The sequence below is a fragment of the Prionailurus viverrinus genome, chromosome B2 (genome assembly GCF_022837055.1).
Source record: "Prionailurus viverrinus isolate Anna chromosome B2, UM_Priviv_1.0, whole genome shotgun sequence".
Lineage (NCBI taxonomy): Eukaryota > Metazoa > Chordata > Mammalia > Carnivora > Felidae > Prionailurus > Prionailurus viverrinus.
In genome coordinates this window covers 148804280-149380995 of record NC_062565.1, presented here as the reverse complement: position 1 = coordinate 149380995, position 576716 = coordinate 148804280, and the positions used below count along the sequence as shown (strand labels likewise).

At 46.7% G+C, this 576716-nt stretch overlaps 2 protein-coding genes, 1 non-coding gene and 1 pseudogene across 8 annotated transcripts; all 4 read left to right on the top strand.

The window, feature by feature from the left end:
• Positions 1 to 57099: 57099 nt before the first annotated feature.
• On the top strand, positions 57100 to 107953 carry LOC125166521 (glutathione S-transferase kappa 1-like; annotated as a pseudogene).
• A 39872-nt stretch (positions 107954 to 147825) lies between these two features.
• On the top strand, positions 147826 to 496792 carry PDE10A (phosphodiesterase 10A). 3 transcript variants are annotated; one of them, XM_047859675.1, is made up of 22 exons: positions 147826 to 147948; positions 317654 to 317782; positions 380610 to 380638; positions 399686 to 399806; positions 400823 to 400872; positions 412402 to 412542; positions 415426 to 415581; positions 417139 to 417189; positions 418223 to 418281; positions 420332 to 420383; positions 428335 to 428477; positions 430972 to 431064; positions 433852 to 434038; positions 453337 to 453479; positions 455780 to 455863; positions 458189 to 458339; positions 461570 to 461725; positions 467503 to 467675; positions 486524 to 486635; positions 489372 to 489452; positions 493069 to 493157; positions 495634 to 496792. In XM_047859675.1, exons 1-22 carry the CDS (start codon positions 147900 to 147902, stop codon positions 495749 to 495751), a joined length of 2367 nt encoding a protein of 788 aa, XP_047715631.1. In that variant the 5' UTR covers positions 147826 to 147899; the 3' UTR covers positions 495752 to 496792. The 3 variants fall into 3 exon arrangements, with proteins under 3 accessions (XP_047715631.1, XP_047715630.1, XP_047715632.1); XM_047859674.1 differs by lacking the exon at positions 147826 to 147948 and adding an exon at positions 196848 to 197706; XM_047859676.1 differs by lacking the exon at positions 147826 to 147948 and adding an exon at positions 251154 to 251402.
• Positions 430466 to 430538, top strand: TRNAK-CUU (transfer RNA lysine (anticodon CUU)). Its single transcript has one exon. It is a non-coding gene; the product is annotated as a tRNA-Lys (tRNA).
• Positions 496793 to 515516: 18724 nt separating the features above from the next.
• Positions 515517 to 542357, top strand: CB2H6orf118 (chromosome B2 C6orf118 homolog). 4 transcript variants are annotated; one of them, XM_047859597.1, is made up of 10 exons: positions 515517 to 515568; positions 521681 to 522363; positions 523191 to 523313; positions 524149 to 524208; positions 526137 to 526261; positions 532606 to 532664; positions 536225 to 536406; positions 539422 to 539475; positions 540033 to 540094; positions 542169 to 542357. In XM_047859597.1, the coding sequence occupies exons 1-10, from the start codon at positions 515544 to 515546 to the stop codon at positions 542227 to 542229; spliced, it is 1434 nt and encodes a 477-aa protein (XP_047715553.1). In that variant the 5' UTR covers positions 515517 to 515543; the 3' UTR covers positions 542230 to 542357. The 4 variants fall into 4 exon arrangements, with proteins under 4 accessions (XP_047715553.1, XP_047715552.1, XP_047715554.1 ...); XM_047859596.1 differs by having other exon boundaries at positions 542146 to 542357; XM_047859598.1 differs by lacking the exon at positions 523191 to 523313 and having other exon boundaries at positions 542146 to 542357.
• The last annotated feature ends 34359 nt before the right edge of the window (positions 542358 to 576716 follow it).

The window sequence follows — 576716 nt, the reverse complement described above, 5'->3', positions numbered from 1 at the left end:
ATCAAGCCCTTTATGTCACTTTCATTCAAACATGGTGCCCCTTTGGATAGAGCGGATGACTGTTTCTAGAACACACACGGAACGGTGCTTTTCCCTTGTGCGAGGATTATTTTTACACTGTGGGAAAAGGAGTCGTAAGACTGCAGGGTGTCGTTCAGAGTCACAGGCACCAGCGGGAGCCCCAGGCTGCAGCGCTGGGTGGGAAGGTGGAGAAGCCTCCCAGTTAACGGCAGATCTGTGTGCAGAGAAGCAGCAACGTGAGCTGCTGGGGGGAGGGGCGGGCATCTTGACCAAATGACTCCGTTCAGGGTCACCCAGTGTCAGGGGCATGGGCATGAAAGGGCAGGTGCCGCCCCCCAGGGGTGAAGGGAGCACAATGAGCACATTTTTGGTGAAGACGCCGATGGGCAGGGAACGAGCCGGCTCACGCCTGACGGCCAAGTGCACTGCCACTTTTTGGTGTTCTGTAACTGCATCCCCGTGTCTCCGGAAAAGAGGTTTTTGAAGCCAACTCACGAGCCACGAGCGATGATGTTACCTAGGAGAAGCGGATGACCGAGGACCAGCTTTGGGGCACAGAGCGGATTTGCCGCGGGCATCGGGGTACAGCGTATGGAGAGGAGCAGGAGCTCGTCCGGGCGACTCCTGTCCTTGGCCGGCCCTCGCGGGAACCACAGCGGTGGCAGACCAGGGCCGACGGTGCTGCTGAGAGGGCATCTGTTCAGCGCTGTCCGTGGGGACTGGAGCCACGTTCCCCACACTGATGGGGGCCGTGGGAAAGGGATCACGTGAGGTTTTTAAATTTTTTTTTTCAACATTTATTTATTTTTTGGGACAGAGAGAGACAGAGCATGAACGGGGGAGGGGCAGAGAGAGAGGGAGACACAGAATCAGAAACAGGCTCCAGGCTCTGAGCCATCAGCCCAGAGCCCGACGCGGGGCTCGAACTCACGGACCGCGAGATCGTGACCTGGCTGAAGTCGGACGCTTAACCGACTGCGCCACCCAGGCGCCCCTCACGTGAGGTTTTTAAAGGGGAAGAGTGGAAAATGGTCTTCACGCCACAGGTGGATGTTAGAGAAGACCGCTTCTGTGACTTCCGGCAGCTTCTCCTTGCCACATTCGGCACGGCGAACACCTGTTAGGATAAAACAACCGAAGTTTCCACGCCAGGGTCTAGGTGTCGGAGCTTTTTAAGGAGGCCAGCCAGCAGAGGTGAGATGATTTCCTTCCTCATCAAACCTGGAGGTACCGTGAACCGTAGCCACGTGCCATCACAAGCCCTGCAGGGGCAGAGGAAGGAGCAAACTGCCGCGCCTTTTAAGCGGGATCGGCCAAGTTTAAGTGCTCACTTCCGATCTGCTCACTGGCTCAGCTCAAGAAAGCCCGTGTCCGTGTTCAAGCCCGACATCCAGAACCATCGAAGAGGGCTTCCCAGCACACCGTCCGCTTCCAGCACCCCTCCTCCCCACTCCACGAGGTGGGGCTCCCCACAGCAGGCGAGATAGAGTACAGGAGAGGGGCCCTTGTGGAGGCTGCTGGGGCCCGAGCCACGATTCCGAGCCGGATGTGCACGCTTCGGGGAAAACGCTGCAGACATCATCGTTCCTCTTAGGGATATGAAACCATCAGTCCGGGTCACATACTTTTAATAAGTGATGCTTCTGAATTCTCATTCCCAAAATACTTCCAGAACATGTCCGACTTAAAGCTTTTGCTCGTGTGCTATGCCAGTCCGGAACATTCCACCTCCCACTGGTGCCTGTTACAATCCAACAGTTCTCAAAACCAGCTCCGGTCCCACCTGCTGTGTCATGACACCTTCCCTCTCTCGACACCCAAAGTCCCTGTTCAGAGGGCCCACCTCCAGTGGCCCACCTTGTGCTGGCAGTTCCGGGGGATCACTAGATTGTATGTGTATCAGAGCTGAAGCACAGCTCTCAACCTTTGACTCTTCCCAGAGCCTGACGGGGTGCCTAGCGCATCGTCGGTGCTCAGTTAGTGCCCGGTGACATCTACCCACTTACACAGTGTGTGTATGGGACCAGCCAGGGTGACTTCCTCAAATGGCAGAACCATTCGGGGACCATGGAAAACCGTTCAGAACATTAGCCCACATCTCCTGGAACCAAGTGGACTCCTGCTACGTATAAAATAGTTCAATTGCTTTCCTCTACTTCGTGAGGGAGCGTCATTGAGAATTTACCCAAAACCTGAGTGACTCTTAGAAGAGTTTCAATCCTCACGCGGCATTCGCGGGACCGTAACAAGAGCTGGCGTGTGCTGTGGTGACAATTGTGTTTATTAGGGTGGAGTTTATTAGGGAGAGAGTTGTCCCTTGTACGTAAATGAAAAGTAGTCTTTCTGTGATGTGTTCTCTTCCTGAAATCTATCTGTTGGCTCCCTTTTACTCCCTTCACACGTGCACAGTGCCCTGATCAAAATATCTACTTCATCCAAACGTCAGTGGTTCATGAAGATAAGCAACAAGGAGACTACTTTTGGTTTTGCTTTTAAGTTTCCTAACAAGGGGAGCCTGGGGGGCTCAGTTGCTCGTGGGATCGAGCCCCGTGTCAGGCTCTGTGCTGACAGCATGGAACCTGCTTGGGATTCTCTGTCTCTCTGTCTCTCTCATTCTCTCTCTCTCCCTCTCGCTCTCCTGGCTTCTGCCTCTCTCCCCCGCTTGTGTTCTCTCGCTTTCAAATACAAGTAGATAAATAAGTAGATAAACAAACAAGCACACACACAAGTAAATAAGTTTCCTAACGAGCTGTGCAGCTAAGTTACAGAAAATTGAATGTCACCAAATATTTTTTTAACGTTTATTTATTTTTGAAAGACAGAGATGAGACAGAGCATGAGCAGGGGAGGGGCAGGGAGAGGAGGAGACACAGAATCCAAAGCAGGCTCCAGGCTCTGAGCTGTCAGCACAGAGCCTGACACGGGGCTCCAACTCCAAACCGGAGATCGTGACCTGAGCTGAAGTCGGACGCTTAACCGACTGAGCCACCCAGGTGCCCCTCACCAAATATCTTTAATCATGTTAGATTCTACCATAATAATCTTGATTCTTTCAAAACACTTTAATATTGAAAAGCAAAGGAAGCATGTGGTTTTAGAATGTTGAATACCCTGAATCTGCCTCTTTGAAGGAGCTCAATAAAAGGACTGGATGGACCCTCAAAGGCACAGAGACCTCCGCTTTCCAGGCCAGTCATTTCCTGTGCTGACCAGCAGAGGGCACCCCCCCTCCAGACGCCACTGCTTCACCTTCCCCAAACCTGACGCTATGAATACGTTTTATTTTGAAAACATACCACATTTATAGGAAAGACGTGTAACTAAAGTTAATTAATTTTAATATAGTTTTTACAGTGTGTGAGGGGTCCAACAGAGTTCTCAGCTATCCATGATAAACGGTTCAAAGGATCCCAGGGAATAAGAAGCCAATTCCCAGGGAATAAGGCTGCCAATTCTGCTCTGCAAAGGCGGTCCAGGAGCCCCGGGGGTTCCCCACACTTTTGTGGGGGGGGGGGGGTTGAGAGGCCACAAGTCTTCCCACAAAAGTGCGAAGATGTTGTCTGATCTCTGAGTAGGCTGACATTTGCCCTGGCCGTGTAGAAGCCAACGGTGACAGAAAGGACTGGTGCCCGGCATGGCTCAGGGTCATTACCATTCGGCTCTCGTAGTAAAGCAAAGAACAAAACACTGTCACCTAATAATGCCCTTGAGGAACCTGTAAAACGGTTAGCTTTGTGAGACCTTGACACTTGGGTGCATCTTTTTTTTTTTTTTAACTCTCATAAATTTACTTGTTTTTGGGGAGTTAGTATTTGCAGAGTTTTTTTTCCTCTTTTGTTTTATTTTTTTTTAATTTACATCCAAATTAGTTAGCATCTAGTGCAACAATGATTTCAGGAGTAGGTTCCTTAATGCCCCTTCCGCATTTAGCCCATCCCCCCTCCCATCCCCCCTCCAGTAACCCTCTGTTTGTTTTCCAGATTTATGAGTCTCTTCTGTTTTGTCGCCCTCCCTGGTTTTATATTATTTCTGTTTCCCTTCCCTTATGTTCATCTGTTTGGTCTCTTGAAGTCATCCTATGAGTGAAGTCATATGATTTTTGTCTTTCTCTGACTAATTTCACTTAGCATAATACCCTCCGGTTCCATCCACGTAGTTGCCAATGGCAAGATTTCATTCTTTTTGATTGCCGAGTAATACTCCCTTGTATGTGTAGACCACATCTTCTTTATCCATTCCTCCATCGATGGACATTGGGGCTCTTTCCATACTTTGGCTCTTGTCGATAGTGCTGCTATAAACATGGGGGTGCATGTGTCCCTTCGAAACAGCACACCTGTATCCCTGGGATAAATGCCTAGTAGTGCAATTGCTGGGTCGTAGGGTAGCTCTATTTTTAGTTTTTTGAGGAACCTCCATACTGTTCTGTAGAGTGGCTGCACCAGCTTGCATTGCCATTGGGTGCATCTTTTTAATATTTTTGTGTGATGAATGGGAGGGCGCATGGACCCTCCAATTGTTTACAGAATTCCATCGATTGTCTTGGAGAAGAATCGTGTGCAACGTCACAGAGCAAACCGAGCTGCCGACTTTTTTCATGAGTCGCCATTTTTACTTGAGGACAACTGACAAACTCTCGTTCAGATGTGCGTATTTGGCAGACTTCTCCACAAAGAACCGGGAGACTGTCACTTCAAGAAAAATAAGTGACAGTATTTGTGCCTGATGATAAAATTCAAGCTTTTGAGGGAAAATTAGAATTGAAAATTAGGAACTTGTGTTGGGCCACCATAAGCCCGCTTCTCAGTACTTACGAACTTCCCTGATAGACTGGTATCGAGGCTGTGATTTTTTAATATCGTGTAACTGAGTGAACCAGTATTTTCTAAGTGACCAAGAAATGATGTTACAAATTGGGAATGGGTAAAAGATCGACTCAAAGGTCAAGATCGATTTCTGGATTTTAAGGGTCCAGAGCCCAAAAAGGTCACGATTATTGGTTCAGATTCCATGCTGCAGCTGACTTTTAAGAAGCTGCTACTTCATGAGTTTTGGCATATTATCAAAGAAAAATACCCACAATTTTCTGAAAAGGTTATTAAAGTACTCCTCCCTTTCCCAACCACATGTCTGTATGAGGCTGGATCTTCATGTAAGTCCAATAAAAGCAAAATATCTCAACAGAATGAATGCAAAGACATTCTTATTTGTATTTTTTTTAATTTTTAAATGTTTATTTTTGAGAGAGAGGGATAGAGAGAGAGAGAGAGAGAGAGAGAGAGAGAGAGAGAGAGAGAATGGGCAGGGGAGGGGCAGAGAGAGGAAGACACAGAATCCAAAGCAGGCTCCAGGCTCCAGGCTCCAAGCTGTCAGCACAGAGCCCAATGTGGGGCTCGAACTCACAAACTGTGAGATCATGACCTGAGCCAAAGCTGGACATTCAAACCGACTGAACCCCCCAGGCACCCCTGCAAGGGCGTTTTTAAAGATCTGTTGCCTTCCGTTAATCCAGATGCTAAAGAAATTTGTAAAATGTGAACCAGTGCCACTCTCTCCCTAAACTTTTTTCTGCTTTTGAAAACATGGGTTGTCTGTATTCACGTATCATGGGTTCCTTGCTTTTAAAAATAGTTTTGCATTTTCTCCGCGTGAATTTATAACGTGGCTGTATATCAAAACAGATAAAACCCATACAAACCCAAGCTCTTTGGAGTTCTCAGTCACTTTTAAGAATGTGAAAGGAATTCCGAGATCAAAGATGAGAGAGCTGGCAAGGGGCGTAGGAAGGGGGTGGGATGGAGGGGAGGGTGCCCTGTTGCGCTGAAGACAGGAGGCGGGGGGTGGGTGGGGGGTAGCTGCTAGCAGGTGTCGGCACCAAAGGGGGTGGATGGAAATCCTTAGTCAACATCGGGGCAAAGAATGGGAATCGAGGTCCCCAAATCCCATAGGGGCCAGGAGAACCAGCCTGGACCCGGAACGGAGCAGTTAGTGGGAGACAGCCGTGAATGGTGGACGAGGCCAGCAGGAGTGTGCTGTGGCAAATACCACACATCTGGGGCTTATGCAATGGAAGTGGATTCCCTCCCAGCTCTGGAGACGGGAAGTCTGAGATCCAGGTGAGGTGACCCAGCGACAGGTGCGGGGACAGGGACCAGGGCAACTTCAGGGGTTATTATTCTGCCAACCACACGGCCTTATGGATTCAGCTTGTGTAGATGGAAGGAAAGAGTGCTGGAGACTTACCACCAGGAGTCTGCAGGGGACCTGGGCAGGGACACCCCCATGTTTGTTCGTCTCAGTGCAGGGGTGCCCCGGTGAGTGTCCCACAGCTTCACTCCCCATCTTCAGGTGTGCAGAATGTGTTACCAGGAGAGTATCACCAGATGGGTCTCAGTGTTGGCTTATTTCAGGTGAGTTTCCTGGGCGCTTACTAAACCCGGTTGCCGATAACCGTCAGCCAACGTAATGATAACAAACACGACATTTACTAAGATTTTACTCCACGGCACATAGGAGGTCAGGTCCCCTTCCTGCGTTATCTCGTGCAGTCATCACAAGGAAGCATGAGGAGGCCCCAACATCGTTACCCTCTGCGTACAGAAGAGGGAGGTGGGGCTTGGAGGAGTTCCGTGACTTGACTTTCATCCCACTGACCTTGACCCCTACCGTCTACTCTCAACACAGCCAGGGGGTGGGCCTTCGACTATAAGCCAGGTTGCATCACCCCTCTGCTCAAAACCCATCTCAGGCAGAGGAAAGGCCAAGGTCCTACCGAGGTCCTCAGGGTGGACCCCACTCTCCCCCTCTGCCCCTCTGAGCTCGTGTCCGCTTCCCTCTGGCATCCCAGTCTCCTTGCTCCCCTGGAGTACACCAGCGTGCTTCTCACCGCCCACAGCCTCAGGGTCATCGTTCGGGGGTCACCCTCTCTGGAAGACCTTCCCTGATGGTCCCGTTCGCATGGCAGGCCTCCTCCTCCCAGCACCCACAGAGGATCCTGATGTCTGGCCTCCCACGGACACACCCTCCAAATTACCCCAGATGGAAACTGCTGGGGAGACAGGGAAGGTAGCCCCTGTTGCTAGCCCAGAACAGGTGTCAGCATGGGAGGCACTCAAGAAATGCTTGTCAAATGAATGAGTCAGGGCAAAAATGACTGAGCTGGTCCTGCCGATTGATTTCTTGTGTTGCATTTACTTCCCAAGCTTCTACCTGAGAAAAAAAATGAATAAAAAAGCTATCCTATGGAAATGTAATCACCAGTGCTGGGCGAAGGCAATAATAATGTTTTTGGCCGATGGAATCAATAACGAGAAACGCTTTGCTAATTGGTGCTGTGTCCCTTCTGAAAGGTCCGTGAGACTTTAGCGAACTTGACCTATACCACTGAGAGGCACATTTGGATTGAACACAATAACTTGTAACCAAAAGACCCAGTGAAGTCAAGATTGAGATTCGGGCAAATCTGTTTAGGGCCAAAACATAGGGCGATTGACATCTTAACGGTTTAGATTTAAGTTAACTTTGTTCTCGTTTCCTTGATAAATTTAAAAATCATCTGCGTTCTTTCTTTTCGTAACTGCTGCCAACCTCCACCCCCTCCCTACCCCCAAAAAACAAACAAAAAACCCCTGGGCTTACCATCTGGGAGTGAATTCGCTTCAAAGCGAGGCACACATGATCAGAAAGGATGTCAGGCAAGCCTGTGTATTGGAAGGAGTCACCCAGTTGCCCTTGACTGTTTTCAGATTTAAAGATTAATGTATTTCAGATTTAAGATTCATCTCCTTGTCTGCTCACAAATGTATCTTCCTACCTGTTTTTTACGCACGTTACTAACCTGTTTTTTACGCACGTTACTAACCTGTTACGACCTCACATCAGATGGTTTGTATGTGCGGCAGTGACTTTGCCATACTTTTGTGCTACTGTGTTTTGTACGATGTCTGATAACTTTGCTAGAGACATGTTCTAGATGATGGTGAAAACACGCCTCGTGCGGCAGAACCCACCCACTTTGAATACGCTGTAGCCACTTGGGTCAGCTTAGCTACAGCTCCTGTGTTCACCAGGCTTTCCTAGGATAACCGGGTTATTGCCGAGTCCTTCCGAGATCCTCAGCAGCTACGAGGTTTTGTGTCCTTCCTCGCCTGTGCGTCATTATTGCTGGTGTATAAATCCAAAGGGCCAGGAAATGAACGTAACGTATCTGCGGCGATTGCGTTCCTGTGGTAGGATCGGAAAATAACTCCTTGTTTGGGAAGGCCCCGTCAACAGAAGGACTGCTGGAGTGAGCAATCCCTCTGCCATCTGGAAAAGAAATGCCCCAGGTGTGTGTCTGGGGCCTCCTTCCACCCTATCCGCAGATAGGCCGGCGACTCCGGCCACCGTGGTTCCAATGGGTGCCTGGCTGGGGAAAACATTCAGAAATAGGAACACCACTTACTACGTCTAAAAAAAAAAATACTTCGAACTGTGTGAGGGGCCACGGTATCTCAGATGAATAGGGCGGGGTGTTGGGGCTGCGGGGCTTTCTTCCCAGGGAAAGGAGGCAGCCCCCGCTGCCTCGGTGGATGGCTCGGTGTTACCCCCACGGGGCTCGTGGCCTTCCTTTCGCATCGTGTTTGCTTTTATTTGGTTTCCAAATCGTTCATCTCAACGGCTCCCATGTCCTCCTTCCGCAAACCACTGCAAGGAGGAACAACTCTGCTTGGCGTTCCTCAGGGAGCCTTCTGGGCCCGAGTGCGCCTCGAGTCTGAAGTGAAAGAAGGAAGAGGGGGGCCCCGAGACGAGCGTCGCCCTTGTGCCGTGCCCGCAGGAGCAGAGCAGTCCCTCCTGTCCCTGGACCGGCTTGCACCCGCTCTGCCCCCAGTGATGGGCTAATCAAAGCTCTCTGTGCTGGCCTTGTTGCAAACGGAGTAACTCGCCCCTTTGGGAGGGCTTCCCTTGTGAGGACAATTCCCCCGGGTTGACACAATTTTGTTTACTCGCTGTAAGCACATCACTCTGTGCTTCTGACGGGGGGGGGGGGGGGGGGTGTGGGAATGCTAATCACAGGCTTCTCTCAAAACCTGGCAGCACGGCCTAGGTCTGAAAGCAGAGGGTGCAGCTTGGGGCCCCCATCCCACAGGGCACAGCTTTCCTGGGGCCCCTGGGTGAAATGATGGTGTTTGCTTTACCACGTCTGATCTGCTTCGGGACGTCCACAAAGAACCCATTTTCTGTTAGATCCCATAAGCCTCACCAAGCGATGACCAAGACTGATTATGCGCCATCGCGCATTCTGGAAACTGCCCTGAAGGATCCCTGAAGGATCTCTTGCAGATTTATTCCCCACATTCAGGTACCTTTTCCTATCTCAGTACTCACTTTTGAATTGCTGTGTGCTACAGACAGCCTCGGTAGGAATTTTTTTTTTTTGCATTGAGACATTCCTATGTAGCTAATTAATGAGAGTTTGGAGGTCTCATACCTAGTCATTGGTCAAATTTATAGTCATCTTATTAAACACAGCAAAGAGAACATAATAAATCACTTACATATTTAGCCGATGTTGGCAGATTTATGCACCATAGGAAGTTGTCCATCAAATGATACAATGTAATGCTTGTTTGGTAGGTTCAGTTGATTCCAAGAAGCGTTAATATTTTCCTTATGAGGTTTAACAGCACATAAATAATGTCTCACAAGCAGCCTCTAAGTGGAAAGGGGAGACACATCCCTGTTGAATGCACTAAGCAGAGCTGTTAGAAACGCATTTCCTGGGTCCTGATGGTCTGATCAGTTCTCGCACATACTTCTCCAAATAAGTGGGTTGAAGGGGTTGGCCCAGCAACGTTGTGGGTGAAACTGGTCAAAGATGTGTCATTTCTGGGATGTTTTCCAGCTTTCAGAATGGGTATGATTAGCCACCTGGGTGTGGGGCAAATGTTCTGTGATGCTCAGTGGAGGACAGTGGCTTGTCCTAATTCAGCACTCTTGTTTTCCTTACCCTGATTGCATCTCTTCTCAATCCTTTCTTATAGGCAGCAGCATTTTTTCTTTTTCTTTTCTTTTTTTTTGTGTGTGTTTCCTGAGAATGGTTTGTTAAAGGCCCTCCTATAAGGTGCCTCTGCTTAGAATTGCATTAATGTGGCCGTCATGAACTTGACCCTTGTGATTTTGGCGTACAAATCACCTACACTGCCATTTTCCTTTCCTTTTCTTTCTTTCAGTCCAGACTGGACTAGCCCCCTGCGGTGAAATTTAAAGTCTGACGATTTGTTGCTAATGCTGCATGTATGATGCTCAGACCGGGACCTGCCGCTTTGTGTCTCAGGTTCACGGAACCTCTGAAGATCGGACCCCTAGTATTTAACCTGTTTCTCATTACCTGCTCTCATCTCCAAAAGGAGCGTTGTTGAGAGCTAATCACAGTGAGCCGCAAAGACAGCACGGCCCCCCTCCCTGCCGGGTAACTCACAAGAAGGCTTTACATCTGCAGGAGTCGTTAGGTGTAGAATTAGACCCTCTGTGCATGTTTTATGTAACTCTTCAATAAGTTGTCCTGACGCTAATGAACATAACAGTTAACGATTCCATAAATATAAAGCCGAGAATATGCAGCACTCTGTCAAAAGGTGCATCCAAGACGTCAGCGTTGTAACAAACTCCCTGGCAATTTTTACACCAAAGTTGGGGGCTCCCTGCTCTCTTCCCAGTGATGCTGGTATTTTCACACTGTTATTTCTTCAATGTAATTCTTTTCAACCTCCTCAAATTATGATTAAAGAGTAAAGGGGCATCTGGGTGGCTCAGTGGGTTAAGTGTCCAGCTTTGGCTCAGGTCATGATCTTGCAGTTCGCGGGTTCAAGCCCCGCATCGGGGTCTGTGCTGACAGCTCGGAGCCTGGAGCCTGCTTCGGATTCTGTGTCTCCGTCTTTCTCTGCCCCTTCCCCACTCATGCTCTGTCTCTGTCTTTCAAAAATGAATAAACATTAAAAAAAAAAAGTAAAAACAAGGGGCACCTGGGTGCCTTAGTCGGTTGGGCCTCTGACTTCAGCTCAGGTCATGATCTCTTGGTCTGTGAGTTTGAGCCCCGCGTTGGGCTTTGTGCTGACAGCTCAGAGCCTGGAGCCTGGTTTGGATTCTGTGTCTCCCTCTCTCTCTGCCCCTCCCCTGCGCGTGCTCTGTCTTTCAAAAATGAATAAACATTAAAAAAAAAAAAGTAGAAACAAGGGGCCCCTGGGTGGCTCAGTTGGTTGAGCATCTGACTCTTGGTTTCAGCTCAGGTCATGATCTCCCAGTTGTGAGATCGAGCCCCTCATCAGGCTCCGTGGTGAGCATGAAGTCTGCTTGAGATATTCTCTCTCTCTCTCTCTCTCTCTCTCTCTCTCTCTCTCTCTTTCTCCCTCCCTCCCTCCCTCCCTCCCTCTCTCTCCCTGCCTCACTCCCCCCTGGCCCCCTCACCCATTTGCTCTCTTTCTCTCTCTAAAAAACCTAAAGATAGGGGCACCCGGGTGGCTCAGTTGGTTGAGCGTCCGACTTCGGCTCAGGTCATGATCTCACCATTCATAAGTTCAAGCCCGGCATCGGGCTCCATGCTGACAGCTAGGAGCCTGGCGCCTGCTTTGGATTCTGTGTCTCCCTCTCTCTCTGCCCCTCCCCTGCTTGCTCGCTCTCTCTCTCTCTCTCTCTCTCTCTCTCAAAAATAGATAAACATTAAAAAACCTAAACATAGAAAATAAAATAAACAGTTTTAAAAAAGAGTAAAGACAAGAATTGGGCATAACAGTGAAAGAGAATGAAATGTGTGAGTCAAACTGAACAGGGTGTAAACGTTTTTCCCATCCTGCCTTCTGGTTTTAAAACATACTGGAGTTTTAAGTTAACTTTAAATCAAGAACTTCAAATTCTAGCCTTGTGGTAACTCATGACATTTCGAAACTCAGGTTCAATGAGAGGGCGTTAGGTATCTTATGTTCATCTTCGAAAATGGAAAACGGAGTGACTTGGAACACCTTAGCTGCTCCCTGTTAAATTTCTCTGATTAGCAATTTGCATATTATACAACCTGCTTCTCCTGAGCTCCTAATGGTAAGCTTGCCAAAGAAGGCCTCCCCCCCCCCCACCCCCGCCCAGCGCCACTCACGGAACTTGCACCTGGACTTAGACCGGTCGGCTGCCCCCAGCCTCCTTCCTGCTCCCATCCCGTCAGTGCTCTGAGGCCCTCTGACCTTGCCCGTGACCTTGCGGTGAATGACTTCGGACTCCACAGCTCAAACCCAGCCCCTCACAGCCCTCCAGTCCCCAGTAGAAAAGGCCTATTTTTCTCGGGGTGGGGGGTGGGGGGGCAGAGGCTCTTTCCAGCAGATTGGCCTAGTTGGAGAAACTCGAGTTCACGCTACGACTAGACTCAGCTTTGTCCCCTCCCGCGCCGCATCTCCGGTGAGCGTCCTCGTCCTGTCTGCTTCACACCCGGCACTCCCCCTTCGGGAAGCCGCCCGCCCTGGGGGCCTGGGACCTTCCCTTCTGGTGTGTGTGCACAGCTCCCCGTACAGGCCCTCACTCTTCTCTTGTTGGGACCTCTTGCCCCGCACGGCTCCTCGCGGCCAGGACAGGTTTCTCCGAGCACCCGCCTGACCATCCACTGCCCCGCGCAGTCCTTCCCTGATGGCCCCACGGCTCCAGGAGAAGGCTTGGGGCTGTGTCTCCGCGTTCACTGCTGCCCTCCTGCCCCACCCCCCACCGTTCCTGCGGAGAAATTCTCTCCTTCTCTCGGCCGGTCCCTTGGCCTCCTCTGATGTGAGTCTCGGCTCCTCGGCTCCTTACATCCCAGTCCGACATGCCCTGTCCCGGGCTTCCGGACTTCCTAGGGATCCTCTTTAACTTTTCCAAGCCACCCTTGAGCTCCCTGCTCTCCTGCCCCAAACTCCTTCAGCTTGTACTGCCCCAACCTCGTTCGGCGCTGGGGTTTCGTAAAGCCTCTGTGCGCCGATGTCTTTTCAAGTGTGCCCCTTGGGGGGCGGACCCTGACCCATCTGGTGCTTTCACGCCGGCCGGTGCCGTGGGGATGCTGGGGTGCACGGGCGTTCTGCCCTCCTATACCTCCCGGAGGAACCTGGACGGGTGTGCCAGGAAAAATCCCTCCGATTTTCACAGAGATCTGGCCTCTGGAGCCTGGACTCTTCCACTGCTAGCTTGCTGTGTGCCCACAGACAGGTCGCTTCCCCTCTCTGTGCTACGTGAGATGGTGATGAGAACAAAGAGAAGGTGCCTAGTGTAGGCCTTGGCTCGTAGTGAACCATGGAGTGGTGTCAGCTTCGCCGGCTGTCCCACACTGCTGACCCAGAGGAGGCCCTGGTGAATTTCCAAAGTAAACTTCCTTCTGTCTGTTACTCGTTTTAACTCACTTAGAGAGTTAAAGTAGGTGGATGTTTCTGGGGCTGTGTGCAAGTTGGATTTAAATATGAATGCTTACGTTCCTTAGTATATGCAGAGATTTAACTGCCAAGCCCCTCATAACGGTAATTACAGGGGTTCTAATGGGTACATTGGTGGCACTAAGTGGCTCATTTAATGGAAGTCATGTAGTTACATCACCAGACTGGGTGAAGATAGACGGATCAGCCTTTTCATCTCTCCCTCTGAATTAACCCGGCTTTTTGTCTGGTTGATTGATTGTGACAGTTTTAACATTTTAAAAAAATGTGTAACGTTATCTTTCAAGTTTTTAATATGTCAAAGACAAGCGCACTGAGAGTTTGTTTAGATTTAAGCTATCAAGTATATATGATTTCAGGGGGGAAAGGACCATTGTTACATTACACAAGTTCACTTTTTTCAGCACATCTATAAAATCTTTTTCAAATTGTGCATATATTTTCCTTTTTTTTTTTTTCCTTAGCAAAGTTTTTCTAAAGTAGCTACATGGGGGTGAGGAACACAGGGGCAGCAAGATCGCATAGCCGTTCAGAGTGCGCAAAATCACAACAGAGATGAACTCTTGGCATAATTTACATCAAATTCATAGTTTAAGAGTTTTTGGTTTTGTGTTTTAATTACCTTCGTATTAAAATAAGCAGTGATAGAGGCACCTGGGTGGCTCAGTCGGTTGAGTGTCCGACTTCGGCTCAGGTCATGATCTCGCAGGTTCGAGCCCCGCGTCGGGCTCTGTGCCGACAGCTCGGAGCCTGGAGCCCACTTCGGATTCTGTGTCTCCCTCTCTCTCTGCCCCTCCCCCGTTCACACTCGGTCTCTCTGTCTCTCAAAAATGAATAAACGTTAAAAAAATTATAAAAGAGAATAAGCAAGCATATAGTTACTTGCACCTTCTCCGGACAAACATGAACTTGTTCCCAGCTCTTCTGTGACCGTGGGAGAGTATGATGGCAGCCTGGGATTCCCTAGTCATTTATTCGCAGCTGTTGACTGAATGCTTCTTCTCACTCATGAACCCTGCAGCTTTCTTGGGCTGAGAAGTGCTGTTTGAGCGGATTTGTGCCTGCCGGGCCTTCTTCCTCCACACCCAGCACTAAGTAGACCCCAGCAAGGGCCTGCCTTTGGTCGTTGGTGTTCCGACGGGAGGTGCAGGCCTTCCCATCAGACTCTCGTACATCCGAGACAGAAGGGCCACCTCACCTGACCAGGGCTAATCTAAGTGCCCTTGGCTCGGGATCAGCGAGGGGGAATTCGTGCAGGTGTTCAGGCTGGCCTGAGGTCCACCCAGGACACTCGGAAGTCGGCCGGCCACGTCGCCCAGCCTGGGCCAGCACATTGTCTGGTCCGAGCCCTCTGGGGGCGGTGGACGAGGAGGAATGGGCAGCAGGGGCTCTGGGGAGGGCCTGCCCTGTCCTCTGGTCTATAATCAATGCACTGATTTCCACTGCTGAGCGAGAAGACAGGATAACGCTGGGTTTTGTCATGGTAACGATCCAGAAGGGAACCGAGACCCAGAAGGGAGTTGGAAAAACAGCCATTCAAAGTCCTTAAATTAAATTAATTGACCGATAACCTACTGTTTGCACAGTACTGTGCTGAGATGCCAACCCAACCCATGTGAATAAAACACGGTCTTGTAAACAGTCAAATGTAACTGAAATTCGAATTCCCTACGAAGGAAGAGTGCGGGCAGATTCTCCTCCACTTAAGCTCTGGAAGGGCGACGTCCAAAGTGGGAAGCTCTCACGCCAGGGGTGCTCACAGACCCTCGCTGGGGAGCGAAAAGAAAGGAGGAGGATGTTTCCAGATATTTGTACATTACCCTTGTGGAATTTCGGATTTTAGTGCATATTGTATCATGCACGTTATTTGTTAGTACTTTTCCTCTGTATGTATATAATTTGTAAAAATAAGTAGATCAAAAAAAGGAGTGGGCTAGACTTCTTTTACTGGTAGGAAGGGGGAACGTGGGTCACGAGAGCACCGTGTTCTAGAGTGCCCTGGATGTTTGCCACCTGCCAGTGAGTCCCTGCGTCCTGCGTCCAGCTCCCAGCTGGTGACTTGCGGGGAGGGGTAGGTGGGGAGGAAGCCACGCTTTCAGCTGGCTCAGTCACGTCCACGGCTGTGCTTAGGTGGGTATCTGCTGTTCCTTACGTGCTAACGACCGGGAGTCCTGCTTGAGGAGAAGGGTAAGGAAGTAGGTAGTATTTGGGGGGGCAGGAGGAAGGATCAGCTCTAGAATGACCCCAGACAAGATCCCTGCTGAGCAAGAGGAAACATCTGTGCCTTCCAATGCTTCGTTCTTGGTGGAAGGTGGGTCCACAGACAACAGCACCCCGGCCCGGCATGCCCAGCGTGATGAGCGGTACCCGGGATTGGTGCCGGGGGAGGCAGAGGGGGAGGAGGAGGAGGGCGGGGAGAAACTCAGGGAAGCAGGGGCCAAGAGTCACCGGGACTCACATGTGCACGGAGGCCGGAGTGCCCGCCCTGCCTCCGGAGCGGCCGAGCCGCACAGACTGGGCCCTGGAAGCGGGTGGTTCGCCAACCTACTGAAAACTGGGGTTGGAAGAAACCAAACCTCATTGACATTTTTATGTGTCTTCTCTCCTCTCAATTTCTTAGACTCAAAAAGTCTTGACCACTTCTTGAGGGGAAAATTGGCCATTGTCCTCAATTCCTCATTTCAAGTTTGCGATGAGTGTGATGCTTCTTAAGGAACCTGTTCATGGGGCGCCTGGGTGGCGCAGTCGGTTAAGCGTCCGACTTCAGCCAGGTCACGATCTCGCGGTCCGCGAGTTCGAGCCCCGCGTCGGGCTCTGGGCTGATGGCTCAGAGCCTGGAGCCTGGTTCCGATTCTGTGTCTCCCTCTCTCTCTGCCCCTCCCCCGTTCATGCTCTGTCTCGCTCTGTCCCAAAAATAAATAAAAAACGTTGAAAAAAAAATTGTTAAGGAACCTCTTCATGATTTCTTTGCGGCTCTGCTCTCTCCTTGCCCGGAGGCACTATTTAAAGCACAGAGGACTTTGACTATTAACTCATTAATCCCAGGGGCATCCTTGTGGGGAAGTAGGTGTCCAAATGACTCCGTCAAGGCCACATCGGCAAGTCAGTTGTGGAGTCTGGCGCCTGAAAGGACAGTTTCAGGACTTTTGAGAAGTGTTCTTTTCACTGAACTGGTCCAGTCAAAGTAGGAAATGTTTACGAGCCTGGAAAAAAAAAAAAAAACCCATGGACGGCCACAGATGTCACATATTTTCATTCGTGTCAGGGTTCTTGTTTGCAAATAATAAGAACCAATTCAGAAGCAAAGAAGGAGCACCTGGGTGGCTCAGCGGGTTAGGCGTCCGACTTGGGTTCAGGTCACGGTCTCGGTCTCGAGGTGTGTGAGTTTGAGCCCCGCATCAGGCTCTGGGCTGACAGTGTGGAGCCTGTGTGGGATTCTCTCCCTCTCCCTCTCTCTCTGCCCATCCCCCCCTTGTGCTCTGTCTCTCTTAAAATACGTCCATAAACTTAAAAAAAAAAAAAAAAAGAAGGAACTTAGCTGGAAGGACATCAGCTCACTCAAAGAATCAGAGGGAGTCTTGGGAACCAGGCTCAGATAAGGGACAGTGGCAGAGGGAGGCAGGTGTCTGGACCACAGCGGGCACCAGCTTGGACGTTGGGCACCCTGGATGGTGCAGAATAAACCCTAGGCTCTGCATCTGACATTTCAAAGTCACAGAAGAAACAGTTGATTAGTTGACATCACACTGGGTTCCAGAAAACAACAAAAAAAGTCAAAACAACAGAAGACATTGGAAAAGTGTTGGCTGTCTCCCCCGTGCTGGGCACTGGGTAGTGTGCATGCTACCGTGGGAAGGACACGGATTGGGTCCTCTGCGGCTGAGACACAGGCGAAGGAGGCAAACTGAGAAGGAAACAGAGCATGTAGCTTTAGGGTCCATAACAGGAGTCTCACTAGAGACAGAATGCTGGTGGGCTTCCCGGAGGAGGCGAGATCTGATCTAGGTCTTGAAGGGCGAGTGAACATTACCCTGCAGAAGAGGGAGGGGCTGAAGGAGTTTTTTGAGGCCTGGCAGATGGCAAGGTCAGTGGCACAGAAATAACAGGGAGCTGTGAGGCGGAACCGTGATTCGTAGAGCAGGTGGCAGGAGAAGGCGGAAGAGGCGAGCCAGACGTGGAATGTGAAATCCCGTGAGCTAGGCTGGAGACCTCGGGTTTCTCCTGCGACTGAGGGGCCATAAAAGGACACTGGGGTGCGAATTTGATGGGGTTTCTTAAGGTGTCCTTGAGGACCGTGCGGGGAATTTGGGGGTGCTGGTGCTGGTGCCTTCTCACATTCATCATGTTCTGCAGGGACTTTGCACACGCTGTTCCTTCCTTTAGAGACACCCTTCCCCGCATCTGCTCTGCAGGGGAGGGGGAGGACCGGGCAGCCCTGTGGCTGGGAGCTCGGAAGCTGACCGCAGACAAGGCCGTATCTGTTCTCTCTGCCCTGTGATGCTGAGCACTTGGCGTAAACTTAATCATCACTCCCCACATGAGGGAATGAATATTCCTAGAGCACGAAGTTGAAAAAAGAGAACCAAAATTCCAAGGGCAGATTCACGGTCTTTTACTCAGCTCAATACCTTGCTTTTGAATGCCTTGGGCTCCTCTCTTTAACCTTGACTTGGCGAAAATAGCCGTGCTGATTCTCAGGTGTTTTCTGAGCCAAATACTCAGACGTGCAGTGTCTTGAATTCCCCTCTTGTTCCAGCCCCTCTGGGGTGTGTAACCAGAAGTGGGACTGCTGCATCGCGTGTAATTTGAGGTGTAATTTCTTCGAGAACCGCCACCCTGGTTTCCACAGCGGCCGCCCCAGGTTACGACTTCCCACCAGCCGCACACGGGGCTTCCCATGCCTCCAGTCCCCACCAGCACTTTCTGTCTTCTTTCTTTGCTTTTTTTTTTTTTTTAAAGTAACACCACCCTAGTGGGTGTGAGTGGCATCTCATTGTGTTTTCCTGTTTGTTTCTACTTCCTGCGGCTTCTTCTCCGCTCAGTCCTGGGCTTCTGTCCGCCAGCAGGATCTAAGTCGCTCGGATGATTGCACTGTCCTCTGCAGTGGCCCCTGGAGGCAGGAGGCCCTGAAGGGAGTGATTTGCCTGTTGTCACTTGAATATCCCACGACCTCCGCGCCTCCCGGGTACCACATGGATGCTTCATAAGCGTTTGCTGACGAAAGGACTGAATGGTGGCTTAAAGAATAAAGTGGGGTGCCTGGGGGGCTCAGTCGGTTAAGCACCCGACTTCGGCTCAGGTCATGATCTCACACTCCATGAGTTCGAGCCCTGCATCGGGCTCTGTGCTGACAGCTCAGAGCCTGGAGCGTGCTTCGGATTCTGTGTCTCCCTCTTTCTCTGCCCCTCCCCTGTTCATGCTCTGTCTCTCTCTGTCTCAAAGATAAATAAAAACATTAAAAAAAATTTTTAAAAAAGGAATAAAATGACCACCCTTCTTATCCAGATGCTTCTGCCGTCATCTGCCGGCCCCTCTCCCCAAAGTCATCTTTGCCTCCTGCTGTGCAGCTCGCAGAGGGGGGGACGGGGGCTCTGAGCCCGTGTGTCACTGGCCCCTGTGTGCACACAGCACAGCACCGTCCGGAACCGAGTCTGCCAGCCCAGAGCTGACCCTTCTGTCACACTCCCTCTCCTTTTCTTCCCGCCTGCACCGCGTGGCCGGGGTCTAGCGCTATCCCAGCCCACACGGGAGGCGTGTGCAGCTAGTGATTTCGTTTCTCCGGAGGGTTTACGGAACACATCTAGTGGAGTCGGGACGCGGATTCTCTATCAAGAAACCCGGTATCTCTTCTTCCATTCAAACGGGGGGCTTTGTTCCCCTCGCTGAACGTGGCCAGACATTGTAACTTCTTCGGAAGTCTCTTTCGTGACAGTGTTTCTGTTGCTTACCACTGGATCGCGTTAATCGCTCGCATTAACTGGTTCGTTCCTCGGACGGATGTTTGGGGAGCACTCCCGCAGGCCCTGGGCCGAGCCAGGAGCTGGGAGTCGGCTGTGAGCAAGAAAAGCTGAATCTCGGGCAAGACCAGGTGTGACTAAACATCTGGACAGTGAGCGTGTGTCGAGGGCGGAGTGATTGGCGGAGCTGAAGTGGGGCGAGGAGGTCCCGAGAGCCTTCCTTCTCGGAGGAAGGGGTTCCTGAGTGAAATCGGAAGGAAGGATAGAGGAGGGACCGAGGTTCCAGGCAGAGGAACTGTGCGTGGCGAGCCCCGCAGGTGACATGTGGGATGGTGCACGTGGAGCTGGCAGGGACCGTGTGGCCGGGGCACGGGCCCAGGGCGTGGTGATGTGACAGGAGGCGGGAGAAGATGTGGCCGCCGGACCTGAGACCTTGTACAAGTGCATTTAGGCCATGCTGAGGATTTTAACCCTGAGCCTCCGAAGAAAGAGAAGAAACAGCATCGGATTTCCATCCTGGAAAACGTCTGGCTGCAGCTGGGAGGGCAGAATGGAGGCAATAATCAGGGTGTGGAAGAGTCTAGAAGAGCCTGGACCAGGCGGATACTGGCGGGGTGGGACGTAGACGGAGTTGAGATATTTAGAGAGTGGAGTCAACTGGTCTTCAGTGCAGGATTCAGCGTGGGGGGTGGGGCGGTGCAGAGAAGGTCTAGACTTGTCCAAGCGGATGGATCGCACCCCCCAGAGAGGGCTCGCTGAGGGTGGGCTGGACTCTGGGTTTGGTCTCCTTGGACCTGAGGTGTCTTTGAGACATCCCAGGGGACATGCCAGGTGGACGTTGGGGACTGTGCCGGCGTTCAGAGGAGAGGTCTAGATTAGAGCAGAGGCACAGAGTGCGACCAGGGAGCCTGGGGAGGCCGTGGCCTCGACGCCACCAGAGGGAGATGGAAGGAGGGTGGCCGCCTAAGAGGTCTAGGGAGATGAAGGCTTGAAATCTCCATTGAATTTAGGAAAAGGGGCAGAGTCTGCAGAGGGAGAGGGCAGAAGCCAGACACTTGTGGGTCAAATGACGCACAGAGAGTGAGGACACAGACGGCCAGCTCGGACACATCGCTGTGAGGCCTTGGTAACAGGGAGGGGGGCGGCGAGGAGCCGGCTGGAGGACACATGCGATGGCAGTCAGGCTTGCTGCTGGTGTTTGTGGGAGAGCTTGAGGACCCCCCACTCGGCGAGAAGCGTCCCCCGCTCTCAGTGAGCAGCCTCTGTCCCGGGGGGCCGGGTCACGGCTGTTACCAACCTCCCTGGCAGGTGGAAAGCCGGAGCTGGGATCCGCAGGGTGAGCCCGGAAGAAGGGGAGCACTGTCTCCTCTAACGGATGGGATGGACGTGGGAAGTGGGGTCATGTAATGGCTGAGAGAGGAGGTGAGAGGAGGATGGAAAAAAGTCCCAATTTGCAGACAGTGGACGAGAAAGTAGTCTCGAGAAGCCACCGTGGAGCGCTGCTGGCTCCTGGAACTGTTTTAAGTTGTCACCTCACAAGTACGGGCTCATACCAGGCTCCCGTCACATCTGTACATCGGCCCTCCTCGACCCCCGCACTGATCCAGAGGAAGCAGACGTGGGGTTCTTCTGGAATAGGGATTTTGCCGGACGATACAGTAATGGGGAGGGGCGGCGTTGAACGTGCGGGCCCTGGACCCAACCTGCATGAGAAGAAGCCTGTGGAAGAAGGGAGGGTGGAAGGGTCAGGACAACGTAAAAGAAGGGGTGAATTCACGTCGGTCCTGGGGAGATGATGCGGCACGTGGAGTTGGGTTTCTGAGTCTTAGCCGTCCGACTTCCGACGTCAGGAGAGGGGTGGGGGGGCCGGTCTCAGGCTGGAACACGGCCAGCGCCCATCCTGCACGACGAGTGTTCCTTGCAGGCTCCCTCAAACAGACGCGTCAGCCAGGAGTGTTCTTAGCGGTGACTTCCGTGGACTGGGACCGCTTGGTAACTCAGCAGATATGTGAGGATCCACGTGGGGGAAGCTGAGCCGCCCGCTGCCTTTCTGGTTGACATCAGCCTGTGTCAGTGTCCCTTTGAGGTGGCATCTCCAGAACGGGGCTGATTCTCAGAGTCTGAACCCCACTGTGTATCCTGTCCGGCTGTGGGGTATCTTGTAGCACTCAACGCAGGGGCCTGGCCACCCGGCCCCGCAAAGACCCCTCGTTTGTGTCCCCGCGGGCTGAGACTGAGGTTGAGAGAGGGCGTAGGCAGCGTCTTCGAGGAGCAGTGGCCTGGGGATCCCAGAGTCGCGGAGGCAGCACAAAGAGGGCGTGATGGGGCCGGCCCAAGGCCGGGTCTGTGTGTGTGGCCCCTTCTCCTTCAGGACTGCGCAGTGCTGTGGACCCAGACAGAGCGTGCCTGGTCGTAACTAAAAGATAACCAGTGTGGCAGTCAGGATCCAGCCAAGGAAGCAGGAGGAGGACATTCATATAGATGTGTGCACGTGCACATACTCGGGGATTTATTGCTAGGAATTGGCTCACGTGCTTCTCAGGGCTGGATAAGCCAGTCCCAAGTCCAAGGCAGGGCTCAGGAAGGCGGGATGGGCTGGAACAGTGAGCAAGGGGGTTTTGGGGCCTCTGACTCGAGGAAGGTCTGAGCCCCCTTCAAAGGGCTCATCTGATTAGGCCACATCCACTCGGGTTAATCTCCCATTTAATTAAGCTCAGGTTGACCAGTTAGGGTCCTTAATCACATCCACAAACCCCCTTTGTGTCGGCACCTAGATTAGTGATTGGGTCACTGGAGACCGTGGTTTGGTTTAGCCAAGGTGTCCTCAACCCAAACTGGCTTAGAAAGTAAAGGGCACCCGCAGGCTCCCAGGACTGCCCAGAAATGGGCTTCTGAGCGCCCTTCTCCGCAGCCACCTCGGGTTGTCCCGCCTCCCTGAGTAGACCGGTCCTCAGCTGTGCAGCCCAAATGGGTACAGAGGCTCCAGCCCTCAGAGCCACACGGTGCCCGGTCTGGAGGAAGAGAGAACCACCCCCCACCCCCCAACCGATCCTCAAACGAAGTCCAGACTCCAGGCTGCCCCACAGAGCAGGACTCGGGTGGACGCCGGGAAGCCTCCCGCCACCGGCTCGCACAACCTCCCGGTCTCCGCAGACAGTCCTGTGGAACCAGGGAGACTGTGACCCCCCCTTGAGAGCAGGAGCCTGTTTTGTTCTTTAAAGATCGTTGAGTGTCCTCGGGGCACCGGGGGCTTTGACACAGACTTCCTCCTCTCCTTGCCACACCAGCTCCGCCTAAGTGGCTGGCGATCCACACGGTGTAGACGAGGAGACACAGGAGCGCTTCAGTGGGCTGCCTGACAGTCACATAAATGGAATTGGGACCCAGTTTTTCTAAATCCACCCAAGTATCCACTTTGTGGTACCGTGTGTCATCCAAAGCAGCTGAAACCGTCCCAAAGCCATTCTTACTGAATTAGAACAAATTATCTTGAAAGGAGTGGTTGCCTGGGGCTGGCGGAAGGGGACTCTGAGGAGTGACTACCAGTGGGTACGAGATTTCTTTGGGGCTGATGGGAATGTTCTGGAATTAGCGGTGATAATTGTGCCATCTTGTGAATATGCTAAAAACCACCGGATTGTAGACGTTAAAGGGGAGAATGTCATGGTGTGTGAATTGTAGCCCAATCAAAAAGTGTAAAAATATTATGTAAAAAAAGACCTGAATTACAGTATTTAAAGAATAACAGGTCAAAAAAAATCATAGAAAACCCTAGTTTACATTCATCATTTCTTGGCTTAAGTTCATTTAGACCAAAAGGTGTCCCATTAATGTGGGTTTTGGTAACTACAGGAAATGATAAATACGATGGTATAATTTTGATGTGAAAAGCTATTTCCCCCAAGGTCGTAAATTGTGTCTTGCTGTTACGTGAACCCTACAATTACAGTGGCTCAAGGCCATGTGCTACGGTTCACGGGCAGAACAAAGCCCGGCTGTTCCGACCTTCTCCGATCAACTTCCGGTCGGAGTTACTGGCAATGCCCTGTTTTTAAAAACGAGAGATGTGAGCCAGGCCCACGTTGGTGGGTTACCCAGAGGGACCTCAGGACCCCCTGCCTTAGACATCATTCACAACTAGTGGGGTAACCTGGATCAATCTGTTTTTCTAACGTAACCTCTGACAGCAAACGTTTCCTTGCGTTTTCAAATGACACCCTTGGGCAAAGGTTGAACCTAGAACCACATAATTTATGATGCAGCGAGTGAAGGGTGTTTGAAAACAGAGGAAGTAAGGAAAATTACAAATAAAAGGGAAAAGATTACCAAGGAAGACAGTATACCATTTTAACTCCGTGGCCATACATCACTACACAAATAACACCAAAGCCTGTGAGTTACCTTCTTAGTAAACACTCAAATCTCCTTCTTCCTTACAGCATTTCATTTCTCTGGGCCTTCGGTTTCCCTCTTTAGACTTTTTGTTGCCCTGCAGTTCTGGAGAATGTTTAGGTCCTCCTGTGAGAGAGGAGTTTCCACACCCCTCTGCCCCTTCCTGACCGTGAAGCTTCTAGAAGGCAGTACGTCCCTGAGGCCCGAGCAGACCAGAGAGTCCCATTTCTAATCCTGGGCCTGGGCCACCCGTGACCGGTGGACGGTCACCATCCCGTGGCATGATTCTCTCAGGGACCCATCTGGGATGCGGGTGGGTGTTAACGTGGGATCAATTTGAAAGTGATGCTGAGAATGATCACCGTGGCCAAAAAGAGCTACAGTGTCACGTGGGTGAGCATCCGTTCACGGTCAGGATCAAGGGGCTTGTCCCTTGTTGCCAGCGGCCGGGAAAGACCCCAGAGGCCTGACGTGCCAACCTGGCCGTGGCCAGAGCTCCACCAGATGGATGCAGCGGGGGGCACTTGGAAGCGGATAGACGAACATTCCTCGGAAAGGAAAGATTTGTACGGTGGGCCCGGGGGCGGGGGCGGGGGGCAGGGCGTCCCAGACAACACCCCCTCACCAGAACGCACGGCTCCTGCCAGCTTGGAAGGCGAACGCTGTGGACAGGGGGGAAAAAGAGGGAAGGCCACTTGAGAGAGTGGCCCATCCGGACAGTGGGGTGGCCTCGCGTTAGGCCAACGCACACAACGACATTGCTAGTATTTGACTATTTTGACCTGCAGAAGTGGCCATTTCATACCTCAGCTGAGTATTCAGAGCAGGCCAGAGGGTTGGGTTTTATTTGCTTTTTTCTTTTGAGGGAGCTGTGGAAGGTTTTCATTCTCTGGGGTCATCAGTGACTCTCTGTCCTTAAGATGGGTGCTCCCCACCTGGCCCCACCTTTCCTTCTTCCAGTTCATTCATTTCAGGCCCTGAGGAGACTCTCCCCTGCCCCCTTCCCTCCCACTCCGCTTCCCCTCCTCCTTCCTACTCTCCTCTCCCTCTCCTTCCCGTCCCCCTCCCCCTTCCTCCCCTCCCCCTTCCTCCCCTCCCCCTTCCTCCCCTCCCCCTTCCTTCTCCTCCCCCTTTCTCCCCTCCCCATCCTCTCCTTCCCTCCCTCCCCTCCTCCTTCTTCCCCTCCCCCTCCCTCTCTTTCCCTTCCCCTCCTCCTTCATCTCCCCTCCCCCTTCCTCCCCTCCCCCTTCCTCCCCTCCCCCTTCCTTCTCCTCCCCCTTCCTCCCCTCCCCCTTCCTTCTCCTCCCCCTTCCTCCCCTCCCCCTTCCTTCTCCTCCCCCTTCCTCCTCCTCCCCCTTCCTCCCCTCCCCCTTCCTTCTCCTCCCCCTTCCTCCCCTCCCCCTTCCTCCCCTCCCCCTCCCTCTCCTTCTCTTTCTCCTCCTCCTTCATCTCCCCTCCCCCTTCCTCCCCTCCCCTCCTTCCCTTCCCCCTCCTCCTTCCTCTCTCCTCCCCCTTCCTTCTCCTCCCCCTTCCTCCCCTCCCCTTCCCCCTCCTTCCCTTCCCCCTCCTCCTTCATCTCCCCTCCTCTACCTCCCCTCCCCCATCCTCTCCTTCCCTCCCTCCCCTCCTCCTTCTTCTCCTCCCCTCCCCCTCCTTCCCTTCCCCCTCCTCCTTCCTTCTCCCCCTTCCTCCCCTCCCTCTCCCCCTCCTTCCCTGCCCCCTCCTCCTTCATCTCCCCTCCCCTCCGTCCCCCCATCCTCTCCTTCCCTCCCTCCCCTCCTCCTTCTTCTCCTCCCCCTCCCCCTCCTTCCCTTCCCCCTCCTCCTTCCTTCTCCCCCTTCCTCCCCTCCCCCTCCCCCTCCTTCCCTTCCCCCTCCTCCCCTCCCCCTCGGCCTGCCCCTGCAGGACTCCCCAGGTGCTGTCTGCTCCAGGTGTGTCTCCTGATGCATGCCAGTGTCACAGTGCAGAGTTCTCTCCCGGTTCAGTAAGCAGAGCGAGGATGCCCTCCCTGGAAGGTGGTAGGAAGCCAGACCCAGAGTTTACACTGAGGCTTCTTCTTTTTTTTTTTTTTTTTGTTTGTTTATTATGTATTTTTGAGAGACAGAGTGTGAGCAGGGGAGGGGCAGAGAGAGAGGCAGACACAGAATCTGCAGCAGGCTCCAGGCTCTGAGTGGTCAGCACGGAGCCCGACGCGGGGCTCGAACCCACGTGCCGTGAGATGGTTACCTGAGCTGAAGTGAGACGCTTAACCCACTGAGCCCCCCAGGCGCCCCTGCACTGAGGCTTCCGGGGCTTGGCTGTGTCCAAGTACCTAGACCAGCAGGGGAAGAAGGAAGCATCACAGTCCCAGCTACTCCTGTCCTTGCCTTTGCTGCAGGACAAGTCACATGTGCCACAGCCCCGCTCTTGCATGGGGACAGCCGGAGGCATTTGGGGAAGAAGCGTGAAGAAAACCACTTGGTTCAGAAACCAAGTTTCATTCTCAGAATTGCTGAGAATAGTCTAGCCGAGGTCTCCGGGAGGGCGGAGTGGGAGGGGGTGACCAGGGTTCGGCGCCGTCCTGGCAGGCTTAGCCGCTGGCACCACCCAGAACCTCTGAGGCTGAGGACATTGCTTGCTCACCTCCGGGCTCGCTCCCTCCGACCTCCCTGTGCAGCCCACAGTGTGGGTCCGGCCAGCGCTTCTCAGGTGCCCTCTGCTCTCTCGGCCCCTGTATTCTGAGCCCTGGGTGGGTCTGACCCGCCCCCCCCATAACCCCGGGTGGGTGGGTGGCAGGACTTTGTACTCATCGGGGCCTGATGTGAGCCCAGCCCCTGCCGCCCTCCAGGGACACCCTCGCTGCCTTCCTCGTCCGGTCTGGATGTGAGTCCTGGAGGGCAGCATCTCTGGTTCCCCTGCGGCCCCAGGACAGATGGGGGATGGTGGAGGGGGGCAGGGCATTCAGCACGGGGTGGGGGCGGGGAGCGAGGCCCTGCCGCCCTCAGAGCAGCGTCGGGGTTGGTAAGTGACTTGCCCGCAGTCCCGCCGTTTGTAGGAGGGTCTTGAACTGACACTCACACGTGTGGTGGCCGGGAGACCCCTCCGGTCCCTGTCCGGCACCCTTCTCAGGGTTTGTTCACAGAGCTCTCCAGAAGGGGGCTCGAGGACAGGCGCGGCAGGAAGGGCAAAAAGGCCCAGGCCCCGCCCAGACACCCGGCCACTTGGTGGTGGCACTTCCGGACCACAAGTGCGGTGGCTGGATCCCACCTCTGTCCCCTGAAGCTGCCACGGGGCAGCTGAAGAGCCAGGCCTGTCCGTGTGGAAAGTTCGGCGTCCGGCCCTGGCAACGCGCTAAGAGATGCACAGCGTTTGTTGAGCCCGTCCCCCAGTCTGTGGGGGGGGTCCCCCACCTGGGATGGTGCCTGCCGGTGACCTGCGTACCTGGCCCGGCTGATGGGGCTGCAGACAGGCTCCACAGGACAGGTGCTCTGTGCAGTCACTGGGGACGGCGTGCAGGTGGCCCAGGTGGTGGCCGTGCCTGGTCTGTAAGCGTCTCCAGAGCTCACCCTCCGGAAGCCTCTGGAAGGAGGTCGGCCTCACTGTCTGCTCAGCGTGTTGAGTGTGCTTCCTGCTCCCTTCCAGCCACTCTGGGGGCGAAACGGCCGGCTCTGGTCCCTCTCCGGCCTGGTCCCCCGGCTGCCTGCCTGCCTGGCACGTCTCCCGGTCGTCTGCCGCTGAGGCCGCAGTGAATTTACCTGGTCCTGACAAGACAACCTCACAGTCTTACGTCCGGTGTGAACCCTTTGGCCCCTGACACACCCGTCTGTGTCTTCTTCCCCCGCACACCCTCAGCTCGTACTTGGGGGCACACCTGTCCGCACCTTTCCTGGGGTCACACACTTTTGGCCTTGGTCCCTCCGCTCTGACATCTGACCTTCACCGACTGCTACCTAGAACGGAACCCAGAACTTGCACAGGGCTGGGCTTCTCTGCCATTGCCAGTTCGGGCCCGTGACGTAAGATGCAGGAAAGAATGCTTCCGGCTAAGAATAGTGTCTGCACTCCAGCCAGCTCAGGTCTGCCGGCTGAGCAGCCGCTCCCTCAGCCCCCGTGTCCCTGCATCTAGGGGACTTAGGGAACCCTGGGGTGGGTACTGCCCGCCCTGGAGTCGAAGGGTCCCGGGGCGAACAGTCCCGCTCGTGCCCCAGGTCACGGGGGATGTTACCGTTGCTGAGTCAGAGCCCAGACAGGCTGTTTTGTCGCGGCCCCGGGAGGATCCAGGCGTCCCCCAGCCTTCACATTCCCTCATTTGTCTGGGGGGGCCCCACGGGTGTCCTCGAGCGTCTAAGGGTGGTCTGCCCTCCCTTCTTTCCCACCTCTCTACCCTGGGAACGGCAGGAACTTAACAAAGACACATAATTTTGCCCTGGTATGTGGGCTGGTGAGTCACAGTCAAGGCTGGACAAATAACCCTTTGCTCCTGGTCAAGGACCCCCAAAACCCACACAAAGGGGGAGAGAAATGGCTCATGTTTCTTCGCTGCTCCTTCCGAAGATAACTTGAGTTTTGTTGCTTACTGAAGATCCTGAGAACAGGAGCTACAGAAATGTGTTAATGTCATTTTTATTCATTGAAAACTCCTACAACTAAAGAGAAGAAAGATGACCTAGGAATATGAGAATCAGAGAGAGGGGCGTATTTATCTGGTCTTGGACTAGTGGCAGTGTGAATGACTTCCGGTCCAGCTCACAGCAGGTGGGGCGGAGGTGTGCACGGTACCGAGCACGGCACCCGCTCCAGTGGTAGACCAGTCCTGGTCGAGCGGGGACCCCCGTTCACAAGCGCTGTGGCCACTTCAGCATTCAGACTTGAAATCGTGCGGGAGGAGGTCACCTAGAATATGTAAGGATCCAGCCCACCTTTTGTCACCAGGAAATGTTTCAGCACACTCTGCCAATTGGACTCGGTTAAGCCCGGAAACGCCTCTTGCGAACCTTCACCTGTTGCGTGCTGGCCGCAGCTGATGAAATGAGGTTAACCGACTTCATTGCCATCTCCTGACAAGGGTGGTCCACCCTGAGGGCAGAGGGCTTTGCATTAAGGGCAGAGAAGGTGACACCTTGGGTTGTTTGGGACCTCGGAGAAATCAGAAATCGGTGGGGCTCGGAGCCCAGCAGGCTGAGGTAGCTGGGACAAGCTGGGGAGGCAGGGGGTCAGGAGGGCAGAGGCATCCTCCCGGGGAACATAGAATACAGTTTTGCCCAAGAGGAGATCCCTGCTTAGTGCCGTTCTGGAAATCATCAGGAAAAATCATAAACTCAAAAAGGTTTTAAAATCAAGATTCTAAATCTGGTTCTATAGATAAGTTACTTCGTAAACTTGGTAAGTTGGCTAAAACCCTACATTTCCTAGTATGGCAGTTGTAGATACTTAAGAAGACCGACTTTCTTAAAATTCCGTGGTGGGCTATCGTTAAGATGGATAAAAATAGCTCTGTGGTATCTCCTCTGATTTCCCATTGACCTGGCGTTGGATGATGTTTGTGTGTTTTTTAATTGTGTGTTTTTGTCTTTTTAAAAAATTTTTTTTTAACATTTATTCATTTTTGAGAGTGAGAGAGACAGAGCGTGAGCAGGGGAGGGGCAGAGAGAGAGGGAGACACAGAATCCGAAGCAGCTCCAGGCCCCGAGCCATCAGCACAGAGCCCGAAGCGGGACTCGAACCCACAGACCATGAGATCATGACCTGAGCCGAAGTCAGAGGCTCAACCAACAGAGCCACCCAGGCACCCCTGTGTTTTTGTCTTTAAAAAAACAAAACAAAACAATAGGACATCTTGACAGGTGGAAGAGAGAGCGGAGAAATTTGTGAGGTACAAAGGAAAGACATAATATAAAGTATCGATAACTATCCCAGAAACCATTAACAAAGATTTTTAAAAAAATGAGTCCTGAAATTTTTAAGTATACAGAAACTTTACAAAATATTAAAGGTAAATTTAAGTGTGAATTCCTATCCTGGGCCATAATTTCTTACCAGAAAGGACTGGTAATAATTTCTGACCAGAGAGATAGGAATCTGTTTTTAAAAGTTATGTTAGGCTACTTTATGTAGATAAAATGTCATCTAGTTACCGGTCAGGATCAGGGCCTGGAGGTTGGCAGAGACGAGAAACCTTGCTTTGCAGAGACAAACAAACCTTGTTTTCTATGGCTCCTTCTCAAAGTTGGAGGGTAGGTTTGCATGCAATTTATGGGGGTTAAAGATCTGACAGTTCCAACTTGCTAAGGATTAATGCTCTAAAATCAGCTTCTGGATTTGGTGAGAATTACCCATTTGCATCCGTCTGACCCTGTAAGCACCTGCAGATCCCCTGCCCAGGGGACGGAGGAGAACTGGGGTTTACTCAGCTCCTTCTTTGCTTGTATGGTCTCAGGTGCTCGGGTCGTGTCTCACAAAGGATAGCAGACATCTCTTATCTTTTCTTCACGATCCACACGGAGGGATGGACGTTAGAGGTGACGCGGGCCTGACTCCCTAAGACACGAAGTTCCAGTGTCACACAGACAACTTATGGGGGCATATCTCTCCTTCTGGGGACAGGGGCGGGCCCCCCACCCCCACCCCTGAGCATGTCGCGAGCCCTCAGTGTGACAGTGACACTGTCCGGCACGGCTCCCTAACATCACGTGTGCAGGCTTCTGCACGGACATCCACCTCAGGTTTGGGAAAGGACCAGAGGAGCTGTCTCTTGTACACATTCTAGACGAGAGCATTACTCATTATTACTGTGGACGATTGTCAGTGTTTTTGCTTGTGTCTCCAATGTTTAGGTGACATGACTCCCACTCAAGGGAGGGGTGGGTGGCGGGTGACAGTTTGTTTGGAGCCCAGCTTGGAGCTGGAGGAAACTTAGCAGACGATTCCCCGAAGCATTTACTACCAAAAACAATACAGACAAAGTGGTGGTTCTATTTTCGTGATCACTTAATAAACTTTACACATCTAGTTAGAAAGAGCATTTCTGACCCACAGAATGTTCACCAATTTCCCAGTTGCTTTTGCAAGATTCCGAGTTTCCAGGTGTCGACATGTCATCTCTAGAGCAAGATTTCTAGAATATTTGGGGCCGGGACCTGGAGCTTCAGCTTATTACCACTGCCCGGGAAGCAGGCCCTCCATTTAGATTCTCATGGGTCCTCTGTCTGTGCAGTTTCTTCCACGAATGTTCTCACCTGTGGATGCAGCTGAGATGGCCTTTCTCCCGGAGGTGTTGCCCTGAGCCGTGGAGTTAAGAGTGGGGGCTTCCGGCCCCTCCCGCAGACAGGACGCAGCACCCACAAATGTCAGAGAGAGATGGTCTTTCCTTGTCACGTAGCCACCGCCGTAAGAGGGAGTCGGCCTTCGAGCAAAGGCAGCTTCGGGAAGCAGAAAAGTTCCCAGGGTGTTCCAAGCGGGGTCTCTTCATCAGATGATCTCGAAGCTCATCCTGGTTTTGATCACAGTCCTGATGGAGGGGGTGCCTGGCTCTGCCCTTTCAGAGGAGGCAGCCTGCTTTGTGAGCTCTGTGCCTGGTTTGAGGTAACACGTTTCACGGAGCCTGCTCCTGATGGTGGAAATGCTCCCTTCCCCTGGGACACCAGGACCTCATCTTAGGAAGTCATGGAAGGAGCCTGTGAGTGTTTTAAGCAGGAACGACCCAAGTCCGGCTGCTGGAACCCATGAACTCCGATTCCCGGTGATCACTTCACTGAGAGCGATAACAGAGCATCAACCCCTAACTCTGCACTTGCTTTCACAGCGTGACTGCATATCTGGCTGAATCCCTAACCCCTTAGGTTACTGGGTCCTCCGGGATCCAGCAGGGGTGCCTGGGGCGGCTCCACTGGGGAGCGGTGACATCAGGGGACCAGAGTGGCCTGTGGGTGGGCTCTTGGCAGTGGCCACAGAGCTTCCCTGGGGCGTGTCTCATCCACAGGGACACTGGGGATGCCCCTGCGTCCTGGGAAGGAAGCCCGGGACGGCTCCTGGCCCTCCGCGCGCCCTCGCCCCTTGCCCTGACCGGCGCTACCCCAGTTAAGACCCAGTGGAGGCAGGACTGGGAGACGTGCTCTGGGGCGCGGGTTCACCCACTGATTGACTTGAATTCAGCCTTTTGTCTCCTGGCAGAGCGAAAAGCTTTGTTCTTCCTTGAAGATGTGTCAGCTGTTACAGAGTAAAAGGATGTTGGTGAGAGGGGGCTGGAGTCCTCACCCGGGATGGGAAAGCTGGTGTTGGGGGCGAAGTGAGCACAGTGCCTGTAGATGCCTCTGCACCTGCGCGCCTGGTGCCCGGACGACGCCAGTTACGGCTGCGGGAGGTTCGGTTCAGGCTTGGACCGGCCCGTTCTAACAAAGGGACAAAACCGCATTCAGGTTTTCAAACTGCAGGTTTCTCTGCGTGTGCGATCTTGCGCATTTTACCAAAGAATTTTCGTCTCTACAATGGCAGCATCAACCTCTGCTCAGGGTTAACGGGATATGTGTCTGTATCAGAAATGTGCGCATACACTTAGGCTATGTATTCCTATATTTTCACCTGAATTTCACCTCCCTTCACCTCCCTTCATTTCTGTCTCGAGATCCCCGGATGACGTTTAGGTTTCAGAGCTAACTTGCGGTCAAGTCGGTATTGGATGATTTTCTTGCCCTGGGCTGAAATCCTTCTGGGCAGGGCTGCTGGGGGCTTATACTTCTCTAGACAGAATGATCTCTTGCGGGAGCTCCGCTTCCTGAGCCAGCTCTCCGTGCTTTCTCTCTGGTGTGGGGAGCACGTGGGACTCACCTAGGGTCCCCACTGGAGGGATCCGCGCTCTTTCTAGACCGCAGTCCTTAGGGTGGGAGTGAATGGACAATCCGTTTTTGTAACTAATCTTTAGAATGCATTGCAAACAAAATAGACTGAAAGCCAGGTATCAAAATAAGTAACATGGGGGGCCATCGGGTGGCTCCGTCCTGGTAAGCGTTGGAATTCCGCTCAGGTCATGAGCTCATGGTTCGGGGTTCAAACACCGAGTGAACTCTGTGCTGACGGCTCAGAGCCTGGAGCCTGCCTCAAGGTCTGTGTTTCCCTCTCTCTCTCTCATGCTCTCTCTGCCCCTCCCCCACGCTCTCTCTCTCAAGAATAAATAAACATTAAAAAAAATAAGTGATGTGTGTTTAATAACAACATCATCCCAATTTTGAGTGACCACGAAATACTATTGGACCTGGGTCCGATCAGATCTTAGTGGCTGAAAATCTGTTCCTAAATGTAATTTTTTTCTGCAGGCCGTTGGGTTTAGCCGTGATTGCTTCTGGGGGAAGCGGTGAGGACACCGTCCGGGGGGTTAGAGAGGGGGTCTGCGTGGGCAGCACCCGCGGGTGGGTTCCGGTGTCACCTCTCAGGTCAGGGGAGGGTGGGAGGGACTAGGGGGAGACGCGGGAGAAGTGGGGGGGAGTGGGGTCCCGGCAGGGAGTGGGGGGGGGGTGCAGGGGACTGGAGGACCCGGTGGGAGACTGGGGGGACGCGGGGGGACTGCGGGGGATGTAGAGAGAGTGGGGGGGACGCCGGGGGACTGGGGGGACGTGGGGAGAGTGGGGAGACGCTGGGGGACTGGGAAGGATGTGGGGGGAGTGGGGGACGCGGCTCTGCAGTCCGTGCGCGTGTCTGTGCGCGTGTCCTTCGCGGACGGGGTGAGCGCAGTGACCCTGGCCGGCGGTGGGGGGAGGGTGCCCCTCCCCTCCCCTGAGCCACCCCGCCACCGCGAGAGGTGAGGTCTGCTGGGACCCGCCTGGCTGCGCCCCTCCCTCACCCAGCCCATCCGCCACCTCCCGGCTCTCTCCGTGCCCACTCCCTACCCTCCCTCCCGGCCACTTGTCCCTCGGGCCCCCTGGGCACCCCCTCCGTGCCCTCTCCGGGGGTCCCCTCTGTGCCTCCCCCGCCCTGTCCCCTCGGGGCTCCCAGGCAGCTGCGCAATGTCTGCGGGGTCCCCGTCTCCAGCCCAACCCCGGAGGCGCCAGGGGGACGGACGTGTGACCCAGCCTACGTGTGACCGGCGGGGACGTGCGGACAGGGTCGTGGGGGCTCCCACAGGCGGTTAGGGCGGGCACACCCGGAGGGCGTGGCAGGGCGGCCCGCGGGGACAGAGGGACACGGCTCCGATCGTGCCCCTGCCGGTTCCCTGGGAGTCCACAGCCGTGTGTTGTATTTGGAGGGAAAATGGAAAGTGGGGACGTTTTATCGGCTCCCTGAGTGAGAAACACAACCTGAGGGAAAAAGGAGAAAAACAGGACATTTCAAAGGCTGACACAGTGCAAAACTGTCCTTTTGTGCTGTGAGAACAGGAAATTGGAACCGAGGTATGTGGGGTTCATTTCTAAGGAGCTTGAGCATCCTTTCTCTTTTGAAATTGTGTTGCTGATCAAAATTATGATATAATGTTTTAGTATTCCTGAGGACAAAAGGAGTTTCTTGACATTAATTTTTGAGGCAAGCTCCTACTAAGAAAACTGAGAAGACAGAGGAGGAGTGATAGAAAGTTGGGAGCGTTGAATGCCTCTGGCCCTTTCGGTTTGAGGTTTGACTTCCGTCCGGGTTGGTGTTTGAGAGGCAGGTGTTCCTGGTGGTGGTGGCTCTCCCACCCCTGGTGGGTGTCCGGAGGACAGACCCCTGCACGGGGGATGCCCAGGCCACGGGGGGCACAGCAGAGTCGCTCACGGACCTCCTGCAGTTGACTAGCTCTGAGCTGGCCAGCAGGAGGGGCACCCGGGGCGGGTCTGTGGTCACCCTGTTCTCCCAGCCGGCCTCAGGCCAGTCTCTCGGGCAGTTTGTGTGTGTTGCTCTTGCCTCTGTGGCCGCCCGGACGGCCCGAGGAGCACAGCTGGAATCTTCTTTAGACTGGACGTAAGGGATAGGCTCCAGGACGTCAGGCTTCCTCTCTCAAATGTCAAGGAACCACAATGCGGCTGGACCGTTTTCAGCTGATCTAAATCGGGGCTTGGGGACCGCACAGCTGGAGGCCCACTTGCAGGAGTGATGACGTAAGCCCTCAAATCACTTCATCTTTTCTTGTGCTGCTAAAAGCTACTCGACCCTGAGAGACGAGAAAGAGCCACTCGGCCACCACACGTGTCAGGTTTCTTGTCCCCTGTTGAAGGTGGTGGTGGCTGAGATCTTCCCCAGGGCAACAACAAGGAGTTCTGTTCATCCGAACACCGTAGATGGGGACCCTACCTGCAGGGGGTGCAGGTCTACACCTCTGGGTTAGGTGCCTTTGAGCTGGTGACTTCAACAAGCTGAACCTTGGATTTTTTTTTTTTTTTAACGTTGACTTATTTTTGAGAGACACAGACAGAGTGTGAGCGGGGGAGGGGCAGAGAGAGAGGGAGACACAAGAATCCGAAGCAGGCTCCAGGCTCCCAGCTGTCAGCACAGAGCCGATGCGGGGCTCGAACTCATGAACCGTGAGATCATGACCTGAGCTAAAGTCGGACGCTTAACCGACTTAGCCACCCAGGCGCCCCAGAACCTAGGATTTAAGTCAGGTGAGCAAGGAGGAGTTTGACACCCGCCTGGCACCGAGGGCGTGGGCGCCGTGGGTTCTTCCTCTTCCCCCTACAGTGGCCGTGGCCGGTGGGTCACATGGTACCTTTGAATGTGGCCCTGCTACCACGTGTGACATGATGGCAGGAAAGCAGATCTGCCCTAAGTCAGCCACCGAATGCCCTGTCCTCGCCGTGGGCGTGAACCCAGAAGGACCCAAACCTAGGAACCCTGTGGAGGTGACCAGCTTGACCGGAGGCTCAGAGCACAGAGCATAGCTCACGGATACGGGTTCTCTCGGTCTTCGCCACAGATCTCCTGTCAGGAATACCTTTCTCTCGCGCTGGCCCGTCTCGTTTCCTGAACCGTAAGCAACTTGAGGGGAAGGGTCTGTCTGATTTCATCCACTGCGTCACAGATGCGTAGGCCCCGAGCCCCGCTCTGGGAACACATTTGACTGCGGGCCCTGGGGTGCAGCCGTAAATGAATGAGACAGAGCCCCTGTTCTCCAGAGCTCACGGCATGGGGCCGAGTGGTAAAACACGGAACAAGTAACTGGAACGTAGTGTCAATGTTCATGGGTATCATGAAAAAAAAAAAAAAAAGAAAGAAAAGAAAAAGAAAACAAAATGCAAGCGTGAGAGCCAGTGAGGGATGAGGTGGGCATGTGTGGTGGGGTCGTTCATGTACAGTGTTTTGGATAGGAGACAGGGCTTCTCTCCAGGGATGACATTTGGACAGAGATCTGAATGAAGTGACTGCACAAGTCATGTGACCATCTGGAGGAACAGCATTCCAGGCAGAGGGAACAGCAAATGCAAAGGCTCTGAGTCAGGGCGAGGAGTTGGCCGTGTCACGGGTGGGCGGGGTGAAGGGGGCCCGTAGGGCAGGTGCAGCCAGAGCAGTGAGTCCCCTGCAGTGGTCTGGGCCGGGCTCATAGGACTCAGGGCAAGTTGCCCAGATTTGAGCCACGATAAAAAGTGGTTTCAGGGGTGCCTGCGGGCTCAGTCGGTGAAGCATCCAACTCTTGATTTCAGCTCAGGTCATGACCTCACCGTTCCTGGGATCGAGCCCCACATGGGGCTCTGAGCTGACAGTGCAGAGCCTGCTTCTTGGGATTCTCTCCCTCTCTCTCTCTCTCAGAAATAAACATTTTTAAAAGAGAGGTTTCAGTTTGTGCAGAAACGTGCACATTACTAGCACATGGAATCCAGGTACACAGCCACGTGCCTGCTGGTAGTTACGTGAGCAACTGACAGCTGGTGTGGGGGAGGGGGGTAACTTTTCCTTTGTAACAAGTGAAAACGTCGAAGCATAAAAACGTGAAGGGCCCCAGTCTCCCTGGCCGTGGCTCTCTCACTTCCGGCAGACTGACAGACCAGCCCAGAGAGTTCACTGTTCTGAGCGCGCCCGCAGAAAAAAGGCTAATTGAAAGCATTGTCTGCCTGAAGCCAGGGAGCACCTCTGTGACTCAAGAGATTTAGGATCGGTACTTTCGATAGAACGATCACCTTCTGACTATATGCAGCGGTGTGCAAAAAAATGCAGTGGGTGAAAATGAAATAAATTTTTTTTTTGCAAGAAAGAAGACCGTAGGTTGCCCTGAAAAATACCACGATCGATGCTGCCACAGATCGTCTTAAGAGAAATACCCAAATCCTATCAACCACTTCGTGATATTGACATGTTAACAAAGGTTTGTGAACCAGGCTGGTACTTGCAAATACAAAGAAGGCTGCATTCTTTGCTCTGAGATGAAGATTCAGATCGAGTGGTTCACGGTAGGTCAGGAATCGGAGGATCTGGACGAGAATTATGATGGGGTAAACATAGGCTGTTTGCAAAGAGTGTTTTTAATGGTCGTGCATGTGAATTATATAACAGTTACATAACCTTTGCCCAAAGCAAAGCTTCTTAAATATATAGTATCCCAATCAAAACTTCATTTGGTCGTACCGTCTGATATTTTGAGATGCAGTTTTTTCGTTGCAAATGATTCTTTCGTTTGTTTTTTGTTTCATCTTTTACCAAATTTAAGTTCGTGACCCCCTGGGGAAAGACTCAGCCTTTTTGAAGTGACCAAGAGAGCAAGTAACTTTCTGAGGATCTCAAACATTGACATAGTAGAACCACAGACTGAACTTAGGCATTTCCGAATTCAAATCCCATGGGACTTTTAAACTAAGCAACGGAATGAAACAAAAATTTGTGCAGCAGTTAAAAGGATCGCCATGCGTGAGTCTGAACATACTGGAATGCGTACGTATCCTTTAAAGCAGAAGTTTGAAGTTTGGAGGTCTGAGATTAACAGGGAAAGTTTTTGCCAAGTTCGGAAACTTTGAACTCAGAACAGTGGCAGGTTTGCTGAAGCCTGGAGTTGACCTTTCGGAGGCCACCTTCTGCGTGGCTGGTGGCTCCTCACGGCACCTGCCTGCCTTCAGCTCAAGAATGTCATTGCTGTCACGCAGAGAAACCACCCAGCAACTCACTCAAGTCAGTTATCTGACTGAGTCTTTATACTCTGTCAAAAAAAAACCCCCACAAATCATAGGCAAGCTGAAACACATTAGCATAATTTAAGCTTGTCTCCTACGTTTAAATAATGCCATCTTCCACGTTCCTCGGCAGCATCATAATTATCAGTAATTAAAACATTAAATGCTTCATCACTGGAAGTGGCTTCCATTCTTTTAGCCATGCTGTCAAGATAATGACTTCTCACGTTTGTTCTGAACAGGGCAAAGGGAAGGGAGGCGCACACTGAAGAGAGGCATGTAGGGAAACCGAACGTGAGGGCAGAGCCGTGAGGGGCCAACCCCACCGTCGAGGCACCATTCGCCCGGGTCACGAATGTGGCTCGGGATCTGTTGTTAGAATCTGCGTCCTTCCTCTCGGCTGTGGCCACTGACTGAGCAGGTAACCACGGCTCCACGGCCACCGCCTGCCCCATCCCAGCCCCGGCCCCCCACCCCCCGCCCCATACCTTCATTCCTCTGTCCAGGGTCAGCACTTCTGAGGGAGAGCGAGAAGGATGGGGGAATGTGCTAGGCGTTTGGGAAGACAGATCAAAAATCAAGCTGTCCAAATCCACAACAGTGTTTACTGAGCACTTACTATCTTCCGGGGTCTCTTCTAGAAGTGCGGTAACCTGCTCGAGGATTTGGTGGTTTGTTTGTTGTGGTTTATGCAATGGAAAAGGAAGTGGTTTCCTTCATCCCAGGTATACTTCTCCTCTTCATCTGAACGGGCTTGCTGCACACTCAGTGAAAATAAATAAATAAATAAGTCCTTCTTTGCAGCGGAGCAGTGGGAAAGATGTCAACACACACACACACACACACACACACACACACACGCACACAAAGATATTCTGGATGGTACACGTGTACATGTTCGCCTGTGGCCTCAAGGCTGGCTGGGACGTTGGGTCTTTTCAAAAATAATTTCCAGTGCTGCATTTCCTTATTCAACAATTTCTTGAGCTCAAAATGGATTAAAGACCTAACTGTGAGACCTGAAACCATAAAAGTCCTTGAAGAAAGCACAGGCAGTCATTCCTCTGCCATTGGCGGTAGCAACTTTTTCTAGATACGTCTCCTGAGGCAAAGGAAACAAAAGCGAAAATAAACTATTGAGACTACATCAGAATTAAAAGCTCCTGCACAGAGAGGGAAACAATCAGCAAAACTAAAAGGCACCCGACGGAATGGGAGAAGATATTTGCAAATGACGTATCCGATAAAGGGTTAGTCTCCAAAATGCATAAAGAACTTGTAAAATTCAACACTCAAAAAAACAATCCAATTAAAAAATGAGCAGAACACGAATAGTCGTTCTTCCAAAGAAGACACACAGATGACCAACAGACACATGAAAAGGTGCTCAACATCACTCATCATTGGGGAAATACAGATCAAAACTATACAATGAGGGGCGTCTGGGTGGCTCAGTTGGTTAAGGGTCTGACTCTTGATTTTGGCGCAGGTCGTGATCTCATGATCCCCTTTAAAAAGCTGGTTCTAAGATTCTGTCCTGGACAAAATGCACTCAGTATTTTTTTCAGCTGCAAGTTTTGCCCGTACTGCTATCTGCAGGCATGGTGTGGTCTTGACTACTTTCCAGTTGTCGGAGGTGTGAATAGATTTATAATGCCATATATGATAAACATTTGTTCTGATCCAGCTCGTTAGCACTTAATAAGTAGCTTTTAGCCGTCTTTGAGTAGCCTCTGAGATTAAAATGTTGACGGCACGATTAATTCAAGCCTAATAGAATAAGATTATAATGTGTATTGATTCTCAATTACAAAATAGCCTGTCTTAAATTTATTTTATCCGCTCGCCAGACCTTAGTGTTTACCCACGTTTGAAGCCTACTGCGTGTCGCTGCGGTGAATAGGAATATTAGGAGTACCGCAGGGTTTCTTTAAGCCAAATGCAGCACGATTATGAGAGAATGTTTCAGGGAGAGTCCACCTGAAACACGATTAAGGAATTAAAGTCCTGGATTCATGACTATGTCATTTACCTTCTTGACTTGTTATTTATCTACTGCTTTTTCTAAAGCGATCTCTTGTGCCAGTGAAATGCTGGATACAAGTCACCCTGCAGAAGCAAGAGTCCTGGGGAGTCCGTAACCACGCACCTGCCGAGTGGCATCTTTCTGCCATGATGCGCTGAGCCCCAGGACTGGTTTTCACATGCCCACACGCTCAAGTTTAAATAAAGCGGAGAAATTCAAGGTTTACATTTGATTAGGGAGCTGATAACATTCAGTTTTAGGAAACACAAACAAATCTAGAGCTCAGAAAATACAGGGAGGGGCGCCTGGGTGGCTCAGCAGGTTGAGTGAGCATCAGACTTCGGCTCAGGTCATGATCTCATGGATCGTGAGTTCCAGCCCTGCATTGGGCTCTGTGTTGACAGCTCAGATCCTGGAGCCTGCTTCAGATTCTGTGTCTCCCTCTCTCTCTGCCCCTCTTCCGCTTGTGCTCTGTCTCTTTCTCAAAACTAAGTAAAAATTTAAAAAAAATTTTTAAAAATACGGGAGAAAGGAGAGAAAACAAATGGTCACTTATGATGAACTTTTGAACTGGTGATTTGTGGGAGTTTACAAAAGATTCCCACTGTTCTTTTCTATGAAAATTAGTATCTGTTCACTGGAGGAGAGTTTTGAAATATAAATAAGTAAAAATTAAAAGCATCCTTAATCTTGTATCAGTGATAATAATCCTGTTAGAACATTTTGCTATAGATCTTTGTGGTTCCTTCATTCGTTATTTTTCTAACAAAAAACGAATTCAAATCATGCATACACTTATCTACTTTTTACTAATATATCAGAAACATTTTTCTATTTCATCTTTGATGGTTGCATCTGTAGTAACAAACATACATTTTTGCCAAATATAATTTGTTGTATTCAAAAGATGTTTCTTTTAAAGAGTTCCCTCCTGGATTTTATATTAGTAACTTGTGTTTCAGGGGTTTTTTAAAAAAGAGTTTTAGGGGCGCCTGGGTGGCTCAGTCAGTTAAGCGTCTGACTCTTGGTTTCAGCTCAGGTGATGATCTCACAGTTTGTGAATTCGAGCCCCACCTCGGGCTCTGTGCTGACAGTGTGGAGCCTGCGTGGGATTCTCTCTCTCCCCCTCTCTCTCTGACCCTTCCTGCTCACTCTGTCTCTCTCTCTCTCAAAAATAAATAAATAAACTTAAAAAAAATTTTTAAGAAAAAAAATTTTTTACAACAGTGCCACTGTTAATACGTTTCTGAATACGGTATTAACCACAGATTAGTAAATATAAATAGAGATGAATGGCATCAGACAACCTAGTAAACATCTTTAATATTATTATTTCAGCCAGCTCTTCATTTTAGAAACCCTTCTCTGTTTTTGTTTTGTTTTGTTTTTTTAGAGATTTTATTTTGAAGTAATCTCTGCACCCAAGGTAGAGTTTGAACTCAGGACCCCGAAATCAAGACTCACATGCTCTACCCACTGGGCCAGCCAGGCGCCCCCTGGAGAAACCCTTCTTGCAGCAGATTCCATATCCGGCACTGGGGGTGGGGACAGGGTGTTTTCAGAGCCTTACCTCAATGACCTTGCAGCCGGGGTGGGAAGCACGTAAGGCAAAGTCACTGAATCGCAGTCTGGCGGGAGCTCCAGGAGCAACCCGGGAGCAGCTGTGTCTGCCTGATGCATTTCGTTCCAGGGTTGCTACCCGCCAGCGAACACAGAGGGACACATCCCGGGGTGGGGGGGAGGGGGAGGGCAGGTCTGCAAGGGTGTAACGTGATTTTAAACTTCGTGGCTTTCTTCAGTTTCTCCTTCTTCCTCCTTTTCCGCTTTGGCTTCTCACCAGAAGGGGAGTCTGGGAGGAAAGCGGGTTGCCGGGGGAGGGGGAGCTGGAGGGGAGTGAGTCCATGCAAGTTTGCAGGGAGCAGGAGGGCGCGGGGAAGGCGGGACAGTCGCCCCTTCATTAGCCAGCGGCCGCCTTGTTGCAACAGTGTCCTCCCTGGAAAACGGGGCTGAGAACCCCGGCCTCTGGGAGCAGGTGTGAGGAGGGATGGACACTACCGGGTTGGACGCTACCGGGTCGATGATCCGATCGACCGCCAGCAGGGAAACGTCATCCCTAAGCTGCCGGGCAGGTCGGGCCGGGTGGGCTTGCTCCACTCCTCTTCTGGCAGACAGGAACACTTCGCCTGTGCTGTCCCGGCCACCGCCAGGTCCCTGTGAGATGATCAGGGGGGCATCTATCACTTTACACGTCAGGAAACTGAAGGTTCAGCGTTGAAGCTGTCTTTCCAACCTCGCTGGCGGAGTCAGAACCCGAGTCCGGTTCTCCTGTTTCCAGAGCCAGTGTTCCTCGGTTCACATGAGGTGCAGCGACCGGGTGGTGTCGTGTGACAAGGACGTGCTGTCTGTGCCCGCGTTGGTTCATTCTGCGGCTGATTACGGGCGGTGACGGACACCTACGGCCTCACGACGTCGCGCTGCCCCTGTGCTCTTCCACCTGACGCCCAGGGCCCCCCCCAGCTGACCTTATCTTAGAGTCTAGCGTTGTGTCTGGCTTGTCACAGCTTGGGGGGTGTGGGTGCGGGTGGGTGGAGGTTCTCCGGACCGGCTGCCCCCGGCGGTCTCTTCTTCTCGGAAGCATCCTCAACATCCTTCTGCCTTCCCCTCATTGAAAACCAGCAGCTCCAGGAGAAACGTGAGCCTCCTGTTCACAGCGCCTTGGTCCGGGGGTCAGCCCTTGATCCTCCTGGGCCAGTGAGTGTCTTCTCAGGATTTGTGGCCCCGGGATAACCTCTTTTGGGGCTGCAGAGTTAGATCTGAACTCCAGAGCTACAAGCCGGCCCGTTCTCTTCCACCTGAAGCGCTCAGGTCTCCCGCGGGAAGGAGGAGGTAGCCGCCAAGCGGAGAGAACCAGGAGGTGAGAGCGTCTGGAGACCGTTTGAGTTTCTCATTCCAGTTATTCTGTGCTTCCTGTAACTTGGTCATTGAATTTTCCCTCCAGGTTTTTGTGCTTCTTAGGTCGGGTTCCTACCATTTGCAGCCAGAACTGTCATTAGTACTCCACCGCTGTTTCCCCCCTGGCTCGTCACTGTCCCTCACACGCCGTGGACCCAGCTGCTCCCCAGACACAGCGTAAAAGGGAATAAAGTGGGCTGGTGCAAACAACTATATATTTTTTCCTATATTTCCTGTCCTGTATGTTTTTTCCTACTTCTATCAGACTGTGAGCGCAAGAAATAGAACTTGAAGTCGGAAAGCCAAATACAGTACTCAAAGACCAGTCTCTAGATGACGTCACGCAGCCAGGACCTCAGCACCTGCTTTGAGCTCTCCGGCCCCTGCCCCCCTTCACTCTGGTTGAAACTTGCGTGACATGCAAGCCCCAAGCTGGGTGACTCAGGGCTCCCTCCTACCCAGCCCTCCCCCATCACGCAAGACTGATCTTACACTCGCTCCTTTCTGGGCTATTTTCCTGCAGAACAGTATCAATGATATACCAGTTGGTTTCTAAATTGTTCTTGACCTCTGCCAAATCTAAAATCCTGATTTCCATAACGAGATCCCCAGCCCCGGTTAAAATGCGTACCACCTTAAGGATAAAAAATAAGAATGCCCTGAATTCCATCATTTGGGGCAGAACAGCAGGGAAGAGATCGCCCCCACCCCCCGTCGTTATCTGATTGACTCACTCAGCCGCCAGATATTTACGGATTCAGTGTTTCACGAGCCGGGCACAGGGCACTGGAACACACGATGATGGAAAGGATTCATTCCTTGCTTATTTTCTCTCTTTCTGCTTGTAATGTTGACCCTGGCAGTGTTTATTCTTTCGTTTGAACAGACAACCAGAAATAGGCATTTTTGTAAACTCTCAGTCCCTTTACGGAAGGATAGATGCGCGCAGAGAGTCCATTTTCGTCGTGTGACTTATTCATCTTTCTGATGCCGAGGATCATCTGTAGAAATAGGGCAGCGAGCCTCGACATTTCCTTTGTCAGTTACCACATAATGCCAGATTTATCGGGGCACAAGCAGAGGAACAGAGCTAATGCCACAGCTAGTCTCGCGCACGCGATGGCGGATATTAAAGACCTTTCTTGACATTCTGTTCGTCGTGGACTGGCTTATTGTTCACTCTGCTACAGTCATTTTTCCACATGGGTTTGGTTTTTCTTTTTGCTCCATTTCGTTTCGGTTTGGTTTGTTTTTGGCAATGAAGAACCCGAACTGACTGTATGAACAAGTTGTTATAAATGTTAGATTTTGGTTTCTGCTTTATTGTACTCCTATGTAAGGAAATTTAAAACTTTTAAACCCTGTTCGGCGAATCAGAATTTCAAGAATATGGAAATCATGGCAGAAATGGCCGGGAAATAATTTATCAGAAATAAATATGACTCCTTGTCTTTCTCCATTGGTCCAAACATGTAACTCTGGAATGAAATCTTTTTATTTTTTTTTTTTAAATTTTTTTTTTTCAACGTTTATTTATTTTTGGGACAGAGAGAGACAGAGCATGAACGGGTGAGGGGCAGAGAGAGAGGGAGACACAGAATCGGAAACAGGCTCCAGGCTCCGAGCCATCAGCCCAGAGCCTGACGCGGGGCTCGAACTCCTGGACCGCGAGATCGTGACCTGGCTGAAGTCGGACGCTTAACCGACTGCGCCACCCAGGCGCCCCTGGAATGAAATCTTTTTATGAGTCACTTTATAGGCTTTCATCTGCTGTTTTAATTTGACATTCATAATAATCCCGGGTGGAAGGCAAGGCTGGTATCATTCCATTCTGTTTATGGTCAATGGAAGGAGGTTTGGCGTGGCTGGGTGAGGACAAGCCGTGTGGTAGCGAACGGTAGGGCGAGAACCCAGGCAGCCTGACCACCGACCTCCTGTTCTTTCCGACTGTGGATCAGAATCTCCACGCTGCAAGCCCACAATCCCATACCCAAAACCCTTGGGGCTCGATATCCTGCCAAATTCAGTATTTGTTGGATTTTTAAAAGGGGAAATAGACACCATACGTTCAATAACACCATCGGCACACACCCTTCCGTAAACTCATATCAGTTCACTACATCCGCCCCTCTTCAGAAAGTGTGTCGTCTTTTTAGACTGGCTTCCTTCAGGTAGTAATAGGCCTTTGAGGTTCCTCTATGCTTTTTTATGACTTGATAGCTCCTTTCTTTTTTGTGCTGAACAATATTCCATTGTCTGTCTGTATCAGTCTATTTATCCATTCACCTACAGACTATCTGGGTGGCTTCCAAGTTTTGGCAGTTATGAACAGAGCTGTTATAAACATCTGCATGCAGGTTTTTGTAGAGACATAACTTTTCAACTCCTTTGAGTAAATACCAAAGAGCGTGATGGCTGGATTATATGATAAGATTATGCTTAGTTTTGTAAGAAACTGCCAGAGAGGCTGAGCCCGCTTTGCATTCCACCAGCAATGAGTGAGAATTCCTGTTTCTTCACACCCTCACCAACATTTGGTGTTGTCAGTGTTCTGGATTCGGGTCCTCCTAATATGTCTGTTGTGGCATCTCGTTGGTTTTTTTTTTAATTTGCATTTCCCTGATGACGTATGGTGCTGAGCCTCTTTGCATAGGTTTCTTTTCCTTCCGCGTGTCTTTTCTGGTGAAGTATCTGTTAAGGCCTTTTAATCGGATTGTTTGTTTCCTTGAGTTTTAAGGTTCTTCGTATATTTTAGGTAGCAGTCCTTTATCTGATGTATTATTTGCAAGTAGACTCTCCCAGTCTGTGCTTTGTCTTCTCGTTTTTTTAACACTGACTTTTGCAGAGCTGAAGTTGTTCATTTTTTTTTTTAATTTTTTTTTCAATGTTTTTATTTATTTTTGGGACAGAGAGAGACAGAGCATGAACGGGGGAGGGGCAGAGAGAGAGGGAGACACAGAATCGGAAACAGGCTCCAGGCTCCGAGCCATCAGCCCAGAGCCTGATGCGGGGCTCGAACTCACGGACTGCGAGATCGTGACCTGGCTGAAGTCGAACGCTTAACCGACTGCGCCACCCAGGCGCCCCGAAGTTGTTCATTTTTAAAAAAAAATTTTTTTTATTACGTTTCTTTATTTTCGAGAGGCAGAGAGAGACAGAGCGTGAGTGGGGGAGGGGCACAGAGAGAGGGAGACACAGAATCTGAACCTGGCTCCAGGCTCTGAGCTGTCAGTACAGAGCCCGACGCGGAGCTCGAACTCATGAACTGTGAGATCATGACCTGAGCCGCAGTCGGATGCTCAACAGACTTGAGCCACGCAGGCGCCCCTGAAGTTGTTCATTTTAACGAGGTCTAGCTTACCAATTTTTGTTTTTTTCAGGGATCATGCCTTTGGTGCTGTATCTAAAAAAAAAGTCATCGTTACCCCAGTTCATTTAGGTTTTCTCCTGCTTTATCTTCCAGGAGTTTTAGGGTTTGCATTTTACATGTAGGTTTTGCATTTTGCATGGTCTCTGATCCATTTTGGATTAGTTTTTGTGAAGGGTGTAACATCTGTGTCTGGATTCATTTTTGTGCACATGGGTGTCCATGGTTCCAGCACCGTTTGTTAAAAGGACCGTCTCTGCTCCGTTGTATGGTCTTTGCTCCTTCACCAAAGACCAGTTGACTGTATTCATTGAGCCTATTTCTGAGCTCTCTGTTCTGTTCCATGGATCTGTTTGTCTGTTCTTTTGCCACGACACATGGTCTTGATTCCTGTAGCTTTATAGTCAGTCTTGAAGTCAGGTAGTGTCAGTCCTCCACCTTTGTTCTTCTTCGCTATTGTGTTGACTCTTCTGGGTCTTTTGTTTTCTATATAAGGCTTAGAATCAATTTGTCAATAACCACAAACTAACTTGCTGAGAGTTTTGCTGGGATTGTACTGAATCTGTAGATCAATTTGGGAATTACTGCCATCTTGACAATATTGAGGCTTCCTATCCATGAACATGGAATGTCTCTCCATTTATTTAGTTCTTCTTTGATTTTGCTCATCAGAGTTTTGTAGTTTTCCTCATACATGCCTTGCACACGTTGTTAGATTTATTGTCAAGCATTTAATTTTGGCATCATTTTAAAATTACATTTATACAGAATATCATGCCAACGCAGCTCTTTTAGAGGATCTAAAGATAATTCTTGGTAAAAAGTTACACAACCTCTCTCAGACTCAACTTCCTCCTTGCAGAATAATGATCATTGTAACTTCTTTGCAGGTTTTTATATAGAGAGTAGAAAGGAATATAAAGAATCTCTAGGTGATGAATAAATTGTATAATAATTTGAAGGAAGGATTTCGTTTTAGACATTTCTCATTCAATTTTAGATTTCCAACTTACCTTTCGCTAATCATTTACTATGATACTGCTACCTTAAATTTTAGTGAAGCAACTTGAAACTCTTGAAAAAGCCACTACTCGTTTTGCAAAAATAGCTCATTGATCAACTACAATCGTGCGCTCCGTGAACAGTGCCGGTCAGTGTGGGAAAAAAGTCAATTTTCCTCTTTCGCCTAGAGTTGTAGGATATTCATTTAGCGAGAGGACGCTTTTTCCCCTTTCAGGATCTTCAGTGTTCCTTGATTGATCACTAATCAGTTTTACTGACGTTATTTAAAAAATCTACTTCCCTTTAAAACACTGAACCTGGAGACGAGAAATAAAATGTGTTGTCTGGACAATGTATTATTATCCTCTGAAAAATACCTATCTGGCACCTACAGCATTGGTAATCCAATGGCTGAGTGGAGAGTAAAGAAGTCAGTGACAGAAGCGGGATCGATTTCTACCTTTCCCACCTCCCCAAAGAACTTGAGGTGATTTACAGTGAAGACATTGGCCCGTTACAACCCAAAACCATCGGTGTAAGATTAAATTAACAATGAACTATGTCAGTGGAGGTGGTCAGGGGAGCACTGGTGAGGAGGACGTCCCCATCGGGAGCACACTCTGTAGATGAGCACACCTGCTGACCGGGGGCCCCCAGCTGTGGGGGCAGGTTGCTAGCACTGTGGGTTAGTGAACCTGCTGTCTCCCTGCTCTGGTCAGAGGAGGGGGACCCCGGCCTGCAGGACACCCACAGGACATGGATAGGACAAGTGGTGACCGAGGGGAGGGTGGCCGCACAGCTGGGTGGCCCAGGGAACGAATAGGAAGGGTGGGGGATTCCGGTGAGCCTTCCGGAATGGTGGAGGCACAGTCAACACAGCCTAGGCGAGGGCGTGGGGACAGGAAAAGCTATTTCCTGTGGCTTTCTCAAGGCCTGCTTGGCCTGAGCGAAGATTTGTGACGAGGACAGGGGGAAGGCAGGTTGGAAAGACCATCTGATGTGATTGCTAGTGGTCTTTCGTCCCATCTGAGCCGTTCGGACCTTAGCTTCTAGACCGTTTGTGCCGTGTTTGCTTTCTTTTAACCGCAAATGTTAAATGAAGCAACTACGTTCAGAAGATTAATCTCGTAGTAGCTGCCAAGATGGCGTCAGGAGAGGCAATTTGAGCAGAAGGCATAGTGTCCTTTCCAGAGGCGGGCGGAGTCCTGGGGGAAAGTCCTCGCTGAGACAAGAGGGAGACGGGGGGTGAGGAGAGGCACGCGTTCCCAGGACGTGGGCTGCTGGGTGGTTACAGGCAGAGAAGCATCACAGGAGGCTGGTCAACTGTTCAGTAGATCCTGGAGACGGAACGTGGACATCCAGGGCCACGGCCAGCAATGCTGTGTTGTCGCAACTCTGCCCATGGGGGTTACAGTTGGTCAGTGACAGTTTTGCACTCTGAGGAGGTGCCTACGGGACAAACAGCAGACATTGGAGTGTGGGCAAGTAATCAAGACTGTGAGGAGGCGATGCCAGGACAGGAAGCAAAGCCCCCTTCCCGTGTCCTCAGGGAGCGGAGAAACAACATTCATAAAATATTCAGCCAGTGGTCACATGTCAAACTGCTTAATCTCATCAGCATAGACTTTGGACATCTTGTTTACACAGAGATGAAAGAGGGAATATCCGCAGACAAAAGCCTTGAGACGGTTACGTGTTGATCCCAGAGCAAGCCTGTGTTCTCTCTGCTTCTGTGTCCGAATTTAATGTTTTCAAAACAGATGGGTCAGGGGGGAATAATTCTAGTTCACCTCTCCTGAACCACCTGCCTTGCCAAGTCTGAGACCAGAGAGTGTTGATGTAGAAATCCTCCTTCTGGGGGTGGGGCGACGGACGCGTCCCTGGTCCAGAGTGGAGCCTTCTGAGAGCCCACGGGAAGGTCAGCCAGCCAAGTGTCTTCTACGTCCGGCCAACATATTCCATCGTGTTGCGCCCAGAGTGAATTTATTCATTGTCTGGGGGGACAGACCAAGTCTGTTGTTTGGGGGACTTATCTTTGTGCTTTCGGCTGCCTCTGGGAACTCATTTCATGGGTCGCTTCATTAATTTTCTACGTGGAGACCCCTGACCCCCCCCTTTCCGTGGCGGATCTCAATGTGCGTGTGGTTGTGCGTTTCACCAGACGGCAGAGCCAGCGAGGAGCCAAGCGGCGAGGCCTCGTTTCCTGCAAATGCTAGGACGTGGCCCCAAGGCATCCTTTTTTGTTTGGTTTGTCCATTAAACACCCAACAGGCTTGCTGGGAGTCACAGTGGGGCCAGAAATCTCAGAGCGCCCCTGCCCCCCCGCGAGAGAGCTAGGGGTGGTGGATGCACCAGGAGCGACTGGACCGGCCCTGCCCTGCGTGTGGGCGCGAGAAGGGGGAGGGCACAGAGCGGGGGCGAGCAGGTGCACAGGGCTCGGAGGGGGGCTGCAAGGAGGATGGGGTGCCAGGGAGGTGCTGCAGAGACATAGAGGCCAGGGAGAGCCGCAGGGTGGAGGGTGGATGGGTGGCAGGAGGGACGCTGCACGGGACGCCCGGCTGGCCAGTGCCTCGGCTGCCCCATCAGGGAAGAACAGAGCTTCATTTTCTTGCAAAGCTGCAGGCCTTAGAGCCTCCCAGCTCAGGGCAGGGTTCTCTGCCACAGGGGCTGGGCGCACTGACGTTTTACTCCTGTAGCAAAGAATACTTAGCTGTAGCACTTTGAAATAATTTGTTGCAGAATCTGTAGTGGCCAACATTGGGGATGATTTACTGACAGGCGTCATGTACCTCCTTAACGGAGCCCCACTGTGACAAAATGTTGGACGTAGAATGCTCTAATTCTATTCAACGTCCACGTTGCCAGTGTTATGTCAAAGAATGTTAGCAAGCAACAATGTCTTGTACTTCACATGAAAGAAAAATTGTAGCCTGCCATTTTCTTTTTTTCTTTTTTTTTATTACGAAATTTATTGTCAAAGTGGTTTCCGTACAACACCCAGTGCTCGTCCCAACAGGTGCCCTCAATACCCATCACCCGCCCACCCCTCCGTCCCACCCCCCGTCAACCCTCAGTTTGTTCTCAGTTTTTAGGAGTCTCTTATGTTTTGGCTCCCTCCCTCTCTAACCATTTTTTTTTCTTCCCCTCCCCCATGGTCTTCTGTTAAGTTTCTCAGGATCCACATAGGAGTGAAAACATATGGAATCTGTCCTTCCCTGTATGACTTATTTCACTCGGCAGAATGCTCTCCAGTTCCATCCATGTTGGGTAGCCTGCCGTTTTAAGATGCAGCCTTCGTGGTTTTCAGCGGAGGAGAGTTCGGAGGGGTTTGGAGAGTGCTTTCCACGGTGACCCACGCAGAGGCCAGAGGGCAAATCAGTTGACAATAAGCAAGGACCTCCTGTTTTGATTGCCTTAGGCAAGCGAAGACAAAAGGCATCTCTGCTCTGCCGGGACACTGGGCCCCTGCGTCTGTCTGGAGTGGTGCCTTAGCCTTAGCCATGAGAAGGAACCCCGCAATTCCTTATCCCCTGTCAAGCATAATCGTAGCAGGAGAAAAACTGAGACAGAATCACAGGCTGGAAAAGATTCGTGAACTGATCTAACTTTTCCAGTTTCCAGCGAGGACAGTGGGGGCCCAGAACGGTTCATAGGTTTCTCTGCAGCCCCCGGGGAGTGGTAGAATTAGGGCGGGCCCGGTCCCCGCCCGTCCCCGGCCCCTCTCCGTCCTCGACGACACCTGCCCGTGCAATCCGTCACTTCCCTCCCCTACTTGCTTTACTCCGTGGCCTGTAGAACCAGGAGAACAGGGGCCCGTTTCAAATTGGCGCGGTTCTTACAGGAGCCCAGAGCTCCCGGCAGTAGGTGAAGGCTCCTCTGAGCCCGCAAAGGCGACCGGTGCCCAGTGTGCCCACCCAGGGTGGTCCTCCCACCGCCCGGGACCCGGGGGGCATCCAAGACGCGGCTTCCTGAGAGCTCTCCCAGGCCAGTGAGCTCAGGCCTGGAGCGAGAGGCGGCATGACCACAAAGCAAGGTGGGGAAGGGAACACAGGCGGTGAAAACGAGCCCGTGGAAATATTTGGCCGCGCCCAGCAGGGTCCGTCTGCCTCCGCTGAAAGGCTTCACGAGAGGCCTCTGGAATATAATCCTTTTCTTTATATTGGACCTTCTCCCTCTCTCAGCCCTGCAGCAACTGTCCATTCTCGGCAGAAAGCCTGAGCTTTGGACTTAGTGGCAGAGAAAAGGGTGATGTGGCTTTGCAGACCCATTTGAGCCGGGCACGAGGCGCGCCTGGCTCCAGAAACCACGGAGCCCCCCCCCCCCCACCAAACTGAAACGTCCCCCTGCCACCTTGCACCGCCCGGGGTTGTGACCCTCCTGTGCGGGAGCCGTCCCCGCTAACCCTGCAGCCCCCTGTGTCTTCGGCTCGAATCTCTGTCTCTAAGAGGACTTTGGGGAGGTCGGGCACGTTCTCCCCACATGTCTCTAAAACTCGAAACAAGCGAGAGGCTGAGGCTGAACTTGCCCTTTTCTTCTTTCCAGTTTTTCGTCAGCATTTCCACGAGCCACACCTCTGACTTGACCTCGTGCCATCCTGGTCCCGGCCTCCCTCCAGCCCTGCCTGCCCCCAAGGCCCCTCTCCAAATTTCCATTTCCATTAAGTGTCCTGGCTGCTCTCCTGCCAAGAGGGCCGCTGGGACCCGGCCGGCACTGCACGGCAGACGGGGTGGAAACGCATGGATGTAAGGAACACGAGGGACACGGGGCGGGACACAGCGTATGTCCTCAGGAGCCCGCGCCAGCCCCGTGTGCACGGGGAGGCGTAGGAATACAGAAGGACAGCGATTGCCTCTGTCAGCTTGGTGAAGATCCCAGCACGTGCCAGCGTCCCGCCTGTCCACGGGCTCCCTGCTCGTATCGAGCAATATGCAGGCTTTGCCCGCGTCTGTCTTTGACTTATGCACAGTGTGGGCTTGTTTCTTTCTGAGAGAGACTCAAGTGCATTCGTTAAAATGATCGGTGGCCGACGGGAGGAATGTCGTCTCAAGTTGTCCGTACGTTTGGATGGGGTGGTGACTCACGCTGGTCCCCAAGCTGTCTCTGTGATGGAAGGACGGGGAACTTGCAAAACCTGACACATAGTGCCTAGTCACTGGACAGTGTCCCTCACGGTAGCATGTGATACCCATGTGTTTGCTGTGTGCAAAGAAATAAGATTATAAGGGATCAGTTCAAGCACTTCAATTCCTGTTGTTTTATGATCAACTTGCTTTTTAAGTTTACGAAATAAAGCAAGGGGCGCCTGGGTGGCTCCGTCGGTTAAGCGTCTGACTTGATTGTGGCTCAGGTCATGATCTCATGGTTCATGGGACAGAGCCCAGCACAGGGCTCTGTACTGACAGCATGGACCCTGCTTGGCTCTCTCTCTCTCTCCCTCTCTCTCTCTCTCTCTCTCTTGCTCTCTTTCTTGTGAAAAATAAATAAATAAGCTTTAAAAAATTACTAAATAAAATTCAATAGCCGAAGCAGCTGGTTAGTCTCAAAGGTACATTTGTCATCCGTGTGCAAGGAAGGTCCTAGAAGGCTGTGGCTCACAGTGTTTGAGGAAAGGGCCGGGGGCCTCTGTGAGTTGTGGCCCCACCGAGGAAGACCGTCACCAAGTCTCGGGAAGGTCTCGGGAGCTGGGCCACATGGCATGCCCACCAAATGCCGAAGAAACATGAGCAGCAGCATCTAGGCTGCGCTGGGGACACCTAGAATAGTCAGTGTCAGTTCACATATGGGAAATGAGCCTCAGGGTCCATGAAGGCCCCATGTTCCAGGAGGACCTGACACCATCTGGGCAGCAGAGTGCGACCCAGGAAGGGACGGGTGTCCCCCTGCCCCTGCCGCGGCTGCTACACCGGCTGGCTGGCACAGATGGGAAGAACGGGGGTCCTTTGAACAAAGGTGCTCGATTCATGTAAAATGCCACACCGATGCCATGCAGGAGCCTCTCACCGTGGTGGTTTTGCCTTAGTTATACCCCACGGTTAAAACTTTGACACCAAACAGCACCACCTACACTGATCCTGCCCACGGCAGATGTGTGGACACATCCCTGAGGGGTGCAGAAAATCTCCAGTTCACACCCTGGCGTGAGAACACACAGATGAGGGCAAGCCCAGAGAGGGTATTCTTGCTCGTTTGATCCTTTCTTTAAAGGCCAAGCAGTTACACAATCGTTTTTGCCAAACCTTTAACTCTTCAATAGGGGATCAGGAAGATTTAGAACATGTTACATTTCAGTCCAACGATGACTGAATCAAGTGCCCCCTGTTCACTATACCATTGATGGTAAACCTGACACGTGTTTCTGGAGGAAGGGTCCTTACTGGGTTTTTACCACTAAAGAATCTGTTATATCTTAGAAATGGGTGCCTCTGGCAATGTGCTTTGCTTTTTATAAAAAATATGCTCGGTACTATTTTTATTATTTTCCTCTGACACGTTGTTCTTCGAGTGCCTCTGTGCTCAGGGGCCTGGGTTTTGCCAGTCGAGGAACATTTCGAGAACGTAACCCCTGGGGGTGGCGAAGGATCTGTAGATAATGCGTAAAATGTGTGATCTGGCAAAATTCAACTAATTAATTAGGCCCACATTGACGTTTATATTCTAAAACTGAAAGTGTTTATTTTCGTAGTGTTAGCTGACCACTGAAGAGACTTGAAGGCCTAAAAAAAACAACCCCGAAATTTATTTTTGGACCAAAAGAATGAACACAACCATGTTGCCCACATTTCCAAGCTTAATAAACGTGGCTTCTAGGTCCAGTGGCCCCGGATGAGAAGGGTCACTAGATCACTGGGTTGAGAATGGACAAGCTTCCATCAGCCCGTGCTAACTTTCCAACATGTCAGTACAACCCAGGGTAACATCCTGAGACTAACGTGGGCACAGAAATAGCAGGTGTGCTCTGTATGGGCATCCGTAAGGGCGGGTCCCTGAGGGGATGAGCATTAGACGTTACTGGGCCCTTTCTGTCTGCGGCGATTCTGGACAGGGATCCTGACGATTTCAGGTGGCGATCTCAAAGCACGAATAACTTACCCTCTTACAGATCTTTGGATGTACCGATGCCACGTTTCCGTCACGTGGGACAAGGACGAGTCATGTGGTCAAAGAGGGCGGGGTAGGGGGAGGCCTCATCTGGGTTAGACTAAGGCGGATAGCCCTCAGCTCTGGAAACAGGAGCCACCCATCCAAGCTCTAATGGGTAAATTGTAGACTTTCTCTTACATCAGATCTCAGAATTCTGGAAGTCGAAGTCGAGGCTGAAACCTCTTATGCTGCCAGCAGTTTAATTCATTCTTTGGACGGTAAACGTATGGGGCCAACTGTTGTGTGTATTCCAGAGGAACTCAACGAGGTGTGGACGGTTCAGATCTCCTGAAAGGAAAGGACCCCACAGAACACCTTGGGGTGGGAGCAAGCCGAGGAAGAGCTAACGTTTGACGTGATCAATATTATTGACCATAATATGCATTCAATTCAATGGTGAGTGCTGGAAATAGGCTCTTATCTGACTCTTCAGAAGCATAAGATGTACGAGATTCTTCTCTTCCTTTGGATGAGGGAATAGGCTGAGACATGAGGTCATGCGAGCAGTGTCTGCAGAACTCAGGAACAGGGAGGGTCAGGGCTCAGCCCCGGGGTGATGGATTGCAAACCTGACCCCGTCCCTCACCTCTTGTGTTGCTTCACAGACTCTTGTTTAAATAAATTATTGAGACATTTAAGTATGATAAAGAAGTCCCAAAGGGATTCAGTCAGCTTTGCCAAATATTACCTAATTCAATGGGAATGACCTAAAAATGCACATTCACTGGCCGCGAGAGGCCCTGTTGATGGACTGAAGCAGAAGGTACGAAGGGGAGACCCACAGGTGAGGCCTTGAGGCAGCCGCCCTCTCGGGCCATTTTAGGACCCCTCCCTTTCATTCCTGACACCTTAAAACATTATTTAAATATGCTTGTAGGTGCCCCTGGGTGGCTCAGTCGGCTGAGTGTCTGACTGTTGCTTTCGGCTCGGGTCATGATCTCACAGTTCGTCGTGAGTTCAAGCCCTGCGTCGGGATCCTGCTTAGGATTCTTTCTCTCCTCTCTCTCTCTACCCCTCCCTTACTTGCACACTTTCTCTCTCAAAATAAACATTAAAAAGAAAAATAAATATACTTGTAAATCGAGTTCAAAGGGATTCCTGGCTGGGGAGGGGGTGGGGGGGGGAACTGGTGAGGTAGGGGATGGGTTTTGAGATGGGGAGAAAGCCCTTTGGAGGGGAGGGTGACCCAGAAGAAAGACGGACTCCCTGGCCTGCTCTGTGGCTGGAGGAGGTGGCTCCTTCTTCCCCCACTGGGGCCTTTTCACTTTTAGACAGTCATTTCCTTTCATTTGTCTTTTGTCCTTGGCGTTTAGCCCTCTCCCACTTCCCCCCTGCATCTGAGCTACTGGAGCTCCAGGTGCTGGGCCCACGGAGGTGCCTGCAGGGAGGGCGGCCCAGGCTGGTCTCATCCCCTGGACACCTGCGCTAGGCCACGGTGGCCCAGGCGCTCCCAGTCGCTGTGCCACCTGCTTGGAACCTTCTCCTCCGGGACAGGTGCGTCCTCTTTGCCCCAGGCACCCTGGAGATACCCTGCCGCCGTCCAAAGTTCACTCCCACGTTAAAGGGCAGGACGGGCTTCTACACCTGGCTCCATGCTCGCTCTGCCAGGCTGTCCCCCCATCGTACTGTGCCTCCAGCCCCTCCCCCCCGCACCCTGTAGTGTGCCCCGTGCCTTTCTCCCTCACCCTCTGCCCCCCTCACCAGGCACCCCACCTGTCAGCACCTCGGGTTTTCCATAGCTTCTTGACCTTACAGGAAGTGGACCCTGGCCACTTTTCCAGAGACCCCTTCTTCCTTGGAGCGCTTCTGGTGAGGTGGGGGCTCCGTCACGGACCCCTCTTCTAAGGGTGGGTCATCTGTCCCCCACCTGGTACCTCTTAATAGCACAGCATGAGCATTTGTGTCTTCTTAGCCCGCCTAGGGACCAAAACACGAAACAAAACAAATGAAAACAAACGAGTGATTGAAAGTCAGAAAATTATAACATCAGGATGGAATTCAAGTACATTGGAGCAGCTGTCAACACTGTAACGTGGATTCGGAAGAAAATATTATAATTCGAGGACCTTTGAATATAGGATGAGTCATTGTTTTGATAAAATATTTCCCATTAAATCTTTCCTATCAACCTACCCCATCAGCCCACCCTCCGAGCACACCTATTTCTGGGGTTCCTTAGTATTTAACTTGTTAAACCCATGTTTTCACTCATAAAGTGAAATCAAATTGAAGAACGGTTCTTGGTTAAACACAGGTTTGTTTCTTCCTTTCATTTTTTAGTTCCTTCTTCAAAAACATCTACCTTTACGTTCTTGGTGTCAAAAACAATGGTTCTTTCATGTAGGAAGGAGAGAGAAGTAGAGATTTTTTTTTTTTAGAAGCGAGTCACATACAGAGTATAGTGAGAAGGCCCAGCGCAGGAGGGGGCGAGGGAGGGGCGCTGGGAGCCAAATTCAAGCATGCCTCCTCCAGGTAGGAAAATGCAAGGTTCTGCCAGTTCTAGTAACTGTACCTGTATGTATGGAAACATACATACTGGGGGCTCCTGGGCGGCTCAGTCGGTTGAGCGCCCAACTTCGGCTCAGATCATGATCTCGCGGTTCGTGGGTTGGAGCCCCGCGTCGGGCTCTGTGCCGACAGCTCAGAGCGTGGAGTCTGCTTTGGATTCTGTCTCCCTCTCTCTCCTCCCCTCCCCTGCTCATGCTCTGTCTCTCTCTGTCTCTCAAAAATAAATATTAAAATAAAATTAAAAAAAAAGAATATATGCTGGAGATGGGGGGGGAGCGTGATGGGCACCCCATCCAAAGACATCTTTGACTGGAACATGGTGGAGCCTGTGACCCATGAAGACTCCAAGTGAGCATTTAGATGCAGCACCATTTTTCGCAATGCACAGCAGGAACGGTTCATGTTTTTGCACATTATTTATTAATCCAAAGACTTGCGTAATTCCTACTCTGTTCCAGATGAGGTGACGTGCTAAGCATTTACAGATGGACGAGACTCACCTCTGCCTTTGGGGAGTTTCTCACCTAGCACAGATGCACAGACGTCAAAATGGTTCAAACACACTTTTTAGGTTTTGTCTTTTTCACGGCCGCCTTCCTGTACTTAGTTATGGATTCGATCTGTATGGTTTCCTTAGGGATGCAGAGATGTGAAAGAATAGTTAGATAAAGGAGCTGGGAGCTCGGGGGGTGGGGGTGGGGGGGGGAAGTGCTGGCCTAGAAATATAGATCTGGGGTCCTCACACGTACAAAACAGTTGAAGTCATGAGAGGCATTGAGACAACCCCCTCCCCCTCCAAGGAGACTAAGTAGAATGAGAAGAGAGCAGAGCAAACACGCAATCCTAGAGAATTAAGTGTGGGACAGATAAATCTGGGGGGAGGAGCCCAGTTTACGTTCAGAGTTGATTCACCTGGTAGGACCGCATGCAGTGTAAAAAATATGCCCCTCGGTGCCACTAAGCATTGGTTTTGAAGGTGGAATTGTCAAGGTCAACCATTCCTTGTGATGCAAGCAAGTCGTAAGCATCCATCATACGTTGGACGTTAAGCCATAAAACCAAATCATGCCCTCTTAGAACTGATCATCAAATTGCCCCAAGAAGTCTAACCCGGAACAATCCAAACGTTTTTCGTGAGACCCTGTATGTAGGTATAGGGCCACCATTAGCATTAGGACATTGAAGAGAGAGAGAATGAAGGGAAAATAATGCGATCAGGGGTGTCTTCGTGGAGAAGTCGGGATGAGTGGGGTCCGGTCCAGTTGGTAGAATTTGGCTAGGGAAAGGAGCCTGTAGGTGGAACATACTAGATCAAAGTCTTTGGAGCGAGATAAAGAGCTGGTGGTGGGTGGTCAGGGCACCCGCCTTGCAGTGTCCGCACACGTAAATTGAGCCGGGCGGCAGATTGTCCGTGAAGTTAATAAAGCCTACGCGTGAGGACACGTCACGTGCACAGGCCCCTGCAAGGTCCAGGACCTGATTTCATAGTCATACATCTGTCATGTTTTTCTTAAAGAGGGTCCCGATGATTGTATAAGCTCATGGAAGGAGTGGCTGAACTTGACACTGAGCTCAGCCTACCCCTCCCGAGCAGAATCATCATTTATGTGTTGGTACACCCGTGTCCCCCAGAGGGCAGAGGTTTTCGTGTCAGCATCTAAGTGTCCCTGCAGGGGCCTGGGGCAAGAGTTGAGTTAATAGGCATTTCAGTCCAGGTGATCACAGAGCCAGGTCCCAGCTGTGAAGTGCGGAACGTAGAGGTGGATGTTAGCTCGACCGTGGGTCGCGGGTCGGGTCTGATGCAGCAGGCAGGTAGCCCCTCCGGATTGTTGTGTGTGCAGCAGAAGTCATGTGGGAGGAAGATGGACCTCACAGCAGGAGGGAGATGGCTTCCAGGAGGAGAGGCTAAGGCAGGGCGATGAGTGGATGGCTACTAAGATGATAATCAAGGGGAGGAGAGAGACTCAGCCTGAGTGATGCATTGATGGTCACGGGGATTGCTGGAATAACATGCCTTTTTGCTCAACGTGCTTAACAGCAACCAAAAGAATCACCTTCACCCACCCCTTCTCTGCATGCGCTTCTCCTGTGTCGATATCATGACCACCCACCTTGAGGACCCATTGGGTCACTTGGGGGAGAGGCCGTCTCATTTATGACTCGAAGTGACCATTGACAGATCACCCAAACCAGAAACAACCTCGTAGCTCAGACCAGCTTTTATTTTGATCTTTGATAGGAGAAAACACAAAAAGCTAGAAGCTTCTGCTGTAGAAACCTTTGTCCCCATGGCTCCATAGCAAAATACCTAACAAGCATTAACTAGAGATACAGTGCTGATTTGGCTCAAAAATGTGTTTCAACTTGTGGGTGTTTGCATCTTCGTGTGAAGACGGTGACTGTGTCCTAATAATTTAGCAATTCCTGTATCTCAACGCAACATGTTGCCTTAGAGTTCCTTAGCCAAGTCACCGTGAACCAGAGAAAGCAAAAAGTAGGGGATGATTTGAAATGCTGCCCGTTTCAGTGATGCTGATGTACTCAGGGCTCCGCTATGGACCCCTACACGAGTCAGGTTCTCGGTAGAGACAGACATCCGCTTAAGAGATTTCAGAGAATAATTCATGAGCGCTGATGATACACGGCCGTTTATAAGATCTAAGCAGGGGGGTGCCTGGGTGGCTCAGTTGGTTAAGCGTCCGACCCTCGGTTTCGGCTCAGGTCATGATCTCGCAGTTTGTGAGTTCGAGCCCCACATTGGGCTCTGTGCTGACAGCGCAGAGCCTGCTTGGGATTCTGTTTCTCCCTGTCTCTCTGCCCCTCCCCTGCTCTCTCGCGTGCTCTCTCTCTCTCTCTCAAAATAAATAAATAAACTTAAGAAAGATCTAAGCAGGCCAGATGACTGCTAAAAATTAATGCTTTCATAGTGAGCCTCTGATCTGGTGCAATAGTGGTGGTTCCAGCATGGGATCTGGGGGATGGAGACTCTAGCCCAGCTCTGTTCCAAGAATAATTTTACTTTTCAGTGGTCTCTTACTTCATCATTTCCATGACAGCAACGGGGGCCCCCCCTGTATCCCCGCAGGCCGTATGTTGCCTTACAGATGGATTCAAAATGGCAATGCAGTCTGTAGATGTGGGGAATCATCCTCAGTAACCTCTTCCAATCTATTGCTCTAGTGGTACCAAATGGGGCATTGTTTTAGTTGTATCTTGGCACAGTAATTGACAGTGTGGCCGTGGACAAGTCCCTTCCCTTCCCTGAGTTACATTAAGCTAGACGTCATGGTACCAGGACCATAAACTCCAACCTTAACATGGTGGGATTTGACTGTAGGTTCGCAAGGGCCTTCCAGCTACGGAGGTCAATCATCACTACCACCGGCTTCTGGAAGAAGCTCTGAGGCTTAGCCGACCACACTTTGTGGAGTTCCTTTTGGGGCTCAGGCTGTTGTATGGGGACCAGAGGGGCTCTCGGTCCAGAATCCCGTGAGGCCTTCTGTGTGTGCACCCCCCCACGTGGTGATGTTTCCAGCTCTCAGTGTGCAGTTTCCCGGTTTCATTGCACTTTTACGGGCAGACGGTCCCCAGGCTCCTGTGACATAATATAGTCCCTCACGAGGAGAAGGAGCCCGAGTTATGCATCCCTCAGCTCCCGGCAAGTACCGGCAAAGTCTAGGCTTCTTCCCTCCTGCTCAAGTTCGGGGCTCACAGGGTCGTCCCTCCTTGCTCGGTGAATCACGTGAGTATACTTGTTTTTGAAAAATTCCCTAGCCTGGTTTACGGAGCTAGTCACTCTGGATTCTGAGCACATCTGCTCAGAAAGAAAGTGCCGAGGGTCTCTCTCTCTCTCGAACTAGGAGTGACTGAAATCTACTCCTGGGGAAATGTGAAATTCCAGGACGTCTGCCATTGGGTTTGTCTTCAGTATGTGCTCACAAGAACAAAACAGGAATAGCCTGACAGATGTCCCAGAGGAGCCACCACACCGTCCAGATGACCCGGTTAACAATGTAAGACGTGGGCCAAAAAGCAGGAACAAACATGTTTTCTATGGTCCACACATAAAGGGTTTGGGCGCTTACGCTCCCCAGGGTTAACATCCATTTAGTAAGAATATTCGTATCTGTAAAAGAGGGAAGGAGGTGGTCTGGCCCAGGAGCATACTCACTTCACTTGTCACGTCTAAAAGACAATCACCATCCGTTTCTGAAGATGGTTCATGATGAAATGGGTTACCTCTTGGATAAGAAGACCGTGGAGGACACCGTTAAAATCTGGCGCGACGCTAATCACATGGACGTTCAGGGCATATTTACTGAATGGATGGCCTCATTAGCGGATGGGTGAACCATTGCTTTGTGGACAGAGGTGCAATAAATTCCACACAAAAGACAAGCCTCTTGGAGGGAAGTCCTTCCTGTTATTTGAGGAAGAACGAGATGAAGTTAGATGTCACCGAGACGCAGGACAAACAAATTGCCCTTAAACACAGACTTTAAAAACTGTAAGAAGAAACTTACCTCTAAACTCTGCTCCCCTATGCGGCTTATGTATTTTACACAGACTCCTTTGTTTGGTAAGATTTTAAATCTCCCACCAACACACACACACACACACACACACACACACACACACACACACACGCACAGACTGACAAAGCCCACCCGCAGCTGGCAGGAGGCAGTGGTAACAGCCATCAGAGGCACAGACCTACCCTCTCTGTCCGGTTGTCCAGCCACTATGTTTTTTTCTTTCACTTTACCCTTCATTGCAGAAGCCTGATCTGAGCTCCAAATTGGAGGTGGGCTTTGGAGCCTGCCTTGGAAATTCCAGCTTTGGCGTTTTGGGGTTTTTTTTTCTTTTTTCTTTTTGGTTTGTTTTTGGCCAGCATTTAAATTTAAATGGTTGATGTTCCCATGGAGTTCCATTGTCATTAATTTGTCACTAATCTCGCATCCTCATTCAAATTAATTAAACACCTCTTAGCATGCTACTGGTTTAGAGTTAACTTTGATGATTGACACCATTAAAAAAATTATATTTTCACATGAAGATTTTCAAGTTTTGCTCTCCGTGTTGAGGCAGTGGCACATTTTGTGGTGGATTCCAGATTCTTCCCTCCCCGCCCACACGTCTTCCTTCGGCCACCATCTGAAGAGACAACTGCTATTTGGAAACTTTGAACGATGGTGTAGGTTCTGCAAACACATGAATGCTTGGATTCTGTCTTCTTGTGAGGTCTGGAAGTGACCAAAATGGCCACGTTCTAACACACACAGGACAGAACGCCTCAGCTCTGTCTGGGACCCACCGGGCCCAGGCGATAGAAACACCAGACATTTAAAAGACTCTGCTGAGTCTGTGCCTGGTTTTCCCCACAATGTCTCTGTTACAGTTTCACCTTGATTTAACTCCCACCTTGATTTAACTATACCCGACTCACTTTTTTGAAGCAAATGGGCAAAATATAATTAGGAGCTTTACTGTGTGTGTGTGTGTGTGTGTGTGTGTGTGTGTGTGTGTGTGTGTCTGTGTTTTAATATTTATTTTTGAGAGAGAGAGAGAAATCATGTGAGAGTGGGGGGATCAGAGAGAGAGGGAGACAGAGGACCCAAAGCAGGCTCTGTGTTGACAGCAGAAAGCCTTCCCGACGCTGGGCTTGAACTCTCGAACCATGAGATGATGACCTGAGCCAAAGTCAGCCGCTTAACCCACTGAGCCACCCAGGCACCCCCTTTACTATGTTTTTAAAATCAGTCTTGATGATTAGAATGTTTTTGAGACATGTAATGTTAACAGAATCTTAAACTTTGAGAGTTTCCAGATTTTCCAGCTAAGCATGGACTTTTTTTTTTATGACATAGATACAAGTATGTACGAAAGCATAGCATATATCTGGCACCTTGCAGGACTTCAATAACTATTTCTTCAATTGAATGGAAAGAGGAGAAAATTACTAACTCTATGAACCTTTAACTTGAAGGTTTTCCCACTAATAGAACATGACCTGAATTTACTGACACCCTCACCTACCTTGACTGCTCTCTGCTCAGAATACTTAGATTATATCCTACCAAATGGAGTGAAGGAAACACAACACTCACAGGACACCATAACGTGTTCTGCTCTCTGCTCAGAAACAAGCCACATTCGGGGTGTAGACATAGCACTTGGCTTTCATTATGTTAAGACCAAAGATCAAGAGCATATTCTCTTTAAGTTTATTCATTTATTTTGGGAGAGGGAGAGCAGGGGAGAGGCAGAAAGAGAGGGGAGAGAGAATCCCAAGCAGGCTCTGCACTGTCGACGCAGAGCCTGACATGAGGCTCAAAGCCATAAGCCATGAGATCATGACCTGAACTGAAATCAAGAGTCGGATGCTTAAAATCAAGTGTCAGATACTTAACCGATTGAGCCACCCAGGCACCCAAGTGTATGTTCTAGATACGTCTATTTCCATTTTAATACTGACTGCAATGCTTTAGCCATTTGCTACATTTTCGGACTGTGATATACCTTATGATCATATTAAAAATTGAATCCCGATTTGAGGTGACTGTCATCCCAAGTCCTCAACCTGAACATGGCAGACTAAAGGGGAGGACTCTGCCTTGTCTTTGTAGGAGGGACTAAGTTTTCTCTGAGTATTGAGAGGAAGCTCTTCGTTATGAAAAAGATACAAACTGTAATACATCCAGGATAAAGGACGGACTTAGAAAACACCATTCCGCGAGCCCCAAGGAAATAATAGCATTGATAAGTTTCATCAGTGGGTCCTAAAACAATTAGGTGCAAGGTGCTGGAGAGAAGATATCCTCAAGGTGCCCTATAAAATAATCACCCCACAAATTAGGTATTAATTGCAAATAGTGAAACCATGCACGTGCACTAGAGGATCCGATGATCACCACTTCACCAGGTAATCAAACTCAGCACTGTGACAAGGTGAAAGACACAGTGTCACCTTAGAAGTATTGCCCCGTAGCTCACCCAGACTCGACTCGAGCCTTTAGACCAAGGGTCAGCACACATCTGTTTGCTGTCCACACCTTTTCCTGTGTCATGCTTGTTATCCAGGTGTAGGTAGTAATGAATCCCTTCTTCCCTCACAAAAGTACTGCAGTGTGGATGACAAATGATTAGGGGACCCTCTTTGTATCTGACGTCCAGGAGGCAGGAATTGCGGGGGCTGGAAGATAAAATGGCACCACGGGTCAGGTCCAGAAAGTAGAGCATTCTACAGAAGAATTGGCCTGGTTTATCCACAGCTTCGGTGTCATGAACTTGAGGGGAAAGAAGCGATCTGGGTTTGGAAAAACAAAAAATAAGCCGCGTCATGGAAGGCATCAAGGGATGATTGGGGTATTTCATTCTAAATGACATTTCCGAATTTTAATTGATTCGCACGCACGGCCCTGGTGGGTTTGCTCGGACACTCTGGGCAGGACCAGAGGAAAGATTTTGGCTCCAACATCTGGGGGAAAAGTTCTGTTTGGCCCAGTTGAGCAAGCGAGTGGCCAACAAGATGTGAGGAAATCTTTTCTCCAAATTTCAGGCGAATCGAAGAGAGGCGCGCAAGATGCAATCTGGTTGTAAAATCAAGTTCCGTTTTGATTGTGTCGAGTTCAGCAACTCGCGGACGAACGTCGAGAAAATCAAAGGTGAAAATCGACAAAACCCCAAATCCCGAATGCCTATCGTAGATGCAGGCCTGACCCAAAGGACAATCTGAATGCATGTGGGGAGGAACGGACTGTAAGGGTCGTTCTTTTTTGACCTCCTTTGTGTGCCCGGGTCACAGTCCATGACCTTTCCAGGCAGGAGAGTGAGGAATCGATGTGGGGCGCTGGCCCATTTTGATCCAGGCCAGTGATGCCCCGCAAAGACCCCTGAGTCGCCAACACGGCCACCTCGGGTGCTTCAGTGTGACAGCCCACGAGGGTCACTAGCCGTCACCATTGTCCTCAGACAGCTTGATGGCAAGCGGGCACGCGGAGGACAGGAGAAGAGCTAGCGACTTCCCAGCAGGAGGAGCGGGGGGAAAAAGTGGAGGAAAGAGCGAGACAAAGGTGTTGGCAGGTTCCCCTCCAGAGGGGATGCCTTTTGCCACAGCCCCTTCAGAACCACCTCCAGAAAATTCAGTTCAGGTGCTGCGAGATGACGGGAACAATTGTTGGCAAGAACGGGGTATGTAGATGCAGAAAAATTAACTCCCTTTTTGACGTTGAAATGACAGTTCTGTTTTGACAGAGCTCTAAAATAAGCCCGTGTCACATAAGGTTGGCTTTTCTAATACAGTATCTGCATAATTTTAATTTTTTTCTGCTATAGGACCGTGTGCAGCACAAAACAATGGCACATTTGTGTTTATTCATTACTAGTTTGGTAGATCTTTTTCATCGGTACCGTGAGTTCCTTGTGCCAGAAGGTTTCCCTTACTCCCAGTGATCTGTAAACTCCAGTGATAAAATCACCTTCGTTTTCGAGGTGCTCTGAGAGTGGGGTGGTGTCTGGGAGAGACCAGTTCTCGGACGGTCTAACGGGGTCAGTGTTAGGTGATCGTGTTGTTAAATGGGAAACCAGTCCGCGTGCGTGTCTGAGCGTGAGTGAACGGGAGTGCGCGTGTGTGAGTGCATGTGCACATGCAGGTGTGGGTGTGAGTGTGCAGGTGCTGTGTATCGTGAGTGTGTGCGTGTGTGAGTGTGCCGCGAGTGTGTGAGTGTGCGTGCGTGTGCGTGCGAGTGCGCCTACAGAGTGGAGCTGCGTGGTCGTGAACAACACCGGCACACGGAGTCAGCCAGGGTTTGGATCCTGTCTGCCTCTAGCATTGAGACGTCAGGCAGGTTCTACTTTTTTGTGAGACTCTGTGTTTGGGTCTGTACAACGAAACTCATCTCTGTTTTAAACCGATTTTGTGAAGACAAAATGAGATAATGTGAGTGAAATGCCAGTCCCGGCAGCTGGCCCGTAGTAAATGCCGGAAACATGCCAGTCGCTATGATTTTGTGAACTTTTGGGCACACCTCCTTTTCCTTCGAGGGACTTGGATGTAGAAGTCTTTAAAACCTGGTCTCTGCTCTCTTTTAACACCGGAGAGCTCCAGACAGAAGCGAAAACGCGAAATGCCAGCCTGTGGCCCATTTGTCCCTGTTTGTGACTCGCCGGAGGGGCGGGGCCGCGCAGAAGCAGCCGGTGCGCCCCTGGAATCTCGAGTAACAGGGCGTGTGGCGCGGGGGGCGCGGTAGGCAGGGACGCCCCAGGATGTTGGACAGAGGGCCGGGGGTACGAGTGACTGATGGCTGCCCGAAGGGCTCAGCCTCCCCCCTCCCCGCCCCCGGTAAAGCTCGTGGCACATGATCGCGGGGAGCCACGGAGCTAAGCGAGAGCAGAGCCCGGTGCCCGGGAAGCTGGTGCCCCCGCCGGCCCGTGGGGTCCCCGTCCAGGTGCGTGATGCAGGGGGACCGAGGGCAAAACAGGTGCTCCTGAAAAGGCTTTGCATTACATCATCTATTTCTGAGGACAGGAATCCTGACTCTGTAGAATGGAATTTTGTCTTCTTCGGAGTGAGTTTTTACTTTTCCTACCAGGCCCTGACTTCTTACAGAGACCAGCGGGTGGGGAGAAGGGTAGAGAGAAGTGTGGTGGTAAGTGTGCACCACGTGGGTAACGTTCGGCTCTCAGCTGGGACTTCACTGTCTTAGGGGACTAATCCCTCCCACGGGAAGCCCATTTGAAATATTTGGCCCAGGATAGTCTGTAAGGTCATTCGTGTAAAACAACTCGAACGTTTCGCTTTCGTCTTTTTGTACACTCTGCTGTTTTTGAGCAGTTTCATTTGCACTGAAATAAAGATCACATTCTTTTTTATTTTTTTTAAGTTTATTCATTTTTGAGAGACAGAGAGAGAGAGAGAGAGAGAGAGAGAGAGAGCGCAGGGAAGGGACACAGAGAGGGAGAGAGAGAGAATCTCAAGCAGGCTCTGCATCATCAGCATGGAGCCCACCGTGGAGCTCGAACTCATGGACCGTGAGATCATGACCTGAGCTGAGGTCAGACATTTAACTGACTGAGCCACCCAGGTGCCCCAAATAAAGATATAATTTTTCACAGATATTGAGGGTGGCCGTCCTTCCTCCACTGTGCCTGCCGGGGTCCTTCCTACCAAACAGGGAACATTTGCAGACACTTTCCTTCGATGGGACTTCTATTGGTTAGAAAATAAAAGAGATTCTTAAGTCCTTTAAGTATGTGTTTGTCAGTAAAATAGATGAGCTGAGTCAATACAATGCTACAAGAATGACCTAAAGGTAGCCCACACGTCCCATCCCCATTTGGTGCGTTTTCATGAACAACGGCCACACTGCCACCCTCTTCCTCCGTGATCCCGCCGCCATAGTTCTTTGTCATTAGGTGATTGTTGAAAGATGACATTAATTTTTGAACTATTGGCCATGTGTGCCTAGCCCTAAGATAAAATATTCCTGTCCGTGCCCCTATTTTTTTTTTTTTGATAGATTTTAAATTTTTTGGAGCAGTGTTAGGTTTACAGAAAAAATTGAGAAAAAAGTACAGAGCATTCCTGTCAATCTCCTCTGCCATTCTCCCCACCCCCTTTGCCCTACTTTTAACATCTTCCATGAGTGTGGCACATTTGTCACAAACGCTGAACCAATATTGATACGTTATTACTAACTAAAGCCTATGCTGTACATTAGGGTTCCATCTTGCTTATCATCTCATGGCTGTTTTATTTTGCATCTCCCTAAGGACCCAGGATACTGAGCATCTTTCCATATGCTTATTTTCAATTGGCGTATCTTCTTCGATGAGGTGTCTGTTCAGTTCTTTTGCCAGTTTTTATTTGGGTCGTGTTGTGTCTTGTTGTTGTTGAGTTGTGAATGTTCTTTGTATATGTGAGATACAGTTCTTTATCAGATGTGTGTTTTGCTAATATTTTCTCCCAGTCTGTGGCTTGTCTTGTCATTCTATAGACAGTATCTTTCGCAGAGCAGAAATTTTGTAATTTTAATGAAGTCCAGGTTATCCATTCTTTTTTAAAATTTATTTAAAGTGTTTTACTTACTTTTGAGAGAGAGCATGCAAGCAGGGGAGGGGCAGAGGGAGGGGAGGACAGGGGATTGAAAGTGGACTCTGCACGAACAGCAGCGAGCCCGATGCACAAACCGTGAGATCGTGACCTGAGCCGAAGTCAGAAGCTCAACCAACTGAGCCCCCCAGGCGGCCTCCAGCTTCTCAATTCTTTCTTGCATGGATTGTGTCTTTGGTGTGGCGTCTACAAAATCATCACCAAACCCAAGGTCACTTTAGATTTTCTTGTATGTTATCTTCTAGAAGGTTTATAGTTTTGCATTTTACCTTTAGGTCGATGATCCATGTTGACTTAACTTTTGTGAAGGACATAAGGTCAGTGTCCAGATTCATATTTTTACACATGGGTTCCCACCTGTACCGGCACCTTGTGTAGACAAGACCCCCTTTCTCCATTGAATTGCCTTTACACCTTTGTTAGAGATCCGTCGACTGTATTTGTGTGGGTCTATCTCTGGACTCTCTATTCTACTCCGTAGGTCTGTTTGTCTCCTCTTTTGTCTTTGGTATTGCACCTTTAGGGTGATCTTGAAGTTGTGTAATATTGGTTCCTTGACTTTGTTCTTCAACACTGTGTTGTCGCTTAGACTTTTAACTCTTATGCAACTCTAGTCTTCCTGGATTCTTAGTTCCACCTCTGTTTGGCTTAGCCTTAGTCCAATCCCTAATAAATAAGGAATACTGTGCTCCCTGCCCAAAGCCAGTCTCTTCCCCTTTGTGCCTGAATATGATACTCTTTTCCCATTAACATAATTCCTTGCCCCCCGCCCCGCCGCCCGCCTACAACTACCTTTACGCAGAGTGGGGTCTCCGTGGTCTCGGGTACGTGTGTTCCAGTTGTTTCTCCTTCTCTGTCTGCGTCTGTGAACAAAGGCAAGATCCCTGGACTTAAGGAACCAACGTTCTACTTAGGAATGGCGGTCAGTAAGCAAGCTGATGATAGTCAGCACCAAGAAGGAACACGACTGTGGAAGGCTATGGTGCTGTACGAAGAGTAGTCAGGGAAGGTGTCTCTGAGAAGCCAGCACCTAAGGGAAGCTCCAACACGAGGAGGAACTAAGCCAGGCGGAGATCTGGGGCAAGGGTAGAGAAGCAAGAAGGGCAGGGCTGAGGGGCGCCTGGGTGGCGCAGTCGGTTAAACGTCCGACTTCAGCCAGGTCACGATCTCGCGCTCCGTGAGTTCGAGCCCCGCGTCAGGCTCTGGGCTGATGGCTCGGAGCCTGGAGCCTGTTTCCGATTCTGTGTCTCCCTCTCTCTCTGCCCCTCCCCCGTTCATGCTCTGTCTCTCTCTGTCCCAAAAAAAATAAAATAAAAAAAACGTTGAAAAAAAAATTTAAAAAAAAAAAAAAGAAGGGCAGGGCTGGGAGGTGGGAATGCGCTGAGTGTGTCTGGGGAGTGTGTCTGAGTGTGTCAGGGAGGACAGTGTGGTTGAGGTGGAGGGGGCAAGGAGGCGTGGATGAGCAGCAGGGAACCAGACCGCGCGTGGCCTTGTTGAGCAGGGGGGAAGCTCGGACTCTGAGTGGGGGAGCAAAGCCGTTGCAGGATTAGAACATGAAAGATGGTAGGTGATGGTGGGAGCGGATGCATTCCTAATCCATGTCGCAGCCACAGCCGGTCAGATCCGCTGCTAGCGTAGAAGCTGGCGGGGGGAGACGTGTCAAGGTGGGCTTGTAGCTTCTGCCTGAGCCCCTGGAAGGCTACTTTCCATCTCCCGATGGAGCGGACGGCAGGGGTGGGGGGAAGAGGAGATTTGCCTGGGATGGTCAAGAGGTCCTTTTTGGACTGTGTTAAATCCGACGTGGGTGTTACATCCACGTGGAAATGGAGTAGGCTGTTGTTGGGTCCTCGGGTCTGGAGTTCAGGGTGAGGTCTGGGCTGAGACACAGACTCGGGTGTGGTCAGCAGGGAGACGGCGTTTAAGGCCAGGGCAGGGGTGGGGTCCCGGAGGTGAAGAATCAGAGACGAGCCGTGGCCCCAAGACGGAACCCTGTGGAACGTGGGGTCGCATCAGGAATCCAGCAGTGGGGACTGGGTGCCAGTTTCTTTTTTTTTTTTAATTTTTTTTTTCAACGTTTATTTATTTTTGGGACAGAGAGAGACAGAGCATGAACAGGGGAGGGGCAGAGAGAGAGGGAGACACAGAATCGGAAACAGGCTCCAGGCTCTGAGCCATCAGCCCAGAGCCCGACGCGGGGCTCGAACTCCCGGACCGCGAGATCGTGACCTGGCTGAAGTCGGACGCTTAACCGACTGCGCCACCCAGGCGCCCCTGGGTGCCAGTTTCTAAGAAGAGGCAGGGACAGTGCCCCCTGGGGGCAAACGAATAACCATTTGGAGCAGAGAGTGAGACCCAGGGGTGGAGCCAGAGGAGGGCCATTGATGGGCTCACAGATGTGGCTCCTGGGGTCACCGTGGACTGTCGCTGGGATGGTGGCCATGATGGCAAATGTCTGCTCCCTCTCCCACACCCTTTGTGTCTGACTACAGGATTCACCCCGGAGACTGGCACCCGGGGCTGCCTGCAGGCGCTCCGATTTGTCCTCTTGGGTTGGGGCAGGCAGGGCAGGCGGGGGCGGGGGTGGGGTGGTGCATCCAGGCCTGAGAATCAGCATGTACGGGGAGCTGGGGCAGTGCGGTCCGGGCGAGGCACTTGGACCACCGGTGAGGCGTTTGTCCCAGATGATGGGAGCATGTGATCTGCGTCCCGTGGGGCTGACCACACAGCCTAAAGAGGCGGAGAGTAAAAATCACATGGAAATCCAAAATTGAAAGTCCCTGAAGGCACGTACGTCTCTGGAGTCACCGAGACACCGCTCCCCGTGGCCCCGCAAGCTGGCCACGGCCAAGAGAGAGAACGCTCCTCCCGGACTCTGAGCATGGACGCCACGGCTGTCGTCTTCCGGCCCCTGAGCCTCAGCGTCACAGCATGAAGGAGAGCGGAGCTGGGAGGGACGCAGGCCTGCACGGCCTCGCTGGGATGCTGTCCCCGAGGGTGCCACCTTGGTGCCAGGACAGGAGGCGGCCAGGGTGGAAAACAGCAGAGCAAGTCGGCCGCACGCAGGACGCCCAGGACAAGGGTCAGCCTACGTGAAGTCACTGGCACGTGACAAAAGCAGGGGTCTCCGGGGAGTGACAGCAGGCAACGAAAGCAAAGAGCAAGAACCCCCCCCAGGGAAGACTGTGTGTCAGACCTGATGAGAGCTGCTCGGGACAAGTCTCCCGAGCAGCTCGTGAGCCACTTAACAGGTGGATGAGCGCGTCTCCCCTCTGCGGCCCTTGCCGGCCTAGTCCAACCTGAGCTTCCCTAGGGAAGCCGTGTCGTGAGCGACGCGACCTCCGACCTCGCGGCTTTGCTGCGCGTGTATATTTGATGGTCCACAGTCCAGGGCTGCTCAGACCGTGTTCCCCTGGAATCACTACTGGGGACTTTACCCCCTGTAGCCCCTCTGTTTAGCGAGGCCGTGGTGTGTGTGGGGGGGGGGGGGCGGCCTCGCACACCTGGGTTCTAGATCCTTCTGCAGGTGCTTCCTGTCGGGGTTGGTTTCACCAGGCACCGGGTCCCACATCGGAGACACAGGGAGGCTGGGATCACCGTATTCCCAGAGCCAGCTGTGCGGCTCTGATGGGACAAATAACCGGTCCCGATGGGGTGCTGCTGTCTCATCCGGGGGAGAGGCAGCCAGCGTGCCCCTGAAATAATGGCAGGAGGGAACGTCTGCGAATGAGCTCAGGGGCTGTGGGCACAGAGGACAAGCTCGGAGCGTGTTCGCTTCCTCCCTCGCAGGCCGTCTCCCAAACCCCCAAAGCCCTGGGTCCTGTCACCTAGAGCACCTGCTGATGGGTCTGTCTGGTCCCCCTGTTGACCTCACTCGAGGATCCCTTCGGTGTGGGGGAGGGGCCTCTATTTAATACTGTTCCTGCCCCAAGAATTAAATAGAGTATTAAATAGAGGCCCCTCCCCCACCATGTGGCCCTGCAGGTGCCAGAACACAGGGAGTCTTTGTGACCATCGAGGCCTCCAAACAGGTCCCTCCAGACAGAGGGCCCCCTCGGAGGGCTCCTCAGCCCCCTTCCAGGGATGACACCACAGGACACAGGACGAGAAGATCCCTGCTCAAACATGGAAGTTTGCCCGACCCCACCAGGACCCGGATGGGTGTCTTTGTTTTTGTAAGCGTCGTGCCTTGGAATACTGGAGCCTTTGATTCAACCTCCGGAATGGGATTCGGCTCTCTGGAGTGTGCTTGCTCCTCGTGGAGCCTGGGCAGGGGGGGTGGGCGAGGGGGGGCCTGCCGAGGGGGCGGGGGGCACTGTGCAGTCATTCCAGATGCTCACCCGGTGGCAGGGGGCAGCAGCTCGGGAAGCCTGTGGCAGCCAGATCCTTGTCTGAGAGTCGACTAACGTTTCTATTGAAATGGTAGGATGAATCTCTTTCTTCTCTGTTTTTTTTTAACCTTCCGTTTCTCCTTTCTACAACCTGGACATTGTATGTATTTACAGTCACTGCCCCAGCCCCCAATTTATCCCAACCCCCCCAATTTACCCCTACCTTACCCATCAAGAAGATCACACACACACACACACACACACACACACACACACACTGACACTCACAGAATTTTGTCATTAATTTTAATGCCAAAAAGTACTATGGATGCTTAGTGGTTCATTATAATTTCATATTTTTTCAAACCTTCTTAGATTAAAAGAGGAAAAAAAAAACCCAAAAATGTGCCTCCTTCCCCAGACAGGTATTCAAACTGATCACTGTGTTCACAGCAGTGCTCCAGGTAATAGTTAGAAAATCTCTCCAAATGTGTATTTTCTTCCCACCTCCCTCTTTCTCCTGAATCTTCTCGAGCAGCTAAGGAGAAAACAATGTGTCACTATGATTATGAAAATAGATATTGTTCTCCAGCGTTTGCCATTTTCTGAGTCCGTTTGGGCTGCTGTAATATAATACCATACTTTCCGTGACTTAATTCAAACACCCTGATTTCTCACATTTCTGGAGGTCGAGAGTCTGAGACCAAGGGGCTGGCAGAGTTGTGTCCTGTGAGCCCCGCTTCCAGGTCCAGACACTGGTCTTGTCTCCCGGAGACGGGCACAGGGGGCTGTGCCCTGGGGTCTCCCAGCACACTGCGGGGTCAGGATTCGCCGTGAGAATTTGGGGTGGGGGAGATAACAAACATTCTGTCCAAAACAGGAATCCTCACCTACGCCTCGCTGAAGAAAGCCAAGTGTTAAGCCACAGAACAATTTTATTAGACGTTAGAAGACCTTTCTGGGTATTTGTAAAAATATACTAAGAACTACATTTTCACTCTGGGATGACGGGAGTGGCCATAGAAACTGGCCTGCAGAGTTTCTGTGTCTACACAGTGCTCTCCTCTCTCTTTGCCCGTAGCTCACACAAGTTGAACGTTGCAGTGCCCCAAAGTGGCCTCTCTCTCCCTCCCCCCCCACCCTCCCTCTCTTTCTCACACCCAAAAACACACACTTTGATTATCCGTTTAAATTAAGTGTCAAATTATCAATCACGTAGCGACAGTGAGAACAAACCACATACATAGACACATACGCTCAGATATATGTGATCAAACTTTAAGTGAGAATCTGAAGGAGAAGACGAAGAGGAAGCATGTCTGTGGCAAAAAACAAAGATATAAGTTGTCAATCTTTTCAGAGAGAGAGAGAGAGAGAGAGAACGAGCTACAGCTTGCACAGCGTCGGTTCTGGATTTGGGAGGCCCCCACGCGCAGGAGAAAACACACTTCTTGATCTGTCCAGGTTCATGCATGTCAGACAGTAGCACAATTCGTATTTGCTGTTTTGCTCACATCATTTTCTAATGCAGGGATTTGGTTTGATGAAAGTGATACGTCTTGATTAAGAGCATTAGTGGCCAAGAGTAAAAGACGGTGACGTTTGATTGGTAAACTTCTTCTATTGTGCATCAAGGCCCCAGAGGAACAGTTAACAAAACCATGAATGTGTATATTTCCGAATTGGTTTCAGAGGCTAAACGTGAGTTTCAGTCGTGCTCCGTGAACGGACCGAAATGTTCCCCGAGCTTGGCTATCTGTGGTGAAGTAGAAGTTTTAGTCTGTTTGCACAGATATGACTACACTGCTATTTCCGAGAGGCTTATTACGAAGCAGAATCTGTTGATCGAAAAATATGCTTTAGATTCAAATGAAAGAAAATGTATTAACTGCTGCGTTACTTTTAGGCCAGTTATTAACCAGCATTTTGCTGCAACAGACACGTTCAGACGATACCCCAATTCTGAATTCCAGACCTTACCGCCTCGTCGTCTCCATGGTGGGTCAGAATTCCCCAGAAGATGCTTTGCCCTCCCCCCGCCCCGACACCCTCCCCCCTGGGCTGGAACAGTAGCTATGTGACCGCCCTAAGTAATGTCTTGTTCATGACCTTTTTCTGCAACCTCTCCCTGCTTTGTCTCTGTGGGGATGTTGCCAGAACCAGGCTTCCATTTGTGCCCTCTATACACCCTGAATTCCAAGTCTCAAACCTAGAAAGATCATTGCATGTCAATGGCAGTTTAAATTATAGATTAAAAAATGTTGGGGCGCCTGGGTGGCGCAGTCGGTTAAGCGTCCGACTTCAGCCAGGTCACGATCTCGCGGTCCGTGAGTTCGAGCCCCGCGTCAGGCTCTGGGCTGATGGCTCGGAGCCTGGAGCCTGTTTCCGATTCTGTGTCTCCCTCTCTCTCTGCCCCTCCCTCGTTCATGCTCTGTCTCTCTCTGTCCCAAAAATAAATAAACGTTGAAAAAAAAAATTTTTAAAAAATGTTAAATATAGTGTTCAAATAAACATCTCCAGGTTAATGCCTAAAACTGAGTTGCTTCTTCTAGAATCAGTTGGCAATATTCCTGAATTCTTTCTTCAAATGTAAGGAAAGAGTTTAAGTCCTACAAGGATGTGAGTTTGAGGCCTGTTGGATAAAATATACCCTGAAAGCTAACAGAAACAGAAACATTACTTAGGAAAGAGGTACATTCCAAAAAGGGATATGTAATATTTGATCGGCAAAGCAAAACATAATCGTTGAGTTATACGTTAAATTGGGTATTGTCATTTTTCCACCCTTCAAAATAAAGCAAATAGCTCTTTTCCTGATTGCAAAGGTAATGCGTGGTCGTTCCAAGAATGTCAGAAAAGGAGTTAGAAAAAAATTAAAACTACATTTAATCTCACCAGTCTTCTATTTTACTGTATTTTCTTCCAGATGCTCTGTATGTGGGCACACGATATACATGTTCTATGTTACTACCAAGAATGGAATGATCCATACAGCCATAACCTGCATTTTCACTTAATGTGGCAAGGGTGTTTTCCCATCTTGGTAGAGGTGGGTCACATGATTGATGAACACACACGTAAATGGTCATCTCGGGTGGGTGTCTGTAAGTCAGGCGCTTACTGAGGAGCGCAAAGGTGGTCTCTTGTCTGCTGTGCTGTGCACCTGAAGGGGACAGATTCAAGATCTGCAACGGCTTGGTCAAGGAGTGTTGAAAGGCGTTTAACATACTTACTCCCTGATTTGAGACCAGGCTCCTGGCCAAAGTGCCCATGAGCGTTCGGCACGTCCTCGGATGGACGCACACTTCTCTCTGAGCGGCGTGCCTGCGAGTGGCCTGGCACGTGGTAAGAAGTCAATAGCTTTTATCAACTGGATTTAGATGACTGAGTAGTGACAGTAAGAGCGGCTGTAGACAGCTTGAAACTCACGCTGCTGGGTAGTTACTGTCATGCTGAAGCAATCTACACGGCGCTGTGTAATTCCGGGCAAGCCCGGATACCAGTGCAGGCAGCCGTCCTTATCCTTCAGGCTGGAGGTTGTTAAACTTCTCGTGTCACGGAGAGACCGTAAATAGGATACCCCCCGCCCCTTTACGCACCTGCTTATCTTCTATTGTTTCATTTATTCTTGTGGTCAGTCATCTTGGAGCACGTCCTGCGTGCTTACCGTGCTAGCTCAGGATGCAGAGATGGATGGAGGACAGCAAAGTCAGGCGGGTCAGGCTGTCGTTCAAGCTGGAATGTCTTCGTCAGTTGTCTCCAACCTTCGGTTCCTAATGCGGGCAAAGGTCATCATTTCATCCGATTTCTTTTTAAAAATGTAGTATTTATTAACACTCAAAACCACTTGGGTCTTTCAGCTTCAGAAATTGTCTTTTTTGGGAGCACCTGGGTGGCTCAGTTAGTTAAGCATCCAACTCTTGATTTCCGCTCAGGTCATGATCTCACGGTTCGGGAGATCGAGCCCCACGCTGGGTTCTGTGCTGACAGCACGGAGCCTTCTTAGGATTCTCTCTCTCTCCCTCTATGTCAAATAAATGAATAAACTGAAAGAAAGAAAGAAAGAAAGAAAGAAAGAAAGAAAGAAAGAAAGAAAGAAAGAAAAAGAAGGAAAGAAAGAAAGAAAGAAAGAAAGAAAGAAAGAAAGAAAGAAAGGGAAAGAAAGAAAGGAAGGAAGGAAGAAAGAAAGAAAGAAAGAAAGAAAGAAAGAAAGAAAGAAAAAGAAATTCTCTTGGTAAGAATTTTTAATGGCTATTTATTGCTAATGCCCTGATCATAGTATTTTGTTAATACTTCTACTGGGAATTTATTAAACCTTGCCTTCTTTTATTCATCTTTGCATTTTTTATGCCACCAACTGTAATGTCTTCTTCATTCCATCGAATTTGAAAATACCCATTGAGAATAATTTGCAGTAGAAGGAATAATGTATTTAATTAGTCAGATGCATTTTCTAAGACAAAGCAAGAAAATGTTTGCATATACTAATTTTAGCTATAGAAAAGTTTCTGATTTTCTTATCATTATAATTGCATGTGAAGATTTGAAATGAGTAACCCAGTTTGAAATAAGAAAATATTAGTAAATATCAAAAGCATTCAAAAAGAAAGACATCTGTAAATGTCCAGTTTTGTGTTCAAGCGCTGGGCCCATCCATTTGGAGTTGTTTGGATCTTCTAAGGTCAGACGTGGAAAACTCTATCTCTCTTTTCTGATTAAGAGAAATCTGAGATCGGTTCCATAGGATACCACTAAAATCCAGGAACAAAAACTTGAAGTGCCATTGGGTGAGATTCAGACTCATTCATGTAAAAGAGCCCATTTTTTTTTTCTAAAAGCTGCTGGAAGACATACTTCCCATTTCCCATTATGTGGAATATAAGTCTTTATGTGAAGGAAAAATGCTTTTTTATTCCTCACGTATAAATTTCAGTTACTTAGACACTCGTTCAAGTCGGTGTTGACTTAATCTTCAGGATGAGTTAGCCCTGTTCTAGAAAATGATACTGCTCTGCACAGACACTGGCCTTGGGTGTCATAATGACTCTTTTTCCCCGTTGTCCAGTGAGTTTGGAAATACAGTCACCACTGTATCGTGAACATCTGTCCCCACTCGGTCAGCCCCCCGTGAACCCCTGGGCACGCACTGTGGACTCCACAGCTTAGACTTAGTTACGTGTGAAATTATCTCTGCAACTGCACGTGCACTATTTTAGGGTCTGGGATTATGTCTTCAGTTACTTTCTTCCACGTAGCGTGGCCGAACTCCATCCGTGCCTTCCAAACGTGGTTGCACATCGTGATCACCTTGCTGAAATACGAGCCACAGAGGCGTGTTAGCACATCACAGTGAATCTGTATTTCGAAAGTCCCTCAGGTGATGCTAACGTGCTATATTTGGGAAACACTGACCGGAAGTCTCACGTCATCCCTAATTCTCTTTTTCCTCCTCTAATAAGTAGTTCTGTTCTTGAAAGATGTTTGTAATATTTTGATTTAAAACGAATCCTCTTTTACAAGGTGCAGAGATTTGACAAAAGATTATCTTCTTACAGGCAATGGATGTAGAGGCTCTTAAATTTTGGTAATGCCAAGTGGACGAGAATTTGATGTACTAAATAAAGGCACGATAACAACAATAATGATGGTTTTAATCATTAAGACTTTTATTATTTTTTTAATGTTTATTCAATTGGAGAGAGAGTGAGCATGAGCAGAGGAGGGGCAGAGAGAGGGGGACAGAGGATCCAAGGCGGGATCTGCGCTGGCAGCAGCGTGTCTGATGGGGGGCTTGAACCCATGAACCTCGAGATCATGACCTGAGCCAAAGTCGGACACTAAACAAACTGAGCCACCCAGGTGCCGCATCGTTAAGACTTTTAAAAATTAAGTTTAACTGTCTTTGTGAGGGTATCTATGATAGTAATCAAGAACTCTCTTGAGTTTTTTCAATTTTATCAACTAGGTAACTTGAGTTTTTTGTTTTATCAACTAGATCTAACTATGGAATCAAAGATCAAGCTAATTTTAAAGTCTCTGCTTTATCAGAATTTCTGCCTCCAATTAGAAAAGAAGTAGATGGCAAAAAAAAGAGAGAGAGAGGGAAGAAGAGGAAGAGTGACTGTTATGATTTACTGAGGAGGTATATGGTCAACATTGTGTTAGGCATTTAATGTACATAACCTCCCTCCCTTCTCGTGGCAACCCTATGAGGGAAGTATTCTTTGCCCATTTTCCAGATTAGGAGACTGAGGTCTGACAGTTGCCTAAATTGTCCAATGCCTAATATTTTATGAAAAGTAAAGCAGAGATGAAGGAATTAGTCTTTTTGAAGTTTACAAGAAGGCTGGATTCTCCCACCAAATTTAAATCTTGATGTTTGAATGGATGATAATCTATCCTTCCTCTTTGGCGTTAGGACTCGTCCTAATGGAAGAGGGCCTTCGAGACTTTTGGGGGTAAAGGGGCACACTCACTTCGGGTCTTCCCCAGATACCGAACCACCGGGAACTCTCCCAGGTACTGAAGAGTCCCAGCCCAGCTGCGCCTTGATCTTGTTTGATCTGTGTTAATGGGACCTGACCCACGAAAGCAATTTTACCCTGGCAGCCCCTTGTGTTTGTGTTCACCCCCTGTTCTCTGTACACAGTTCCCATCTCAAACTCAGTCTCCCTTGTTCCAGTGCCCCGGGCTCTCCCCATATCCCACGTGGTCTGCATGGGAGAGAACAAAATAATAGCAAAGTTATTGGAGACGTCTGAGCTGACTGCTGTCTGAAAGGTGATGTTCAAGTGCATGTTGAAGTAAGATATTTGGCATTATTTGCTACTGTTTACATTGAACTCCTATTAAAAATGGGGACAACATGAATTGTTTTGTCTATTAGTTTATATTCTATCATATTCAAAGTTTGGCGTTTGAATTATTTAAATTTCTTCAGTTGTCCTAACTCCCTTTCCTTTGTGGAACGGGCTAAAATTGGAAAGGAGAAGAAAGGATTTAATTGTCACAAGAAAGACGAGTGTCGTCAGAGAGCAAGCGGGAAGTTAATGTTGAAAAGGAGAAAGGAGAAAGCAAATACCAGGAAGGTGGACATGTGAGGGGGGCTGTTGATAAATAGCAGAGAGGGCCAATGGACAGAGTTTCACTGAACTGAAATGGAGCATCACAGATCCAATGAATTAGGAGGCATGTTCTCATGGCCTCCTCTTGCTTTCTTCTGACACCAGTCCGTTCATCTCATGTCAGCCGATCTGAGTTGCTCCTGCCATTCAAGTTAACCAGCGGTTTGAAGTTGACAAGTCACTTAACCTCGTTTATTCTAGTTATCTCTTCTCTAAAATGAGTGGGGTTGAGCTAGATGAGTTCTTCAGTCCTTCTGGATCTCCAACTATGTGTCTGCAGATGCCTTAAACTCACCTGTCCACAGCCAGCCATGGCTTTGTACAGCACGCATTCTGGTTCGTTCCAAGTGCGAGTTTTCTCTAAACCAGTAAACCTACCAGGCTCTTACGCTTTCCTTCTGTGCTTCTGGGAAAGAAAGCTTCCTTCTCGAAAAGGGTCTTCTCTTCTGTGATCAGTGCCCATCAGTACTCTAGAACCTATGCTTATAACAGAATCACCAAACTGCCACAAAGCCTCTGTCTGAGGAAGTGGCCTCCTTTTCAATGCATACATTTCTGCTTCTTACTTGATTCATTCATTCTGTAGACATGGCACGAAAGAGTGAAAGTGAGCCATGTTACATGCTCTGGTGGAAGAAAAAAATTCAAAGGACCTGCTCCCAACATTTGAAGAGGACACATCCTGGGGTGCCTGGTGGCTCAGTTGGTTAAGCATCCGACTTCAGCTCAGGTCATGGTCTCGCGGTTTGTGAGTTCAAGCCCCATGTCGGGCTCTGTGCTGACAGCTCGGAGCCTGGAGCCTGCTTCCGATTCTGTGTCTCCCTCTCTCTCTGCCCCTCCCCCACTCACCCTCTGTGTCTCTCTTTCAAAACATAAGTAAACATTAAAAAAAATTTTTTTAATAAAGAGGACACATCCTAGTGTGACTAATAAGACATAATATTAAGGCATTAGGACTAAAAGTATGGCTGTGCTAGTAATTTCCATTACATTCTGTAACAGCTACCTGGGAATGTGCAGGTGGACAGATGGGGTGAAACCTTGAGGATTTTAATCTCTTCAGTAATGGGTTTCAGGCAGAGCATCAACTTACCAATATATGCTAACGGAATAAAATATTTCAAACATTATTTCATATCACCAGGCAGCCATAAAACGGTCACTGCTTCGGAGGGCTACATAATTCTCTAGCACATGTAAGTCATATACCTGTTAATTTCTAAGGCAAGAAAAGTGCATGTGGAACATCAGAGAGCAGTACAAAGTAGTTGTTCAAGAAATGCAGTGGTGTGAAAATAGCATACAAGTCTATTCTTGGATAGATCACTTTCTTCTTTTCTTTGTATTCAAGAGCATTTTCAAAATTGTGCAGAATCCCTACACGAAAAATTGAACTTGACTTTTGGAATGTGTTGTGTGATTTCCTGCTCCGCATGATGTGTGTCGATGAAGTCACGATGCCTCTGCAGGGGCTGGTCTGTTGCACCAGTAAGTACGTCACTGGGTGCCCAGTGAGAGTAGTTCTCAATATTCCTCTGAATGGGCGTTTTAGTTTCAAAACTCATTTATGATGGTTTCTACGTTATACGTGGACCCAAGGGAAATATGATGAATCGAGTTAGCAGAAGTCCAAGTTCCACAGGAAATGTCGGGGGAGGGTTAGATAATTGAGTCCAGTGTTCAACTCTGAAGGTCAAGTGAAAAATAGGGAAACCGTGTTGATCTCCAGCTCAGAGTGCAACCCGTCTACACGTCAGATCAGAGCCCCTGGGCTCAGCCTGTTTTAGGCAGCTGGTAATTCACTTGATCAGATTTCCCACACCTTGGCCCTGCTCTGGACCCTCTGAGTAGGTTATACCGTGACTTTCAGTTACAAGGACCAAGTAAATTTCTGTAAATTGCAGTGAGGTGGGATGTCTATGGCAATGCCTGTGAGGGAGTCTTAAATTAGCAGTATGATTTCTCTGAAACAGTAAATCAAATTCATGAGGAGGATGGCAGTAAAATCCCCGAGGACAATTAACTTGTCAGTGAGTCACGTGACTTAGTCCTTTTACCGAGCTATATGCTAACTTTGTGATTAGATTTTGAATTATTAAGAAACTTTTGATTTAAAGAATTCAAGGCGAACATTCTTTAATTAGAACTTTCAGCTTAAAAAAAAAAAAAGAGAAGAAGAACTTTCAGATTATGCTTAGTGTCACCAGCCAATCGACTACCTCCATCCCAGATTCTTGAGTCTTTCTCCTCAATCAGAATTTTTTTGCCCTTAATATTTGGGACATTCTGTTATTTTTCTATGGCTGACATAATAACAATTAACCAAAAATGTAGGGGCCTAAGACCGCATAAATTTATTGTCTTACGGTTCCGTGGGTTAAAAGTCCAACGACAGGCTGTTGGCAAGCTGTGTTCCTTCTTGCGTCTCTAGAGGAAAATTGGTTTCCTTGGCTTTTTGAGTTTCTAAAGACCACCTGTGTTGCTTGGCTTGTGGCTCCTTCCTCCGTCTTTAAAGCCAGCAGTGTCCTATGGAGTCTTCCCTCCATAAAATCGCCCTGACCTCCTCTTCCGGAGTCACATCTCCCTCTGCTTCCTTTTCTGACATCACCTTTCACTTTTGAGGAGCCTCGTGGTTACACTGGGCCCACTGGGATAATCCAAGATAATCTCCCCATCTCCAGGTCCCTAATGTAATCACACCCTCACATTTCCTGTCACCAAGGAAGGAACCGTTCACAGGTTCCAGGGATTAGAACGTGGACATCTTGGCGGGGAGGTAGCATTCTGCCAACCGCAGGTGCTCACCATAATGTGATGTTAGTGTGTGTATACTTTATTTCCTTTATCACATCAACCCCTGAGCCGGTAATGCCATTTCTTGCCTTTATATCTCTTTGCCCTTTGGTTCATTTATCAACACCCAGACTTGGGGCTGAGTGCACCAAATAAGGAGCAAATTTAAACCAGGGATGAACCAGACAGTGGTCAGATACCAAATGGATAGAGAAAGTTAAGCAATCACGAGGCAAACACTGAGTAGAGACACAGTCGTGGTCGGAAATGATATTAAGCACAGGGCGCTTTGGTGGCTCAGTCTGTTGAGCATCTGACTTCGGCTCAGGTCATGATCTCATGGCTTGTGAGTTTGAGCCTCGCGTCGGGCTCTGTGCTGACGGCTCGGAGCCTGGAGCCCGCTTCGGATTCTGTGTCTCCCTCTCTCTCTGCCCCTCCCCTGCTCACGCTGTCTCTTTTTCTCTCAAAAATAAATAAACATAAAAAAAAAAGAAATGATATTAAATACAACAGAAGAGAGCCCAAGACCTCAGGCAAAGTCAGCCAACGGGAAGGCAAGGCCCAGCCCTGTGCGCATAATATGAGCTCCACCATTATTTAGTGTGAGAATCTGGCAACTAGAAAGAGCACAGAGATGGTCCAAATAAATTCTCATAGGTGATGCTTTCTTCAGGCATTGTTAAATGTGCAGCGTGCTGTGTGCCCCTCAAGTTCGCTATCAGTAGTCCCGGGGACCCAAGGTCTGACGGGACATTTTCTGGGCATCGGTATGACTACGCTATCTTACTTTACCATTTCCGTCTACTGCTGTCACGTGTGTTCCTATTTTATATAACACAGACTCTAATGTATCATCCGGAAAGCGCAGCATCACAAATTAACCACATTAGGGATTGATTAACTGTTCTCTCATGATACACTCGTTTTGGCTATAAACTCGTTTTTGACACTTTACTAGATTCGGCGTCTCTATTAATTACTTTACATATTGGGATTCATTAAGCATGAAAATTTTCAATTACGTTTTGAAAGGAAACGACTGGCCTTTTTGAATATTAAAGACTACTGCATTTTATTGCATTTTCACACCAAATGTTTAGGCAAAAAAAAAAATACTGGCCAAGATTATTTTCATTATTGTTAAATTTTAGTTTTCTTAGGAGAACTCCAGGCACTTCACCCTTGAATGCAAACTTGCCCGGCTTAGAGGCACGAATGGGAATAATCTGAGAAGGGGAAAATATGGAATACAGGGAGAGGGTGGGAAAGACAATGGAACATTCTGACTGGAGGCAAGAACAGGCATCTGTTCCGAGGCAGGGAACGTACTGCAGCCAGCATGGAACCTCTCGTATAAGGTAAATGAAGAATTCCCCGTGGTCGTCCGGATCCTCTCCGGGTTACAGATGTCCCTCTGGATAACCTGACGCCTTTGAATAGCAACCCCCGTCCCATTCCTGCTTTGCCGTTGGTTGCCCGTCTTTTCTCATGCAGGTTGAGGTTTTCCTGGGTGTTGTGTGCTGAGCGATTTTTGGACTGGATCCTGCGTGTGGCTTCTTGTGTGGGCCAAGCGGTGGGGGATGAAAAGAGAAAAGGGCAGGGGAAGTTTACCCCTTGTCATGGGATCATGGCTCCGCTGTTTGCAGGGAGATCTCAGCCCTCAGAGTTTTGACTCCAGGGGGGCTCCAGATGCCCTGCGAGTCTGAGAGTCTGCCTGCACCACCGGCAGCACCAGATGGCCTGGGGCCTGGGGAGCAGAGGCAAGGAAAAGCGACGTCATTCCCACAGTCTCCCTTCGCATTAGGGCTTCCTGATGCTCCCTTTGTCGCGCAGATCTAGGGACCAGGCATCGGACACCTTCCTCTAGGTATCAGCTGTGTTGTGCTCACATAGGGAATACGGGGTGGGGTGGGGTGGGTGTGGAATGGGTTAGCTCAACCTCTCCAGAGGTATTTCAAATCCTGGTCTTTTTTTCTCAATCCACCCACTATTGTATAATTTTCAGGGACCACAAATAGTTTATTGATTTACATTGTCCGCGTTTTATAGCTGCATTTAGCAAAAGAGACAAGGGAGGATATATTCACTCCTTCTCACCTGGAGGTGGAAACTCTCAGGGCTTAAAAACAGCACTCTTTCTACCACTATGTTATATTGCTCGTAAGTTTCATCTTTGTCAACTTAGACTGAATTTGTCTTTACCAAAGACCATGGACAATGGCTTACAGGCAGCAGTCACCTCAAATTTTTTTGGACTGATAAATATGATAATGAGATGAAAGGCATCCCGCGCATAAGTAATGCCCCGGAAAAAGAAAACAAAGGGAAACAATGAAAATAAATGTTCTAGGATAACAAGTTGCCCCAGGTGCATGGATATCACATTGAGTTTGGTAAGTGATGGACAAAAGGCCAGTAAGATGGGTTTGCTAAGACTGTGGAGGCTTCCTTCTGAAGTTTATGAACAAGAGAACTTCAGTGGTTCCTTAGGAAAGAAATCTGGTGGCCTTAGCATAAGGGAATGGACCAGAGAGGGCCCGTTGCGTGCACATCGGAGTGCACATCTGAGTTGGGAGCGTGGAAAGGAGGCTGGGCAGGAAGAAGTGCCTGGAAATGACGTTACACAGTGGAAGGAAAGACTGGGCTTGCTCTGATGGACCAAGTCAAGGGTGAGGAAGATTTTAGATGCAAAAGCAATTTCGAAGGATGCCTGGATGACCCAGTGTGCAACTCTTGATCTCAGGGTCGTGAGTTTAAGCCCCATGTTGGGCATGGAGCCCACTTAAAACAAACATTTTAAAAAGCACCAAAGTAGTTTCTAAGGGTATCATCTTGGACATGAAAACAGAGAACGACTTACAAGACACAAATGACATTGTACAATTTAAATAGCTTGAATTTGAGGTGGTGTTGGAGTTTCCAGATGGGGGTGAAAACCAGGGATGTGGTCAGAGAGGCTAGAGCTTGGGGAGAAAAAAAAATATGTTAATCGGAGTCATGAACAGAGGCATGGAGCTGAAGCTATGAGAACGGACAAAACTCGTGTGAAGGGAGCGAGCAGAGAAAGAGGATCTTCAACAGGCTGTAGAGGAGCATCCGTTTCTGAAGGTGCGACGAGGAAACGGAGATTTAGAGAGACTGGAGTCCACCCCGGTAAGGCCAGCTTTATGGCGATGAAATGAGGAGCTTCCAGAAGGCCCAAGAACATCAGACCCAAGGAGCCTTTCCGTCAGTCGATGAGGTGAACACCAGGGGCCTGCAAGGCAGGTGGTATTTTCTCTAGCCTGGAGTCAACCTGGGGAGTGGGGAGGAGAATAAGGTAGGGGCAGCGAGCCCCTGCAGAGCTTCCCTGGAGCTGAAAGGACGTCCAGAACGGTGGAGACCTTGACACTCTGTGGACGGGAAAGAACGAGCCAGTAGAAGAGAGGTGTGGACACAAGAGGGAGAGGGTAGAATGAGGGACGTTTCCGAGGAGGTAGGCGAGAAGCTCTGGAACCATTTGGAGCCGTCTGCGTTCACCCTGACACACTTCTCTTCTTTCTGTGCTCACGTTTTACCCTCTGGACGTCACACGCTCTTCCTCCTGGCCCTGCCGAGTCCAGCTCCCTTCCAGGACATTGTCAATGAGCCCTCCGCACCCGACCCCGAAGAGCATAGATGCCCCCGCGGATGTGCCCCGTCGCAGGTTGTTCATTTCTGCGTCTCGGAACTCACCAGACTGTCCGCAGTACCTCCGTCTGTGTTCCTGTATGCCCCGCTTGTCTGTGAGCACCTTGTGGGCAAGGGCTACATCCTATTCAGTGTGTCACCAAGGCTTAAAATATTTGACGTCGGAACACAAGAGCAGATGTGGCAGGCAAGAGACTGTACGAGGCGGCGGCCGAGAAGGTTGCGGTGAATCGAGAATGTGCTGAGTTCTCAAGGCTGGAGTTGGTGCTGGCCCAGGTGCTCATAAAGTCTGCCAAGGCAGTGTATTTGGAGTACCAAGATGAAGGCCGTACGAATTTTGTTTTGTTTTTTAAAAAATCACCGATTCGGGGCGCCTGGGTGGCTCGGTCAGTTAAGCATCCGACTCTTGGTTTCGGCTTAGGTCGTGATCTCTCAGTTCATGAGATCGAGCCCCGCATCGGGCTCCGCGCTGACAGCACTGAGCTTTCTTGGGATTCTCGATCTCTCTCCCTCTCTCCCCCGCCCCCCTCGCAAAATAAATAAATAAATTTTTTTTTTTAATCACTGATTCAAAGTTAGAGTGTTGACCCATCAGAGAGTAAAGTGAAATGATACCGAGGGTTAGGAAGATGTCTATGAGAAGCGTAGAGTGGAAAACTCCAGGGAGGGTGCTGACCTCATCCCGGAGGTAGGCGGGAGAACAGCAGGACGCTGGGGGGCGTGGCACATTACACGGATGAGGATGCCCGAGACGCATGGTGTGAATCCGTAACGGCAAACCTAGAGCACGAGGTTATATGAGCGAAGGCAGCAGAAATGTCCTCATTACGCTCTGTGTCCTTTAGGAGGCCAGCAGGCACGGCACACAGCAGGTGCTCTGCGAACGTGCCCTGTGGAGTAGAGAGGCAGCAGTGAATTGCAGGGTAGCAAATGCTCTTTGCTAGCAAGTTGGCGAAGGAGCTCGCTGTGGCCACGTGGGAAGGAGTAGGAGGCAGCAGGTGGGAGCTGAAAAGGCCCCTGTGGGCTGTGAGCCCAGACTGCCCCCTGACGCCTGAAAGTGAATTCAGGTCTGCTAGGTGCCCAGAGTCTCGTCTGCCGGTCTGCCCGATGTCGGGATCTGTACGGTCAATTCCAGCAAGTGCAAACAAAAAATAAAATGAATTAAAATGAATCCGCCACCCCCAAACAGTCAAGCTATATTTAGAAAGCAAAGCGTGTGACTCTTTAACTTGCCATTAAAATACAGTTGTTGGGAAAGGAATTAATTGAGTCGTCGATGCAGTATTGCAATCAGAAACGAATACCACATTTCGCACCTGACTTGAGGTAGATCTAGTAAGAAACTGCAGAAATGATGGGACTCTGGGGATGAGAGGAGTTCCCCCCTTTACCCTAAAAAAATGACCTTTATTTACACACACACACACACACACACACACACACACACACACACACACAGTCGTCACTACAGAAGTTCTTTCCGTTATCGTGAGCCAGACAAGACTTCCTTTCCTGCCATGGTGGAAATGCGCCTTCCGTATCACTTGTAAAAGGTGGAGGCCAGGCAAACCATAAGAGACTCTTAAATGCAGAGAACAAACTGAGGGTTGAAGGAGGGGAGGTGGGAGGGGAGGGGCTAAATGGGGGAGGGGCATTAAGGAGGGCACTTGCTGGGATGAGCGCTGGGTGTCATATGCAAGGGATGAATGACAAAATTCTACTCCTGGAATCATTATTACACTACGTGTTAACGAACTTGGCTTTGAATTTAAAAAATAAAATAAAGAGAAGACAGGAATAAAAACAAGGAAAAAGGAGGAGGCCAACTAAGGGGTGGCTGGGGGACTTTGTTAAACATGGAGGGAGAAGGAAAAACCTGATCCTCATCTCATACCCTCACACCATGAATTCCTGATGGATTAAAGACTTACGTGGGAAAGGCAAGACTTTAAAACTTTAAAAATATCTTTCTGACTCTGGGCAGGGAAGGTTATCCTCAACAAAAACTAAAAGCATTACCCACAAAAGAAATTATAGATAAAGGCGTGGCTCCATTAACATTAGGAACATCTGGGGTGCCTGGGTAGCTCCGTCGGTTAAGCATCCAACTCTTGGTTTCAACTCAGGTCATGATAATCTCATGGTTCGTGAGTTCAAGCCCCGCCTCAGGCTCTGCATTGTTAGTGTGGAGCCTGCTTAGGATTCTCTCGCTCTCTCTCTCTCTCTCTCTCTCTCTGCCCCTCCCCCAGTCATGCTGTCTCTGTCTCTCTCAAAATAAAATAAGCTTTGAAAAGTAAATAAATAAGGGCATGTGAGTGGCTCAGTTGGTTAGGCATCCAACTCTGGCTCAGGCCATGATCTTGTGGTTTGTGGGTTCGAGCCCCACGTCGGGCTCTGTGCTGACAGCTCAGAGCCTGGAGCCTGCTTCGGACTCGGTGTCTCCCTCTGTCCCTGCCCCTCCCCTGCTTGCGCTCTGGCTCTGTTTATTTATCCAAGAATAAAGAAACACTCTATTTATCCAAGAATAAAGAAACACTAAAAAATGTTTAATAAACAAATCAAAATTTTTAAAAATTGGAAACACCTGCTCATCAAAAGGTAACACGGAGAAAGTACGAGACACACGTTGAGACAAGACACTTGCAACACGAATGGTCCACGAGAGAGTAGGATCCGGAGTATACAAGGGACCCTTAAAATCGATTTAAAAAAACGGACAACCCAACTGAAAATAGAGAGGCAAAAGATACAATCAGGGAATTCACAGAAGAAACACAATGACCAATGAAAATACACAGAGATGCTGAGCCTCATTAGGAATCACACAAACGTGGATGAGACGCAATTTGTACCTACTGGTTTGACAAACACTTTATTTATTTTATTTTATTTTATTTTTAATTTTTTTTTAACATTTATTTATTTTTGAGACAGAGAGAGACAGAGCATGAACAGGGGAGGGTCAGAGAGAGGGAGACACAGAATCTGAAACAGGCTCCAGGCTCTGAGCAGTCAGCACAGAGCCTGACGCGGGACTCGAACCCACGGACAGTGAGACCGTGACCTGAGCCGAAGTCGGACACTTAACCGACTGAGCCACCCAGGCGCCCCTATAAACACTTAAAAGAATCGGCAAGGACAGAGATCAGTGGCAATCCTTACATTATTGGTGGGAAAGCCGGTTGGCTTTGAGCTCCGGACGACAGTCCGGTGCCCTTCCTGAAGTTGGGTCACTGGCGCGGCGGGCAGCACGTCCACTCCCGGGTGTGCTCATTAGGGAAACCCCGGCACCTGTGCCCCAGGAAGAAGGCTCAGGGAAGCACACATCCTGAGAGATGCACAGCACACTGGGAGGCAAGCTGCAAGCCCAGCACTGGGACGGGTGAGTGAAAATTGTTCTCGTCACAAAAGGAAACGCGGTGCAGAAGCGGAAATCTTCTATGCGTCGTCACGAGGAGGAGGCTTAGAAACAAAATTCTGAGTGGAAACAAACATGTTGCAAGAGGTTGCTTTTGGTATGGTGACGCGTTTTCTTTAGACCCCAAAGCAAGCCGAGCTAGATAATGCAGCGTTCAAGAGATACTCACCTGGGGCGCCCAGATGGCTCGGTCGGCGGAGCGTCTGACTCATGGTTTCAGCTCAGGTCACGTGATCTCACGGTTCCTGAGTCCGGGCCCCACATTGGGCTCTGTGTCAGTGCAGAACCTGCTTCAGATCCTCTGTACCCCCCTCTGTCTCTGCCCCTCCTCTGCTCATGCTCTCTCTCCTCCCTCAAAATTAAACATTTTTAAAAAAGAGACACCTATGTGATAAAACTTTCTTTAAAGGAGGTGATCATGAACACAAATGTTAAAAACTGAGGTCCTCTGGCGAGAGGAGGCAGACAGGCCAGGAGGAGCAGGCCGAGGTTGCCATGACCCTGGAAACGTTCCTGTTCCCGCCCTGCGCGTGACTCTTGGCAGCCAGTTTAGTTTCGTGCTTTATGACTTACCTCTGTGTTTCGTACCTGCATGCTTTTGTGTGTATTCGATACCACAGAATAAAACACTCAGATGTAATGCCCCTTATCTGTCTAGTTGGCTTCAGGGTAGGTTTGCACGTCTGGCACTTTCTCTAGAGTACAAGAGAGCACTTCTGTCCATTCAACAGAAAGTGCACAGCTCCGCCGTCTTGCTTAGAATAAGTCGGCATCTCGCTCCCTCCTTCCTGGAGACAGACCGCCGCCGATGGCCAAGATGAGATTCTGGCTGTCTTCTCACCCATTAGATCGTGTGCCTTGTCACGGCCAGTCCTCAGAAAAGGGTCGTGTGTGAAAACCGCAGCTACAACAACTCCTTCCTCCAGAGAAAAACCGGCCGCTGCGTCCCTTGGGACCCATGACCCTTGGTGGGGCATGCCTCCACATCACCTCACATCAGTACACATGCTTTCTTGCTACCCGAACACGGCCTGGGCCACTTTGCAGCAAATTGGCCACCCGGCCCAGAGTGCCAGCCTCTCTGCTCCCCGCGTCCCCAAGTGCGGGTCCTCCAGAGGAGAGCTGAGGTCAGCGGGCACTCTCCCTCTGGGCTGCACACCACTCTTCAGGAAATGAGTGAGCATGCCGGGCACTCGTGTGTTTTAGAGATCCCGGGAGCAGCTTCCAGATCCTCCCTTCCCCACCCCCACACGCCAAATCCACTTCTTATTTTTAAAGGGAAGAGCGTGAGAGAAAAAAAGCACAGATACGTAGGGTTGACTTTATGACGCGCATCCCTCCCTGGAGAGAAAAACAGCCAGGGTCCTGGTGCCGACTTGGTCAGCCCTGGGGCGGTTTCTCACCAGCCCCGGGCCTCAGTTTCCCATCTGTAACATGGAAGTTCTCTGCCAACTCCCCTCCGTTCTGCTGACTCACCTGTGAGTTTCTCACGGGGCCGGGATCAGACCCCTGGACGTTTTCAGAGCTGAAAACAAGGCCCTGGGGGGAGGGAGAGAGGGAAGGAGGGACGGAAGGAGGGATGGAAGGAGGGACAGAAAGCATGGACATCAAAAAATGATGCCCTATTTTGTAAGGAGTTGGAATGAAAACAACTCTTTTATTTACAAAACGTTCATCTGCCTTCTGTGTTTTACCACTGTATGTGCTTCCGTGGAAATGGGCCAAAGTGACCTGTGGTTATATCAACTTCGGAGGGTTTTTTTAAAAGTTTTATTCAGTTAAATCATCTGTACGCCCAGCTTGGGGCTTGAACTCGTGACCCCAAAGTCAAGAGTCATGGGCTCTGCCGACTGAGCCAGCCAGGTGCCTCCCGACTTCTGAACGTCTTGAGTCTGTTTGGACATGACTGTAATTCACTAGCAGGGAGACATGTTACGGGCATTCTCAGATTTTCTTATTTTTGTTGCCTTTTTATGCTTTGGAAAAATGTACATGTGTATTATACATATACATAATTAGCCAGAAAAAGCTACTTGATTTATAGAGCTAACAAGAACCAATCTAAAAATAAGCTTATTTTAATTAGTGTGAATTTCACAGCTAAAAATCTTTGGTAAGAAACAGTTTTGGTATTTTTTTCTCATCACATAGGATGTTTTGAAAATAATAAATAAAAGGAGCTCAATACTATGAGCAAATTTCTCCTGTGTCTTCTCAAAACTACCTGGTGAAATTGTTTGAAGACTCTGGCCATGTGGAAGCTGATTGAATTTATTATCAAATGAGTTTTGCAAGAATATGAGACAGTCCCTTTCTGGAAGTAATACAATCGTTGGCCTTTTTTTTTTTTTTTTTCTGAAAATTAAATGTAAGTCTTAAATCCGAATACTACTTAAAAGTTAAATATCAGGGCATCTGGATGGCTTAATCAGTTAAGTGTCTGACTCTTGATTTCAGCTCAGGTCATGATCTCATGGCTCCACAGTTTGTGAGATCAAGTCCTGAGTAGGGCTCTGCTTTGATAGCGTGGAGCCTGCTTGGGATTCTCTCTCTTCCCCCCACTCTCTGTCCCTTCTCCGTTCTCTCTCTCTCTCTCTCTCAAGATAGATAAATAAATTTTTTAAAAAGTTTAATATCAATTACCTGTGTACTTTTGCAAAGTATGAGATTTATAAGTATACTTTAATAACCGACATTGAGGATAAACCATAAAAGTTTTAAATTGTTTAGACAAAATGGTTTGCTTTCCATGTGCTGTTCTTGCCTTCTATCAACAGTAGAGTAAGAAAGCGTGGGCAGTCGACACCAGGATATTTTTTTCTCATATCCCCCAAATAAAATGTTGTGTCCCCATTTCAGAAATGCAGCAAGTGCATTATTTTCTCCTCAAGAAGTGAGGTTTTGTCTTCAGTGCGATGGGTAGGCTTCCCGAATAAGGAAGGGGGTGAGTCAAAGGAAACAGGCTTGTTTTCAGCCGATGACCTTTTAGAAGTTCATGAACGGCGAATTCTCATCCTGTTGCCAAAATAGTGGATGATTTCAAAGTCAGGGTGTGAAATGGTTGCTAAGGAAGTGTCCGGGCAGATGCCATTGTGCAGCAGAGAGAGCTCCGGTAGGAAGACGCCCATGTTCTGGAGAGTTCGGGACTACCTGGCCTCTGGCTCCCAGCGGCGATGGCCACACCGACTCCTTGTAGCAACAGGCCGTTCCTCTGACGTGTTTCTGAAGGGTGTGCTTTGTTTGCCCCCATCGACTTGATACAACCACTGAGATAGAGTAGGAGCCTTTTTTTCTTTTTCACTCGGCTCTCTGGAAATACTCACGTTTCCATTTGATAGACTATGGATTGTTTTACAAGCCCACCGGTAAGGCACGCCAGCTCTCTTGTCACTCAGCCCAAAGGCATTTCACAGATGCTTGTGTTTGTGTTTCGTGTTCTCTTCTAAATGGTGATTCAGAAAGATGCCCCACGTAAAGTTACTGGCCTCTGAAAAGTTCTAAAAACTCATTGCCCAGAGCTACTGCTTTGGTGAGCTCTCTGGGAATTCTTTTTTTTAAATAGAATTATTAAAGGAACAACAACAACAAAAAAACCTGTGAAAGTAAATAATTAAGCAGAGAGCTATACTCCAACCCTCTGGAATGAAGAGTTCTAATCTTGTCACTTTTGCTTCCACGTCGTGATCCTTTGTTCCCGGTGAAGGAAAGTTATCAGTAACATTAAAGATCTTGTTGACCTTCCCAGCCGCCTCCTGACGGTGGTCCAGAAGCAGTGGCATTTAGGGACCTGGTGTGTTCATTTCCGTTTAACTTTTATGTGTATGTTCAAGAGCAACATGGAGTCTCTTGTGCATGCTTTTAAAATACGCATAACAACACACGATTATTTCTGTGTCCCCACAATTTGCTTTGTCCCCTTAACATTCTAATTCCTGTTATTGAAAAACTATTCGTATTAAATAGTCACTTTCAAAAGGGACTTGAAATGCAAAGGAAGTACAAAAGTCAAAGATAATTCTGTCCAAGTCATGTTCATTTTACCTTTACACGTCTAGAAGTTCTGTCCGTTTCCGCTGACATTCTGCTGTAGTGTTGTTGTTTTTTTCCAATTTGGCTTTCAGGGGAGAGTGTTTAAATTGGAAAGGCCCCTCATTGGAGATTCTTAAAGACGCTGGTGTAACAGGCAAGTGAATTTCCTACACAATCGCCAGATCTTTTTTTAATTGAAAAGTTTTGAAGGAAGTTTTTCCGAAATGACGTCGTAAACACTTCTCGACCTTAAAAAGGAAAGAAGAAACAAAACATGTTGAGCCTGCTTATTGCATCGCATGATTGGTTGTAATACATCTCTTTGAAGATTTTCCAGGGGTAAGGGTGATTTTTCCTTGTTACAAATGGCCCTGTGTGGTTCTGAGTTGTTATATCTAGATTTTATGGGTTTTCCTTTCCATTTACTTACTGTCACACTGACAGATATTTTTGCTGTCAGCCGTGGTTAAAATTTCGGAAAGCCTCTCCTTCCTTCTCTTACCTGCTTCTTAGGAGATTGTCACCTGAAAAATTTGACAATAAACGAATTAACCCAAGCTAGCCTTTTATCAGTGGGGAACTCTATTTAGAGCAGAAGCCTCTTTTCTTCTTTATTCTTAGTTTTGGCTGTGTCCTCATCAAAATCACTAAACCTGAGGATCTGAACTTTTCCAAGATGTGATCCATAGAAAGAAAAAAATAAACATTTGGAAATTAGAAGTACTTTCTGACTTCTAAAGTTTATACTGTTGAGAATATGGGAGGAAACAGTCAAGCAACGGGGAACACGTTGTCGTCACAAAACATAAGATCAGCTTTTCAGACATTTCTGTCATAGCAACACGAGGCAAACTTCCTTCATTATTTCAGATGTGGAAACTTCTAAGAGGACTCGTAATGTTGACATGCATTGATTGCTTAAACAAATAAGAGAAATGATATTTTCGAGCACTAAAAGGATTATTTCTTCTGCCAAGAGGTAAGAGACCAGGTATGCATGAGCATATTTTAAAACAATCATTTGTGCCGTTTGAGTAGACAAACAGTGAGCAAAAGCTCACTGATTTGAACCCGAAGGCATTTGAAATGAAAATTCGGAGTGTGGATACGTGTTTTCACAGATCATTTTGCCTATCGACTTAAGAAAAGGATCTGACCGAGGGAAATGACAAGAACGAGTCTGCTGAAGGAATCACGTAACTGTGGGTAAAGAACTCCCTCCACGGATGTCTGTGAAAAGAGTGGTTTGGGGGCCAGATGCATTCCTACACCTCCGCATGTTGCAAGGCTGGAAGGGGTCGGCCTGTTTCACCGTGGGCGCCTCCAGACGCTAAAATTTTGCATCTTCCGAAATACCCTGACCTACAGATTTTCCCTCCATCACGAATTCTTGCTTCCCAGCAAAATGGAGCCCAGACTTCCTCCCTTGTTATGCTAAAGAAAGAGTCCCAGCCTTTGTCCCCGGAAACCGGAAACTGTCTTCTCCTAAGTAGATTCCTTTGGGGAGTAAAGTTCCCATTCAAATATGTAATGAGAAATGATGATAAACATTAGATCACAGAGCAGGGGAGGGATCCTGTGTACAAATGAAGACAGAGAGACCCAGAGAGGGAAAGTGGTGACCCAGGTAAGGCTGCACCCCTGGGGCTAAGCCGGTCCTCTTTACAGGTGAGACGGGAAGCTCGGAAAGACATAGAAAGCATCAGAGGACAGGGGGCTGAGGGCCGTCTCTAGAACTTCCGATGTGACACAGAAACTCAGACCTAGGAAGCAAAGGGTTGGGAGGAGGGGTTCAAGTTCTTGGGCTCTTTCCCTTATGTTCTAGGGCTTTGCTAGACGAGACAGGCGGACGTAAAAGCGTTGAGGGCCATAAAAGGAGCATTTAGCCTAAGTAGGCTGCATTTAATAACTGAAGCGCTTTTCCCTGGAGCTCTAGACGTAATCCCTGGAAAGCGGGGTGGTTTCCTTGCCGGACTTTCTTCAGACCATACAATGCTTTATTGTTCGCCTTGTCACTGGGCCCAAAAGCATTTTGCATTGTTTCCATAAGATGTTATCAGGGTTAAACATTGTTTTAGTCTCGCGGAACTACGAACATTGCAGACGGATCTTTTAAAGAAGCACTTCAAGCCCAATAACACACGTATGGTGACTATCCGCCGGGCCACGCTCTGTGGGCCTGTCCGCCCAGCCCCGGCCCTGTGCGGGTCACACGGGCTCAGTCCACGGCCGGTGGCCACTGGAGTTAGCCCGGGCGTGGCCGTGGTTAGGCCCCCGCGGTGTCCTCGTGCAGACAGGGCCGGGGGGGTCCACAGACTCCCCCCGGTGCTGCCCCCAGCTTCTGAGCTGGAGCCTCACTGAGGCGGGGGAGGGGCGCAGGGCTTTCCAGATTCTCCTTTTGCTTCGTTTGCATTTCGTTTCTCTTTTTACACCGGAGATTTGATCCACGTGAGATCAGGATCTGGGAGTTACACTTTTTGCCATTTTCACAGACGCATTCCTTGTTTCCCTTGCAGAATTGTTGACCAACGTAGTAAGGTTGTGGGAGGAAATGAGTGGGAGTCGGCAGAAACCTCCACCAGGCCGCTGCCCCTCATCAGAAGGTGGCTGTCGGGCCTGGGGGTTCAGGGATGTGCCCGCGAGCCGGGCCTCACTCCCGTCTGCAGGGCCCGGAGACATGTGGCCAGAGCCACACTGGTAGCCGTGAGGCCGCTGAGACCCCGCGGCGGCCAGCATGTGTGGCCGGCTGCCGGAACCATCTCTGGCCCCCGGGGCCTTGCAGGTGCCACAGAGTGAAGCCGGTTCAACTCTCAGGTTTCTTTCACTCTGTGGGAACAGAGCGGCCCCTGTGGGGTCCCTGGGGCTCCCCACAGTTCAATCAGTACAGAAGCAGCATCTATTTGGGGTCCTGTCTTTCAGTCATAGGTCGTACTGGGCACGACAGACGGAAATAGTAACAAAACATGAGCCCTGCCCTTGACACCTCTGTCTGTAAATCAGATTCTGCCACCTGCACTGTGTCCCCCGGGGAGGACTGTGTCCCCCGGGGAGCACAGGCCTCGGGCGAGGAGTGAGGGCATACCTTGCAGGCCTGTTGGTGGGGTTAGCGGGACCTGCAGGGGTGCGTGTGAGGGGGCCGTGTGCACCTGGGCTGGGGCGGCCAGCTCTTTCTGTTCCTCACTTAGCCCTTCCCCTGTGCTGAAGTCATGACATCAGTGGTTAGAGAATGAAGTGACATCCACGTGAAGTGACATCCTCCGAGGGGACACGGAGGACGGTGGAGAGGCCAGCTTGAAGGCTGGTAAACACCTTTAGAGCAGGGATGATGAACCCGGAGCCGTGAGCCTGCCACCCTCCTGGAAGGACAAGCTGTGTGTCCTGTGAACAGAATCCAAAGTGACTCCATTGTTTCTGGGACGGAAACTCAGAGCATAGCTTCAAGCCCCTGAAACTTACATAGCTTCTTGAAATAGAAGGCTGCCTGTTACATATAAATTTCCATACAGAGAGCATTCTGGAAGGATACAAGGAAAATGTGGTTTTATCTCGGCAGTGGATATGGTGATTGGGGGTTGGGAGGGAGACTAGCATTTCCCATGCAACACGTCTCTGTGTGTTTGTTTTCTTTTTTAACAAAGCAGATGTCCCTTGACGATTCCTAAGTCCCTGAGCACTCAGAGATGTGACGCCATCTGATGTGACACTTTGATTCACTGTCAGTGGGCCCTCCTAGGGCTTGGGACTCTTTTCTAGTCCTGAGAAGAAAAGCCTACCTTTTTTTTTTTCTTTGTAATTCTGCATTTAGCTTTGCTTTGTTTTTATTTGGTAATATTTTTATTGTAATGTTCTCATGGAGATTGAAACTAAGATCTCGCCAGGATTCCTTTTTTTAGCAGAGAAATTGTTTTCTTCAGATGTTACTATATCTGTGAGTACTTTCTGGAATTATATCATAAGAAAAAATCAATCACATTATAGATTAAGGACAGTCTTTTCATCTACAAGGAGCTGGTGTCTGTAGAGTCCCCCACAATGCTTGAGGGTAGCGTGCTACGTGAATAGCTTGTTATATTTAGATCGCGCACACAAACTCACAAAGGCTGAAGTGCTAAGAAGTGGGCTAGATAGTTCTTAGAATAGAGCACGGAGGCCCCTTTCTCTTCTCAATTCCATGTTAGAAAATGCTCTATAATCTTTGTTTAGATATGAGACACTCTGCTCACAGACAAACCTGCTAATGTTTTTACATTTTTATTTGAATGTGATTTCTATGATTATGCGCTTTCCAAGATTTTCACAGGGTATAAAAAAAAAACTATTAGCAATTAAACTTTTGCTTAATTTTAGTTACACGCTTGGCAGCATATAGGGTATATCCAGCCAGAAGTCTGCATATACTCTTTTCTTTGGCAGAGAAAAAGCAAGGGATTCTAGCAACATGCGTCACTGTTTAAATTAACCAATACAAATTACCACAAGCGCTATATCTCAACTTTTTCCTTTTTTGATATAGGTTATAGTTTCCACGGACCACCCCGTCGACTCTAAAATTCATGTGCGTGGTTTGGCGGGGGCCAGACTCTGGCTATCAGATGGTCGAACCATCAGCTACTTGTGGGTATTTGAATTGGACTTAATTAAAAGTAGATAACATTAAAAATGTAATTCCTCAGCTGGTTTGGCCACCTTTCAAGCACCCCGTAGCCCCCTGTGATGGCCACACGTATGGGCAGCACAGATCTAGAACATTCCATCATCACAGAAAGTGCTACTGGGCAGCGTTAGTCTAGAATATACATACTTCATAAGCAGGGCTGAAATGGAAATGTTTCCATGATACTTTTTAACTTGTAATGAAGAAAAAGACGCAGTTTCGTGTAGATTCTTTGTGGACCAGAAACCAAAATACACATACGAACTTGACAGTTTGCTTCGTACTGTTCTCACTTAGCATGTAACATACTTGCCTTTGTGGAACCCAATGCCTGTGTGTTTTGTCTGGCTTTCATTTAGACAAAGGGAGGAAAGTGTGAGAATAACAAAGATGATTACACGGTCACAGTGTTTCTCTGGCTTCATATCGAAAAATCTGGTTCAAACGCGGACGCAGCAAGCCTTTGGGTGGGGTTAGTACGTTAACTGCCCTTCGTTGACGTTCAAGAAAAACTGATTTCACAGACCAGTCTGGACTCCCTATCTTTTTTCCCCGAGTACTCTTTGGATTTCTAGCCCTACGTTATCATTATTGACATATTTATCATTTGTTTGTGACAGGTTAAGCTTCAAAAGTTCTTCGAAATACCACACGATAGGATTCTTTCCATAGGTGTTCTGACGCTATTAAGGCATAATCTTGCATTTCCCTATAAATATGGAAAAGTTTGAGAGATAAATGAAGCAATGTTTATTTATTTTTGAGAGAGAGAGAGAGAGAGAGCGCACGAGTGGGGGAGATGCAGAGAGGCAGACAGAGGATCTGAGGCGGGCTCTGTGCTGACAGCAGAGAGCCTGACGTGGGGCTTGAACTCACCAACCGTGAGATCATGACCCGACCCAAAGTCGGATGCTCAGTCGACTGAGCCACCCAGGTGCCCCAAGTGAGCACATTTAAAACAAATGACTACCTTATACCACATACCAAAATTACCCCAAAATAGATCAAAGGCCTTAATGTAAAAGCTAAAACTATAAAGCCCTTAGAAGAAACATAGATGTAAACTGTATGGCTTCAGTATAGACAATGCTTTCCTACATAGGACAGTGAAAGCACAGACATCGAGGGAACAAACAGAAACCAGGCCTCATCAAAATCAAAGATGTTTGTACTTCAAAGCACATTATCAAAATGAGAAGACCAACCCACAGGTGGGAGGACATATTTGCAAATCACAGGATCTACTGTCTGGAATATATAAAGAGCTCTTGGACTCAACAATAAAAGGACAAATGGTTAATAGTTGAAAATGAATAGATATTTCTCTCAGGAAGACATACAAATAAATGGCCAACAGACACATGAAAAGATGCTCGGCACCATTAGTCACTAGGTAAATGCAAATCAAAATCGCCATGAGACACTCCTTCGCACCCATTAGGATGGTTAACATGAAATATACAGGCATCAAATGCCAGGAAGGGCGTGGAAAAATTGGAACCCCTTGTGCACCATTGATGGGAAAGGAAAAATGGTGCAGCCACTATGGAAAGCAGTGTGGCAGTTTCTCGAAGAGTTAAACATACAGACACCCTATGGCCTCCCAGTGCCACCAGTAAATATATACCCAAGATCACTGAAATTGTGCATTCACGTGAAAACTCATATTGGAGCGTTGATAGGAGTGATGGGAGAATAGCACCAAAGTGGAAACAGCCCAAATTCTATCTACCGATAGATAGATCAACAAAATGGGGTATGTTCACACCATGGAGTGTTATTCAGCCATAAAAAGGAGGAGGCACCGGTAACATGCTGCAACATGGATGAGCCTTAAGAAGACCATGCCAAGCGAAAGAAGCCCGTCACAGTGACCACCCACTGCGTGATTCCACTTCCATGAAGGGCCTGGGGTGGGCGGAGCCACAGAGACGGACGTAGGCGAATGATTGCCAGGAGCTGGGCACAGAACGGACAGAGAGTGAATTCTCACCTGTGTGGCCTTTCCCTTGGGGGTGAGGCATGTTCTGGAAGTAGATGGTGGTAATGGCCACACAGCCTTGGGAGTACAGACCCCACTGAATAAGGTGTGCTTTTAAAGGGTGCATCTGATGCTCTGTAGGCATATATTATATGCCGATCAGATATTTTACTTTTTATTTATTTTTTAAATGTTTGTTTTTGAGAGAGAGAGAGAGAGAGAGAGCACAAGCGGGGAGGGGCAGAGAGAGAGGGAGACACAGAATCGAAAGCAGGATCTAGGCTCTGAGCTGTCAGCACAGAGCCCGACGCGGGGCTCGAACCCACGGACCGCGAGACCGTGACCTGAGCCGAAGTCGGATGCTCAACCGACCGAACCACCCAGGTGCCCCGCAATCAAATATTCTAAAATAAATGTACATTTACATGGACATAATTCTTGGTTTCTCTCTGTGACCCCTTAAGCTCATAACAAGTCATTTGTTGGCAGGGCCATCTCCAACAGAGGGAAAGAATCTAAGCACAAGTGGCAGAACGTAAGGAGAGGTGTTTTGGGGTAGAAGGCATCTCTTTTTGCTTGAGCTAAAACTGAAAATTAGAAGTAGAGTGTGCTGTTTGTGAGCCAGCCAATTCAATTATAAAACAACGAAAACTTTGAAAGACTCGAGTAGTTAGCATCTTTTTAAGTCAAAATTGCCTGTTATATAATCTTTCAACGGCTGCACAGAAGAGCCCTGAGTCACATAGTGTTCCCACACGTGTCCAAAGTTTGAAATAAATGGAATGATTCTGTGCGCCCTGGCCAACCGTGAGGCACATTTATTTCCATTTATTCGTCTCCATCTTTGCATCTGTGTTTAAATACCCCCGTGCCTGCAGGTCTGGTGACTTCATTTCCTGGGTTCTATAAAATCCCAGCCCGGACAGACAGCTTGCAGGAAGTGGTTTTCCACATGACATGTAAACAGTAAGAAAGAGGGCATAAAAAAATAAACAACCCGACTAGTTTGCAGAACACAATTGCATGCAGAATTGACCTTAATTTGCAGACGCCTTTGGATTATCTGCTAGGGTTTCCAGGCCACCGTCTACACTTTCTGTGGGGCTTTCCAGCTGGGCACGAAACCAAATTAACAAACCAGACTTCAAACAAGGCTCTTCTGAGGCCCTGTAAGCAACGTGTTAGTAGGTACCATAAGCATATACAAGGATGAACCTGCCTATCAGGAAAAGCGTGCTCTTTCCAGGCTCGACGTTTTATTTTGAGGTGCGAAAGCAGCTGTCAGCAAACCCCTTTCTCGTGGCTCCAGTCTTCATGGCCTGTCAGTAACGGTGGCTGTTTTCTCGTACCCGTGTTCCTTGACACTCTCACCCGGGATTATACTGCAGGGACAGTGGCCACGGGGACAGGGACTGTACAATAAGGTAGAGGGACAGGTGCCAGCAGTTAGGAACTAAGGACAGGTGTGTGGCCGTTTACCTACTGGGATTTTACTGACGTTGTCTTTAAAAATATTTTCTTGTGCTTTCAGAGGAGATGTTTTAGAAAACTAAACTAGATTGTTATGTTTTTCAGTTTTATTTATTTGTTTTGAAAGAGAGAGAGCACAAGTGGGGTAGGGGCCGAGAGAGAGGGGGAGAGAGAGAATCCCAAGCGGGCTCGGCACTGTCAGCGTGGAGCCCGACGCGGGGCTCGAACTCACAAACCATGAGATCGTGACCTGAGCCGGAATCTAGGGTCGGACGCTTAACTGACTGAGCCACCCAGGCGCCCCTGAACTAGATTTTTCAAACCAAAAGCAGAAAGTTTTCAACAAACTTCACTGTTTAAATTAATGGCCATAGAATATTTTTAAAAGGCTGTATCTGGGGCGCCTGGGTGGCTCAGTCGGTTACGCGGCCGACTTCGGCTCAGGTCCCGATCTCGCGGTCCGTGAGTTCGAGCCCCGCGTCGGGCTCTGTGCTGACGGCTCAGAGCCTGGAGCCTGTTTCGGATTCTGTGTCTCCCTCTCTCTGACCCTCCCCTGTTCATGCTCTGTCTCTCCCTGTCTCAAAAATAAATAAAACGTTAAAAAAAAAATTTAAAAAAAAAAGGCTGTATCTAAACTCTGTAGATTTTCCCAAAGGGATAGTAATCACAGTAATATCGCCTCATCTACAGGGCTTGATTTTTTTTTTTTTTGCAAACAGATTTTTGGCACTAGAATATATTAAAACCAGTGTGATTTCCTAAATTGGTTTGTAATGATACCTCTCATTTCTTGAGCGCATCTGAGGAAAATGCTAATATTCCTTCTTTTCCAGGTGGTAGAACTGAGATTCAAAACGATAAGTAAAATGCCCAACGACAACCGCTAAGAATCCAAGCAGAGATTCGGATCCCGGGTCTTCCCCTGGCACAGCCCAAACGTTTAATCCCCCTGCCGCACTGCTCCAACCACAGGTTTTCTCCTACAGTCTATGCTGACCTGGATTTTGTCACATAAAGGCAGCATTTCAAGGCAGTCAGGCACGCTGTTAATGCACTCCGCCATGCGCTAGCTGAGGGGGATCTCGGGCCTCAGTTTCTTCATGTATAATATGGGGAGTAATGCAATGGAAGTTATTATTTCTACCTTCCGATTGTCGTCAAGCTGCATTGCTCCCAGAACAGCACTGGACCATAGACGCATTCATTCAGACAGAGCTGTTACTGTGGGCAAAAGGTTTTCTGTGCCTCCAGCTCAAGGTCAGACTAGGTAGAATGCGCAGTGCTGAAACATTTGTGTCCTTCAGTGCAAGTGTGAGTAACACAAAGCCACTTAAGTAGGACTGTATGCTACTCTTTAAAACTGTATGATGGGGGCGCCCCGGGGGGCTCAGTCGGTTAAAGCATCTGACTTCGGCTCAGGTCATGATCTCGCAGTTCCTGAGTTTGAGCCCTGCTTCAAGTTCTGTGCTGATGGCTCGGAGCCTGGAGCCTGCTGCGGGTTCTGTGTCTCCTTCTCTCTGCCCCTCCCTCGCCTGTGCTCAGTCTCTCTCTCTCTCAAAAATAAATAAACGTTACAAAAAATAGTAAAACCTTATTGTTTGGCTAGACAGATAGGGCAGAAAAATATGAAATGAATAGCACTATAAAATATTTGAACGAAATCCCCAAAATACAAGAACTCTCACGGTGGGATTTTCAGGAGAAAAACATTTTGGCGGTGTCTTTAAGGAAAGAAGAAACAGGTGAGCCGATGGCCCTCTGGAGAGTTGCTGACCAATAGTGTGAATACTGGGCTGGGGGGGGGGGAGGGACCCCGGACACGCCGTCCTCCAGTAACTGTGCATACGTCCCAGCTGCTAATGAGCGCGGTGTCCTACAAATCCTGATCACATATGGGTCAGTGAGTCACCAGATTTTAGACCAAGCCTTGTGTTCGTCTGTGGCCAATTTTTGGCATGAACAATTTCCTTTATTCTCATTCCCAGACTTTAAAAGTTTTTGTCATTGCCGGAGTAGGTTCCTTTTTTCTTTTGTTTTCCCTCCTTCCCCTTTTCTTTGTCCTTTTCCTTCCTTGCTCCTTTCCTTCCTTCTTACTCTCTGTTGTGTGCAAGACCTTGGGGGAACCTCCACGTCTGAAACATCCGCAGCAGGAGTGTGGGACACCCGCTGTTGGGGAGAGAGGGACCCTGTCCCCAGAGCTGGCTGAGAAAGCTGAATATAGGCCACGTAGAAAAGGGTGCTAATTATTTGCCTGAGAACAATTATGGGTGAGTGACAAAGCTTTTCCCAGTCTAAAGTGACAGAAGAAAAAGAATGCATAGTGAAATTTTCACAGAGTGATACAGACTAGCAGTTGCTGTATGTCTGTGTTCTAATTCACTGAATTTGCAAGGATCCATTGTGTGATGTGACTGTAAAACATAGTTACAGAACAGGTTTACAAAACTGGAAATTGGCTTTCTCGTGTCTCCCTCAGCCCCACCATCTTTTCTTTAAAATGTTTCTGAACTCTAAACATCTGGTAACCACTGATCGTGAGTGGTAATGAACCTTTAAAAAGGTGTTATTTATTTTTTTTTTTTCTCTTTTTTTTTTTTTGAACGTTTATTTATTTTTGGGACAGAGAGAGACAGAGCATGAACGGGAAGGGGCAGAGAGAGAGGGAGACACAGAATCGGAAAGAGGCTCCAGGCTCTGAGCCATCAGCCCAGAGCCTGACGCGGGGCTCGAACTCACGGACCGCGAGATCGTGACCTGGCTGAAGTCGGACGCTTAACCGACTGCGCCACCCAGGCGCCCCAAAAAGGTGTTATTTAGAAAGGCCACACACTGGATTTCCATGAGGGGTGGAAGCAGATGGTCATTGACTAGGCACACAGCTACTTCCGGTCACTGACCGTAGTTCTGGCCACACAGCGGATGTATTGTTTAAATGTTTATAGGGGCGTCTGGGTGGCTCAGTCGGTTAAGCATCCGACTGTAGATTTTGGCCCAGGTCGTGATCTCACAGTTCCTGAGTTCGGGCCCCATATCGGGCTCCATGCTGGCAGTGTGGAGCCTACTTAGAATTCTTTCTCTCTGCCCCTCCCCAGCTCTCTTTTTCTCTCTCTCAAAGTTAATATATAAACTTTAAAGAGAAAGTTAAAAAATTGAACAAAATATTGATATGATAATTTACATCTCATTTTTCTTTGAAAAAAATGATATTTTGTTAACTGCTGTATTAATCATAGCAGATATAATATGCATATGGCTTATAATTACATATTAATTATTCACATCAAAACACCAAGCTTTTTATGTTTATAATAACGGAGCCTGCTTTTTTAATCTATTTTTTTTTTAATTTTTTTTTTAACGTTTATTTATTTTTGAGACAGAGAGACACAGAGCATGAACGGGGGAGGGTCAGAGAGAGAGAGGGAGACACAGAATCCGAAACAGGCTCCAGGCTCTGAGCAGTCAGCACAGAGCCCGACGCAGGGCTCGAACTCACATACCGCAAGATCGTGACCTGAGCCGAAGTCGGACGCTTAACCGACTGAGCCACCCAGGCGCCCCTTTAATCTGCTATTTTTAAGCATCTAGTTGTGACATGATATCTTAACCTCATGTTGACCATTTTGAATCTAAAGAAAAAGCCAGAGGTGCCTGGGTGGCTCAGTTGGTTAAGTGTCCGACTCTTGGTTTCAGCTCAGGTCATGATCTCACAGTCTGTGGGATCAAGCCCCACGGCAGGCTCTGTGCTGAGAGCATAGAGGCTGCTTGGGATTGTCTCTCTCCTTCTCTCTCTGCCCCTCCCCTGCATTCTCTCTCTCTCTCCCTCTCTCTCTCTATCTACGTCAATAAAGAAACATTTTAAAAAATAACAACAAAAAAGAAAAAAACCAGACTCGTATATCAAGCAAAACTGAGGGGAAATTGAAAACATTCTTACAAAATTATGAAGGACCCAGCAGAGATCTTGCCGGTGACCCGCTGACAGAGTAAAGAATATTAACTGACGGGGGAATTATTATCTGATACCGTTCCCCTGACTTCCCAAAGTCATTACTTGACTTACTTCGTGTGTGTGAATTTCTGGGGCATTTACATTTTCTAGCTGCAGTGGGAAATGTAACGTCCCTTCTTACCTTCCTGTGTTTTCAGTCATCTCTATGAGATTGAGCGTAAACTTTTTGGGGCAGACCAGAAGTGGGCTTTGAGGCCAACTGGCCCCACGCAGATCCCAAACCCACAACCTCCCAAACCCTGGGCCCCTGCCCCGTGGCTTGCCAGCTGTGGGACCTGGGACAAGTCCCTAAATTTCTGTGAACTCAATGATCTCACCTTTAAAATGATCATGATGACGCCCGTTTTAAAGGATTAGATAAAAATGGGGCACAATCAGAGGGCACAAGTGTTAGCCCTTAATCTCCCTCCAGTCTGGGAGGCCCCCCTATTTTATTCTTTTGAATGCATCCAGCAAGATGCTTAGCACACACGCTTCACTCAGTCATCGTTCAATAATATTTATTGAAAACCTGTGAGCAGGTATAATGAGAGAAGCATGGGGAGGAGATCAACAAACCTGGCCCAGGCCAACTAAACAGCCGTGTGATGTAAGAAACGTACCCACGCCTTAACTTTCCCATCTTTAAAGTGGGGCAGTCTAATGAATAATTGCTTGAAGTAGAAAGGGAAGGATGCCGGAAGGGAAGGATGCTGGAAGGGAAGAAGGTAGAGGAAGAAGGGGGAAAGAAGCCAAGGTTGAAATAAATGCTTTCGGTGAACCGTGAGTCCTGAGAAGACAAAAGCCATGAACGTGGCCACAGAGAAGAGTTAATTCATATGGAACTGTTTGCTTCTAAGTTAGGTTTCATCATTCAAAATAAAGGAAAGAAACATTAGAATACGTTTTTCTAAAGGGAGCGGCGTGATGGTGTGAACCAATGCCCTTGGGAAATCCAGTGGCCGCGTCAGGCACAAAGGCAAAGCCACGGATCACCTGACCGTGTCCACGGCAGGCCTGAGCTTGGAGAAGCACCAGGCATGCCGGGAGTGCTCATGAAATGTCAGTTATGATGACGGTACTAATAATTATAACATCAGTTATACATATTTTATATATATATTTAGACTTATAATACCAGCGTCATTACCATCACCCTGCTGGCTGGGATACACAAACACTATCATTCTATTAAATATACAGTGCATCGTAAATTGCCCCTTTATATGTAATAAGACGCCTCCTGGAAATAAAGTTTGAGTAGAGAGCACTTAGGAACCTTAGAACTTCACAGTAAAGAACTGGTTGAAAAGTGCCCACCGACAAAGCAAAGAAACAAGTTCGAACCTTGTAGAGTCAGTAGCAGATGGGACGCCGAAGGATGGTGACGAATATCTGGGGGGAAACGCAATCCTCGCGCATGTTTTTTTCTTTAACGTTGGCATTGGCGCAGCAGCCAATTCCACGTTTGGGAGCAACTAGCTTGGAAATGAGTTTCGAGGAATCAGGAGGAGGCGGTGCGTGCCGGGAGTTCTCCCCGGGGCCGCAGGGAGCGGCCCAGGGACTGGCTAGGGGACTGGCTGGCCTTCCGCTCACTTGCTCCGGGCTGGGAGACAGTGGAGGAAGAATGAATGAAATCACAGTTAAACTCCAGCCAGGGATGGGAAGCGTGTGCTGCTGCGGCCTGGGGCCTCTGCTGCGCCCCCTTGGAGCTCCTCTGTGCCGCACTGTCCCCTGCGCCTGGCTGGAGGGCCTGTGCTGATAGAAACTTCGGGAACATCAACCTGCGGTTATGCCCGAGTCTCATCGCAGCGCTCATGGAAGATAGAAACAAGCCGCCAGCTCTGCTTCCCTGCAAAGCCCAGTCCCCAGAAATGACGTCAGGCTCCCCGGGCGGCGTGTCCAGCCTCCTGTCCAGTCCCCCAAGGATTTCTTCTCTGTGATCCTTGAAAAACAAAGTTTATCGGCCATGCGATCCCTCGCCACTGTGAAGCTGGAGCCCCCGGAGATGCTGAGAAGGCGTCCGGGGAGCTGTGGGTGCGCGTCTTGCCACGGGATGAAGAACCACGGAGACCCAGAGCATCCTGGCCACCGCAGAGAAGGCTGGCGCCTCTACAGAACCCACCCAGGGACTTCTGGAGATGATCTCGACACCAAAGGTGAAGAGGGAGCTGGAGGAGACCTCGAGGCAGCCCGCAAATACAGGGCCTTTGGGCTGCCCGTCCGCCTGGCACATCTGGACGGCCAAAGCCATGTGCTATTGGGCTCGGCCTGGATGGAACACTGGGACACCGGCCGGGAGAGAAGCCATAAATGCCAGACTTTAAGGATGGGCAAGGGGAAACAAACTACCGCAGTCAAACAGCAGACCGTGTGCTTACCCTTCTTCCACCATGTGACGCTAGGAGTCTGGTTTCCCTGTCTGACAGAGGCTCCTCTGTGGCCCTGGGGACGCCGGGGAGGGGGCTGTGTGGGACACCCTCTGCCTTTAGTCTCATGGCTGCTCTTACTTGCGTGCCTCACAGATGCCTTTCAAGAGCCCCAAGCTCTGCGTCCCCCAGAATTAGCCTAATGCCATCAGGCGTAAAAAATATATCACACTCCAAGATGAGAAAGCTTTGTGACTGGGCAACTCTTGCTGTATTGACTGTACATGGAAAGAGAAGGAAGTAAAATAACTTAAGGGGTGTCTTTGGTCCTTAAAAAGAAAACATTTCTAGAGAAGAGTCATGGGGTTAGATCGCATACGATTTATTCTACAATCAGAATCCCTTTGGATTCAAAAATAAAAAAACTGAAATTAGGGGCGCCTGGGTGGCTCAGTCGGTTAAGCAGCCGACTTCGGCTCAGGTCATGATCTCGCGGTCCGTGAGTTCGAGCCCCGCGACGGGCTCTGTGCTGACAGCTCGGAGCCTGGAGCCTGTTTCAGATTCTGTGTCTCCCTCTCTCTGACCCTCCCCCATTCATGCTCTGTCTCTTTCTGTCTCAAAAATAAATAAACGTTAAAAAAATAATAATTAAAAAAAAAACCCTGAAATTAGCATTGGTTGGACACGTTGATTTTTATCAATATGTGCAATTGAGCACAAAATGATTTTATATGAGGCGAAACAGAAACGGTATTTCTTCCCGGATGTGGTTTAGAGCTCACCTTTCAGCCCACCTCAAGTATAGTTTAGTAAACATGAAAAAGATGAGAGTGGAAAAGTAATTAAAGCCACCACGGAGGCCCAGGGACCTACATGGTCGGGGCACTTCACAAACTGCTCTGGGTGTAATTTTCCACACTTTCAGTGAGGACATTGGACTAGGTCACCTTCAGGGAAGGTCTTTTCAGACGTGGCTATTTCATGATCTATCCGATAGGTGACGAACTCTGCCGGCTGCAAATGGTCTTTGGAAACCCATGAACAAGGCGATGCGTTCCGGCATGCTGATCCCTAATACTCTTTTCTTCACCTTGGGAGTGGGTTTGCGCCTTTGGGGCCACGTTGTCACAGAGCGGAAGGAGACAAACCGAGGTCTTAGAGAGCCCGTCGCTTCTCTCCTTGCGAAAAAGGCAACGCACCGTGTGCCGGGCCCCAGTGAGGGATGGTTTGGCCCTGAAAAGCGGGCAGGTCCTCGCTTGGCCGGACCCCATCCTCTCATGCCAAGTGAGAATCCATGGATTCAAGATGTCCCCGCACCTTTATTCCTTGCACTGCATTTGTCATGTGTCACGACGCTCACCTCTGTCAGGACGTAGCCTGGGGCACTTGAATACCATCTAAGGTTATTAAAAACACCCTGAAATCTGCATGAAACACTTTGTTCTGTGTCCCATCTTCTTTCTAAAATGTATCTTTGGACATGTCCCAAAAAGTTTCCCCCCCTTCACCTGGGCAGAACTGCCCGAATGACGAGGTCTCACAACCGCTGCGGGCATCACGGGATTGTCCCCGTCTCGAGAAGCAGGCCCGGGGTTCCCAGGGCCCCTTTCTCTCGCCAGCGGCCAGCACACCGTGGGCATCACATCACACCGTCTGCCCAGACATCTGCACTTACAGCAACTTAAGCCTGTCTGGTATCTTTTCATTTTGCTGTAAGTAAATGAATGTTTTCCAAACCTCACGACATGGTAAGGGGAAGTCACACCAGACTTCAGGGCAACAAATGCCATGCCTCTCTAGAATAAGGGACTGAGGTGCAGACCTTGAGTAAACCAGATTGGGCCACAAGGTTGGCGATGCACGAACCTTCTGAAAGAGCCTCGTCAAAGAAACAATACACATGAAGGTTCAATTTCCTGCCATTTTTTAGGGATTTTTCCTCTGGAGAACTACAAATGCGCCTGAAAATGATTAGAAACCAGGGGCGCCTGGGTGGCTCAGTTGGTTGAGCGTCCAGCTTCAGTTCAGGTCACGATCTCTCGGTTCATGGTTTCGAGCCCCGTGTTGGGCTCTGTGCTGAGAGCTTGGAGCCTGGAACCTGCTTCCCATTCTGTGTCTCCCTCTCTCTCTGCTCCTCCCCTGCTTGTGTGCCCTCTCTCTCAAAAATAAATAAACATTAAAAAAAATTAGAAATCAAAATAAGCATATCATTTTTTCAGAAGAAAAATCAACCTTATAAACTTGCTCATTCCCTTTAAATTATTTTATAAATCAGTATTCCAATAAACATATGAAAATTATTTTTAAGAAGATAAGGTGATTCTAAAGCTCACATGGCAAAATAAATACATTGAAAGTTGCCCTACAGAAATAAAACCTCAGTAATTAAAACCACGATAAAGGCATATGATACACCTAATTCAGCGCAGGAGAATAGAAAGTCCAGAAGTAGGCCCAAACACATGAGAGAATTTTGTATCCCCTGAATGGACTGGTCAATAAATGGTATCAGAAAATATTGCTGGGGCGCCTGGCTGGCTCACTCAGTTAAGTATCCGACTTCAGCTCAGGTCATGTTCTCTCGGTTCGTGGTTTCGAGCCCCACGTAAGGCTCCATGCTGACAGCTCGGAGTCTGGAACCTGCTTTGCATTCTGTGTCTCCCTCTCTCTGCTCCTCCCCCACTCACACTCTGTCTGTCTCTCTCTCAAGAATAAATATGTTTTAAAAAATTGTTTAAGAAAATATTGTTGCCATCTAGAAAAAACCCACACATGGATCTATATTTCATGCTGCACCTCAGGATAAATCCCAAATGAATAAAAGATTTAAATTTAAAAAAAAGTCATCAAAACTCTAGAAGAAATGTAAGAGTTCTTTTATAAATGCAGCGAAGTAATGGCCTTTCTAACTGTATTTGAAAATTCAGAAGGCATGATTCCAAAACGAGACAGAGACCCCACTGAAAAGGAGAACTATAGACCAATTTCCCTGATGAACATGGATGCAAAAATCCTCAACAAGATATTAGCCAACCGGATCCAACAATACATTAAAAAAATTATTCACCACGACCAAATGGGATTTTTACCTGGGATGTAGGGCTGGTTCAATATCCACAAAACAATTAATGTGATTCATCACATCAATAAAAGAAAGGACAAGAACCATATGATCCTCTCAGTAGATGCAGACAAAGCATTTGACAAAATACAGCATCCTTTCTTGATAAAAACCCTGAAGAAAGTAGGGATAGAAGGATCATACCTCAAGATGATAAAAACCATATACGAGCAAGCCAACGCTAATATCATCCTCAGTGGGGAAAAATTGAGAGCTTTCCCCCTAAGATCAGGAACAAGACAGGGATGCCCACTCTTGACACTGTTATTCAACATAGTATTGGAAGGCTTGGCACTCTGCAATCAGACGACACAAAGAAATAAATGGCATCCAAATCGGCCAGGAGGAAGTAAAACTTTCACTCTTCACAGATGACATGATACTCTATATGGAAAACCCAAAAGATTCCACCAAAAAACTTCTAGAACTGATTCATGAATTCAGCAAAGTTGCAGGATATAAAATCAATGCACAGAAATCAGTTGCATTCCTATACACCAACAATGAAGCAACAGAAAGAGAAATCAAGGAATCGATCCCATTTACAGTTGCACCAAAAACCATAAAATACCTAGGAATAAATCTAACCAAAGAGGTGAAAAATCTATACACTGAAAACTATAGAAAGCTTATGAAAGAAATTGAAGAAGACACAAAGAAATGGAAAAAGATTCCATGCTCCTGAATAGGAAGAACAAATATTGGTAAGACGTCGATACTACCCAAAGCAATCTACATATTCAATCCTATCAAAGTAACACCAGCATTCTTCACAGAGCTAGAACAAATAATCCTAAAATTTGTATGGAACCAGAAAAGACCCCGAATAGCCAAAGCAATCTTGAAAAAGGAAACCAAAGCAGGAGGCATCACAATCCCAGACTTCAAGCTATACTGCAAAGCTGTAATCATCAAGACAGTATGGTACTGGCACAAGAACAGACACTCAGACCAATGGAATACAATAGAGAACCCAGAAATGGACCCACAAACATATGGCCAACTCACCTTTGACACAGCAGGAAAGAATATCCAATGGAATAAAGACAGTCTCTTCAGCAAGTGGTGCTGGGAAAACTGGACAGCAAAATGCAGAAGAATGAACCTGGACCACTTTCTTACCCCAGACACAAAAATAAACTCAAAGTGGATGAAAGACCTCAATGTAAGACAGGAAGCCATCAAAATCCTCGAGGAGAAAGCAGGCAAAAACCTCTTTGATCTTGCCCGCAGCAACTTCTTACTCAACATGTCTCCAGAGGCAAGGGAAACAAAAGCAAAAGTGAACTAATAGGACCTCATCAAAATTAAAAGCTTCTGCACAGCGAAGGAAACAATCAGCAAAACTAAAAGGCAACCGACGGAATGGGAGAAGATATTTGCAAATGACATATCAGATAAAGGGTTAGTATCCAAAATCTACAAAGAACTTCTCAAACTCAACACCCAAAAAACAAATAATTTGGTGAAGAAATGGGCAAAAGACATGAATAGACACTTCTCCAAGGAAGACATCCAGATGGCCAACCGACACATGAAAAAATGCTCCACATCACTCATCATCAGGGAAATACAAATCAAAACCACAATGAGATACCACCTGACACCTGGCAGAATGGCTAACATGAACAACTCAGGCAACAACAGAGGTTGGCGAGGATGCGGAGAAAGAGGATCTCTTTTGCATTGTTGGTGGGAATGCAAGCTGGTGCAGCCACTCTGGAGAACAGTATGGAGGTTCGTCAAAAAACTAAAACTAGAACTACCCTACGACCCAGCAATTGCACTACTAGGCATTTATCCAAGGGATACAGGTGTGCTGTTTCGAAGGGACACATGCAACCCCCATGTTTATAGCAGCACTATCGACAATAGCCAAAGTATGGAAAGAGCCCCAATGTCCATTGATGGATGAGTGGAGAAAGAAAATGTGGTTTATATATACAATGGAGTATTACTCGGCAATCAAAAGGAATGAAATCTTGCCATTGGCAACTATGTGGATGGAATTGGAGGGTATTATGCTAAGTGAAATTAGAGAAAGACAAAAATCATATGACTTCACTCATAGGAGGACTTTAAGAGGCAAAACAGATGAACATAAGGGAAGGGAAACAAAAATAAATAAAAACAGGGAGGGGGACAAAACAGAAGAGACTCATAAATATGGAGAACAAACTGAGGGTTGCTGGAGGGGTTGTGGGAGGGGGGATGGGCTAAATGGGTAAGGGGCACTAAGGAATCTACTCCTGAAATCATTGCTTCACTATTACTAACTGATTTGGATGTAAATCTTAAAAAAATAAAAAAATAAAGTTAAATTATATTAAAAAAAAGAAGAGGCATGAAAGGTATGATTGATATATTTAACTTTGTTTAAAAAGAGAACTCCTCCAATACACCATAAACAAAGTAAAACAGAAAGGAAAAAATGGAAAAGAAATTGGTAACTCCCACAAGACAACAAGAAAAAGACTGATATATTAACAGAAGAAGGGAGGGGCACAAAAGACACGAACACTGAATTCACAGAAAAGGAAATAAGAGTGACCCATAAACATATGAACAGTGCTCAGCCTCCCCACTGAGATACCATTTGTCACGTACAACTTGAAAAAAACAAGGTTTTAAGAAAATGGGCATAGTCATATATTGCCAGCAAAGAACGGTCTGGCCACATCCATCAAAAGCACAAAGATGTATGATGCTTTGAATAGCTCCATTTTTCACCTGTTTTTTTTTAAGTTTATTTATTTTGAAAGAGACACCATAAGTGGGGGAGGAGCACAGAGAGAGGGAGAGAGAGAGAGAGAGAGAGAGGAGAGAGAGAGAGAGAGAGAGAGAGAGAGAGAGAGAGAGAGAGAATCCCAAAGAGGCTCCACACTGTCAGCGCAGAGCCCTGCTCAGGGCTCGAACTCACAAACCATGAGATCATGACCTGAGCCGAAATCGAGAGTCAGACACAACGGACCATGCCACCCAGGAGCCCCTGAGTAGCTTTAAACCACCTGCCGCATGTGCCAATTCACTGTGACATTGTCCCCAGCAGCAGAGACTAGAAACAACCTAAATGCCCACCAGGGTGGAACTGAAAGTTTGCTCTGTCCATCCACCTGCCCCTCCCCATTGTTACAAAAGGAGTGAAGTCTACATATTGAATCGGAAAGATCTCAAAGATGTGTTATTACGAGACAAATCTACAGTGCTCAACTTTGTGTTGTAATAGAGGGAAGCACATATTCGTATTTGCTTAGATCTGCATAAAAATCTGGAAGGAGACAAAAAAGAAAGCAGTGACTGTGCTCAGCTCTTCGGGGGTAGTGGGTAGTAATGGTGAATGGACAGAAGGTGAGTTGTTCATATATGTCTTCTTATCATTTTTTTTTTGAACACTGTGAATGCATAACCTCTCAAAAACTAGGAAAACATTTTTAAAGTAGGAAATCTGCTGGAGAAAAGTGCTTCTGGACATCTTTATCCTCCCCAAAGAACTTACCCGGTCTTTTTTTATATTGATTTTTTAAAAATTATTTCCCCAACATTTCTAGCATATCGTTATTTGAGTCATTGGGGGTTCCATCCAGGGCTGGGCTTCTCTAGAATGCCGAGTTCACGTTTCTCCCTGGAACTTGCCACCAGACAGGAACTCCCAACACCGTGCAAAGTCCATCCCAGATGTGCACAGCCACAGTGCCTGGGGGGGGGGGGGGGGGCGGGCGCTCTCCACGTCCTCTGTCTCCCTCAGCGAGCGCCACATGGGGTTACGTGGCCAGCTGTCCTGCCTCTTCCAGATGAGTGGCATTTCCCTGTCTCCTGGGGGTAGCTCCATTCATTCCCTTTACCCTACCGTTCTGTAGTTTAAATCACTGTTTATCAGCCGTTCCTCCAAATTACTAGGTAAAGAACAGCTTTGAAGCTTGTTTGATAATGAAGACTAGACACCCCGCTTTTTGCACTGTGTTTTAAGGAAAAGAGTGATTCTAATAGCAGTGTCTTTGATGGTAGAATGACATTTATGGAGAGAAGTCTTCGGAGAAAGACTTGTTTAAACACACAGAGCTTGCTCCTGAGATGCCCAGTCATGTGATCGTTTCGGAGACCTCATTTCCCCAGGCCAACGGTTTATGTTGCGAGTCTTACGAGTAAGTTTAATTAAGCACTTGAAAGGTGGTAACTTGTAATTACTATTTCACAATATGGTGAGAGTCAGGACCCTGTTAGCATGAAATAATAATTGCCAGTAAGCGATTTCATTCAAAGTGCGGCTTTTCACGAGCCAGCACAGAAACACTCAGGACCTGGACCTTCTGAGCACCGTCCCCGTGGGGGGCGGGGCGGGGGGGGGGGTGCGCTGCATGTCAGTTTCATCTGGTTTCCTGTGAACAGAGGACATGAGTACATCCTAAGAGAAGCTTTCTAGAAAAAGAAAAATAGTTACGGGAATCTATTTCTGCTTTGTCCTATCACATCCCGCGCGGAGAGTGGAGGGAACTGTGTCTTTTTTCTTACGTTCTTTCATACCTAAAGTAGAGGAAGAGCATGTCCAAGACATGCATGTGGTTCTTTTCTGCCACCACTCCTAGCTTGTGGGTTCACGTTCAAATCAACAAAAATCACACAAGTATTTTCAATGAGATTTTGGGGGGGGGGTGCGGGCAGGGCATGGGGATCTTTATTCTTTTTATTTCAGCTTCATTGAGGCATAATTGATGAATAAAATTGTACAACATTTAAAGTGAACCGTGTGGCGATTTCATATTAAAAAGTGATTTGTGCAAAATAAGAGGGATCTGGGGTTGTTGTTAAGTGACCATTAATACACATTGTTTTATTATAGTACATAGCCCAGCTCCGTCATGCCTCACCGGCTGGAGCATAAAATAAAATCAGCAACCTTGCGTATCAGATGTCCATTCTTCCTAGGCGTCGAAGATATCGATAAGTCATCGCTTTCCTGCCATAATGCAGCTTGGAATATGAATTCGCATCACTTTTAAAACCTCTTTTTTTTTCCCACTCCTGAAGCTGATTCTTATTAATAATGGCTCCAAAACCACAACTCTTCAAAGACAGCTGTGAATTTTTATTGTCAATTATCCTTGTCCCCAACTTCCCAGTGGTTTTATTAGTCTTCCTGGAACTTCAAATATTGTGCATTCACTAAGCATGTCTGTGTAGAGAAAACTCTACTTTACTTCTTGGAGCTTCTGTTCAATTTTAAGAATAAACTTTTGTTATTGAAACAACAATTTACTTTTTATAATTGCAGTAAAAAAAAAAATTCAAGATACAGGGCATCTGAGAGAAGCTTATTCTTGGTGCCCCAGAAATCCGAATTCTGGCTTCATTAAATGCTTTGATTTATGATGCATGTTCAGGTTCGGGAGCAAAATAACCTGTATTCTTGAGCCCCAAAGGGTGATCACCTAAGTGCTTTACATATTTTATTTACTTGACTCTCGCAACAAGATAATGAAGGAGGTACCATTATTACTGTAACTCCACAGATAAGGAAACTGGGGCTTAAGAGGCTGGGGGCGCCCGGGTGGCTCAGTTGAGCGTCCAACTTGGGCTCAGGTCGTGAGCTCGAGCCCCACAGTGGGCTCTCTGCTGCCTGTACAGAGCCTGCTTGGGATCCTTTGTCTCCCTCTCTCCCTCTGCCTCTCTTTCTCTCTCCTGTCAAAAACAAAAACAAAAACAAAAAATGCGGCGCCTGGGTGGCTCTGTTGGTTAAGCGTCCAACTCCTGGGTTCAGCTCGGGTCACAATCTTGCAGTTTCTTGAGTTCAAGCCCCGGATCAGGCTCTGCGCTGGCAGCATGGAGCCTGCTTCGGATTTTCTCTCTCCCTCTGTCTCTGCCCCTCCCCCACTCCCACTCTCTCTGTCTCTCTCAAAATAAATAAGCAACCTTTAAAAAAATTTTTAATTTAAAAAAATTAAAAAGAGACTACATGACTTGCCAGCGCTCACGGGGTGAGTGGAGAGGATGAAGCTGTCTGCTTCCACAACCCATGTGCTTGGCCACCCTTTTAGGTATGTTTTGGCGGCCCGTATCTATAAGAACGGTTGTATTAAAATTTAAACGTACTGTTTTCTAAAACCACTTCTAGAGCGACGTTTGTCTCCCACAGCATACTGATTTATTATCGGTATTCGTTTCAGGAATATTAGGTCTTCTCTCTTTTTTTTTAATGTTCTTATTTCTGAGAGTGGAACCAGAGCACAACAGGGGAGGGGCAGAGAGAGAGGGAGACACAGAATCCACAGCAGGCTCCGGGCTCCGAGCTGTGAGCACAGAGCCCGACGCGGGGCTGGAACCCACAAACCGTGAGATCACGACCTGAGCCGAAGTCGGACCTTACCCGACTGAGCTACCCGGGCGCCCTGATCTTCTCTTTATACCAGGAAAATGTTCTGTTCTGGATTGTTTTCTGGGAGGATATTTTCAATCTGTGTTTCAAAAACATTGGGGGCTCCGTTCCACAGTCCCTTATTAAGCACCAACTGTGTGCCAGACGCTGGGTTACAAACATGAGTGGTCACCAGCACCTTCAGAAGCCCAGTATCCTGCAGGGAGACAAGTTGGTACATCGTCCAAGGAAGGTGAATTTCGGCGGGTGGCTGGTGACTGAACCAGCCAGCTGTGGGCGGTCATACATGTTCCAGAACCACAGAAGAAGTGGTTCTCAAGCTCGCTGTCTCTCACGGAAACACTGCATCAGCCCCTATGCCATATGCACTATGGAAAATTCTGGAACTTTCATAGTTGTTAGAAAAAGAGGGAGGCCTAATGATAAAAAAACTTATGTGAAACATTTGACAAAGGGACTGCCTATTTGAATTACGTACCTTGCTAGTTTGACATTTGGTAGTTTTATGGATATAAGAAAATGAAGTAAATTATTGTATAAGAATTATGGTTTATGCTTTTTTTATTTCTGGTTGATTGTCACTATGCTTATCCCAATCCCGGGGGGGGGGGGGGTGGGGGATGTGTGTGACCATTACCATTTTTGTGTATTTCAGTGGAGCAGCATTGTCGATTCCAAGGAACACCATGGATTCATGAGATTTGGTCACTTCAAGGAAGATATACAACATTTTAATATGCGTACAATACACAGTTGTAATGGATTTAGTCAAAATTTAAACAAGTTAGCATCTGTGGTGGAAAAAAAACCCTAAACACTAAAATAACATGTGTCTATTCTATAAGAAATGAAACCTGACAGTTTAAAAAATATTTTTATTGAAAACAAAACCAAAATTCTACCCTTGGCTCAGGTCAAGGAAAGCTGTTTACGTGAGCCTTCCACAATGTGAAATAAAAGTCCTCCCTTAGAATTTGTCTGATAAGCCTGCCCCCTCAGGTGGCCTCCGACCAAGAGTGTGGCCCTCGGCCGTGGGGAAGCACGTTCCCTGGATCTAACCTACAAACCCCTGTGGGTTGATGTTTAAAGTACATGAGTTCATTTGCTACTGAGTCAATCCAAGATGGCATCGACTTACTGGTTAAATTTCGAAGGATTTACCTTGTTTCGGTTCCTTAGGATTCCGGAATTCAGTTTCACATATTGTTCAAAAAGCATTTCATTGATCATCGACTCATATGTTCCTAAAATTTCTCTCAAATGCTATTTTCCTTTTCAGTAAAGATAGTTTACGGTTACAGATGGATACATCTTTTAATATGTGTCCATAGCAAATAAATGAGCACAGTGTCTCCGAATGTGGTATAAATTTGGAACCGACGTTCCCATAAGAATGAAAGAAGAGCGTCTGAGGACACAGGTCTCTAGGTGAACGTAGCTCAGATTTTCAGTAGCATCTGCTAAAAGGCTTCTTCCTTACAGATACTGACATTGGACGATGTTTCCTTCCGCTCGGGGCCCTTTGGTGTCTAAAGGAATGTGCGGGTTTTATATACTCCTGTTCTGCTGGTTTATTAACACTGTTTTGGGCGTAAGTAACAGAACAAATTATACTGGTCATCTTTCGCTGGGTAACAAGTGCCCCCGGATCCCAGTGGTTTAAAGCAGCGCACCCCTGTTACCCCCACCCTTCCCACTCCCCCCCCACCCCGGGTTTCTCTGGCTCAGGAGTCTAGGCCTAGCTGAGCAGGGGCGCTGGCTCCGAGCCTGGGGGGGGCAGCCGGCCTCCTGGTGTGTGTTCTGGGGGGGGGGGTACCCTCTGCAGGTTCCCCCAGGCTGGCCTCGCCGGGGGCAGCTCCCCCGAAGGCAGCGACAGCAGCGTGTTGGAGAGGTTCAGGGCACCTAAAGGAATCTAGGGGCAAACGTGTGCCTGGGCCTGAAGTTTGCACGGACAGGTGGGGCAGGCAGGGGGCGCGTCGTGGCCTCTGGCCGCTGGGAACTGTCCCGGGTACCCCAGGCAGCCGCCACCCCAACTTCTCTGACACTTGCCCTGAAAACCGGCTGCACCTGCCCCGGGCCCTCGGCCCTCTGTCCCGCTGTGCCGGCCCCCCTGCCCCTCCAGGCCCCCGAGGCTCCACAGAGGCACACACGGGGTGCTGAATGCTGTGGCTGCTGAAAAAGGGTGCGTCCCGGAACCCTCGAAGAAGCTTCTAGAACTGGGGAGTCGGTGCCCCGTGCCTGGGGTGCGGGGGACACCACGCCCTGTGCATCTCAGCGGGCTGTGTCGGGGGAGACGGATGTGAGATAACATTGTGTCTGAAATGGAACCGACGGAAGGAAAAGACAAAGGGTCACCATCCTCCAGCTGGGCCAAGGGCCCCAGTGGGGTGGAAGCTGGGTGTGCGGTGTCTATTCTGCTCTGTCCATCCCCTTGTGAACATCTAGGGTCACAGCAGAGCTTGGGGTGACCTGACTACCTGCTCCCTGCGTGGGGAGAGTGAGCCCAGCCATCCCGCCCCAGCCCCAGGCCAGGGAGCCCTGCCCCTCCCCTGCCCCGGGAGGCCTCCCCCAGCCCCCAGGCACCCCCAGCCCCAGCCCCCAAGTGGCCCCCTCCTGCCACCAGCCTCCTTCTGCCTCCTCTGTGCTGATAAGAGTCCAGGAAGTCCCCGGGAAGAAACCACTTTCACTTTGCACTTGCCATGTTTGACCACTTTGTTTTGGGTCCCTTCTATTTCTCCCCTGGAGTGCAGGTTGTTCCCACGCGCTCACTGCTCTCTGCGTGAGCTGAGGCTGTCGTCCTCCGCCTCCTTGGTCGGCAGGTCTGCGTCCACTAGAACAGGGCTTGTCGCCCACCTTCCTCCTCTGTCCCCAGGCCGTGCCCCTCCCCTGCCCTGCCCCCAGCACTTCCGTTCCCTCAGCCCCACGGGCTCCCCGCTCAGATCGCACTCGGGGAGCCCTGAGTGGGTCAGTGAGGACAGTCGCTCCCCTTCTGAGATTCTCCACCTAAACACCAGTCACGGGTTCGGCCAGGTAACTTCCGGAAGTGGCTAATCAATGCTGAGGAAAGAATGAGCCAATGTTTGAGTTGGAAATGTAAGACATTTGAGAATCAGTAGTGATATTTCTCTTTGCCCATTTAATAGCAGAAATGGTCGATACTCAAAGGCAGGGATGTAAAAAAGGAAGTGTTTTTCATACACCAATAAATGTTTTAGAAAGCTAGATTTGGGTGGGAGCCAGAATTAGTTTGTAAGTACACTGGGAGGGGAGGGATATGCATAAAACGATGCATCCAACAGGAAACATTTGGAGTCTGACCAATGTTTTAGGAGCTTTTAGTTGTTCACTTTGTACTTATCGTTTCTTAATAACTTCACTTGAAGAAATAGTCCACGGATGAGGGTAAGGGTAGTGATGGTGATGATGGTGATGGTGACGATGATGGTGATGGTGGTGGTGGTGGTGGTGGTGATGATGGTGATGATGACAGCATGTCTCTATTGAGGACCTTGCACGGACCCAGTTCAATTCTCATGCGAATTAACTCTAGTATGCCTTACCTCATTTACTCACAGCAGCTTTACAAGGTTTATTCTCTTATCCTCATTTCACATATGAGGAAACTGAGGCAGAGAGGGGCTAAGTAACTTGCCTGAATTGCACAGTCGCAATGGCAGACATCAGAAGACCACGCCTAAGTCCGTGCATCGAACCACACTCTACTGCTTCTCCAGCTGGTCCCTCGGGATGGTGTAATTCTATTTCCGAATCAGAGTGCCTCTTCACTGGTGTGTCAGATCGCGCGCGCGCGCACACACACACACACACACACACACACACACACACCCCTGACGTGGGTGCTCAGATTTCAGCACTAGGCTTCTTGAGCCCCTACTGGGTTCTGTGCCATTTCTCGACACCTATTTTCTGCTGTGAGTTTTGCCCATCTCCAGACAACAGCCCACATAGAAAACATTTTGGCACAGACAAGAAAACAGAAATATTTATATCATGTTTTTGACATTGAGATAGCAGTGTCATTTCACTGTTAGCGGAATCGGTGACTCTGAAGTTTAGGGGAAGGAAAATACTTGAAAGGGCAAAAGAGCGCAAACCTTCCAGATCCCGTGCAAGGAGAGAACTCGCACGCACTCACATGAGGCTGTTAGAAACCGCACAGCAAGAGGCATGTGGGCGGCTCAGTCGGTTAAGTGTCCGACTCTTGATCTCAGTTCAGGTCATGATCTCACAGTCTGTGAGTTCGAGCCCCGCATCGGGCTCTGCACTGATGGCTCGGAGCCTGCTTGGGATTCTCTCTCTTCTCTCTGCCCCTCTCCCACTTGTGCGCGTGCGTGCGCCCTCTCTCTCTCTTTCAAAATAAATTAATAGACTTAAAAAAAGAGAAGAAAAAAAGAAACCACGCAACAAAATGCAAGTACAGAGCCCCAACCACACCTCTCCCGTTCTCCCAGAGCCTTAGGTAGCTTAGCACTTAGTATTTTCTAGTGGTTTGTGTATCCGTTTGCGGGGTAAGATGCATCTCGACGCTCCTGTGTTCCAAATACTCAACCAGCATAAATGCTGAAAGTGGAATTGACAACTAAATGCTAATGGGCCTTTTTGGAGACAAAAAGTTCATATTGAAGAAAGACAGACCAGGGCACCTTCTCTGGGGTCTGGCGTCGCTTCTCTACTCGTAGCTTAGCGGGTCTGTCTCCGTGCCGGTCTCTGCTGTGAGCAGGACGGCTCCGTGGCAGCTTCCATGGAAGGTGGGTGGAAGGGGGCAGGGCTGTCCCGAGGAGGCCCACCCAGACGGTGAACGAGCAAGGAGCTGGACGGGCCAGCGTGAGAGAGGTTATCCAGAGTGCTGGGATGCCCAGGCAATGTGATCAATGCCGAGCCGCACGAGCCCTGTTTTATTTTCTGGGGTGCGGAGAACAGAGTGGGGATGAAGGGACCGGTCTGTCACCTGCGGTGAGCCCTGTCCCGCCTTCCTGGTCCTACCTGTGGGCTCACAGCCCGGGGCACAGGGCTGTCTCATGCAGGACCCCTGCTCGGGCCCACCGGCCACGTCCTCTTGGGTTTTATCGACCAACAGGCTCATCTCCTGCCGTCGGGAAATCTGTCAACCTCTCTCCTCTCCTGATTGTCCCTTCCGTTCTTTTTGATGTTGTGGATTCATTTACCCCAAACGTTAAAAAATAATTACTTTACTTTTTTACCACGTTGAGCGTAGACTTGAGCTGGATTGCCTGAGTTCAAAGATCGTCTCCGCCACTAACTCGCAATGTAATCTTACCTCAGTTTCCTCTTCTGTAAAATAGGTGTAACATCGCGCTCACTTCACAGTGTTGACGTAAAGATTGAGTGAACGTGAACATGTTATTTTGGACACTGTCTGACGCATAGGGTGCCCTGTTGGCACATTTAACGGAGTCTCGTGAGGGAGTAGAGACAAATATATGTGCTTAGCCCGACATCCTCAACTGAAAACCTATGTTTCTTTTATAATTTAAAAATGATACGATTTTGAGGGCGCCTGGGTGGTTCGGTCGGTTAAGCGTCTGACTTCGGCTCAGGTCACGATCTCCCTGTTCACGGGTTCAAGCCCCGCGTCGGGCTCTGTGCTGGCTGCTCGGAGCCCGGCGCCTGCTTCGGATTCTGTGTCTCCCCCTCCCTCTGCCCCTCCTCTGCTCACGCTCTGTCTCTCTCTTTCAAAAATAAACATTACAAAAATTAAAAAATGAATAAAGATGATATTAATTTTTAAATATTTTTATTTTAAAATGTAATTTAGTTGATTAGAGAAAACAATTTTTTTTAATTTGTAAGATTTATTTCAAAGCAAAGTATGCTGAGGAAATACGCTGAAGAATCAACCACTTTCTCTAGGTTGTACATTTGTGGTGATCTCCTTTAATTTTGTGAATTTTCTAAGTTTATATAATTCTAAGATACAGCCTATTCTGATCAGGAAGAGGGGATAGAAAATGTTTGAAGGCAAGCTTTGCAATGAGGTTTTAAAAAAGACTTTTTTGGGGTGCCTGGGTGGCTCAGTCAGTTAAGCGTCCAACTCAACTCAGGCCACGATCTCGCGGTCTGTCAGTTCGAGCCCCACGTCGGGCTCTGGGCTGACGGCTCAGAGCCTGGAGCCTGCTTCGGATTCTGTGTCTCCCTGTCTCTCTGCCCCTTCCCCACTCATGCTCCGTCTCTCTCTGTCTCAAAAATAAATAAATGTTAAAAAAAATTAAAAAAAAACAAACTTTTTTTACACTTAATGTTTATTTTTTTTTAAACACTAAATTTTTTCGGGAGCATTTTCACAAGTAAAATTCTTTCAGCAATTTAGTAAAACATCCTAGAATCAGATCGGGTTTTGAGAGAGTTCACAGTGTTACACGTATCTCAGAGACTCACAGCCTTCTGCAACTTGCTAGTTCCTTCTGTATATGTCTTTGTTTTGAAATATGGCCATCAAGTGCGTGGATACCTTGGCGGCTACCTGAGTGTTCTTACATCAAGTGGAGGGGGAACTTGGCTGATCTCCGAGTCAGCCTGGTCCCTGCCTGCCCCCAGCAGCTGTTCCGCGTCAGCCCTGTGTCGGCCTTGACCTGCTCCTCCTTGACCATGGACAGAAGCACTGGGGTCCGTGGGTGTTCGTCTTCCAGCACCAGCGCTCCTGACCCACACCCTTTGCTTAATGACTGTTTGTTGAAGGAACGAAGAAATGCTAGGAAAAGCATTTCGCTAGGAAAAGCCCTCTCTGGTGGTGTTGCTTCAGGGAACAAGTTCCCCTGTGTCTTACTCACTTGAATCTTTGTTCACAGAAGCATAGAAACCGTATATGCTTTTTTTTGCCCAGCCGGTTCCGGTCACTATTCCCGCAACTCTGTGTGATGCCCGGGCCGAAAGTGGTCGTTCACAGAATCTCGAATGAATGAGTTAATTACTTTACCCCACGTAAGTCTAACACTGTCCCCCGCCTTGACCCACATACATATCACTGTCTCTGTTGTTTCTGGTGTCTTTGTTGCGCCATTTTTATCTCCCCGGCCATTATTAATATTTGTTTATCGGGCCAAAGAGTCTTCAAGGACGCGTGCTGTGCTTGTTATTTTCAAGCTGCCCCTTGCTCTCGCTCCTGAGATGCTTTTCAAAACCGCGGATTCCTGGCCTCTGCTTACACAATTTGTTAGGCCGGGCCCCACACACCCGCGTCCACACCCAAACCTGTGCGCACACACAAATGTCATCACCGTGGATGTATCGCCAATTATCTCGGGCATGCAGAGAGATATAAAAAACGGTATAACGCACAACCGTGCAACTCCACCCAACTTAACGTGTGAAAAAAGACTTGCACAGGCATCCTTCTCCCTGCCGCCCTCCCCCCACAGGGTCTCCTCCCCAGTCTCATGGCTGTCCTTCCTCAGCACAGATAAGCACTGTCCTAAATTTGGTGTTGGTCATTCTCTGGTGTGCCTTGATTCATTGGCAACATGTGCGCATGTGTCTAAACAACATTTGGTAAAGCGTTGCAGATTTATAAACCATACAGAAGAAATCTTGTGTGATCCTCTGTGCCTTGCTCTTTTCGGATGCTCGTGTGTATACAGCTCAAGTGCGTTTATTTTTCTAAAGTTATGTGAGATTCTGTTACACAGATATGCTTCGATTTATTTGTTTTTCTGGTGAGGAACATTTGCTTCTTGCTTTGATTTTTTTTTTATTATAAAATGCTTCTATTTTGGGTACATAGCTCCTTGTGCATATGTATGAGATGGGTTTAAAGATAGGTTATCTAGAGAGGGAGGCAAACCCGCAAGAGACTCTTAAATACAGAGAGCAGACTGAGGGTTAATGGGGGGAGGGGAACTTGGGTGATGGGCACTGAGGAGGGCACTGTTGGGATGAGCACTGGGCGTCGCATGGAAGCGATGAATCACGGGAATCTGTCCCCGAAACCAAGAGCACGCTGTCAACACCGTATGTTAGCTAAGTTGACAATAAATTATATTTAAAAAAAAAAAAGAAGTGTAATTATTCGGTCATGAATAGATATTTCTTCACTTTTTACCTGCTGATGTCACACTGCCTCCCAAAGTCATTACACCAATGAGAAAAGGATCCATAGTGTGTGCAAATTATGACCAAGTTGCATGGGCATTTTAACATTAGTTGTTGGCGTAATCAACCACATCAACCTATTAGAAATGGATCCACGTTCTCTCTAGCTCGTGCATGTTTTCGGTTTTTGCCAGTTTGCTTGGTGAGAAATCGTACCTAGTGGATTTGATAAAAGCCCTGTGATTATCTTTTTTTTTTACATTGTATTTATTTTTGAGAGAGAGAGAGAGAGAGAGAGAGAGAGCACAAGTGGGGGAGAGGCAGAGAGAGAGGGGGACACAGAATCCGAAACGGGCTCCGGGCTCCGAGCTGTCAGCACAGAGCCCGACGCGGGGCTCGAACCCACGAACTGTGAGATCGTGACCTGAGCTGAAGTCGGACGCTTAACCGACTAAACCCCCCAGGCACCCCAAGCCCTGTGATTATCTTAATGCATGCAAGAAAGCACTCAGTACATTTTATTTACTGCTTATATTTTTTAAAAACTTAGAAAACTTTAAAACTTTCTATTTCATCGAAGCGTAGCGGCCATACAATGTCATATTAGTTTCAGTGTGCGACACAGTGATTCAACCGTTCTCTACCTGTGCTCAGCTCCCAAGTGGAGTCACCGTCCGTCACCGTACGTCATTACAACATTACTGACTATACCCCCTACACTGTACTTTTTTATTTTATAAAAAATAAAATTTTTATTTTATTTTGTTTTATAAAATGAATGACTTGTTTATTTTATGACTAGAATTTTGTGCCTCTCCATCCCCTTGACCTGTCTCACCCATCCCCGCCCTCCCCGCCCCCTGATCACGCCTTGGCTCTTACCCAGTTATTCTCAACACCGGAACTACTCTGAATAGTGTCCTGCAGTCAGGCTAAATGACCAGAACTCTGGCTTTCTGGCCTTCACTTAACTTTGTTCCTTGTAAAATCCCGTCGAGGGATTGCACTCTTGAGTCATTTGCCTGCCTTGCTGTGAGCGGATGCTTATTATCCTGGGCGTGTTGGGAAATTATTGAGGGGAAGTTCGGGTTTTGGACGCAAGAGTCCAGGCCCATCCGATCTCTTCTAGCGAATGGTCATTTTTAATCATGTGCACACTGTGAGTTTAGAGTATTTCCCCGTGTGACCTCATTTGTCAGGAAGTCTCCAGCCACTTTCTAGAAAGTAAAGCAAATAATCTGAGGTTGTGGGCCTTGGCTTTAATTTAATGCTCTCCTATATGCCTCCTAAGGTCCCAGTTTCTTCTTGTATTAATTTATCCTGGCCTGTCTTACTGGGTGTTTTTTTTTTTTTTAATCATATTTAAGAAATAGTCTTTGGAGAACAGATCTGAGGTGGGTCACCTTGAGTCCATCCACACTGCTCTGGTCCTTCTGAACCAGACACTCAGTGTTGGGATCACAACGTTTGGATCTGACGCTTATGACCTTCTTCCCTGACTTTCCATGTCTCCAGGCCCCCTCAGTAAATTGTAAAATATTTGAGCCCCAGGGTCGGCCCTAACACCGCCTTCCTACCCACTTGGAGCCAGGAGGCATTCATGCAACAGTCACTCACGTAGCCTTATGTGACGGCCAGTTCCCCGATCTTATGCTAGACTGTGGCAGAAGAGACTGGAAAAGGGCTGCCCGCACTAGGCAGTTTGCTCAAAGTTGTGGACGTCTTCACGGACGCGGTTCTAGAGAAAGCTAAGATACGTGTTGCGTGTAGTCAGTCAACCAGACTTGAGTTCTGCCATTACGTGACTACATTTGATATGATGAATTAAACGTGTTTATAGTACGTGGAGTAGTGGGTTCCAGGGAGCAAACCAACTTTTCTAATCGTACGTGAGTCAGGAGTTTATCTCTTTTTAGATCAGGACAGTAGTAAAGGTATCATTGTTACTGGTGTTGAAAGGATCTTACTTAACTCTTCAGAAATGACGATGTTCTAATAATTGAAGCAATTTGAGGGATTACAAAGGAAAAGGTGAAAGAACTGAATTTTGTGCCACGGAAACCAGTACAACTAAAATAAAACGGAAAACTTTTAAAACTCAGAGAAATATTTGTGATAAATGTGATGGGCCAGGGTCGATAGAGACAGCGCATCATCCATGCTGAAAGACTGTGTAAATGTGTAAAGAAAATCCAAAGACACTTTACATAAAGAAACTGTGAGGGGCGCCTGGGTGGCGCAGTCGGTTAAGCGTCCGACTTCAGCCAGGTCACGATCTCGCGGTCCGTGAGTTCGAGCCCCGCGTCAGGCTCTGGGCTGATGGCTCAGAGCCTGGAGCCTGTTTCTGATTCTGTGTCTCCCTCTCTCTCTGCCCCACCCCCGTTCATGCTCTGTCTCTCTCTGTCCCAAAAATAAATAAATGTTGAAAAAAAAATTTTTTTAAAAAAAGAAACTGTGATAGAAACTTGCCCACAATTCTGAGCGCCTGATGTCAAGAGATTACTTTTATTGATCTTTTGGAAAATTAAATTAAAGCACCAATAGGCTATCGTTTCAATCCTGTTTAAACTAGCAAAAGTTATTTTTAAAATGAAATGCGTGCCAGAGAGGTTGCAAGGAAAAGGGTATCTTGAAAACTGACTAATGATATTGTAAATCAGAATACTGCCTTTAAATAAAAGCATCTGTGTCTGTTAGGCCGGGAACTCACAACTGGAAACTTATCAAAAATAAACAAGTTGAGGGGCACCTGTGTGGCTTAGTCAGCTCAGTGTCCGACTTCCGCTCAGGTCACGATCTCGTGGTTCATGAGTTCGAGCCCCGCATTGGGCTGTGTGTTGACAGCTCGGAGCCTGGAGCCTGCTTCCGAGTCTGTGTCTCCCTCTCTCTCTGCCCCTCCCTCACACCTCAGTCTCTCTCTCTCAAAAATAAACAAACACTAAAAAAAACTTAATGGCATTCTGCATTTTAGGTTTCAACGTGTCATCGTTACAAGGGAAATATTAGAAAAATTGAAATAAAATCTCAAGGAAAACCCCTTGGTCTATGGTTTTTGACCTTGTAAGTTTAGAAGCCATGCTCTGCAGTATTTTTTCAAACAGTGAATCATTATGGGTATAAATACATTTTTCTCTGTACCCATAACCAATCCTATTTCCTTCTCTTCCTCTCCATGAGAAACCACAAACCTAAATTTGCGGCTTTTATTCACATGCTTTTACTATGATTTTAAAAGCCATAGAAACTTTTACTGTGTATGTATGTATTCTTACATCGTACGTAATATTGCCGTGCAGACTTTGGAATGTTGTAAGTTGACATCTTTTTTTTTTAATGCATCATCCATGGAGTAAAACTGTCAGCAATTGGATATGCTTATAGTCAGCTTTACTCCCTACTGACAAATCACTTGTCCTCTTAGTCCTTGTCCTCCTGTGATAATCTTAAAAAAAAATTTTTTTTAATGTTTTTACTTATTTTTGAGACAGAGACAGACAGAGCTTGAGGGGGGGAGGGGCAGAGAGAGAGGGAGACACAGAATCCGAAGCAGGGCTCGAACTCACAGACTGCGAGATCATGACCTGAGCCGAGGTCGGACGCTCAACCGACTGAGCCATCCAGGCGCCTGCCCCCCCCCCCGCCTTTTTTTTTGCCCTTCGCTCTTGAATGAGACGGAGTAAAAAATTCTATATTAACACTTATTTTTTCTCATCACTTTGAAGATATTACGGCAAATACCTTCAGATCTGTGAAGACGACCCTGGAGGCTCAAGTGTCATTCCCTTGTAGGTCAAGTATCTTCCTTCTCTCGTTACTTTAATTGTGTTCTTTCGCCTTTGGTGTTCTGTAGTTTCACTAATAAAGAGTCCATGATGGTTAATTTTATGGGACTAATTTGACTGGGCCACTGGGTTCCCAGATACTCAAAGATGATTGCAGGTCTGTCTGTCTGAGGGTATTTTGGGGTGAGGTTAACACTAAGTTGGTAGACTGAGAAAATCCGATTGCCTTTCATAATGTGGGTGGGCTCCATCATCCAATCTGTTGAAGACTTGACTAGACAAAATGCTGACCTTCCCAGTGAGAGAGAGCTCTCCTGCCGGGCGGCCTTCCAGCTGGAACCCCAGGTCTCCTCTTGGTTCTATGGCCGCTTCCAGCCTTCACACTCCAACTGGGATGCCATTTTGGCAGATCTGGGACTCGCCAGCCTCCATAATCAGATGGGCCAATTTCTTATGATAAACCTCTCTACATATATGTGTATATATTTCCTATTGGCTCGGTTTCTCTGGAGAACGCTGACCACTACAGAATTCAAGTGTGTGGATATCTAACCTGCTTAGAACTTTGATGGTTTACTCATCTGAGAATTCTTTCTTTCAGCCATCTTGAGAATTCTCTACCATCATCTCTGAAAACATCTCTGGCATTCTCTCTGTCTTCTTCGGGCGCTTTGACTGAGGGTGTGCTGGATGTTCCCCTTCTGTGTTTCACACCCCGTCATGTTCCTTTCCTCTTCCCTAGCTCATGGATCTAGCCGTGTTCTAGGTAATCCTCACGTCTACCTCCCGCTTCACGCGTTTGCTCCCATAGACTTCATCCAATATGCTGCTTTTTCCTCTATTTTCAGTGACTGGATTCTTACTTCTAGAAGCTATTATTTGGTTCATTTCCAAATCTGCCTCCTTTCTTCATAATGTTTTATTTTTTGATTGCAGTTCGGAATCCTTTCCTGTCTCAGAATTTCAAATAGCCATAGAGCTTTTCTCTTGTTCTCATGTCTGAAACTTGGGGGAGTGCTAATGTTCATGCGTACAGAGTCTCTGTCGTGTATAGTCTCCCCTTTTGTTGTTTTCACCCTGGCCTCTTTTTCTATGGGAAGCGAGTGTGGCCTGGGTGGTGGCGATGTCCTTCCAGAGGGATTTGCTCTTGTTCTTGGAAGGGGTCCCCGGAGGATCACCTCCCCGAGACCCCTCCTTAGGCTTCTTCCCCAGCAGGTGGGCTCCCACACCACACACAGTATAATTTTAGATGACAAATGCTGGGTGCGTACATCAGGTGTTTATTTCTCAGCTTTCTTTTCACCAAGAGACCAGGGAGAGATATGGCCCTTGGGTTCTCTCCTCCAGTAGATCGATCCTTCTAGTTTCCTTCTTCCATGTGGATGTAGCCCTTGGAGAGCCCTGGCTTTAATCTGAGAGCTCAGCTCCACCTCTCTGCTCGCATGGACCCCAAACCTCACTCCATATGCATGAACAGAAGTTAAAAATTGCCTGGGCACACGGGTGTCGCATTTAGGGTCCTGCACATACCCATGACTGTGGGGGCTGCCATGGACATAGCATAGTTTTTCTTCTGCCGAAACCAGACTGTCATTGCATGGTATGTCTGCACGATAAGGTTTCGTATGTGGAGCTTTCTCGACTTAGGCAAAAGCTTGGTGCGGGAGGAAGAGATTGTGGGGTACAGCAAGTGATGAGAAAGTGGCATCATAGTTTTTGAGACAGGAGAACAGTTCAATTTTCTCCTGTCAAACAACTGGGTGTTTTAATAATCCCAGCCTTTTAAAGTCTCAGACTTTTAAGTTTCCTTACATCTTTGACATGATTCCTCTTTGCAATTCCACCCACTCTTTATGAGAATAATAGTGTGCTAATGCTCTATTCTTCGGTGCTTTTTCTTCGGAGAACTCCAAGCACTTTATAGACATTGCCACTTATCCTGAGGACACCTTGGCATGCTGCGGAAGCGAGTTTGTTGGTAGAAAAGTCGGTTTCATGGAGAATGAGGACCAGCCAGCCCAACGCAACACCGCTGAAAACAGAATACCGGATTACACCGTGAATGAGTCCGCACAAGTGCAACCACAAAATAGGAAGAGCCTCTCCTCTTCATCTCGGCCCGAAGAAGCTCTTTGTAACCTAAGGTGATAGGTGCAAAAAGTAAATCACCATCCTGGCTATCCTTCAAGGAATAGCTTCTTGCCTGGTTCTGTTTCACAGATCAGGTGTTGACGGGGCATGGCTGGCGAGGTTGGCAGCAGGACGAGAGCACGGCTTACGTGGCTCGTTGTAGCGGGAAGGAAACCGGAGCATCTGGAGCGCTGACCACTACTGTGTTGGGCATGTGGGGGCATGCCGTTCCTGGAACGATGCAGCGTTCGTTGGCCATGAGAACCGTTGAGATTTAGAGCAGGTGGAAGTTAATCGTCCAGACCGGGAGCTGGCATCGCAGAGAACTGTCACTGGGGAGCAGGGGTCTAAGAGCCAATATACCAGCAGACCCCTTAAGAGAGTTGTCAAGATAGGAAAGCCTGCCAGGGTGTCATTTTGGGTTGGCTTCCACCAGGGAAAACCTATATGGTAAAGCAGGGGGGGAAGACATGGAATAACAGACGAGATAAGGTGGTTCTTGTGAGAAAGCCAAGTCCAGTTCCTCTGGCTGTGTAAACAATCTCCTCGTCACGCTCCCTGACAGCCACGGCCAGCGAGAGGACAGGATGAGTTCATTCACCCACAGTGAAAGGGCGTTTCCTCTGGGGTCCGTCCACACCAGGGCTGGGTGCACCTGTCACTTTCTGATAAGAGAACTCCAATGGTCCACGCCCAAACCAAAACCAGGAAAGTTAATTTTGTGAACTTCCCAGAAAGAGATCTGAAAACCATGGTCTTATCTTGAATAGCTGTTTCGCCAAAAACACAGAGATATCGTCACTGGCCACTTCTTACCCTGATTCTTGATTCTGGGTAAAACTTTCATGTAAAATACTGAGCCTGCTGTGTATCTGCTTTACTGCGAAGATGGCAAGCAAGTCTCCTTGAGCACTTACTGTGTGCTAGACATGGGGCTGAGTGTCAACGCCCGAACTCACAGTCTTCACAGCGATACCGTCCGGTTCCTCCATGTGGCAGATCAGGAAACTGAGGCACGGGAAGATTAGATAAGTCGCCCATGACTACACTGCTAAAAGGGGGCAGAGGGGCGCCTGGGTGGCTCAGTCGGTTGAGCCCCTCTGACTCCTGCACAGGTCCTGATCTCACGGTTCGTGAGTTCGAGCCCCGCGTGGGGCTCGATGCTGCCAGCCCGTCAGCACAGAGCCCGCTTCAGATCCCCTGTCCTCCTCTCTCTGCCCCTCCCCCTCCCCGGCTTGAGCTCTCCCCAAAATAAAATAAATATTTAAAAAATAAATAAATAAAAATCAGTAAAAGCGGGGAGATCCAGGGTTCAGGCTGGAAGTGTGCTAGGAGGTGGGCACGTCACTGTTCTGCAATATTTCCTGGGACAATAATGCTTAATTGCCCCTAAGACACACTCAGGTTTTAATACCACGTGTTTATCGGTTAGCTGTTACTGTTTTAAAGTAACTGTTAGGTTTCCTTTTTTTTTTTTTTTTTTTTTTTTTTTAAATTTTTTTTTTTCAACGTTTATTTATTTTTGGGACAGAGAGAGACAGAGCATGAACGGGGAAGGAGCAGAGAGAGAGGGAGACACAGAATCGGAAACAGGCTCCAGGCTCTGAGTCATCAGCCCAGAGCCTGACGCGGGGCTCGAACTCACGGACCGCGAGATCGTGACCTGGCTGAAGTCGGACGCTTAACCGACTGCGCCACCCAGGCGCCCCTCCTTTTTTTTTAATTTTTTAAATTTTTATTTATTTTTAAGAGCGAGAGAGTGAGACAAAGTGTGAGCGAGGAGGGGCAGAGAAAGAGAGGGAGACACAGAATCCGAAGCAGCTCCAGGCTTCGACCTGTCAATACAGAGCCCGACGCGGGACTCGAACCCGTGAACCCTGAGATCATGACCTGAGCCGAAGTTGGATGCTCAACCGACTGAGCCACCCAGGCGTCCCTAGGTTTCCTTTTTACAAAAATACATATTGATGGCAGCTTGTCCATGCCCCCTCCCCCGCCCGCAGTTACTAAGGCAAAACCCTGGAGTCCTTCTCTCTGACAGTTGGCCCCCAGCCACACTTGTCTTTGTGATTCTTACAACACGCCAGGCACACTGTCGCCTGGGGACCTGAATCCTTGATGCTTCTGCCCCGACCCTCGGCCCCCCGAAGCCCACACGGCCCTCCCCTCTTCCCTGCGCGGCTCTGTTCCTACACCCACGTGACTCTGTTTACTCCTTTTGGGATTTCCCGCCCGTTTCTTGTACCCCAGTCTTGCTTTCTGGGTTGGCTTGACGTTTTGCTCATCTTTTCATTGGAATGCATCTTGTAGGAATTCGCTTCAAGAAATACATGTAGGTAGCACATTGAAAACAAATGCATCCATATGTGACTTTCACTTATTCATTTACATATATATATATATATATATATATATATATATATATATATATATACATACATACATCTCTATTCGTTGCCTTCCAAAGACAACTTATCACAACCAAAATGGGTCGCTGTCTTCTGGCTGGTGATTTTACCCAGCATTCTGACGCTAGTCTCCTTTGCCCTTTCAAGTAACCTGGGAAATGTCGGTATTGCTGTTGTTGAATAGTCCACAGCAGGCGTGGTTATTTGAGACCTGGTAGGAGGACTCACGAGGACTGTCAATGTGTGCCCTTTACAATTGTTTGAAAAGGCGCCCCTATTTATTTATTTATTTATGCATGCATGCATGCATGCTAAATGCTTATTTATTTATTTTGAGAGAGAGTGAGCCGACATGCGAGTAGGGGAGTGGGGAGAGAGAGAGAGGGAGAGAGAGAATCCCAAGCAGGCTCCCCATTATCAGCACAGAGCCTGGCAGGGGGCTCGATCTCATGAACCGTGGAATCATGACCTGAGCCGAGATCAAGAGTTGGAGGCTTAACCGGCTGAGCTGCCCAGGTGCCCCAAGGCCCCCCTTTTTAAAGAAATCGCTACTGGCCATCACTACTCTAGGCCTTGCTGAGCATGTGGCTTTAAAACATCTAAGTCACAGGCGTATTAAGACTGTGACCACATCGGTACAGTGATCCATAGGGATTTTGGATCCCTGTTACCCATCTGAGTTCTCAAGTCAGGTGAATATTTATTACTACCCCCCGCCCCGCCCCGCCCCGGGGTAGGAACAGGTGGTGAATGTTTGTTATTTTATTATCTTGATTTATCTTGAAATGTCTCCCAACACGATCCTTGTTTAAAAACACATTTCCAGTTCTCCATATCAGAGAAGGTTACTTCAAATAATTCGTCCAGATATTCTGATGTTTCCTTTCATCCCCTCACGTCTGTAAGTCAGGAGAACAAAATCAGGATGAGAAAATACCACTGCTATATTTTGGGGATTTTCCATGCAGAGAAGGTTGATGTTTAATTTCACTGAAATTGAATTTTCACTGCTTTAAATATATCCATTTTTCCCCTAACCTCTCCTTAATTAGCTCCATTCCAAATAGCTGTACTTTCTTTTATATTAAATGTCTATAACGCTTACATAATATGAATTAGCTAATAGAGAAAAGCAGAGTCTGAACAAATGAAGGACTCGGGGTCTAACTCCGCCCAAGGGATGTGTTCTCTTTGGCCCCAGAAGTGGTTTAAATTTCCCGTGGGGACGTCAGTGTCTTTGGATGTGGTCCGCGGCCTCTCTGAAGCCAAGGCCACCTTCCCTGCTGTCTTCTTTGGGCCGTTTCACACCTCCCTGCATCCGACTCCACTCTGGGTGGCTGACAGGTGCCTTTTGCTCCCGCTGCCCCCAGGCACTGCCCTGTCACTCACAGTCTCAAGGGGTGGGTTTCGCCTGGTGGAAAGCGGCTTGTTGCAATCCCAGACGGATCCTTTGTCTTCAAACCGTCACATTTCCCAAAATGTGTATTGTTTCTGGCAAGCTCCAAGTGGAAGCAGAAAAGCCAGTGTCAGGGTACCCACATGTCACTCCTGAGGGGAGGGGTGAAGGCAGTCTTACACTTGTGTCCTCCTCTCCCACAGGGAGATGTGTACCAGGAGCTGTTCTGGGGGAGCATGAGGAGTAGCCAAATAAAATGAAAGAGAGAGAGAGAGAGCACCAGTTGTCCTGATGGGGAGCACTGGGAAGGAGCCCCAGACTCTTGGCCAGGGGACAGACTTCCTCCAGGTGATGGGCATCGGGAGAGACCGCAGGTGCACAGAACTCCTGCCATGCACCCCCATCACCACTGTTGTCCCTTCTGAAAGGCGTGTGTGAGCTGAGGTGGGCGAGTGTTCCTTGCACTGTTGGATTTTTGCCTAGTTTACTGCTAAAGACCGAGACCTAGTTGTCTGAGAAAAAACAAAACAAAACAAAACAAGGGGCACCTGGGTGGCTCAGTTGGTTGAGCGTCTGACTTTGGTTCAGGTCATGATCTCTTTGTTCCCGAGTTCCAGCCCTGCATTGGGGTCTGTGCTGGTAGCTCGGAGCCTGGAGCCTGTTTCAGGTTGTGTGTGTGTGTGTGTGTGTGTGTGTGTGTGTGTCTTTCTCTCTCTGCCCCTCCCCCACTCATGCTCTGTCTCTCTCTCTCTCTCTCTCTCAAAAACAACAACAACAAAAAAACATTAAAAAAAACCGAAAACAAACAAACAAAAAAAACCAAACTTAAAGCCATTTTCTTCCTTTCTGCAAACTCACAAAGCAGCTTTGAATTTTGGTCTTTTCAGCAGCATAAGATGAAAAGCAGCTGGTCCCCCCCAAAGTCCTCAATTTTCTTTGGAAGCATGGATTATTCAAGTTAAGTTTCATTAAATAAACCGACATGTCAAGAGTTTTTCTTGCAGTGAATCAAGTGATTGACCAAGAAAGCAAATGATTTATTCATGTCTTTTATAATTTTTGATCTTCTAACCCATCTTCCTCCTATCAATTCCCCCCCAAATTTCCATGGACATTTTGGATTTTTGGGTGCAGCATGGTGACCTCTGCCTTCGGAAGAGAAACCGTAAGCTGGCCCATTCCTGGGACACTCCCATGGCCCTCCGTCAATGTGGGGTCGGCTTCTTATAGAGGTTCCTTCCCAGACCCTGAAATCTTTTAGAGACAGGTTGGAAGAGAAAAGAGACAGCTAGAATCGTCTTCAGGGGACGCCTGGGTGGCTCAGTCGGTTAAGCGTCCACCTTCAGCTCAAGTCATGATCTCGCGGTTTGTGAGTTGGAGCCACACGTCGGGCTCTGTGCTGGCAGCTCAGGGCTGGAGCCTGCTTTGGATTCTGTGTCTCCCTCCCTCTCTGCCCCTCCCGCACTCACTCTCTCTCTCTATCTCTCTCTGTCTCTCAAAAATTAATAAACATTAAGAAAAAAAAAGAATTGTCTTTGCAAAAGTCGCTGGGCTCCTGCAGAGGCCCGTTGCCTTCAGCAAGCTCGGGTTGCACACGATTCACCGGGCAGTATTTTGGTTTCTCCGACAAGCCCTGCACACTGACTTCTGACGAAGGCTCCTGAGTAAGAGTCGTGAGACAACATTCAGTAAAATTTGGCCTCAACTTCAGTATATGCGTCCAAGAAGGAAAGAAGCGTTAATCCCCAAGAACCCCCCCTCTCTGTTAGCCACTGAGCTCGTGTGGCCCGTGCTTCTGTGTGAAGTCGGGCCTCAGCTGCTCCCGGGGTCTCTGGTGTGCAGGCATCACCGCGGGGAACACGTCCGGTGCCTCCGGGGAGACACGGACCATCAGGGGACGTGATTTGGACCATCCATCGACACGGCGCTGCGCGTCTATTCTGTTCTCCCTCGACTGGCCCATGCGCCCTTGGGGTTATTTTTTGTTCCGTTGGTTGGGACACGTTTGGCCTTCTCTGTAATCTCCAGTCTGGTCACAAGTGGAGAATGTTTTCCCAAAGGGAAACATCAGCGTGCCCACCTTGGGTAGGTGACTCTTGGGAAACGCCGCTCTACGTGCTGAGCTCGGCAAGGGGCATCCGCTGTCACTCTGCACCCCAGGGGAGAGGGGAAGGGCGGGTCCGGCCCAAGGAAGCTGATTCTCAGGGCGAGGTGGGGTCTGAACACAGTCTCCCACCGCCCCGCTCACATGGGAGCCAGCAGAGGCAGCTGGCCCAGACCCCATTCGAACTTGGAACCGCTGACTGGTGGCAGACCTCCCCCCCCCCCGCTTTCCCCTCACACCCCGAGTTTTTGCCGGCATTGCTTGGATGATACCATCTGGCTCATCATTTATTTTGCTTACTTATAAGCCCAGCTATACTTACTACTAATATAAAATGTTGAGGGTCCCCATCTAACTGTTGAGGATAATTCTTTTACCCCAGGGGGGGGAACAATTTCATTTTTGCTCACATGATAGGGTTTTACAATTCTGTAAGATATTTCCTAACTTATTTGTGTGATTGCTTCAGATAACAGAGACCCGCTAGAGTCCCTGGATTCTCCCGCCCTCTTTTCCTCCACGAGCTGGGAGTCGCAGAACGCGACCCGCCTTGTGACCAGTCTCTGTTCTTCGAACCCCAGACATCTATCCCGTAAACCGTATGGCTCCTTGGTTTTTCCTCTTCCTGCCTGTCCCGCATATGCGTAGTGATGCAGTCTACTCCGTGCTCATCTGTACTCAGTCAGGTAGAAACAGCTGTTATTTATTCCTAAGACCACATTCTCCCGGCAATGAGGGCCGGCCTCTGAAGAAGGCGGATCGCGCTGCTTTAACTCCGCGCGCACAGCGCGGGCAGGAGCCTTCAAAGCCCTGGAGCTCACTCCTTCCCCTGCCAGATTCCTTAAAAACGGCCACGTTGGATGTTTGCAGACAAAGGAGATGTCTTGCTGGAGACAAGTAGGACCCACCCTGGGCTCAAGCGTAGCAGAAACACTGTGTGTTTTGGGGAAGCAAGGTGGACAGAAGGCAGCAGGTGCAGGGCACGGCTCCAGTTACACGGTACCCGGAACGGATAAGCGAGGATGGTTGATTTTTCTAGTAGGTACAAGGGGCACCTGGGGGCTCGGTCGGTTGAGCGTCTCTTGATTTCGGCTCAGGTCACGATCTCTCGGTTCTTGAGTTCGAGCCCCATGTCAAGCCCTGCAGAGACTACAAGGAGCCTGCTTGGGACTCTCTCTCTCTCTCTCTCTCTCTCTCTCTTTGTCTCTCTCTGTTTCTCTCTCTCCTCTCTCTCAAAATAAAGTAATAAAAAAAAAAAAGGCAACGACCAGTTTAAGAAGAACAAGAAATAAGAAACAGCCCTGTACTTTCAGGGACACGAACCAAGTCCTTGCGTCTGATGTACGAGCCTCATGTATCCTGAAAATTACGCACCAGGAGGAAATCCTCTTTAATGAGTGGCCCCCGACGTCTCGGCCCTCCGCGTCCCTGGACAGGGAGCCTGTGTCTGCTTTGGTGGGAAAGACAGCCCTGGGCGCCTGTGTCGTCCGCGTGATGATCTGTAGTCTCCTGACTTCCGAATGCTGCACCTGCTTCCCTGTGACTCCCCCCTGCGTTTCTCCTTCTCCCCGATCGTTGGTAGTACAGGGAAATTCGAGCAAACTCATTACCCTTGTGCACGCATCTTAGAGGAATGATGAGGGGTGATTGAAGCAACTTTGGAATTTCCCTGGGCAAATGCAAAGGCTAGGACTTGGTGGTTCTCACAACGATATCAAAAAGAAGCACTTCCGATTTCCTGTTAGCAAAGGCAAGATCACAAGCCTGGGTCTTAGCCAGTCTTTTTCCAAGTCTAGCTGCCTACCCACGGGTCCCCCGGGGTGGTGGTAACAGGAGTGACCGCGGATTTTGCGTGTCTCTCATCCCGCCTCATTTCCTCGCTGCCTCCCACGTCTGTGACGCTCTGTCTCCAAAATGGCCCCGGGGAGAATAGGAACGATTTTATAACCTCCCTTGATAGATGCAAAATCTGAGCCCCTGGGAAAGTAGACGAGGTGACATTTACTGTCCTGTTGCAATTTTGCGATTTGAAATAAAGTGCCCAGATTTGCGTGGCGATTATATGGCAGCCGCCCAGGCTCCCGTCTTCCCAGGGTGAGGCCCCTGCCTGCACACAGAAGAAGGTCCCTTACGCTCGTGACCGAGTGACACTCAGCTGTGTTTTCCTTTTACTTTTGATGGGCTGCAGGCTTGCACTTGAAGCCTGTGGCCTTTGCTGGAGAACGTGAATGGTCCTGCTTCTGGAACGGCTTACATAATTCATGGCGTGCGTTTCTCAGCGAAATAAAGTTCTTTTTTTTTTTCTTTCTTCAGCATCTCACAGAGAGCTTTTATTATTTGAATAAAATTCATAGACTGACCTCCAAGGGAAAAAGAAAGAAATAATCAAACCTTTATTTGATTCCTTGGCCGTTCCCACACCCTCACAAATTGGCTTGAAAGTGTTTAAGTAACCAATTGGAGGCAGCTAATCAGAAACAGCCTTTGTTTTGTCGACAGAGCTCAAAACGAGATAGTTAAAATTCATGTCCTACCTGACTGCTCTGGAAAAGGCTAAGGGTTATTCGTCTCACCGCTGTTTTTAAAGGATGGAATTTAAAGTATAGGATTGTTAGCAACGGCAGCAAAATGTGCTCTCCTTTGATCCTTGCGGGTTTCAGAATTCATGCCACCCCACAGGGGCTCCTGAGCCGGCCAGACAGGAGCTGGGATCCCCGGGTACTGCTTGCTGCCCCTGCCATCCGGAGCAAGGGGCAAGTCCCTCCAACTGGGCGTGAGTGAGTGGGCTTTGAAGTGAAAAACGACAATGAATCCGGCCTATTTTTGTAGGATGGGTCATGTTTTAAATGTAAAGGACTCAGAGATCTTTGTGCGCCCGGTGGCAAGCACCCTGTCGTGCACTGAGCAAACGGGGAGAGAGAGCACGTAAGGGCAGAAGTGGGCACAGGAGAGACAGGAAGTAATCGGGGATCAGCGGGAGTAGATCTCAGAATTGTAACTGGACCCGGGTCAGAGTTCCACGGCCTGGCCTCAGCGGGGGACACTCCCCTCCTCTGAGCCACCGCTGGCTGCCGCGGGACCGTGGCTCGCACCGCCGCCTTTGAAGCTGTTACCTGTGTGTTGGTCTCATGCCCCAACTGGACTGGGGGTAACCAGAGGTCTGGGGTGTGAGGGCTAATCGTTTGCTTTCTTCTCGAAAGCAGAGGGTATGTTCTCTCATCAGTGTGTTCACATTGGGTTGTATCGAATCAAGAGGAATTACGTTGAATTCAAACAAAAATGCGCCTGGGCGGCTCAGCTGGTTAAGCGTCCAACATCGGCTCAGGTCATGATCTCAGGGTCTGTGAGTTCGAGCCCCGTGTTGGGCTCTGTGCTGACAGCTCAGAGCCCGGAGCCTGCTTCGGATTCTGTGTCTCCCTCTCTCTCTGCCCCTTCCCCGCTCACTCTCTGTCTCTGTCTCCCAAAAAAAAAGCAAATACACTTTAAAATTTTTTTTTGATGTAGTTCAAATTAAGCTTCTGGGTGCAAAATACATATCTGTTTATTCTGGAATAAACAGGATTATGGCAGGATTCGTAAGATCAGTAGACCGTGCCTCGGTACCTACAAAGTTGTAGCATGCTGTTCGCTCTGGGTTTTCAAGGCGCTCGGTAGAACTTTGCATATACCAGACTTCACAAGGATCTTACCTCGCCTGGCATTATTCTGGAATGAATGCGAGTTAACATTAATGATAGTGTCAGAGGTTCGAGCGAATGCAGCGGGATTAGGTGAAAGGGAACCACCTTCTGCTTTCCACAGATAATGGTGAATATAGCAAAGAAAACCCATCTTATGTGCTTTTTGTGACAACACCGGATGTGCCTTTGGACTAGATTTCCATGAAATTTATATAGTGTCACGATGAGATTCATCGGGTGGAATGTGCTGACATCATCATGTAAATCATTCTGTGCCGCTTGAAAAATTGGGGACAAATGCATTTGCTTAAACATGCAAATTTGTAGTTTCGTGCTCATGGAAGAAATGACTTTGGAGTCCCTAGGTTTAGGAGATAGTTGAAACGTCCTGAAACGTGTAATTTCAGCATCAGCGATATACGGCTCGATGTGGCGAGACTGTAGCAAGGAATTCTCAGAGGAAATTTTTAGTAGCTTTGGGAGTTTTCTTAGGCACTTAGATTCCCTTAATTTATATACTGGCATCTTTTTTATAGGCTGTCTTCACCTCGTCATTTAAAATACACTCAATGAGCGCGTTAAAAAGAAGAGCAGAGCTGTCCGAGACAATGTGTGCCGATGGGTCTGGAACAGCCGGAAAGGCTTCCTCCTGGGTGCAGGGGCACAGAGAGCCGCTCTCAGCCGTGAGTGAGTGTCACAGGGGCGGTCAGTGAATATCCTGTTCTGTTTACTCTTCCTACAAAGGAGCTGTTTACCAGAAAAAGCATCTGGATCGTATTGCTTTTTAATTCATTGTGGACCAGTGATGGAATCTGGAAGCACTTATGTCAGAGGCTCTCAGAACACGGACAGGAAATAAGAGTGACAAAAGTCCCTCTCTCTCCCGGCAGTTGGGCCGTTTAAGCCTACCATTCTTCTCAGGAAACTCTCCTGGGTCTTCATTCAGACCCCAAGTGTCATTTACCTTGAAGCAAATAAAAAACAATGCAGTGTTTTCAAGCGAAGGAGGAGTGACTGGATGGGGGATGAAATCATTCCGCACCGAACACCCAAATCAAATATTTTTGAAGTGTGCTTTCCTGGCCACAGGTTCAAGGGAAGTGACGAGAGGCAGTAAGTCCTAAACACTTCACACAGGGAGCTGGTCTCAGTCAGAGCGAGGAGACCCTCCAACCTGCCCTCCTGTCCCACCCCACAGGGACCTCGTTCCAATCCTCCTAGGGTGAGGCTGTGCATTTGGTCCCTGAATAGCCTAACTGGAATTAGAAAGTCCTTCTTTCTATCTAGCGGACCAGTCTCCGCTTAACATTTTTTAAACACTTTCCTTTGAAAAAAATCTGATAAATTACTGTTTTGTATGACGTTCTTAAATTCTGAGACTGTTTACGGGCAACCGTACATAAGGCCCATGTGATTTCTTTGCCGTTTTCAAGATTCTGCGTGAACGCAGTCAGGGACCTCCTTAGACCTGGGGTCTGAGAACAGTCCGGCGGAAGTGGCCCGGCCAGAGCGCATGGTGGTCTGGACTGTCTTCCACTTCTTGAGAATGGATTTGCATTTCATTCACCCATGGCGGTGCCTTACCTCTCGGCAATCACATCAAATCATTGGTTCGATGAGCTAAAAACTACCCAAAATGCCTCGCCGGGCCTTCCTTCAAGAGGATGACTGTTTCCCCAGGTCGGGCAACTCCCGAGTGTTATCTAAGGGCGTTGCTCAGAGTGTTAGACACATTGGTGTTGATTTCAGCCATTGTGTATTATTTATTATTATATTCACATTCAAACCGGAAGTTGAGAAATAACTCACAGGACATTCATGATACGAGGCTTGATTTTAGGAGAATTTCGGATAGGGGTGGTTTTTTTGTCCCATTTTTTATTCCTTTTTGTTTCTTTACACTGTTTAAATACTTTTTAGAGCAGGGCTACTGTGTGATTTCCAGTTGTCTCTGGTAAGCTGCCCTTGGTAAAGTGGTACGTGGGCTGAAATCCACCCCATTCTGCCCTGTGCTGGCCTGGGGCTGCTCTGTGCCAAAGGGGCACCTTTGCATACACACATTGGGGATTGTATAAGCTGGTGGTGACCCTGAATGTGACCACACTGGAATTCTGAGAATTATAGATAAGTCAAAAAATCACCCCAAACTGTATATACTACCATTAAAAAATTTTTTTTTTCATTTTTATTTTTGAGAGAGACAGAGAGAGACAGAGCACAAGCAGGGGAGGAACAGACAGAGAGGGAGACACAGAATCCGAAGGGGGCTCTGGGCTCCGAGCTATCAGCACAGAGCCCGACACGGGGCTTGAACTCATGAACCATGAGACCATGACCTGAGCCAAAGTTGGATGCTTAACCGACTGAGCCACCTGGGCGCCCCTGTATACTATCATTTTTTAAAAATCAAACAAAACTTGAGTGCCTGGGTGGCTCAGCTGGTTAAGCATCCGACTTCAGCCCAGGTCATGATCTCGCAGGCAGTGAGTTCAAGCCCCACATCGAGCTCCACGGTGTGTGGAGCGTGCTAGGATTCTCTTTCCCTCTCTCTCTCTCCCCCCTCCACTTGCACATGCTCTCTCTCTCTCTCTGTCTCTCTCTCTCTCAAAATAAACAGATAAACTTACAAGAAAAAAAGGAAGGAGATTCTGACACATGCTATAACATGGATGAACCTTGGACGTTTTGTAAAGTGAAATAAGCCAGTCATAAAAGGACAATGGGGTATTGCGTGATTCCATTTATATGAAATTCCTACAGTCGTCAGACTTGTAGAAACAGAAAGCAGAATCGTGGTTTCCACAGGCCGGCGGAGAACATGGGGGGTCAGGGGTTAATGGGCACAGGGGTTCGGCGTGAGAAGACACAGCGTGTTGGAGATGGACGGTGGTGATGTTCGAACAACCATGCGAATGCACTTCATGCCACAGAGCCAAGCCCTTTAAGATGGTTGAAATGGTAAATGTCGTGTCATATACATTTACCACAGTTTTTTTTTTTTAATTTTAAATGAGCAATAGTCATTGAAAAGACTTTGGGGGCGCCTGGGTGGCTCAGTCGGTTAAGGGTCCGACTCTTGATTTCGGCTCAGGTCATGATCTCAGGGTTCCTGAATTCAAGCCCCGCGTTGGGCTCTGTGCTGACAGTGTGGAGCCTGCTTGGGATTCTCTCTCTCCCTCTCTTTCTCTGCCCACCCCACTCACTCTCTCATGGTCTCTCTCTTAAAATAAATAAATAAACTTAAAAAAAAAAAGACTTTGGTCTACAGATAGCTCTTTTCACTCAGACGTTCAAAAGCATCTTGAGTGCCTCCCCTCTCTTTTCTTCAGGACAGAATTCTCTGGTCTTTGCCCGTCTCTTTGTTTTTCCTGCCTTGTTCTCAGGCCTGATCCTCTGAAACCTGCCTGTAACAGACGCTGGCACCGCTCCCACCTTCCTCCCACAAGGTCAGGTGCTTCCCCCCCCAACCTCAGCACCCGCGTCCCTGGGTGTCCAGGGGGCCGAGCCTCACCCGGAAGCCCCCTCCCCACCTTGCCCTGCAACACACAAGAGCAGATTCAAACAGTAAAAGAGAAGGAAGGAGCCCGCTGTATAAAGGCATCATGCTGTGAATTTCACACACCAAATCAGTTGCAAGTAACCTGTGAATTTCACAGCTGTGCAAACTTACAACCCAGGCCTCAAAGGTCAGAGGGACTCCCCGACTCGACTCGTGGTTGGTGTCGGTTCCGGGCGGGGACAGGCAGGACCTTCACCTGGGCTTCCTGAGTCTGGATGAGAGAATGACTCCGTGGTCTTTCTGTGAGACTTCCGTTCTCATTGTTTGTTCTCGGCGTGTGTCGGCTGCCGTGCGGCCCAGGCTCTAAGGGGGAGGACGTCCGCGGTAAATGAGCCTGCATTTAATGTCACAGTCAATCCCAGTCGCTTTGCACAGAAGAAAGGGAACTCTACCTGCTCTGGTGGAATAGAATAAGGCCCCGGGGGAGAGCAATTTGCAGCAGTAACTGCGGAGCCACGGGAGAAGCCCTTAGGTGCCTGGGAAGTGAGGACTGAGCTCCAAACCTTCCCGAACACCGTGCCCGGCAGCCGGCAGCCTGGAGGAAGGAGGCTCCCCAGCGCCTTAGAGGATTTCCTCATCCCCACGTCCTGTGAGGCAGGTTTATACTGCCTTCATGCATCTGGCTGGCCTTCTAGGCCACCTAACCTCTCCCACGCTGAAAGAGGCTCGGCGTGTGCTATGTGTGTGAGCGTGTCTGCGTGCGTGTGCACCTGTGTGTGTGCACCTGTGTGTGTGCGTCCTCTCCACCTCCCCTCGCTCCCCTGCTTCTCCCTTCCGTACTCACGGAATCTGTTCCTTTCCTGCAGGCTCCTTCTCCTTCAGGGGAACTTGCCCTTTTCGGTGGCCCCGAAACACAACATTCCTGGAATCCGCTGAATGGTTGATGTGGGGGGAGAAAATGTCTCGATGCAACATTGGCTCAAACTTAGGCGATGCTCCTCGGACGCTCCTGGCGCTCCCGTTGTCTGATGTTGAGAGCGTGGGCAGGGTATGGCTCCAGGGTGAATGTTTTTGATCTTATTTAAAAAAATTTTACATCGTGATTTTCATCCTGATAAAAATCGGGTTGCTTGTCTCAAAAACTTTCATAATTTGTATGTCCCTAAACCTCACCAGTTTGGGGTGTGAACAGGGCACAGTACATGAACCCCACGTGAGGGTCAGCAGCCCCCAGCCCCCACCGAGGGCTCACCGAGGGGCCGCCTGGCTCCAGCTCTGGCTCAGCATCCTGTCCTGGCTGCCAGCCCCGTCCACCAGGAGCCCAGCGCTCTCCTGCGGCCGTCCTGCTCGGGGGCTCCCGTCTGGGGTCTGTCTGTCCCTCACAGCCGTGCAGCATTCTGGAGGTCCCCTCCCGGGACCTTCTTCTCGACAAGTTGCTGCCTGGGGGAGTCAACCTGAACCCAGAGCGACACCTCTTGTGCTCACCCATACACACACACACACACACACACACACACACACACTCACACACTCACACACACACTCACACACACACCCCTTGTGTGCCCCTGCGGTGAGATCGGTTCATACAGCCATCACTTTTATGTCGAACAGTAACTGCCCCCCAAACTTACATGCTGGGTGGCCTCCAGTCTCACAGCAGACTCCCACTTCATTGGCGGGCCAATTCATGGATTTCTCTCCAGGGCTGCAAAGATCCCCTTGGCCATTTGATTCCTCTTTCCCCTAGTCTGATAACGGGCCCCTAAATGCCTGAAACCCGATACCTGGACACCATTCCGGCTATGTGGGTGAAAGTAGGGCTGTATCCCCGCCCCCCCACCGCCCCCACCTGCCTGGGATTTCATGGTGAGTGACACCTACCACCGACCTTTAATTTATCTTATCTGCACTTGTCACGGTTGAATTTGACCACGATCTATTCTTATTTTAGGAAGAAAGTCTGGCCCTGGTGGTCTAGACCCAGATACTGTCAGAGCATATGGCAGTCCGAAGGACGCACAGGAGATCTGACACGCAGGACGGGGGTGCTGGGGGCTCAGGCGAGGCCAGCCTGGGCCTGCCGGCACCCCCAGGTCTCCCCCCACCCCCCAGCAGCCCGGGCCTCCTGGTTACTGGGTTTCCATCCCACAGGCTCTGGGCAGACGGGGTGGCCTGAATACGAAACAGCCCTGTCCGACCACGTGGGTACTCCTTGACTCTGTGAGGCAGGTGCGGGAGGCGGGTGGTCCCATGATGGGTGGGGAGGGCGGAAACTGAGACTGAGACACAGGGCATCCGACTGCGGTCTTCGCTCCGTTTCGTGTTTTCATTTCCACGCAAGCGTCATGACTAAATGTCGTGCTGATGATGGTTTCAGAGGTGTCTACACCGGCCAGAAGCTGTCCACGTGCTGTGGTTCTGGTTCTGTGTCAGTTATACCATCGTAAAGCTGTCGGGAAAGATTTCATGGTCTTATGGGACATCGCGATGCAAAATGTTTATTACGTCTCCAAAGTCTTTGTCCCGCCAGTAAAGCATTCTGACATCTGTACGTGGGACTTAGCAGTGACTTACCGTTGACTGTCCTATGATTGTTCACTTCCGACCTCTGTGTCCTCGTCTGGCTCCTGCTAGTTGTGCGTGAAAGGTAAGGACAGTGACAGAGGCTCACAGACACGAGCTCACAGTTACAGCCCCACAAATACACATGTTGGGGAGGGTCCTTCCCGTGCCTCTCTCGGCACTGCTGCTGGGGGCCCCGGGATGATGGGATGGAACATTTAGAAGCTCCAGTGTTTGCCAAAGTTCTGGTGGTGTTTGCTTTGATGATCTCGTCTCCAAGCCTCGCCTCTGTCTCCCCTCTGTCCTCTCCTGACTCCTTGCCTGTGCCCCGGTGCTCCTCCCCCGGCTCTTCTGCCCTCAATGTTCAGTGGTCCCCAGCCTCATCGTCCTCCTTAACGAGAGCAAGCTTCTATGACCTTCGTGAAAAAGGGCTGGCTAAGCGCCCCCTCTCCCCGTCACACATTTCTGAATTAAACCCATAAAATGTCCGAAGATGCCGTCTCCTGGTCGCTGCTATACAACTTCAGCACGCCGTGGTTTCTCCCTATGGGAGCAAGTGCGCTCTTGCTTTACGGCAAAGGACTCGGAAGATGCCACGGAGACGAGCATTGCTTGCGTGAACTCGCATCCTGGGTGGCCCGGGCTCCAGGTCTGCCAGGGAGGTGCGGTTTCCCAGAATCTGCTGCCAGGGGCACTCCTGAGTTGCTCCTTCCTGGTTTTACCGTGAGGCCGGTCCCCTGGGGGTACGGATCCAGGAAAGTGTTTCTCAGACCCTGTTAGCCAGGACGGCACTCACTTAAGGCCTGGCCACACCACGCCCATCTCCCAGGCGGACGGTCCGCGACCGGAGACTTCCAGGAGGAGCCCCGCTCCTGATGAAAACGGTCCGTGTCGGGGGCAGTCGACATTAATATCATGTCCCATTGTCCCTTCCAGCCAGCTGTCTTCCCTTCACACTGAGGAGTGGGAGCAAAGGGCCGACTTTGCCGACTCTGAGGAGCAGTGTGGACGCCTGGGCGCAGATGGGCGATGACCCAGCGGAAGGCAGCTTGGAGCCCTGCAAGGCAACAGGTACAGAGAGCCCCCTGGGACCCTTCTCGCCCTTCACCTTGGTGTTCTCTCTGAGGAGAGACCCTGAGTGGGGGCCTCACGGGTGGAGAACCCGAGAAAGCTGTCCATGATTGGGAAAGATATGGGACTTCTCGATGTTCAGGACGAGCAGGCTTACAAGAGATTTCCAAAACACCTGGCTGGCTTTTTCCTCTTTTACAACTGTTCTTGCGTTTTTGAGGATTTCCTTGACCGCTAAACTTTGCTTTTTATCTCTCTTATATTTTGAAGTTAAGTCAGGCACCTTCTTGATTAATCCCACTGCCGAACTAGTCCTTTAATATTGCAGCGAAGAGTGACGTCCTCAATCACTATCAAACAAGGGTATTTTCAGCACAAAAACCATTTACATTACTTTCATCTGATGGCTTTTATGGTGAAATGAAATACCCAACAACAGAGTCCTTAATTGACCGGAAATTTTTCATGAAACGCGACTATTAGAACCTCGGAGGCAAAGCTCCTACAATACAAAACAAATGTGCCTTTCTCCGGCTCTGATGTAGAGAAGGTGGTGACCATTCTGAAGAGCGATCCGTTTGTATGTTTAGGCATGTTTATAAGAGGGCACGCTTATAAGTTCTTGGCTGTCTTTTTTTGTATATTTATAAAAACCAGAAGAGCTTTGCATAGGGCCAGCAGAGAACTCCATTTAGCCCTGAGTGGCTCCAGGGGCAATGTCCATTCATTCTTCTGGAAATATTCTGTAGCCCCCTCCGGGTGCAAGTTTGATCCTTGGTCCTGGGAATCCAGTTAGGACCCGATGTGGGCCCTGTGTCCACGGGCTCACATTCTAGTTGGAGGACGGAAGGTAAGTCAGCAAATGTTGTAGTTTCCGGGAGTGAAGGGAGTGAAGCAGGGTCAGGAAAGAGTGTGGGACTCCAGGCCCAGCTGGATCTGGAACAGTTGTGACGACCTCTGCTCTCCCACGAGGACCTGGAGGAAGAGCGTTCTGGGCCGGCTGGTGAGTGTGGAGGCAGGTGTGAGTTGGTGAGTTCAAGGCAGAGCAGCACGGCGGGCAGGGCGGCACGGGGGAGGGGAGGGCACAGGTTCAGAAAAGAGCGAGATCGGAGCGTCCCTGGAGGCCACAGGTTGTGGTCTCCATGTGTCGGGAAAGCATGAGAAGGTTTGAAGCAAAAGAGCAACGTGGTTCGGTTTGAAATTTGGAAGATGGCTTGGTCTTACCTGAAGGGTGCTCGGGACAGCAGGCGGGAAGGCAGAGGTGGAAGACAGAGAAATGGCACGGCCTCGGCTTCGGCAGGGTGACCGGGTGAGAACGGGGATTTTGAGGATACCCTTGACTTGACGAGCCTAGCTGGTCGATCGGAGGGAGGTACGAGGAGAGAGCGAGAAGGAATATTCCTGGTGAACTGTTGTCTTTTGCTCTGGTTTTCTGCCCTGGGTCCCTTCGTCCTGATGGGCGGGGCAGGGCAGATACAAGGCAGGGGAGAAACGGGGCTCTGTTTTGGACGTGCTGGGAGGGAGGAGCCTTTCCGACGTCCCCAAGCTGCCGAGCGGACAGTGGAAGGTGAGGTTAGGGAGCACTGACAGTGAACCCCTGAGAAATGGGCCGAGAGCAGGAGGGAGACGGGGGGTAAGGTGGCCCCCAAACCGAGAGGCGGAAGCATTTCGAGGCGAGAGCAAACGGCTGGCAAATGCACGGGAGAACCGGCAGCAGGACTTGGGGGTGTGGATCCCACATAGACCGGTGACCTTGACAAGACCTTCGGTGCAGGGAGAGCCTGAGAGGCCCCAGGGCAGAAGGGGAGGAGGAGGGGAGGCAGGAAAGGTCCAGGAGCTTCATTTTAAAGAACAAAGGGGTCGCCTGGGGGCTCAGGATCCTTTTGATTTAGGCTCAGGTCATGATCTCACGGTTCCTGGGTTCAAGCCCCGAGATGGGCTCTGTGCTGACAGTATGGAGAACGCTTGGGATTCTCTCTCTCTCTCTCTCTCTCTTTCTCTCTCTCTTAAAATAAATAAATAAACATTAAAAAGTAAAATAAAGAACCAAGAAGTGGGTGATAGCCGACAGGGGAGGGGGAGGTCCAGTGGTTTCGTGTTTGTGTTTAAAATGGGGCGGGGGCAGACGGGCTTGAACCTCACCAGCAGCAAATGCTGACGTCTTGCAGCCAGGGGGAGATTTTCTCCTCCCTGCGGGAGGGTCAAGAACAAAATCGGCATGTTTCCGTTCAGCCTTGATCAGAGGCAAAGGCTGCTCATCCCTCCCGGGGCAGGTGCCTTAAAGGGAGAACGACCCCGGGAAGCTACCGGTGTGAGCAGCACGCACACCCACAAAATTCAGTTCTGGTGTCAAATTAGTTCTTACCCTGACATTGCTGGGTAGCCATTTGCCCCGTGTGACTGTTGTTACTCAAGTTCATTAAAATTCAGTGAAATTAAAACGTGTTCTGTCTCACTCGCACCGCCACATCTCAGGGCTCAGTAGTCGCGTGCGGCGAGTGGCTAGTTGTGGGAGAGCAGAGAAGCAGATGATTTGCACTGTCACCTTCTGTGGGGTGGCACTGCTCTGCATCCGGAGGGAAAGGGTATTTTTTAAAGTAAGTTTATTGGTTTATTTTGAGACAGAGCATGCAAGCAGGGGAGGGGCAGAGAAAGAGAGAAAGAGAGAGAGAGAGACAGAGAGAGAGAGAGAGAGAGAGAGAATCCCAAGCAGGCACCGCACCGTCAGCCCAGAGCCTGACACGGGCTGGATCCCACGAATTTGACATCATGACCTGAGCCGAAATCGAGAGTCAGATGGTTACCTGCCAGAGCCATCCAGGCGCCCTGAAAGACTTAACTAAATTCTAAATCACTTGCTCTGATAGGGATAGCCTTGGGGTTAAGTGTAAGACGAATGTTTCATTCTATAAAAACACTTTTGAAAAATCCACGTTTCCTTGAACGAAACCGTGTAAAACTGTTATTCACAAGTCTTTTTCTCCTTAAAGTCTAGATGGTAAATGAAGATAGGAGTTTAATGTCTCCTAATACTTGTTCCTAAAGGATCCTTTCGGTAGGTAATGAGAACTAATTAGCCTCCAAGGTTTCCCTTTTCCTCTCGGCTGCCAGGAATCTCCTAGCAAGATGTATTGATTTAATTATACTTGGACATAATAACGAGGAGGAATGTTAACACTGAGGCCAAAGTGAATCATTAGGGATTGAGGCAGGATAGAAACGGGAAGGGACGGTGACTTTGACTCTGGTCCAATCCCTACATTTAGTTGTAGATCAATCATTCTGCGTAACATCAGGCTTCTACCTTAAGTACTTATTAGAATGCTAATCTATTGACTTGTAATGGCAAGAAGTTCCGTCTCGTAATGCTCCTGCCCGGGATCCATGGAAAACTCTTTCCTGCTATCGAGACATCTGACATGCCAACACAGTCATCAGACGTTTGCTTAGGGAACACACAAGACAAAGGGGAAGAACCGTCTTGAAGGGTGTTTCGTCCAGACCACAGCTCACCTCCTTGAGATACCCTTGCTGCCCGGTTGAGGATGTGTTTCTGGTGATAGAAATGCTTTTGCTTCTCAGACTTCATCTTTTCCCCTCGCTGCAGAGCCACACATCCCTAAAATGTGCTTTTCTGAAACCACGGCACCTTGTCGGCCCTGCCTCCGAATTTTCCTGGGATGTGTTTCCATCACTGATGTTATTAGAGTTCTGTTATCAGAGTTCAGGAGGCTGGCCGCCCCCTCGGGGGACAAACATTTCCTTTTACCTCCAAGTTCTTGGAAAGGCGAGGCTCTGTCCTCTCTTCCTCCTCTCTTGTCACACCTGTGTTATCCTAAGCAATCTCAATCTGAACCCAAGGAAGTAAAATTTGCAATGTTTAAATGAAGCCGTCCTCCTTTAGTAAATGATTGCTTTAGTTATTACATTAATGGTGCACAGGCATTGGCCCCGTTTTTGAAGTTATGGAATCCTTTTTAAAGAATAGACTTCATATCTTGCCTTTCATCAAAATTATCTGTTTCCTAAATGGTAATAACCTCTATACTTTGGAAGAATTACAACCAGAAGCTGTATATGACTACTTTTGTAGCTAAAGGCCCAGTGACTGTTATATTTGGCATAGCACAATTATGTTCCGTCCCATTGTTTGAACAGTCCCCCCAATTCACAGAAATGTCTTACCACCCCAAGGAGTCTTTTCTGAGGACCTGGGCTGCATTTGGGTCATGCTAAGGTGCTATGGGGAAACTTAACGAAGCCCAAAACAACATCCCTCGTGTAAAAGGGTTTGTCTCCGAGACCTTCAAGAGACTCCCCGAATCCTGTCCCAATGGCACCGTCTTGGGGGCCAGGGGTGGGCGCCTGGGACCTGGTGGGTGGCCGGTGGCTCAGGACCCCTCATGTGGTGAGAGAACCGTGCTGTGAAACAGGCAGTGCTGGGCGCTGGGGCTGCAGGGGAGAGAACCACCTTGAGACGGAGGTTTGCCTTTTGAGACCTGGCACCGAGGGCAGTGGGGTCTGCAGTGAAAAGGGGATGCCCTTTAAAAGGAGAGGATCTAGGGGCACCTGGATGGTTCAGCCATTAAGCGTCCAGCTTCAGTTCAGGTCATGATCTCGCGGTTCATGAGTTCGAGCCCTCCATTGGGCTCACGGTTTGTGAGTTCGAGCCCCGCGTCGGGCTCTGTGCTGACAGCTCGGAGCCCGGAGCCTGCTTCGGATTCTGTGTGTCCGTCTCCCTCTCCCCTTCCCCTGCTCGTGCTCTGTCCCTCAAAACAAATAAACATTTAAAATATTAAAAAGAAATAAAAAGGAGAGGATTTCGAGGGCAGAGACAGAATCGGGTTGACCCGGAGACCGAGGGAACCGCGGATGCTCACCGCAGTTGTGTAGGTGGCTGTCGACCTCCAGCGACAGGTGATGGGGCTCATTTGTCGTATTTCTCTTCAGGGTGTCGCTTTGTCTTCCTTGACCTAAAGCGTGGGATGATCAAGCCCAGAGCGGGAAAGATGTTTTCGTTCATCTGCTTGGTGTTGCATCTCTTTGTGTGTGTATTTGATCTCTGGCTCTTTTCAGAGAGACAGAAAACAAAGGGCATTTCCTGTTCTGTGACACCCACGCACAAAACCTAATCAGCAGGGTTTTTGCTGTGGATCACAGCACATGGATGGATGTGCCCTCTTCAACGGTCGGCACGTTGGCGGATTTACAGGTGTGACGGTCGGGACACAAATGCCTCTCGGGGGTTTTAGTTGTGACAAATAGGGTACTTCGTGTAAACTCTGTGTGAACTCTTCTTGGAAGGGACCTCGTTCAAAGAAAGCCGCGGTGGCAGGGACGTGCCCGTCCTACTGTGTTTGCCGCCAGCTTTCCTTGAAGTTATCCTCGCCACACGCTCCCTGTTTGGACCTGACGTTGGTGGTTTACAATTGAAGTGGGTGCCCCGGCCCCCCCCCCTTTCTTTCCTGGTCACCACGCTGCTCCCCCTTTCTTTGGCGGGGGGGGGGGGGCAAAGCAGGTCCCTCCAAAGCCGTTGCTGTTGCGCGAGTCTGCTCGTTTGGCAGTGGGCGTCCCAGGACCGCAGCCAACAACACCCACGGCGTTTGCTGGCCCGGAGCCCGCAGACTTGAACCCGTTCCCAAACATATACGGAATTTCTCTGTTAGGGACAACATGGGGTGCTGTGTGACGCTGCCGATGCTGCGTTTACTCCCTCCCTGGTACACGTGTGCGAATATGTTTGGGTTTATGTGAGAGAAAATGCCAGAAGCTGCGTTTTCCATGACTTGGCTACTCCTGCAGCAGGTGGTTCCGTCCATTCTGGACGATCTGACTTTGCGGCTTGGGAAATCACATCCTCACGGCGGTGGGTCCAGCCAGCAGCAGTCCATCTTCAAGAACCCCGCGGGATTTGAACGCAAGGAGAGACGGGCTGGATGGGCCCCAGTGGGCTTCTCGGCCCCCACGCCATCCCACGGCCATCAGCGAGGGTCGGGGAGGGGGCACCAGAGGGAGTGAGAGGCAGCGGCGGGAAGGAGTGACGGTCGGGAGGTACAGAAGAGGCGGGACGGGGAAAGGGAGACGGGAGACCCTGTTTTGTTGCTTTCGGCCCAAGCCCAGGATTTACACAGCAAAGAGCGAGGTCCAGTGTGATCTTTGGAGTCAGAGGGAACTGGACGGTTTCTGAGCGTTCGAGCGGGTAATGTTTCATATCCGTGTTCCCCGAAGAGATCAGATCAGCATGCGTGAGGATTTAGCGTCTTGTCTGCAACAACTCTTGAACTCGCTTTTGAAAGCTTTGAGCTGATGTACGATCTCCACTATGCACTGTCTTTCGTTGGAACTCATGAAGGGGAAACAGTGAATGAACAGCAAGTAAGCGGCCAAGGGCCACCTAGGCATGTGTCACCTTTGTGTTCTTATGGCTTCACCCACACGACCTTCTACTGGCTCTCAGACCTGGTGCCGTGACATGCATGATTTTGTCCCTCACCACGCCTGCGTGAGGCTAAGGCAGCAACGATATCAGCCCAATATGGCAGCTGCAGAAGCCCCACGATAGTCCCTCTAAAGGAAGGAACACGGCCCTGTTGTCCTGGACCCCACGTCGGGTGTAAGGCAGTGTGACGGCAGTTAGAGTTACACTCTTCCACTCGAGGGGTGGTGACGGTTTTGTCTGTCTGAATAACCAGAAATAATTATTTGCAAGCTCGCAAACAACCCAAGAACCTGGCCTCTGCAACACAACACAACCTTCCTTCTCCAAAGTGAGTTTGTTTTTTGTGAGTCTGTGAAACAGGTGCATTTTACTCAAAAAAGACTGCAGCTGATCCGCCCGAAGCATTTCAGGCTGTGCGGGCACGTTGAAGACCAGTGGGCTTCCAGACGTTTCTTTGGAATAAAAAAATAAGGGGCTCCAGGGTGATGCAGTCGGTTAAGCACCTACTTCCGCTCAGGTCATGATCTCACGGTTCGTGGGTTCGAGCCCCGCGTCGGACTCTGTGCTCACAGCTCAGAGCCTGGAGCCTGCTTCGGATTCAGTGTCTCCCTCTCTGTCTGCTCCTCCCCCGCTCGTGTGCTCGCTCTCTCTCTCTGTCTCAAAAATACAATAAACATTAAAAAAATTTCTTTTTACTTAATAAAGATTCTGGCAGTGGGTGATCACCGACCTGTTTTCAGCGGTTGACCTTTCCCAGGGCGAGTCGCGGTCCTGGGAGTTAGATCCTTCGGAGTGAGGTCAGAGGCCTTATGCTCACCTGATTGTGGTGCAGATGAGACAGTGAGAGGGAGCATCGCAGGACCTGGCCCCGGACCGGCCGAGCTCCCTCACAGGACTTGGGAACCGCAGCCGTCTCCAGGGGGACCGGCTGGCTGCCAGCTCCGGTCCCCGGTGCGTGACGGACGGCCGCCTTGGTCTTGTTCTACTTCTGTTCCTTTGAATTTTGTGACGCTTGTCAGCTTGGCACACTCGGGAGCGGGCCGCACGCTGTCACTCTCCCCCCACGAATGCGTGGATCTTAACCGGCCGTGTCTTGACAAGCAGATTTCTGAAACGTTACAGGACATCTCCTTCTTCTTTGCCGGGCTTGTGTGTGCGCGTAGGCCCTAGGAGGGCAGCGCTGTCCCACTTCTGGGTGTGCTGGCTGGCCGACCAGGTTTGCAGGGATGCGGCCAGCCCACGTGCCGGAGATTAGAATCAGTCCCCTCGGGTCCGCGGTGAGGTCCTTACTCAGGCGAAAAGCCCATTGACGTCAGCAAGCCGGGAACGCGGCCTGGCTTCATTGTAAGTTAAAAGTGGTCGCCGTCAGGAGGAAGTGGAGAAAGGGCAGGGAGTTTTTAGGAAGCTACATTTTAAAAATGTACCTGCTTTCTGCTTTCATGGCTTTCTTTGGCACTTAACTGCACATGGAGTTGATCCGCAGGCTGACTGTGCCGCGGGGCATGTTCTGAATTCACCGGAACCTGACCCTGACCCTGACCCTGAGGTAGCCCCACCCACCAGGGGCCCCGGCAGTGTTTGCCCCTTGACGGAAAGTAGGAAAATACGCTAACACAGCTGATCTGGCGCCGTCCTCCTCCCCGCCCGCCCCCTTGCACCTGACCTGCAGGACCCAGGGCCAGGCTGCCCGCGGGTTCCCCGCCTCGCATCTTCTTGCCAGCGTGGGAGGACCCGCTGCCTGCAGAATTTCTCTCCTGGCGTTTCTCTGGCAGTCATTCTTCTAGATTCCTCTCAAGTCCGCGAAGTCTCCCCAGAGCCCGCTGCACAGGCACACGCATGCAGGACGCGTAGATCATCCCCCCCTCCTGACACCAAGACAGTTCGCTCTCACATGTCTTGGTATTCTGCAGCTATTGATGTCTCCCCCTCTCCAGACTCTGACTTTCCTGCTGGTAGAAACCCATCTATTGATGCCTGTCTGCCCGCTACCAGGCACGGTGTCAGAACGTGTGAGAAATTCAACACAACAGTTTTGGTAAGAATCAAAGAAAACCGCGTATCCAAGCTTAATTGGAACAGAACTGCCCAGTGGCCGGCAGAGTGCGAGGTTTAGTATTCAACTGAGTCTGAGAACGTGTGAAGAGCCGTGAGAGTGACTCAGATCGCGGGCTGTTCGGTTCCGCTCGCGATCAGAGGACGACGGGGACACCCCTGCAGAAGGCACGGAACCAGCCGCGACTGAGGTGGACGGTCTGTGTCGGTGGCGCCCACACAGGTGGCTGTTCTGCAAGCTTCCCTGTAGTCCTAGGCGTGCACTCCCAGGCTTCTGAAGTCAGGACCTTGCTGAACAAAATACCGCTCCTTCTGTCTGCCTGGAACAGAGGGGTGCCTCATAACGATCTGTTTATTCCAATAGGCAGGGCATTCGACTGGGTCCCCCCAACCTACGGGCACAAAAGGGTTCAGCACTACCAACGGGACCTCTGTCCCTGTCCTCCTGGCTATAATATTGACAGGTGCCAGTGTCATCCCAAATAAGTCGAATACCCTACAATCTCCCAACCACCTTGCATCAACAAATGCTTCAGACGTGTCACTTTCACTCCCTGGTATCTACCTGTCCGGTCATCAGCGTGACGATCTCATTCTCTAGCTGAGAGAAAGACTCCTTTAAATACGAACCAGTGACTTCTTCCTCAGAGGTCCTTCTAGGGGTACAAGGACACTGGTAAGTTGCATGATTTAAATGTTATTTTGAAGTCGAAGATAAGCTGATGATAAAACACTTCCTGTGATGGTAGACTTGCTAAATCTACTTGGAAGAATTGTACTTGGGATTTCATTCCAAGTACAATTGGAGGCCAAGGATGATCCTTATAAAACTAGGCATAAATAAAACTGCATAGGATACACCATGTACTCTGCAGCAAAAGATCGTTTAAATTCAAATCTAATTCTTTCCAATGCCCCATCTATATAATATATTGGGTGATAAATGGCATTTTAATTTCTTGCCCCCAGATTTTCTTTTTTTTTTCTTTTTTCTTAGAGAGAAATAGAGATCATGAGTGGGATGAGGAGGGGCAGAGAGAGAGAGAGAGAGGGAGAGAGAGAGAGAGAGACAGAGGATCCTAAGCAGGCTCCACACTCAGCGCGATGCAGGACTTGATCCCACAATCCTGGGTTCACGACCTGAGTCAAAATCAAGACTTGGACACTCAACTGACTGAGCCACCCAGGCCCCAGACCCTAGATTTTCTCATATTCCATATGATGTGACCTCAAAAAGGTACTGTGCGTATACATATGCTGTGTATGTGCTAACGTCAGGAGCCTCTAAGTGAGGTTATATATTTTTTAAAGCAGCTCTATTTAGGTATAATTCACCCATAGAAACACAGAGCTTCATAGGTTTGGCTGTATTCATGGGTATGCGCAATCCTCACCATGGTGGGTCTTAGAATATTTTTATTACTTCAAAAAGAAATCTCATGCCCTTTAGCTCCATACCACATGCCCTTGCCCCCTCTCTGTCCCACATCCCTAAACAACCAGGAGTCTGCTCTATAGATTTTCCCGTTCTGGATGTCCGTGTGAACGGGACGACATTGTGTGTGTCTTTTCTGTCTGTCATTTTTCACTGAGCACGGGTGTCAGTATCTCATTCCCTTTTATGGATGAATAATTCCCCCATTTTAGGAATATGCCCCATTTTTTCTGTCCATTCATCAACTAAGGGACATTTGGGTTATTTCCACCTTTTGGCTATTGTGAATAACGCTGTTATGAACATTTGTGTACCAGTGTTTGGCTTCACTGATTTCCTATATTCTCTTTCTGTTCTCCATGTTAGTGATCTCCACCCTAATCTTTGTGATTCTCTTCTTCAGGTGCAGTTGACTCTTCTTTTTCTTACGTCTTAAGGTGGAAGCTTAGGTTACTGATTTGAGACCTTTCTGCTTTATTGATCTAGGCTATAAATTTCCCTCCAAGCACCACATTAGCTGCACCCATAAGTTTTGGTATGTTGTGTCTTTATTTTCATTCATCTGGAAGTATTTTCCAATTTCCTTTTTATTTCTTCTTTGACCCCTTGATTGTTTGGGAGTGTGTTGTTTACTTTTCTCCTATTTGTGGGTTTCCTGAATTTCTCCATGTTCTTGATTTCTGATTTCATTCCACTGTGGCCAGAGAAAATACTTTCCAGCATTTGTATTCTTTTGAACTTATTGAGGTTGTTTTATGGCCTAGCAGATGGTCTATCCTGCAGAATGTTTCCAGTGCCCTTGAGGAAGACTGTAGTCTGCTGCCATTAGGTGAAGTGTTCTGTACAAATTGGTTAGATCTAGTTGGTTTATACTGTTATTCTTCTATTTCCCTGTTGATCTTCTGTCTTATTGTTGTATCCATTATTGAAATTGGGGTATTGAAGTCTTTAACTATTATTGTTGAATTTTCCCATTTCTGTCTTCAATTCTGTCAGTTTTTGTTTCGTGTATTTTAATGCTCTGTCATTAGGTACATATATCTTTGTAATTGTTACAGCTTTCTGATGGGTTGAACTTTCCATCATTATAAAATGTCCCTCTTTATCTCTAGGAACATTGTTGTTTGTTTGTTTTAAAGTCTACTTTGCTATTATTACAGTCCCTTCTGCTTTCCGGTGGTTGCTGTTTGCCTGATGCATGTTTTTCAATCTTTCACTTTAAAACTATTTGTATCTGAGTCTAAAATGTGTCTTCTGTAGACAACAAATCGGTGGGTTATGTTTTGTTTTTCATGCACTCAACCTCTGCCTTTCAATTGGATTGTTTAATCCATTTACATTTAATGTGATTATTAATATAGTTGGATTTATTATAGCTTGCCATTTTCCTTTTTTGTTTTCTATATATCTCATGTCTCTTCTATTTATCTTTTTATATATATATATTTTTTAATTTCTCTTTTTCTATACTCTTTGACACTGAATGAGTATTTTCTAATGTAGAGCTTTAATCTCATTAATGATGATTTTCACTCTGTTTTTGTCTTTATGATTTCAAACCTGTCACTCTTTCTACTATATCAGGCTATGTCTCTCATTTGTGATTACAAGTAGTATTCCTTTTATATGGCACCGGTCTAGGTTGCCTGCCTTCACCTTAGGCAGTAGCCATTATTAGGGTTATTTTTTTCAGTTTTCACCTTTCACAACACTGGGAAAGGAACTAGAATTTAAAGCTTAACCTAAGTGTTCCTGCAGAGACAGAGGAGATTGATAACTAGATTCAAGGAGTCCCCTGCTTCTCCTGTGACTGCTCAACCAAAGGTGCCTTGAGCAACGAGTGTTATTATTGAATAATCTCATTGGTGTTTAGGAGAGAGATGCACACCACTTAAAATTCCGTTAGATACTAAGGAAATGCGGGTGGGGGGAATAGTAGGAGGTTGGGAGTTTGAAGAGAAAAGAGGGACTCACTTCATGACATTAATTTTATAAAGCCAAGCCTGAGGAATAAAAGAGTTCTCTTAGGTGTTATTCTAAAGGGCTGATGGGAACCAGTACTCACTGCTGTCAGTAGGAGTGGTGACCGAGTAAGGATGGCATGTTTTCTTTGTATCTTTTCACCTCTAAACACAATTCTTTTTTTATTGTGGTAAAATATACATAACATAAAATTTGCCAGGTCAGCCATTCTGAATGGTGTTTCATTGTGAGTATACATCACCATTTATTTATCTATCCATCCATCAGCAGGCCCTTGGGTTGCTTCCGCCTTGTGGCTGTTGTGCATGAGGCTAAAAGCATGGGTGTACAAATATCTGTTTGAATCCCCGCACCCACTTCTTTCAGACGTATACACAGAAGTAGAACTGTTTAAAGTCTTGAAAACTTGCTGTGTCATTGTCTATAGCAGCTGGCATCATATTTTACATTTCCACCAGCAATGACCAAAGCCTTCAGTCTCTCCACATCCTTGTCAACCGTTGCCATTTTCTGGGGTTTGTTTTTGCTTTTGTTGTTTTTGTTTTTGTTTTCGTTTTGTTTTGATCATCGTCATCCTCATCAGGGTGAGGTGGCCACTCTATATTTTTGAGTTACATTTTAGTGGTTGCTCCAGGGCATAGCACATATATCTTATCAGAAGCAGCTTCAAATTTATACTAGCTTAATTCCTGTGATATGTAGGACTGTTGCTCCTATATAGCTCTGTTCCCTTTCCCCCTTTGTTATGGTATGGTTATACGTATTACATCTATTGTATTACAAACCCAAACCTACTTCCTTATTATTATTACTTTACCACCTGTCGTTTCCTTAGCAATTACAACTCTGCCCCCGACTTCGTTTCTTTTCTACTATTATTGGCAAATACATGATGGTTCTATTCTATTTTTATATGTTACAGGCTCAACAACAGACTGTATACTTATTTTATAAAACTTTTTATAAAACTATTTCATGCTTTATAGGGGACCTAAGAAAGGAGAAAAACATGCATTTATAGTGTCTCCTATAATTATATAATTCCTTTTACCAGTGGTCTTTGCTCATGTGGATTAGAATTATGATATTCTGCCTAAAGAACATTCTTTAGTATTTCTCATGAAATGGGTCTGGTCGCAACAAATTATCCCAGTTTTTGCCGTAGAGAAAGTTTTTGTTTCCCCTTTATTTTTGAAGTATACCTTTCCTGTGAATTGAATTCTTTGTTGACGGTTTTGTTCTCCTTCAAGCACTTCGAAGATGTTGTTCCACCGCCCTCTGGCCTCCATTGCTTCTGCTGAGAAGTCAGCTGTCCCCTTACTGGGGTTCCCTTGGATGCGCATTGTTTTTCTCTTATTTTCAAGATTTTCTCCTTGTCTTTGACATTTAATGTTTTTACTGGATATGTCTGTCTCTAAGTCTCTGAGTTTAGCAGATTTGGAGTTCATCCAGCTTTCTAGGGATGTAGGTAATTGGTTATTGTCCTTCAATAAATTGGGAACGTTTATGAATTTGAATGTTTTTTTCTTCTGTTTTCCATCCTTCTGGTGCTTCCTTTATACGTGTGTTGGTGTGCTAAATGATACCCCACTTTTCTTCGAGGCTCTGTTCATTTTCCTTATTCTTTTTTTCTCTCTGTCCTTCCGCTTACAAAATCTCTATCAGTCTATCCTCAAGTTTGCTAATTCTTTCTCTTGCCAGTTCATATGTTCTGTTCGGCTCCTGACCAAGTTTTTATTGTGCTTTTCAGCTCTCTAGTTTCCACCTGGTTCTTTTCCATAATTTCTCTTTCTTTATTGGTGCTCTAGATGTGATGCAACATCACCACACCTTCCCTTCCTTCTTCAATCATGGCATCCTTTAGTTCTGTGAACATATCTATGACTACTTTGAAATATCCTGGTAAATCTGGTAAATCCAGGGCATCTGGGGGGCTCATTCAGTTGTGTCTGACTCTTGGTTTTGGCTCTGGTCATGATCTAATGGTTCATGTGTTCGAGTCCCATATCAGGCTCTGAGCTGCCAGCGCCTGGGATTCTCTGTCTCCTTCGCTCCCCTGCTCAAGTGTTCTCTTTCTCTCAAAATAAATAAATAAATAAATAAATAAATAAATAAATAAATATTTATATTTATATATATATATATATTAATCTGTCATCTGGTTACTCTTACAAGCAGTTTCTGAGGAAAGCTCTCTTTATAAAGAGGGGACATTCAAAAGTGAATGCCTTCAGACTATAGGCAAGGGTCCTTGTTTTAGAAGGTTCTGGTAGGCCCTCCCACCTCCCTTCCCTCTTGTTCCTTCCCAGGTCCCACCCTTATTGGCTTGATAGCTCTGGGTGCTGGGAGGTCCATTCCCGATTGGCTCATCTCGTTTGTATGAGGGCTGGTCTATGGCCATATCATTCCTTGTGGGTCATATGTTTCATGGCCTATTTCTTATTTTTAGTTAGATCTTTTGTCAAATTCCTGAGGGGAACCTGAGGGGGAGTAGGTGGGATCTGTTTCATGCTGGAGAGGAACCTTACCCTTGAGGGGGTCTGCAGTGGTCAGACCCTCCCAGCATTGTTCCAAAATGTGTTTTTCTCCACCCAGGGACCTCAGGTCCCAACCTTTCCCCCCCTGCCTATTTTATCCTATTTTTCCCTATCATAATAGTTGGATTATTTTAGTGTAGTGTCTCTCTCTCTCTCTCTCTCTCTCTCTCTCTCTCTCTCTCACACACACACACACACACACACACACACACACACACACACACAACACAAGCTTCTGATAGTCTCCTTAGAGAGACACAGCTTTGGGTGCACAGTCACCCTGGGGGGCAGGGGTGCTGGCGGGGCCCTTTTCCTGCCTTTCTTGTCCACACACAGCTGTTAAACTCCACCAATGCCTTGCTGGCCTATTGTTCAGTTGTTTTCAACACTTCCCTGGGGCATAAATTGGTTCACAGACTAATCCAATCAAATTCTGGCTCCTTTAAAGGAAAAGTTTCTGAGGTCATGTTTGATATTCTGACCCTAGGGAGGCTCCTGCCAGCTGTCTGACTTCCTGCTCCTCTCCTGCAAGCTAGCCGGCGGCAGTCTAGGCGGCCTCTGTCTTAAAATCAAGAAGGTCCCCCTGGTTGCCTCTCGCCACAACCTCTACTGCTCTTGAGGGGGCCCTGGGTGTAAATTCTCCGGCCCTGCTGCAAAGGCAGTCAGTGCCTTGGGAGGAGAGAGGAGCTATCTGGGTCAGGCCTGCTTCTCCCCACCCCCCAGGCCAAGTCTCTGAGCCAGGGCTGTGGGGCTGGGAGTGGGACGGCCCTGAACTTCTCTCAGAGTGACACCTGTGCTCCAGCAGCTGAGTGCCTGTGAGGGAGGATGTGTGGAAGGCGGGCGGGTCCTGTGGCGTGGAACTACCCCTACCCAGCTAGGGGAGGGCTCTCGGCCTGCTGCGTCAAGGTAAAGGCCGCGTTCCACGGGTGGGGGGGTCTGGCCAGAAGGAGGGAGACCCCCATCGGCTGCGCTCAGCCGGGACACAGGCAGCTGGGAGAAGAATGAGAAACTCATATATATTCTATATATTCCCTCCTCCTGGGAAGAAAGCCCTGTGTCCGGGGGCTGGTGGGGGGCAGCGGGGTGATGCCCGAGGTCTGGCTGCAGCCTTCTGGAGCGAAGTCTCCCCCTTGCTGAGCCCGGAGGAGTGGAGAGGCTACCACCTCAGCCCAAGGGCCGCGGACACTGGCCTTCTGAATGAATTTCCATGGATTTTCTCAAACAGATGTTCCTTCATTTGCTGTGTGCCCTTAGGGCCTTCCGCGGAGGCTTTAGGTGTCTGGGTTTTTGCAATAGTCCTCCCCAGATCTCCTGGGAAGGAGGCCACAGAGGTCCTCACATTGCCATGAAGGATGTCCCTCCTAAAAGACGCAGTGTGAGCATCGTGCACGTGGTTTTTCGTAGAGGCAGGACCCTCGTCTCCGTCTCGTTGTGCACCTCAGGAGAAAATGACAGAAAGAAACAGCATTCCTCATCGACTTCATTTTCACAGAAGAGATTTGTTCCTGGGGGGGAAAATCCCATCATTGGTCGTACTGAAGGCTGGGCCAAATGCAGGGGGAGGCCGCCAGCTTGAACAGCATTGGTTACAATTGCGCTTTTAGGGAGTTGGCCTTCTCGGTGGGCAGGCTTTGTTCCGTTCGGTTCGGGAGCTTGATTTTGCTGTGATTTTGCGTCTTCTCTTTACCGTCCACATTCTCTCCTCACCCATCCTCTGTCCCAGATAGTTTAGCAGCAAACAAAACAAAACCATACTGGGTGAATTTCGGACTCAGAGAAGCGTATAGTGGGACAGGAGCTTCGCGCACACGACACTCCCCTTTCTTGTAAATGGAGACAGGTGGCCGTCGTGGCCACTCAGTCACCACGTGGTGTGGCTCTCCTGCCCCTGTGCCTCTCCCTCCACCTCCCACTGCTATAGGACACTGGATGAAGGGTCGGGGAGCAGTGGACTCGAACCTGTAGAGCCGCGTGATTCAACAGTGCCATTTCTGGATCTGACTTCCCTCCATCGGTGGCAAAGTACTCCCGGCCCCTTCACACTGCCTGTCCCTCCTCCCTGCTCCGTTTCCCAGCACGCTTACCGGAGTGGACCCTCACCGCCCTGGCCCACGTTGCCTGTGGTACTCCAGTCAGTCATGGTGCCTACGGCTTGGAAATTGGTTAACGATAAGGTTGAGGATAACGTTTAAAAAAATAAAAGGATTCTCTACGTCTCTGATTGGAAGTTTGTCTCTGTATTTAATTCACTTATAGTGAGCTATACCTGTGCACTGTGCCCCAAAGGCAGGAAGCCTATTATATAATGAGTCACCTTTCTTTCCGGTTTATATTACATTATAGTGTCTTGAATTATGTATTATCCAACATTATTGCCCTGTGGTTTTATGAGATGTTTCAACTTGTATCCATTAAAACTAAAATATTTACTTCAAACTAGATTTATCAAATTCAGAATACATTGTAGAAAAATCATATAATAAATTGATTTCCGGAGCGCCTAGGTGGCTCAGTCAGTTAAGCACTTGAATCTTGATTGAAGCTCGGGTCATGATCTCATGGTTTGTGGGTTTGAGCCCCACATGAGGCTCCATGCCTACAGTGTGGAGCCTGCTTGGGACTCTCTCTCTCTGCCCCTCTCCTGCTCTCTCGCTCTCTCAAATACATAAACTTAAAAAAATTATATATATATATGTATATTTATATATATGCTTATATATGTCCATATATGTTTATATATATGGACATATATATATGTATATATATACATACATACATACATATATATACACATACATGTTGATTTCATATAATTGTTAGCTGGGAAAAACTTCTGAGAACTATTCTGAGCATTATGAGAACAGCAGGCATTATTTGAAATCTGAAAACTGTTTAAGGCCCTGGGGTCATGTTACCTTCTTGCCTGAAGTTAATTGGTCCCAGAAAAAAATTAACCCTGAGATGAATTTAGTTAATGCCCAGATGTGGAGATTACAAAGCTGTTCTTTTCGATCAGGGAACACTGTTGAAACAAATCAGGCCCTCACCGATTACTGAACAACCTTTACAACAGGTACGGGTTTTTAAATAACAGCATAAAGAGAAACCATGATAAGTTATGTGGAGTGCTGGACTTGTCTCCTATCTCTTTCATTAAAAAATTCACTACAATTTTAAATGTTTCACTTAACTCATGATTTCACACAATATTCCCCAGAAACAATACAAATCTGAACTAACCATTGCATGGGGATCCACAGTGAAACTCAAATCCCCACAGCCAGTGAGAAATCATTGATCCATAGATTCAACACTTAAAACAAATTAGAGCACAGGGCTGCCTGGGTGACTCTTGATTTCAGCTCAGGTCATGATCTCTTGGTTCGTGAGACTGAGCCCCACTTCTGGCTCTGCACGGACAGTGCTGAGTTTGCTCGGGATTCTCTCTCTCTCCCTCTGTCTCTGTCTTCCAGCTCTCTCTCTCTCTCTCTCTGTCTCAAAAAATAAATAAACTTAAAAAAAATTAGAGCACATAATGGTTTTTTTAAATTATAGTGTGACACCTGGAACTAATAGGTCTTTTAGGTTATTCATGGTTATCTAGACTTATTCTATCCTCTCTAGGATGTTAACAGGATAAGAGAAATTCTGGCATCTCGCTGCAGCTCAGCCATTACAGACTTAGGTGGGGTTTGGAAACAAAATGCAATATTCCACTCCTGGTTGTATTGGACAATACTTTTGTTATAAAAATTTTTCTTCTGTTAGGAAAGCAAGGAAGGATTGATACTTTATGGCCAAAGATGCCTGCGTACTTTATAGGTAGGAATCTTCTCAACACAGACTGTCTAAGGTGAACAGGGCTTTTGTGTGCGATATGTGTGACTTCCCAGGAGATACTTTCTGGACTAAGGGTTTGGGGAGGAACATTTCACCAGATGTATTTACGCACAAGGCAGGTGGAAAGACCAGCAGAGGAGAGAGGGCTGTGAGATCCTGGGACTGTGCCCAGTGGGGACAGTGACCCAGAAGCTGGTGCCTGTGGCTGCCCCAGGAGAAGTCTTTGTAATGGCCAAATTATCGTGACAGAGGGCATGCAAGAGACCTCCTGAAGAGTCCTGTCCTGTGCTGGGGAGTTTCAAAGATGTGGGAATGCCTGTCCCTCTTCACAGCACAAAGGTCTGCTTTGAAATCAGGCATAACTCTCCCAGCGGAAAGGTATGTGATTGTACCTGGTGTCCCAGCCTAAGGCTCCCCTAGGAGCCTCCAGGAGGCTGGGATGTACCCGAGGCCTGTGCCCCGGGGCAGGCAGATCTGGATCGGGGCTGAGGGCAGCCTGCACCTCCCTCCACCTAGCCCCCTCGTTGCCACACCACATTGTCCCCCCCCCCCCCCGCACTTTTGCACAAGTGAGTGGAACGCTCACTGGGCCAGGACCTGGATCCAGATTTGACGGTTGGTCTTGCCACTGATTAGGTACTTTAAAAAGCCCCGTCTTTTAACCTAAAATTACTGAGCAGAAAAGGACCTATTCAAGGGCTGAATCATTGCGAAGCCTTCAAGGGATGACATAAGCTGCCTGCTTATCAATTCATTTGGTGTGCATTCAAAAAGTGTCAAGGATATAATTAAAACCCATTAATTCGGGGAGTGCTTACTGAGTGCTTGTTTTAAAAGCAGAAGATGAAATGGTAAACAGCATTGACTCAGAGCTTACAGCCCAGCAGGGACACCCGGTAGCCCCAGTGGCCGGGTGCTTCAGGCTGCATGGGGGAGCCTCTCAGGGAGGCGAAGGCAGCAGCAGTCCCTCCTGGGGATCCTGATGGAGGCTGGAGGCTCCAGGGAGGCCGGGGCTGAGCAGAGGCGAGCGGGCAGAGAAGGACGTGAAGGTTTGGAGGAGACGAAGAGGAGCTTGTGCGGGTGCCTGGCAGGTGCAGGCCAGCGCTCGAAGGGAGAAGCAGTTCTGCCCTTCCGGGAGCCGGCAGGGGGTGGGCGATCCTGCCCTTCCGGGAGCCCGCGGGTGGGGGGCGATCCTGCCCTTCCGGGAGCCCGCGGGTGGGGGGCGATCCTGCCCTTCCGGGAGCCCGCGGGTGGGGGGCGATCCTGCCCTTCCGGGAGCCGGCGGGGGGTGGGCGATGGGGCTGCAGAGCCTCCCAAGACCCTACAGACACACCAACAAGCTTGCGCTCGGCCCCCACGAGCCGAGGAGGTGGCCCGATTCGATCTCACGGTTCGTAGAGCTCCCGGTCCTCACAGAGGAGATGGGTCGGAGCAGGGCGAGGCCGAGGGCAGGGACCCCCGAGGCCAGGCAAGCCGCAACGGCAACAATCGGCAAAACACGTTTCGTGTGCGCGTCGAGGAAGTGCGCGGGGAGAAGGGCACTGGACGGGCCCGCGGCCGGAGGCGGGTCATTTCCCACGGGGGTGAGCCCGTGCACCGCGCAGAAGGCCAGACCGTGAGGGTGGAAAGCCAGGGGGACATCAGGAGTGGTCCCTGTGGAGCAGCAGAGGGCGGCTCGGGCCGAAACTCTCTGACCCTGACGTGAAATGAGAGGTGACACGGGGCGGGAGCATCATGAGCTTTGGCGAGAGGCGGCCGCGTGTTCAGCTCTGGCCTCTTGCCGGTTCTGCTGTGACCGAGAGAAAACGGCAGGTCTCGCAAGCAGGAGGCACGCAGCACCCCACGGATCACACACCCAGCGGACACGGTGCGTCCGAAGGGAGCCGGTGGGGGCGCCTCTGACGTTTGGTTTCGGCCTGGGTCACGAGCTCATGGTCCGTGGGTTCGAGCCCCGGGTCGGGCTCGGAGCCTGCTTGGGATTGGCTGTTTCCCTTTCTCCCTCCGCTCCTCCCCTGCTCGCTCACTCCCTCTCAAAAGTAAATAAATAAACGTAAACAATAAATAAATAAAAGTAGCCAGTGGAAGAAAGGCAGGGTCACGATGTTACTACCGGGAAGACACGAGCGCCTCGCGGACGCCTGATACGGGTCTGCATTTCCTAGCTTTACAGAGTTTCGTTGCACAATAATGCAAACATGACTGCATACGATTTTCTCCTCTTCCCTTCCACAAAAGGTAGCATTCTACATTCCCTGCTCTTCATCTTGCTTTCTTCAAAGCGCAGTGCGGCCTGGAGGTCTTTCCAGACCGCACGTTTTCCGTCCCACTGCTCGGCAACAGCAATGGTTATGTGGCTGGAATTCAGCACTTCAGAGCAATTGACACGGTGCCCCGCTGGCAGGGCTGAGACCTGTCTTCGCAGGGCTTCTGGCCTGAGCTTCCAGCCGGGACACCCCCTGAGCTGTCAGGGGCACCTTGTGGGGTTTCCTCAGTTACTTCAAAACCTCTCACGCATGGGGCCAAATCCGAGGGCTTGGGATGAGCCTGAAGACGCGAGAACCATTGACACGCTCAAGCCAACTCTTGAGCGCGCATCTTTTCCCCCTAAACTTCTTTTCAAAGGCTCACAAGGCAGTCCTTCAGGTGTTGAAAGTGCATCCCTGGAGGGGGACACACAAGCTGGACATCCTTCCTTGAAGCCCTGCTCTTGCGAGACGCGGATCCACGTGGGGTCCCTGTTGCGTGCTGTCAGTGTCTCAGGTGAAGCCCCTGCCCACGGTCACGTTTGTGGGGTCCACCGGCCAGCCTCGGGGTGGTGGTTTAGGGCCGGGGCTGTGGAGGCAGACAGTCCGGCTCAGACCCTGATTCTGCAACTCCCCAAGCAGAGACCGCTGAGAGCTCCCTGCCTCTGCATGGCTGTGTTTTCTAGCTCCTACTTCTCGAGGCTGTTGGATGATTAAATGAGTGAATATTTAGGAAACACTTCAAATAATGTCTGGCAAAGCGTAAGCACCACGTAGCGTTTGTTTAAAAAATAATAACCTCTCTGGGAACCTTACCCTCCGGATCTAAGGCTGCGCATCTGAAATGTGGAGCCAGTGACAACATTTCACAGGAGCGACTTAGAAAAGATAAAGCCTGACGCATTATGCAAATGTGAGTCCCTGCGTTTTATACTTACGGGAAGAATCGTTTTAAAGTCAGTCCCTTGGTATCACTACCCAACTAGTGAACGTCAGTGTTGAAAACCGCACTTTGCTGATGGAATCCGGGGGAAGGTCGGATCGGTTAGACGATACAGCGTTTCGAGATAGTCTCAGGATGCTGGATGATTGCTCAGAGCAGAAAACTGTCATTTCCTGACCTTCTGGATTTTGTAATTCTTCTCATGTCCGCGTGATACACAAAGTCGTGGTCGCTCATCTTGATTTTAAAGACGCACTTCGGGGTCCCTCAGCTGGGGGCTCTGATCCCACAGTTAAGAAATCTTCCGAAGTTCAGTATTGTGAATGCTCAGCTTTCGCACAACAAGCTGCCTCCTCCACCGGGCAGCCTGCCCCTGGGTGATGCCTGGGAGCTGGGTGGGGTGGGGAGACTGCGCATGCAGCAGGAGGGAGCCGGGACAGAAAGGAGGGTGAGGGCATCCGCCGTAGTGGGAGTTATTGTTGGCGTGTTAAACCTTTGAATAGAGGGAATTGTAAAAGTCGGCTAAAAGAACCATTGTTTTGGTTTCTGTGTTATTCCTGTCCGTCTGCTTAACATCAGACTATTTCACATTTCCCCAGACCTTCCTGGAGTATACCTAATAGCACTTAACGGAGAAGCTTATTCTACAGACACACACGTTTGGGTCAGAGCCGATGCCCGTCGTGCGACGATGCTAATGGCCACTAAAGTCAGCAAACACGTCAATTACGCGTATGCTTATGTTTGCCCTCTCATTCAAATTGCGAACATCTATTGCACTAAGGGTTTTCTAAAAAGCGCTTCCTAAAAAATGAGGGGAAAAAGAACAAATACACACATAGTCTGTGATTTGGTTGGGGAAAGAAAAGGCTATGTCCCTTCCCAGCACAGGCTTCTGATATTACGGCCTTTTGTTTGGGAAGGTGCTGTACTCTGCCTCCTTTATAAGAAGTTGTTAATGCTGCCGCTGCAAGAATTCAGGGCCCACCCTCACGTTCCAAACCAAACGGATGAGCCCGACTCTGGAGGTGGGGGGGGCCGCGGCTCCTCCCTGAACAAGAACGCGACTCCACTGCATGCTCCCGAAGGTGGAGAGGCCTCAAACCACAAATGTGGCTGCAAAGATGAGAAGCAGCGAGACTGAGAGCAGCGGACATCTGCGAAGAGTCAGCCTCGCGGGGAAATCAAATAAGGAAATATTTGTTCATCAGGCACGGGCCCAGCACAAAAGACTCCAGAGTTTTCCAGGCTGAGCGTGCAAATACATCGTGTCGCCGGATCCCAGAGGGCTCGCTATGGAATGATGAGGAAAGACAGCCCGCAGTCGTTCACGTGTTAGTGCTTTCACGGATGCACCCAGCTGAGTGTGAAAGACACAGCCGGCCCGTCCGTGTGCGTGCGTGTGCGCCCGTGCACGTTTAGAGCGTGGAGAGGCCGCTCAGGATTCTGCTACAGTCATTTCCAGCCAGGCCTCTGAGGAGCCCCCATTAAAACTGACAAATTGCTGCCTCTTTCTTTGCTCCCCCAAACAATTAGGCTCATTGGTTCTATTTCCTCATTTTCATATTATTGCTTTCGCTTAATGGCTTCTGTTACCACCTGTCTATGCTGGAATCTGCAGTGACAGTGAATCAAGTAGGTCATATTATAAATCCTGCTTTTACATTTTAGGTATCGAAATGTAAGCGTGCTCACAAAGAGCGCCGTGTCCTTCAGGCGTTCTGCCCCCTGCATGCGTCGGAGAAGCATTCCTCTGGCTTCAGCATCCTCGGAGATGGTGGATGTAGTACTTGGCGCCTGGCCGAAGTTCTCTTTCCCCCCAGCCGCCCTCCCCCAGACCGGGCGTCTTGGGCGCGTCCTCTGTGGGAGCTTACTCACGGGAGGGAACTGCTCCTTGAATGCTTGGCCACGCAAGTAGAACCCTCCGGGTTCTGGTGGAGAAGCCTTCCGGGAACTGACATAAGACGTTTTCTCCAAAGAAAAGGCAGGCGTTGTCCGTCTCTGGCCAATGCTGACGAACAGGCGGGCCCTTCTCATTTAACTTGCACCTTAGCTTTGGAATTATCTGCTGAATTACAGCCTTCGAAGAAGGCAGAACACACACCGTAAGCCTCCTCACGGAAGGATCCTTTGACTTATCTGCAACCATAGGCCATCTTTTTGATCTGTTTTATGGTGCTGGTGAAATGGTTCTCTTCTGGTGAAGTTTCTAAATTGTCAGTTAGCAGGTGTCCGTGAGTCAGTTACTGTAAGATCTAAACAGAAGCAAGATAGTTTATTACAGGCTTACGTGTGCTGATGCTTCCGGCATCCGTACAGTGAAACCTTTGCTGGGGCACCTGGGTAGCTCGGTGGGTTAAGGATCCGACTCCTGATTTCGGCCCGGGTCATGATATCATGGTTTGTGGGATCGAGCCCCACATTGGGCCCTGCACTGACAGTGTGGATCCTGTTTGAGATTCTCTCTTTCCCTCTCTCTCTGCCCCTTCCCCACTTCCAGTCTCTCTCTCTCTCTCAAAATTAATAAAGTTTTTATTTTTTATTTATTTATTTAAAAAAATTTTTTTTTAACGTTTATTTTTGAGACAGAGAGAGACAGAGCATGAACAGGGGAGGGTCAGAGAGAGGGAGACACAGAATCTGAAACAGGCTCCAGGCTCTGAGCACAGAGCCCGACACGGGGCTCGAACTCACGGAGCGTGAGATCATGACCTGAGCCGAAGTTGGCCGCTTAACCGACTGAGCCACCCAGGCACCCCAAGTTTTTTTTTTTTTTTTAAAACAAACGTTTGCTGAAGTGGAATTTGGCAGTTCTGAAACTCTCAAAGCTATATATGGATTTCAAAAAGGAAAGTAATACAGTTAAATAGGGCATTTTCTTAGCCTGTTTCTTTCTCTTTTTTTAATTTAATTTTTTCAAATTTAAATTCAATTAGTGAATGTACAGTGTAGTCTTGGCTTCGGGAGTAGAACCCAGTGATTCATCCCTTACATGTGACACCCAGTGCTCATCCCGAAAAGTGCCCTCCCTAATGCCCATCACCCGTCCAGCCCATTCTCCTTCCCTGCGCTCCCTCCAGCAACCCTCAGTTTGTTCTCTGTATTGAAGAACCTCTTATGATTTGCCTCCCTTTCTGTGTTTATCTTACTTTTCCTTCCCTTCCCCTACATTCATCTGTTGAGTTTCTCAAATTCGACATATGAGCGAAATCATATGGTATTTGTCTTTCTCTGGCTGACTTATTTCTCTTAGCGTTAATACACTCTAGTTCCATCCACGTTGTCGCAAATGGCAAGATTTCATTCTTTCTCATTGCCGTGTAACATTCCATCGTATATATATCCCACATCTTCTTTATCCATTCTTCAGTGGCGGACATTTGGGCTCTTTCCATAATTTGGCTGTTGCCGATAGCGCTGCTATAAACATTGGGGCACATGCCTCTTCAAATCAGCACTTTTCTATCATTTGGATAAATTCCTAGTAGTGCAATTGCTGCGTATCGTGAGTATCTTTAGTTAAATAATTTCAAAACTCATAGCTGTATGACTTGGAGCTAATAAAGGTGTTCTGTCTCTTTATGGCTACATATTTGACTTTGGGGCGGTCAGGTGAACGTCTTGTAGCTCCACAATTACTTCACTGATTCAGCTGATCCCAGTGTTATTCCAAAGACTGATAGGGTGACAAAATCAATCAGAAAGGAGACTAAAATTATCACATGGGGTATAGAACTTCCAGTGTAATTTTAACATCAGATAAGTTCTGTTAAAATATCAAACCTCAGTGATTCACGCCACGCATTTACCCTTTGAATGTGGCCTTTGGGGAACATCACCATAATGCCCAGACACAGGTTCTTGAAGGTTCTTCTCACGCTGCCAGGAAACTCACTACAGTACTGCAGTCACGTGGGCGAGAGCAAGCGCCTGAAGCCCGCTGAGCCATGGTTCAGAAACAATACACGATGTCACTGGCGCCTGCGGTAGCTCAGCAACAGTGAGGATGGCTTGTCCAGGAGGGGGCCGCTTCGGCATGAAATCTAGGGAACTGCCTCGGAGTAGTCAATAATTCATTCACTTATTCCTTGACAAATATTTAGTGACCGCCAGGTGTGTGGCCGGGGCAGGGCTCAGCCACGTCGCAGATGTGCACGTGTGGGACAAGTGTTTCTCCAAGCACCCACGTGTACCAGGCTGCCCCGTGCTCTGGGGGACAGCCGTGAGCACAGCTCCCAGCCCTCGGGGATCCTAGTGGGACGGACCCAGGGAGTAACCGAGTAACCATGGAGTATATCAGGAGACGAAGCAGGAGAGGGGATGAGGTATGTGGTGAGAAGACGTGTCCTGTGATCAGGGGACGCCATGGGGAGGGTGACCTTCGCCAACAAGACGAAGGAGAGGACAACATGGATGGGTAGGCAAAGAGCATGCTAGACGGAGGGGACGGCAGGTGCAAAGGCCCAGAGCGACTTCCTGGATGCCTGGCGTGCTTGAGAGGCAGCCAGGAAGCCAGGGCGGCTGGAAGAGAAGGAGCATGGGGTGTACAAGGCGTGTGGAAAGGCGCAGAAAGATCAAATAACAGGAAGACAACCAAAAGCTTGGCGGGTCTGTTTTCAATAAATGATGTTCCAGGGCTCTGCCGTCCGTCTGTACTCGGTTCTGCCCCTGGTAGCACCTCACTCCCATCAGGCTGGCAAAGCACCTCACTCCATACAGTTGTGCATGTGCGTGTGCATGCACGCTTGTTGTTGTTGTTGAACAGGTCCTTGTCTGACGTTTCCTTCCGGGTACCAGTTGATTGGTCTGTTTTCTTTTCGTTGTTGTCAATTTTTTTTTAATGTTTTTATTTATTTTTGAGACAGAGAGAGACAGAGCATGAGCGGGGGAGGGGCAGAGAGAGAAGGAGACACAGAATCCGAAGCAGACTCCAGGCTCCGAGCCGTCAGCACAGAGCCCGACGCAGGGCTCGAACTCGCGGACCGTGAGATCATGACCCTGGCCGAAGTCCGACGCTTAACCTGCTGAGCCACGCGGGCACCCCAAATTGGGCTGTTTTCCAGAAGTCTGTACTGGGGACGCCCACCCCAGGGTCTTCCGTGCGCCCTGAGCTGTGTTCTTTTGGGTCCTGCTCCCTCCTCCCACTTGAGATCTGCGTCGGCGTTCTGATACTCCGTCCCTCGGAGACCTCTCCCTGTGAGTCACCGTCTACAGCTTCGGTCTTCATTCAGCAAATGTTTGTGTGGATTCACACCGTATGGTGACAGCCAGGTTATGCGTTAGCACAGTGGTCGGAGTGGACCTGGTCTCTGACCCACTTTTACATTTGGGCGTAAAATGTGCATTGGGTGTAAAAGGTGAGGGGTGAGGACGTAGCCGACGAGGAAGCAGACGGTGTTAAGACAACTGCCCAGCTGGGGGAAATTTAGGTGTCCACAGGAGCAAATCGGAGGTCCGTCTAGCCCACGCCTGAAGTCCGGGTGCAGCTTTCTGGAAGCAGGGACGTACCAGCTGGCAGCCGGATTCCAGACCGTGGCTGTTGATCGTATTTCCGGGTGATGGTAAATGTGGCCCTTAGACAAATTTGGCTGTTTTGATCGATTGGTGAAAAATAAGCAAGTAGAAACTGGATCAAGGACAACTTAGGGCAGTTTCATCATGAAGTAGGTTTTCTGGAATTACACCCACTGTGCTGTGAGCTGTTACGCCTTCCCTTGATGATGATAAGTGGTCGCAGAAAAATTCGACTCATTGTCATTAATCCAAGTGGACGGATTATCATCAAGTTGGTTTGGGGTCTCAGTGACCCTGTCTAAGCTTCCTGTCTTCCTCCAGCAGCTCTGCGAGAGCAGAACCAACCAGTGGTGACAAATGGCTTTGTGAGACTGACCGGTTCTGTCTGCAGTCGTGTCTGCAAAGGCCAGGCCTTGTGTCGGTGCTGCGTAAACACAAGTGTATTTCGGAACTCTTACCCGGAGATGCTGACTACATCCTGTAGGCAATTTGCTCTTACAAGCGGGAGGGAAATATGTGAAATAATTAGAGATTTCTTTATAGCTTTAGGCAAGGAGTATCCATATCCCTTGGGAACTTATTAAAAATGTACATCCTCAGCCCCACCCCAGATTAAAGCAGAAACTCTCTGGGGTGTGGCGATCTGTTTTTCTGAGATCCTGCAGATGATTCTGAACCACTGCTTTGAGGGAAAACACACACACACACACACACACACACACACACACACACGCACGCACACATCTTTCCAGAACAATTATTGATGTTAGTATTGATGCCTAAAACATCATTTTGAAATTTTCTTTTAAAATGGTGTTTTTTGGGGGTGCCTGGGTGGCTCAGTCAGTTAAACATCTGACTTCGGCTCAGGGCATGATCTCACGGTCTGTGAGTTCGAGCCCTGCGTCGGGCTCTGTGCTGACAGCTCGGAGCCCGGAGCCTGCTTCGGATTCTGTGTCTCCCTCTCTCTCTGCCCCTCCCCCACTAGCGCTCTGTCTCTCTCTGTCTCTCAAAAATGAATAAATGTAAAAAAAAATTTTTTTTAAATGGTCTTTTTTTTTTTTTTGGTCTACAGCCACATGGGCCAAGTATTAGGAAGCTGGCTTTTTATTCCTTTCTGAATAGCAAATGTCTCTGTTCCCCATTTGCAAACTGATTTGATCATATAGACTCACGTGGGCCTGTTGGATGAGGAGGGAAACTGATGTCCCTGTAGTGCTCTCTAAATACAGGTGTTGTTATAAGGACGGAGGCTCGAAGCCGGTCGGTACCACTGTCTCATGGACAGTCCCATGTGTGACCTGTGTGGGGGCTTTCATGGGCAATTTACAAAGTAACTTGAGAGTCTTCGGAATGGTAGGTCCGATAGCCATGTAAAGATGTTAGCACATAAAATCATTTTCTTCAAGTTGGCCACCCTAAAGTTTATAGGAGGAAATAGATGTTTTTAGGCATAAGGTAATGAGTATTTTTGAAAGGAAGCATTTTGGGGTGTGTATATCGCATAGTGGTAGAAATTTTTCAAGCTTCCTATATCTTTATGTAAAGATTGTCTGTCCACAGAAGTTCAAGATCAATTTATGTAAGCAAGACTCCATTTTTTTTTTCTTATTGTTGTTGGAAGATACCTATCTTCAGGGAAAGCACCTCCAATTGTAGCTGGAAGTTTGCCTTTGGAATGGAGAGATTATATTTTTTCACCTTGTTTGCCCAGTGGAGGTTGCTACAGCTGAACTGTGACCCTTTTTGCTTTTTTGGCAGTAACTCACATTTTAGAACTTGCAAAATTTTATAGTAGGCATTCAATCTCCCTTTGCCATGTTACTCCCAAAAGTTTGGAGAAGAAATTTCATGATAGAGTTGTTTCACTTCTCCCAATTGTATGTTATTCTCCTTAAGAGAAGAACCAAATAACAAGATTCATGGTTGGTTTTGTTGGCATTCCAGGACTCGATGGTATCCATAACAATACCCAACAGCACACAGTAGTACCCACCATAGGTACCCGAAAGCACACAACAGTATCTACCATGAGTACTAAATAGTACACAATAGTATCCACGATGAATATCCAATAGTACTCAATACCCACCATGGATACCCAATGGAATCCAAATAGTATCCAAAGTATCTACCGTGGGTACTCTAACATTACCCATAGTGACCATAGGTGAAGACAATTCTAGAATGCCAGAGAGAACCTTCTCTCTCTGCACCCTGAACTGGTGACACATGAAATCTTGTGGTTCTGTGTCCTAAAAGGAAAGCGGAAGAAGGCGTAGTTCTGTATGAGGACGAACCGTAAAAAATACCACTTCGGTAGGTCAAAAACAGTTGAGTGCCAGCAATTTTATTGGCCTAACTTCTATCTGTACATTTCCCCGAACTGTGACATCGAATAGCCTCAATCCTTACGGAGACTGTGAAGTGTTTCCGTGGCGTTCAGTACTTTGAGAGCTTTGGGAGCCCTGCCTGGCTCTATCGTAGCATCTCTGGAGGGATCCTGGCGGGAGAAGGAGGCACGCTCACAGCCCCTCAAGGGCCGCTGGGAAAGGAGGGCACCAGAACCTGGGCTCGCCCTGATGAAACAGCCTCTCCTGCCCGTATCCTTCTCCAGGCTGGGTGTGCCCTTTCCCGAACCCACTTTGGTGCCCCATGTTTTTCTCTGCCAGTACCAATGGCATAAAGAACATTAAGGGAAGGATCAGGTCACCTGGGCATAAACCAAGACTCATCAGCCTGGTTAGCTTTAGGGATACCGACTCCTCTCCTAGAGTTCCTCCACCTGGTGTGCATTTGGGCGTCCCCATCTGGTGAGGTCGTTCTGAAGAGAAAGCGATTTGATCCGCGTGCCGATGCCTCGCACCGGACACCCTGGGGACCGTGGGGTGCCTGTGGTGGGTGCCGGTGGGTGTTGTTATGTGCACCTTGAGAACTGGGGTGTAAACAAACAGTCCCCTCACGTTGGACACCTGGACACTTACCTGAGCTGACCACAGGCTGCGTGCTTCGTGCGTCTGTCACACGTAATGGGATCAAATACGCTTAGGAAAATTCAGACTCTCCAAATGGATCCTCTCGGCGTGATTTCTTTCTAGACGGCCTCCCATCGTCTTTCATCTCCTAATGCTCCCCTCGGCATAAAAGACTCGAGAAAAGTCTGGCTGACTGCTTTACATCTTTCTAGAAGAAAACAGACCAGAGCCTTGTGGATGACAGTGGATTTGGTGGCTGTTGCTAGGCTAGAATTTCTACCCCGTGTAAAAGCGAACGTGCATGCTAATTTATCATTCAAAGGGAATTTTTTTTTTCTTTTCTGGTAAGAGCTAATGCACAAAACCACAAAACCTGTCAGTACAAAGAGAGGATGAGAGCGAGCAGCGGAGTGTGGGTGGCTGGGGGTTGGCGTGGATCGGGCAGCACAGGAGGGACGGTTTCTGCAAGCCAAGGCGGGGCGGTGGGGGGGACCATTTTTAATAACCTTATTTTGGAATCCAAATGAAACGGCGGCGAGGATTTGAGCTTTTACACGTCCGGTTTGAATTAAAAAAAAAATAGGGGCGCCTGGGTGACTCAGTCGGTTGAGTGTCCGAGGTCATGATCTCACGGTTCGGGGGTTCAAGCCCCACGTCCCGCCCTGTGCTGACAGCTCGGAGCCCGGAGCCTGCCTCGGATTCTGTGTCTCCCTCTCTCTCTGCTCCTCCCCCGCTCATGCTCTGTCTCTCCTTCTCTCAAAAATAAATAAACTTAAAAAAAAATTTTAAAAATCCCCAAAGGTTATTGCTTCTGAAGAGAGAAACTGGAATCCCTCTCCCAGCCGCCTAAATATGGAAGCGAAAGGTCTGAACACAAAGGTGGTGATCACAGGGAAGGAAGTGCAGGGACAAGTATTAGTCAGGTGGGGCAGAGAAGCAGCCAGTGGGAGGGGGGTGGGGAGAGAAAGAGGCGGACACAGAGAGACTCAGAGTCTACTGATTTAAATACTGATCTCATCTGAGAGATGCCTTCACACAAACATCCAGACTAGTAACTGACCAGACATTTGGGCGCCTCGGCCAAGCCAAATCCCACGTAAAATGAACCGTCGTCGTTCAAGGAGGATCTTGTACTTCTTTGAAAGCTGTTAGCAGAACAGCTCCGCTTGGGGGGAACGTGTTAGTGTGCGTCCTGCGTAAGAGGCGGCCCTTGGGTGGCCCAGCCCTCTCTGGGGCTCCTGAAGGTCTCGGCCCCCTCTCCGGCACACAGGAAGGGAGCACGAATGTGGACCGCCACTTCGTCCATCTCATAGCCCCCATCCCTTCTAGAGAGCAGTTCAGGGAAAAATATGTACATACAATGTAGATGATTTTTCTATTTTGTATCAAAATTTTTTTAATGTTTATTTATTTTTTGAGAGAGAAAGACAGAAACAGAGCATGAGCAGGGGAGGGGCGGAGAGAGAGGGAGACACAGAATCCGAAGCAGGCTCCGGGCTCCCAGCTGTCCACACAGAGCTGGACACGGGGCTCGAACCCAGGGCCCGAGAGATCGTGACCTGAGCCAAAGTCGGACGCTTAATCGACTGAGCCACCCAGGCGCCCCTGTAGATGGTTTTTTTAAAAACAAAAGTCAGATCATGTGAGCCCACGAGTGCTTCCCCATTTCACGAGGAAGGAAACCAAGGGCAGTGGCCTGAACGGCACACGTGGGCCGGACTCCGTGACCTTCCTGTCTCGGGGCCACCCCCCACCCTCTCCCTTCTCATCTGATCCAGGCACCTGATGTCTCTGCTACTCCTTGGGAAGCCACACGTGCCCTCCCCATGGGCCTTCACCCAGGCCATCCCCTCTGCCCGGGGTCCTCTTGCCCACGTACCCGCAAGCTCGCCCTCACCTCTGCCAGGTCGTGGCTCACCGACCGGCCGCCCTGCCCCTCTCTGCAGACCCGTCCAGTGCTGCGGACCTGCCTCACCGTGCTCTTTGTCTGCCCCTGCACTGACCACGTCCACCACATTCCCTAATCGACTCGTTGATGAGGTTTATTGCTTTTTATTTTCCATTCTAGAAGACGAACTCCACGAGGGCTATGGGGAGGTTGTCTGTTTGGCTCCCTCGTGTCTCCCAAGTGCCCAGAGCAATGCCTGGAATATGGAAGGCAGCCAGTTGATGTCCGTTCCGCGAATGCATGACTGATTTCCTTGAATGGAACCCGGGTCTGCGGTCAGCTGCCCCCGAATCCTCACGCAGCATTTCTGGGTTTTCCTTATGCGCCTGACGGAGGTAAATCAGGGAAGAGAAGGGATTCCTTTTTAGTTTGCCAGTCTCCTCTGGGGGCGTCCACACATGTGGGCACCTCTGAGAGTTTTGTACATCTGATTTAAAATTATCCTATTTTAGCTAAACATAGAATACAGATCATCCAAGAAAAATTTGAATTAAATATTTTAAAGGCTTCTTTCCTCTTTTCAATGCACAGAATCTGCTTGGAGAATAATATACTTCACTCTTACGAAATAAAAATAAATCTTGTTTGAGACCCACACATGTCTAAGTGCGGTTGTATTTTGCTTAGACTTTCCAAGGATGAAACGGAAAGCTTTATGGTTTTGTCCTCTAAAACAAAAACAAGCAAACAAAGCAGATACTTAAATCTCAGGCTCTCAAAGCCATATGAAGAGTTGACTGTTCGCGGAATAGCAACAATTTAGCCATATTTTAAAGGCAGACACAGGAGTGGAGAAAACCATTGATGCTCTAAAAGCAAATTATGTTGATGTCTTCCTTCGATTCCCATCATTAAGATGATGTGTGCTAAAAACTCAGCGTTGAACGTTTTGATTCTTTTTCCCCAAAAGGGAAGGTCCCAGGGGCAATGGGTTGGTGCACGCTGTGGGCATCGGGACCGACGAAGACGGGCTCCGGGGGGAAAGTGAGGTCTACAAGTGGATAAGGAAGATGCACTCAGAATAAAACCACTTTTACAGCGTTGAGAATTGGGATGGGGACACCCACACACCACATGAAAAATCCCTAGCTGAAAGCGGTTGTGGGAAGTTAGTGTTACAGCGTTCAAAGATGGGAGGCTATACGCGCTCTGTGGTCTTGTTTGGAAGGAAAACCCCTTGGGCGCTTCGCTTGCTTTCGGGACGAGTGCGTTGGCTTTCTTGAGCCTCAAGAATCATCAGTAGGGCTAAGAGCTCATGAGCAGGAGCTCAAGCCAGTCTAGGCTGTCCACGAGACAAACTCAAGCCAGTCTAGGCTGTCCACGAGACAGACTCTAGGACAACGAGCAGGTCCCAGTCAGTGGGCATTGGCTCCATGCTACGCATCGGTCTCGCGGTTTCCTTGTGTTTCCTCTCCGAATTCCATACTTGTAACGCGACTTGCCCAAGGGCTGCAAGGGTGTGGCCGATCTAGGATTCAAAACCAAGCCTGTTTCGACCCCAGAGACCAATTTCTTTTTCTAGTAATGTTTCTATCTAGCGAGTGCCGACGACATGTCAGGCACCGCTGGAAGGAGGTAAAAGCAAGATTTGGACCCGGAAGCACCTCCAGAAAAGAGACAGGAAGTGGCTTCTGCGTGAGTCTGCCACACTCAAAGCCTCCTTCCCCACCGGACCTTTATAAAGGGTGAGCCTGTGTATGGACACAAAGAACACTTTAAAGTTCAAAATCAAAGGTTTACAGGCCACATTCTCCTACTATAATCCAAAATAAAATCAAATGATAATGTGGTTGCCGATATTCTTTACCGCCTGGAAATTGATTATCACGCTTCCATATAACCCACGCATGCATCAGGGAGGATATGAAAACTGAAATTAAGAACCATCTGGAAGGCTGCCTGGGGGGCTCGGTCTGTTAAGCGTCCATCTTCGGCACAGGTCATGATCTCGTGGTCCATAGGTTCGAGCCCCACGTCAGGCTCTGGGCTGACGGCTCGGAGCCTGGAGCCTGCTTCAGATTCTGTGTCTCCCTCTCTTACCACCCCTCCCCGACTTGTACTCTCTCTCTCTCCCTCTCTCTCAACAATAAATAAACATTAAAATATATATATATATATATTTAAATATAAATATATAAAATATAAATATTTAAAAATATATATAGTATAAATATATATAATATATATTTAAATATATATGTAAAGAATCGTCTAGAAACATATGAAAGGGGAGATATTTTAATTTGAAGACTATGAGATCCTTGAATGCTCAACTCAGGGAAAATGTATGAACAGAAATGCCTTCAACAGGAAAGAAGAGAGACTAAAGGAGCCAAGTACACAGCGTGAATAATTGCGAAACAAAAGAAAAAACTGGAGGAAGGGAATCATAAACAACGGGAAGTAATACAAAAAGTAAGAGAATCTGGAGGCAAATGCATGACCTGATTCTTTTTTTTTTCAGTGTTTATTTTTGACAGAGAGCATGAGTGGGGGAGGGGCAGAGAGAGAGGGAGACACAGAATCTGAAGTGGGCTCCAGGCTCTTAGCTGTCAGCACAGAGCCCGACACAGGGCTCGAACTCATGAACCTGTGAGATCATGACCTGAGCCGAAGTCAGATGCTCAACCGACTGAGCCACCCAGGCGCCCCGAATGATTCTTTGAAACCACAGTGGCCACAGAGGCCAGGGCGGTGCGTGGAGGGTCTCAGGATCTCAGCGGGGTCCGCGTCACCCCACCGTACCACAGTCACTCCTGCCCTTCGGGGACCTAGGTTTTAACCCTCATCCTTCCAAAACCAGCAGAGAAGATACGTGGATCAAACGCATGAATAAATAAAGACAAGTAAATAAGTAAAATTTAACAGCTCTGCTTTTCTCATTTTTGGAATCGATCTTTCTGCGCCAAAGTGGGGTTACAGACCCCTGACTTTTGTGACCCCAGTGCTGCATCAGCGTTCAGGCAGAGACCGCTCCCTCCTGGGGAATCTGTGTGAATTTCACTCGTCATGACAACACCTTTTCTCCTTCTTCAGTCTTGTCGGTTGGAGAGTTTGAATTTTCACCAATTATACCTTCTTCAGGGTTCTGCTGTACCCGGTGACGGCTTATTTAACCAACAAATCATGATTTTGTCCCCTTTCATTTTTTCGCCATCCCTAGCTCATGGACTACCACTGGTCTGGGCTCTCTGGAAGCTTCTAAACAACAGCCCTAGAATTTGCTCCATTCAGTGTGCGCTCCTGTTTAAAAACCATTTACACTAATTTTGGATTTGTCTGTGGTTCCAAAACTTTCGATTCTAATTTTGTGACTGTGAACCTACACTTTTGCCACACCATCAAGATTTACCCCCAGCAAATAGAATTCACATACCGCTCCGTCATCTGGCCCGCACGACCACATTAATGCCATCACAGCGCCAAGGAATTGGATCACAATTCTTCTACCCTGCAGTGTTTTAGGAGAAAACGTGAAGTTTACAAGCCAAGATTCGAAAAAAAAATTTTTTTAAGTCACTAATTATGTTTTCTTCAGGGTGATACTTTGCTCGGTGACTGTTTTCCGGGGAAGTTGAGGTAAAATGACAGCTCTGGGAAGTGTTAATTGGTTAGTTTCAGGGTTTTTTTTTTAATTTTTTAACGTTTATTTATTTTTGAGACAGAGAGAGACAGAGCATGAATGGGGGAGGGGCAGAGAGAGAGGGAGACACAGAATCCAAAACAGGCTCCAGGCGGTCAGCCCAGAGCCCGACGCGGGGCTCGAACTCACGGACCGCGAGATCGTGACCTGGCTGAAGTCGGACGCTCAACCGACTGAGCCACCCAGGCGCCCCGGTTAGTTTCAGGTTTAATTGCTAGGGGTGGGGGTGGGCCCACTGCTGCTACCTTTTTTCAATCCACTGTTAAGGGCAAAGGGAAGGACTCTTCTTTATCCCAGTAGACACTCACAACTCCAGTTGGCCACAGCGAATTGCCAGAGTCTGGTTCAAAAGCTTTGGTCAAGGGTTGGGGTGCCTGGGTGGCTCAGTCGGTTAAGCGTCAGACTTCCGCTCAGATCACGATCTCACGGCTCGTGGGTTTGAGCCCGGTGCCGGGCTCGGTGCTGACAGCTCAGAGCCTGGAGCCTGCTTCGGATTCTGTGTGTCTCCCCCCTCTCTCTCTGCCCCTCCCCTGCTGATGCCCTGTCTCTCTTGCTCTCAAAAATAAATAAAAAGCATGAAAAAGAAAACACAAAAAACTTGGTCAAGGGGTGCCTGGGTGGCTCAGTCCGTTGGGCATCTGACTTCAGCCCAGGATGATCTCACAACTTGTGAGTTCCAGCCCTGCATTGGGCTCTGTGCGGACAGCTCGGAGCCTGGAGCCTGCTTCGGATTCTGTGTCTCCCTCTCTCTCTGCCCCTCCCCCACTGTGTTCTGTCTGTCTGTCTCTGTCTCTCAAAAATGAATATTAGGGGGCGCCTGGGTGGCGCAGTCGGTTAAGCGTCCGACTTCAGCCAGGTCACGATCTCGCGGTCCGTGAGTTCGAGCCCCGCGTCGGGCTCTGGGCTGATGGCTCAGAGCCTGGAGCCTGCTTCCGATTCTGTGTCTCCCTCTCTCTCTGACCCTCCCCCATTCATGCTCTGTCTCTCTCTGTCCCAAAAATAAATTAAAAAAAAAAGATTGAAAAAAAAAATGAATATTAGAAAACAAAAAAACTTCGGTCAAGCTGAAAGACGTTGCTTTATACCATTGACTGGTTAGAGATAATATGAGGGGCGATACCTTTATGTAGGTAATGAGTTTTCTGATAAGCTTTAGGAAATCTTTTTTGTACCTAGAATCAGTTTCTAAATCAAGACTCAAAGGGATATTTTAGTCATCTCCTTGTGCTCATCTCTCTGTTGAAGACTTACTTATGTTGGGCTTGTTGAAATCAGAGTTCAAAAATAAAAGCAGACTTGACCTGTGTTTTACAGTCACTTAAGAAATGGAGTTTGACAGAAAACAGACGGGCTGACTTTCAGAGGATATATACTAACTCGGCTATAAACGAGAGTGATTTCATATGCACGCTTGCTTTCATATGGGAAGAGCATTTTTATTGAGCCCTGTGTAGCTGATCTCACCTTAATAAACAGAAATCCAGAAATACTGAATGTTAACATCCTGTCTTAGAGAATAAAGCACACAATATATAACTAAAGGGGAAATCAAGAGCTCTAATTTGCCTGCCATGGCTGCTTTTTCTCAGGCTTATGCTATGTGTGAAAAATCTACAAAATGGGCCTGCGTCCTAGCCATAAACGCTTCCACCTCTGAGGGCTGTTATGAGCAGTTATGGGGGTAAATGAATTGTGTCTTCTGAGCGCAGTCATAATGAACACAGGCATAGAGAGATATACAAAATAGTCGGCAGAATGAATAAGTCATTTTCTCCTCTTGGGTTGACTTAACTCACAAGTGGCCGTGTAAATGGTATTCAGGTCTTGGGACCAAGTGGGCAAAGCCCCTGGGCTGTATTTGTGCTCTTTAGGGCTTATAGTGCCCTGTGATCACTCTTGGGCTATTGTGCTCAGGGCATCCCTAAAAAAAATAAAATTACCCGGGCACCTGGGTGGCTCAGTTGGTTACGCGTCCGACTTCGGCACAGATCATAATCTTGCGGTTCATGGGTTTGAGCCCCGCATCAGGCTCTGTGCTGACAACTCAGAGCCTGAAGCCTGCTTCAGATTCTGTGTCTCCCTCTCTCTCTGCCCCTCCTCTGCCTGCACTCTGTCTCTCTGTCTCAAAAATAAAGAAACATTAAAAAAAATTTTTTTTAAGAAAAATAAAATCACCCAAGTTTACCAGTCTTGGGGAAAGCGGGTTAGGAAAGTAGTCAAAACAGTTAAAAACAGATGAGGGTTTCACTCTTGCCTATCGCTGGATGACACTCGCAGAAACCAGTCGACTTTGGGAATTTATAGCAAGCATCACTTACTATTTATTCTTCAAAAACAGTGAACTTTTTACCAAAACAGGGTGACGGAACACTGACACATGGAAAACGTATGAAATTCGTGTCTCCACCGGGGTAGCCTAATCTGAAAGGGTATCAGGTACCTGGAGGCCACAGATACATACAGGCGTCAGTAGCTAGCGAGAAAGCTACGCTATTGATCGTGTTGTCCGTACGATCAGTAGACTCTTTGCACCTATAAGAGGATACGATCAACTTCTCCTTCATATGCTGAGACTCTGCCGTAATCCATGGTCCCCCTGCCACTGTTAACGTCTCGTCATGTTCGAACACATTTCTTCCCATTCTTGCCCCGCGCCTAAGGCATGGGGAATGCTGGCCCACTGGGCTGTTCTCAGGGCCCGGGAAGTATCTGCCTTCTCCACTCCCTGGACCCTGAACCGCTTCCCGTAAGCCTCCTTCTGCTAACTCCAGAAACTCGGAAAAGGGGGGCGCCTGGGTGGCGCAGTCGGTTAAGCGTCCGACTTCAGCCAGGTCACGATCTCGCAGTCCGTGAGTTCGAGCCCCGCGTCAGGCTCTGGGCTGATGGCTCGGAGCCTGGAGCCTGTTTCCGATTCTGTGTCTCCCTCTCTCTCTGCCCCTCCCCCGTTCATGCTCTGTTTCTCTCTGTCCCAAAAATAAATAAACATTGAAAAAAAAATTTTTTTAAAAAAAAAAGAAACTCGGAAAAGGAATTCAGAGGAAGACATTCACATTTAAATTAAGGTGATTATGTCAGGATTTGTCAATTATATGAGATTATTAGATAAAATCACAGTCATTTTTAACTTGGTTTTAATTTGTTCAATCCCATTAACACATTTTTTTAATGTTTATTTTAGAGAGAGAGAGAGAGAGAGAGCGCATGAGCAGGGGAGGGGCAGAGAGAGAGGGAGACACAGAATCCGAAGTGGGATCCAGGCTCTGAGCCGTCAGCACAGGGCCCGATCCGGGGCTCGAATCCACGGACCGTGAGATCAGGACCTGAGCCAAACAAAGTTTGACGCTTAACGCACTGAGCCACCCAGGCACCCCTAATTCCATTTGTTTTTTAAACCAAGCGAGATCATTTTTTCGAATGCACATGTTAACATTTCTAAACTTTCGGTATCAAATGAGTTGCGTGTGGGTGAATGACGGTCCACCGCAGTGCTCGGCGTGCCTGTGACGAGGCCTTGACTCCACGGAGGGGAAAACGGTAACCGTGATAGAAGTGCCTTCGAGACGCTCTTCCCCCTGTATTTCGCTCCGCTGCGTTTTCTGGTGGCTCGGGTTAGGAAGTGTGTTAGGGGTATGGCAGTGTGTATACCACAAGACACGCGTCCTGGGATCCAGACACTCACTTGGGGAGCAAGGCTCACCCTCACACCGTTTGGAAGGACAGGATGGACACGGTCTCACCCAGCCTGCAAATTGCTTCCCATCTGAAGCTTTCTCTCTCTGATATGAGACAGGCCACCGTCACCATCCGTGTGTGGCAGGATTCTTCCTGGCCCCCTGCCGGGTGGCAGAGCTGGGGCACATACAGCCTCCAGATGTTACCTTCCTGCCCTGTTTGACCGCAAGTGGATAGACTTGGACTTGGGCCAGCTGGGGCCATTCACAAATGGCCGGTGTCACTTGGAAAGCAACAGCAGCAAACTGTCGATGCTGCGGAGGCTTGCTCGGCGGGTCCTTCTGTAAAGTGGGCACGTGCCTGCTGAGGGGCACACTCCTGCCCCTCAGCCCGAGGCTCTCCGTGCACAGCCGACTAACATCTCATAAGTAAAAAGTAAGACGGAGAATTATCATGGAGATCTCAAATCAGGAGGGTATGTTTGGCTTTTTGGTATAATTTTTCAACTCGGGTTGATAAGCCAAAAAATTGTTTTTTCTTACTGATAGCATTGATGGTGGGTGATGCGAGTGGGGTCAGGGTCCTTACGTCGGATTACTTTGAACACTGACAGTCATAATGCAAGATAATGTACCAGGGGTGCAAGACTCCTAGGTAGAGATCTCTGGAAACTTCCAGTGGAAATTTCTACCAGAATGCAGTGCTAGAAGGGAGAAGGAGAACAGTAAACTTTCATGGACATCACTGGATTGCAATAATCTGACTGGAGACCTGCCGTCAGTGAAGAGACAGGTGAAATTTGGTAGAGGACAGACAGGGAGATTCCTTGTGCAACTTCAGGAAGTCAGAGATGAAATTGGGCCAAGCCCAGTTTTATTGCTGAAGTGGTGAATTCAGGACCCTTCCAGTGGTTGGCCTGTGCCCATACTCACTGGCTATTCTGTTATTTTATTTTATTTTATTTTATTTTATTTTATTTTATTTTATATTATTTATTTTATTTATTTTATTTTTTAAGTTTACATCCAAGTTAGTTAGCATATAGTGCGACAATGATTTCAGGAGTAGATTCCTTAGTGCCTCTTACCCATTTAGCCCGTCCCCCTTCCAAAACCCCTCCAGCAACCCTCGGTTTGTTCTCCATATTTAAGAGTCTCTTATGTGTTGTCCCCCTCCCTGGTTTTACATTATTTTTGCTTCCCTTCCCTTATGTTCATCTGTTTTGTATCTTAAAGTCCTCATGTGAGTGGAGTCGTATGCTATTTGTCTTTCTCTGACTAATTTCGCTTAGTATAATACCTTCTGGTTCCATCCACATAGTTGCAAATGGCAAGATTTCGTTCTTTTTGATTGCCGAGTAGTACTCCATTGTATACATATACCACATCTTCTTTATCCATTCATCCATCGATGGACATTTGGGCTCTTTCCATCCTTTGGCTGTTGTCGATAGTGCTGCTATAAACACTGGGGTGCATATGCCTCTTCGAAACAGCACACCTGTATCCCGTGGATAAATGCCTAGTAGTGCAATTGCTGGGTCGTAGGGTAGTTCTATTTTTAGTTTTTTGAGGAACCTCCATACTGTTTTCCAGAGCGGCTGCACCAGCTTGCATTCCCACCAACAGTGCAAAAGAGATTGTCTTTCTCCGCATCCTCGCCAACATCTGTTGTTGCCTGAGTTGTTCATGTTAGCCATTCTGACAGGCGTGAAGTGGTATCTCATTGTGGTTTTGATTTGTATTTCCCTGATGATGAGTGATGTGGAGCATCTTTTCATGTGTCAGTTGGCCATCTGGATGTCTTCTTTGGAGAAGTGTCTATTCATGTCTTTTGCCCATTTCTTCACTGGACTATTTTTTTTGGGGGGGGTGTTGAGTTTGATAAGTTCTTTATAGATTTTGAATACTAACCCTTTATCTGATATGTCATTTGCAAATATCTTCTCCCATTCTGTTGGTTGCCTTTTAGTTTTGTTGACTATTTCCTTCACTGCGCAAAAGCTTTTTATCTTGATGAGGTCCCAACAGTTCATTTTTGCTTTTGTTTCCCTTGTCTCCTGGAGACGTGTTGAGTAAGAAGTTGCTGTGGCCAAGATCAAAGAGGGTTTTGCCCGCTTTCTTCTCGAGGATTTTGATGGCTTCTTGTCTCACATTGAGGTCTTTCATCGATTTTGAGTTTATTTTTGTGTTTGGCGTAAGAAAGTGGTCCGGGTTCATTCTTCTGCATTTTGCTGTCCAGTTTTCCCAGCACCACTTGCTGAGTGAAGAGACTGTCTTTATTCCACTGGCTATTCTTTCCTGCTTTGTCAAAGATTAGTTGGCCATTCGTTTGTGGGTCCATTTCTGGGTTCTCTAGTCTGTTCCGTTGATCTGAGTGTCTGTTTTTGTGCCAGTACCATACTGTCTTGATGCTTACAGATTTGTAATACAGCTGTGGCTCTTCTGTTTGGAACAACGAAGCCCTATTGAAAGATTGTTTCATGCTGGGAGCATAATGAGGATGCAAATGAGCTGTCTGGAGAGGACATCCCACTTTTTTGACTTTACCTTTGTTGTTGGGTACAATATTAATCCGTGCAACACACGGGTGCCTGAGTGGCTCAGTCGGTTAAGCACCCGACTTCAGCTCGGGTCATGATCTCACAGCTCATGAGTTTGAGTCACACATCGGGCTAGGTGCTGACAGCTCCGAGCCTGGAGCCTGCTTCAAATTCTGTGTCTCCCCCTCTCTCTCTATCCCTCCCCAGCTTGCTTTCTGTTTCTGTCTCTCAAAAATAAATAAACATTAAAAAAATCTAATTAGTGCAACACACAAACACAAAGTTATTAAACCCCAATTTCTGAACCAAAGGAAATGAGTGTGTCCAGAGGTTATGGAAGATATGTTGTCTCCACTTTTTTCTTTAACTGCCTACCCAATACATGCTGGCTCCTAACAGATTTCTCTGGCTCTGTCCAAAGTCCGATGTCTCTGAACACGAAGGCTGCGTATCTTTCGGCTTCTGTAGTTATTTTTTTCTTTAAAAAAATTTTTTTTAATGTTTATTTACTTTTGAGACAATGCGAGAGACAGAGTGCAAGCAGCGGAGGGGCAGACAGAGGGAGAAACAGAATCTGAAGCGGGCTCCAGGCTCCGAGCTGTCAGCCCAGAGCCCGATGCGGGGCTCGAACTCATGAACCCTGAGATCATGACCTGAGCCGAAGTCGGACGCTTAACCGACTGGGCCACTGAGGCGCCCCTGTAGTTGTTTTTTTCTTATATGGGTCCATTTCCAAGGATCTCATACACAAAGTTCTAGGTATAGCTCCCGTGTAACCTGCTGCTTTAAGAAATACTGGATGTGTGTGGACCAGCAAGTCAGGCTGGCTGTGTAGACAAGGGCCTTCTGCCTCCTAAGTCCAAATCCTTGGGATATTGCCTGGGAACTGTGTGTCTGACTTTGTAGAATGCACACCAGCGTGAAACCTTCTCTCTCCTTTTCCTCTGGGCACTTTAATAAGAGAAACTCAGGGAGAAACGGGTCTTTATAAGTCAGGGTCAGAACAATTCACCCATGTGGATGAACTTGGCCTCCCCGCATGCCCTTAAATGCCCGTCCAATCCTGGTCTAGACTGGCACACAACTCAGAGTGCCCACTTGTGCCCCAGGCCATGGCTGGTTTCTCCTCCTCCTCCTCTTCCTCCTCCTCCTCCTCCTCCTCCCTCTTTTGTTTTTTGAGATGAACAGAAAAGAATTCTCTGGATTTAGTGAGCCATTTTTTGGTCCTTATTTTTGAGACAAATCTGGAAGAGCCAACAATTTTTCTTTTCCCCAAAAGTGCATCAGACTCCTTGGTTCATTGTAAAAATATGGGTATTATACTACAATAATGTTTACAAGGAAAGGATTTCCAAGCCACGGATGAAGACATGCTTAACATTAACAATCCACACAGTGATTTGTGCTGGCACCAATGTCCTCCTCGTGGTGGGGCAGACTCAGTAGGAACTTTGGTGACCTTTCTCTAATTTATCATTAATTAACTTTATTAATTGAAGTCATTCCCTAGCCTACCTTTTTATCCTGAATGCTCCCTGTGGTCACTTTCTATTTAAATGCGTTCACTGGGCTGTGACTGTCTTAAAGAAGTATTTCTTTCTTTTGGGAGTTTCTTTCTCTTAGGTATATGTGTGTGTGTGTGTGTATGTGTGTGTATAGCTATACAAATAATTCTCTCATACTGTGTTTCTTGGACTCTTCAAACATAGTCTCAGATGTAATTGGTATCTCTGACTTGTGGTTCCACTTTGATAGGAGTGTTGATTGTTTAAACAGCACTGGTTATTATTTAAACACGACATGATTATAGTCTAGTTTGCACGTTTTTAAGACATGACAGCTACTTCAGCAGGCTACAGATCACAGTGGATCTCTAAAGCGATTTGATATTTTTTTTGAATGGAAACAGCTTCAAAATCTAGTTCGATGTCATAACACAGCAGTGTTATGTAAGAGTTAATGCTTACGTGGTTATCACCGGAACTTAGTATTGATTACATAACCACAACAGTTCTTTCTCACACCGGTATCCTCAGGGCTGGATGCTCATTAGACATTAAGCAGAGCCTATTTTTTAGGAGGGAATTAAATGCTTTGCTTTTGATTAATGAAAATTTCCGCTTGAATCTTATGTATCAAGAAACACCCTGAACCCTCTTTACGGAAGGTATGGACACTTAGGAAGATTTGTTTGGAATATGAATGGTTTAATAATCTGCCTAAGATCAAAAATATTCTCATCGAAAAGTAAACACTATTTTGATTTTTTTTATTAAAAAAAGTGTTTTTTTTTTACATTTATTCATTTTTGAGAGACAGAGAGAGACAGAGCACAAGCGGGGGGGTGAGGGGGCAGAGAGAGAGGGAGCTACAGAATCCGAAGGAGGCTCCGGGCTCTGAGCTGTCAGCACAGAGCCCGACGAGGGGCTCGAACTCATGAAGGGTGAGATCATGACCTGAGCCGAAGTCAGACGCCCAACCGACTGAGTCACCCAGGCGCCCCACACTATTTTGGTTTTTTAAATGTGAAATAATATACTGGTTTTTACTTGTTTTATAACGTAAGGCAATATAAAATTGTACTTTTTTTTATAGTTAATTAGACTGAATTCATAAAAAAATGTAACCTGAAGATCTAGGAATATGAAGGGTAGCTGAAGAAATTGTCTTTTAAATCATCTTTGTCTATTTTCAAGACTGTGCCATCCAGTGGACTGACTTTATATAATAATATTTTCTTACTGAAATTATAATGACCTTTGTTTTTTAGGTTTGACTACAACAATACTGTAAGAATGCATCCCTCACTTAAGTCAAGATTTGTTAACATCAACACTAACAGAAATTTGTAAGCAGTGAGCATGCAGGTGGAAGGTAGGGGAGCAATCATTGAGCACCTACTGTATGATGGCCTTTATTAAAGGTTATGAGTGGTAAGGGTAGCAGGACACTGACTTCAAACTTTAAAACGGATTTTTTTTTAAATTTTTTTTTCAACGTTTTTATTTATTTTTGGGACAGAGAGAGACAGAGCATGAACGGGGGAGGGGCAGAGAGAGAGGGAGACCCAGAATCGGAAACAGGCTCCAGGCTCTGAGCCATCAGCCCAGAGCCCGACGCGGGGCTCGAACTCCCGGACCGGGAGATCGTGACCTGGCTGAAGTCGGACGCTCAACCGACTGCGCCACCCAGGCGCCCCTAAAACGGAATTTTCGATGCAAATTATACACGCATTACGTTTCTTAGGAGATTTAATGCAAAATATTCATATGTGCTGATAAAAACACATCAGTTTCAGGAGTCTACCCCGACACAGCTATGGTGGATTAGGGACGAGGAAAATCGAAGGAGGCTTCCCGGAAAGACAAACTTAGAACTCATAGCGGGGGAGTTGGTGGGTTTGGGAGGTCGTGAGTAGATGCCTGACAGCTGAACTGCATTTTTCACATGCCAGATAATCACTAATAAATTATTTCATTAGAATGCAGAGCGTTGTTGGGATGACATATCACACCTGGGGGACACATAAATTGATAATTTACTAGCAATTAAATTGAAAATCGGAGTGTAAAACCCACATGTTTCTTTTGGGCGTGGGAGCAAGAGCTACCTGCTTATTAATTATTTTGCTCCGATAACCACGTACTTCTGTAAGTCATAAAATTTAAAATCCAGGTAAATGTGTCAAAGAATGTGACTTTTTCATAGACTTTATCTGTGTAAGTAGATGAGTTTAATCAACCTTTAGTTTCTGTCTTTCTAAAGAAATATTTGAAAAGAAAAAGCAGGTTATTCAATCAGTTGACAATGTGAAGTTTACAGCTGTCAGCACTAGTAACAAAAGTTGTTAAATAAAATGAATTAAGACACTGGCCTGCCTGTTGACCAAAATTTAATGAAATAAAAACCATATTTATTATAAGTTTAGCTTTCAGGCTACTAAAAGGAGTGGATGGTTATTATAGAGAAATTTCACAGTTTTAGGAGGAAATCATTTTAAAATACCTTAGGCTCTACCTTGACCCACGTTTTAAGATCCTTTTAAGAACAAATAAATCAAATTAGATGATAAACAGGCAGATACTGAAGGAAGCATAGGGTTTCATTACCAATATAAACTTCTTTCCTGATCATTCTTCTTGGTGAAGGGCAGAGACAAATGCTTTTAACATCAATCATCATAATTCTGGCAACTTTACTAGCGTTAACTGCCTTCCTAATGTTATTTTAGTTTTTATGCTTTGCAGTAGGCTAGCATTTTCTCAGTTGAAAATGAGGAAAGTTGTTTATTTCACAAAGAGCACTGTGCTGGCGTGAATCCCTTGCCCCTGGAGTTACAACTAATAATTTCAGTCGTGTTTAAATTGCACTGCAATCTGGTAACATTTGGACATGTAACTGCATCGCAAATGTCATGGGGACTATTGGAACGCGGCGCTCACTGAATTTGGGGCCGATGTGTTTATTCATAAAAGGTTTGGAGTACCAAATGTTTAGTGACATCTTTCCCCTTTTCTGATATATCACTAGAGAAGTTCAAAGGGAAGGAAAAGAATGCACCAGAAACACATTCCACAGGTGTTGCAACACCTGAACACAAGGGTGAGTGACAGAGCGTTTACATCCGCGGGTTTGCAATTTACATCTTGGAGTAAACAAGCTTTCCTGAAGAAAGGACACGTGAGGCGGTGCCTGCCCCACTTCTGTTAACAGAGCCCAACTCCAGCATTAAGTAGGGAGTTACTTAACCCGTGTAGTCGATCATCTGTAAACACCTCCTCAGCGTGTTCCTTTTCCGTTGTCATGCTTTGTCATTTTTGATTTGTCCAGGAAATGCGTGCCTTCCAGCAAGCGTTTGGAGGAAAGAAGGACGGAAAATAGAAGGAAGTGTGATGCCAGAAAAGGGTTAGAGAAAATACTAAAGTTTGCGTTCTGATTTTAAAAAGACCCAGAGAACAAGTATTTGATGGTTCCCGCCCCGCTTCCCGCGCCCATATGGAGGCTTGTATTCGAATTACTTGTACATTTTCTTATAATGGGAAGGTCACTTTAACCGCTCCAAAAGGCAACAAAAGAAACGTAACCGACGAGAAGAAACGTTTGGCGCGTAAAAGAACGAACAGCAAACACTTCGAGGAGAAACGCGTGCCCTCGAGCCCTGGGGAGACCCTGCCCGCGAGGCCAAGTCCGCGGCGGGCGCGGAGTCCCGACGGCCACGAGAATCCTGGAGTCCGGGTCTGCGCCTCTCCAATGCGACGGCCCGGAGGCTTCGGCACCAGACCCGGCAGCATTGTTCTAGTTTTTTCTTCGTCGAAAAAAAAGCAAAGGCGGCGGTAAAAATACCCACTCTGCAAGGTAAGAGTCACCAGAATCTTTTTCCTGTTTCGCAAATTTAGGGATTACGATCTAGTGAGAGCCAGGGCTTGACGCCCGCTACGGACAGCGCTCCGCGTGCGCCCCGCGGTTGCTGAAACGCCCACAGCCTTTGCTGGGAGAGGGGGGTCGCATCAAGTCCCAGGCGCCCCACTTGCCCAGTCTGGTGCAAATACAGATATGTCCTTTCCCACTGTGGGTGTCTGGATGGGAGTGGGGAAGAAGCAGGGACTAGGGAAGGATCTGGAGCACGCTTCAAAAACAAAAACACCTGGAAGCTGGACGGTCAGAAGAAGCCATGGAAAGCGAGAAACGCCCGGCTGCAGGGCGCACGCCGGGCCCCGGGCCCTGTGTCAGCCACGCGGCCGCACCGCCGCGCACGCCTTGCGCTCGGGTGCCCGCCCTGCCCGTCGTGCAAGTTGGGCTCCGGTGCGCGCGCTCCACTCCTGGGAAGGGGACCTGGTCGAGGGAGTCTGGACAGCCCGGCCCACCGTGGGGCAGCAGGCCTGTCGCCCCCCTGTCGGACCCCGAGTGCACTGGTGACCCCGCGCAGCGCTCCTTCCCAGACGCAGGCACTTGCGCATCAGTGCGCTCGGGCGCTTGAACTTCCCAAACTTCTGGCGGCTTCTAGTTCTGAGCGCCCATTGGGCGGCACATTTCCCGTCGGCAGCAACTGTTTGGATTCGGGCTGGGAAGGAGGGAGCGGGGGTGGGGTGGGTGATGTTGTGCAAAAGAGCCGCAGGTGACGAGGCGGTCCTCAGGGCTTTGGGGTGACGATCTTACAGTGTTTCTTTTTTGAGCCACAGTTTGCCCTGTCCATTCTCTGACCTCACCCGGGGCAAACTGGGCTGTGCACACCAAGTTCGTTCTAAAGCGTGTATCGCAAAGGGAGTCGCGGGGATGAACAGACTTACTAAATCTTAGTTTATGGGAAACACTGTGCGTTGATTTAAACTCCAACCAAACGTCCGAGTTTGAACTCCTCTCCCGGGAGCTCTGAGCCCAGCTCGGTCGGAGCTGCTGGCCAGCCACCAGGAGGGTTCCCTGGCTCGGGCGAGGGGCAGGCCGACGTGGCTTGCCCAGCGGAGCACAGCTGCTGGCGCAGCTGCTGGGCGGCGGATTTAGAACCCGGAACACCAGACCCAGATGTGACGACGCCCCGCAGAGACGCAGGAGCTCCCCCGCCCCCCACCCCAGCCAGGACGCCCGGCGTCCGCAGAGGCCCGCGGGGGTGCGGGGACCCGGCGCCGGGGGACCCAGCGGCGGCGGGGCGCGCTACGTGGGCGCGGGCGCGGGCGGCGGCGGCGTGGGGAGCGCCCGCTCCGCCAGTGGGCGTCTTCTGCAGCCGCCGCCGCCGCCGCCGCCGCCTCCTCCACGGGCAGCGGCACTGCGGCGCTTTTCTCCGCTGCTTTCGAGCAGTCGCCGAGGCTCGGCCGCCGGAGCGCGCACAAACCACGCCACGCTTGCAGGCAGCGTCTCCGCGGCCCCTCGCCCCGGCCGGGAGCACGCCGATCGCGCGCGCCAGCCGGCCGCCGGGGACTCGCGCCCGGCCCCAGGTCCTCCCGCACCCGGAGCGGGACGCCATGTGAGGACTGGGCCGCGAGGGGCGGCGGAAGACCGGAGAGGAGGACCGGACCCGCGCGCGGGCCGACCGGCCGGGGAGGGCAGGTCCCGCGGGGGCGGAGCCCGCCGAGTCCGGGCCCGCGGCGCGCCCCTCCCGCCGGCGGCCGGCCCCGCCGCGCGGCCCGGGGAGGAGGGCCATGGCCAGCCCCGCGGAGCCGCTCGCTCCCCGCCCCCAGGCCCCCCTGCCGGCGGCCGAGGACGAGCCCGGCCCCGGCACCGGCAAACTCCGCCCGGAGCCCTGGCGCGGCGCGGCCGGCGGGGGGAGCGCGGCGGGCCCGGGCCCGGCCCCCGAACGGCCTGGCCGCGGCCGGGCCGAGCGAGCCGCGCCCCCGCGCCCGCCCCCCTCCTCCGCAGGCCGCGCCGGCCCCGCCGGGGGCCCGGGCGCCCCGTGTGCGCGCGGCGGCGGCGGCGGCGGCTGGGTCTCGGCCCGCGCTCCCTTAGCGCTCGCCCTCTCCTCCCCTGTCCCCTCCTCCTCCTCCTCTCCATCTTCCTTTTACTTCTGGCCGCCGCCCCCCCCGCCCCCTCCTTCTCTTCTCCCCTCCTCATCTGCCTTTCACCTCCCCGTGCGTCTCCCAGGAAGGGAGGGCGCGGCGGCGGCGGCGGCGGCTGGAGGAGGCGGCGGCGATGCTGGCGGCGGCGGAGCCCCGGCGGCAGCTCGCTTGAGCGTCCCTCCCGGCGGCAGTCCCCGCGGCGGCGGGCGGCGGCGGCTCTTCCTCTGCTCCGCGCTTCAGGGTTTGCTGCTCCCGGCCCGCGCCGGGCTCCGGCTCCCGCTCGGCCCGGCCGCCCGCCGCGCGGGCTCCCCCGGCTTCCCGGGCGCCGGCGGGGGCTGCCCCGGCCCCAGCCCAGGCGGCGGCGGCCGAACCCCGCGGCGGCCCCGAGGCGCCGGCTTCGCCCTCGCCGCCGCGTCGCCCCTGCTCTTCGGCTCCGACATGGAAGATGGACCTTCTAATAACGCGAGCTGCTTCCGAAGGCTGACGGAGTGTTTCCTGAGCCCCAGTAAGTGCCGGGCTCCTCGTTCCCCGCGGCCGGGGTTGGGGGGGGGGCACTGGGCGCCCAGCGGGCTTCGCGGGGCGCTCGGGGCGCGTTGGTAGCGCGCGGGAGCGTCCGTCCGCGCCGGGACGCCCGGGTTTCCCAGGCTCCGCGCGCTTACCGGGGGGTTGGGTGGGGGGGGGACGACGGGTGACCGGGCAGGGCGGCGGGCGCCGCGCGGTGAGAGCGGGACCCGCCGCCGGCCTCGGGTCCCCCGGTGCTGTTTGTGGCCACACTTGCCCGGCACGTCGTCCTAGTCTCTACTCCGTGACCCCTTACGCCGGGCTCCTCTCTCCTTAGCCTGGGACCGGTGGGCTTGCGCTTGGGGGGTCCCGCCCGCTGGGTCCCCGGGCCGAGGGAGGGCAGGCCGGGACCCCGAGCTCCGCGCTCCCCGAGGTGAAGGCAGTCGCGGTCCCCCGGGGTCGGTGTGGGAGCGGGGGCCGCTTCCCCCCTCCCCGCCCCCCTGCAGTGACCCTGTTCCGGAGCCTGGACTAGCAGAGTGAAACGGGTGCCCCTTCGCCCCGAGTCCACTTTGTCTCGATCCTGGGCTTGAGCTGGTGCTCGGGCTGCTGAGGCAAGGACAATGGGGCGTCAGGGTGGAGGAGAAAGGCGCCGCCGGTTCGGACCCCCGGGCCGAGCGCGGCCGCCCCGCCTCCCCGGCCCCGGGTGCGGGGCTGAGAGCGCGCGGGAGCAGGGGTGGTGGAAGGCGTGTCGCGGGGGAGGGGGGCAAGGCTGAGCAGAATAGTCAAGGCAGAGGTTTGCTAGAAGGCAGGAGGCGGGAGATGCCGAGGGAAGAGACACCCGGTGCGCGGAAGGGGGGATCGCCGTTGTCGCGGATGGAGGGCGAGCAAGGTGAGGGCCGGAGACCCGCGGCCGGGAGTGGGGGACGGCGGAGGTCGCGCCCGCGGGGCACCGGGCGACTCCGGCCCCGGCCGGGGTGGGCGCGGGCTTTCGCGGCCCTCAGCGCGGGGCCCGGGCGCCACCGTCCACCGCGTGCGCACCCGAGCCTTTGTCTGCTGCTCGCTAGGGAACCGCGTTTCCGCGGCGCCTGCTCTCGGCACACTCTCCAGGGTCGCCGTTTTGGCTTCTGGCTCCCGTCTGCCGCTTGTTCCCCCAGCCCCGGCCAGTCTTCGCCTCTGGGCACTTGGGGTCCAGCCCTGCCTCGCTGCCGGCACTTGTCTGGGTTCGCTGCCCGCCTGAGCGCCCCTGGGGTGCAGCCCCTGGGCCTGCGAGCGGGTCCTGCGCGGGCCCAGCAGCCCCCAGCGATCCCGCCTCCCGGGCGCGGGCGGAACCACCGCGGCCGCGTGGCCCAGTGGCCTCTCGCGCCGCGCGCGCCTCGGCCACCGGCTGCCGGCGGCCGTCTCTGCTACTTGCCGGCGGACCTGATAGGACGCCGGACGTGGGCCTTGCACTCCCCCCCCCCCCCCCCCCCGCCCCCGACCCCTCTAGCAGGCGTCTCCCCTTGTCTGACGTGCAGCTCCCCAGCTCCTCCAGCCCCCCCACCCGCGGGTCGTGGTTGACTCTTAGGTGCTCAGTTGGGGAGGGACGTGGTCTGGGCACGAGGGGCCGGGCCTGCTGCCCTTAGTTGTGGGCATTTTTTCTGACTGAAACGGACACCGATTTGCCCCGAATTTTCGGTGGGGTGAGCTCCCAAGGAGCTCTGAAGTGCGTTGGGTAAGCCGTGGGCCTGGGACTGGGGTTCCTGTCTGTCCCCTTCCACCTGCACTGTGCGTTCTACGTAAACATCTGCTTCTCACATTTGGGAGCTGGAGTGTGTTGGGGGGGGGGAAGGGAAGGAACACTGTTTTGGGGGAGAGGGGAGTGGTAAGAAGATGGGGGCAGGCATTTGGATGGAACCGAGTTCTCGAAAATGTTGAGGTTTCTGTTTGTATGTTGCCCCTTACTGCAGTTTGTTACTTTGGGGTGGGGGCATTTGCCAGGGATGTCTGGGGCGGGATAAAGAGGAACAGTTCAGGCTGGCTGGGGCTGTCCCAGGGGGACCCAGCAGGCTTCCCCTTTGGAAGGCCAGAGGACCTAGAGAAGAAAGCCATCAGGAGGGACCCACTCTGCCAAAAGTTCTGGCTGGGAGAGGACCGCGGATAAACACACTCAAGAGTTGCTGGGATTTTGTGTTTGTGTATCTGTTTTCTTCCCCCTGACCAAGTCAGCGAGGAGCAGCCTGGGGTTTAAGTAAGAACAGGAGGCTGTAAAAGGCTTCTCTGGGACATTACCTGGGTCGTGAGTATGAAGGGGCTGCTCTTAAGCAAAATCTCTTATTAGACCTGCCTCAGGCAGAAATGGGACGGGGTGGAGGGATGCCCAAAGGTCGGTGGCCGGTTTCTGCTCTGCTGCTTGTGGGGTCTTTGTTTCTGTCTCACTACAGGATAAACCACACCTGTCGGAACTGCCGAGTACTGAAATCTCGGCAGACTTTTTTCACGTTTGTCGGTAAAAATGAGCCTTTTTGAAAAAAAAAAATTCTGGATTCTCTAAGAATGTAAAAATGCCCAAATGTATACAGGTGTGCCTTAATTGTTGCGTGCGTATTCCCTTTATTCCCTTTCCGGTTGGTCTCTCCTGGGTCTGACCGTCAAGTTGTCACGTAAAGGCTGCTGTGTCCAATTACTGTTTCTAGGAATGCCGGTTTCATTTCCGTCATTGACAAAAAGCAAGTCGTGTTTGGAAGTTTGATATCCTGGTTCCGCTCCCGTCCATTTTGGCTGTGCGTTTCGGTTCCCGCTGACTCACTGGTTCAGTCAGTAAATGCACGGAGCAAGTGCTTATTCAAGCCTACCGCCGGTTGCCGGGGACTGCCCTGGCCCTGCCGTGCCCGCGAGGAGCCTCCCGGAAGCAGGTGTAGCATTGATGCCCAGCTCTGGAAGGTCAGTGGTCACAGGCCACCCTCATCAAGCCATGCCCGACTCTCCCCCTCCCCCCTTGTCAGCCAACTACCTTCACGTGTTGACCTCTGACCTTGCCCTCAGGCTCCGGGCTAAAGCCCGTCGCTGCTTGGAAAGTTGTTGGCTGGAATAGAACAGAATCTCTGCACCTGGAGAATCCAGATTCTCCCAGAGAGAATGGAGAAGTCCACTTTGCTGGTGTGTGTGTGTGTGTGTGTGTGTGCGTGCGCGCGTGTGTGTGTGCAGAGGAGAGCTAAAAAGTCATGCTGCGATAGACCAGTATAAGCTGCAGTTTTCTGGAAAATACGGCTCCTCTTGCCTGCATTCGGTGCTGTGGTGGAAGGTGCGGGAGATATCCCTAGGGGGACAGGACTTGAGGACGTGCAGAAGTCGGCAAGTCTCCTTCACAGATGCCCCTGGCTCTACAGCCGGGCCACTGCGAATGGTGCAGAGCTGTAGGAAGAGGAAGGTGCTGGCTGGTCAAAGAGGGGACGCAGGGAGCAAGGAAAATGACACGGCAGGTTTGTGCGTGCACTCCACACACGCGTCTCGGAGGTCAAGTCCGCTAACAGGCAGCCAGCAGGTAAATATTGAGCCCCTGCTGGGTGCAGGTTGTTGGCGAGAGATGAAAATAGCGAGGGCTGTTCCTCCAGAGGACTTGAAATACAGATCTGGGTACGTCCCAAGACAACCAGCAGGGCAGAGTTGTGAATTTTTCCTGCCAGGCCAGGGTGCAGGTCATGGCGGAACTCTGTCCCTGGAGACGACAGGGTCTGTTCCGGCCGGAGCACATAGAAGGGCTTAAAAGCCCCGGGGCCGAGCTGTTTAAACGGTGGGGAACTGTGTTGGCTCGTTAATTTAAATTTCGCAACACTCCTTTTTTAGTTTCAAACGACCTACGTGAACAAAGATAATCCCTGCAAATCTAAGTGAGAGGCAGTGGAAACAGTAGAAGACCGCGTCTTCCGTCAGTCTGGAGCCTTAACCTCAGATGATTTTACGCCTCAACCTTTTTGTATCCCTCAGGAAAAGACATGCATTTCAATAAGATGAGCAAGCCCTGGCAATGTAAGAACGTGGTGACTGTAGTTGATAATACAGTGTTGCGGATTTGCAAGTTGCTAAGAATGTGGATCTCCGGGGCGCCTGGGTGGCTCAGTCGGTCATGAGTTCGAGCCCCGGGTCGGGCTCTGTGCTGACAGCTCGGAGCCTGGAGGCTGCTTTGGATTCTGTGTGTGTATCTCTCTGCCCCTCCCCTGCTCTTTCTCTCCTTGTCTCTCAAAAAAAAAAAAAAAAAAATGAATAAACATTAAAAAAAATTAAAAAAGAAATAAAGAATGTGGATCTCAAAAGTCCTTATCACCAGGAAAAAAATGCACTGCACTAGATAATTAAGCAAATGTTAGGACTTCGTTTACTGTGAAAGCAGGTGAAACCTGGTGTGACAAGCATTTCATCAATTAATACATGGTTAATTTTTGTTTGTGTAAAAACAGTTCTTGCCATCTGAGAGAGAAAGAAAAAAAAAACATTTTCATGAAAAAGGAATATTTCTCCCTTAAAAGGAAAGCTCTTAGTTGTGATTCAAAACATTTTAATTTCCTTTTAAAGTGTAAATCAGGCTCCCCCAGCTGATCTAAATTGGTGTAAGGGAAAACCCCCTAGTGACAGAGCGGCTCGAGATCTTACTGAGGAAACACGATGCCTAGCACTCTGATTCGATTTGTAGCATCTACCGCTTTCTGGAATTCTCTTGCTCGTTTACTGCCTTGCTTGTTTATTATTGCCAGTCCTTCCAGTGCAGGAAGCAAGCTTGGTGAGAGCCTCAGGCAGGACCTCGGCTCTCTTGGTTGTATCCTGAGACCAGGAGCGGCTGACGTACCTATCGAAGGCGCTCGCGTGTTTATTTTGGAAATTCAAAGGTGGAAAGACCCAGAAAACAACATGGTGCCTGTGTAGAAGAAGCTTAGAAATTGAAGGCCACTCGTTGAAAACTGACTTGGCCTTGGCCTCTGTCCTAGGGTGCCAGGAATCCGCCGTGTGTGAGACAGAGTCTTTGCTCTCGGGAGCACACGGCTCGCAGGAGGGACAGGCAGGGCTTGCGCACATGGTCGCTGCCTGGCAGAGGCAGGCCAGGATGTCCTGGGGACGGAGGGCTGAGCGCTTTCTGGTTGGAGGGCCCTGAAAAGATCTCACCGAGGAGCCAGCAGGGGTCTGAGGCGGCGGGGTGCTTCCAGCCAGGGTCTCTGTGCAAGGGTGGCCCCGGGGCGTGGGGGAGCGAAGCCTTGGGGACCCAATGCTGGCCAGCCGAGGGCCCCATCCAGAGGCTGCTGTCGGAAAACAGCTCGGGGTGAGGCATGGGGAGGGGATGGTGAGGAGAGACGCTTCTCCTGGGTTGACACTCGAGATGTCCTGCTTCTCCTTTAGCGTGAACCTCTCTGAACGACCACATGCCGAGAGGAGAGGTAAGGTAGAGAGGCAGGGAGACTCCACGTCCTGTGGTTCCACTGGGCTTCTGTGTGACCAGGGTCGGGGGGCTGGTGTCCTCTGCCAGCGAGGTCAGGCTGGAGGCCGAAGGGAGACTAGGAGCATGCACCTGGAACAGAAGCCGTAGGGACTGGGTAAGGCAGATGGTTCCATTCTGGATTGGGAAGGGGTGTGTGTGTGAGAGAGAGAGTGAGTGAGTGAGTTTGGGGCTGGTGCTGGTGGTGGGTCCTTGCCCAGAGAAAAGGAAGAAACGAACAGGAAGCATCAGAATCGCCAACCTGCTCTTGGGTAAGCGCTGTGGTTGGTGATGGGGGTTTCTGACCGTAGGGTGCCTGCACTCTGTGGTGTAGACGCCAACCCATCAAGCACGCAAAGGAAAGAAACCCCGTTGAGCATCAGAAGTGCCGAATATCACCAGAGCTACGCGTTAGGTTAAAATCCAGAGTTGCCGGGGTGGCTCCTTTAGTTCACGTGGCCTGTGGCGGTCTCTCTGGGGAGGGGACCTTCACCTGGGCTCTGAGCGGCCGGTGCGGCCAGGCGTGCGGTGTCCCAGGCAGAGGGAGAGGCAGGTTAGAGGACAGAATGAGGCGCAGGGGCACCCAGCAGAGCAGCGGAGCGGACGGAGCCCACGGGCCAGCGTGGGGCTTCGCAAGTTGGGGGGGATGTTGCACGTGGCTGCACCAGCAGGGGAAGGTCCTGGAAGGTTTTGAGCCAGTGGGGGTTGTGCGCTCTGATCTAAGAAGCCTGTTCTAGCTGTGGTCTGGTGAGTGAACGGAGGGGCTGTGGGGGAGATGGAGCGCACGTGGGCCACTGTGGTGGGCAGGACAGGAGACGGCGGTGGGGGGTGACAGCTTGGAGCTGGAATGTGGCTTCGGGAGGCGCTGGGAGGCAGAGTGAGCCGGGCGAGCAGTGGGACGGGTGTGTGGACAGAGGGAAAAGGAAGGGGCAGCCAGGACGGCCAGGGAGCGGGCGTTGTGTTCGGCAGCCTTAAGTCCGAGGTGCCTACGGCACCACTTAGTGGAGACGCTAAGAAGGCAGCTGGTGAGTAAAGTCTGGCAGTCGGAGGGCGGGTGCCTGGACGGAGGCTGGGAGCAGAGAGTGGTCCTGGTGCTTACAGTCACGGGGTTGGCCCCCAGGTTGAGGGCGGCCGTGGCCCCGGTGCGAGCGTGGCCCCGGGGTCCCTGTGCAGGGGTGGCCGTGACCCCAGTGCAAGCGTGGCCCTAGGGTCCCTGTGCGAGGGTGGCCCGGGGACTCCAGTGTGAGTGTGGCCCTGGGGTCCCTGTGCAAGGGTGACCTGGGGCTCCAGTGTAGGCGTGGCCCCGGGGTCCCTGTGCGAGGGTGGGCGTGACCCCAGTGCAAGCGTGGCCCTAGGGTCCCTGTGTGAGGGTGGCTCGGGGACTCCAGTGTGAGTGTGGCCCCGGGGGTCCCTGTGCAGGGGTGACCCAGGGGCTCCAGTGCAAGTGTGGCCGCGGGATCCCTGTGCGAGGGTGGCCGTGGCCCCAGTGCAAGCGTGGCCCTGGTGTCCTTGTGCCAGGGTGACCTGGGGCTCCAGTGTAGGCGTGGCCCCAGGGTCCCTGTGTGAGGGTGGCCCTGGGGTCCCTGTGCGAGGGCGACCGTGGCCCCAGTGCGAGCATGGCCCTGGGGGTCCCTGTGCGAGTGTGACCCCGGGGTCCCTGTGCAAGGGTGGCTTGGGGCTCCAGTGCGAGTGTGGCCCCGGGGTCCCTGTGCAGGGTGGCCTGGGAGCTCCAGTGAGAGTGTGGCCCCAGGGTCCCTGTGCAGGGTTGACCTGGGAGCTCCAGTGTGAGTGTGGCCCCAGGGTCCCTGTGCAGGGGTGGCCTGGGGCTCCAGTGCGAGTGTGACCCCGGGGTCCCTGTACGAGTGTGGCCCCAGGGGTCCCTGTGCAAAGGTGGCCCGGGGGTTCCAGTGCGAGCATGGCCCCGGGGTCCCTGTGCAGGGGTGACCTGGGGGCTCCAGTGCGTGTGTGGCCCCGGAGTCCCTGTGCAAGGGTGGCCTGGGAGCTCCAGTGAGAGTATGGCCCCAGGGGTCCCTGTGCAGGGGTGACCTGGGGGCTCCAGTGCGTGTGTGGCCCTGGGGTCCAGTGCGAGTGTGGCCCCGAGGTCCCTGTGCAAGGGTGGCCCGGGGGTTCCAGTGCTAGCATGGCCCCAGGGTCCCTGTGCAAGGGTGGCCTGGGGCTCCAGTGCGAGCATGGCCCTGGGGGGCCCTGTGCAGGAGTGACCTGGGGGCTCCAGTGTGTGTGTGGCCCCGGGGTCCCTGTGCACCGTGAGGTCCTGCTGGCAGAGCTTGGAGGAGTCCAGCCCAGACGGCTGTAGGTCGCGGTGGCTTCCCCCGTAGGGGGTGTGGAATGACACGGTGGCCGTTGTGAATGGTGACCTGCTGTGACCACTGGGAGCCAAAGACACAGAAGACTGTGTCCCAGGAGCAGAAGGAAGGGCCATGGGAGGCCGGAGTGGGGGTTGAGTCAGAGAGGAGAAACGCATCAGAACCGGCCCCACCCACGTGGGAAGGGGGCACTGGAGAAGTCAGATGCCCCCGAGGTCAAGTACGTGAGCACAGCCCTGGGGGGGGGCAGACACGGAGGCCCGTTTTTTGGGGGTGAAGAGTCAGTGGAGACGAAGGCACAGGGCCCTCGAAGTCCTGAGGGCAGGAAAGGGGAGAGCGAGCCCCCTGGCCTCAGGCTCACCCCGGCCGGGAGCGGAGAGCTGGCTTTTCTGCAGGTGGGACGGAGGCGACAATGTTACTGCCGAGGTGTTTGAAGAAAGGAGAAGGAAGCGGGACACTGGCAGCGGCCTCTTCCCAGGTTGAGAGCTGTGGGAGGAGGCATGGGTGCCGCCGGGCGTCAGGCGCAGGGGGGGCGGGAAACCGACAGGAGATGAGCCGCCCACGTTGGCCCGGCCGGAGGGTCCCCGCGGGGCCCCTGTGGGGGGCAGTAGCTGGACAGTCCCCCCGGGAGGGGGGTGACGAGAGCTGTTTAGGAGGAAGGTCCTGGGACTCCCGCTGGCCCAGTGACCGCGTGCGGAGAGAATTGCAGGAGTAAATGCACACGCTCGGTCCAGGCGCGAATACGCGGAACTACGAAGTGTGGACACTTTGGAGCTCTCAGTGCAAGTCCTGATGACGACTGCCCAGCAGGAAGAAGTTGGAGGAGGGGGGGTCCTGCGGGTGGAAATGTGTGCGGTGCCTGGAGCTGAGGGAGGGAAAGGTGCCCCAGAGATGGAAGGGCCTCGACGGAAGCCCAGGGGCGCAGGGTGGGTTGGTGCGAGGGCTTGACGCAGAGGAGAAGTGGGAGATCAAGCCGGCGTGACAGACTGGGCAAAGGCCGTCCAGTCTTCGTGTGGGGGTCACCCCGTGCTTATACCGGGGACAGGGTGGGAGGCGCCCAAGACCACCGTGTCATGCGGTCACGTAACAGGCAATGTTCGTGCAGCGTCTGTGTTCCTGTCGCTGTCCTCCCTGGCGAAAACTGCATCTGCACAGAGCTCCTCCCTGCCTTCGGGGAGCTGCCGTCTAACACGGGGTCCGGGCAAGATCGGAAGCAATCGTGACACCTTCTGGGCAGGGACCATTGGGGAGGGGTGTGCAGGTGAGAGAACGCTCTTTAACGGCATCATCGCCCACGGGACGGAGCTGTCTGTGCTGGGAGTCCCTCTCTGCCTCTACCTCGTCTCCCCTCCGCTTCCTACAGGCCCAGACATCTCGGGCGGTGGGGGAGGGGTGTGTGTGGCTCTGTCCAGTGGCCGTCCGCAGGCCTCCCGAATCCCCTCCTCGGTGTCCCCACCCCTCACCCCGCAATGCCTCGCGCTTGTACTTTTCCACTTAGTGTTTGTCTCCCTGCCTTCCCGTGGGCAGGGAGCATGTTTCATTCATTCTCTTAACCTCAATGCCTAGTACATTGCCAAGCAGTTAGACAATAGGTCTAATGAATAAGTGAGCGAAGGTGTTTAGGTGGGAGAGTGTGATCAAAATGGTCCTTTAAGAATGTTAATTTCCCCCAAAGGAAGGCAGTAATGAAATAAGTAATGTGGTTGTCCAGTTTTAGCATAACTTGAAACATCATCTGATTCACTTTTTTTTTTCCCTATATCATCCAAATACGCTCTTTGGCACCAATGACCGGGGCTTCTGAGTTACCGAGAACACAGCGTGTTCCTGCACCGGGGCCACCGGGGCAGTGAGCTCAGCACGAGCTGATGGGAAGGAGGGAGACGTGTGTGCAGAGCATTCTGGATGCCTCTGTTTTATTTCCTGAGGCAGTGATAAAAAGCTTTTTACTTTGACAGAAACATTTTCCACGCTAGCAAAGAGAAAGGGTTGCTTATGAAGTGCTGAAACAATGCCATGTGCTGGATATCATGAATTATTTCTAAAACCACAAGCACATTTGGACTTTTAAGAGTTGGTAAGTCCTGTGCGAGAAGCCATTTTGCACGAAGAGCAGGTCGGTCCGCCGGCAAAAAGCATCACGAGTGTGTGGAATTCGAATCGAACGTATTTGTACGGGACGTAATTACGTGTTTCTGTGTTAATAGTTCCGGCAGCTTCCAAAATAAACATTTAAAACGATATCCACGAGGCTTGATTGCCGTGGCCCCCTAGAGTTGGTAATTGCTTATTTTATCATTGCTGTCAGGAGTCTATCCATTTTCAGAGTTTCTTTTTGTCCCAAGACCAGAAGTTTACTCTCAGAAACGTTCTTGTCTCATTGGTCATCGTGCCTTTTTGGGATAATACTCTTTGTGTCTCATGATTAAACCTATCCAATTATTTTAAGGCAGATTAAGGAAAGACCTCGTTTTAAAACCTCAGCAATTAAAACAATGTGGTAGTGACATGTGACTAGATAAACCAGTGCAACAGAATAGAAAACTCTTAAAACAGACCCAGACACATGAAGGAATTTAGACTATTTTAAAGTGTCATCTTTCTACAAGGAGTAAAAATAGACTATTGAATAAAATGGTTTGGGGACCACTAGGAAGTCATGTAGAAAAAACCAAAATTGTCCATTCTGGAAAGAAGCATTAACCGCTCGCATCACAGCGTAGGGCTGACTCGTTTGATACACAATGAACTCCAGGAAATGGTTAAGTGAAAGAAGTGAAAGAACCTAATAAAAAATAGCCAAAGGACATGAACAAATAGTTCCTAGAGAAAGAAATAAACGGCCATGTAAAAAATGAAATGATGTGGGGCGCCTGGGTGGCTCGGTCGGTTAAGCGTCCGACTTCGGCTCAGGTCATGATCTCACGGTCCAAGAGTTCGAGCCCCGCGTCGGGCTCTGTGCTGACTGCTCGGAGCCTGCAGCCTGTTTCAGATTCTGTGTATCCCTCTCTTTCTGCCCCTCCCCTGTTCATGCTCTGTCTGTCTCTGTCTCAAAAATAAACGTTAAAAAAAAAAATGAAATGATGTTCAACCTCATAATGATAAAATACATGCTATTTAAAATAACACCATGGTACCATTTTCACCTGTCAGATTTGCAAAGATTAATAAACTTTATAATACCCATTGGCAAGTCTCGTATTCCCCTACATTCCTGGTGGGAGTATTGGTTGGAACAGCCTTCGCAGCGGGCAATTTGGCCGTATCGATCGGTATTAAAAATGCATGTACCCACCGACCCAATAATTCTCCTGGGAATTTATCATTCAGGTACATTCACACGTGGGCACAATGACTTAGCGAGGTATGAAAACATTGCAGCATCATTTGAAAGAGAGTATTGAAAACCACATAAAGATCTATCCGCAGGGGCTTGGCTAAATGAAATTTGCAGCGGAGACACAAAAATACTAAGGATCTTCCGGGTACGTTGCTATAGGAAAGAAGGCAAATGTGTAAGCGCACACGTACATATTCCCGTGTTAGGCCGGGCAGTGAAAGTGGACCCTTGACTGTTTGTAAATTGCCTGTGGAAACGGGGTAGAAACTCAGGGAAGCGTTGACCCCACCCCTGCTCGGTGGCGTGGATGGCAATGGGGACCAGGAGGAACATCATTTACTCTCAACCCAAAAATTAAACTTCCAAATAAGAATTCACTGAAATGGGAGTTAACCGCCAGTCGCCCTGCTCTGTGGTTGATCCTGTCTTCCCTTCTTGCTGTGTTTTTTTTATCATCTTCCTACTGACATCACAGTTTGCTTTTTCAGCCCCTGAACTCTGTTCACTTGACTTCTGTCTTCCTCTAGCCTCCCACATATTTCTATGGGGCGAGAGCCCCAAATGTCAGACCGTGAATACTAAAAAAAACAAAACAAAACAAAACCATGGGCATCAGCACCCCTGGTCCTGTCACCTCCTTGTGTCCGTCATGCACCGACCTGAAAACGGAAAAAGAAAAAAAACCCCTTCTATTTTAACGTACTTTCCTACTCTGATACGGTCTATGGCTCACAGTTGAGATACGAAGTTTTGTGGAGGCCCCTGGAGAGCTTCCCAGCCAGCTTCATCTGGTCGAAATCGCTGCGTGTTGGCAAGAACCCCAGTGTCTTCCCTGTGGAGACGTGGGTTTCACATTCTAAGTCTCTTGCAGCGAATGGAAGCGGAGCCTCGCATCGTCTTCTCACTTAGCACCATTCCGCAGAGGCCACGGCGGTTTCTTAGGATCCTGTCTAGCGTCCCAGTGATTTGGCTTTTCATCCAGGGCAGGGACAGCATGAACTTGAGCCTTCACTCATCCGTCGGCACCGGGCTGGTGTGGGAGCCGCTCCGGGCAGACCAGATGAAAGGCGGTCCTTGACCTCCGAAACCCTTCCTCGGGCTGGGCCGTCCGTGGTGGGACTGAATGCTTCAGACCCTCCCGTTTCGTCCCTTCCCTGATTTTATTCCGAGTTTCAAGTTAATACTCACCGTTTTAAGTCTCTAAGGGGTTTCTTCCTTCCTCCCTGGTTTGGATTCCAGCCCTGCCTGTTTTCCTGTGTTTTGCTTTCTACTGCTGACATTTTCTTTGTCTTATCACTTAATATTATTTCCTCCCAGTCCAGCCATTGGTTTTATTTTAGCTGCTACTTCCTTCCTAGTTACTGGATTCTGTGAAAACCCTTTCCTAACCTTAAATGTCGGCCTTCTCCCCTCCCAAACTTTTCTGGCCCGTATATTCATGCTCCCGGGGTCTCTCCGTGCCTCACACCCTAAGCCTTGCAGATGTACAGCGTGTCAGCTTTGCACTGCTTTAGGCCTCTTTCTGGAAGGCGCTGTTTTTCCAGAGCAGCCTGGGGTGTTCAGGGAAAACCCTGATGACTGCGGCTGTCCCCTCACCAGCATGGGGACAGGGATGGGTGGGGAAAGGATTGATGCCTTCAGGGACTTGTTCAGATCACTGGGAAAGTCCTTATGTTACAGTCAGCCCCTATTAATGTGCGTGCTCTGGTTGAATTAAGTTTCTCCTGCGATTCTGCTATAGCTGTAGAGTTTTGGCACCTTCTGTGTTTCGTAACTGTTCTGTTCTTTTCATCAAATGGGCCATCGTTTGGAAATCTGTCATTTTTTCTTCCTCCGTGATTTTGTTAATTGTCTTTGTGTTGTGTTGGAACCTTGCAGAACGCATCCTCGCCAAGTCTTTGCGATTTGGAATTAGTATGACTTCTTGTTATCTGGGTGCAGTCTGGCGGGAAGTACCTCGTGTTGCTAATACAGTGAGCCGCTGAGTACGGGCTTTCGGGATGAGCTCGACCTTTTACAAATGCCTTTCGTTGTCAGGTGGAAACAAACCTCGCAGAGGAGGTGCGTCTGTGGAAAGAGACACCGACGGTCTACTCTTGTTCGTTTTTTTTGTTTTCTTTACCGACACAGTGTCGGCCCTTGTTGATGTGTCTCAGTCTCTTGGTGCTGGCAGCTTCTCGGTAAGAAACAGATGTTTTAGAGGTGGGTGTGCGTCTCTGGGGACGCCTGGGGGGCTCAGTCGGCGAAGCGTCCGTCCGACTCTTGGTTTCATTGATCTTGCCCTTCGTGAGTTCAAGCCCCGCGTCGGGTTCGTGCTGGCAGCGTGGAGCCTTCCGGGGATCCTCTCTCTTGCTCTCTCTTTCTCTGCCTGTCCCTGACTCATGCTGCCTCTGTCTCTCTCGAAATGAATCAATAAACTTAAAAAATTAAAAAAAAAAAAGTGGGTATACATCTCTATTTGTTAGGCGGTTACCAAGGACCTGGGGTAGGACAAGCCCTCAGTGGACTGTCATACGACGCCCTGGGGATGAAATGACATAAGGTCAAGTATTAACAGTAGTGCCTTGGACAGAGTAAGTGCCGGAGCACGTGGGCCATCGTCACCGCCTGGGACTCTGAGTGAGCCCCGGGAGACAGCCTTTCTCAAGAGGGTGGCATGGCTGCTCCCCACGAGGACCTTTGCAGGTGGCAGGGAGATGAAGCAGAGGGCACCCAAAGCATCCGGTTGGCTGGGGAAGGCGTTTCTTTATAGTTACAGGAAGCACAGCTTCTGGAAACACTGATACCAGGAAGTGGCTGGAGTCTGAGACCCGTTCCCCTTTCTTGGCAAAGAATTAAAGGGCAACGTGTTGAAAATAAAAGGGAAGAATTTCTGGAAAGAGAAAGAACTCGGAAAAAAAAAAGTGATTGTCATTAGAATTCTTCCATTTAGGGGAATCTAGTTTTTGAGCTGCTGTTATAGTCGTTTTTCCCCATTTATGGATCTCCTGCACCCCCAGCAGATGTGACCTCTGTTCTCTTGGGTGTCTGAATTGCTCACATTCCCTTGGCCTGACTGCAGAGGAATGCTTCCAGGGGGCCTCCCTGCTGCTTGAGGTTGGGGTGGGGGGCGGCGGGGGGCGGGGGGGGGGGGGAGCTCTGCAGCCCGGGAAAGGCTCAGGTGAGGTGTGTGCCTTGCGAAGACGTGTCTCACGTCTCTGGGCCCGTTATCCAGAGGACACTGTAACTCACACTCAGTTTGTACGGTTTAGCTTTTTTCTTTGCAACTGGTTGTTTACTTCAGGGTTTTGTAGATTGGTGGTCTATATTCTTTTTTCTTTTTTTTATGTTTATTTGAGAGAGAGAGACCTTGTGCACATGAGCAGGGGAGGGGCGGGGGGGGGGTGGACAGAGGATTCAAAGCAGGCTCTGCGCTGACGGCAGAGAGCCCCACGCAGGGCTTGAACTCATGAACCGTGAGATCATGACCTGAGCCAAAGTCAGACGCTTAAGGGACTGAGCCACCCAGGCTCCCCTGTTGGTCTGTATTCTTTATTTATTTATTTATTTTATTTTATTTTTTTTAACGTTTATTTATTTTTGAGACAGAGAGAGAGAGCATGAACGGGGGAGGAGCAGAGAGAGAGGGAGACACAGAATCGGAAGCAGGCTCCAGGCTCTGAGCCGTCAGCCCAGAGCCTGATGCGGGGCTCGAACTCACGGACCGCGAGATCATGACCTGAGCCAAAGTCGGACGCCCAACCGACCAAGCCACCCAGGCGCCCCTGTTGGTCTGTATTCTTAGCTAACTCCATGAGTGCTCTTATTCCTATCTGTGTATTCCATTTTTCTTCTGGAATTTAATTCCAAAATTAAATTCTGGAAAGGTAAGAAGGTACCCATTAGCCATGGTCTCCTTGAGGGTGAATTTTGAGTCTACATTTTATTTTATTATCTTTTGGAAGATTTTGTTTTGAAATAATCTCCACACCCAACGTGGGGCTCGAACTCACAACCCTGAGATCAAGAGTCCCACGCTCTACCGACTGAGCCAGCCGGGAGCTCTGTGAGTCTACATTTTAGACACCTTTAAAAAACGTTCTACAGGGGCACCTGGGTGGCTCAGTCCGTTAAACGTCTGACTCTTGGTTTCAGCTCAGGTCATGATCTCACGGTTCGGGTTTGTGAGTTCGAGCCCTACATCGGGCTCCACTGACAGCATAGAGTCTGCTTGGGGTTCTCTCCCTCCCTCTCTCCCTGCACCTGCCCAACTCATGCACACATGTTCTTTCTCTCTGAATAAATAAATAAACTTAAATCTGGTTTGCATTTATCTGAAACCTATTATTATAGTATTTTAGTTTAAAACTTCACAAATAAATTGAGGAATTACACTTTTATCTGTCATGATATTTTGGAATCCTTTAATACTATGGAGTGGGCAAATACATTTGAAAAAAAAAAAAGTTATGTAACTGCCTTCTGCTTTTCAGCAGGTAACAGTTCGTAAGCATTAAAAGAAATTCCAGACGGGCATTCGACTATGCCGCCTGGTGAGCGTGCCCCTCCTTCCTTCTGTTCTTCGTACGGAGCACCTGGATGGTGATGCCTCTGTCCTGATACCAAAACTGATGGCCAGTTCATCTCTCTGTCCCTGACATCGGGAGCTTGAGGTTTGCTGTCTGTGTATCTCAGATGACTCCCGAGTGTATACTGAATGAGGGGTCCCCAAGAAGCCGTGTGGGACACTGGAAGCCTGGATTTTGGAGTAAAATTTGGGCTCGGATGTCAGCTCTGCTTAATTCCCCAGATTGCCAGTTGCCTGCTCGATAAAATGGGCTCTCAGTAGATGTTAGTTTCCCCCCAACACTCTTCCTCCGGAGGAGAAATAGCACATCTCGTGTAAGGCCTCCTACCTCGGAGTTTTCTTAAGTTGAAGACATTTTACTTCTGTAAAATTTTTGTTTTGATTCTAAGTACGAGAAGCCCAGTTTAGGTTTTTAGTATGAAAACCAGAAGCGAACACAGAGCGGTTTTCAGAAATCCTTAACACATTGCTTCTGGTTTTCAGAGGAAACCGACTCTGTGACAGGGTCCGCAGGGAACGTCCTTGCGGCCCGCGTCCTGCTCGCCGGCCTGTGCCAGGCTGGCCCGCTTTCCAGAGAGGACCTCGCTCCTGTTTCAGGGTTTGACCTGCTGCTTAGCTCGCTGGGCGATTTTGCCTTCCTTTCCCGACTTGCTAAGGAGTGTCCTGGGAGTGTCCTCGGGTGGAAGAATCTGGGGATCTTTGTAGGCGTGCCTGGGGCTTGTTCCGGGTGGAGGTTCGTGCTGGGCTGGTGTCCGTGTCCATGAGCTGCTCACGAGCTCCGACGATGGCGCCTCTGGGTTTCCCCGGACGTGAGTGTGGCCGCGTGTCTGTGTCCGAGCCCTAGGCTGTGCTCCTTCTCTTCATCCCTCAGTTTCCCCAAAGAGAGCTTTGGAAGAGTTCCCGTTTCTTTGGTGTTCCCTGAAAGCAGACCTTGGGATTAGGGCGGGTGATTTATTTGAGAGGTGATTCCAGCAGGAGGGAGGGGGCAGCTACGGGAGGGTCCCAGACCGGAGTTGCGGCCACCAGAAGGTGACTTAATTGCATTGAGATGTGGGCAGAAAAGGGCTGGATCCTGGCAGGGGCTCCTTCCTCCCAGGTCAAGTGTGTGGGGCTGGGGGGCGTGCACCCCTGGCCTCCTCTGGCTGGGGGAGGGCTGTTTTGGGGAGGACCGGCCCTGTACTTCCAGACTCTTCTTGCCGGAGGGCCACGCAAGCTCTCCTAAAGCGGGGAGGCTCAGGGTTTGCACCCGAGGGAGCCGCGGACGCCGCAGGTGACTGTCCCCTCGCCTGTAGCAAGCCCCGCTGCTGGGCAGTCATCAGGAGAGGCCTGGGAGCAGGGGACGTGGCTTCTGCTGCTAAGACGACACCCAGAGGAGACCCTGTTTACTGCCTTCATTCCATTCGTAGAGTCTGAGGCAGATCGTTTTTTAAAAAGTATTAATTCAAGTTCCAAGAGTTTTCTTCAGATCGATAGAATTCCAAACAGTTGTGCTCTGTATGTTCTACATACATACGATGTCTGTTTGTTTTAATATTTGTTTGTTTGTTTGTTTATTTATTTATTTATTTTTGGGAGAGAGAGCACGCGCACAGAGCCGGGGAGGGTCAGAGAGAGAGGGAGACACAGAATCGGAAGCAGGCTCCAGGCTCTGAGCCGTCAGCACCGAGCCTGACATGGGGCTCGAACTCACGAACTGTGAGATCATGACCTGAGCCGAAGTCGGACGCTTAACCGACTGAGAGCCACCCGGGCACCCCTTATAGATGATGTTTCAAGGTGACAATTCGTCTATCTAGCGGCAAGGCATTTCAGTATCAAGAAAGGTTAACTAGGGACACCTGGGTGGCTCAGTCAGTTAAGCAGCTGACTCTTGATCTCCGCTCAAGTCATGATCTCCGCTCAAGTCATGATCTCACAGTTCCTGAGTTCGAGCCCCACTTTGGGTTCTGGGCTGACAGCTTGGAGTCTGGAGCCTGCTTGGGATATTCTCTCTCGCGCTCTCTCTCTCTCTCTCTCTCTCGCTCTCGCTCTCGCTCTCGCTCTCTCCCTGCCTCCCCTCTCTAAATTAAATAAACATAAAAATAAATTTTTTCAAAAAAAGAAAGTTTGATTTATATTCTTGTAAGCTGTATGGGAAGGAACATGGACATGACACATTTTGAAAAGGATTTTAGCAACAGTTTGAGAACAGAAAAGGTTTTGCAATTAACACTCCGTTAGAGAGAATGTTAAATAAATCAGAACGTTCTATTCAGAGAGCATTCAGATGATCAAGTTTCCACATTTTCGGGTTCCTAGTCCTCAGCCTTTCCAAGTGATTGTTCTAAATAATATTTCAAAATTGTAGGGAGGGTAGCTTTACTTAAAAATTTGGCACAGATGGGATTTAGTTTAGTAAAGTATATCATTGCTTTTTTCTGAATCAGGTTATATACAGCATTGATTAAATTATTAATCAGTGCTAGTAATTATTCACAAGTATGGTGACTGCATAAGCCTCATGATAAAGAGACTACTTTAAAATAAATACTAAATCAGGACGCCTGGGTGGCTCAGTTGGTTAACCGTCCGATTTCGCTTCAGGTCATGATCTCATGGGTGTCATAAGGGCAGCATTTTCACGAAAAAGGAACTTTGGGGCTTTCTGCGTAGAATTTGTATCCATGGTTCTCTCTCTTTTAGTGTCTTGTGGTCCTAAGTCACTTTACAAAGAATAAGGTAGAAGTCAAGAGACACATACAAATATATTTGCAGTCATCTCCAAGAACCGTAGGACGTATGTGCGCTTTCTTTTGGCGGAATGCTTTACTTTTTGTGTGGACGGTGAACCTGCTCGGAGAGAGGATATTGACTGCCGTGTCCTGTTTTGTGGATTACTAGGTTAATGCTCACAGAGGCCGATGGCGGTGTGCTCAGAGTGGCCAGTTTTCTCAAGGAATCCCTGTGTCCCATGCATTCTTGTGTTTTCCTTTTCTTTTCCCCCCAAAGTGTTGATTAGTGATCCTGGTGGGAGATTTGGATAATCTGGCCTTACTTATGATTTAGATACGTTAGGATGATTTTAGCAGGGGTCCTGTGCTGAGCGTATAACATGTTGTATGTATGACGTAGGACAGTGTATCACGAGGTGTTAGAATACACCATTGTCGAGGAACGCCTGCCTGTGGGCTAATGAATGAATCGTGTGATGGCTACATTACAGAGGGAGAACCACTGGGGCCTCCCTTCATATGTATGATGCCCAGGGATAAACGCAGCAGACGGGGATACTGGGAACGCCCTTCACCTAGAGGAGATGATGGGGATGTTCCAGGGTTACGGGATTTCTTGAAATGGGAATTCTTTTTTTTTTTTTTTTTTTTTTTTTTTTTAAGTGTATTTATTTTGGGATAGAAGGAGCACAAACAGGTTAAGGGGCAGAGAGAAGGAGAGACAGAATCCGAAGCAGGCTCCGTGCCATCAACACAGAGCCCGACCTGGGGCTCGAACTCACAAACCGTGAGATCGTGACCTGAGCCGAAATCAAGAGCCGGACGCTTAACCGACTGAGCCACCCAGGCGCCCCTGGTGCACCCACTTTTGAGAGCGTACTTGGGTAAAGATTACTGTAGAGAAATGAATTTCTCTATGCTCAACGTTCGTGTTGACCCTTTTCAAACTGAATTTGCCCGAGAATGCTGCCGAACAGCAGGTCTGCTGGCTCTCCCTGTCTGTTTCACGCGTGCTCCTCTCCCATTTCCAAAAGAAGAAAAAGACTCTTTCCTACCCAGAACCTCACTGTGGTTCGCTGTCCCAGAGTGCACGTGTGGGGGATGAAGCCGGGGTGCGGTCTGAGAAGGTTCTGTGGGTGAGAATCCAGGCAGAGCGAAGCAAAGAGGGCTTCGGCGGGTGAGGCCGAATGTATTTCGTCAGGGTTACGAACGGCAGGGCCCCCGTGTTTCCGTCCGTCCGTCTGTCCGTCCGTCCATCCATCCATCCATCTTTGAATTATAATTCAGAAGTGAGACGTTGTCACGGGGTTGCAAGTGAGACGTGTACCTGAATTATAGAATAACCTTTCCAGACAGAAATCAGGTCTGACCTCATTGAAGATTAGCTTTCTGGTGAAGTTGTACAGTAGACCTTAACTGAATGAACTATGCCTCACCTCCAAGGTTTTGACAAAAATACGTATAGAGCGTATTTGCTGTAAAAAAAAAAAAAAAAAGAAAGAAAAAAATATATATTTGCACGTATTTAAACTTGTGATAAACATGTTTGTATGTCTTCTTGGGAGCCTACCAAATGTTTTGGAAGTTTAGTATGTTGCAGAGAGGGAGTGCATGCCCAGGGGCCCTGGGCCTGAATTAGCGAGTGGGGTGCTGGGGTGTGAGTCCATTCCTGGGCCAGAGGACATTCCCCCACCCAAGGATCTGAAGGCCATAAAGGGCCACCTATACACTACGACCTGCAAGACACCAGTGCACCTGGTGTCTGAACCAACGTGGGCGAGTGGGATGGGGTCCCCAAGGGAGGACGAGTCAGAGGAGGAGGGGAAGTCTGATCGGCCAGTGTGGTCGCTTGGCAGAAAGTGGGTTGTGGGCGGGAAGGTGTTCTGGCACAGGACCGACAGGTGTGGGGGCCTGAGCTGGCATCTTGGGCCAGTGGTGTCGCGGTTGCTGCCTTCCCCAGGGCCACGGTGACGTGCCACATTCCCCGCAGGGGGAGCAGAGGAAGTGCACGTGGGAGTTTATGATGGCCTCCTTGACAGATGGTGGTTCCAACATTTAGGTTTTTTTTTTCCCCCCATTGTTTTTTCTTCCTCTGTGGGTCCGTGTGCATCAGTCACCCTGTGCTGGTGTCCACGTGCTGCCCAGGAAAGCCTGTGTCCCCTCTGTCCCCTAGGCAGCGTGGTGCCCCCTTCCTCTCTGGTCAGGTCGAGCAGAGGACCACATTTGTGGGTAAGCTCTGAGCCCTGCAGATGGGAACCGCGGGCCAGCCCCTGGATGAAGAACAGCCCTTCTGACTGTGTGGGCAGCGCTTAGGGGAGTAGGGACCTTGGATGGCTGATCGTTTTTTTCTGTGTGTATGCATTCTTCGTATTTTCCGGTTGGCCGCAGGGCAAAGTAACAGCGCGCGTAAAGGTACTGTACTGGCTGGGTGACGTATCTTACTCTCTGCCAGACTTATAAATTATTTTCAATCAGTAATTGTTTATAACAAATGTATAAACTCTTACTTACACAAGCTGTGTGTGATCTAGATCTGTATCTTAGGTACACCCTTGCATGGTTTATCAAAACTTTGCTGTACGTGTCTGACTTCCAGATATAAGAATATGATGTCCTTTCAGCCGTTGGGAACGAGAAAGCCTAGAGGGCAGGCAGTGGAGGACCGCAGAGCTTGGTCGCAGTTAAGAGGGATGTCCTGGGAGTTCTCCTGCGTTTTTACTTTGTTTTTATGCTCTTTACTTTTTCTTTGAGCTAAAGTCATTAGCTGCTTCTCTTCCCATGTTGGAGGGCCGTGAGTAAGCTTGTCTAAATTTGGCAATCCAATTAGTTGATAAAGTGACATGACAGTTTTACTTGTAGTCCTCGTTGGGGGAGGAACAAATGTTCCTCTGCCCTTCAAGGTTTTTCTAGCCGGTCTAAGAATCAAACCGACATGAGGCCGATTAACGGGAGAAAATCAAACAAAAGTTTAATGACACATAGATCCCCTATATCTGTTGGAGAGACCCAGGAAAACGAGTTACTCCCCCCAAATGGCCTGAGCTATCGCCTAAATCCCATCTCCAGGTAAAGACGAAAGATGTTGGGGGTGGGGAGTCAGTTCTGGTGGGGACCAGGTTCCCCACGGTAAACAAGGGTGTGATTATTATGCGGATTTAAGTCTTGGCCTTCTAGAGATTTAAAGCCTTCCTCCTCTCCCTGGTGCTGAGGGAGACACCCTTACAAATGGAGATTTCCCTTATACCTGTAAATGTCTCTTACAATAGGGTGACCTTTCCTTGGTTTTCAGAGCTTTCCTTGTGTTGCTGTTTCTTAAAAGTTAACCAGTTTAGGTTAATCTTTGTGCCTGAGAGGCATATCTTGGGTAGCGACCTTTACTCCCCTATCACCTTTATTGACCTAGGATAATATAGCTGTACTTATTTGATAAATGACGTATGTTTATTGAGTAAATAGTGTATTATGGTTGGCGATTTGAAAATGGTAGAAAACTTTAATACTACCTGTATAACAATACAGAAACGGGAAGGCATACAAGTTTTAAAGGATTAAGAAAACGCTGGTCACTAAAAACCATCGGAATTTTTGTGATTTGAAAATCTCCTGGCAACTTAAAAACATTTACAAGATCTAAAAATTCCACGTGGAGTCTGCCTTGCTCGTATCCTGATGGCAGCGAGGGACACGCGTGCGTTTTGGAGAACTTCGGTTCACCTGACGCCGCAGAGGTTGTGTTTTACGTCTCCCTTCATGTTTCGTCCTCCTTAATAAGCGCAGTCGAGGAGCGTAACAGGTGCTGCTTCCTATAAAGATAAAATTCATCTCTTGAGTTTACAGTGGTGCACAGTAAGATAATGAGTGAAAAGTCTAGAGCAGCAAATCTGTCCTCTGAAGGTGTCAGGGCGTCCTGTAAAGGAGGTAAGACGTGGGATCCAATGACCCGGAGCTTGAAGGTCAGACAGTTTGGATGTTAGTTCCTCTGTCTCCTGGTAGGGGGAGTTTCTGAATGTTTCTCTCCTTCTCTCCTCTCGCCCTCCCTCCCTAACGTTTTTGCCAGGATAAAGAGGAAATAATGAACGTGAAAGTGCTTGCTAAGCGGTACACTTGGGCGCAAATGTGATGCATGGTTAGGGCATTGTTACAAGATCTGGGGGACACAGAATATAAAAGTTAATAATTCTCATTGTTATATAATGTTTGAGTGGCAAGTGTGTGTTCTGGGTACCGGGAGACTAGTTCTCTCTAAGCATAGTACTTAATTTGCCATTGTTGTTCGCATATTCTATTTTAGGTTGCTAGGTAGGCAACTAAATACATACCTTATTATACGGTGTGGGTGTTGTGTGGGTGAATTAACCTTGGGATGACGAACTTAACTTTTACCAATTTTGACTAGTATATATTTAAATGATCAAGTTTTAAGATTTCGTAGTACATGCTTTAAACATTTTTTGTTTTATTTTTGCATTTATCTGCGTAGCTATGTTGACAACATAGAAAATACAGCATTAACGTTCTCTCCCAGACACTGGTGCAGATTAGCTGATCCGAGCACGCGAGTACGGCTTACGTACTTTCTTTCAGAATGCACCACAACGGAGGCAATAATGAGTTTAAGGAAATTTTCTTTCCTTTTATTTTTTTGATATGTTTTTTTATAATCTTTGTTTATTTTTGAGAGAGAGAGACAGAGCATGAGTGGAGGTGGGGCAGGAGAGGGAGACACACACACTCCAGGCTCTGAGCTGTCAGTACAGAGCCCGACGCCGGGCTGGAACTCCGGAATGGCAAGATCATGACCTGAGCCGAAGTTGGACGCTCACCGACTGAGCCACCCAGGTCCCCCATAAGGGAAATTATTTTTCTTTTAAAGCTAGATTTTCTGTAATACAAAAATTTTCTGTGAGCTCTTCCTTCTTAAACTTCCTTCCTTCCTCCCTCCCTCCCTCCTTCCTTCTTTCCTTCCTCCTTCCTTCTTGCTTTCCTTCCTCCTCCCCTCTTCCTTCCTTCCTTCCTTGCTCATTCCTTCCTTCCTCCCTCCCTCCTTCCTTCCTTCCTCCTTCCTTCTATCCTTCCTCATTGTTAAAATCCTTTTGCACTTAGCTTTTGTTTTCATTTAATTTTGGCTACTAAGTGATCAGAATTGTAAAGTGGTTATAAAAAACAGGCGAGGGGCGCCTGGGTGGCGCAGTCGGTTAAGCGTCCGACTTCAGCCAGGTCACGATCTCGCGGTCCGTGAGTTCGAGCCCCGCGTCAGGCTCTGGGCTGATGGCTGGGAGCCTGGAGCCTGTTTCCGATTCTGTGTCTCCCTCTCTCTCTGCCCCTCCCCCGTTCATGCTCTGTCTCTCTCTGTCCCAAAAATAAATAAAAAAAGTTGAAAAAAAAAAAAACAAAAAAACAGGGGAAGGGTGTTGTGCTGCATTATTAGAATTGTTTCCAAACAGAAAAGAGTAAAATAGTTTTGGGGTTTTTTTTGGGAGGGGGCGTGGGGGGGGGGCAAAAAGTAGGAGGCTTTACACCCAGGCATTTCACATAAGACACAGTCTTGAGGTCTGATTGAACTCCATTTTGAGTTGGGCCCTTTCATCCAGCATCAAGAAATTCTGACCCATTTTTGGGAGCGATGTTACTGACAGCATTTACTAACACCAAGCATGGGACCGGAGAAGGGAGGTGCAGACTGGAATAAGAACCTTATGGGAAACTTGGGTTATGGAGAATAGTTGCTAACAAGCATTTTTTTGCTTCAAGAGGTAGAGACCAGGCACAGTTGTAGAAATTATTTTTTGGCTGTTAGGCGAAACTCAAGCCAGATTTTGCCTTCTGCTTTGCCTCCCCCTGCTTTGTTGTAAATATCATTCCCCAGGGAATTCAGTGATCGCTCCGCAAAGGCTTTAGCCCAAATCTGGGAGGATCTCTCCTGCCTGTGCCAGGAAGGCACACACTCGCGATAGGAGGGTGCCTGGGTTCTTTATTTCCGCACCCTTGGAGGAAGAAATTGGTAGTGTTGGTGTAGAGCCTTTTGCATACAAAATCGACGCCTTTGTCTTTCTGATGCTGTTATGCTGCCTGATACATAGGTGCTCCCAAAATGGCAGACACGGGTAATGTTGTGACATCTCTGTGGGGATGTCACCGCCGTCCGCCATAGAGGGCCAGTTTGGGGGAGGTGAGGACAGGTTGCTGTCCGTCATTCATGGTCAGGTACGATCCGCGCTCGTCATAGATGGGTTGATTTGGTCATGAACACACACTGGAAGCCAAGGCAGGCCTGGCGGGGGGTGGGGGGGGGTTGGCGGTGGGCAGGATACATGGGCGACGGCCGTGTTCCTCTTCTTCGCCACCCTCTCCGCAGCCCCCCATCCTGGCCCGTCACCTACTGTCTCTGACAAATCAGTTGCGTAATTTCGTCTTGCCCCACTTACCTCCTCTATGAAACGGAATGGAAAGAATATCACCTTGTTCCTAGGATTAAATTAGCTTAATATTCGGTGCGTAGGACCACGCACTGAATACCCACCAGCTGTTATTTCTGTTATGGAGGACTCCCACATTAATCATCTCAGGTGTGGTCCTGGCCATCTTGCTAAAGGTAGGCCGTTTTTTACATAAAATCGGTTTTGAGGTGTCAGGTGACCCGGTGACTGTCACTCAGCCCCCGTGGAGGTTGACTCACCCCTGTGCCCTCTCCATAGACCGCCCCGTCTTCCGAGGTGAGGAGGGGCGGGACTGGGGCTGGTCTGGAAGGCGGGAGGTTTGGAAGGTAGATAGAATAATGCCTGTGGCGCATAAACAGTCTGTCCCGTCTTCGCAACAGGATTGCCTGTGCGGCAGATTCCCCTGTGTGAATAGCGAGTATTTCGTTTGCGGTGGGAAGAAGACGGAACAGACAGCTGCTGTTCCTGGGATTCACTTAGAGCCTGGCCACGGGGCCACGGAACGTCGGGAATGTCAGGTTTCCTGTAAGGGCTGCTGCCGACTGAGGTTTTCCTGGTGAAGCTTTTCCAAAGAGCTGTAAATTGTAATACGATCAGAGTGCTTCTTTTTTTATGATTGATGTTTAATCCTCATAATTCTATGCTGGTAGGAAGACTCTGGATTGCATAAATATAACTTATCAAATCACGTTTCCTTATTTTCACCCTCCGTTTGCTCCTCAGAATAATTGTTATTTTGTCTGGAGGTGTGTGTGTGCGCGTGTCCGCGTGTGTGTGCGTGTGCGCGCGCGTGTGTATGTATGTTGTGGGTCAAATTTTCTTTGCAAGGAGCCAATGAACTCACTTGGATGTTTGCTAACATGATAAAATGTGTGTGGGGCGAGCACGTGAGACGTTTTCCAGGATGTGTGCTAACCCCAGGATAAAAAATACGGGATTCTTTTCGTTGTATGCATCATATGACCTGAGGTGAACACGAGATTTTTTTCTTGAGTGCATGCATGTAAATGTCTATCCACAGATAGAATTATGCATTTGGAATCTGTAGAAAAACAGAGAACAAATGGGAAGGGACGTCCTAGAGGTCATGGGAAGGGCTCACGTGACATTGAGACGCTCACATAACGATGACGCTTCGCTTGTGATATTTGCAGTTATTTTGAATGTTTACTCTTTGAAACATTGCATCCAGAAAGCTTCCTCTAATTGTACAGTAACGCTTTTCTGTCAGGAAAACAGAAGCTTTGGTTATCGTTAACTTAGAACATGATATGCCTATCTGTTTATTTTCTGTTTATGGTTATTCCTCAGGTGGTTGTTAAAGGGATCTTTTTTTCCTTGAATGCCCCAGATTCTGTATCTCACCAAGGATTATGGTCTTTCACATTTTTGATTTGAACAGACCTGCTCATTTATTTGGATATAAGTGAAACTCTTCTAGGAAGTAACCCCACGTCTCTGAGAAAAATTGACAAAATGCATAGGTAAAAGAATGTTGAGATTTGTCACACGTCCCCTTTGGGGTAAATTAAAAGACCTGTAAATGTACTCTTAACTCAAAGCAGCCGCTTCCTGTGTTAGTGTATGCCTGATACTTGCTCGGGCCAGACATTTCCTAAGTTAATTGTCTACAAACATGGACCTAAGAGTGTTTGCAAGTTTCCTCACCTGATCACCGTTGGAAGGGGCTGAGCGTACATCCAGTAAGAGGCAGCACACCATTGAACTCCCCCTCCTTCCCAACTGCAGTGAACACACACACACACACACACACGCACGCTTGACTTTGTGCTGTGCCGACAAATGCAATCTGTGATGGTGTGTTTATGCCAAGACTAAATTGGTGCCTACGTTCAGTCTCCTAAAATGATAAAAATAATAACCACTGCTCCTCGCAAAGATTATAACAAGGAAGCTCCCTTTGGGGATATTACCTTCTTCTGATGCCTTTCAGAAATCCGTTCTCTATGCGAGGCGTGCGCCCAGGACACTCGCTTCTTCTGGGCTCTCACTCACCTGCTCGTGTCTCCACCAGAATGAATCCAAGCCCTTTTCCAAGGAGAAGACTTCCCCTGCCCCGGGGGAAGACACTCGCTGCTTCTGGGCGGAGGTGGGGTGGTTCCACTCCGTGTGCAGCTTGGCGGTTCTAGCATGTTCCCTGCCCCCTCTCTCTCCACTCTTGATTAAGGCAAGTGGGTCTTCGTTTAAGTGGCGGTGGGGGGGGGGTTTGGACCCCACTTTCAGGAGGCACCGTAGAGCGATGATTGCCACATCCAGGCTTGAGTTAAGACAGGCCAGAGACCCGCGGACCCACCCGGACCGCGGCCTGTGACCCTGTCAATGCGCTCATTCTCCGGACAGCGGGAACAGTGTTCCGTTTGCCCAGAACAAACGGTCTGCTTTCGTTCTGTGGACCCTGAGCGGTGTGAATGAGCAGTTTGCACTCTTGCCATACTGCCGGAAGTTTACAGTCAAATCGGTGGCCTATCTGTAGTGTGTGGGTCACGTTCTGCAGCGTGAGTTTCCTCTCATCCCTATTTCCGCTATCGTATTTTCCTCTTCTCTTTTGCTTTCTTTCTCATTTCTTTTTTTTTTTTTAATCTTTTTTAATGTTTATTTACTTTTGAGACAGAGACAGAGTATGAACGGGGGAGGTTCCGAGAGAGAGGGAGACACAGAATCCGAAACAGGCTCCAGGCTCTGAGCTGTCAGCCCAGAGCCCGACGCGGGGCTCGAACTCACGGACCGTGAGATCGTGACCTGAGCCGAAGTCGGACGCTTAACCGACTGAGCCACCCAGGCGCCCCTCTCATTTCTGTTCAATGTATGTTTTCTCCCTGTACTTTATGAACACTCACAGCGCGTACCGTCCGGAGCAAGGTCGTTTGTTACTACTTAGTACAATCCGGAAACAGCAGGGTGTTTTGCCCTTGTTTTGCATGAGAAGCCAGCATTTCATGGTCACGTGGGATTGAGGGCCAGCGGTGGGTCTTTCTCCCAAAACGCCCGGGCTCCTTCTGCCGAGCGAGCCGTGTTCTTTCTTGGAAGGACCAGCCAGCACCTGCAGCGTGGCAACTCGTGACGTGATACTCTACCAGCACAGATGAACTTCACCTGGGCGGTGCTGCAGGCACATCCCGCACCCCACGGCAGCCAAACACCTCGGAATTGGCCAAGCTGGCCTGAGGTAGAGGTTCTACCAGTGCCCTGGGTCCCGCCCCAGATCTACTGAACCAGGAACTCTGAGAGTGGGGCCCAGCACCTGCTGATGCGATCTTTACTTTGAGAACCACTCAGAGCATTCATTTTGGAAAGCAATAGTTCCACTGATAGAATTAAAAAAAAATGGAATCTTGAATTCAATTGGTAAGGATTCCGTTTTTATACATAGCTTCAGGGACATGCTGGTTGTGTGAGAAGAAGAATTTTTATAAAGAAAAATGATCTAAACCATTCCTTTTCTCCAGTACTCCTCTGAACTCCTGTTCCCTGTTTCCTTTGGAGACATAAATGCTGGGTTTTTAAATGTTTATTTGTTGGTTGCTTTTGTTAATTACCGCATTCTTTCTTTCTTCCAAGGAGACTTTTTTGCTTTTTTTCCAGCCTGTAATTTCTGTAATTTCGAAGAAGGGGTTAGCCTGTAAGTAGAAAGTTGATAATGTCTCTACCAAAGAGATCCCACCTTCTCAAGATACCGAGGCAGATCATTTTTGTTCTCCTTCTCGCTCCCAGGAGGGACCCCATCGCTTGAACCTTCACGTCCCTCCTAACCCTCTTCTGCACTGAAGCCACCGGGCTCTTGAGGTCCCCAGGTGTCTGTTCCTGTGGCAGCACAGGGCGTGGAGAGGCCACTTCGGAGCTGTGTGTCAGGGACATTAACTTAATGGAGAGGATCAACTTGGGTGGCTTTTTGAAATACGGTGATTGCGGCGAGCCCTCCCCTTATAGCTTCTTGTCGACTGGGAAGGTGCAGGGCACAGTTGTCTTTTCTTTAGGGGTCTCGTCCTCCAAGCACTGAGTCTCTGGAGTAGGAAGTTTGTTAAGTTACAGCAGAAGGAAAGCTCTTTCCAGGGAGAGAGGTCCCACCATCTCCATGGTCCAGGCACTCTGACTAGCTGATAGCTGACGTTTGACTTCTCAGCCTCCCTCCGGAGCTTTCTACTTGGCCCGGAATTCTGCGTCCTTGGACTGGAAAGCAGCCTAGCTTCTGTGGCCCCCTGCTTAGCGGGCCTCCTTTAGCTCAGCCTCTTGGTGCCCTCTGTAAATAAATAGTTACGTCACCGTCCCCTTGGAGCATTAGTGGTGGTGGTGGTTTGTACCCCACTAATGCATCTGAGGTTACTTTTGTTAAGGTTGGATTTCAGGGGCCTCGGTTAGGTGTCTCATTCTTGATCTCGGCTCAAGTCATGATCTCGCCGCTCATGGGTTCGAGCCCCACGTCGGGCTCTGTGCTGATGGCACGGAACCTGCTTGGGACTCAGTCTCTCTTGCTCTCTGCCCCTCACCCGCTTGTGCACTCTCTCCCTCGCTCTCTCAAAATAAATAAACTTAAAAAAAAGAAGTTAGGTTTTTTGAGGAGATCTAAATATCTGACACGTTTGTAAGACACTTCCTAGATCACACACACTGCTTTGGGGGGTCGTCTCCTTTCTCCCCTCTTCACTCCTCATGATAGTTTTAAATTAATTTAATTTAATAATATTTAATTTATATTTAATTTTATAATTATAAATTAAATTATAAATTTAATTTATAATTTAATTTATATTTAATTAATATTGTTTATCTATGATTCTATAACATTTCATCGGGTAATAAAAATGTGGGAGATTATTTAATTCAGACATACTGTAATCAATAAATCTGTACTGATGCGGATAAGGCGCCATTTATTTTTGGAAGGAAATGACTGATGACAGTTCGTTATTGTTCAGATTGTCTCACTGTAACCGATGCCAAGAGGATTGATTTTTTTTTTTTTTTAAATGTCTCACCCCTTCCCCCAGGTAGACATTAAGGATGATGCACGCATTAATGAAATGCCAAGTGGCTAAGCTGAAATGAACCTTCCTCTATCTGATCAAAAGAAAACGTTGGCCTCACACACACTGCACAGGAAAACATAAGTGCAGTTATTTTGATGGCAATAGTTATTGTTAAAATAAAATGCATCGCACTGAACTGATTTGCAGGAGAGCTAGACAGAGAGCATTAGACTCGGTGCACATAAGGACTCCATCCAGCCGATTCTGGAAGAGCTGTGCTTTTTCTTCTGTCTCCCCAAGATTGCCTTTATTCTCCCCCCTTTCTACCCAGAAGACCCGCTCTCCGTGCGTAGAAAGGCCCTACGCCATAGATCTTTCTGTAGGCTGCAGGCATCGTGCTTTCCATGAGATTACTTCACCTTTTCCCCTATCTGTATCAAAATGATAGGGTAGTCAAGTATACGTTCCTCTAAGAATTTTCAGCAGAAAAAAATTTCTTTTCCAAATACGCTCTGTAAAGGCATCCTACCAGGGTTAGTCATGGCGGTCAGGACGGGAGCCTTGTCAGCATGGGATGTAGGATAACAACCAGAACAAAGCGTGATAAGGACAGACTTCCTTCACAAACAACTGCTGTGGGCAGTGGATCCTAGATAGGACGCCAGAGGCACAAGCAACAAAAGAAAAAAATAGATACCTTGGGCCTCATCAAAATGAAGAACTTCTGTGTGTTAAGGGGACACTATCAAGCAAGTGAAAAGACAGCCTATGGAGTGGGAGGAGATGCTTGGAAATCTGATAAAGGTTTAACATCCAGAAAAGATACAAAGAACTTCTATAACTCCACAACAAAAAGACAACTCAGTTACAAAATGATCAAAGGACTTGGGTCGATATTTCTCTAAAGAAGATAGGTATGTGTCCGAAGGAACCCTAACCTGGGATTAGAACAAATACTTGAATGTTAACGTTCATCACGGCATTACAACAGCCAAGGGTCCGAACACCCCAGGTGTCCATCAGCAGATGAATGGATAAACAAAATAGGGTCTATCTATCTATGCAGTTGAATATTATTCGGCCTTAAAAAGGACAGAAATTCTGACACATGCCACAACATGGATGGATCTCAAACACATTATGCCGGATACAAAAGGATAAATACTGTGTGATTCCACTTACACAGATTATCCAGCAAATTTATTGAGACAGAAAGTAGAATAGGTTACCATGGGGTGGGGGGAGGAGAGAATAGGAAATTATTATTTAATGGTTGCAGAGTTTCTGTTTGGGGTGCTGAAAAAGTTTTGCAACCCTAACCCTACGGCAGTGGTTACACAACATCGTGAACGTAATGACTGCCATTGAAGTGCACGCTTAAAAATGGTGGAAATGGGGGCGCCTGGGTGGCTCGGTTGGTTGAACATCTGACTTTTGATTTTGGCTCAGGTCATGACCCCAGGGTCGTGGGATCAAGTCCTGAGTCGGGCTCCCGCTGAGGGCGGAGCCTGCTTAAGATTCTCTCTCTCCCTCTGCCCTTCTCCCCTGTCACATGCACTGTGTCTCTCTAAAATAGAACAAAAACAAACGAATGGTCAAAATGGCAAATTTTGTTACATACTTTTTAACCACAATTGAAAAAATATGCCACAAACCATCGAATTGTACACTTTAAATGAGTTAGTTACGTGGCGTGTGGATTATATCTCAATATGACTGTTAAAACCCAAGTAGTATGGATATTTCAATGGACCTAGTTGACTGTGGATATGCTCATGTCCGTCATGAAAAGCTCGATCCTGCCAACCCCACTCTTCTGCTTCAGCCCCGCTTCCTGGGCAGTACAGACGGTGGGAAGCTTTGCTTAATCTTCACCCGGATAAAATAAAGGCTCCAGAGATCTACCTGGAGAAACTTCTATTCCATCCACACACCTACGTCCCTCAACCTCAATCATTCATTCAGCAGAAGGCAGGGGAAGGAGCAAGGCCAAGTCTGTATGGTTCCTGCAAGTCATTATATGTTAAATTGCATGGAATGACTAAAATCCGTTTTCCCCATAATTACAGCTCCAAGTACGTTCAAATCAATGTTGAAATAGCCACGCTTGGATTCCCTGCTTTTTGTACTGAAGTTAAAGGTTTCAAGGAACGTGAAGTGGTTTTGGATGACGAGTGGCTCCCGGACGATTCTTCCTAATTGCGACTGAGTTCTTTATATCGACAGTGGGGTTTAATTGAAACCAAAATGAAACTGCTACAGGAAAAATGATTTAATATGATAACAATTTATTCTTGTTAGTTTTTAAATTGAAAGCAATTGCTGCTTCTCAGCTGATTAAAATTCTCAAGTGTGCTTTAATTAAGAGAAACCTCCTAACTCCAAACTGGGCTAATTGAAAGTAGTTTTTAATGTTTCTTCCTGCTTTACTTGGACAGTGTATAAATTAATTTATATCTAATTAAGAAAATAAAAGGTTTCGGTTTGAATGTGTCATTCAAATGACGCGACTTCTGGCTTGCCAAATGCAGGACCGATGGTGATGTTTACGAGCCCCAGGTTGGCAGAAACATTTTTCTGTGGAACCTTATGTGCTGTTAAGGTCACACTTTGGGTGGCAGGCAGCTTTCTGGAATTTTTTTCCTAATTTTGTTGTCATATTGTTGTCTAAGGGGAACAAAGAACACATGCTATGCCATGGGCCCTTTGTAATTAAGTTTCTCTGTTCTAGCTGATTCCGTCGAGTGTTTCTCTCTCTCTCTCTCTCTCGCTCTTGCTCTCGCTCTCGCTCTCCCGCTCTCTCCCTGCACAGCCGAACTTTTCGACTCTTAGGAGCTCTGCAAAAGTTCTCTCCACGGTTACTCATCACGCCCTCCCACACCATCTACCCACTTGCGCATTAAAAATCCTGAAATAGGGTAAAGTCATTTATCTCTGTATTTAAAAAACCACACACACACACACACACACACACACACACACACACCCCGTGACAATCGTGGTATCAGGGATTCTAACTGGGACAAAAGTCTGTGCCTTTTTAACACAAAGGTCTGCTTTCAGTTAAGTAAGGGGTCTTTTCAATATGTGGATTCTTTTTTTTTTTTTTTTTTAAGTCTGCCACTTCGAGTATTCAGAGCGTTGCAGTTCTCGTTACTCTGAGGAAAATGTAATTGCAGAATCTCTCTAATCTGTCGTTCTGGAGGCTTAGACCAGTTTAGTGGGTTTCGCCACCTTTTCAAGTGCCGCACTGGAAAAAAATGAACCATTTTGGGTAGAAGCCTTTGAAACTTTGCTTGAAAATGATGTATGTCACCGTGACTCCCAAATCAGAGCAGACTCATATCGCTGACCCTTTTCTGGATAGAAGTAAATGGAACTTCTGTGTCAGGCACCGTCCTGAACATTTTGCCTGGATTATTGTAGTTAAGCCTCCGTACGTCCCGGTGAGGGGCTGATGGTAATCCTCGCTGAATATATAAGGGAAAAAAATGTCAGGTTACATCATGAGGCCTCTGAACGCGGAGAGAACCGGGGCAAAGCTGATCCCAGGGTGGTAGTGTTCTCTTGATTTCTGAAGGTGAAGGTTCTAACTCTGGAGTAGTCTCTTAAATCCCGATGATTGGAGGTTTTTATCATTTACAGTCGTTTTTGTTGGTTAGGCTGACGTACCTCGTCATTGGCTAATACTCCAGATAAGTGAGGTTTAGCACCGTGTATCAAGCAAGAAGAATAAACTGCTTTCAAGTGAAAGATTGAGAGGCAACCTTATTAGTAAGTTGCAGTCACTGAACTCTGGAGGCTTCATCTTCTGTGATGTATTCCCAGCTACGATTTCATCGTTCTTTAAAATGTCTTCATGATTTTGTGCCATTTTTAAAAGCTTATGTTTGTAATGTGCTTTCTTTGATAATATTTCAAGCATTTGCTTTTTTTTTTTTTAATATTTATTTTTGAGAGAGAGAGAGGGAGGGAGAGGAGGAGAAAGAGAGGGACAGAGAATCAGAAGGAGGCTCGGTGCCGTCCGCACAGAGCCGGACCCGGGGCTCGAACCCACGAACTGTGAGATCGTGACCTGAGCCGAAGTCAGATGCTCAACCCACTGAGCCCCCAGGCGCTCCCAAGCATTTGCTTTTTGCCAGTGTTTGGATTCCTCTGGTTTCCTCTCTCTCTCTCTCCTGTCTGCACTTCCTGTGCCATAGGTTAGAGGGCACAGGGCATGAGAGTCCCTTAGATCTAAGTTGATCATAAAGGAATTTCTTCCTTTACAGGGTTTCTTTCTGGCGTAAACTTTTCAGCAGCAGGTGTTTTCTGCTGGCTCCCCTGTGTGTGTGCGTGCGTGTGCGCGTTCTACCATACGGATTTTATTAGGTATTTAGGGCGGAGAGGAAGCATGTTAGTTCGGGCCGCCTGGGGAAACAGACCAACTCCAATCAGAGCCAGTTGTGGGGGTGTGAGCCCAGAGAGAGAGAGAGACAGAGACAGACAGAGGCAGACTCACTTTAAGGAGTTGGCTCACGTGATTGTGGGGGTTGGCAAATCTAAAGTTTGTAGGGCAGGCTGGAAGTTCAGGCAAACACTAGTGTTTGCAGTCTCAGAGTCCAAATTTTGTAGGGCAGCAGGCTGGAAACTTGGGCAGGGTTTCTGTGTTGCAGTCTTGAGAATTCCTCCTTGGAGGAAACCTCAGTCTTTGCCCTCAAGGCCTTTGACTGATTGGACGAGGCCCACCACATTTACGGAAGGTCCTCCGTTTTACCCAGTTGCCTGATTTAAACGTCCATCGCATCTAAAACGTACCTTCACAATAACATCTAGCCTGATGTGTGACAAAACAGCTGGGTACCACGGCCTAGCTCTCCCGGGAAGAAAGGAAAACAGTTTAGGAAAATAACCTATCAGTTAGTAACAGTGGGTGTGACAGACGAGGGAGAGGCCTCTCTGCGTCTGGGATTTGGTCTTCTCGATCAACCTCCCATATTCCTTTACAGATGAGGATCCCACACAGCTTGCCAGACTCGAAAGACAGAAGGTCTTTTTAATGTCGGAAGAATGCCTTTTGGCCTTCTAAAGTGTATATTGTGAGCATTTGTAGGCAATTCATACTTTTATTTATTTATTTATTTATTTATTTATTTATTATGTTTATTTATTTATTTAAAAAAATTTTTTTTTAATGTTTTATTTATTTTTGAGACCGAGAGAGACAGAGCATGAACGGGGGAGGGGCAGAGAGAGAGGGAGACACAGAATCCGAAACGGGCTCCAGGCTCCGAGCTGTCAGCACAGAGCCCGACGCGGGGCTCGAACCCATGCACCGTGAGATCGTAACCTGAGCGGAAGTCGGACGCTTAACCGACTGCGCCCCCCGGGCGCCCCTCTCCTCTTCCATTTCTCCTCCCCGTCGTCACCTCCCCATATTCACACACTGCTGGGGTGGCGTCAGGGTGGGAGAGGAGACACGAAAGAAAACAATCTGGTGTCTGTATTCCACGGACACAGACACTGGTCCGTGGTTAAAAAAAAAATAAAAAGTGTCATGGCCCAGAATACTGAGCCAGTTTTTTTTAAAGTAGAGAATAAGAATTGATAGGAAAACAACACGAGTAATGGCCACGTGTGAAGGGATAAGAATAGGGAAAGGTTACAATGTGTCTTGGCATTTTTGAAACGGATTCTTCATTGCAGGATTGTAGCTCAGTGCATGTTGAGGCCTCGATAGGGCAGGATAGCTCAGATTGGGTGCTGATCAGATATGTCCCCTCATGTAATCCCTGCAACCTCCCCGTCACCTAGGGATTTTAGATGCCACACCACACCAGTTTCAGTAACTTGTCCGGGGCGCTCCGGGTTTGTCTGATTCTTAAGATTCGTCTACACTTGATCAGTACCCTACACATCGCTCCCATGCTAAGCAGGGCACGGGCCCACGGCCCGTCTGCACTCAGAGGTTCTTCTGGTTATTACCCACGTAGCATTGCTTTTGACTTTTTGCACTTTGATGCTTGTCCAGCCAGTGTCGTCCTTCACACCGCATCGGAGGGTTCACGCCGCTGGCCGTGAAGCTCACGTGAACAAGGCTATTACAGGAGGACGGGAGGCCAGTACTGATCACCATGGTCTTGCCCCAGGGATGGTATCTGGTCGAGGTGGGGGACAAGGGGCAGGGCTGACTCATGTGCAGGTATAACTGGAGGGGTCCTGAACCCCCTCTTGTGGAAAAGACCCATGTGCTTCTTGGATCTTCTGGCTCAAGTGACTTTTTTCCCCTCTCTGTTCCTGGTCCTTCCTTCACAGCAGACCATTGTCTCCTCCAGGAAGGCAGGCTATTTGCATGTGAACTGCAGCCGGTTTTATGTCTGACATGGACGTGAGCCGCTGTGGTGGGAGGAGGAGGCTAATACAGATGGGCAACACAGGAGCACGTCTGGAGAATCTTCAAGTGCCTTTTCTGTGTTTGCGGGATGGGCAGGTTTCGGGCCAGATGCAGGCTCTGGGATTTAGACTCGAGGGTTGCTATCAGGGTGAATTCTGCCCCAGTTTCTTTTCTGCCTGTGTAACTTCTAAGTTAGCATTTTGTTATGCCATCGTAGAGTGAGAAAACCTCCAAATTACTACAGTGATGTGGTCTATAACTGTAGTTGGTTTTCTTACGTAGCCGATTTACCAATGTAGCAAACACACACATGTAACAACACACAGTGTGTACGTATAGGTCTGTATATTATCAGAGAAGCAGGCTCAGTGTATTCTTCTGATGGTTTTATTGGTCACTTTTCTAACATTTAATTAATATATGTAACTTATTTTAGGGAAAAGCAGGCTTAATTTTTGTGTGATTATTCCACTGTCGACAGTCCGCTTCACTACGGAGAAGTGTGCAAATACATGTGGATCCTAAAGGCAGGAGGGCAGTGGTGTTTATTCTTTATTATGGACTGATTTTGTGGGGCACCTGGGTGGCTCAGTCAGTTGAGTGTCTGACTCTTGATTTAGGGTCGGATCGTGATCTCATGGTTCGTGGTTTTGACCCCTGCATTGGGCTCTGTGCTGACAGCACGGGGCCTGCTTGGGATTCTCTCTCTCCCTCTCTCTGTGTCCCTTCCCTGCTCATTCTCACCCTCTCTGTCGAAATAAATATAAATTTAAAAAAGATTGATTTTGCGAGCAATTTTGAGAAAGAAAAGTAAAGCTGGATGTATCACAATTCCAGATTTCAAGGTATATTTCAAAACTGTAGTCATTAAAACAGTATAATACTGAGTAGACCTACAGATCAATGGAACAGAAGAGAAGACCCAGAAATCAACCCACATCATATGGTCAGTTACTCTTGGACAAAGCAGGAACGAATATTCCATGGCAGAAAGATAGTTTCTTAAACAAATGGTTTTGGGAAAACTGGACATCTGCATGCAAAAGAATGAAACTGCACCCCTTTCTTACACCATACAGAAAAAAAAAAACAACCCAAAACTCAAAATGGATGAAAGACCTAAATGTGAGACCTGAAACCATGAAAATCCTAGAAGAAACCACAGGTGGTAATGTCTCTCACATGGGCCATAGCAAAATTTTTCCAGATATGTCTCCTGAGGCCAGGGAAATAAAAGCAAAAATAAACTGTTGGGACCTCATCAAAATAAAAAGCTTCTGCCCGGCAAAGGAAACAGTCAACAAACTAAAAGGCAAACTGCCGAATGGGAGAAGATATTTGCAAATGACATATCTGATAAAGGGTTAGTATCCAAAGTATATAAAGAACTTCTACAACTCAATATCTCCCAAACCAATAATCCGATTAAAACCGGCAGAAGACAGGGAGATAGTTCTCCAAAGAAGACATCCGGAGGGCTAATAGACACATGAAAAAGTGCTCAGTGCCACTCACCATTAGGGAAATGCGTATCAAAAGTACAATGAGGTTATCGCCTCGCACCTGTCAGAGTGGCTAAAATCAAATACACAAGATGCAACAAATGTTGGCGAGGATGTAGAGAGGTAGGAACCCTGCTGCACTGTTGTTGGGAATGCACACTGGTGCAGCCACTATGGAAAACGATATGGGAGTTCCTCAGAAAGTTGAAAACAGAACTACCCTACGATCCAGTAATTGAACTCCTGGGTATTTAGTCAGTACAAAAACACTAAATCCAAGGGATACATGAACCCGGGTGTTCATAGCAACACTATTTACAATAGCTAAATTAGGGAAGCAACCCACGTGTCCATCGGTGGATGAATGGATAGTGAAGGCGTGGTATGAATATACAATGGAATATTATTCAGCCACAAAAAAGAATGAAATCTTGCCATTTGCAACAACAGGGTTGGAGCTAGGGTATGATGCTAAATCGGAGTAAGAGAGAGACAAATACCGTATGATTTCACTCGCATGTGGAACTTAAGAAACAAATGAAGAAAGGAGAAAAGAAACCCCCAAAGTGACTCTTAACTATAGAGAACACGCTGATGGTTACGTGAGGGGAGGTTGGGCGGGGGATGGGGGACATCAGTGATGGAGATTAAGGAGTACACGTATCCCGATGAGCCCTGAGGAATGTACGGAAGCGTTGACTCTCTATATCGTATGCCCGAAACTAACAACACTGTGTGTTAACTGTATTGAAATTAAAATGGGAAAAGATGAATCCTGTGTTTGGCTGACGCTTCCCTTGGCTCAGTCACATGTGCCCTGGGTAGGCTGACCGGTGGGTCCTGGCTGGCCCGGGGCTTTCCCTTTTTCGGCTCAGAGCATCCTATTACTGCGAAACCCCTCGTTCCCAGCAAGCCGGAGGGCTGTCCGTGGGTACCAGACTTGCCAAGGAGCAGGGCTACAGGCTCCCGCTTCCCCTCCCCCTCCCGCCTTCAGTACACACGGCCGATGGCTGGCCAGATGTAAATTGTTCCTATGGAGTTGAAGAGGTGTGGCATCGCAGTCGATACCGCGGTTCCTAAGGCTGACCCCTTCCCGAAATCGCGGCCCTGCCTCCTTCAGCATTTTGCCATCGCAAGGGGCCCGCTTGCCTGATGGAGTCAGGTGATGCGCAGGGACTCTTCCTTCCAGGGGAGCCTGTGCCCTTGCAGGCTTTTGCCGTGCTTGAACCTGCGCTGCTCCAGCATTTCGGTTTGATGCAGACATAACCGCATGTGGGAAAGCGCATCCGGGAAAAGGTCGGTCTTGTGTTGTTACAAACCCTTCTGGTAGGAAGATACGTTTGCTTGAAGCCATGCCCTTCGTGTTGATTCTGGGCATCTAACACGGGAACGGCACTGACTCATTCTGCATCCACGCGAGAGACGTCTGCCAGGATAATTCAAAAGTAAAATATTCTCAGTAGCATACGTTGAAAAAATGATCTCAGAGAGTTGAATGGCGTGGAGAACTTTTTGTGAAAATACGGGTGGTGCACTATATCGTGTGTGCCTTTTTCTCTGTCGTTTAGGAACCCGCTGGTTCATTTGTGGAGGAAACTGTAGTGCGTTTTGAATTGTGGGACTCGGGAGAAACCGATCGTGATACGTCGTCTGTTGGCGAAATGCATTTGTGCTAGAAGGAAGCTAGTCTTCGGACATTCAGGGGCCGTGTAATAATTTGCTACTAGGACACGAATTTGTGCTTGTAGCAATGACATTGCCTCTTCTGGATGTGTTAACCTGTATTTTGTAATAGTTGCTAACACAAACTTTAGAATCTTGCACAGAAGGCCACCCCCGTTAGGCTGTCTGCCTGAAGAAAATGCTTCTCCAAAGGAGTGAAACCACTTGGGGAAGAGGTGCAATTGTCTTTTAAAGAGTGTTGACTGTGGCTACCTAGGAGCTGCTATTTCCTGAAATCACGCAGTGGCTGTTGAAGGCTGTTTCCTGGGACCTTGTGCTGCCTTCTTGCTGACTATGGTTAGGGGGCTTCGGCCTCTTTGGGACTGGGCCTTGCACTGAAGACAGCACTTATTTTCAGAATAATTTTATAAATTGGTTCCCGGCAGGGTTTCGGGTAAGGAGACTAGACGTGCCAGGCACGGCTTACATTCAGTTCTGCTGACTTGCGTCCCGTGTCGTGCGGATAGGGACAAATGACACAGCTGACCTGGAGAATGCCTTGTGTGCCCTCGGAGGGAAGAACAGAGGAAATGAAGTTCAGGGAACTTACTAGAAAGCCAGTGTTGCCAAACTGCAAATCGGGCGTAAAAACCAAAGGAAGAAAATTGAAGTCTGTGGGTAAAATCCAGGATTACAAAATCTAACGTGAATCAATGAAAATAGGTTTTGCTTGCTTTCTTTCCCTCCACTTTGGTCTTCAGCGTGTGATGCATACGTTCTCCTGCGATGCTGCAGACCCAGGGGGTTAGATCACAGGAACCAGAAAATGAAAGTGACCACAGACGGGGAATGGTGTAAACTCACGCAGAGGACACGGAGGGAGGGGCCGAGCCAGAGCAGCAGAAAAGTGAAAAGACACTTGAATTTTAGCAAAACACACTGAGTGGTGGGTAAGCTGATAAAATTAACCTGAACTGAATTAAGTCTTGTTCTTATGCCCAAAATACTGCTTTGCTAGAAGGAGTTTCAAGAGACGACTTTAAGTATCATACGTAAAAGAATATCAGACTCACAAATCTGATGCCCTATCATCGCTTTTTTTTTCTTCTTCTTTTATCAAACCCACAAAGTGATAATATCTCACTGCTTTCATCAGAGCCGGATAATCTTTGCCGTTTGCTTCTGTGTGTCACATATGGAAGATATCCAAACTTCTCTTCATCACTTCGGTATCAGAAACATCCAGCAAGAGTTTGTTGAGAGTGTCTGCATAAAACGTGTTTTTGGAACACTGACACGTAAAATGATAGGTTTCGCCTAATTGTTATGACAGTTAGCTACCTTATCAAATTTGCTTTGTCTTAAAATAATGAATGGGGTGAGGCTATTTATTTTCTATGTATTTTTGCAAATTCCGCCCAATGGATTTAACATTTTGCTTGGATTCCTGTTTCATCCCATTCTTGACAATGAACCGTTCCCACGCTTAGCATTCCTTGTTTCTGTTTCATCGGGAGACTCCCCGAGTCTGCGCAGGGGTTTTAAGGTGTTCTCCATCCCGCTTCATTTAATTCAGATAGTTAGCGAGTGCCTCCTGTGTGCCAGAAACTCTTCTAGGTGCTGGAAATAGAACAGTGAACAGAGGAAGGCAAGTCTCGGTTCCAGAGACAAGATCGGAGAACGCCTGATAATGGCTTGGTGGTTTGGGGTGTTGGGGGAAAACCTACTGGAATGGGTCACGGCGAGTCTTGAAGGACAAGTAGGAGTTAACCAGCAGGTGGGGAAGAAGGGGGGTGGGAGGGAGGGTGTCCTGCAAGAGTCAAGGCCAGGCATGAGACACGCGCACGACCTACCCGTGGACGCACGACCTACCGTGGAGGTCCGGGCGCTTGGAGTTTATAGTAGGGAGCTGAGTGGTGGGCGGTGAAGCTGAAGAGGTGATTTGGGATCAGATATTTAGAAGCCATATTGACATTTATTTATTTATTTTTGTATGTACCAGAGATGCGCTTTGTTTTTAAGTTTTTATTCAATATATTTGAGCTAAAAAAAAAAAAACGCCACAAAAAGCCCATCACTCATTTCTCACCCCTACCCCTCTGCCTGTTGCAACCTCCAATCGGTTCTCTGTATCTATGAGTTTGTTGGAGTTTTTGTTTTCAGACTCTACATATAAGAGAGATCCTGTTGTACTTTTCTTTCTCTGATTTAATTCTCTTAGCAAAATGCCCTTGAAGTCCATTCGTATTATTACAGATCGCAAGATAACTTTTTTTTAAGGCTGAGGAATATTCCATTGTGTATATGCACCACAGTTTCTTTCCCTGTTCACCCACCCGTGGACACTTAGGTTGTCTCTGTATCTGGGCTGTTGTAAATATTGTCGCAGTGAATATGGGAGTGCAGACGTATTTTTCGTTTTCTTTCGATAAAAACCCAGGAGTAGGATTTCTGTAGCATATGGTAGTTCTATTATTTTTAATCTTTTTATAGGTATTATTTTTAAGTTTATCTGTTTATTTTGAGAGAGAGAGAGAGAACATGATCAGGGAGGGCAGAGGTAGAGGGAGGGGGAGAATCCCAAGCAGGCTGCACGCTGTCAGCACAGAGCCCGACGCGGGATTTGTCTCGCAAACCATGAGATCATGACCTGAGCCGAGATCAAGAGTCAGATGCTCATGGGGCGCCTGGGTGGCACAGTCGGTTAAGCGTCCGACTTCAGCCAGGTCACGATCTCACGGTCCGTGAGTTCGAGCCCCGCGACGGGCTCTGGGCTGATGGCTCAGAGCCTGGAGCCTGTTTCCGATTCTGGGTCTCCCTCTCTCTCTGCCCCTCCCCCGTTCATGCTCTGTCTCTCTCTGTCCCAAAAATAAATTAAAAACGTTGAAAAAAAATTAAAAAAAAAAAAGTCAGATGCTCAACCGACTGAGCCACCCAGACGCCCCTGTTTTTAATGTTTTGAGGAATTTCCACACTGTACTTCATCATAGTTGCACCAGTTTACATTCCACAAAGGTTTTTTTTCCTCTCTGTCTCTGTCATCGTCAACGGTTGTTATTTCTTGTCTTTTTGATAATAGCTGTTCTAACGAGTGTGAGGTCATATCTCACTGTGGTTTTGATTTGTGTTTCCCTGACAGAGAGGTGGAGCATCTTTTCATGTATCTGTTGCCCATCTGTCTATCTTCTTTGGAAAATGTGTGTTCAGATCTTCTGCCCATTTATTAATCAGATTGTTTTTGCTATTGAGTCGTAGGAGTTCTTTGTATAGTTGAGATATTAACCCCTCACGGGATACATGATTTGTAAATATCTTCTCCCATTCAGTCGGTTGCCTTTTCATTTTCTTGATGGTTTCCTGGCAGTGCAGAAGTATTTTAGTTTGACATAGTCCCACTTATTTATTTTTGCTTTTGTTGCCTTGCTTTTGGTGTCAGATTTAGAAATATCCTGAGACTGACATCAGGGGGCTTACCACCTATGTTTTCTTCTAGGCGTTTTATGGTTTTAGGTCTTATGTTCAAGCCCTCAATCCGTCTTGAGTTAAGTTTTGTCTATGATGTAAGACAGTGGTCCAGTTTCGTTCTGTTGCATGTGCGTGGCTGTCCAGTTTTCCCAACACCATGTGTTGAAGAGCCTGTCTTTTCCCCATTGTATATTCTTGGTTCCTTTGTCATAAATCAGTGGACTATATGCATGGGTTTAGTTATGGGCTCTCTGTTCTGTTCCATTGATACATGTGTCTGTTTCTATACCAGCACCATACTGTTTTAATTACTACAGCTTTGTAATATAGTTTGAAAAATAAGGGGTGTGATGCCTCCAGCTTTGCTTTTTATCCTCAAGGTTGCTTTGGCTATTCAGGGTCTTTTGTGGTTCCCTACAAATTCCAGGATTGTTCTACTTCTGTGAGAAGTGCTCTTGGGGTTTTGATGAAGATTTCATTGAATCTGTATGTTGCTTGGGGTAGTACGGACATTTTAACTATATTAACTTTTCTAACGTGTGAACACAGAGTATCTTTCCATTTATTTGTATTCTCTTCCGTTCCATTCACTGATGCCCTGTAGTTTTTTTGTTTTGTTTTTTTAAATTTTTTTTTCCGACGTTTATTTATTTTTGGGACAGAGAGAGACAGAGCATGAACGGGGGAGGGGCAGAGAGAGAGGGAGACACAGAATCGGAAACAGGCTCCAGGCTCCGAGCCATCAGCCCAGAGCCCGTCGCGGGGCTCGAACTCACGGACCGTGAGATCGTGACCTGGCTGAAGTCGGACGCTTAACCGACTGCGCCACCCAGGCGCCCCTGTCCTGTAGTTTTCAATGTGCAGTCTTTTGCTTCCTTGGTTGATTTTATTCTTTTTGAGGCAGTGGTAAATGGGACTGTTTTCTTAATCTCTCTGATAATTTGTTATCAATGTATAGAAACAGCTGATTTTTGTATTCCAATTTTGTATTGTGCACCTTCACTGAATTCGCTTATTCTAACAGTTTTTGATGGAGTCTCTAGGATTTTCTATGTATAGCAGTATGTTATCTGCAAATAGTGACAGTTTTACTTCTTCCTTTCCAACTTGGACGCTTTTTATTTCTTTTTCTTGCCCAGCTGCTCTGGCTGGGCTTCCAAAACTGTGGACATCCTTGTCTGTTCCGGATCTTAGAGGAAAAGCTTTCAGCTTTTAACCATTGAGTATGATGTTAGCTGGGGGCTTGTCATATGTTGTCTTTATTGCGTTGAGGTACATTTTGTCTGTATCCGCTTTGTTGAGAGTTTTCATCATAAATGGATGTTGAATTTCCTCACACGCACTTTCTCCATCTATTGAGATGATCGTATGATTTTTATCCTTCATTTTGTTACTGTGGTGTATCACATGGATTTGTGGATTTTCTTTAAATGCTTATTTATTTTTGAGAGAGAGAGAGCCAAGGAAGGGCAGAGAGAGAGGGAGACAGAGGATCTGAAGCAGGCTCTGAACCGACGGCAGAGAGCCTGACGCGGGGTTCAAACTCAGGGACCGTGAGATCGTGACCTGAGCTGAAGTTGGACCCCTAACCTACTGAGCCACCCAGGTGCCCCCGGATTGTTATTAATTCTTGTGGGCTTTTGTTTGTTGGGAGGTTTTTGGTGACTGACGCAGTCTTCTTGCTAGTTCCCATTTTCCATTTCATCATCACTCAGTTTGGTAGGTTGTACGTTTCTAGGAATTTACCCATTTCTTCTTCTAGGTTGTCCAGTTTGTTGGCATAGGATTGTTTATATCTGTCTATTATGCCCCTTTGTATATTGTTGTATCAGTTGTAACATCTCTTGCATTTCTGATTTTGAGTACTCTATCTTTTTTCCCCAGTGAGTTTAGCTAAAGGTATGCCAATTTTGTTCATGTTGTCGACAAACCAGCTATTAGTTTCATTGATCGCTTCTGTTGTGTTTTTAATCTCCGTTTCATTTATTGCTGCAGTAGTCTTTGTTACTTTCTTTCTTCTACTAACTTTGGGCTTCGTTCTTTTAACAGTTTCGGCTTCATCTCCAAATGATGAGAATTGGCTAATGGTTTTTAAGGATGGGAGCACGAAGCATAAAAGTAGCATTTACAAGGATTACTTGGCGTTTGTGAACAATGGTTTGGAGGGGCAGAATTTAAGACCGAGTAGTTAGAGTGGAGAAAGAGTCCAGAAGTGCGTGGGACCCTAAGTGACCGAAGGGACGGGACGAGTGGAAACACTTGAGAGATGTCTGTGTGCCATAGTTAGCACAACTTGGGGCTGTGGCTGCACGTGTCAGAGATGGGAGGGTGGCTGGGAACACAGGACGACTTCCGGGTTTCACGTATGGGCGTGGAGAAAAGGGTCCCAGGAGAAGGGCTGGCCTGGGGAGGGAGATGTTGAGTTCAGTTCAAACTGCATCTGAATGTTTGTTGGATAGATGAGTCAAAATAATAAGTGGGTGTTAGCAAATATGGGAGGCTGAGGCTGAAGGGAGGGAACTAAAGGCTGGGGTACAGTTGTTAATTAAAATATTACTATGTCTTTCACTTTCGTATTCCTGTTGAGGTGAGGAACTCTCATATGGACTCACTTAGGTAGTTCCACACTTAGTTGTGGCAAATAATACGTTTTACAACCTCCAGTGTAAAGATGCTGTGGGCTTCCTCAGCGTCTACAAGTAGGAGATGTCTTGACTGTAATCAACTAAGTTATCAGTTCGTTGGCCAGTGAGTTACCGAGCGTGAAACGTAAATAGAAATCCAAACGCACACAAAGAATATACAACATTACTCTTGAAGAGGCAGCTGCTGCTGGGAAACTAACATTCCCTTCTAGTTCACCATGTGATACGAGGAACAAAAACAAAGTGAGAGATTTGGTTTTCAGTTGAAAGGATGCCTGTATGCAGGAAAAGTAGGTATAAAAGAGCCACGATCTCCTACGTAAAGAGGAAATATCCTTTTCCGTTTGAATTTTTAGATGCGCCGTGTGTCAGATTTGATTGCACCTTCAGCTTTAAGCATTGTCTCCGATTGCACATGTAATCAAGGACTTTGCTGATAGCTCTTGTGTCATTCTGCTTGAATTTATGCCCTACCTGCTAAAATGGTAGGGTTTAGTTTCTGATGTGTGGATGCCTAGGTATTTTTATGGTTATTCATGAAAGAAATAACAGCGAGGCGACTTTCTCTTGCTGGCTGTGTGAGTAGTTTCGTGACGTATGCTTTAAACCAGCGTTCGTCTCGGTGGGACAAAGCCATACAGCTGTACTTCTCACCTCGTCTTCGGATGCGAAGACGGTTAAAACAGCATCTGTGGAAGAGGAAAGTGCCCCGGACGTTTATTTACATGGCGGGGTTGGGGAAGGGAATGAAAAGCTCCTCCCCTCAGGTTGCAGTCATTCAGAGAAATAGGGGAAGAACGCAGATTTCACATCAAAAACTACTTTCTACTCTTCTTGGGGCAACATGGGGCTCATTTGGTCCACTTTCAGATTCAGAGTAGGTCACTTAGCGCGATGCCCTTGTGTGGGCATTCGTTCCTAGTGGTATCGTTCCGCATACCGGGTGACTTCCGGAACCCTAAATGAAATTTGTCTTTCACACGTTTACGATGTATGTGTCAGTACTAGGGAAAGGGGGGTATAGGAGCGTGCAAAAGAAGCAGGGAAAGATAGTATCCGATCTTGGAAACCAACTGAAGCTGTCTGCAGCAAATCGTGAGGACAGTATAATTTTCTTTTTTAAATGCTTATTTATTTTGACAGAGAGAGAGGACAGAGAGAGAGAGAGAGAGAAAGACTGTGTGTGTGCCTGCAAGGGAGGGGCAGAGAGAGAAGGGCGAGAATCCCAAGCAGGCTCTCGATGTCCGTGCAGAGCCCAGTATGAGGCTCGATCTCGTGAACCAAGAGATCGTGACCTGACAAACGAAATCGAGAGTCAGATGCTTAACCGGATGAGACGCCCAGGCCTTCCCAACAGTATAATTTTCAAACAGAATCGGGCAAGTCTTCATATGGTGGGAAAGAGACTTGAGTTTGAATGAACGAGATCGAATAAGCCAAACAGCGCGTGATCTTCGTTACGCCTCGGTGCGTGATCTTTATTTTATTACACTCCCAGTCGTACAAAACAAACGTAGCTTCTTCGATCCAAACATTGTGGCAGGCTTTCTTAGAGAAACTGGATTAATATTTATCGAGAATTTTCTTCCTGTTGCTTTCAAGGCAATGAACATACGTGATGGCTGCACTTACGATGCTGATAAGCTAGCGGGTGTTTATTCAAGAGACGAGAAGTTGGTGGTAGAGAGAGAGAGAATCCTACGGGTTAGTATGTGCTGCTTCTCTCTCTTTCCCACGCCCCTCTGGTGGCAAGCCTTCCTCTCCTGCATCCTGGGAATCGGGGCTGGCACTCCATAGTGTCCCATCATCTGGGCCAAGGATTCGACCCCATCAGTGCTGCTCAGGGTCTGTCCTCAGGACTGGCAGGACCACAGGTGATGCAGTTTTCTTGTTCCACCTCGGTGGTGAAGCAGAGGGGCGGGCATGCTGTCGGTCCCGTGTGTCCTGACGGTCGGGACAGGCTCCGTCATAATGTAGTAACAGGTGCCCTGAAGATCTCCGTGGTTTAGTACAGCAGCCCCATACTTCTCTTTCGCACGCAGTTGGCCACCGGGCTGGGTGACGGCCTCAGAGCTGCACACCTTTTGTTTTGGTTGTTCTGTTTTGTTTTTGCTTAGCTAGTGTGAGTTGCGAGTTTTGCCCCTGGCAGTGGAAAAGGTGGAGAAACAAACACCGGCATTTCGTTCGGTGGAAAAGAACATGGTTTTAGGAGAGTTACAAGCAGAGCCGGGGGTCAGGAACAGTGTTGGGACTGACTGGAACACTGATGTGGGCCCTCAGCTGTTTGTACGAGAAGACGTTTCATTAAAACTTGAAGTTGGGGGCGCCTGGGTGGCTCAGTGGGGTGAGCATCTGACTTCGGCTCAGGTCATGATCTCGCGGTCCGTGGGTTCGAACCCTGCGTCGGGCTCTGTGCCGGCAGCTCGGAGCCTGGAGCCGGCTTCTGATCCTGTGTCTCCTTCTCTCTCTGCCCCTCCCCCTGCTCACCCTATCTCTCTCCCTCAAAATAAATGAACATTAAAAAAAAAATTAAAAAAAAAAACAAGCTTCATTGTCTACACTCAAGCAAGGACGGGGTGCGTAGTGTAACCCTTTCCAGTGAGGAGAAGCTGCTCTTTCTTTGTGGTGATGGGTGTGCACGTCTTTAGGTCCTATTGTCAGTGGATTTCTGGAAGTTAACTTTTTTCTCCATCTAAGTGGAAATAATACTTTGAAAAAAGTGATGTTGCTATTTCCAGGTTGTGAAGCAAGAAAAATAGAAAGTGAGTATAATTATGACAAGGTGGGGGCTCCTGAGTGGCTCAGTCGGTTGAGCATCCGATTCTTGGTTCCGGCTCAGGTCATCATCCCAGGGTCGTGGGATCGAGCCCCGCGTCGGGCTCTGCACTGAGCAAGGAGCCTACTTTGAGATTTTCTCTCTCCTTCCCACCCTCTCTCTCTCTCTCTCTCTCTCTCTCTCTGCCCCTCGCCCCTGCTCACACCCTGTCTAAAATAAAAAATCAGTAAATAAAATAATTATGACAAGGTAACAACAGAATAAATACACTTCCTATTGGGATATCAAGAACGCTGTGATGATCATACTTAATTCCAAATATCATTCCGATCTCCTGGGTCCCCACCACTCATATGACCGTTGTTATAGCATAAATGCTCTCAACAGTCTGAGTCAACCTATCTTCGTTGATTGGCCCGGGCTCCTGCAGTCCCCACATATCCTGTGTTTCAGCCACCTGACGCCACATCACAGATGCCCCTCTCCAGACCTGACTTACCCTTTGGTCTGTGCCAACCCCTGTCTGTTCTTGTCCCTCTGCCTACCCTCAACTTTCCTCCCACTTGTATATACACCCGGTTCACCTACTACTCTAAGAAATGCTTTTCCATTCCCCCTGTGGTCAGTCGTCAACACAAGACTCCGTTTCTCCCCCTCCTTCAAGCTTATGATCATGTGGCTTGCTCTGACCAATAAAATGTGGAAGGAGGTGAGGTGTCTTTAATGGCCAGTTCACGGTTTACCGTGTCCTCTTCCCCTGTCATGGTAGGCAGTGACGTTCCATATGAGGTTTTATTCTGAGTTCTTCTTCTTCTTTTTTTTAATCTTTATTTTTGAGAGAGGGAGAGAGAAAGACAGAGTGCGAGCGGGGGAGGGACAGAGAGAGAGAGGGAGACACAGAATCCGAAGCAGGCTCCAGGCTCCGAGCTGTCGGCACAGAGCCCGACGCGGGGCTCGAACTCATGGACCGCGAGATCGTGACCCGAGCGGAATTCAGACGCTCGACTGACTGTGCCGCCCAGGCACCCCTATTCTGAGTTCTTGAGTGAGAGCCAAGTAGAGGTAAGCCACCAGGACTTCCATGGGCAAGTTGAGTGAGTGCAAAGAAATCCTTGGTGTTCTGAGGCACTAAGATGCTGGGATAGTTTGTTACATCGGCAAAACTTAGCCATTACGGCTGATGCTTGCCCCTATCGTGAGTTTCTTTTTCTTCGTTGATATTGACATTGACAGCATTTTTGAGAATCTGCTGCGTTCCAGGCTGTGTGTCAGGTGCTTTATCTGTGTTACCTCATGACGTCTTTTCAGTAGCCCTTATACAAAGTTCGTTTCATCACTTTTGCACTTGTAGGGGTACTGAGGCTTGGAGCTGAAATCGTTTGTTCAAGGTCATGGTGTGTGACCCCAAAGCCTGTACCCCTTCAGACTGCGCCCTCCCTGACTCACGTGGCTGCATTGCCCAGCGACCGGTTGTGTGTCCAGCTCTGTACTAGGCCTGAGGATCCAAGCATGAATCAGAAATAGTCCCTGTCCCCAAGAAGATTGGGATTTTGCAGAGAAAGGGAGAGATTTAAGCAAGCTAAGTACAATGAAACGTTAATGAAAGTGACGCAACCTAGTGGGTAGCTGGGAATATTTGGTAGCAACGTCTCTTTTACTGTAAGGTTTTGGACAAGTTCTCGCTCTCCTGCCCTCCCACCCAACCCATCTGACTTCTGTTTTGTCATTCCTCAGATGGGAGCGGTTTCAACATTTTATAAGTTATAAAATGCAGAAGGGTGCCTACCTCCAAGTAGCGTTAATATGGGATGCACGCAGCGTTTGAAGTTCCCGGAACCAACGGCGTCCAGTACACGGGGCTCCTGTTTGATTTTATTGATTCAGTGGCAGCTTGAGCACAGAGGAAGGAGCCTTCCATTTGAGGGACAAGGAGAAGACTTTGATGGAGGAGGTGACGCTTGGCTCGAGTTCCTAATCAGAAGTAATTTTCCTGTCAGCGGAGATAGGAAAGGGAAGCACATTCCAGGCTAACGGAGATAGCACGAACAAAATCATGGAAGATTGAGGGAGGCGTAAGAAGCTTATTCTTAGCAAAACATGGAGGACAGTGGGGGACATGGTGGGAGATGATGTTTTGGCAGGTGTCCTGGGCAGACTGAGTTGATTGAATTCTGCACAAACCGGAAGGCATCGCGGGACGGGTCAAACCTGTGCCGTGGCTTGCTGGCTGGCCGGCTTGCTTCCTTCTGTTAGTGTAGGTTCTGGAAGTGTGGAAGCAATGCCACGGGTGGAGTCCGGGGTGTGGGGGGAGGAGGGTGCAAGGCGAAGGACAGGAAGCCGGTTAGTAGACTGCCGTAGAGCGACATGATGATGACGGCTCAAATTAAGGTAGAGGGGACGGGGTGGCGAGAATAGACGTAAACGACGCTAAGGAGTTCAAATTGATAAAGATGTGTTTGTTTCTAAAATTTCACACGTGAGGGAAAGCAGGAGCCCAGGAGAGCTCCCAAGTTTTGGATTTGGTGAATGTGAGCGAGAAGTTTGTAATAAAGGTTAGGAATGCAGAAGAGGTTCGTTTTCTGATAGCTTTTTATTACTGTTGACGTTCCTTTCTCGTGTCGCGATTTTTCACTTAGAAAACTCATTGATGTGAACAACGTTCGGCATAAAGGGAGAAGTTCCCCTCCCCGTACGTGAGTGACCCTGTTAACTTTCCCCCAGTGTCTTAAACTGCGTGTGCATGCAGTGATGGTCTTGACCAGGAAGAGTACAGGTTGCAACGTTCTTTTAAAAAATTTTTTAAATGTTTATTTACTTTCGAGGGCGGGGAGGGGCAGAGAGAAAGAGGGAGACACAGAATCGGAAGCAGGCTCCAGGCTCCGAGCCGTCAGCACAGAGCCCCCACGTGCGGCTTGAACTCAGGAACTGTTGAGATCGTGACCGGAGCCGAAGTCGGGCGCTTCACCGACTGAGCCCCCCGGGCGCCCCTACAGTGGTACACCTTGTTAATGAAGTCCCAGAGGCCAGGAGGGTGATAGTGCAGGGTCACTTCCGTTAGGTGGCTGCTGGCTCTCTCGAGTGTTCAGTTGAGAAAGGGCGTAACGTGGGTTGCAGAGGTGGGTGGGGCGGCCGTGTGGGCTGGCGGCGGGGGGACTGGTTTGCTGCCCGTGTTTGCAAACACGGCCTGAGACCTCAGCTAGAGTTACTTTCTTGACTGACGTTCCTGTCCCTGGCGAGGCCTATGGAGACGGCCGGGGCCGGGTGAGTGGTGAACAGAGAAAAAGACAGCACGGAAAGTACAGACCGGTCTCAGCCACCTGTTTTGCTCAGCATACCCTGATCGTGGTGTCTGCTTTTAAAAAATGTATTGATTATAGGGGCCCCTGGGGTGGCTCAGTCGGTTAAGCATCTGACTTCGGCTCGGGTCATGGTCTCACGGTCCATGAGTTCAAGCCCTGCGTCGGGCTCTGTGCTGACAGCTCGGAGCCCGGAGCCTGCTTCAGATTCTGTCTCCCTCTCTCTCTTCCCCTGCTCTGCTCTCTCTCTCTGTCAAATAAACGTTAAAAATTTTTAAAAATATGGATTATAAACGCGATTTTTCTCCTTCATTTTCTGACATCTACCATATAACAGTGGTTACTGCAACCAACATAAAGTTGGGTTCAATACTGCAGTAGTCGTGAGGCTCTTCAGTATGGAACTCTTTATACCGAGAGACTTTGAGAGGAAACCGTATAATCATAAAATATCAATAATAAACGAGGCAGGCGTGGCAGACCTTACTGGTTATTTAATGCATGGAGAACAAAATAAAAACATCAGAGAACAGCCTGCCTGACTAATCAAGGTGAGGTTTTTTGAAGGACTAAGAAGTTGTCTGTTGGCCAGTTCTTAGTGTAAAAATGTCCGCGAGTGGGGCGTCGAGAGACAAGGACATCTCGAAAGCAGTGACTCTTGTGAAGTGAGTTTGGGGGCTGGGGCAACTGCGTCTTAGAGTCTAGGAGTCTACGGTTTTTGTGGCTTCCTCCTTTCTCCTTCCTAGGGCAGTTGGAAGCATCGCGTATTAGAATTCTCTTTATGTCACTAAGTGACGTAAAACGCAGCATTACGTAGCAAGCCCTCAGTGAATGCTGGCAAATTATGGGTCGTACAGAACTGTTTGCAAAACAACATATTAATGTTACTGCATTTGAGTAGCTAGGGGGAAAATATCAAAGTCGTATTTACGCACATCTTTGGACACGAGATTTGGCTAATGTTGCTTTCTGCCTTAGGTGTGTTTCAAGAATTAGTTCCTTATTTGGGACACAAGTGTGGAGGGAATAGCCTGGGAGCCATATTGGAAATACTTCTGTGTGGTTATACTTGGTAACGATCCTGTCCCAGTGAGTAGAGGCAGCGTGGCGGGCCCTGTGGATACGTCTGTGGGCAGATACTCTTCTGTGTCCTTGATGAAGTGGTCTCAAGACCTTTCTAGAGCATGCGTTGCGTGAGTCGCAGGTTTGATGAGGAAATACATGGACGTAGATCTGCCGATGCGAAGCTCCGAGGGACTCAGGGAGAAGGACGCAGCGGGGAAGTCAACGCGCGGGGAGTGTGGTCCCACAGCGGAAGAGGGGGGAGGAAGGCAGCTGTGATTTCGTCACAGTGAGCCCGGCCGGGAAGAGTTGGGATGTTGTCAGTTGCAGGACACGCTAGGACATCCACATACGCACACAAACACACGCGTTTTGGCTTTTTAAATAGAAACAAGGATCCTCCGTGGACAACCCACTTTGTCTTTGGATTCAGTTTTCCCTGATCTTGAAACCTCACCTTACAGAGAGCTCATTCACTGCCACCGTCGCAGACAGTCGTGCTTTAGAACTGTGCACTGGCTGGCCTCTCTCTCTCTCTGCGGAGTGGTTAGCATGCTGGAAAGCTGCAGGCTCTCTTGGCCGTGGGTCCCCCCGTAGTGCCAAAAACCCAGTGAGTGTCCCCCGGAATCCCCGGAGGGCTGAAGGTGGGTGAGTGTAAGGGGCCAGGTGCCCATGTGGGTGGGAAGCGTAGACCGAGCCAGACGAAGGCCTCTGACCGGGCAGGGGGGGCGTGTGACGTGCAGTCCGGCAAAGATTCCAGGCTCGCACTGTGATGTCAGCGGCGCCGAAGGGAACGAGGTCGGACTCCGCCTCGGCAGTTGGAATCTGTTGGAGGGCGGTTGGTTGGTGGATCCTTGGCCTGTGAGAGTTGGACAGGAGAAGTCCCCACCGGTGCCCGCTGTGACTCTGCGTGGGAAGGAGGTGATCTGGGGGCCCGTGCAAGTCTCTGCCCCCAGGGCTTCCCGCATGCCCGATGTGGCCCGGAGGGGTCAGGCTGCCCAGGAGGCCAGGGAGGCCTGCTTAGAGGCTCCGAGCTGGTGGCCCGAGAAGCGCTCCTGCCTGTGCCCGCGTGCCCTGGCGGTTAGCGGCCAACTGTGGTATGGACACATTATATGGTGAGGAGGGGGCTTGTCCAAAGGAGGCGGCAGCGAACGCTTTTTAGGCGCTTACGGTGTACCCGGTGCTCTGCTAAGCCTGTTGAAAGGCCCTGGGCCTCTCGAAGTAGCTGTTTTATGACACGGCAGTGACACAGAGGCGCCCCTAAGGTCTTCCTAGTCAGCGTGGGGCTCGTGACGGAGGCAGGGGCTTTAAGGCTTCCTCTGACTGTTGCTCATTCCAAGACGCACAAGAAGGGCCGATGGGGACACAGCCAGAACCGGCTGGGATGCCGTTGGTCCGACGCGCGGGAAGGGCGCCCTGCATTCGTGCCGCAGGGACACGTCCAACCCACTTGCAGGCGAGGGGGGTACACGGCACAGAGTGCACGCGCAGGTCCCGTCGCCTTCTGAAGGTCAGGGCGGCCGTGCCGGGTGCCCGGTTTCCCCCCGCGCGGTTTTGGGCAGAGCGTGTGGTGCACACGTGGCGGAGACCCTGGAGGTCACCGTAGGGAGGGGTTGAGCGTGTTCTTTCAAGTTCATCCCCGATCGTCCTGTAATGCAGCAATTCTGAAGTTAACCGGCACGGAGGAGGGATCAGAAGGTGCTGGGCTGTCTGGGTCAGAGTTCGGGCTGCTGTGGAGGTACTTTCTGGAAGGGCTTGCGGCTCACCTCTCTGAAGGGTTGGGAGGCGCATCTGGGCGAGGTGGCAGGTGAGAGGAAGGCATTCCAGAGAGACGACTGGAGATCTCTTCCAGAGACGACAGAGGGTGAACGGGTGCAAGGGCAGTCACGACGTATTTGCCTTCGAGCTCCACAGCCCGGTGGCTCCTGGCTGGTAGTGAACCAAGTTTCTAACCGCTCATCTGGGATTAGTAATGTCTATCTGAAAAAATCGAGAGATGATGGAACTTTTTTCTTTGAAAAAGGATTTGTGATTGTACCCCCTGTATAAGCTTAGCGGAAAATAGAAGAACCCGAGGAACAATTTATTGAGCAACTATCACATTCTAGGCAGTATGTTAAAAGTTTTACATCCATTATCCTTATTATCCTTTATGATAATCCTTATGAGATTGATCTTATTATCATGACCATTTTACACATCTGAACCTTAGGACGAGCCCATGGCCCACGTCACACGTTGGTACCTTCTTTACCGATCAGGGGAAGAACTTCCTTTTTCGTGATAGGGAACCACTTCTGAACCAATGTTTTAAGTTTGGGAAGTTTTAATTACAGTTTTGCTGAAGAGTATTTTGTCAGTTGCTTTTCCTGTTTGAAGAGATAACTTTGACAGTAAGTTACCAGTGCGTTTGCCCGTAACTCTTAAAAGTTATATTTTTAAGATCTCTTTGATATAGCTAGTCATATGGAGCGATCTCTTTCCAAAGTGTGGAAATAAGAACAGAAATTCAATCATGAGTAATAAAGTTTGCTTCTGAACTTTCGCAGAATGAAATTTTAACCATTCTCAGATGCAATTAAAGAGTTGCCAAAACAGATATTGGTATTTTAATTAACCAGTGGATTGACAGGTTTCGTTTTTCTTCCCCCCTCAAGCAAAAATAAGTGGGGTAAAAGTCTTTTTAAAGTGTTTTTTTTTGTTTTGTTTTGTTTTTGGTGTTTATTCTGAGACAACGAGAAAGAGACAAGAGAGAGTGCGCAGGGGAGGGGCAGAGAGAGAGGGAGAGAGAGAATCCCCAGCAGGCTCTGTACTGCAGAGCCTGACACGGAGCTCGAACTCAGAAACCGTGAGATCACGCCTGAGCCGAAATCAAGAGTCGGACACTCAACCGACTGAACCACCCCAGGGGCCCCCAGTTGGGCTCTGTGCTGACAGCTCAGGGCCCGGAGCCTGCTTCGGATTCTGTCTCCCCCTCTCTCTGCTGTTCCCCTGCTCGTGCTCTGGCTCTCTTTGTCTCTCAAAAATTGAATACACACTAAAAAAAAATTAAAATAAGTAAATCGTGCATCAGGTTGGAGGTGAGTGCTCGGGAGAAAAACGCAACAGTGAAGGGGGAGATGGAGTGTACTTATACTTTTGATACAAGCAGGGAAGGCTGTACCAAGAAGGTAAGATCTGAGCAAAGATTTCAAGCAGGTGAGCCATGCAGATTGCTCGTGACAAGGTTTTCCGAGGGAACCAAGAGCAAGTGTAAAAACCTGATTTGAGAGCATGGCTGGAATATTGGGAGGCGAAGCAGAGAGGCCAGAGTGAGAGAGTAAGGGACAAAAGAAAGATTGTGTAGGGTATTCAGAGCCCCAGTAAAAGTTTTGTCTGTTCTTTGAATAACATAGGAAGCCGTGAAAGGGTTTGTAAGGAGAGAAATGACCTGTTCTGACTTACTGACACCATTCCCGCTTCTGCGTTGAGAAGCAGACACAGGGAGACAAGTTAGGAGGCCAGTGAGCAGTCCAGGCACAGGATCATGGTGGCCTGGGCCACAGTAGGCAGTAGACTGGATGAGCCGTGGTGGGGTCGTGAATATATTTTAAAGGTGCAGCCAACAGGTACAGCCTGGTGCATGGGGTGTGGAGGTGGGGAGAAAGTCACGAAGGATAGCGTCAAAGTTTTGGCCAAGTTGCTTTGCAAAATGTGCGAGAATGGACGATCGGGTTGAGGTTGCCAGGCTCCTGTAGTCAAAAGCATCTGGGTTTTAGACCAGACGGACTTGGTGCGAACTTCAGCTCGGCCAATGATGAGACAGTGGATTCTGAGAGGGTTATCCGACTTCTCTGAAGTTCCGTTTCTTCATCCGTAGGTTGGAGATAATCCCTACTTCACCATCTGGGTCTTGTTTTGCCAGCCTTCCCTCCTGCTATCCCTTTAGATGCTACTTCTCTTTCAAACTATGCAGGAGAATATATGGTTCTCTGGCTTAGCACACATTTTCACTGTATCACGTAATGTCCGTTCTATTTTTAGTGATGCTAAATTTGCCCTCAGGTTCAGTTGGTGTCAGCCAGATGTCTCTACTGTAAAGGTATCTTTTCTCCTTTGTAATGAGTGATCTGGGGAATGGTACTTGCAGGTGGTGGGACTGTTAGTTCTCAACACCCAGTTATTCAAGTGGTTTTCCCATTCGTTGATGAATTTTGCTTGAACTGTTACTTTGAGGTTTACAGAAGGATGTGTTCTGAAAGATTCCAGTATTCCCACCTCATTTAAATTTTGAATTATCTTGTACACAAGAGCTACCCCCTTCCTTGTTCTACTTTGGGTATTAACATGGACTCGTGAGTTTCTTGTACGTTTCAATGTACAATAATACATTACCACATTTATCCATTCTCCTTTTGTATTTAATGTATTACAGCCCGTAGCTATATATATGATTTCTGATCCTCAAACTGCCCCAGATTTGGCCTGTACGAATCCTTGCAGAACATTTTCTTTGTCCGTTGCCCATACTGCCTGTTAGCCTTAGGTGTTTCTTGGCTTTCTAGCACAGATTTTTCCACATTTACTTTATGTTTTCCTATTTCATACCAGGAATCAGCCATTTCTCCAAGGAGCCTTGGTCCTGTTAACGGAGAAGGGTATTTAGTCACCAAGACTTGAGCACTAGATGTGCTCACTGCCATTTGGGTGTTATTCCATTAAGGGATTTTCAGTATTTAAAGCCAAAAAATATATCTATATCTATATATATATATATATTTACCTACTAAGTTTATTGTTTATTAAATACTGCTACCTCTAATTCAAATCCAATAGTATAGAGTTCTTCCTTACCAGGAATGAAAAAAAAATTTATATCAAGTAATCCATGTAGAAAGCAATTAATAGAAAGCTCATGTACTACAGGCCAGTTTAATTCAGCAAGAATCTCATCTCCTGGTACAAGTATTAATATTGATGATTTAGCACACTTAGAATAATTTGTTTTGTGGGCTGCGATAGAACAAGAAATCTGAGGAAAGTTTTCAGTGCGTCTGGAATTTTGACTCGGTACTCTTCGCATCCTTACCTTAATCAGAATCACCTACATGACTCATAAGGTTAGTGTCCTTACAAGATGAATAGTTTAGGAGTGCATTTGCCTTTTTAAAATTTCTTAAGTTACAATCAAAATCTCTTTATTAAAACAAATATTTACTGTAAGACTTTAAAGGAATTGAAATGTGACTTATGTAATGTCCTAATACTACCTGTAGATTTTGTTGATGTAATAGTCGATATGTGAATTGTTTGATATTTTAAACATTGTTTTATTGTAGTATCCCATATTCATGCTGCTTTTGCTCATTTTAGAATATTGAATCATATAGGGGCATCTGGGGGCTCAGTCGGTTAAGCGTCTGTCGTCGGCTCAGGTCGTGATCTCGCGATTTGTGGTTTCGAGCCCCGCGTCCGGCTCTGTGCTGACAGCTCAGAGCCTGGATCCTGCTTCAGACTCTGTGTCTCCCCTTCTGTCTGTCCCTCCCATGCTCATGCACTCTCTCTGTTTCTCAATAATAAATAAACGTTAAACATTTTTTTTAATTAAAAAAAAAAAAGAAAATTGAATCACATCATCAACTTCCCTAATGAGGGCATTTTGAACTGTATCATTCATATATATATATGATACATATATATTTGTGGATTTCAATTAAAACCGATTGTACTATAAACGAATTTTTTTTTAAATGTAATAGCATTTCTTTTTTTTTTAATTTTTTTTTAACGTTTATTTATTTTTGAGATAGAGAGACAGAGCATGAATGGGGGAGGGTCAGAGAGAGGGAGACACAGAATCCGAAACAGGCACCAGGCTCTGAGCTGTCAGCACAGAGCCCGACGCGGGGCTCGAACTCACGGACCGCGAGATCATGACCTGAGCCGAAGTCGGCTGCCCAACCGACTAAGCCACCCAGGCGCCCCTGTAATAGCATTTCTATTTGTATTTTAAAATAGATATTTGAGATCTTTGTTACAAACACACAGTGTAGTCTTTTAAACAAAAAGCACTGTTGAATCACTGGGTCGGCTTTGTGGATTAAGTTCCTTCTGGCAAACGGCATAAAACCCGTTGAAGGCAATCTCAGGTAGGTTATATTTTTAATTTACGTCAGGCTGCTCTATATTCAGCGGCTACATTAGCATTTTTAAGGGTCTTCCGAGGAGCTGTGTGAGCTCTTCGCTTGTGTGTCCCAAGTGTGAGGTGAACGTGACATTGCCTTTTGGCCAAGATTGCAGAGCAGGGCAGGACCGGATGAGTAATGCTTGTGGTCATTCACATCTCTGGCAGCCCGTCCCATACAGCTGTGGTTCTTGTTACTGGAAACCCTGGGCTTTGAAGGAGAGACCACAGCCAGTACTGACTGACAGGTTTACTAGAGTAGAGCAAAGCAAGACAAAACAATAAACAAATAACTTCTCCATTGACCCGGGACTACCGCACCAGCTTTATTCCGAGTACAAAACTTAAACCTTATTCCAAGTTCTGCCTTGAAAAACTGACAGAGGCGTGCTCAAAATACTTGTCAGGGAAAACGCTTGAGATGCTTTCAGCTATTTTGGGGGCTTGGGAAGAAAAGCCCCCTTGGTGCTGGCTGTGAAGATTTATAGGCAAGAAGGTTGCAGCGTGATTCCCTTTTGACCGTGCTCGTTTATAACGAATCCTGATACAATGCCACGGGAAGGTATCTGGGCGAAACAACTCTGTCCCATTGTCGAATTCGTTTTGATTCAAGCACTTTGTTAACCGAGGGGAAATAGCTGTAAAAATCTATGATTTCCTCGTGGTTGTTGTGATTGAGTTACACGTCCACGCTTTCTTAAAACAGTGCTTTTTAAAATGCAATTTATTTTTAGTGTCTCTCCCAATGTAGCTTAAATGCAGGCGTTTTAGTTCATATTTATCTTGGAATATATTTGAAAGCACTGACTTTGATGGCAGGGGACCCGGTATATTCATTTTTCTCACTCCTCCGTAGTTTAATGCCACCAGGATTTTGCTCTAGTATTAAGCCAAGGCTGGGGAGGGGTGGGGATGGGAGAGGTATTTTCTCCTGGTGTCTGTTATAACCAGAATAACTTAATTTGAAATGCAGTAGACACGTAGTTAGAAAGAAAACCCATCCAGTTTTTAAAGCAATATTTGTTCAACTTTATAAATTCCCTTAAGGACGGAAGATAACATTTCTGGTTGGTAATAGGCAAAGTATAAAGGCTAATACTGGTTAAAATAGAATAGGGTCATCTAGTTTCATCGGATTGGCAACAGAAACAAAATGTCGAGGGGGCATTGTACTTGGAGGGGTGGAACTCAGCTCTGGTGGCTGGATCTCTGAGACCCACAGGGTGCTGATAGCTGGGCAGCAGTGTTTTCTGGGTGTTTCTGTGTGGAGACCTTTCATAAGGTGCTTGTCTTCATTTAACCTCTGTAGTTTGCAGCCTGAATTCTGAAGAGGCAGAAATAGTCATTTCTTTTTCCTGGAAGGCATGTGAAAAGTATGTCTTTGTTTTGGTTTGCTTTTGAACAGGGCTTTCCTGGAGGACTTATGCCTTGGTTCTTCTATCATATGAATCAGGGGAGGAGGAAAAGAAATCATTCACACTTTAAATTTGGGGAAACCACCGACTTACTTACGGATGGATTTAAAGTCGGTTTATCCAAGGTCATACGTGATCATCTGACAAACTGGGACCAGAAAGGCTTTTTGGAGGAAGGCTTTTAAGGCTGCATTCAATGTAGCATTCTATTAAGCTGTATGCTTTAAGACTGACTAAATCTTGTTGTTATTTCTAAGAAATAACAAGCATTTTGGTAGATTTGTTAATGCCTTTTGCAAAAACTTTAAAGATGTGTAGGTTTGCATACGTTTCAGTCTTTTCTAACTCTGCTCTCGGGTGCTCTCTGAAAATAAGGTCCCCCCCGCCCGCCTGATAAACAGTCTTTTCCCTTGTGAGGTACGAGCCTGGAGTTTTCCTCCACATTTGGCCCTCAGTCACGATGGGTGGGCCTAGAACTTGCTAACTGCTAGGTTTCTTACAGTTTTTACTTGACGAGACATGCAGTGGTTAGTTTTTCTATCAGTCCTGCTAGTGTTAATAAAATGATACAGTGCAGTAAATTGAGAAATGTCTTCATCTTCCTCGGGAATAAATGCTAAATGTTTATAGCAAAACTAACTTATCCCCATCGAAGAACCGAGAGCCAAAAGGAAATTCCTCGTTTGGTTTTCCTTAAACAGCTGCGAAAGATGAGCAATTTAACTATTACATTTAAATTTGAGAGCCCAGTGTTTGGTGTGCAGCTTTCTCCTTGAATTGTTCTGATTGGTTTCTCCCCATATATACTTTAACACAATTTGTGCTTTCTTGTCTTTTTCTTTCCGCTTTCCTGGGAAGAGAATTATTTGAGCGGCTGTAGCGCCGTGTGGGATACCTTGAAGGTGTGAACATTTAGGGGCCCACCTGGAGAATCCAGGCTAAGCTCTTCCTCTCAAAATCTTTAATCTCATGTTTCGCCATATAAAGGAACATCCCCAGGTTCCGGGGAGGAGGCACGGCCGTCTTTTGAAAGGTTATTTTTTGGCCAACCACAATATTTGGCTTTTAACCTGTGAACGGTTGAGAGGCAGTAAGGTTGACAGGTAGGAGGAGGGTAGGAATTCGAGACTATGGAATCTGAAGGCACACTCATTGGAAACATGGCTCAGTTACGTATTTGCTGGGTAAACTTTAGCAAGTTACTTAGTCTCTTAGCCCTCTTTTCCTCTTCTGTAAGACGTAGACCTACTGATCATCTGTCACAGGGTCGTTTTGAAGATTAAATAATTTAATAAATGGAAAGTGATTAGAATACTGCCTGGTACATCCTGGTACATAGTAGGCACTCAACAAATGTTGACTGTTATTATCGTAAGCAGTTGGCTCAGAAAAGCTTTGCATGAATCAAGCAGCTTGTGAAGGCTGGTATTTTGGTGGTGGATACAGTTGATGTGCTTCGCTTGTATTCATGCAAGTTCATTATTTGCTACCTGAAGGCACATTGGCAAGATACACAGGAAATCATGATTTGTGCGTGTGTTGGTGGCACGCGGCGGGGGGGTGGGGGGTCTCGTGACAATCAGACTTCTCTGTGTATACCGTCTTTATATTGCTTTAATTTTTGAATGTATAACAATTTGAAAAGGGCAACAAAATGAAGTTCAAGAAATAAAAGCTCAGAAAGAATCATCTATACTTGATTGTATAGCTAATAAAAATCCCCAAAGAGTAGAATTTGGAGTTTTTTGGGCATCTGTTCCCATGATTCATGAATCTATGTTGTTTCCTTTGGTGTATGTATGATTTTCGTTCTTTCGAATTGAGTCCCATTCTTATATTCAGTATGTTTTCTCAAAACCTTTTTAAATTTCATCTTTTATTGTGCTTTTAAAATAGGTAGATTTATTAAGACTTGGTGAGTACGTCATTTGATAAGAACAAATTCATCTTGGAAAAATGTACTTAATTTGAAATATGGATCTCTAACTTGTTATTAAATTGAGATAGAGATTTGTGAAGTGTAATGATTTAAAACATAGGCTCTTACTTACGAAGCTCTCATCACGTAGTTTTTATTTTCCCATTGGTTTTGTGTTTTTAACCTTGCATTAACTTTAACACTTTTGCTATAGTTCACTTACTTTTTATTGTATTGCTTTGTACTTCTAGAAATGAAGACTGAACATGAGTGGGGGAGGGGCAGAGAAAGAGGGAGACACAGAATCTGAAGCAGGCCCCAGGCTCTGAGCTGTCAGCACAGAGCCCGATGCCGGGCTGGAACTCACGAACTGTGAGATCATGACCTGAGCCGAAGTCAGACGCTTAACCCACTGAGCCACCCAGGCGCCCCAGGGACCCTGTTTTTATTATCTCTAGATTTCTAGTACCTGGCATTTTGTTGACGCTCAAAAACAGTTGTTGAATGGACTAATCAATGCATCGTTGGGTGAAGAGATAAAAGCCAAATCACTAAAATTACCTTTTGTGATTTTTCTGGGCTTGTGTGGCAAGTTCATGAAATGGCCAGAACAAAATTCCTTGTCCTTGGACTTCTACTCAATGCTCCTCTCGAAACTACTGATTGATTCCTTTTTTCTGCTTTAAATATGAGATCAGCGGAGGGCTAGTCAAATCCTTTGTGCCAAACAGAATAAATTAATCCCCACCCCCAGTAGGATTTAGCACTTTTGCTCATCAGAATCCTCAAAGGAAATTTCTCAAAGCTTGAATGCCTTAGCAGCACATTACGAGAAATTCAGTTTGTTAATTCTGTTTATCATACCTTTTCAGTGACATGCATATTCCCTTCTTACTCAGTTTGGGCTGCTGTTACAAATACATAGGCTGGGTGGTCTAAACCACAGACATTTATGCTCCTCCTTTCTGGAGGCACAGGCTGATTCTGGAAGTGCAGGAGGATTTGGCTCGTACTGAGAGCTCTCCTACTGAGAGTTTGCAGACGACCACCTTCCTCCATTATCCTCATGGCAGAGAGAGAGGGTGAGAGAAAGTCTCTCCTGTCTCTTCTGGAGCACTAATCCCATCTGGAGGCCTCCACCATCATGAGCTCATTACCTCCCAAAGGTTTCACCTTGAAACACTGAAGCTTAGGGCTTCAACGTACGGATTTTCAGGGAACACACACATTCAGTCCATAGCACTATCCCTCTGTCCAAGTGTGCTGATAACTCAAATTAGTATTAAATGGTCCAAACTGTTCTTCTCATTTATAAGGCTTCAATAGACAACTCAATGTTTCCATTTTTATGGGCGTTAAGAGATATGGCAAGTTAGAACTGAACAGTTGACAGGCCTTTTTACTTGGGTTTTTTTCCCTCACTGTCATTATAATGGATCTACAAAGGAAATGAAGGTCTATTTTCATCTGTTTTTCTTACTATACTAAAAATTGTAGAATTTAACCTGTCCAAATTTGAAGTTCTCGTGTTCTTTCTCATTGGGTAGTGGTGCCATACACATAGCTCCTGGAGGTGGAAAACCAGGGTTCATCCCCATGGGCCTACCACCTTTAGTCAACTGGTAAGTCTGTTCTCCCTTTTCCTTTAGGCCCCTTGCACGGTTGTTCCAACGCTGTGTTCTTAGTGGTCTGTCTATGAACACCTTAAGGACAGGAGTGGCACTGACGTCTTACATTATCTTGCGCAGCCGGATGGTTGACCCTCAGAGCTTTAAGGCAGACATGGAGAGAAATCAGGTGGAGACAGTGACCTTGTATTATGCATGTGAGAACAGAAGTAGAGAAAGTTCAGCGGCCGAGGAGGGCATGCATATTTGTTAGGAGAGGGTTGAGGTGGGAATAGGCGGCAGTACTTAGAGTCAGAGCAGAGGGGAGGGGGAGGGGGAGGGGGAGGGGGAGAGGGAGAGGAGGGTGTGTTTGGCTCCAGGTCGTGGAGGTGCTTCCATATCTAAGAAGTTTTCTCACTTTGTTTTGAAACAGCGAGCAACTGACTAAATGCTGCATTTTAAAATACAAATGTGAAACAGATTATTGCCCTTTCGCTTAAAACCTTAAAACGCGCGTTGCTCCCACCCTACAAAACTGTCAGTGTGCCACCGGGTTGTGGTGTTCGCAGAAGAGGATCTTAAAGTCACCGACACGCCTGGATTCTTGCGGGGAGGAAAAGGCCTTGGGGAGGGGCAAGGGGTCCAGTTTACCCACGCGGATAACAAGACACCCGCGGCCACTGAACGAACAGGGATGCGGCCTCCCTGGGCCTGCGGCTCCGCGCACCGCGGGAACCCAGCAGGTTACTCAGCCGTGTTGCCCCTGCATCTCGCAGCCCACCGAGTGGCATCCTCGTGTGTTCTTTTTCAGCCGAGGGTGCGGGGGGAGGGGGGAGGGGTGCTGGCAGGGGCAAGGGGCTGTGCAATGTTGCTTGTTTAAACAGTCTTCCAGGTGTTCTTGTTTCTTAAGCCCGTCCTCCAGTTGTGGGTCCCGGGTTCCAGGCCGCGTGCCCACCTCAGTCGGAGGAAAACTCCGGGTCCCCGAGAAGCCGGCGGCTGGGCTGTACTTCCGGCCTGCGCGTGACGTCACCGGAAGTGCCCGCCTCCGCCCGCCCTGCCGTCGGGTATGGAGGCCGGTGGGGCGTGGAGGCCCTCGGAGGGACCCCGGGCGGGGTCTGGGTAGACCTCCCGGTGCAGGGCGGCCGGGAGGTGGGCCCCCCAGAGTATGTGGTGAAGGGTCCACGCGTGGGTGCTGGCGTGTTAGGGGCCCCGCGGCCTGCGGAGGCGTGGGGTCGTCCGGACGCGGACGGCCGCAGCCTCAGGACCTGCCCAGCCTGCTCGCAGCTTCCCGGTGTCCCTGGCCGTGGACCCGCGTGCAGTGTGGGGTGGCAGGGCGGCCGCCCCGAGGGCCTGTGCTCCCGGTGTCCGTCCTGCCGGCCTGCACGTCCCCAGGGGGTGGGTTCCCCCACCCAGGGTAGCGTGCAGAGATGCTGACCCGGAGACCTGAAAGCAGAAACACTAGTTAACTGTGGTGGGGGCGGGGGAGGCGGTAGGGCTGGTTCACAGGACTGTGTCCGTAATCGGGTACCTTTAGGTTGCAACCCATCCAGATCGCTTGAAGCGTACAAAAGGTGATGCGCTCAAACCAGGAGCCCCGAGGCAGGGCAGCTCCAGGGCTGATGAATTCGTGGCTCATTGACATTCCTAGGATCCGCTTCTTTGCTGCACCCACTCTGCCAGTTGGCTTTGCTCTGATGGCGGCGAGATAGATGCTCTCACTGTAGCCTGGTTAGCGTGTTGGAGGGAGAGTGGCTAACCGGCTGACTCGCAGGGGACCAGGTTGCTCTCATGATCGATTTGTCCAATCAGGATTTGTTCTGGAGTGGCCACAGTGACCTTCCCTGGTGTGAGGAGAGGAAAGGGCTGATAGAATGAGGATAGGAGAGACGAAATCCCAACATTTAACAGGTGAGCAGAGGCTCTAAGTCAGCCAAAGACACTTGGAAGGGCCGCTTCGGTAGGTAGCAAACTAGTACTTTGTAGCCCTAAGTGTTAATCTGCCAGTGTCTTAAAATTACCGATCGGCTGAAACTTGTTTCGTGAGTACGTTGACGTTTTTTGGACATCAACCCTCAGTGACTCCTCACGGCATCGTTGGCAGGTTTTTATTGTTTTCTAGAGCTTGCAGCGTTTAGTATTGGATGGGTTGTAACAGATTTTGAGAGTCTCTGTGAAGTTCTGGTTGGCTGTTTTTCATTTTACGCTTCTCAGGATGGGTAGTCTGTGCGATGATTTATTTGCCTTTAGGCAAATTGATTGTTGGATAACAGACCTTCTCTGGTGTGTTACGTAGGAGAAATTATCAAGAAAGCACGGGATTGGTTCCTAACATCTGATATGGCTGAGTCTGAGCAGGTGAAGACTGAGGCCGTCAGGAGGCCGAGATGATCGGATTGAACTGCTCAGGGAAGTTTGGCTCGAATCTCCGAAAGCTGTTCCAGGGCAGCGATGGGGTCTGATGTCACAGTGTGGTGATGGAGGCGCGAATCTGACTGAGGGCAGGACGGCGAGCGCGGGATGGTGGAAGAAGGAAAAAGAGAATACATGATGAGTTTCCCCGGCTTGAGGGAAGTTTGATTGTTGTCGCGTCGGGATTGGTGGGCGCCCGAGCGTATTAGAAATCTGTGAGAAGGGGATGAAGAGAGTTTGAGGACCTGAGATGTGGAAAGGGGTAATCGAGTGAACAGAACAAAGAAGGGATCTCCGGGATCCCGGGGGAGGGGGCTGCGGGGGAGGGGAAGAGCTGGCTGGGGTAAGGGAGAAGGTAGGATGCGGGTAAGGGTTCAGAGAGACGCTGAGGAGGAAAAGGGAAGGATGCTCCCAGAAATCAAAGCAGTCAGGTTACGTGTCAGGGAGACAACGATGTGTGTGGGTGCGGGAGAGTGAAGGAAGTCTCGGTTCTGCTCCCTGGGGACCAGGACACGGAGTCATCCCGGGAGAAATTGAGGGTTTGGCACAGCTGTGCGGTCTCCTCTGAACAATTGAGGCCAGAGAAAGGACTTGGATGTTTGGGTTTACGTTGTGCAGGGATAGGCAAGGGATTCCGTGGTGGTAGCTGAGGCATCGCTGCGACAATTCTTCACGCTCAGTAGGGCGGCGGAGACGGCCGAGAAGGCCGGGGACACGGATGGAAGGGTGCGGGTGAGGGCACAGAGCCGACTCCGTAGGAATGAGAGGAGGACTGAGGTGTGAGGACAGGAAAAGGGGTGTTGGTCCGCTCGGCTGCTGTGACAAGGTGCCCTAGACTGGGGGGCTGACACAACGGCCGCCTATTCTCACGGTTCTGGCTGGAAGGCCAGGGTCAAGGTCCAGGCTGTTCCAGTTCCTGATGAGCGTTCTCTTCCTGGCTTGGACACGGCCCTCTTCCTGCTACGCGCTCGCGTGGCTTGTCTTCGCAGAAGGGCGCGAATCCTGCCCCAAGGGCCCCGCTCGGTGACCTCATCCCCTCCCCAGGAGCCCCATCTCCAGGGGTCCTCCCATTGAGGGTTAGGGCTTCTACGTAGAATTTTGTGGGAACGCCTTTCAGCCCTTAACAGAAGGTGTGGGCAGTGAGGGGATTTTTTTTGTCCCGGAAGGAGAGAACCAGGTTTCTACTTGGCCGTGGTTTATGACATCATGACTTCCAACCCACAGAGGGGAGTATCTGGGTGCAAGTTGGTGATTTTCATTTCAATTTAACACGGAAGCTTTAAGGAATAATAAGCAGTAGGTTTGTAATTTCTTAAGTCTGTTTTATTGGCTGTGTCAGCAGGGTCCTATGTCGTTCGTGAAGTGTAATTGGAGACAGCTATAAATCATGGAATAAACACCTTGTAGTTTTTTAATAGAGGACTATTTGACGTACAAGCTGAATTGAAACTAGTCCGTAGAAGTCTTTTGTTTTGGATCTTCAAAACGTGAGTTTATTACGTCGACAAGCTTAATTTTTGGTTAGCAAGTGTGATATTTCTTCAAATATTAAAAACTTAAGGTAATCTTAAGTCAAGTGTTTTTAAAAATTAACTGTGGGTAGTTTCTATAAGGCAGTTTCCCTCTTCAGGAAATTCTCGCTCCTGGTTGGAGGGCTGTGCCTGAGCCCCACCGGGTCACTGGGTGTGCCTCCGCCTGCCTTTCAGACCCCGTGTTTCCAGATGCACACGTTGGCGAGCACTTGAAAGCAGTTTTAATCCGATTCTCAGCCCCCAAACACCTGTTTCACTGGAGCTGACGTAAGCGTTACATGCACATTTTCTAACAGATCGCTGTCTCTCTAACTCTCCTTAGTGGAGTTTAACGGGATGACTCTTCTGGAACTAGAACTCTGACGTACATCTGCCTAAGTAGAGAGAGTCGTCATGTATAGCTAGAGCACCTTTTTAAAAAATGAAACACTTGCTTTAAAGGTTGAATTTGAGGGCAGAGACTTTTATTGTAATGAATGTAGTATGTTAGGCTGTTTGTTTCATTCCTCAGTGGCTCAAACCTGCTTAGCTCACAACTTTAGCCTACACCCTACCCGACAATTACACACCTCCCTGCCTCTTGGGTTCACACAGGAATGGCCGAAGGTGCCAGACGCTGTAAACTGATAAGAGAAGAAGCACACGGGCCTTTGCCATAAGCCAGGGGTCCCTCCTGGGCCGGCTGACGCACACAGTCCCGCTCTGATGTCAGACCGCTGATAAGCAGCGCCCTTGGCTCCTTTCCCACACTTTGTGCAGAGTGGGAAACGGCTCTTTGTCCGCAAAAGCAGCTCTACCGAAGTCTTTCTCTTTCAACTATATTGCTGTTCTTGACTGTAGGCCAGATTCCTGTCTGCTTAAACAGTTTAGTATTCTTTCTGAATCGTTTGGCAGAAATGGATGTTTGTTAGCGAAAATATGTTTAATTCATCGTGCATGGTATTCTGTGGTGTGTTTGTTACCCCTTACGAGGCTTCACATTTGGTATTTTTTTGTGGAAAAAGGACGCTGGCAGATATGATGAACGGGGTAGTTCAGTAGGCGGCTGGTACAAAAACTTACATACACTGCCCTCAATATCTGTACCTTCACCTCTGTCTTTCGGAACCTATGGGGAAGGGGAGAGACTGACCACGGACTGAGATCGTTCAGCAACACAACATCTGGCAGGCCATGTGTCGCAACATATTTACTGGCATTTACGCTGAAATGAGGAGGAATATGAGATTCATGCGATTTAGCTGTTCAAGACTGGTGATAATCTACTGGTACATATGCCAAACATATTCTCTCTACTCATTAAAAAAAAAAAAATCCAGACGGAGCATGTTCTAGAGCCAAATTGTCATTATAGTGGTAAAGTCTGAACAGTATGTCATCCAGTAAAATGCTTAGCTGTGTCAATGGCTCATTATGAAATCCTAAAGAGGAAAGATAACATTCAAACCTGGAATCTTGTGCCTCTCTCGTTAAAAAAGGGAGCCCAACTTGGGGCGCCTGGGTGGTTAAGCGTCTGACTCTTGATTTCGGCTTAGGTCACAATCTTACAGTTCATGGGTTTGAGCCCCACATCGGGCTCTGCGCTGACAGTATGGAGCCTGCTTGGGATTCTCTCTCTCTCTCTCTCTCTCTCTCTCTCTCCCTCCCTCCCTCCCTCCCTAGGTTGCCCTCTCACTCTCAAAAACTAAATGTATAAACTTAATAAAAAAAATGTGAACAGGGAGCCCAAGGGGCCCATATCAAAACGAAAGTCTATAAACCTGAATAACCTAGCTCACTATATACCAAAAAGTATTAGTTGCTCATCCTGAGATCAGCTCAGATTAGTGCAATTCAAGTTCTGCATTATTGCCTAATCTTACATCTCTAAATATACCCTAGTTGAATGAAGTTAGCAACGAGAATTACAGATCACAGTAATGAGCATGTACAACCAATTAGAAGCAGGAATTATCTGTTTAACATCTATACTTCTATCACCAAGGAAGTCGAGAAAGTGTCTTGGGAATTTAGAAATGCCACTGAATTTCTCCAGGTCTGTCCTTAAGCTATGATATTCTACTGAGGCCACTTTTAGAGCAATACGGTAATTTGTTTTTTGACTTCTATAAACTGATATTTTATATTCGTGTGTTAGCGACAGCCAACATTTGCTGAGCACTCTTTTGAGCAGTTGTAATCTCTTCTCCTCATTTAATCCTTACAGCAGTCCTGTGAGCTGTAGATACTATCATCAGCCCCATTTTACAGGCGAGGAAGTCGAGGCATCGAAGGATGAACTTGCTCCGTGGGTCCAGAAGTGGCCGAGCTCAGAGAAAACCCTGGCAAGCTGTCTTGCACAGGCGGAATTTTATTCCGTGAGTTAGCTGGTGTCCGCGACCAGAAAAATCATGTCCCTTTTCTTCGGCCATTAACTTATTGTCAGAAAAGTGATTCAGGGGGCGCCTGGGTGGCTCAGTCGGTTAAGCGTCCGACTTCGGCTCAGGTCATGATCTCGCGGTCCGTGAGTTCGAGCCCCGCGTCGGGCTCTGTGCTGACAGCTCAGAGCCTGCAGCCTGTTTCGGATTCTGTGTCTCCCTCTCTCTGACCCTCCCCCATTCATGCTTTCTGTCTCAAAAATAAACGTCAAAAAAAAAAAAAAAAAAGTGATTCAGAGTTGAGGCAGGGAATTGGGAGTCTCAGAGCTAATAGGTGACGTTCACGAACCCTTCCAGAAATCAGGTGTGCCGTGTGCAAGAGGTGTCTAAGAGGTGAAGTAAGATGCTTCTCGGATATCGCCGTGTTCGAAAATGGCTACAGTCACAAATCAGAGAACTGTCTTTCCAAGGACAAAGTGTGAAAAGAACTTACGTTCTGTCAGCACTCTGACCTTACTTTCCCCTCGGTGATGACTTTATCCATAGCGGTGATAGTGACGCTTAAGCAACAGGAATGAATGTGTTTAGTGTCTCAGTGCCGACGCCTAAGCGGTGTGTAATTTCTTGTTCCGGTCTATTGGCAGGACTTGATCCCTTCGTTTCCCAGCAGAATCTCATGGCGTGTGCTGCCCCGTGTTTTCACATTTATCAGCAAAGAGCTAGTAGAATCGACAAAGAAAATAGCCTGTTGGCAGGGGCTTGGTTCCCACAGACTCAGTTGGTTAGCTTGACTGCTGACGGATAGCGTGGGTCTTGATGTGGACAGCTTCCTGCCCCAGTGGATTCAGTGTAAAACGGGTGTGTCTTAGATGGGATTACGAGAATACAATGATTTTAATAATAATCATTATTAATAATGAAATTACTGGAAGTAATGGGAGCACTTACTCATTCAGTTCTGAAATACTCGTCAGATGCCTACTATGTGAAAACAGAGTCAGTCCTCGTTATTTACGGATTCTGTATTTGCGGATGTCTACTCACTAAAATTATCTGTAACCCCCAAATCGGTATTCGTGCTTTTGCCGTCGTTCGTGGACACGTGCACACGCAGAGCGGCGGAAAATAGGACTCATCCCACGCGTGCCTTCCAGGCTGAGGTTCGACGATGCGACACTCTGCCTTCTCAATTTCAGTTAGCCGTTCCGTAAACGAAATCAGTGTAATGTCCTGTATTTCTCATTCTTGTGCTTTTTAGTTGTGATTTGGCTGTTTAAAAAGGCCCCCACGCCGAGTCCGAAGTGCCACCGAATCCAGTGTTCTTAAGCACAAAAAGGCTGTGATGTGCCTTATGGAGAAAATGCAGATGGTATTACGGAAGCTTTGTCCAGGCATGCATTAGGGTGCTGTTGGCGGTGACTTCGACGTTAACGAATCAATAATGTATATTAAATAAGGTGTCTTTACATAGACACACACATAAATCAAGGTTACGTATTGGTCAGTTGAATGAAAATGTTGTGATTAGAAGTTCCCAGGAGCCTAACTAACCCTGTATTTCCCCTTGGGGGCGATGAGGGGTTCAGTATTTGCTAATGTAGTGTTCGTGTGGACTTTATACGGACAAGAATCCACGGTAATTCCAGGCTCTGGGGAAAAGAAGATGAATTAGACGGTAGTTTCTGCCTTTGAAGATCAGGCTACTTGCGGAGAGAGACTTCAGTCAGTGTTTGGAAAATTGACGTACTGAACATCCCACATAGTTTAGGTCTTCCGACAAAAACTTTGAAGACTCTTTTGGGTTGAGAAAGCAGTTATTAAACAGAATCAAGTGATTCTGATTTTAAGACAAAGGAGTCCTTGAGAAGGTTGATTTTGGTTCTGAATACATACTTCTCTTAGATAAAGCATTCTAGCTTCTTGATATTAAAATACCAAGATAATGGAATTGTAATTTCATGTTTGTATTTTTGAAAGCGTATGGTAAGACGCATCATGTGCGTTGCATCGATCGTTACCAGGGGCTCTCCCATTTGTCTCGGTGATTTCTCTCGTGGGGGCAACTGCATTTAAGCAGGAGGGAGAGCGTGGTCAGACAGTGGCATGTTTTAGATGTCAGATCAGATTAATAGTCTCTTTTTCCATGTTCGTCTTTTGGGGGCACAATATTTACGCAGTTATTTAAAAGATTCATTCTGCCTTTTAAAAAAATCGTTAGATTTTTCAGAGACTTTATTAGTTTGCAGGGGTTGCCAGAGGACACGGTCACCTTGGATTATACCCTTTCACGTGGCCTCCTATGACTTTCCAGTGCTTTCGGCATATAGAGCACAGTCCTGTCAGTGTTATTTCCCCGAGCCAAAATGCCTGTGACTGGACTCTCCTGGCAACACTTCTCTCCGCCCTATTTAACTTTAATATTTTCAGGAAACGTGGGTCAAAAATATCTTCAGATCAATAGTGTCTTCAAAGACCAATTAACATCAGCAAATAAGGATCAGATCACCAGTCGGCCAGGTCGGCTTCAGCTTTCTTTGAAGAAAACCACTGTGATCCGTGTGGTAAGTTTGCCACGAGGCCAGCAGTGTTCTTTCTTCCTTATGGCACCGGTCACAGCAGGAGGAAGGGCTGATTAGTAAGAAACTGCAGATTAGCTCCTCCTTTATGCAGGTGGACTCTTCTTAATAAAGCCTTTCTTGGGCGTAAGCTGTTTGCAGAGCAAGCGAATCTTTAACAGATTTGGTTTGGTATTGAAGGTAAACCTAGACGCTGAATTCTTTTCTAAGTCAAAGGAACCTTTTGTAGAGCATATGATAACTCATCCTTTTAGTAAATTCAGATTTTTATATTTTTACACCATAGATTTTCTTTTTTTAATTTTCTTTTTTCTTTTTTAAAATTTACATCCAAATTAGTTAGCATATAGTGAATCAATGATTCCAGGAGTAGATTCCTTAGTGCCCCTTACCCATTTAGCCCATCCCCCCTCCCACACCCCCTCCAGCAACCCTCAGTTTGTTCTCCAGATTTAAGAGTGTCTTATGTTTTTCCCCCTCCCTGTTTTTATATTATTTTTGTTTCCCTTCCCTTATGTTCATCTGTTTTGTACCTTAAATTCCTCATATGAGTGAGGTCGTATCATATTTGTCTTTCTCTGACTAATTTCGCTGAGCATAATACCCTCTGGTTCCATCCATGTAGTTGCACATGGCTAAATTTCATTCTTTCCAATGGCCGAGTAATACTCCATTGTGTATATATACCACATTTTCTTTATCCATTCATCCATTGATGGACATTTGGGCTCTTTCCATACTTTGGCTCTTGTCAATAGTGCTGCTGTAACCATGGGGGTGCATGTGTCCCTTCAAAACAGCACACCTGTATCCCTTGGATAAATGCCCAGTGGTGCAATTGCTGGGCCATAGGGTAGTTCTATTTTTAGTTTTTTGAGGAACCTCCATACTGTTTTGCAGAGCGGCTGCACCAGCTTGCATTCCCACCAACAGTGCAAAAGAGATCCTCTCTCTCCGCATCCTCACCAACATCTGTTGTTGCCTGAGTTGTTCATGTTAGCCATTCTACCAGGTGTCAGGTGGTATCTCATCGTGGTTTTGATTTGTATTTCCCTGATGATGAGCGATATTGAGGATTTTTTCATGTGTCGGTTGGCCATTGGGATGTCTTCCTTGGAGAAGTGTCTGTTCATGTCTTTTGCCCATTTCTTCACTGGACTGTTTGTTTTTTGGGTGTTGAGTTTGAGAAGTTCTTTATAGATTTTGGATACTAACCCTCTATCTGATATGTCATTTGCAAATATCTTTTCCCATTCTGTCGGTTGCCTTTTAGATTTGCTGATTGTTTCCTTCGCTGTGCAGAAGCTTTTTATTTTGATGAGGTCCCAGTAGTTCATTTTCGCTTTTGTTTCCCTTGCCTCGGGAGACGTGTTGAGTAAGAAGTTGCTGCGGCCGAGGGGCGCCTGGGTGGCGCAGTCGGTTAAGCGTCCGACTTCAGCCAGGTCAAGATCTCGCGGTCCGGGAGTTCGAGCCCCGCGTCAGGCTCTGGGCTGATGGCTCGGAGCCTGGAGCCTGTTTCCGATTCCGTGTCTCCCTCTCTCTCTGCCCCTCCCCCGTTCGTGCTCTGTCTCTCTCTGTCCGAAAAATAAATAAACGTTGAAAAAAAAATGTTTAAAAAAAAAAAGTTGCTGCGGCCGAGATTAAAGAGGTTTTTGCCCGCTTTCTCCTTGAGGATTTTGATGGCTTCCTGTCTTACACTGAGGTCTTTCATCTACTTTGAGTTTATTTTTGGGTATGGTGTAAGAAGGTGGTTCGGGTTCATTCTTCTGCATGTCACTGTCCAGTTTTCCCAGCACCACTTGCTGAAGAGACTGTCTTTATTCCATTGGCTATTCTTTTCTGCTTTGTCAAACGTTAGTTGGCCATACGTTTGTGGGTCCATTTCTGGGTTCTCTATTGTATTCCATTGGTCTGAGTGTCTGTTCTTGTGCCAGTACCATACTGTGTTGATGATTACAGCTTTGTAGTATAGCTTGAGGTCTGGGATTGTGAGACCTCCTGCTTTGGTTTTCTTTTTCAAGATCGCTTTGGCTATTTGGGGTCTTTTCTGGTTCCATACACCACAGATTTTCTTAAGGCTGCACATAACAGATGGGTGCTGGGCTTTCTAAATAACACTGTGAGATACGACCCTAGACATCACTTGACCGAAAGCATAAATCTGGAAAAGAAGGTGGTGCAGGGGCCAAGGTGATACTGGCACAGTGCTGATGGTTTCCTTTGTTTTTGTTTTTTTGTTTTGTTTTTGTTTTTTTGTTTTTTAATTTAATGATCGTAGAATCCCATCAGGGAGGTGTTACTTTATCAGAGAAGATAGAACTGAGACCCAGGGAGATGGAATCGTTTTTCCAAAGTCACACAGTTATCAAACATTGAGGCACCTTTTTGGGTCCAGGTCTGCCTGATTCTCCAAATCCTTACTTTTTCCCTAATCAGTCATCATAGTGTTTTGTTTTTATCCTTCCTGGGAAGAAAAGCCAGGACTTATGAACTGGAGGACAGAGTCAAGCTCCTGTTCAGACCAGAGGCTCTAGGGGCTAAAGGCAAGCAGGGGGTTGAATGGTCCCCGCCCCCCCCACCCCAATCCCTACCACCCTCCATGTGTCCACATCCTAAACCCAGAACCTGTGGCTGTTACCTTGTTGGGAAAGAGGGTCTTAGCAGATGCAATCAAGTTAAGCATCTTGTGATGAGTTCATCCTGGATTACTTGGATGGACATGAAATCCAACAAGTGTCTTTATAAGAGAGAGGGAGATATCACAGCCGAAAGAGGAAGTGGCAGTGTGATGGGAAAGGGGGTGTCAGGAGAGGCAGAGATTAAAGGGATGAGGCTACAGGGTCAGGAGATGCCGGCAGCCGGAAGCAGTCTTCCAGACGGCCCCCAGGGGTACGGCCCAGGCAGGCTCTGCCTGGGCTTCGGAGTTCTGGCCTCCAGAGCTGCGAGGGAATGAAGTTCTGTTGTTCGAGGTCTCCCGTTAGTGGCGATTTGTTATGGCCCCTGCAGGAAGCTAATACAAAGACTAATTGCTTATTCTGAAGCACCGCTGAGATGGGTCTGAAAACCTGGTTGGAGTCTGCTCTCTGCCAATGACAAGCCTTCTGTTCTCGGGCAAGTCACTCACTTTTGTCTCAGGCTTTGCATCAGAAAAGGGGTAAGAATAATAACCCTACCCACCTCCAGGCTTTCAGTATCATCGTAAGAGATAATGTACTGATATGAAGAATGTTAAAGAAGTATTATGTTGATACACCTTACTTTATATAAATCAGGAGTGTTATTTGTTGTACACACGATAGTCACTTAACAACAGTAAAGTCACAATCTGTATTTAAGTAGTTTGGCGAAGTGGGACCATGTCCTTTGAATACTAACCAGTCTGATAACACTCTCGCAAGGAAAGGAAAAAATAGTGAGGTCACCGCTTCACGTGGAAGCCAAGACCTAGGATGGCAGCTGAGTGGACCGTCACTTAGACTCACTGTGCATTTTAATAGTCTAAGTTAACGGAAAGAGATCTTGAATAAAGAGGTAAAAAAGGTCCTTAGAGCAGTGCTGTCCCGTGGAAATACAACGCGAACCACGTACTAAGTTAAAATTTTCTAGCAGCTAGTTTAAAAAAGTAAACCGCCAAAGTTAATTTCAATAATGTACTTAATTTAATATTTCCAAAATACTAGAGTTTTAGCATGTAGTTAGTACAAAGATTATGTGATGAGATATTTTATATTTTTTTCATTTGTACTGTTGTCTTTGAAAGCCAGTGTGTATTTTAGACTGAGAGCGGATCTCACTTTGGAGTAGCAACTTCCCACGTGCTCCGTAAGCACATGTCGCTAATAGCTACCCTGTTCCTATAAACTTTGTAAGAGAATAGTGTGTTTTTAGTTATTTCTGCAGAAAATGTCAGGGTGTCTGGGGGCATAGGCATTTGGTGAATATTTGAGTGATCTAATAAGCACCGACGTAGTATAATAGAACCTTTATTTTTTTTATCTTTGGAGGAAATTACACCTACTGACGGCTCAGTTCTTCTGAAAACCTTCCCTGAGCACCTGTTGTTTGCTAGGCCCTTTATTTAGAGCAGATGATATAAATGAATAAGTTCGAGAATCTTGAGGTCAAAGCAGATAAATCGATCACTACCAATAAGGTGAAATGAAAGCTGGAAACATAATATAGTAAGTAAGTAGAGCTTTGGATTTGGATTCAGAAAGTCTTGGGTTTGGATCCGAGTTTCAGTATTTTTTAGCTATGTGACCCTGGATTATTTCTGTCTCGAACCCCCATATCCTTACTGAGAAAGGGCTGATAAAACGCCTGGCACTTAGCCCTCCATAAATGATGGTTTTTACAAAGTTATTTAAAAGTAATTTTAAGACAAGCTAGTTACAGAGTCTGATGAGAGTGTAGGGGGAGATTGGGAATGGTTTCTTAGAGGTGACAAACAGATGTTCGTGTGGAAGGGAAGAGCCTAGAAAAGGCACTGTTCGCGGTCACAGCTCATCATGAAGGCTTCACGCTGGTGGAAAACATGATGGTTTTCCTGAGTAGCTTTTAATCCATGGCCCTGTGTGTGTGTGTGTGTGTGTGCGTATTTTTGTTGGTATTTTTTTTTTTGAGAGAGAGCACATTCACACAATTGAGTGGGAGAGGGGCAGAGAGAGAGAGAGAGAGAGAGAGAGAGAGAGAGAGAATTCCAAGCAGGCTCTGTGCTGTCAGTGCAGAAGCTGACACGGGGCTCAAACTCACGAACTGTGAGATTCTGACCCGAGTCGAAATCAGGAGTCAGACATTTAATCGACTGAGCTGCCCAGCCTCCCTCATGGCTGTATATTTCTAAAAATTTCATAAATCTGGATTTGAATGCCATTTCTACCACTTACTTAATTGTAAGTAATGTAACCTCTCTGAATCTTAGTTTCCTTGACTGAGAAATGGGGGTGATGATAGTAATAATTCCAAAGCTCCTACTGTTCCCCCTTGCAGTTCCTACACCTAAGGATGACCACTTTCTATGACCTGTTATAGGTGGGAACTTAAAAAAACGGTTTGTAGGCAGGATCGTGAAGTACGTACTCTTGGTCTCTCGTTTCTTCTGTTCAGCATTCTGTTTGCGAACTTCACACATTTTGTTGCATGCGGTTGTAACTGGTTTGTTCTTGTTGTTGTATGGTGTTCCGGTGTATGACGGACCAGTTTTATTTTTTTATTGTATTTATTTATTTTAACGTTTGTTTATTTTTGAGCGAGAGAGACAGAGGTCTAGTGGGGGAGGGGCAAGAGCGAGGGAGGCACAGAATCCAAAGCGGGCTCCAGGCTCTGAGCTGTCAGCGTGGAGCCTGACGCGGGGCTCGAACTCGTGAACCGTGAGATCGTGACCTGGGCCGAAGTCGGACGCTCAACCGACTGAGCCACGCAGGTGCCCCTATTTTTTGATTCTACTGTCGTTGCATGATTGGTGTTTTCGGTGCTCCTTCAGTATTCTAGTACTGGTTGTGTCTTGGTGGACAGAAGGCCTGCGTTGCCGGAGGGTGGGGCTGTTGCATGACAGGGCATGCGTACGTGCACCTTCTCTAGATGCTGCCAAATGCTTTTCCGACACGATTGTACCGATTTACACTCCCACCAGCAGTATATGGGGATGTGAATGGGATTTGGACTTGGTCATTTTGCCATGTTTTACATACGAAAGCTGGGTGTGTTTTTAAAATTTGTTTTTAACACTTACTTATTTTTGAAAGACAGAGACAGCGCACCAGTGGGGAGGTGGGCAGAGACAGAGGGAGACCCAGAATCTGAAGCAGTTGTCAGCACAGAGCCCGATGCAGAGCTCGAACCCCTGAACCGTGAGATCATGACCTGAGCTGAGGTCAGATGCTTAACTGGCTGAACCACCCAGGCGCCCCCTATAGGTGTGTTTTTTAAAAGTGTGATTGCTTTAACCTGCAGTATGCCCTACACTCAGGCCAGACTCCGACCCGGGCTGTTCCTTTGTCCAATAGCCTTCCTTCTCCCTCTGGCCACTGTCCTCAGTCCTTGCGGACGCGGTTCAGATCTCACCCCGCTCTGGTAGCCCTCTGTGACTCAGGGAAGTCACCAGACTTCACCAGATGTTTGTGACTCCCTCACTATGTTTAGAAATCCTGAGTGGGGACGAAGAAAAAAAGGACTGTATTATTGTTTTATTTCAAGCCAACCTCACTGGCTTTTAATTCTGCGGTTGCTGTTGACTAGTTGTTTGACTTCGCACGGGTCTTTTAATGTGTCTGACCCTCAGTTGTCTGGTTTGTCCAAAGGAGGAGAAGGAGGGAAAGCGGGGCGAGAGGGAGGACAGCGCGCCAAAGGGGGGTTACACGCGGGGAAGGTGAATATACGGAGCAGCGCGTAGAACCTGGCGCCGCCTACGCGATGATAAACGGGAAGGTGAGAACTCGTTAGCCCTGGAATGCTCTTGCGCTCTGGCTGGCTAATGCAGAATTTAGCGTTTAAGAGTTTTTCTGTCTTGTACTTTTGAACTTAAGAAAACATCCGTAAGATAGCAAGTTGAGAGCGGAGGCCGTATCTTCGGTCAGGTGTGCAGAGGCTCACCGGGTAGCCAGCGCCCCGGAGTCCTCGGATGCTACCTTTGCCTTCCTACCTTTTAGCTCACGTCAGCACACGGATGTGTGTCGGGCACCTGTAGAATCCCACCAGGAGGATCTGTGCAACCAGGGAGGCATGGGGGAGTAGTTTGATAGTAAGCGTGTGTTTCTTCAGTTCGTCAGTCAGTTAAACTAGATGGAGACTGTTCCGTTAGAAGTAATGTCAGTGTTTATTCGCACTTCTTTATTATGGTTATTATGTTATTACGACAAAATAGTCTCTTTCATTATGTAGCTTTACGTTTTTTTTTTCTGTGCGGAACCTCTTTTTATGATAGAAATGGTTAGGAAAATGAATTTGATTTATAGTTAACTTCACAGGCAGCGTTTTAGAAGATTCTGTGAAGTGTGATGCAGTTTTTCTTTGATGAAATAAATTTAGTTTATTACTTTTACCCTTTTTGGTCATTATGTGTATTTCTATACATACGTATGGGTGCACCACAGTTTGTTTAACCACTCACCCATTGAAGGACATGGGGGTTGTTTCTAGATTTTGGTAATTTCGAACAGAGCTGCTGTAAACATTCCTGTGCAGATGTTTTGCAGTGGACACAAACATTCTTATTTCTTCAGGGAAAACTGCTGTTCTAAACTGTTGTTTATCATGTGTGCTCTCTGAAGTCTCTTCTCCTTTAAATACGGTCAGCTGCTGTGTGGAGAAGAGATCTCGGTGAATAGCTGGAGCCAAAAAGAAGGGAAAATCACAACTCTCCCCGTCTTTGTATATTGGCTCTGTGCTGGGACACGTTTTGATGCCCAGCCTTGTGTTTTACCACTGCCTTAGTCTTTGCTTTCTGTTTGCACGGAGGCTGAACATCAGCCAGAGGTCAGAATTTGACACTTTAGGGCCTTCTCGGCTCTTAGCATGTGTGCCGTCCCTGGTGTAAGTGGAAACTCGCAGTGTTCTGTCTCCCCAGCTTTTCCTCCCGGGTTTTCAAGCGTGCCTGTCGTTGGCTTCAGCTGTCACATTTTGCCGTCCCCTTTCCCCCCGAACCCCTGCCCCAGCAGCGGGTGATTCTTTGCTTTTCAGTGGTTTCCAGGAAAGCGTTTGAGGGGCTACCTTCTGCCCAAGAGAGTTCTGAATCAGGTGAAGCAAAGTCACGTACCTGAGGTGCGTCCTCCAGAGAGCCCCCGGGCACGTCACACGGCCCACCAGGATCCTGAGAGTGAGCTCTGCTTTGTGCTCCCTGGAACCGGGGACCAGGGTCCAACCCTGGGAACGGGCTGCCATCCTCAGGCCCACTGCTGAGCAAGGGAGGGGGCGCGGCAAAGGCAGTTAAAACGGCGCAAAGCTCTTCATCCGTTTTTAAGTTGAATTTTCCTGGATTCAGTATCTCTCGTTACTGTAAACATCTGACTGTTTTTCAGAGTTCTGACAAAGTTCACTTGGACAGTTTTTGCTTTTTTTTCGGGGCGGGGGGGTGTTTCTGTGAAGGGACAGGCCCTTTAAGCGCCCCACTTTGCTATTTTTGTTAAGTCAGTCTGTCTACAAAAAACCTACAGCTAGCATCATCCTGAACGATGAGAAAGTTGATGTTTTCTCATTAAGATCGGGTACCAGACAAAGATGTTCGCTCTCACTGTTTCTTGTCTACATTGTACTAGAAGTTCTAGTTAATGCAATAAGACAAAAAAGGAACTAAGGTAACAGATTGGGAAGGAAGAAATGAAAGTCTTCTATCACAGATATTATGATTGGCACAGATATATATGATTATGATTGATAGGAAATTTGAAAGAACCAGCAAAACTACTCCTGGAATGAACAAGCTGCAGTAGCCGGGTTGCAGAGATCTAAAGTTCATACACGGAAATCAGTTGGTTTCCTGTGTACCAGCAATGAACAAGGGAATTTTATTTATTTATTTATTTATTTATTTATTAAAAAAATTTTTTTAAATGTTTATTTATTTTTGAGAGAGAGAGAGAGCCAGAGCACGAGCAGGGGAGGAGCAGAGAGAGAGGGAGACACAGAATCCGAAACAGGCTCCGGGCTCCGAGCTGTCTGTACAGAGCCCGACGTGGGACTCGAACTCACAGACTGCAAGATCATGACCTGAGCCGAAGTCAGAAGCTCAATCGACTGAGCCACCTAGGCGCCCCTGAACAAGGGGGTTTTATTTTTTTTTTTCAACGTTTTTGTATTTATTTTTGGGACAGAGAGAGACAGAGCATGAACGGGGGAGGGGCAGAGAGAGAGGGAGACACAGAATCAGAAACAGGCTCCAGGCTCTGAGCCATCAGCCCAGAGCCCGACGCGGGGCTCGAACTCACGGACCGCGAGATCGTGACCTGGCTGAAGTCGGACGCTTAACCGACTGCGCCACCCAGGCGCCCCTTTTTCAATTTTTTTTTTCAACGTTTTTTTATTTATTTTTGGGACAGAGAGAGACAGAGCATGAACGGGGGAGGGGCAGAGAGAACAAGGGGGTTTTAAATTAAACATCTGATACCATTTATGTTAGCACCCCCCAAAATGAAATACTTAGATACGGACCTAAGAAAATATATACAGAATCCGAGGAAACCCACAAAACTCTGATGAATGAAACCAGAGAACTGAATAAATGGAAAGATAGTCCATCTTCCTGCATAGGGAGAACGGATGCCAAGATGTCACTTCTTTCCAACTGGATCTACATAGTAGATGCAATCCCCGTCCAAATCCCAGCCGGTTGTTCTGTAGATATTAGCACACTGATTGGGAAGTTTATATAGAGGGCCAAAGACCCAGAGTAGCCAACATAGTCTTGAAGAAGAACCAAACTGGAGGAGTGCTAATACCCAGCATCTTGACTTACTATGAAACCACAGTAACAAGACTATGAGGTATTGGTGAGAACAAGTAGATAAATAGATGAGCGGAACAGAATAGGCCCACAAAGATGTGATCAGCTCAGAGGAGCAAGGGCAGTGCACAAGGGCAAAGATGGTGCTTCGGCAGATGGTGCTGGAACAGCCGGACGTTCACATGCAAAAACCCCAAAACAACAACAAGATTCTAGACCTAGCTCTTATACCCTTCCCCAAAAACTACCCCGGGATGGATCATAGACCTACATGTGGAATGGGAAACCATGAAACTCCTAGAAGAGCATAGCAGAAGACCTACCTGACTCTGTTTCTGAGCAACGGCTTTTTAGTTACACCCCCAAAGGCTGAACGAGAAGTCGGGCCCATGACCGAAAGATCGGTAGGCTGGACTTAATTAAATTAAAAACGTTTGCCCTCTGAAAGACCACGTCAAGAGAAGGAGAAGACAAACTGCAGGCTGGTTGAAACCGTTTGCAGGAGGTGGGACTGGGGCAGGACTAGTACCTAAAATATACAAAAAGCTCATATGACCTGGGGCTAAAACGAGCGGTCAAGCCGTGATACGACGCGGGAGAATTTTAAATGCCTATTATTACTAAGTGAAAGAAAACACTCTGTACAGGTTACGTGCCATATGATTTTGACTATAGGACGTTCTAGAAAAGGCAAAACTATGGCGTCAGTAGGAAGGTGAGGGGTTGGAAGTGTGGGGAGGGAGGAACAGGCAGAGCGTAGAGGACCGTTTGCCAGTGACAGTTCTGCGTGTGGTGCCGAGATGACGGACGTGTGTGGTCCTGCGTTTGTCCAGACCCGTGGAGTGTGCGTGTGAACTATACCGTCGGCCGTGGACTTTACTTTTTTATTTTTCTGAGTTCTATTTATTGTGAGAGAGAGTGAGAGAGAGATAGAGGGAGAGAGGGGATCCCAAGCAGGCTCCACGGTGGTAGCACACAGCCCGACGTGGGGCCCAAACTCACAAACCATGAGATCATGACCTGAACCAGGGTCAGGCGTCGGACGCTTAACCAACTGACCCGCCCAGGCGCCCCTCAGCCGTGGACTTTTGAGTGAGGAGGATGTGTCCGCACAGGGTCATTGATTGTAACTTCTGTCCCATGCTAGTGCAGGACGTCGATGGTGGGGGAGGCTGTGCATGTGTGGGGGTGGGCCTGTGGCAGTTCTTTGAATCTTCTTCTCAGTTTTACTGGGAAACCTAAAACTGCCCTCAAAAAATTCTGTAAAAAATGGAATCGACACTTATTCTGTTAGACTTGAATGTATTTCAGTGAGAGTCACTATAATTGTTTCCCCCAAAGCTCCTATAGATTATAGGAGGGATGTGAACGATTCATTATTTTTAAAGATACCCTTGGCCCTGTTAAAAATATTTCCTCTGCAGTCCTTTGAACTAAAAAGTTAGTAACAGCCTAGCAGTATGTCACCGTGTCAGAGACAGGAAATGTCTTTTTCACCAGTAACAGTTTGGAGCTCAGCACGCCCTGTGAAGGCTGCTGAGAGACTTAAAAAGGGGCCGGGAGGAATGCCTTTTTTTAAAAAACGAAAAAATCCAAAGATTCAGAATTGTGAGGTGAAATGATGTTACACTGAGATGTGGGGCATCTGGGTGCTCCTTCTGTCACACCTGCTCGGTCACTTAGCTGGGCTGTGGCTGCTTCACTTGTAAAAGGCATTCGGTGATTTCCAGATCGCTTCTGCTTCTAAGACTTGGGTTTTATGTTCCATGTTGATTCTTAACAGTCCTAATTTTGTATGTCTTGTTGAGAAGTGAAGTTATACGTCGATAAAATAGTCTCAGAATTTTTATATATATGGCTTTTTAAAACTTGGAAATAGAATGGATTCAGTAAAATGCTTCTTGTCCCGGGATATTTTTGGTCTGTAGTCTTATATGTCTTTATTATGTATTTTTGTGTATTTCCCCTGGAATGTTACCCATTTTATTTCTTAAAGGAAATTCCTGACTTCTCAATGTATATATACCACAGTATAAACTCTCCTCTTGTAATGCACTTTGATGATAATGTCATAATTTTTTTACATACTTAGAAGAAAATGTTTAGTATAAGCCCAATTCTAGGCCCTGGCTTCTCCTCTTTTTTTTTTTTTTTAATTTTTTTTTACATTTGTTTATTTTTGAGAGACAGAGTGAGACAGAGCATGAGTGGGGGAGGGGCAGAGAGAGCCAGAGACACGGAATCCGAAGCAGGCTCCAGGCTCTGAGCTGTCAGCACAGAGCCCGACGCGGGGCTCGAACCCACAGACTGTGAGATCACGACCTGAGCCGAAGTCGGACGCTCAACCGACTGAGCCACCCAGGCGCCCCTGGCTTCTCCTCTTTAATTAAGATTGTTAGGGAGGAAGAGTCAATTTCTCTCTCCCACGAAGAAACTCTGATTTATCTATTGCATTTCTATGTGGTAAGTGGAGGATAAAACGTTTGGATCTTAGGAAGACATCGTTAGGTGTAGGTAAGCTCCTAGTCAGTGAATTACTTGATAGTAACTTACAAGGACATATCAGAAAATGAGGGACAGAGTGTATGGTACTTAATCTGCATTGATTAAATAAGTCGTTGTGGCAGCGTCCTCTGAGCGTAGCGTGGAGTCCTTTGGGGGGGCGGTGGGCCACCTCATGTGTTGGACTAGACAGGAGCTGAGCTGTCGGCGGTAGGTGTCTCCAGCTCATTCAGGCGTGGGACATTCCTGGGCAGGTGGCCACGGATGGTATTTCTAACTCTTAAGTCTGAATAGTTTGAGGAAGGATTGGTAACATAAATTGTTGTTGCATAATCTCTTTTATGAGAAAGACGTCTCTAGTCAAAACCTTTCCCTGTCTGAGCAGGAGTGTCAGAGCGGTCTTGTCAGCCCTGTTCTCACCCTGGAGTTCACGTGCGCCCAAGGGAAGCAGGACTAGAGGGCCGTGGCCGCCTCCCGGCTCCCCTGCCCGTCCTTCGTGCAGCAGGGGGCAGGCCCCAGCGCTCTCGGCGGCCCTGCTTTGGAGAACGGGCTTGGGCTGCTCAGCACACCTTTGCTTGAAAGTCTCGACTGTCAGTACTTATTCTGAAGAATAGGGAGTTGGAGTTGAGGGTTTTTTTTTTTCAAGGACTTTTGGGGGAGAAACACTTCAGAGAAGTGTTTCATGCCTGAGAGATGTTTCATTTTCATATTTCTTACAAAGTCACAAAGAATAGTCCCTTCTATTTGAAGACTCAGGATTCCCAGGAGAAAGAGAGGGAGTATAAGCTCGAACCTATGCGGTTGAGGTGGGGGGAGGGGGGTGGGTTTGTGTGTCTTCATTTGTGTCATCATTATAGGTACCATTTCTGTGACCCAAGTGTCCTGTCCTTTACTTGTTCTTTTCAGTTCTCATCAGAGCCTTGAGATGGCTAGATAATTACTTCGTAGGTGAGCAAACGTGTTAGGAAGGCTACCTGACTTGCCGGATTATTCTACCTGTTAGTGGTAGGACTGAGACCTCAACTTGTTTCTGTGTGTCTGATACACGTGCACATATGCACCTCATTTTATGTTTACGTGTGTGTGTGTGTGAGTCTGTCGGACCCACCACAGGAAGACCCCGTTCCTTTTTGTCCAAAATAGTGGGCATGTTCCGCGCTTCATATTTGAACTCGTGTGCTTGACTCCTTGCCAGTGAGCTGTGTATTTAGGGTTGCATTTCCTGGGATGACGTACCTGCGCCGAATCTGTAAAGCGTTCATTTGCAAAATGGCTTGCGTGTTTAGACGGTCTCCCAGATGCCGGGCTGGACGGACGGCAAGCTGGCCCAGCTTCAGGAGAGACTTCACCCTAACTGGGGTTTAAGAGTGGTGCAGCCGAGAGACGCGAACTGCGTTGTAATGACACAGTTTACCCTGGGCACAGAGGAACACGAGTCTCGTGCTTTTGGTAACCCTGCCTTTTCTGAGGCCTGAGCGTTTGTGGTGAGAGGCCCAGGCACCCCTGGCGTCAGAGGAAAGATAAAAGCGTACGTCCTCGGGACCCGCGTGTGCGGTTAATTACATACTTGCCCAACTCCCAAGCCCAAGTAGAATTTGGCATTCTAAGACCGCCTCGTCTTTAGTTTTTGATGTTAATATATCCACCCAGAATACCTTTTTGTGTCTCCCCGTTGGGTTCTTGTGTTCCGTTTTAGGAGCCATAGACTGTTCTAGTTTCTAAATGTGAAACAAAACCAGTTTACCTGTTAAAGGCGGGTTGGACTCTGAAGAGTCTTGCTTCTGCTCTTTATTCCTAAAGAAAGTGAAACGTAATCAGTTTGTCAAGTCTTTTAGCTGAATGAACCGTGGGAAAACTCACTCAACAGATATTTGAACACCTCTTAGGCACTGTACCGTGTGTGGAGTGAAGGGAGTCAAACCCGTAAAGTGCCTGTTCTCAGGAGGCTTCTGTTGTAGCCGGGCTGGGCAGAGAGCAGATAATCGTGTAAATAATTCACACCGTTTCCAGTAGTGCTAACGCCAGCTATGGGACTGTGAACGGCTGTGGGCCTGGGGGATGGAAAGGGAAGGAGTCTTGTTAAATCTAGAGGAGAGCAAGGAAGGAAAAGAGAACAGAAAAGTCAGAGGGAACCACCCAGGCCGGGAATGTTCTCACGGCCGCGGAGAGCAGGAGAGAGGACTGGAGAGCAGGAGAGAGGACCGGAGAGCAGGAGAGAGGGCCGGAGAACAGGAGAGAGGACTGGAGAGCAGGAGAGAGGGCCGGAGAGCAGGAGAGAGGGCCGGAGAGCAGGAGAGAGGACTGGTTGGGGAGGATGAGGGAGGAGAGGCGGGCGGGCGGGCTTGCCGGTGTGCAGAGCTTGTGGGAACATACTAGAATGAGCAAAGATGGAACGAAAATACTTTTTTGAGGGGATAAAAATCCTTCCTTATGTACTTTCTTAGCTTCAGATTAGAGAGGAAGGGTTTGATGAATGTAATGATCATAAATAAAAATCACAATTGAAGAATAGCCTGGATAATAAGAATTTGTACATGAATATATTATTGGTTGTTGGGTACAGAAACACTATTTATTTTTTTATTTAAAAAAAAATTTTTTTTTTCAACGTTTATTTATTTTTGGGACAGAGAGAGACAGAGCATGAACAGGGGAGGGGCAGAGAGAGAGAGGGAGACACAGAATCGGAAACAGGCTCCAGGCTCCGAGCCATCAGCCCAGAGCCTGACGCGGGGCTCGAACTCCCGGACCGCGAGATCGTGACCTGGCTGAAGTCGGACGCTTAACCGACTGCGCCACCCAGGCGCCCCCAGAAACACTATTTAATAACTCTTTTCCTCCTGTGAGAGGTCTGCATACAGTAGGAATGGAACCTTTAATTCATTATGATCACTTGGAACTGAAAATCTAAATTGGCCTATAGAAAGTATAATTTTTAGGTGCCCAGGGAACGTGCAAAGACCATCTTTAATCACGGCACAGTGATCCAGAACCAAACTCGGGAGTCAGGCTAAGCCACCCACCCGCCGAGCGACGTGGCCTCTCTTTGCCCCGGTTTTCCCATCTGTGGAATGGGAACACACGGAGGTGGTTCTGTTTGTAGAGCAGAGCTCCGTGCGGGTCCCGTTGGGGCGTGGAGGGAGCGTCAGGACAGCTGATGCCTAGGTGCTCCCCCCACTCCTGCTCCCCCGCTTCCCTTAGGTCGTCCGCCCCGCTCCTTCTGTCTCCCTCTTCGTTTTGGTTTCCTGCTGCTCCTCCTCGTGTACTGAAACTGCACTCGGGGCTCAGGCAGCTTGGCTGAGTGTTGTTCCGCCTGGGACGCTAACAACTTCCGCTGTCGTCCACTGCAGAGTTCTCTCCCTGGCGGTACTTTCTGAATGAGCAGGGTTGCCGGACTCCTCCCTGTCACGCTCTCCCCGCCTCTCTGCTGTGCTGGTGGGCACCCCTTCTCATCTGGAGGGAAGCACCCACCAGGGCCTGCTGAGAAGATTGATTCCCTTCTTATTTTTAAGTTTACTTATTTATTTTGAGAGAGAGGGAGACACGGGGAGGGGGGGGGGGGAGGGAGAGAATCCCAAGCGGGCTCCGAGCTGTCAGCCCAGAGCCCAACGTGGGGCTCGAACCCACGAACCGTGAGATCGTGACCTGAGCCGAAACCGAGAGTCGGATGCTTAACCGACTGAGCCCTGCAGGCGCCGCGAGAAGATTGTTTTTCTTTTGGGTTCAGGCCTCGAGGGGGTGCGGGGGCTTCCCTGAGGAGAAGCGGGCCCTGCCCCTGCTCCCCACGGGCCCTGCTGCTGGGCGGGACGCTGGAGGACATGTGTTGTCGCCGTGCCTTGGACGTGCTGACCGTCGCTACCTCTGTGCCCTCGCTCCTCCTGGATTTGGGAGTTGGGAGCGCACCGCTTTTGTAGATCTACGGTGCCGGTGCCGCAGGAAGTTCGTATCTAGACCTCGTCACCAGATACACGTGTATCTTAGGAGGAAGTTTCCTCCTACTGTATTTTGCTTGGGGATATTTAATCTCCGGATAGTAAGTACTGAAATTACCCTGAAGGTAATATTTTACACACTTGTCTAAAGTCCGTACCACAGGAGGAGAAACACCATTATTTGGATGATTAAAAAAAAATAAAGTCCTGGATTTCAGAAATGGACCCCAACGTGCATTTCAAACGTATTTCTTTTCTCACTGTGTGTTTACCCATGTGGAGAGGGGAGAATGGTGTACCATCGGCCTACGGGGAGAGGAATAGACACCCTTCAGAGAGCTTTCAGTTAATATAGTGTTTCAAATGTTAAAGCAAAAAAAAAAAAAGATACATCGCTCTTCTGTGAGAATGTGATAGAATTTACTTGATCAAACTTGGGGACCGCATTGCAGAGAGATGGTTTACTTGGTTAATAAAGTCAATCCGTGGTTCGTGGGTTCCAGCCCCGCGTCGGGCTCTGTGCTGATGGCTCGGAGCCCGGAGCCCGCTTCGGATTCTATGTCTCCCTCTCTCCCTGCCCCTGCCCCGCTCATGCTCTGTCTCTCTCTGTCTCTCAAAAATAAATAAACATTAAAAAAGAAAAGCCAATCCAAAATGTCCAGTCAGCAGAGGAAGCGTATGTGGTCTGTGAGCTTTAGGACGTGACTGAAGGAAAAGGATCAGGTTCTAGCTTAGTTGACGGGACTGTAGAAGTCTCTGAGATTCCGAGGTACGCGTGTTGACCGTTCCCCCAGGAAAATGCCCTTGTGTTCAAGAAAGCACCATTCACGGACACGTAAGGGAGTTCCTGGGGCGCCTTGGAGCTCATTGACTTGGGGTTAGTGGACTCCAGCCTGGGAAACTACTCGAGGTTTCTGGAAAACTCTGGGAGCACTTCTCAGTCCAGATCACTTCCTTGTGACCTTTTTTTCCTTCCCTTTAAAAAAAATTATTTGTTATACTTTATCTTCTTAAAACGGGAAAGCCGAATAAATTCCGGATTGTAATTTGAACTAGGATATTTCCTGTCTCTCTTGGGACACATAATCAATCGTGAGTTTATTCCCAGAGCATTGAAGAAATTAGTTTAGCCACAGATACCTCGCGGTTGGACTCCTGCTGTTTATGCTCACCGCCGTGCGGAGGATGTCTGTCCGCCGCCGTAGCCGCGACCGTGATAGAGACGAAACCAGTCGGACCCCCTGGGCCGTCCGCCCGTGGAAGACCGCCCAGGTCCTCCGGGCCTTCAGAGGACGGCCCGTCTTGATTCCGTACGGCTGCCACCCCAACTACCACAGACCGTGCGCCGTAAACAGCAGAAGCGGACTCTCCCCATTCTGGAAGCTGGGGTCAGAAAGCAGGCTCTGGCAGGGCGGCCTCCTCCTGAGGACCAGAGGGAAGGCCTCCGTTCCAGGCCCCTCTCCCGGCCTCTGACGCTTCGCTGGCCGTCTTGGTGTCCCTGGGCTTGTGTCACGGCCACCCTGACGCCTGCTTCCGTTTTCACATGCTGTCCCCTTGCGGGGCCTTACTTTGTAAGGACACCAGTCACGCTGCACGTAGGGCCCGCGCGATTCCAGCAGGATCTCGTTTCAACCAGTACGTCTCCCCTGACCCTGTTTCCAAAGCAGGTCGCGTCCCGAGGTCCCGGGGGGTTAGAGCTTGGATGTAGGAATCTGGGGGGGATACAATTCAACCTGTAACAGCCCCTACGTGGTTTGGAATTGCCGTAATTTCATAGGCCTTCTGGTTGAGAGGTGACCTGGAGTCCTCAATTCCAGATGCCGAGACAGCGAAAGCAGCATTCTGTCCACGTCTTCAGCTGCATTTCTTGTAGCACATCCCCACAGGAGTCACTAGGCTGCTCTTTTAACATCTAACCGTCCTCTTCTTTCTTTTCTCCTCCCTCCCTTCCCCCCCCCCCCCCCTTACTTCTTTATGTTCTTCTGAGACCTCTATGTGTGGGCAAGCTGTAGAATCCGTTCTTTCAGCAAAAGTCACTCCAACAGGATTTCTCAACCTCAGTACCGCTGGCGGTTTGTGTGGGTCCAGCCCGTGCACGGTAGGATGTTGAACAGCATCCCTGGCTGGTACCCGCGAGACGCCAGTGCCCGTCCCCCTGCCCCTCCCGTCCTGCCTTGACAACACAGAATATCTCCAGATACCGCTCGCCACATGTCTTCCTGGGGACGAGATCACCCCTGGCTGAGAGTAGTCATTTTAGACTTAGCATGTGCCAGGCCAGGAAGCCGGGAACCCAAGGATCTGAGTGTGACAAACTCTCGTTCTCGGGTGACTCAGGTTACTGACGCTGGTCACACAACACGGGTCATGCCGGGGTGCCGGGAACGGTGTGGTGGGGTGAGGACGGAATGGAGCAGCAAGGGAGTCCAGAGGCTGAGTAAATCAGCTGCTTTTGCACACACGTCTTGAAAAAATGTGGGTTGTCATTCTTGATGGGTGGGATTAACAAGGAATGTTCTTTGATACTCTCCAGATTTTCTTTTCACCTTTGGTTTAAATTGTTGTAAAGATACTTATCCGAAGGTTATATTCAAGAAGAGCTAATGATAGGCTCTGGGTTTTAACGTAAATCAGTTGGAGAATCCAGAGGTTTCCCGTATTGATTGAAAAGGGACAAATCCATTACTTTTCTTCATGGATGAGATTTTTTTTATATTAAATTTTTTTTTCAACTTTTTTATTTATTTTTGGGACAGAGAGAGACAGAGCATGAATGGGGGAGGGGCAGAGAGAGAGGGAGACACAGAATCGGAAACAGGCTCCAGGCTCCGAGCCATCAGCCCAGAGCCTGACGCGGGGCTCGAACTCACGGACCGCGAGATCGTGACCTGGCTGAAGTCGGACGCTTAACCGACTGCGCCACCCAGGCGCCCCGTGGATGAGATTTAATAACACGCTATCTTCTGTTTCTCCATGGTGCTGCGCCCTCCATTTGAACGTGAATAAACATTTGGTTTCCATCTTCTGAAATCTTTTAAACATGATAATTGTTTTTATTATTAAAATAAACAGCTTGTGTGTCTAGTAAACTAATGATTGCTGTGCTGGTCTAGTTATTTAGTTCTTTTGCTGAGGAACAGCTTGGGGAGAGCATAGATGCTTTTTCTGACATCGGCCTCAGATCATATCAGTGTTACTTTATTTTTTAGTGTAATTACGTTAGAAAATGTGTTGTCTTTCTGGGAGTCTTTTTATCTGATAGAATTGAATTCCATTATAACATTTAAATCATTTAAGTTTCTTACAGAATTTTGAAACAATACACAGTGCCGCTGAAAAGTGATGAAAAAAACTTCCTATGTGACCCGGGGAAACTAATGTTACTAAAATTAGTTCATAAAATTTCGTGTGCTAAGGAGAGGGATTTCCTGGGTTTAAATACAGAATTGACGTTCATGTGGTTGGTCTCTGATGACTTCATCTTGGTGATTATTGGCCTAATTTCAGTGATCGGTTGTCAACAGTGTTTGAGGGGAGTTAAGACCTTGTTATTCGTAAGGATTAAAAGCTCTTTCAGCATTGAAGTCAGAGGCGGCTTGACCGCACTTACCGCGAGAGGACCTACCGATGTGCGTTTTGAGCTTCTCCTGGATGTGCGGCCCTCACAGCGTGGAGCCACAGGGACTGAAACATGCAAGGGTCCTGTGGAGCGGAGGGCCTGCAGACTCAAAAGGCTGGGCCTTTTGTTGATGGATCAAGACTTGTTGAACAGCAAGGTCAAGATTTGGAGAGTTGAGGAGAAAGAAATAATCTTGTCAGAGTTGTAGTCTTTGGGGGGGAACTCCTTGATGTATGATGCCTCTTGGGTCTTTATTTATTTTTTTAATTGTTTTATGTTTTACTCATTTTTGAGAGCAAGAGAGACAGAGCACAAGCAGAGGAGGGGCACAGAGAGAGGGGGAGACACAGAGTCCAAAGCAGGCTCCAGGCTCCGAGCTGTCAGCACAGAGCCTGACGCGGGGCTCGAACTCACAGACCGCGAGATCATGACCTGAGCCGAAGTCGGCCGCTTAACCAACAGAGCCCCCTCTTGGATCTTTAAAAAGGATCCTTTTGGAAGACGAAAACCGAGAGCTTTTATTTGTTATAGGAGTTTTTTTTTTCTTTTAATTTTCTGCAAGAACAGTTGCTCACAATTTCTCCCTTGGTGGGGGATACGAGTCTATTTCTCTATTTTAAGAGACATTATGAAGACCATATTGTGTAGCAGTGGAAGGTGTATTTTTAGTATTTTTCCCCCAAATGTATATTTCTGTTTCAATTGTCGAAGACAAACTTGTCAACTTTTATTAGATTTCATTTTTAGCCACAGAAATACTGGGTATTTCTGAAATAGAAACTCACTGACTTAAAAAATGCATCTCTTACCTCTACAGCAGAATTTGGTAAATAATGGTTATAATTTGGCAACTACTAGAAGACAGTGCCAAATTCTATGACTGTAGCTTTTTAGATTTTGCAGGCAGAGGTAGTTTTCTGGTGAACGAAATACCCGAGTTCTGTGAGTTTGACAATCTGCAATAATTTTAGTGATTTCAGTTTACAGTTAAAGGGCAGGTGTCATAATTCCTCCCCAAGTTTTCTTTCTTTCTTTTCATGTTTATTTATTTATTTTTTGAGAGAGAGGACGCACACAGAATACCAGTGGGGAAAGGGCAGACACAGAATCTGAAGCTGACTCCAGGCTCCAAGCTGTCAGCACAGAGCTCAGCGCAGGGCTCGAACCCACGAACCGTGAGATCATGACCTGAGCCGACGTCGGATGCCTAACTGACTGAGCCCCCCGGGCGCCCCTCTTTTTGTTTTTTTTTTGTTCCTTTTAAGTTCATATAGTTTCTTTTATAATCGCTATACCCCACATGGGGCTGGAACTCACAACCCTGAGATCAGGAGTCGCGTGCTCTTGTGACTGAGCCAGCCAGGCGCGCCGCTCGAAGATTGATTTCTAAAACGCCTGAAACGCGTTAACCTGCTACGCCAGAAAAAAAGCCATATTCCTTTTACAGTAATAAACTTCTGCTTTTGTCATCATTTCTGTTTTCCGAAGCTTTCCGATTCTTCTCTCCGGATTCTAAAGTCTTACGTGATTTAACCAAGTCTTATTTTGAACCATATGCTTATTTATATAAAAAAGTTAGTTTGCTGAATTTTCAAAATAGGAATCGTCAAGAGACACACACGTTCATTCATTCGGCAGATAATGTGTTAGGTATTTATTATATGCCAGGCACTCTTGTAGGCTGGGAATGAAGTAGTGAAGAAAATAAAACTGGTGTGTTGGCTGTAGACACTAAAAGAAAGATAAAACAGAGAGGAGACTTTCTGTGCATTTGTTTGGTTTTTTTGGGGGGGTGGTGGTGGAAAAATTGGCAGTTTTACAAAGGGCAGCCAGGGAGCCATCCGTGAGAAAATGACAGTGGAGTGGGTTGAGATGGGAAGGAGTTGGGGGAGTGGGTCATTTGGACAACTGGGCCAAGAGCTTCCCAGGCAAGGACACCCACGTGCAAATGCCCTGAGGCAGCACTCCTGGCATGGCTAAGGTGACCGGACTGAGGTGAGCAAGAGGGAAAATAGAGATGGGAGGGCCGTGGAGGTTGTTTGGGGGACTGGCCATGACTCTGATGATGTGGAAGCCACTTGAGCTGTGGGGTGATATGGTCTGACTTAAATTTTCACAGGATCCCTCCGTTGCAGTGTAGAGAATACAGTGATGGAGGGCCAGGGAACCATTTAGGATTCAGCAAACCACCGAAAGGTGCAGGTGAGCGAGGAGGCGGCTAGAGCCTGGCGAGCTGGAGTAAAGGTGTTGAGTGGTTGGATTCTGGATTGGGTGCCAGCTGGACCTAGTGAGCGAGAGACAGGGTCAAGGATGACCGAGAGGTTTTGCCCTGAGCAACTGGGAGACTGGAGTTGTTACTTACAGAGATGACAGAGACTGTTAAGGAGAAGGTTTTGCAGACGTTTTATTTTGGAAATGCATGGATTCGACCATTGTAGGTAGAGTGGCATACTGTAGGAGTGTATTCTCGATGTATTTATTTGTGAGATATACTGCCCTAGCTTTTATAGTGGGGGTCAATCTCAGATACGGAAGTCTTCTCCTTCTCTTTTTCACAATTGTTGTGGTTATTTTAGGTCTTCTGAATCCAGACATGTTTTTGGATCAGCTTATCAGTTTCTTACAAAAAGCTATATAGATCAGTCTGGAGGGGACAGACATCCTGATGATACTGAGTTCTCTAGTCCATGTACATGGTATATACTTTGTGGGTGCAGTGTTCTTAGTTTGCAGAGGGTGGATCTCAAACCTATTTTGTGAGTTATTTCTATGTATTTTATTCTTTCTGATGCTATTGCTTATGTTCATTTTTGGTTATTCCCAATGTTTAGCAAACTAGTTGATTTTTCAGTGTGAATTCTATCCTGTGACTTCAGCATGCTTATTTTCGTAATTTTTTGTAGACTCTTTAAGATTTTTATGTATGTTGCTTGCAGATATATGCCACTTTGCTTCTTTGTTAATGTATAGGCTTTTACTTCCTTTCGCTTTTTTTCTGGCTTTATTACCCTAGCTGGAACCATTAGTACAGTGTTGAAATGGCGAGAGCTGACAAGCTGACCGCTCTGCCTTGTTCCTTGTCTGAAGAAAGCTTTTGACCATGAACTATGATGTTTGCTGTACATTTTCATGCATGCCTTTTATCTGGTCAAGAAAACGCCTTTCTGTTTTTACTTTGCTGGGAGTCTATATCACGAATATAATCGATTTTGTCATAGAACTCTGTATCCATTTGCATGATGATACGGTTTTTGTCCTTTATTCTATTAACTTGGCGTGTCGTGTTAATTGATTTTTGGATGTTAAACAAAACTCAAATTTCTGGGAGAAAACCTTCTCGATGGTGGTGCATAATCCTTCTTCTGTGCTGTTAGATTTAATTTTCTAATATTTTGTTAAGGATTTTTCTGTGTTCATGAGGCATATTGGTCGTTGATATCAGGGCAACATGCCTCATGAGTTTGGGTCATCTTCCTTCTCGACTTTGTGTGGGATTGCTATTATTTTCTTAAATATTTGAGATAATTAACTAGTGAAACCATATGCTTTTTTTTTTTAAGTAAGATAGGCACAGTTATTCAATAAGCCTTTTTTTAAAGTTTATTTATCTTGAGAGGGAGACAGGGAATCCCAAGCTGGCTTTGCACCATCAGTGCGGAGCCTGATGCGGGGCTCAAACCCATGAAACTTTGAGATCGTGACCTGAGCTGAAACCAAGAGCCAGATGCTTAACCGGCTGAGCCACCCAGGCGTCCCCAAACCATATGCTTTTTTTAAAAAAGCCGATTCTCAGTATATTGCTGACTGTCTAACCTTTTATGGGTTTATCCCCTCCTTGGGTTGTTCACCTGTTTGCCTGCTAACGGAGCCTTTGATATTAGTATCTTGTAACCACATATTCCCACTCAAATAGGTGTTTAATACCCCTTTAAACTGAAACTTACGATATCTGCCCATGTTTTGCATTTATTGATGTTTTAAACTTTAAGCAATTTTAGAATACCTTTTTTTGAGAATATATCACCAAGTGAAATAATTTAAGATATTTAGATGAGAATCCCCGCTGCTGTGGACTGAACTGTGTTCCCCTCAAATTCATATGTTGAAGCCTTAACCTCCAATGTGACTGTATTTGGAGTAAGGAAACAATTAAGACTGAATGATGTCATAAGAGTGAGCCCGCAATCCCGTAGGATTAGTGTTCTTCCTAAGAAGAGGCCCCAGATTTCGCTTTTTGCAGATGACATGATATTATACATGGAAAATCCGATAGACTCCACCAAAAGTCTGCTAGAACTGATACAGGAATTCAGCAAAGTTGCAGGCTACAAAATCAATGTACAGAAATCAGTTGCATTCTTATACACTAACAATGAAGCAACAGAAAGACAAATAAAGAAACTGATCCCATTCACAATTGCACCAAGAAGCATAAAATACCTAGGAATAAATCTAACCAAAGATGTAAAGGATCTGTATGCTGAAAACTATAGAAAGCTTCTGAAGGAAATTGAAGAAGATTTAAAGAAATGGAAAGACATTCCCTGCTCATGGATTGGAAAAATAAATATTGTCAAAATGTCAATACTACCCAAAGCTATCTACACATTCAATGCAATCCCAATCAAAATTGCACCAGCATTCTTCTCGAAACTAGAACAAGCAATCCTAAAATTCATATGGAACCACAAAAGGCCCCGAATAGCCAAAGGAATTTTGAAGAAGAAGACCAAAGCAGGAGGCATCACAATCCCAGACTTTAGCCTCTACTACAAAGCTGTCATCATCAAGACAGCATGGTATTGGCACCAAAACAGACACATAGACCAATGGAATAGAATAGAAACCCCAGAACTAGACCCACAAACGTATGGCCAACTCATCTTTGACAAAGCAGGAAAGAACATCCAATGGAAAAAAGACAGCCTCTTTAACAAATGGTGCTGGGAGAACTGGACAGCAACATGCAGAAGGTTGAAACTAGACCACTTTCTCACACCATTCACAAAAATAAACTCAAAATGGATAAAGGACCTAAATGTGAGACAGGAAACCATCAAAACCTTAGAGGAGAAAGCAGGAAAAGACCTCTCTGACCTCAGCCGTAGCAATCTCTTACTCGACACATCCCCAAAGGCAAGGGAATTAAAAGCAAAAGTGAATTACTGGGACCTTATGAAGATAAAAAGCTTCTGCACAGCCAAGGAAACAACCAACAAAACTCAAAGGCAACCAACGGAATGGGAAAAGATATTTGCAAATGACATATCGGACAAAGGGCTAGTATCCAAAATCTATAAAGAGCTCACCAAACTCCACACCCGAAAAACAAATAACCCAGTGAAGAAATGGGCAGAAAACATGAATAGACACTTCTCTAAAGAAGACATCCGGATGGCCAACAGACACATGAAAAGATGTTCAGCGTCGCTCCTTATCAGGGAAATACAAATCAAAACCACACTCAGGTATCACCTCACGCCAGTCAGAGTGGCCAAAATGAACAAATCAGGAGACTATAGATGCTGGAGAGGATGTGGAGAAACGGGAACCCTCTTGCACTGTTGGTGGGAATGCAAATTGGTGCAGCCGCTCTGGAAAGCAGTGTGGAGGTTCCTCAGAAAATTAAAAATAGACCTACCCTATGACCCAGCAATAGCACTGCTAGGAATTTATCCAAGGGATACAGGAGCACTGATGCATAGGGCCACTTGTACCCCAATGTTCATAGCAGCACTCTCAACAATAGCCAAATTATGGAAAGAGCCTAAATGTCCATCAACTGATGAATGGATAAAGAAATTGTGGTTTATATACACAATGGAATATTACATGGCAATGAGAAAAAATGAAATATGGCCTTTTGTAGCAACGTGGATGGAACTGGAGAGTGTGATGCTAAGTGAAATAAGCCATACAGAGAAAGACAGATACCATATGGTCTCACTCTTATGTGGATCCTGAGAAACTTAACAGGAACCCATGGGGGAGGGGAAGGAAAAAAAAAAAAAAAAAGAGGTTAGAAAGGGAGAGAGCCAAAGCATAAGAGACTGTTAAAAACTGAGAACAAACTGAGGGTTGATGGGGGGTGGGAGGGAGGAGAGGGTGGGTGATGGGTATTGAGGAGGGCACCTTTTGGGATGAGCACTGGGTGTTGTATGGAAACCAATTTGTCAATAAATTTCAGAAAAAAAAAAAAAAAAAAAAAAAAAAAAAAAAAAGAAGAGGCCCCAGAGGAAAAGCGCTCTCTCCACCATAACATTCCAAGCTGACTAATACAATCTGCTTTATGCGATTCCCTTTGGAACGTACAGTCTTCTGCCCATGCCCTTCAGGGAATATGGATTGGATGCTTGCTTTGGTGTGCTGGGAGTGTTATAGCGAGTTTAATGAATACTTGTTTTCACAAAGTGTAGCCTTTCAGGAATATTTCATCACCAGTTGGTGCCTCCCATCATAATCACGCACAGGCTCCTTCAGAACTTCTGTGCTTACCTCCTTCTGCCTTTTACCGCTCATATGAGATAGGGAAGATAGAGAGGTTCTCTTCTGAGTTTGGATGTTTATTAACGAAAACAATATCAGGGCACCTGGGTGGCTCAGTTTGTTGAGCGTCTGACTTCAGCTCAGGTCGTGATGTCACAGTTTGTGGGCTCGAGCCCCACACAGGCTCGGGGCTGACAGCTCAGAGCCTAGAGCCTACTTTAGATTCTGTGTCTCCTTCTCCGCCCCCCCCTCCCGCCCCTCCCCCGCTCACACTCTGTCTCTGTCTCAAAAATAAACAAACATTAGAAAAAAGAAAAAAATGTCTACATCTTTGACAACTGTTGGTAGTTACACTTTTTGTTAAATTGGTTATAGGTCACATAGTTTGGGAACTGCATTAAAAATTCCTCTTTACTGGGGTGTCTGGATGGCTCAGTCGGTTAAGCGTCTGACTTCGGCTCAGGTCATGATCTCGCGGTTCGTGGGTTCGAGCCCCGCGTCGGGCTCTGTACTGACGGCTCGGAGCCTGGACCCTGATTTGGATTCCATGTCTCCCTGTCTCTGTGCTCCTCCCCTGCTCACACTCTGTCTCTCTGTCTCCCTCAAAAAAATAAATAAACTTAAAAAAAATTCCTCTTAAACTGGGATAGTCATAAAAATAATCCAACTTTCAGAAGCATATTGGTGATCTGTTTTTTGGAAAACAAATCACTACAAACTCAGTGGCTGAAAACAGTGCCCGTTTATTAGCTCGCGGTTCTGTGGACTAGCAGTCTGGAGCCGTATGGCCTGTTTTGTGTTGTTTCGTTGGCTCACGTCATCGCAAGGCTAACATTAAGGTGTCCGCCGTACTGAATTCTCACCTCGAGGCTCTCGGGAAAGCTCTGCTCCCAAACTCATTCTTGCCATTGACCGAATTCAGTTCCTTGTGATTGTGGGACCGAGGTCCCCACCCCCTCGCCGGCCGGCCGTGTGGGGCCTCCCCCGGCACCCGGAGCCTGTCTGCCGTCCTCGACACGGGGCTTCTCATCTTCGAGGCAGCCGAGGCGCCTTGGGCCCTCCTTGTGCTTCCCGCCCGCCTTTCGTCTTCTGCCACCAGCACCAGCGGGAGAAAATCTTGGCTCCTAAAAGGGCTCGTGGGCTCAGGTCAGACCCAGCTGGGTCATCTCCTTATTTTAATGCCAGGCTCCGCTGTAACACACCCTGATGATGAGCGTACAACCCGTCAGATTCACAGCCGTGCGTAGTACACGGGGCGTGGGCCCCGAGTCTTGGGGTACTGCTGGTCACCGAAGGCCTTTCTGTAGGTGACGGTCTTGAATCTGGATGATTTGAATAAAGAGGGGATGGATGCAAAGGCTGACTCTAGAGTCCACCTGAACAAGAGTGTATACATGCCTTGAATGTTTAGAATGGCATAAGTTTTATAATTATTTAAACATTTTAGTTCCAGCATAGTTGATATACAGTGTCCTATTCGTTTCAGCGGTTCTGCACATTACTCAGGGCTCGTCATAAGTGTGCTCGTTAATCCCCATCACCTAGTTCACCCTCCCCCACCCACCTCCCCACTCGTAGCCGTCAGCTCGTTCTCTGTGGTGAAGAGTCTGTTTCTTGGCTTATCTCTCTCTCTCTCTCTCTCTTTTTTTTTTTTGTCTTTGTGCATTCGTTTTGTTTCTTAAATTACACTTGAGTGGAGTTGTATGGTATTTGCCTTTCTCTGACTTATTTCAGTTAGCATTATACTCTCTAGCTCCATTCATGGTGTGGTGAATGGTAAGAGTTCATTGTTGGTTTTTTTTTTTGGCTGAGTAATATTCCATTGTATGTGTGTGTGTGTGTATAAACCACATCTTCTTTATCCATTCAGCTGTCGATGGACACTTGGGGTACTTCCATAATTTGGCTATTGGAAATAATGCTGCAATAACTAGAGGGGTGCATATATCTTTTCGAATGAGTCTTTTCATATTCTTTGAGTAAATACCCAGTAGTGGAATTACTGGATTGTACGGTAATTCTAACTTTTTGTGAGGAACCTCCTCCATACTGTTTTCTAAGTGGCTGCACCAGTTTGCATTCCCACTAACAACAGTACGTGAGGATTCCTTTTACTCTCCATATTTGCCATCGCTCACTGTTCCTGTGCTCTTGAGTTTAGCCTTTCTAACAGGTGTGAAGTGATATCTCATTATGGTTTAAAAAAATTTAAAAAAATGTTTTTCTTAAATGTTTGTTTATTTTTGAGAGAGAGACAGAATGCGAGTGGGTTAGGGGCAGAGAGAGAGGGAGACACAGAATCGGAAGCAGGCTCCAGGCTCTGAGCTGTCAGCATAGAGCCCAACGTGGGGCTCGAACTCATGGACCGCGAGATCATGACTTGAGCCAAAGTGGGGCGCTCAACCGACTGAGCCACCCAGGTGCCCCTCTTTTCTTCCCTGATTTAAAAATTTTTTTTTCCAACGTTTATTTATTTTTGGGACAGAGAGAGACAGAGCATGAATGGGGGAGGGGCAGAGAGAGAGGGAGACACAGAATCGGAAACAGGCTCCAGGCTCCGAGCCATCAGCCCAGAGCCCAACGCGGGGCTCGAACCCACGGACCGCGAGATCGTGACCTGGCTGAAGTCGGACGCTTAACCGACTGTGCCACCCAGGCGCCCCTCTTCCCTGATTTTAAAAAATAGGTCAGAGATGCAGATTAACACTTTCTTTGGCTCTGTAGGTTGTAATGCAGTATTCCTGGGAAATCTGATTCATTTGTACATCTGGTATCAATGTGGACGACTTCTAGTATGTACCGCGTAGCCCCTCCTTTCTTCTGAGCTGCAGATGTAGATCTCCTACTGCTTGCTAGCCATCACCATATAGATAATCTTGTGGGCCACTGCAGTTTGGCACATCTCAAACCAAAACCGCTTTCTTTTCCGTGAATCGTCTGTTACCTCCTGTGTTTCAAGTCACCGTCAGTTACCTAAGCTGGAAATGGTGGAGTCACCTTTGGCGTTTCCTACCCCTTCGTTGTCTTTTTAAATTTGTTGCTAGTTCTCGTTGGCTAGCCTTACCCAGTATTAAAGAGAATTTTGAGACTCCGTAAGCTTAAGGATGTTGTTTGCTTATTGTACCTGAACCACATAGGTACGTCTCGTTCTTAGTACGCACTCAGTAAACGTTTGCTGAATCTCAGTGTTTAGAAGGACTGGTGTCGGACACATTTTGTATTCAGTCGATGTACTTTATCAGCCTTGCAGCATGGTTATCTGACTGCTCTTCCGACTTTTTCTTACGTTCCCTGATTTCATCCTAAAACACAGTATAATACCTGACACAGTAAGACTTCAATAATATTTTTAAATCAATTACGTTGCAGAAGTGTAAAAAGTAATAACATACTGTCACAGAGGAAGTTCAGAAAAATACAATTTCTGGATCAATTTATAATACAAAATCTTAAGAAGGTATGTTTTCTAGTAAAGAAAAAAAAAACGACTTTCAGTCCTTTTGATGAGATGTCGGTATTCTTTCATTTTCTTCGTTTCAAATTTGTATATGAATACATGACTTTTAAAATTCCTTTTGGCAAGTAAAATTAGGAGTTGTTTATAGAAATCCCTAACATACGGAATTTGTGTACTTTCACTTTTAGGGTATACTTCTTTTAAACTTAGATGAAGAAGGATGCTGATGTGAATACTAAAAGAACATAATCACCGGGGCATTAAATGGGCCTGAGAAATGACGGTTGTTATTCTGACTGTCTTCTCTAAGTCCTGGTTGTAAAACAGCGAACACTGTGCTTATTGATTCAAAGTCTGTCTGTGTATGTCTTGCAGCATCTTTTTTTTTTGTATGTTTCTCTTTTCTCCACTTTCTGTTCTATTTCAGCACATTAAATTGCATCACATGAAACCGATTTTCTTTCCTTTATGAAGTACTTTTAAAAAGCTTTCTTCAAACACTATAGTACTGTAAGGTTTATTTCCATGGCAGTACTTATCATTAATTTTTTTTGTAACATTTTAGCAAACGCTTCACCAAAGATCGTAGTAGGTTTAACATTTTTCTTGTTGTAAGTTTAAGTGTGTTGGTCGGTAGCTGAGACGATGGTCCACGGATTCGTTGCGTGTTTTGTGGCCGAGGTGCCGAGTGTATTTATTCGGCATTCGGCTTTTCTGTGTGCAGTGGCTGTTGTCCAACATCGGAGGAACCACTTTCGCTTTCGGGGACAGAGTTGGATCTCCGTCCATTGGTTAATGTTACCATACTGATCATGTTAGTAACATTGACTCGACCTGCTGCTTTTCAGAGTGATGGCTGCTCGGTCCTTGTGCCTTTCATCCAGATCAACCATCCCAACTCTCGAACCGTTTTCCCGGTGTCACCACCATCCAAAAAAGGGAGTTTTGTCCATCCCAGCTGTCTTCAGGGCCCAAACCTTGAACTTTCTTGGATTGCTTCTGTCTTGATCTCTAGCCTGTTTGCTCCTTTCCTGTTGTTACCCATCTTCTGATTCACCGATTACCGCCTTCAAGACGGCCCTCAGGTTTACTTACGGATTTGCCCTCCGCTAACCTCACCCTCTGCACTCTGTGCAGCGTCATTATATCCATGCCCTTGAACTCCATGATCCTCTGGCTCTTTCCAGTAGTTAATTGACTTAATCCAGTCTTTGGCACCTATGCTTATGTGGTCCTGCCTGGGAGCTCTTGAATTTAGACCTGCCTGGGTTCCTGTGCGGTGAGCGGTCAGGTATACGGGTTAGCTGGGCAGTCCCTGCGTTTCATAATTGTCAGTTTAAACAGTTACGGGTATATCTAAAGCATTACTATTTCTGAAAAACACCTAGATGAAATATGCGCCAAATATAGGTAAGTACGGGTTTTGTGAGGTCAAATTACATTTGGATTTCGGTCAAAAACTTAAATTCTAGGATTTCTTACTGGTTTGGATGGATGTCATTAAATATAATTCACTAACCGCTTCGGATGTGTGCACATCTTTGCCTGTATTCCTATAGATATCCCTATATCCCTACTCCCTATGGAGTAGGTCCCATGATTGGGCCCATCTTTTGTTTGCGGGGACGAGGAGTCTTAGAGGGTTAAGTGACTTTCTTCGTGCACATAGCCCATATTTGAGCTTGGGTCTGGTAGCTCAGAACCTGGGGAGCGAGGGTGTGCTGCCTCCTGCCAGGTTACTTTGGATTTATAACTGAGCTTGAGGTAAAGAGGTGAGTCTTAAACCCTTTGTACTGCATAACCTGTGCCTGAATATCTGCCTCTGTTTTTAGACTTTCCTTTGGAAATGTGGTTTTATGAGTCATGCAGAGGGTGAATTTTGGTGTACTTAAGCTAATTCTTTTAATTTTAGTTGAAAGATTGTTGTTTTCATCCTTATCACTTTGAGCAGCTTAGGTGTTTATGTGCCTTTCTCAGTTAAAGAAACTTTCATTGATGTTCTCAGCCAAGGGGAAGCACATGCTTAATTTTATTTTGGCTTAGAAATACTGCAGTGGGGGATTTGCCCTCGCAAATTAGGATCGTTAGAAGCAGTGTCTCCTCTGCAACCAAAGCACCCTGCAGCTGTTAATTCACTTGGAATAAATAGCCATTTATGTAGGTCAGAATCCTGGCAGTATATTCAATCAAGGTTCATTCAATGACTGCTTTAGGTCGTAGGCGACTCGTCTTTCTGTAGGAATGTACTTGGGTAGGAAGAGATTATTTAGGTGAGGTGGATGGAAGGCAGGGATAATTATTATAAGGCATTAGATTTTTTCAACTTTATTGAGATATGATTGTCTTCTGTATAGTTGTGAAGTGCACAAGTTGATGATTCCGTACATGTATATACTGAGAGATGATTACCACGAGAAGGTCAGTTAACATCACCACCCCCCGCGTTTTTTGTGTGGGGTGATAACTTTTAGGACCTACTCTCTTAACAACTGTCAGATGTATAGTATGGCTTTGTTAATTATAGTCCCCAGGCTGCACATTAGATCCCCAGAGCTCATAGCGATCTGTTTGTACGCTGAACCCCTCCCCCTCCAGCTTCTGGCGACCACCATTCCAGTCTGTATTTCTTTGAGTTCGGCTTCTGTAGGTTCTACCTATAAATGACATCGTACAGTATTTGTCTTCCTCTGTCTGCCTTATTTAAGTTAATACAACATCCTCAAGGTCCATCTGTCTTGTCACAAAAGGCAGTTTCCTTCTTCTTTTATGGCTGAGTAATATTCCTGTGTGTGTGTGTGTGTGTGTGTGTGTGTGTGTGTGTGTGTGTGTTAACACCCCGCCTTCTTGATTCATTCATCTGCTGTTGGACGGTTAGGTTGTGTCCATGGCCTGGTTGTTGGGAATGATGCTGCAGTGAACATAGGGATGCCAACATCTCGTCAAGACAGGGATTGGATTTCCCTCAGGTGTGTACCCGGACGTGGGGTTGCTGTCATTTGAGGAGCCTCCATACTGTTTCCCACAGTGGCTGCACCCAGTTACAGTCCCACCAGCAGTGCACAAGGGTTCCCCTTTTCCCACAAAAATGCCGACACTTGTTGTTTCTTGTTTTGATGATGGTCCTCACATGTGCGGTGATACCTCATTGTGGTTTCGATTGGCGTTTCCCCGATGATGACTGATGTTGAGCATCTTTTCTTTTTTTTTTTTTTTTTATTCTAGTGTAATTAACATACAGTGTTGTGTTAGTTTCAGGTGTACCGTGTGACGATTCACCGATTCCGGAGGTTTCTCAGTGCTCATCACCACAGGTGTCCTCCTCACCCGATTTCTCTGTCCCCACCCCCGACCCCCCTCCCCTCTGGCGACCACCAGTTTGTGGCCTGTATTTACCAGTCTGGTTTTTTTGGCCTCTCTTTCCTTTGTTTGCTCATTTGATTTGTTACTTAAATTCTGCATGTGAGAGATCACGTGGTGTTTGTTTTTCTCTGAGCATCTTTTCGTGTATCTGGCGACCATTTTTATGTGCTCTTTGGAAAAATGTCTATTCAGGTCCTTTGCTCATTTTTTTAATCAGATTGGGTTTTTTTGTTTTGTTTTTGAACTATATGAATTCCTTATATGTTTTGAATATTAATCCCTTATCAACTAGTTTGCAAATATTTTCTCTTACGCATAGGCTGCCTTTTTATTTTGCTGATGTGTTTTTTGTTTTTTTTTTTTTTGCCATGCAGGAGGTTTTGAGTTTGAGGTCGTCCTGCTTACTTTTGCTTCTGTTGCTTGTGCTTTGGGTGTCATTTCCATAAAATCATTGTCAAGACCAATGTCAAGGAGCTTTTTCCATGTTTTCTTCTAGGAGTTTTATGGTTTCAGGTCGTATTTTATTTTATTTGAGAGAGAGAACAAGCTGGGGAAAGGGGCCATGGAAGGGAGAGAGAGAGAGAGAGAGGGAGGGAGGGAGGGAGGGAGGGAGAGAGAGAATCCCAAGCAGGCTCCACGCTCAGCACGGAGCCTGATGCGGGGCTCAAGCCCATGACCTTGGGATCATGACCAGAGCTGAAACAGAGTCGGATGCTTAACCAAGTGAGCTACCCAGGCACCCCAGCTTCAGGTCTTCTTTTAAGTCTTCATTTCATTTCGAGTTCATTTTTGCTCGTGATGCAAAATAAGGATCCGATTTTACTCTTCTGTGGGTGGTTCTCCAGTTTTCCCAGCACCTACTCGCTGAAGAGGCTGTCTTGTCCCCTTCAGTCTTGGAGGCTCCCTTGTCAGTTACGAGTTGAGTGTGTATGTGAAGGTCTACTTCCGGGCTCTCGCTGCCAGGGCCATACAGTTTTGATTACTGTAAATTTGCAGTTAAGTTTGAAATCGTCATTGTTGTATTCTCTCACCATTCCCTGAGGCTCGGCGTGGTCTTTTGTGGGCCAACGGGAATTTTAGGATTGTCTTCCTTTTTCTGGGGAAAGTAATAAGGCCTCTGTTCTGACTTTCCTACCTGTTTTTCCTCCTGGGTTGAAAACAGTGACATCATTGGCCGTGCGGCTTGACAACATCCAGAGAAGCATCTAATCTATGTGTTTTGTTATAACTTTGGAGTCATGTCAGTGATACTGAAAACCATTGACATCTGGCACATGATAACCTTTATTTATGGCATGGAAAGGATTTTGCCTTTTTCATTAAAGAAGCCCAAAGAAGAAATTACCTTTAGAGCCCATTATCCCTTCCCTTTTTTGATAAATGGGTGGAAGAAACTGCTCTATAAAGCCTTATATTCATAAGCTCATGTGTAGTAGCACTTTGTGGGGAAACACATGGATATAAAGGGTTCCATGTTGCACTATTCACAAGGATATATTTCCTGAACTGGTGTTACAGTCTAGGTGGGCTGGAGGCTGTCACAATTAGGAAAGCATATTCAAAACATAAAGACGTTCTAATTTTTCAGAAAACCCTGTAGACCGTAAACTGTTTGGATGGAAACAGAAACATGAAGGGTACTGCTAGAGAAAGAGAGACTCTCATCTGGTCTCAAGGAAGATTGGGAATTTGAGTAGGAGCAGTGGGCTGACAGGAGGAGGGGTCTTTTCCTTGGACCCTTGGACACAGGCCTGGACGCATCTTGCAGGACGTGATCTTGCAGGACTTGGCGCGGCTTCGAGCACACACATCTGCACTTCTGAGAGGTCACATCAAGACAAAGAATGACTCGTTGGTTAATTCATTTAACGACCGTGGTCCTGTGCCGGGCGCTCCCGAGACGGTTTTTGTAACTTTCGTAACTTGCGAGGGTGACTCCGGGACGCAGCGTGCGGTCATACTCACGGTTAAGATTTCTTACGGCAAAAGGGCAGACAGTGCAACATCGGCAAGGGGAAGATGCACGAGGCCACGACCCGGGAGACCTGGCCTGTGCGGCCAGCAGTCCTCTCTCAGGGACGTCACGGGGGGCTCGGATTCCTCAGCAACAATTGTGACAACACGTGTAAAGTGCCGTCTACCAGGAGGACTCAACAGAGACTTGGGACTCCGTGTTTTTCCTGGGGCTGGTCACATAGGCACCCTCCCCCCGGCACTGTCCACACCTGCGGACTCCTGGAAGGAGAACAGGTGTTGGGCATCAACTGTGCTGTCCACACCGGCATCCCGGGTATGGGGCCCTCGGTGCTGCTCCAGAGCTGCGTTCTCGGGGCCCGCCGGCGGCCTCTAGGACGGGAGCGGTCTCAGGCCCCCGTGTTGTCTTTTCCGCACAGAGCCCGGGACCGTGCTGCGTGGACAGCGGTGGACGGTCAGGGTCCGGGGGCCATGCCGCGTAGCTGATGTCAGAACATCAGTCCCTGCCCTCGTGGAGCTGGTTGTCTCCTTGCAGAGACTGCAGCTTATAAGATCACGCTAACTGAAAGGAAGATTCCAGCGTGGGCCGAGGCCTTGGAGTGTCAGAGCGACTAGAGGGAGGGCTCATGGAGCAGGGCAGTGGGCGCAGACGGGGTGCCTAGTGAGAGGTCTCCGGGAAGGTGCCTTTAGACTGGCTGGGTGCCCCTAGCCAGGCAGAGAGCACGGCAGGGAAGAGGCCGCACCTGTAAGGAAAGAAGGGAGCGTGGGCGACAGCAGAGGCTCAGATTAGGCCGATTTTCAGGGCTAGCCCATGACTCGGGCCGTTTCTGCTCCCAGAATTTCTTCCCACCCTCATATCAAAGCCTCCGATTGCGCGGTCAGGTGTTTCAGTTTATAAATTGAGTTAAAACGTGTGACATAATTACACATTGGGGGGGTAACACTAGTCGGTGGTGGATCCTGTTAAAATATATTAAGATCAGACAGGAGAGAACGGAAGAAACAGGGCAATTGTGCTTTAAGAGGTGAGTTTTCGGGACGCCCCGGGGTGGGGCTCAGCCACTTTCGGGTCTGACTTCGGCTCAGGTCGTGATCTCACGGTTCCTGAGTTCAGGCCCCGCGTCCGGCACTGTGCTGATGGTGTGGAGCCCGCTTGTCATCCTCTGTCTCCCTCTCTCTCTCTCCCCTCCCCTGCTCACTCGCTCATTTCCCTCAAAAATAAATACACACTAAAAAAGAAAAAAAAGGTGAGTTTTTAGGCTTGTTGTCTTTGTTCCCACCTCCATTATTGGCCCCGTGGCCAGTAGAAAACGGATCCAACTACTTGTCTGTGTTCATTTTCCCTTTTTATAGTGCGAGGGTGACGACCCATGTACAGGCACACCTCGTTTTATCGTGCCTCACAAAGAATGCGTTTGTTCGTTTGTTGTACGAGTCGAAGGTTTGTGGCGACGCCGCATCCGCCAAGTTTACCGTTTCTCCGACGGCGCTTGCTCGCTTTGTGTCTCCGTGGCACGTTTTGGCAATTCTTGGCATACTTCACCCTTTCTCGCTATTATTGTGTTTGTTACGGTGATCAGGATGCTACCGTTGTAACTGTTTCGGGGGCACCATGGAGGGCGCCCGGGTGCGATGGCACACCTGCTCGATAACTGTGCTTTCCGACTCTTTCACGGACCAGCCGTTCCCTGTGTGCCCCTCTCTGGGGGCCTCCCGAGCCCCTGAAACACGGCAGGATCGAAATGAGGCCAGTTACCCCACACCCTACGGTGGAGTCCCACGTCCTTCACTTCACATCGCTTCCTGAGGAAGGCGTGTTGAAAGCTGAGAAAGGCCAACTGCTGGGCCTTTCGCATCCACCAGGGAGCCACGTTGTGAAATCAAAAGAAAGGTTCCTGGATGAAACTAAGAGGGCTGCTCCAGTGAACGCGCAAATGATATGCAAGCGAAGCAGCCTTTTTGCTGAAATGGAGAAAGTTCTCGTAGCCTGGATAGATGAAGTGAGCCCTGTTTCCCCTAAGCCGAGACCGGCCCAGAGCAAGGCCTTAATTCTCTGGACTTTGCTGAAGGCCGAGAGAGGTGAGGAAGCTGCAGGAGGAGAGTCTGACGCCGGAAGGATCGGTCCATGAGGCATCGGCAAAGAAGCCGCCTCCGTGACATCAGAGGTCCAGGTGAGGCGGCAAATCATCCCGAAGATGGAGCGGAGATGATTGATGAACGTGGCTACGCTAAGTCTAGATTTTCAGTGTAGACAAAAGTGCCTTCTGTTGGAGGCAGATGCCATCGTGGACTGTTGTAGCTGAAAGAAGTCGGTGCCCGGCTTCAGGACGATGCCCGTTTACTGTTCCAGAAATCGTAGTGTTGCATTTCCGTTGAGCCTGATGCTCAAGAAGGTCGGGAAAGAGTTTTGTGGTTTTTTTTTTTTAAGTTTATTTATTTCTTGTGAAAGAGACAGAGTGCAGGGGGTGGGGGGAGGAGCAGAGACAGGGAGGCTGTCACGTGGGCTCTGTGCAGAGCCCGACCGGGGCCTCAAACTCGGGCAAGTGTGACCTCCTGACCTGAGCTGAAATCAAGAGTCGGATGCTTAACCGATGGAGCCACCCAGGTGTCTCAGGAAAGAATCCTTACGACATTTCAGGGTGCAATTTAGGGGGGTGCCTGGGTGGCTCTGTCGGTTGAACATCCGACTTCGGCTCAGGTCATGATCTCGCGGTCCGTGAGTTCGAGCCCCGCATCGGGCTCTGTGCTGACAGCTCAGAGCCTGGAGCCTGCTTCAGATTCCGTGTCTCCCTCTCTCTCTGCCCCTCCCCTGCTCATGCTCTATCTCCCTCTGTCCCAAAAATAAACAAACGTTGTAGGGTGCAGTTTAGGAAGTTAATTTAAGTAGCATGAAGACAGGACCTACAGGGAGAAAGAGCTGCCCTGGCCGCGTGAAGCTGGTGGTTACATGCTCGAGTGGGAGAGGACTCGAGGGAGGTATTAGATCGTAAATGGTTTTTTGAACTTCTACTTGTAAAACCACTTTTGCAAGATTTCCCAGGTGCTTGTCAGTTTGATGTGAACTATTGGTGAGGCTGTTGGACAGGCAGTCATGAGACGCTTTAAGAATGTAGCCGCCAGGGTGTATCTGATCCTTCCGGGACCTGTGCAGGCCATAGGTCAGCCTTCTGGACTGACGGTGAACATTTTCCTGCTTCTCTGCTTCATCAGTAGGGCCCTTCAGAATGTACTGATCTGCTTTGCCTTATGTTCTACAAATGGAGCCACGAAACCTGGATGACAGCACGTCTGTTTACAACATGGTTTACTGAATACTTTAAGCCTGCTGCTCAGAGAAAGATTTTTTTAAAAAATAGGACTGCTCTTTGATAATGTGCCTGGTCACCCAAGAGCTCTGATGGAGATGGACAGCCAGAGGAATGTTGTTTTCGTGCCTGCTAATCCAGCATCCGTCCTGCAGCCCATGGATCAAGGAGTAGTTTTGACCCTCGAGTCTTACTATTTAAGAAATATATTTCTGGGGTGCCTGGGTGGCTCAGTTGGTTAAGCATCTGACTTCGGCTCAGGTCATGATCTCCCGGTTTGTGAGTTCGAGCCCAGTGTCGGGCTCTGTGCTGACAGCTCAGAGCCTGGAGCCTGCTTCGGATTCTGTGTCTCCCTCTTTCTCTGCCCCTTCCCTGCTCATGCCCTATCTGTTTCTCTGTCTCTCAAAAACAAATGAACGTTAAAAAGAAAGAAAGAGAGAAAGAAAGAAAGAAAGAAAGAAAGAAAGAAAGAAAGAAAGAAAACGAAAGAAAGAAAGAAAGACACTTCCTAAGGCTATAGCTGCCGTAGATAGTGATTCCTCTGATGGATGTGGGCAAAGTAAACTAAAAACCCTGTGGAAAGGATTCACCATTCTAGATGCTGTGAAGAGTATTCATAGTTCACGAGAAGAGATCAGAATACCAGTCTGATACTGGTATTTAATGGAGTTTGGAAGAAGTTGATCCAACCCTCACGGAGGACTTTGAAGGGTTCAAGACTTCAGTGGAGGCCGTGACTGCAGCTATGGTGGAAATAGCAAGAAAACTAAGATTAGAAGCAGAGCCTCAAGATGGGACTAAGTGGCTGGAGAGTCGTGATGAAACTTGAACGGATGAGGAGTTACTTCTTACGGACGAACAAAGAAAGTGGTTTCTTGAGATGGACCCTACGCCTGGGGAAGATGCTGTGAAGGCTGTTGAAACAACAACAGAGGATTTCGAACACGGTATAAACTTAGTTGGTAAAGCAGCGGCAGGTTTGAGAGGATTGACTCAAATGTTTTTTTGTTGTTGTTTTACATGTATTTATTTATTTATTTATTTATTTTTGAGAGACCGGGAGAGACAGCGTGAGCAGGGGAGGGGCAGAGAGAGAGGGAGACACAGAATCCGGAGCAGGCTCCAGGCTCCGAGCTGTCAGCACAGAGCCCGATGCGGGGCTCGAACCCACGAACCCCAAGATCGTGACCTGAGCCGGAGTCGGACGCTTAACCCACTGAGCCACCCAGGCGCCCAGGATTGACTCAAATTTTGAAAGGAGTTCTGTGGGTAGAATGCTATTAAACAGAATCGTGTGCTGCAGAAAAATCATCTATGAAAGGAAGAGTTCAAGTTCATTGTTATCTTGTTTTACATTTGAAATGGACACCAGCGCCCTAGCCTTCAGCGTGCACCGCTCTGATCGGCCAGTGTCCACCACTGATCGGTCAGCAGCCGTCGAGGTTGAGATATTTGCTTTGTTGTGGCGGTCTGGAACCAAACCTCGGTCTCTCCAACTTAGGCCTGTAACTACAGCTGAAGAAACAGATCAGATGTTTTCAAATCTGTGATTTCGTAATAATACTATTTTTGTTAGCTGCTCACCCACAAGAGATTGCTACTGAACCAATTCCCTGTGAAAATTGTAAATAAAGGGGAACAAATTAAGCATTTACCCAGTCTTGTTTATACGAACTAAGTAGTTAACAAGGTGCCGTTTCTCTTTGTGATATTTCAGTTAATAAATGAAGAACGCATTACAGAATTAGGAAATCACCGTTTTCAAGCCCTAACCAATTAGTAACTCTTGGATCATAGATGCTGCTAATGTCGCAGACAGAGAGAGACGGCCAGACGGTTATAAGCCTTTCGACAGAAGAGCACAACACCACTTTGAAACTTGCCTCCCCCCCAAGTTGAACCTCAGTTTGTCTCTAGATCTAACTTCAGTTTTCAGGAAACGCAAAGAGCAGATAAACATCGTAAACACCACCATAGGGGCACAGTGAGATAAACACAGACTGTAGAAAAGCATAGAACAAAAGATGTGTTTTCTACGATAATAAATTATAATGGGGACAACAAAATAGATGGGATAAAAGAGACCTCGGGAAAATACCACAGAACTCCAACTGTGGCATATAGACCTTACGTGGGTCTGGGTTCATTTAAGCTACTTAAAACCAACAATGAAAAATAGGAACTTCAACATCTGGATGTTGGTGGCATTAAAAATAATGGCTAATATCTCCGTGCGTGTGATAATAACATTCGTGGTTAGAATAGTTGTTGTTTTTCAGAGATAGACGTTGACATCTATGAACGTATGGAAATGATGCATGAGATTGTTTCAAAATTATATGAGAAGAGAGTGGGTGGGGGGCACAGATGGAAAATATTGGCTACGAGTTGATTATTGTTGAAGCTGGGTGTTGAGGACATGAGAGCCCATTATGTGTTTTCGTGTGGTTGTGTGTGTGTGTGTGTGTGTGTGTGTGTGTGTGTGAGTGTGCACGGGCGCACATGTGCACACACACAGATACGGAGTCTCCATTGGAAAAACCTGAACTTGTAGGTTGCAGACAGCAGTAACCAAAAGGATGGTACAATGAGAGACTCGTGAGATTTCTGCTGAGATGAAGGAAAGTAGTGTTTGTAGTGGGTTTAAAAAAAGATGAAGAATGAATGGGGCTGATCTTAGCATTTCGTCCCTGATACTCTGCATTACCACTGACGGAAACACGGCGAAGCTAATCCTTTTCGTTATCACCCTGTGGTCCCCTAACAAAATACCGAAGTAGGAGGGATCCCTGTGGCTTCTTACCTGTGTGTCTGTTTCTTGAGAAGAGTTACTCGGCACCGAAAGGAAGCTGTTCCTTATCTGTTCCTCAGGTTGTTGGCTCAGTTACCACCGGCCACGGAATCGACTGTCTTTACAAATCTCCTTATCAGTCTTTGTTTTGCTCTTTGTTACCTGCCTTCGGGTTCAGTGCTCCAGCTCACCGTTCCATGACCCAGTCTGCTGTTTTCGCGTTGGTTTTGTTTAGGTTGCAATCCTTCGTGGCGTCTTCGGTGGGCGGTATGGAAATAATGAAATTCATCCAGCGGTCTCTAACTCCGTGTGCACGTTCAGTGTGTCAGGGTCTTTGTGCTTCCCCTTCTGTCTGCATCCCTGCCTCAACCTCTGCCCCTCAGCACCCCTGCCGGAGAATCCCAAGCAGGCTCCACACTGTCAGCGCAGGGCCGGACTTGGGGCCCCGTCTTACAAATGTGGTCGTGACCTGGGCTGAAATCAAGCTTTGCTTAACCCACTGAGCCACCCAGGCGTTCCGTGAAGTATTTTTTATGTACATTGTTTCAACATTGCATGTTACTTGTAATCTGTGTGATTCCTCGTGTGGAGTTTTGGTGGCAAATTTGTAATCGTTGGATGCTACTGTGTGCTAAGGACCGCCCTGGTCTAACCTTCTGGCTTTCACTGGGTTTATTCGCAAAAAACAAAAGCAAACAAATAAAAAACAATAACTTTTTTTTTTTGACATAAGCGGAACGTACAGGCCATGGGAAGCTATGGAAACATTAAACCAAAGTCAGAAACCAAACAAAAACATCCATACATATACCACTTTCCAAGAGTGGAGAGTTGTTATTTCAGTGTCTTATTCTGGGTTGGTCCTGTGTTGGCCCGAAGGTTGTTTGCAAAATTGGATGTTGATAGCAAGTAAAGGTGGATAAAATGTTAGAAAAAATGTGAGGGAGGTTGCTTTTGATGGCTAAGGGCCTTGAGTATACATTAAATGCTACGATAAAAATGGAAGTTTAGGGGTGCCTGGCTGGCTCAGTTGGAGCGTGCAACTCTTGATCTCAGGGTGTGGGTTCGAGCCCCACGGTGGGTGTAGAGATTACCTAAAAGTAAAATATTGTAAAAAGTGGAAGTTTTACAAAATCTGGAGTTTTAATGGTAGAGAAATGAAACGTTACAAACCTGTGATTAGAGCCTCTAGACAAATGTAAACATTGGCTTCATACAGGTAAAAAAAACAGCATTTTTGGTACCGTTCTTGAATGGACCGGGCAAAAATGGTGTCTATGAATTAATTATGTTATTGAGTTGTTGTAATGACCCATGAGGTAGATTCTGTTATTATTCCCATTCCCATTTGAATCTCATTCCCATGCAAATAGGAAGCCAGGCTGAGAGGTGAGGCACTTTGCCCGGGTCAGCAGGTGAGAAAAGGAAGCTAACTTGTGCCCGTACTTTTGATCGCCAGGCCATAATGCCTCCCGCTACCATGATGCCTCTCTTGCTGAAGGAGGTAGTTATTTTCATGAGATGTGATTGGTAATTTGGGAAGAAAATTGTACTCCGATTTTTTGAGACCTTTGAGAGATAAAGCCAGGTGATACTCTTTGGAATCCTAAATGGCATTTCCAGGCAAAATGGTGTGTGTGACCTGTCATTCCTTCTCCGTAATTGAATACAGGATTTGATGAACTTTTTTAGCCTAGATGTTTACTTAGACGTCGTAACTCATTTATGACTCAACTGATCTTTAAAAATTTAGTTTTGAGTAATTTATACAAAAGAAGAGTCAAGGAGTGGGGAGTTATCCTCTGCCTCCTGAAGGGCAGTGTCTACGTAGATTGTTTGGAATTCTTCTGAGTGGGCTATTTGTTCTTCTCTGTTTATTTATTCAGTCATTTATTTATATCAGCATGGACTCTGGGGCCGTCTTAGTCCATTCAGGCTGCTATAATACCACAGACTGGGTGGCGTCTAAACAACAGAAATGTATCGCCTACAGTTCTGAGGCTGGCAGTCTCAGGTCATGGCACCTGCTTGGTTGGGTGAGGGCCTGCTTTCAGGTCACGGACTTCGTGTATCTGCACGCGGTGGAAAGAGTCCAGGGGTCTCTGGAGCCTTTTACGAAGCGAGAATCCCGTTCCTGAGGTCCCACCCTCATGGCTGAGGCATTTCGCGGGGGCCCCACCCACTAATGCCATCACCTTTGGCAATTAGGGTTTTAACACAGGAGTTTGGAGGATGGCACACAAACATTCAGACTCTAGGAAGGGTTATTATTTCACTCTTTGGATTATAATCCAGGGCTTTATTTTGCTTCTCAAATGGCTCCCCGTTTTAATAATGGGGACTCTTTCAATCAGCTTTTGTATCCTTGACATACCCCATCGTGTTGCGTATAACTCCCTTACTCGACGGCTCGTCTAACGTATTTTGTGTACTGCTCCTAGACTCGGCCATTTCTCCAAGGAGCTGTGGTTCCTTTTATTGGGGAGTGGTATTAGAAGCAAAGATCTGGGTGCTACGTGAACTTGTGGGTACTGGCTTATTGTTGCTTCTAGGCCCTCTCAGCTAACCTAACGAGCAAATGGATGTATGTCTACTGACCTGAGTGTATATAGAGCATACCTACCAGTATTTGAACGTGTAAGCATCTCTGTTTGCGTTAATTTAAATAGGAGTCCATACTGATGTGTCGAACTCTAATCCGTTATCCCATAGATCATTCTAGACTCCTCCTCTTGCTTACTCTACCGCTGAGAAGCCTCATTCCCACCATGCACTTATTTAATTGTTCAGTTCCGGGATAAATGACTCGTGGTGTGAGAATTGCTAAATTCTGCCCACGTGGGATAACTCGATCAACTCGAGTGACATGGACTCCGTGGAATTTCTTTTGCTTTTAGTCTTACAGACTCCGCTCATTTCTGAAGTTACTTAGCTCAGCACCTTATCCCCCCTCTTCCTTTGCTGAGGTGGTTTCATACATTTGTAATGCATTCAGATTCTTTGGCCGTATGCTGCCTCCCATTAGACAGCCTGACTTTTCCAAGTGTTTTCTTAAAATCTTACTACACCTGTGAGTTCTGACGAACACGCACTTCCTCACCCGCAGAGTGTCGTGTGGGGTAGTTTTATCACCCGCAGAGATGCCCTGTGCGTCTTTCTCCCTTCCCTACAGCCCTGGCAGCCGTGCGTCTCTCTGTTCTCCCTGGCTGTCGTTTGGCCTTTTCCACAGCGTCGTATAATCAGAATTACACAACACGCGGCCTTTGCGCACGAGTCCTTTGCACTTAGCAATATGCGTCGAAGCCCAATCCATATTTTTTCGTGGCTCGTTGGCACATTTTCTCTTTTGCTGAATAATATCTCATTGTGCGGAGGCGCCACAGCTTGTGTGTCCGCTGCCCTGCTGCAAGACCGTTTCGGCACCTTCCGTTTGGGATGGCGGTGAATAAAGCTGCTGTCCGCGTTCCCGTGCAGGTTGTGTGGGGACGTCAGTGTCAGGTCAGCCGGCTAAGCACCTAGCAGTGTGGGTGCCAGGTCACACGCTAAGATCGTATCTGGCTTTCTAAGAAGCTGCCAGTCTTCCAAAGTCACTCCGATTTTGCATTCTCACCAGCAGCGAATGAGGATGTTAGTGCCCCGTATCCTTGCCAAACATGATAGTCTGCTTTCCAACGTTAGCCACTCTCACAGGTGTATATAGTGGGATCTCACTTTTAACCTCACTTCACGAAGGACAGATGGGCATCTTTTCACGTGCTTGTTTATCGTATCTGTATCTTTTCCGATGAAGTATCTGTTCAGATCCTCGACTCAGTTTTAGCTGGGTTGCCTGTTTTCTTCTTGTCGAGTTGTAAGTGTTCTTTGTGTGTTTTAGACACAAGCCCTTTAATGTGATACGCAAGATGGCAAACAGGATGGGTATCGTAGTGCAGTAAGATGAACGGGGACCACAAGGAGAATGAGTCAGTGCCGACTTTCTATTTCCGGCCTGGGTCTCTGGGACACTGGGGAGCACTGGTAGCAGAAAAGAGGAGAGCTGAGAGTTGAAACCCCTTTGGGAAGAAGGGGATGGAGGTGACTCACTTAGTTTCGAGTCCAGATGGAAGAATGTCCAGGGACCGGAGATCAAAAATACATTAGGATTCCTGCTTCACGTTTTGCTGTCATCGTCCTAGATGAGCGAGGAGAAAGCGGAAGTAAGGAGCAGTTAGGAAGTTGGGACAAGAACAGTCACAAAAGTGATGAAGTTTTAGGAAGGAATCAAGTGTCAGACATGAACCGCTGTGAAGGACCGAAGGACACCGTTGAAGAGAGTGTGAAATTTGCACTGTCTGTCTTCTTGGAGGTCAAGTCAGCCGTCAGTTTACTTCAACGTCCTGTGCCTTTTGTACCTGGGGACTGTGATTTATTCTGTCAGGAGAGCCCCCTCTCACTTTATTGAGTCTTATCTTCAGCACCTGGTAGAACTTCTCAAACTGAATTTTACACCACGGGGACTCTTTTGCCCCCTGGCCAGACAGGGTCAGAGTTTTCTTTTGTCTAATACAACTGTGTAATTATACATCCGTAGCTATCCGTCTGTCTGTAGCGTAAATTGACTGTTTTAGTAGTGAATTCATTGAAGAAATTATTTGCCTTCTCGACTATACCATTCTCTCGAAGCATCGAAGCATCGTAGGGGTTGTGACTTTAGTCCCCAGCAGAATTAATTAACACATGTTAATTCTGTGGCTGGTCTGATGTCGGGAACAGGCAGCTTATTCCCTGGAGTCATAAGGATATGCTTCCTTTTCTTCTTTTGGTCACTGAAAGTACAATTTTCTATTTCCTTTTTTATCTGACTGTCCCTAAGGATGGTAATTTATTGAGTGATTCACAGAGGGGACACGGTAGTGAAAAATAATTGCCGTCACAGATTTACAATTATTGATAGCCTGTCTGTGATTTGGAGTTGGTTGATGAATGGCGTACCAGCACGAGGCACCAGTCTCACAACACACGATTTTGTATGTTCAACATGAAAATATGCAAAAGCACTTTGCCTGAAAATCCCGTGTGTATCTTCAACAGTTGTTGTTATCAGACCGAAAATTGATTTCACTGACACTGACCACGTAACATGGAATAGCAGGGAACAGTTGTTGATCATCCTGAGCTGATTGTTGTTAATACCATTGGATTTCGTGCCCCTGAGAGAAAGGGTACGTTGTGCTGCCAGCAACGAAAGATGGGAATTTGTGCCGCAAACACCTTTTTAGCACCTCAACCGTACCAGTATTATATTCTCCTGTTCACTTCCCCTCCTAGAGTCTCACTCACCTTGAGGATTGGAAGCAGTGGTTACCGTTTCCAGAAAGATCTGAGTGCTTGGTAAGGCTTCCCTGCACAGCACGGGAGCACAGTGCCGGCCCAAGTACACACTGAAAGGTGCTATTGGAAAGCAGCTGTGTAACGTGATGTAACGTCTGTAGCTTAAAAAAAATTTTTTTTTAATGTTTATTTATTTTTGAGAGAGAGAGAGAGAGAGAGAGAGAGAGACAGAGCACAAGCAAGGGAGGGGCAGAGAGAGGGAGTCACAGAACCCGAAGCAGGCTCCAGGCTCCGGGCTGTCAGCACAGAGCCCAGTGCGGGGCTCGAACTCGTGAACTGTGAGATCACGACCTGAGCTGAAGTCAGACGCTTACCCGACTGAGCTGCCCAGGCGCCCCATGTCTGTAGTTTCAAGTTGCTAAAGTTTTAACTTTTGCCATTTTTACTGTTTTTTTTTTATACTGGCAAAATATACATAACCTAAAACTTGCCATTTTGAACATTGCAAGTGTGTAATTCATTGGCATTAATTACACTCCCCGTGTGTCCTGTGACCATGACCTCTGTCTCCTTCTACAACTTTGCCTTCCCTGGAAACCGATTAAGTAGTAAATTCCCCATCCTCCCCTCCCTCAGTCCCTGGTAACTCCTAATCTACTTTGTGAATTTGCCTGTTCTAGGTAGTTCATAGAAGTGGAATCAGAGGATATCTATCCTTGGTGTTTGGGTTTTTATATTTACCCTACTGTTTTCGGGGTTTCCCCTGTGTTGTAACATGTATCAGGACTTAAGTCCTCTTTGTGGATGGATAATATTCCATGTATGTGTACACATCTTTGTGTTCTTTTTAAATTTTTTTTTTTCAATGTTTATTTATTTTGGGACAGAGAGAGACAGAGCATGAACGGGGGAGGGGCAGAGAGAGAGGGAGACACAGAATCGGAAGCAGGCTCCAGGCTCCGAGCCATCAGCCCAGAGCCCGACGCGGGGCTCGAACTCACGCGAGATCACTCGAGATCTCGCGAGATCGTGAACTCACCGACCGCGAGATCGTGACCTGGCTGAAGTCGGACGCTCAACCGACTGCGCCACCCAGGCGCCCCTGTGTTCTTTTTCTATTTCAGATCAATCTTAGCATAACGGGCCATTTTTCTATATGTTTGATGCTCACAGAGGTGTCATCCAGGTTAATGTTAGTCTTTTTAATTCTTTCCCAGGTCTGACAGATGAAAAAGTGAAGGCGTATCTTTCCCTTCATCCCCAGGTGTTAGATGAGTTTGTATCTGAGAGTGTTAGTGCCGAGACCGTAGAAAAATGGCTGAAGAGGAAAAACAACAAGCCAGAAGGTAAGATCTCATTCGGATCGAGCGGGGATTGTTTTCTAGTTCACGGCGACAAAAACAAACGAACAAAACCGAGTGTTGAGTGCATGCTAGAAAATATAAAGTAGACAGAATTAGCATTTTTAATTCACTGTGTTTCAAAAGATAAAAGAAGTTAGAATGAGAGGAAATGAATCCACTGGAGTAAGATCCTTGGCTACAAAAACTTGGCAAAGTACTTGTGAAAATGTATTTGGATATGACATGTTGAAAATGCAGAAGTAATATTAGCCTTGATTTTGTTCAGCAGTTATTATTAATGATTATACAAATGTTCTTTAGATTTCAAAAACGTATTTATATTACTGCATTTTGCAAAGAGAAATCATTAAATAATTTACATGTGGACACAGTAGGAAGAGAACTCTTGACTTTGCATTAGACATTTTGTTCACACTCATGAACTTAAGATGCTGTTATATTTATGACAAAAGAAATGTGGATTCAAAAGGGATGGGAAGTGAAATAAATTTCCTCCCAAGTTGATCATGTGTTAAGATATTGGATTTGAATATTGTGGCATAGTTTTAAATGAATTTATATTTGGCCAAATAAGACTTCTTGTTTCCCAGAATGTTCTTCTTAGAGTAGAAATTTATATTACATATGATTTTGACTCTATGAAGAACTTTTATGCCAGAAACAAATATATGCTATTTTTCTGGAAATTTATTTAGTGTAACAGAATGCCATAAGTAAAGCTTATAAATGATCACTATTAAGATGTTATGCTGTTAGATCTGTGGCCCTCGCAGGCTCCTTGGGCTGAGTTTCCTCTAATTTTCAAAGTGTCTATAATTTTCTTGCAGAGTTTTTATAATAAAGAAACTTTACAAAAGAGAGCTTTTGACATTGAAACACAAATTAGATTTTAAAGTACATGTACGTGAGTCTGTGTATGTGTGTGTGGATTGAGAGGGAGAGAGAAATAGAAATAAATTGCAGAAACAAACGTAGCATTTTTTTTTTTCAAAACAATCACAGCTTTTAATAGAACAAAGCTTGATGTGGCATATTCAGCTATAACATACCTCAGACGTTTGGAAGCAGTCTGAGATGTTTGACGCTTTGAACGTGTGACTTAGTTGTGCTTAACGCACCTCATATAAAGATGCAGATTTCATCAACTTGCTATATAATGATGGATAATAATATAGTGCAATAAGGGATATTTACGAGATGGGAAATTGAGTATAGGGCTCAGAAGATGGCAAATCTTGCGTCGCGTCTTAGTGTTACAGTGATGTTGTTAAACGACTCTTAGATTTTTATAACGATTTGGATGTGCCATTCCGTGTCTTTCAAGTCTGTTCTCTGTATTGGTTAATGCAATACTACTTTACACTGTTGAGTACATCCACTCAAGAGGTAAATGATTATTGAGAATAGCAGAGTGGAGCTGAAGCAGTGCTCCCTTGTACCTGAAGACAAAATTGCCCTTGCACAGAGGCCATCTCGCTTGGTGGCCCCCCGGAGGGCTCAGGACCACTGCTGGGATCAGGAACCAAGAGAAGCTGAATGCGTGTGACCTGGGGCTTCCCTGTAGCGGTGGGGCCCCTGCAGACAGGCTGCGCGCAGCTTAGGGCGGAAACACTACAAGGGAACCTTTCATGGTACGCCTGCCTGCGGGCGGCTGGGCCCCTGCGCCCCTCCCAACGGGGAGAACCGTCTCGCGACTCAGGACGCAGCCCCTGCAGCCCCTGGCAACCCAGGTTTAGGGCTAACCCTGTGGGCGTGGCTTGGGGACAGCCCCGCCCACCTTTGCGGAACTACTAAAAGCCAGTTCCGGGTCCTCGCCTCTCGTGTGTGATTCTGGATTGAGGCTGAAGCCTTGTGTCGCGTCTCCATCGCGCCCTTACTCGTTTTACGATTTTGTGTTCTCCTCGACGAGGCCTCCTTCTCCTTCCAAGGGGCTTCGTGGGAAATGCTCGGAGGAAGGACATTTTTGTGGAGAGGGCTTTTGGGGGGGAGGGGGTGGTATTTCTGTTTCCACGCCAGACCCGGGAACAGAAAGCGTGAGAGACAGAAGTTCTGGGAGAATATTATTGAAAGTCGGGCCTGTCCGGATCGTTTCCCTTTGTGTCAGTTTAGTGAGAGAAAGCGGACGGAGGGAAACCGTGCTTTATGCACAAGGACTCGGTAAACGCTCACGTAGCTTATTTTTCAACCACGGATAAGCCGGCCTCGTGTGGAAATGGTCTACGCTACGGGGAGGTCACGTGAAGGGGTGCGGCACTCCGTTCCGAGAAAGGCCATCTGCGAAATTTCAGATTTAAGCGAATGAGTGAGTACAGATGACGTCTGCTTCTCACACGTCCGGCTGGCTCGCGGCTTGCAAGCGGTTTTGTCGCGATGGCGTCACGATGACGTCACGCTGTCCAAACCGCCGGCGTTCCTTCGTGCACGTGCTGTTCTATCGAGCGCCTTGCTCGTTCGGTGCTCAGAGAAGCTGAAGACGGAGTGGGGGGCCGATTGCCCCACGGCGGTACTCCCCGTGCACCGGGGCTGCGTGACCAGGGCGGCTGTAGCGTCCGGGGGTTTTGCGGGTGGTGACCGTTCACATCTGCCGGCAGCGAGCGAGGCTTACGTGGCCGCCTTCCCTTGCTGGGTCGAGGGTGATCCCCGGACGGTACCGGCGAGCCCCTGGGGGGCACTGGCGGCGGGAGTCGCAGTTTCTTGTGTATCCCTCGCCGGCAGCACCCCGGATGCCGCGGGGAGGGGCGCGCTGAACGTTTCGAATGAACGAACAAAGGAGGGTTGGATTCTCAACCTCCAAGTGGCCACCGGTTGTCAGTATTGCGCGTGGAACCAGAACCAGAACTACTTTCATGCTCTTCCTTCCCCTCCCTGCTCACTGGAAAGCTTCCAGAGGGAAGGGATTCTATACTGTGATTTGTAAATCCCGCCCGGTGCGTTGTCTTTTCGTGTACGTAGCAAACTCTGTAAAGCGCTATTGAGATTCTAGATGGTTAGGCTTCCGGCGAGTTGGTGCTCAGACCAGTCGAAGAGAGTCGTAAGTTTCTGCCTCCTTCCGGTTAGTCTGACCGGGGCTGGACATAGTCCAGGCCCGGGGGCTCTGAGCCAGATGGTCTGCAGAGGGGTCCGCCCCACAGCCAATCGCTCTGCTTTGTGTTGGCAGAGAAGGGGGGGTTGGGGAAAGCTGAGCCCCCCCCCCCCCCAGTGTCTTCAGAGATTGACATTTTCAGAGTCTGTACTGTTACTGTTGTCAGTTTGATTTTCCTGCTTTCATAACATTTGCATTTTAAAAGCGCAGAGTTCTGTCTGTACTTGCCAGGCAAATTGCCTTTTGGAGGTGGACCTCGGATCCAAAATCCCAAACAGTTGGTTTTCAAGCGATGCCGGGAATTGGAGGTAGGGGTTCTTTCTTTCTTTTAAAACTTTAGGTTCTCATTTAGAGAGTGTATAAATATTCCCTGAAAGTATCGGGGACTGTACCCGTAACTCACAGCCATACTTTGATTTGGGAAAACTTTCAGGAAGCCAACAAAGTTACCTAGGTCATGAATTGAGTTGTTTTACTGAATTTTGTACTTTTTGTTAATTTTTACGCAAGGCACATTTGACAGGCCCAGCTGGTACTCATCCAGACTCAGATTACTCAACTATTTAACGTCTCCACAAGTATCAAGGCAGAACTGTCAAAGTGATAAATCAACGTTAGGATACGATGAAGATCCTACCCTTTGCATTTCCGGTGGGAAGGTTCCAAGACGGAACACAGTTTGACGTCCCTAATGCCATTTCAGTATTTCAGTTATGCTCGGGAAGAATCCTGAATTACTTGGACTCTCAGCGATGTCCCCTTTTGGCTTCTAATGTAAAAAACTTAGTTCTACGTTAGTAAAAACGTACGTACAGTCAGTATGACTGTATTTGGCATCTCCTGGTATTAGAATAATATTTAGGGGCGCCTGGGTGGCGCAGTCGGTTAAGCGTCCGACTTCAGCCAGGTCACGATCTCGCGGTCTGTGAGTTCGAGCCCCGCGTCCGGCTCTGGGCTGATGGCTCAGAGCCTGGAGCCTGTTTCCGAATCTGTGTCTCCCTCTCTCTCTGCCCCTCTCCCGTTCATGCTCTGTCTCTCTCTGTCCCAAAAATAAATAAACGTTGAAAAAAAAATTAAAAAAAAAAAGAATAATATTTAAAATACATGGGCTTTGTTTAAAACCCCCAAAACGTAACTGTGATATTCATATTCTAAAGGGAAGCTTTTTGGTATTCAAGAGGGCGATTGATTGAACCCAAGTCATTTAAGAATCATGAGTAGCAGTGTCTTTTATGTCCAAGAATTTGTTACTACTGTGTTTATATGTCTGAAATATTAAATAGCAAACCATCTCACCGTCAGTGTGTCCATACATGTCCAATAATTAATAATGAAAACATTGGTGCTGTCACCTGCCTTAAATATTTTCAACAAATACATGAATGGCTTCCTTTTTTTTTTTCCTCAGAGGATGGAGTTACTCCATATTTTTCACCTCTCCATGATTCTAGAGATGGAACAATTTTCATTCAAATAAAACTACTACATACTTCTTACCTAGAATTAGTGAGATTTCCATCCTGTCCCCTAAACCCACTATATGCAGCCTGAAATGCAGATTCAGGAGCATTAGTCCTGCTTAGCGTGTAACAGATGGTTTCTGTGCTAGTGTTTATAATGTCGCAGGATATTAAATTAATGGGGCATGAATTAGTTTGCCAAGGCATGCAATGTTAGAAGGTTTTAGTAAGTAGGGCACTAATAAATTACGTGTTAACTATTAGTCCATATCATGAATAAGGAAAAACCCACATCATTGAAATGGTTTACTTGGAACTTCGTTTTGTGCACTTTGTTCTCCTTGAAATTGCTTTGTGTCGATTATGGAAGTTTCGTCTTCACATTGAAATTTCATATCTCGGTCTTTTTATTTTCTTTTTTGGAATGGAAACAAAATGTGTTGAATGCCTTGATTTGCATTATAAATAACCATAAGTTCACAATCTGGTTACTAGAAGGGGGATAAAGTTCATTTGCAAAGAGTTACTTGATGTATTCCATGAATTCTGTTAATTGTTCATCTTCGTGCAAAGGTGTATCTTTAATATATTCTTTTTGAGAGTGTTTGGGCTCTGCAGCAATCTAATCAAGTTGATTGGGATTTTGATAATTTTAAAGGTTAATTCAGGGGGCGCCTGGGTGGCGCAGTCGGTTAAGCGTCCGACTTCAGCCAGGTCACGATCTCGCGGTCCGGGAGTTCGAGCCCCGCGTCGGGCTCTGGGCTGATGGCTCAGAGCCTGGAGCCTGTTTCCGATTCTGTGTCTCCCTCTCTCTCTCTGCCCCTCCCCCGTTCATGCTCTGTCTCTCTCTGTCCCAAAAATAAATAAACGTTGAAAAAAAAATTTTTAAAGGTTAATTCAGGTCATCACACATTGTTAGTGATTATGAAACTAGTTCAAATAATTTTAGTAGCTTTGTTACAAGCTAGATTGATTTCGGAAGCAGTTTTTGCAGTATCTGTAAAGTTCCTACCACCGGCACCCATTATTTGTACATTCGACATCATTACTGCATTTCCTCGGCAGAAATTTTGTTTATGAGTGATTCTAATGAACGAAAATGTTATGAGCTAGTGGATTTTTGAAAGCACTTTATTTTCATCGGTGTTTCTCTGAGTAAAAATCGTATTTTCTGATTGTCCGTGTAATAGAAAAGGATGTTGAATTAAAATCATTGCATCTACTTAATAGAATGTATTTCAACATCCAGGTCGATGTTCTACTTAACACAGGTTTTTAAAACTCCAATGAAAACTTGTGAGAGATGAGTGGTACAACCATTTCTCATTTTTTGAATCTACTTTTTAAAAGCTGCCCGAACGTTTCACAGTGATCTAGATTATTTGATTAAAGATTGAATTATAATTTCTAGTTGAGTGGCCAAGTTGTAGCTGGAATGTGAGCAGATAGTACTTATTTCCCTAACCAGTGATTCAGTATGCCGATTAGCAAGTATTTCTTGAGGGGCTCTTGGATGGCTCAGTCGGTTAAGATTCCGCCTCTTGATTTCGTCGCAGGTCATGATCTTGGTTAGAGCCTGCTCGGGATTCTGTCTCTTCCTTTGCCTCTGCCACTCTCTCATGCTTCTGTTCTCTTTCTCTCGAATGAATGAATGAATGAATGAATGAATGAATGAATGAATCAAATCCTGAGTACCTACTATGGGAACGTAATTAGAGAACAAGGGCTAAAAACTTGCTCCCTCGAAGGTCACTTTCTGATAGGAGAACACAGATAATAAACACATAATCAGAGAGTAAGATCGTTTCAGGATTTGTTGGTGTGGATGTTGGAAAACATGTAGCCCAATGTCTAGCAAACAGAAATTTTTACTAGAAATAAATTTGCTCGAGATTTTAAGATGCACATCGTTTGCTTTTAGCCAGTCAGGTGGGGCCTGTGGATTAAGCAGATGCATCTATTTGCTGTGTCCCGGGGTCCTGGTGAGTCACAGGAGCCATGTTCCTTGTGTGTACTGTCCTTGAGGGACGCGTAATCTTCTGGTGTGGAAAGAAGGTACTGTGAGAGTACAGCAACCGAGGCTGTGTAATCCAGTGCTGAGTGGTGCAGTGTGGGTTTTCAGGACCATGCTGGGAGAACCGAGGCCACTAAGAGGTGTGCAGATTGAGAAGGCTCTTTGTGGGCATTGGTTCTTCATCGAGGCCACCGATTCTCTGGTGGGATTCCCACATCACCGTGGACATCCTTCGGGAACTAGTTAGAAATGCCATAGGCCTCATCTCACTCAAAACCCCCGGAGTCAGAAACTCCTGCAGTGAGACCTAAAATCTGTGTTTTGATAAACCCCCTCAGGTAATCCTAGTGCAAGTTTAACATTTGAGAGCCCCCGTCCTGGGCACGGAGGGCCTGTGCCAGGGCGAACGCAGTGCTGGTGTTGGCTGGTAGGATCCAAGGCAGGGCTGTGGGGCTTGCTGTGGTTTGCTTCTGGGATAGCCTGGGAGGGAGGGTTGGAATATTTTTCGTATTTTAAACTTTTTTTTTTTTTCAACGTTTATTTATTTTTGGGACAGAGAGAGACAGAGCATGAACGGGTGAGGGGCAGAGAGAGAGGGAGACACAGATTCGGAAACAGGCTCCAGGCTCTGAGCCATCAGCCCAGAGCCTGACGCGGGCCTCAAACTCCCGGACCACGAGATCGTGACCTGGCTGAAGTCGGATGCTTAACCGACTGCGGCACCCAGGCGCCCCTATTTTTCGTATTTTAAGAGTGGGGAGAAGGGGGAGTGTTAAAACGTTTTGCCTTTCTGCTCTCATTTTAACTGGTTATTCATGTTCCGCATTGACTGTAATAGGAAAAGTGGGGGGAAAAAAACCCTAAAATAGGTGTTTTAATTGGTAGCTTCACTGAAGCATGGTGAGTTGCAGAACAGGATATAGTGCCATCTTTTACAAGGTAATAATCTTACATATAATTGTGTAGACAAAGAGCTAGTTAAATATGTCATTGTGGTTGTTTCTGGATTTGGGGGATTTATAAGTTTATATTCTTGTATATGTTGCTTTTTTAATAAAAAAGAAATAGAGTAAACATCAGAAGGAACTTCTAGAGTTTCTCATATGGAAGGTTTTTCCCCAGGTTTCAGTCATTCTAATTCAGTTTACACCAATTATCCTCTGCTTGTTTGATTACTTTTCCATTGCAAGGTATAATAAACAATGTATATTTCCCAGTCCCTTATTGGCTTTTTCCTGCATTTTGCTTCTCCCTCACTAATATGTTATCATTGGTCATTAAGACTGTTACATAGGAGGGGCGCCTGGGTGGCGCAGTCGGTTGAGCGTCCGACTTCAGCCAGGTCACGATCTCTTGGTCCGTGAGTTCGAGCCCCGCGTCGGGCTCTGGGCTGATGGCTCAGAGCCTGGAGCCTGTTTCTGATTCTGTGTCTCCCTCTCTCTCTGCCCCTCCCCCGTTCATGCTCTGTCTCTCTCTGTCCCAAAAATAAATAAACGTTGAAAAAAAAATTAAAAAAAAAAAAAAGACTGTTACATAGGAAGTTGGCGGGTGAAATGGGGTCTAGAAAAACACACAGCTCAATTTCTGTCCCAGGGTCATCATTTTTGGTTTAAAATTCATTCATTTTACTAAAAGTTACCAACTGTCTACTGTGTGTTTTGCATTTGCTAAGCACTGGACATGAATTCAGTTGTAATGGAACTTAGTGTTTCTACAGGGGGCACAAAATGAAAAGTTTACAATTTATTCTCTTAGTGACTTTCAAATATACCATACAGCAATGTAAACTATAGTCATCACGTTGTACATTACATCCTTATAATTTGAAGTTTGTAACTTTTGACCGGTTTCACCCAGTCCCTCCATCCTAAGTAAATTATATAACATGCTAAGGTTGAAAGCTTTTTCTCTAAGATCAGGAACAAGACAAAGCTGTCCGCCCTTGACATGTCTATTCAATATGGTACCAGAAGTCCTAGCCTGAGGAGTTAGGCAAGAAAAAGAAGTAAAATGTATCCGATTGGAAAGGAAGACGTAAAATGTCTCTATTTGCAGACAGCATGATTTTATATACAGAAGGTCCTGAAGACCTCCACCAAAAAATTATTATTAGATCTTATCAATGAATTCAATAAAGTTGCAGGACACAAAATTAATATGGAAAAATCAGTACTGTTTCTATACACAAATAACAAATTATCTAAAAAAGAAAGTGATGCCACTTATAGTAATATCAAAAATAATAAAACACTTAGGAATACATTTGCTCCAGGAGGCGAAAGCTCTGGTCTGAAAATTACAAGACAACTGATGAAAGAAATTGGAGAAGGCACAAGTAAATGGAGATTATCCTGTATGTATAAGTTGGAAGAATTAATACTGTTAAAATGTCAATACTACCAAAAGCCATCTGTAGATTCAGTGCAGTTCCTATCAAGATTCCAATGCTATGTCTTCACAGAAGTAGAAGAAACAAACCTAAAATTTATATGAAACTACAAAAGACTGAATAGCCAAAGCATTCCTGAGAAGGAAGAATGAAGCAGGAGGAATTACACTTTCTGATTTCAGGATATATTAAGCAAAACAGTATGATACTGGCACAAAAAAAAAAAAAATAGGCCAGTGGAACAGAATAAAGCTCAGAAATAAATAAGTATATGAGGTCAACTAATATTTCACAGTAGAGTCAGTTATACTCCGTGGAGAAAGGACAGTCTGTTCGTTAAATGGTGCTGGGAAAATCGGACATTCACATGGGAAGAGCTGAAACTTGACCTCTATCTTACACCATTCATGACAGTTAACTCAAAATAGGTCAGAGATTTAAATGGAAGACCTGAAACCATAAAACTTCTAGAGGAAAACATAGGAAAAAAGTTCCTTCACATGGGTCTTGGCAATAATATTTGGATAGGACACCTAAAGCACAGCAACAAAAGCAAACATAAATAAGTGGGACTGCATCAAACTAAAAAGCCTTTGCACATCAAAAGGAAAACTCACCAGTGAAAAGACAACCTATGAATGGTAAAACCATCTGTGTGATAAGGGGTTAATATCCAAAATATATAAGGAACTCATGTAAGTCAACAGCAAAAGAAAAAACAAAAACAAAAACAAAACATGAAACAAATAATCCAATTAAAACGGGGCGAGGGACCCAAGTAGACATTTTTCCAAAGAATATATAGGAATGGCCAACAGGTACATGAAAAGATGTTCAACATCACCAACTAGGGAAATGAAAATCAAAACAACAGTAAGGTATCAACTCTTGCTAGAATGGCTAGCATCAAAAAAGAGAAGAGACAGGTCCAAAATCTTTGGGATGCAACAAAAGTGGTTCTAAGAGGGAAGTTTATAGCAGTACAGGCCTACCTCAAGAAGCAAGAAAAATATCAGATAATCAATCTACCCTCACACCTAAAGGAGCTAGAAAGGGAACTAACAAACCCCCAAACCAGTAGAAGGAAGGAAATAATAGAGATTAGAGCAGAAACATACAAAATCAAAACTAAAAAACAAAACAAAACAAAAAAAACAAAAAAAAACCCACAATAGAACAGATCAGTGAAATCAGGAGCTGGTTCTTTGAAAAGATCAACAAGATTGATAAACCTTTAGCCAGACTCATCAAAGAAAAGAGAGAGAGAGGGCTCAAAAAGCAAAATCAGAAATGGAAGAGGAAAAATAACTGACCCCACAGAAATATAAAGGATTATAAGAGAATATTATAAAAAATTATATGTCAGCAAATTGGAAAACATAGAAAAAAATGGATAAATTTCTAGAAACATGCAACCTTCCAAACTTGAACTAGGAAGAAATAGAAAATTTGAGCAGAATGGGGGCGACTGGGTGGCTCAGTCAGTTAACATCCAACTCTTGATATCAGCTCAGGTCATGATCTCATGGTTCATGAGTTTGAACCTCTGTTTGGGATTCTCTCTTTCCCTCACTCTCTGCCCCTCCCCTGTGCTTGCTCTCTCTCTCTCTCTCTCTCTTTCTCTCTCAATAAAATAAAGATTTATTTTTGAGACAGAGAGAGACAGAGCATGAACAGGGGAGGAGCAGAGAGAGAGGGAGAAACAGAATCTGAAACAGGCTCCAGGCTCTGAGCTGTCAGCACAGAGCCCGACGCGGGGCTCGAACTCACAGACTGTGAGATCATGACCTGAGCCGAAGTTGGACGCTTAACCGACCGAGCCACCCAGGCACCCCAATATAAAATAAAGATTTAAATAAAAATTTCGAACAGACCAATTTCCAGCAATAAAATGTAATCTCTAATAAAAACAAAAAAACTCCCAAGGAAGAAAAGTTCGGGACCAGATGGTGAATTCTACCAGACATTTAAAGAAGAGTTAATACCTGTTCTTCTCAAACTATTCCAAAAAATGGAAGAGGAGGGAAAATTTCCAAATTCATTCGACGAGGCCTACGTTAATTACCCTGATACCAAAGGCAGATAGAGACATGACAGAAGAGAACTAAAGGCCAAAATCTCTGATGAGCATAAATGCAAAAATCAAAAATCCTCAACAAAATATTAGCAAACCAAATCCAACAATACATTTAAAAAAATCATTTGCCACAATCAAGCGGGATGCAATAGAATCAGTCATTGTCCTGCATCACATCGGTAAGAGAACGGACAAAAAAAACATGGGGACATTTCAGTAGATGCAGAAAAAGCATTTGACAAAGTACAACATCCATTCATGATAAAAGCTCTCAAGAAAGTAGGCTTAGAGGGAACACACCTCAACATGATAAAGGTCATATATAAAAAACTCACAGCTACCCTTCTCCTCAGGGGTGAAAAACTGTTTCCCCTAAGGTCAGGACCAAGACAAAGGTGGACTCTCACCATTTTATCCAGCCTCATACTTGAAGTCCTAGCCACGGCAGTCAGAGAAGAAAAAGGAATACAAGGCATCCAAATTAGCAAGGAAGAAGTAAAACTTTTCCCGTTTACAGATACCATGAAAGACTCCACAGAAGATCTGCTCGAGCTGATCAAGGAATTCAGTTAAGTTGCAGGATACAGAATCAACGTGCAGAAATCTGTTCCGTTTCGACACACAAATATTGAAGCCGCAGAAAAAGGAATCAGGAAAGAAATCCTATTTACAATTGTTTTAAGAATCCTAAAATTGTAGGATTAACAATCTACAATTGTTTTAAGAATCCTAGACACCTAGGAATAAACCTAACCAAGGAGGTGAGAGACCTATCCTCTGATAAAACACTGATGAAAGAAATTGATGAAGACACAAAGAAATGGAAAGACATCCCATGCTCATGGATTAGAAGAACAAATATTGTTAAGATGTCTATCCCACCCAAAGCCATCTACAGATCTAATCATCCCTGTCAAAATACTAACAGCGTTTTTCACAAAACTAGAACAACAAAAAACATCCTAAAATTCATATGGAACCACACACACACAAAAAAACAAACCCAAATTGCCAAATCAATCTTGAAAAAGGAAAGCAGAGCTGGAGGCATCACTGATCCAGACATCAAGTTGTATTACAAAGCTGTAGTGACCAACTAAACAGTATGGTACTCGCACAAAAATAGACATACAAATCCATAGAACAGAATAGAGCCCCAGAATGAACCCACAACTATATGGTCAATTAATCTTTGAAAATGTAGGAAAGAATATCCAGTGAGAAACAGACAGTCTCTTCAACAAAGGGTGTTGGGACAACTGGACGGCTACATGCAAAAGAAATAAACGGGACCACTTTCTTATGCTTTACACAAAGAATAAAGTAAAAATGGATTGAAGACCTAAATGTGAGACCTGAAAGTGTAAAAATCCTATAAGAGAGCACAGGCAGTAAGGTCTGACATAGGCTGTGGCAACAGTTTTCTAGGTATGTCCCCTGAGGCAGGGGAAATGAAAGCAAAATTAAACTACTGGCATTACGTCAAAATAAAATTTCTGCATAGCAAAGGAAACAGCAAAACTAAAAGGCAACCTATTTGAATGGGAGAAGATACTGCAAATGACATATCCAATAAGGTGTTTATATCCAAAATATATAACATGCACAGCTCAACACCCTCAAAACAAATAATCAATTAAAGGCAGAAGATATGAATAGATGTTTTTCTAAAGAAGACATCCAGATGGCCAACAGATACATGAAAAGATGCTCCATCCCTCATGATCAGGGAAATATAAATTAAAAAACAACCAATAAGATGTCACCTCACACCTATCAGAATGGCTAAAATCGACGAGACGAGCAACAGCAAACGTTGGCAAGGCTGTGAAGAAAAAGGAACCCTCCTGCACTAGCTTTGGGAATGCAAACTGGTACAGCCCTTGTGGGAAACAGTTTGGAGGTTACTCAAAAAATTAAAAATAGAGCAACTGTACAATCCAGTAATCACACTGCTGGGTATTTCCCCAAAGAATCCAAAAAAAAGAGTCCACTATGGAAGTGAACCAAATGTCCATTGATAGGTGAATGGATAAAGGAGTGTGTGTATACAATGGGATTTTATTCAGCCATAAAGAAGGATGAAATCTTGCCAGTTACAGTGATAAGGATGCACTTACAGAGTGTAATCCTAAGTGAAGTAAGTCATTTAGCAGAAGACGAATGCCATATGTCTCACTCCTATGTGGCCTGTGAGAAACACAGGCAAGAAAAGAGAAACCAACTCTGGAGAACGAGCTGACGCTTACCGGAAGGGAGGTGGGTGGCGGGATGGGTGAACTAGGTGATGGGGATTAAAGAGCACACTTAGGACGAGCCGGGAGTAACACACACAATTGTCGACTCACTACGTTGTACACCTGAAACGAATACAATACCGCATGTTCGCTGCGCTAAAGACTTCATGAAATTTACAACGATGACATAACAAATGCTGGTGAGGATGGAGAGGAAAGGGGGCCCTCACGCGTCGTTGGTGGAATGTCAGTGGGTACCACCTCTGTGGAAAACAGTCTGGAGGGTCCTCAAAGATTAAAAATAGAACTACCCTACGAACCAGCAGTTCCACTGCTGAGAATATGTCTGAAGGAAGCGAACACACCAGTGTAGAAGAACTATCTTCGTCCTTATGTTCACTGCAGCCTTATTTACAGTAGCCAAGAGATGGGTACAATTGAAGTGTCCACCAACGGATGAAAGGATAAAAAAGCGGTGGTCTCTGTGCACGATGGAATATCACTCGGCTGTGACAAGGGAAGAAATCCTACCACTTGGAGCTGCATGGATCAACTCTGAGGACATTGTGCTGCGTAAAGTCAGTCAGACAGAGCTAAATACTGTATGGTCTTACTTTCATGTGGGATAAAGAAAACACTAAAAGGGATCAGATTTGTGTTTACCGGAGTTTGGGGTGGTTTGAGGGGGGACTGGAGGAAGGTGGTCCAAAGCACAAACGTCCAATTATAAATACGTGCCAGGGACGTAAGGTGCACAGCGTGATGACTGTAGCTAACACCGAGGTATGATGCAGAAGAAAGTTGTTATGAGAGTGGGTCCTAAAAGTTCTCCTCACAAGGAAAAGGACACTTTTTGTGTCTGTATGGATGATAGATGTTAACTGAACTTACTGTAATCATCATTTCCTGATCTATGAAGTCAGATAATTACTCTGTACACCCTAACTTCTACAGTGTGTGGTATGTCGATCATATTGCCATAAAACTGGACAAAGTTTAGGGAGAAAGTGCTAAAAAGGAAGGTTGGCGTATAATGAGTTAATGCAACGAGCTCTTACTGTGTTGCAGCTAGGACAGGGTTCTGTGGGACAGTAGAGTGCGAGGTCTGCAGGATGAGTTTGCTGGTTGGAAGAGAGGGAGCATGAGTGGGGAGCACTCCCCGGGGCCGGGGGGAGAGCCCTGTGCAGCATCACGAAGGAGCTGGACACAGGCGTGAGCAGAGACCAGTTCTGCAGGACCTCTGAGGTTGTGTTTAAAGGCTTTGGAGTTTATCTGAAGGGCAACATGAGGTTATGTACAGGATTGAAGGAGATTTGAGAAGATAGATTTTGAACGGATTTTTACCCTCTATAGTGCCTTGTTCAGTGTGAAAAAAGTCAGTGCAGCGAAGTTTCAATCTCGGCCAGTTGTTCCCACCCACGCGCTGGTCACGTCAGTATCAGTAACTTACAGATCTCGTCATGCAGTTGCTCAATCTTTTGAAAGGGAAGCAAAAACTGTGCATGCCTGTGTTTGTGAAACATCAAGGAGTAAAGTTCTGCCGCAAACTTTTTATTGAACCCGTACAACTTTGACGTTTTCAAGCGGAGTAAACGAACGCTCCCTTTGGTTTTGGCACAAGTTAAAACCTAAATGGAAAAATGCCGAATGTGTTTGGAGGAAAGTGCACATGGCGTGGACCAGATTCGGGAGGAGGGAAAGCCCTCATCCCTCCAATCTGTGTAAATCGTGAAACGTTATTAAGAATGACTCATAAAGCCCAGAACTCTGTGCAGAGACACAACAAAATAAGGACAGTTCTCACACTCCCAAGACAGTGGAACAGGAAGTGATAAAAACGATGAAAGGAATGCTTTGTCTTTGACTAATTGTAAACACCAAACGCTTGCAATCAATAAGGAGCCATTAATTCTAGGGCTGTTTGAGGCGTTGATCTCAGGCTAAGGGTTTTAAAATTTGAATCTCCTTAGGTCAATCGTAGTCAAAACTACTTATTTTGGAGTTTATGTGATGTTTTTCACTTAAAGATTTAAAACACTTGTGAACAACCATATTTTCATAATTACATATGCATGAGAATTATTTGAGATGGACTTAATACTACTTCTCACGCACAGCCTTAAAATATTCTTTTAGGGGCACCTGAGTGGCTCAGTGGGTTAAGCATCTGACTTCAGCTCAGGTCATGATCTCGCGGTTCCTGGGTTCGAGCCCCGCGTGGGGCTCTGTGCTGACAGCTCGGAGCCTGGAGCCTGCTTCGTATTCTGTGTCTCCCTCTCTTTCTGCCCCTCCCCTGCTTGTGCTGTGCCTCTCTCTCCCTCTCAGAGATAAATAAACGTGAAAAAAATTAAAATATTCTTTTAAATGTCAGTGGAGGCACTTAGATTTCAGTTTGGTTCATGATTATCCTCATACTGTAGTGCCTATTCAGTGTTTTGTACATCATTTTACGGTGGGGCTCAGAAAATTAAGTTCTAGAATAAGTCCTATTAGAACTGTCTTTATAAATTTTTTGTATGAAATTCTAAAATTTAAGGTGGAATGTGTTAAACACTGGTAATTTCTAAGATTTGTAACTTCAGTTCTTTTTTGTGTGTGATGCTCTAAAGAGGAAGTTAGAGAAGTGGCTTTGGATGCAAAATATTTTTTCTTTTTAAAAATTTTTTTTGTTTATTTTGTAGAGAGAGAGACAGAGAGCGACAGAGTGAGAGTGGGGAGGGGCAGAAAGGGAGAGGAAGACACAGAATCTGAGATGGGCTCCAGACTCTGAGCTGTCAGCACAGAGCCCGACGCGGGGCTCAAACCCAGGGACCGTGAGATCATGACCTGAGCCGAAGTCAGATGGAGACTCAACCGACTGAGCCACCTAAGCGGCCCTATTTTTTTCTTATAATATTGTTTTCACATTAAACAGGCTTATTATACTTTGCCCATACACATTTAAAAGTGTCACGTGCAGCATATATTTAAATCATTTTTGCTAAATTTAAGAACTGCAAGTCCATTGCCTAGAACAGTATTCTGTTATGTAGGATTCTTGCTCTAAATATTTATTGAATGAAGGGATACACGTAAGTTATATATGGACATGCAGAGTTTCAGTAAAACTGGGGATTACTAATAAAATTACAGCATTATGAAATGGATTTAATTCCTGACTAGTAAACATTTATAGAAAAGATAATGAGTCAGTGTACCAAAGCCCATGAGATTGCAGAAACTCCCCATACTTTTTATAAAAAGAAAAGTTTAAAATTGTATTTTTATGCTATTAAGAAAACAACCAAAAAACAGGAAGGAGCAGGTAGAGGAGATGTGCCTACGGATTAAAAAAGTGTATTAACTTACTCAAATAGTTTAAAAAAAGAAGCCAAAGATCTTAGTAGAGTTGTAAATTTGTGTAAAGATTAAATTGTCAAAATATAATAGCAAATACATTGCACCTGTTTGTCAACCACGATTCTAAATGCATTACTTCCGTTAACTCAGGTAACCCTTAACGAAGTGTTACGAGAAGGATATTATCATCATCCCCATTTTATTATTTTTTTTTTATTATTTTTTTTTTATTTTTTTTATTTTTGGGACCGAGAGAGACAGAGCATGGACGGGGGAGGGGCAGAGAGAGAGGGAGACACAGAATCGGAAACAGGCTCCAGGCTCTGAGCCATCAGCCCAGGGCCCGACGCGGGGCTCGAACTCACGGACCGCGAGATCGTGACCTGGCTGAAGTCGGACGCTTAACTGACTGCGCCACCCAGGCGCCCCTCATCCCCATTTTAAAGATGAGGCAAATGAAATAAGGTGGTGAAGCATCAGATTTGGGATACGAACACGGTGTTTTTACCCTAGAGGCTGTACTCTTTTTTTTTTTTTTTAAGTTTATTTATTTATTCTGAGAAACAAAAAAGCATGAGTTGGTGGAGTAGGAGGAGAGAGAGAGAGAGAGACAGAGAGAGAGAGGGAGGGAGGGAGGGAGGGAGGGAGGGAGGGAGGGAGAGAATCCCAAGCAGGCTCTGCACTGTCAGTTGGCTCCAACTCACCAACCCTGAGATCATGACCTGAGCCGAAGTCAGACTGACCGAGCCACCCAGTCGCCCCTAGAGGCTGGACCCTTAGCCATGACACCGTTTCCCCTTGCTTAGGCCAACACGTGGCACAACGCGAGCCTGACTTCAGGGTAATAACACCAGCTCTAGAGATTGGCTCTGAAAGGTCTGGTGGATTCCCTATTGGCAGAGTCCCACTCAGGGGCCTCGCGCAAGGATGTGGAGACATTTGCTGGGCAAATGCTACCCTAAAGAGGTTATTCCAATGTGATGGTTGTATAACCCTGAGTCTCTGGGCTCTCTGTATCCGGCAAATGTTAGCAAGGTGCGGGATAGCAAATAGGCAATAATTAGACAGCTACTTGGTGATTGGAGGGAGATTAGTAAGGACTCTGAGGCTGTATCCATGTTCAGTAGGGAAGAGTGATGTCATCTTTGATTAGTGAGGCCGTCTGGGGGGGGGACGTGGGGTATGGCAACAGCTTTTTTTCTTGCCTGGTCTGGCCTAGTGTCTGCCAGGAGGATGTCCTTTGCCTACTGCCTCCCAGCTTCCTTATTTGAGACGTGTAGGTGAAGCGTCACAGGAATGGAACGCACGCTCTGTATTTGGTTACCTGGCGCTGACCTTCCGGTGCTTCTGGAAGCACGCAGAGTCGCTTTGACTGTATACGTTGTCATACGGGGTATTTACTCGCAACATTATGCCGTAACATTCCGTGGTGCGCAGACGTAGCAGGTATGGAAAGTGGTGGGGGGGTGGGGAACCTGTCTATGTACTCCGCCTGCCTGATTTGCACCATCGGTCAGTCCGTCACCAGGAAAACAGAGTTCGTAGAATTGGCCTCCCAACTAACATTCCCTCGACCAGGGTGGGAAGATGACTCCTTCCTTGAGCACAGGGCGACCGGAAGAAAAACAGTTGATTGATTGATTCGATTTGATTTAATTTTTGTCCCATCGTCTATTTTTTTTTTTTTTTAATTTTATTGAAATCCAAGTTAGTGAACGTATAGGGGAATAATGGCTTCAGGAGGAGAACCCAGTGATTCATCGCTTACATACAGCACCCGGTGCTCGTCGCAATAAGTGCCCTCCTCAATGCCCGTCACCCGTTTAGCCCGTCCCCCACCCACCTCCGCTCCATCAACCCTCAGAAGGAAGACACTTTAGCACCTCGTGGCACCTTTGGTGAGGAAGAAGAAATGGTCATTGGTAAGGCAACAGAGTCTGCTGCGTGTTTCATGATCTGATTTCAAGGCAAAGAGGTAAAGAGGCACCTTCCTCTGGCTACTTTTCAAATATGCCAAGATCCTGATATTTTGATGCCTGCAAAGTGGTCCATTTTCTCATGAGGAAGTATTTCTATGGTCACATTACCGATTTGTTTTTCATTTGGCAATAAAATGAAGACTGTATATCGGTTTACACATGTTTTTGTTTCAGCTGCCCGCAAAAAAGGGGGCTCGCCACTGAGAGAAGGCATTTCCTTACCCAGCCAGCCACTTTTTAAACTGCTCGTACATCCGAGAGGTTTTACATGTCAAGTTGTTCCTGGATTGTAACGTCTTTGTCGCATTGCTTTTATCAGATGGGTTTTTCCAAAGACGACTGACAGAGCAAGTAGCTGCAGTGGAAGACGAACTGTGGTCGGTCACGGCAGGGAGCGGGGAGCTTTCGCAGAGCGGGGACGTCGGGAAGGGGTGGCCGTTCCAGCCAGTGTAGGGAGCCTGCCTGGCTGAGATGTACATGGGGTCTTTGCAAAAGAACCTTTCTAAAATCTGTCCTCTGTGCTGATGTTACAGTGGGTGCTTGAAAATGTAAACTCCTGCGTTTGCCCTTACTATTTTCCCATGTTACGCCCACGGCTAAAATCCTACATTGGGGCAGAACTTTGGGGATAGAGTTCAAAGTCCATTCAAGGCAATTTGGAAGCTGACTTTTCATGGCCATTCTTCCCATCTACATTTGTTTCTCTTTCTTCACATGCACCCTGCGTGTAATCTACACAGAATACCAACACAGGATTTTGTTTCATGCTCCCGTACTAGCACAACTGACATCGATGCCCTTTTCCCCCTCCCTGGTTTTACTTTTTTTATTTTTTTTTTAATGTTTACTTATTTTTGAGAGAGAGGGAGAGCGAGCACGAGTGGGGGAGGGGCAGAGAGAGAGGAGGAGATGCAGAATCGGAAGCAGGCTCCGGGCTCCGAGCTGTCAGCACAGAGCCCGACGCGGGGCTCGAACTCACGAACCGTGAGATCATGACCTGACCTGAAGTCAGACGCTTAACCAACTGAGCCACCCAGGCGCCCCTCCCTTGTTTTGATTATCCATACTTGTCCTTCACATTCAGTGTATGCATCTCAGGAGACAGTCGGCAGAGTGAAAAGGCAACCCATGAAATAAGAGAAAATATCTATAAAGCATGCATCTGGTAAGGCCATCTAAAGAACTCATACAACTTAACAAGAAAACCCCAGATTTAAAAAAGAACAAAGGACTTGGATAGATACTTCTTTAAGAAGATACACAGATTGCCAGGCTAGTACATGAAAAGGTGTTCAACATCACTCATCATCAGGGAAATGCAAATCAAAACCACAGTGAGATAACACCTCACACCCATTGGGATGGCCGTAGTAACATTGAGCACGACCCAGAAAGTAACAGGTGTTGGCGAGACCGTGGAGCGATTGAAACCCTCATGCGCCGCTGGTAGGAATGTCAAATGAAGCGATTGCTGTGTGTAACTGGGGTGGTTTCTCAGAAAATTAAAACTAAGCTCGCCATACGATCCAGCAGTCCCCCTTCCGGGTGCATGTGCAAAAGAAGCGAAAGCGGGGGCCGGAAGAGATAGTTATACATCTGTGAGCAGAGTCGTACTATTTGCAATGGTCAAATGGTGTAAGCAACCCGGGTGTCCACTGAGGCGTGGATGGATGCCACGTGTGATATACGCACATGGCGGAACATTATTCAGCCTTAAAAAGGAAGGAAATTCTGACGCATGCTTCCACACGGACGAACCTTGAGGAAATTATGCTAAATGAAATAGACCAGTTACAAAAGGACAAATATTGTATGTTCCACTTACATGAGGTGTCTTGACTAGTCAGATTCTTGGAGACAGAAGTAGAATGGTGGGTGCCAGGGGCTGGGAGGGGAGGGGATGGCGAGTGAGTGGTTAATGGGCACAGACTTTTCATTTTTACGAGACGAAAAAGCTCAGAGATTGCGCAATACTGTGAAACATTAAATACCACTGAACTATAAAATGGATCAAATGGTAATTTTATGCATATTTTACACAATGAAAATATTTTTCATTAAACTTTAATTCAAGTATCCCATCTTGGGAGTCTTTAGGGGGTATTCCCAGATTGACTTAGATGCGCCCACCTGCTGCCTACGTCACCACTGGCTGGCTTTCGTAGCTTGGGTGATTCTGTACATAGGGAGTAGATTCGTGTTTTACGAGGCTGGAGAGAGGGAGAGACCTTCTTTTTTTTTAATGTTTATTTATTTTGAAGGGGAGAGAGCATGAACAGGGAAGGGCAGAGAGAGAGAGAATCCTAAGCAGGCTCTGTGTTGTCAGCACAGAGCCCAGCGTGGGGCTCAATTTCATGAACTGTGAGATCATGACCCGAGCCAAAATCAAGAGTTGGACGCTTAACTGACTGAGCCACCCAGGTGCCCCATATACCAAATTTTCTTTAAGAAGTTCTTTTTTGCGTTACCTGGGAAGCTCAGTGAGTTATGTGTCCAACTCTTGATTTTGGCTCAGATCGTGATCTCATGGTTCATGAGTCTTAAGCCCCACATCAGGTTCTATGCTGACAGTGAGGAGCCTGCTTAGGATTCTCTCTCTGTCCCTCTTTCTTTACCCCTCTGCCCCCCACCTCTTCCTCTTTCTGTCTCAAAATAAGTAAATATATGTATGTAAAATATATATATACATGTATATACATTTAAAAATATATATACATGTATATATTTTATTTATTTTTATTTTATTTATTTATTATTTATATACATATTATATATGTATATATAAAATATATATATTTATATATGTATATATATGTTATATATATATACATATATAAATATATATACATAAGAAAACTTGGCATAAATGTGAATATTTCTTTGGATTGAGAAAAGAAATACCATAAATTAAGAATTTTTTAAAGTTGGAACATATCACAAACATCACACAAATCCATAAAATTCATACAAAGCTATATTTATTCCCTCACATATCCTTATACTACTTTTTTTTGCTGCACACTCTTGGACTCTCCCAATGACACTTTTGTATATTCGTTTCACATAGAGAGGATGAAAAAATAATCTTCTGCTAGCATGATTGAGAAAAATATGACAAAATTTGTTTTGCTAATTTGGAAAATTTTCTTTTAACTTTACAACTCATTATTGATAAAGCCGTGTAAATATTTTAGGATTGTTACCAAATTTGGGGAAATCTGCCTCAAACTTTTTTCATCTGTAAGCTATAATATTTTAGGGGTTTTCCAGTTTTTCTTGTTTTCCTCGGATTGACAACACATGTTAACCAGTTTGTCGCTGATATCCGGTGTCCCTGCCCTAGTCTGGTGTCACAGGACATGTTAGGGGTATTCCTGGGAGGGTAAGTAATAGTTTAACCGTCATGGAAGTGACTACACCACTCAAACACATCCCACTAAATCCAAATTAAATACGCCCCCAGATCAATTTCCCTTTGGCTGGGTCCTGAAAACGCTCCACCTGCCCGGTCCCTCTCAACATGCCCCACATGTGACAGAGGCAGGTCAGAGTCAAAAATGCCTGACTTTTGTAAATTTTATAAGCAACCACACAAACCCAATACTGGGGCGCATCTTAGAGCCTGAGAGGGTTTGGACCCGCCCTCGGGTGATGACTTTGCTGAGCTCTTGTCCCCGTGCACTGTGATCAGCAGGCTCCTGGGCTCAGGACGTGTCCTCATGACGTTCTTCTTCATCCGTCACCCACTCAGTGAGCGTCATTGAGTGAACGAGTCCAGTGACTGACTGACTGCTTACCTAAGGGTAAAGTTACACAATACACGTGTCTTGTTCTACTGTAAGCTGCTGACCAGGTCTGGGCCCAGAGAATCAGGGGCTTTTAGTGCTTGAGCTCAGAAATCTGTGGGCTTCGCTTTCCTAGGTGCTCTGTCTGATCGACAGGCACCTTAGAACTTGGTTCCAGCATTGTGCGTGAAGTCCTGCGGGCAGAGTCACCTCCTGCTGCTGATTTCATGGGCGTTCCACTACGTCTGTGCTCTATGAAATGACCACCTAGGATTCTAGGTGATAGAATTGGGAGTCTTTTCGAAAGTAAAGGGGGTATTAAGGTGGTCGCGTGACTTACATCTTGAAAGTTGTAAAAAATTTTCAGATCAGGGGTCCCTGGGTGGCTCATTCAGTTAAGTGTCTGATTCTTGATTTCAGCTCAGATCCTGTTCCCAGGTTGTGGGATCGTGTCCCACACCAGGCTCTGTGCTGAGCGTGGAACCTGCTTAAGATTCTCTCTTTCGCGGGGCACCTGGGTGGCTCAGTCAGTTAAGCGTCCGACTTCGGCTCAGGTCATGATCTCACGCTTCGTGGGTTCGAGCCCTGCGTCGGGCTCTCTGCTGACAGCTCAGAGCCTGGAGCCTGCTTCGGATTCTCTCTCTCTCTCTCTCTCTCTCTCTCTCTCTCTCTCTCTCTGCCCATCTCTTTCTCTCTCTCTCTTTCTCTTTCTCCACTCCCCCCCCCAGATAAACATTAAAAAAGAAGGGTAAGTCCTTAAGAGTCTCTCTCTCCGCCCCTCCCCTGCTTGCACACATGCCTGCTCTCTCTCTCTCTCTCTCTCTCTCTCTCTCTCAAGAAAAAAAAAATTCAGACAATGAGTAGTCTATTGAGATTTTTTGATAGAATATGCTTCACACTATTGTTCACCTCCTATGAGAAACAAAAAAAAAAGGTATATTTGAAGGAGGAGGTAATTTAGTTACTTTGCAGAACGAAGTGGACAGAGGTCCTCATTCAGCCCTGATACGGGTTCGGGGGCACCTCGGGATTTCCGTTCTGAATGGACTTTCATAACTGAAGAGGCAGCACGGTGCTCGTGTGGCTTAGTTGAGAAGACTTGAGGGGAGCAGAGGCAGCGTGAAGACCTCTGAACTCCTGTCCACGATTTGATTTTGTGAGCTAGGCTCCCAGACCTTTTTCCGTTTCCCAGCGCCTTGCAGTACTCGAGAGCCCCAAATGAAAGACGCAAAGGAGCGTTTAGAAAAAGGTTTCTGGTGGTGAGAGTATTAAAGAGAAAAAAAAAAGGAAAAAGTCGTGTCACAGAATTTCTGCCCCCAACTTGAAGGAAAGAAATATTTTTAGCAACCCTCACAGCTGCAGCAAAGGAACCCCAGGAATTCTTAGAAACCCATCGGTTTCACAGGTTAAAAGAAAGCTGAGGGCAGAGTTCTTCTTTCCCTGTTTTCCCTTTAACTGTCACATCCAGGAATACCTTTAACTTGAAGCCAAAGGCAGTTTTTGTGAAGCAGGTGGAGAGCCGTTCACATGAACAGCGGGAAGCAGAGGGGAGGCTGCACGGAGGCCTGCCCGCCCCGCCCAGGGCTGGGCCCTCTCCTTGGCCGTGAAGTCGCACCCCCGCCCCCAGACTCCTCTGGGGGTTCTCAGGGATTAGCCTTCCCGGAGCAGAGGTTCTCACATCTGTCTGCTTAAACAGGGTGAGGTCTTCAGTGCCACGAATTTTAATTCCCGTGGTTCCTTCCCAGTTTCAGATTGCTTGAACTCATTTTATGTCTTGGCTTTAATGATGTCTGAATTTTGTTTTCGTCACCTAAAATAATTTTGCCCATACCCTCTTGAGTTTTACTACAGCCTTCAGTAGAGTAAGCACGTATGAAAGTACTATTTTATTTTAGAAAATTTCCTGGATCATTTTACTTAGTGTGAATATACCGATTGGATTCACTTCCGTCGTTACGACTCCTTGGGCCAGAACTGCAGGTGGTAATAACTTTGCAACAGAGGCCGTAACAAGCGCTAGACAGCTCATTCGTCCCAAACCGTAAGCCCATCAGTCTGGTTTTCATCGTGGGCTCCCGCACTGTGTCTGAAGGTCTGGTTTTCATTGTTTCGTTCTTGAATGCCTTCGTTGAAGCAGAGGCTGGATTGTTCCATCCTTCAAAGGAAGAAATACTTGCTGCCTCTTCTAGTTCGTAAATGACACTGATATCAACGTAAAAAAGTTCTGTTCTGTAGATTTCCGCAGCACCCGGTGAAATTATGGCTTCCTGATAAATCGCAGACATTTGTTAAATACTGTCTCTAATTTTTTTTTTTTTTCCAATGAGAAAAGAGTTTTCTTCATTGGAGCCCAGCTACTCATTTTTGTCCTTTTAGTTTGTGTCCTGTATTTATTCTCACTAATTTGCTCTCCTCTCGTAATTTGTGGATTGGAATCAAGCTGTGATTTTGTTTAGAAGACAGTATTTTCCAGCCACGTCATAGCATTCAGCAAATGGCGTTTCAGCAAACGGCATTCAGCAAACGGCTTTGGGATCAGACAGCTCTGAGTTTAAGTCTGGGCTCTGTCACTTAATATTTAGGTGAATGACCTCATTTAATTTCTGTACTAAAGCTACTGTTGCCTCATTTCTAAAATGAGGTTAAAGAAATTCTAACTACGTATGTTGACGGATATTAACTAGACTTACTACGGTGATCATTTTGCAACATATACAAAGAGTGAATCATCATTTGTATATATGTACATCTGAAGCTAATATAATGTTTGTCAATTATATCTCAATAAAAATAAAAGATAAAATGAGGTAAAACTTCCTTCACAGGGCAAATGTAGGGATCAGCACCTGACGCATACTAATTACTCACAAAGCCCTAGGCAGTGTTCTGTGTTGTGGACGTACCCCAGTTTACTCGTCCATCCATCTGCTAAAGCCCATTTAGTCATTTCCAGTTTGGGGGGGGGGGATTGTGAATACTTTTAATGCTATTTTGTTTTAATGCTTTTATTTATTTTTGAGACAGAAAGAGACAGAGCCTGGGCGGGGGAGGGGCAGAGAGAGGGGGAGACACAGAAACGGAAGCAGGCTCCGAGCCCCGAGCTGTCAGCACAGAGCCCAACGTGGGGCTCGAACTCACAGACCGCGAATACTTCTGTATGTAAATCAAAGTGAAATGTATTTATTATTTTAAATGCCTTTTTCAGTGTTTAGAGTTTTTCCTTAATGATTTTGTTTTGATAAATGATAGCAAAGCAGCCTGTGACTTATTTCAAAGCCCAAGAAGCTCTCGTATGAGCCTCATTCTTTTCCACTGATGGAAAATTACGCTGGAAACGTAAAAGTTGCTTATAATTTGTCCTTGCGTTTTTTCGAATGTGAAGTGGTGTCAGACTGCTAAGTGATTTTACACTGTCATCAAAACTACTGCCATCAAGTGCGGCTGTTTTCTATGATGGCAGGAGAAGGTTCTTTGATCAATAAAGATAGGAGAGAAAGAGCTTTTTGATGTGGGTAGATCTTTGGGAATAATGTAACTCAAAATTAAGCAGTCATTAATGTGAATCTGTTCAGGAGTTTTATGTTATACTTTTGACACCGGGGTTTAGACTAAGAAAGTATGGTTATAGGTAATCGTAGTCAGTAAATATAATTAAAATTACAGTATTCAGGCAATTTACTGCAATTCTGCTGCTTTTCTGGACTGTTAGAACATTAGAATGATCACATATTCACCTTGAATTCTCACTGTGCTTTCATGCTTTTTGGGATAGTAAACTTAGTTGGAAATTGTTAATTTGATTGCACTTATGTGTCTGTGATGTTAATGGAAGTATGTTTTTTTTTTAAAAAATTAGGAGGGATATTATTAACTCTAAAAATTATTTCTGGAAAATGTCTAGAGTTGCAAGAATTTTGCTTAATTTCAATATTATCATAATCACAGTGTGATTATATGCTTATTTCTTGATAATAATGCATAGCTAGACTCAGTTTCCAGACACAAAGAGGCTAGGCTGTTATTAAAGTGGGCTTTAATTAAAACTGGTCACACTGTCTTCAGAGTGTGTAGCTTAATTGATTGGTTGACTCTCAGTTTATACACTCAGTGTATTTTTAAAAAAATTTTTTTTAATGTGGGGCGCCTGGGTGGCGCAGTCGGTTAAGTGTCCGACTTCAGCCAGGTCACGATCTCGCGGTCCGGGAGTTCGAGCCCCGCGTCAGGCTCTGGGCTGATGGCTCAGAGCCTGGAGCCTGCTTCCGATTCTGTGTCTCCCTCTCTCTCTGCCTCTCCCCCGTTCATGCTCTGTCTGTCTCTGTCCCAAAAATAAATAAACGTTGAAAAAACAATTTAAAAATTTTTTTTTAATGTTTTTATTTCTTTTTGAGACAGAGAGAGATAGAGCATGAGCAGGGGAGGGGCAGAGGGAGAGGGAGACACAGAATCCGAAGCAGGCTCTAGTCCCTGAGCTGTCAGCACAGAGCCCGACGCGGGGCTCAAACTCACGAACTGTGAGATCATGACCCGAGGCAAAGTCGGACGCTTAACCCACTGAGCCACCCAGGCGCCCCTACACTCAGTGTATTTCCTATCTACTCTTCCATTCATTCTCTTATGGGTTTACTACATGCTGGTCAATCAGTTCTAATTAAATGCTATATGGTCAGGCTGGGGTTCTGATGCCCCAATAATGTTATGTGAAAAGTTGAAGTATGTTATCTTTTGTATTTATTGTCATTTAAAAACATATTTATTCTTTCCTACTTTCTTAATAAATACAACTCTGCAGTCAGATTCTTCACATTCTAATTTTTTTTTAAATTTTTTTTTCAACGTTTATTTATTTTTGGGACAGAGAGAGAGCATGAACGGGGGAGGGGCAGAGAGAGAGGGAGACACAGAATCGGAAACAGGCTCCAGGCTCCGAGCGGTCAGCACAGAGCCCGACGCGGGGCTCGAACTCCCGGACCGCGAGATCGTGACCTGGCTGAAGTCGGACGCTTAACCGACTGCGCCACCCAGGCACCCCATCTAATTTTTGTAGATGTTCTAATACAACCAAATTTTGGAAATGTGTATTTACTAATTTTGGAAATGCTGATTTGTTTAGAGAAAGCACATGCTTTTTTTTTTTTTTTTTAATTTCAACCTATTAACCTATAAAGCCAGTGTGGAAATTTTATATTCTCCTCCCGATTTGACTGATCCAGTTGAGATTGTGTGATGCTAAACTGTCAAATGAGATTTGAGTCCTGGGATAGATCCATTCATTTAATATAGGTTAAGTTAGCTTTGTCCAAGAGCGATGCAGTTTCTTCTGTGAGATAATTAAAAAAATTAAAGCAGGACAGTAATTTATAAGGATGACTTACACTGTTGAAGATTTCCATTTCTCTGTTTGAATGTCCACATATAAGTAATTCATGCCTTAATAGACACGTAGTTACTTCATAACAACAGATGTGTTGAACCTATTTTAACACCAATTTTTTACTTGAAAGCATCTCTTTAGTCTTTATTTCAGAAATAGAAGTTTGAAGGCGGGAGGAATATGAAAAGAGCACATTGGGGCGGAGGGGAAGCTAGGCATCAGGAGTTCAGTTCTGGACATAGTGAGCGTGAGGTGTTTATTAGACATACCTGGAGTCAGGTAGGCCTGACGTCTGACGTTCCAAGTGTGGTTAGAACTGAGGATATAAATTGGGGAATCACGAGCGTATAAATGGTATTTAGAGCCACGAGACTGGGTGAGATCACCAAGGGAGTTGAGTATAGATGGTCTGTAAGCACTCGGCCTGGTAGCACTTGAACCTAATATTTTGGGGAAAAGGAACTAACAGCGGGAACAGAAAGGGAGTGGCCCGTGAGCTAAGATAACCGAGGGAGCGCGGTGTCCTGGGTGCCAAGGGCAGAAAGCCTGTAGCATGGACCGAACAGTTGCGTCAGATGCTGCTTGTGAACCCGATGAGCGGAGGGTGAAGAACCGAGCCCTCCAGCTCTGTGGGGGTAGCAGGGATTTTGCTAAGTCTAGTTTTGGTGACGTGGCCCCGTGGATTGGGGTGGGTTTAGGAGAGCGTGGAAGAGAGGACGTGGAGGTGAGGCATATGCGCGGGTCTTAAGGTTTATCGTAAAGGAGAGGAGAAAGGGAATGGTAACTGGAGTGGGATGCTTTCGTTTAGTTTGTTTTGTTTTTGTTTGTTTTGTTTTTAACCTGGGCGAAACAAGGGGATGGTACGGTGCTGGAGAATGTTCCGAGAGTGCGGAAAAATTGTTGATGCCTGAGAGAGGGGGGATCGCTGGAGCCATGACTTCCTAGATGGGCAAGGACAGTCCGTGCGTTCATCGCAATAGGAGGAAAGGCCAAAGGTATTGATGCCGCTGTGATGGGGAGACACGTGGACGGTGTGGAAGATGGCGATTTTCCTAGACACCTTCCAAGTGTTCAACTTAAAATGGTGAGATGGGGGGAGGAGGCATGGGACGTTTGAGAACAGAGCGGAAGGTGGGGAGTGGCCAGGCAGGGCCATGAATGCGCCATATCTGTGTGATGATGGTTTGGCAGCATGGACGCCCCCCTCCCCCCTTGAGGACTGGATTTCATCAACTGAAATTGATTAGCAGTCAGCGTGATTTGGGGCTTTCTCCCAACCAAGTTCAGTTGCATGTGTCCAGCCGCCAGGTCGACAAAAAGTGGAATGTAATTGGGGTTGTGGTTTTGCCACACAAACATAGAAGAAAGAGTGTAGGTGAGGGAAGGGTTATGATCTGGAATTTAAGATGGATAGATTAGGAAGGGAGGTGATTTGGACAGAAGGGACCAGTAAGGAGGTGACTGGATCTGTGGCCTGTAGGTAGGTCTGTGACTCCCCTCACGAACACAACTCTGCTCATACTGAGTATTGAAATAATTTTGAAAAACTGGCCGGTCTGCACCCACGGAGCGCTCCCCTGTCACCTCAAGCCCTGAGACATTTCTAGACTTCTTGTCACGAGGTGGGTTTCCTGGGAAACCCGATTCTGAAGCGGAGTTTAGCATGGAGGAGGTTTGTCAGAATTTTCAGGGGATCAACACCTGCAGAGGAGAGGATGGGGAACGAGATGGAGATGGAAAAGCAAGGAAGGACCGGGGCCGTCGTTTAAGCCTCTAGTTTGTGGGTTTGAGCCCCTCGTCGGGCTCTGTGCTGACAGCTCGGAGCCTGGAGCTGCTTTGGATTCTGTGTCTCCCTCTCTCTCTGCCCCTCCCCTGCTCATGCTCTGTCTCTCTCTGTCTCTCTCTCTCAAAAATAGACATTAAAAAAAAAAAAAGAAAAGGAAAGGAAAAAAGGAAGGGTCTGGCAGAGGGAGGAGTTGAACAGGGTGTCCGGGTAAGTTCTCCACAGTGTTGAGCCAGCCCTCCGTGTAATCCTAAAGTTGGGTGGCCTGAGTGGGCTCAGGTCTGGGCCTGGGTCCACCCCCACAGTTGGCTAAGGCTCCGGAGAGTCTGCCCCCTGGATGGGCGTGACTTTGAGTGAGCTGGCTGTCCCTACTCGAGGCAGTCCTCCTAGAGGAACCGGGTCCTGCGCCGGGGCCGTTCGGAGCGGGGATGAGTTAGTTCCTCGTTGCTCCGGGGCCTCTGGGTGAAAATTCACAGCATCCGCTGTACCAACCAACTAAAAAGGTCAAAACGGTCCAAATGCACCTTGCAGCCAATCTGCAGGAAACTAGTCCTTGCCAAAGCTTGGTTTCATTTCAAAGAATGCGTACAGCTGTGAAAAGCCTTTAAAAATACTCCTCCTTTCTCCAACTACGCATGTTTGTGAGGTCGGATTTTCTTCATTCGGTTCCACCAGAATAACAGGTCACAAAATATTAAATGCAGAGGCAGATTAGAGAAGCCAGCCTTCTCAGTTAAGACTTTAAGAAGATTTATAAAATATAAAACAACGGACCTCTTCCCAGTACATTTTTTTTTTTGCTTTGGAAAATAGTTATTTTTTCATAAATTGTGTGTGTGTGTTTTCCGTGGGATTATGAATATTATTTTAAAATTGAAAAATATACATTTTTAATGGCCTTTGTTTCTTTTTAAAAAATGTTTTAATGTTTGTTTATTTTTGAGAGAGAGACAGAGAGACAGAGTGAGAGGGAGACACATTATCAGAAGCAGGCTCCAGGCTGAGCTGTCAGCACAGAGCCCGACATGGGGCTCGAACCCACAGACCGTGAGATCATGACCTGAGCTGAAGTCGGACGCTTAACCGACTGAGCCACCCAAGCGCCCCAAGGTTTTTGTTTCTGTTATAGCAGATATCAATACTTACACGTAAATAAAGGCTTTCTGAGGTTCTCAATTTTTCAAAGTATAAGGGAGTATGAGTTTTAAAAATTGGAGACCTGTTGGGGCGCCTGGGTGGCTCAGTCAGTTGAGCCTCCGACTTAGGCTCAGGTCATGATCTCGCGGTCCATGAGTTCGAGCCCCGCATCGGGCTCTGTGCTGACAGCTCGGAGCCTGGAGCCTGCTTTATTCTGTGTCTCCCTCTCTCTCTCTGCCCCTCCCCTGCTCACGCGGTCTCTCCCTGTCTCTCAAAAATAAATAAACACTAAAAAAAAAAATTAAAAAAAAAATTGGAGACCTATTTCAGTGTCAGAATCTCCCAGCTCTCCTATTGCTGACTTTTTTTTTTTTTTAATTTTTTTTTTCAACGTTTATTTATTTTTGGGACAGAGAGAGACAGAGCATGAACGGGCGAGGGGCAGAGAGAGAGAGGGAGACACAGAATCGGAAACAGGCTCCAGGCTCTGAGCCATCAGCCCAGAGCCCGGCGCGGGGCTCGAACTCACGGACCGCGAGATCGTGACCTGGCTGAAGTCGGACGCTTAACCGACTGCGCCACCCAGGCGCCCCTCCTATTGCTGACTTTTAATGAAAGACTAAAATCTTTTAAGAAGTTATGGTCTAAAGAGAGAATTCTGCCTGCTCCCTGTAAGTGCTGTATGCAGTGACTTGTTCATAATATATACTTTCATTTAATGTCTTTAATTCGATGATGCACTAACGTCATATTTTCTGATACAGCTGGGCATGTAAGATACGATGTGCTCGTCTTACTCATAGCTCGGGAGTTTTTGTTCCCTAAAAGCCAGCTGAGCGAAGGGCGCCACAGTCACTCTGTGTTTGACTGTGGAGCCGCCCTACCGCCTTCACGGCAGTGGCACCGAGGGCCGTCTCCCGCCGCCTGCTGAAAGTGCTGGAAGTTTTCTCCACACCCTTGCCAGCACTTGCTGTTTTCTATTGTTTCGACAGTAGCCAGTAGCATAATGGGTGTGACGTGGTATCTTCAAGTTTTGATCTCAGTTTTCCCAATGATTCGTGACACCGGGCATCTTTCCATGCACTTATTGGCTTACTTGTCTTCTTTGGGGAAATGTTCACTCAAGTCCTTTGCCCATTTTTTAATCGGGTTGTTTTTTGTTGTTGTTGTTGAGTTTTAGGAGTTATCTGTATATTCTGGATCGCCATCCCTTATCCGATACGTGACTCACAAACATTTTCTCCTGTTCCGTGGGCTGCCTTGCTACTCTGTCGATAGTGTCTTTTGATACACAGTTTGTTCAAGTTTTCATGAAGTTCAGATCCACTGTTTTTTCTTTGGTTATCTGTACCTTTGTATCCAAGAAATCAGGGCCAAATCTAATGTCATGAAGCTTCTGCACTTTGTTTTCTTTTAAGCGTTTTGTAGTTTTAACTCTTGTGTTCAGGTATTTGATCTATTCTGAGCTAATCTTTCAATGCGGTGTTACGTAAGGCTCTTCGCTCTCTTTGCATGCGAGTATCCAGTTTTCCCAACGCCCGTTGGTCGAAAAAAGACTGTTTCACAATTGAGTGGTTTCAACGCTCTTGTCAAAAATCATTTGACTAGTATATGAGCAAGTTTATGTCTGGGCTTTTTATTCTGTTGGTCTGTATGTCTGCCTTGGTGCCAGTCCCTCAGTGATTTTGATGACCATAGTATAGTTTTCTAGTAAGTTTTAAAATCAGAAAGTGTGAGTCCTCCAGCTTCGTTCTTCCTTTTGAAGATTGTTTTGGCTTCTGGGGGTCCCTTGAGATTCCATATGAATTCCAGGAAAGGTTTTTCTATTTTTCCAAAAGTTGTATTTGGGATTTTGATGTGGATTGCACAGAGTCTGTTGATCACTTCGGGTAGTACTGACGTCGTAATAATCTACATCTTCCCCTCTACGAATGTGGGTTGTGTTTGCACTTATTCAAGTCTTCTTTACTTTATTTCATCAATGTTGTGTAGCTTGCATTGTGCAAGTCTTTTACCTCCTTGTTTAAGTTGATTCCTAAATATTTGATTCTGGTTAATGGTCTTGTAAATGACATTGTTTTCTTGGCTTCCTTTTTGGATTGTTCACTGTTAGCGTACAGAAATCCAAGTGCTTTCTGTGTGTCGACTTCGTATCCTGCTACTTTGCTGAATTCATTTATTAAATCCAACACAGTTTTGTTGTGTGGAATTTTTAGGTTGTTTTTTTACCATATGAAAACATATCCTCTGTGAACACAGATAATTTTACTACTTTCCAGTATAGATGCCTTTTATTTATTTATATTTTTTCCTTTCTAATTACTCTGGTAGAACTTCAGTGCCTGTTCTGTGTTGAACAGAAGTGTTGAAAGTGGGCATCCGTGTTTTGTTTTTGATCGGAGAGAAACGTTTTCCTCTGTCACCACTGGACATATTTGCTATGAGCTTTTTATAATTGTGCTTTTATTTTGTTGGAGTGGTTTCTTTCTGTTCCTAGTTTGTGAGTGTTTTTGTCATAAAAAGGTGTTAAATTTTGTCAAACGCAGCTTCTGAATCAATTCAGAGATCGTGTAGTTTTGTTTTCCTTCTTTATGTCAATGTGGCCTATTGTGTTGACCAGTATTTGTATGTTGAGCTATCAAGGTAATGCTGGCCTCAAGCAGTGAGTTAGGAAGTGTTCTTTCCTCTTTGTTGTTTTGTTTTTTGTTTTTATTTTTTATTTTTTGAGAAGTTTATAAAAGATTAGCATTAGCCCTTCCTTACATGTTGGATAGCATTCACCAATGAAGCTATCCTGTTCAGGGCTTTCCTTGGTTGGGAGATTTTTGATTATTTTTTTAAGTTCATTTATTTACTTGGAGAGAGAGAGAGCATGCACAGGGGAAAGGCACAGATAGAGGGAGAGAGAGAGAATCCCAAGCAGGCTCCACAGTGGCCGTGCAGAGCCCGACGTGGGGCTTGAACTTACGAAGCGTGAGATCATGACCTGAGCTAAAATCAAGAGTCAGACGCTTAACCGACTGCGCCACTCAGGCCTCCCAGGTTTTTGATTATTGATTCAGTCTCCTATTAGTCACCAGTCTTCTCACATTTTCTTTTTCTTCATGGTTTATTCTTGGTAGGTTTGTGTTTCTAAGAATTTATGCACTTCATCGAGGTTATCCAATGTCTTGGTATATAATTGTTTCTAGTACTTCTCTTTCCATCCTTTTTATTTCTGTAGAATTGTTAGTCGTGTCCCCACATGATTTTAGTAACTGGAATCTTCTTTCTTTTTTCTTTAGTCCCTCTATCTAGGACTTGTCGATTTTCTTGATCCTTTCAAAGAAACAATTTTTGATTTTGTGGATTTTTCTGTATGGTTTTTCTGTTCTTTTTCATTTACCTCTGCTATAATCTTTGTCATATTTTTCCTCCGGCTGATTCTGGACTTAGTTCTTCTTTTTCTAGTTACTATAGTTGTAAAGTTAAGTAGTTGCTTTGAGAGCTGTCTTATTAATGTTTTTAGCACAAGCATTGACAGTTATAATATAAATATTAATGTAAACAGTGGTTTCTCTGTGTCCCAGAAGTCTTGGTATGTTGTGTTGTTTTCATTCATTTTTAAGTATTTTCTAATTTCCATTGTGATTTCTTCTTCACATTGTTTTTTTTTTAAGAGTGTCTTGTTTACTTGCTACAAATTTGTGAATTGTCCAGTATTCCTTTTGTTACTGACAGAACTTCATCTCAATTGTAGTTGGAGAAGATGCTTTGAATCTATCTTTTAAAGTATCTTGAGACTTTATTTGCGGTCTAATGTGGTCCTGTGAAATGTCCCACGTGCCCTTGAAAAGAATGTGTATTCTGTTGTTGTTGGGTAGTATTCTGTATATGTCGTTCAGACATAGTTGGCTTATTATGTTGTTCAATTCCTCTATTTTTTTTTTTTTTTTTAGCTTCTCTTCTGTCTGATTGGCTTATCCATCCTGGAGAGTAGGGTATTGAAGTTTCCAACTATTACTGTAGAACTGCCGATGTCTCTCTTCAGTTCTGTTAATTTCTGCTTCCTGTATTTTGATGATCTTTTATTAGGTGCTTAAAAGTTTGTAATTATGATATCTTGTTGCTCTATTACAAATTAATGTGTAATTTTCTCTGTCTCTTGTCAGCATTTTTGATTTAAAATCTATTTTGTCTGATAGTCATACCCATCTTTGCTCTCTCTTGGCTATTATGTGTATGGAGTATCTTTTTCTGACCTTTCACTTTCAACCTATCTGTGTCTTCGGATCTAAAGTGAGCCTCTTTTAGATGGCATATAGTTGTATAATGTTTTTAATCTATTCTGCCAATCTCTGTATTGTGATTAGAAAGTTTAAACTGTTTACATTTAAAATGACTCTGGATAAAGAGGAACTTACTTGTGTTTTCCTATTTCTTTTTCACAAGTCTTACACTGTTTTTTTTTCTGTCCCTCATTTCTTGCATCTTTGTCCTATTTTGTGTTTAGCTAAATTTTATTGTTGTGACACATTTAAATTCCTTAGTGTGTGTGTGTGTGTGTGTGTGTGTGTGTGTGTGTGCTGTGTGTGTTCTATAGCTATTTCTTTGTGGTTGTTACCACGCTGATTACATTTAATATCCTAGAGTGATAACACTGGAATTTATACCACCTTAACTTCAGTAACATACAAAAATTCTGCTCCTTTAAGCTCTATTCCAAGCCCTCTCAGTTATTTATGTCACAGAATTACATCTTTATACATTGTGTGCTTCGAAACATAAACTAATAATTATTTTATTATTAAAATTTTTTTTAATGTTTATTTATTTTTGAGAGAGAGAGAGAGACAGAGCTCAAGAGGGGAAGGGCCGGAGAAAGAGGGAGACACAGAATCCGAAGCAGGCTCCAGGCTCCGGGCCGTCAGCACAGAGCCCGACGCGGGGCTCGAACTCACGAACCGCGAGATCATGACCTGAGCCGAAGTCAGACACCCAACCGACTGAGCCACCCAGGCTCCCCAAATTAATAATTATTTTAAATGCATTCATTTCTTAAGTTATATGGGAAACAAAATGTGGAGTTACAAACCAAAGTTACAGTAACACTAGTAGAGTAATAATGAAAAAAAATACATTCGTCTCTTAAACGATGTAAAAAACAAACACTGGAGTTGCAAACCGTTGGTAAAATGATGCCAGCGGACAATTTTTGTTTCCTTTCTGCACTTCGAATTTGTTGGCCCACTGCCTTCAAGCGTCCAATTTTCCTGAGGAGAAATCTGCTCGCTCTCTTACTGAGGATCCCTTGTATGTGATGAATCACTTGTCTTCCGCTTTCAAGATTCTCTCTTTGTCTTTTGAACATTTGATTATGACACACGTCGTGTGCATCCCTGAGCACACCTCACTTGGAATTTGTTAAGTTTCTTGGATGTTTACATTCATGTCTTTCATCAAGTTTGGGTAGTTTTCAGGTATTGTTTCTTTAAATATTCTCCTCTTCCGGAACTCCCACAACGTGTACCTTGATCCAGTTGATAGTGTCCTACAGGTCCCTTAAGTTCTGTTCAGCTTGAGCACGGTGACGGGGGTCTCTTAAAGTCTTTGTTTATAGATCTGCCGTTAGGTCTCTGTTGGGACTGTGTTGATTGATCGATTTTTTTGAATAAGCTATCCTCTATTATTTCTTTGCGTGCCTTATGATGTTGTTGTTGTTGTCATTTAAAATTAGATACTTGAACGTAATAGATGGCTCTGGAAATCAGTTCACCTCTTCTCCAGGGTTTTTTTAATTTGTTTTGCTTTTGCCTTTTATAGGCTATTTCTGTCCTGAGGATCAGCCGACGATGTAAGCTGACAGGGTTCTCAGGTCTTTTCCCAGCCTGCTTCTTGCCCTAGGTATGCATGGTCTATGCAGTTGCTTTTGAATGTCTTTAATGTCTTTAATTCCTGGCTCCCAGAGGAGAAAATGAGAAAATGAAGGGTGGATAAAAAGAAGACCAGTTCCTTAAGTTCCCAGAAAGTCTCTTTAGCCAGAGGAGAGACCTTTGCAATAATCGGGGCAGCGCAGTGATAATGACTGCTCGCCTCTTTGTGTGTACTTCCGAGATCTGAAGTAGCACTTCCGAGATCAGTGATCAGAGCAGAGATCCTGGATATTTGGAGGACAGGGCCCTTTTTGTTCACGCCGACTGCCGTAGGCTGTGTAGAAGCAACTCCGGGAATACTGTGCCCAGCTCCCTGCCATGGGGGTGGCGATGGGTAGCTGCTCCTGTGCTAAGAGCTGAAGTTGACCAAACTGAACTGTAATTTACCATCCTAGTAGTCCCTGAAAATGTCGAGCCTTTAATACACTCGAGTCTAAAATAGTCGTATGGGGGCGCCTGGGTGGCGCAGTCGGTTAGGCGTCCGACTTCAGCCAGGTCACGATCTCGCGGTCCGGGAGTTCGAGCCCCGCGTCGGGCTCTGGGCTGATGGCTCGGAGCCTGGAGCCTGTTTCCGATTCTGTGTCTCCCTCTCTCTCTGCCCCTCCCCCGTTCATGCTCTGTCTCTCTCTGTCCCAAAAATAAATAAAAAACGTTGAAAAAAAATAAAAAAAAAAATAAAATAGTCGTATGGAACAGTTTCTGCCAGTGACATTGTCGTCTGGAGGAGGAGACCGATTCCTGGTGCTTCCTACTCTACTGTCTTCCCAGAATCCTCTTTCTCCCCTTAGGCAATCTTGTCATATATTTCCTTCCATTGGATTGTATTTACTCGTCTTATAAGATACAATAACATAATTAAATTTTAAATAATGGCTATATTAACCAGCTTGCAGGATTCCTAAAAGTTTTATCGTTGGCCCTTATAAGCCTATGCAGGCTGGTTTTTAGTACATCATTGGGGTATTTACACCCCAGAGATTGGGAAATGCTACCAATCAGAGCATAGTTTCTCCAGGGAGTCATTTGTGAAATGGTTACAACCTGCCACCGGAGGTGAACCCCCACCATGATTAGGAAGTCCTCCTCAAGTCAGCAAAATTTGTAGGTGTTCCGTGGTCCCGGGCCATTGCCCGCACAGTGAATAACTGCATCTGAAACCTGTTACCACGAAGCAGTTAGCCTACTGCTGGTAGCCTAGTTAGGTTCTGGAAGCATATTCCACACCTGAGAACCTTTTCCGTCCTCTACACTGGATAACACAAAAGGCTGGGCTGGGACGGGGGCCCAGAGCAAGCAGTCTGTCTGCAACACTTCCAGGCTGCAGTGCAGGTGAATCTGCACCTGTGATAACCCAAAGGGGCGGGGAGGAGAGGCTGCCTCCGACGTGACCCGCTTGGACCCTGTTGGTGACTCTTGCCTTCCGTCGATGGTCAGTGGGCAAGGGGAGCGGAACTGGCCTCCTACATCAAGGTCGTCCTCAAGCGAAACTGGCATTGCTGTTCCTATCGGCGTGTGAGAGATCAAAAAGTTACTCTCCACTTAGAATAGGTCATTACCTCCCGTGCTTGCTGCGTAATAACTTACATAGAACATTTACAGTTTTTGCGGGTGTGTGGCGTCGAAAAATACGATGACCGCTGGTGCAGTTTGACATCGTTACCTTGATGTGTGCCAGCCTCCGGCAGTTTTACCAAAACAGGTGTCAGCCCCGTTGCTCCGGGGTGAACTAGGATCCTTGAAAAAGTTGTCCAGCGCTTTGATATTTCAGCACCTCTCGTGTTTGTTGTCCAAGAATCACATAAAAGCTCTTGATGATTATTACGAGCTGACTTCAGACAAATAGAGTGAAAGCGATGACTGCAGACACGTCGATAGACTCCTTCAGATTTGTAGTTGTTAATTCTGTGTGCGTGCAGTTAGGTCTCCAATGAGCTACTGTATCCGTGGAAAAGTGACAGGATTGTGAATTGCGTACTGACCTCTCCTGCAGCAGGCATTTGGCCGTGCCCACCCCACGGCCTTGATTACTTTCTCAGCGGCTCTGTGCGTTTCTCCAGTCAGTGCCGAATAGTAAACTCGCCCCGAAGCCGGTGGTTTGGGCATTTCTAGTTTGAAAAGCTGTAACAGACCATTTGGGGGCTTGTAAAAGCGTGTCTTGTCTGTGTTTAATATATTCAGTTCCTTTTTCTTTCTGTACACCGAATGATTGGCCTCAGAAGAACCTTGCAACTTAACTGGTAGCCCAATACCGTTTGCAAATGTTCTGTGGCAGAAGACAGGATAAGGCGAGTTATTGAAGCCAGGAGAGTGAGATTTTATCATATTTTTGTTTCGGATTTACAGTATCACCCCGTGTCTTTGGTGTAGATCCCTCCCTTCCATGGGTCAGAGAGTCTTCTGATAGGTCGGTTTCATCTTTCTTAAGTGTCGCGTGGCTGTGGGTTGAGAAAATGAGTTTCCTGAGATTCCCTTTTTCAAGCCCATGATCGTTCGCTAAACGTAAGAAAATACACTATAAATCGATTTTACTTGAGGATAAAATAATGAAAACATTCAATGGTAAATGATAGTAGTTGTAGCTGGTGGATACTTTTTACTCGAGGTGGAGTTGATACACGGTGCTGTATTAGTTACCGGTGTCCCGACTGGGATTGGACGCGTCTGTGCCCCGTGCGATGCTCACCGTGACAAGTGTGGCCGCCCTCTGCCGCCCTACAGAGTGATGACACTGGTGTTGACCGTGTTCCCCGCGCTGTGCTTTTCATCCCCGTGACTTGTTTATTTTCTAACTGGAAGTGTCTGCCTCTCGGTGTAATGCCTTCTATGTGTCCATGGGGTGCAAAGACCACCTGCGATTTCAAGAGAACTATTTGTTGGATGTCAATGGAAGTTACAAAGACTATCACGCCTGTAACCAAAGACACCAGAGAATAGCACGTGCGAGTCTTGAGGACATGAGTCAACCTCCGAAAACACGTTTCCGTCCTAAACCTGCGACCTGAGAACAACTTAGGAAATGTTAGAAAACTAAAGATGCAGTCCACGAATTATGAGAGTATCCTGTAGCTCCTGAAAATACAATGTATGCTGCTGAGAAAAGGAGAGATAGGCAAATGACATTTTAAAGGGTTTTTTTTTATGTTTGTTTATTTTTGAGGGAGAGAGAGAACGAGTGGGGAAGGGGCAGAGAGAGGCAGGGACAGAGGATCCAAAGCAGGCTCTGTACTGACAGCAGTGAACCCGACGCGGGGCTTGAACTCACAAACCACGGGACCATGACCTGAGCCGAAGTCAGACGCTCAACGGACCGAGCCACCCAGGCGCCCCAGCACGTGACATTTTAGTATTGTTATGAAAATCGTTTTTACCCGGGAGCCTCTGAACAGGCTCTGGGAGCCCGCAAGTCTCGGAACCACACTGATGATTGCTGCTCCGTAGTAAAACTGATGAGTTTGAATGCGAAGTTAGACTTGTAGCTGTGGCTGAGTGAAGGACGTGGCCAGTGCTTTCCCCAAAACAATTACAAATGCACAGCTGGACAAAAACAGCCATTTTGGTCTCTGGACGTCCGTGAAAGGCACATGACAATGCGAGAAGCATTTATGACTTGAAAACCGTGACCTTCAGGCAAGAACTTGTGGGCACTTTTCATGTTATGGCCTGGGGCTGCTTGCACTACCCCTGGCCCGTGCCTGGTCGGTGCAGAGGTGCTGAGTTAAAGGGTTTACTCAGTTTGGCGTGGCGGGCAACTCCCTTCCCCCCAACCCTGTGGCGTTTCGGGGATTGGGGAGTGGGGAAGGCTGGGTCAGTAGCTGGATGCACCAGCCTGAGATCTCAATCAAGATTGAGGCAAACCTGTCCCTAGGGTGGAGAAATCTTCACAGCTTCTGCTGGTCAACCCTCGGGAAACACCCGGGCGCAACCTAGAACCCGAGCAGACCTGAAAATGATACCTGAAAATGACATAAGTGTTAGGTATGCTCCTTCCCTCTGGAGGACGGACCCATCTGCCGCGGATGGGGGGTGAGCAACCTTATGCCAGAATTAATTAATTAGTTTATTTATGTATAAAAGTTGTTTATCTTGAGAGAGAGAGAGAGAGAGAGAGAGAGAGAGAGAGAGAGAGAGAGAGAGAGAGACAGTGCGAATCGGGGAGGGGCAGAGAGAGAGCGAGAGGGAAAGAGTCCCGCGAAGGCCCTGTACCGTTAGCACAGAGCCCAACCTGGGGCTCAAACCCGTAAACTGTGAGATCTTGGCCTGAGCCGAAGGTGGACACTTGACCGATGGAGCCCCCCAGGCGCCCCTCACCGCTTATGCCAGAATTCAGACAACTCAAATGAAACAGTTCCTGGAAAGATGCCCATCACCAAAACTGACTCAGCGACAAATAGACAATCGGAATAGGCATATAATGATTAAATGTCTTCACACAACAAAAAGCTTGTTCCCTGTTGACTCTACTGGGAAATCATAGCAGACCTTTCAAGTGGAGTAATGCCAACCTTTTGCAAACTCTTTCAGAAAACAGAGGAGGAGGAAAACTTCCCAACTTGTTCTGTGAGTCCTGTATCACTCTGTGAAAGCCAGACTAAGGCATCACGAGAAAACTGTAGATCAGTGTCCCTCATGTATATGCATGAATAGTCTTTAAACAAATTAGGAAACCAAATTCAGTAACATACAAAAAAGGTGATACAGTATGACCAAGTGGGAATATCAGGTTGGTTTAATATCAGTAAATCAGTTACTTCATTTTTTTAAATTTTATTTGAGAAAGAGAGAAAGAGCTCACGTGTGGGGGAGATAGGCAGAGAGAGAGAAGGGGTAGGGGGAGAGAGAGACAGAGAGAGAGGGCGAGAGGGAGAGAATCCCAAATAGGCTCCACACTCAGCACGGAGCCTGATGCGGGGCTCAATCCCACAACCCTGGGATCATGACCTAAGCCGAAATCAAGAGTCGGACGCTCGACCAACTGAACCACCCAGGTGCCCCAGTAATGACTTTTTAAAATGTTGCTTTCCAATTTGAGAAACCTGCCCACCATCCTTCTGGGCCTTATTTAGACAGAGTCTTTCCTGGTTCTTCTTTTTTTTTTAGATGTAGTCTTTGAAACAATTATTCAAGTGGTTTTTAAAAAAATATGTATGTGCATATTCTTTTTTGAGGTAGTTCATTTGAGCTACAGAAAACACGGTTTCTTCTTGGATGACATTTTGTGAATAGCACAGAATTTGTTGATAAGACAGTTCTGTGTAAGATGTTCAAAGCATTTTTTAAGGGACCAAATTTTATTTCTAATGTTCATTTATTTTAAGAGAGAGCACAAGTGGTGGAGGGGCAGAGGGAGGGAGAGAGAGAATCCCAAGCAGGCTCCACACTTCAGCATGGGCTCGATCCCATGACTGTGAGATCACGACCAGAGCTGGATGCTCAACCAACAGAGCCACCGAGGAGCCCCAGGGACCAAACAAATTTTAAATACGGATCATATGATATTACTATTTTTAATTTTTTGAGGAACTTCCATACTGTTTTCCCAGGATGACTGTACCAATTTACCATTCCCATCAGTGTACGAATGTTTCTTTTTCTGCACATCTTCTCCGACACTTATTATTTCTTATCTTTTTGATTGTAGACCTTCTGACCAATGTAAGGTGATCCCCCATTGTGGTTTCGATTTGAATTTTCTGATAGTCATATTGAGCATGTTTGCATTTGTCTATTGGCCATACGTCTATTGGCCATCTGTGTGTCTTTTCTGAACCAACGTCTATTCAGGTCCTCTGCCTATTTTTTAGTTGGGTGATTTGTTTGGGGCACGTTGAGTTATGAAAATTCTTTATGTATTTTGGATATTAACCCCTTATTGGATATGTCATTCGCAGATATCTTGTCCTACTCAGTAGGCTGCCTTTGTATTTGGTGGATGGTGTCCTGCATATTTACCCAAAGAAAATGAAAACACTGATTTGAAAAGATAAAAATGCACTGCTGTGTTCACTGCAGCGTTATTGACAGTAGCCAGGATACAGAAGCAACCTAAGTGTCCACGGATACAAGGATGGATAAGGAAGATGTGATACACACACACACACACACACACACACACACACACACACACACACAGTGGAATATTAAGCACCATTAAAAAGGATGGGATTGGGCCATTTATGACAATATAGATGGACCTAGAGGGCGTTTATTTAAAATGTTTGTTTATTTTTGAAAGAGAGAGATGTTCAGGCGGCGGAGGAGTAAAGAGAGAGGGGAACAGTGGATCCGAGGCAGAGTCTGTGCTGACAGCAGGGCTCGAACTCATGAACCGTGAGATCCTGACCACAGCTGAAGTCAGACGCTTGACTGACTGAGCCTCCCAGGCGCCCCGCAGATGGACCTAGAGGGTATTAGGCTAATGAAATAAGTCAGACTAGGAAAGGCAAATACATATGACTCATATGGGGGATCTAAAAACATGAATAAACAAAAAAGCAGACTCAGATGTATAAATCCAAAAAATGAACTGATGGTGGCCATAGGGGCGGGGGGAGATGGGTGAAGGGGAGAGGGAGGGACAGGCTTCCCGTTACGGAGTGAGTAAGTCACGGGAGTAAGAGGCACAGCACAGGGAATATATATAGTCAGGGACACTGGACTCGTGGTGCGTGGGGTGACAGTGGCAGCTACGTTTGTGGTGAGTACAGCCTAGTGTCTAAAGAAGTTGAGTCACTGCGTCCATACACCTGAAACTAATGTGCCATTGCGTGTCCACCGAACTCAAAACAATTTTAAAAATATTCTCATTAACTTAGAAGACACCCAGAGAATAGGAACTCTTAATAAAACGTGTTAGTTCTCAAGAAGTATGTCGTTAAATGTTTAATTTGAAAAGCGAAGTAGGAAGGATAAAAAAGCAGCTGACAACCATTCAGCTATGATTTGATGCTCGGGAGCATCATTTTTTTTTCTTTCCCGTGATGTGTTGTAGCGCCATCCGGAGTTTTCTCAAGGACGACACCGTCCCACAGAAACGTTGTTCCGTGAGCAACGTCTGCTCTTTTTGTTACGTTCTGCTTTCATTATAGGACTTGGGAGACTAATAGTCAGAAATCCACTGAGGCCGTGCGGCGACCCCACACAGGGGCGAGGTGGGGAGCATCCCTGCTTCACGTCCGTCAGCTGGGTTGACAGGCAACGCGCGGAGGCCTCAGCAGTTCCCATCGGGGCAGGGATCTGGACAAATCTGGCAGGAGATGGGCTGACACCCTACTAAATGCAGAATGTCCTGGAGACACTTGCTGAATGTGGCTCGGGACGGGTGGACCCTGATGCCCGTGGCGTCTGTCTTCCAGGCGGATCCCGATGGAAGTCCACTGACTCATGCGTATCGGGGGTACAGGAACATGAGTTTACAAATACCGTGTTATCTCACTTAATCCCCAGCATTTGTGAGGCGTGGGAAGTCAGGAGGCTTTGTCCTCGGGTCTCCACCTTCTGCCCTGCTCACTGTGGTTCTGTGCCTTCTCAGTTCAGGGGCATGGGGTGTGGACGTGCAGGGGAGTCCGTCTGTCCAGGCAGAGTCGCAGCTCTCCTGGACTGCAGGAGCCACAAGGGCAGGATCTGTACCTGTCCACGAACCTCCTGCCCAAATCGGGACCTCGTGGGAGTTCCTGCTCAGCCCGCCCGTGCTGCAGAGACAGAATGCATTTTAGCCCCGCAGGAAGCCCGTGCCAGGTGTGGAAGCGGAGAGACACTTGTGAGGCAGGAGGGATGGCAGGCGGTCTCAGCCAGAACTCACTCCAGGGGCACCGAACGGTGTTGGTCAGTAGCATGTAGGTCACAGCCAAGGTTGCTGGTAGATAGACACCTGCTGAACTGATGATCGATCGCTGGTTAGAAAAAAACTAGAACGGAGGCCGCGTTTCCCCAACAGACGCACCAGAGTGCAGTCACTTTTTGCTTTGAAGGAACGCGCGGTGCTTTCTAGAGAGAATGAAGATGTATACGCCAAAATATTTATCGCAGCGGTAAGATACTGAAATCAACCCGACCGACTGTGCACAGGGGATGGTGAGGAAACGGCGGTGTGGTTGCCTTACGGAACGTTGTAGACTTCGTACAGAGATGGGTGGCTCTCTTGTCCAGAGAATATCCGTGGAATTCGAAGTGACGGAAGTAAGCTGCCGTGTAACGTGTGTGGTTCAAGGCCGTGTTGGTGAGAAAAAACCCCAAGTACTTTGATTACATGGCTGTGCTTCTAGGCGAGTGGGAACAGGTGGGACAGGATGGCCCCCAGAGAGGGAGCGTCGGTCGCCACGAGGGAGGCAGCGTGGATTGGACAACGGGAGCAGTGAGATTATGCCTGTGTGTACGATACGTTTTGGTATCGTTCCATCGGTTGTGTCTGTATCACGTGTCTGGACGCATGCTACCTTCAGGATATTCAAAGCACCACACGAGACAAGTTTTGGGAACTCGTAATTAAGGTGTGTTCGTATCTACCAACTTGTGAACGGAACCGGTTTACAGCCGGACAATCCCAAAGTCAACCTGGGGTCCGCGTAGCCCCTCCGACGTCATACGCGGAGCTGGGGAGCGTGCATTTAATTTTCTGAGAGGAGGTCTGTGGTTTTCCTCAAAGGCGGTCAGGCCTTGCCAAACCGTTGAAGACATTTCTTAGAGGACACGGGAGCTCGATCCTTTCCCAAACCTACATTTTAAGGCTTCGGCCTCAAGCACGACCACTGCAGCTGTGACAGGGAGGACAGGGGGTCGGCTGCTCCGCGCCTGGCTCCGTCTGGCCAGCCCCGCCCCGCCTCCCTCCCCTCTGGTGCCGTCCTTGGTCTTCCGGGTGACCCATCTGTTCTCTGTGTGCGTCTCTGTCCCCAGTGCACAGGATGGATTCAGTGAGGGCTTGAACACTGCTCGTCCCGTGGGCAGAGCCGGAGTTTGGGCCCCTCCGTAGACTTTCTCCGAGGGCAGCAGCCTCAGGGATGGCCTGATGGTCTCGCACAGGACGGTTTCAGGGTTGTACCCCACCCTCATCCACACTGCCCGCCTCGTTGACTCCTGCAGAGTCAGAGTCTTCTTCCTGCAGAAGACTCCTGGCCTTCCAGCCTTGCACCTGCCAGCTAAGCTTCCCGTGCTGGCGGCCCTGCCCGAGCTCCGTTTCTTCAGGCCTGGTCACCACCTGTCCCCTTGTTCCTTGGAGTCCTGGGAATGCCATTGCCTTTTATCTGGAACTCCCACCGTCTTTGCCCTTTGAAACGTGAGCCCCCTCCAGAATGTCCCTGATTGTGACCCTTCTTTGGCTCCTGAGTACTGTCTGTAAAAATGGACTGAATCTATCTTTTTTTTTTTTTAGATGATTAAACTGGGTTGGGAAGGGTGACCGTAGCCCTGTCCCGGTCTCCCCACAGCCCCGGGGAGGTGCTCTTCCCGCAATTCCAAGGGACAAGTGCAGGTGTATGTAACACCCTAGTCAGCGTGCAAGCCTTTGTGTAGCAGTAGGAATACGTAAGTGGGGAGTATGGCGACCCAGGTGACCATTTGGACCAGCCGTCGTTAGAGAGACTCTAGTATCGACTGATGAATTTTATTCACCAAATAGATAAGGAACAACTCGTCCGTGTCCAAGTGGGAAGCCAGGCACAGGAGGGAGAGCACTGAACAAAACAGAGCCAGCCATTTGTCTCACGTAAGTGACTTCATTTTAGCGAGGAAAAAGATGGTTTAACTTGCAGACGGGGGGAGCGTGGGGAGTGTTGGGCCAGGGGGAGGGCACCGAGGTCACGTGGTCTTTTAGGAGGTTGTGAGGCTCTGGTATCGTGAGCGTGGACTACACCCTCTCCGAGGTATCGTTTAGCCCTACAATTTTCCCCTCTGTGGATTAAAAAAGTTTTAATGGAAAATTTCTAGCTAGGTATGAAGATATTATTTGAATCAGACATCCTATTGAGGAAAAGCTATGCTTTTTAAACATTTACAGAAGCATCAATGGTGTCAGTGGAAACCAAAGATTTAAGAACTTAACTGTGTTAGCATGAAAAATACACACACATACACTCGGGCAGGCAACATTTTGTTTTTGTTTTTTTTTGCATTGTGTAGGGCACTGGGAACTCGTGCACAAGTCCACGTGTGTGTGTGTGTGTGTGTGTGTGTGTGTGACAGAGAGAGCGACATTAGTGAATATAATTTGGCCCATGGAATGCTACGTAGCACGTACACAATGTAGCATAATCTATGTGGCATAATCATAAAATGATCATGTTGTACCTATATTTACTTACGTATAAGGGCGCTGGTATTTTTAGTTTTTAAAAAGCAAATGAAATATAAGTTTACTATAGAATGACACTATTTTATGAGATGTGAATTATATTTACTTGCATATTGAAGCATGGAAACAATATAGGCGCCACCTAAAACTTCTGTGATGTGTAAGTCTGATTTTTGTATTGTACTTCATGATTTAAATTTCGTCTTCATTTATTTGTATTTTCTAGTTTTTCTGCCTTTTACATATTTATATATTAAAAATGAAATAATAAAAGTTTATATTTTTGAACATGACTGAAATCTATAGAATGTTCTTACTTGATTTCTTCAGATATTTGCAATGTGCTCACCATAATCTCAGACATACAAAATAATCAGGATACCTAGGAAAGGTTGTTTGAACTATTCCAAACAGCTGTTGAACTTACTAGACTATAGAAACATTATTTACCCCATTAACTTTTTCTTTTACTTTGTTATGTATTCTTGTTTTTAGAAATAATTTATGTACATGGACCTTTTTGCTCTAAACATTTGGGTCGCTGACTGTCTTATAGCATTATTGTGACAGATCTAAACGGAAATAGAATTTATTTTTACAAGGATCATAGAAGTGAAAGTAGTGTAAGCAATTTTTGAAAATGTTTACCCAGCACGTTAGAAATGATTTTTTAAAAAGTCAGAAATGGGGCGCCTGGGTGGCTCAATCGGTTGGGCGACCGACTTCGGCTCAGGTCACGATCTCACAGTTCATGGGTTTTTGTCCCGCGTCGGGCTCTGTGCTGACATCTCGGAGCCTGGAGCCTGCTTCGGATTCTGTGTCTCCCTCTCTCTCTGCCCCTCCCTTGCTCACACGCTATCTCTCTCTCTCTCTCTCTCTCTCTTAATAATAAATAAACTTTAAAAAAATTTTAATAAAGTCAGAAATGCTGAAAGAAAGGGTATGTCTGGGGAGGACAGCACATGCAGCAACTGGGAATATACAATGGGAGGGACAATCGCATTGGCACGATTTCTGCTTTCTTACCTTAAACCTGTTCCAGGGTACTCCTGGCCTCCTCAGTAGGTGTTCCTGGATTTCCCGCCGCTCTTGCCATCAAGACGATGGTCTTGTTCGGAAGACCTACTAGTAACCGTGCATCTTTCTCACTGCCCCTTTGTCCTGCAAACCAATGCGGGCCATCAAGTGATGTTCCTGCCTCCATTCAGTAGTTGTTTTTGAAGCATTCACCAGTACATGGGAGACAAAGTCATGCCCCAGGGAGGGTCATGCCTCACTTTAAGAAACGTAGATCACGCTAAAGTAACGTAAGATAGACTAAAACCGTCTAAATTGCCATTGCAAGTAAATTTGCAGCTATGAAACATTTTTCTTTCGTTGAAAGCATAGTTGGGTCCACGGATCTATATTTCCTCCTTATTTGCCTAAGGATTTAATGATTGAAGCTGATGAGGTTTTAGAGAAACGGTGGTGTGGCTGACCATTTTCATTCACCCATGAAGGGTAGCAGTGCGGTGAAAAAGAGTAATCATCTAACAGGAAATAAAATCCTTTCACTTCCTAATAAAATCCTGGGAGGTGATCCTTTACATGTATTAGGCTTGTTTGTGTACAAATATCAGGATTTAGTATTTTATTCTTTCACAGTATTTATTAAAATAAAACCCACCTATCAAAGCTCCTCATCATTTTTTCCTTCCTGCTATAACATTAGTGAACATTATGTTTTCTAAGGTGGTGCTAAGAAGATTATCATAGTATTAGGTGCCATTTTGTCCTAAACCTCCAGGTTATTTTTATATTAAGATCTCGGCTCCCATTTCTACAGCCGCGAACCTTCTGAAATGGTTACGTGCTTTTATATTTTTAAATGTTCATTTGAGTTGTCTGCTGATTTTAAATCATTACTTTATCAGCATTTTATGAAAATATTTCCTAGTAGATTCGAAGCCTCTGTAATGCCACATGTGGATAAATTCTTCGACCTGTATCAGAGGGTTGTTTAAATGTTCTGTTCCTCTAATAGTGGCTTCAGGTGTTGTATGTTACTGATTTCATTTACCCTGTACTTTTGGTGCTGTGGCAGGTGTGAAATTATTAAATGAGTGTGATTCGGTTCATTGCTAGAAAGTAATATATCTTTTGATATTTCAGGCTGAGAACATAGTAGGCATTGGATAAATATTCATAATTATCAATAAACTTATATACCCTATTTATACCCCTGGATAAATATGATCAAGTGGTTATATACAGCCGTTCATTTAACAGCCGTTCATTCATGTAGAATCCTCTACCTTGCATCAGACACAGTTCTAGGTGCTGAACTTAAAGAACTGCACAAGAGACGTCTTTGCCCTCCTTGAATTTTCACTGTAGGTGGGGATGGAGGGAAGACCAAGCGATTAAATAATAAATGGGCGCATGGTATATTAGTAAGTAACAGAGAAAACAAAAGCCAGTGTAGGACAGAGAAGTGTGGGGCAGGGGCCGCACTTTCTGCCGCGTGTGCACCGGGCTGGGCCTTCCTTCCTTACTAAGGAGTTACCTGCTCAGCAGATGACATCTCCGTACAGCAGGGGATTCCAATGAATGTTATTTAGAACTAAAACTGAAAACATTTAAGTGTTTACACGGTAGTAAATGAGAGAGATGAAATGCTAAAATTTCAACCCCAGGGAAATATTTGGGGAGTTGAAATTTACGCACCCTGAATGTACGTAAGTCTTGTGTTCTTGGATTTAACGCATGGTTATCTGGGCCAAGTGCCTCACACCTGAACCCCCTGTGCTTATTAATATTTGAATGGAGTTCATCTTATAAGTCATTCACAGACCTAGGATTAGCAGTGTTCTCTTTTCTCTTTAATTGTGGCATAAAAAAAATGGAAATGGAATCACGTGAGCAGTAGTGGCTTTCACGCTGTTCTTAATTCCATCCTTCCACAGAAGTGCTTCAGGGCTTCTGGCCAACCGACTGAGCCACCCAGGTGCCCCTGCCCGAGTTTTTTTTCAAAAAAGTTAATTCAGTACATATTCCAGTCACAAAAACATATGCAAGAGTTGGTTTATTGTGTGTTTGTATGTTTCTTGTTATGAGAAATTTGTGTTTGTACTGGCTGCGTGTTTAGAGATTCAACTTTGAAAGAAAATTTTGTAAAACGTTATCTGTCAAGTTTCTGAGTCATTTCAATCAAGAGACTTTGAATTTGTAAGGAAGTCTATGAGACAACCACACACTTTCCAAAACAGTGTTTTCTCTCTCGTATCTTGTTATCTGTGTGAACCATTATGGGTCTCTGAGGGGAAAAAAAAAAATCCAGAAATGAATGTAATTCTGAGCCTGATGTAAGACTGCAGGTGTCTTCCATAATGTGTGTTTCAAACGTTTATGTTCATCCACAGCTTCTTCTCATTTGTTGACTTCATAATGAGATAGGTAATAATTTGTAACTTTGAGAGTGAATTTTTCCTGATAAAATACTTCTGTCAAGGTTTGGTTATAGGTGACAGGAGCCAATCTAAGCTAGTTTAAACAGAGAGAAAGATATTGAGCGACTTAAAAATTATCGGAAGGACTGAAGGGACCAACTGTGGGAAGAGTGACCAAAGAAGACTTCCAGGTCCTAGAGTTTCCTCCTCCCCCGGGGACTGAAAACTACTTGCTTCGCTCCGGGAAGCCCGGGGAGGCAGGAATCCGGTGGCTATAGGTCCATGTGTCTTTGCTTTGATCCTCCCAGAAAAGGGGGGGAGCTTACCCCTGTCTGTCTTCCCGTCAACTCAGTTCTGAACTCAGTCTCACATTAGTGGTAACTCTGGTCAGGCGCGAGGAAATTTGGCAGCGTGGTTTTTAACCTCCGGGGCAGGAAGGAGATCTTACAGGAGGCTGGGATTGATACTAAGCCAATTACAGGATCTGCTACTGTGTTTCTTTCCACCTATTTAATCTGTCGGTTTATTCCATATGAGATTTTATTTTAAAAGAGAACCTTGCCCTGTTAGAAAAAGTTTGGAAACGACCGGAAGCTCCAAAATTTAGATCGCAATAGCACCAAACGCTGCAGATCCTCTGGTGACAAGCGAATGGCGGTGCCAGGTTGGAAACCCCCGATCCACCTGTGGTCCTGGCTCCACCTGTGCCCCAGAACCACAGCCGGTTTGTTTAGAGACCTCAAGTGCGTCGGCCCAGGCTCTTAGTAGAGGTGAAGAGTATATTATCATTTATCTCAGATAAAAAATGCTATACTTACTTTTAAATTCTACATACTCAATACTGCAGCTTTTTTGGTTAATTTTCGATAGTGTTAATAGAAAGAGGTCATAATATTGGTCTTCAACGCATTTTGATTATTTTATTTTATTATTTTTTTAAATGTTTTTATTTATTTCTGAGACAGAGACAGAGCATGAGCGGGGGAGGGGCAGAGAGCGAGGGAGACACAGAATCCGCAGCAGGCTCCGGGCTCTGAGCTGTCGACACAGAGCCCGATGCGGGGCTCGAACTCACGGACCGCGAGATCATGACCTGAGCCAAAGTTGGACGCTCAACCAACTGAGCCACCCAGGCACCCCTACATTTATTTATTTTTGATAGACAGAGCCAGAGCAGGAGCGGGGCAGGGTCAGACAGAGGGAGACACAGAATCCGAAGCAGGCTGCAGGCTGCAGGCTACAGGCTCCGAGCTGTCCGCACAGAGCCCGTCGCGGGGCTCAAACTCAGGGACCACAGGATCATGACCTGAGCCGAAGTCGGATGCTCAACCGACCGAGCCACCCAGGAGCCCCAAGAAGTCATATTCTTAAAATGCGTCCGACTTCGGCTCAGGTCATGATCTCGCGGTCCGTGAGTTCGAGCCCCGAGTCGGGCTCTGTGCCGACAGCTCGGAGCCCGGAGCCTGCTTCGGATTCTGTGTCTCCCTCGCTCTCTGCCCCTCCCCCGCTCATGCTCTGTCTCTCTCTGTCTCAGAAATAAATAAAAACATTTAAAAAAAGGTTACAAAAAACATATGACTTCTTATATCTGTTTAGTGGCTATTTTCTCAAATGGTTGAAAATACCATTCTAAAAAATACTTCTTCTTGGGCTGTACTTGTTCTACCAACCGCTGCTTGGTACGATTCTGGAATTATTCCATTTCCAGCTCTTTCACCGATGCCCACAAAAGCACAGTCACAATGTTTTTTAATTCAACAGACCCTTCCGCAAATAAAGGTTTAATTCGCTTTTATAATTGATCATAATTAAGGGATGTTACAGAATAATGACTTCCATGCGGATTCTTTAGTCTTCCTTGTGTAAGTGCAGCATTAAGATTGACCTGGACCTACATGTGCAGAAGCATCTGTAATTTTGTTTATCTGATCTCCTCTTGCTCCTGGATTCCATTTCCTACTAGTAGTAGAAAACATATAATCTTAGCAATTGAAGGTCTCAGTTAGTTCTACTTTAAAACCTTTTTTTTTTTTTTTTTGCACTAGCTTGGTGTTTCTTGGATACTTGGTGTTTTGCATACTTAGTCTTAGATAAATACCCAGGACTAGGATTTCAGAAGCTGCCAACCTGTTTTCCAAGGTGTGCATGTAAGAGTCCAGTCTTGGGCAGCTTCTGACAAACTCCTTTCTTGCATCAGAGAACTGGGCACGTAGGGGAATTTAGAGAACATTGTGGTAGCGATAGTGAGTAGGCTTTGACCTTCCCACACTGTCCTCCGGATTCCGGTGAACCCACTGGTCAGACATCTAAGGGCTGCCGTGTCTCAGAGCCTGTTAATTCACAAAGGGTGGGGACAGAGGCTCTCACCTGTCTCCTAGGCCTCCGTACGGGCTCTGGCTCGTGCTACCAGCCCTGCGTCTTGCCTGAAACCCTCACTGAATCTGATAGCCTATTGCCAGAGCGACTTCACGCTTCCCTGTGAAATTCCTTTGGTTTTGCTTGTCTTCTGCCCTGTGTGTTCTTCCGTGTGGACGTCAGAGCCCTACGGAATGACTGGAGGCAGCTTCGAGGGAAAGGAATGAAACTGGTCAGGTGGTGAGGTTCTTAGCAAATACGGAGGGACGACTCCCAGGTTGGTGATCGTGGGACTGACAGAAGGGATGGCGGGACACAACCCTCCCTTCTCCCCGGGGCCCCGGCTGGCCCCGAAGTGGGGGGAGGTCAAGAGGACATTCTGGTCAGGATGGCGTCTTGAGGGAAACACAAGCCAACTGTGGAGCAAAGAACGGCTTCACCCTGAGCTAAAGCCACGACACCGCTTTCTGCTTAATCGGCTTATTAGGTGTATTTTATGAACGGTAAATCTGACCGATTGTAAGTGTATAGTTCATTGAGTTTTCACGTGACCACCACCACGCCAACATTTCTGACGTCGTAGAATGTCTCCGTGTCCCCCTGTGCAGCCAGTCTCCCCTCTGTCCCCCGTCTCTAGTCCCCCGCAGCCCCCGAGCTGCCTCTCGTGCTGCTTCCACGGTTTCCGGTAGATGCATCATCCCGTGTGTCGTGTTCGTGTGTGCTTTCCCTCACTTAGCGTATCGCGTCTCTGGGTCACCGGTGTGCTGCTTTGTTCATTTCTGTTGCTCAGGGATGTTTTGTTACTTGGGTAGAGCACACTTTGAGCAGCTCACAAGCGTCCAGTTGCTTCCCATTTTTCCCGTTTCCTTTATGTTCTAATGGGTGTGGATGGTGTCTTATGGTAGCTGCAGTTTGCATTTCTTTCCCAAATATCTGAAGACATTGGCCATTTTTTAAATGAATTTGTTTGCCGTTTCTAGGTCTTTTTTTGTGAAGCATCTGTTCAGATGTTTTGCTGATTTTGATTTGTATTTATTTTGATTTATATTATTTTATAAATATGTTTATATATGTTTATTTTATTTATTTGTATTTATTATTTGTTTACTTATTTTGAGAGAGAGAGAGAATGAATGCATGGGGCAGGGACAGAGAGAGGAAGAGAGAGAACCCCAAGTAGGCTCCGTGCTGTCCGCACAGAGTCTGACACAGGACCCGATCTCGCGAACCGTGACGTCGTGGGCTGAGCCGAAATCGAGAGTTAGACACCTAATTGACTGAGCCACCCAGGTGTCCCAATATTTTGCCCATTTTTAAGTTGGGGATATTCATTATCTTAATATTGAGTTGTAAGATCGCTTTATATATTTTGGGTATAAGTTTTTTGTTAGATACGTAATCCTCTGTATCTCTCCTTTTGTGGGCTTTTTGTTTCCTCGACAGTCTTTTTGAAGAGCCAATATATTTAATTTTGATAAAGTCTGTCTTGTCATTTTTTCCTTTATAGTTTTTTATTCTAATCCAAGAAATATGCTTAACTCAAGATTTTCTCTTATGTAGTTTTCACTCTTGTATATAGGTCAGTGATTCATTTCAAGTAAACTTGTATATGTGATGTAAGGTAAGGGTCAAATTTTTGTTTTTGTTATTTGCCACATGAATATCTATTTCTTCCAGAAGCATTTGTTAAAAAGATGATTTTTCTCCAGTGAATCACTTTGGTAGCTCTGTTGAAAAATCACATGTCTGGATACGTCTATTTCTGGATTTTGTTGGGGCTCACTGAACTGCATGTCCGTCATTATGTTAGTGCCATTGCACTATTTTCTTTTTGTTTCAGCTTTGCTGAGGTATAAGTGAGAAATAAAATCATACATAAATTATGGAACGTTAATATCACCCATCATCAGGGACATACGAATAGAAACTACAATGAGATGTGACCTCACACCTGTCAGCACGGCTGTTACCAAGTAGACAAGAGATAAATGCTGCTGAGGATGTGGAAAAAAGTACCACCCAGCTTTGGTTGATAATCGCTGCAGAGACTCTTGGGATGTCGTGGGGCTTCTCCAACTTCTTTAGTTTTCTGAATTGACTTGGCTTTTCTTGGCCATTGGCATTATCCTGACAGTGTGTGTCTCTATTTGGTCCTTGATTTTTTTTTTTCATCTTGTGTTTCACGACCTTACTAACTTCACTGATTCATCCTAGTGGGTTTTTGGGAAGATTCCTTAGGACTTTCTAGCTGAGGGCTCGCGTCCTCTGTGAATAAAGAGTGTTATTTTTTGCTTTCCAATCCCTTGGAAATCCCTTTCCAATCCCTTTCCAATTCCATATATGATATTTACATGTAATATACATTGTATGCAACTTACAAGTTTATATGTGTATGCCTACCTGTCCAGATACACACACACACACACACACACACACACACACACACACACACACACTTTTGTGTCTTGTTTTGGCGGCTAGAACCTCTAGGATAATGTTGCACAGAGACGGTGAGAAGGAAGGATTTAAATCTTTCACCATCAGGTATTTAAATCTTTCACCTGTAGGTTTCTCACAGGTGCCCTTTGTAAGGGTAACAAGATCCCACTAAATTCCTCGTTGCTGTGAGTGTTTATTCCGAATGAGCGTGGAAGTTCTTTTCAAATGTTTTATCTCTGGGATGACCGTGTTGAACTGCCTGGTGTGACCAGTGTCTAAAAGCTTTTGTTTCATGTATTTTGTCTGGTTTTCTACTTGTTTATGACTGGAAGTTTCTGTGGCAGTTAATCCTGCGTGAACAGAAGTGGCCTATTATTTTCCTACTGTAGGCAATGTTACCCATAACAAGCCTCAGACAAAGGGAAAGTAAGCACTCAATGATTCATTGCTATAAACTGCTGCCTTTGAAACGAAAAAGTCTGTTAATACAGAATTACCTAAAAGTCGTAATTTCTTAACGGATACCAGAAACGTTGAAGACGTAGGATTGTGGTAACAAGAAAGAGCCAGTGTGCTAAAAATGGCGGACAGTTAAATTCTTTTCAGTTCTAGTTTTTTTCAGTTCTAGTATTTTTTGTTAGTATCTCGGGGGCACTGAGCAGTCGCCTGGTTTCTCTTATTCCTTTGGGTGGTAAAGAAAACATAGCGTCCGATATAAATGAACATTTTCCTAGAGAAAAGCAGTTCCCTGATGTAAGTGAACTTCACACCGGCCGCCCTCACCTGCATATGGCCTGCTGCCCTCTTCCCACCGAGACCACCTTGTCCCCCGGCCTGGCCGGACCAGCTCCCTGAGCGGGTCTCCTGGGCTGCCCCGCCCAGCCGGTCTCAGGCAGAAAGAGAACCCCCTCACGATCCTCACCTTTCTCCAGATGCTGAGGATTTTTTTTTGATAAAAAAAGTTTTAATACAGTGAGACTCTTTTTTTTTTCAACGTTTATTTATTTTTGCGACAGAGAGAGACAGAGCATGAACGGGGGAGGGGCAGAGAGAGAGGGAGACACAGAGTCGGAAACAGGCTCCAGGCTCCGAGCCATCAGCCCAGAGCCTGACGCGGGGCTCGAACTCCCAGACCGCAAGATCGTGACCTGGCTGAAGTCGGACGCTTAACCGACTGCGCCACCCAGGCGCCCCGCAATGAGACTCTTTTAAAAGTCTTGCTGTTTTCACCGCACTTAGAAACTCAAAAAGAAAGGCAGAATTCTCAACTCCCTCCGTCTCCCGCACACTCGATGTTCTGCAGAGTGAGTGCAGTGAGCGTGCGACAACTCTGTGGACACATAATCCGGTCATTACTCTATGTTTCCTTGGAGCGGCTTTAGTGAATTCCAAAGAGGGGAGACTTCAGTTAGTAGTAATCAGGCTACAGCAGACCCACGAGTGACTTAGACACATTTGTAAAGTGCAGTCAGAGGTTTGCTGACAACTAGAAACTCGGGCAGCACACTTCCAGCTTGTTCTTAGTTTTCCTCATGGCGATTGCAATTTGAAAAAAGATCGAGTCCGTAAAATTGAAGCCTTTTTCGGAATTCTTAGTGCTTATCATCTATTTAGTGCCAGGATCTTCTACTGTTTTCGGTTTTCAGTTGAGATCTCTGCTGACATGGTAGCGTGTGATGAGCCAGACTGCATGGAGTCACATATAGTCTGGAGAATCTTGGGAATCTGGAGGTGACCAGTACGTCCTGGGACGGTTCTCCCATCCTCAGAAAACTCCCAGACCGTATAGATGCTATAGACTTTGCCATTGTGATAAGTAAGACGGGTAAGCTTTGGATTTCTCATGTCTCCTCATCCCTGATATTGAAGCAACGTGATAAAGATATTTCCTAAAATGCACAGACATTGTAAGAGTTTTAGGAAAGCTCAATAATTTTTTATTTATAATTTTTAAAAATTTTTTTCGCAGGTTCTTTTTTTCTTTTTTCTTTTCTTTTCTTTTCTTTTCTTTTCTTTTCTTTTCTTTTCTTTTCTCTTCCCTCCCCTCCCCCTCCCCTTCCCTTTCTCTTCTCTTCTCTTTTCTTTTCTTTTCTTTTCTTTTCTCTTCTTTTCCCTTCCCCTTCCCCTTCTCTTCTCTTCTCTTTTTTCTTTTTTTCTGTAGCACTCTGCTTTGTCAGCAGGAGAGGAGTGCATAAAAACAGTGAAGGATGTGGCGGGCCTGTTGCTTTTGAGAGGGCCTCATGGGCGAAATCCAAATTGAGCTAATTCTTGAAAGAAAGGGTAATCAACTTTGGCGGCAAGAAACTGCAGGGAAACTCATGTCTCAGGGGCTTTGCTCGGGCCGATCCCTCTGCCTAGAATGCTTTTCCCTCAGGTAGCTGCTTTTACAACTCCCCGCCCGCCCTGGGCCCACACTGACCACCTTAGTGCTGCACTTGGTGCTGCTCCCGCCCTTTCCCCATCACTCTCCTCTCCGATGCTTCCTAATCTGCTTTGCTTTGTGCCCACTTTGAGGCAGGACCACTTGGAACTCACCATATAATTTAGTTTTTTATCATGTTTATGGACTCCCCTCCGGCCTTTAGAATTAAGCTTCATGAGGACAGGGATTGCTGTCTTTTTCCTTTGTTCTGAGGTGTGTTGCAGACCCCTACAAGAGTACCAGGCACGTGATGGGGATACTCAATAATTGTGGTTTGAAGGTATGAAGATTTTGAGTTAAGAGTTAGCAAATCCTGCTTGGGGCTCTGGAAAGACCAGTCTTACTGGGGCGGGAAGGGAGTCCTGTGTGTTGTGTATTCCAGTGGGAGAAAGAGAGCGGAACCAAATTGTGAGGACTTCAATCCTAAGCAAAGGAATTTGTTTATTTTTTGATAGGAATGGAAGAGCTTTCTGAAGCCTGTATTTTAAGTAGCAGTGTATTAATTGAGTAGTATAAACGTAATATCCTAGGAACGTCACGTTACATTTCCTTCATGCTTTTTTGAAGTGCTTTTAGTTTTAGCTTATAAAACTAGCTAAAGAAATAGGGAAATTAACTCGCATGCGTGGGAGCCCCTAGGCTGAGCAGGCTTCATGGTCGGATGGTTTCCATTTGCCTCCCCCATGACTTGGAGCCGGCTCCCGCCACCCACTGGGGTGGGTCATTGTGCAGGTGGATGTCTCGAAGCCGTGAGATGTAAGGCCTTCCCTTCAGACCGTGCCAACTGAGACGTTTATTCAGCGTCTGGCAGCATTAGGTGCTTGATAACTGCGTGGGGATGGAATCATTCAGAGTGCTTTGTTGTAAGAAGACAGCTGACTTTAGACAGCGCCACAGCTATTGCGGAATGCCAGAAGCGGCCGGAGGAGGCTGAAGGGAGCCGTGCCAGCTCCTGAGTCACGAGGGGCTTCGGGGTGCCGACCTGCCTCCCCCTACCCCCACTGTGATCGAACATCGAGAAAACATAACCCCTAATAGCCTACTGTTGACCAGAAGAAGCCTTACTAATCCTGTAAACAGTATATTAACACGTATTTTGTAAGTTAATGGATGTACGGTGGTCTTACTACAGGGTAAACTAGAGAACAGAAAATATTATACGATCATAAGAGAGAATACATTTACAGAACTACACTGTATTTATTAAAAAAAACACCCATGTTATCAGTGGACCTGTTCGGTTCGAACCCATGTTCAGTGATCAACTGTATATTGAAAAGCTGGCTGGCCGTATTAATTTTCACAGGAACTAAGTATTTTCCACAATAGGAAGACAGATATGCTCCATCTAGGAATCTTAGAATGCCTGCAAAGCCCAGAAGGCAAAGTGATAGAGGCACAGGGAAGCCCTTCCAGAGAACACCAATTTCTGTCACTTCTGGTCATTGTGTCTCTTCTTCGGATGCATAATACCAGTTTGTGACATCTTGGACTTCTGTCTTCTCCAGTAGAGTGAGCGCTGAAAGTAGAGAACTTACCCAAGGAAGATTTAGTAAAAGTGTATGTTATACGTCAAGGAAATGATCGATCAATTTAAAAAGTAGGAATTGGTCAAAATACCTTCTCTGGACGTAGAGTAATAAAGCCACAGGCTAACCACAGAATAAAGGAGGACATGATAAGCAGCCACAGAACTTAAATCAGCTGTCACATAGAAGTTCCTTTACGTTCTAATTATGTGTGTGTTCATTCCTGAAATCCCACTTCACATCAAGAAAATAGCAAAAGTGATCACAAAAATGAAAGTACGAATGTATGCAGAGTTTTAAAGATTTATAAAATAGTCAAAGTTAACTACTTCCCATGAAGGTAATCCCCATGAATCAAATACTTCAAATTGTCCCTAAAGCAAAAAACTAGTTGGTTTTTATAAAGACATCCTGGTGGAGCGTCTAATGCATGCTCAAGTTTGAGAAGCACCAAGCAAAACTAAAGGAGAAAGCAAAGGGAACATTTATTTATAGAAATGAAATTCGGTTTTTTATTCCATGAGCTGTTCTTCCTAAGACATTGAAAAGTTACTAAAATAATGTTGAGATTGAAGATCCTTTCTTTTTTTTCTCCTGTTGTTAAAAAATAAGTGTCTCTTTAAACAGTTATAAACAAGCCCGCTCTCAAATTAGGTTTTGTTTTCTTGTTTATTTATCCTGCCAGAGTGTGAGCGCCTTGAGAACAGGGATCATGCCCGCCATATAACGATTACATGGTACATATCTGTTAAATAAACAAATGTGAATCGAACCCCTACAGCTGCGTAAAAATCTATATCTGCTCTTGTGAACATTCTTGTTACTAATTCGATGCTCGTGAATTATTCAGAATGTTGCATCCATGGCAGTTCCTTACTTTTCCATGATCCCCAACACCTTTCATTTAAAATTTTTTTTTTCAACGTTTATTTATTTTTGGGACAGAGAGAGACAGAGCATGAACGGGGGAGGGGCAGAGAGAGAGGGAGACACAGAGTCGGAAACAGGCTCCAGGCTCTGAGCCATCAGCCCAGAGCCCGACACGGGGCTCGAACTCACAGACCGCGAGATCGCGACCTGGCTGAAGTCGGACGCTTAACCGACTGCGCCACCCAGGCGCCCCTCATTTTAAAACAAGCTTTCCTGCTGAACTCTGTGCTCCGTGGTGGCGACAGTTCAGTCCTCAGTGCATGTTGGAAGGGCACCGAGACATGGCAGTCGTGGGCTCTCAGGAGACAGTCTGAGCCCTGGGCTCTTCCCCTGCGATCGTGAGATGTTTTGCATGAGGAAGATGGGGTGATTTTCTGCTCCGTTTCTTTGAAAACGTCTTTGTGGGGAAAGTTGTTTTTCAGAAGCGAATTATGTCGGCAGGATGTTCTTTCAGGTCAGACTTGTAAGGTGGCCAAAGGAGTCGGCCAGCTTGCCCGAAGCAGTGTCCCAGGTGACTGTGGGTGTGGGCTTCCAACAGTGGTCCATGCCCCAAGCCCCTGGTCTCTGTCCTTGAGGCACCACTCTTCCATAGGGGAGACATTCTAAGAGCTCTCTTCCACGTGTGTGCATTTTCTTTGGGCAAGAGAGTTCGGCTACGTGAATATTCCGCATTTAGGAAAGAGGAAGCAGCTTCCTTCTTCCAGCAGATTTCACTGTGCCCATTAATTTCTTCCGCTAAAATACCACGTTCCCTAAGTATAATAGATATGACATCCATTTAACAAAACTTGACTCCTGAGTTGGGGGGAGAGATACGGGTACATTTGTGAATCCGTGCGTATGGTGGGAACCTAGAAATCAGCTATGGGTAAAATTTTTTCTTTCAAATACTTTATATTGCCCCTAAAGCAAACACTAGTCGGTTTTTATAAATACATCCTGGTGGAGCATCTTACCCACGCTCAAGGTTGAGAAGTGCCAAGTACAACTAAAGGAGAAACCAAAGGGAACATCTGAACCAGCCTTCAGATCTTAGTGACGACTGGAGAGGGGAAGGATCCACATGCCACAGTCGGGAAGGCCATTCGGTCCGGAGAGTAAACCTGTTTGTACAATGGCTGCTTTTCATTATGTGCTTCCTAATCCATTGGGACGTTTGACCACACTTACTGAACGTCTTAGATAAAAATTAAAAACGTAGAAGCCTTTGTCCCTTTCGAATCCGTTAAGAAATTGGTGGTAATGATCAAATGGAATGGTTCCTCCCGTCTCCAGGGGGCTTCAGGAGAGGTAAGGGGTTGGGAGTCGAAGAGTAGGTAGGCTACTGCTGTGATGGCATTTCCGCGTGGAGGGCAACGTAAGTTTTTTTCCTGTAACGTGCCTAGGGATCTTCTCGGGGCAATCAGATGCAGTACTCAAATCGCTAGGGAACAATTAGAAGGAGTATGTCGTCAACAAGTGTGTATTAATGGAATACTTGCAAAACTGAGGGCTGCGTGTTGCCCATCTGCTCCCCCGTGGTGCCACACTTGGTCACTTCCGAACGGCCCCAGGTGAAGTCGTTATGCAGCCAGCTTTGAAATCTGATTGCCTTTCCGTTCTGAAGCATCTGAGGGACAAGACGGACGTGGGTGCGCGTGTGCCCGGGTGCGCGTGGGTGCGCCTGCATGCACGTGGCTGTACGCGTGCGTGGGTGAGTTCCTGTGTGCCTCCGCGTGTGCGCACCTGCTTGCGCATGTGTGGCTGTACGCATGCGTGTGTGCGTATCTGTGCGTGCGTGCGGATGCGTGCGTGTGGAGTACGGTCGCCAGGGCAGATACTGGATTCAGGGGCCAGTCTGGAGGCTGCCGGTTGCCGTGCGTTTTGGCACCGGACTTGGTGTCTGTGGAAATAAGCAGCGAATTGGAGAAAGATGAGGAAAAAGCAGACGACGGGACTCAGCCGTTTACTTCAAGGATGTCGAAAGAGGAAGCGCGAACCCCGTTTGAACTCGGGAGGCGCGGTTTTGCCAGCGTCGGGATAAGTCCGGCCGTGCTTTCGAGTAACGGAGCACACGAGCTCTGGGGCGTGTTCGGTGTGCGCTAATGTTGCTACTTAGACACGATCTGGTTGGTGAGGACACGAGTCGGCAGTAGCACGGAATTCCGGGTGGCCTCCCAGGGAGGGCTCCGGTCCAGTCCCTCTCGGCGAGGGCCACACGCGTGTGCTGTGGGTCGGAACCAGTGACCTCGAGCAGAGTCTTGGCCACTTTGTTGTTTGTACCCTGTTGGCCACGTAGGCATGTTCGGGTCACGTGGCCAGCCCCCCCCCCCCCCCCCTCGGGGAGAGCCCTTCCGAGCGTCTCACCTAGACCAGGCGCCACCCATCCACGAATCTCGCTTTGCGGTAACACTGCCGACGGGCTGGCCCCCAGCGCCCCCGGGACCCACGGTGCAGAGCGGCATCGTGGACCGGGGTCTTCGAGCCTCGACCAGGGTGCCGTGCGGGGACGCGTCTTCTTCCAGCAGGGAAGGAATGCTGTAATTAACCCGGCAGCACAGACGTTAAGGGTCACTTGCGATGTCCGTGCGGTTGTGGCATCTAGAAGGTTGTTTGCAGATGCTACGGTTTCAGAGCCTCTAACAAGGCAGTCTCGAAAATGACCCGTGGTATTTCATTTTCCCTCCAGCTCCGCACGTACCTCTAACTCTATCATGTGTAACCTTTACTTGAGGGATGGTTGAGGCCAAATTCTTAGATTTTATAATAGGAAGCATAGCCAGACGGCCTTCTAGTTTATTGAGCGTGAATGACATAGTCTGCATTTCAGAAGCTACTCAGAGTCTCTAATTGTGTTTTCCCTTCCTTTTCCCCCAGATGAATCGGCTCCTAAGGAAGTCAGCAGGGTAAGTAACGCGAATACAATTCCTGCTCCCACCGTGTGGGAAATGAATACTCTCGGACGTGCGTGTCCGCAGTGCTCTCACATGGTCAAGCACTAGAAACAGAATGACGAGCACTGCCTGTCCTCTCCGGAGCATCGCTCGTGAACGGTTGGAAACTGGAGGCCCCAAACCATGCACGGCCAACAGCTGCGTCTCGTCTGGCCTGCGCATGCTCGTGGGGTTTTCTGAATGAGTTGCCAGCATGAGGCACCGAGAGACTGCGTGGATTTCTGGCTTCTCTTGAGAAACCGTAAGAGAAGCCGACACCGACCGGCACAGCGTTTTCCCAGCCCAGGCGCGGAGGTCCCCTCCCCCCTCTCCCCCCGCAAGGTGCCTGTTACCTGCCCATCCCCTGCCTTTGAGTACATGCACCTTCTCTCTGGGACAACAGGAGGCGGTCACTTGTGTGTTCAAGACGTGACCTTCCCCCATACTTTTAGGAAACATTAAATGCGCCGTTTTCACGTCCAAGAGAAATGACTTAGGGGGAACTTTAAGAGACCTAGCAAACTTAAAAGTTGACGGGGCACAAGTACCGAAAGCCCTGAGCATGCTGTCCTTGGACTGCAGAGTCATAACGAATTACGTAGAAACACATTTTAATTATACTGTATCCGTAAAGATCTTAAACGTGGATTCAGTAGTGGAAATAACTCAGTTTGAATTGCGTTGGACGCGACTTTAGGTGAGACATCGCTATTATAAAACACAAGCTGAAGTGCTCTTCGTAGGCTCACCTGCACAGGTATCTTCCTTTACTTTTGAAAATCTGAAGAAAGGAAGTTCAGAAATGACCAGGCCATCCCTGCAGGCTGGGCACCATCCCCTCTGTCCACAGCAACCTCTACGGGGTTGGATCGGAGACCGCCACAGGTTAACAGAGCTCGCAAGTGGGAAGTTCCCCCAGTCTGGGTGCTCCAAGGTGTAGCAGGGGCCGGAAGGGTCAGCCTGGAGCTTCTGTATCCCCCGGGAGGAGCGGCAAAGGCTAAAACGTGATGCTTGAGGACAAAGAGGGCGGCTGAGAAGTGAGCGCGGGCCAGGTCGTAAGCTGCTGGATGCCACTGTCTTGTCACATGTCTGAAGCAGCTCTGTGCACTTTGTGAGTGAATCAGGGCAGTCGGGAAGGAAACTCCAGTTGGCTCACCAGTCGTCCTTTTTGGTTTTTGACTTAAACTATAAGGAATGCCTACCCTCAGTTTAGCGTTTACAATTCTGAAGAAATTTTAGATTTTGGTGTTGTTTTGAGGGAGGTGGGGAAAGGAATAGGGTTGTTGTAGCCGATCTGGGTGTTTTCCCGACATTCTGTTGTGCTGACAACGGTTAGAATTGTATTTCTGCCCTCGGCTTATGTCAGGATGTTAACTCTGTTCCCTTGTTCTCCAGAACCCTCTTCCTTTGCCTCCAGTGTCCCCAGATACAGAGATTTCCTACCGCGGTGCTATAACCGATTTCGCGATCGCATCCCACTTCTTTAAATATAAACTAGGTTATATTTGGGTAGAACAGTTGTATAGGCGAAGAGTAGCCTTTTTTTTAACTGAATACATTTCTGTGTATTTTAGTTACACAAAATATCGCTGCAGGACATCTCGGATTCAGATAATGACCGTGTCATGGCATCCTCAGTGCGCCTCTTTGGGCAAAGCATCTTTGAGTAGAGGGATTGTGTCCTCTCTTTTCTGGTGAAACATACTTCTAAAACAGTTTCTCAGAATGCTTCCTTAGAGTCTGGCTGACGCTCTCTAGACAAAGGGTACATTATCAGTACGTTTTTAGAAGGCGGCAGCTGTGACTTGACGTTACAGACCCATGGTGGCAGGGCGCCGAGACCGTGAGGTGGGACAGGGAACTCCTTGGAAACAGTGCATCTGTAATACGGTTTTAAGGGAGAATTCCCTTTGTAAAGAAACTTGTAGACCGAGAGTGGTCGGGGGAGTTTACTTGAGAAGCTGACACTTGAGCAGAGACCGGAGGGAATAAGAAAACCGTCCAGAAGGAGGAGACAAAAGGCAGCGAGGGCTGGGGCCGGAGTAGAAGGGGGGGGTTCAGGCCTGGGAACTCACTGCACAGGCTGTGGGTGGAATTCTGAGAACGATTGGAAACCACTGGGTCACGGTCTAACTTTAAAAACAAATTTGTTAATGTTTATTTATTTTTGAGAGAGAGAGAGAGAGAGAGCGCACACGAGCAGGAGAGGGGCAGCGAGAGAGGGAGACGCAGAATCCAAAGCAGGCTCCAGGCTCTGAGTTGCCAGCACAGAGCCCTACAAGGGGCTCGAACTCACGGTCCACAAGATCGTGACCTAAGCCAAAGTTGGGTGCCTAACCGACTGAGCCACCCAGGTGTCTCTGGGTCACAGTCTAACTTAAACATTAGGCGAGTCCCCGTAGCTGCTGGGCTGAGAGTATACACAGTGGGGAGAGCATGGGGACAGAGGGCCTGAGGGTAGTTTAGGGGGTGCAGGCAGGGGGTGGTGATGGCTGGCGTGCGGGCTTTAACCGTGGGGTGTGAGCATTCGTCAGGTGTAGCAAGAGCTACAGGCTTTGCTCACGGCTTATCTGTGGTAAGAAGACAGGGCTCAGGAACGACTCCTGGCTCATTTGGTGTCAGCACCTGCTAGAAAGAAGTTTTTCTTTACAAGTAACTCGGAGGGGGGGACAGCAGGACGAGTGTCGGGGAGTGAGGCTGGTGAGACTGGACTTCTCAGACAGACATCACAGAGATGGTTAGAAAGAAGGTGCTTCTGTTGAGCCGGGAGGAAAGGTCATGGCTAGAGACGTAGAGGTTCCTGGGGGACGGTGTCTCATGGACAGTGCCAGGGGACAAAATGACATCACTGAGGCAGTTTGTCTTTGGAGAAAAAGGGTCTGAGCACTAAACTCTGGACACTCCAGTTGTTTCGTGGAGGAGACATGGAAAGTTTCGCAAAGGAGATTAAGAAGGAAAAGTCAGTAAAGTGAAGAGAACCAAGAAAACTTCTTTGTCACGGGGCGCCTGGGGGGCTCAGTCGGTTGAGTGTCCGACTTCGGCTCAGGTCATGATCTCGCGGTCTGTGGGTTCGAACCCCGCGTCGGGCTCTGTGCTGACAGCTCGGAGCCTGGAGCCTGCTTCGGATTCTGTGTTTCCCTGTCTCTCTCTCTGCTCCTCCTCTACTCACGCTCTTGCTCTCAAAAATAAATAAACACTAAAGAAAATTGAAAAAAGAAAAAAAGAAAAGTTTTTTGTCACAGATTAAAAATAAATAAATTTAACTCTAAGGCTGTACATTTATTTAAGCTGCATTTTATCTGGTTTTGAACCATCCCAGCATTTTGAGGAAAGTCTTACCTCTGCTACCTAACATTCTCTATTTCTCTGTTTTGAAGCTACAAATTTGAGTCATTTTTCCAAGGTGTTTTCCTACGCCCCCTTTTCAGTTTACTGAATAAAGGGGGCAGTGCCACGCGTGGAGATTTCACCCATAAGAAGGATGGGAGATGCTGTGTCAGACACCTTTGCTAAAGTCAGCATAATCCTGAGCAGTTGGGTGTACTCTTCTGGTCACACACCGTCACTCACTCGCCACATAGAGACCGATCCCCATTCCTCTGGGCCCATCAAGGAGGAAACTAGGCGGAACTTCTTCCATCGCAGTGTTTCCATCAGTGTGGGGAGGAGTCGGTAAACACAAGTGCCGAACACGTGCACTGGGTCCCATGGTAATGCGTGCGGTAGAGACAGAACCAGGGTGCGAGGTGTCGGGCTGCATGTGGGCACGTGCAGCCAGGCGTGGCTCACGAGGGCGGTGACTGAGGACGGACAGAAGAGACATGAGGCTGTGAACCTTGCCGGGGGCTGGAGGGTGCGGGGGGCGGGGCAGGTAGAGCCTTCCAGGCAGTGGCACAGCAGGTGCAGAGGCCTGAGACGGGAGGCTGCCTGCAGCGTGCAGGGCAGGGAGGCCATCAGGAGGAGGAGGCTAGGGCCAAGTGCAGGAAAGCCCAGGTCACAGAGGCTGAGCAGGCCAACATCTGGAGGGATGTGCTGTCAGCCACATCTGTCACTCGTTTGCATCTAATCAGCACGATCAATCTTTTCTTGTGTTATTACTGTTGGTGCTATGTTGACGTGGTTCCAGCTTATAAGTCAAAACAATCACGACCAGGAAAGGGAGAGAAAATACCAGGATAAGAAGTGTATTTGGATGCAGAGTTGCTAGGACATAACCAGATTCTAGCTGGGTCTAGAATTCTTGGATATCATCTCTGTCTCTCAAAATGCTGTACGTAGGTTCTGCTACGTCTTGATTTTTTTTTTCCCTTGTAAATGTTGCTGTTTTCTTTTCTGAATATTTAGCAAACTGTCATTTGCTGTTAGAATTCATTACTTGTCCCAGGTCATATGTAAATGTTTTAGCTTTTGTTAATTGAGCCTGGCACGCGATGAGCTTTCTGAATCCATTTTACAAGTCCTGGTTTCGTTCAGCGTATTTTGTGTGTGTCTTTCTTGGCCCATTGGGGCTGTCCTCTTTATTTTGTTCTCTTCCAGATCACCAGATATCCGGGCTTTCTCTTCTCCCGTTCTCCTAACGTATCTTAGAAGAACCACTCGGATTTTCTCTCTGCATCATCGACATGGACTTTGGCAGCATAATTCTGTACTGGTGCTGATTCTGCTGAAACGTACAATGGCTCTTTTTAATTAAAGTTCCTTCTGTATTTTGGTTCTTTCTCTTCATTTCAGTGTGCCTTTTGACATCATCGATAAATTCTTACTACCTCGTTAATTTTTTGAAAGCAGCTGCTTTCCCAAACTTCATCTTGCACCGATTCTCCCTCTCACGACACCCAAAATCAGCTTTGTCCTGGGCGGCGTCCTGTAACACCGACCGACACCTTGCGTATTTTTGGTGGTTTTCCTTTCTCTCTGATATTGTTATTTATGTTAAGAGGCTATGTTGTCGGCTTCTATTTTTTATGTTTGTTTATCCTCGAATGATGCTAGGTTTGGTGTTCAGAGGTAGAAGTTCCTCGTCTCTGCGTACCGTGTGAGTGTTGTCCGAGTTCTCCTATCAGATACTGTGATGGAATCCCAGCGAGTGACGTTCAACGACACCAGTTCAGTGGGGGGTGACCCAGGAGAACAGTGATCGAACAGAGTTGTGGACATCCCCACAGGAGAAGCTTATCTGTCACTTGTCTGTAGGTTAAGGGAAACAAACCGCTTGTACTGGAAGCAAGATTTCTTTGCAATGTTGTCGTTTTGACCTGGCCTGGGAAACAGTACGGCTACATCCGGTCTGTTGAGTGATTTTGTAACACTGAAGGAACGCTCAATTCCGTTAGTGAATCCTGGTTCCCTTGGATTTCTGCTCAGTGTATTTCTAAACACGGGGCCCTGCGGCGTAAGCAGGGGGAACTCACAGCAGTTGGCGTCCTGGGTCATCAGTTTCCCCAGAGCATTTGCCACTGACTTCATGCAGTGGTGCTGTTCTCAGGACGGGCAATTTTGAGTCAGCCCTTGGTGCCTTTTTTCAGTTTGGTGTCACTAGTTTAATGTCACCTTGAAGTTGGTGGCAGTTGCCCCGTTTCTCTGTTTTTGTCTTTAGTTCTTGACCAAGTGAGAGGGGAGAGATTATAATGGAATCGCAACTTGGAACTCATCGCTTTTCCTGGGATAGTCAGTCTCTTGCTCGTGTTTGTAAAATATCTATTACTGTATTTATTAAGAATTTCTGCGTGACGTGCCTCATACCCACAGTCATACGTTCTGCAGCTTAATTTTGCATCGTGTGATAATCTGCTTCAGTCTAGGAAGCGGTATGATCAGGAGGGGAGGAAAGGTTTCCAGTCCGGGCAAAAAGGTAAACGGTTTTTCCTCTCAGAGGAGTTTAAGAAGAGAAAGGGTTTGCTGATGACGGACAGTGAGTTCCAGGGCTCAGCGGAAGGGTTCTTGTCAGCAGGGAGGGAGGAGGGGAGGTGGGTCGGGTGGGTAGGTGTGTGCATCAGGGTGATGGTGGGTCTGAGCTTTCTAAGATGTGATGGAATCTCTAGAAAACGGTAGCCTGCAAACATTTGCAGACTTCTCTCTCCCTCTCCCTCCCTCCCTCCCTCTCTCTTCTCCACCCCTTGCTTTGGTTTGGTTTGGTTTTTCTGTTTGTTCATTTCACTGTCAGATTTATTTCAACCTTCTCTTTATAGAATCTAGTTTTATTGGATTGAAGTCCTACTGCTTTGTGATAGTCAAAAGTCGAGGTGGTAAAGAGGTACGTCTGAATACCGACAGATGCTAACAGCGGTGTGGGGACCTCACCCAGCCTAACAGGACGTTGGGTAACTCAAGACAGATTATTTTACTTCTAAATGCGTTCACTCCTAACTCAGCTGTAAGAGCAGTGCTCAGTTTCTCGCGGAAGGCAAAGAGTTTATATAAAATTGAGCATTTGTCTTGAGGCATGTGTTGGTAACTTCACACAAGGAGTTTTCTCCCTGCTGTTCGGTTCTTTTGTTTTCATTTGTACTATCTGTGTGCTTCCTTCTTTACAACTTAAAATTGTTTTTGCTCGACATTTTGCATCAAGAGTGTTGGACCCTGAGGGGTTGGAGGGTAGTATTTCCTTAATCGACCGCTCTTGAGATGCCGCATAAAATCCAGGACGGATGATTGAGACGCATCTTCTCTCAAAAAGTAAGCGTGAAGAAGACTCGGATAACCGCCTACATCGTGTGACTGGAAGTAAAAGCTTGACCAGCAGCCGACTTGGTGTCGTCATACCTGTGCTCCTTGACTAACCAGTCACTGAGTGAGAATTCGGGATTTCCAGAGTTACTGTCCGAATCCGTTTCAGGGCGAGCATGCCATTACACCGTGTGACGTGAATGCATGCCCTGGAAATTAAAAGCATGTGAGCCTTGTGAAATCGTTAAAGGACTGACCAGATCATTATGATACAGGTGTGGAATTTTCCTGCGAGTGGAATTTTCTGAGGGCACATTGCAGCGGTGTTAGGAGAAGCGCTGTGGATACTCGGCTGTGAATGTCCCCATTTCCTCTTGGCTGTGTCGTCTGTTTCCATTAAGTATGAGCTGCTTTTGCTAAGTGCGGGTGCTCTTTGCCTTCCTTTGGTAAGCTCGATGCGACTTCTTTTGTGTGGCAGGTGTTCAGGATTTTTCCTCCCCTCTGAATCATGAACGCTAACCTCATCTCCATCATTCTCAAATTATAGCTGACTCTATGGTTATGAGAAGACTCAGGCTATTTGATATAAGCCTCTTTTGTTTGCTGGTTTGTGTGTCACAGCGTCTCTTATTTCTGCATTTGAGGTCGAGTATCATGCACTAACTTTCTTTGCAAAGGCTCTTCTAACAGCTGTGCTTGGGATCCTGTGCCCATCCATCCACCTTACCCAGTGCTGCTTCAGTCTACTGAAAATCACTTACACTTGCATTTTTGAAAAAACCAGAGCTACGCCTCTGAAATAAAATTGAGATCACCTTAATGCCGTCAGCGATGGCTGTTAACGAAGATTTCCTTCTGGTCTTTTCTTCACGGGCACATATTTATGCAGTAGTAGTTACAGGGCACATACAGTTGTGATTTTTGGTGTTTTAGTTTGCATTATGCTGTAAGTAGATCCTTATGTTATGCAGTCTCATATTATATTTAGTGACTGAAACGATCCCCTTGTATTTCTCTGTGGTATTAGTTTAGTTTCTCACAGTTGGATCCTTGGATCTTTAGATTGTTTCTAATTTTTCATAGACTTACTATCTTTATGTGTATGGCAATTTTATTTTATTTACTTATTCATTTTTGAGAGAGAGCACATGTGAGAGAGAGGGAGAGAGAGAGTCCCACGAGGGGAAGAGAGAGAGAGAGGGAAAGAAAGTGTGGAGCCCAAAGCGGGGCTTGAGGTTACTCGAAGCAGGGCTTGAGCCTGATGGGGGACTCGAACTCATGAACTGTGAGATCCTGACCTGAGCTGAAGTTGGATGCTTAACTGACTGAGCCACCCAGACGCCCTGGAAATTTTATTCTTGTGAAATACTTCCGAAGGAAAAATGCCGGGATCTGAGGTTAGTAGGTTAACGGACATATTTTATGGCATTTAATACTCATTTAATACACATTTATCAACTTTTCCAGTTTGTGCTTTCATTTTAGCCAAATTAACAGTTATACATCTTCTTGTGTATAAATGGCAGTGACATTGTTTTAATATTTTTACTTAGAGCAAATAAGCATCTTTCCATAGTTAAATGGCTGGTCTTCTTTTCGTGTGAACTGCGTCCCTGTGCCTTTTGTTGTGATACATTGAAAAGAGCTTGTCTGATCCTAGTGTAAATGTAAATTACACTTAGGTTTGAATTCCTAGATTTGAATCACTACTTTGGCCACTGTTTATCTGGGTGATCTTTAAAAAAAATAATATTTCTTGGGGCGCCTGGGTGGCTCAGTCGGTTAAGCGGCCGACTTCGGCTCAGGTCATGATCTTGCGGTCAGTGAGTTCAAGCCCCGCGTTGGGCTCTGTGCTGACAGCTGGAAGCCTGGAGCCTGTTTCAGATTCTGTGTCTCCCTCTCTCTGACCCTCCCCTGTTCATGCTCTGTCTCTCTCTGTCTCAAAAATAAAAAAACGTTAAAAAAAAATTTTTTTTAAATAATATTTCAAAGCCTCAAATGTAAACTGGGGATAAAGTCAACCAAATTTAAGGGAGGCAGTCAAAATAGGATGAACATTTGTATTCCTATGTTCATTTATTAGAACACCAAAAATAAACTTTTAAAAAGCAGAAGAGGGGGAAATTAATAAGAGAAGAAATCATTGGTCCTTGATTTAAAATATAGATGTGATTAATAATGCAAAACATATTTTCTTAATCAGCAAAATAGACAATATTTGGCTATGTATTCAAGAAATATAATCCTTCAGGAATCAGAAAGGGAGTATAACTGTAAACAAGGAGACCATTCATAATTTAAGAGCGAATACTATATACGCATACATTGGAAAATTTGGATGTCATGGTCAATTTGAGGAAATTGTTAAGTCATCAAAACTGAAGAAGCATTTAGGAACCTAAATACACTATGAGCTGATGAAAAATCTGGAAAGTTAGTAAAAACCACCTAAAATGGCCTGATGTCCGAAAGTTTTACTGGATAGTTCTACCAAACATTAAATGGAAGAAAACTCCTACATGATAATAAGGTATGTATTTCAAGCATTATGGTAAGAACTCGTTCAAGGAGGAAAGTTTATTCCTGACACAAAAGTTAGAGCATGATACAAAACAGAAAAAGCTATCGACCGCTTTTACTAGTGCACACCTAAGGGTAGAAATGCAAAGTTTATTCAGCAGCACTTTAGAAGAATAATTTTTCATTGCCAAGGGTGATGGTGAGGTTGGCACAGTGATCCTGCAAGAGAGGAGGAGGGTTTGGAGCAGGATGGCGAGGAGGGGGTTGGGGAGCGGCGCCTGGGGTGGTCGGTGCAGTTCTAGATGCATCTGGAAGGTAGAGCTGGCTGCCCCGAACAGGAGGGGAAACGCTGGCCCGGAGGGTCTGTCTGACCCTGGGAGGGTGGGTTGCCATACATGGGGCGGGGGGGGGGGGGGGGGGGGGGGGGGGGGGGTAGTGGTGTGTGTGCAGGAAGTCGAGGGGTGGGGGAGGTCATCCAGTGCCCAGGGTTGGCGTGCCGCTTGAGAGAGCGGAGAGGGTTCTGGACCGGGCAGGTGAGGAGGTGGCCGGGCGTAACACGAGTGAGTGGGACCCGCCGGCCCGGGGACGGGGCGTGACGGTGTGGGGCCGGAGGGGATGGCCGAGGGCGCCAGCGTGGCTCGAGTAGAGAAGGGGACGCGCGGAGCAGCCCGGCGACAGGACCTTCACACGGGTGGCGAGGTAGCGGAGCGGCGTCCGCGTGGGCGTGCGGCAGGGGTGCCGGTGTTCACGGTGCGCACCGAGCAGCAGGCTGACGTCACGCACGCCTGCTCCCGGGGGTCGCGTGTGACCCTTGGGGTCTGGACACGTGGAGGTCCCTGGTGACGTCACAGCATCTCATTGGAGCGGCGGGAGCCCGCGCGCGAGAGACGACAGAAGTCTTAGGCGGCGGGTGCGTGGGGCTTCGCCTCCGAAGGAGGGGGTATTGCGGGCGCCAGCTGCGCGGGAGGGGAGGGGACCCCGGCTTTGCTGCCTGCGAGATGGCGCGCGTGTCACTTTCTCAGTCCCGCCCGTGTGGCTGCAGTCCGGTGCTTGGACGTGTCTACACCCGAGTCTAGCGAACACTGCCAGCACGCAGTGTCTCATCCCGTGAGGGGGTCCTTATTAGGGTCCACACCCTGGGCGCACCGCATGCTACACAGATCAGCATCGCTCACTGTGGCTGGCTCACATCCCGAGGCCTGGTTTCTGTCGTGCAAGTGTTTTACTTCTGTCGTAGGTGCTGTCGTTGCCTTTTTTTAAGTGTTTATTTGTTCGTTTATATCGAGAGGGAGAGAGAATCCCACGCGGGCTCTGAGCTGGCAGCACAGCGCCCCCTTGGGGCTCGGTCTCAGGAGCCGTGAGATCGTGATCCCAGCGTCACCATCTAACCCCCCAGCCCCCCAAGCTGATGTTCGCTTATCTGTTTTCCCCAGCGAGGATTTAAATTTCATGGGAGTTGGGGCGTTATCTGAATACATGGTTGAAAAAGATCTGATCACCTGCCATGTTCAGAAATGTATCTGTTGAGTTAAGCACTTAGACAGGTTTGCTTAACTTTATCATTCATCTGCTCTGATAACTTAATCCTTTCATACTAGCCTTCTTACACCTTCCAGAAATGCTTGCCCTCAGTGTCCCTCAGTGATTTAAAACTGTTGTATCTCATGGACTCCCTTTTCCTAAATTATTATTAAGAAAGGCCCTTTCCTCTCACGGACCTTTTTTCGCCCTAAATTAAATTAGTTAATATTATAGACAACCCTTTGAAAACTTACAATAATGTTCTTTAGGATTGTTAAGTTTCCATTATTTCTCTTCCCTTACATTGAGCCGACATGGTTTTCGGAATCCCAGCCTGCTTGTTTCTACCACTTTTAACGGGAACTCACGGCGTGAGGTCTTTCCTGCTCAGTCCCGACCTTGTACTCTGCTCTTTGCTCTCCTGTGGCCTCCAGGGTCTCTGTAAGATGCTGTCTGTGCAGTTGCTTCTCCTGCGCCATGGGGGACCCGCCTTGCTGTGGAACACCCCCGAAACACCTCTGCGTGGCTTTTCCTCTGTGCTCATGACAGAGCAGGACGAGTAAAGGCAGCTGCTTTCGCTTTTGCTTTTTCCGCATAGTATTAGGATAAGCTCAGGATGAGTGTACTAATCCCTTGGTTGATATTTAGGATTCGAAAACTTTTTTTAAGTGTATGTATTTCGACAGGGATGGCACAAGTAGGGGAGGGGCAGAGAGAGAGGGAGAGACAGAGAATCCCAAGCAGGCTTCTCGCTGTCAGTAGAGAGCCTGACGCGGGGCTCGAGCCCACAAAGCCATGAGATCGTGACCCGAGCTGAAATCAAGAGTCAGACGCTTAACCAACTGAGCCACCCAGGCGCCCCTGCTTGGATTTTAAAACTTTTTTTGTAAAAGTGTCAGTGGCACCCTCTTTGCTACCCCCCCCCCCCCCATTCACTTTGCCTTTCAGGCTCACAGCCATCTGTATCTTCCCATGTGAGAGCTCATTCTTGGTTAGAACTTTTCTGCCAGTGGTGTTTGCGTGACCTGATGACCTATTTATAATTTATTTTAGCCTAAAATACCTAAATCACTTTGATAACCATACTTGATATATAGCACCGTAAAGGGTTTGGCAGTTTCTTGTAAAGTTAAACATACATTTACTTTTCGACCCACGAATTTCACTCTTACAGATTTGCCTAAGATAATCGAAAACCTGTGTCCACAGGAAGACTTCTGGGTTCTTCTGTGTTCACACGAAGATGTTCACAGCAGCTTTATTCATAATATCCCAGAGCCAGAAAACACAAACATCCCACACGACCCACAGTGGTAGAACAGAGAAACACGTTGTTTTTGTTCACGCAACAGCATGCAGCGAGCCGTGGAAGGGACAGACCACTGGGACACGACAGTGGACGGCATCTCAGTGATATTGCGGCAGGCTGATAGACTCGAGTTCAAAACGGGACACGTTGCATGAGTCCGTTTAGATAACGGGCAAGGCTAATCTGTAGCGGACAAAAGTCACAAATAGTGGTAGCCTTGGGGGCAAAGACTGATTCAGAAGGACCGTGGAAATTTTACGGAGAGATTAAATGTTCCGTGTCCTTTGTCGTCGTTGCTCTTATTATTTTTACCGAGATGTTTATTATCTTCTGAAGGATTCTTTTGCTTAAAAATTATTTTATTTTTATTTTTGACGAATAAGAATGGTATATACTTCAGCGCACGTGTACATCGTAGAGTACACGATGATTTGATCCACGTGTGCCTACGAAGCGGTCACTGCAGTCAAGTTAAGGGACGCACCCGTGCCCGCCGGGGCTGGGGTGTGTGTGGCGACAGCACCGGAAGGCTCCTTCCAGCGGTTTTCCATTTGGACTACAGCAGTTTTGGTTCCAGACCCGTCCTCTACATCAGATTCCAGAACTTTCTCATCTTACACCTGAAAGTTTGTAACCTTTTTTATTCAGTGCGCGTAGTTAGTATTTCACGTTCATTTGTGTAGAAGTTATCACAAATGGGCAGAGACGTCCTAGAGTTGGCTGGCTTGTCCCCTACCTGCTGAAGGCCACGCCGCGTCCAAGTCCTTTGCTTTCTGAAACTCACACAGAGTTTGAGATTGTGTTTGCTTTTGTGTTTTGAGATTGTGTTTGAGTTTGAGATTGAGATTGCTTTCTGAAACTCACACAGAGTTTGAGACGGGTTGTGTCTGTCTTCTGTGGACACGCAGGAAGGCTGCTGAGTAAACGAGCAGTGGGGGGATCGGTGCTTCCCTGGGCTGTTCCTGGTCTCTTCTTTTCTTCGCATTTTAACTTCCTTTTGTGGATAGACACTTGCTCTACATAAAAGAAGAGAGAATTGCATACTGACCGCCGCATACCTGCCACCCAGCTTCAGTGATGACCGCGTGGCTGTTCGTTTCATCTGCACATCCCCTCCCCTTTTTGATTGCTGGTGTAGTTTAAAGCAAATCTCTGTCATGGTGTAATTTCAGCCCTAAAGGCTTCTGTATAGGTTTCTACTGGGAAATGACGTTTTTTTTACACAAAAACCTCAACTACATGCCATGTTCATGCCTGACAGGCCCACGTAGCAATAATACCTTCATCCTCGGGCCATGTTCAGTTTCCCTCAACTGTCTGAAAAGATTCTTTTTTTTTTTTTTTAATTTTTTTTTCAACATTTATTTATTTTTGGGACAGAGAGAGACAGAGCATGAACGGGGGAGGGGCAGAGAGAGAGGGAGACACAGAATCGGAAACAGGCTCCAGGCTCCGAGCCATCAGCCCAGAGCCTGACGCGGGGCTCGAACTCCCAGACCGCGAGATCGTGACCCGGCTGAAGTCGGACGCTCAACCGACTGCACCACCCAGGCGCCCCTGAAAAGATTCTTTTTAAGTCGTTTTGTTCAAATCAGGGTCCTTAAGTGGTTACATGTGCCACTGGGTTGGTATGTGTCTGTGTCTGTTTTACTCTTTTAAGTTCCTCTGTTTCTTTTTTTAAATGATCATCTTTTTCATTTTAATTGCGGTGTAATTGACACACAGTGCTACGTTAGTTTCAGGTGTAGGATATGGTGACTCAACAGTTACACCTGTTACCCGGTGCTCCTCACAATACGTGCACTCTTTAGTCCCGCTCACCTCTTTTCCCCACCCCCACCCCCACCCACCTCTCTCCTGATAACCATTGATTTGTTCTCTGTACGCAAGAGTCTGGTTTTTGTTCCTTTTTCTCATTCTTTGTTTTGTTTCCTAAATCCCACGTCTAAGTGAAATCATCTGGTATTTGTCTTTCTCCGACCCTTGGCATCATACCGTCTAGATCCATCCGTGTTGTTGCAGATGGCAGGATCTCATCCTTTTTTATGGCTGCGTAATCTCCCATTGTGTATACCCCACACTTTCTTTGTCCGTTCACGTTTTCACGGGCACTCGGGCTGCTTCCGTGCTTTGCCTGTCGTCAGTAATGCTGCTGTAAACATAAGGGTGCGTACAGCTTCTCAAATGAGTGTTTTCATAATCTTTGGGTAAAAACTCAGAAGTAGAATGACTGGGTCATATGGTAATTCTGCTTTTAGTTTCTTGTGGAGCCTCTGGACTGTTTTCCACAGTGGCTGCACCAGTGTGCATTCCCACCAGAAAGTTTGTAACCTTTGACCGTCTTCTCCCCCATCTCCCCCACACCCCAGCCCCGGACACCTGCCAATCTGACCTATACTCCTGTGAGGTTGGCCTTTTAGATTCAAGTGAGATAATACAGCGTTTGTCTTTCTGTGTCTAGTTTATTTTAATTAGCAGAATGCCCTCTAGTTTCATCTGTGTTACCACAAATTAGCAGGATTTCCTCCTTTTTTAGGACTGGACTTCTGTTTCATGTTTATTTTTGAGAGAGAGAGACACAGAGCATAAGCAGGGGGAGGGGCACAGAGAGAGGGAAACACAGATTCTGAAGCAGCTCCAGGCTCCGAGCTGTCAGCACAGAGCCCGACACGGGGCTCAAAGTCACGAGCCGTGAGATCATGACCTGAGCCGAAGTCGGACATGTAACTGTGACTGAGCCACCCAGGCGGCCCACGGACTGAATAATATTCTGATATTATATCTCCTCTAGTTTGTATACATACATGGTGTGTGTGTGGCATTTTCTTGATTCATTCATCTACTGACAGACCACTTGGCTCTTGTGAATCATCTCTGCTGTCTCGATAGGGCTTTAATATTGGAGAGTTGATAGGACATTAATATGCAAGAGTAGCCATAAGAGGACATTTTGCTCTTATGATGCAATCGTGTCACTAGGAATCAAAGGAAGGGGGGTGTACTCACCCATCCGCCAGGGTAACGATTAGAATTTGAAGTCTGACGACGAAATTCAAACCCTAGGGCACAGATTGTCACAGACAGCGCGTGTTGAAAAGTATTTTAAAGGCAGTGCGCTTTAACCTCCTTGTTTCGAAAATGGGAAGACGAAAGCTCGGAGGCACGGCGGAAGGAAACCCCGCGATAAGCTGCCCGTGTTGTGCATCGCCTCCTTGTTCCCACGGGTGACACCCCGTCCGGCCCAGAAGAGGTGGGGAACAGCTGTTCGTTCCTCTCCGCCCCACACCCAGGCCTCGGGAACGGCTGTGCTCTCCGAGGTGCGTGGTCAGAGCAAGGGGTCTGCCCGTGTGTCGTGTTTATAGGGACTCCTGTCGGGTGACTGAGAACCGAGCTTGAGACCAGCTACGGTTCCCCTCCCCGGAAGAGAGAGAAAGTGTTCAAAGAACGAATTGGTTCGCGAACACCGTGTGTCTAGCGTGAGGTTTTTAGGCAGGAGGGTCTCTGTGTGTCCGGATCTAGGGATTCAGACGCTGTCCTCATGACTTAATCTGTGTCTCTTAGCCTCACTCTCCTTTGGGTTAGCCTCAGTCTCCGATAAGCTCTTTCCCAGGACTTTGGGGGAAAAAAATGTACAACAAATGTTTCTAATTACTGGTGAGGAAGAGAGAGAGTATGTTAGGACGGAATCTTTTCTCTGGAGTTCCTCAAAACTGGCAGCAGTCGAGTTAGGATGCTGTTTGCAGATGGTGAGGGAACAGCATAGGCTTTTGTGACCCCATACGGCCCTGCCACGCTTTGGGGGCATCGGGCTTTCAGAGCGCTCTTGATTTTTTCTGCCGGCCTTGCCCTGACACCGGGCTGTCTACCCGAGCAGAGGACCTGGGCAGTATCTGCAGCCGGACCGCAACTGGGAAGTTGTGACTGATACGGCGTGCGCAGTACGGAGCCACAGCACCTGGTCGGGGGGCCTGTGGTCTGCGTGCGGCCGGGTGCAGCCAAGCCGACAGCGTGCCCGGGTTAAAGGGCGGGAGGCGGACCCCAGGTAGGAGGCCCAGCAGAGGCCGGAGCAGAGAACGCACCTCCCGGAGAGCCCGATCCGGGGACAGACACGGGAGCGGCAGCACTAGGTGAGGGTCTCGGAGGAGCGGCCGGCAGTCTTGCGGCTGGTGTTCAAGGGCAAGAAGGAAGGCGTGCCGGCGGGTTTCCGTTCTGATGCCTTGGGGTCCCGCGTGCTAGTTCCTTTCTGTCGTTCTCGCTCCTGAGGAAGCTGTCGCTCCAGACTTCTGCGGGTCTTGAGTCTTCACCCCTTTTCGGCGACGATCGTCAGGGTGGGATTCTGTCAGCCTCTGGGGACACCTGGGGCACACGTGTGTTCCGGACTGCAGTCACCACAGGGGTTTGCACGCCAGCTGGGGCTCGCGTTTGAGACGCACCTGAACTACGGCCCCCTGGCTGCCCTGACGTCCCCTGCCCCTCCTTCACTCAGAGGATCCTGGGCCTGTGAATTGGCTCCAGCCTGGAATTCGTCCAGGCACCGTGACTTGCCGCGGAGAATCAAGTCAAACTTGTGTCCGCTGAAACCCGGAACTTTTCCCGTGGACACGGATGAGAAGATAGCAGGCCACCCTGTCTCTCCCAGCTCCGGGGACGCTGGGATCAGGCAGCCGCCTGGCCGGGTCATTCCGACGGCGGCTTCAAGTCCGTCCAGGATGCGAGCCACCCCGGCTTCGTCTCTGAGTGTTGTCGTAGCCACATGGCCCTGCCGCGCCAGGCCCCACCCCCACCCCCTGCCGTGCATTGAGGAAACCCCCTTGGATGGGCCTTCCTGGCCCACACCACACACTTGTGCACACGTGCCAGTGCACCCTCCAGGACGTATTTCGCACAGCTTTGGTGCAGGGATCCTCTGTGATAATGCAGCTCGGGGATTCTTCTAGAAGAAATACACTCTAGCAGTCCAGTCTCGCTCAGACTGGAAGAGATACCAGGAAGGTCTGGAGTTTCAGTTGTATTTGAAAAAACGTTGGCCACTTTTGGAACGTACTCCCAAGCCAGCACAAGCCCGTGGAACCCAGCATCTCCGTTGAGTGCACGTTGTGGTGTGAATGCCCTGGGATCTCTTCTGTGCAGGGGAGGGTGTGTGATACACTGCCAGGATCACCGGTACCTGTTGGCAGAATGACTGAGGGACTGATTCATCCCTTCTTTGGTCTGTTCATTCACATCCCTTCATTCCCCAGCCATTCGTTGAGAACAGTGCTTTGCAACGACGTGGATGGAGCTAGAGGACGTCATGCTGAGCTCAGTCAGTCAGCAAAAGACAAGGAGCATGTGATTTCACTCATACGTGGAATTTAAGAAACGAAACAAATGGAAAACAAAGGGTGGGGGGTTAAAAAAGAGGAAGAAGGACAAACCAAGAAACAGACTCTTCGCTATAGAGAACACACTGATGGCTACCAGAGCGGAGGGGGGTGGACGATGCGGGAAATAGGTGATGGGGATTAAAGGGTGCACTTGTGATGAGCCCTGGGCGATGCATGGAGTTGCCAAATCATGATATCGGACACCTGACACTGATATGACACTTACACTGGAATTTAAGGAAGAAGAAGCATGGCGAGTAATCGACCTCTAGGAGCGAAAGATATCTGCATGGTTAAGAAAGAGAAAGGGGGCTTGAGACGGTGTCGTAGGCAGACAGTGACCGCATTTTGTAGAATGTGAGAGGCCACCCCATGGGGAGTCTGCTATTCTAAGTGCAGTGGGAAGGACTTTAAGCCAGGAAGTGACAGAATTTTATTTTGTTTATACAACTTACCATGGTTGTTGTTTGGAGAACAGGCTTAGGGCGGCAAGCTTCGTGGTGAGGAAGCTTGTTAGAAGACAGCCTTTGGGTCCTTGGAGAGAAGTCACAGCGGTAGCTTGTGCTGGAGTAGCTAAGATCTAGCGTCCGCCTTTTCCCCAAACCCCTCTACTGCTGGTGTCCCTGCAGCCCGGAGCTTTGGGCTTCCGGGGGCAGCTAGCTGGTCCTGCCACGGGGTGGCCATGAGAGCTGCTCCCTCCTGAGCCGGGGGTAGAGTTTGGATCGGACCAGGGTAGTGGCCCCATCGTGGCAGGTGGCTGGAGAATAATAACCTTCGTTGTACCCAGTGCAGCACAGATCAGTTGACAATTCTAGCATTTTACAGTGTTTCATTCGGTTAGCAAACTTTTATGCTACTTTTACCGAATAGCTATATAAAACTTCAGAAATAAAGTTGTAATTTGTAACACTTGATATTTTAATAGAAATATACATGGCGCCTATAAATAATTCTTTTTTTTACCTTCATTTATTTTTGAGAGACAGAGAGAGAGAGAGAGACAGAGCACAAGTGGGGGAGGGGCAGAGAGAGAAGGAGACAGAATCCAACGCAGGCTCCGGGCTCTGAACTGTCAGCACAGAGCCCAACGTGGGGCTTGAACTCAACAAACCGTGAGATCGTGACCTGAGCCGAAGTCGGACACTCAACCGACTGAGCCACCCAGGCGCTCCGATAATTTTTTAAGTTTTTATTTATTATTTGTTTTTGAGAGACAGAGAGAGACAGAGCGTGAGCAGGGGAGGGGCAGAGAGAGAGGGAGACAGAATCTGAAACAGGCTCCAGGCTCTGAGCTGTCAGCACAGAGACAGATGCAAGGCTTGAACTCACATGCTGTGAGATCATGACCTGAGCCGAAGTCGGAGGCTTAACTGACTGAGCCACGCAGGCACCCCTGTAAATAATTCTATGTCACAGCAATTTAATTTGCAATCAATTTTTTAGTAGATTATAATATTTAAATAAATGTTCTTTAAAAGCATAATGTGTAAAAGCATAAAATTATATATACACACACACACACACATAAAGTTATATAATTAATAAAATGTTTTATAAATTAAGGAATTTTTATCTTATTATATTTAATTATGCCCTTTCTTTTTCTTTCTTTCTTTTTTCTTTTTTTTTTATTAAAAGTACCAAGATACGAATATGCAGGGAGTTGTGTATGAATTAAACAGCTACATCGAACAGCGATTGGATACAGGAGGAGACAATCAGTTACTCCTTTATGAATTGAGCAGCATCATTAAAATAGGTAAGAAATGTTTTATATTCCTTCTGGTAGAACTTTTGAACCAAAGTGTCTTTTATTCTGTTGCAGAAAATGGAAAGAGTAATATACTTACTACAAGGCAAATGCAAGTCATTTATTTGCTTCTATTCTCGGGCTAAGTTTGAAGTGAAAATACTCTATTCTGAAACGACCAGAATGAGTCAAACCTAAAACTTCCTAACTTACCCAGTCTCAAAAAAGTATCTGCCAGATGTGCAAATGGAATATACTATGCTTTCTAAATAAAGCCTAGTTTCTTTGGAATGTGTAGTTTTGTTGAATTAAGTCACATCTTTACGCAGGAAATCCTTAATTTTTAAGCAACACAAAGCATTTTAAATTTATTGGGGCAGATGGCAGATCTACGTACTTTGATCACCTCTTTTCTGATGGGGAAGCTGTGGCAAAGGCAGGCCAAATATTTGACCCAAGGCCGCATGAGTGAAAAGGAGTGAACCGTGAGTCTATAGGCAAGCGATCCTCCGGGAGTAATATCGGTTACCTGCCATGGGAACTGCCTTCACATGGCCCTGAAGCAGGGTTAGGAGAGTTCAGCCGTGTTCTCTTCGTGAGGCTGCATGGATACGTGCATCATCCTCTTTGGGTGATGCTTGCCTCGATTACTCATTATTATGAATATTGTGTCTTGGTATTTTTTAGTACTTTAACAATTAAATCCAGTTCCTAAACGAAACATGTTTTCCAATAGTTGTAACATTTAAAGTTTCACAAACATATTATTGCGTAGTGCATTGGCTGCCGTGTGCATGTGAGGATGTCACGTCTTAAAGTTTGCAATAGCTGATAAATAATGAATGAAAATGTTCTATGTCAATTGAATAAAGCCATAAATTGGTTGGCTCGATTCACTGCATGACCGTTAATTATGTTAACAAGCCCTTTCACAAGATTCCTCTCTGAGGTCTCACCTTAAAGAATTCATACGTGGTCTGTTCTTCCATTGAGATTAGTTTCTTCCTTTTTTATTACTTTGGCAGCCACAAAAGCTGATGGATTTGCACTGTATTTCCTTGGAGAGTGCAATAACGTAAGTATCTGAATTTAGATTCTGGTGCTCTAGATAAGAACGTGTCATAAGCTCTTTAAAAAAGGTCAGCTGGGCTACAAACCACAGACACGTGGCAATTAAGTACTTGAAACTCATTTTGTATTTCGTTTCTGTCTACGGTTGTTGCCAGGTGAAAAATCTCACCAGCGTGGCAACGTTTGGGCATGAAATCTCACACTTGACTCACTGTTTTGGTTTTGGCCTGTGGTGTCCTGTCTTATGAATGGCACCTCTAGACCGTTTTGTACAGAAGATGCTTCGCACTGTGGGCTGGGGTGTCAGGGACGGCGTATGCCCTTTTCAGCACGCTGCCTGCAGTAGAATAAAGCAAGGACGAAAGTGGAGCATTTCTTAGGTGAGTTCTTTGGACTTCCTGAAGGACACTGAAACAGTGCGGGGACGGCGTTACTCCGTGGAGGCTCCTGAGCCGCGGTGGCCGTAGCTCACACTGTTCCGTGGTGTGCCTGTCTTAGTGTTGCGTGCCACAGGCTGGAGCCTCTGTTTCTGTTGCAGCTTACTCAGAGCACAGCCCATGGTCAAATGCAGCGTGCATAAGCAGTTCAAGATGTTCAGCTTACTGGCATTTGATTTTTGTTGTGACGTTAAAACCACACACGTAACATCTTAAAAGAATATTCTGAGCCAATAAGAATTACGTTCATAGGTTAACTGTATAGAAAGCGTTTATAAATACATTTGGAAAAATTTCACTGTGCATTTCTTATGTGTTAGGCATTGTTCTTGGAGATTCGGGGTTTCTTTCTGCACTGTGATGCTTGTATTCATGAGTAATCAGAATGTGTGCTATTTATGGTTTATAAAATGGTAGCAGGAATAGAGACGCAAGTATTCCGAGACGTTTAATGGTGCTCGTGAATAATACAGTAATGCAAAGGACGAAAAGTCGCTGCACAAAAATGTTTCCCGGCCGATTCACTGAACCCATCGTTGATCCTTTTTGTCCCCTTCCCTTGCATCGTAAAGATTTACGTTACAGGATTAAAAGCTCTTTGGGGCAAGGACCTTTTCTTACTAATCTTTGCATTCACCCAGCACCTCTCCTAGTGCCTTCCATGTACAGAGACAAGAGTTCCGTTAAGTTGAATTATTCAGATACCACTCCTGCTTCCAAAAACTTTATTTTTTTTTTAATTTTTTTTAACGTTTATTTATTTTTGAGACAGAGAGAGACAGAGCATGAACAGGGGAGGGGCAGAGAGAGAGGGAGACACAGAACCGGAAGCAGGCTCCAGGCTCTGAGCCATCAGCCCAGAGCCCGACGCGGGGCTCGAACTCCCGGACCGCGAGATCGTGACCTGGCTGAAGTCGGACGCTTAACCGACTGAGCCACCCAGGCGCCCCGCTTCCGAAAACTTTAAATGATACTTCAGACGCTGGTAGTTTTTTTTTTTTTTTTTTTAATTTTTTTTCAACGTTTATTTATTTTTGGGACAGAGAGAGACAGAGCATGAACAGGGGAGGGGCAGGGAGAGGGAGACACAGAATCGGAAACAGGCTCCAGGCTCCGAGCCATCAGCCCAGAGCCCGACGCGGGGCTCGAACTCACGGACCGTGAGATCGTGACCTGAGCTGAAGTCGGACGCTTAACCGACTGAGCCACCCAGGCGCCCCGCTTCCGAAAACTTTAAATGATACTTCAGACGCTGGTAGTTTTAAATGGCTAAGCTACTAAAATAACAAAGAGATCTCATTCTTCCCTGTTCATTCTAAAAATTTATTTCTAAAATTTTGGGACTTTTATTTAAAAATTAAGAATTCCTTTTTAAAAAAAAAACTAGTATATTCCTTTAAAAAAAATTAGTATATTCCTTTTAAAAAAAAAAAACGTGCCGGTGTGTATGTGAGCTCGGTGCGATCAGGAGAGTGCAAGTCTCATTATGACGCCCCTGGGATCTGCAGACAGCTCACAGGGCTTGGCCTTGGCAGCTGAGTACCTGCCGTGTGACCCTTTTCCTTCAGTCACAGCTGTTTGTGACCCAAACTTGGACCAATCCGGTTCTCTGATGAAACCTGGATGCTGGACTCAGCATTTCTAACTGTTGACACGAAAAGAAGTGCGTGAACCCCGGGCACTGAGGGCCCCATGGGATGACCCTCTTCTGCTGTTGTGAAAGAGAATTGGAGGGGGGAGTGGGGGAAGAGTGGTTTCGGAGGTCAGAAAGGGCAGGCCACAAGAGGCCAGGGGTCTGCAGGCGGTGAGAGCCTCAAGAAGTGCTTGACTGGAGAGCCTGGGTTTAGATTCCCAGATCCCAGACTCTTAGTCACTCGGCTGCAGGTTTGGCTTTATTTTTGCAGGCTTGTTTGTACATTGTACATTTGTACATTGACCTCCGTGAAGTAGCTTCCTGGAATATGTGACTTAGAAAAACCTTCTGTGTCCACAACATCTAAAGCGTATTCTATGTATATCGCTTCTAATTCTTTTACTTCTGTAACTTAATCAAGGGGATGATAGTCTGTCCATCCAGGCTCTAGTCGGCTCTTTATTCTCCATTCCTGAATTCCCGAGGTCAGCTAATGGTACTTGGCATGGTTCTCTCTGGGGTCACTGCTTCCTTGGTCCACGTGTGGCCTGGGAACAGCAGAGAGCGTGGCCAAGATGTGGCTAATTCTGACCTTCTCTGTCGAGCCTTCTTAGTATCGCATGCTTCTCCTTCGTAGAACTTAGCTGTGAGTGTACGTTTGTGCTTTGTGGGACGATTGGTTCATCTGGCTCTCTCTAGAATGTACGCTTCGTGAAGGCAGAGACCTAGGGGTACTACTGTGTTTGGTCGGCCACATTTTTCTTTCTGTGCGTTCAAGTCTTCCATTTGGAATCGGGTCTCTTCTATCCTGTAGAATTTCCCTTAGTGAGGGTACACTGGTGGGAGTCTCTCAGTTTTTGTTGGAGTAGGTCTGTAGGTCTTTATTTCAACACTTCCTTGAAATACATCTTTGCCGGATAGAGAATTCAGATTAATAAAAATTCTCTCTCTGTATATTGACTTTAACATAGTTGCTTTCGGGTTCTTTTTGATTTTCTCTCAGTTCTTCAATATAGTTTTTTATTCCCTGGATATTTTTTCAAGGTTATCTTTTATTTCTTGGGATATATTAACTAAACCTCTTTTATATTGTTTTTTTTTCACCCAGAATTTACATTTCTTGGCTTTTGTTTCACCCACCTGTCAACAGCCGGTGGCTTATTTGCTTGTGTGTCTCATTTTATTTGATGTTTTGACCGTGAATCATACTCTTCCTCGGACCTTTTAAAATGGGTGTTCTTGAGGGTTGTGTTGAAGTTCTTTTCCTGGAGACAGGATATGTATTTGTTTTGGCCGGTCACCTAAGGCAATACCAATCCAGCATGACTTTAAATTATCTCATGAGATTTTTTTTTTCAGACTACAGAGTAGTATGGATTCCAGCCTCACAGCCACGTGATGCACAGTTATGATTTCTCAGAAGAGATCTTCATTTTCCCTCCAGCAGCAAATTCCAGACAATCTGGTGTCCTAGTAATCTCCTTGCGCCTGTAACTATATTGACCGTAACCACCAGCTTCGATGAGGCGCCAGCCCGTTCCGGTCCTGGCCTCCAGCAGGTCTTGTCTCCCGTGGTGCTTTCCTGAGGGAGGGTCAGTACATCCAGGCTTTGCTCGCTCTCTAGAAAAATCCAACTTGGGATTTGCTTGCCTCGCAAGTTCCGTTTTTGACTACTTTTTAGATTCCTGTGCATCCTGTCCATTCTTCTCAGCCCAGCAATGCATTAGAAAGGATTGAAAATGTACTTTATCCAGCCTTTAAAATTTTTTTAAATTGATTTTTTCAGGAGTATCAAATTATCTAATCTGCCCTATTGCTTGAACAGATGTTGACATACTTCTAAAATGTAAGCCAACCATATTAATAAAATAAAGCTTTTTTTTTTTTTTTGGCCGGGATGAGCAGATACACATGTATTTTCTTCTATTCCTTCCTTTGTAAAAAGGGGCATGTTATAGATATTTGTAAATCTTTTTTATTTTATTTTACATATATTTTTTAATGTTTTATTTATTTTTAAGACAGAGCGTGAGCAGGGGAGGGGCAGAGAGAGAGGGAGACACAGAATCCGAAGCAGGCTCCGGGCTCTGAGCTGTCAGCACAGAGCCCGATGCGGGGCTCGAACTCACAAACTGCGAGATCATGACCTGAGCTGAAGTTGGACGCTTAACCGACTTAGCCACCCAGGCTCCCCTTGTCAATCTTTTTTAAATTGCCTCAGGATTTTGAATCATAGTTATAAAGCCTTACTTAAATAACTCACATATATAACAAAATGTATATGCTTTAGTGAAAAAATTATAATAAGGTAGCCCAAACAGACTGAGATAAAATTTTTAGTCTGTATCAAAAATTCCAAGGATTAAGATGGACACAGGGAGAATTATAAAATGCTTATACTTATAAAAGTATTGTTTTCTTTTTTTATAAATAAGAACCAGCAGAAATTAATTAATTTCTGGAGTTGATGCGTTGATAAATATAACTTAAATAAAATTTATGTATGTCAGAAGTTCCCCTAGTAGAATTAAAAACCCACATTAATATTGTTGGAGAGAAAAAATTGAAAGAAAACATGGAAATTTCAGGAAAAGATAGAAAACAAACGAAATAGTGTTAAAACACTAAAAGTAAAACATAAAATAGATTGTGGAACTCTCTACCAAAATATGTCACAACAAAATTACAAGTAGGATAGACCCAGTTACTGAAAGAAAAAAATTGTAAGTTAGGTTTAAAAAACTCACAACTGTCTTCTGTTTTATAGAGGCACATATAGAAAAGGACTTAAGAATGATTGAAAATACAAAGAGAATTTTAGGTGAAGCAGACCTATTCCAGAAAAATGAAAACAAAAGGAGAGACAGTACCACAGGATCAATGACGAAGATGAGTTTGGGGAATAAAAGCATTAAATTGGAACAGGAGATCACTTGGCATTTATGAAGGGTTTAGTCTTTAACGAGGGGAGACCTGTTACTCAGTTTACCCAATAAGTGTTGATGCGTTAAAATTTGTAAAGCAAAACAGTCACACCAAAAAAAAAAAAAAAACCAAAAGGACAGAAATATACAATAGTGTTTCAGTGATTGACAAACAAAAATACAATTTGGAGAATGTTAGTAGTATCTGCAAGTAGGTTTATCCAAAAAGTGTGTGTGTGTGTGTGTGTGTGTGTGTGTGTGTGTGTGTGTATAATTTTAGGATTTACCAACATGGGTTTCCCTTTCCTCTTTGGGTTAGATCCTATTTTGATGTGTTTAGCCCCCATTGAAGAGTTCAGATCTCCATAATGGCTAAAAACAAGGAAATTAAACAAAATTAATGTGCAATGTCACTTCTTGGGAAAAAAACGAGTATAGTTATTGGGATATTCAGACAATTAGGTTTACAAAAATGAATTGTCGTATTGCTACAACCCTGGGCAAGGCTGTCCACTGGGGATACTGCAGATCCTTGAAGCATCTTGTATGCATTTTTGAGCATTAATAAATAAGGGACAAAATAAGTTGATTCATGAGTTCAACACATTTTTATTGGGTACGATTACGTGGTAGTAACCTCAGGTACTAGAGACACAGTCATAAATTAAAGGATCTGTCCCCTTGGGATGTGCCATTTTAACCTATGGATTTAGAAAGAGAAAAGCCATATAAACAAGGGAATCTAAAGACTTTATACGGATATGAGGTATTTACTGACCTAATTAACAAAAAGAGAAGACACAGTTATTTATGTTTAATAATCTAGAAAATAAAACAGGATGAAAATGATAAATTATGAGAGGATACTTGTACTAATAAATGTGAAAATGTAGGGGGAAAATGGTCAGTTTTTTTTTAAATGTTTTATATTTGAGAGAGAGAGAGAGAGAGAGAGAGAGACAGAGCGCGAGTGGGGGAGGGGCAGAGAGAGAGGGAGACACAGAATCGGAAGCAGGCTCCAGGCTCCGAGCTGTCAGCACAGAGCCCGACGTGGGGCTTGAACTCACGAACTGCAAGATCATGACCCGAGCTGAAGTCAGACGCTTAACTGACTGAGCCACCCAGGTGCCCCAAAAATGGTCAGTTTTTGAGGAAAATATAAATTGTCCCATTTAATGCAAATAGAAAACCTAATAGACCAGTAAATGGAAGAAACTGAAAACGGTATTAAAATAAAGCTCTTCTAAAAGCCAGTAGGACATGTATTCAGCAGGCTATTATTTGAGTAGGACATGTATTCAGCAGGCTGTTGAGGTCCCCGAGAGCAGTGGTGAGCCGGAATGGGCTCCCTCGTTCAACACCCCACCCCCAGTGCTCTTCTCTTTCGTTTCCCCCCCCCCCGCACCCCCGCCAGCCCTTCGGGAAAGACGGGTCCCATGCTGTGCACACTGTTTCAGAGCTGGGAAGAAGGACGGCTTCCCAAAGAATCATGATTCTGGAGTTGGCCCCTGTGAGTTCCAGTTCACCACTTGGTGACTTTGACAAGAGTCTTAAACTTCCTGAAGCTTAATCTAACTTCCGTTGGTTAAATGTTATGTCATGGATGCGATTCATTCAACAAACCACTTAAAATACTTTTCATGTGCCAAAAATCTATGCTAAATCGATGAGCGTACGAAGATTATAAAAAACAAAACAAAGCCAAACAAAACATTCCTGTCATCAAAGAGTGTAGGGGAAATCGAGAAATCCACAGTTGATTATCACATCTGGTCTTGAGTGCAAACGGAGAGAAACCCCACGTGTTCTGGGATGCCGAATTTGAGGGGGTCTTGGGGGGGGGATCACTTTAAAAACAACTCGATGATTAGCTCTGTGTCAGCGGGGCCTGGAAGACCTCGCACTTAGTAGATAAGACGGGAAATAAAGGACTTTCTTAGGTAGAAGGAGCAGTTTGCAACAGGTGGGTCCAGAGTTAGGGCACGAAGGAGTGTATTTATGCCCTGAGCCTTACCAGGGGCTGACATCGATGTGTGCGAGGTGCTGTTGAAATACTTGTTGGAAACAAAACTAGTTTTCCTGGGATAGGATTTTGCTTAATTAAACTCTTACTGTTTTTACCATTTTTCTCTTCCATAGCTGGTCTTTTACTCTGATACATAACATCCTTTATAATATTATCATTACAGTTTTTTCTTGTGTTCTCAATAAGAGTTGTTTGGAAAAGCGTAAAACCTTTCGAACTCCTAAATTTTTAATTCCTATAGTACATTCGTACCTGGCTTTTCATATATTGATGTTAGAATCAGTTTATAGCAGGTAGTTTAAAGGAATCGTGTGACTTTCTTCAACTGCACAGTGAACTTCAGTAGGTTAATTTTAAGACTCCTGCAGGGTGGGGGGTGCCGGGTGGCTCAGTTGGTTACGTGTCTGACTCTTGGTTTGGGGTGAGTTTAAGCTCTGCGTCAGGCTTTGGGATTCTCTCTCTCTGCCCCTCCCATTCTCTCTCTCTCTCTCTCTCTCTCTCTCTCTCTCTCTCAGAAGAAGAAACAAACAAACTTTTAAAAAAAAAAGTCTAAAAAGAATACTGCAGAGTTAGTTCTGTCTTTAAAATTCCAGGTGGATTTGGGGCCAGGTGGTCACGCCCACGTGCATAGATCTAAATTCGTTTACTAACCACTGCCATCTAGTGTCTTGGGAGAAAAACAACTTAAGGGTAAGCTTAAGTGATATATTTTTAAAAGTATTTCTAAAATTTAACTGATTGTGACTTGAACCCTTAACATAAGAAATGAAGTTTCATGAATAAAGTGATCTTTGAATTGCGTATAGGAAGGAAGATGAGAACAGTGTCTATCACCGGAAGTATCTAATTGACATCAGCGATTTTCCCATTTCACCAAAAAATCAGTTTTTTTTTTAATTAAATCGTGATAGTCTTTTCTAGAGTTCGTTTTTCCATCAAATTGATTTCTCCAAATTTGCTTTTTTTTTTAAATAATTTGAATGCTTCCTTATTGCTTCACTGAGCCAATCTACTGCTCGTGACAACTGTTACCAATCTTAGCGGCTTTAAATTACCTCATCTTAGAAATAAGCAGTATTTGTCAAGTTGCATGCTCTGAGTGCAGTTGATTTCTTCTCTGGAAAGAGTAGGGGTGGTTCTGGTTTGAAACTTTGGAATTTTTCCTTGTTTTTAGTTGTTTTTATCTCTAGCCTCTAAAATATGTTTGTGCTGATCAAAGCTTTCATAGATTTATAGTGTTAGAGAAAGAATTAATTTTGGAGACTCAGTTCAACATTGGATTTTATAGATAATTGATGTATTTTAAGTACATGCGTAAGTAGTCTTAATACAGTCTAAAATATTGCATAGTGATGTTTGATGGAAGTTTCCTTTCGCCCTCCTATAAAAATAATATTTTTTAATCTTAATCATATGAACATCCCAGTCAAACCCATATGCCAAAGATCATAATGATTTTTCTAAATAAAGTTACTATTTCCTTTGTAAGTTTCCCTGGAACTTACACTCATTATTGGTTAATGCATTAATGCAGCCCCCGTTACCAATGAAAAATGCAAAGTCTATCTTATAAAATAAACTGTGAATGCTTTGAAACATTCAGAACCAAAGCAAGACTTGCCTTGTCAGATCACAAAATGTACTACAAACTTGTCATAATTAAAACGGTACGGTAGACCGATCAGTCTACTGGCACAGAGTTGAGAATTCAGAAACAGACCCAAGTATTTGGTGGAGGTGTTAGTTTAACCACTGGGGAGTAACTATTCAGTACACAGCTGTCCGTTTGCTTATTTCTGTAGGGTAAATAAAGGTAGGTTTCATAGAACTTCCCCATCCCTTGAATACCTGTAAAATGCAGCCTCTAATTCAGAGGTTTGTTATTGACTTTTTCTGTTTGTGATAATAGCTGCCAATCAGTCCGTACAACTGCGAAGGTCATAAAGAACCCATCACTGAACACATAATTCAAGCCAGTGACTGATCTTCAATCAGAAATGGATGTTATGAAGGGAACTTTTGCACAGGAAATTGTATGGAGTAAAACATAGAAACAAAAAAGAACAGGAAAGCCCCTAATGCAGAGGGGAGAAAGTGAAACCACGTCAGAAACTGGTGTCAGTCCGAGGCTGGTCCTCATTCTCCCTTCCTGCCGGAGCCCTTGGCCTTCATCTGACAACTTATTCAATACTTGTTAGCACTTGTCCTCGGCTCCCATTTGGAAACATTTCTATCCCGTAAATATGAACAAAAATCAGAAGGTAATTGGTAAAACAAGGATAAAGTTTCCACAGTAAAGAGCTACTTAATTTTTTGGTAATTATTTATTGTTTACAGGTTTTTCAGATTCAATCAAGTAATTGAAAGATTTCCAAACCTTTTATTGTCAGGAAGCCCAATACATAGACTAGCTTTCCAGACAACCTTGGTACGGTGTTTGCTTACCTGTTGCTTGTGCCCCATATATGAACTCTATAGAGGCAGTAAACATTTTATGATATTAAATACATGATCTCCTAGTAATATAGGGATGTATAAGCTATTCTTTCATGATTGACTTTTGAAGGTTAATTATAACTTAAGATATTATTAAATCTAGCCGTGGAGGGCATATAACACAAAGCCATCCAAAAACCATGTCTGTTGTAGATCTTCAAACACAAACAAAGCCAAAGACTATTAAAAAAAAAAAAAAAAAGCCCAAGCCACTGCTGTGAGCCTGCCCCAGAGTTTACCTTCTGTCACGGTCATGGCCATGGGAAGTCCTGTAGGAGCTCTGCAAGCCCTCAGTTCAATTCAAGTTCATTTCCTGCCTTCTGTCTTTGGTAAAGAAAGAGAACGTTTCTCAGCAGCTTTCTTAGGATTAACTTTCTCATAGTTTGAGAAAATCGTCATTAACTCTGATTTTTCTTCCGGCTAGATATACCGTATCCTTTCCACCTTTTTCTTGCAATGATCCCGTCTTCCCATTCTTGAATAATTTTTCTACTCTTCTTTCAATCTTAAGAGAGGGTGGCACACTGGCTTGTCATGTGGCGATGGTAAGAAATCTGATTACATCATCTATGCCATGTGCATATTGGTGGGTAATAGAATTATAGTAACTTTAAAAATAGCGACACTGAGGTCTAACCTCTAAAAATAAGGTGAAGTTGTCATTTACCATCTTATATGTAGTTAAATCTTAAAAATCTTTTAAAAGTGCATAACTTGTAATAAGCGTTTTAAACTTAATCCCTTAATAAGAATCATTTTAAAAATATTTTTCACAGGCATTGTACTTAATAGCAAATACTACTTAGGCACAGTCCAAACTGATAGAGCTATAGGCGTGAATAAAAATATTTTGAATTTCGCCTCTAATCTGTAAGTAATGACTTATTTCAAGCAGCTGGGGTGCGCCTATGCTTTGCTTTCCTTTCCTTCTCCCTACTCCTGGCTGATTGAAGGAGCTCGAGTTTATAGGGTTTACTCTCCTGTGATTATAAGTTAAGATTTTATAGGAAGAAAGTATTCTCCGACATTACAAAGCCTTGAAGACCACTGATCTAATACGTGTATAATTAGATCCAATTCGATGTCTTTACCGAGAATTTGCTTAGTAAGTATTAATAGGAACATGTATAGCTTAAGAGGATTGTCTAATCTTACTGCTTCACAGGTCTTCAGGCTTTAACTTACAGCAGTCCAGTCTAAGATAAAAGTGAAGTGCTGGGAGAATTTACTGAACCTTAATACTTTTCAAATTGAGTAGATAATCGTAATATAGTGATGTCAAAATACTGCCCCCAATCTCTAGGGGATTTGTTTTGGTTAGCAATTCTTAGTAGAAATTTATTCAAAGTACTGGATTTAGTAAAAAATAACTGATCATATTTAAAAAAAAAAAAAAAACATTTATCTTAAGATACCTTCAGGACTTTACCTTCCCACCTGGTCGTTTGAAAGGGAAAGATGCACCCAGATTTGTCCGTAATTTTTTGCACAGAGAAGAGCAAAATGTTTATCGAGAGTATTTTGAATCTGTCATTTTATAGTCAGGCCAGTTTAAAGAATGGAGTGATTGAGTCATAAAAAAAAGAGGAAGAAACAACGTTCTGAACAACTTGACTTGTAGTCACTGATCCTGTCTCCAGATCTGTGTGCCAGCCTCTGGGGCAGGTTGGACCCGATGTTCTCTGTTTCTCGTTTGGCAATATCTGGACCCCAAGGACCACTTACTTTGTATTTTATTATTTTCCGTATATCGAGATAAGAGGCCATTTTGCGAGGTTTGCTGTGCCTGGACGTTGATTTTAGTTCTACATCAAGCCTGTGTTTTGTGTCCCATTGGGAATACCAGAGAGAATTTCACCTCACACACCCCACTTTGATCATTGCAAAGCATCTTCCTCGTTTTCGTTGGCTCAAAGATGCCTCATGACTGATAAGTAATACCTAGGAGTCTGTCTGTTAGTGCGGAAGTACAGGGAGGTCTGTAAAATCCGTAAGACGTGTTCTTTCCTTCTTCTAGAGTCTGTGTGTGTTCACCCCCCCTGGAATCAAGGAAGGGAAACCCCGGCTCATCCCTGCCGGGCCCATCGCCCAGGGCACCACCATCTCTGCCTACGTGGCCAAATCCAGAAAAACGTTGCTCGTGGAAGACATCCTTGGGGTAAATGGCTTTTTGCTTTTTGTGACATTCGTAACCTGAAATACTTATTTCATGCAGGTGGCATATCATTTTGCTGTTACGATTCAAGCCATTTTATAAACGCATTAGAGCGAGATACAGATCAACAAATGAATTTGTTTGTAAATGAACTTTTGTCCTCAGAAAATCCTATCTTACGATACCCACCGAGGGCTACTTTTAGCTCTTATTTCAGTCCATACCAGTACATTTGAACATAAATTGTAGGTTTATATTCATGTAAACTAAATGATTGCTATGGGTGTTTTGTTTTGTTTTGTTTTTTGGTTATTTATTTATTTTGAGAGAGAGAGAGAGCACGAGCAAGGAAGGGTCAGAGAGAGGGAGGGAGAGAATCCCGAGGAGGCTCCCTGCTGTCAGTGCAGAGCATGACCTGGGGCTCCATCCTGTGCACCGTGGGATCGTGACCTGAGCCGTTGTCTCACTGACTGAGCCCCCCAGGCGCCCCTGGATGATTACTGTTTTGTGTTTCATGTCGTAGCAAGATGCACACGAATGAGTCAGCTGGTGCTGAGGGCTGTGCTGCCCGAGTATCAGTGCTGTCACCCAACAGCCACTTGTCACTTCTCCTGAGCCCTGGATTGGGCCACCTTCAGCTAGGCTTGCTTGTGCATCTGACGTCAACTGGCCGTCGACTGACGTCAACTGGCTGGCCTTAGATGGCCTCAGTTCTCTGTGTTTGTCACTCCCACACCTCCCCAGCTCCCCACCCCACCCCACCCCTAAGTAAGGCCAGCCTGGAATGTTCTCAGCGATGGTGGCAAGGCTTCCAGAGAAGACTTGGAACATGCAAGTGAGTTTTCAAGCCTCTGCTGGTATCGCATTTCCCACCCTCGCGTTGGTTCAAGTGAATCACGTAAGCAAACCCGGACTCGATACCGGAGGGTACTGACGAAGGACGCGGACGTAGGGAACGTGATGAAACGGAGCCCTTAGTGCAGTCTCCCACGCGATAGGTGAGCCTCGTGATGAAGAGTCTCTCCCTGAGTTTAGGCTGAAATGGACAGGTAGGCAAACAGGTGTAAGGAAATTGCTCTGGAAAGTGCTAACTCGGAGTCGAGAGACCTGGGTTTTAATCGTGGTTTTGCCTCCAGTTATCTGTATAGATGCGGATGTAGATGATGAAGGTCCCTGAAAGACTAGATCTAGTTGTAGGCTAATCATGTGACGAGATAGAAATGCAAACTACTACAATGGCGGTCATATTACAACAGATGAATATGCCAAATCAGCATGTTTGCACTGTAAACTCACACGATGTCCCATCTCAAACACACTGCAGTTTTGGAAAGTGTTAAGATCCCATATAGGTTGTCCCTTGAACATGTCCTAGTGTATATTCAAGCTTTCAAAAGACCTGTAAATCAGCAATACTGATCTGTGCTGTTGATTTATGAAAAGCTTCCTACAGAACAGCAGAAATTCAATAAGGAGAGTTAGTGTTTTGGGATTAATTCATTTGATTTCCCTGTATTCCTTTGAGTGATTTGTTAAGCTAGAAAGTTATTAAAGTCAAAGGACTAATTTCATTCTTTATAAGTAATTGATAATTATTAGATGATTTGAATACTTAATATGGGCCTTTGAGATTCAATCAGAAAGATCATCGTTAACGTACACTTTGACATTATTTGCGGTGCCTGGGTGGTTCAGTTGGTTAAGCATCCGACTTCTGCTCGGGTCATAATCTCACAGTTTGTGAGTTTGAGCCCCGCATCAGGCTCTTGTGCCGACAGCTCAGAGTCTGGAGCCTGCTTCCAACTCTGTGTCTCCCTCTCTCTGCCCCTCTCCTGCTCTCTGTCTCTGTCTCTCTCAAAAATAAATAAAACATTAAACACTTTTTGAAAAACCCACACACTTTGACATTATTCTAACCTGAAAAAAAGAAAAGAAACAATAAACTTTCCTTCTTGTGGTGTTTACATGTGGAGTCATTTTCACTCGTGACATTATACCGGTAAAGGCCCCGGAAAAGTTACGGCACATAGACGGTGACGGATAAATACGTGTTAGCCAGCATAATTCCTTTTATTCTGGCATGAAATTAATATATATTCATTAATTAAGTAAATTCTACTCCACAGGGATAAAGAAACATTAAAGCAGTATCTGTATATAGGTGCCAGGTTACTAAAGATAAACTTTTTTTTCCCAAATTATGATTTAAATTCTAGTTAGTTAACATATAGTATAGTAATTGGTTTCAGAAGTAGACTTTAGTGATTGCATCACTCACATATGACACCCCGTGCTCATCTCAACAAGTGTCCTTTAATGCCCCTCACCCTTCTAGCCCACCCCCCACCCACCGCCCTCCAACAACCCTCAGTCTGTTCTCTGTATTTAAAAATGTCTTAAATACAGTCCCTGTCTCTTTTTTCCCCCATTCCCATGTATTCACCTGTTCTGTTTCTTAAATTCCACATACGAGTGAAATCGTATGGTACTTGTCTCTGAGGCATTTCGCTTAGCATAATACACCCTGGTTCCGTCCACGTCGTTGCAAATGGCACGATTGCATTCTCTTTGGTGGTTGAGTAGTATTCCCTTGTATCCATGCACCACGTCTTCTTGATCCGTTTGTTAGTCGATGAACATTTGGGCTCTTTCCGTAGTTTGGCTGTTGTCGATAGTGCTGCCGTAAGCATCGGGCTGCGCGTGCCCCCTAAGATAAGCCCCCAAAGATAATACAGTTTATAGTGTCCATTGTCATTTGGTTTTCCTTTTAAAGAGACTAGCTGTGTTTTATTGCAAGTATTAGGCGATTTCTGACAAGAATCATAACGTAACAATTCCATCTCTTACTGAAACTGAATCTGTATCTTTTCTCCCTTTATTTTTCAGGACGAACGATTTCCAAGAGGTACTGGCCTGGAGTCTGGGACTCGTATACAGTCTGTTCTTTGTTTACCGATTGTCACTGCAATCGGTGATTTGATTGGCATCCTTGAGCTGTATCGGCACTGGGGCAAAGAAGCCTTCTGTATGAGTCATCAGGAGGTGAGGCTAGCCCGCTGAGGCTACTCATTAATATTGTTCAGTTAATGGATGAGTGAATAACGCAAACCATACGTTGCTTAACAACGTTTTGATGGTTTTTAAAAACTTTTTCTTTTGTACTTATTTAGAGGGAAAACTGATTCAATTAGACGTATAGTAATCTAGGGGCGCCTGGGTGGCTCAGTCGGCTAAGTGTCCAGCTTCGGCTCAGGTCACGATCTCGTCGTTCGTGAGCTCGAGCCCCGCCTTTGGGCTCTGTGCTGACAGCTCAGAGCCTGCTTGGGATCCTCTGTCCCCCTCGCTCTCTGCCCCTCCCCCAGTCAAGGTCGTATGCATGGGCAGTCTCTCTTTCTTTCTCAAAAATAATACCTACGTGTTAATAAAAAAAGAAATCCAATAATTTATTTTAGTAGGAATCCATTCTAACAAGACAAATTGAAGTGTGCCGTATTATGAACTAAATTAAGTAGCAGGATGCCTTTGTAGAATTTTCACTTTCTGGTTGTCTTTATAAAGTTTTCTTAAAAACGACCTCTCCCTAGAGCGTATCCTGAGTAAAGGCTCCAGCACCAAATACATTTGGAAACCAGTGGGCTCCGTGAAGTGTTCCCTGGATCACAATTGGCTCATTAACCCTAAAACCAGTTACTGCCGGGATGTGTGTGTCACTCCCAGGGTGCATATGCGCCCGTCCCTCAGGGGCCTTGTCCACTTACCGGGATGACCCCCACCTCCTGCTCCCCCCTCCCCCAGCCACGCTGGACCCTCGAGCAAGGCTGACCCGCTCCGGCTCGGAGCCCGCACACGTGCTGTCCCTCGGCCTGGGCTGTGCGTGTCCTCGTTGTCCCGACCCAGCCGCCCCCCTCAGGAGTTGTCCCCACGTGCTGCCCTCTCGCGGAGGAGGCCTTCCCTGAGCACTGCATGTGGACTCGGGCGGCTCCCCCAGCATTTCCTCTCCCTCTGGGGCCTCCTTCTTTCTCTGGCCCCTTGTCAGCAGCTGGCGCGCCGTGCACCTCGCTGACTCTCCTCCTCGTCTTTCTCTCTCCCACGGTCCGCCGTGAGCTGTTGCGGTGTCGCCGCTGGTGGCCGGGTCCCCGGCATCTAGGGGAGTGCCCGGTACCTACTAGGCACCCAGCAAATGTTGGGGAAGCGAACGAACAATAAAAGAAGCGGAAGGGTCAGGAATTTGAGAACTTGTCAGCAGAAGGTTGCAAATACTTCATCGTTTTATGCTAGTCACCGAGGCCATTTTAATAGTGTTTTTGTTCAACTGGAAAGTAATCATTTTCTGTGAAAATCGTCAGGGGCTAGCTCTCTCGGGCCTTTGTCTTGCTTTTTTATCCCAAATTAAGAGGATCGGGAGAGCGTTAGGCTCCATTATAAAGGAGCAGGAAATACGAAAGAGAAACCTTCTACATATTCGATGCTCTGCGTTTGGCAAAATATTCAGATACTCAGTGGGCTCAGGAAATTACTCATACGCGGTTATGCTGGAGGCGCTGTGTTGGGGTCTCTGCATGTGACTAATCAAAACGCGTGTCATCCCTTTTTTTGTAGGTCGCGACAGCAAATCTTGCCTGGGCTTCAGTAGCCATCCATCAGGTGCAGGTGTGTCCCGGGGGTGATTTCCTGGGGGGCTCCGGTGCCCCACTGGGGGGGGGGGTGGGGCTTACTAAGTGACCCTAGTGTGTCATTTTTGGATATTAGGTGTTTTGTTATTTCTCAACTCTTGTGTCTACTCACTTATATTTACTTACTCCCTGCCTTTAACATCTTGCAATTACTGCCGTGTATTTATGTATAACTATAAATCGTTTATACAGTAAATGGTGTGGGCTCTGTCACAGTATTTGCTTTCCACTGACGGCCTCCTGCTGGCAGTAACATTGATATTATCATGAGTCCCATTTCCTAAATTAAGGCATCCTCTGAACTAAATGGTATATGGAAACTTTCGTGCCCAATTTCACATACTGGCTTCTCTTGAAAATACGCTCTCGTTGGAAAGACCACAGACTTTATTGAGTCTCCCAGTAACTCAACCTCAGAATTCGGGGACACGGCAGCAAAACAGTTCTCCCCTCGTACCCTCCACCTCTCTTTGTTGCGGAAAAATCTGTTTCAGCAAACTCAGATCGTGGGATAGGAGGAGAAAAGGCACACAGTTAGAGGGTGATAGCGTGGGGAGCAAGGACCTCTCGGACCTGACCGTCTCGCGTATAAGTGGGATGCGTGCCCACGTGTCAGTCGCGTAAAGTGGGAAGTAGTTTTAAAGAGCAGCCGTGGAGGTTGGTCACCTGGGTCTGAATGCTGGCCCCGTCCCTCAGTGACTCTGGAGCGGGAGCGTGGTTCTGCACGACTTCTTGCTTCAACGAGGAAAGCAAATCCCCAGTCCTTGGTGTTCTGTGCTGATTAAGTGAGATAATAAAGTGCGTAAAACAGAGCTTAGCACACGTAAGCCTTCCATAGATACTTGGGATTGAAGTATCTCAAGTCTCAACTTGCCATTGATAGTATTACCATGTTATAAAAAGTGATCGCGTCACTTTCAAAATACAGTGAGGGAAAATAGTATTCTGGAATTGTTCCTTTTCGTCAGGGGAGCTCTCTTACAATTAATAGTCATCATTCTCTTTGGCAGGTGTGCAGAGGCCTTGCCAAGCAGACCGAATTGAATGACTTCCTACTTGACGTATCCAAGTAAGTGTTGGTTTCGAGGGGTGACGTAGTTCTTCCGGATCAGGGGTTTACCCTCAGTGCAGGCTCCGACGGCAATAGGTACTGTGTATTCTGCAGTCGGTAGTCTGGTAAGAAAGGTTCCCGTCCCGGACCGTGAGGTTACGTTCGCACCCGTGGTCACTTTACAAGTGAAGGATTGCAGACGTATATGCGATAATACTTATTTGCAATTTGGTGCGTATCTTCTAATCAGACTCACTAGCGCATGTTAAAGGTACTAAGTATTTCTGTTTTTGCAGGAGAAAGCCGAGAGCAGTAGAAGAGGAAATGTTCTAGTTTATTATTTTCCAAAAACCCTCTCTGGCATTTTCTGAAAATATCAGTAAATTAAACCAGATGAGCAATATCTTTTTTAAGTTTATTTATTTGTTTTGAGAGAGAAAGTGAGCAGGGAGGGGCAGAGAAAGAGAGAGAAGGAGAGACAGAGAATCCCAAGCAGGCTCCACTCTGTCAGCACAGAGCCACCGTGGGGCTGGAACTCACGAACCATGAGATCACGACCTGAGCCGAAACCGAGAGTCAGACGCTTCGCCGACTGAGCCACCCAGGCGCCCCCATATCGGCAATATTACTATTATTTTAATTTTCCCATGTATGGGAGCTCAAATACCACTTCAGAGAAAATGTTCCATTTCCCCGAAGTTTACCCTGGAAAAGCTTCCTTGGGCGGGGACGGAAGCAGGTAGGGACGTTCACCGCAACGTCGGTTCATATTGGTTCCCCTGCTCCCAGTGGGGTTGTCTGTAGATCTGAGCCATCTGCTGAATGGCCGAAATCTGAAATAATGGCCCAGGAGGTGGTCACTTCAGGGCCACGTCCTCTGGCAAGTTATTGGAGGAATAATGTACCTGCTGTTCCACGGCCACCAGCAGCGGCCGGGACCGCGTCCTCCCTCACGGGCCACTTTGGTGGCACTTAGTACCTTCGTCATCAAGGACTGTTGGGACCCCAGCACTCATTAGTCTGAAGGTGCTGCTTTGTGTTACATGATGTTTTGAAATACGCAATTAGAGAAGCATGGGGATGAGGGTGCTTTCCTTTGATCGCCAGGCCCCTGTGTCCCCGAGACAGAATCAAATAGTACTTCTGGAACACATGACTTGACCACCCAAGCGCACAGGAAGGGAAGCCATTCACCTTCCTTTGCTAGTGGAGTTGAACACCTTGCAAGGCTTCCACAGCCCGATTCGATCCCTGTAAATCTCTTCCCTCGGGGAAACCCACTGGACCTTCTCCCCTTGCTTGTGGTACGTTACATTAGCAGAGTCTCAGTGGCTCCAAGCTGGGTGATTTGTCTTTTAAGCGAAAGGCATTGTTTATCACTCTTCAGTTATCTTAATTCTGAGTCCCTTGCTAAGTTCCCAGGAACCAGTAGATCCTATATTAAAATATCCCCTAGGATACATGCCTACTCATTCCTCGTTTATCAGGTTGACATTTCAATGTAGCTGCCACGTATCTCCTAAGTATTTACCTGCTGTTTGTAATAATGAACACAAGTTACTCGTGTAAAATGATCAGGTCGTCATTATTTCTTGTATTCTGACGTTTCTTCTCCAATGAGTTACATGGCTTTCTCAGTACAGTGCAACTGTGTTTTAACTTTCCAGGTTTTCAGTGCTAATTTACATTTTAACTGTATTAATGAGATTAAGCAAATTTGAACATTTTTATTTCAGATCAAAGTTATTCATGAAAATATTAAAAATGGTGAGCAATTTTATCCCTTCATAGTTTTACTTAAATGCTACAAACTTGCTCTCAAATAGGTACTTACCAATAAAATACTCTCCAAAATTAGATACTCCATACGAAAGTTACTGATAAGGTTTCATTTATCTCTAAAGTAACTTGTTATTGGTTGTTTCCACAAAAGGACAAAAATCAAACAACATGTATCTTTACGTTTTTTACTTAAATGTAGACAAAACTGGGAAATGTATGCAAAGTTTAAGATGTTCTGTGTTCCTATTTAGAGTAATTACCAGTTTTCTGTTCCTTTTTTTTCCAGGACATATTTTGATAACATAGTCGCAATAGACTCTCTACTTGAACACATAATGGTAGGTTGGTTTTTGTTCGAAAATGATTCATGTCCTAATATATGGGGGAACATTTTAATGCATTATTAGAGGCATAAGCTGTCTTAAAATCATGATGGAAAGACGGCACTTAGTGATCTCCAGGTGTTGGTTTGATTTCTTTGTGACTTTTGTTCATTGTGAGGGGGTTTGAATAACTTTTGGGAAAACGTCTGAGCTTTTCATTATTTAGTGGCGAGCTAAACTTTGAAAAACATTCGGTGCCTTCTTATATTCTCCAAAAGACCTTGTGCATATCGACCGTAGTGGGGATTCCCAACCACTTGAGGTTCGTTCTGTTTAGTTTTAGTCTTACGTGTTCCTCTCTTCTGGAAGACCAGTGGGCACTTGGAGCTGAAAGCCACAGGAAGTAGACTTCTATGAAGTGAAAAATATTAAGAATATAGAAATATAAATACATGGATTAACATAGCTTGACTAGGGAAAATACTTGTTGACTGGTTCTTGTATTATTTATCTTTTTGAAGACCGTTTTTATTGAGATGTAATTCACATCCCACACTATTCATCCGTTTCGAGTGGTCAGTTCAGTGGTTTTTAGCATATTCAAAGGTACGTGAAGCCATCACCTGTCGATTTAGAACATTTTCATTACTTAAAAAAGACACTCCGTGTCATTTTAGCCATCATCTATTGAGGCCCCCATTCTCCTTCCTGCCCACCCCCGCCCCCATCCTAAGCAACCGCTAACCTAATTCTTTTTCTGTGGATTTACCTGTTCTAGACATCTCCCATAAAAGAGATCATGTAATCTGTGGGTTTTGTGCCTGGCTTTTTTCCCTTAGCATACTGTGTTCAAGTCCTCCCGTGCTGTAGCAAATATCAGCACTTCACTCATTTCTGTGGCTGAATAATACTCTGTTATGTGGATAGACGTGTACGTTCTTTGCCCATCGTCAGCTGATAAACGTTTGGATTGTTGCCACATTTTGGCTGATGGGAAAAGTACTGCTTTGAACATCTGTATAGCTTTCTTCGCTTGAATACATGTTTTCAGTTGCTCCGTACTTAGGGAGTGGCACTGCCGGGTCGCGCGGGGATTGTGTGTTTCACTTCCGGAGGAGCTGCTAGGCTGTTTTCCGTGCAGTTGCACCAGGTTCTGTTCCCGTCAGCAGTGCACCCGGGTTCCGGCTTCTCCACATTCTCACCGACACTGGCTATTCCTTGACTTTTTGACCTAACGCTCATATTCCCCAACGGTAGGAAAAAGGAAAGCCACTGAGCAGAATATAGACGCAAACATCCGAAATCAGTGATAAACAGCAAACCCAGGAGGAAAAGTGACATCAGCTAAGAAGCATTCACCCCAGGAATGCAAGAGCAGTTCGACGTTAAGTAATAAATTAACGTAGTTCCCGATTCTAATTGAGTAAAGGGAGAAAAATTACATTATTTTAAGAATGGATTACAAAAACTTTATAATACTCAACACCCAGTAGATGCAAACTCCTAGCAAATTAGAAATACGAGGAAAAGTCCTTAAGTAGTTACGTAGTATCTGCTGGGGTCCTACAACCAACATACCTAAGGATGAGATATGGGAGCTTACACCCTGAGGAAAATTTGTTACTCTCCCTGCTTCCATCCAACAGTGTGCCTTGTTTTCACTGAATCTTAAATCCACTCTTGTTATCAAGAAGTTGCTTTCCACTTACGAGTAAAGCTGCGTGTGTGTGCGTGTGTGTGTGCACGTGCATACATGCAGGCATGAATGAGAGAGGCAGGTGGCTTTTAGAATGACCCTCTGATGTTTGGAGTTCATAAATGTTCCCAAAACAGGTCTAGGATTTCTGATTTCAGCACATAAGAGTACCAGTTCAAACTGAAAGCCTCTATTTGGGGAGAATGAAAACGTGAATGTTATGTTCAGAATCACTGATCTTAAAACAGAAGAAGCCTTTCTCACAACCTGTGATTGTTTTTCAGTTGATTTTCTTGATTTTCCGACATATTCAATAGCACACTGAACAGTAAAATTTGCCTTATCAAATATATGCACTCTCTTCTTTCTATTACCTAATTGCGGAGTTTTTTTTAATGTTTATGTATTTTGAGAGACACTTGTGCACAAGTGAGGAAGGGGAGAGAGAGAAACCCAAGCAGACTCTGTGTTGTCAGCCTGGGGCTCTATCTCGCGAACCGTGTGATCGTGACCTGAAGTGAAATCAAGAGTTGGACGCTCAACCAAATGAATCACCCACTACCGCAAATTGTATGTTTTTTTTAAATGAGGCAGAATTCGGGCACCTGGGCGGCTCAGTCAGTTGAGCTTCTGACTCTTGATTTCAAGAGTTTTAGGTAATACGTCATAGAGGTTTTGGTTTGCATTTTCGTGACGATTCATGATGTTAATTAAGCATCTTTTTCACATACCTGTTGACCGTCCGATGTCTTTTTTGGGAAAACATCTGTTCAAATCCTATGCCCATTTATTAATTGGATTGTTGTGTTTTGCTGTTTCGTTGTATGCATTTTTTTTTTTTTTTAATTTTTTTTTTTTCAACGTTTATTTATTTTTGGGACAGAGAGAGACAGAGCATGAACGGGGGAGGGGCAGAGAGAGAGGGAGACACAGAATCGGAAACAGGCTCCAGGCTCTGAGCCATCAGCCCAGAGCCCGACGCGGGGCTCGAACTCCCGGACCGCGAGATCGTGACCTGGCTGAAGTCGGACGCTTAACCGACTGCGCCACCCAGGCGCCCCCGTTGTATGCATTTTTTATATATTTCGGATATTCATCCCTTACTGGATATATGATTTGTAAATATTTTCTCCCATTCAATAGATCTCCTCTTCATTTTGTTGATGGTTTCCTTTGCCGTGCAAAAGATTTCTTGTTTGTGTATTCCCACTTACTTTTGCTTTTGTTGCCGTTGCTTTTGGAATCAGATCCAAAAACAACAAAAAGAAACAAAAAACAAACCAGAAAAAAAAAAAAAAACATTGCCAAGACCAGGGTCAAAGAACTTACTGCCTATATTTTTGTTCTTGTAATTTTATGGTTTCAGGTCTCCCATTCAAGTCTCTAATCCATTGTGAGTTAGTTTCTTCATGTGTTTCAAAATACTAGACCAGTTTCATTCCTTTGCATCCTGGCTGTCGAGTTTTCCTGGCACCCTTTATGGAAGAGACGACCCTTTCCCCATTTATATTCTTGCCTTCTTTGTCACAAATTGACCATCTGTGTGGACTCTCTATTTTGTTTTTATGCCAGAACCATACTGTTTTGATTATTATAGCTTTGTCATATCGTTTGAAATCAGGGACCGTGATACTTCCAGACTGGTTCTTTCTCAAGATTGCTCTGGCTATTTGAAGTATCGTGTGTGGAATGTTAGGATTCTGTGTTCTAGTTCTGTGAAAAATTCCATTGGGATTTTGATAGGGATTACATTGAATCTGTAGATGTTTGGGATAATACAGTCATCTTAACAATATTAGTTCCTCCAATCCATGAGCATGGAATATCTTTCCAATTATTTGTGTCTTCAACTTTTTTCATCAGTGTCTTACAATTTCCAGCATACAGGTCTCTCCTTTCCTTGATGAAATTTGTTCCTCGGTATTTTATTCTTTTGATGCAATTGTAAATGGGATTGTTTTCTTAGTTTCTGTTTGTAATAGTTGGTTAGCATATAGAAATGCAGCAGATTTCTGTATGTTCATTTCATACCCTGCAATTTTACTGAAGTTGTTCATTAGTTCTAAAAGGTTTTGTGTGCGTGTGTGTGTGTGTGCGCGCCCGCGGAGTCTTTAGGGTTTTCTCTCTATAAAATCATGTCAGTTTTACTTCTTTTTGTCGAATGTGGATGCCTTTTCTTTCTCTTACGTCACTATTCTGGCTAGAACTGCTAATACTCTGTTGAACAAAACGGCGAGAGTGGCATCCTTGTCTTATTCCTGATCTCAGAGGAAAAGCTCTCAGCTTTTCATCATTGAGTGTGTTGTCCGTTCTCACTGTGTTGGTCTCTTCCCCGTGTTGGGCGAGCGTCTTTATGACCGTTCTTGAGTTCTATCTAAGTTACCGATCTCCATTTCATTAGTTTCTTTTTCTGATGCTTTATCTTGTTCCTTTGTTTGGAACATATTCTCTATTTTCTTCATTTTGCTCAACTCTCTGTGTTTGTTTCCTTTTTAAAAAATGTTTATTTATTTTTGAGAGAGAGAGACAGAGCGTGAGCAGGGGAGGGGCAGAGAGAGAGGGAGACACAGAATCCGAAGCAGGCTCCAGGCTCCGAGCCGTCAACACAGAGCCCCATGCGGGGCTCAGACTCACAGACCGTGAGACCATGAGCTGAGCCGAAGTCGGACGCTCAACCCACAGAGCCCCCCACCCCAGGCGCCCGTCTCTGTGTTGTTTCTCTGTACGAGGTGAGACAGCTGTCTCCCCTCGGCCTTGCAGGGGCACCTTGTGCAGGCCTCATCGTTCAGCTTCCCCTGGCGCCTGATGGCCTTTCACACCTTTGCGGTCATCTCAGCAGCCGGATGTATTCTTGTTAGGCCCCCTCGTGAAGGGTGTGCTAAGACCTAACAGTGCTACACACGGCAGGATGTGTCAGTGCCTCGTTCCTGGCTGACGAGAAGGAGAATGTCAGCAGCTTTTAGAGGAAGCAGATGTACGTACGACCATACGTGGGCCTCAGCTGTGGAGCTGGCCTCCAGGGCGGCTGAACTGGGGGACATTTGTAAAACTTGGGGCTCCAGACGAGCGTACGAGCTCCTTTCTGAGAGGTACTGGCGAGCTGTGACAGGGCCGAGGAGAGCACGAAGATGGCGTCCTCGACCAACCGCCCCTGATGCTCCCCTGGGGTCTCCAGGTGGGCAAGCCTGCGACGGCTCCTCAGGTCGAAGCTCCGTGACAAGTCCACAGGCCTTTTTCACAGGAAGGAGGGGTGTGTTTCAGTCTGTGGTCGGTGTCGTGCCCTGGGGGGATGGGGCGAGGGGTAGCCTGGATTGTCACAGTCCTGTAGGCCCCGGTGATGCAAGCTCCCCACCCCTGCCCCGGCCACCAGAGCCAGGTGATCAAGGAGGACCCCCTGTGTGGACTGCATACGCCCACCAGCGGTAGTGAGGCTGACGGGCAGCGCTGGGCTGGGGTGCACCCACCGGCTTTCTCGGCCTCTGGGGTGCACCCATCAGCGCTGTTAAGGTACAGGGGGAGTGCAGAAAAGGCACCAGCGCTTTTGTGTCCCCCAGGGCTCCTGCTCATCTGGCAGGCACTTTAAAATTAGCAAATGAATCTCCTTCAGGTACATTCTAGGAGCTTCTCCAACTGCTGCTTGTGCGCTGGTCCCTGAGGCAACTGAGTCTGTGTGTGAGCCCCTTAAGGCAAGTGTCCCAGGTTCCCATAGCGCTGTGGGTCCACCGGGTGTGGCCCCGTTGGTTGTCAAAGCCAGACATTGTAGGGGCTTAGGATATGGGTATAGACGTACACATACACACACGTGTGTGTGGATCCAGTCTTCGGTTTCACTTGACCGAAGTTTTTATCGTGAAGGATGGCTGAATTGCTTCACGTGCATTTTTGGCGACATGAAGATAATTGCATCATCTCTTCCTTTGTTTTATTGCTACTATGAAATATTAGAGTTTATGATACTGAACAGTTCTGAATAGTTTTTAAATATTATAATACGTTAATTCCTAAGTCTGATTTACTAAAATTTTTATTCATGAGTTTTCTCTGGGTTCCAAGGTGAATTGGTCTGTGATTTGCTTTTTTATAGTATCTTTGTTAATTTTCAGTATCAGTGGCATAGCAGGGCTTCGAAAATAACCGAAAAACTTGTGTTCTTTGTGAACATAGGGTGGAAATTTATTTGTTGAAGATTCTTAAGTGATTCATATTTGAAACCATTTGGGCCTGATGCCTTTTATGGGGATAATGCTTTGACAATTTTTCAATTGTCTGTATTATTCTGTTTCTTCTTTTTTTTTTTAATGTTTATTTACTTTGAGAGAAATAAATAGAGGGGCAGAGAGAAAGAATCCCAAGCAGGCTCCGCACTGTCCCTTCAGAGCCCGACACAGGTCTCAGTCTCACGCACTGTGAGATCATGACCTGAGCCGAAACCAAGAGTCAGATTCTTAACGGACTGAGCCACCCAGGAGCCCTATTATTCTATTTCTGCTCAGAGTTTTCAATTACTTATCAACTCACTTTTCTAGAAAATTGGCCGTTCTGTTTAGATGTTTATAGTTATTAACATAAGTACGTGCCAAAGTATTAAGCATTTAACATGACCTAGTCAGTAGGGATGCAAATTTCGCTTTTCATAATGTAATCACTAATAGTTCAGGACCATTATTATTATTTAAAAGTTCAAGATACCATGAGTTTGCAGAATAAATGGGCGATTCTTCCGTTTGCCAAAACACAGTCCCATTACTGTCTCCCTAACTTGATGTCGTTCATCCTTCCTCCAATGTTTATTGAGACTTCTTGGGTTACGGAAGGGTTATGTGTTTTAACCTAAGGGTTGGCAAACCTTTCTGGTAAAGTTTTAAGCTCCATGGGCCAAACGCTATTGCAGACACTGAGCTCTGCTATTGTAGCAGCCTTAAACATTGCGTAAAGGAATGAACATAATCCTTTCCCAATAAAATTTTATTTATAAAAACAGGCAATGGGCTGGCTTTGGCTGATGGACTTAGTTAGCTGACCTCTACTCTAGGCCTTGTGCTGGGCATTTGCAATACTGTGGGAAAAAGAAGCAGCTTCTGCTGTCCCAGAACTCACAGGCTAATGGAAAGACACAAACTGTCAAGTTCTCATAATCTTAATATGCAGTAAAATCAGTGCCTGGCACAGCCTGTACTCAGTGAATGAGTACAATCTATAAAGACAAGTATATGATATGAGATGAACCAGCGTATCTAACCCATGCTGACTTCTTTTCATTAAACCAATAAAGTAGTTTCACATGAGATTATATATTTTCCGGTGGCCACAAGGTGGCCCATGTCCCTCTTGCACAGACTTTTGTGATGGCTGTTTTCCTCCAAGAATCAGCTCTTTTTCTCCGAGGAATAAATCTCATGTCTACAATCTGGGGTCTGAGGTTGCTGGAATTCTCCAACCGTAGTCCCGACCCGGCAGGGTCAGTGGGATATGTTAGCGTTAAAGAAGTAACTGCGGAAAGAGACCGATGAACAAGTGAATGACAAAGTGAACAGAGTGTTCCAGTTAGAAATGGAAAAGGGTGTTTTTATTACAAGAGCCAGGCCATGAAAATAGCTAGCACGAGTTCAAACACGCGGTCTGCCATTTACTAGCCATGGGATAGTGGATGAGGAGTTACCTCCTGCCTCGGTTGTCCTCACACATAAAGTGGAGATGAAAATGCTCCCTGACTTAATGTTATTACCGTGAGGATTAAGTGAATCAAGGCACCCGGAGTGTGTAAACGTGTGGGCACCTGGGAAACGCTTAGTAATAATTACACAGGATCGTTAGTGCAGCAAGTAGGGGCAACAAACGTGAATACGAACCTCACGAGAGATTACGTTTCGTGTTTTGTTCACGACCGACGTGTCGCAAATACCAGCCCGGCAGAATGGCTCGCCCGGGGGGCACAAGGGTAAGCCTAGAGGTTCTGGAAAAGGGACCGGCGTGAGGGAAGGGCTCTGAGGGGGCGGGGCCGGTAACTGCGTTCCAGCCCCTTCGAGACCCGTGCGGTGTCGGCAACAGCACGGCGTGCATACCCCGCGGCTGTTTGTTTGTCCATATCGGTGCCGGCCGGTGTCAGCACGTTAAGAGTGTTTATATGCTCACATTTGTTTAGTTACCACGCTCATTTGCTGCCCAGGTGGAGTATAGGTCAGCTGACATTTAGATTTATGTCTGATAACGTTTGCCTTTTAAACTCTGAATTTCTCGTCGGCTCACTCTCGCTTTATCGTTTGTCTTTAGATATATGCAAAAAATCTGGTGAATGCCGACCGTTGTGCACTTTTCCAGGTAGACCATAAGAACAAGGAGTTATATTCAGACCTTTTTGATATCGGAGAGGAAAAGGAAGGAAAACCTGTCTTCAAGAAGACCAAAGAAATCAGGTACAGCTAGAAGTAGAATGTCCCTATACTGCGAGTGCGGCTGTGCAGGTGTTCCGTTACCCACCTTTCTGTGCCTGTTCACAGGTATGCTGACAGTACTTGTCATACTGTGATATCATTCCCACCAGGACCCGCCTCCTGAAGGTAGTACTTCTGGGAATGACATTGCAGTGCCAGCGAAACCGCGCCTAGGAAGCTTTAGCGTCACTCCTGGAAATGCCGTCTTCCGGAGGCGGTCCTTTTGGAAATCATGTTGGAAAAACTTACTAGTGCTCCCAGGTAGGTAAAGGAACATCCCACCTGGAGTCTGCAGGTCCTCTGTGTAGGAGCGGTGGGGTGTCGCCCCCGCCCCTTCCCAGCCGACGGCGGTCTCAGCGTCCAGACCGTAGCGGAAATGGACCTGATAGGCTGAATGACTTGACTTAAGCACACGAGTCCGTAACCGAACAGCTGGTGTGCTCAGTCAGATAGCACACGCCCGCTGCATCTGGAAACTACAGCCTTCTTCGTTCCTTAAGTGGCAGCTGCCGTCGCTTAAATGGACGGAATGGGGTCTGGCTGTAAGGCGTGCCTGCCACAGTCAGGTCGCACAATCTGAACCGCTGCGGGGAGCACCGTCACTGACGCCCAGAGATCGTCCTTGCGTTCCTTTGCTTATACGTCTCGTGCAACTGTTTTTCCACGCAAGAGCGTAACGCGCTCTGGTGGTTGCAAACGCCGTAGGAAAACACAATTCCTCACGAACTAAGTTCCGCTCTTCTTTGGTCTGTCGTGTAAGAGAGCGGATCAGGTGCCAGAAACATGCGTGTGGCCCCGAGCCAGGCCTCGCCACTGCCCCTGCCCCTGAGCACTTCCCCTTCTGTGCCGGGCCCTGCATTCCACACTCACGGATTCGCAGTCCGAAGTCGTGGCACTGTTTAGATTGGTTATTTTTACTTGTTTTATTTCTGGTGTATTTGCTTTTTAGCCCCTCAGTAAGTCAGTCTGCACATAGTCATTTAGGTAAAGGGAGTTCTCTTGCCGAAGGCTCAGTGTCCCTTAACGGTGCTGGTATCGATCTCCTTTTGGAGACGGTCACTCGAAGTTTGCGTGGACGGGCCTGGGAGAGACAGTGAGGGGAATGTGCCGGCCACGTTCGCTCCAGTGGCCAGCTGGTGCCAGCCGTGTATGTGAGCGCCTGCCTTGCCAGGGCCTCCGCTGACAGAGGCAGCCAAGCAGGAAAATCAGGCATAAATCATGAAATGGTTCTAACACTCTTTTCCTACAGCCGTCTAATTTGTTCTGTTCGTCTTGCTCGAAGCGCAAGAAAACCAGGACGAAACAAGCTTGCTTTCTATGCGATGTTGGGTTCATTTTTTGCTCTTTTAAGAAAGTTCATTCTCTTTTGTGTCGACTTTCCTTTTATTTTTTCCCCTAGGGAACAGCCTTAAAGTTGAGCTTTATTTCAGGAACAGTGATTTCCTATAATGTCGAAAATGTAATATTATGAAAAGTATTTTCCAGCTTTTGAAATCTGTAGATATCGTAGACTGTAGACATCTTTCTTAACTAATTTTGAAACGAGCGCATGAGCTATGATGATAGCACAATGAGAAAACTATAAAATGAGAATATATTTGTAAAAGAAAACGCTGATATATCAAAACATAATTAAGGGTAATCAAAGAAAGCGTGCATTTTGACTGTTTTTAAATTTGGCACATTAGAGAATTAAAGATACTGGACGTTGTAAGTTGTGTTATTTTTAGGCAGCGCTTGTGTTATAAATGCCTTCAAGTCTTAGTCCTGCATAGTGTCTCAAGTCGGGTGTAAACTCTCGTTTAATCTATGAGTTTGGCTATATGTGTGGTGTGGTGGGACGTGTACTGGTGCGGACCTCGTTTCTGTTGTGCCACCAGTATTTTAGGAGTCCTGACAAATTACTGAACCTTATGGGCTTCCGTTCACACCACAGTGAGAATTCGTTAAGAAAATTTATGTTCAGGAGTGCCTGGCTGGCTCAGTCGGTAGAGCGTGAGGCTCTTGATCTCAGGGTCATGAGTTCAAGCCCCGTACTGGGCATAGAACCTACTTAAAAACTAACAAATAAATAAATAAATAAAAATAGGTATAAATAGTTAAAGAAAACTTATATTGCGTCTTGTAAATTACAAGGTGCTTTGCAACTATAAAAGATTATTATTGGTCATGAGAGGAGACTGCTAGTTCATTGTTCAATTTCAACTTGTGACCCAGTGTAGTTTAATGTATTGTGGATTATATCCTACAACAAGCTCTCCCGTGATGACCGTGCAGTGGTTTTCTACCTTACCTTTCCGTATTATGTCCTAATAAGGTGATTTTGAATACGTCAACGTAAAATTAGTGCGAGTATTTAAAAGAAAACAATGCTTTTTCGCTTACTCTTTAGTGGGTGGTGAAATGTTCCATGTTCCGAATTATTTGACATCATCTATATTTTAATTAGCATGTCCCTCTGGTTTTATATCTGCAGATTTTCAATTGAGAAAGGGATTGCTGGTCAGGTAGCAAGAACAGGGGAAGTCCTGAACATTCCAGATGCCTATGCAGACCCACGCTTCAACAGGTAAGAAATAGCTTACGGCCCATCCTTCTCTCTGTCACGTCCCACTTGGCTGGGGCCTCTGTAATGACGCGCCCCCAGTTCCCCACCTGCCATCGCCGTGAGGTCCTTCCTCCTGGGCGCTCTGTGACACTTTCTTTGAACCAACTCTCTTATCAGTCCTCAAGTGTTTTCAGATATTTATAAAATGATAGACTCCAAACCACTAATGCTATCCAGCTACAGGAGATTAAGACGCGATAAACACATTTATACAGGAGCAGTTTAAACTTTTAAGGCTGCTTTCGTTTTTATTATTATTATTATTATCATTTTATTATTGTTATTATAGCATTCTCATTTTTTCCTGGGCATATTCTCCATCAAACCGTACCTTACAAGGCAGTAACCTCTCCTGATGAAATTTCCTACCTTGGAATCCCTGTCCCATCATTAATTAACTCTGGAGTGACCTGGAGTGAGTTACTTTATCTCTTGGAGTCTCAGTTTTCTCATCTTTAAAATGGTACAGTGATGCCTATTTTGTAGGGTGTGTGTGTGTGTGTGTGTGTGTGTGTGTGTGTGTGTGTGTGCGCGCGCGTCTAAAATTAGAGAAAATACTCATAAGAGATCGGGCAACTTTGCAGCAGACAGAAAGCAGGGCCTCCATGGATTGCCGCTTTTATCGGATATTATTCAAGTTGGATATCAGATGGCTTGTAAAGGTTTTTTGTTTTGTTTTGAGTTTCTTTGGAGAATTAGAAACCAAATTATATAATCTGATTTTAACAAATCTTAAAAATTGAAAGTCTCAGGATTGATGCTGTGACTGGTAGGGAGTAATAGTTCAAACATTTTGACGTTAGTGTTCTATTAATTCAAACATTTGGTTTACTTTAAGAGGCAATTAAATAAACAGTAAGCATTTTTTTCAGAAACTTGATTAATGACGAACATGTGCAACTTGTATATAAACACAACTTTATCTTAGTAATGTTTTATCAATAAATTACGAGCATGTAGAAAATCTCAGGTTTTTTTCCAAAGAAACCCAAACTTATTATTTTAGCGCTTAAACATTGAAAATATTTATATATCCTTATTTATAAAACTGTTAGATAAAAATTTTGTGGGTCAACTTTTAAGAACCATGAAAAGGCAGACAACAGACTGTGAGAAAATATTTGCAAAGCTTGAATCTGACAAAATACTGTCTCCAGAATATGTAAACAACTCTTCCGTTGTGATAGGATACCTCTACTGTAATGAATAGAACCCCACATTTTAACAAACATTTCACAAAAGAAGATGCATGAATGGCCATTAGACACATGAAAAGATGCCTGATGTGAGGGAGATATAATTTGACGATGAGATCTCGTTACACAGCAGTGTGAACGGATAGTTTTTAAAAAGTGGCCCCGGCAAGTGCTGGCAAGGATGTGGAGAAGCCTGGGTTCTCATACTTTGCTGGTGGGAATGGAGAAAGGTGCAGCCACTGTGGAGAACAGTTCTGCAGTTTGTTGTAGAGTTAAGCATATACTGACTGCACTCAGTCGGCTGCACTCCGAGGGATCCAGAAAAACAACACGTATCCACCCAGAGATTTGTCTGCACGTCTGCAAAACAGCATTTTTCACAATTGCCAAAAAACTGGCTGTCAGCAAATACTAATATCCGTGAACTGGTGAGCGGGTAAATAAGATGGGTATTCCATACCCTGGGACACTGTGCAGCCATGAGAGGTGCTAGACCATTTGTACCGTGGTACCTGCTACCTGCTGAGACTGTGGATCAGTCTCAAAACATTACTCTAAGTGCAGGAAGCCAGGCACGAATGGCCGCCTCTAGCTATCTGGCTGTGTCTGTGGAACTGAGTCCTATTTGTAAAAAATATTTTCTCGAAACCAGGAGGCCGCAAACATTTTCTATTAAGGATCAGTTAGTAAGTATTTGGGGCCATAACGTCTCTGGCACAAGTCCTCAGCTGTGTTGCAGGGTGGTGACAATCCATTCAAGAATGGTGCGGTTGTGTTCCATTAAAACTGTTAACAGGGGCGCCCGGGGGGCTCCGTCGGTGAAGCGTCTGACTCTTGATTTCGGCTCAGGTCATGATCTCACGGATCGTGAGTTCGAGCCCCACATCAGGCTCTGTGCTGACAGCTGCGGAGCCTGCTTGGGATTCTCTCTCTCCCTCTCTCTCTGCCCCTCCCCTGCTCTCTAATTCTCTCTCGTTCTCTCTCTCTCTTTCTCATATGAATAAATAAATATACATTAAAGAAATAAAAATGTTAACAAAATAGCAGAGGGCTGTTTTGGCCCATAGTCTGCAGTGTGCTGACCCCTGCTCTAAATTCGTAAGGTGATAACTCCCATTTAAGTTTGTTTACTAGCAAGTTACATCTCTCATAACATACAGCCAAGTCCAAAAGAACGCTATTTTACCGAATTTGTTATATTTTTTCCTCTGCATCCGGTTTGTCTGTGTTGACCTGACCATGCTGGATTCTCAACACCGGATGATAAACTGAAAGCCCCCTAGAGACTGTCCTGAAAATCTCTTGAAAATGAAAGAACAAATTGGTTAGGCCGCGTTTGAAAAGATTTTAGCTCAGTACTTCCAAATGTCACACTGTCCTTGAATTTAGAAGCTAAGTGGCCCCATTACAGTTCCTTTGTAATGGAAGCATGTAAATCGCAAAACTCACTTGAGACTTATGATGGAATGTATAGTTCACTTTCTTCTGTGTGTGTGTGTGTGTGTGTGTGTGTGTGTGTGTGTGTGTGTTTTGCTCTCGAACGCTACCACAGGGAAGTGGACTTGTACACGGGCTACACCACGCGGAACATACTGTGCATGCCCATCGTGAGTCGGGGGAGTGTCATAGGCGTGGTGCAGATGGTCAACAAACTGAGCGGTAGTGCCTTCTCGAAAACGGACGAGAACAACTTCAAGATGTTTGCTGTCTTCTGTGCGTTAGCCCTACACTGTGCCAATGTAAGTGACGCTGTTTTAAATGTCTTTTTACTACTCCGTATCCACTTTGAACCCTTTTAGGTAAAGCAGTGGAAAGGTTTCTCCCCCCCGCTCTCCCCCGCCCCAGCATTTCCTTCATAACCCAGAAAAGTGATTCCTGGTTGTACATATTTCACGAGAGGTCTTAAAATGCTTTGGGGAAAAAAAAAAACTCTTCTAATAATTTGCATTTGTTTCAAGGCGAATCTGTTAAAAACAAAAATGAGGTTATGTAAAGGTGCAATGTTCAAATATAAGGTTTACCTGTCACGGTATCTACTGAAATGAGTAAGGAAATGTTGTCTAAACCCTTACTGTCTGTCATATGTCCTGCATCGGAGAGTCTTGTACAAAAGATGGCAGTGACTCCTGTGTTGACACCCCCCCGGGACAGTCCCACTCATGAGACCGCGTGGGGCACGTCTCAGCACGGTGGTCAGATTAGGGGTCAGTGCACTCGACCCCCCCACAACACATGTGCCCTGGTCGCTGAATGATCTATTAAGTGAGTTTCCGTTTGTTTTTTAGGCCTCGCTTTAAAATAGTTGAGATAAACATTTGGTATTAGGTAAACTCTGATAATCCTTTAATGATATTACTGGCATTTAAAAGTCCGGGAAAATTGTAACCTTTTACAAAGCTAAACCAATGTAAATGGGAGTCACCACCATACTGATGTGGAAAAGTGTACTTTTTGGAGATAGAACCTCGAGTTCCGTAGGGACAGCCACATAGCTGATGGAAACAGCTGAGAGATGATTAGGAACAAAAGTGGCAAAAAGCAGTACTCTGGTGACTAGGGACAACCTTATGCAACTCAGTGCTGTTTAGGAAGAACACCCCTCCTCTGCGTCACCCTGTGCCCTCTCACGGGGACCTCTCCTGCCACCCAGTTCATCAGAAATACATTAGTACAGCCGGCAAATACTTTTTGCTTTAAACATTTTCTGTACCTGTATTTCTCATAAATATATATATATATATATATATATATGTGTGTTTATATATATGTTTATATATATATTTATATATATATTTATATATAGACAGGCTTACATTTGTTTTCTTTAGTTTAAAAGTTGCAGAGAGGGGACCTCTGGGGGGCTCAGTTGGTTACGTGCCCGAGTCTTGATTTCGGTTCAAGTCATGATCTCACAGTTTGTGAGTTCAAGGCCTGCGTCAGGCTCTACACTGACAGCACAGAGTCTGCTTGGGATTCTCTGTCTCTCTCTCTGCCCTCCCCCCAAAATAAATAAGTAAACTTTTAAAAAAGTTGCAGAGAATATAATTTCTAGTATATCCTGAATATTGGTTTTTATCGGTTTTTTAAATTTTCTTTAGTGTTTTTATTTATTTTCAAGACAGAGACAGACAGAGCATGAGCAGGGGAGGGGAAGAGAGAGCCAGAGACACAGAATCTGAAGCAGGCTCCGGGTTCCCAGCTGTCAGCACAGAGCCCCACATGGGGCTCGAACTCACAAAACTGAGATCATGACCTGAGCTGAAGTTGGATGCTTAACCGACCGAGCCACCCAGGCACCCCCTTATGGGTTTTTTTTAAATGTTTCCAGTGGAATCTACTGTAGCAACTTGAGAACATTATAGTCCATTTAAATATATAACAATAAGGTCATATGATCGTAAACTCTAGCATCATTCTTTTCTCTCTCTGAATATGTATTTCTGTACCCCACAGAAGTTTGATCTAATGTAACATGTTTTATGCTTTAAAGTGTTTTATTTATTAAGATAAGCTAAAACATGTATAATAAGTGTTAAAAACTAATTTTGGCTTGCGATAGTATATATGTCATTATGTGATCAAAGTAACCATGTTACGAAATTTTGATAAATGATTATCAAAAGTAAAAAATATCAATTATTGGAAACTGTTCTATCCTAATAAGATGTCTGTGGCTTAAAAAAATGGTTAATATACCTATAAATACATTTTACCTATTTTAGACTGAAACTAAGCTTAGTGTAAGTTTTTTATACTTTTTATTTTAAAATAACTTCAGACAGAAGGCAACGTTACAAAAATAATACAAAGGTTCCCTCATACCATGACCTGTGCTCCCCAGTGTTGGTATGTTGCCATTTTTACCTTGATTTTCTTCTTTCCTTCCTTCCTTTCTTTCGTTCTTTTGTTCTTTTGTTCTTTCGTTCTTTCTTTTGTTCTTTCGTTCTTTCGTTCTTTCGTTCTTTCCTTCTTCTCTCTCCATCCCATTCATAGATGTTGTGTTTCTCTGATCTGTTTGAGAGCGTATTTTAGACAAAATGTCCCCTAACGCCCAAGTGCTTTTGTTTGTATTTTCTAAAGACAAGTACATCATCTCATTTTTCCACTGCGGAATTTCAGAGTCCAGAAATTCCTGTTGGAACCGTACAAGTTTGTTAGGACTGTCGTGACCCGCACTCTAGACTGGCTGGCTTAGACAACAGGAAGTGATCAGCCACAGTCTGGCAACTCCAAGTCCCATTGTATCAGTGACTTCGGTTTCTTCTGAGGCCTCTCTCCTTGGTCTCTAGGTGGCCCTCTTCTCCCTGTGTCTACGTACGGCCCTCCTCCTGTGCGTGTCTGGGTTCTGATCCCCTTTGCTCAGAAGGGCACGTGTCCTACCGAATTCAGGCCCAGCCTTTTGACCTCATTTTACCCTAATCGCCTCTTAAAGGCCCTGTCTCCAAACATGTCACGTTCCGAGGCACTACAGATTTAAGGTTTCACCATAGGAATTTGGGGACTAAATTCAGCCCCTGACCTATGCCAGGTATCTTACCTACAAACTTCTTCTTTTTTACGTTTATTTTATTTACTTAGAGAGAGAGAGTGCACGAGCAGAGGAGGGGGAGAGAGAAAGGGGGAGAGAAAGAGTCCCAAGCAGGCTCCGCAGCTGTCCGCGCAGAACTCGACATGGGGCTCGAACTCACGAACGCTGAGATCGTGACCTGAGTCGAAATCAGGAGTCCGACGCTTAACCCACTGAGCCCCCCAGGCGTCCCTAAACTACAGACTTCTTTAGCGTCCTTTCATCTGGACCCATTCCTTACTCTTGGCCTTTCAGGACCTGGGTATTATTTAAGCATATAGGCTGGTGATTTTGTAGAATGTTTCTTAATTTGGATTTGTCCGACGTTTCCTCACGATTATATTGAGGTTATAATTTTGGCAGGACTCTCGCAGGCTGATGTGTTCCCAGCGGATCCCCTGAGCAGGGACACATCCTTTGGTGACGTTCGCTTCCTCGTTTGGTTAAGGTGCTGTCGGACAGGTTTCTCCTCTGAAACGTTTTCCCTTTTTCTCACCATTTGAGAAGAGAGATTTTTTTTTTACCTAAGCCTCTGGAATCACTTCCTCTTTCTCTCTTTCCCTGAGATACGTATTGACACCTCCGCTCTTACGCCACAGAATTCCTTCAAGCCATCTCATTGCCATCGTTGGAACTTTCTTCTTTGACACTGAGAAACTCGATTCCCACTGTTCAACATCAATTTTATTCCTACTTGTCCCTTTTCTCTCCAAGGAGGCCTGAAGTATTGCTTTCATTAATAAGGAAATGACAGAAAGCATTTTATTTTAGCAATTTCTCTTCATTTGCATTCCACCTGAGCTAAGATATGGAAAAAGTTATTTTAAATGGTCGATCAAAAGTTATTTTAAATGATCGGCTGGAAATTTATTTCTGTCTACCTTCAATATTTTGTGAAAGCTTTAGAAACCATTATCAGATCTCATTAATACCATATTTTATATTTCCATTTGTTTTAGGAGGTTTTTATACTAGAGCAATTTAAGGAAGGGGTTAATTTGAAATGGGAGGTGGAAAAAAGTCATTTTTAGGTGAGTGTATGTGTGGAAGTTAAGGAGGTAGAAATCAGTCCTCTTAAGGTCTATCCGGGATTCCATGTGTTCCTTGAAGAACGCATCACTGTCGGTTTAAACACTCCTGAGTTGGGGAGGAGTTAAGATGGCAGAGAAGCAGGGGGACCCTGGGCTTTCCTCGTCCCTCAAACACGGCTCTATTGAGGTCAGATTTTTAGAACACCCGGGAAGTGGATCTGCAGAGTGGCCGAGGATCTCCACAGTTGGAGGGAGACTGCGTGACAGGTGGGAGGTACGTGGAAATGATTTGGGGGAGAGAAAGACAGCGGTGCCACGGAGGGGGAGGGAACCCTTTCCGTGGAGAGACAAAAGGGTGAGAGAGAGGGAAGGATTGGGAAAGTGTGGCATAAAGTTTGCACAAGGGGAAAACCTCTTTGGCCCACAGACGGGAGAGCGAGAAGTACTGAGTGTCCCAGTTCTCTTTTCCAAACAGCATCTGGAGCTTAAACTGTGAGGTTTTAGAAGTGCATGACTTTCTCCGGGGCGGAGCTGTGGCCTGTGCTCCTGGGGAGGAGGGAGCCGGCCCCGGAGTGTATAGGATCTCCGGAGCGTACTGGGAGAGAACAGTCCCCTTCCTGGAGTACTGTTGGAAGAGGGTTTATTGCCTCCCAAGGATAAAAGACCCTGCAGGTGCCATCCAAAGGCCTTCTGTCAGCAGGGGACAGAAGTGCACCCAGAGGAAATATAACCTTTGCTGCTTTCAGCGGTGCTACACCATAGATTCCGCACGCTGTGCAGGCGTGGGACCGTTTCTCAGGGACAGAGGACGTCGCACAGAGTGGAGAGGCTCGACTCCAGAGGAAGGAGGGCACATCCGTGCGGTGCCCCGTGCTTTTAAGACTTTGAGTTTTGAATCCCAGCCCTGTGCCAAAGATAAAAGGCAGGACAGTCGTGGCGCAGGGCGAGCTGACCGCCCTCGCTATTCCGTGAGGGCTGCCTGAACAGGGCAGGGTGTGAGATCCCTGTCCGAGGACCGGAGATTGGGGTGGCGCCATCTTACCCCCAACACCAACACGGTGCGGCCTCAGAGTGCAACACACAGGCCCCCGGTGGAGGCAGGACCCGTTTACGCCGAACCCCGCCCCGCCGCAGGCCTGCCAGCTGCTTATCTGTGGGGGCCAGACTGACCCTGAGCCAACGCAGCAGGCCTCTCCTGAAGCCCAGCACAGCCAGCACCTTCCAGGCCCCAGGTGTTCTGAAAATCAGCTCCTTCAGAACAACACCTACAGTTCTTTTCTTCTTTCTTCTTCGTTTGTACTTTTGGAATCAGGCTCCTAGTTTCTTGTTTGTTTTGTCATGTCCTTTTCTCTTTTTTTTCCATCAGGCTTTTTTATTCCTTTTTTCTTTTCTTCTTTTTTTCCTTTCTTTTTCTTTGGAATCAGCCTTCATGTTTTTTGATTCTCTGGGTTTATTTTTTGGCTCCCTTTCAATTTCTCTCTTTTTGGGGATCAGGCTTCCCCCCCCCCCCCGACACTTTTTTTCAGGGGTACTTCAACAAATGAAACACACCTCATTAAGGTTCAAACACTCCCCACTACAGGCGAGGAGCTCTGAAGTGGACTGACCAGCGGGAATGAGCAGTGGAATGCATATAAGATACACCAGAAACACTTCCTGGAGTGCTAGCCCTGGACAGTGTATGACGTCTTTCTCATATAGCAGTACTCTCAGGTGCAGGAACAATAACATGCTTTTAAAACACCCAAAAGAGTGGGATGAGGTGGCCTAGTGGTTAAGGTGATGGACTGCTAAAACACCCAAAAGACAGAAACTTAGCCAAAATGACAAGACAGAGGAATGCTCCCCAAAAGAAAGGTCGAAAAGAAATCACAGCCAGGGACTCGCTCAAAACAGATGTATGCAATATATCTGAACAAGAACTTAGAACAACAGTCATAAGACTACTAGCTGAGCTTGAAAAAAAAAAAAAAGCATAGAAGACACCAGAGAAACCCTTGGTGCAGAGGTCAAAGACCTAAGAACTAATCAGGATGAAATAAAAAATGCCATAACTGGGATGCAAAACAAACTAGACGTACTGACAGTGAGGATCAAGGAAGCAGAGGAAAGAATCATTGATACAGAAGATAAAATTATGGAAAATAATAACGCTTGAAAAAAAGAAGGAAAGGATATTCTATCACAAGGGGAGACTTAGAGAACTAAGTGATTCCATGAAACAAAACAATATCTGTATTATGAGAGTCCCAGAAGAAGAGCTGGAAAACAGGGCAGAGGATCATTTGAACAAATTATAGCTGAGAACTTCCCCAATCTGGGGAAGGAAACAGGCATCCAAGTCCAACAGGCACAGAGGACTCTCTTCAAAAATAGATCAACACTGTTGATCATAGTGAAACTTGCAAAATACAAAGAGAGAATTCATGGTGAAACTTACAAAATACAAATATAAAAAGAGAATTCTGAAAGTAGCTAAGGCCCAAAGGTCCTTCACCTACAAGGGTAAACACATATAGCAGACCTGTCCACTGAAACTTGGCAGGCCAGAGGGGAGTGGCAGGAAATATTCAACATGATGAATAGGAAAAATATGCACTAAGAGTCCTTTACTCAGCAAGGCTGTCATTCAGAATAGAAGGAGAGATCCAGACTTTCCCAGACAAACAAAAACTAAAGGAGTTCGTGACCACTAAAGCAGCCCTGCAAGAAATTTTAAGGGGGATTCTCTAAGTGGAGAAAAGAAAAGAAGACCAAAAGCAACGAAGACAAGAAAGGACCAGTGAACATCACCAGAAACACCAAGTCTACTGGTAACACAATGGCACTAAATTCCTATCTTTCAGTAATTCCTCTGAATGTAAATGGATTAAATGCCCCAATGAAAAGACTTAGGGTATCAGAATGGATTTTTTAAAAACAGAAAAAAAAGATCCATCTATGTGCTGCCGACAAGAGACTCTTTTTAGAGCTAAATACCTTCAGATTGAAAGTGAGGGGATGGAGAACTATCTACCATGCTTCTGGAGGTCAAAAGAAAGAGTCGCCATACTTCTATCAGACAAACTAGATTTAAAACAAAGACTGTAACAAGAAATGAAGGTCATTATATCGTAATTAAGGGGTGTATCCATCAAGGAGATCTAACAATTGTAAATATTTATGCCCCCAACTTGAAAGCACCCAGATATACAAATCAGTTAATAACCAACATATAGAAACTCATTGTTAATAATACCATGATAGTAAGAGACTTTAATACCCCACTTACAACAATGGACAGATCCTCTAAGCAGAAAATCAACAAGGAAACAATGACAGCGAATGACACACTGGAACAGAGGGATTTAACAGATATCTTCAGAACATTTTACCCTAAAGCAGCAGAATACACATTTTCCCCAAGTGTACCTGGAACATTCTCCAGAATAGATCATATCTGGGTCACAAATCAGCCCTCAACAGATACAAGAAGATCGAGATCATACCGTGCATAGTCTCAGATCACAGCGCTATGAAACTTAAAATCAACCACAAGAAAAAATTTTGGAAAGCCCTCAAATACATAGAAGTGAAAGAACATCCTGCTCAAGAATGAATGGGTCAATTAGGAAATTAAAGAAGAAGTTAAAAAAATACTTGGAAGCAACTGAAAATGAAAACACCACAGTCCAAATCCTTTGGGATGCAGCAAAGGCAGTCCTAAGAGGGAAGTGCATTGCAATTCTCAAGAAGTAAGGTCCCAAATACACAACCTCACCTTATACCTAAAGGAACTAGAAAAGCAGCAAATAAAGCCTAAAGCCAACAGAAGAAGGGAAAAAGTAAAGATTAGAACAGAAATAAACGATATGGAAACCAACAAATAAAAACCCAGCAGAACAGATCAATGAAACTAAATGCTAGTTCTTTGGAACCATAAACAAAATTGATAAATCCCTAGCTGTACTTGTCAAAAAGAAAAGAGAGGACACAAAAAAATAAAATGGTGAATGAAAGAGGAGAGATCACAACCAACACCACAGAAATACAAATGATTATAAGAGAATACTGTGAAAAATTACATGCCAACAAACTAGACAATCTGGAAGAAATGGAAAAACTCCTAGAAACTCAAACAGTACCAAAACTGAAACAGGAAGAAATAGACAATCTGAACAGGCCCATAACCAGCAAAGAAATTGAATCAATTATCAAAAATCACTCAAGAAATAAGAGTCCTGGGTGAGATGGCTTCCTAGGGGAATTCTACCAGACATTTAAAAGAGTTAATACCTTTTCTTTTCAAACTATTGCAAAAAATGGAAATGGAAGGAAAGCTTCCAAACTTATCTATGAAGCCAGCATTACCTTGGTTGCAAAACCAGACAAAGACCCCTCTAGAAAGGAGAATTACAGTCCAACATTCCTGATGAACCTGGATGCAAAAATTCTCAACAAGATATAGGAAACCTAATTTTACAGCACATTAAAAGAATTATTCACCATAATCAAGTGGGATTTATTCCTGGGCTGCAGGGCTGGTTCAGTGTTCACAGATCAATCAACCTGATGTACCACATTAATAAAAGAAAGGAGAAGAACCATATGATCCTCTCAATAGATGGAGAAAAAGCATTTGACAAAGTACAACATCTTTTCTTAATAAAAAAAAACCAAGAAAGTAGGGATAGAAGGAACATAACATCATAAAGGTCATGTATGAAAGACCCACAGCTAATATCATCCTCAATGGGGAAACACTGAGAGCTTTCCCCCTAAAGTCAGGAACATAACAGGGATATCCACTTTCACTCCTGTTGTTCAACATAGTACTGGAAGTCCTCGCCTCAGCAATCAGACAAGAGATTGGCAAAGAAGAAGTCAAACTTTCATTCTTCGCTCATGACATGGTGCTTTACGTGGAAAACCTGAAAGACTCCCTCAGAACGCTGCTAGAACTAATATGTGAATTCGGCAAAATCAGAGGATAAAAAATCAATGTACAGAAATCAGTTGCATTTCTATCCACCAATAATGAAGCAGCAGAAAGAGAAATCAAGGAATCGACCCTATCTACAGTTGCACCAAAAATCGTAAGATACCTAGGAATAAACCTAACCAAAGAGGTAAAAGATCTGTACTCTGAAAACTATAGAAAGCTTATGTAAGAAATTGAAGACACAAGGAAGTGGAAAAACATTCCACGCTCGTAGATTGGAAGAAAAAATATTGTTAAAATGTCGATACTACCCAAAGCAATCTATGTCTTCAATGCAATCCCTATCAAAATAGCACCAGCGTTCTTCACAGAGCTAGAGCAAACAATTCTAAAATTTGTATGGAACCAGATAAGATCCCTGATAACCACAGTCATGTTGAAAAAGAAAGCCAGAGCTGGAGGCATCACAATTTTGGACTTCAAGCTGCATTACAAAGCTGTAATCATCAACACAGTGTGATACTGGCACAAAAACCGACACCTAGATCAGTGGAACAGAAGAGAGAACCCAGGGGCGCCTGGGTGGCTCAGTCGGTTAAGTGTCCAACTCTCGATTTCCGCTCAGGTCATGATCTCCCGGTTTGTGAGTCTGAGCCCCTCATTGGGCTCTGCACTCACAGTGCAGATCCTGCTTGTTATTCTCTCCCTCTCCCCCACTCCCTCTCCCCCTCCACCACTCATGCCGTTTCTGTCTCTCTCAAAATTAAACTTTAAAAAGGTTAAAAAAAAAAAAAGAAAAGAGAACCCAGAAATGAACCCACAAACGTATGGCTAACTAATCTTTGACAAGGCAGGAAAGAGTATCCAGTGGAAAAAAGACAGTCTCTTCAGCAAGTGGTGCTGGGAAAACCAGACAGCAACATACAGAAGAATCAAACTGGACCACTTTCTCACACCGTACACAGAAGTAAATTCAGAATGGATTTATGTTTGAATAAATAAGACTCAACCTAATAAGACCTAATAAGACCCAACCTAATAAAACCTAATAAGATGGATTGCTATCCATCAAAATCCTAGAGGAGAAAACAGGTAGCACCCTCTTTGACCTCAGCCACAGCAGTTTCTTACTAGACATGTCTCCAGAGGAAAGGGAAATAAAAGCAAAAGTCAACTGTTGAGATTTCATCAAGATTAAAAGCTTCTGCACAGCAAATGATGCAATCACCAAAACTCGAAGGCAGCCAACAGAATGGAAGATATTTTCCAATTACAAAGCGCATAAAGGCTTAGTGCCCAAAATCTATAAAGAGCTTACCAACCTTAACGCCTGAAAAACAACACAAATAATCCGATGAAGAAATGGGTAGACGACACGTACAGACACTTTTCCTAAGATGTCCAGATTGCTAACAGACACATAAAAAGATGCTCAAAATCACTTCTCGTTAGGGAAATACGAATCAAAACAATGAGACGCCACCTCACACCTGTCAGAATGGATAAAGTGAACAACTCAAGAAACAATAGACGTTGGCAAGGATGCGGAGGTAGGGGGACTGTTTTGCACTGTTGGTGGAAATGCAGATCGGTGCAGCCACTCTGGAAAACAGTATGGAGGATCCTCCAAAAAACAAAAAAATAGAACTATCCTACAACCCAGCAACTGCACTGCTTGGGGTACAAAAGGATACAAAGGGGCACACGCACCCCAATGTTTATAACAGCACTGTCCACAAGAGTCCAAGTGTAGAAAGAGCCCAAATGTCTGTCGATAGACAAATGGATAAAGAATACGTGGGGTACATCTACGTGCATATGTACACACGCACAATGGAATATTAGACGTCAAAAAGAATGAATCTTGCCATTTGCAACAATGTGGATGGAACTAGAGGGTATTATGCTAAGTGAAATGAGTCAGAGAAAGATAAATATATGGTTTCACTCATGTGGAATTTAAGAAACAAAACAGATGAACGTCGGGGAGGGGAAAGAAAAGTAAGATGAAAACAGACAGGGAGATCAATCGTAAGAGACCCAAATACAGAGAACAGGCTGAGGGGTGCTGGAGAGGAGGCGGATGGGGGATGGGCATTAAGGAGGGCACTTGCTGGGATGAGCCCTGGGTGTTGTATGTAAGTGATGAATCACTAAATTCTCCTGAAACCGATATTACACTGTCTGTTAACTAACATGAGTTTCAATAAATTAATTTAAAAACAAAACAAAACAGGGCTCCTGGGTGGCTCAGTCGGTTGAGCGTCCGACTTCAGCTCAGGTCACGATCTCACGGTTCGTGAGTTCGAGCCCCGCGTCAGACTCTGGGCTGATGGCTCAGAGCCTGGAGTGTGCTTCCGATTCTGTGTCTCCCTCTCTCTGCCCCTCCCCCATTCATGCTCTGTCTCTCTCTGTCTCAAAAATAAACAAACATTAAAAAAAAAATTAAAACAAAACAAAACACTCCTGAGTTGATTCAGCCACATTATTAACGGCTGGCCCGGCGAGTCCCAAGGTCTTCAAACCCGCAGGGTGTTGCATCATAAAACCCGGGTGCAAACGTGATTAAATGTTTATACCACACTAAAACCAGATTTACACAAGAAAAATAACACTCCTGAAAAGTCGTGACTCAGTTCACAGGCAGTCTATCTTTCCATTGATTTTTTTTTTTTTTTTTTTTTAGGAAATTACTTACGGTCCAAGTTGCCAAACTATGTGATGCAGTGGCAGCTCTCTGTGGAGTTTGTGACTGTTTTTTGTTTTGTTTTGGTTTTTTTACTGCAATATTTCTTCTCACTAAAAGTTATAAAAATTATATTGTTTGGACACGTTCTCCAACTCAAAACTAACAGCCTCTTTATCTGAACCTGCTCCAGGGTGACTCCTGTTCTCCACTTCCCTTCCTGGCCTTCCTGCCTGAGGGATTCTTGGAGCTGAGTTTATTTCAAAAGTGCTCCTATTCAGAAAAAGACCAACTCACATGTCTTCTTTAAAGTAATAGTTCTTTTGTTAGTTGGAGCACAAATCCTTCCAAATAAAAAAGAAGACTGTTCCCAGTTTCGGTAAGACAGCCGCTGGTTTCTTTACAATGGGGTTTTCCAGAACCTTCTTCAACTAAAAAGAGTGGTCCACAGACCACGAGAGTAGAGGCTAAGACCTGAATCCGGTCTTTGTGCTGGCACTGACATGATTTTTTTGAGCAAATTTGCTTCCGCATTTGAGCATTCTTCCCCCAACCATCATACGAAGCTTAGGAAAAACACCTTGTAGTAAACCCTGTCCTAAGCATTAATCACATCTGTGGGCTCCTTGTCTTTCCCTCAATGTTCTATTTGTTCCTAGAGGATATACATAAATTTTGATTAAGATCATAAATGTGAAAAGCTTTGTGCTACTGGTACGAAGTACTTTTTTTTTTTAAGTTTATTTTGAGAGAGAGAGAGCACGCAAGCAGGAGAGGGGCAGAGGGAGAGGGAGAGAGAGGATCCCAAGCAGGCTCTGCACTGTCAGCATGGAGCCTGACGTGGAGCTTGAACCCGTGAACCCTGAGATCGTGACCTAAGCTGAAACCAAGAGTCTGACATTCAGTTGGCTGACCCACCCAGGCGCCCCAGGATGAAGTACTTTTTAATGGTCTGCTGATACAGAGTCAGATTAAGTATGTCGGTCCTAGAAATTTTTAAATACTTCTGCTCTTGAAATTATTCTGTGTTTCGTACATGAAAAGTGCTTCCTTATTATTATTATTTAAAAAAAATTTTAATGTTTATTTTTGAGAGAGAGAGAGAGAGAGACGGTGCAAGTGGGGGAGGGGCAGAGAGGGGGGAGACACAGAATCCGAAGCAGGCTCCGGGCTCCGAGCTGTCAGCGCAGAGCCCGACGCGGGGCTCGAACCCTCGAACTGGGAGATCATGACCTGAGGTGACGTCAGATGCTTAACCTACTGAACCACCCAGGCGCCCCTGAAAATTGCTTCTAACAGTGAACATGATAATAGAACAGCATATCTTACTGTTGTTTGGCTCAGTCGTCTTTGATTAAAAGTTTTGTCCAAGAGGCAGGGCACATGGGCCGTATGAACACTCCTATTCTTTAGCTCTCCTGTGCTTCCTTTTGATTACACCTCTTGTATCATGCAGGGGGCATACCTCTGACTGGCAACATCTCCATTTCATTAATAGATAATGCTCATACTGTTAGCAGGATGGTAACAACCACTTTAAAAAAGCTTGAAAGCTCTTTTAAAAGTAAAAGAGTTAATTAATTTAGTCACGCATATTATGCTTTCAAGTAAATAATTTGATAATGATGCCGAAAGCCAACAGGATAGCGATAATACCTGTTCCATCCTCTGCCTAGAGAAGGCAATCCTTTAAAGCAGGTTAGATCTTCACAGTTTGGATCAGAAGCCATTTGCCATTAAAGGAATGTGGGGGAAAAATCATTATTAAAATGAAACCAATTGGCTAGGGGCAGATTTAATAAATGGCTTAACCTGTATTCGTTCCTGAATTCACCAACCAAGCAGTGAGTATCTTCTCTGTCCCGGACGGTGAATGTAAGATCATCATAGTAAGAACCACTCTTAATTCAGTACGACACTTACTCCATGACAGGTTCTGTTTTGGACATTGTACATACAAAAACCACAGTCTCAGGCCAGTCCAGAGTGAGGCTATTATCATTTCCATCTGGCACAGAGTTTAAGCAATTTGCACAAGGTCACACAGCAGCACGTGTATGAGAGAGCCAGGGTCTGAATGCAGGTAGACCTTTCACATGACACTGCCCTTCCCTGAGACTGCTGAAGGGAGAGACAGACAGTAAGGCGTGTTTTTAAGTTTTCTATACAAGATACAGAGTAGATGGTACCTAAGAGAGTGTGAAATTTTGCCGGAATGGGGGAAAGTTCAGGAAACACCTTCACAGACAATGTAATGTAAATGAGAAGGCAAAGATAGGATGAATCAAATAGTTTGGAATAAGTTGGTAGAAAGTTTAATAATTCGTGGTGTACTTCAGAGGAGAATTGCGTAAGTTGAATTTGTGTCTGTAGATGATGAACTGAATGTTGGGTACAACACTTGAGTTTTTCATACCTCCAACAAAACTTTTCTCAGAAATACCCGCCAAGGGACGCTTGGACTCAGTTGGTTAAGCGTCTGACTCCTGATTTCTGCTCAGGTCATGATCTCACCGTTCCTGGGACCGAGCCTCGCTTGGGCTCAGCAGTGACAGTGTGGAGGCTGCTTGCTTTCTCTCTCTTTCAAAATAAATTAATAAATATTAAAAAAAATACCCACCTAAAATTTACCTATCTCTTTGTTTGTAGGAACATGGTAACACCCACTTTTCCCCCCTCTAACATCCTTAACTTGAATTCTCTTAGAAAAAAATGACTGAATAAAAATTCTGAGACTGCATCTTTTAGGTAACACGAAATAGGTAACACCAAATAGAAACCTTTTAATCCTTTTCCAAATCTACAAGTGTATAGGTAACGGGTTTTAATGGACTTAGATTTTGGGGGGGCTCTAGGACTACAAGGCTTATAAATGATATGCTCATTTATTCGTTCCCCAAATAGGAGCTGAACGTTTGAACGTGTTAGGTCCTATGCTAGGTACAGATTAAGAATTAACTGACCCTGAAGCCTAGGTGGTTTCATGTCCCACACGTGTGTCTGTATTTGTTGAAGCCGCAAGGCGCTGAGTACAGGCAGTTTCCATTCTTGTGTTGATTTTCAAGGCATCGCTTTCAGATGTGCAGTTTTTCTTTCACATTTGACACTATCCCTCTGCCCTTTTAAATCATTCTCTGATCACTTTTTGAGTTGAAGGTTGCTGAATATTATTCTGTCTCAAGCTGGAAATCAGAGAGATGTGCATTTTATTTTTGCTGAATTTTTAATTTTTTAATGCGTTAACTTTAATTTTTAATTTTTTAACGTGTTAACTTTAATTTTTTTGCTTTTCTAAATATAATTTATTGTCAAGTTAGTTAACATACAGTGTATACAGTGGGCTCTTGGCTTCAGAAGTAGATTCCCATGACTCATCGCTTCCATACAACACCCAGTGCTCATCCCGACAAGTGCCCTCCTCAATGCCCATCACTCATTTTCCCCTCCACCGCTCCGTCACCCCTCCCATCAACCCTCAGTTTGTTCTCTATATTTACGAGTCTCTTATGGTTTGCCTCCCTCTCTGTTTGAAACTCTTTTCTTTTTCCTCTTCCCCTCTCCCATGGTCTTCTGTTAAGTGTCTCAAATTCCACATATGAGTGAAAACATACGACATCTGTCTTTCTCTGACCTATTTCACTTAGCATAGCAGTCTCCAGTTCCATCCGCATTGTTGAAAATGGCAAGACAGACACATGAAAAGATGCTCAAAATCGCTCATCATCAGGGAAATACAAATCAAAACCACAATGAGATACCACCTCTGTCAGAATGGCTAAAATTAACAACTCGGGCAACAACAGATGCTGGCGAGGATGTGGAGAATGAGGAGTCCTCTTGCACTGTTGGTGGCAATGCAAGCTGATGCAGTCGCTCTGGAAATCAGTGTGGAAATTCTTCCAGAAAGTAAAAATAGAACTACCCTACGACCCAGCAGGAGCGCTACTAGGAATTTATCCAAAGGATACAGGAGTACTGATTCACAGGGGCACATGTACCCCAGCGTTTAGAGCAGCGCTTTCAACAATAGCCAAATAATGGAAAGATCCCAAACGTCTATCCACCGATAAATGGATAAAGAAGATGTGGTGTATATATATACAATGGAATACTACTTGGCAATGAGAAAGAATGAAATCCAGCCATTTTAAGACCATTGCTTCCAACTTACCCACTTTGGTCCTTGAGAAATTTGGCTTGCTTTTGAGTGTCTATTTCCTAAACTAACGAGTAGCAATAACACCAAGCATGGGCTTGCCGTTAGGACTAAATCAGGTAGTGTAGGTAAGGTTCTTAGGACGTGGTTCTCAACAATACTCCCTTTGTGCTTAGCTCTAGTTAGTCATGATATTTGTGTTTTGCGAATAGTCATCGTAGTCCGTTTCATAAAATCCCACTTCATTGCTACATATATAGCTGGTGGGTTGTTTCCATGGGCTAAGCTGCTTTTTTTTTTTTTTTTAATTGGTATTTCCCTCAGTTTTTACTGGACAGTAGCAAGAAAGAGCTAACAGAGGGAGCTTTGAGGCCTACCCTAAGAGAAAACCTGTACGTTGACAGAGTAAGAGAAGTCAGCGAATCTTACAGGACATCTCCATTTTCCGCACAACGAAGCGTGTCAGGACACACAGCTTGGGTCACTTTTCTTGTGACTTAATTCTCTTTGCTTTCTTCTAAACGAAACTGTCCTTGTTAGTAGGAGCATAACACCAAAAATAATATAGATTTGTGTCTGTACATGTTTTTTTTCTGCTCCCCTGTTGGTTTTTCATCAAGCAAAGGGCCTGGAGAATAATATTGTCACACTTGCAAATCTCAGCGTGGAAAGGTTTCTTTCTGGGTTGTCTTATGATAGTTTGTTTGGGCCTGGCTTGAAGAAAGACAGCATCTTAAACACATCTCCCTAGGATCTGGTCAAGAAAAAATAATTCTCATTCCTTTGCCTTTTTGGTGCTTGTGGCTTCCGTAAACCAGAGGAGCTTTGTAGGCATAGGAAGTGACGTGCCCAACGGTACATTTTTGCCACAGTATATTTTTAATCTCTCCATTGTCTTTCGTTAACTCAGATCTTAGGATTACCCATCTATGGATTTGGCCTTGTGTTGGTCTCTCCTTTGTTGAATTTTTTTATTCATTTTCTTAATCATTTGATATTTACGTACTTACTCAGATTCATCTGGAAATATTTCCTCTGTGGGAGACCGGTATGCGCAGGGCCGTGTAACTTTCCCCGTGTACCCCAAGTGTTCGTTGTTCTTAGACCAGTTTTGTTTGTTACTTTTTTAGCTCAAAATTATAATATTATATGCCAACAGTATACACTGAGAAACGCCAGCTACGTAAGCTACAGGTCGAGTTTTCATTTCTTCAATGGGGAGGGACTGTTTTCCAACACAGTCTCACACAGGCTTCTCTTCTCTTCACAGAGCTCTTAATTCAGCAGGTCCTCTCGCAGAGCACAGTCAAGTCTGTCTTCCTACACAGGCCTTCAGATCCCAGAACCATGAGCCACAAGCTCAGCCGGGCTGATAGCCCTCTGGTCCCCTGGGTCTGATAGCCCCGTGGTCCCCTGGGTCTGATAGCCCCGTGGTCCCCTGGGTCTGACAGCTGCGTATTTCATGCTGCCAAGTAAATAGTCATTTATCAGTTAGGTTATTTACAAATATTTGCTTCCAGCGTTTGGCTTGTCTTGTTATTCTCCGATCAGTTTCTTTCTAAGAGCAGTTCTTAACCTTGAAGAAGTCCAATTATTAGTTCTTTTCTTTTTATGATCATGCTGTTTAGCACTGTATCAAAGAAATGTTCGCCTAACCTAAAGTCACAACGATTTCCTCCTATGTTTTCTTCTCGAAGTTTAGGTTTTACATTTAGGTCTGTGATCCATTTTGAGTCAACTTTGTATAGGGTGCAAGGTGAGGGTAGTCGTGCATTTATTTGCGCGTGGGTGTCCGGTCGGCCTGGCACCGTCTGTCACCTTTACTGTCCTTTCTGCACCACCTTGCCCCTGCGCACCTGTTGAAAACCAGCTGACGTTTAAGAGCATCGTGGCCTCTTGACAGATCGACCCCCTTTATCATTCAAAATTATCCTTCTTTACCCCTGCTAATAGTCTTTGCTCAAAATCTCTGATCTCATCTGATAGTAATACAGCCACCCCGGCTTTCTTTTGAGTGGCATTAAATGGTATATAATTTCCATCACTTTACCTCATCTGGGTCTTTATTTTTAAGGTAGGATTTTTTGGTAAAACGCATAAGATGGGTCTTGTTTTTTATCCGGTCTGGCAATTTTTGCCTCTTACCCAGAATGTTTCAACTATCACATTTTATGTTTAAGGATAAATTCCCCGTCTTGTTGCTTTCTGTTTTCTTCTTTATTCCCTTTTGCCTCTCTTCCTTCCTTTAAAATGGAATGTTTTTTTTTTACGATTTTAATTTATGAAACAGCTTTTAACTTACTAAACTCTTCTCCATGAAGAGTTCTTTAAGTTTCATAATGAACCTGTTCGATAATATATAAAGATGCAACTAATTCGTTTGCAGGATTAACTGATACTCACCAGGGGAGATGGAAAGTTATGTGAATTTAAGCCAAAAATATTAGTGGCTAGGGAACAAAGCTCCAAGTGTGATGTTTAAGAACAGCCAGTACTACGTTTATTCCATTTGGATGGAACTGCGTAGTTTTCGGCATATCTTTTTCGAATAGTATAACTCAAAATCTAAGTATTGAAATAAATCAAACTGAACCCAGACCTTAACATCACCGTGGCACAAATTATTAAAGAAAAAGCTTGACAACTGACAACATACATGTAATTCGTGCTTTCATTTTAAAATATGTCATTGTTTAAAAAAAATAAAAATAAAATATGTGATTGTTTAATAAGAACAAAAAGTCTTATTCAGTAATAAAATATTAAAAAATACATACTTTCTATTTTTTATCTTTTTAAATTTCTATTTTAGTATAAACAATATATCCACACATTGTATGTGCATGTAATTGCTAAAGGAGTATACATTTATTAGGCATGCATCTCTAAAATTCTTTTACTGATAAAGGACTTCGCGATTAAACATTGTCGAGACTGCGTGGACCCGAGGACTTTGACGTCACCAAGAATTAAGATAAATATATATTTTTTAATCTTTATTTATTTTTGAGAGAGAAAGAGAGACGCAGAGACAGAGTATAAGCAGGGAGGGGCAGAGAGAGAGGGAGACACAGAATCAAAAGCAGGCTCCAGGCTCTGAGCTGTCAGCACAGAGCCCGACAAGGGGCTCGAACCCACAAACTATGAGATCATGGCCTGAGCTGAAGTCAGACGCTTAACCTACTGAGCCACCCAGGTGCCCCTAAGATAAATATTTTTAAAAGAAGACTTAGAAAAACAGTCTTAACTCCTGACTCATTTAGTCTCTGTCTCAGTGTGTTTGGGGTGCCGTAACAAAATACCATAGACTTGGTGGTCTAGAAACAACAGACGTTGGAGTTTCTCCCAGTACTGGAGGCTGGGAATCTGAGAAGAAAGGGACCACCAGACAAATACCAAATAATCTCACTATCCAGAGAGAATTGCAGAATTTAATAAGCCTTTTAAAATGGAGATCCAATTTAAAAAAATCTGAGGTGTTTTGTATCTTCAAAGGCACATGTGTGGATGTCTTCGTTGTATATGGAAACGTATGGTGATCATAGTTAATGGATAATAATAGTATTTTCAGTTATAGTTCTGACTGATTCTTTTGTACCGAATTCTGAACTTTAGTGACATAACTACTTGAAACGCTCATTTAATTTACCCTTAACTTTGCGGGTTTGCCATCCAGATGTATCACAGGATCCGACATTCCGAGTGCATTTACCGGGTGACGATGGAGAAGCTGTCCTACCACAGCATCTGTACCGCGGAAGAGTGGCAAGGCCTCATGCACTTTAACCTCCCGGTGCGCCTCTGCAAGGAGATCGAATTGTGAGTGTTTTTTCCTGTTGCTTCCGGAACAGTTTTAACTTGATTCCGCCTGACACGAACTGGGTGTACAATTAGAGTCATGGACCCCACGTTACACGTGCTCTGTGGGTTCCCATTTTCCCTTCCACCATGACTTCCCTTCTCGTGATGGAAGGTGGAAAGGAAGGCCACACCTCTTTTATCTTTAGGAAAAAACATCTGACCGCCATTTTGAAATGGGTTAACTGAGATGTTAGCCTTTTCTCGTTAGTCTTCCGCCTACTTCACGCCAGATAGTACCTGATGTTCAAAGTGGCGTTGAAGATCAGGGATCTAAAAGTTTCTGTTTCCGTGCAATTTTAAATTTAAAAACTAAATTTTAGAATTTAGTAAGAATGAGTTCACCTTTCACATTTTCTTTTCTAATCCTATGTTAATATATGTGAGTTCCTGGTGGTAGGACTTCTGATGATGTGTATGTTCATTCTAAGTGCAAGCCAGCAATCTCCCTCTCTCTCTCTCTCTGCCCCTCCTCTGCTCTCACTCTCTCTGTCTCTCAAAAATAAATAAACGTTAAAAATTAAAACTTTAAGTGCAAGCCAGCACTCAACTACATACCAGAGATCTTCAGAAGTAACCCAGAGCTGATACTTGCCCTATCATCGGAACTGTTCATTAAACAAGAAGGCCATCAGACTGAGGTGACTCTAATGCTGGAGCAGCTGGCGTAAGCAAACCAAAATCTAAACCCAAAGGGCCTCAAGGCTACGTGATGGAAACCCCGAGGACAGCCAGGCACGGACAGCCAACTGGGCCTGAAGCCACAGTCAGCAGCAACTGCCTTTCTTGGCTTTTGCAGCGTTTCTGCACCGGGGTCTCTGCTGGCTCCTGTCCCTACAGGCTTCCCACTGCCCTGTTGGAATAGATTTTTGCTCAAATAAGCTCTTACGATTTCTTATTTGCCTCAACTTACCCTCTGATGGTTTGTGTACAATACACATTGTGATAGAATAAGAAATCTGTATATTTGGTCTTTGGAGCCGGGTCCTGGCTCAGAGCTCCTAAACCCCTTGAGTTTCCCGAATGACCGGAGTGAGAGAAGTGTCTTATCTTTTTCAGAATGAACCTTGTTCGACCACACTTGAGTTTCTGCTATTGAAGGACTCTAGGAGGGTGGGGGCCGGTTGTCCAAGGAGCCAACCGCATGGTTAGGGGGTTGTAATTTTCAGCCCCACCCTCAGACCTCCTGGGAAGGCACAGGGGCTGGGGATTGAGTCAGTCACCAGCGACCAACGATTTAAGCAAATGTGCCCATGGAACGGAACCTCCAGAAACCCTCAACAAGGGGTTCGGAGGGCTTTCTGGTTGGCACACACGTTAGGTGCCAGGAGGGTGGTGCCCCTGCCGAGGCCTGAGAGCCCACCCCTTCCCCCATGCTGTGGCCCACGCATCTCTTTGTTTGCCTGTTCCTGACTTGCATCCCTAATAATAAACTGGTAGTAGTAAGTGAGGTGCTCCCCTGACTTCTGTGAGCCATTCTGCCTTGCAACACCCAAGGTGGGGGTTGTGGGAACCTCAGCTTTATAGCTGATGGTCAGAGGGGTGGACGGCCTCGCGATGGGCACCTGCAGTCGGGGGCAGTGTTGCGGGACGGAGCCCATGACCCTCACAGGCTACGCTAGCTGCGGTGGGGTCAGAAGTACACCGCGTTAGAGGGCATCATCGGTTGGTGTCTGCAGAGGGTTGGAGAATTGCTGGGTGTGGAAAACTCACACGTGTGGCGTCGGAAGTGTAACTGGAGGAAGGTGGTTTCTTTTAAATAGTTTACCGCCGTGTCTGTGCGGGTTAAATCTTAGTAGTTAAATTAGCAAACGGAAAATAGGTAATAACTTCGGATGTTTGTATTTATGAAGTTTCTCTCTGGATTTAGATGGGAGATAGAATGATTTTCCACTCTAAAAAAAATCGTTTTTCCCCCTTGTCTGTAAGTTGTGTAAAACACATGTAGGATTCACAGTAAAGTTATTTTGTACGCTCTCATTGCTCTGATAACGACCGCAACATCATTTTTTAGAGATTGTTTCATAGAAGATTAAGCAATGGCTTAAATATTGGGCTAAGTTCCTGAGGGAATGTGTGGAATTTCCTCCTGGAAACATTTAATACAACAAAGATGTGACTAAGAACGCAGGAAGAGAGAAGATGGCTAGACTCTCAGTGGTTTGTTAGTTTCTTAAAAGACACAAAATTAAATTCCTTTATTTGTGTTTATGTTTACCCTAATTAAATTTACTAATCAGCCTTGTGTTCTTTCGTTTCAGATTCCACTTTGACATTGGTCCTTTTGAAAACATGTGGCCTGGGATTTTTGTCTACATGGTCCATCGGTCCTGTGGGACATCCTGGTATGAATGACCCAGAAACTTCCTTCTTAACCTCTAGAGTGATAGGACCTCTTCCTCCCCCTGCCTACATGCCTGGCCACTTCCTTGGTCGATAACTATTTGAAAAGATGCCTTATATTAAATAACTTTTTTTAATATTTAAATTAAAAAAGGCTGAGATTATTGGACAAGTTGATTTTCGGATTTGGATTTCCCTTGGGGCTACCCCTGAGCTCTTTGCCAGGGTGGCTGTCCCTTGGCTAACAACCGTGTCTCTACTAGGTGATGATAAAGATACAGGTGAAAATTACCTTAGGCCGTGTAATGGGAAGAGGTAGGGGTTATTTCTCCACATCATTCCATACTATTTTCAAGTGTGTCTTTGGAAAATGTGCATTAAATTTAGCGTCAGCTTTCAACCTACATGCTGTATCTGTTCGAACAGGTGTGAAGGACACAGGTCTCCTAATTCAGTGCCAAGTGCTTTATTAGTGATTTCACTGTGGTTCCCTTTCCCTGTGGGTCTTTCCCCCTCTTGTGGCCTGTCCTGGAGACCTTTCATGACTTTCCATTTAACTTTTTACAACTTAAACACATACTTAAAATGCAAGTAATTAAAAAAAAATGCAAGGAATAATTTTCTTTTTCTCTTTTTCACTCATTTAATCATAAAGTGGCTTATAGAGGCCCTTAGTTTCTCTGAAGCTAAATTGTCACTCCTTTGCCATTGAATTCTCTGCCTTCTCCTACTTTTATTGGTGACTTTTATAAGTTGCTCTTTTGAAAGAATGCACACAGGGTAATTAACAACACTTATTTCTTAGATATCAGTTGAGAGTTTGACCCGTTGGAACTCTTAAAAATGACCTACCTTATTCTTCAAGGACATTTGAAAATCTTCAGTGGAGGGGCACCTGGGTGGCTCAGTCAGTTGAGCATCCTACTTTGGCTCAGGTCATGATCTCGTGCTCTGTGAGTTCGAGCCCCCCGTCGGGCTCTGTGCTGGCAGCTTGGAGCCTGGAGCCTGTTTCGGATTCTGTGTCTCCCTCTCTCTCTGCCCCTCCCCTGCTCATGCTCATGCTCGCTCTCTCTCTCTCTCTGTCAAAAATAAATAAAACTTTTTTTAAAAATTTCAAAAAAGTCTTCAGTGGAGAAGAGTAAAGGTTATATATTTTTAGAAGTTCTATGGACTGTCATCTTCCTGGTATTTCAAAGAGCCTTGTTCTATATTGATGTGCTTTTATTTTAAGCTGCCTTAAATTCCTTGAGAGAGTTAGTAGGGACTTAAATAAGTAGCAATACATGAAATATGAAAATAAAATATAATAACAATGTTGCATGATAAAAACGTATCATTGGGCGCCCGGGTGGCGCAGTCGGTTAAGCATCCAACTTTGGCTCGGGTCATGATCTCACGGTTTGTGAGCTCGAGCCCCTTGTCGGGCTCTCTGCCGTCAGCGCAGAGCCTGCTTTGGATCCTCGGTCCCCCCCTTTCTCTCCCCACCTCCCCCCCAACTCTGGCACGTGCGTTCTCTGTCTCTCAAAAATAAACAGACATTAAAAAAACGTTTAAAACGCGTCATATCGTTCTACGTACGGTGTCCGGGTTTTGGCGTGGCCGTTTGCCACTTAATAATTTGAGTGCACCACAATACTTCGAGAGGATAGTCACTCATCTAGGAAATTCCTATGCTACATTTGAAGTCTGGGAATCTGAATGTGCTTTTTGGGAAAATATTGGCTCACAATGCCCTTAAGCAGGGTGATGATGCGTTGCTGTCTGTCGAGCACGGTGCGGCGACGTGAGGGTGAAGTGAGTTAGCGACACGCTGCTACACGCCCCTTCTGGTACTGGCCCCCTGGTGGGCCAGCAAGTGTATCAGATCAGAAGCTCTGAAAGAGTCCTCCTCTCTTAACCAGCCAGAGACACAGAAGGGAAGTGATGAGAGAGGCTTTGGCGCTCCTGGACCCAGTCACTGTGCACGTTTTCATAGTTGCAAGTGTATACGGGTACAGATGGATGTGTTTCTTTTTTTCAACGTTTATTATTTCATTTTGAGACGGAGAAGGTACGGGTGCACCTGAGCGGAGGAGGGGCAAAGAGAGGGGGAGGGAGAGAGAGAGAGAATCCCAAGCAGGCCCCGCGCTGTCGGCACAGAGCCTGCCACGGGGCTCGATCCCACGAACGGTGAGCTCGAGACCTGAGCTGAACCCAAGAGTGGGACGCTTAACCGACTGAGCCTCCCAGGCGCCCCCAGACGTACGTGTTTAAACCAGAGCTCTAGCGAGAACGTATCGGCTCTTTACCGGTTTCTGTCGTAACGGTTTCTCCTCTTCTCCGCACAGCTTCGAGCTCGAAAAGTTGTGTCGTTTCATCATGTCCGTGAAGAAGAACTACCGGAGGGTTCCTTACCACAACTGGAAACACGCGGTCACCGTGGCGCACTGCATGTATGCCATACTCCAGAACAACCACGGGCTTTTCACCGACCTGGAGGTGGGCGTCCACACGCTTTTTTTTTTTTTTCCCTCCGTTTCAAATAACACAAGTGGATTCAGACGCTGTATGTCTGGAGCACCTTCCAGATGTGGCTCCGTGACCTATTCCCCCAGGACGGTTCGGTAATTTCGTAGGAGCACGCTTTTAAAGTGGCTGTGCCCATGTGTTTTTCATATTATTTTCTATCACAAAGGTAGATACAGAAATTCCAGCTTCACCAAAACATTCCCCCCCCGACCCCCGCCGAGGAAACACTAGTTTTGTAGTTTTTTTTCCCTGTTAAAGCTTCAGTATTCTGGAAGTCTTTGTTACACAAACCAAGTAGATTTTTCTCACTGCCCTTCTGTCCTGGGTAGTGTAGGCAAATCCTACTGATTTGAGAAGCCAGAACATGAAGAACAGTGAGGACGTAAATGATCTCCTGCCTCGTGAGGAGCCGGGCTCTGTGATGCTTCACGGACCCACCTGACTTTACATACCCAGAGCTGGGGACAGACTAAGAGATTTGGGGCTGCCTGGTCCTTTCCTGCACCGCTGGCCGGCCCCTGCGTCATCCGCCCCACCCGCCCCTCCGTGATGGGAGCACCTCGGGCCCAGCCGGGCTGACCGCCAAGCATGTCCTTTCCCCACGTGGTCCTGGAGGTGCCCGCAAAAAAGCCCGACTCAAATCCGCCTCCCCTCCTCCCTAGCCCTCCTCCTCCCCTGCTTCAGAGAACATGTTGGCCGTGCCGACAAGGAGGCTGTCAGCTCGGTGATGAAGACACAGCCCTTCTCTCACGGGCACGTTCACACTAGAAGCCCGGCACTCCTGAGGGCCATCCTGTGCGCGTCCCATCCCGTCACCCCAGAGTCACAGTCTGGGCAGGAGACTCGGAAAGTGCATTTTAGAAAAAGTGTTGACATTTTTGCTTTTTTATTGCTAATCTCTTGGTAGATCTTGGTTAGCCTAACAACTTATTTATTATCAAGAAAATGAAATTTATTATTTTTTCGTATAAATTATGCTGATTTTCCACTCCATGAAACCCCATATTTTTGAGACATGCAGCGTTTTTTCCATTCAGTTCCTTCTAAGAAAGCAATTTCAATTATGCCTGGGTGGCTCAGTGGGTTAAGCATCCAACTCTTGATTTCTGCTCAGGAAACGATCTCATGGTTGTGGGATTGAGCCCCTCGTTAGGCTCTGCGCTGACAGCATGGCGCCTGCTTGGGATTCTCTCTCCTCTCTCTCTGCACCTCTTCCCACTCATGCGTTCTCTGTCTCTCTAAATAAACAAACACACAAACATTAAAAAAAAGAGAAAGCAATTTCATTGTCTTCTTCGCCAGGGGATAGTCTGTGATTTTGACAACCGTAGAAACCGTTTTCAGGTTACGTTGAAATGTACATTAAAAAAAATGGCAAAGTTCAAGATAAGTGTGAAAATGTCGTGGCCACAAATTAACTCTCGTTTAAGCTCCTAGTTTGTTTTTAGAATTACATCATTATGTTTTCACAAAACCTCAGGTCCTTTTGCCTGAAAATAATCCCAAAATAATATGCGTAAACATTTTAAATATGTTTTTTACAAAAGGGTATTTAATCTCTAATAGAGCTGTTAAAAATCATCATTTGATCTTGTTAAAGTAGCATATTAACAAAGGTAACTCCTCACCTCGTGAATTATTTTCACATGCTTAATTCTGGCATACATTCAATAAAACTATTGAATATTATGTCAACAAAAATAAAATACATAAAAAAAATTGAGAAGAGGTACATAGTAGTTTTTCTCTATTTGTCTATCATGCAAGATTTTAAAACCTTGGAATCTCTTGCCAGATTCATCCTGGGTAACACAGCAGCACAAAATATGGGAAAGACCCCAAACCCAAGTGCTACTCAGAACATAAGTAATTCAGTTATCCTATGGCCAGCGAGCCTGTGGCAGTGGAGGGGCGTCCGGGAGGCCCCCCCACTGCTCGTTAGGTTGTAGGAGAAACCGTTGTGCCCAGGGAGGCTACGAAAGGGGCAGGGCGGACGCAGGCAGCTAACCTCGTGGGGTTTCTGCAGACCGCCTCCTCCCTGCCAGCATCTGCCTTCTGTGGGCTGTGACCACCCACTCACCGGAACACCCGCCAGGCTCCTGTCCAGAGCTGGCCTTGCCACTTGACCTCGTCCCTGCCCTGGTGGTTCTTCCCTCCCTCTCCTCCATCCGTGCGGTCTCTGCTGGACTGTCTGGTCCGCGTGTGGGAGCACCGCGTTGTCACCTCCATCGTAACACACCCTCCGCCTGCCTTTCCGCTCGGCTCCCCCCTGAGTTCTTAGCTCCCCGTTTCCCCGAACCCGCAGAACAGCTGCCGCAGCGGCTGGCTCTAGTGCTCTCCCCGATCTTCTCCGGCCCACCCCCCAAACACGCTCCGGCCCAGGTCACCAGCGCCCTGCACCGTGCCAACGGAGGGTCAGCGCCCAGCGTTTCTCCCCTCTCGGTCGCTGTATCCTCTTGGCCGCACGACGCCCACTGCTCTGCCAGAAACCCTGTCTTCCTTCCCTGGTTCCCACAGAAGATGGTCCACCTCCCTTCTCTGCCAGGATTCTCTGTCCCCTCCCTGCAGCCCTGCTTCCCTCCTGACCCTCTGACTGTCGGGACAGGCCCACCTGCTCCCCGCACCCACCCCTGCGCTCTTCTCCCGGGACCCCCTGCTTCTCCCTCGCTCCCGCAAAGGTCTGCTCGCGTGGACTTTCTGTGGCCCGCCTTGCTGTATTAACCCTTCACCCCCTTGCTCCCGCTCTGTGGTCTCTCTCTCACCGTACAGCTGGCCATTTTTTCACCTGCCGTAGGATTTACTTCTTTTCTTCCTTGTTTGTTTGTAAGAACAATAATATTGTTGGAGTTTAACCCGGAACGGGTTTTGAACGAAATGCTGAAACGGTCCCCTCGTGCCGAGTTCCTTGCCCTGTAATTCTTGGGAACGTTTGCTTTAATTTGACAACCACCATGAACTTTTCCCCGGAGTTGGGCAGGAACGCTCAAGAATGATTCAATTGTCTATTTTAAAAGCAGAAAAACAACGGAAGAGGTTAAGAAAGAAGACAGATCATGCGGAACTTCAGAGATTCCTAAGGATGTTGGCTGTTCCAATGGCAGGACTCTGTCCCCACGATAGGAATGATAAGCTGTAAATCTTCTCCTATCCACTTCTTTGTTCTGAACATTTGTGCACTGGATTTTTTTTTTTTTTTTAAGCGCAAAGGGCTGCTCATTGCGTGTCTGTGTCACGACCTGGACCACAGGGGCTTCAGTAACAGCTACCTGCAGAAATTTGATCACCCCCTGGCCGCCCTCTACTCTACGTCCACCATGGAACAGCACCACTTCTCCCAGACGGTGTCCATCCTGCAGGTGAGACCTCACACCGCCTGCCCGCCCGCGGCCTCCGCGGTCCCCTCCCGGGAGGTTCTAGTGGTTCCAAGTAAACGCGGGGTTTCGGTTGGGCCTCCTTCAACAGCTGCAGCTGTACGTCCCCGCAGAACCTCGTGTGTATATCCTCAGTAGGTAATTGTGGGGCGCTCTGACCATGAACCCTCGGTGAATGTTTTGAAGACGTATCTGTTTTGCGGCCACGTTCGAGTTTGAAGTAGGTGATCCTCTAAGGCAAAGTGTGTTTCGCGTGTTGTATTTCTTTATACGGATCGTCATGTTCTCAAACCCCGACATACTGGACGTACACCTGGAGGGTTGGGCAGGTCCGGGTTTAAGTGCACGGAAGTCCTTTTAGTTGTTCTTTTGTGTGCATTCTTCTCAACTTGCCACCTTCAAGGTGTTCTTGCTACTTGACCTAGACTCGGACAGGCGTCACCGAATCCATACCCTGACATGACCTGACACCTCCCGTGGGGGTTGTGACAGGGAAAGACGTATCAGGGTCGTAAACAGATGGCCCTATCTCTGTTCAGGAAAGGCTTCCTTCCTTTTCTGGAGATTACCGTACTCTCTGCTGATATGACCTTTTATGCTTAGGATACTTCTCTGAGTAGTTCTCCTCAGACCCATCTGACTGCCCCCTTGAATTCCATTTTGATAGCAAACATATTCATTGAGCTCCTCCCAGCCGCCAACACCCATTTTAGGCCCAGGGGTTGTAGTAAGAACAAAGACAGGTTGTCCCCTCCCCTCCCCCCCACTGGAGCTCTCGGTGTGGACTGAGGGAGGTCCGCATCCAGAGCTCTGCCCTCACACTGCCATTCTCCCTGCTCCCCCCGCCTTCTCTCTGGGGTCCTCCTGGTCACCGATAGGCTGTGGCTGTCACACCAGCGTCTCAGACCAGGGCGCAGGAGACTTCTCTCTCCAGACACCTCAACTCAGCGTCCGATGTGACCAAAATGGGGGCGGCCTCCACCACCCAGCCACCACAGGGGGATGACCTTGGAGTCATTGTTCCCCTCGCCCCCAACGTCCCGTCACCAAGGCCGGCCAGTTTTATGTTTTGTCAAGACTGCTCCAGACTTGACCGATTTAAGGTGATATCCGAGAGGAGCAGTAAAAATTCCAGGTTCCAGTCACTAAACTATGAGACAGTAATGTATTGTTAGATCGCATGGACGTCCGTGATACCTCTGTGTATCTGTATAAAAGATGATGGAAGGTTTTGCCTGCCGCTGTCCTGATCTCCACAGATCTTTATCACCGTGGCTACCCAATGACTGTGGATCTGGAACTATCCTTCCCCTGTCAACATGGCCCGACCGAAGATAAATAATTTGGTATATAATGGTACAGAGGCCAGCTTAAATCTGTCCTTTTCTGTGGATGCGTTCTGAATGGATAGACGTGATCTTTGGCTACCAAACTGAGCTGTGGGCGTAGGTGTGTATTTGCCGAGTGTCCTTACTCCCCCCTCTGCTCTGACTGCAGAAGTCATCCTGGAGATTTGGTCCTTTTCGTCACCACCATCGTCGGAGTAATCATTCAATCACTTGTCAGGCATTCAGTATAAGTACTCTGATAGTTGTTACTTAATACTTAGTATACATAAACAAACAAATCAGAAACTTCAGAATTGTGCACATACTAGCACGTTGATTTTTATTACCATTTATTTCCATTTTACAGATGAGAGTAATCTACATCGAAGAGGTTAAGTAACTTGTCCGTTATCATAACAGCTAGTACGTAACGGACCAGGATTAAAAACTAGAATTGTTCGACCCCAAACCCTGAGTTCTTAATTACAGTCCTAGCACGTGGTTTGATACAGTAGGTGATCAGATACCAGAATGCGCGTCAAGCTGTGGCAGTCGCGAATGCTCAATGCCACGGGCTTTGTTCATCTCACGTCCCCCGAATGATTCAGCCTGTGGCTTCCTGTGGTGAGACTCGCACCCACCCGGGCCGCGTGGCTGGGGGGTGAGCTCGCTTGGTGGGCATGGGGTATTGAAAGCTGAGCTCCCAGGCCTTCCCTGAGGAATCTCTTTGATAGAGCTAAGCAGCACAGGGCTTTGGGGGGAACGATTTATGATTAATAATAATCTGTAAAAGCCTGCTGAGGACAGATGGGTGAGTATGCCCACCTGCTCCCGTCCTACCCTACCTGCTACCCGTGTTGTAGCCAGTGATTATCCTAAAACAGGCCTCCTCCTGTCGTGACCCTACTAACCACCTTCCCATGATTATTTCAGTTCTGACATGAGGCCTCTGTTGGAACTCTGGCCCCCTGTCACCGTTTCTCTGTGGAGACGAGGCGCTTGAGCAGCACGGAAATTGTGTGGTTCCCACCGAACACGTGTGGTCGCACGCTGCTCCCTGCACACGTGCGACTCCTGGTCCCTCAGAATCCGTGTCCCCGCCCACGCTCTCCCGGAGCCCTTGACTGCACCTGTCTGCCTCTCTCCCGCTACACTGTGAACTCCTCCAAGGGTGCGCTTCCCTCGTTTAGGGCCACGGCTAGAGTAGGTGCTAAGTATGCTGCAAGTACCCTCACACCCGGGGAGACACTGCGGGCTGAGTACCTGCCAGATGAGCGCCCACGTACGTTCATTTCGTGGTGGGAACGACACGGCCGGTGGGTCGCACCCGAGTCATTTCTGCGTGTAAAATGCTGGTGGTCTTATGCCTGGTTGATGCAAAATGGGACGAACTGGCTTGAATTAGCATAAAATAAACCTCTGACACTGTAACCTGGGAGATTATGGGAAACTTACCAGTTGATACGTAAAAGCATTAATGGGGTTTCATCAAGCTCACTGATGGGAAATTAGAGCTCTTAAAAGAGTTCGAGCTGTTTATCTGCTGCGTGTGGTCGCTGTGTCTCCTTATTTTCTGTGCTTTGGAAGAAAGGAACGTGCTGAAGAACATAGACTGGATCCTCTTGAAGGGAAGGGGCCACTTACTGTTTGTTGTTCATTTATTGCCTTTGCTCTCGCAAAATATTGAAGGAGGAACTAAAAGGATCCTCGTTACTACTTTTCATTGTAAAGGTCCTCTCCTGAGCTTTAACACCGAATTCCCTTTACTATCAAAAAGTAGTCAAAGACATAATAAACTGAAGTCGCCAACAAATATACAGATCCTTTAAAATGGGTCTCCCTCTGCCATAGATCATGGATAGTTACACTTTTGAGAACCCGATGAAATACTGTGCTTACGAAGGACATGTTCAGCATATGATATGATATATATAATATCATATATAATATACAATATATCATGCTGGACATGATATTTATTTATTTATTTATTTATTTATTTATTTTATATATATATATATATATATATATATATATATATATATATATATTTGCAGTGAGTTCACAACTTTGTGGTCCCTGAGAGGATTTCTGGAACCCAGGCTAAGAGGTCCCCGTTTTATCAACTGTGTGGTAGAATATGTTTAGACGTCATCACGTAATGGTCCGTTGCTGATAGAATGAAGCATTACATGCGTGTCGCGTGTGATTCCCCCTCAGACAGCCTGACAGTGGTGCACGGGTTCCAAGGACCCACACCAGTCTGATACGTGGTAATGGCTGAGGAGCGCGGGTGTCAAAGTATTGAAACGGCCCAGCCGCCTCGCTGGAATTCGGGGCAGATGAGAGCAAAGCAGGCTTCGTAGCAGCAGGCAGAGCGGGGCTCTTTAGCCTCCTGCCCTGAGATTTCGGCGAGTGGACGTGGGACGGGGCTTAACGGCTCACGGAGTCCGTCCGCCTTCCCAGAGCCCAAGTCCCCTCCCCGTGGTGGCCGACGGGGCTGGTGGCTCTTCCTTGTGCCGAGGCCCTGTCTGCCGTCACGTGCACCCTTTGGCTCCATTGAGCGTCCACGAAGGCGGCCGCCGGTGAGATCGTGCGGCTCAAATCGCCGACGCGGCCGGTTGATGTGAAACTCTGCCGTTGCTCTGCGGTCACAGAAGAGGCTTGTGCTGTTTCAGCAGATACTTCAGCTCAGCCAGACGTCAAAGAGTCACGCAGTTTTATGACTTGAGAGTGAAATCACACGTATGAAAAGGCCTTCTCAATTTAAAACGTTCCGCAGACGTCAGGCCTTCCTATCGTTATTGTCTGGAAGACACCCAAGTCTGGGGCGCCTGGGTGCCTCAGTCGGCAGAGCATCCGACTCTTGACTTCGGCTCAGGTCATGATCCCAGGGTTGTGGGATCGAGCCCCCAAGTCAGCACAGAGCCTGCTTGAGATTCTCTCTCTTTCTCTCTCTCTCTTTGTCTCTCTCCCTCTGTCCCTTCCCCCACTGTCTCTCTTCAGAGAAGAAAAGAGCTAACTAGAACTAACTCCATTTGCTGCATTTACCATAGGATAATGTAAATATTTATAAAAGCTTAAGAGTAGGTAAGAAAGATTCTGGTGATAGAAAACAAGCGGTGCAGGGGCACCTGGGCAGCTCAGTCGGCTGCTCTGACTCCTGATTTCGGCTCAGGTCACGATCTTGTGGTTCGTGAGTTGGAGCCCCATGTCAGGCTCTGCGCCAACAGCATGGAGCCTGCTTAGGATTCTCTCGCTCCCTTTCTCTCTCTGCCCCTCCCCTGCTCACGCTCTCTCTCTCTCTCTCTCTCTCTCTCTCTCTCTCTCTCTCTCTCCCTATCAAAATAAATCAATAAACTTAAAAAAAAAAGAACAAGAAAACGAGTGGTGCATGTACAGCCTTGTTTCAGCATAGTGGGAAGGTGACAATGTTTTAGTGAGATGTCTGACTTTGTAAAAAAGTACACTTTCATAATTTCAAGTTTTTAACGTATTGTATCAGCCAATAAAGATAGCTTAAAACAAGTGAAAGCAATTGACCATCGATTACAGTAAGATTGTGTTGGCTAATCACGAATAATTGAACAGTAATTGATGAGCCCACAGTTGAATGCGTCTTTATTATTTCAGTCTTTCTTGTTTGAACAGATTGGCCCATTTTTATCTCAATTACCAATAAAGGCTTATAATTCTCAGAGGAAGAAGTTATTATAAAAAGTTTTTAAGAGATTTCATAAGCAAAAGAACAGCTTCTGAGGAAATAGAGTCCAAATGACCCACGTTTTGGTCTTGTCTAGGCTGACGGTCTACCGTCCCACCTCCCATGAGAACAGAAGAGGGGTTGGGCCCCGGTGTCTGCACCTCAGTGACGTGTGCTTTACGTGAAAGTGTTGTTGCCTGTAGAGATAAACTTTAATATGCCTCACTTAACTATTTTGAGGTTGTAGGACATTTTGTTTTAGGATATGGAAAAAGTGTTTACTGTTCATTAGACTTGAAGTGGACGAAGATACACGTGACTTTTTAAGCCCATTAATTTCCAGTATAATATAAAAAATGACCAAAGGCTTGCATTAGTTTAAGAAGAAATGTCTCTTACTTAAATGCATTTCCTAGTCCTTGAATTACTTACTAGAACTATCCAACACCAAGGTATGTATTCGAATCCCTGGGATTTTGTGGTAGCGAGTGATGTTACGGTCCTTAAAGGATGCATTTACGCGGTAGCTTGGGTTTTGTAGCCTAAAGAGAAATCGCAACGTTGATTTCCTTCATCATTACAAACTGTTCTTTTGTTTCCCCCAAACGTGTCATTTGTGTGCCAGATGCCACTGGCCAAACTGTGTTGTTTCACGTGACGGGACGGGGACGTGTCGTGAGGTGAGAGCTTGTGCTTCCTATTGGTGGTGTTTCTTTGTGTTTTTTCCATAGCTGGAAGGGCACAATATCTTCTCCACCCTCAGCTCCAGTGAATACGAACAGGTGCTTGAGATCATCCGTAAAGCCATCATTGCCACAGACCTTGCTTTGTACTTTGGAAACAGGAAGCAGCTGGAGGAGATGTACCAGACCGGATCGCTAAACCTTAATAATCAATCACATAGGTAAAAATAATTTTTCAAAGTTTAGAAGCCTAGGAAGTATTACCTGAATGAGCGTATCCTTAAAAACAGAAATGCAGTTTAGCATACGTTTGTATTTGAAAGCAGAAATGTAAAGAAATTGTGTGTTTTTTTTTTGGGTCACGTGCACTTTATGCTGACTTTGCATATTTCCTTGTCTGACACAATTGCTGAGTCCACGGTGGGGATAATTAAAATATGAATTGCGATTTCAACTGCTCACCCAGGAACGGGTGCTTGCCAAGAGGCCTCTCCTTGAATTTATTTCAGTCCAGGGTTTTTAGTCTTGGGCTTCACAGATTCAAACTCTGATGAAAATGGATTCATTTTTCAGAAACCAGATCATCTTGGCCAAGCCAACGTGATTGACGTATAAAACCGGGATTCTGTTTTTACTGATCTACAAACGTGGATTCTAGTTACCGGCATCAGAATATGGGCATTCGGTGTGGTCAGATCACTTGGGAAGCCGAGTGGCAATCCGGAAGCGCATTTCAGACATGGAGTCACAAGAGGGGTTAGATTACTTAAAATGCTCTAATGCAGCCAGCGAAATTAGTCGGAAATTATTTTTTATGAGAAGGTGTCTCTTGCCCGGTGGATTCAGAAATACCTGACGTGTGTTCACTGTGAAGCTGGCCACCGGCTGTACGTTAGACCTCGGTCCGCTGGCTAACCTTCCTGCTTGTCACTTGGGAGGTGTGACCGCCAGCTCTTATCGCTAAGACTTTCCCTTTGCCGTTTCCGTGTGTGACCAAGGCCATCTTAAGTGATGCTGTCTTTATCTGAGATTTGTGGACGTCCATTTAGCGATCTCTTCTAGTCCTGCTGAACTTGGGTCTGTATTCTCTTTGTCCGGGTGCTTTCGTTCTTCCTCCGTGATGCGTTAAGGACTGATCAGAACATTTCTTTCTGGAGGAGTCTGTTTTAAGGGTTTTAGAAGCCATCCACTCAGGTACCACAAACACAAAACACGAAGTCTACTAATGACTATGGATAAAAGTTGCCCTCTTCAAGAATATTATATACACAGGATATAATGCTGTCCATTCCTTTGGGTAAGCCACAGTTGTGGGTGGTTCAGTCCGCCTTCAAACAGGCAGATCCGGATTTTGTGGGAGCCTGAAACTTACACAATCTGGGGAACCTTGTTTCAAGAAAACAGAGACATCTTATTTTCCCCTCAGGCAGTCTGAACACACTGTCAGGGCCCTCCCGGCATCAGTGTGTCATGAAGGGCCACAGAGGTTCTTCCCAGCACAAACGTCTTCTACCTGCAGCCCGAGGGACGCCCATGATCTACAATGATGGTGTCTCTGAACCTGCAACGGGCTTTGTGTGCAGCTCTTGTAGGAACAGGTGTTTGTTCACAGTTCTTTCTTACAGCAGTGATAAGATGGGGAAAATATTACCCTGCAGGAAGGTAGCCTTCGGCTTACCCAAACCCATGTGCGTACGTCTTTTTTTTTAGGTTATAAGTAAGAACCGTGTAATTAATACCAAGTTTCTTGTATATATTTTTAGCAAAATGGTTACAATAACAAGTATTATAAAATAGAAAATTTAAAAATATAATTGCAAATATTATATTTGGTGCTTAATGCATATGTGTGTGTCTTAGTGGTGTATACTGTCTAGTTGTAGAAGATTAAATAATTTGGGGGCAGTTAATAATTTTAAAGGTAATGCATGTTTGTCTTAACAGTTCAACAAGAGCAGAAGTATATATACAAAGAATGTTCTTTGTATTTCTCTTCAAATTTTTATTTAAATTCTAGTTAGTTAACATAGTGTGATCGAGAGAGAGCATGAGTGGGGGAGGAGCAGAGAGAGGGAGACACAGAATCCGAAGCAGGCTCCGGGCTCCGAGCTGTCGGCACAGAGCCCGACGCGGGGCTCGAACTCACAGACCGCGAGATCATGACCTGAGCTGAAGTCAGATGCCCAACCGACTGAGCCACCCAGGGGACCCTGCCCATCACCCATTTAACCCATTCTTCCACCAACCCTCAGTTTGTTCTCTATAGTTAAGAGTCTCTTACAGTTTGCTAGAAGAAGAATATTCTGTTCTTCTGCACTCCATGCCAACAGTCTATTTGGCATAATATCATCCCAGGCACTTGTGTGTGTGTGTGTGTGTGTGTGTGTGTGTGTGTGTGTACACACACACACACACACACACACACACACATATGTATATACATATATATATACATATGTATATACACATATACACACAAATATATGTAACATCTTGTAGTATAGAGTACTACATAAAGGCTTGTTAAACCTTTCCCTATATTGATGGTTAGACATTTCTAGTTTTGCAGTACAAATAAAGCTGCAATAAACTTGCTTAGTTAGTATTACCTAGTGGTCCTTTAAAAATATGTGTTGTGCAATGCATGGTGCTAGAAATTGCTAGAAATTTATAAACATAATACATTTTCTAAAAGGATTATAGAAACTCACACTCATCCTAACATATGGGTGAAAACCGTTGCTCATTAAATAATGCCATTTTCTGATAGCTCGCTGCATTAAAGATCATTTCATTTTTTGTTGACTATTTATTGTTCCTACTTCTATGTATGTGTGTGCTCAGAACTTTTGTATTTTTTGTTGAATTGCTTACTTTTTTATAAATCAGTTTGCATTATATATATTATTAAGGATACTAAAAGTTTCTCTATGTCACGACCATTTTCTTTAGGTCATTTTCAAAAATTCTATTCAGAAATTCTTCTGACCATAAAGAAATTTAATTCCATGAAGCCAAATCTTTCACTGATTTTTATCAAATCTGGTTTTCTGTCTTGCTTCAAATGGCCTCCCCCGTCCTCACAGTAATATAAATAGTACTTAAAATTCTATTCATATATTTTTATGATTTTGACTTTCATAGTTCGATCTTAGTTCTTCTGATGTTATGTCTTTTATTTATTCCCGGTGGGTTGAATCAATACCGTTTAATTAATTCATTCTTCCACTGGTTGAAGTTCTCATATAAACTTGAATAATTGTTTGGATTCCTTAAATCATTTAAATGTAATTATCTAATCCTCAACTGTGATCATACTGTTTTGATCACTGTAACTGTGTTGAAATTTACCATAACATACCCGGTAAGATAATCTTCATCTTCCATTTACCTTCCAAAAACTTTGTTGAAATTGTTAGTTAACAAATGCATTTTTAACAGTTTTATTAAAAAATTTGCAGACTTACAAAGAAGTAGAAATTATATTCAAAGTCTGCAATTTATACCCACTTCCTGCATTCAAAAATTGTTGACATTTGACCATATATTTTTACCTTTCTTTTGCAATGTGCCACTTGAATGTAAATTATAGACATCATGACTTTTATCCCCCTCATTGTGAATACTTAGAAAGAAAAAAATATCCTGCTGTCAGTTAAAAATATCCACGTTGGCATTTTGATTGTGGCTGTGTTTATAAATGTAAGTATATTGCCTTCAGAGACATTGGCATGAGTCTTTAATACTGACCACATTTTATAGTTTGTCTACACAGGTCCTGTCGGTTTCTTGGTCAAATTTATACAGTCGTTTTACAGATTTTTATCACCTGTGAATGTTTCTTCCCCCATTTTTAACTGGAAATACAACTTCCAGTCTCCATAAAGTTATGAATGTCTGTATATTTCTCAATTTCACGTCATGTGTTTAGAAACTTTATTAGGTGCTTACACATTTATGTGTGTTGTGTGTTCTTGGTGATTTGCCCTCTTATCAGGGCGAAATCAGTTCTCTTTTTGTCTGCAATACTTCTTGCTTTGAGGTCTTCCGTGTTACGAGCCACCCCAGCTTCTGTATGCTTACCGTTTTACTCTTTTCCGCCCCTGTACTGTCACCCTCCCTGTCTCGTTATTTACAGTGTGTCTTGTTCCCAGCAGTAGTTGAGGCCCGAAATTACTAACTTCACAATGGACCGTTCAGTCTATCGGCATTTAAAGTTACTGTGTGTGTGGTTGTCTCATTACCTTGCTTGTTGTCTCTTTAACACTTTGTTCTTTGTCCCTCCTCTCCTGCCTTGAGTTAGCTGCCTTGAGTGTAACGTTTATTTACCGTTGAGAGACAAAGAGAGACAGAGCATGAGCATGGGAGGGGCAGGGAGAGGGGGAGACACAGAATCCGAAGCAGGCTCCAGTCTGAGCCGTCAGCACAGAGCCCGACGTGGGGCTCGAACCCATGAACCTCAAGATCATGACCTGAGCCGAAGTCGGACGCTTAACTGACTGAGCCACCCAGGTGCCCCTTCTAACTGGCTTTTATCGTTACACCTCTTTATGTTTTAAGTGGTTGCTCTTGAATTTACAGTCTTCGTTTTTATCAGGGTCTTTGAATTTCTATCATTCCATTTCTGTATAATGTAAAAACCTTAAAAAACAACCCACTTACACCCCTTTTTGTCTTTTATGCTGTTGCTAAGTATTATACATTAGTTCTGTATCCCAGATAGGTTGCTAACATTTTCAATTAAATAGTCAATTGGTTATTAAAGAGTTAAAAAGAAAGAAAAATAATCTGTCATATTTTCCCATATATATATACATACATACACACACACACACACACACACACACACACACTGTTTCCAGTGCTTTGCATTTATTTGAGCAGTTCCAGATTTCTATCTGGGATCATCTTGTTTTAGTCTAGAGAACTTCCTTTAACATTTCTTAAAGTATGTGTTGACAGCAGTTTGTTTCGGCCTTTGTTTATCTGAAAAAAACCTTTATTTTGGCTTTACTTGTCAGAGATTTTTGCAGGACTGACAATTCTAAGTTGACAGATTTTCTTTTAGCATTTTGGAAATGTTCAGTTGTCTCCTGGCCTTCATTTTTTTTTTCCTGATGAGAAGTCAGTGGTCATTTTAATGGTTATTCTTCTGTATATAACATGTCTTTTTTTTCTGGCTGCTCTTAAGATTTCCTCTGGCTCCTGGTCCTGCTTGAGGTCCTTCCGCTGAGCCATCTGGGACTGTGGGCTGCCGATTTCAGTGACATGTAGACGACTTTCCACCGTTATATTTCTTCAAATATTTTTTCTGCCCCATTTATCACTTTTTTCCCTGCAGCTCCAATTATGCATGTGAGAGATCGCTTAATGCGATATTAGAGGCTGCTAAAACTCTGCATTGTGGTTTCAGTCTTTCTCTTCTCTGTCCCTCTGTTTGGGTTAATTGGTTGGTCTGTGTCTTTAATTCCACTGATCCTTTCCAGTGTTCTTCCCAGTCTGTTGTTAACTCCATCCAGTGGTGTATTTTAGTTTATTTGGCTTATATAGTGTGCTTTTCAGTTCTGAGATTTCTTTTGGGTTCATTTTTGTAGCTTTTATGTGTTTCTGAAAATTCCTTATGTCTTCACCCTTTGTACTCAAATACATATTTTTCTGAAGATTCTTTGACATATCAGTTATTTACAAATTCTTCACACTTTCACCATCTGAGTTTTCTATGAACCTTTTTTGTTGACTATTTTTTTCTCCAGATCATGGAGTACGTTTTCCAACTTTTTCAAAGATTTATTTATTTACTACATTGTGGATAATATGCTGTGTTATCTTTCTGGATTCTGTTACCTTTCTCTGAACATAATTGACTGTTACTCTAGCAGCCAATTAAATTCTTCATGGATCACTCTAAACTTATGGATCCGTGCCTTTAAGCATTTTTAGGGTGGTTTCTGTTTCTGTTTTGACCTTGGTCCATAGGTCACTAAGGATATGAGGGAAATATGAATCCAGATTTGGGACCACAATCTCTGTGGCTCTCTCATGGTTTCACTTGTGAATTCTGTCAAACATTTACGGAAGAAAGAATATCAATCTTATACAAAATGTTTATGAAGAAGGGAATTGTAACCACCTTATTTTATGAAGCCTGCATAATCCTGATACCAACATCTGACAAGCACATTACAGAAAAATCAAAGGGGCGCCTGGGTGGCTCAGTCGGTTAAGCTTCTGACTTCGGCTGAGGTCATGATCTCGCCATTCCTGAGTTCGAGCCCTGCGTCAGGCTCTGCGCAGCTTAGAGCCTGCAGTCTCTTTCAGATTTGTGTCTCTCTCTCTCTGTCCTCCCCTGCTAACACTCTCTCTCAAAAATAAATAAACATTGAAAGAAAGGGAAAAAAAAGAAATAGTAAATTAAAGATCAATATTCTTCATAGACATAGATGTAAAATTTATAACAAAGTCTAACAAATTCAGTCACAAAAAACATAATAAAACATAACAAGTGGCTTTTATCTCAGGAATAGCATTTGCTAATATAATTCACAGGAATATTCGAAATAAAGAAGAAACTATATGATCATTTCAAAAGATTGTAGAAAAAGCATTTGACAAAAACCCTTATTAATGGGGGGAATATCTAAGCAAACGAGGAATGTCAGGGATCTTATTTAATTTGTTAAAGAGCATCTTCAAAACGCGATACCCAGTAGGATGATAGTGATGTATAAGGGTTTTTTCCTCAAGTCTAGAAGCAAATGAAGGATGCCCACCATGGTCACTTCTAGTCTACTTTGAGCTGGGAGTCCTAGCCGGTGCATTACAGTGAGAAAAGGAATTAAAGGCATAAGAGTTGAAGGGAAAAAATAAATCTGTCCTCATTTGTAAATCACATGCCATCATCTACTAAAGATAAAATCGTAAGGAATCTCCAAAAAGTCCGCTAGACTTAATAAGTGAATTTAGCAAGTTTACAGGGATACATGGTCAACATTTAAAAAAAAATCATTTATTTTTATATACGAATAACTATCAATTGGAAATTGAAGCTAATAAAACACTTCTACTTGCTATGTCATTTAAAACAAAACACTTGAATAGATTTAACATGATATATAAATCTCTATGCTAAAAATGCAGAACATTTTTGAGAGAAAGAGCACTATATGGCTAGACTGATGTGTCATGATTGTGAATTGCAAAAGTCAGTATTGCTAAGATGCCAATTCTCTGCACATACTCCTCCAAAAATGCAATCCCAGTCGAAGCCCTATCAGGCTTTTTTGTAGACATTGACAAGCTCACCTCAAGTTTAGATAGAAATACAGAAGGTCTAGAAGAGTCCAGACAACTTTGACAAAGCGAAAGCCCAAATGGAGGACTTAACACTACCTGCTTTCAAGGCTTACTGTAAAGTACTAGTAATCGAGACAGTGTATATTGGTGTTAGGGTAGACAAATAAATTGGTGGAACAGGGAACAGGTTACAGAAGGCATACTATGTAGCCTGTTGATTTTCAACCAAGGTGTCAATAATTCAATGGAGGAACAGATAGTCTTTTCAACAAACGGCTCTTGAGTTACTGAGTTTTCAGTTGGATGATAGACTTAAATGTAAAACTAAACTTATAAAATCTCTAGAATAAAACATAAGAGAAAGCCTTCATGACCTTGGGTAGGCAGAGATTCCTTGGCACACAAAAAGCACTAACCTTCAGAGATGTTGGTCAGAAGGTACATGCTTTCAGTTGTAAGATGAATAATGTCTGGGGATCTAAGGTATAGCATGGTGATTATAGTTAATAATACTGTATTTTATACTTGCAATTTTGCTAAGAGAGTAGATCTTAAGTGTTCTTATCATACATACGAACGTAACTGCGCTGAAGGATGTGTTAATTAATTTGATTGTGGTAATCATTTCACAGTATATACGTGTATCAAATCACCATGTTGTACAACCTAAATATATACAACTTTTATTTGTCAATCATATCTCAATGAAGCTGGAAGAAACAAGACAAAACACTAATCTTCAAATGACAGATTGGACTTTATCATGTTAAGAACTTATAATTTTCAAAACAACCTTTAAGGATGTCAAAAGTCAAGCCACACAATGTGAATGTGCCAAGCCTGGACCAGGTGCTGGATATGCAACAAAGGACAAGACAGCCGCTTGCCCTACTTCTGCCCAATGCAGATTCTATAGAGAGACAAAGGGATGTTGGACTTCATCTGAGGGAATGGGAAGGTTGAGAGAGATTGAGACGGGAACAGCCATCCACATTGGCCCAGCTCAGCTCCAGACCAGGAACATCCTCAAAATAAAATTTTGTTCTAGGTACTGCCATGGGCTGAATTGTGTCCCCCGCCCCACCCCCCTCCCCCCCCAAAAAAACCTCCTGTGTTGAAATCCTTATTCCCAGAATGTGGCAGCATTTGAAGGTACAGTCTTGAAAGAGGTAGACAAAATGAGGCCGTAGAGGTAGATCTTAATCCTGTATGACTGAGATCTTTAGAAGAAGAAATTGAGATACAGACATGGCGGAAGACTGTGTGAAGACGCAGGGAGAAGATGGCCACCTGCAAGCCAAGAAGAGCGGTCTGGAACAGATCCTTCCCTCATGGTCCCCACAAGGAGCCCACCTTGCAGACATCTTGATCTTGGACTTCTGGCCTCCAGAACTGTGAGACAGTGCTGTGTTGTTTCAGCCACCAGGTCTGTGGTGCTTTGTTGCAGCAACCCTGACAGACTAATACAGAGGACTAAGTGATTTTTCTGTCTTCTCCACTCAAAAGAGCCCAACCGACCCTGGGGGCAAATAGATTTGAGTTTGGGGAGGGAAGACCCTGGCCAGGCCTGGAGACTTCCCTGAGGCTTCCAGGGTAAGAGACAGCCACCTTTTGGGCCTGTTTGGCTGCCTTGTCCTGTCTCATCCCCACCCAGGTAAATTTACACCAGACACCTGTCTTCCTTCTTGGATAGGTAGCAATTAGGTAAGGGAACGTCTCCTACCAGGCCATGGCCTACTGGATGTTCTAACCTTGGATCAGGGATAACAGTCCTGCAGGGAGGACTGGGTTCATTGCTGGGGAAAGAAACCCCAGGAATTGTACCTTTCGGCTTCTTGGGACAGTGGGTTATAGTGAGATTCTCCAGCCATGACTCATGAAAGGTTTCATGGAGAAGGGAAGGTAAGAGAGTCATAATGACCATAGTAGAAAGCAGTTTTAAGCTCATTTTCACTATAGCATTACATGGAATCAAAAACTGTATGGTTTGATCTTGTCTGTAATCAGAGCTGCCATGAACTAACACCCAAACCAATGGGGCAAGGTGAGCTTAGTGTCCTGACTCAAGCTGGGCACGTGCGGGCACATGGGCCCGTATGCAGGGTGGGAGCCTTTGAGCTCAGGCAGAAGAGGCCTTCTTCCTTCTGTTCCATTCCTGTTCCTTGGAGCCCTTGGAATCCCGTGGTTGCCTGCCCCTTCAGTGAGGACGTCATCAGAGCTGGCCGGTGCCATTGAGAGAAGAGCAAGAGCCTTCAGCTCGCCAATCTCAAGAAATTCTGAGACAGAGACTCACTGTGTCCTGGTAAGAAGAAACTGGCCAGGCTATTGGGAAGGTGAAGAATTTGTACACGTGCCTAGAACTGAATAGTTTTCTGTTCTCGGTGTTTCTAGGCCAGAGCAAACACTTGCAGCAGCAGAAAGACAGACGGACAGCATGGAGGAAGTCGCAGAATGGGGGGAGGGTACAGCAAAAAAAAAAAAAAAACCAGCTCTGCCATAGAGGACAGGAGATCAACTGATGCCACGTGGGGGTGGAGGCTCCGCCAGGGGCTTGTGCAGCACAACCAGGAGTCAGAAGCTGGGAGAACTCCGCATCAGCCAGTCCTCAAGGGCTAGGCATGCAGTACTTTCAGGCACAGTGGTTGACATCAGCCTTTCCATCTGTATCCCAACACTTACTGAGTACCAGGTGTTTACAAAGTGTAATGCCAGCAGTAGAAGAGAGTTTCAAGATAGTAGAAGATTATTCTTTGGTATCCGTATAGGAGTATTTTGGGTTTGTATTTTACATTTACGTCTATGATCCATTTTAAGTCAATTTTTGGTGAAGAGTTTAAGGTCTGTGTCTAGATTCTTTTTTTTTTTTTTTTTTGCAAGTGGATGTCCAGTTTTTCCAACACCCTTTGTTGAAAAGACTACTTTGTTCCACTGTATTGCTTTTGCCTCTGTCACAGATGATTTTCCTAGATTTATGTGGATCTGTTTTGGGCTCTCTGTTCCGTTGATACGTTTGTTTATTCTTTCTCCACTACCTCATTTTCTTGATTACTGTAGCTTTATAGTAAATACTGAAGTCAGGTAGTATCTGTCCTCCAACTTTGTCTTCCTTCCATATTATGTTGGCTCTCCTGGGGCTTTTGCTTCTCCCTATGAACGTGTATTTCATTTTGTAGGTGATTCTAATGTAAACAGTAATGTGTTTTTAATTTCAAATGTCACTTGTTCTTTGCTGGTATATAGGAAATGATTGCCTTTGCTATGTTAACTTTGTATCCTGTGACCTTGCTCTAATCATTTATTAGTTCCAGAAATGGTTTTATTGATTCTTTCAAACTTTCTACATTGACAGTCATACCATGTGTAAACAAAGACAGTTTTAGTCCTTCTTTCTTAAACAGTATATCGTTTCTTTTTCTTGTCTTATTGCATTAGCAAGGACTTCTAGTACAGTACTGAAAAGTGTAGTGAAAGAGAACATTCTTGCCTTGTTCCTGATCTTAGTCAGAAAGCTAAGTTTCCCACCATTAAGTATGATGTTGACTATAGGTTTTTTGTAGATATTTATCAAGTTAAGACAGTCCCTGCAACCCTCGTGCTTAGCTCATGAATGACTGTTGGATTCTGTCAAATGTTTTTACTGCATCTACTGACAGGATACTGTGATTTTTCTTTTTAGTCTGTTGGTATGATGGATTACATTAATTGATTTTTGAGTACTGAAATTTATTTACATACCTGGAGTAACTCATCGTTGGGATGGTATATAATTCTTTTTATACAGTGTTAGATTTGCTAATGTCATATAGAGGATTTTTGCATTTATACTCATGAGAGGTACCATTCTGTAGTTTCCTTGTAATGTCTTTGCACAGTTTTGGTATTAGGGTGATGCTGGCCTCATGGAATGTGTTAGGACATGTTTCCTCTGCTTCTGTCCTCTGAAAGAGATTATAGAAAATTAGTATAATTTCTTCCTTAAATATTTGGTCGGATTCACCATCTGAATCCATCTGGGTCTGGTGTTTCTGTTTTGGAAGGTTGTTAATTATTGATTCAACTTCTTTAATAGATATCGGCCTATTTGGATTATCTATTTCTTCTTGTGTTTGTTTTGGCAAATTCAAGACATTGGTCCATATCATCCACGTTATCAAATTTGTGGGCATAGGGTTGCTGAGAGTATTCCCTTCATTGTCCTTTTAGTGGCCGTGGAATCCATAGTGACATTCACTCTCCCATTTCTGAGAATGAGATACAAATTCCTAGTACAAATTACCTCTTTGGTTTGTTGTTGTTGTTGTTGTTGTTGTTGTTGTTGTTGTAAGTTAGACTGGCTAGAGAGGCTTATTTTTATTGATCGTTTCAGAGAACCCAGCTTTTGATTTGGTTGATTTTCTCTATTGATTTCCTGTTTTCAAGTTCATTGATTTCTACTCTAATTCTTACTTCTTTTTTTCTGCTTCATTTGGATTTGGATTTACTTGGCTCTTCTTTTTCTAGTTTCCTGAAGTAGAAGCTTAGATGTTTTTACTTTATCTTCATTAAAGTGTGCACGTATTCAGTGTTATCAATTTCTTTCCAAACACTTCTTTCCCTGCGCCCCAGAAGTTGCGTAAGCTGTGTTTTCATTTTCATTTAGTCATAAACATTTCAGATTTTTTCTTGATTTCTCCTAGGATCTGAGTGTTATTTCAAAGTGCTTTATTTAATCTCCAGGTATATGGGGGATTTTTCCAGCTATTTTTCTGTCACTGGTAGCTATAACTAGATAAGTCGTTAATTCCATTGTTGCCTAAGAGCATGCCCTGCATGATTTCTATTCTTTTAAATTTGTTAAGGTGTATTCTGTGGCTTGGAAAACAGTCTGTCTTGGTGAATGTTCCAAGTGAGTTTGACAAGAATGTGTTTTCTACAGTAGTTAGGTAAAGTAGCCTACAGATGTCAATTATATCCAGTGGTTTGATGAAGTTATTGAATACTCACGTGCCCTCACTGGATCTGCCCATTTCTGAGTCTCCAGATATAATCTGAAGTCTCCAGATGTAATAGTGGATTTATCTATTTGTCCTTAGCAGTTCTATCATTTTTTTTCTTTTTTTAGTTTTTTTTTTTACTTTTTTTTAGTCAATGTGTACAGTGCAATATTGGTTTCAGAAGCAGAAATCATTGGTTCATCACTTCATATAACACCCAGTGCTGCTCATCACAAGCACCCTTCTTAATACCCATCACCCATTTAGCCCGTCTCCCACCGACCTTCCTCTGTCACCCCTCAGTTTGTTCTCTGTTGTTAAGCATCTCTTATGGCTTGTTTCCTTTTCTTCTCTCCCCACCCTTCCCATATGTTCATCTGTCTTGTTTCTCAAATTCTACATACGAGTGAAATCATAGGATATTTGTCTTTCTCTGATTGACTTAGTTCGCTTAGCATAATACATTCTGTCTCCATCCACGTCCTTGCAAATGACAAGATTTCGTTCTCTTTTTTTGGTGGGTGAGTAATATTCCATTGTATCCATTGTATGCATATAACACGTCTTCTTTATCTGTTCATCAGTCAGTGGACATTTGGGCTCTCTCCCGAGATTGGCTGTTGTTGATAATGCTGCTCTAAACATCGGGGTGCAGGTACCACTTTGAATCTGTATTTTTGTATCCTTTGAGTAAATACCTAGTAGCACAGTTGCTGGGTCATAGGGTAATTTTATTTTTAACTTTTTGAGGAACCTTCGTACTGTTTTCCAGAGTGGCTGCCCCAGTTCGCATTCCCACCAGCAGTGCAAGAGGGGTTCCCCTTTCTCCACATCCTGGCAACACCTGTTGTTTCTTGTGTAGTTAATTTTCGCCATTCTGACTGGTGTGAGGCGGTATCTCGTTGTGGTTTTGATTTGTTTCCCTGATGATGAGTGACGTTGAGCATCTTTTCATGTCTCTGTTAACCATCTGGATGTCTTCCTTGGAAAATGTCTTTTCATTGTCTTCTGCTCATTTCTTAACTGGGTTGTTTGTTTTTTGGGTGTTGAGTTTGAGAAGTTCTTTATAGATTTTGGATACTAACCCTTTATCAGATATGTTGTTTGCAAATATCTTCTCCCGTTCCGTCGGTTGCCTTTTAGTGTTGTTGACTGTTTCCTTCTCTGTGTGGAGAACTGACCCCTTTATTATTATAAAATGCTCCTTTTTATTGCTGATAACTTTCCATGCTCTGAAGTCTGTTCTGTCTGAAATTAATATAGCTGTTCCCATTTTCTTATGAATAATGTTCCCTGGTATCTTTCTCCTTTCATTGACTTTTAATCTGTATGTGTCTTTATATTTAATCTGGGTTTTTTGTAGACAACATATGGTCTGGTTGGGTCTTGTTTTTTGGTCTACTCTGATGACCTGTTTTAATTGGTATATTTAGACCACTGACATTTAAAGTAATTATTGATACGGTTGCGTTAATATGTGTCATACGTATTACTGTTTTCTATTCCTCACAGTTGTTCTTTGTTCCTATTTTTGTCTTCCACTCTTTTCCCACCTTTTCTGGCTTTAATTGATTATTTTATATGATTCCCTTTTCTCTCCTTTTTTGTATCATCTATCGTTCTTTTTTTTCCCCCTTTTTTTAGTGCTTGCAATAGATTTTTTCCAGACCCACCCCCCACTAAGAACATAAATTTTGCTCAACATATTTAGATGTAAGGAAAACCAAGTTAATACCATGATATGCCACTACACATTCACTAGACTGGCCAAATTAAAAAGATCAACGATACCCAGTTGTTGGCAACGATATGGAGCTGCTAAAATACTAATATACTGGTTGTGAGGGGGGTAAAACATACAGCTGCTTTGGAAAGAACTTTGGAAGTTTGTTATAAAACTAAATGTGTGTTTCTTTGTGATTCCACTCTTAGGTTACTCAAGAGAAATAAAAGCATATTGTTCACACAGAGACTCAGACACAAATGTTTACAGCAGCCTTATTCATGATATATCTAAACTGGAAGGAACCCAAATTCCAACAACAGGTGCATGGATAGTCACTTTGTGACATTTATACAATGGAGTACTGTTCTATCCAGCAATAAAAAAAAAAAATTAGGAACTGCCGATTCATGCAACAGCATGAATGAGTCACACAAATACTTTGTTGAGCGAAATAGGGTGTACTATGTGAAAACATTTTTATGAAGCTCTAGAATAGGCCAGGGGCGCCCGGGTGCCTCAGTCAGTTAAGCATCTGACCCTTCATATCAGCTCAAGTCGTGATCTCACAGTCATGGGATCGAGCCACACTCACAGAGCCTGCTTGGGATTCTCTCTCCTGTCTCTGCCCCTCTTCCTGCTTGTGTGCTCTCTTTCTCTTTCTCAAAAAAAAAATATATATATATATGTATATATATATACATATATATATGTGTGTGTGTGTGTATATATATATATATATATATATATATATATATGTATATAATGGTCTTTAACCCGGCAGATGAGATCAAATGTCATTCCTGAGGGGTCAGGAATGGGTAAGCTTTTCGTCGAGTTTAGAATTGTTGGTACATGAAATATTCCCACATTTGATGTGGCTTTGGTGGCGTTTCATAGATCTCTTTATGGGCATTTTGTATCGGTGTATGTAAGAACTTGAACGAGTGGAGCCATTCTGTGCTGTCCTTAGAGATGGCAGTCCTAGCATGCAGTCCCAGTGGCTTTTCGTGCAGGGTCCGAACCGCCCTCGTGGTTGCTGCGGCCCTCATGGGCTGTTCTCTAAAGCCCCCTATTCCTCTTGGGTTCCCACAGACGTCACTTCCCTGTGACTAGATGTCTGTTTCATCAGCCCTCCTTGTCACTGACCTGGCCTTGCTCCCAACGCTCCCGAGGGCACCGGCTACACCTGGACGCTGTTCCTGCAGCGGGGGCTACAGGCTGCCGGTGGAGTTCACCTCTGCGGCAGGAATCGCTCAGCTGGGCATTGAACAGAATGAACAGGTGCCATCTCCAAATATTGCCGGTTTTCATATCTCACTCCTAATTTTCTTGCTTGAGTAATTCCTGTTCCAAAGAAATATGAACTGTCCCATACTCACAGTGGCCAGGGGTTCTCTGCAAAGTCTTTAAAAAGGATGCTTCTCCAAAGCTACTTTTCTCTCTGTGAGTTTAATGTGTGTAGCCCATAAGCTGGAAGTATGTTTTTAAATAAACTTCATTGTGTGTCTGTTAAGATGTTAGTGGATATTTGGGAGACTGGAATGAGGTCAGAGCCTAGGGAGCAGTGATGGTAGGGAGTTGGAGACACTGAGTCTACCGTTCCCAGCTCGGTATGGAAATTGAATGAGCCATTCATTCTTCTTGAATTCCAGATATTAACACAAATAAGGAAATGTAATAACCATATGAGAATTCATTTTTTTTATAATTTTTTTTAATGTTTATTTGTTTTTGAGAGAGGGAGAGAGAGAGACAGAGCACAAGCAGGGAAGGGGCAGAGAGAGACAAAGACACAGAATCCGAAGCAGGCTCCAATCTCCAAGCTGTCAGCTTGGGTACAAAAAGCCCAATGTGGGGCTCGAACTCACAGACCATGAGATCATGACCTGAGCTGAAGATGCTCACCTGATTGAGCCCCCCAGGTGCCCCAAGTTTATTTAAATTTAAAGACAGAGAGAGAGTGAGCAGGGGAGGAGCAGAGAGAGAGGAAGACACAGAATCCGAAGCAGGCTCCAGGCTCTGAGCTGTCAGCAAAGAGCCCAATGCAGGGCTTGAACCCACAAACTGTGAAAGCATGACCTGTGCCAAAGTCGGATGCTTACCCGACTGAGCCCCCCAGGCGCCCCATAGAGAATTCATTCTTTATATTTCGTCGTGTGTCTACCTGAACTCTTTTATAAAGTTAATTCTGTTTCATCTGGTCCAGCTGTGCGTTTCTACTTGTCTTCAATAGGACATCATTCATCATCCTTGACTGATGAACTTTATAGAGAACGGGGGGTCGAAGGGCGCTGGGGGGGCAGTATGGGAGAGCTGGGGCTTCCTTTCTGCCCATCAGTAACCCACCTGTGTGGAGTTCTGTGGTCCTGTGATCTTCTGCTGTGGGAAGAGAATTTTCAGGTTAGGATGGCTCCGAGAAGACGAATGTGTCCCCTGGTGAGAGGCGGATATCCGGAGCCCTCCTCCTCTCCCTTCCCTGTGTCCACTCCTGCCATCGAGTCATGCTGCTGTCATTGGACCGCTGTGGTGTCCTCCTCAACGGTCTGTCCCCACCTGCCCTGGCCCCTGCGGTTGTGTGCGTGATTGTCCACAACGATCTCTCCACAACCTGGGCCGTGTCACCCCCCTGCTCACATCCTCCACGGTCTGACCTTCTGACTTGGAACAACGGTCTCCCACCTTGTGTCCAGACCGGGCGGCACCCAGTGTGCACCAGACCGGCTTGTCGTTTGTTCCTCAAACACACCACACTTGTTCGTGACACATCAGGACTTGCATGCCTGTTCATCTCTCTCGGGACTCTCTCACGGAGCTTCGTGGTTTTGCCTCTGAAAACACTTTTTACAAACCTGTTCAGCGCAACGTTCGGCATGGTTTTCTGCTTTTCCCTGTTAGAATGTTAGTTCTAGAAGAGCAGGGTCTACTCAGTTCATTACTAGAACTGGGCCTGATCCATAGAGACATTCAGAATGTTGGGAGTAAATAAATGTAGTCAAACCCCCTGGGATTACTTACCACGGAATCATCTGTGACATTGCGTTGGCCTCGTTGTTGCTTTCGGTGGCTAGGTTATGTAAGGTCGCATCATTAGTACACTTAACCGTGACCCCCACCCCTTTGACGGTTGGTTGTTAGAATGCATTATGACTCAATCATCTATTCCCATTGGGCCTATATCCCACTTGTAGAAAGAAATAAAACGATTCCATTTTACATTAATATTTCCAGACAACCGTGAACGTCTAACTGATTTGTCACTGAGAATGAAAAATAAGAAATTTTACTTATTAAAGGCATTTAATAAAAAAATTGTAATCTGTTATTTATTTATTTATTTACTTATTTATTTACTTAACAGTAAAATAACTACTGTTAAGTTGTTTTGTCTAAGTTGTTTTGACAGTAACATCTGAATGACAACTGGGTCGTAATCTTTTCAACCCTAAGAGTACCAACGCTACCCGTGAAATCCTTTCCAGGGAGAAAATTGGTTCCTTGTGTTTTACAGCGCCCGGTTCTGTTAACATGCCTTGTTTCATAGATTTATGAGCTGGAAAATCTTTTTTGAGACAAAGCTTATTAGAATATTTAGCCAAGAGAAGGAAATGTTGAGATATATATATGTGAATACAGATTGAATGAGATTGGATTATTTCAATCTTATGAAACAGAATAATCGGTTTATTTCATGTTCTATTTCTGTTTAATGAACTTCCCTGTTGAATAAGCAGATAATAAACTCACCCGTTTAGAAGCCCAAATCCAGAAATATTCTTCCTTGAAACCACAAAATGATTAGGAAACTAGCCCATCAAGAAAATGGGGAGTTTCCTGATCACATTAAGGGGTTTGGAACCTTACATGGCATCTGTTTGGGGTCACAGGAAGGATACACAGAAGTCTCATCAACGTTTTTAAAGTTACTCGTTCTGCCCCAGTAGAGACGTGTTCTTATGAAAAGTAAAATGGTAGAAGAGATCGTTAGTGAGGCAAATGGCCTAAAGGAAGTGGCTGATGGGAAATTAAGGAACGTCGTGAGCGATCAGCATCCCAGACGCAGGTCACAGACAAAGCAGGGGCCCCCAGACGTCCAGGAATCGTGCCCACGGGTACCACTAGATCGGAAACTCTGCCAAAGCGACGCATAGGTGTTGGTGCCGTGTGCCCTGGTCGGCATGGGCTCTGGACCCAGGGCAGGACTGTGCCCCCCGAAGGGGACCATCTGTGAGCCACAAGCAGGCAGCCTTTAGGTGCCACGGATCCCAAAGACTCATTGCACTGAGCTGGCAATGGCCACATCTCACCCGCTACACAGTTTTGTATCTTTCTTCATCATTCGCCTTCTCAAACTTAGGTAATTTGCTTCACAAAAGTTAAAGTCGGCATATGAAAATTCCTTCCTCATTAGCAGTTGGGGTGACCGTAGGTGTAGATTTCCTTCAGGGCGAACACACGTCTCTACACCACATCCCTTAAAATTACAGGGCGGACGTCCGCTGGAAGGCTTTAAGGAGTGTTTTCTTTTTCTTCGAGAGGAAGGATGAAACCAACCCATATTTGGAAAAGGGCAGTCAGAGTGTGGGTGCGAAGCCGCGGAGGTCGGGGTCCGCACCTGCTCGCGCCTTGGGGACCTCGCTTCACTTCTTCGCACCTCACGTTTCTCTTCCAGAAACAAGAGGATCGGGGTAGATGGTTTTCTTCAGGGTTTCTTTGCCCCGTGCGTTTCCAGAACTCCATGGAAGGTGTGAATCTGGCCCAGTATAAGTGCAGTAGAGGACTTAGGGTATAGGTACATGCCTGCATCCTCTCTGGTTTCAGCCGTGGTACCCAGGCAGCAGGGACACGTGCCAATTCCTTCCCACGGCCGGTGACCGAGGTGACCGATGCCCTTCCAGTTGGGCTAACACCGCACTTTCGTTGCACTTACGTCCCTGCCTGCTGGCTTTGTACCGTCAGCTCCCTCCTCCTCGTCGCGAAGGAATGCCTGCTTAAAGCCTCTTTTCCCTGAAAATGCAGACGTCTTTCTAGCCTGTCTTGCCCACGCCACGCTGACCCGTTTTATGTTCCTGTGTTCCAGAGACCGTGTCATTGGTTTGATGATGACTGCCTGTGATCTTTGTTCCGTAACAAAACTGTGGCCGGTTACAAAACTGACAGCAAATGATATATATGCAGAATTCTGGGCTGAGGTATGTTTTCGATTTTTATATGAACGCGGAAATGAGAACAAATTGGACGAGAATGTAAACGTGCGGGTATTTAAGTAACAGTATCTTAGTTGCTCTGGGTGCTGGTTCCTTTGGAAAACCATTGTCAATCACGTGCAGTAGAGGAATTAGCATTTCTGCACAGATACAAAGACATTTACGCAGACGTACAGCCCATTGTGAGTCCCTCAGTGTCACACGCTGTATGTGTCCGCACTTGGAAATTTGGGGGATAATTCTCTTGTACCAGAGACGTACGAGTTTCTGCGAATATACCGGATAGTTAATTCAGCTGCAAATTAGGAGTTCTACAGAGCATGTGTGCTTTTAACTCCTAAAACTCCTGATACGTGAAACAACCATGGATATTACTTTAATTCATACCTTTTCTTGACTGGGTTATCTAAATTCTCAGAAATTTTTATTTCTGATCAAAATATCAGTGTTTTATTTCTCCATTTTCTTTCTGAATTGTCCATGAGTAAGTGGAATATTCTCTTGTTCAAATGAGTCCACAAAAGCTAGGCCGCTGCATATTCGAAGATTACAGTGAGGTGGGGGGAGTGAAACTAAATCTTCGGGTACCTCATTTGGTTGGAAGAAGTAAAATTAAATTTGAAGGGCGGAGAGTTTGGTAGTTGGTGATTCAAACCTTAGGCCTCACCCGTATGAAAGAATGGTTGTAAAAGTAAAAACCAGAAAACCATTCAGTTGAAAATTTAGTAGAAATGATTTATGACATTAAATTGTTTTCATGATGGCAAAGAGAAAAATTTTTGCTGCGTGAGGACCGCAGGCCTCGAGCTGATTATACTTGTGTTATTTTTCCAGAATGCCTTACACATTGTGCATACGCACTCTCGCGTGAGGTACATTCGGTAAATACCACATAAGGAAACTGGTCTAAAGCTAGCGTATTGTTTTGCAGATAATTTTATTTCACTGATATAACCCATACTTTAATAACTATATTTGGATTCTAAAACACGAATTAAATGTGACAGATGTGTTACGTAGATTTTTTTTCCCTCTCTATTCTGCACTGATGAAACGGTGCAGAGAGATTGACCAAGATCCCAGTGTGCCCAGGGACGCCGTCTTCACGGACCTCGTGGTCCATGAGAGGAGACGGATGTCGCTGCGTCTTGCCTGTTGACCTCCCTGGGGTTCGCTAGGTCCACTCTCTGCCCAGCACCCACCACGCCTCCCCGCTCCAGGACTTGGCCGCCCTGCGCCCAAATTACCGCAGCGTTCTAACGAGTCCTTGCCTTTTCTCTTGGAGTCAGAATAGCAGTGACTCAGAGTGTGGTCGTTGATGTCCTGCTGCTTGAGATGAAAATCCTGCTTTTGTACTTGGGGATGAAGCCTCAGGCCAGCCCCCCACCTAGCCCCGTGCCTCAGTTGCCCCATCTGCGGGCTAGTGGCCACGTTAGCGCTGTTTGCAGTCTGCCCCCGCGTGCCGTTGTGATAAAGACCGAAAGCACGGACTTCATCTACACGGACCACTGCCCCTCCAGACTATTCCACGTCTCAACCTGTCTGGACTCCCTGACCCAAGGCCCTCTCGTCGCCACCCAGGGTGGCTTCCCTGGCCCCGCCCTGCCCTCTGCAGCCTTCCTGGGCAGGCCTTGCTCTGGGGACGGTCCCCGTTGTGTACCCTCCACGACACACTGTTGTTTTCCTGGTTAGCATTTATCCTGGTCTTGGAGTACAGTACATAGTCAGGTCATTGTTTAGTTGAGATCTGTTCATGTGCTGCACTTGTGGTATCCTCAAGCAAGAGGCCTGACTAGCTTTACTCACTCAGAACAGAAAACGAAAAAGTTTGAGAACCCCTGACGTTAACGTTTAAAAGCGACCACACTATCGCAAAAGCTGTGCTCACGTGCCTTCATGTTGTTAGGACAGCTTCCTTTGTCCTGTACCTGGAAATCTTCATGAGGGTCATAGACATTTATTTCTGGACCTTAGCAAATCTAGGATGGTCTTAGTTCTGTGCATCTGACTTCTAAACGTAAGCATGATTGCAAAATAATGAAAATAATCGAATAATTAAGAAATGTGAGGGACATGGGTAGTAAGGAAAAAGTTGGGATGTATTAAGAAAGATTTAATGGTCTTTAACAAATAACTGAAAAAGAGGGAAATAATTTTTAAAATCTATAAAATGGGGACTATAATTTCTAACTCCGTAGTATTCCGTGAAGGTTAAATGAAAGAATAGCCACAAGTTACCTACACCAGAGGCTGTGACACAGTCAATCTTCAATATAAACATCTGTGATTATAACCTTTGCCATGCTTATGGCCAGTTACACCGTTCTAGCAGGCTCGTGTTTATTCTTGATATACAACATTTCTCTCTAGAGCCTCGCTCCGTCCAGTTCAACACACACGAAGACTCCCTTGAAACGTTAAGTGAGGAGAAGGCCGCGAGGTCTGTCCCAGGCTCTGTTGGCCATCACTGGGCCTCCCTGGTTACTCTGCTCCTCTTGTCGTACCTGTCACTAACTCGCACACAGCGGAACCGGAACAGACGGCATCAGGATAGACGCCAAACAATGATACGTTAAGTTTTTGTTTTGACACTTGCGTAGATCAGTAGCCAGAAGCGTTATCCATTTGGAAGGAAATGAATGCATAAAGGGAACTCGTTAATGTCAGAACTTTGCGACCGTTGATAAGTTGAGCAATCTTGGCTTTCCCTGTTTATTTTAGGGTGACGAGATGAAGAAGCTGGGAATACAGCCCATCCCCATGATGGACAGAGACAAGAAGGACGAGGTCCCACAGGGCCAGGTATGGGTCCTGCTGGAAGGTCAGATAACGTGAGGCGCTCCCAGAGTCATCCGTGAATAAAAAGTATCCACCGTCCTGCAGAGCCTAGGCCCGGAAATCTTCTCTACTCAGGTGGAGTTTGCGGGTGGCAAGACCAGGGTCAGGAAGTTCTAGTTGGATTTCAGGAATCCACAGTTGCTCCTGCCTTCGGTTCTTGCTACAGATCTGAGCGCAGTAATCAGTGACTTGAAATAGAGGAATGGATGGATTCGAGTTGTTAATATTTTTAACAAGCAGAAAACCTTTGGTCATTGTGCAACGGTATCCTTTAGAGAGAAGCGTTCTAGGTTTTGATCAGGTCCTCTCCTCCCAACAAGTAACGCACCGGTGTTCTAGTACATGTTGGGTTTTCTCTTCCGGTCAGTTGACATTAATTAGTATTTTTTCAGGTCTTACTGCATGGTTGATGTCAGTTTTGTGATGTTTTGACAGCTCTGTGCCTTGTCAGTTCTGCGTGTGTGCGTGTGTGGTACAAGGTACTTCTCAGACCCACGGTCTTTGGAAAGTACCGTTCTTCAAACGCCGTCACGAGGAAGTTAGCTGCGGACAAATAATTGTAACCTAGAATTTAGTTTAGAAAACATTTGAGAAAACGCACAGGATGATGGTTTTGGATGAGGTCTCAAGTTTTCCTGCTATTAATACAGCAGTTCAGGCAGGTCCGCAGGTTTCGAAGACACCAGCACAGAGAAAGGCAGAGGCCCTGCGGCTTTCTCCTCCTCACTGCCTTCCGTCCACGGGGTGCTCGCATCCTTGGCCAGCTTTGCTGATGGGGGGGCCTGTTGTTCCTTCCTGCTGAACGTGCACCTGGCAGGCCTGTCTCGTGTGTATTTTGCAGTTTAGTTTCTTTTTAATATTGTTGATGGAGCTTCCCCACGTAGGTGCTCCTGAGACCTGTCTGCCCTCCCTGGCCTCTGCTCATCCTGTCCTGTCCCACCATGTGATTAAGCATTTGCCCCTGTTTTCTTTACTCACCCTATGTTTCGTGGCTTTCTATTTGATTTGTTAATTCCTCTGAATCTTATCTTGCTACAATCGCTTAAGATAGGGATCTGACAAAGTCCTTTTTTTTTTTTTTCTTTTTCAAATTTTTATATAAATTCTAGTTAGTTAACATACAGGGCAATATTGGTTTTAAGAGTAGAACCCAGTGATCCATCACCTACATCCGACACCCAGTGCTCATCTCAACAAATGCCCTCCTTAATGCCCATCACCCATCTAGCCCATCCCCCACCCACACCCCTCCAGCAGCCCTCAGTTTGTTCTCTACCATCGAGAGTCTCTTGTGGTTCGTTTCCCTCTCCTCTTTTATTCCTCTTCCCCGTGTTCATCTGTTTTGCTTCGCAAATTCCACATATGAGTGAAATCATATATTTGTCTCTCTCTGACTTACTTGCTTAGCGTAATACATTCTAGCTCCATCCACGTCATTGCAAATGGCAAGATTTCATTCTTTTTGATGGTTACATAATATTCCATTGTGTATATAAACCACATCCTCTTTATCCATTCATCTGTCGATGGACATTTGGGGTCTTCCCATTAGTAGGCTGTTCATAATGCTACTATAAACATTGGGGTGCATGGGCCCCTTTGAATCACTTACTTTTGTATCAATGATATATCTGATAAAGGGTTAGTATCAAAAATCTAGAAAGAACTTTTCAAATGCAACACCAAAAAAATAACAATCCAGTGAAGACATAGGCAGAAGACATGAGTAGACATTTTTTCCAAAGAAGACATCCAGATGGCCAACAGACACATGAAAAGATGCTCAACATCACTCATCATCAGGGAAATACAAATCCAAACCACAACGAGATATCACCTCACACCTGTCAAAGTGGCTAAAAGTAGCAACACAGGAAACAACAGGTGTGGGCAAGGATGTGGAGAAAAAGGAACCCTCATGCACTATTGATGGGAATGCCAAGTGGCACAGCCACTCTGGAAAACAGAATAGAGGTTCCTCAAAAAGTTAAAGGGGTGCCTGGGTGGCTCGGTCGGTTAAACATCCCAACTCTTGATTTCGGCTCAGGCCGTGGTCTCACAGTTTATGAGATTGAGGCGTCTGACTCTGCCGTGACCACACTAGAGCGTGCTTGGGATCCTCTCTCTCCCTCTGTCTCTCTGCCCCTCCCCTCCTCGTGCTCGCTCTCTCTCCCTGAGTAGAGAAACATTAAAAAAAATTTTAACTTAAAAATAGAGCTACCCTACAATCTAGCAATCGCACTGATAGATACCTACCTAACAGAGTTCTTTCTGGATAGTTCAGCTTTCGTCCCAGCCGAAAGCCCAGGATGGCTGAAGGTGCCGTCGGAGAAAGGACCGTGTTCCAGCACCATTGAATTAAGAGAAGAGTGTGGCTTTATGCCAAAATTGCCACACCCATTTACAGTAGGAGTTTGAGTGCAGATAGTCTGCACAGCAGCAGAAGGCAGAAAGTAACCACCAAGGAAAGTCTGCTCTTCTGTACCTTGGGTGCATCTCATTGAAGTTCACTTTTTTTTAAGAGAATTTGGTAAGCCCTGGTTTGGGGGGTCACCTCATCCAAAGAGGCAGTCATGTCTGGTGGTAATTATAGCTAGACCCTGTGTGTTCCCTGCTAACAGTCTAAAAGGTCTTTTTCATCCGGCCTTCAGTAGGCCAGTCTGGGCTGGAAGCATTTATTTCTACTGTGGCCTGAAATTCCTAATAAAATGTCCCTTAATATATTTTTTTAAGTGCCAGAGATCAAAAACTGTGAAATCTGGCATATTAAAAGAACTGTAACCTGAGAAGAACTGTGATATAGTCAATGAGATTTGTTGTAGGTCAAAAAAAAGGGAGGGAGATTAAGAACGTCTCAGGAGAGCAAACAATGCACCAAAGGCCAAGGGTAACAGACCCACAAAACACCCTGTGCTGATTCCCCAATATTAAGTTATAAAGAGGCCTCCATGTAGAAAAATAGCAGGTTTGACTCTGAAATGTCTGTGGTAGAAAACTGACTTTCTGGGGCGCCTGGGTGGCTCAGTCGGGTAAGCATCCGACTTGGGCTCAGGTCATGATATCTCTGTTCCCGGAGTTTGAGCCCCACATCAGGCTCTGTGCTGACAGCTCAGAGCCGGAGCCTGCTTCGGATTCTGTGTCTCCCTCTCTCTCTGCCCCTGTCCCACTCGTGCTCTGTGTCTGTCTGTCTCTCTCTCTCTCTCTCTCTCTCTCTCTCTCTCAAAAATAAACATTAAAAAGAAAAAAAAAAAGAAAACTAACTTTTTGACCAGCAACAAGAACAGTACTTGAATTGATAACTTGACTGATCCAAAAATGGAGTCTCACTGGCTGTTGCCCTTGGGTTTCGGTTTAACTTCTTTTCCTATGTGTTATTTCAAAAACTACTTTAAGGCATTTCCAACGCCCTCCGCAGCGGTATTCGCCGAGCCCAGATATCACAGAGCAACACTAGAACACTTAATTCTGTAGTTAGGCTTGAGAAGTGGAAAAGTGGAAGCTTCGCTTGAGAAGCGGCATCTACTAGAGTCGCTAACGTGCGGTCTTGTGTCTTCTTGTCCGTGGCTCTGCACGGGGGCAGCTGGGCTTCTACAACGCCGTGGCCATCCCCTGCTATACGACCCTCACCCAGATCTTCCCGCCCACGGAGCCTCTCCTGCAGGCGTGCAGGTACGTACCGTGGCGTAAGCTGGGATGTTAGTCTTATGTTATTTTATTTTTGGGGGGGGGGGGCATCAGTTTTAAAAATGACTAAGACTCCATATAGGATTGTTCTGTCCCATCGGCGTGTGTTGTGTCTTCCCGAAGGTTTACAATGAACGTAATTTTATGGGCCGTGTGTTTTTCTAGGTACCAAGTATATGTTAAGGACATTCATAAAGTCACGCAACCGCCAAAAAGGAGCCAGAAGGCGTGTGGCTTGGGATTTGGTTTGTTACGACCCAGGGATCTATGGCCGGTGTGTGTGTGTGAAAAGACAGGGGCCGTGCTGTGTGTTCGAGGCTGCTTGTGGGGAGGGGCTCAGCCTCAGTCACACAGCTTATTAGGCACATGAGGAGCGGGAACCAGCGTGGGATCTTCTTTCTCGGGGAGTTCTATCTTTTCCCCAGAAGAGCTGTAAGCCGACTGTCACCCACCCTGACCTCAGACGTCTCTGAGCCCCTTCACCGTCGCTTGCTTTTGAGGGATGAGCTCAGCTAAGGACATGGGAATTTTTGTAAGATTTCCATTTGACTTCGAGAAGAAGTCCCCTGTGGGGATGTCAAAGGGCTATGAGCAGAGCGGCCATACGTGCTGATATTCTGCACGTGAGCTGGTGTCCAGCTGATTTCCCTAACAACTTAACCATGAAGCACCCTGGGGCTTGGGGTGGGCACACTGAGCGGGGGGGGCGGGGGACTGCGTGGACAGACTGATAGTTTTAAACATGAACGTAAGACATCCCAGCCTATTTTGTTGAACCGTCAGACGTTCAGCAGTGGTTAGTTTATTAAAGTATTAGATTTTTACATCAGGACTAAGCCCTGTGGACAACAGGGAGTTTGAACTAGGACTCAATCCTGATGGGATCAGTTGGAAAAGTCAGTGCCCCACCAAAGAGAAATCACTCAAAATCCAGGTGATTAAAGAGAACCTAGGCAACAGTCCAAAGTCTTTTCCTATCTAAACATTATCTGTGTTTTATGCTAAATACTTAGAACCAACAGAAGGGACTACTTTCTATTATATTATTATCATCATCACGGTCAACACTGGGATTCTTCTGTCTCAGCAGCTTTGATGCATTCTTGCTTCGTTGTACTTGGCTGGACCACGTAATCCATTAAAGGCCATTTTAACCTTCTTAACACTTAAAAAAGTCATCATGTATCATTGGTGTCCGAGGAAAGAGCAAAATTAGTGTGTCTTTTTTCCGATGTGTCAAAAACCCCCTTTAGGCTCCGGGAAAATGTCATGCGATAATGTGGCACAGAAGGTAAAACGTTACAGTTTTCAGGTCATGTTTTTAGAGATTGCTTTTGTCCAGAGGCGTCTTCCCGTGCGTGTGCTCTGTATGAATTGTGTGTCTCACGTGGACTTTGTGTAGAAGAAAGCAAGCTGCAAGGCGGGGGATGTTGCTAAGATCTCTTCCCGGTTAACCACGGGAGGCAGGATGTTGGTCCCGCGGTGGTGGCGGCCACACTGTGCCACACTGTTCCGGAAGGTTGAGGGGCGGTGTCTGCAGCGTTGAGCTGCAGATGCGGAGAGAGAAGGGCCGGGGTTGGGCGGGGGGCAGCCGACACCCGACACCAGAGATTGCCAGAGCACAAAGATGGCTTTAGTGCAACAAGGAAACTTCCCACTTTTGTGTCACGTGTAACTTAGGGTGAATTTTTGTATGTGACACGGTGTTCAGAATAGGATCGCTTTCCGGTTTCGGGTATGACGTGACAGGGAGCCCAGGCGGCGCACTGTTTCCACCTGCAGAGCACGGGCTCCTGGCTGTTGGTGCTGTTGGCGAACGTTTTTGCTGCTGGAGCCTCCCTTCCTTTCCATTTCTCTCCATGCTCCTGGGTAGTACTCCCGACGGCTTGTGCCCCTTTCCAAGTCAGCCTTTTTTTTAATGTTTATTTATTTTGAGAGAGAGACAGAGAGAGAGACAGAGAGAGCAAACGGGAGCGACACAGAGAGGGGGAGGGAGAGAATCCCAAGCAGACTCTGCACTGTCAGCACAGAGCCCGACCTGGGGCTCGAACTCACGAACTGTGAGATCATGACCTGAGCTGGAACCAAGAGTCGGACGCTTAACCGACTGAGCCACCCAGGCGCCCCTCCAGTCAGCCTTTCTAACTGATGAGGAAGTGGTAAGTCCCGAGTTGAGCTCTCCTTTTGTACCCTTGCCTGGAGCTCGTGGGAGCGGGTGCCCCCCCCCCCCCCAAGCCTTGGTGGCTTGAGGTTCTGCTGAGTGAGTCAAGGTGCAAGGCCACATCAGGGAGACCTGGCGGGGTCCTGCGTGGCCACGGCACAAAAGCCATTATCGGAGTCAGGAGGGCACCAGAAAGCCCTCTTGCTCAGCTATGCCTCAGGGCGGTGTGGTTAAATTCTGAGACCCGAGTCTGGAAATCCTTTTTCAAGCATCACCTGTCCCCGCATCTCTTATCCGTAGGAATAACCTGAGCCAGTGGGAGAAGGTGATCCGAGGGGAGGAGAGTGCCGTGTGGGTCTCGTCCCAGCCGGGGGCCCACGAGCCATCCGAGAAGCTGCCAGTGAAGATGGGGGACTGACCGCTACGCGACCAGCTGTCCCACCTGAATACGCCCGTCCTGCTTCTTTGACTTTTCTTCCTTTTATTTTTGGGGGGGAAACCTACACCTGGTAACTGGGCTGCAGACCTCTTCGACAAGGTGACATCGGGAAACACGGCAAGCGGATGACTCTCCGCCAGTCTCGTCTGTAACGCATCGTAGACGGTGACCAACCGGGACCACCCCGGGGCCAGATCGGCTGTCCACGTGACCCCGTTTGACCTGTGAACTGGCCTTTTCTAATAGGCGCATATTGCTGAGGCCTTAATGGGATAGGACAACAATCATTCAGAAGGGGGTACTTTTCCATTGTATCTTTCTAGTGAGGGGTCAAAATGGTACTACTCTGATATTGTACTTTGGCTCTAACACCAATGTTGCTTTGACGTTGTTGGTTCTAAATAGGAATTTTTACATATTACTGTTGTGAATGTTTGTGTGTGACCTACTTGTAATTGGCGTGAAGTGTAGCAGACGGCCTCAGGACGAGCGTCATTGAGGGGACAGCGTAAGAAGTATCTTTCTGCAATCAGCGATGGACAGTAGTCAGACTCCTGTTTCAGAGCCTCGTGAATTAAAAGTTAGGTGGACGAAAGTGTGTTCTTTAGGTTTATACTGAAGGGCTTAGATGAATAGGTCGAACGCTGAATGAGGTGGACTCTCTGTCCTGAGAAAAGAGGCACGTGTACACCATAACAAATCTGCGAACCACAAGTACCCACCAAAAAACGGCAAAGAATATTTTTTAGTGGGTGTTGTGGTTTTTTTCCCATCATTGTAGGCAAATTTTCTAAACCCTTTGCATAAAGAACAAAACAAAAGCCAAGCATATGAGTCTTTCTTAACAGACAGGTCTTAGGGGATGTAAAATGTGAATTTTAATAATGATTTCTTTATATTTTCACTTGGTGTCATTGCAAAACTTGAGACTCACACTCAAAATGAGAGGTTTCTTCTACGAATTCTTTCATTAAAATACCATACGTTTCTCTTAAAATCACATTAAACCGTGAAATTTAAGTCGTGTGTAATTTTTACTTTGATCTGCCGTGCCCGCTTCCCACTCGTCCCCTTTTGTGCTCCTCAGTCGCACTCCCCACGCTCTCCGTCCGTGACCGGGAAGTGGAACCCAGTGCGGATGCTTCGGGGCTAACTTCTGTCCTCTTTCCTCTGCTCGAGGTCAAGGATCTACACCGCAAGCTGTGATTTGGAGAGTTTCTTCTGTGTAATTTTGGGTAGACTCTTACTACTGTACAGCGTAAACGTTTTGAAGAATACACAAGAGTCTGGACCCCTTCGTACAAGGATGACAAGCCAGTCGCTTCTGGTGCCCATTCATGCTGTTGATCTTCAGCACCATGGCAAGGTCACCTCCAAAGCTGTGGTTAGTCCCGACCCCGAAGGAATTCGAGTCTCAAGAAGTGATGGGCTGATTCATAACAAATAGCTTAGCTACTGTTCCCGTGGCAGGAGACCGGCATATTACTTCCAATAAAATCAATTTTGGAAATACTCTTTTACATATTCAGTGATGTACACATCATTATCCATATGGTTTTTGCCAAAAAGATGAAATGTTTCTACAACACGATTTATGTTGTAGAAGAGTCAGCTACATGTAAACGTTCTTGTTTTAAAATTAACACTATGTGTTCAGTTTCCCTGTGGGCTTTTGAAAGTTGCCATCTTCCCTACGTGGGGCTCCATTTGCTGTCACGCAATACGAGGTAAAATGAAATACCACTGTAACTAGACACACACACGCGCACGCACGCAGATATACACACATGTATGAAAGGACATATGTATAAGGGAGACAGATGCAAGACATCAATAAAAAGTAAGAGCCCCTTTCTTCAAAAACTGACACGTGTTGGAAAATGTGTATTGTTTGATAAAGAGCGGACTAGAAAACATCCCTTTTCACGTTAGTGCGTTTACAGGATTGGATTCTAAAATGTTGCATGTTTTTCCGCGCCCGCATGTATGAAACTGGACCCACCAAATCGAACCTCACTCGCGAGAATTAGTACAGGCATCTAATTTAACTCGACAACTGAAATGCAAGGGACCAGGGGAGGAAGTATCATTTAAGATGGGTTTAATTAAAAGGATCTTAAAAGAATGCGTGAATTGGGCTTTTTGATACAGAAAACAGTCATGAGGGGGAGGAATCCTATGGCTGTCTTTCCATTTTAAGAGTGCCGTTCGAAGATTATTAGAGAAAGGTCTCTTATTTTGGCATAGCCAGGTGTATTATGTCAGGTGATGTGCTCTTTGAACAACTTTCCGAAGAAATGTACGTGGATTTATCGATTGGCTGATTTCTCCTAAGGTATCCTCATGATCAAAGCGAAGTTTGAACAAAGGACTACGTTCTAACGTAAACTATGAATGGTCCTTAGTACTACTTCGGAATCATAGATTGACCTAAACTGGGCCCAAGATGCAGTGGTATTTAGTCAGTAATCTGCTTTGGAAACAATGCAGTTAGGAGTATTTTTATATTTTGGCAGACAAACTTTTGAGTTCTGTCCTCATCTTTCTCCCAGATCTTTTCTTCAAAGGGCAGATGGCTTTAATTACCAGAAATTTTGACAAGTTTCTCATTAAGGTGGTATTTCATGTGGGGCCAAAATTCCCCTCCGCATAAATTTGGTAACCAGCTGTGAGTATGTAGCTTGTTCGATTTGTGGAAATTGTTAGTGGTTGTGCTGATGGATAATAGACACAGCTTTGTTGTCAAATGCAATTCGTACATCATCTTCCCCAGAGATAACTGACTGTATTTTTTAACTAGAAATTTTCTTGGAAATGCCTGCCAGCAACATGAAATATCGAACCTAGGCAGTGGAATAAAATTCTAAAAATCCCAAGCATCTTATTAATTAATAGCTGACTTTGGTTTAATTCATTAGAAAGACTTAAACAAATATAAATGGATGTGGAAAGTCAGTCTCAAAAGTGGCCCTTTAATGGGCCGGATTGAGATCCACATCCCAGCCCTCATCACTCTGTGAGGCTCGTCAGAGTCATGGAGGAGAGACGAAGCTGAATTTCTCAGCACAGCCGTCCTCATTCTGGACGCTTCCCTCCGTGGGAAGGCGTCTGTGCAAATGATACGGTGCCGCTCGAGGTGACGTGTTCTCACGGTGACGACGACAGAACTACTTGGAACCTGGATTTATTCAGCGTAGGTTTCCTCTTTTGAGCATGCTTTTTAGATCGCTTTAGATTCTTTTTTTTTCCTTTTCCACAGTTTATCTCAGTGAATTTTGCTTTATTGGTATGATTGGGCACTCTAGATATGTTTGTACGTGATACACATAGATGCATAAAATCTTAGCTACCTGGATTTTGTAATAGATTTAGTTTGACTTACGTTTCTGGTCTTTTAACTCAAAATTAAGGTTTGAGCTTTAATAGGACTAAATTCTTCACCATGCCTGGGCCTGTGCCTTTATTTTAAACTCTGTGATTTTACATCTTTATTCATAGATTTATTGTTTTCTTCTTCTTGCTTAATTATAAGTAAAAACATTTCAAAGGACACATCTATAGTTACTTTGACCAAATTGAATGAATAGGAAGGACCGTTCTCTCCTCAGATTTCTGTCCTTTATTTGATGTCCTTCGCACACACCCTCATGACTGTAACCAATGAACCGTTCAGATGCAGGCTTTTTTGCAAGCGTTTCCAAGAACTGCGACACGATTACGGTGTGATTTCGTTGGGCTTCAGGTACATACGCGTGACTTGGATTTTGAAGATCACTTCTGTATCTGTTTTGGACCTGTGTTTGCTTTCTACACTGCGCTGGTTTTATTTGGGGCTTAATTCTTGAAAGACCCCTTCCTTCGGTCGCACTAGGGTGACCCCTTTGGCTGCAAGTTATCAGCCTGGCTTTAAAAACCTCTGTGAGATGTAAATTACCCGTCCTCGACAGCCCCCCTTCCCCAGCAGTGCGTGGCTGTTCCGTTTTGCCTTCGCTTAAGTATTTACCCTGAGACGCATTCTGCCGATTTCTTTCACCACTTCATCTTAAGTTCGAATTAGTGATCCCCCAGGCAGTGCTTCACACTTTGTGTGTTTTGTCCTTTTTTTTTGTACTGGATATTTCGGTTGTCTGAAGCATTCGATGCATTTCCGTGACGGTAAAAAAAAAAAAAAAAAAAAATAGCAGAAAAGAGAGAAAGACGTTTCATTTGTGTTCTGGTTCTAAAGTAAAGGGGTGGGACAAAGAGAAAGATGTGAATGTTCCCGAAGAAACAATATTCGAAATTCAAAGAAGCACCACTCCCTTCGCTCGCCTGTCAAGTTTCCGCCCCCCTCGACCTCACGGTGGACCACGGGGCTTGTCTACCCAGCGTGCGGTGTGACCGACCTTCACAGCGAGGGTCAGGAAAATGGGCACTGAACGCGGGCTAGACCCGAGCGTGCCTCTCCCGGGGCGTCGATGAGTGTCACCCGAGGACCCGGACCCCAAGTTAGAGCCCAGTCCGCCGTGGCGAGTAGAGACGTCAGCTGGCTCGTGGGGGGTGCCAGCTGAGGGTTTTGAGGTATAGCTGCAGAAGTTTAAACGGACCGTTTTCATTCCTACTACAAGTCAAGGTTGAAAAGCGCCCCAGCTGGTACTCCGGCCCGCCTGAAAGATGACTAGACCCCGGGCGTTGCGACTTGTGGGTGTTTTCTTTAGCCACTTGAACGATAAGCTGGTCCCGTGCCGTATCTCAAACAGCCTGAGTAAAAGCCAGATCGGCAGGATTGTTTCCCATATGATCCGTCTGTGGTGTCTGTTCTGCGTATCCATTTCGTGTGCGTGTGGAAAGGATGATAGACTTCTTTGTAGGAGGAATGTCTACACGATGCCTCCACTGCCGTGCCAGACCCGACCCAGTGACCCGTGTGACATAACGTGCTCGCCCAAAACACTGTGAAAGTTACCCAAACTTCATGGAAATGCAGTCTCTTGAAACTTTCTGAAGAGGTGGCTTTCTCTGTAAGTCCGTACGAATAGAAGAGATCCTATCTCCCTCCCTAGTCAAGGTACCGAAGAATTTGCTGGCAGTAATCTTGCTGAGCCCACACCGCTAGGGCGTAAGATGGGCTACGAGCTATCAGAAACACGGCGCGCTCGATAAACAGATTTGTGGGGGTGATGGGTCTGCATCCAAAGTTTTAATGGGCTCTCTTTTGGAAGGAGAAAGAGTTTCCGGCTTCATGGTAGTTGATGAGTTGGCAGATTTCAAACCCAATTGTTTTGTATGGATGACACATTAAAGATCTTTGTAAAATGCACAAGGGCAATAATTTAAAGAGGTCTTACCTTGGCATTTATAAATTATAAATATTGTACATGTGTGTAATTTTTTTCACGTTTTCATTTGCAGTCTTTGTACCTAAAAGAAACCTTTACTGTTATGTTTGTATAATAGAACAGTCATCATTTATTATAACCGAGGCCAGTTGTAAATAAACTCATAATGCAGACTGCCGGTATATATGCACATATGGGTGTTACACTGAAACATGTAGCTTTGTTTTACTCACATGCTTAGAGCAGCAAGAAACCTTTGTCGATATGTAACTATACATATAAAGTATATATATATATGTATGATACATGAAATATATGTAGAGCTGTTCATAATTTTAATGGATATCCTTTGGTGTGAATAATTGAATACAGAGTTTTTAAAGTATCCTCTTTCACGTTTTATCATTTGCGGGGAAGGTAAGAGGTGTTCCGTACGTTGGGGAGGACACACGCTGGCTCCACGGAAGCGTGTTTGCAAACACTCAGGCTTTGTCTGCACAGAAAACCCCAGGTCCACGCTGGCACGATGTGGTGTGTTTGCCGCAGCCGTTTTCTAGCGGAAAGGAAGAGACCGCCTGAGTGCGATGTGAAATCGTGTAACATTATCTATGAAATCCCACTGTGTCGTTGGAAAGGTTTGAAGAGTATTTGAGAGCAACTCAAGCATCAGGTTACAAAGCTAATGGCCCTGAGCGCTGACCCTGAGACTTCCAAAGTAGCTTCCCTGGCCTTCGGGATCCCCAGGAACCATCCAAATTGTTGGAGGGGGGGGAAGACTCAGGAGCGGGAAGGACTCGTGTCGCACGCACGCGTCTGTGTGCAAGTGCGGGGATTCTGTCTGCTAGGGCGACGAAAGTGTTCTAGGCTAAACCTCACGTAATCTGTATACCACGATAAGCACACTCGTGGCTTTACTTTAAACCTCTGCTTCAAGAAACTGACTTCTCTGCTGACCATCAGGTGGGCAGGCAAATGATTAAATCTTTAAGACCGAAAGGGTGAGGAGTTCAATTGTATATCCACAGACCCTCCGTCACCAGAAAGGTATTAAGACGAAATTAATCGGGAGCAAACACGATACATGTCTCCTGAAATAAAGACCTGTTACGGTATTAAATATGAGAGTCCACAGCCTTGTGAATTAGACAAAAGTGTAGAAATCCCTTAAAAAGGAACTGCCCCCCCCCCACACCCAACTCTTACTAACAGAACGCCCTCTGAGTGCATAGCACCGTATTGTGTTGTAGACAGGAGTTTTGTTCAGTATTCATTTCCCGTGAAACCGAATAGAAAGCATTTACTATCATACATTTCAGGAGCTAATATAGCCATGAACTTCTTTGGTAATTCGGGCTGTAGACTGGTACCCTGGACAGCTGATCCGAATCTGGATCCCTTATATGCCCATGTCTGATTTTTCCACCAGCCTTCTGTAACTCCAGAGCTTCGAGGAGAGGAACGTTTCCCCGTCGTACCCATTTCCTAAAGCGAAAGGAACCCTAAAAAGCAACACTTCTCAGGCCAACATGCATTCAACATGCTTACCGGGCACTTGACGTGCGGAAGGAGGGGAATTAGGACCCTATAAAAGGCACGCGTCAGAACACCCCATTTCCTGAGCCTCTTGGGAACTGAGTTGTGTCCACGTGGAACCATGACTGTGGGGGCACTGGTCCAACCTTCCAGCCACAAGATCTTTTACGTGCCATTTCTGATAGATGGTCATCCGACTTCTCACTCCAGGGGTACTGTAATACTTTAATACTCTAATACAAGCCGGACCACTGTTGGACGGCTCTGGCGGCCGGAAAATTCTATCTGAAGTTGCCCAGAAATCTGCAGCTTTATAATTTCTACTCCAAGGTACGAGCGTGTCACGTGGATAAGTCCCCTTCCTCTTCCATCTGACAGCCTTTCAGTTATTTGGCGAAAGCTGTCTCGCCTTCTTTATGCCCGAATCTTTTTTAAGGTTTTAGAAATGGGGTGCCTGAGTGGCTCAGTCGGTTAAGCGTCCGACTTTGGCTCGGGTCATGATCTCGCGGTTCATGAGTTCGAGCCCCGCGTCAGGCTCTGTGCTGACATCTCAGTCCCTGGAGCCCGCTTCGGATTCTGTGTCTCCCTCTCTCTCTGCCCCTCCTCTGCTTGCTCTCTCTCTCTCTCTCTCTCTCTCTCTCTGTCTCAAAAATAAACATTGGAAAAAGTTTCCTATATTGGACAAATTAGGAATTCAAGGCAAATTGAACACGGTTCTAGAAAAATAGTCACATTTTTGTCACTGAAGTCAGGGCTAGTGAAATGTGTATTTGCTATCCCGGCATATCCCATCCCCGGTTTCACATTTCTGGTTCCAGTGGTTCAGAGAATTCCTTAGATTGTTCTTTACACAGGCCGGCCGAGACACCCCCTCTACGTGCTGTCCTGACAGACAGGATTTACGGAGGAGCTGATATCTCGGTCCACACAGCACAGTGAGGTGCAGCCATCACCAACGGAATTATTCAAATTCCCTAAAGTTGCTTTTCTTTCAGAATAAAAGTGCTACTCCTGTTCGATGCCCTGCTAGCATTCAGAGTCTATCGGGGTCGGCCCAGCTGTATTAGTCGTTATTTCTGTGTTGCTCCTGAGAAACAGAGCTGGTGGGATGTCTACACATACACGTTACACATATGTGTGTATATGTGTACCCGTGTGTGTGTGTGTGTACATCCCATTGGTTCTGTTTCTCAGGAGAACCCTGACTGACACACGCGTGCGCACACACACACACACACACACAGGCATTTATTATGATGACTGGCTCCCACAGTGTTGAAAGCCGAGGAGTCCCGTGACCAGCCACCTGCAAGCTGGAGACCCCGGAAAGCTGTGGTTTACGTTCTAGTCCAAGGGCAGGAGAGACCGATGTTCCAGCTCCGGGCCGGGCAGAGAGATCGAGATTCCCCTTTTTCCTCCTTTTGCTCTGCTCAGGCCTCCAGCCGGTGGGAAGGGCTGGCCCCCCGTGGGAGGACAGCCGGGCGCGGGCAGTTCACCGATTCCGGCGCCGCCCTTGTGGTCCAGCCACACCCCTCCCCGGACACACCTGGACTGATGCTCAGCCAGATGCTGACACATGAGATGAACCGTCACACCAGGATTTGCTCTCCCCTCTCAGGGCGCTTACTGTTTGTAAAAAGTCTCCAACGCACAGAGCCCTCCCAGGATATCTCTGCTCTTTAAATATGTTTGTCTTGGTTTTGTTTTGCGTTGGCTCCTTTGCAGGCCTCCGGTGTGCTCTGTACAATTCCAGCCGCCCGGGGCCTTTGCTCTGACGCATTTGGCCAGCCCCGCTTGGGCTCTGGCATGGGGCCGTTCTGCCTTGTGCTCTGCCTGGGCATCATTTCCTCCCGCCATGAGCCTGGCTCTGTTCCGGACACTGGGCATCCAGCCCCGGGAAAAAGCGAGAGAAGCTTTACTTTCAGGGAAGGGACGGTCCGGTGTGGAAGACGGAGGGGGACAGGCGAGCCAGTGCGAACGCAGTATGTCAGGTAGGGGCAACTGTAAGGAAGAAAGTCAGGGCAGGCGAGAGACAGAGCGGTGATGGACGGTGGTGAACCTGTCTCATGAGACGCCGTTCTAGCAGGTAACCGATGGAAGTGACCTTGGGGCAGGCAACAGTCTCTTAGCTGTGGCACCAAAACCACCAGCAACAAAAGGAAAAAATAGAGGGGCGCCTGGGTGGCGCAGTCGGTTAAGCGTCCGACTTCAGCCAGGTCACGATCTCGCGGTGCGTGAGTTCGAGCCCCGCGTCGTCGGGCTCTGGGCTGATGGCTCGGAGCCTGGAGCCTGTTTCCGATTCTGTGTCTCCCTCTCTCTCTGCCCCTCCCCCGTTCAGGCTCTGTCTCTGTCCCAAAAATAAATAAACGTTGAAAAAAAAAAAATTAAAAAAAAAAAAAAAAGGAAAAAATAGAAACATCAGACTTCACTGCAAAAAGAACAGTTCTGCTTCAGAGGACACCATCAAAAGAGGAAAAACTCCACGCACAAAATGAAAGAAAAAAGTTGCAGATCACATACACGATAAGGGTCTCGCATCCAAAATACCTAAACCGTTGTTAAAACTCCATGATGAAAAGGGAGGTCACCCAATCGAGAAACAGACAAAGGATTCGAATAGACATTTCTCGAAGGAAGATCTATAAATGGCCAAGAAGCACATGAACAGGCATTCAACACCATTAGTTATCAGGGAAATGCAATGAAAGGCCACATCACACCCACAGAAATGGCTGGAACAAACAAGACACCAACAAGGGAGGGTGGAGAGGTGGAGAAGTTACAGCCACCATGGTTTTTTTTTGTTTTTTTTTTTTTGCGGGATCGTGGAACAGTGCGGCCACTTGGGAAAACAGGTTGGCACTTTCTCAAAATGTTCACCATAACGTTTCCCTACAACCCAGCAATTCTACCCCCGGTTCTAGACCCAAGAGAAATGAATACGTAGGTTTACACAAAAGGTTGTACACAGATGTTCACGGCAGCATCACTCGGAATATCCAAACAGGGGAAACAAGCCAAGTGTCTGTCATGTGACGAATGGACACTCAAACGTGTTGGAGCCACACGACAGAGTGGCATTGGGTCACAAAACGGGAGGAACCGCTGACACACCACGAAGACGACACATCGTATGATTCCGCTTATACGAAATGTTTGGAGCAGGTGAATTCGTAGAGACAGAAAAGTCAGCGGTTGCTGCGGGCTGGCAGGGAAATGAACACGGAGAGCCTCTGCTCGCGTGTGGGCTTTGTTCTGGGACAACGAATGTCCCCTGGAGAGAAGAGCCGTGGCGCACATCTCTGCGAATGTACCACGAACCACTCCACTGTGGACGTGCCATAGACCGCTGAATGCACACCTTGGAAGAGTGCTTCGTGGGAGATTACATGTATTTCGATAAAACTTTGAAAGAGCATCATGAGTATAATTGATGACTTTCCACGGGATAAGTAAAGTTCTGTAAGTCCGTACTGAGACACGAAGTAAAAAGGACTGAGTTCATTAGGCAGTTTTCGGGGCGACTCACGCACAAACTCCTTCCTCGGAAAGTCGCACTTAAAGGGAAAAAGTAAGCCATGAGGCAGGGAGAGCCCGTGGAAGGAAGATTCCTGTGAGACTGGACAGCTTCGTGACGCCACGTATACATCACAGCCCGCTCACCAATCACAGAGGGAAGGACCTACCGTCACAGCAACAAGACGGCGTGGTAACCACCGCCCCCCACGAGGCAGTGACCAAATCCTACATCACCAGTAAGAGAAGGTACAGATCACCAGCCACGAGGTGTTCTCACCGTCCACCCTAAACAAAACCGAGCCCTAAACCCAACCTCCACTTGACGGACGACACAGGCCAGCGGGCAAGTTCAACCACAGCACAAAAGGAAACAGCCAGACAAACCCCAAAAGTGGGCAGTTGACGAGACAAATGTCAACGTCATTAACAGAAATGGAAAAGTGGGACCGTTTGTGAAGAGACTCTTTAGACGGGTGAATTGTGTCGTCTGTAAATGATACAGTAAAGCTATTGAAAAAAGAGGTAACAAATGTATGGATTCGTGTCTGAAAAGGGAGCTATAATTGATATTTTGTGGGTGATTAGGGAAGTTTTAATCCTGGGCTGGGTATTAGCAGACAACCGGTAAGGACTGGGAGTTCTTAGGTGTAAAGACGGCCTGTGCTTTGGGACGAGGTCTGTATTTCAGATGTGTGCTCCAGGACTCAGGGCCAACGACTCATGATGTCTGCTGCTGAGTCACAAGTTTCAGCAGGACGGAGAGAGAAACAGATAAAGCAAATAAGTCAAAATGTGAAGTTTTGAATGTGGGTGGTGGGTACGCGGCTGTCCATTCTGTTCTTTTTTGAAAGAATAGCACATGATACCGTTCGTGTGTATGAGTTTGACCCTATAATACAGGAGTACAAAAGTGTTCGATTCATTTTCAAAACCCAGATCTGACTTGCAACTCCCTTCCTGCTGGCTGGTGGGAAACTTGCTGTCACGTATCAGCAGGGACTCGAGCTCACGTGAGAGTCCCTGGGCTTTGCATGGAGGGAGTCCTCTGCTCCACACCGGTTCCGGTGAGGTGCCCTTTGTCCAGGGCAGCCGGAGAGCGGGATCAGTGCGGGGCACTGCGGGGGACCCCCTGGACATTCGGGGTCCACTCGGATCTCCTGCACCGCACCCGGTGCCTTGAGAGCCGGGTGGTCTGGGAAAGCCCCCTACCACCCTCTTGTCTCAAGTTTCGGAGGCTCCTCTCCTGTTCTGCTTCTCCCCTGCAAAGGCTATTTTCTTCTCCCGGAGCCATGCTTCCTCCCAAGAAATTAGTTTTCCAAAACAAACACCAAGCCCAAGAAAGGAGAGCCATTGCAAACAACGGCTGTCCTCTGCCTGCGTCACAACCCTCCCCAGAGGTGGGGATAGACAAGTCCCCAGAGGACAAAGAAAAATCATACCGCTTGACCTTACCCTGCAATCCCCCCAAAAGCAACTATGTTGGTGCTATTTGAGGACAAAGAGGCTTAGAAAGGGAATAAAACGAATTTGGCTTTTCTTAATTTTTTCTAATGTTTATTTTTGAGAGAGAGAGAGAGAGAGAGAGAGAGAGCAGGGGGCGGGCAGAGACAGAGGGAGACACAGACTCTGAAGCGGGCTCCAGGCTCTGAGGGGCCAGCACAGAGCTTCATGCCGGGCTTGAACTCACCAATCATGAGATCATGACCTGAGCCAAAGTTGGAGGCTTAACCCACTGAGCCACCCAGGTGTCCCTGAATTTAGCTTTTTTTAAAAGCATGTTGTCTCATCAGAGTCCTACCTTGAAAGAAAAGAACAAAAGGAAAGAGAGAAAAGGAAAGGAAAGAAAGAAAAGGAAAGGAAAGGAAAGAAAAAAGAAAAAGAAAAAAGAAAAGAAAAGAGAAGAAAAATAAGAAAACAGCGTGATCAACTAAGTTTGGGGGCTGCTAGAAAGAAAAAATTGTTGAAGGTTCTCAAAATCCTCCCCCCAACCCCCCTCCCCCCCCCCCCCCCAGGTAGGGTGTGAATCCTTCTGGGCTCTCAGAACACGTGCAGTGGAGAAGTGGGGGCGGTCTGGGTCCCTAGGGTGGGGGGGGGAGCGGCAGGTGCAAGCCTCTGGGGTGCCAGGGGGGCCCTCCCCCAGGGGACCCGGTGGGGGAGGGGGCGCCGAGAGGGCCCAGCGGGGGGTGGGGGGAGGGGGTCGCTGAGGGGCCCCAGCGGGGGGGTGAGGGGAGGGGCGCTGAGGGCGCCGGGGTGGGGGGGGCGCTCTCACCCCCCCCCTCCCTTGCGCCCTGTCCGCACGGCCAGCGCGCTCCGTGAGTCACTTGCACAGCATTGCTGACACACTTTGCCTTTTTATAGTGACTTAAACTCAGGCTCGATTTCTTCTCTCGGTAACAGTGTCCCCTCCACCCCGACCTCGGGAGAATAATCCTTCCTCGGGCACATGGCCAGGAAAACGCCCCTTGGGAAGACAAAACAAAGAATTCCCCTTTCCTCCACTTTTCTACCCGGACCGCTGCCACGCCGCCCTTCCTGAGCATCTGCGCTCGGGAACGTGAAGAAAACCCTGCCTTACCCTTAAGGCCCGTCCGTCCGTCGGGCGGGACAGTCACACCTGGGACTCCGGGACTCCAGCGAGGTGAGCTCCCCGCTCCTGCCTAGTTTCGCATTCAGGGAGGGATGGGCCGTGATTCTCGTTCTTACCGCGAGCAACCCTCAGCTTCCGGTGGAAATACAAGCCGTGCGAAGTAAGGCTGAGCAACAGGAAGTGATCAGCAAGGCCCAGACGTTTTGAACCAGGTGGCGGAGAGTCCCGGTCCCCTTGCGCAGCGCCCTCCGTTTGCAGCGGGGGCTGGGCTGGTGCAGGGCTCGGGCAGCGATCGCTGAGCAGTTGGCCTGTGTTTGCCCTTGCGCGGGGCCGCTCCCTCGGGGAAATGAAAAGGCCACACCTAATACCAGGATCGCCAGTTTCTGGAAAAAGGCACTCTGGCGAGGGTTCTGGGCCTCAAAGGCGGTGCCACCACGGAATCGCGCGTGGGAGCTGCCGGCTCGCTTTTAGGTGGACTTTCCCCAAGCATCGCGTTGACATCAGAATGACTGGAGGCCCGCAGACAACATGCAGTAGCCGACTGCTTTCGTTTTGTCTCCTGCAGGGACAGGGAGCTCCTGCCCCGCTTGCCTTTGGCAGCTGACGTGTGCCTTTGAGAGGTGTACCGGCCACGGGATCCAGCGTCCTCCACCTTGGACACTGTCAACCTTTCCTCCTCCGCGGGCCCCGTTCCTTAAACATGCTCCGCTCTCTCCCTTCATGAAACATCAACCAAAACTCAACAAAGCCCCAATCCGTGACCATCTGCGGCCCCCTACTCGAGCTGGCCTTCACGTCCTGCCAGAGACGACCTGGGGCAGCGGGTCCGTCGCGCTCCAGGCCAGTCCCTGCCTTCCATTCACTGCCCAGACTCCAGCCGTCTCTTCCCCGGCCCTGAGCGCGGCCCCGGGAGGCTGAATGGGCGTCCCCAGAAGGGTCCGCAGCCTGATGCCCAGAGCGGGAGGGTAGGTCAGGGCCAGCCGGCGGGGTGAAGGCTGCTTTCAGGTGACTTGAGGATGAGGAGAACGACCCTCCTGTCCACGGGGACCCAGTGCAGTCCCCAGAGTACTTCTAAATGGGAGAGGGGCACCAAAGATGTCTCAAGAATTCTTTCCTGGCCATCGGCTCGGGCCCCCACGAACCACCCCCCCCCCCCCCATACTCCAAAAACCTCATCAGAAAGAATCCACCCGCCCTGGCTTATCGATGACCCTGAAGGCTGAAGGGGCCAGGAGCCCAGGAATGCAGGCCCGTCTGGGATGTGGTCAGAAGTGTTGCGGTTTGGGACCCAACAGCCAAGAAGGAATTCTTGAGTCGTTTTGGTAGAAGAAGGTGTTTTTATTACAGCACAGGGACAGGACCTGTGGGCTGCACTGGGGTAGTGAGGAGTGACTGATTTATAAGATTTTCTATCCTGTGGAGGGGAGGGTGATGTTAGGGCTCTAGGAAATTGAGTCTGTAAGTTTCTGGAGCTTGCCTTGTTTTTTGTAAGTCATTACACAGTCCTGCCTTGACTGTGATCAGTTAGCCATTTGATTTTCCCTCTTCTTTGTTCTCGGGCAGCCGGGAGTGCCCGAGGAGGGTCACACAGATCCCACCTGGGGTGGGGGAGGGAGCTGTGGGGTGTTGGCTTTGCCCTCAGCTTGCCTTTCACTCCCTCCTCGTCTGGACCCCAGAAAGGCAAGGGAAGAGATTCTCCCCTGGAGCCTCCCCGGGAACGCCGCCCTGCCCACTCCTGGATTCGATCCTGTGAACCTGGTCGGAACTTCTGACTTTGTACTGTTGTAAGCTACTAAATTTGTGGTTGCCAGAGCAGCCACAGGAAACACGGAGAGGCCTCTCTGGTCCTCTGACCTGAAAGAGTAAGCCTGACGTTGCTTTTAAAAATCGTCGCATCTTGCTTATTTCCTTCACGGTTTAATTGCAGATTTTTCCCTCCCTCACCAGCCAATCGGCAGCTTCGTATTGGCGGGGGTCCGAGGTGCGGTAACACTGATCGATGCCACTTATTTGGGGGAGAGGAAGCGGGGGTGGGGTGGGGCTGGGGTGGCGGGGGGCAGGCATCCTTGACGGAAGGCAATGGAGCGAAGGCCGGACTTTGCTGCAGCTCCCCGCCTCCGGACAGGAGTCCTGAGTCACTGAGGCTCGCAGACTGTGACAGTCCCCCAGCGCCAACAAGGCCTTCCTTTACTGTCTTACCACGATACCTCCGCTCTGGTTAGTGTTACTTCCCTCGGGTAACCGTAGGCCCCCCACCCCAGATGCGCGTTAGCGAGCATCATTCAAACGTGGCCCGTTCCCCTGAAGGCGTTCAAGACAAATGTTTTACTAGAATAAATAAAGAAGTCAAGTAAATAAACCTAACAGCAGCTAGTCCCCTCGAGGTCCTGGAAGCCTTGCTTCCAAATTCCTTAGAGACCTTCTTATCCCTCACCCCCACTAATCAAAAAGTATATAATCAGTCACTCCTCATGACCCCAGGGCAGCTCTTTCTGCCCACGGGTCCGTCCCGTGCCATAATAAAAACACCTCTTCTTGCACCAAAGACGTCATCTCGAGAATTCTTTCTTGACCGTCGGCTCCGGGCCCCACATCACCTCCCTGTGGCGGGTACCGGTGGACCCGGCCTCCGTGGAGGACAGTCCTATTCCCTGCATATTGTCGCACCGAAGGAATGATCTAAAGGCAAGCGCAGGAGTTCAATACAAAAGAGCGGAGACAGAAGAAACGCCAGTGAATTGTGTGCTGATTATACATAGAATGGAATACAATGCAGCTGTTTTAAAAGTCAGGTTCTTGGGGCACCTGGGTGGCTCGGACGGTTGAGCGTCCAACTCTTGGTTTCAGTTCTGGCCGTGATCTCATGGATCGTGGCTTTGAGCCCCACATCGGGCTCTGCTCTGACAAGCAAGGAGGCTGTTTGGGATTCTCTCCCTCTCTCTCCCTCACTGTTCTTCGACATCTCTCTCTCAAAATAAATAAACTTAAGAAAGAAAAAAGAAAAGGCCCCACAGGTACGGGTGTGGGATGATTTCCAAAATGTTTTTGTAAGGGAAGGACGGCGGGTCCAGGATGGAGAGAGAGGCCGGCCGAGCTGTGTGCAGTGGAAGCGTGGAGGGGGGGTCGCTGCGCCCACCCGTGTGGGCCCGCCTGCCTCCTGGAGGCTACCCAAGGGATGTGGGTCGTCTTTGAGGACAGGCTAGAGGCTCCGGAGGAAGGAGGGCTTGGTAGGCGGAGTTTTCATCCCTCACTTAATGGCTGGAATTCTTCTGGAAAACCACGCTGTTAGGTGAAAAGCCATTACATCAAACATATTTTCATTGTTTTTAATGACACATCCTGGCCCAAGGCAGCAATTCTCACAGGTGAGACAAACATTTGGATGGAACGCTGAAACAGTTTTAGACAGGTAGCAACTGGCAGTTTGAAAGGAAAGACATGTCAGGGCGCCGGGGGGGGGGGGGGTCAACCTGTGAGCCTGGAGCTCTTGATCTGGACTCAGGTCAGGAGCTGACACTTCATGCGATGGAGACCCCAGTCGGGCTCTGAGCCAGCAACAGCACAGAGCCTGCTTGGGATTCTCTCTCTCCCTCTCCCTCTGCCTCTCCTCTGCTCTATCTCAAAATAAACTTTAAAAAAAGAAAGGAAAGAAATGCGGTTTTATGTACAAAGGTGATGGGATGAAGGTTTGTTTTACTTTTGGAGGAGGAGGAGGAGGCCTGCAGAGGACACGGGTGGGGAGAGTCACGGGGGCCCTTCTGGGGGATCTGTGTCCCTGCTACACCTTCTTCTTCATTTTTCAATCTTCCTGGGTCTTGTCGTTCCTTTGTCCTTACGCACCACCTAAAAATACAGTTCTTTGCATTAAAGGACCTTTGGGGCAAAAACCGAGGAGACAGCGCCCCTTGCGGCAGACACGGGCCCGGCGGGAGACCCTGCCCTCCCGGGGTCAGGCCGCGCTGGGTTGGCGACCCACCTGCACCTACCAGCCGCATGCCCTCCCCGGGCGGGTCTCTGACAGCGATCTGCTGGGTCCGGTCAGGGTGAGGGGGCCTTTGCCTTAGACACGTGCCGAGTCAGAGCCAAGGTTTCGCTCTCCTGTATTTTCAAGATTGGAAAAACAAGAACACGTTTGTTTTCCGGGAAACCTTCCATCCGATGGCGACAGAACGAACAGCGGGCAGAGTCTTCCCGGCGGGTGCGGCCCCTGGAGAGGGGAGGGCAAAGGGCAGGGACCCCAGCCCCCTGGGCCCTTTGGTGGATGGAGAGTCCGCTTCCACTGCGTGAGGCCGGAGGGGGGAGATTTGGGGGTGTCGGTGCGTGCAGCACTTTTAAGGGTACAGAGCTGGGATGCAGTTCCTGACTCGTCACTGCCCCCGTTCACCGTCCACAGGGTGAAGCAGCAGGGAGAGGGAAATCTGTGGTCTCTCCGCGTGCTGAATTCTCCCCGGGCTCCTTGCGGTGGGCAGGACCGAACCGAGATGCCGTCTCCGGCCTCTGCAGCTCCCAGACTCCCCGTCGCTTTCCACGTGCTCCTGTCAGGCTGGCACAGACTCCAGAGTTCCCTAAACACACCACTCTGTCACTCCGGAGCTTAGAAAGCACAGAGGTGCTCGAAAAGTTGTCTTGGCCTTTTCCGTTCGTGCACAACACATTCCAATGGGTGCAAAGGCCGTAACTAAAAACGTTCACTTTTGGCCAAGTACGTTTCCAACCCGTCGGTTGTAATGACCGCACAGGAGGCTCTCCCCCGTCCTGCTGCAGGCCCGTCGTGGGCACCTTGAACGTGGGGTCCTCCAGGAGCACTCCCAGACGGCCCTCCTCCGGGCCCCGGTGCACCTGTCTCCGCGAGCTCCCTCTGCCGCCTCCTGCGCGGAAGTGGTTTGTCTCCTCTGCCCCGAGCGTCTGTAGAGCAGGGGACAAATCGTGCGTGTCGGCATTCTTGGCAAAGTGGCCAGGGCAGACAATGCTTCCTGTTTTCTTCTTGAACCCGGCAGGATGAAAGGATGTGTGGACAAGGGAATTCCCTGGGATGAAGGCCCGAGTCTCCCGTGGAGGCAGGAACGCAGGCGAGGGTTTTAAGATGTGTTCCGGCGCCACCTAGAGCTGAAAAGACGCAATAGCAGAACACAAATCCAAATACCTGCGCGCGCAGTTCGCCCGGTGAGCCCTTCCTGGGGATTCGTTCCTACGAATAGAAATAGAAATCCGGCCTCAAGGAAGATCTGGTTTGCGCAGGTCACTTCATTTCACTGGTAATAACTTTCTGTCTCAAACACTTTGTTGAAATCTCTAGCAATAGGAGAGCTGCAGTGGGCTTTAATGTTTGGTGTTGATTTGACCACTGGCTTCCTGATTTTTAGTGGGTGCAGGGTGGATGAATTTAACTGTATGTGTCCGCCCATAAGGGGTCGCTTGGGAGAAACTCAGGTCTTGGGAACAAATACATTAATTTCTTTCTGATCTAAACCAAGACTCGGTAATTCCATGTAGAATAAGCCAAATCCATTTTCGCGCCAGCGTGAGGGCGGCACAGGCTGAACCCTGGGGGTGACCCACTGGCCCCGGGGGCCCCCACTTATCATGGAAGTCTCTCCCGAAGCCAGGGAGCCCTGTCCCCTTAGCCCATCTGTGGAAGGAGAGAGGAGAATGCCTCTGTCACCTGTCTGCCTGCCACCAAGTCGCTAAGCAACTCGGAGCGGAAAAGCTCATGGTTTCATCTCAAATGGTTGGTAATACAAACACCTGGATTGCCACATCCCTGACCCTGATTTATAATTAAAGGAATGTGGGGAACACCACTTTTCCTGTCCTGGGTCGGTGCTTAGATGTCCTTACCTTTTGTGGGCATTTTCATGTCAGTATTTCTAGTTATGATCAGATGCCTAAGACTGTGAATGTTGGAGACAGAGAACCAGGAAAACACTGCCGCTATTATTATTACTATTATTTTCCAGGTCAAATTCAAACGTTCCTAATTATGGACCACTTGAGTTCGCTAGGGTCGGGGCAACTGCATGGTTTCCAAAACGTTCGCAAAGTGTCTGACCAGCATCACGGGATAAAAGAAGATTCCGTGCCCACATTTCTCGGACCCCGACGCGCCTTAGCATCACTTTCTCCCTGGGGAGCTGGTCAGCAGTTCGGGGCTGCCCGAAATCATGTCTGAGACCAGCCGCCACCACGCCACGCCACTTGAATTCTCCCTGGCTGCAAGAAATTTAAATAGATTTACAGTTTTCAGAGATAGGAAACGTAGAGATTTTTAGCTTTTCCTCCGTTGACACGTCACAGCCTGATGAGAGGCTGCAAACAGAGGTGCGTTTACATTCTTCTCTTCTTCTAACTGATCGTGGCCAAGTTTTTACCTCACGTGATCTGTTTCCTACTAGGAGAGTCATGGAAAATAACACAAAAATAACTAAGTGATAACTTAGTGACAGGCACCTACTGTGTGCTGGAACTCCTTGTACAGTTGCCTGAGTTGCGCACCCGCAGGGCTCTATAAAATAGATGGCCAGCCAAAGACCAGTTGCCTTTTGTGCTCCCCGGGCTTTGGCAAAGTATTAACGTACAAGGGTATTTTGACGGTTATCAAATCGTAAGAAGTGTTTTATTAAAAATGATAATAATAATAAGCCAGGAAATGTAGTACTTCCAGTTTGAGAAGACATATAAGGGAGGGAGGGGCGGAGGGCGGGGCCGGGTGGCGGTTGCCCAGCAGCAGAGGGCCCCTCCCCGCGGGGGCGGGGCTCCGAATGTTTGTCCGTCTCCGTGGTAACCGCGGGCTCCCGGGAGCTGCGGCGGAGCGACGATGGCCCGGGAGTCAGAGCCCGAGTGTAAGTGCGCCCCGAGCGCGCCGTGGGCGCCGCCTGACGTCCGTTCGCGGTGTGATCGTCCAGGCCCCGGCTGCCCTGAGCCTGGTGTGACGAATGAAACCGCTTCTGGCGTCTGCGCCTCGGCCGCCGGGTCACCCGGGTTTGGGACTGCGTGCGGAGGGGGGCGGGGGATGCGGTGCCTCCCCGGAACAGCTCAGGGTCACGTTCAAAGGAACAAGGTCGTGTGCGCGCACGTGCGTGTGTGCACTCGAGCGTGCGTGTGGGCACGTGCTCGTGTGCGTCCCCCGGCGGGAGGAGGGATGAGGGCGGGATTTCTAGAAGCCGTTGGGAGCGCCCGTTGTAAAGAGCCCCGTTTCGGGGCCCGTCCAGCGGCGCCGCGTCCTGCGGGGCCTCGCTGGGCAGCCGCAGACCGCAGGCGGGCCGCCCCGCGAGGTGGTTTCCCGTGGTTTCGGACCCTTTCTTCTGTTCCCCGTGCAATGACTCGACGAGCTGTGTTCGCGAAACCTCTCCACCACCCCCGTCCCCCGCCCCCTTTTTTTTAAATAAAGTCTCTGCATGATAATGGCCCATGATAATCTCCAGTCCCCAGGCACGTGGTCTGAATGGATTTCCAGGTCCGCTGTTTCAGCCCTTTCAGAGTCCCTTTGTGCCCGCGCACCGTGAGGTCTGTTGCCCGCCACGGACGGTGGCCGATTGTTCAGACGGCCTGGCGCGGAATACGCGTTTCTGCGCGCGCCCCCGCGGTGTCTGCGGGGCTCCTTTGGGTGGCGGGATGGGGAGGTGGCGGGGGCTCCCAGACGTGGTCACTCACGCTGGCCTTGCAGTGTCTGTGTGCGTGGTCCCTAAGCGCCGCCCCCCCCCCCCCTCCCGGCACTGCCCGAGAAGGTTCCAGTCACGGGGCGGCTGCGTGGTGTGTGCAAAACGTGCCACGCGGTGGTGGGAAATACACCAGCGCGTCCTTTTTTTTGTTTTTTGTTTTGGTATTTCTTAATAAGTGCATATTCTGTACAGTGAAAAGGAGGAGGAGAAATTCGTTGCCAGGCCGACCCCACACCAGGAGATCGGGTGAAATGCAAAAAAGTAAGGGCTGAGGCATCGCACGGGCTGTGCCGCAGGCGGTGGTTAGAAATTTACAGCGTCCCAGGCTTTTGAGGTGGTTTTTTTTGTTTAACACGTAGGTAAAGAAACTGAAGCCTCTGGGCGCCTGGGGGCTCAGTCAGTTTCGCCTCGGACTCTTGCTTTTGGCTCAGGTCACGATCTCGATCTCAAGGTTGGTGGGATTAAGCCGGAGAGTCAGGCTCTGTGCTGACAGCAAGGAGGCGGCTTGGCTCTCTCTCTCTCTCTCTCTCTCTCCCTCTCTCTCTTTTTCTCCCCCTCCCTCCCTTCCTCCCTCCATTTCTGCCCCTTCCCAGCTTGTGCTGTCTGAATTAATTAATTAACTAATTAATAATAATAAAAGGAACTGAAGCCTCTCCCTGACTTTGGGAGGCATCACTGCGTTCTTCCTTTTGGGATCTAGGGGGTGGGGGACCCTGGGGTGGGGGGTTCCAGGGAGGGGGCGATGGTGTTCAGGGGTGGCTACCCATCTCCTCTCCCGGCAGTGCTGGCTCTCCCGAATTGCCAAGTCTCTTGGGTGGTTTTCCCGCCCCTCCCACTGGCCACAAGCCCTCCCCTGATCGTCATCACCAACTGGCCTGTCCAGTCCTGGATACCGCCTAGCCTGCACTCCCCTTGCTGTATTCGTTCGTTTTCTGCTGCTGCTGTAACGGATGACCACAGATGTAGTGACACAAAGCAAACCAAACTCCGCATCTCTGTCCTGTGGGGCAGAAGTCTGGTTGGCTCTGCTGGGCCCTGCTGGGGTCTCTCTGGGCAGAACTCTCGGTACCAGCTGGGCTCCCTTCCTTTCTGAAGGCTCTGGGGCGGACTGTCCTCCAGGATCACTCAGGTTGTCGGGCAGGACCCACTTCGTTGCGGTTGTAGGACTTGAGGTCCTGTCCCTGTCGCCTGTCAGCTCCTGGACGCCTCTCCCCAGGGCCCCACCTGGCCCCCCACCCCCATCCCAGAGCCCCCAGTGGCCATGGAATCCTTCCATCACAGGGAATCTCTCCGACTCCCCTTCTGGCCCCAGCCAGGGAAGGTTCTGTTCTGTGCTGTTAGGGGCCCATGGGATTAGATCGCGCCCCCCAGGTAATTCAGGAAACCCTATTTTAAGGGCATAACTTTAATTAAATCTGCAAAGTCCCTTTGTTAGGAGCATAGAAATGGGAGGTGGGCTCACGAATCCGCCTTCCGGGCCCAGCGATTTCAGGATAATTAAGGTGAGGTGTTTTCCCGCTTCTCACTACCTCACTATAGACACTCCCACGTTCGCCCTGTCGCGGGTACTCATAGCTCATTCCTACTGGACTTTGGAATTCCCGGTGGGATGGGGGCGCTTGGGGGGCTCAGTCAGTTAAGTGTCTGGCTCTTGATTTCAGCTCAGGCGATGATGTCACAGTTCATGGGTTCGGGCCCGGTGTCAGGCTCCAGGTGAGCAGTGTGGAGCCTACTGGGGATTCTCCCTCCCACCCCCCGCCTCTCAAAATAAATAAATAAACTTAAACAAAACAAAATGAACATGATTCCTGGTGCGGAATCCTCTGAGGGAGAGAGCACGGTGTGGTGCGGAGTAAAATTTTGTATTATTATTTCAAATTCTAAGAATATGACTTCCTTTCCCACGTTGACTCATGAAGCAAAACAGTTAACTCTTGGTCTCTTCCTGACGCGGCTGATGTTAATAAAAACAGTTCCTTCCCTTGAGGAACTGTCGAAATCGCCCCGGAAGCGTGTGACGGTTGGTGGCAGAGAGTGAACAAGGACAGGACGAGGCCGTGTGCAGAGTTCAGGAGAGAGGGATTACGATCTCGAGAAGCGCTGTAGACACCCGACAGGCGATTAAAACGCCGGAGGGGGCAAAACCAACCCGAGTATCTGCACAGACGGAGGCTTCCCCGGGTAGATTCAGGAGTTCAAGCACCCAGCCTGGCTGGGCCGGTTCCCCGCGGCCCTGGGCCTCTGCTCTGGCCGCTCTGAGGAGAATGATTTTGCTAATTTTCCGGTGGTTCCAAAGCCTTCTGGGAAATAAAATCGACAGGATAGCACAACACCAGAAATGCCTCTTTCTCCTGCTTTCCAAAGAGAGTTGGTATCATGTAGGTGACGGGGAATTTTAGTTCTCAGCGCAGCTAGGCCACGGTGCCCAGATGGTTTGGTCAAATTTCATTCTGGATGTCTCTGTTGAGGATGTTTGTTGGATGAAGGTAACCTTTATCCCAGTAGACTTCGAGTGGAGCAGATTGCTCTCTGAAATGTGGGCGGGCCTCGTCTGCTGTCGAAGGCCTTACTCGAATAAACACTGACCCTCCCCAGAGCCAGAGGGAATTCTGCAGCAGAACGCCTTGGGCATGAGGTGGGTTTGTAGCATAATCACGTGAGCCGATTCCTTAGAAGAAATCTCTATATATTCTCTCTCTCTACACCCTTTTGGTTCTGTCCTCTGGAGAAGCCCAACAAATACGATGTGGTTTTAGCACCTTCTTTTAAGTGTTGATGCCTTTGATCATCCATCTTGAAAAAATGTTCTGTTGATATTTTAACATTTTATGAGTGGTTTCTTTGAAGTAAGAAGCTAATCGACAGGGAGAAGGGGAGACTGTGGTCTGGGCTTGGCAGTATCCCCGAGGTGGGTAGAATTCTGGAATGGCTCAAGTTTGCCTGACCTCTCGTGGACACTTGGCATAGTCCCCAAGCCTTTGAACAGGGGGACAGAGTGCTCTGCGATTGTGCTGTATCCCACGGCACCAGAGACCTCAAGACAGGTAGCATGTTGGGTGGGCCTGACCTAATCACACGAAGCTGGTCATAGTGGAGGGGTCAGAGGTCGGGGAGCATGAGAATATGTGAAGGGGGTTCGGGGATGAAGGATGAAGGGTCTCAGAAAGAGACCAAGAGTTAACTGTTTTGCTTCATGAATAAATGTGGAAAAGGAAGTCATATTTTTAGAACGAGGGCAGCCACTAGGAGCTGAGCGTCAGCGCCACCAACAGCCAACGAGGAAGTGGGGACCTCGGTCCTACCATCGCAAGAACTCGATTCGCTCAACAATAGGAATAAGGCTGCCAGCAGGTTCCCCACCCCACTTCCAAGGCTTCCAAGAGCTCAGCCAGGCCCACATTTTGATATCTGTGTTGTGATATCCCCAGTGGAGAATCCAGCCCCTTCAGGCTGAAGTCCGGACCCATATAACCTTGAGCTAAACACGGGTTTGAAGCTGCTGTTTGTAGTAATTTGTTATATGGTAACAGAAGTTACCCCGGTTCTTCATGTTCTCTGGGCCTTTTTTACTTTTCACAGGTGAAAACAGAGGAAATACTGTGTCCTGATTTATTGTCACTGCTTCTGGATGTGGACTGGTCAGGGTTTGGATGTGGCACGGGTCCCAGAAAGCCCTCCCTTGGAGCCCAGGCACTTGGGGGATAAGAGAGCTGATCCAACAGTTTGGTACAAATGCTGTATTCAGGGATCAGTTCTCCTCATGCCCCCCGACCTCTGACCCCTCCTCTATGACCATCTTCATGTGATTAGGTGAGGCCCACCCAACACGCTACCTGCCTCGAGAGGTGTCTGGACCCGAGTGGGTCACATAAGTCCTTCTGCTTCCCTTTTACAGCATGGGGACGAAACTAGTCACAGATGGAATCATCGTGGGGCCCAGGGTCACGGATGTGGGCAACGCTTGGATGGGGGGGTGTTCAGGGTGGGCCCTCAAGGGCTCTGTTGCCAGCGCCCTCCCCAGCCCAGGTTGACGTGTGGGACCGCAGATCTGGTCAGCTACTCCTCCGGGGTTCTCTGGAAAGTTATGCCGTATGCGCGTGGCTCCGGGGCCCTCACGGCGCGTGGCCGAAAAGAAATCTCCTTTGCTCGAGTTGAAGTCTGGGTCAACTCTTGTTCTACCAGAAGCATTTGGCAAGGTGTTCCCTGTGCTCTAGTCCTTTCCTGAAAATAGATACCGTTCATGGAGTGTCTGTTCTAGGCCGTGTGCTTCTTTGCCAAAAGCGATGCCATTTAGCTGTCAATCAACCCTTTTGAGTAGGATGATTATCCTGATCTTTCAGAGGAAGAAATTATGATTCAGAGAGATTATGTAACCGTTTAGAGCTCACGTGGTTAGGAGTCTGATTCAAACAGCCAGGTTTTTCCAGTTTTATGTCCTGGACCATGTGCCCACGTGGCACCCCACCACGGGGACATAGGAGAAGCTGGGCCCTTTGTGGAAGGAGCCGGGGTCCCCGTCAGCTCTGCCACGGGGTTTACTCCGTGGCTCCTTATCTTCTACAAGCGGGGATGGGAGCAGAAGGGGTGACGGACTTGTCAGTCCCTGGGGGTTTGGTCAGGGACGCTGAGACATTTCAGTATTGAGAGAGAAAACACCTGTGTTTATTTCCTACGTTGGGTGTCTCTGAGCATCATCATTATGAATTCTAATTATGCCGTTAAACTTCCCTTTCAGAACCTTTGCTAATATTCTAAGAAACCCTCTGTTGAATCGAAAGCCCCATCCTCCTCCTTCTTGGCTTTGTAGGGCCCTGGTTTCTTTCTTTCTTTCCTTCTTTCTCCCTTCCTCCCTCCCTCCTTTCTTTCTCTCTCTCTTTCTTTCCTCCTTCCTTCTTTTCTTTTTTCCTTTTTCTTTCTTTCTTTCTTTCTTTCTTCTCTTTCTCTCCCTCTCTGTCTTACTTTATTTTGAAGTAATCTCCACACCCAACATAGGACTAAAACCTGCCACCCCAAGACCGAGAGTCTTACGCTCTACCAACTGAGCCAGCCAGGTGCGCCCCTGCGGGGCCCTGGGCTCTCTGATCAGACCTGCACATCATGTGCACCTAGCAGCCCCCCGTTTGCAGCAGGCCTGGCCTGCGTGCTGTTTCCTCTCGTGTCTGTCAGCTCCTCCTCTGGGACTGGGAGGTAGCAGCTCAGCAGATACGCACAGCGGTCTTATTGTCTTATCGTGGAATCTCCGACTTAATTATCTTTCCTGACCAGTTTATTTCTCGTTATCTTTCCTGACCAGTTTACCTGCGGTGGAAACACTGTGAGGTGCCAGGTGTTCAGACTTTATGCAATCTAAGGACACTTCTGAACAAGCTTCAGAAAGATCACAGAGAGGATGTCTATCTTTACACCTCTGGGCACTTGAATCCCAATAAGCTCTACAGGCCTCCTGAGACCATCCTGTATCACTGGCCCAACGCCAATAGACCAAAAGGGGAAAAGATCTTCCAGGTGGAAAAGCCGACCGGAAAATCCGATAAGGAGATCACCAAGATGAAAGACGCTCTGGCTTATTTTACCATCAATACAGCTCTGGGGCCCAATGAGGCACAGAACGCACCGCTGTTCAGGTATTTGAACCCCGCGGAGCATAGTTCCCACACTGCAGAAGAGGATTTCATTCAAAGGAAGTCTCCAAGGAGAGAGGGTTCTCCTGAGTGGCGGAGGAGAGAAGAGCTGAGGTTGCCAGAGATGAAGGTTCTCAAGTACAGAGCGGTGGAGTCCAGCCGTCAGTGCGTGATGCCTCCCCGACATAAGGATGAGTATCAGTACATCAGCTCGTACTTAGCCGGCCTGACGAAGACGGACAAGTACAGGAAGTTCTTGCGTTTCCAAAAAGAAGTTCTTGCGAAGCACCATCTCCGGAAGAACGACTTCACTGGGAGGCAGGCAGCGACACGGCATGAGAAGAAGTTGGAACAGGTAAGGAGGTTGACCTTGCAGTCCCGTGGGCACACTGCAGGAGTTCTGGGTGTCCAAATGTTGTGGGTGGACGTCCGCATTCAGACACCTCATTTACATTTCCGGGTAGGATGTAGGATATCCACCAGGGGCTGGGAACATCTGACACGAGGTAAATCATCACGGGGAGAAGTAGAAGAAGGCTAAATCCAGAAACTTAATCAGTTGGAGGTGATTTCATAGGGAGAGCATCAGACGCTGCCTGGCAGCTGTGATATACAATGTTCATGGATAGCAGATGCATCTGAGGAAAGGTTTGCCTAACTTGCTATGAAAGCACTGAGGGCAGAGTGAGGCGGGGTAGTCAGGTGACAGAGGTAGATTCTGCCCGGAGTCACTCGTGTCTGTGGAAGATAATTAGCATGATGGGAGTCGCTTTAGTGAACTCCCAGGGGCCGTGAGTCATGCACAGTGACCGGGCATGTGATGCAAGAGAGAGACTACGGGAAGAGAGGAAGTAGCAGTGTGCCTGAGAAGTAACCAAACCTGTTTGGCTGAGAGGACTAATGGAAAGAGAAGGACTCTGTGGGTGCAGCAAGTCCTTAAATACAGGGTGCAAGGAGGTGAATAAAGAAAACAAAGACAAACACGCCTTGGACAATCAAGCAATCAGACCTCCTCAGGCTCCTCGGTTGGCTGCCTGGCTCTGCCCAGACCCAGCTCTGGGCTGGTATGAGCTGGACCTGCTGATAGAAAACCCCATGGAAATTTCATTCCTCCCCCCTGAGAAACTCTTTGGAAAGGAAAATTAAGACATCCTGAAATGTCTGGTTCTGTTTCTCCACCAGGAGCTCCAAAACGTGTGTGTATGTGACTCCCAACAGTTCAACAGACTGCAGGTCTATGGAAAAGTCTTTGAAGATATTTGCAATAGTTCTTTGATATTTGGGGATATCTTGAAAGAAGTTAAGGTAATAATAAGGGTATATTTGTCACATAACAGTTGAGAGCCATACATGACATTCTGCGCACAGGATTGCTGTTCTCACAGAATTCCTGCCAAGTATCATGGCTTCCATTTTACAGAGACGGAAAGTGACTCACAGACTCAAAGTAATGTGCTTATGGCCACGCAAATCACCAGTGGGACATGTGAATAAACAACCAGCTAGCTCACTCCTTAAGCCCATTTTCTTTCCTGCTAAAGCTTTCCAACTATTTATAGACTTTTACAAATTGTATATATATATAACACATATAAACATTTATAATTATGCATAATAAGTTTATGTAAATTCTTATGGAATTATAAGTTTGTTGTGATTTCATGATGAACGTTGAGCTTCATATCAAAAGTGAGTTGAAACGGGTTTTCTTACACATCTTTCTCTTATCCAAATCCTAAAGACGAGGATACTTAAAAGCAGGAATACAGTGGCCTGTTCTCCAGAGAATGTCCCCATCCCTAGGGGAGCCCATCTCTGGCAGGTCGGCAGGACCCAAGTCCCCAGAGCACCCATATGGCAGGAGATCACGTGCTGTGTGTGCGTGTCAGAGTATTTGATGATACTCTTCTGAGGTGATCCATAGTTAACATTCAGACCTGCTTCCAGGTTGGTGAGATTTTATACACTTTATTGTGCGTATTGGTTAATATGTTGAAGGAACATTTTATATTTTTGAAATGATCTAGACTGACATCCTTAACTTCCATATTATTTATACATGCAAAAACACTTACATAGTAGTGTTAAACACGTTTTCAATGGATTTTTTTTTTTTTTTTTTTTTTTTTTTTTGGTATAGGATGAATACGAACTCTACATGGCAATACTCCTGCGGTCCCAGACCACATCACAGTATAAGGTAACGAATGATCGTGCAAGTGCCTAAATAGAGCCTGTTTCTTTATTCTTTCATATTTCATGGGCAAGAGAAAACATTCAGAATCCAAGAGGCCCCGTCTGCTTCCATAGTAGAAAAGCTGGAGAGCAGCTGAGGGGCTTGTGGGTAAGGACTTCACCTTCTGATCGCAGTGAGCACCAGCGGTGGGGTGGAGGAGGGGCACACACGTTGCTTGTGTTGTGCCAATGTCTCTGGCCACCAGTTCTCAGGGATCTCTCTGGCTCGTCCCCCTGTAACCTTGTCCTCCCATGGCTGTTTCACTCGGCACTGGCCCTTTTCTCCCTCTTTCTCTGGTTATACGATATATTTGCTCACCTTTGTACTGATGATCCCCAGCTCTGTCTATGGCACCCAGATACTTCCTGGGAGTTCCAGATTATACCTGTGTCCAGGTATAATCCCATTGGATGTTGACACTTAGGTGTCTGGGGCAGGCAGATTACAGACCTAAAGATAGGGAAACTATCCTGAATTACCTGGGGGGCCCAATCTAATCCCACGGACCCGTACAAGCTGAGGCCTACGTCTGCTTCCCTGGGTGGGGCCAGAAGGGGAGTCGGAGAGGTAATGCAGCACGTACAAGTGCATGGTGTCCTCGCCTAACTGCTGACAGCCCCCAGGTGTCCCCTCCAGGCTGAGGTCGCACCTGTGGATGTTCTAGTAAGGAAAATAGACTGCGAGATCAACTCCCTCGTTCACAAAAACTAAGAGGATGTAGCGTTACTAAAGCTACTTTTGACTTTTTGAATTCAATAAAGTTTAAGAATTCTGTCTTGGGGCGCCTGGGTGGCTTAGTCGGTTAAGCGTCTGACTTCGGCTCAGGTCACGATCTCGCGGTCAGTGGGTTCGAGCCCCGCGTCGGGCTCTGTGCTGACAGCTCAGAGCCTGGAGCCTGTTTCAGATTCTGTGTCTCCCTCTCTCTGTGACCCTCCCCCGTTCATGCTCTGTCTCTCCCTGTCTCAAAAATAAATAAACGTTAAAAAAAAAATTAAAAAAAAACAAAAAAAGAATTCTGTTTTATAAATTGGGAAGTACAGTTGCCTTGTATTTGAAAAACATCACAGCCTTACAGGGAGGTCCGTTCTGATTTACTCCTTAAATCTTTTCTTTTCATCTGTAATTATTTTATTATTTTATTTTAATTTTATTTTGTCTTATTTTACTTTATCTTGCCTCATCTTAGGAGCAGAGGAAGAGGGAGAGACAGCCTTTTTTTTTAAGTTTATTTATTTTGAGAGAGAGCGAGCGAGCGAGCGAGCGAGCAGCATGAGTGGGGAAGCGGCCGAGAGAGGGGGAGAGAGAATCCCAAGTAGGATCCGCACTGTCGGGGCACGGAGCCCGACGCGGGGCTCCCTCTCACGAACTGTGACATCATGACTTGAGCTAAAACCAAGAGTCAGATGCTTAACTCGCTGAGCCGCCCAGGCGCCCCAGAAAAGTAAGCTTTTGTTTGAGAGGAACAAGCAAAGGCTCTGGTTGGCGGCCTACCCTGTTCCTTGGGTTTTTCACGTTGAGTCCAGATGAACGTATGTGCGCTAATTTCAATCAAACACCAGCATGAAAAGTTCCCTGGCCAACAGGGCATCAGCTCTTTCTTTCTGTTTCTGGAAATGTAGCAGCCCATCACCTAAAGAGGCAGGGATCTTTGTGTCTCCACATCCTACGGTGAAACCTCACCACTTTTTAAATGTCTTCATAAAATAAAGCCTTCATAAATTTTAAAACAATATTTTGTCCAGATCTTTACATGACGAGTTATCCCTCCTCCCATATTTTCCTCTCTATTTACCTATTTTACCTAGAATTTCTATTTTGACTCAGAATATCTTGAATACACTGTAATATTCCTTCCTGTGTGCGTCTCATCCGTTATGGCCTTGTCCTCCTAGACTCTGTTGGCTAATGCCAAGGGGCTGGAGAAGAGGTCCGTGAAGACAGCAGATGTCAACCAGGCCAGGGAGGAGCTGAGGGCAATTGTGACGGCCACCAAGGCTGCCCTGGAGCATAATGACAAGTGAGGGTTCACAGTCTGATTTGATTTATGTTGGGATTATACTATTGTACAATGTATTAAAACCATGTGACAAGTGTGTATTTACATTTTTCCTGCATTGTTGGGTGAGATGTGTTGCCTTCGCTAACAGTGTGCCTGTCATCTGACCCCTTTCCCAAGCCATCACATCTGTGACTGGGAAATTCAACCAAACCCAGTGTTTGTATGGGGGAGGGTGGTTTGGGATGGTTTCCGAGGGAATCTTATCTTCCGTGGTGGTCTCCTGGGGACCTACTGGTAGGTGACCCAGCTGCAAAGTCAAGACACCTTTCATGAATGGGCTATTATTTTCTCTTAACTTAAAAACATCTTTTGACCTTTCTGTATAGTCTTCCAGATGAAATAACAATTGGATAGGGCGCATGTTTTGTAGAGGGTTAAAAAAAAAAAGATTGAAGCAAAGCCAGCACACTCAAGAAAACAAAACAGGAAACAAAAACCAAAAAATGAAACGGTGCCTTCAGTATAACTAGAAGACAAAAAGCATCCAGACTTCAGAATACCTGAAAATGGAAAAATGCACATCAAATGGCAGTGAATCGTTATCTACGGTCTTTCTACAAACCTTCGTGACAGAAAGGGCAGTGGGGGAAGGGAGAACAATGGAACTGGTAGAAAACATAACATGTTCTAAGACCAGTGAGAGAGAGAAGGAGAGAGGTGAAGAGAGAGTGGGAGGGAGAGAGAGGGAAAGGGAGAGAGAAGGACAGAGGGATGGGGAGAAAAAGAAAGGGGGTAGGAGGAAGGAGGAGAGAGAGGGGAGTGAGGTTTTTTTTTTCAATGTTGATTTGTTTTTGAGAGAGCAAGTGGGGGAGGGGCAGAGAGAGAGGAGGACAGAGGATCTGAAGCAGGCTCTGTGCTGATAGCAATGCACCGGATGTGGTGCTTGAACTCATGAACCACGAGATATTCACCTGAGCAGAAGTTGGACACTGAAATGACTGAGCCACGAAGGCGCCCCCTTTTGCAGACTTTGTATTAAAGATAACATCCTTTTCATTTCTGCTGAAATGGCCTTTGGGACTTTGGTAGGGATTGAATTGATTGGTAGATGGCCTGGGAGGGTATCATCACCTTTACCACATTGCGCCTTCCAAGCTGTGATCCTGGGAGGCCATTCCATTGACTTAGGTCTTTTTTAAATATAATTTAAAATACAATTTTTAAAAATATAATTTATTGTCAAATTGGCTGACATACGGTGTGTAAAGTGTGCTCTTAGTTTTGGGGGTAGATTCCCGTGGTTCATGGCTTCCATACAACACCCAGTGCTCATCCCAACAGGTGCCCTCCTCAATGCCCATCACCCGTTTTCCCTTCCTCCACTCTCCCATCAACCCTCAGTTTGTTCTCTGGATTTAAGAGTCTCTGATGGTTTACCTCCCTCCCTCTCTGTTTGAAACTATTGTTTTCCCCCCTTCCCCTCCCCCATGGTCTTCTATTAAGTTTCTCAGATTCCACATGAGTGAAAACATGTGGTATCTGTCTTTCTCTGCCTGACTTATTTCACTCAGCATAATACCCTCCAGTTCCATCCACATTGCTACACATGGCAGGATTTCGTTCTTCCTTATTGCCAAGTAGTATTCCATTGTATATATAAACCATATCTTCTTTATCCATTCACCCATTGATGGACATTTGGGCTCTTTCCATAATTTGGCTATTGTTGAAAGTGCTGCTATAAATATTGGGGTATATGTGCCCCTATGAGTCAGCACTCCTGTATCGCTTGGGTAAATTCCTAGTAGCATTGTTGCTGGGTCGTAGGGTAGTTCTAGTTTTAATTTTTTGAGGACCCTCCACACTGTTTTCCAGAGCGGCTGCACCAGTTTGCACTCCCACCAACAGTGCAGGAGGGTTCCGTTTCTCCACATCCTCGCCAGCATCTAGAGTCTCCTGATTTGTTCATTTTAGCCACTCTGACTGGTGTGAGGTGATATCTTTGATGGCTCGTCGTGGCTTTGATTTGTATTTCCCTGATGATGAGTGATGTTGAGCATCTTTTCATGTGTGGGTTGGCCATCTGGATGTCTTCTTTGGAGAAGTGTCTATTCATGTCTTTTGCCCATTTCTTCACTGGATTATTTGTTTTTTTTGGGTGTGGAGTTTGGTAAGTTCTTTATGGATTTTGGAGAGTAACCCTTTATCCGATATGTCATTTGCCAATATCTTTTCCCATTCCGTCGGTTGCCTTTTAGTTTTGTTGATGGTTTCCTTTGCAGTGCAGCTTTTTATCTTGATGAGGTCCCAATAGTTCATTTTTGCTTTTAATTCCCTTGCCTTTGGAGACGTGTCGAGCAGGAAATTGCTGCGGCTGAGGTCAAAGAGGCTGTTGCCTATTTTCTCCTTTAGGGTTTTGATGGTTTCTTGTCTCACATTTAAGTCTTTCATCCATTTTGAATTTATTTTTGTGAATGGTGTAAGAAAGTGGTCTAGTTTCATTCTTCTGCATGTTGCTGTCCAGTTCTCCCAGCACCATTTGCTAAAGAGACTGTCTTTTTTCCATTGGATACTCTTTCCTGCTTTGTCAAAGATTAGTTGGCCATACGTTTGTGGGTACATTCTGGGTTCTCTTTTCTATTCCACTGGTCTGTGTGTCTGTTTTTGTGCGAATACCATACCATCTTGATGGTTACAGCTTTGTAGTAGAGGCTAAAGTCTGGGATTGTGATGCCTCCCGCTTTGGTTTTTTTTTTCAACATCACTTTGGCTATTCAGGGTCTTTTGTGGTTCCATACAAATTTTAGGATTGTTTGTTCTAGCTTTGAGAAGAATTCCAGTGCAATTTTGATTGGGATTGCATTGAATGTGTAGATTGCTTTGGGTAGTATTGACATGTTAACAATATCCATTCTTCCAATGCATGAGCATGGAATGTTTTTCCATTTATTTGTGTCTTCTTCAATTTACTTCATAAGTTTTCTATAGTTTTCAGCATACATATCTTTTACCTCTTTGGTTAGGTTTATTCCTAGGTATTTTATGGTTCTTGGTGCAATTGCAAATGGGATAGATTTCTTGATTTCTCTTTCTCTGGCTTCATTATTGGTGTATAGGAATGCCAACTGATTTCTGTACATTGGTTTTGTGCCCTGCGACTCTGCTGAACTCACGTATCAGTTCTAGCAGCTTTTTTGTGGAGTCTTTTGGGTTTTCCATGTAGAGTATCACGTCGTCTATGAAAAGTGAAAGTTTGACTTCGTCTTTGCCAGCTTGATGCCTTTTATTTCATTTTGTTGTATGATTGCTGAGGCTAGGACTTCCAACACTATGTTAAACAACAGTGGTGAGAGTGGACATCCCTGTCATGTTCCTGATCTCAGGGGGAAAGCTCTCAGTTTTCATTGAGGATTATGTTAGCTGTGGGTTTTTCATATATGGCTTTTATGATGTTTAAGTATGTTCCTTCTGTCCCAACTTTCTTGAGGGTTTTTTGTGAAGAAAAGTTGCTGTATTTTGTCAAATACTTTTTCTACATCTATTGACAGGATCATATGGTTCTTATCCTTTCTTTTTATTTATTATTTTATTTTATTTTATTTATTTTTTATTTTATTAATGTGATGTATCACAATGATTTGCAAATACTGTACCAGCCCTGCAGCCCAGGAGGGTCTGCATTTTTGCATCCCTGTTCATCAGGGAAATTGGCCTGTACTTTTCCTTTTTTGTGGGGTCTCTGTCTGGTTTGGGAATCAAGGGAATGCTGGCTTCATAGAATGAGTCCAGAAGCTTTCCTTCCATTTCTATTTTTTGGAGCAGCTTGAGAAAGATAGGTATTAACTCTGCTTTAAATGTCTGGTAGAATTCCCCTGGGAAGCCCTGTGGCCCAGGACTCTTATTTCTTGGGAGATTTTTGATAACTGATTCAATTTCTTCACTAGTTGTGGGTCTGTCCAAATTTTCTCTTTCTTCCCACTTGAGTTTTGGCAGCATGTGGGTGTCTAGGAGTTTGTCCAGTTCTTCAAGGTTGTCCAGTTTGCTGGCATAGACTTTTTCATAGTATTCTCTGATAATTGCTTGTATTTTGGAAGGGTTGGTTGTGGTAAGTCCAATTTCATTCGTGATTTTATCTATTTATCCCCATCTCTTCTTTTTGAGAAGTCTAGCGGGTTATCAATTTTGTTTATTTAAACCACCTCTTAGTTTCATTGATCTGTTCTGGTTTTTTTTTGATTCTATATTGTTTATTTCTACTCTAATCTTTATTATATCTCTTCTTCTGCTGGCAGAGGGGTGAGGCTTGAAAGGGAGGGAGAGAGAGAAAGAGAGAGGGGTGAGGAGAGAAATGGAGGGAGAGAGAGGGAAAGGGAGAGAGAGACAAGGATAGAGGAGTGGGGGAAGAAAGGGAGGGGAGAAGGGAGAGATAGAGGGAGAGGAAGAGAGAGAAGGAGGGAGGGAGAGAGAGCAGCTTCCCTAAATAATACAGATAATAACAGGTTACTGGTCGGTCTCTCAGAGCACTGACTTAGAAGGAGAGGACTTTGGAGTGAGTGTGGAAGCAAAGAGCCAATTCCAAAATGATGATATGGTGGGAACAGGTTTAAAAGGAAGTGATCGGCATCCTTTAAAGCTGTGCATTGAAGAGAAAAAGAGGCAGAGGAGGGGGATTTAGAAACCCGTACCTCAAACACTCCCCGAACCACTAGCCCTGCCCACCACAGTTCAGAGGTGCAAGTGATCTCTGTCTGTACAAATGGCTTCAAGAGAGAACAGAAAATGGGGGCCCAAGCAATTTAGTTGATGAAAATCTCGGCCATCTGACAACAACAAAAAGTCGGAGAAGGAAACTGCCACAACGCTCCACACTTAAATATTCCCTGAAGAGCGTTTCTGGATATGAAAACGATCTGGAGTCAGTAATGTAAACAATAAGCACAGCAATGAATGGCAATAAAAAGGAAGATGTGAATCAAGCTTTGGCCACTGAGGAAAAGCTAGTTGGAAAAGTCAAGATTATGTCATAGATCCAGACTAAGTTACGACACTCCCAGCGTCACATTGAGTGACACTACAGTAAAGAGCGCTAGAGAAAAGCGGGAGAACAAGCAAGAGAATGAAAATGAGATAAGAAAAGAAAGTCAGAGAAAAAGTGGTTGAAGTGGAAGACAGGCAAAGGCGATCCATTGCACATAATTAAAGTCTCAGAAGAAGAAAAATCAATGGGACAGAACATCACACTTGAAACTGTAATACATTAAACATTTCTAGAAACTAAATGCTCTGGATCTACATGCTGAAAAGACTGTTAAGATTATTATTAATTCACTTAATCTCAATCTCTTAACATTGGGGGTCATAATACCTTTCTATTTCTTTTAATCTCTGATGCAATGAGCTAACGTATGTGGAAATATTTAACCATTAGGCCTCTTGTAGGCAGGCAGCATCGACTCATTTGTGGTAGTGATGTTGGTAACCAAATCGCGGGGGTTTTCTGTACATGTTAGCACCCCCGTCTTTTCCCCTCCAAATCAGAGATAATACAGTTGATTTAGTTTAATTATTGTGTTCGTGTTTTTGTTTTTGTTTTTTCCTTTGGAACCAGGGGGAGGATACAAAGAAATTACAACTGTTTTCATTTCCTTCTTTTAAAATGTTTTTTAAGTTTATTTATTTGTTTTGAGAGAGAAGGAGAGAGTCTGGGAGGGGGAGGGATATAGAGAGAGAGGGAGACAGAGAATCCCAAGCAGGCTTCAGGCTCAGCACAGAGCCCAATGTGGGGCTTGATCCCACAGACTGTAAGATTGTGACCTGAGCCACAAGCGAGAGTTGGACGCTTAACTGACTGAGCCACCTAGGTGCTCCTAAAATTTCTCGCATTTTTACTTTTAGTGTAAATGTACTGGAATTTGTGAATTGTATCTGTGGGAGGAAATCGAAATGCACAGGGGACATGAGGTGTGCCTTCCAACAGCAGTGACGTGCTTCCACTGGCCCTCGTCTCTGGTTCGTCTCAGAGTGTAAACGCTGGTTTCTTTGCTTCCCTGCTTCGTAGAAATTCAAGTAACAAAATAATATCCATAAACCCTATGGGAGATCATTTATTTATTTTCCAGCTTCTTCAGCTAGTGGCTTGTGCAATCTTGGTAAGAAAGTATCCTTTGGTTTATTTAATTTGACGGCTGGAGGCTCTCATCTTACGTCGATGTGCAAAATCGCCTTTTTTGATAGAAACCGAGATCACTTGGTATTTGTCAATTTTTTTTTTTTTAAAAGACCTGTGGCATAAAATAGACAAAGGAAGAACGGTGCAAACGGAGTTCTGATGTTTTACTCTCTTTTTATTATCAAACCTGTAGACTCAGAAGTGAACTAGAAGTGGAACGCGTGTTGCTGCAATCAGCTAAGGAAGAGTCGGGCAAGTGATTGTGTTTCTCGGGAGCCAGATACAACCTGTGCACGAATTCATTCTTCTCTCAGATCTTTGTGGTTTTTAGTAGAACACTGAGTTAAGCCAAGACCTCCTGTAGAAAGAATTCCGTTGTTTTGACCAAGACATTTGGACGAGAGCCCGAGAAACTGACCAAATGAGGGGAGCCTGGGTGGCTCAGTTGGTTAAGCTTTTAAACCACCCCCCCCTCAGCGGCTTTTAGGATATACTCACAGATCTGACCTGTTTTACGTTCTTAGAAGACCTTGGCCTCAAAGGTTCTTGCTGGAGTCTCTTGCTTCCTCCTGCTAGTTCTTTCTTCCTGTGAGCAACACCCGTGTGATTTACCTGCTGGCCATCCTCCGAGGGTCTCTTGTGGGGCTGGCTCAGTGCTCGTCTTCTGACTCCTTCTCAGGGCTCGGAGCGTGGTGGGGTCCACCCTTCTCCTGCATCCACGTTGCCTATTCCTGGGATCCTCTTCCACACGGGTCATGGATGGAACTCCAGCTCACCATTTTCCGTCTCCTTGCTGTCTCCTAACACAAGCCCACCATCTTCCTTTTTTCTTAATTTTAATTTGAGTAGCATTGACACACAATGTTTACATTAGTTTCAGGTGCACAACTTGGTGATTTGACAAGTTTATGCATATGCTCTGCGCTCACTGCGAGCAAGGCTACCGTGAGCCCCAGTACATTGCTGTTATAGTATCATTGACTGCATTCCTTATGCTCTGCTTTTTGTTCCCATGACTTACTCGTTCCGTAACTGGAGCCCTATGCCTCCCTCTCCCCTTCACCCCCTTTATCCATCCCTCCATCCCCTTCCCTCTGCCCACCATCAGTTTGTTCTCTGTAGTTATAGGTCTGATTCTGCTTTTTGTTTGTTTCTTCTTCTCCTTCTCCTTCTTCTTCTTAAGATTCCATTTAAGAGTGGAATCATATGGTGTTTGTCCCGTTTTTCTTTTAAATCTAAGGGCTTTATTGTTAATTGCTAACGGGATAAAATGAAAGATATAAAAAAATAAACAAGAGGATGTTACTAATTTCTAGAACTGAAGTAAACTTTTCTTAATATTTGATTTTAGCTGTTTCTGACACTTTTCCAGTGCTATGGAAGAAATCTGGTGGCTTGTGTTCATCCTTCTCCTTTTTCCCCAAAGCTTTCTCGTTCAGGAGCCTCTCCTCCAACCATACATTTCCTGTGGAATTTCCCCATGTTGGTGCCTCAGTCTTCCTCCTTAGGTAGAAAAGGGGTAACAGTTGGGTCATTTTAGTGACTTCACATCCCTTTTGACTTCTGTGCCCTGAGTCAATTGTTGCAGGTTAAAACGCTCAGCTTAGGTTGAGGTGGGGATCAGACTTCGTGGGTAGAAGCTTAACTATGGCTGTTCCTACCCGCTTGGTTAGTTCCTCATGCATCTGTTTAGCTCATTCCCCAGATTTCAGAACTCACCTTCAGAGTTTTCCCTTCTTCCAAATCTGGCAAGTTTGAATGATGGCAGTGGTTTCCATCTTGTTCATTTTGTATAGGTAAGCATTATCACTCTTTCGACTTGCCTTTTTTTTTTTTTCTATCAGAAAGGGGTAGTCATTCTTTCTCAAAAAATTGTCTTCCCGCTCTAGTGAGTTACCTCTAATGAGTTACATTCTAGTAACTCAAGTACTGTATAATCAAGTGAGTTACTGTCAATGTCTCCACCTCCTTTCTGAATCCTTAGATATTGATGTCTGTTGGAGCCTTGGCATGTCTTTGGTTCAACACACACATCTTTGATTCCAACTCTTTCCAGCCCAGATCTCTTTTTTGGCTTCAGATTTGTATATCCAACTTCCCTCTGGACGTGTCCACTTGAGTATCCCATAGGTGCCTCAACCCAACATCATCAAGACTAAACTCTCTGTTTCAATGAATGACACCACCAAACACATGGAGGTCAAGTCAGGAAACCTGTGGCAGAAATCTTTCCCTCCTCACCCCATCAACCACCTCAGCAGAGCTTGGAGTTAATGGCCAACATGGAATCTTACCTCTCTGCTCCAGTTTACTCACTTCCTTCGCACCGCGTCTGTCCCTAGCTGTGGCAGAGCTGAAACCTAGGGGTTACTTGGATATCTACCTCTTCCTCTACTTTCAGATCCCGTGAGCCCTCCTTGTTTCCAGTCCCTTAAATCATTTTTGTATCTCTCCGCTTCTCTAGGCGACAGGTACCATCCTGATCTGATCTTGTTTGAATGATGGCAGTGGCTTTCTGACTGGTTTTCCTGTTCCAGCCTCGCTCTTTCTCTTCCACTTTTGGTACTGTAGACAGTGACCTTTGTGTGGTTGTGTTTATCCCGGCCTAAAAGCCTTCACAGCTTCGACTGATGTCCCAACATAGATTATAAGGCCTTATCGGGTATTCCCCCTGCTTCCTTCCTAGTGTTATTTACCGATGCCACTCACCTGGCCCTCAAAGTCCCCACACTACTGCATACCTTTCTTTTTACTGAAATGTGCTGAAATCTGCCTTTCCGCCCTCTCTCCGTCTCCCCATCCCCTTCCGCCTCTCTAACGCCTGTTCATCATTTGGTTATCGATTTTGCCGTGATTCTGCAGAGTTGTCCTCATACCTTCCCCACACTGTGTTAGGTGCTCAGATTGGGCACTCAGTAGATACTTTTTGATAATATAAATGAATTAGAAGAGGCATGTCCCCATTCTCAGATCAGATCATTTTTATTGACGTGCTTGAACCTTGACTTACATTATTATATTTTAGCATTACATATATAAACACACACTATACACATTATACACAGTATATATATACACTTTATATAAATAGTATATATATTATACACATATATACACATTATACACATTATATACACACATTATATATATGTAATATATATATAATATATAATATACACATATATACACACATTATATATATAATATATATGTATGCATATATGTATATGTATATATATATATGTGTGTGTATATATATATGTATACATATATATACACATACACATTATATATACACACATTATACACATTATATATATATACACATTATATATAACATATATATAACATATATACACATATACACATACACATTATATATACACACATTATATATATGTAATATATATAATATATATATAATACACACATATATACACATATATATACACACATTATATATATAATATATATTATACACATATATACACATACACATTATATATATACACACATTATGTATATATAATATATATATTATACACACATTATACACATTATATATATACACATTATATATAATATATAAGTAACATATATATACACATTATACACATTATATATACACACATTATATATATATAATATATATACACATTATATATTTTATATATATATTATACACACACATATATATACACACATTATGTATGGCAGTATATAACATACACCAGTGTTAATAATGCATAATGCTATTCATAAGAGATGACATATTAAACACAGTAATACTTTGCTTTTAAAAATATTTTCAGAATCATCTAAGAAAAATGTAATGGATGAGGATCACCTTACCCTTATTGAGAAGGTTGAAAAGAAGAGGTGTGAAATACTCAGTAAATGGGATGAAATTCATGCTCTTGAAAGAGAAATTAAAACGACTCTGATTCATACTGGAATTTCACATATCACTGAAAATAGGATTAAAAGCATAGAGGTATGTAGTTTATTCATTTGAATGTCTACATTGTTCTTTTGCCTGAAGAGGTTGGCAAACACCTGAAGCAATTTCATTTGGCCATTGGGTGAAAAATAATAGACAGTTGGGTCCAAATATATTTTAATTGCCAAACATTTGTAGCAAATGGTTAGAATAATGAAGAGATCTAGCTAAAACAACAAAAATAAAGGTGATAAAAATTATGTAGAGTTCTGGTAAGGTGCAAAGTGGATCTCTTTCAGGTCAATTGATGTCTCTTAACAATTTCGTATAGAAGATGCTTGTCATGAAGGTGATGACAATTGTCATCCGATATGTACTAAGTAGCTTGAGCTGAAGCTCAGAGGGGTTCAGAACTACCTACCCCACGTGACACAGGTTAGAGGCGGCAAAGCTGGGATTCGAGCTTAATACTTTGGGGGTTCCAAAGCCCTAACAGTTTTCATTGTGTCACATTGAAACTTCGTAGTTAGATTTTCAGTGAGTTGAACAATGATGCTAGAAGATAGAAATTCGCTACTGCCAGGGAAAAAGAAGTCTACTATACTAGAAGTAGTCTTTAACAGTTATTACTAACCATTTTGACGAACCAATGATGAACAATATAATGTAAATTGTAGTCTGTGTTTTGAAATGTTATGGCACTCTACTTTTTGTATGTCGTAACCTAATTAATTTGTGCAATATCTGACTCAATGTTACCACTTTGTTATAGAGTTTATAAATGATATATGATTATTCTTTGTCTCATGGTTATATAATTACATAGATTTTTCCAGCACTATTTTTTCAATCTTTTTTTAAAAAGCAGAATTATAAAGGGACGCCTGGATGGCTCAGTCAGTTGAATGTCCGACTTCGGCTCAGGTCACAATCTTGCAATTCATGAGTTCAAGCCCTGCGTCAGGCTCTGTGCTGACAGCTCAGAGCCTGGAGCTGCTTCAGATTCTGTGTCTCCCTCTCTCTCTGCCCCTCTCCCGCTCATGTTCTTTCTCTCTCTCTCTCTCAAAAATAAACATTAAAATTTTTTAAAAAAGCAGAATTATAAAGTGTATAGGAAGTTAGTAGTGGTTTAAACTTATTTTGACTTCTCTCTTTCTTTTAAAATAGTATGTTCAGATTTCTTTCTGTGATTTTGTTTATAGTCTTTTTTTTTTTATGTTTCTTTATTTTGAGAGGGGGGAGGGGCAGAGAGAGAGAGACACACACACACACAGAATCCAAAGCAGGCTCCAGGCTCTGAGCTGTCAGCACAGAGCCCGACCCGGGGTTCGAATCCACGAACGTGAGATCACGACCTAACCGAAGTCGAGGCTTAACCGACTAAGCCACTCAGGTACCCCTACAGCCTATTCTTTTTTAAATGACATAATGTCCTGAGAATGAACACTAATTTACAGTTGAATTTTTAAACATTGAAAATAATATGTTATAGTTTTAAATATATTATAACTTTAAATATATTATATTAAATTGTATTATGTATTATGCAGTGTATATATAATTATATAATATAACTTTAAATATGTTATAGCTTTAAATCATGTAATAATGTAAATATATCACAAGATACATCACAAATGTAATGTAAAATTATGTAAATTTTTCCTTCATGATTAAAACCTCTTGAAGTGGATTGAATCTAGGAAATAGAAAAGTCTGTATAAGGGTTCCATATCACTAATTTATATTACTTTAGCTATTTATTATTTATATTTTGCTCCTTAAATCAAATGCTAGAAGCTACAATAGAATTGCTTTTACTATCTTATGAAATAATTCATTTCTGGTTTTGGATTTGATATATGTCATTTATTTTAAAAAAACTTTTTTTTTTTACATTTATTTATTTTTGAGAGACAGAGAGAGGGAGACTGAAAGTGGGGGAGGGGCAGAGAGAAGGAGACACAGAACCCAAGCAGGCTCCAGGCTCCGAGCTGTCAACACAGAGCCCTACGCGGGGCTCGAACTCACAAACTGCGAGATCGTGACCTGAGCCGAAGTCAGACACTTAACCGACGGAGCCACCCAGGCGCCCCTGAAATATGTCATTTCTAACCAAAATAAAAAATAACTAAATGCACCAGGGATTTACAGTGTGCCAGATGCTACTGTGAACATTTAAAAAATACTATTTCGTATAATTTCCAACAACCCTAAGCCATTATTAACCCTCTTTTTCAGATAAGGAAACCACAGCACAGATACACTCAGTAACTTGATTGAGGTCACAGTGAGAAAGCAGTAGACTTGGGATGAAAGCTCAATTTAGGTTTTTAATTATATACTATCTAGGTTCACTGATGTAACTGCTAATCTGAAAGAGCAAATGTTTACACCCTCTGCCCGTCATTATTTTGCTCACAATTATCTTGGATATTCTCATTCACAGCGTTAAATTATTTTTCAAGTTTCAGTAATAATACTCTCAGTATTTTGGTTGTGTTTACAGCGAACCTATAGATTAATTCGGGAAGAAGTTACAGCTTTACAATATTCACACTCCCATCAAGGGTCATTTTACATATATTTAATTTATTTTTATGCATTGGCTCTTAATTTTTTATGTTTGCTCTCGGGACTTTATGGCATCTGTTACTATTGTTAATGGAAACTTTAAAAACATTTTACATTACAGTTTGTAATCAGTTATTGCTGGTATATATGTGACTTATTGATATTTGTATTTTTATATTGTATCAAGCCACTTTAACAGATTCTGTGATTAGTTATGAAAATTGAGGAACTGCTTTAGAATTTCCTTAAAATTCTCTAGGTTTTTGTAATATCAACCCTTATGTCCTCTCGTTTTTGATCTAGAGGGCTAGGATCTGTCTTACTACCTGTCCTTCCAGTCACGCTTTGTTTATTCATGTTTTTAAATGATGTGCTATTGGCTACTTTTGAACTTAGAATAACATCATTTACATATTTTTGTTCCATAAGTGGGGAAAAGTATTTAACATATATTCTTAACCAAGTATCTTACTTTTAAAACCATTTCTCCTTCAGACTGAAGCTATAAAATTAGAAACAGCAAATCGAATTTTAAAGAAGAAAATACATGTAAGTTTATGTGAATCAGTGTTTTTCAATAGAAATATTTCCTTGAGTGCTGTGTGCTTCTTGTATTGTGTCATATACAAAATAAGAATATATGCATTATCTTTCTAAATGATAATTTCTGTAATGCTAGGAATATCTCAGTATGTAGACAGTAGCTTAAAACCGGACAGGTGTAACCTAATGTATTAGTGAAAAAAATAAACAACCTTTTTAAATAGCTGGATATACCAATCAGAATTGACCGTTCCTCTAACCCTTCCACACCTAACAATGAACTGTAATGAGTTTACGTGGTGGCAAGGAATGTAGTGAACTGGCTCCTCTAATGACTTTCAGGATAGCCCTCCAAAATTCGTACTAAGAATCTGCTGCTTAACTGATTATAGTTCTACTTCTAGGATATATATATACATATTCCTCTGTATTATATATGGTATACATGAGTATGTTACGCCTGATTCCAGAAATTGTATTCCATTTTGGTTCAGTGTTCTTGTTGATATGTATGAGCAATACCATGCCATTATACGGAAACAATGATTTTTTCTTCGTGGTAGATTATTGAAAACAATGTGAAGCAGAACCTAGAGAAGCACGAGACAAGTGAGCGGGAGCAGCAGTAAGTATTGATGTCATGGTAGGAGAAGCGGGACAATCTCTCAAAACCATCCATTCAAACCGAGATTAGACTAAACAGTACTTTGGAAGGGTTTATATTCATGAGTGTTAAATAGGCATGTTTCATCCTGTGCTTAAGAATGCTTAGACCAACTCCGTTGGTTGAGCGTTCGACTTCGGCTCAGGTCACGATCTCACGGTTCGTGGGTTCGAGCCCCGCGTCGGGCTCTGTGCTGACAGCTTGGAGCCCAGAGCCTGCTTCGGATTCTGTGTCTCCCTCTCTCTCTGCCCCTCCCCCACTCACACTCGGTCTCTCTCTCCTTCAAAAATAAATAAACATTAAAAAATGTATACACACACACACACACACACACACACACGTATAAAAGAATGCTTAGCCCAAGATTTAAATCTCAGTCAGTATATATTGTTTAGCAATATAGAAATAAATTATTTGGAAAGAAGTGAAGAATTGAGACTAAATTCTCATGGGCAAGGATCGGGAAAGTGGGGAGACGTGTGACTAGGGGTGGCTTTCTTTTCTCAAATTATATAGCTTTTAGAGATATTAAATTTAAAATATTTTTTAAACATTTATTTATTGTTGACAGACAGAGACAGAGCATGAGCGGGGGAGGGGCAGAGAGAGGGGGAGACACAGAATCTGAAGCGGCCTCCAGGCTCTGAGCTGTCAGCACAGAGCCCAATGTGGGGCTCAAACTCACAAACTGCGAGATCATCACCTGAGCCGAAGTTGGATGCTCAACCGTTGGATGCTCCCTCAGGCCCCCTAGAGATATTAAATTTTTGAAGAAGCCTATATAGGTATTGCTCTGACAACTTTAATTTAAAAATGAAATGGCTGATTTATATTATCTGTTTTACATGTTTAGCCTTTTATGGTTAATTTTCTTGCAGTTGGTCCTATAGCTCAAATCTCAGGATTTGGTAAGGCCGAGAGCAACAGAAAACTACTGGTTTAAGCATGGAAAAGACTGATTTGTAAAAACAGTAAAAAGACGTTTAGTTGTAGGGGGCCTAGGTTCAATGATAATATTGGGAACTGGTGTCTTTCTCTCTTCCTTCTCTGTTCCCCTTGAGTATCGTTTTCCTCCTCAGTGTGGCTGTCTCCAGGGGAACCTGGGTGGCTCTGTCGGTTAAGCACCTGACTTCGGCTCAGGTCACGATCTCGCGGTCCGTGAGTTCGAGCCCCACGTCGGGCTCTAGGCTGATGGCTCAGAGCCTGGAGCCTGCTTCCGATTCTGTGTCTCCCTCTCTCTGACCCTCCCCCGTTCATGCTCTGTCTCTCTCTGTCTCAAAAATAAATAAACGTTAAAAAAATTAAAAAAAATTTTTTTTAAATATGCCTGTCGAGAGGCATGAATCTCTGTCCCACGGAGGAACAAAGGGGGAAGAAAGGGACAAAAGCCAAGGAGCTTCTCATTATGAGGCTTTTCTATTTTATTGAGAGGGGAAGGCCCTTCCCAGGGATCCACACATATCTCATGGCCCAGCACTGTGTCCCCAGGGCATCTTTAGCTGCAAAAGACTCTATGAAACAGAACACCCTACTTTCCAGTTTACGTCGTAGAGAAAGTCACCAGAGAAAGGTGTTGGAATGGTTGCTGAGTGAACCATACGGGTGGATCCAGGTTCTGTCGGGTCTTAGATCATATTGGGTGTCCTCAATGGAAAAGAAGACGGAATTAAAAATACCAGATTGGGGAGGCTCCTTCCATAGTTCTGGCCACGAGAGCGAATGGACCTAAAGTTTAAACATCACTATCTTCCAGGTAAATTCTGCTTCTGCTGCCACACTGTGTGTAGTCTGGAAAATGCTGCAGGGGATTGTCCCCCTAGTTAGGGAGAATCTTTGCTACACTCAAGGCCAAAATGCTGCAAAAAATCCTTTAAAATCAAAGTGGAAGATTACAAAGTCTCGCCATGTGTCTTTGAGTAAATATGTGCCGAAATAGATGTTTATTTAAAAATTTCCTTTTATGCTTAAGGTACTTTCTTTCTCATCTATCGTATTCATTTGTTGTGTTTAAGGAACCTTTGGGATTTCATTACAGAATTTGTAAACTTGAAGGAAACAGACAACAGCCCTCAAGGGACTGGAAAAATGACCCATGAAAATTCACAGCCATCATGTACATAGCGTGAATGTCTGCAGATGTATAAAGTAATCAAGATACATCTCATTTTGTCAGTTTTTTTCAGTTTTAATTTCTAATAAAGTTAATGCACTATATGCATCAAGATACTGGAATAAATACATGTGTGCCTGTGATTAGTTTTACTTTGTGTACATATTCATAACAATAGTAGTTGTTAGGGTATTTTCTGCTTTCATTTAATAGTTTTCTCCAAGGAAAACTACTTTTTGCTTATTTGATAGAAATAAGAAATTCATCCCTGCTACAATACAGATCAAATATGTTTCTTTTTTTGTCTTATTATTATTTATTTAAATCTTTGATTCATATTTTTTTCTTTTTCTTTTTTTTTCAATATATGAAATTTATTGTCAAATTGGTTTCCATACAACACCCAGTGCTCATCCCAAAAGGTGCCCTCCTCAATACCCATCACCCACCCTCCCCTCCCTCCCACCCCCCATCAACCCTCAGTTTGTTCTCAGTTTTTAAGAGTCTCTTATGCTTGATCAAATATGTTTCTTGTTTGCCAGTGCAAGTTTATAGACATACATTTGATAAGATGTAGTGATCATGTAGTTAATACTCACTCAATTAAATCATCTTTACTGATTGTAAGTGTTGCAGTGCTCTGAAACATTCCAGCCCGGCCTGGCTTTGCACCACACACGTCTCAACTGATTGTGATCTTCATGACAACGTTGTGACTTGATTTTTTTGACCCCCACTTTGCCTATAATGTGGCCTGAGCACTTAGAGTTAATACAAGTCCAGTTTCTTGAAAAGCATTTTTTTAATGTTTATTTATGTATTTTTTTGAGAGACAGAGCGCGAGCAGGGGAGGGGCAGAGAGAGAGGGAGACACAGAACCCGAAGCAGGCTCCAGGCTCCGAGCTGTCAGCAAAGAGCCTGACGCGGGGCACGAACCCATGAACTGTGAGATCATGACCTGAGCCGAAGTCAGATGCTCAGTCGACTGAGCTCCCCAGGCGCCCCAGTACCAGTCCCAATTTCTTTGGGCAACCGTATACAGGGCTGTTGTGAAAATCTGCGTAAGGGTCGAGTTACATGAGGGATTTGATCCCAGCCTGGAAGAGTAGAGTTTGAGGTTGGGGAGAGAGAGAAACAGGATGGGCAGGGTCTGCTTTCTGTGGGCCAGGAGGTCAATGTCAGGTGGTGTTCTTGCCACAGGTTTAAATCCATTAGCTCTTCCTGGGGCATGATTCACTCTGCTTTTAGAGACGAAAAGGTGGCAGCTGAAACAGCAGATGTTTATCATATACAGAAATAAATTGGACTTTACTAATGTTTTTGAATTCCCTATGTTCAAGTTGCCTTCTATTGATTATATATGCTCACTGGAATCTTATTAAGTAGGCACTAAATTTCCCATTATACCGGGGAGAGAATGAAAATGGGAAGTGGTGAATTGATCTGCTTAAACTACACGGTAAAAAATAGAGCTGGGATCAAACTCTGATAGCAGGCACTTTGTCGTGTGTATCCTTTGGATTGGTAAGCTTTTCATTGAAAAGCAATAGATGTAAAAAAAGAAAAGAAAAGAAAGCAATGTAAGTTATCCTAGCATTCATTCATGTATTCAAGCGACATGCATTAGATCAACATTACGGGTCTATTTCAGACAGTTGGCTAGTTGTTGGAAGTGGGGAAAGGAAGACGTGGCCTCAATCCTTAGGGAGTTGACAGTTTGTGGGGCAGACGTGTGAAAAGAAAAGCAGCAACAAAAAAGAAAGCCTGATAAATGCGTGCAAGGACACCGGTGGGCACATTCTTACCCACTGCTGGAGCAGGTGTGAGTTGACATGAACGGTGGGGGATGTGATCTGGCAAAAAGCTCACCCAATACCTGTGTGTCCCCAGCATCTTGCAGCCCTCCTTGCGTGAGGGCCGTGTAACTTGTTTGGGCCAACGTGGGATGGTTGTGATCGCACACGACAAGAAAGGTGAACTCTGGAAAGACGGGCTTATTTGTAAAACGAAATAAAAGGGAATACAGAGGTCAGAAATGTGACTTCTCAGTGTGGGAAAACGGGCGGCTTTGAATTTGCAGATGTCAGAGGTGAGATTTTGAAAGAGCCACCGCCTGATTATATGTCGGAAAGTAAAGAATGAATTACAGGTGCGGCCTTTCCGCCAAAGCCCCACAGCCTCTGGGCTGTGGGAGGTAAATTAGGGATGGGCCATGAGGATGAGGAAGTAAAGGGCTCTGAGAGCACCTCTAAGCGAGTCGTGGGCTCGTGGAACAGACTGGAAGCAAACAGGTTGGATGTGCACCGAGTTTTGAGGGAGTTTTACTATTAAAGGCGATCAGGAACCCAAGGTAAGTCCGTTGCTGCTCAAAAGCTTTAACCGCTGGGTTCCCTGAACATCCACAAAGAGGAGCAGGAAGGAAGGAAACCGCATATCCCCTAAGAGAATGTATTCCCCAAAGGCCACTTCACAGACGCCCAAGGGGACAAAAGGGGACCAAACCAGCGACAAGGATGATGAAGGAGAGCTCTGTCCTGATGCAGCCAGGACTTCACTCTGCTCCTTAGTAGGGGACCCTTGCAAAACCTTCTCCGTAAGGCTACGGAGCAAGGACTTCTTACCCTTTGTATAAGTAGCCATTTGTAACTTCCTTGTAATTATCCTGGTTCTCGACTGATGGAGAAAGCACTGTGTATCCCGCGGGGACCTTGGCATTTGAGCTGGGTGTAGTGACGGGGTGGGATTTGTCTGCTTTAGAGAGGATGGTGTTGTGCTTTATGAAAAGAAATAAGTGAGCAGAGAGAGAGTGTTAATCAGAGTGTAGACTATGAAAGAGATATTTATGGCAGAAGCTGTGAAGACTTGTATTCTAGGTGGTGAGGCTCCCGGGACACTGGATCCTCTGCGAACCGAGTTCTTAAACACAGCCCACCATTTTGGATATGCAACATGATTACCTCGTGAGCTTTATTCAGTCAGGCAGTGGATGTTAGGGTCACGTTGTTATTGTAGCTCAACCTAGTCTATCTTGATTTGCTGTGTTTGCCCTAAAGTGTCGCAAGGAGATTGCTCTGTCTCTCATTCTTTCTTGTTCTCTATCTGTCCTGTCTGTCTATCTATATGTCTATCATCATCATCATCTGTCATCTAAATATTTATCTGTTGATGTTCACTGAATGATACTGTAGAAGAAGCACCATGGTTTCTGAGTCGGGTAGGAATGGTCCTGGTGGTCAAGTCTTTAAGTGGAACACTGCAAGCAGATAAGAGAAATCGCGCTAAATATGTCCACGTGGCGAAATATACAAAACATAATGTTGGTTGAAAAAAGCAAGTCTCGGGAGAGTACACACAATGGTAGTGCTATTAATATAATTAGAAAATAAAAGCACACATAATTAAACATGCATTGGTATGAAATTCACTGCTTCTAGGATGTCGATTAACTGTAGGGAAGAGAGGAGGGAGGAACGGGAAGGCTCAGGCTGGCTTTAGTATTTTAGCCGTATCTGTAGTGTTTTCTTTCTTTTAAAAAAGAAGAACATGAAGCAAATATTCTCAGATCTTAATGTAGTTTAATATTGAAAGCGGATTCATAAGTGTTGGTTGTATTATTTTCTATCAGTTGCTACATAATGACAGTTATGCTGACACTTGTTCAGCCCTCATCATAGAGGGGACACTGGTCTATACACTTTGCCTGTGTTCTTTAATTCTCATGTGATCCTATGAGGTCGGTTACGGTTATTATTCTTATTTTGTAGCTCAGGGAATTATTTAAAATTTCTCAATGTATTCTCTAGAATTGAAATTTCATCCCAATCTAATATTTTGTGTAAAGCAATGAATGCGATAATTTGTCATGGGGCTGCGGGGTATTCGTGATGGTGTAAGGAGAGAACAAAGATGAGCCCGCAGATGTCATTCATGCTATCCATGAGGGACAAGGGACAAAAAGCCCAGTCGACTCTGTGGGTTATTCCTTACCTCATGTTCCCATGAGGGGAGTGGTGATTCTGGGTAGATGGAGCCGTGTGAGTGAAACGGCAAGTGGATAGGCACTGGCGTGGGCATTGGTGGGGGTGATGGCTGTGGGGTGTGTGCGTGTGTGTGTGTGTGTGTGTGTGTGTGTATCTCCTGACACTGGGGGCTGGTGGTTCTGGAAAATGAAAGGATGGAGTCAAATAAGGTAGCTCATTGAAGGTCTTTAGGCAGGAAAGGGATCACATTTAACATTTATAAACCACTCCAGGGGCGCCTGGGTGGCGCAGTCGGTTAAGCGTCCAACTTCGGCCAGGTCACGATCTCGCGGTCCGGGAGTTCGAGCCCCGCGTCGGGCTCTGGGCTGATGGCTCAGAGCCTGGAACCTGTTTCCGATTCTGTGTCTCCCTCTCTCTCTGCCCCTCCCCCGTTCATGCTCTGTCTCTCTCTGTCCCAAAAATAAATAAACGTTGAAAAAAAAAATAAACCACTCCAGCAGGACTGTTCAGAAAAGTGTTGTGGGAGGTGGGACTGGAGAGAAGGATGCCAGGAGGAGACTGCTGTGGGAGTCCAGGCTGGAGGTGATGTGAGTCTGAGCCGTGGGGGTGGCAGTGAGGACACAAGAGGGACCAAATGCAAGGGGTCTAAGTCGGTGGGAGGGACTGGATGAGGAAACCAAGGGGTGCAAGATTCCGAGGTGACTCCCGGGTTTCTGGCTTGGATGGCGACTCAGATGCTGCTGTCCTTCACTAAGACAGGGAACACAGGGTAAAGGTTAGTTCAGTTGGGGACATACGAAGCTTACCGTCTCTGGGGGATTACATCCAGAGGGAGACGTCTGGCGGAGCTGAGTCTGTGGCCCCGGGGTGCTGGGAGGAGACAGACCCTGGGGAGTCAGCAGGGGGTGGAAGCAGAATCCAGAGGATGAGGGGAACCCCCGTGGAGGGTCTCCAGAGGGAGGAGGAGGTGAACAGGGCTGGAGCCCGGAGCCCGGAGTCCAGGGAGTCAGGACAGAAGGAGAGGACCGAGCGGGAAGAAGACAGGGCTCCCAGGCCCAGGTGTACAGGAGAGCAGGTGCGGGGGGTGGGGGGGGGTGCTCAGGTTGAAGTGAGCCTACAGGTAACACACCTGGAAGCTGGGACTGAATGCCCGTGAGTTACGACTGTGACTGTGGAGGTGAAGCGGGCCCCGAGCAGGAGGGCTGGTAAGTTTCAAGGCCGGGTGTCTCTTCCAGGTGCTGACTTAGGGGTGGTCCCGTCGGTTCCCACCTTTCCTCTCCCTGCCGGGCTGCGCTCACTCTGGGCTGCCCCCCGCACCCTCAGAGGCCTTTCTGGGTTCTGACTGGAGAGCAGTTTGCAGGTCCTCCCTCCCTTTCCTCTAACCCAGAATTCTGTCTCCAGGTTCTTCTGGACTTCCTCCCCTGCCAGGTGCTGTGTCTCGTGTTTGAGCAGCTGGCCGTTTGCCACGTTGCCGTAAATGGCCTCGCGCCCTCACATCTGCTGATAAGGGGAATGTTCATCTCTTAATGTTTGCGGGCCCTGCCCCCGGGATCCCAGCGAAGCTGTGCTCTTACCAAGGTCACAACGACTTAAGCAAACTTCAAAGCGCGGGCTCTGTTTCTGCCCCGAGCTCACATCGGACATCTGCTTTGTTAGCAAGTGGCCTCAAAGAAACATTTCAAACTAGAGAGTAAAAATCTCCCTGGGTTCCCAAGCCGGGAAGCCTGCGACCTTGCCCGTCCGGCAAGCGTGAGATCAATTTTCTGCAGCTTTCTGGAATGGCCTTGCTGCTGAGGGTTCCTAATTCTTGATGGCACAAAAACATACACAGTCCTGTCTCACACGTTCCTTCACTCTCTTCTTCGTGAAGATTGTGTATCCCCGGCAGGTGTCCTCGCTTGGGCTCCGATAAAACTCTCTTCCTTTTCCAAAAAAAACCAAATATTCTAAAAGGTTTGTTCATTTGGCATCGACACTGCGGCCAACGGAGGTCTCTGCTCTGTTTGGGGTCGTGCAGGGCCCGAGACCTTGACCGTTCTGCGAAGAGCTTCTTTTTTCCCTCCAGCTTTACTGAGAGAGACATTTGACATCTAACATTCCGTCACTTTAAAGCATACGTACGTACGTTTACATGCCGGGAAATGGTCACCACTGTGGAGTCAGCTACCCCATCTGTCACATCACAGAATTACCATTCTTTTGTGGGGACAACACGTCGCATTTACTCGCAACCACTCTCAAGGATATCATGCAGGGTTATGAACCGTAATCACCGTATTGTACATTATAGCCAGAACTTGCTCATCTTGTAACTGTACATTTGCCCCCTTTGACCCTTACCTCCCCTTTTCCTTCACCCCACCCCCACCCCAGTAGCCATCATTCCATTCTCCTTATGACGTGAGCTTTTCTAGATTCCACACATACGTGAGACCACAAAGTATTTGTCTTTCTCTCTCTGCCTTATTTTACTTAGCATAATGCCCTCGAGTTCATCCACGTTGTCCCAAATGGCAGGATTTCCTTCTTCCTCATGGCTGAGTAATATTTCATTATATATATACCCAAATGGACACATAGATACACATCTATAGAACATAAAAGAATATATGTTATATATGCATACGTTTTACTTTTATATACAATGTACATATTATATAATGTAATATAATACATAATTATATATAACACACATATATAATGGAGTGTATACAGATGTGTGACATATATAAAAATTGTGTATTTATATATTTTATTACATGTATATATCTCTCCATCATTCATTCCATTCATTTGTTGACTTTCAGTCTGTTTCCATATCTCGACTACGTGAATAATGCTGTAATGAGCATGGGTGTGTAGATATCTCTGACCCACTAATTTCAGTTTTTTTCGGATTTATAGCCAGAATCGGAATTTCTGGATCATATGGCAGTTCTATGTTTAATTTTTTTGAGGAATCTCCGTACTGTTTTCTGCAGTGGCTTCACCAATTTGCCACACTCCCGCCAACGGTTCGTAAGGGTTCCCTTCTCTCCACCTCTTTGACAACACTTACTAGGTCTTTTTTTCAAACCGAGGTAAACAGTTGACATGCAATGTTATGTGAGTTTCAACACAGTGACTGGGCAGTTCTATATATTACTCAATGCTTACCGCAGCGAGTGTAGCCACCAGAGGAGGTTGTTGCAATGATATTGACTCTATGCCCTCTGCTGTACTTTTCGTCTCTGTGACTCATTTATTTTAGAGCTAGAAGTTTGTACTTGATGCCCTCCTCCGCCCCCACCCCTTTTCCTTCGTGCAGCCACCAGTTCTCTGTATTTATGAGTCCTTTCCATTTGCTTGTTTTGTTTTTCAGATTTCACATAGAAGTGAAATCATATGGTATAGAAAACAAAAACACTAACTCGAAAATATATACGCACTCTTCCGTTTATTGCAGCGTTCAGGGCTCTGCCCATTTTTAAATTGGATTGTTTGTTATTTTGCTGTTGGGTGAAAGGAGTTCTTTACATATTTTATTTTTTCAACGTTTTTTTTTTAATTTTATTTTTGGGACAGAGAGAGACAGAGCATGAATGGGGGAGGGGCAGAGAGAGAGGGAGACACAGAATCGGAAACAGGCTCCAGGCTCCGAGCCATCAGCCCAGAGCCTGACGCGGGGCTCGAACTCACGGACCGCGAGATCGTGACCTGGCTGAAGTCGGACGCTTAACCGACTGCGCCACCCAGGCGCCCCAGGAGTTCTTTACATATTTTAGATGCTAACGCTTATCTGATACGTGATTTGCAGATATTTTCTCTCTTTTGGTAGGCTGTCTTTCCATCTTGTTGTTGGTTTCTTTTGCTGTGCAGAAGCTTCTCAGTTTGATGTAGTCCCATTTATTAATTTTCATTTTTGTGGTTGATGCTTTTGATGTCTTAGCCAAAAAAAAAATCATTGGCAAGACCCATGTTAAGTTGCTTTCCCCCGCCGCCCCCGTTTTCTTCCAGGAGTTTTCCAGAACTCAGTCTTTAAGTCTTTAATCCATTTCGAGTTAACTTTCATGAGTTATGTAAGGTAGGTGGCCAATTTCTTTCCTCTGCACGCGGTTATCCATTTTCCTGACAGCATTTATTGCAGACGCTCTCCTTTATCTGTCGAGTCTTCCTGGCTCCCTTGTCAAATGTGAGTGGATTGTACATGTGGACGTTTATTTCCGGGACCTCGATTCTTTCCGTTGGCCTACGTGTCTATTTTAATGCCAGTATCACACTGTTTGATTATAGCTTTGTAGTTGATAAAAGAAGTTTTCCACTTTTCATGTTTGTGGACTCTGCTCCTGGGCTCCCAGGAAAGCTGGACTTTAACATTTACCAAGGTCAGAATGACTCGGCAAAACCTCAAAGCATGGGCTCTATTTCTGCCCCAAGCACACACGATACCACTGCTTTGTTAAAGAAAATAACCAAAAAGGAGCATTCTGAACACAAAAGATAAGAAAAAGGAAGCAACTTCCCTGGTTCTCATAAGATTAAAGTCATACGGCCCTGAATATACCTGAAGGTTAAGATAAGGTCTGCAACTTTCTGCAATGTCCTTTGTTTTTGATTTGTCACTTTTTAATGTAAACAAAGTATATGACCCTCCCCCAAAAGTTCCTTTCCCAGAGTGCTCTCTTCTTTGTGAAGATGGTGTATCCTGGAAGGCTGTCCTAACTTGGGCTCAGATAAAACTCTCTTCGTTTCTTTTAGACATTCTAGAAGTTTTGTTTATTTTATGTTAACCTAGTGTAATTTGAAATCAGAAAGAATAATGCCTCCAGCTTTGTTCTTTCTCGGGATTGTTTTGGCTATTCAGGGTTTTTTTGTGGTTCTATAGAAATTGTAGGATTGTTTTTCTATTTCTGTGAAAAATGCCATTAGAATTGTGATGGGGACTACATTGTATATATAGATGTTTTTGAGCAGTATGGTAATTTAAAAAAAATTTCAAGTTTATTTCTTTCTTTTGAGGAGAGAGAGAGAGAGAGAGAGAATGTGTGTGCATGCAGGGATGCAGGGGAGGGGCAGAGAGAAGGAGAGAGAATCCCAAGCAGGCCCTGCACTGTTAGAGTGGAGCCCGACATGGGGCTCGATCCCTCGAACAGTGAGATCATGACCTGAGCCGAAAGCAAGAGTCAGATGTTCCACCGACTGAGCCACCCAGGCACCCCGATTTTTACTGAAGCTTTTAAAAATATTTCATTTTCTTTGCTTATTAACAAGAGTGAGCATCTTGAACTAGACTTACCTCTTTTTTTCCCCCTTCTGTGTGTTCTCTGGCATGTAGCAAATATTCAGTAACTGTTTTTTTATTTTTTTAATGTTTTATTATTTATTTTTGGGAGAGAGAGTGAGAGCGGGCGGGGGGAGGGCAGAGAGAGAGGGAGACACATCAGTAACTATTTTTAATTGCTTATTGACTACCCAATTATGTCACGACCATTTGTTGTATGCGTTTTTCATCTTAATTCTGTGCAATGGGCCCATGGTACCTTGTGTTGCATTGAGCAAATACAAAGCATTGATTTCTATTTGGAAGAAGAGAGTTCACACAATTGGATTCCGGGTTCTAAGTAATCATGAATCTATTCACCTGTCAGGAATATACAAGACGTTTAGTATTAGTGCTACTTTGTTTCTCCAAGTAAAACAACGAGAAAGTTGAAATTATGTTATTTGTAATAAAAAAAAAGGTCTTCGTATTTTTCTAAAGCGTATGCCTGCCTTAGTTTGGTTATGAGGTCCGTAGGGACATGCTAGTCTCTATCATAACAAATCAGTCTTTTTGTTCAAGTAGTTGTTGAACGGCACTCGATGGCATCTTTAATTTGGGCCTGTCCGCTTGGAAAGAGTTGCCAGATTCTAAATTTTGTTAATGTTTATTTATTTTTGAGAGAGACGGAGAGACAGAACGAGCAGGGGAGGGGCGGAGAGAGGGGGAGACACAGAATCGGAAGCAGGCTCCGGGCTCTGAGCCATCAGCACGGAGCCCGACGCGGGGCTCGAACCCACGAACTGCGAGATCGTGACCCGAGCCGAAGCCGGACGCTCAACCGACTGAGCCCCCCGGGCGCCCCTCGGAGTTGAGCATCTGAAAGGACCACGTGCTTTCACTTCGACGGTCTGTGGGCTTTGTTTGAGTCTGTGTGCGAGGCACCATGGTGGGGATGCACAGACACCGGGGAGCCGTGCAGTGGGCTTGCTGCTTGAGACCGTGAAGCCTGAGAGTCTGTCGTGGCCGCGAGTGTGGACAGTGTTAATGGGCAATATGTATTCCACACACAACGCCCTCCGGCTTTCTTTCTAAACCCGATGGCAGTTGGCTCTGGAAGCCCCAAGCCCCGGAAGGAAAGGATAACTTACACCGCTCGGTATCACCCTTCTTCTCTCCAGCTCCTCTCTGGTGGGCACAGAAGTCCTGGGGGTGCTTTTTCTCTAGAAACTGACCAGGTCGTTTTGAAATGTATGTGGAAAGGACCGAGAGGCAGGCACTCCACTCACCTGCCTTCGAAACTTCCCGTAAAGTTCATCGAGAGTGTGCGGTTTTGGTAAGACAATAGGAAGAGACCAGAAACAGACTCACTCACACGGTCAGACGTTTTTGAGGAAGGGGGCAACGCAACCCCACAGGGAAGGAAAAGTGTCCTCAGCGCACGTTGCCAGAGGAGCCGTGTGTGCGTAAGGGAGGGGAGAGCGGCCTCAGGCCCTGCTTCTTGGGGTCCGTGAAAACCCACGAGAGCTGCGCCCGCACCTTACAGAAACACCAGAGCACTAAGCTGCCAGACGGCCACCAGAAGAACGTCCCCGGGGGGCTGGGGGGCCAAAGATGGTTTCTGGGAAGGACGGAAACCACAAAACCAAAAACAAAGTGCGATGGGGCGTTCCGGGGTGGGATCCTGGCACAGAAAACGGACAGTTAGTAGAAAAACTGGTGAAATCTAATCCAAGCTGGCAGTCGAGAGGGGCGCCTGGGTGGCTCGGTCGGTTAAGCATCTGACTTGGGCTCAGGTCAGGATCTCACGCTTCATGGGGTTCGAGCCCCGCGTTGGGCTCTGTGTCTCCCTCTTTCTCTGCCCCTCCCCCGCTGGTGCTCTGTCTCTCTGTGTCTCAAAAATAAAAAATAGAAACATTAAAAAAATTCAAGTTATTCCAAAATAAAAACTAATAAGCACCAAAGACATATTATTTTATTTCTTTTTTATTTGAGAGAGAGAGAGAGTGCGAGTAGGGGAGAGGGATAAAAGGAAGCAGAGAGAGAGAGAAAATCTTTTTTAAATTTTTTTAACGTTTATTTATTTTTGACAGAGACATAGCATGAGCAGGGGAGGGGCAGAGAGAGAGAGGGAGACACAGAATCAGAAGCAGTTTCTGGGCTCCGAGCGGTCAGCACAGAGCCCGATGTGGGGCTCGAACTCACAAACTGTGAGATCATGACTTGAGCTGAAGTCGGACACTCAACTGACCGAGCCACCCAGGCACCCCGATGTTTATTTATTCTTGAGAGAGAGACAGAGTGTGAGCATGGGAGGGGCAGAGAGGGAGGGAGACACAGAATTTGAAGCAGGCTCCAGGCTCTGAGCTGTCAGCACAGAGCCCGACACGGGGCTCAAACTCACAAACTGTGAGATCATGACCTGAGCTGGTCAGCTCAGCTTAACCGACTGAGCCCCCCAGGCGCCCCAAGAGAGCAAGAATCTTAAGCATGTTCTGTGCTCAGGGCAGAGTCCAACACGGGGCTCGATGACCCAAGGGATCGTGACCTAAGCTGAAATCAAGAGTCCTATGCTCAACTCAGTGAGCCCCCCAGGCGCCCCAAAGACATATTATTTTAAATGTCCAGCAGCCCGGAGGTGGGCAGTCCCAGAACTGGCCCAGTGGCCGCACAGCGCCTTCCAGTAGCCAAGCGCCCTCCCTTCCCTGGTTCTGCCATTCTAGGATTTGGGCCTGATATTTAGACTTCTTCCCTGATGGGTCAAGGGCCAAGGAAGAGAGTATTTCGTGTCGCTCCTTGCTTTTACAGGGAAGAGAAACTTTCCCGGGAGCTGTCGTCAGCCTTCCCCCCAGATCTTGTACTACAGGAAGGAGGCACCCTCAAATTAGGATAATCTCGGAACAGTTTACTTACAGAGAACGTTTTCCGAGGTGCTGCAGTGGGGGACCCACAAGGGCCAGGGCAGTAACCCACACCTCGTCCTTTTGCTGGAGTGTCGGCATACCTGGGCCAGAGGACTGAGCGGTGGGGAGCAGTCCTGGACCCCTGAAGGAGGGCAGCATGTAGGAGAGGCCACCTGCAGAGGGCAGAGGCGCACAACCCCGGGGTGATCTCCGGGGAAAGGGTCAGTTACATGCTGTGGCCTCACGGTTCATGCTGGGGGCTCCAGCGGGGCCCGTCCCCAGCAGACCCGCGCTGGTCAAGTGCAGATAGGGCTTGCCTCTCCAGGGCAGGCCAGAGAAGGAAGGACGGTGGATCGGAAGGGGCTCACGGGAGGCATGTGGAGCAGCTGGGAAACTGAGAATCTGGCGTTTCCAGCCCAGATGTGGGAGCTGGGGGCGCTCTGTGGGCCAGAAGCGGTGGCCCCAGGGCTCCCAGCCCCGGCTGCACGAGCTGCTCTACGTGTCTGTGTGTTTCTCCGTCTGGGAAACCGCAGTGATGATCATCCCCCTTCATGTAATTAATCATCTGGGGATTAAATGGGGGAAATAAAGCTTAAGCATTTAACATACTGCCTGGACCATAGGAAATAGTCCATGTCAGCTCGTATTAGCATGACTTTTATTACGTCTCTTTCCTAACCCCATTCCCTTTCCCTGTGCCCTGAACTGGGACTCCTCGTTGCCTTGGGATGTGCCAACAGCCGTGTGTGGCCGTACTTTTCCAGGTCTGCTCCTTAACCAGCAGCATCAGTGTCCCTGGGAACGTGTTGGGAAGGGACATTCTCAGATCCACTCCGGGGCTGGGGCCCCAGGGACTGACTCTCCAGGCACAGTGGGAGGTGGCATCAGAGGGGACATCGGGGTGGGGGGCGGGGGCGTTGATGTTTCGAATGTCGCTGGACCGTTGAAGGCAGGTCTCTGCGTGTGGCAAGAGGGGCGGCGCTAGAATGAAACGAGACTCGGGAAAAGCCAAGAATCCCTGGGGAATCCGGAACCTACTGTGGGGGGGGTGGGGGGAGACAGTCCTCCAAAGTCCTAGAATCCCTGGGAGGAAGTGTGAGGAGGGGCGGGTGCGTCAACACAGGAGGGCAGGTGTGACTGTGATCCCAGCACTCTTGCCCAGCACATGAGGTACTAGTTACTAGGTGGGAACGACACTGGACAATGACGTTCCTGGTAGTCTGAGTTCCAGTGGATTCTGTCATGACACCATCTCACTTGCCGGCCGCTTTGTGTTTTGTTTTGGAAATGAAGGAGGGGGGCTGAGGTTAGATATTAAGTCTGCTCCCGCCCCCACCCCATAACACCGCCTGTGTGCTGGCTGGAGAAGAAGGTGGGGATGTATTTTCTAAGGAATTCCATGCATTTTCTATGTACATTAGAGCCAAAGTTAGAGATCAAGTCACATAACCTGCAAACTCTAATTACACACAGAAGTATTGTAAGGATTGCAAGGGCGTTTTTAGTATCTAGCGTTTCTGGACACTTTTTAGCTCATTAAAGAAATGCTGCTTTTCTTGGGGCGCCTGCGTGGCTCATTCGGTTAAACGTTCAGCTCTCGATCTCAGCTCAGGTCGTGATCTCACGGCTCGTGGCATCGAACCCCGTGCCAGGCGCTGCACTGACAGTAAGGAGGCTGCTTGGGAGTCTCTCTCTCCCTCTCTCTCCGCCCCTCCCTTGCTTGCGCTCTCTCTCTCATAATAAACTTAAAAAATAAATACATAAGAGGAGTGAACAAGCACCTGCCAGTGATCCTTGTTTCTCTTGCTACTTTACTAGCTTTGATGAGAATTTGTGTTTTCTTTAAAGGACAGAACTCTTTTCAAGGGATAGCAAGCAACTTACATTTGTAGCACTTAAAAAGAGGATCTCCCATTGGCATGTTTTATAGGTAAATCCAGGCACGTAGCTGGCCCCAGGCTGGTGACAGGCGTAGGTGGTGGATGGCAGGTTTTGGGGTGTTTGGGGACCCAAGGGCCCGGGCAATGTTCTCTTTATAGATCCTCAAGATTATTCCCCCGGCTTCTCCACTATCTCCACATTATTCTTTGCGTTAAAAGCAGTGATTTGAAATCCTAACAGCAGGGACAGTCTATTTACCTTTATAAATCGTTATTTTATTTTTTCATACACGGTATGTTTTAGAGTAGCTTTAGCTTACAGCAAAATTGAGCAGCAAGGACAGAGATTTCCCTGGTCATCTCTGCCCCCACCAGCGTGTAATGACATATCACCACTTTAACACCGTACAGAATAGGATTATTGCCCTAAAACCCCGTGCTCTGCGTACGTATCCCTCCCCCAACCACCTCTGACAACCACCGATATTTTCACGGCCTCCATAGTTTTGCCTTTCCCAAAATGTCGTACGGTTGGAATCATACTGTATGTGGCCTTTTCAGCTTTGCCTCTTTTGCTGAGTTACACGCATGTATGTTTCCTCTATGCCTTTTCGTGGACTGATAGCGCGTGCCTTTTCGGCGCTGAATAATATTCCACGGTTTGGAGTTACCGCAGTTCCTTTATCCACTCACCTGTGAAGGACATGTTGGTTTGGGCAATGACGAGCAAAGCTGCTACCAACCTGCTCTAATATGCAGGTTTTTGTGTGGACGTAAGCATCCGACTAATTTGGGTGAATACTAAGGAGTGTTGCTGGAGCATTCGGCACGAGCGTATTTCGTTTGGTGAAGAACTCCAAGACTACCTTCCAAGTGGCTGCGCCATCTTGCATGCCCACCAACAGTAAGGGGAGTTCTGTGGCTCCACATCTCCGCCAGCGTTTGGCGTTCCCAGGGTTCTGGGCTTTGGTCATTGTGATCGGCGCAAAGTGGTACCTCCTTGTTCTCATTTGCATTTCCCCGATGGCACACGATATGGGGCATCTTTTCATACGGGGTTTGCCATCTGTACGTCTTCTTTGGTGAGGTGTGTGTTCAGATCTTTTGCCCATTTTGTAATCGGGTTGTTCATATTTCCTCATTGTTGAGTTTTAAGAGCTCTTTGCATGTTTTGGACGACAGTCCTGCAACAGATGTGTCTTTTGCAAAACTTGAGTCTCAGTCGATGGCTTGCCTTCCCATTCTCTTGACAGTAATTCACTTGTAACCTAAAATTAAACTCTCTTGACAATCTTTGAAAAATGGATTGAGCAACTAACAGATTTTTCACTCACTCTTACATTCCCCTGGTTTGGAAATGAGGGTGTTGAGCTTTTCTGGAGGGGGAAGGGTAAAACTTCAGAATGTATATTATTTTCTGAGAGTATGTGTTTTGCTATTATTATAAAAGTAATATTGGGGCGCCCGGGTGGCTCCGTTGGTTGAGTGTCTGACTTCAGCTCAGGTCATGATCTCGCGGTTTATGGGTGTGAGCCCACATTGGGCTCTGTGCTGACAGCTCAGAGCCTGGAGCCTGCTCTGAATTCTGTGCCTCTCTCTCTTTCTGCCCCTCCCCTGTTCACGCTCTGTCCCTCTCTCTCTCTCTCAAAAATAAAATAAACATTAAAAACAATTTAAAAAAAGTAATATTGGCTCCTCTTAGAAATTTTGGGGGGTGCCTGGGTGACTCAGTCGGTTGAGTGTCCAACTTCTCCAACTTCAGGTCGCGATCTCACAGTTCGTGAGTTTCAGCCCCACATCGGGCTCTGCACTGACAGCTTGGAGCCTGGAGCCTGCCTCGGATTCTGTGCCTCCCTCTCTCTGCCTTTCCCCCGCTCGTGCTGTCTCTATTTCTCATAAATAAATAAACTTAAAAAATTAAAAAAAAAAAAAAGAAATTTTGGAAAACACTCAATGGTGTAAAAAAGTAGGAAAATGTCTATAATTCTGTGCACTCAGAGCTGTTGATGTTCATACTTTGGCATGGTTACTTATACCTGCCAATGTCTTCTTATTTTTCCAGGTCTTTACACATTTCTTTTACAAAAATAAATTATCTGGCCCCTTTCGCTGAAATTATTGTTCAATGTCTTCCCTTGCTATCTCTTTTCCATAATAAGCAACCTTTTAGCACCATTTATTAGATAATCCTTTCATAAGAATAAAATACAGCTTTTCATAACACTACATGCACACACATGAAACAGACACACAGGTTTGATCAGACCAGACGGCTCTAAAACTTCCCTTCCAATTCCACATGTCTGTACATTGTTAATCCAGGCCCTAATTTAGAGATTAAGAATGAAAAAGCAATTCGATGAAGGGATTTGTCCAAGATTCCACAGCAAGTCGAGGGGATAATTAGAACTGAGACTGAGATCACCTCATCTTTCAGACCGTGCTTTCAGCGCCCTGTCAGTCTCTAAGAAGGAGATGTACCACGCGGTATTTTCCCCAAATAACTCATTTTCTTTTTTGAGCATCTAGTGGGGCTTGTGCGTATATAGACGTAGTGAAGCCTTGATCTGGATCCTGAGGGTTTCTCTCATCTCTGTGATGCGGGAAACATAACAAGAACAGGAGGGATAGGCAGTGAAGGGAATTGGGAAAATGTTCAAGGGTAAGGCATTAATAGTAGCAGAATAGAAGTGTCTTAACACCAAAGTATTTCTAGATGATGTTTAAAATTGCACAGAATCTAGCAAAACTTAAAGGCAACCGACAGAATGGGAAAAGATATTTGCAAATGGCATATCAGATAAAGGGTTGGTATCCAAAATCTGTAGAGAATTTATCAAACTCAACCCCCAAAAAACAAATAATCCAGTGAAGAAATGGGCAAAAGACGTGAATAGACACTTCTCCAAAGAAGACATCCAGATGGCCAACCGACGCATGAAAAGATGCTCAACCTCACTCATCATCAGGGAAATACAAATCAAAACCACAATGAGATACCACCTCACGCCTGTCAGAATGGCTGACATGAACAACTCAGGCAACAACAGATGTTGGCAAGGATGCGGAGAGAGAGGATCTCTTTTGCACTGTTGGTGGCAATGCAAGGTGGTGCAGCCGCTCTGGAAAACAGTATGGAGGCGACCCAGCAATTGCATTACTAGGCATTTATCCACGGGATATGGGTGTGCTGTTTTGAAGGGACACATGCACCCCCATGTTTGTGGCAGCACTATCGACAATGGCCAAAGTATGGAAAGAGCCCAAATGTCCACCGATGGATGAATGGATAAAGAAGATGTGGTCTATATATACAAGGGAGTATTACTCGGCAATCAAAAAGAAATCTTGCCATTTGCAACTACGTGGATGGAACTGGAGCGTATTATGCTAAGTGAAATTAGAGAAAGACAAAAATCATATGACTTCACTCATATGAGGACTTTAAGAGACAAAACAGATGGACATAAAGGAAGGGAAACAAAAATAATATAAAACCAGGGAGGGCAACAAAACAGAAGAGACTCAGAGAACAAACTGAGAGTTGCTGGAGGGGGTGTGGGAGGGGGGATGGGCTAAATGGGGGAGGGGCATCAAGGAACCTACTCCTAAAATCATTGTTGCACTAGATGCTAACTAATTTGGATGTAGATTTTAAAAAATAAAAAATAAAATTAAAAAACATTGCGTGGAATCTCAGAAGGGTCCTGTGCCTTTAATAATGTTTTATCACAAAGGATACTTTGTCACTAGGTCAAATGTACCCAATTCTATGTAATTCTCTTAAAGAATTGTGAAAGATATTCATGGACATATATAATGCTAATAAAAGACATTGACCAAATTAACAGAATGAGTGAAACAGCAATAACTTTAATCAGACACCATTGCCTTTTTGGGGGAATTATTTTTATAATCTTAATTCACTTGAACTTGCAGTTAATGAGCACATTGTTATGGTCAGCTAGTGAGCACATTTAAACTTATTTAGGATATATCTTTATCTTCAGAATGCTGAATATCTTAACTTGGATTTGGTCCCATATTCTAATTTGCTTTAGATTCATTCGTAAATGTAACAATAAATTCTAAAGAGGAACATTTTTGCAAGACTAAACTATAATTTTTCATAGTCTCCATTTATTGTTATTGTAGAGACCAGATCTAAAATTACCGCCTTATCATCTGAGTTTGCTCGGCTTTAGTGCTCAGTTCAGCCTTCTGGTTATTATATTTAAATGAGTATTATGTTTTATGTTCAAATATGTATAAATCTCTTGAATCTAATTCTTATAAATGTGAATTTCTGGGGCGCCTGGGTGGCTCAGATGGTTAAGCATCCAACTCTTGATTCTGGCTCAGGTCATGATCTCGTGGTTTGTGGGTTCGAGCCCTGCATAGGTTCCATCAGCACAGAGCCTGCTTGGGATTCTGTCTCCCTCTCTCTCTGCCCCTCCCCTACTCATGCTCTGTCTCTCTCTCTCAAAATAAATAAACATGAAAAAAAATACTGTCTCTCTCTTTCTCTCTCTCTCCCTCTTCCCCTCCCGCCCCCCCCCCCCAATAAAGTGTGAATGACCTCAAGAACTGTTGAAGCTGTTCCAGTGACATGCCATTTCTCCTGTGCTATCTGCTTGCAAAGTTTAATAGGAGAATTTTAACCCCGAGATGGGTTACCAGATTCTGCTCTCAGGTGCGTTGTAGATTTGCTCTCTTCTTTCTTGCCAGGAACAGTGAGTCAGGGCACTCGGAGACTGTCCTGAGCGGACAGCAGTCATTGGGTAAAGGGCACCCAATGAAAGGAGGGATGTTCTCGTGCAGGTGGGCTTTTTCTTGCAGCTTCCGGAGCCCCACGGGGGCAGGGCCGAGAGGGGCCCTGAGAAACCAGGCGGACCCAGGCCTGGGCGCAGGGAGGAGCCCTCCCCGCAGGACGCTGCCCTGCGCCCTTCCCGGCCCTGCCCTGCGGGCTCTCCTCCACCGGCTGGGGGACCGGGCCTCACGGGAGCCACGCCGGCAGGTCGCAAGGAGCCTTCGTCTTGCAGCTTTCCTCCTCCCCAGCAAACGTGCCTGGAAAAGGGGTGTCGTGCCATCGCCGGCCACCCGCCTCACTTCTGGTCAAAGGGGCTGCCCCAGGCGTCTGCCAGGCGCTGGCCTGCCACCGTTCTCGCTAACGTGGGCGAGCCTTCCTGCTTAGCGCCCTGTCCGTCCTATGTCACTGCCCCCTTCACAAGCACCCCTTGCCCCAGGCCTCCCCACATCGTCTGCAGTTGACAGGGACGGTTTCCCAGCCTAGAACAGCCTGGCCTTTCTTCCGGTTGCATTAAGTAGGATTCAGAGCTAAGACCAGCTCAGATGTTCACCTTGTCCCGAAGGCGGCCTTTGCTGTCCCTGAGTGGTCCTGTGGCCCCTCCTGTGCATGTATCATCACAGATATGGTAGTTTTCTTTTCTTTTCTTACTTTTATTTATTTTGAGAGAGACAGAACAGGTGTGAGTGGCAAAGGGGCAGAGAGAGGGAGAGAGAGAGAATCCCAAGCAGGCTCTGCACCCTGAACTCACAAACCCTGGGATCATGACCTGAGCCAAAACCCAGAGTCAGACACTCAACTGACTGAGCCATGCAGGCGCCCCTCTTTTTCTTTTTTTATAAATGTTTATTCATTTTTGAGAGAGAGAAAGACTGGGGCAGGGGCAGAGAAGGGGAGACAGAGGATCCCAAGCGGGCTAGGATCTGTTAGCACAGAGCCTGATGTGAGGCTAGAACTTAGGAACAGTGAGATCGTGACCTGAGCTGAATTGTATGCTTAACCGACTGAGCCACCCAGGCGCCCCTATGGTAATTTTCTGTTGATGAATGAGTGTCCCCCAGAAAGAGGGGCTTGATTCCTGAAGGAAGACACCATAAGTTATATCAGCACCTTCAAAACCTTCACAATGTTTGATGCGTTTTAGTGACTATCTGGGTTGAATCACCTCCTCCCAGAAGATGTTGGAATTCTAAGACCCAGAACCTCAGATGTGTGTGACCTTACTTGGACATGAGGTCTTGGCAGAAGGTGAGATCATATCAGAGTAGGTGGGTCCTCACCCACGGCAGCTGGTGTCCCTCTGAATGGGGAGTGTGGACACAGAGGCACCCACGGGGAACACCGTGGAAGGTGGAGTTCTGCCACCAGCCCGGGAGCCTCCAGCAGCCGGGAGGGCAGCCCGGATCTCCCAGCTCCTTCAGAGGCAGCATGGCCCTGCCGATGCCCGGATCCCAGGCTCGCAGCTTCCAGAACCAGAAGGCAGTAAGTTTCTGCTGGTGAAGACACCTCGACCGTGGTGCTTTGCTACAGCAGCTGTAGGGAGCAGACACCGTGAGGCCTCCCCGTATGTCTGCTGGGTGACCCGGGGACAAGTGAACGGGCAGGTAACCTTAACCTCAGTAATGAGCTCCACCCCTAATGCCAGGTACACTCAAGGGCCAGGGGAAAGCTGGCTTAGCATTGGGCTATGTCGGGGGATGCAAATCTAGAACACTCTGGCTTCGCATAAATATTGGGCGTGACCTTTGGCATGTGAATTCAGACCCCTCATTTTTAGTTGAGAAAATGATCTTTGAACCAGGTCATCTAGATTTCTTATTGTCCACTCTAACAGGAATTGATCTTGGACTTTTCCGAAATGCAAGCACTCTCCTAAGTGATTGCATATTTAAGATCTATTTCGAGGTAATTATTTGCTTCACTGTATTTTCCATTTCATGTCCTCTCGGTTCATTGAAAATAATTCAAATTTTCCCTCTCTCCGGACAACGCTTCGCTACACATTTTCCTGTACTTTCAATACGTACTGAACTCACGTTCTTGGCAGAAATGACAAAATGTGCTAAAATTCTCTTGAGGTAGTAAAGTGAAACGGCCTCTATTGATTTTGCCAATCTCAAGGACTTTGCCCACAAATAAAATTGGTTTATGCTCTTGTAAAATGGCTGAACGTTTATTAACCTAATTGTTTCAGGAACCTAGCTATTAGCTTATTCTTTCTTAGAGCGTCACCCTTTACATTTGTAGTAAGCCTATCGGGCTATTTCCTTTGTTCATGTGTAAGATTTAGGGCGTGGTTTTTCCATCCCCCTGCCTGGTCTAAATTGTACACTTTCAGGCTGCCTTAGCAAGTGCAGAACCATGGCTTTGAGAGCTAAGGTGATTCTCACTGGCCCACGATCCACAAGATTTCAAAGAACCTCAAGTATTTGAGGAGGGCATTCCATCACTGAGGCAGAAGCTGATACGGGTGATCTTTCGGTCCCCGCTGTGGGTCCTGCTGGGAAGGGACAGGGATCTTGGTGTGTTGGAAAGTGTGTTAGTGCCTTGACTTCCTCCGGCTTCCTTCTTTCTCTTCCTTTCAAGATGGCAGGTAGTCAGAACTCGGGATAACTATTGAGAGAATCAAGTCCCCTGCACTCCTTGCACTGGAGACCCCAGTGACCACAGCAGTCCCCTTCTGCGGGAGTCCCACACCTTCCACGGTGGGCAGATTACCAGACGCCAGCCCTCAATGGGACGGACGCCTGAGTCCTAGGATGATTGCCCAATGGAAGGCATATTGCAGGCCTGCTTGGGGCATCTGGGACACCTAGGGAGACCGAGGCTCCGAACGATCCCACCGAGGAGTGTGGAGGTTGGGGAAGTTACTTGCTCAGTCCCATCCTTCCCTGGTTCAAGGTTGCTCCTGAGTGTGGCTCACCAGGCCGGCGCCCCTGCACGAGCCAGCAGGCCTCCGTGGCCAAAGAAAGACCTCCGGAGAGAAGCACCGGGACTCGGGAGTCGAGCGTGGAGACTGCCCACCAGGCTGCGGTGACATCCAGGGTGGGGGGAGGGACTGTGGGTGGCAGGGACCGTCAGGCTGCGACAGTGAAGAGAGAATACCCATCAGAAGCAGGACAGAGACGACATGGCGCGTCTGTGCGGACAAGCTGAGCTGAGCTGTGCCACTCGGCCCCTGGGGGCTGAGACTCACTCCGTGTCCCCCCCAGGGATACCAGCCTTGCGCGTCCCAGCTCCGGCCTGTGGCATCCCCGTAAGACCTGTCCTGCCAGCGTGATTAGACTTCTCCTCCTCACAGAGCTGTAACCAGAGCGTTTTTATGATGTCATGCACTCACGCATTTATTCCACACGCTTGATCGGGTACTGAGTTTCTGCCGGCCAGGGCTGGGGAGAAGGACGAATACAATCGTCTGGAGTCGCTTACACTGTGCGGAGCTGTTGAAACTGAAACCGGTTATCATTCCCGAAAAAGGGGGCTGGGAGATGTTAATACACAGAGAAACGTTTTCATACGTGTTTGGAATCCAGATTTGTATATTCACCGCCTTGGAAAGGGGCGCATCTGGAGAAAAATGTATCTATTGCTCGAGAGCAGACGCGGCAATGCAACTTGATTTTATCTCCTCGGGGCAGCTCAGCTTGGCCTTGTCACCTGCCTCCCGCGGGCTGGGGGCCGGGCGCAGCCTCCCTCCAGGTGCTTGGGGCCTCTTCTGCATCCTGGCGGGTCTGCCCTGAAGCCATCCAAAGCCTGGTGCTTTTCTCTCCCCCCCCACCCCCACCACGCACCTGGAAATCCTTAAATTTCAGGGAGAAAGGTGAGTTTCCTCGTGTAGATATAATTATCCCTCTAAAGAAACCTTGTTTCGAGGTCCCACCGGAAGCATGCATACTGCAGTTGAAGCGAATTTCCGTTTTTTTTCTTAATGTTTCTTTATTTATTTTGTGAGAGAGAGCGAGAGTGAGTCAGGGACGGGCAGAGAGAGAGGGAGAGAGAGAACCCCAAGCAGGTTCCATGCTGTCAGCGCAGCTCCAAGGAACTGCGAGATCATGACCTGAGCGAAAATCAAGGACGCGCAGCCGACTCCGCCCCCCAGGGACCCTGTGAATTTCTGTTTGTAACAGTCTCTCTGGATATTAACACCAGAGAGCGGTTAGCAATTCTGACACTCTTGCTAACTTTGGAGCCTTTCTCATTTCTGTACGTTGCACAGGAAGGATGAGCCTAGAATGTGAAGCGAGGTGGCCACGCCCCTGTGGGCGGGCCGAGGGCAGGCCGCCCCAAACGGCACTTTGCATGGATTGTTTTATTTTTTATTATTATTATTATTTTTTTTTATGTTTTTTATTTATTTTTGAGACAGGGAGAGACAGAGCATGAACAGGGGAGGGTCAGAGAGAGAGGGAGACACAGAGTCTGAAACCGGCTCCAGGCTCCGAGCTATCAGCACAGAGCCCAATGCGGGGCTTGAACTCACAGACCATGAGATCATGACCTGAGCCGAAGTCGGCCGCTTAACCGACTGAGCCACCCAGGCGCCCCAAGCACGGATTGTTTTAAATAGAAGTTACTTAGGTCACAGCTGCTCCAAGGACAGTCAGAGCCTCTTCTGTCCCCTTGAGTAGGAAAACAGGAAACAAACCACTCATGAAAAATACCTTCCTTTTACTAAGAAGTCAAACGACATCCCTATCATCAAAGGTCAAGACTTTCCAGTTGAGAAAGCCGTAGAAACAACCCTTGTTGCCGGTTTTCTAATCTCTTGCCTCAGCCCAAATTCTGTTTAGGATTCCCTACTAAAGCTCCCAAACACCTGTTTTCCTTATCCTGTCAGTTCCTCACAAATGGCTTGTTTCTTTGTCTAAAATGTATAAAATGTTTTCTCCTGGTCATTTTCTTTTTTATTTATTTATTTATTTAAAAAAATTTTTTTTAACGTTTATTTATTTTTGAGACAGAGAGAGACACAGCATGAACGGGGGAGGGGCAGAGAGAGAGAGAGAGAGAGAGAGAGACAGAACCGGAAGAAGGCTCCAGGCTCTGAGCCATCAGCCCAGAGCCCGACTCGGGGCTCGAGCTCGCAGACCGCGAGATCGTGACCTGAGCTGAAGTCGGACGCCCAACCGACTGAGCCACCCAGGCGCCCCCATTTTCTTTTTTAAAAAAATGTTTATTTCTTTTGAGAGAGAGAGAGAGAGAGAGAGAGAGCACGGGCAGGGGAGAGGCAGAGAGAGAGAATCCCACACAGGCTCCATGCTGTCAGAGGCTCAACGTGGGGCCCCAACTCCCAAACCGTGGGATCGTGACCTGAGCTGAAATCGAGAGTCAGACATTTAACCAACTGAGCCACCTAGGCTCCCCTCTCCTGGTCATTTTCGTTATTGGGCCTCTGTGCGCAGGTTAGTAGAATTTTGGGTTTTTTTTTTTTTTTTTTCCCCCTGTTAATCTGTCTCCTGGAAATGTGCTTCTTACTCCAGCTGGAAGAACTTCAAAGGTAGAGGAGGAGATTTTCCTCCCCTACCCGTGGCTAATAAGGGTGCAGTCACACAAGTCACGTGTTGCGGTTTCTGGGTAGATCTCACCTCAGTGACAGAGCCTCAGTGGCTAGGATCCTGAGGTGCCCGTCACTGACGGCCGCCCGGCACCTGCTGATATTTCCAGCCTGCCCATTCATAGAAGATTTTTCTCTTATTGACTTACTGCACCTTCCTAAGCCTGCCTCGTATTAGAAAACATGAATACTTTGCAATCCATAGAAATACGTTAATTAGACTTGGACTGAACTTACAGTCGCCACATATGAGCGGCGTCCTGGAGTATTGACATGCAGATCGTCTGCATCTAGAGTCAGAGACTGAACATCTGAGTCGGCAAAATATTTTAGAGACGTGGCGAAAAGCGTTTGTTTCTGGCTATCTCTGCCCCCACCCCCTTGGCTGATCTGCTGTGACAAGAACTCACCAAGAGAGTGATGATAGGGATTGAGTGTCCGGTTCCCTGTTACAAATAGCTCTGCTTCCTTTACCCGAGGTGCAGATCTGGAGTCACAGGACTCTCTCACCCGCCAAAGCCACCTGGGCACCGTGGTACGCTCAGCCACGGTCATATTTTGCCTGGTTTATGGTGATTGCCTCCTACTGGCCCCTGCTTTGCTCCTTGGTCTCCCGCACTTCTGTCCCAGCTCAACAGCCAGAGGGGTCCTTCTAAGACCCAAGGCAAGGACTCCCGTTCACAGGGACGTGTCTCTCTGGCACCCCGGTCCCCCAGGGTGGATTCCAAGGTCCCCAGCCTGGTGCCATCAGGTTCCCACGGGTGCCTCCCACCCATTGTTTTGTGACCCTTCCGACTGTTACCATCCTGGGTCATCCCACCTGGGCTACGCCCCCCTCTGCCTGGCATCCCTCAGGCCCCTCTGTAGACTGAGCCTTTGCTCAACAGTGCCCTGGTAGAGCCTCCCACAACTGCCTCATTCAAAATTACAACTGTCCCCTCTCTGCTAAATTCTTCTCCACCACATATAGGCAATGTAATATCCTAATCAATTTCCTTATTTGTTTTGTTTTTTATGGCCTGTTGCAGTTCGCTTGAATGTCAGCCCCGAGAGTCGCAGGGTGGAGGTTGGTTTTGTCCACTCCACCCACCCAGCCTAAAACAGTGATGGGCACGGCGAATTTGTGAACACTGACCTTGATGCTTTCTTTGCACATTCATTCATTCGGTCCTCCTTCCGCCATTCGAGCAGGTACCGTTCTGATCCTCATCGTGTAGCAAGAAGGTTGAAGCGGGCCCTGCGGAGCCTAATGATGAACCGAGAGACGCGAGTCATGGAGTTTGTAAGCAGGGAAGGGGCCCTGGCTCCAGAGTGCATGTTCTGTTGTTGTTGTTTTTAATCTTTTTTTTTTTTAATGTTTATTTCTTGAGAAAGAGAGAGCAAGCAGGGAAGGAGCAGACAGAGAGAGAGAGAGAGAGAGAGAGAGAGGGAGAGGGAGACAGAGGATCTGATGTGGGCTCTGAGCTGTCAGCCCAGAGTCTGATGCGGGACTCAAACTCACAAACCGTGAGATCATGACCTGAGCGGAAATCGGACACTTAACCGGCTGAGCCACCCAGGGGCCACAGAGTGCATGTACTTGAACCTCTGACTGCCACTCAAGATGCAATGGATCCCCACGTAGAGCCCCACTGTCGAGCTCATGCTCCTAATGCTGGGATTTCAGCTTCAGAGCTGGCCTGGCCTGGCCTCCCTTTACTGCTCCGGGTATGTTTCAGTCTCTCCATTGGTGCACATGAACCAGTGGTAGGTTTGCCCCAGATACACAGGTAGTTAGAGATACTTAAAATAAAACACTTGCGTGTTCCCTCTTACACATTTCTTAGCATCCTTCTTCTCGACAGATCTAAGCCGTCACCACCAAGCTCCAAGTCCTGGTTTTATAGCCTGGCCCCGTTCCTTACTTGTAGGACTTCGTTGTAAGCCTCCTTTACCTGCTTCGCCATCTGCTTTCGGTTCCATCCGATTCTATCCCCAAATCCCAGTGTTCTCCTTTCCCAGTTATCCCCAGGAAGAGGGGCTACAATCCCATATGTCCTAGAGTTGAAATGCTTGCCACGGTGGGGAAGGTATCCGTAAATCCATTTATGCACGTTAGGGTTTTGTCTAAGTGCAAATATTTGGTTGTAGATGGATGTTGAGTGTAATAGTTGAAGCCTAGATATGCATAAAGCATGAGCACGGTGATAATAGTTAAAAAACGTCAACTAGACAAAGTCATCACACTTTAATAGATTTATAAATATGGATTATTTAGTTGGATCTGGTGATTGGGCTTCCCCCCAAATTCCATGCTTGTCTCTGTCCCGTTCTTCTGTTTTCATCCTGCAATGTGACCCGCTCCCTCCGCTCACCCTTCCTCGTGCTTCTCTCCCCACCCCAGAATATTCGTCACCTTCCGACACACTGTGTCATTTACTTACCTCTCTTTTAGTCTCTTTCTGCCAAAGTGTAAGCTCCTTGAAGGCCTTGAAGGTATTTTTGTTTTGTTTTGTTTGTTCACTGATGTACCTCAAATGCCTTGGGAAGTACCTGGCATGTGGTAGGCATTTAGTAATGTTTGATGAATGAATGAATGAGTTGTCAAAAGGTGCATGATCTTTCTTTGCAATAGCGTTGTATTTAAAGTCCTCTTCTAACCCCGTGCAAATCAAATTTTTAACAAGGATTCTCAGACTTACCAACGATTATTTCTCTAACATGCGGTCTCCAGATTGTGCCAAATGAAGGAACTTTAAGATTTTCTGAGGGGGCACGTTATTTTCCTTTCCCCTCTAGTATAACTTAATTCTAACCCCCTTATGCAAAAGACTGTCATTGGATAAAATACATTGAAACGTCGGACTCGAGTCTCCCGGTAAAGCTGTTGATGTGAGCAAAAGTTTTGATGAATTAAAAAACATTGTATACTCTTTTCAAATTAAAAATAAACTTCCGGCAGAACTTAGATTACTTGAGTCTGGAAATGCAAATGAACACAAATAGGACATGCTTAGATAGTTATGACAGGTTGAATAAGGAAGGGAAACTATGAGATGAAATACAGCGCAGCTCACCTAAGACCAGAAGTATTTCAGTTGTTTGCAATTGTTCAATTAACTGGATTACGTCTCCAGAGACCCTGTTTCCGAATGACGTCACATTCACAGGTACCAGGGGTTAAGACTGACAGACATCTTTTTTTCCGGGGGAGGGACACAATTCAGCCCACACCCGGGGATTTCCAGGGGGAAGCTGCTGTCACTGGCTAGTTTAGTGGCGGGGCCTGGAGAGGGGACGTTTCTCTGGGGTCCCTGGTTAGCCTCAGCCCTCAGCAGGTGCTGCCTATCTGGCTGGTGGGTTTTATCCTCCGTGACTCTGGGAGACCTTGTATGGAGTAGATTTTCTTTTCCTCCAACAGCGATGGAAGGTCCCACTGTAGTGGTTTCGGACCCTGGTCCGGGAGTTTCCTTCATTTTTCCCGAGCAGAGAGCTTTCTCTGTTTTACTCTGTCCCCAGGGGCAGTGAGGACATCGAATGCGCACTGGGAATGACTGGGTTCGCACCTTTTACTAGTGGCTTGAAGCTTTATTTTCACAGAAGAGGAGAGTCCAGAAGCCGCCTTGTGCCTTGTCTGCGGTGAACCACCCCTCCTCCGGGCCGCACCAGACCCCAGGCTTCCTCTGTCCTGTCTTTCCGTGAGCACCTGATAGAAGGATGTGAGGCAGCTTCTGTGTGTCTGGCTTCCAGAGGTTCTGTAAACTCAGGCTTGCCCACAAATACCTTTCGGAATTTTTTTTTTTTTCAACGTTTATTTATTTTTGGGACAGAGAGAGACAGAGCATGAACGGGGGAGGGGCAGAGAGAGAGGGAGACACAGAATCGGAAACAGGCTCCAGGCTCCGAGCCATCAGCCCAGAGCCCGACGCGGGGCTCGAACTCACGGACCGCGAGATCATGACCTGGCTGAAGTCGGACGCTCAACCGACTGTGCCACCCAGGCGCCCCTTTCTTTTTTTTTTTTTTTTTTTTTTAAATTTTTACCTTTCGGAATTTTTAACTAATCCCAAGGCGCCTAGAAATCTCGACAAGCCTTTTGAGTCATGTGAGAGTCTAAATGATCTAGCACTGCTTTGGAATTACATTTACTTACAGATTTCTAGATTTGTTGAAACTAGGTTGTACTTGTAGGGCGAAGACTCAGTCAACATCAAGCCTCCAGATCCCCTTCCCAAGTTGGTGTAACATCCCCTGGAACTTGAGGGGAGACCCATCCCATGGAAGCAGTCAGGCAAAGGGTCCCAGTTAATAGTTTGGACCAAACTCCTCCTGAAAATCGTACTGTTGAGGCCAGCTTGGGGTTTTGGGGCTTGTGCTTCCGTTATTTGATCACGTCGTCATCCCTGTCCCACCCTGCCCCGTGCTGCCTATCCCCGACCCCCAGTTTCATGGTTTTATTCTCATATGAAGTCACTTAAAATGGCTGAAAGTATTTTCTATTTTGCATTCAATTTACACATCATTTTTCACTCAAGACTTTCTATGGAGAAACGTCAGTTGAAAACGTACAGGAGCCTTTATAGTGAACGGGTGAAATATTCACCCAGATCTCACTTTCTCTATTCAATATGGCGCGTGATCCATTTGTGGTCACCTGCTGGAGGGTCCCCAATGGAGAGAACGGGTAATAGAAGTAAATATGTGAATGGAACCGAAGATGAGATTTTTGTTTTTTGTTTCTAATTTTATTTATTTTGAGAGAGACAGAGAGACAGAGAGAGAGAGATTGCACATGCAGGAGAGGGGCAGAGAAGAGGCAGAGAGAGTATCCCAAGCAGGTTCCACACTGTCAGTGCAGAGCCTGACGTGGGGCTTGAACTCAGCAACTGTGAGATCATTACCTGAGCTAAAATCAAGAGTCAGATGCTTAACCAACTGAGCCACACAGATGCCCCAAGAAGAGAGGATTTTTAAAAAGTCTAATATCTATCGCTGTTACTGATAGGTTTGTGAGCTAGATGAAATATTTTACAGGTATTTTTTCCTAAGTAATTGCTTACCTTTGAAAAACAGTGTTATTTTATTTAAGTTGGCTTAAGTGGCATATATAAATGAAATACAGTACAGAGACATATGGGGGAGTAAGGATATTTATTGCTGTTTAATTTTGTCAGGTCAGAAGTTCAGCAGAAAGAACTATTAAGCTTCAGCTGAAAGAAATATTAAATTTCACTCAGCATCTCATTTTGAAATTCATGTTTTTTTTTTTACATTATTAAGTTTATAATAATAACAATAATAATAATGAAATACTTTTATTAAAACTGAAGATCTTTTTATTCCAGAAAAACAGAAGTCTATCCTATAGGAATATCTACAGAATTATTCAAATATTTATTAATTCCCTTCTGTGTGCTACAGGCTGTGATGAATGAGGCTTAGCCCATAGCATCTATCGGTTTACCTTCTAATGTAAATGCCAAGGGTTCAAGCTGAATTATTCATTTCCTTCAGTGGATCCAAGGAAGAGTTCTTATGCCATTGTGTATTAACTCTGATAACATTAGTGTCTTTTTAAATAGCATTTAACCTGTTTAAGTGGAAACTTCAGTAGTCACTAGGGTTTTGTTTTGTTTTTTTCCCAACCAGTATGACTTTTGAATTTATTTGGATTGATTGAATTGACTGGTGGTTTGGCTTTGAGAACACACAAAAATCATTTTCAAGCTGATCCTTAGCTGAAAATGTTAGTCATGTAAACTTTCATGTAGAGGTTATTCTCTAGCCCTCTAAAACATCATTGCAGACCACTTAAAATTTTTTTTTACCCTGTTCCCAATTGATCTATGGAATACTGGAACGGGTTCAAGGCAAAGTACTAAATTAAGCCCATTGAGCATTTCATTTGTGCCCTTTCTTTAAAGACATTAGAATATCTGAAAATATTTGCTGTGAAGCCCCTGGTTAGGATATGTTTTGGGACAGCTTTATAGCTGTCACTAATAAGGAATGTAGGACATGTGTTCATTTTTAGGGAAAGGCTTTTAGCCTAAAGATGGGAATTTACTCTAGAAGAATCATTGGGAACCCGTGTTCTAGGGTTTCCTCATTCCCTGGTGAACCGGGGGTGCAAAAGACCCTGAAATGTGGCCAATGGCTTTCCATCATGATCAGCTTCCTAGCAGTCCAGATTTGGAGAAGGAGGGAATGTGTCTCAGTATGAATCCAAGTGAAAATATCTAATAATCATGTTTCAAGGGAGGCTAGAGTTTCTTTTATTGTGGAGAGTATGATATCAGTTCTAGCTCTAGTCTAACAAAGGTAGCGCAATCTAGAAGTACCCGTTCTGAGGTTGCAAGTGTTATCAGCTGTCTGCCTGGTGTTGTACCCTGTTCCTTTGGCTTGCGGGATTTTTTATTTACTTCATTTCCTGGCCAGGAGAGAGCCCTTTGAATGCTGTTTCTCGGTGTGGTCCACTGACCACCTATACCGGAAACTATTTTTGAGTTTGGGAAAATTCAGATCCCCTGTTCTTAGTCCAAACCCACTAACTCAGAGTCTCTGAGTGGGAGGTCTAGGAGTCCTACATTTCCTCTGCTTTCTGAGTGGGAATATCTATGTCACAATTTGGGGCTTCAGCTTCCACATTTTTAAATCTGAGGATTAGGCCTCATGTGACACAGACACAAGTCAAGGAATGCTGATGGCCACCAGAAACGGAAAGAAACAAAGAACAGACTTTCTCCTAAAGCCGCTCTGGGGAATACAGCACTGCCAACACCCTGGGATCAGACTGTGGCTTCCAGAGCTGGGAGAGAGGAACTTCCTGCCATCCTAAAGTATCAAGTTTGTGGCGGTTTATTATGGCAGCCACAGAGCGCTAATACACCATGGTGTTCACTGATGATCAAAAGAGAGCTTCCTGGGAATTCCTGGTTTATCAACTGATGGATTATCTGGGATTAGTTTTACCTTCTTACTACAAAAAGCTAGAAAACAATGAAATAATGAAACAACTGCTTTCAGATACTGGACAGCCAGCGGTCTAGTCCCGTGCTCCCTGAGAGAAGAGAACAGATGGGGTGAGCCTTGGAGAAGGAGGGAGGTCGCAGTGAATGAACTGACTGAGTGGAAGAGACAGAGACAGTAGACGGAGGGACAGAAGTGCTGAAATTGACGGGACAGAGTACAGAAGGGTTGGGAGCCTTGCAGAGAACAAGCTCCAGAAACCCACTTAAGGGATTCTTTGAAGCTTCCCTACATGCTTATCTGTACACGTGTAGTGTGAAACTCCATGAAGCTATGAAATCAACAATAGCTGGGGACTATAAGGTGAACAGTTCTGAGAGTTTGCCCAGAATAAGGCCAGGAGACATTCAAATTTCACTCAACCAGAGTAAGAGGCATTTGATGACGGAAGGGTCACTTCTTACTAGCGGGGCTAAATCATCCTTAGAGGAAAGACTACTTTAGAATTGGTCTTGCTTAAACAAAGTTCAAGAAGATTAGCTTGATTACCACTGTCTATGAAAAAAAAAATAATTCAATACTTCTTAAAGGGAGAAAAGACAATCCAAACACTTAACAATATAACATTCAAAATACCCAGCATCTTATAAAAAATTATCAACATGTAAAGGGACAGGAAATGTTCACCTCTGATCAGGAAGAAAATCAGTCACTATAAATAGATCCAGAAATTGCAAGGATCTTAAAACAGCTACTGTAAATATTACAAATATGCTCATGTAATTGAAGGAAAACAAGAATACAATGAGGAAAGAAACAAAACACACAAAAAACCCAAATGTCACTTCTTTTTCTTAAGTGCATATTTCTCTTTGAGAGAGAGAGAGAGAGATGGAGGAGGAGGGACAGAGAGAGAGAGGGGGGTGGAGGATCCAAAGCAGGCTCTGTGCTGACAGCAGGGAGCCCAATGTGGGGCTCGAACTCACGAACCATGAGATCAAAGTCAGATGCTCAACTGACAGAGCCACTCAGGTACCCCCAAAATGTCACTTTTTTTTTAAGTTTATTTATTTATTTTGAGACAGGGAGACAGAGCATATGAGCAGGGGAGGGGCAGAGAGAGAGAAGGAAAGAGAGAATCCCCAGCAGGCTCCACACTACCAGCATAGAGCCCAATGTGGGGTGTGAACCCATGAATGGTGAGATCATGACCTGAGCTGAAGTCAAGAGCAGGATGCTTAACCGGCTGAACCACCCAGGAGCCCTGCCCCAAATGTCACTTCTAAAGGTGAAAAATACCATTTCACTGGATGGAACAGCAGCATAGCAGACGAGAGAAAACACAAGTAAACTTGAAGACAGGAATAGAAAGATTCAAACCGAAGCACACAGAGAATAAAAAAAAAAGAGGTTGAAAGAACTTAATAGAACCTCACTGATGTGGGAAAATTCAAGTAGTCTAACTTACATGAAATTGTTGGATCAGAAGAAATAGGAGAAGGGCAGTTATTGAAGAAATAATGGTCAATAGGTGCTCAAATTTGATGAAATGTACAAATACACATCGTTGAAGAAGCTAAAATATCCCAAGAAATATTTTTTGTTTACATTTATTTATTTTTGAGAGACAGAGAGAGACAGTATGAGCAGGGGAGGAGCAGAGAGAAAGGGAGACACAGAATCAGAAGCAGGCTCCAGGCTCTGAGCTGTCAGCACAGAGCCCGACGTGGGGCTTGAACCCGCAAACCGTGAGATCATGACCTGAGCTGAAGTCGGAAGCTTAACCTACTGAGCCACCCAGGAACCCTGTCCTAAGAAGTATTTTTAAATGGGAACTTCATAATTAAACTGCTTAACCTAAGTAATGGAAAGAACATCTAATAAGCAGCTGGAGGGAAAAAAAGACATATAGGTTACCAGACATAAGAATTATTACAGACTTCTAAATGGGAACTATGCAACCCTGAAGACAGTGGAACATCTTACAAATGTTGAAGATCATGTGGGGTGGGAGACCCTTGTCAATCTGGCTTCATATTTTTCAAGGGAAGCCTTTTACATAAAAACAAAAGCTGGGAATACTCACTGTCTGCTGGGATGGACTGCAAGGAATGCTGACAGGCATTCTTTCTGCCCAAGAAAATGACACTAGACAGAAACTTGGATTTATGCAAAAGAATGAGGAACACTAGAATTGGTGACTGTGGTGTAAATAGAAAACACTTTGTTTTTTTACATTTTTTCATCTATCTCAAAGATAATTGTTGAAAGCACAATGACACTGCATTGTGGGGGGTATAGCATATGCAGAAGTTCAAAAACACAAAAGCACAAAAAATAGAGAGGAAGCAAAAGGACATTACCTTAAATTTTTGCAGGTGTGTGAAGACGTATGACATGAGTTGAAGGTGGGTGGTGATTACATATAGATGCATATTACAAAATCTAGAGCAACTCTAAAACAAAGGCAAAAATAAGAACAAAGGCATGGAAAAGGTAAAATTGGAACAAAGGTCAAGTGGGACAATTATAACAAAAGTGTCAGGGTTGTAAATGTAAACCTGACTACATGGATGCACTGCAATAAATGTGTATGGCACAAACATTCCAAATAAAAGGCACATTGAGTAGACACAAGACTCAACCGAATGCTATGTACTAGCAACCCTCTTTAAATACTTACATGTGGGAAAAAAATATTCTATACAAACACTATTAAAAGAAACCTGGTATGGTCATATTAATATTGGACAAAGTAGTCTTTAAAACAAGGAATGTTACCAAGCACAATGACCAGCACTTCATAATAATGAAGGTGTTAATTCATTAAGATGATAGAATGATTCCAAATCTTTAAACTAAAATGGCAGAGCTCCTGGGTGGCTCAGTCCATTTGACGTCTGACTCTTGATTTGAGCTCAGGTCATGATCTTGTGGTTTGTGGGTTCTAGCCCCACATCAGGCTCTGTGCTGATGGTGTGGAGCCTTCTTGGGATTCTCTCTCCCTCTCTCTCTGTGACTCCCCTGCTTGTGTTCTCTCTCTCTCTCCCCCTCAAAATAAATAAATAAACTTAAAAAAATAAAATAAAATGGCAATACGCAGACTGGGAGAAAACTACTTGCAGCACATATATTTGACAAAAGACTGATGCTCAGACTATG

Excerpts from the sequence above, each read along its gene's own strand:
- PDE10A (XM_047859674.1), top strand. The coding sequence starts at position 196,848 with ATGGCCAGCCCCGCGGAGCCGCTCGCTCCCCGCCCCCAGGCCCCCCTG. Across the intron at positions 431,065-433,851 it reads GCAGACCCACGCTTCAACAG|GGAAGTGGACTTGTACACGG; the intron begins GTAAGAAATAGC and ends ACGCTACCACAG. Across the intron at positions 461,726-467,502 it reads AGACGGTGTCCATCCTGCAG|CTGGAAGGGCACAATATCTT; the intron begins GTGAGACCTCAC and ends TTTTTTCCATAG.
- CB2H6orf118 (XM_047859596.1), top strand. The coding sequence starts at position 515,544 with ATGGCCCGGGAGTCAGAGCCCGAGT. Across the intron at positions 526,262-532,605 it reads GCCCTGGAGCATAATGACAA|ACTCAGAAGTGAACTAGAAG; the intron begins GTGAGGGTTCAC and ends TCAAACCTGTAG. Across the intron at positions 540,095-542,145 it reads ACAAGTGAGCGGGAGCAGCA|GAACCTTTGGGATTTCATTA; the intron begins GTAAGTATTGAT and ends GTTGTGTTTAAG.